At 34.3% G+C, this 576,716-nt stretch overlaps 1 non-coding gene across 1 annotated transcript; it reads right to left on the minus strand.

Moving 5' to 3' along the window:
- Window positions 1-56,152: 56,152 nt before the first annotated feature.
- On the minus strand, window positions 56,153-56,262 carry LOC114237342 (U6 spliceosomal RNA). Its single transcript, XR_003623031.1, has one exon. It is a non-coding gene; the product is annotated as a U6 spliceosomal RNA (small nuclear RNA).
- Window positions 56,263-576,716: the final 520,454 nt, after the last annotated feature.

Here is a 576,716-nt window from a genome sequence, read left to right on the forward strand (position 1 = left end):
GAGTAATTAGGATGAAGGTTTTACAGGAATGACACAAGCTGAATTATAACAATATTTGCCATGAAGGTGTTGTCCATATAGTAGCAAAAAATAATAAAGAATACAAATAGCTATGACACAAGTTGGAATTTTATTAATAGCATAACAGACTCCCTAGATAAAGAGTTCAATCACCAGGGTAGTTTTTAAAAGTAGCATGTAGCTAGAGTTAATAAGGATCCCCATTATGTATAAATTTCAAACACTTTCCATCAAAGTCCCTAGGAATGTCCAGATATTACCTGCCCTGCTTCTGCCCTCCCTCTGACAATTCGATTATTCACCTGTTTAAAAGGCAGTGAGCATGAGAGCTTCAGTGATGGAGGAAGATGGCAGAGGTATTTCCTATGACGTAGAGCCAATCCTCAACAAGCGTATGCAGGAGAACACGCAGAGAATAGATGCTCTGACTTGAATTGCTTTCCTAGGGACACAAGCTATGGACCCTGTGTGATATTCAAACATAAGTGCTTAGCTTGTTGAAGACAATGAGGGGCTGCTTTTCTTGCCAAACCCTCATCAAATTTTAATAGAGCCATCAGAAGTCAATAAATAAATTCTCAACCAAGAGGGACTTTTAATAGGGGATTTACAGCTTGTATGATCTTTTTTCTTTTTGTAGATATGCAGTCTATATTTCAGAGATCGGACACATAACATTCACTAAAACATTGTAGACAATTGTCATTACTTCATTTACATGGTAAAGTCAAGCCTCACCCAAAATTTAAGACCATTATTTCTGGGGGTCTCCTATAGCATATTACTCTTCAAAAACTAAACAAAACTTTAATTTCCCCCCAACTTAAATACCATAGTTCTGAAAGGGATATGGAATTGACCAGTGGTGAGAGTGATAAACTCTAGGACCACGTCCTGGGAATGACTTCTTTAGGCTCTGCAGGATGGCCTGGAAGACTCAAATAAAAATCCATATTGACAAATACTACAATCCAACCTCAAATAAAAATCCATATTGACAAAATAAAAATAAAAATCAACATTGACTCAAATAAAATAAAAAATAAAATAAAACTCCATATTGACAAATAAAAATAAAAATCCATACTGACAAATACTACAATCCACCCTCTACTGAGGGAGATGAACAGATTTAAGGCAGGAAGGTGGAGGAAAAGAGGCTGAGAAAACTATCAACACAGAGAGCCTGAGATGTAAAGAACTAACCTGTGATTCACAGATTTTAAACAACAAAAATTCAGAAATGTTTTTTCTTTAACTTTTTATTTTATATTGGAGTATAGTTGATTAACAATGTTGTGTTAGTTTCAGGTGTACAACAAAGTGATTGTTATACATATACATGTATCTATTCTTTTTCAAATTCTTTTAGAAATGCTTTTTCTTTAAACAAAATAATTATGTTGGTATGACATACCCTAATTGAATTGAGAGCTGCCCCATCTTACTCCACTTTATAATTTCCATAATCTTTGCCAACAAATAGCTGGCTCCACTAAAAGATGAGTGATAAACAGGAAAGACACAAGACATGACCCTACAATGCAAAAGAGAAAACACAGAAAGCAAAAGCATATGAAGACACTGCATTCCAAGAGCACTTATCTAAATAATTAAATAACATTTGTAATAAACATAGCTTCAAAAGATCTTAATAATAAAAGAAGCTCAAAGATTAGGTGAATATGATTGAAGAATAGATTATAGAAATGTGAAAAAGATGAAGGAATCTAGAAGAAAATAATAGACCAGAAAAGGATAACATAAATAAACACCGTATTAGAAGCAAGGGACATAAAAACAAATGCAACTCAAAATCACAGAGTGACTATGAGTGATTATCTCATAATAGATAATAAAAAATTGAAATGTAAAATGATTAATGGCTCATTTTTGAGAAGATAAGTGATTTGGAATATGCAATTCTATAAAGAAGAATAACATGAACAAAATTGTGGTTTCTAACAAAGAACTAAATAGGGCGTGAGGATTTAGGCATAATGAAAAAAATTTACATGAAATAAATATTTTTTAAAAGTTACAATTTGGTAATATCTACATAGTTCTCAAAAAACATAAAGCACTAAGTAATTGTACACAAGGCTAAATTATCTTCAAGTACAAAGGCAACATACAAAAATTTTTATATATGCCAGAACCTCAGGAATAAAACATATTTGAGGTCCTTCGCAAAGTACAGCCATACATTCAGCCAAATTATTGCCGAAACCTGGAATGGAGAAGCAAGGTGTGAGCATTACATCTCTGTAAAAAAAGTGAACAAAGAAACCTACTAAACTATTTCACAGTGTTTGTAAAACATGCATATTATAACCTTATCACTGTAAAAATAATAACTCAATTAACAAAACAATGGGACTTGGCAGGAACTCCTAGTTTGGTAGCTTCCTCATTTTTCACAAAGGAGAGTCAGTAGAGTATTAAGGAGCTTAAATTATTAAAATGATATCTCTAAAATTAAAGTTATTCTTAACATTTCTTAAGTTCAGCATCATGTTTTATAAACTTAGTTTGTAAAAATATGATCTGATTTTCAGTTATTTCTTCCCTATCACTTCTATTTGTTTTATTAACTCTTTAAAGAAATTAAATTTAATATGTAATAGATTCAAATGACATTGATAGTATAAATCCAGTTTTATCTGACTATCTTTTAATGTCAGTTAAATAAGATTTCATCTGAAAATAACAGAAAACCTGACTTCTGTTATAAACATATAAATAATGTTTATTTCTCTCATATAATAAAAAATTGGGAGATAGGCAGCTGCTGGACCAATGACTCAATAATGTCTTTGCCAAAGTTTGTGCAGTTATTTTCTCCTTATCCTCATGGTAACATGTCTGTGTATTCCAAGAAAGAAGATGGAAGCAGACGAGGGGTAGAGAATGTCATCAGACTTGTACTTACATTTCACTGACCACTCCTGGCTTCAGGGGAGCCTGGGCAAGTGACTCATATAGACTTTCTAATGTCATTTAGAGTAGGTAAGGATAAAAGAGGCTGAGTGATCTAAGCTGTGTGTCTACCACATGTTCCCTCTTATGTAACCATAGAAGAGTTTCAGAAATAAAGTGTAACAATTTTTTACCACAGAAAATATGTAGATTTTTTTTTAAATCTGAAATTTTATATTTTAAAAGCAAAAAGAGGTATTATCAAATGTATATCTATCTCTATCTACCCACATAGTTGAAACCAATGAAAACATTCATTAAATACATAATATCATTTTGCATAGATTCAGATCACATGGGTTAACCCGAGTAATGAAAAAAAACATATAACATAAAAATAACAAGACTGATATGCCAAACATATTAAATCATGTGATAATTTTTTAAATGTTTATTTAACAGAATTATTTCATAAGTTACAATACCATGCTCAAAAACATTTTCCTGAAGAATTTGTAGTCATTGAAGTAATAGCATTCTCTGCATCTAACAGGAAATGACACAACATCTCTTGTGAAGTTCCAGCAATGTTATCTGTTATACCTTTGTTTTACAAACTTCTTTCAGCATGTCCATCTACACCTCTTGCTAGTCGTAAATTGTCTTGGTTCAATGACATTTATAGTATTTTTACAACAAGAAATAGTTTTGTTTTTTTAAAATAAATTTATTTATTTATTTTTGGCTGCGTTGGGTCTTTGTTGTTGCGTGCAGGCTTTCTCTAGTTGCGGTGAGCCGGGGCTACTCTTCGTTGCAGTGTGTGGGCTTCTCATTGCAGTGGCTTCTCTTGTTGTGGAGCACAGGCTCTAGGTGTGTGGGCTTCAGTAGTTGTGTCGTGCAGGCTCAGTAGTTGTGGCACATGGGCTTAGTTGCTCCACGGCATGTGGGATCTTCCCGGAGCAGGGCTCGAACCCATGTCCCCTGCATTGGCAGGCGGATTCTTAACCACTGTGCCACCAGGGAAGTCCTAAGAAATAGTTTTTGATAGAGTCATTTTTCAATCATTCTCTTACAATCAACACTGCTGTCCATGTTGTGTGGCTCAAACCAACAATGACTGGTCATTTGCAGCCTGGCAAGTAACACACAGTCACAGTCTACACAATAAAGCAAATCCTCCTTCAGTTAGTATACTGACACTGCTTTAGAAATGGTGGATGAAAAGGTTTTTTTCTTAAAGTATTTCTACATTCTGCTTCCTTTCATTGGAGTTTTGGATAAATTATTTTTACTATGATTAAGAGCTTACATAGATTTAATTGAATTTTGCAACTATATATTTTAAACAAGATAAAATGAAATAGACACAATCATAGTCCTTCAATATTAAAAATATGTTTGGTTAAATTATTAAACATAATTTTAATAGTTGAGATGATTGGAGTGTAGACACAGTAATGATCAAGTGAGTGAGCAGAAGACTGAGACAAAGAACTCAGTGCAAGTGGTCAAAGCAAGTGAAAATATGAGAGAATTTAATAAGTCCAGGTGCCCTAAAATAAATTGTTGATTGAATCGACAAAGGGAAAATAGAGAGGAAAATGAAAAATAGAAGAACATTTCTGAAAGTTACAGAAAGACAAGTATTTCCAGATAGAAAGCCTGGAGGGGGTGAGGGTGGTAGGTATATTAAGAAAGAAAGATAGATATAGATATAGATATAGATATATAGATAGATATAGGTATAGATATATATAGTAAGGGTGTATCAGAACTTACAGGATAAAGAGGAATTCATAAGAATTTTACAATGAGAGAATCAAATTATCCTCAGTATGAAGAGATTTACATAGTGCTCAGACGTTTTCTGATCAAAAGAGTAGAATGGTATTTGTAAAGGTCAGAGGAAATTATATACAGTCATCCCTCAGTATCCATGGGGGTTGGGTTTCTGGAGTCCCCGCGAATACGGAAATCTGAGGCTGCTCAAGTCTCTTACATAAAATAGCTTATACAACGAATACAGTCGTCTCTTCCTATCCGTGGGTTTCATCGTGGGTTTCACATCCTCAGATTCAACCTATGGTTTTGACAGAGAATCTGGTGGTTCTCTACCTTCTTAGTCCCAGAGGCATATGTGAAAATCAGTTCTCCCCTTGAGATGTTTTTAAGTCTGTGTCTTCCCTGCATCCCATATTTTTCAAACCCTGGCAAATGTTTTGAGGGGAAACCGGCCACGTTTTTGAAACAGGCTTCTACACTCCATCAGAACTTCGTCTCACAAGTTATTAGGAGACTGTGTTTTATTTTAATTTTCCATTTAGAAGCTTTTAACTCAGAGCCCTGGCGTCCATCGCAGCTCCAGAATTCTGAATATTACATAAGCAAACGGTCTTTTGGGGCTTCTCTAGTTTTCATCCTGTCGCTCAAGAGTTTACCACTTCTCAACTACCAAGACTTGGCTGGTTTCTATTCCCTCTTAGAGTCTTGCTGGGTCAGGCCAGATACCCAGTCTTCCTATAAGCATCTGGATATAAGAAAGTAGTGGCTGACTATTTTTACTCATAATAGGTGGATCTTCTCTTATTTCAAACTATTTAAAGACAGTTTACCATATTCTTCTTGTTTCCATTAGTATTTTATGCCTTTAAAGATATAATTTTCCTAGATGTTGCAGAGGGACAATTAGCCTACTGTACTACATTTTACCAGAAGCAGAAGTCCTCTCTTCAGTATGTGTTAATAAATACTTTTATAGTCTAATTTATTTAATGAAAAACATTTTTATTTTTATCTCTGAGCTTTATATTTGCAATATTGTCTTGCCCTTTTGTATTTTTATGATCAAAATATTTACTCTGTAAATGAGGGGATGATGCTTTATCATTTCATAGTTATGGGTAAAATTGACACAATTTACCCTTTTAAATGAAGATGCATCATTTTTTTCAAAAACATTTGAATCCAAATATTTTTACTCTCAAATTTAAAAGTCAACAAGCCTGCACCAGTTATAAAAATTCTCTCAAAGTTATAGGAAAACTCTTTGCCTTTGTGCATGCCTATATAAATGTAAAACAAATGCTGTGATACTTTGATAAGAAGATATGTAAAATTAACTAAAATTCAATAGTTCATAGAATATAAATATTTGTTAAACTTTGTGTGACTAACGAGATATAATGACTAGTTGAACTCTATTAAACTGTGTCAACAGGTTCCCATCTTTCAAGATCCCTTATTATCAGTTGACACATCTATAATTCTAAGACTGCTCAAAAGAATATAGGGCTTAACATTTGATGTCTTCCACAGTATCAGGAGGGTGATCAAGTGTTCTGATTTTCCCAGGACTGAGGTTACTTGGACTTGGGAATTTTAGTTTTAAAAGCAGAAAAGTCCTTGGCAAACCTGGACAAGTTGTTTACTCTACCAAGGACTGAGCAATTTAGACCTTCAATAATGAGCAATGCATAGAAAATAAGTTATGTTCAAGATGTTTAGGATTTATATAACATTGTAAAAATAATTATAACTCAATAATTCATCATTAATAAATATATGAATACAAAACACTCAGGAGAACAAAAGTACATAATTTTTATATAATCATATTCACAAGTCAGAATTATGTAGTTAACTAAACATTGAATTTAGAATCAAAAGATCTGCATTTAATTTTTAATTTTACCACTCACGATTTGACCTTTGGCACATCTGTAAACCTCTCTGAACCATAAACATATCTGTTCTGTAAAAGAGGGATAATGATATATATCATATCTACCTTATGAGAGTGTTTTAAAAATCAAGTAAAATAGGGTCTGAAAACAAATTGAAAACACTGAAGTGCTATACTAATGTTATTTATAGACTGATATATTCAAAATTATGACAATTATCCAACATTACTTGGTAGGTAATTTATGTCATCATAGCATATGACAACATGTGGATTACTTATTCACATGCCCACTATTATCTCATCTACAGTGGCTGAAATTTAATAATTTATCCAAGCAAAACATTTTCTTTTCATTACGAATAAACTTCCAACACAGAAATATATGTATGTCCATACATATATGTATATGTATGTCCTTGTGGCCACAAGGATAGAATTGACAAAACTTGCTTTCAAATGTTTAATGATATATGTTGCATTATCACTTAAACATTTGAAAGCAAATTTTGTCAATTCTTCCCTGTGGCCACAGATCGAATAATTTCTAAATTCTCAGCTCTGTTAATCACTTGTTGGTAAGCATATACAAATGGTCACAGTATGATGTGACACAGAGGAATAGTATTTTAATGGACATTTAAGGGAATATGAGAATACTCGATACAGTAAAAGATACTTGAATTAACATCTAGGTAAAGTAGAAACTTAGCAGGTATGTCAAGAAGACAGAACTTTGCCAGCCAAAGTTATAGCAACTGCAAATGTAAAACAACAGAAAAAGTGCACAGACAATTCAGGGAATTAGTTGTTCAGCTAAAATGGAGTACAGAGTAAACAAAGAGAAATGTCAGGACAAGAGATAGGACCATTGAAATTGGTTAGATTATATAAAGTACCCTAAGCAGGAGCAATTATAATAATTTCTAACCCCAATGACCAACAATTTTTTCCACATATTAGTCAGGTACTGCTAGAAGCCAACCCGATGTCTGTTTGCTCTTCTCCCTTAAAGTTAAAACTTTAATTATTTGGGGGTTCCCAGTGTGTCTAGCTAAAAGTCTCTCTTTCAGCCCTCGCCAAAACTAGATAGAGGTGATTCGTGAAACAGTCCTATTCTGCTATGTAGTCTGCCTGTATTGTTTCCCTTGTATGAGCATAGCTTTTTCCTCTTCCCCACCCACCCACCCTGGTTACACTGTTATGAAGGCACAAGCCTGGAGAAAAGCAGTCATCTTGTGACCATGAAATGATAAGGGTGGGGACAGAGGACTAAACACTATGAACAGCAGAGCTGAAAGAGGAAAAGAACCTGGAATCATGTCTGACGATGTCATTGAACCATTGCACCAGCCCCACAACAGCCTCATTCTGGATTTCCTCTTCTATGAAATCAATAAATAATTGGTCCTTAAACCATAACAATTAATACACTACATATCAATAGATGTCTGTTGACTAATAGGAGGCCATATATTCAATGATAAAAGTCTTGGATTACATTTTGTAACCAATAGGAAGGTGTTGAAGTATTTTAAATTGAGGATTAGTATAACCATATTTAGGTTTTAGAAAGCTCACTCCGACTTCACCAAGTATCCAGAGCGCCAATTTATCCTGTAGAAATTACACAAATAATATAGCATTCTATGTTTAAGAAAACACACAGTTTTCAAAGTAAATGTAAGCAAGATTGGAACATTGTCATATATACTAGCTATTGCCCAAATTCTCAGAATTTCAACAGATTCAGTAAATGTATATTCAAGATTTATGTTACTCCTGAGTGGGTTATGCTTGACTGGAATAATAATATTTGTCATTCCAGACCTATGGCAACTTGTTTATATTTCCATCTTCTCCCCTCATATAAGAATATGGGGGAAGGAGTTAAACATGGATATAGACATAGGAAATATCTTTCAATTGGTGCCTTCCTGAGATGCTAAAATAAAATGATATGTAATCTTTACAAATGTCATCTCATTGAGATAGTTGGAAAAATACTTTAAAACCTCTAGTCCTTACTTGCTAGAGATGCATCACTACTGCTTTGGCATCATACGAAGAAACACGCAAATGGTAAGAAAAAACACCAAACAAGCTATAGAATAAATTTGGATTTTATCACCACTTTTTATTGTACAGTCTGTGAAAGTATGGGTTCTGGACTCACAGAGGCCTGGGTATGAATCCTAGCTCTGCCATACACTAAATATATTACCCAGGAAAACTATCTTCATATCCTTAAGGATGGACTTTTCTCCTCTTAAATGGGGCTTTTAATACATACATGTAGGAATATTATGAGAATTAAATGAGATACTATTTGTAAAGTTGGTAACTCAGTACCTGGCACATGGTAATCATTTAATTCAGTGGTTGCCATTAATAGTATGATTATTAATAGTATGATTATTAATAGTTATGATTATTACCCTTCTCATTACTGTCATCATCATTATTATTACCTCCCATTAGGAGAGAAACAACTAATTTAAATGGAAATGACTTCCTATATAGATTTTCTTTACTGTGTGCTTTATTTCCTGTTCATTCTTAATTATCCATGTGAGGATTTTGCTGCAATGATCTATTTTAGTCTGTTTTTAATTCTGGGAAAATTTCTTCTACAAATTTCTGGGCCCTCTGCCTGCCTGCACCAATTATTCTGTATTTAGGAAATGCAAACTGATTTTAATAGTAAATTGAGGTAAAAACAAAGTATGGAGGCATCTACAGTGCAGAAACTTAGATGATGCATTTTAAAGTCATCATCACTTGCACTTTGAGTGACTCACATTTTTAAAAATATTTTCTTAGTATTTTTGATCAAGATAAGGCCATACTGAAAGGATATATATTGTATAGGTTTGCAGTGAACACTGATAAATTAAAAGTGACTTGAAGTTTAATTATAGAGCCATTTAATTGACCAGACCACTGCTTCCAAAATATGGTTCAGACATCTACTTTTATGCAATACCTAAAATTCATGAACAAACATTATCTCTGGAATATATATTTCCATTTTAGCATATGACAGAATCAAGTTGAGCAATATATTCTTGTGAAAATACAAAATATATCTGATAATTTCTCTAAATCTTTGTTGAAAATACTTGCAATATTGAACTGAATATGCTGTTTTTGCAAGATATTCACATTTAGGTTTTTACCTGAAACCAAAAACTCTGAACAAAATACACATTAACAAGTGAGGGAAGGTTGAGAGGGTCAATTCCATAAGTGTGTTTGTACCAGTGAAAGTTTCTGGGCAATGGAGATCACGTGCTAATCATCTTTCAGAAAAGTCTGAACATTACTGAGCTAAACCTTCACAGATTTTTTTGTTGTTGTTGCTTTGTGTTGTTGAGATTTAAAAAACGTTTTTATTTTAAGTGAGAGCAAGAGTTTTCTCCTTTCGAAATATGACAATATAGTTAGGTGTTTTATGTTATGACAGGATAAGCTTTTTTCTTCCTCTCTAGTTGTAGAGAGGACAACTAGAAAGGAGCATACAGCAGCACGAGGAATTCCAAGTTAGAATTCATAGGAAAGTGTACCAGGATAACTTGGAGATGGGAATAGTGACGTCACATGGTTACCAGATTGGCCACCCTGTCTTTTTTTTTTTCTGGTTACCCTTACTTTTTTTTTTTTTTTTAATAGATTTTTATTGGAGTATAATTGCTTCACAATACTGTGTTAGATTCTGTTGCACAGCAAAGCGAATCAGCCATATGCATACATATATCCCCATGTCCCCTCCCTCTTGAGCCTCTCTCCCACCCTCCCTATCCCACCTCTCTAGGTCATCGCAAAGCACCGAGCTGAGCTGATCTCCCTGTGCTATGCTGCTGCTTCCCACTAGCTAACTATTTTACATTCGGTAGTGTATATATGTTGATGCTACTCTCACTTTGCCCAGCTTCCCCCTCCCCGCCCCACATGTCCTAAAGTCCATTCTCTGTGTCTATGTCTTTATTCCTGCCCTGCCACTAGGTTCATCAGTACCATTTTTTTTTTTTTTTTTTTTTTTTTAGATTCCATATATATGTTCTAGCGTACGGTATTTGTTTTTCTCTTTCTGACTAACTTCACTCTGTATGGTAGACTCTAGGTCCATCCACCTCACTACAAATAGCTCAATTTCGTTAGTTTTTATGGTTAATATTCCATTGTATATATGTGCCACATCTTCTTTATCTATTAATCTGTCGATGGACATTTAGGTTGCTTCCATGTCCTGGCTATTGTAAATAGTGCTGCAGTGAACATTGTGGTACATGTCTCTTTTTGAATTATGGTTTTCTCAGGGTATATGCCCAGTAGTGGGATTGCTGGGTCATATGGTAGTTCTATTTTTAGTTTTTAAAGGAACCTCCATACTGTTCTCCATAGTGGTTGTATCAATTTACATTCCCACCAACAGTGCAGGAGGGTTCCTTTTTCACCACAACCTTTCCAACATTTATTGTTTCTAGATTTTTTGATAATGGCCATTCTGACTGGTGTGAGGTGATACTTCATTGTAGTTTTGATTTGCATTTCTTTAATAGTTAGTGATGTTGAGCATCTTTTCATGTGCCTCTTGGCCATCTGTATGTCTTCTTTGGTGACCCACCTCCTAGAGTAATGGAAATAAAACAAAAATAAACAAATGGGACCTAATTAAATTTAAAAGCTTTTGCACATCAAAGGAAACGGTAAATAAGATGAAAAGACAACCCTCAGAATGGGAGAAAATATTTGCAAATGAAACAACAGACAAAGGATTAATCTCCAAAATGTACAAACAGCTCATGGAGCTCAATATCAAAAAAACAAACAATTCAATTAACAAATGAGTGGAAGACCTAAATAGGGCACCCTGTCTTGAAACCATGCTTGCTGTGGAACAGTTAAGAGGCTAAATTCAGTTACAAAGTTGAATCAGTATTTGTAGAGATGGTGATGAACATCCATTGATAGCAATCATGAATTGTGTCCATATTTTAAAATTTAGATTTGTTTTATAAGATGATTATGTGTCCATGGAAAGTTGAAACATGTTGATATGCCCACCCATGATAGGAGTATTTTCATGCTTTCAACAACTAACTTGGACTGAAATGCAAAGTGTTCACTGGAATGTATATTGCTATTCCCAAATGCACTACAGAGAAGTGGTTAACAATTTTGATACTTCAATTACTCTATTAATCCTTGATCTATATGTTTCACATGTTTAAAACTCTACAAAGAGAAAGTGTTGAGTCTGAGAAGTTTCAGTATTCTGATTCATTAAAACATAATAAATGAATGAATGAATAAATAAATGTACTTAACTGAGTCAAGAAGAAAGAGTTAAAAAAAATCAAAAAAGAAAGCAGGTAGGGGGATGATAGAGAAGATGGCGGAAGAGTAAGACGCGGAGATCACATTCCTTCCCACAGATACAGTAGAAATACACCTACACGTGGAACTGCTCCTACAGAACACCCACTGAACGCTGGCAGAAAACGTCCGACCTCCAAAAAGGCAAGAAACTCCCCCCGTACTTGGGTAGGGCAAAAGAAAAAAGAAATAACAGAGACAAAAGAATAGGGACGGCACCTGCACCAGTGGGAGGGAGCCGTGAAGGAGGAAAGGTTTCCACGCACTAGGAGCCCCTTCGCGGGCGGAGACTGCGGGTGGCAGGGGGGGAAGCTTTGGAGCCACGGAGGAGAGCGCAGCCACAGAGGTGCGGAGGGCAAAGCGGAGAGGTTCCCGCACAGAGGCTCGGCGCCGAGCAGCACTCACCAGCCCGAGAGGCTTGTCTGCTCACCCGCCGGGGCGGGCGGGGCTGGGAGCTGAGGCTCGGGCTTCGGTCGGATCGCAGGGAGAGGACTGGGGCTGGCAGCGTGAACACAGCCTGAAGGGGTTGGCGCACCACAGCTAGCCGGGAGGGAGTCCGGGAAAAAGTCTGCAGCTGCCGAAGAGGCAAGAGACTTTTTCTTGCCTCTTTGTTTCGCGGCGGGCAAGGAGAGGGGATTCAGAGCGCCGCCTAAACGAACTCCAGAGAAGGGCACGAGCCGCGGCTATCAGCGCGGATCCCACAGCAACAGGGGCGCAGAGGGAAAATCGGAGAGACTCCCGCACAGAGGCTCGGCGCCAAGCGGCGCTCACCAGCCCGAGAGGCTTGTCTGCTCACCCGCCGGGGCGGGCGGGGCTGGGAGCTGAGGCTCGGGCTGCGGTCGGATCGCAGGGAGAGGACTGGGGCTGGCGGCGTGAACACAGCCTGAAGGGGTTGGCGCACCACAGCTAGCCGGGAGGGAGACCGGGAAAAGGTCTGCAGCTGCCGAAGAGGCAAGAGACTTTTTCTTGCCTCTTTGTTTCGCTGCGCGCAAGGAGAGGGGATTCAGAGCGCCGCCTAAACGAACTCCAGAGAAGGGCGCAAGCCACGGTGATCAGCGCGGACCCCAGAGACGGGCGTGAGACGCTGGGGCTGCTGCTGCCGCCTCCAAAAAGCCTGTGTGCGAGCACAGGTCACTCTCCACACCTCCCCTCCCGGGAGCCTGTGCAGCCCGCCACTGCCAGGGTCCCGGGATCCGGGGACAACATCCCCGGGAGAACGCACTGCGCGCCTCGAGCTGGTGCAACGTCACGCCGGCCTCGGCCGCCGCAGGCTCGCCCCGCCTCCTCCGTACCGCTCCCTCCCCGCGGCCTGGGAGAGCCAGAGCCCCCGAAGCAGCTGCTCCTTTAACCCCGTCCTGTCTGGGCGGGGAACAGACGCCCTCAGGCGACCTACACGCAGAGGCGGGTCCAAATCCAAAGCTGAACCCCAGGAGCTGTGCGAACAGGGAAGAGAAGGGGAAATCTCTCCCAGCAGCCTCAGAAGCAGCAGATTAAAGCTCCACAAACAACGTGATGTGCCTGCACCTGCTGAATACCTGAACAGACAACGAATCATCCCAAATTCAGGAGGTGGACTTTGGGAGCAGGAGATATTAATTTTTCCCCTTTTCCTTTTTTTTTGTGAGTGTATATGTATATGCTTCTGGGTGAGATTTTGTCTGTATAGCTTTGCTTTACAATAGCTTTATTTTACTTCACTATATTATAGCCTCTTTCTTTCTTTCTTTCTATTTTTTCTCCCTTTTACTCTGAGCCATGTGGACGAAAGGCTCTTGGTGCTCCAGCCGGGCATCAGGGCTGTGCCTCTGAGGTGGGAGAGCCAACTTCAGAACACTGGTCCACAAGAGACCTCCCAGCTCCACGTAATACCAAACGGCAAAAATCTCCCAGAGATCTCCATCTCAACATCAAGACCCAGCTTCACTCAACGACCAGCAAGCTACAGTGCTGGACATCCTATGCCAAACAACTAGCTAGACAGGAACACAACCCCATCCATTGGCAGAGAGGCTGCCTAAAATCATAATAAGGCCACAGACACCACAAAATACACCACCAGACGTGGACGTGCCCACCAGAAAGACAAGATCTAGCCTCATCCACCAGAACTCAGGCACTAGTTCCCTCCACCAGGAAGCCTACACAACCCACTGAACCAACCTTAGCCGCTGGGGACAGATACCAAAAACAACGGGAACTACGAACCTGCAGCCTGTGAAAAGGAGACCCCAAACACAGTAAGATAGGCAAAATGAGACGACAGAAAAACACACAGCAGATGAAGGAGCAGGGTCAAAACACACTGGACTTAACAAATGAAGAGGAAATAGGTAGTCTACCTGAAAAAGAATTCAGAATAATGATAGTAAGGATGATCCAAAATCTTGGAAATAGAATAGACAAAATGCAAGAAACATTTAACAAGGATGTAGAAGAACTAAAGAGGAACCAAGCAATGATGAAAAACACAATAAATGAAATTAAAAATACTCTAGATGGGATCAATAGTAGAATAACTGAGGCAGAAGAAAGGATAAGTGACCTGGAAGATAAAATGGTGGAAATAACTACTACAGAGCAGGATAAAGAAAAAAGAATGAAAAGAACTGAGGACAGTCTCAGGGACCTCTGGGACAACATTAAACGTGCCAACATTCGAATTATAGGGGTACCAGAAGAAGAAGAGAAAAAGAAAGGGACTGAGAAAATTTTTGAAGAGATTATAGTTGAAAACTTCCCTAATATGGGAAAGGAAATAGTTAATCAAGTCCTGGAAGCACAGAGAGTCCCATACAGGATAAACCCAAGGAGGAACACGCCAAGACACATATTAATCAAACTGTCAAAAATTAAATATAAGGAAAACATATTAAAGGCAGCAAGGGAAAAAAAACAAATAACACACAAGGGAATCCCCATAAGGTTAACATCTGATCTCTCAGCAGAAACTCTGCAAGCCAGAAGGGAGTGGCAGGATATACTTAAAGTCACGAAGGAGAAAAACCTACAACCAAGATTACTCTACCCAGCAAGGATCTCATTCAGATTCGATGGAGAAATTAAAACCTTTACAGACAAGCAAAAGCTGAGAGAGTTCAGCACCACCAAACCAGCTTTACAACAAATGCTAAAGGAAATTCTCTAGGCAAGAAACACAAGAGAAGGAAAACACCTACAATAACAAACCCAATACATTTAAGAAAATGGGAATAGGAACATACATATCGATAATTACCTTGAATGTAAATGGATTAAATGCTCCCACCAAAAGACACAGGCTGGCTGAATGGATACAAAAACAAGACCCATACATATGCTGTCTACAAGAGACCCACTTCAGACCTAGGGACACATACAGACTGAAAGTGAGGGGATGGAAAAAGATATTCCATGCAAATGGAAATCAAAAGAAAGCTGGAGTAGCAATTCTCATATCAGACAAAATAGACTTTAAAATAAAGACTATTACAAGAGACAAAGAAGGACACTATATAATGATCAAGGGATCGATCCAAGAGGAAGGTATAACAATTGTAAATATTTATGCACCCAACATAGGAGCACCTCAATACATAAGGCAAATACTAACAGCCATGAAAGGGGAAATTGACAGCAACACAATCATAGTAGGGGACTTTAACACCCCACTTTCACCAATGGACAGATCATCCAAAATGAAAATAAATAAGGAAACACAAGCTTTAAATGATACATTAAACAATATGGACTTAATTGATATTTATAGGACATTCCACCCAAAAACAACAGAATACACATTTTTCTCAAGTGCTCATGGAACATTCTCCAGGATAGATCATATCTTGGGTCACAAATCAAGCCTTGGTAAATTTAAGAAAATTGAAATCGTATCAAGTATCTTTTCCGACCACAACGCTATGAGACTAGATATCAATTACAGGAAAAGATCTGTAAAAAATACAAACACATGGAGGCTACACAATACATTACTTAATAACGAAGTGATTACTGAAGAAATCAAAGGGGAAATCAAAAAATACCTAGAAACAAATGACAATGGAGACACGACGACCCAAAACCTATGGGACACAGCAAAAGCAGTGCTAAGAGGGAAGTTTATAGCAATACAAGCCTACCTCAAGAAACAGGCAACATCTCGAATAAACAACCTAACCTTGCACCTAAAGCAATTAGAGAAAGAAGAACAAAAAAACCCCAAAGCCAGCAGAAGGAAAGAAATTATAAAGATCAGGTCAGAAATAAATGAAAAAGAAATGAAGGAAACAATAGCAAAAATCAATGAAACTAAAAGTTGGTTCTTTGAGAAGATAAACAAAATTGATAAACCATTAGCCAGACTCATCAAGAGAAAAAGGGAGAAGACTCAGATCAATAGAATTAGAAATGAAAAAGGAGAAGTAACCACTGACACTGCAGAAATACAAAAGATCATGAGAGATTACTACAAGCAACTCTATGCCAATAAAATGGACAACCTGGAAGAAATGGACAGATTCTTAGAAATGCACAAACTGCCGAGACTGAACCAGGAAGAAATAGAAAATATGAACAGACCAATCACAAGCACTGAAATTGAAACTGTGATTAAAAACCTCCCAACAAACAAAAGCCCAGGACCAGATGGCTTCACAGGCGAATTCTATCAAACATTTAGAGAAGAGCTAACACCTATCCTTCTCAAACTCTTCCAAAATATTGCAGAGGGAGGAACACTCCCAAACTCATTCTACGAGGCCACCATCACCCTGATACCAAAACCAGACAAAGATGTCACAAAGAAAGAAAACTACAGGCCAATATCACTGATGAACATAGATGCAAAAATCCTCAACAAAATACTAGCAAACAGAATCCAACAGCACATTAAAAGGATCATACACCATGATCAAGTGGGGTTTATCCCAGGAATGCAAGGATTCTTCAATATACGCAAATCAATCAATGTGATACACCATATTAACAAATTGAAGGAGAAAAACCATATGATCATCTCAATAGATGCAGAGAAAGCTTTTGACAAAATTCAACACCCATTTATGATAAAAGCCCTGCAGAAAGTAGGCATAGAGGGAACTTTCCTCAACATAATAAAGGCCATATATGACAAACCCACAGCCAACATTGTCCTCAATGGTGAAAAACTGAAACCATTTCCACTAAGATCAGGAACAAGACAAGGTTGCCCACTCTCACCACTATTATTCAACATAGTTTTGGAAGTGTTAGCCACAGCAATCAGAGAAGACAAAGAAATAAAAGGAATCCAAATCGGAAAAGAAGAAGTAAAGCTGTCACTATTTGCAGATGACATGATACTGTACATAGAGAATCCTAAAGATGCTACCAGAAAACTCCTAGAGCTAATCAATGAATTTGGTAAAGTAGCAGGATACAAAATTAATGCACAGAAATCGCTTGCATTTCTATACACTAATGACGAAAAATCTGAAAGTGAAATTAAGAAAACACTCCCATTTACCATTGCAACAAAAAGAATAAAATATCTAGGAATAAACCTACCTAAGGAGACAAAAGACCTGTATGCAGAAAATTATAAGACACTGATGAAAGAAATTAAAGATGATACAAATAGATGGAGAGATATACCATGTTCCTGGATTGGAAGAATCAACATTGTGAAAATGTCTCTACTACCCAAAGCAATCTACAGATTCAATGCAATCCCTATCAAACTACCACTGGCATTTTTCACAGAACTAGAACAAAAAATTTCACAATTTGTATGGAAACACAAAAGACCCCGAATAGCCAAAGCAATCTTGAGAACGAAAAATGGAGCTGGGGGAATCAGGCTCCCTGACTTCAGACTATATTACAAAGCTTCAGTAATCAAGACAGTTTGGTATTGGCACAAAAACAGAAATATAGATCAATGGAACAGGATAGAAAGCCCAGAGATAAACCCACACACATATGGTCAACTTATCTTTGATAAAGGAGGCAAGCATATACAGTGGAGAAAAGACAGCCTCTTCAATAAGTGGTGCTGGGAAAATTGGACAGGAACATGTAAAAGTATGAAATTAGAACACTCCCTGACACCATGCACAAAAATAAACTCAAAATGGATTAAAGACCTAAGTGTAAGGGCAGACACTATCAAACTCTTAGAGGAAAACATAGGCAGAACACTCTATGACATACATCACAGCAAGATTCTTTTTGACCCAGCTCCCAGAGAAATGGAAATAAGAACACAAATAAACAAATGGGACCTAATGAAACTGAAAAGCTTTTGCACAGCAAAGGAAACCATAAACAAGACCAAAAGACAACCCTCAGAATGGGAGAAAATATTTGCAAATGAAGCAACTGACAAAGGATTAATCTCCAAGATTTACAAGCAGCTCATGCAGCTCAATAACAAAAAAACGAACAACCCAATCCAAAAATGGGCAGAAGATCTAAATAGACATTTCTCCAAAGAAGATATACAGATGGCCTACAGACACATGAAAGAATGCTCAACATCATTAATCATTAGAGAAATGCAAATCAAAACTACAATGAGATATCATCTTACACCGGTCAGAATGGCCATCATCAAAAAATCTAGAAACAATAAATGCTGGAGAGGGTGTGGAGGAAAGGGAACCCTCTTGCACTGTTGGTGGGAATGTAAATTGATACAGCCACTATGGAGAACAGTATGGAGGTTCCTTAAAAAACTACAAATAGAACTACCATACGACCCAGCAATCCCACTACTGGGCATATACCCTGAGAAAACCATAGGTCAAAAAGAGTCATGTACCAAAATGTTCATTGCAGCTCTATTTACAATAGCCAGGACATGGAAGCAACCTAAGTGTCCATCATCGGATGAATGGATAAAGAAGATGTGGCACATATATACAATGGAATATTACTCAGCCATAAAAAGAAATGAAATGGAGGTATTTGTAATGAGGTGGATGGAGTTAGAGTCTGTCATACAGAGTGAAGTAAGTCAGAAAGAGAAAAACAAATACAGTATGCTAACACATATATATGGAATCTAAGGGGAAAAAAAAAAAAAAAAGGCCATGAAGAACCTAGTGGCAAGACGGGAATAAAGACACAGACCTACTAGAGAATGGACTTGAGGATATGGGGAGGGGGTGGGGTGAGATGTGACAGGGTAAGAGAGTGTCATGGACATATATACACTACCAAATGTAAAATAGATAGCTAGTGGGAAGCAGCCGCATAGCACAGGGAGATCAGCTCGGTGCTTTGTGACCACCTAGAGGGGTGGGATGGGGAGGGTGGGAGGGAGGGAGATGGAAGAGGGAAGAGAAATGGGAACATATTGTATATGTATAACAGATGCACTTTGTTATAAAGCAGATGCTAACACACTATTGTAAGGCAATTATACTTCAATAAAGATGTTTGAAAAAAAAAAAAAGAAAGCAGGTAACCAAGCACAAAAACATCTTAGATTAGTGTCCAAATTACTTGGGGTGGGGGAGCTTCCATAATTTGAAAAGAAAACATTATTTCTCAACATTTATATTAATCACACCTTTACTGTGTCTAAACAGGGTACTTAAAGGCCTACTTTCCTTAAAAAACTGCTTTTATTATTACTGACTCAACTTACCATGTCGGCAATTCTGTGAGTAAAGGTCAATTAGCATGGCTGAAAAGCACTTTATGAGCAAAATAAAATAGAATAATATTCAGTTTCTATGATTTTCTCAAGATATTGTTCTTCATTTAGCTTTACTGTGATATAATTTACATATAACATGATGTAAGTTTAAGGTGTACAACATAATGATTTGATATGTATATGTATATATTGCAAAATGATTACCAAAATAAGGTTAGTTAACACATTCATCAACTCACATAGTTACAATTTTTGTGTGTGTGGTGAGAACTTTAAAAATCTACTTTCTTAGCAACTTCCAAATAACAATATAATATTGTTAACTATAGCCACCATGCTATACATTACATACCAGAACTTACTCATTTTATAACTGTAGTTATAGTAGTCTGTACCCTTTGACCACCTTCACTCATTTCCATACCCCCAATCCCTCACCCCTGACCACCACCAATCTCTTCTCTGTTCCTCTTTGTTTAGTTTATTTAGAGTCCACATATAAGTGAGATTATACAGTGTTTGTCTGTATCTGTCTGACTTATTTCACTTAGCATAATGTCCTCATGCTTTACCCATGTTGTTAAAATAGCAGGATTTCCTTTTTTAAACCAAGAGATTTTTCTGAACATTTGTGTGTATGTGTGTGCTACCACAATTAAAATAGAAACAACAATAAAAATTGAAATGTAGTATAAAATAAAATATAGTGAACTACATAAAATAATGAATGAAAATAAGCCAGAAATATTGAGAAAAGGAAGCCAAGTATAAAATAGTGCATACAGTGAAATTACACGTATATACACGCTTAAACACGTGCAAAAGCACTCTCTAGTATTCGAAGTAAGGATAGTGCTACCCTCTGGGGAGAAGAGGGGAGGCTGAGATGTGGCATGTGCAGACTTCTGGAATGATTTAAGTGTCAATTTCATTTTTTTTCTCTTTTTAATCTGAGTGGGGCTCCACATGTCTTCCTTTTATAGCTCATTACACCTTCACACATGCTCTGCACGCTTTTCTGTCTGTATGCTACACTTCAGTTAACAATTTATATTAAAAGCTAGTTACCATGCTTAAGGCTCCCCAATGGATTTGCGTCAGTTTTTATTCCTTCTATAAATCTTTCTCTCCTTCAATCCCAAAGAAGTCCAACCCATACAGATCTTCTTTTTTTAACCCTCAACAAATGTAGATTGTTCCTACATCAGAATAGTTCCTGTAATTTTCTTTCCCAGATGTTTACAAGTGTGAAATTTTATCATTCTGGCCTCCAATTTTACTATCTGGTAGAGGCCATCCCTGACTAAGCTGTAAAGGTTTTACATGATTTCCAGAAAACAAACGAACAAACATACAAACTAACCCTGTTTCCTCTTTTGTGATCTATAAAGGTCAATGTAATATATCTCTCTTTACTTCTTTACCTTAGCTTAAGCACATGCTGTTTAGATCCTATGCTCCTGCTGCCTTCAGTGGCCTTCTTGCTGGGGCTTTACCATGACAAGCTTGACCTGGCCTAAAGTCCTTTGCTCTTAGGATTCTCTCTGCATCAAACATTCTTGACCATTTTTTTCCCACATTCCAGGGGTAGCTCCTTTTTTTTGAAGTATTCTTTTCTACCCATTTGTTTCCTTCATATCAATTTTCACTATAAGGAGATATTTTTGTTTGGTTTTGTTTTAATGTGCTTCTGGTCTCACTTCTATTCTTAGAATGTAAATTTCATGATGGCTGAGCCCTCTACTAGGTTTACATAAATATGCACTAGGGCAGAGCCCAGCAGAGAATAAATATCTAATATATATTTATGGAAAGCAACATTAAACATGTTAATGGTTATGTGGTTCCATGGACATGATCTAAACTCATAGCAGTGTCAGGACCAAAGAAACTCTGTCCACAACCAAATTTAAATATACTCCAAGTTTATTGCATGCATTTCTCAAAGACTGTGAAGTATACATATTGACCTAAGCAATACTCTTCTAAAAATGTTTTATTCTCTTCCATGTTCCTTTTGACACAGGTGCTTTCAACTTTTTCCAACTCAAATCCCAGCTTGACCCATCCCATTCCTTTCTCTCTTCATTCCTATTTGTCCAAATTTTACATTCCCCGAAGCAAAACACAAATAAAAACAACAAATGCAAACAAACAATGTCACTAATAAAACTCAAAAACAATTAGTTTGTGCAGGCAGTGTTTCCCTTGTAAATTGGAGAAATGAGAAGAAACTGAGCAGGGCAAACAGTTTTCTCTTTCATGAGAGGGAAGAAGAAGTGCCTGGGATTACTAATATATTAAGTGGTGGTCACACATGATACTATATAGACAAAGAATTTCAACACTAATATTAAAGGAATCCCCAAATGAATTTCAACACTTTGAGACAGTATTAGGGAGAATGAGAAATGGCTTGACAAACCATGTGTTCAGTTATTTCTAAGTATGTCTGAGTTTTAAGATAAAGTTATGTGCACCTTTTGCTGTTGTATACATTATGAATATTTTAATGTTTTTAAAATAAGATGTGAATTTAATCTTCGAAGGCCAGGAACCTTATCTTATACATCTTTGTATGACCCACTGTGCTGAGCAAACTATCCAGTGCTCATTGTTAAGACCATGAAGGATGATGAATTACAAGAGGTCAGGGTTATTTATGAAATAGAAGAAAACCTCATGTGCTGAGAGGATGGTCAGGGATATCACCTTTTTTAGATATTGATTTGTTTAGCTTTAGGTGATTGAGCTGTAGCTATTCTATTATTATTGATTATGCATATCCAACTACCAAATACATGGGGTTTTCCAAAGAAAGGGGTCTGGGGATAATGATTCCAGGTGCAATATACTAAGATAGTATTGCATAATGCAGATACAAGGCTAAGGAAATGTTATTGAACAAACTGCATGAAAAAAAATTTTGTTATTGAAATTTTGGCACATTTTACTATTTATTGCTCTGGGACTTTTCCACAAAGAAGTCTAAATATCCATTGATTTTAAAAAAGATATCTTATTTTAATCTGAATGAAAATGTGAAAATACTCTTTATTTATGGCCAAAGAGATACAGTTGGAAACTGAGGTTGTCCACATAAGGAAGGAATTTACTCCAAAACATATGATTCTTTCATTTACTGATTAATTGTTCTATTCAAGAATATTTAAGAAATATTTAATGATTATCTACTAGTTGTTGTAGCAGTTGAAAATTGAGTTTAAAAAAAAGCCCCTTTTTCCACAAAACTTAGATTTTGGAGAAAGAGATAGCAGTTGTTTCAATAAACATATAAAATTTATAATGTCAAAGACGTTATATACATTGAGTCCTAGGAAGAAAAATAAAACAGAATGGGTCAAATGTGAAAGAGGAGTATGAATTTTAGTTACTAGGAATCAAGGAACATCTCTCTTAACATATAAAAGTTGACTGTGTGTGTACTTGGATATTTATATCTCAAAAGTGCCCTTTTCGCACCAAAGGGAGCTGTTTCAGAATTGGAAAATAGAAAGGAATGTTGCTACAAGAAGTAAAGTATTATAATTTTGTGCACTTTCAGTTTTACCAATTCATCTGACCTAACATCACAGATGAAGACTCCGGATGAGCTGAAGTATATTCAAAGGCATTCCAAATATGAGCTGTGCACACTGGGAATCAGGAGGTGGCACATTCAAGAGTAGAGGAGAGGAGGGCTTCTCCTGATCTTCACAAGAGAGGCCTGTGTAGCTGTTTGACTAGCAGAGAGTTCTGCTGACACAGGGGACCTACAAGTATCACATCTAAACGAGCAAAGTGGTGGGCAGATAGCTGGGCGGGAGTATTCTACTCAATGCTACGGAGAGTTGTAAATACAAGGGAAATGAATCTGACTCTGTTGCTATATATTTCTGACAGTAACTTAGATTCTTTCTTTAAATATGCATCTAACAACAAGAATGTTTATTTTTTAAAAAAATTGCAATAGTGTATGCCATAGTTCAAAGCATAGGCATGATGGCGTTCACCAGATCTCTTCCTGACCAACCTTCTAAGAGGCCCAAATAACACTTAAAATAGTGATACAGTCAACACTTGAATTCATCAGGGTTCTCCAGCCAGTAGGATGTATACATACAGGGAAAGAGATTAATTATAAGAAATTCAATTACATAATTATGGAGGCTGGTAAGTCCCAAATTTTCAATGTGAACTGGCAGGATGGAAACCCTGGAGAGCTAATCGTGAAGACGAAGAAGTGTGAGTCAGTCTACTGAAGAACTCTTATCTGCTCTGGAAGGCAGACCTTTTTGTTCCACTCAGGCCTTCAGTTTATTGGATGAGGCCCATCCACATTATGGAGGGCAATCTGCTTTACACAAAATGTACTAATTTAAGTGTTAATCTCATCCCCAAACACCCTCCAAGTTGACTCATAAAATTAATCATCACAATGCTCAAGATATATTCCTGGATTGATGTACTGTAAATATAAAAATGCTGCATATTTGATATGATCATGCTGTAATGCATGGAAATATTGAAAAGTACACACTATTTTATTCTACTGCTTTTAAATTATTTCTACTAGTCACTTTTAAATTCACACATGTGAATTTATTTGCAGTTGAAAATATTTAAAAATTGAATAAATAATAATTTAGGAATACAATATTTAATGTTATAAAAACAGATTCTTTTCTTTCATAGGTAACATCAGTGGCATAGCTTTCCAATACTGATTGTTTAAATATAAAACTCAGAAGACTTTATGATTCCTTCATAAAGAAAGATATAATTAGTTTATTTTAGAAACTCTTTAAATGATTATTTTTAAACCAAAATACTTTTTCATTTAAAAACAACTGTTAAGCAAAATATTTAAAAATCATATAAATTCAAAAGATTAGGAGACGTTAGTCATCTTTAATAGTTTTCAAACCAGGATTTTTATAACATTACCTATAAAACATTTCCAAATAAATATGTCTTTTTTTTTAAAACCTCACAGATTTAATATTTGATTATGTTAAAATTTCAATTAGGAGAAGCTATTCATGGAAACACTAACATTATTGAAGTATAATAAACATGAAGGGCATTTTGAGAATTTTCCTCTGTTTATATATTCACAGGTAATCTGAAGTAAGGTTTTCATTTTCTCAAAACAGGCATACCAATTTGTTTGAGCTAGAATAAATGTTATACTTATCCACATAATACTGAGTGTGTCCTGTAACATTATATAATCTTCATTTTAAAGTATTATTTTTGAATTAATGTTAAAATACACAAGCCATTTGATTTATGTAAATATTTCGCACCATAAAATGTATAGGAATTGTGATGTAATACATTTGATAACACACACACACACACACACACACACAAACACATTGTAGAACTTGAAATTGTAGTATACAGTACAGCACAGAAGAGAGAAAATTTAGATCAGAACCCCAAGGAAACTAAATTGGTGGTGCTCATAAAAGTTTACAAGAATCTAAAGAAAGTGGCTGCTCATGAAGTAAAAAAAGTCACAGCATGAGCTATAAATTTGGAAAGATAGGTTTCTGAGGAAAGTAACAGATGCTGTTTCTTTCAAATCATTTTAAAATGGGATACACAGTTTTTAAAAGAAAAAAGTGTGTTAAAACTTGTAGCACTACTAAAACAAAGAATATAATAAACTTCAAATGTCTGCCACTGCTGTCAATCTATTTCCCAAAGGCACAGAACTGTTTCTTTCAATTTTTCTTACAATATTTTCTTATGATTTGACCAATTGTTAAGATTTCCAGAAAAGGATACTCCAGTATTTCATATGAGAAATTGATAGCTCTTGCTGTCAAGTATCTAGTAGAGCTGAGGAAAATTATGCCTCACACATCATCTTTTCTCAGATGAGATCAAAGTCCGTTAAAGACATCACAAGCTCTGTTCAAGGTAGAGAAAGCCAAGGGCAGAGTAAACAGCAAAGCCAGAAATAAAATCTGTATATTTTCACTACCAGTACCATATTCTAACCACAAGCATACACAAGTATACCTTTCTATTCCAAACTGAAGTTGGTGCTTCATGTTCTTCCCTCCCTCCCTCTTTCTATTTTCCTCTTTCAAAATCTCATTTTAGCTTTTTGTCAGTTTAACAATCAAAGCCACCTTCAGCTTCCTTCCCACCATTATCACATTAATTAAAAAATTCCTTTAACTTGAGTTTTTCTTCTTAATCATTATATTCTTTATGAATTAATAATAATAAAACCTCACAAATGTACTTTTATGTATACTCTCCAAACATAGGTTTGTGATTCATGTTATAAATACCATAGCATATTGAGAAGGCATATTCAAATACTGTATAATATGGGTTCTGTCATATGTAAAGTCAGGAATGCTTCATTGTTGACAACCTGATCTCTAACTTAATTGTAACAGTCTTAAATGCCACATTCTATCATCTTGCCATCTTTCAGTCTTTCCCTCTACTTTCTTCACAATCTAGAGTAATGTTGAAATGATTTTTTTTTTTTTTTAATTTATTTAATTAATTTATTTATTTATTTATGGCTGTGTTGGGTCTTCGTTTCTGTGCGAGGGCTTTCTCTAACTGCGGCAAGCGGGGACCACTCTTCATCGCGCTACGCGGGCCTCTCCCTATCGCGGCCTCTCTTGTTGCGGAGCACAGGCTCCAGACGCGCAGGCTCAGTAATTGTGGCTCACGGGCCCAGTTGCTCCGCGGCACGTGGGGTCCTCCCAGACCAGGGCTCGAACCCGTGTCCCATGCATTGGCAGGCAGATTCTCAACCACTGCGCCACCAGGGAAGCCCTTGAAATGATTTTTATGGCTGAATTATATTCCATTATATGTATATGCCACACTTTGTCTATCCATTTGCTCATAGTGGATGTTTGGGTTGTTTCTACCTTTTAGATACTATGAATAATGCTGTTATAGAAATCCACAAACAAGTTTCTGTGTAGACATACATTTTTATTTCTTTTAGGTGTATACCTAGGAGTATAATTGCTGAGTATTCTGTTTAACTTTTTATGGGACTACCAAACTTTTCCCACTATTTTACATTCTTACCTGCAATGTATAGGAGTTCCTATTTCTCCAAATCACCAGGAACACTTGTTAATTTTTACTTTCTGGATTAAAGTTATACTAGTTGTGTGAAGAGGTATCTCATTGTGATTTTGATTTCTACTTCCTTAATGACCAATGATTGTGAACATATTTTCATGTGCTTGTTGCATTTGTATATCTTTGGAGAAATGTCTGTTCAATTCATTTATCCACTTTTAATTGGGTTGTTTGTCTTTTTGTTAAGAAAGAAGAGATCTTAATAGATTCTGGATAATAAACTCTTATAAGATATATGATTTGGAAATAGTTTCTCCATTTTTGAAGGTTTTCTTTCCACATTCTTGATAATGCCCTTTGATGCATGAAAGTCTTTAGATTTTTTTGAAGTCCAATCTCTTTTGTCTTATGCACTTTTGCTTGTGGTGTTAAGTCTAAGAATCCATTGCCAAATCTAAGATCATGAAAATGTACCCCTATGTTTTGTTCTAATAGTTTTAGTTTTTATATCCAGGTTGTTGACCCATTTTTGTATACGGAGTGAAGTATGGGTCCAAAATCATTCTTTTTGCTTGTGAAAAAACCGATTTTTCAGCACCATTTTTGGAGAAGACTATTTTTCCCCATGCATAATCTAGGCACTCTTGTTGAGAATCAATTGACTAAAGATGTTTGGGTTGATTTCTGGGCTCTCAAATTTATTCCATAGCTCTATATGTCTGTTCATATGCCAATACCACACTATTCTGATTTCTGCAGTTTTGTAGTAAATTTTGAAATAAAGAAGTGTGAGTCCTCCTACTTTGACTTTCTCTTTCAAGATTGCTTTGGATATTTGGGGCCCTTTACATTTCTGTATGAATCTACTTTTCCGTTTCCACAAAAAAAAAAAAAAAATGGGAATTTTGATAGGGATTGCATTGAAGCTCTAGATTGCTTTGGGGAATAGTGACATCTTAATAGCATTACATCTTCCGTTCCACGAATGTGGATTATCTTTCCACTTATTTAGGTTTTCTTTAATTTCTTTCAGCAATGTTTGTAGCTTTCAATGTACAAGTCTTTCCCTTCCTTGCTTAAATTTTCTCATAGGTATTTTATTCTTTTGAATGTTATTGTAAATGACATTGCTTTCCTTTTGGATTGTTTATTGCTGTTGTATAGAAGCACAACTGACTTTTTTAATGCATTTATTTTGAACCCAGCAACTTTGCTGAGTTTGTTTATTAGCTCTAGTAGCTTTTGTGTATCCTATGGGTTTTCTGTATATAGAATCATGTCATCTACATTCTGCTTAATTAGAAAAAGTTTTTTCTTCTTCATTTCCAATTTAGATGACTTTTACTTACTTTTCTTGCCTAATTGCTCTGGGTATTGTTTTTATTGCAATGTTGAATAACAGTGGGTAAAATGAGTATTATTGCTTTGTTCCTAAGCTTAGGGGGAAAAGTTTCAAATTTTCACTATTGAGTATAAAAAACTGGGTTTCCATAAATGTTCTTTATTATACTACAGAAGTTCCCATCTATTCCTAGTTTGCTGAGTGTTTTATTCAGGAAAGTGTGCTGAATTTTGTCAAATGCTTTTTCTGGAACAACTGGGATAATCATGTGTTTTATTTTTTCCTTGGTTACAGTAATATATAGTATCTCATTAATTGAATTTCTATTTTGAACCACTATTTTATTCTTTTGATAAATCCCACTTTTGGGCATGGGTGTAATCCTTTAAATGTGCTGTTTAATTCAGTTTGCTCTTATGTTTGCTGACAAAATTCATAAGGGATATTGACATGTTGTTTTCTTTTCTTGTGATGTTTATGTCTGGCTTTGGTATCAGGGTAATTCTGCCTCATAGGGTGTGTTAGGACATGTTTCCTCCTCTTAAGTTTTTTTTTGTAAGAGTTTGACTAGAATTGGTGTTAATTCTTCTTTAAATGTTTGGGAGAATTCACTATTGAAGCCATTTAGTCCTGGACTTTTCTTTGTTGAGAAGTTTAATTACTTACCCAATATCTTTACTTGTTACAAGTATGTTGAGAAGTTCTATTTCCTCCTGAGTCAGGGTGGGTAACTTGGTAACTTGTATGTTTCTAGAATGTGTCCATTTCATTTCAGTTATCTAAATATGTTGGCACACAACCTGTTCACAGTAGTCTCTCATAATTCTTCTAGTGTCTGTAAAGTCAGTAATAATGCCTTTGCTTTCTTTTCTGATTTGAGTTCTTTGTATATTTTTCTTGCTTTCTCTTTCTGATAGTTTATTATTAGTGTAGATAAACGCAATAAAATTCTGCATATAAATTTTATATCCTGCAAATTTACTGAATTAATTTATTGTTCTACTAGGTTTTTGGTGGAGTCTTTAAGGTTTTCTATAAATAGTACCAGATCATCTTCAAATAGTGATAGTTTAACTTCTTCCCTTTCAATTTGGATACCTTTTATTTCTTTCTCTTATCTTATTGCTGTAGCTAGGACTTCCAATACTGTGTTAAATAGAAGTGTCAAGAGCGGGGGTCCTTGTCTTCTTCCTGATCTTAGAGGAAAAGGTTTCAGCTCTTCACTGTTAAGTATGATGTTAGCTGTGAATTTGTCATAAATGGGCTTTATTATATTGAGATATGTTCCCTCTATACTAACTTTATTGAGAGTTTTTCAAGAATAAATGTTGAATTCTGTCAAATGTTTTTCCTTCATGTATTGAGATGATCATGTGATTTTATTCTTCCTTTTGTTAATGATATGTATCACATTGATTGATTTATGGATATTAAACTATCCTTGCATCCCTGGAATAAATCCCATTTGACCATGGTGTATGATCTTTTGTATATATTGTTGAATTCACTTTGCTAATATTTTGTTGAGGTCTTTCATCTATATTCATCAGAGATATTGATCTGTAATTTTCTTTTTTTGTATTATCTTTGTCTGATTTTGGTATGAGGATGATGGTGTCTTCATAGAATGAATCTGGGAGTGTTCCTTCCTCTTCAATTTTTTGGAATAGTTTGAGAAGGATAGGTATCAACTCTTTGTATGTTTGGTAGAATTCCCCTGTAAAGCCATCTGGTCATGAACTTTTGTTTGTTGGGAGTTTTTTGATTACTGATTCAATTTCATTACCAGTAATTAATCTGTTCAGATTTTCTTTTTCATCCTAATTCTGTCTTGGAAGATTGTATGTTCCTAGGAATTCATCCATTTCTTTTTTTTTTTTTTTTAATATTTTATTTATTTATTTATTTATTTTTATATTTATTTTTGGCTGTGTTGGGTCTTCGTTTCTGTGCGAGGGCTTCCTCTAGTTGCGGCAAGCGGGGGCCACTCTTCATCGCAGTGCGCGGGCCTCTTCACTATCGCAGCCTCTCTTGTTGTGGAGCACAGGCTCCAGACGCGCAGGCTCAGTAATTGTGGCTCACGGGCCCAGTCGCTCCGCGGCATGTGGGATCTTCCCAGACCAGGGCTCGAATCCGTGTCCCCTGCACTAGCAGGCAGACTCTCAACCACTGCGCCACCAGGGAAGCCCCATCCATTTCTTCTAGGTTGTCCAATTTGTTAGCATGTGATTGTTTGTAATATTCTCTTATGACTCTTTATATGGTATTTCTGTGATATTGGTTGTAATTCCTATTTTATTTCTAATTTTATTTATTTGGACACTCTTTCTTTCTTGAGGAGTCTGACAAGGGTTTATCAAGTTTGTTTATCTTTTAAAACTGGCTCTTAGTTTTATTAATATTTTCTATTTTTTTGGAGGGGGGTCTCTATTTTATATATTTCTGCTCTGATGTTTATTATTTCCTTCCTTCTACTAATTCTGGGCTTTGTTTATTTTTCTTTTTCTATTGTCTTTATATGTAAACTTAGGTTGTTTATTTAAGATTTTTCTTTTTCCTTTTTTTTTTTTTGAAGTAAGCCTGTATTGCTATAAACTTTCCTATTAGAACTTCTTTTGCTGAATCCCATAGATTTTTGAAAGTTTTATTTATATTTGCATTTGTATCATGGTATTTTTAAAAATTTCCTCTGATATCTTTGTTGATCCATTGGGTTTTTTTTTTGTTCTTTTAAAAAAAATTTTTAGTAACATGTTGTTTAATCTCCATGTGTTTGTGGTTTTTCCAGTTTTCTTCCTGTAATTGATTTCTACTTTCGTACTTTTGTGATTGGAAAATATGTTTCATATTACTTTAATTTTCCTAAATTTATTGAGCCCTGTTTTGTGGCCTAGCATACACTCTATTTTGGAGAAATGTTCACGTGCACGTAAGAAGAATCTGTATTCTGATGTTTTTGAATACAATGTTCTATAGATATGTATTAAGCCTGTCTGGTCTAATATGTCATTTAAGGCCCCTGTTTCTTATAATGGTTCTTTTTTTAAAATTAATTAATTAATTTTTTTTTTTTGGCTGTGTTGGGTCTTCGTTTCTGTGCGAGGGCTTTCTCTAGTTGCGGCAAGCGGGGGCCACTCTTCATCGCGGTGCACGGGCCTCTCACTATCGCGGCCTCTCTTGTTGTGGAGCACAGGCTCCAGATGCACAGGCTCAGTAGTTGTGGCCCATGGGCCTAGTTGCTCCGCGGCATGTGGGATCTTCCCAGACCAGGGCTCGAACCTGTGTCCCCTGCATTGGCAGGCAGATTCTCAACCACTGCACCACCAGGGAAGCCCAAGACCCCTGTTTCTTTACTGACTTTCTGTCAGGATGACCTACTCATTAATGCAGTGGGGTATTAAAGTCCCTTACTCTCATTGTGTTATTGTCAATTTCTTCCTTTATGTCTGTTCATATTTGCTTTATATATTTATGTGCTTCTATGTTAGGTACATTTTTGTTTACAAATGATATCATCTTTTTTGACTGACCCTTTTATCATTATGTAATGTCCTTATTTGTCATGTGTTATAGACTATTTTAAGTCTATTTTATCTAAAATGAGTATTGATATCCCAGCTTTTTTTCTTTCCATTTGCATGGAATATCTTTTTTCATTCTTCACTTTTATTCTCTGTGTGTCTTTATCTCTAAAGTGATTCTCTTGTGGCTATATATAGATGGGTCTTTGTTTTTCTTCATTCAGCTACCATATATTTTTTGATTGAAGCATTTAGTCCATTTATATTTAAAGTGATTATTGACAGGTATGTACTTATTTCTTCTTTGTTATTTGTTTTCTGGTTCTTTTTTGCAGTTCTTTTCTGTAGTTTTCTCCTCTGTTAGTCTAATCTCTTGTAGTTTGATGACTTTTTTTAGTGTTATGTTTGAACTCCTTCCTTTTTCTTTCATTTTGGGTATCTGTTGTAAGTTTTTGGTTTGTGGTCACCATGAGGTAGATGTGTGTATGTGTGTGTATTTGTATCACTTTACTAGTGATATTTTCCCCTTCATATATTTTTTACATCTTTTAGTTATCTTTTCTTTCTCACTTTAACATTTCTTTTAAGGCTGGTGTTAAACTATTTTAATATTTCCTTGTCTGGGAAACTCTTCTTCAGTTCTGAATGATAACCTTGCCAGGTAGAGTATGTTTGGTTGTAGATTTTTTGCCTTTTAGCACTTTATCATGCCACTCTCTTCTGGACTGCAAAGTTTCAGCTGAAAAATCAGCTGATAGCCTTATGGGGTCTTCCTTACATGTGACTCTTTGTTTTGTTTAGTTATTGCTGCCTTTAAAATTTTTGCTTTATCTTGAACTTTTGCCATTTTAATTATGAGGTATGGTTCTCTTTGGGTTCATCTTATTTAGGTCTCTGTGCTTCCTGGACTTGAGTATCTCTTTCCTTCCGCAGGTTAGGGATATTTTCAGCCATTATTTTATCAAATACATTTGCTGCCCTTTTCTCTTTCTCTCTTCTCCTTCTCGGACCCCTATAATGCAAATGTTAGTATGCTTGATATTGTTCCAGAGGTCCCTTAAACTATTCTTATTTATTTATTTTTTCCTTTTTGCTGTTCTGATTGGGTGATTCCCACTATTCTTTCTTCCAGGTCTTCTGTGAATTTTTTGTTTATAACACTTAATCTGCTGTTGATTTACTCTAGTGTATTTTTCATATCAGTTATTTTATTCTTCAGCTCTGATTGGTTCCTGTTTATATTTTCTAATTCTTACTTGAAATTCTCATGTGTTACTCTATTCTTTTCATGCATTTGATGAGCATTTTTATGACAGTTGTTTTGAACTGTTCATCAGGTAAATTACTTATCCTGTTTCATTAGTTTTTATTTTCTTGTGTGTGTGTGTTTTTTTAACATCTTTATTGGAGTATAATTGCTTTACAATGGTGTGTTAGTTTCTGCTTTATAACAAAGTGAATCAGTTATACATAAACATGTCCCCATATCTCTTCCCTCTTGCATCTCCCTCCCTCACACTCTCCCTATCCCACCCCTCTAGGTGGTCACAAAGCACTGAGCTGATCTCCCAGTGCTATGCAGCTGCTTCCCACTAGCTATCTATTTTATGTTTGGTAGTGTATATATGTACATGCCACTCTCACTTTGTCCCAGCTTACCCTTCGCCCTCCCAGGATCCTCAAGTCCATTCTCTAGTAGGTCTGCATCTTTATTCTCATCTTGCCCCTAGGTTCTTCATGACCATTTTTTTTTTTTTAGATTCCATATATATTTGTTAGCATACGGTATTTGTTTTTCTCATTCTGACTTATTTCACTCTGTATGACAGACTCTAGGTCCATCCACCTCACTACAAATAACTCAATTTCGTTTCTTTTTATGGCTGAGTAATATTCCATTGTATATATGTGCCACATCTTCTTTATCCATTCATCTGTTGATGGACACTTAGGTGGCTTCCATGTCCTGGCTATTGTAAATAGAACTGCAATGAACATTTTGGTACATGTCTCTTTTTGAATTATGGTTTTCTCAGGGTATATGACCAGTAGTGGGATTGCTGGGTCGTATGGTAGCTCTATTTTGAGTTTTTTAAGGAACATCCATACTGTTCTCCATAGTGGCTGTATCAACTTATATTCCCAGTAAAAGTGCAAGAGGGTTCCCTTTCTCCACACCCTCTCCAGCATTTATTGTTTGTAGATTTTTTGATGATGGCCATTCTGACTGGTGTGAGATGATATCTCATTGTAGTTTTGATTTGTATTTCTCTAATGATTAATGATGTTGAGCATCCTTTCATGTGTTTGTTGGCAATCTGTATATCTTCTTTGGAGAAATGTCTATTTAGGTCTTCTGACCATTTTTGGATTGGGTTGTTTGTTCTTTTCATATTGAGCTGCGTGAGCTGCTTGTAAATTTTGGAGATTGATCCTTTGTTAGGTGCTTCATTCGCAAATATTTTCTCCCATTTTGAGGGTTGTCTTTCCGTCTTGTTTATGGTTTCCTTTGCTGTGCAAAAGCTTTTAAGTTTCATTAGGTTCCATTTGTTTATTTTTGTTTTTATTTCCATTTCTCTAGGAGGTGGGTCAAAAGGATCTTGCTGTGATTTATGTCATGGAGTGTTCTGCCTATGTTTTCCTCTAAGAGTTTGATAGTGTCAGGCCTTACATTTAGGTCTTTAATCCATTTTGAGTTTATTTTTGTGTATGGTGTTAGGGACTGTTCTAATTTCACTCTTTTACATGTAGTTGTCCAGTTTTCCCAGCACCACTTACTGAAGAGGCTGTCTTTTCTCCACTGTATATTCTTGTCTCCTTTATTAAAGATAAGGTGACCATATGTGCCTGAGTTTATCTCTGGGCTTTCTATCCTCTTCCATTGATCTGTATTTCTGTCTCTTTGCCAGTACCATACTGTCTTGGTTACTGTAGCTTTGTAGTATAGTCTGAAGTCAGGGAGCCTGATTCCTCCAGCTCCGTTTTTCTTTCTCAATATTACTTTGGCTACCTGGGGTCTTTTGTGTTTCCATACAAATTGTGCAATTTTTTGTTCTAATTCTGTGAAAAATGCCAGTGGTAGTTTGATAGGGATTGTATTGAATCTGTAGATTGCTTTGAGGAATAGAGTTATTTTCACGATGTTGATTCTTCCAATCCAAGAACATGGTATATCTCTCCATCTGTTTCTATCATCTTTGATTTCTTTCATCAGTGTCTTATAGTTTCTGCATACAGGTCTTTTGTCTCCCTAGGTAGGGTTATTTCTAGGTATTTTATTCTTTTTGTTGCAGTGGTAAATGGGAGTATTTCCTTAATATCTCTCTCAGATTTTTCATCATTAGTGTATAGGAATGCAAGAGATTTCTGTGCATTAATTTTGTATCCTGCCACTTTACCAAATTCATTGATTAGCTCTAGTAGTTTTCTAGTAGCATCTTTAGGATTCTCTATGTATAGTATCATGTCATCTACAAACAGTGACAGATTTAATTCTTCCTTTCCTTTTTGGATTCCTTTTATTGCTTTTTCTTCTCTGATTGCTGTGGCTAAAACTCCCAAAATTATGTTGAATAATAGTGGTGAGAGTGGGCAACCTTGTCGTGTTCCTGATCTTAGTGGAAATGGTTTCAGTTTTTCACCATTCAGGACAATGTTAGCTGTGGGTTTGTCATATATGGCTGTTATTATGTTGAGGAAAGTTCCCTCTATGCCTACTTTCTGGAGGGTTTTTATCATAAATGGGTATTGAATTTTGTCAAAAGCTTCCTCTGCATCTATTGTGATTATCATATGGTTTTTATTCTTCAATTTGTTAATATGGTGTATCACATTGATTGATTTGCATATATTGAAGAATCCTTGCATTCCTGGGATAAACCCCACTTGATCATGGTGTATGATCCTTTTAATGTGCTGTTCGATTATGTTTGCTAGTATTTGTTTGAGGATTTTTGCATCTATGTTCATCAGTGATATTGGCCTGTAGTATTCTTGTTTTGTGACATCTTTGTCTGGTTTTGTCATCAGAGTGATGGTGACCTCGTAGAATGAGTTTGGGAGTGTTCCTCCCTCTTCTATATTTTGGAAGAGTTTGAGAGGGATAGGTGTGAGTTCTTTTGTAAATGTTTCACAGAATTTGCCTGTGAAGCCATCTGGTCCTGGGCCTTTGTTTGTTGGAAGACTTTTTTCTTTTTTAATTAATTAATTTATTTATTTATTTTTGGGTGTGTTGGGTCTTCGTTTCTGTGCGAGGGCTTTCTCCAGTTGTGGCAAGTGGGGGCCACTCTTCATCGTGGTGCGTGGGCCTCTCACTATCGTGGCCTCTCCCGTTGCGGAGCACAGGCTCCAGACTCACAGGCTCAGTAGCTGTGGCTCATGGGCCTAGTTGCTCCGCGGCATGTGGGATCTTCCCAGACCAGGGCTCTAACCCGTGTCCCCTGCATTAACAGGCAGATTCTCAACCACTGCGCCACCAGAGAAGCCCCCTGTAGGAAGACTTTTAATCACAGTTTCAATTTCAGTGCTTGTGAATTGTCTGTTCATATTTTCTATTTCTTCCTGGTTCAGTCTTGGAAGGTTGTGCATTTCTAAGAATTTGTCTATTTCTTCCAGGTTGTCCATTTTATTGGCATATAGTTGCTTGTAGTAATCTCTCATGATCCTTTGTATATCTGCAGTGTCAGTTGTTACTTCTCCTTTTTCATTTCTAATTCAATTGATTTGAGTCTTGTCCCTTTTTTTCTTGATGAGTCTGGCCAATGGTTTATCAATTTTGTTTATCTTCTCAAAGAACCAGCTTTTAGTTTTATTGATCTTTGCTATCATTTCCTTTACTTCTTTTTCATTTTCTTCTCATCTGATCTTTATGATTTCTTTCCTTCTGCTAACTTTGTGGTTTTTTTGTTCTTCTTTCTCTAACTGCTTTAGGTGTAATGTTAAGTTGTTTATTTGAGATGTTTCTTGTTTCTTAAGGTAGGATTGTATTGCTATAAACTTCCCTCTTAGAACTGCTATTGTTGCATCCCAAGATTTTGGGTCGTCATGTTTTCATTGTCATTTGTTTCTAGGTATTTTTTGATTTCCTTATATACAGGTCTTGTTTTTGTATCCATTCAGGCAATCTATGTCTTTTGGTTAGAGCATTTAATCCATTTACATATAAGGTAATTATCAATATGTATGTTCTATTACCATTTTCTTAATTGTTTTGGGTTTGTTATTGTAGGTCTTTTCCTTCTCTTGTGTTTCCTGCCTAGAGAAGTTCCTTTAGCACTTGTTGTTAAGCTGTTTTGGTGGTGGTGAATTCTCTTAGATTTTGCTTGTCTGTAAAGGTTTTAATTTCTCCTTCAAATCTGAATGAGATCCTTACTGGGTAGAGTAATCTTGGTTGTAGGTTCTTCTCCTCCTTCATCACTTTAAATATGTCCTGCCACTACCTTCTGGCTTGCAGAGTTTCTGCAGAAAGATCAGCTGTTAACCTTATGGGGATTCCCTTGTGTGTTATTTGTTGTTTTTCCCTTGCTGCTTTTAATATTTTTTCTTTGTATTTAATTTTTGATACTTTGATTAATATGTTTCTTGGTGTGTTACTCCTTTCTTTATCCTGTATGGGACTCTATGTGCTTCCTGGACTTGATTAACTGTTTCATTTCCCATATTAGGGAAATTTTCAAGTATAATCACTTCAAATATTTTCTCAGTCCCTTTCTTTTTCTCTTCTTCTTCTGGGACCCCTATAATTCAAATGTTGGTGCATTTAGTATTGTCCCAGAGGTCTCTGAGACTGTCCTCAATTCTTTTCATTCTTTATTTATTTATTTATTTTTTCCTGCTCTGCAGTAGTTATTTCCACTATTTTAGCTTCCAGGCAACTTATCCGTTCTTCTGCCTCAGTTATTCTGCTATTGATCCCTTCCAGAGAATTTTTAATTTCATTTATTGTGTTGCTCATCACTGTTTGTTTGGTCTTTAGTTCTAGGTCCTTGTTAAACGTTTTTTGTATTATCTCTATTCTATTTCCAAGATTTTGGATCATCTTTACTATCATTATTCTGAATTCTTCTTCAGGTAGACTGCCTATTTCCTCTTCATTTGTTAGGTCTGGCGGATTTTTGCCTTGCTCCTTCATCTGCTGTGTGTTTCTCTGTCTTCTCATTTTGCTTTACTTACTGTGTTTGGGGTCTCCTTTTCACAGGCTGCAGGTTTGTAGTTTCCCTTGTTTTGGTGTCTGTCCTCAGTGGCTAAGGTTTGTTCAATGGGTTGTGTAGGCTTCCTGGTGGAGGGGACTAGTGCCTGTGTTCTGGTGGATGAGGCTAGATCTTGTCTTTCTGGTGGGCAGGTCCACGTCTGGTGGTGTGTTTTGGGGTGTCTGTGACCTTATTATGATTTTAGGCAGCCTCTGTGCTAATGGATGGGGTTGTGTTCCTGTCTTGCTAGTTGTTTGGCATAGGGTGTCCAGCCCTGTACCTTGCTGGTTGTTGAGTTGAGGTGGGTCTTGGTGTTGAGATGGAGATCTCTGGGAGATTTTTGTCATTTGATATTACATTGAGCTGGGAGGTCTGTTGTGGACCAGTGTCCTGAACTTGGTTATCCCACCTCACAAACACAGCCCTGATGCCTGGCTGGATCACCAAGAGCCTGTCAGTCACATGCCTCAGAATAAAAGGGAAGAAAGAAAGAGAGAAAGAGAGAAAGAGAAAGAGAGAGAGAGAGAGAGAGAGAGAGAGAGAGAGAGAGAGGGAGGGAGGGAGGGTGGAAGAGAAGATAAAATAACATAAAGTAAAATAAAATAAAGTTATTAAAATAAAAAATAAAAAGAAATTATTAAGGAAAAAATTTTTTTAAAAAGTCAAAAAAAAAAAAAAACAACAACAACAGACAGACAGAACCCTAGGACAAATGCTAAAAGCAAAGCTATACAGACAAATTTGCACACAGAAGCATACACATACACACTCACAAAAAAGAGAAAAAGGGGGAAATATATATATATATATTGTTGCTCCCAAAGTCCACCTCCTCAGTTTGGGATGATTCGTTATTATTCAGGTATTCCACAGATGCAGGGTACATCAAGTTGTTTGTGGAGATTTAATCCACTGCTCCTGAGGCTGCTGGGAGAAATTTCCCTTTCTCTTCTTTGTTTGCACAGCTCCCTGGGTTCAGCTTTGGATTTGGCCCCGCGTCTGCATGTAGGTCACCTGAGGGCGTCTGTTCTTCGCTCAGACAGGATGGGGTTAAAGGAGCAGGTGATCCGGGGGCTCTGGCTCACTCAGGCCAGAGGGAGGGAGGGGTACGGACATGGGGTGAGCCTGTGGTGGCAGAGGCCGGCCTGACGTTGCAGCAGCCTGAGGTGTGCCGTGCGTTCTCCCGGGGATGTTGTCCCTGGATCATGGGATACTGGCAGTGGCAGGCTGCACAGGCTCCCGGGATCGGAGGTGTGGATAGTGACCTGTGCTCGCACACAGGCTTCTTGGTGGCTGCAGCAGCAGCCGTAGCGTCTCATGCCCGTCTCTGGGGTCTGCACTGATAGCCGCGGCTCACGCCCGTCTCTGGAGCTCATTAAAGCAGCACTCTTAATCCCCTCTCCTCGCGCACCAGGAAACAAGGAGGCAAGAAATAGTCTCTTGCCTCTTCAGCAGCTCCAGACTTTTTCCCGGACTCCCTCCCGTCTAGCTGTGTCGCACTATCCCCTTCAGGCTGTGTTCACGCATCCAACCCCAGTCCTCTCCCTGGGATCTGACCTCTGAAGCCGGAGCCTCAGCTCCCAGCCCCCACCCACCCCAGCAGGTGAGCAGACAAGCCTCTCGGGCTGGTGAGTGCTGGTTGGCGCCGATCCTCTGTGCGGGAACCTCTCTGCTTTGCCCTCCGCACCCCTGTTGCAGTGCTCTCCTCCATGACTCCGAAGCTTCCCCCCTCCGCCACCTGCCGTCTCCGCCCATGAAGGGGCTTCCTAGTGTGTGGAAACCTTTCCTCCTTCACAGCTCCCTCCCACTGGTGCAGGTCCCGTCCCTATTCTTTTGTCTCTGTTTTTTCTTTTTTCTTTTGCCCTACCCAGGTACGTGGGGAGCTTCTTGCCTTTTGGGAAGTCTGAGGTCTTCTGCCAGCATTCAGTGGGTGTTCTGTAGTAGTTGTTCCACATGTAGATGTATTTCTGATGTATTTGTGGGGAGGAAGGTGATCTCCGCATCTTACTCTTCCACCATCTTGAAGCTCCTCCTTCTTTCTTGTGGTTTTATCTTTTTCTTTATTTGAAGCATATTCCTTTGTCTTCTCATTTTGTTTGACTTTCTGTTTTTGTCTCTATAAAATTAATAGAAGCAGTTATCTATCCCAGTCTTAAAGGTGTGTCTTTTCATAAGAGTGTCCCTGTGTAGTCTGCATACACAGAGTGGATTTGGTGGGAGGTCTAAAGCTTTAGCAAGCAGAGGCTAGGGCTTTTCTGTGGTGCCCTTGGGTCATTGCTTTGGTGGGGTGGGGGGCTGGTCCTGGGAAGTTGGTGGCTAGACCTGGAATCCGGTGCAGGTGAGAGCTTCCCCCAGGTAACACTGGCAGTTGTCACTTTGACAGGGAGCTGGGCTGGAGCTGGAGGGGCTAGAGCTGGAGCCCAGCAAATGATGAGGTTTTTCCTGAAACAAGCAAAGGCTGTTTTCTTGGTGGGGATGGGACTTAAGCCAGAGGGGCCAGAGCTAGAGTCCATTGTGAGCTGGGGCTTCTCCCAGGGCATGCTGGAAGCCACCATGTCTCACTCTTTTTATCTTTCTTTCTGAGATTTCTGTAATTCACATGATGGTACACTTGGTAGTGTTCCATAGGTACCTTAGAGCCTGTTGATTCGTTTTTCTTTCTTCTACTCAGACTATTAATTTCAATTGTCCTTTATTTAAGTTCTCTGCCTCTGTATTCTTCCTGCTCAAGTCAGTTTTTTAATTCCATCAGTGAAATTTTTATTTAAACTTTTATTTTTCAGCTCTAGAATTTCTATTTGGTTTCTTTCTATAGTGTCTATTTTATACATTCCATAGCTTCCCATTCATTGGTCTCCTGATTTCCTTGACTTCTTTGTTCATGGTTTCCTTCAGATCTTTGAACACATTTAAACTGTTAGTTTAAAGTCTTTGTCTATTAAGTCCAATGTCTGGGCTTCTTCATGGAGAGTTACTACCAATTTCTTTTTGTTTTATGACTTGACCTTATTTTCATATTTCTTTGTATACTTTGTAATCTCTTTGTTGAGAACTGGACATTTTGAATATTGTAATGAGGCATCCCCTCCTCTCACCTGGGATCACTGCTCTTACCTGATGTAGGCTGCAGTTATCAGTATGCTCAGTGACTTTTCTAGACTGTAATTTCCTTAAATGCCTCATTCTAATAAAAAGGGGGAAAAAATCTATATCTTTAAATTTCATCTCACCAATGGCCCATGTGCCTAAAATCAATGGCCTACCTCTGTGTTAGCCCCTTAGCAGTCAATAACATCAATCACAAAGGAAAAACACAGTTTTGGAGAAGAAGATTCCTGTTTCCCTCCCTAGACCTGGGAAATCACACCAGAATTGTGGCCTGATGTAACCACAGGGATCGAGATGGGGGATGAGGAATAATAGTTACAAAAGGAAACTCAAAATTCACTTAAACATATGAGTTTTTCTTCATCAAGCACTTCCCTTAATGCTGCAAGTATCTAGCATTCTAAAATAGTTGTGTCAGACAGTTTTTGCTAGCTCAGTAGTTGTCAAGCAACACTTGGAGCTTGCTAATTTGCCGTCTTCTGTGATGTCTAGATGTCATGTAATGTTCATATTGAACTACTCCCTTTTAGAGATAATTTGGGAAAATATATATATATATATATATATATATATATATATATATTAATGTCACTTTGGTTTTAATTCATTTCTAAATTGAAACTAGGGGTCTTGAATATTGGATTTGAAACTCAGAGTAAATGCTATTCCAGCCATATGAGATAAGATTGACAACAGGATCAGAAGAAAATGGTTTCCTCTCCTCTCTCTAGTTATTTCTAGGCAAACAATCTGGTAGAGTACATATGACTTTATTTAAGACAAGATTGTTTCATTGTGAATAGGGAAGCTGGGGCATCAGGCAGCAGAATGAGTCAGTATCAACTTGTTAATTTACTGCACCAGAGAAAGATATTAATCATAAGACACTTGAGATTTCAAAATATGTGGTGGTATTTAAAGTGAGATTTAGCAATTCAGGCAGTCAGGAATTTGTATTCTTTTTCTATTTAATAATATAAAACTTAATAGGAAATCCCTGCTTGATAGGATGAATGTGGTTAATGCAGAACCCCTTTTATATCATGGTTAGACATGCATTCATCTCTCCTGACAAGAAATCTATATTAATGTCTTCACTTCTATAATAGAATTTACATATGTTTCTGTCAACTAAGCTACAAAAGCCTCATACATTTTCTTTTACAATCATTGTTTGATTTGAGATACTATGATTTTTTTATTGCTATTGTGGGAAGAATTAACTCAAATATTTTGTGAATATTTGATATCTGACATATTCTCTAAAAGGAAGTAGATTATTAGGAGGAAAACTTTATTTTGGTTTATGTTGATATTATTTCTCTTCAGTATTACATGTATATTGTGTATGTTTACACACACACACACACACACACACACACACACACACACTCCTATGTATAGTCTGAATTACCTTTTGACTCATATCAACATTTACTATCTCGATTGCAGACAAAAATGGAGACTAAGCAGGGCTGGGTTACCGTGAGGTGAGTAAGGTGGGTAGGAACTTACCTCGGGGGCAATATTTAAGGATGCATCCCCAAAATTCTGTAATCAAGATAAATATTATTTAATGCATACTTTAAAATGAAAGTTAATGCAAATAAGTAATGATGAACAAAATATCAAAATTTTAGATTCAGGCAGGATCAGCAACTATAACTAGATAAACCCTATTTAAGCCTGAGGCAAATAGAACATTCAGTGATATTGCATTAAAATATTTACCTCAATTACTGAATATTTTTGTTTCTTCTTTAAATTTTATGCCCAAGGCAAGTGCCTCACTCTCTTTATATTAGTATTTCTGAATCTAAATTCTTATTCTCCAGGCAAACTTTGGATATCTAAGCCATAAAGTAGCACAATAAATCTTTTGTTTACTCAGTCAGATTTTATACTTTTGACTTTATCTTTTCTAGCAATTGACGTTGTTGAATGCTATAATTTAGTTTCTGAAGTATATTTTATTAATGTTAGTAGGAATTTTAATATGGACAACAGAACCAGGAACCTAGAAACACAATCAATGCTCTCAGGGTGTGACTCTATATGAAAGGACAAATAAAATGGTATACCATCTGAGAAAACTTTAAATGCTCTTGAGAAGCAGGCAGTAAAGAGAATCTGGAGTCACTAAGCCAGAGGATGCAATAAATGAGAAAAACACCAGAATCTGAATTGTTTCTTCTCCCATAATTTCTTGTGAACTTTTGATCTATGTCATAGTCTCTGACTTTGTCTTTGTCTCTGTTTATCATTCATTCTTTCTCTCTCTCCCTCTCTCCAACACACACACACACACTCACAAATACACAGAGAATACTGAGCAGTTACCTGTCCAAAGATGTTCAAAAATATGACAAACCACATCTATTAATCACCAAAATAGGTAAATGATCTGAGAGACCAGACAGAGAAACTTTCCTGGAAAATATTATATATTAATCCATCTATACATCCATCCTTCCATCTATTTCTTCTACAAACAAACGTAATTTGGCATTTGTACAAGCCATACTCTGTAGGTATGAAAAATCGAGCAACATGTAACAGGAAGTTAAAACGTAATATCTGAGGCCACCTGAACAAAATATGAATGATATACCATATTGAAAGATGTAGAGAAATACAGAATAACCAACATTACTTCGGAAAATAGTGTTCTGCCTGGATACCAAAAGGTTAAAGACAAAAATAACTATGCACAAATATTGTACTCTAGTTAATAGATTTGTTTCTCAGATGGCATCAATTCTGAAATTGTGTATACTAGCATAGTGCAAATAAGTAAATACATTGTAAATCATTAGAGCCAGGCTTTTAACTTTCTTAGAATGAACTCTGTGGTATTTGATTAGAATTAAACATAGGCTATAAACTCAGCGTATGTATAGATATAGATATAAATCTATCTATCCACTCATCCAGATACAGAAATAAGTGTTTATATTTTACAAGCTCTATCCATTCAGAAGGCCTAAGAGCAAGGACACTTTGTTAGATATGTTTCTAAATACAAGATATGGATTTATAAATATCGTTGTCCAATAAAAGGAACAAGGCCTTGCTGAAGAAATTATTGATTCCAGAACTGCAGCATAGGAAATACAAATGAGTCTGGAGAACTGTGTGGAGCCAGAGAGTAAGAAAGTGCTCACAAAAGGAGGGGAACATGTCAAAAGGTTGTAGGAAGCAGTCTGAAATAGTTCTTAATGTTCAAAGCTAGAAAATTTTGAAGAATATGGTAAGTAATGATAATTTAGCATTAGAAACCATGGAATAAGATAAATATCCATGTGCACCTAATAATATAAACTTATAATTGAATACATAAATAAGTGAAAGAGAAGGGATAGCTCTTCTTTACAGAAAAACTACAATTCATAACTGTAGAAAAAATGGAGAAAAAAGTCACCACTAGAACAATACAGGAAAAACTGCTGTAGACAGGATCCATAAATAGATATTAAAAGAGGTGGACCAAATTTTGAAGAGGAGCAGGATATTTGCATAGTCTCCAAGTAATGTATCCTAAGATATTTATTAATTAAGAGAAAAAATGAGTAACTTTATAATGGAGAAACCCAGCAGACACCATCTTTACCAAATAATTAAGGTTAATGCCATCAGTAGTAACACATGCTGATACCATGTTTCCCCTCTTACGATACACTGAGAAAAACACAGCATTACTTCTGTGATATCCTTGCCACAAAATATACAACATCAACCTAGTAATGAGAAAATGTCAGACAATCTAAAATTAGATTTGCTTTGGACCATCTTTCCTGAAATTAGTTACAATTTTTGCTCTTCTCATTTCAATCAGGTTTCTATTTATATGTCAGCTTTTCTGAAGGATCTTCCCAATGTTTCTGACCTATAATAGCACCCCCAATGCTCTTTCCCTCTAGCTTCCTTTACTTTTTACTATAACACCCATTACCACTCCACTGTATAGTACCTATTAGTTTATTTAATTCCACTCTCCCTTATTATAATGTAAGTTCCTCAAGGGCAAGGACTTGGTTTTATTTATTTATTTATTTAAAAAAAAAACTTATTTATTTATTTATTTATTTATTTATTTATTTATTTATGGCTGCGTTCTGTCTTCGTTGCTGTGCATGGGCTTTCTCTAGTTGTGGTGAGCGGGATCTACCCTTCATTGCAGTGTGCAGGCTTCTCACTGCGGTGGCTTCTCTTGTTGTGGAACACGGGCTCTAGTAGTGCGGGCTTCAGTAGATGTGGCATGCAGGCTTAGTTGCTCCACGGCATGTGGGATCTTCCCTGACCAGAGCTCGAAGCGGCAGGCGGATTCTTAACCACTGCACCACCAGGGAAGTCCAAGGACTTGGTTTTATACATGAGTGTTCAGAGCAAAGTAGGTGCCTATAGGCTCAATTATTTTTTGGAATGAGTGATTAAACAAAAGTTGTGTTTTCACATTCAAAAAGTGGCTAGGAATAAAACCTTTGAGCTAGCTTACTTTTTCCAGGCTTTTTCCATTGTTTTCTGGTATTAATTTTGCAGAGGCCATTCTGACCTTTACTCATGTGACTACTATCCATCAGCCACTTTGTGCCAGTCACTCTGGCTACTGTCCTAGCCAATATATTGTACATGTTGACCACTGGACTGGAATATTCTTCCTCTTGTCTTTGCCTAAATAAATCCTACTTCTCCTTCAGGTACCAGTTTAAACATCACTTCCTTAGGAAAGTCAAGTCATCTGTGATCCTGTGTTTAGACCCTATGACACAGGCTATTTTACTGTTCTTTATTGTTTGTTTTTTTTTTTTTTAACGTTCTTTTATTTATTTATTTATTTATTTATGACTGTGTTGAGTCTTCGTTTCTGTGCGAGGGCTTTCTCTATTTGCGGCAAGTGGGGACCACTCTTCATCGCGGTGCGCGGGCCTCTCACCATCGCGGCCTCTCTTGTTGCGGAGCACAGGCTCCAGACGCGCAGGCTCAGTAATTGTGGCTCACGGGCCCAGTCGCTCCGCGGCATGTGGGATCCTCCCAGACCAGGGCTCGAATCCGTGTCCCCTGCATTGGCAGGCAGATTCTCAACCACTGCGCCACCAGGGAAGCCCTGTTCTTTATTGTTATAGTCACCTTTTTCCTTGCTATGTTCCCTGAGATGAGGGACCCCATCTTTTCGGTTGATACTTTATCTTAATCATCTAACTAAATGCTCAGTATGTAGGCAGCAATTAATTAATATTTATCAATTGTTCAATATTTGAAGGTAACATTTTTCTACATACGTGGTGTAAGGTTTTTAAGGTTTATATGTGTGTGTGTATATATATATATATATTATATATATTTATATATATTGCTGTTGCTTATCAATCAATCAATCAATCAGTCTTCTGGGTTAGAGGATGTGCTTTAAAAACCCAAATGAAACAATAGACTTTTCAACGCAAGAACAGACTTTATGGCTGCTGTGAGGCTGGTATCAGGGGTGGTGGGCAGCATGGTGCTACAGAAAAAATTATTCTCACACTTGTTTAAATGGTAAATTTAGACTTTAGACTATTGCAATAGGGGAGAGAGATGAGGCCCAATTCTAAATACAGCAAAGACAAGTGTTGAATTATAGCCAAGGAGCAGAGTGAGGGGTCACCTGATGGAAAAATTCTAAGAGGAGACATCGAGGGTAGGGAGATTCTTGCTCAACTGACCTAACAGGATCCTTGCTAAAGACAGACAAAGACCTTAGACAGCCTCACATTGGACAGAATCACCAAATCTCCTCATGTGATTTCCAATAGACTGTTGGTTAAATTATCTTTAACTGGGCAATTAAATATGACTCAAGTCTGGAAAACAAAAGTGCCTTAGAGCCCTGAAAGCAATGATGAATCTGCAGGTTGACCTGTGATCCAAGTCAGGAATCAGAGACAATGACAAAGAAGGAGGAGAAAGAAGAGAAGGAGGAGGAAGTGGAGGATGAAGTCAAGGAGGAGAATCACAAACCTGGAAAGAATAAAATATCAGTTTGAAATTATTAACATTGTTTGCAGATAAAGAGACCTTGTCTGAAGTAAGAAAGAATGAGGCCAACTTATGGACAGAAGCAGCAAGGGAGAAAGAAGGAGGAGCAGGTAAATATGGTGACAGAGGGTGAGGGACAGAGTGAGATTGCATAACCAAGCAGATTATTGTTTTGAATTTCTGGACCGGCAATGCCTGAAATCACCTCCACCTCTGGACTTCCTGATTGTGTAAAACCAATAAATCTTCCATTTACCTACACTTGGGGCATGGAACTTTTTTGTTTAACATATTTATTGGAGTATAATTGCTTTACAATGGTGTGTTAATTTCTGCTTTACAACAAAGTGAATCAGTTATACATATACATATGTCCCCATAACTCTACCCTCTTGCATCTCCCTCCCTCCCACCCTCCCTATCCCACCCCTCTACGTGGTCACAAAGCACCGAGCTGATCTCCTTGTGCTATGCGGCTGCTTCCCACTAGCTATCTATTTTACTTTTGGTAGTGTATATATATCCATGCCACTCTCTCACTTTGTCCCAGCTTACCCTTCCCCCTCCCCGTATCCTCAAGTCCATTCTCTAGTAGGTTTGCGTCTTTATTCTCGTCTTGCCCCTAGGTTCTTCATGACCATTTTTTTTTTTTTTAGATTACATATATATATGTGTTAGCATACGGTATTTGTTTTTCTCTTTGTGACTTATTTCACTCTATATGACAGACTCTAAGTCCATCCACCTCACTTCAAATAACTCAATTTTGTTTCTTTTTATGGCTGAGTAATATTCCATTGTATATATGTGCTACATCTTCTTTATCCATTCATCTGTCAGTGGACAATTAGGTGGCTTCCGTGTCCTGGCTATTGTAAATAGAGCTGCAATGAACATTTTGGTACATGTCTCTTTTTGAATTATGGTTTCTCAGGGTATATGCCCAGTAGTGGGATTGCTGGGTCATATGGTAGTTCTATTTTGAGTTTTTTAAGAAACTTCAATACTGTTCTCCACAGTGGCTGTATCAATTTACATTCCCACCAACAGTGTAAGAGGATTCCCTTTTGTCCACACCCTCTCCAGCATTTATTGTTTATAGATTTTTAGATGATGGCCATTCTGACTGGTGTGAGATGATATCTCATTGTAGTTTTGATTTGCATTTCTCTAATGATTATTGATGTTGAGCATCCTTTCATGTGTTTGTTGGCAATCTGTATATCTTCTTTGGAGAAATGTCTATTTAGGTCGTCTGCCTATTTTTGGATTGGGTTGTTGGTTTTTTTTGATATTGAGCTGCATGAGCTGCTTGTAAATTTTGGAGATTAATCCTTTGTCAGTTGCTTCATTTGCAACTATTTTCTCCCATTTTTAGGGTTGTCTTTCGTCTTGTTTATGGTTTCCTTTGCTGTGCAAAAGCTTTTAAGTTTCATTAGGTCCCATTTGTTTATTTGTGTTTTTATTTCCATTTCTCTAGGAGGTGGGTCAAAAAGGATCTTGCTGTGATTTATGTCATAGAGTGTTCTGCCTATGTTTTCCTCTAGGAGTATGATAGTGTCTGGCCTTACATTTAGGTCTTTAATCCATTTTGAGTTTATTTTTGTGTATGGTGTTAGGGGCTGTTCTAATTTCATTCTTTTACATGTAGTTGTCCAGTTTTCCCAGCACCACTTATTGAAGAGGCTGTCTTTTCTCCACTGTATATGCTTGCCTCCTTTATCAAAGATAAGGTGACCATATGTGCCTGAGTTTATCTCTGGGCTTTCTATCCTGTTTCATTGATCTATATTTCTGTTTCTTTGCCAGTACCATACTGTCTTGATTACTGTAGCTTTGTAGTATAGTCTGAAGTCAAGGAGCCTGATTCCTCCAGCTCCGTTTTTCTTTGTAAAGTTTGCTTTGGCTATCTGAGGTCTTTTGTGTTTCCATACAAATTGTAAAATTTTTTTCTACTTCTGTGAAAAATGCCATTGGTAGTTTGATAGGGATTGCACTGAATCTGTAGATTGCTTTGGGTAGTATAGTCATTTTCACAATGTTGATTCTTCCAATCCAAGAACATGGTATATCTCTCCATCTATTTGTATCATCTTTAATTTCTTTCATCAGTGTCTTATAATTTGCTGCATACAGGTCTTTTGTCTCCTTAGGTAGGTTTATTCCTCGATATTTTATTATTTTTGTCGCAATGGTAAATGGGAGTGTTTTCTTAATTTCACTTTCAGATTTTTCATCATTAGTGTATAGGAATGCAAGAGATTTCTGTGCATTAATTTTGTATCCTGCTACTTTACCAAATTCATTGATTAGCTCTAGGAGTTTTCTGGTAGCATCTTTAGGATTCTCTATGTATAGTATCATGTCATCTGCAAACAGTGCCAGTTTTACTTCTTCCTTTGCTATTTGGATTCCTTTTATTTCTTTTTCTCCTCTGATTGCTGTGGCTAAAACTTCCAAAACTATGTTGAATAATAGTGGTTAGGGTGCGCAACCTTGTCTTGTTCCTGACCTTAGTGGAAATGATTTCAGTTTTTCTCCATTGAGGATGATGTTGGCTGTGGGTTTCTCATATACGGCCTTTATTATGTTGAGGAAAGTTCCCTCTATGCCTACTTTCTGGAGGGTTTTTGTCATACATGGGTGTTGAATTTTGTCAAAAGCTTTCTCTGCAACTATTGAGATGATTATATGATTTTATCCTTCAGTGTGTTAATATGGTGTATCACATTGATTGATTTGCGTATATTGAAGAATCCTTGCATTCCTGGGATAAACCCCACTTGATCATGGTGTATGATTCTTTTAATGTGCTATTGGATTCTGCTTGCTACTATTTGGTTGAGGATTTTTACATCTATGTTCATCAGTGATATTGGCCTGTAGTTTTCTTTCTTTGTGACATCTTTGTCTGGTTTTGGTGTCAGGATGATGGTGGCCTCGTAGAATGAGTTTGGGGGTATTCCTCCCTCTTCTATATTTTGGAAGAGTTTGAGAAGGATAGGTGTTAGCTCTTCTCTAAATGTTTGATAGAATTCGCCTGTGAAGCCATCTGGTCCTGGGCTTTTGTTTGTTGGAAGAGTTTTAATCACAGTTTCAATTTCAGTGCTTGTGATTGGTCTGTTCATATTTTCTATTTCTTCCTGGTTCAGTCTTGCAATGTCGTGCATTTCTAAGAATTTGTCCATTTCTTTCAGGTTGCCCAGTTTATTGGCATATAGTTGCTTGTAGTAATGTCTCATGATCCTTTGTATATCTGCAGTGTCAGTTTTTACTTTTACTTTTTCATTTCTAATTCTGTTGATTTGAGTCTTGTCCCTTTTTTTCTTGATAAGTCTGGCTAATGGTTTATCAATTTTGTTTATCTTCTCAAAGAACCAGCTTTTAGTTTTATTGATCTTTGCTATCATTTCCTTCATTTCTTTTTCATTTATTTCTGATCTGATCTTTATGATTTCTTTCCTTCTGCTAACTTTGTGGTTTTTTTGTTCTTCTTTCTCTAATTGCTTTAGGTGTAAGGTTAGGTTTTTTATTTGAGATGTTTCTTGTTTCTAAAGGTAAGATTGTATTGCTATAAACTTCCCTCTTAGAACTGCTTTTGCTGTGTCCCATAGGTTTTGGGTCATTGTGTTTTCATTGTCACATGTTTCTAGATATTTTAAAATTTCTTCTTGATTTCTTCAGTGATCTCTTGGTTATTAAGTAGTGTGTTGTTTAGCCTCCATGTGTTTGTATTTTTTTCACATTTTTTCCTGAAATTGATATCTAGTCTCATAGTGTTGGGTCAGAAAAGATACTTGATATGATTTCAATTTTCTTAAATTTACCAAAGCTTGATTTGTGACCCAAGATATGATCTATCCTGGAGAATGTTCCATGAGCACTTGAGATGAGACTGTAAACTGCTGTTTTTGGATGGAATGTACTATAAATATCAATTAAATCCATCTTGTTTAATGTATCATTTAAAGCTTGTGTTTCCTTATTTATTTTCATTTTGGATGATCTGTCCATTGGTGAAAGTGGGGTGTTAAAGTCCCCTACTATGATTGTGTTCTTGTTGATTTTCCCTTTTATGGCTGTTAGTGTTGGCCTTATGTATTGCGGTGCTCCTATATTGGGCGCATAAATATTTAAAATTGTTATATCTTCTTCTTGGATTGATCCCTCCACCATTATGTAGTGTCCTTCTTTGTGTCCTGTATTAGTCTTTGTCTTAAAGTCTATTTTGTCTGATATGAGAATTGCTACTCCAGCTTTCTTTTTATTTCTGTTTTCATGGAATATCTTTTTCCATCCCTTCACTTTCCGTCTGTATGTGTCTCTAGGTCTGAAGTGGGTCTCTTATAGACAGCTTATATATGGGTCTTGTTTTTGTATCCATTCAGGCAATCTATGTCTTTTGGTTGGAGCATTTAATCCATTTATATTTAAGGTAATTATCGATATGTATGTTCCTATTACCATTTTTTTAAATTGTTTTGGGTTTCTTATTGTAGGTCTTTTCCTTCTCTTGTGTTTCCTGCCTAGAGAAGTTCCTTTAGCACTTGTTGTTAAGCTGTTTTGGTGGTGGTGAATTCTCTTAGCTTTTGCTTGTCTGTAAAGGTTTTAATTTCTCCGTCAAATCTGAATGAGATCCTTGCTGGGTAGAGTAATCTTGGTTGTAGATTTTTCTCCTTCATTACTGTAAATATGTCCTGCCACTCCCTTCTGGCTAGCAGAGTTTCTGCAGAAAGATCCGCTGTTAACCTTATGGGGAATCCCTTGTGTGTAATTTGTTGTTTTTCCCTTGTTGCTTTTAATATTTTTTCTTTGTATTTAATTTTTGATACTTTGATTAATATGTGTCTTGGTGTGTTTCTCCTTGGATTTATCCTGTATGGGACTCTCTGTGCATCCTGGACTTGATTAACTATTTCCTATCCCATATTAGGGAAGTTTTAAACTATATTCTCTTCAAATATTTTCTCAGTCCCTTTTTTTTTTCTCTTCTTTTTCTTGGACCCCTATAATTCGAATGTTGTTGTGTTTAATATTGTCCCAGAGGTCCCTGAGACTGTCCTCAATTCTTTTCATTCCTTTTTCTTTATTCTGCTCTGTAGTAGTTATTTGCACTATTTTATGTTCCAGGTCACTTATCCATTCTTCTGCTATTGGTCCCTTCTAGAGGATTTTTAATTTCTTTTATTGTGTTTTTCATCACCACTGTTTGTTTGCTCTTTAGTTCTTCTAGTTCCTTGTTAAACGTTTTTTGTATTATCTCCATTCTATTTCCAAGATTTTGGATCATCTTTACTATCATTATTCTGAATTCTTTTTCAGGTAGACTGCCTATTTCCTCTTCATTTATTAGGTCTGGCGGGTTTTTGCCTTGCTCTTTCATCTGCTGTTTGTTTCTCTGTCTTCTCACTTTGCTTAACTTACTGTGTTTGGGATCTCCTTTTTGCAGGCTGCAGGTTCATAGTTCCGGTTGTTTTTGGTTTCTCTCCCCAGTGGCTAAGGTTTGTTCAGTGGGTTGTGTAGGCTTCCTGGTGGAGGGGACTAGTGTCTGTGTTCTGGTGGATGAGGCTGGATCTTGTCTTTCTGGTGGGCAGGTCCCTGTCTGGTGTTTTGTTTAGGGATGTCTATGGCCTTATTATGATTTTTGGCAGCCTCTCTGCTGCTGGATGGGGTTGTGTTCCTGTCTTGCTAGTTGTTTGGCATAGGGTGTCCAGCACTGTAGCTTGCTGGTTGTTGAGTGAAGCTGGGTCTTGGCGTTGAGATGGAGATCTCTGGGAGATTTTTGCCATTTGATATTACATGGAGCTGGGAGGTCTCTTGTGGAAAGGTGTCCTGAACTTGGCCCTCCCACCTCAGAGGCACAATCTTGATGCCTGGCTGGATCACCAAGAGCCTGTCATCCACATGGCTCAGAATAAAAGGGAGAAAAAAAAGAAAGAAAGAAAGAAGAAGATAAAATAAAGTAAAATAAATAAAAAGAAGTTATTAAAATAAAAAGTAATTATTAAGAAACAATTTTTAAAAAGGAAAAAAAGGAAAAAAAATGGACAGACAGAACCCTAGGACAAATGCTAAAAGCAAAGCTATAGAGACACAATCACACACAGAAGCATACACATACACACTCACAAAGAGAGAAAAAGGGAAAAATATATATATATATATCGTTGCTCCCAAAGTCCACCTCCTCAATTTGGGATGATTTGTTGTGTATTCAGGTATTCCACAGATGCAGGGTACATCAAGTTGATTGTGGAGATTTAATCTGCTGCTTCTTAGGCTGCTGGGAGAATTTTCCCTTTCTCTTCTTTATTCGCACATCTCCTGCGGTTCAGCTTTGGATTTGGACCTGCCTCTGCATGTAGGTCGCATGAGGGCGTCTGTTCTTTGCTCAGACAGGATGGGGTTAACGGAGCATCTTCTTCGGGTGCTGTGGCTCACTCAGGCCGGGGGGAGGGAAGGGTACAGATGCGGGGCGAGCCTGCGGCGGCAGAGGCCGGCCTGACGTTTCAACAGCCTGAGGCGCACCGTGTGTTCTCCCGTGGAAGTTGTCCCTGGATCACGGAACCCTGGCAGTGGCGGGCTGCACAGGCTCCCGGGAGGGGAGGTGTGGATAGTGACCTGTGTTTGCACACAGGCTTCTTGGTGTCTGCATCAGCAGCCTTAGCGTCCCATGCCCGTCTCTGGGGTTCGTGCTGAAAGCTGTGGTTCATGCCCGTCTCTGGAGCTCCTTTAAGTGGCTTTCCTAATCCCCTCTCCTTGCACACCAGGAAGCAAAGAGTCAAGAAAAAGCCTCTTGTCTCTTCAGCAGCTCCAGACTTTTTCCCGGACTCCCTCCTGGCTAGTTGTGGCGCACTAACCCCCTTCGGGCTGTGTTCACACAGCCAACCCCAGTCCTCTCCCTGAGATCTGACTGAAGCTCGAGCCTCAGCTCCCAGCCCCGACCCATCCCATTGGGTGAGCAGACAAGCCTCTCGGGCTGGTGAGTACTGGTCAGCACTGATCCTCTGTGCGGGAATCTCTCTGCTTTGCCCTACGCACCCCTTTTGCTGCGCTCTCTTCTGTGTCTCTGAAGCTTCCCCGTCCGCCACCTGCAGTCTCTGCCCACGAAGGGGCTTCCTAGTGTGTGGAATCCTTTCCTCCTTCACAGCTCCCTCCCACTGGTGCAGGTCCCATCCCTATTCTTTTGTCTCTGTTTTTTCTTTTTTCTTTTGCCCTACCCAGGTATGTGGGGAGTTTCTTGCCTTTTGGGAGGTCTGAGGTCTTCTGCCAGCATTCAGTAGGTGTTCTGTAGGAGTTGTTCCTGTAAATACAGTTATTACTGTATTTCTGATGTAGTTGTGGGGAGAAAGGTGATCTCCACGCCTTACTCTTCTGCCATCTTTAAGCTCCTCCTCATTTTTTTTTTAATGTTTAAATCTTTGATTCATCTCTCTTGCTTGGTGACATTTTTGTTTGAGGCATATGTGAGCTTCTTGAGGAGGATCCAGAAGGCCTGTCTGGTGATATGATTCTATATATATAAAATTCAGGATACTGCTTGTGTTAGAGGATCTCCTGCAGAAGCCGGGGGTGGCCTTGGCTCACCGTGAGGATAGGGACACTGGCAGCAGAAGTTCTAGGAAGTCCTCCTTGACCTGAGCCCTCCCAGAGTCCAGCATTAACCCCACCAAAGAGCCCCATGGGACGTAAGTTGACACTTTGGTCATTTGCAACTGAAACATGCAAGATTTAATAATTTGTAATAGAAACAACAGCAGTGAATTCAGAGTTAAAACATCTGGGTATACCTGGCTCTAATATTTATTACTTTTGTGATCATTGGCAAGTCACTTATTTATTCTGAATGTGAGTTTCCTTATCTCATGTGAGAAAGACACCCTACCTTTATAACACACAGGATTTGTTTTGGAGTCAAATGCAATAAAATTGGTTGAAATGTGATGATGAGCTTTGTTAGACCCAAAGCCTGTGTGCTTTCCACTGGGCTGCAGGGTGTATGTGGGTATTTACCTATGTACAAGGCTAATACTAATGAGGCTATCTAGTAGTACATCCACACTCCTTGTGTTACTGAACCAAACTTGTGTTGGCTTGCCCACGTGCAGTAAAGCCAGTCTACTGACCCTGGATGTGGTGAAGGAAAGTGCAGCATTTATTGCAGGGCACCAAAGAAGGAGTCCAGGTGGCTAGTGCTCAAAAGGCCCAAACTCTCTAATGGCTTCCAGGGAAAGATTTTTAAAGACAGGGTGAGGGAGAGGGGTTACTGGGTGCATGATCAGCTGTGGCCATGCTTCTGATTGGTTGGTGGTGAGGTAATCAAGAGTCAACATCATCAACCTTCTGGTTCTAACTAATATGGCTACATGCTTGTGGGTAGCTATAGTTAACTTCTTCCACCTGGTGGGGGTTTCAGTATCTGTAAAACAGCACAAAGATATGTTTCAGAATATTATCTATAGCCCTTGAGGAGGGACTAAAGGTCCTTGACTTTGTTTAATGGCTAAACTATTATTATTTTGTCTTGCTTGACTGTTTTCCTTTCTTTCTGCATTTTGTCACTACTCTGATTATATTTACTCTTTGGAACCTGAGGACAGCCTAGGAGGCTAAAGTTTTTCTACAGACAAGAGCCAGGTGGAGAACATGGAAGGGGGAGGGTCTGTTCTGGGAAGGCCCCATAAGGTCCTGCTTATTGACACTTGTATTTAAAACTTTCTTGGCTTGGAAACTCTGTCTTTCTGCTCTCTAGTATTCAAAAGTACCATACTAGGTAGACAGTCTTTGTGCAAAGAAAATTATTAACACAGAATCTTTAACCCACAACCTGTTTTCCTGTTTCTTTCAAGGTTCCACTAGTTTTCAGTATAGAAATTTGCAGGAAGCTAGATTCATCAATTCTAATTCTCTGTTAGTTTTTGTTTGTGTTTATGTATTTGAGTTTCCCAGCAATATGATGCATGTAGCCTATTTAGTTGTTGAAGGTGCTATCTTGCAGAACAGAGGAGGTCGGGGATTTCTCAGAGCATGAACAAAATAGTGGAACTAATGAATTACACAACAGTTAGACTGCACATTTTTCACATTAAGTGAATTATATTATTTGGTTAGCTCAGTCATACAGTTAATCAATTCATTGCATTAATCATTATACTCAATGTCCTAATTGACTAGGGTGCTTAGGCAAAGGTCAAACTGGTTGTGCAGTCTAAACAATGTTTAAAGAACTATTTTTTCTCAAATTCCAGATATTTACAAATATAGCTGAAATTATACTGCTTTTTTAAAAATATGGAATGCTTCACAGATTTGCATGTCATCCTTGTGCAGGGGCCATGCTAATAATCTTCTCTGTATTGTTCCAATTTTAATATATGTGCTGCCAAAGTGAGCACTAAAGCTTTTTCTTTTCATGAAGAATTTGCGTCTAACCTAGCCCATGGAAAATGCCCTAATATCCTATTGATAAAGCACCTTTCCATGCACTGTTCCATGCACTTGAGAGAACAAATTGATAGTATTGGATGGATTTTGGTAATTAAATAAATTAATTTGTAACTTTTATAATGAAATTTGAACTCTAAGGCTTCTCTCATAGACCTTTGTTTTTCTTTTTCATATGTGCAGTAAACTCAAGGAAAATAAAGGCATTTTAGATAGAATGATGATAAATTCCAAAATATTTTTGTCATTGCTGTCTTCTCCTAATATCTCAGCAATCTTAGCCCTAAAGATATTAAGAAAGTGAAGCCACAGGTTTTAATAAAAGTAAATATCCTAGGGATAATCGACTATCACAAACGTCATATCTTTTAACAGACAAAATTTCTTCATCTTTGTGCTTCCCTAAAAAATCACCTTGAAAATTATGACTTTCAGATATTTTCCTTTTTTCTCTTTTAAGAGAGAAAAACAACAAACACACAACTTTGTAGATAAGTACATTTTTAAGCTTTAGGAAAATATGTGCCAGCATTTCTCCCAGGGGACAGTAGCAAGACATATGGGAGTGTAGTAAGCATGGTGGAAAGAGAAGCACCTTTCATAATATTTATTGATAGTTTGTGGTATTATATTAATTAAAATCTGCATTAAATTATGGATTCTCCTTTAGGAAATGTCTTATTTCTTCCCATGTTTCTCTGCATATTTAATTAATAAGTTCTAATTTAGCATTTTCCTTCCATAATCTAAGAGGCCATTTTAAACACTCTTTTTATATATTCCTTCCTGGAATAGCATAGCCAGAAGAGAAAACTGGTATCTTAGACCTATAGGAAGTTTTAGAGATCATTTAGGTCACCTTTAATTTTTAATTGAAGTGTAAGCTAAGCCCCAGAGAGGTCTAATGAAGTGATCTTCACTAGTTAATAGCTGCAGCCATAAACACTCAAGCTTTTCCTTCTTCCCTGTCAAGTACCCTTTCCATTAAGTAATTTTAAGAAAAGCTGTTTAAAAGATTTCTTCAGGTATAGCTCAGGTAAATGTTAGGGCAAAGGTTTGTAACTCAATACAGTTTTAGACTCTGAGTAAGGAAGGGAAGTAATCAAATTGAATAAAATACTGAAAGAATAGTATAACTTTTTTCTTTCATAAACTTTTCCTTTTGTTACTAGGTCTGGGAAGATAAGGTTCAATACCTCTGTGTATGTTTGTGGTTATGTATTGACTCAATTTTTGGCTAACTGATAATGAAACCAAGGCTGTTCCCTTGTTGACAAAATAGTATTTTTTTTTTCTATTTAACTATTAGTCATGATAATTATTTCAGTAAATGTATACCACATTGCGGGGAGGGCAGGGAGTAAGAATGCATCTGTGGATTAAGGAAAAAAGAACTCAAAGTGTGGAATTAGAGACATTTTCCTGTTCGAGGGATAGTTATATTAACCTACTCATGTATACATTTGGAGATATCTATGGGTTACAAGTGTATACATTTTCTATTACACCAAATTTTGAGTATGGATAACACACTACTTTCTCAAACAACAGTAGAATTAATTCCATACAGAAAACTGACTATTTCTTCTTGGTTTCTCTAACAGAATGCACTAACTATTATGTACAGGATGGGATTTAATCCAGAGAACTATTGGAAGAGTAGGTTCTGAGGTATTCCTTAGAACATTACATACTGAATTGATCAACCAAGGGTTGACCTCTGATACAATCAGAAAAGTGGAAAATCAAGAGGTCACCTCTGAACCACTGAGTTTGACATACTGTCTGGATGAATCAGGAAGTAGTTGTCACCCCCGAACTTACTTAAACACCAGTGAAGCTGGAAACTGGATTCTAAAACAAAGCCACAAAACAAAGTCACATCCTCACACTTGCTTGCAATAACAACAAACCAACAAAAATCAGCAGAAAGATGGCTTCCTTTCATTTTTTCACTTAAAAACACTTATATGAATGCATCTAATTGATAGAACCTAATTGCATTCCATATGAGTAAGGAAATCTAGAAAAAAATTATTTAGCTTTCTGCTCTTGCTATACAAAAAAGCACCCTTGAAGGTGGTAGGGATGGAGCAACCATATCCAGCACAGCTTATTGTAAAGTACTCCAGTGCTCTTGTAGCCCTGAAGTCCATTTCTGATCAGTTTGTCTAAATTACTGATATCCTGTTTAGCTGCTTATATTTTCAAAGACCAGATCTACTCCTTATATACAACCAGTCACTGTCCTAATAGGAGTGGACACATGTCAGATCTACACATGATTTTAAGTTTTCCTAAATTCTACTTTTAAACCCTGACAATACATATAGAACTCTATTTTTTCCCAACATTTCCCATACCTCAGCCTGCTGCATTTTTAGAGAATGAACTGAAACATCTGGCTTTCCCATCTCAGCCATTTGTTTTGAATTAAAACTTAATACTTTAAGGTTTCATGTAAATATATATTTTGAATGTTTAAGGAAAAGTGCTAAATTATAGATTTCTATATGTAATAGTTTCCTTGTCCCCAAACTTATTTATGAAAGTTACACAACTTGGTCTTAAAACTTTGTGTTACTTTGCTAGTATTTCCATTAACAAAATACCACAGGCTGGGTGGCTTAAATGATGGAAATTTATTTTGTCACAGTTCTGGGGGTTGAAAGTCCAAGATAAGGGTGCCAGCAGGGTCGGTTTCTCCTGAGATCTCTCTCCATGACTTGCAGATGGCCACCTTCTCATTATGTCCTCACATGGTCTTTCCTCTGTCACACACATTCCTGGTACCTCTTCCTCTTCTTGGAAGGACAGCATTCATATTGGATTAAGGCTCCATTCTTATGAACTCATTTAACCTTAATAACCTCTAGATAGGCCTTATCTCCAAATACCATCACATTGAGGTTAGGGCTTCAATATGTAAATTCGGAAATGGAGACACAACTCAGTTTATAAGAAATTTACATGGGATATTTGTGAATAAAGTAAAAATACAAATAATTATGAATACTGCATTTCTATTTAAAAGACTTTAATGCTGCAATAAAACTTATTATAAATGCATGATTTACTAGGATACAAGATTGCCTTGGATAGATGTTGCAGTATAAGCTGCAATTCTAATATTATTTAAACTTCCACAAAACTGTCTGATTATTTTTACTATCACAATCTTTCAAAAAAGTCTTCACCCACTTGAAAAATTTTGATTTGTATTTAAGTAATAGAGCATTTTTAATAACTCAGATAAAAATAAGTGGACATCCCATATTTTTATCTTTATCATTACAGTTTCCAGTCCCATCAGAACATAATTAAAAGTGATTACTGGTCTGTTTAGAAGACACTTAGATGCAATCTACCTTTTGTAATTACTGATATAAATCAAAAATTTCTTATTAAATTACTGATGACATTCTGAATCAAATATTTAATTGGATTCATTTACCCACAATAATTTTTTCATTGCTTTATTCAGATGCTATTTTTTCTCTATTTTATATATATATATATATATATATATATATATATATATATATATATATATACACATATATATGTGTATGTATACATATATAAAAAAATTTTTTTTGGAGCCAAGGATTAAGAATTAATCATGTAGGAAATATGGATATCTTTGTCCACATTTCCTCAGATGAAAATTAGTTATAGAAATATCCATAAAAGAGTTGATTTAAGATGTTTTGCTCTGATATTGTAACTTCATGCTAACAGTCTTGATTACAAAGTGTTCTATTCAAACATAAGTTGCAGAGGCCTTTTTACTGTCTTTGTTTAGGCATTGTGGTTAAGCAAGGAACATACAGTTGGTAATTTAGACTGGTAAAAGAATGGGAAAAAATATCCAGGTTATCTCTTGTTCATAGTAGTAAAAAGTTGAGTTGTCATATGACAACTAAGGATGTATCACTCCTTGTGATTGAATCTATCTGGGTTCTGACCTTGCTTCTCTCGTCCCTTCACCAGGCCCACAATGCACCCTTTTAACGTACTCACTTGCCAAACTTTTTTAGCAGTGTTTTGTAAATGTAAACTTCAATTTCTGTTCATGTGTTTCGACACAATCCTCAAAAAGTATTCCTCTGCATTTACATTCAGCAAACTAGACACTTGATAAGGACATTCCAAGGTCATAATTCCACCCAAAACATATATTTAAAAATATTAGCAGTACCATTTTTTTAGAGAGAAGCACAATTGCAGACAATTTACATGTTCAATGACTACATTATGAAAAAAGAAGAGCAGTAACCTCTTGAACTATTCATTCTGGAACTCAGTTAATGAATTTGCTAGTGAAGTTATTTGTTCTTGATGTTAGAGTTCATGTGATTCTGTGGACTTCAAAAATAAAATGTAATTAAAAAACGAAATGATAAAAAATAAGAGTAGGTCAAATACCTTCAGATATTGTCATAAATAGTTCAAGACAACAATTGAACAAAGGTAAGATAGGACAATGGAAAAAAGTAATTTTGATAGATTAATTTGGAGAATTTGATAATAAATATGTTTGTATACTGAAGAGTTTTGTATGATTCTGTTGTCAGAGGATAGGTTAGAAGAGTTTTAAATGAGGCTTTTCCTATAACAGTTGATATTTGTGCACAACTTTGATGTTTATGCATAATCAAGTCAAATTATGTTTTAAAATGGTCATTCTGGGATGTTTAATAATGTGACTACATTAATCTAGCCTGACATGGTCTGGGGTCCTTTGGTCCTAAGTGAAATGAAGACATTTTCAACTGAAGTCTACTCCTACGTAAGTTTTAAAACATTGTTTCAAGAGCAATAAAGCAAGACTGATGAGAATGAACACCTACAATAAAAAGACAGTGAGGATTTCCTGGCAGACAGTTTCACTGAAGAGTCCAGTGGAGGGATGTTTTCTGACACATTTGCTAGTGAATAACTGATCCAGAAGTAAAACTCAGCTTTCCAAGCTTTGGTTCTTGATAATCTTTGTAGCTCTGAATCCTATTCATTGCCATCTTGAGAGTATTGCTACATGATCATTTGCTTGAAAGTTGGTCAAGGAAAAGTTGGTATAAGAGGCAATCAGCTTCTCAGTAAAAGTAGTATTCAAGCAGAGACCTAAATTAGTAGGGTGTTTTAACTAAAGGTCATGGAGACTTCTAATCTGAGATTCTTTTATATATATTTCTGATGAAACATTAAACCTGCTACTTACTTCCATACATGACATCAACTTCTTCCGTATAATCTCTGCACATAATAATTTCAAACCCTCTATACATAATGCATGCTCAAATTGTTATCATTTTATATTAATATATATTGGTAATTATTTTTGAATATTTTTGAAATTCCAACATTATCAGTATTAATATTTCAAAGAATATCAATGGTTCTTAATATCATATTGAAATAGAAGTTGAAACTTATATTGTGTGTTAACTTAGTGAAAAAACTACATGATTGTAAAATTACAAGGGGAAAAAAATCAACAAAATTTTATGGCAGAACCTTAAACTCATTTTTACACCACTTTTTCTTTTCCTTTAAAAACTAACCACTTTAAATGCATACACGCATACCCATTAGAAATGCCAGAAGGTTGATGACAAATTGGGTAAAGTAATAGACAGCATAAATGATTATAAATCTAGAAAGACAGATTAACGAGGAAAGACTAAAATTAAATGTGTATATAAAATAGATATGTAAAAAAAAAGGTGGAAATCATAGAAGATTGATTTTTAATAAATAAATATAATTAATTTTGAATAAAAGTAAAATAAAAGCTTTGAGTATTATAAGCTCAGAAAAAGCACCAAGAATTTATAATTGTAAATATTTCATAAATTTGATAAAATGAAGTAAGGAGTATTTATCTTGAATACTGAAACAGGAGGGAAGGAGGCAGGGCACAACCTTTAAAAGAATGACATAGCCCGAGGACACAACATAAACTGATTAGAACCAAATAGGTCCAAGATGGCGGACAAATCAACTTCTACTAGGCCTTGAGACTCAGTATATGCTCATTGTAATACATCAGTAAGCTAAATGATACACCCACAGGTGCCATGAGTTCCAAGGCCAACCATAAATGTCAAAAAGTGGGTGGTGGCCCAATTCCTAGAAATTCCTGCCCCATCCCCCAAATAGCTGGAATATGCCTCCCGCTCATTAGCCTATAAAATTACCTACCCCTATAAAAACAGACAACCCCATACCCTGGTGCTCCTCTTGCCTTCTGAGATGGCCCACACTCTGCCTGTGGAGTGTGTTTCTCTCTAAATAAATCCATTTCTTACATATCACTTTGTCTCTCACTGTATTCTTTCTGTGACAAGACATCAAGAACCTGAGCTTCATTAAGTCTTGAAACCAGGTGTGTGATCTCAGTTAAAAGACCGTGGGTTCAAGTCTCAATCTGGGTTTTGGCTGGGTTTGAGTCCTGGCCCATGGGTGCAAGTCCCAATCTGGGTGTTGGCTGGGTTTGAGTCCTGGCCCGTGGGTTCAAGTCCCAATCTGAGTTGCACTCTCCTTAAACACTCCCCTCAGTTTAACTCTGTTTATATAAGAATAAAAATGAATGATTCTTAATCATATAAAAAGAGAATCCAAATTTATAAACACTGTTACATAGAACAGCATGCATTAACTTTCCAAAATATAAATAAGATTTTGAAATATGTCTTTGACTAAGTTGGAATGTACTTCAATATTTGTTTTATTAAATTTTAATTGCCCAGACATGAGACTTGTGAGATTTAAATTCTTGAAATACTTTACTTCCCTGTTAATAAATAAGATATATGATAGCTGGTAGGGGAAATAAATATTAAAATCCCATTTTAAAAGTCTAACCTTGCCAGAAAACAATGAATACACAAACAAGGTATAGAGAGAGAAAAGTAAATATGTAAAATAAACATCTAAAGAGAAAGTGATATATATAGAAAATAGACAAAGTAAATAGCAAGTACAAATATTTGTAATCCTCAGAGAAGAAAAAACATAATAGAAGAGAACATATATTTAGAGATATAATTCAATGTATTTTTTTTTTTTAAAGAAATCAAAGGAGGTTTGAACTTATCTTTGGAAAGAAACCACAGAATATCTTTGAAACTGTCCTTGAATGGTCAACACACACACATAACTAATCCAGAAAAAGTTTTGAGAGCATTGCTCATCCAGTTTGTAATTTATCTTCCTCTTCCATATGAGAGCACTGTCAGGGTGTGTCTGTTTACCTAAAGATTGCTTTGAAAGATTGATTGACAATTTATACCCGTGTTGTGTAGTAGTTGAAGGGATTTAATTTAAAACTAGATTGCCTGGATTCAAATGCTAACTCTACCATCTACTACTTGTGTGACCTTGGGCAAGCATATCACCTTTCATGCCTTAGTTTCCTCATATTGAAATTGTGGAAAATAATAAAGTCTATGTCATCAGTTGGCATATCTAGTATGTGTTTGTTAAATAAATAAAAAATACAAGGAAAATATGTACTTGTGAATGTCAAAAATGAGATGATATATCTGGGACAGCTTTGAATAGTAGGCTAGGCTAGGCAAAGTTAAACTGGAAATACTCTTCCTATTAAGAATAATAAGTGAAATTATTTGCTTAAAAATAAAAAGAGTCCATCTTTTTTAACTAAATGCTTTTCTGGAAACAAATGGAAGAGAGAATACTAGTTTTGATTTAGAATGTCAAATTTCTTCACCTTGTGAACGGGATCTTAAAAATGGCAGCTTGGACGTTCTGAGTCTGTATTCTTATCTGTAAAATGTCAAAAATAAAACTGAATTACAACCTTCACTTTAGCATATATTTTAAGAATAGGCAAACATATATCACCTAATTTTAGCACATTATACAGAATTTAAAATTTTGTATTAATTTTCAATATATGTGCTTCAAGGTATCTTAATCACAATCATAGCAGTCTTTCAAGGAAGCTAACCATTACTTTAAATAATTCAGAATTATAGGACTTCCAGAAGTAGAAGAGAGAGAGAGAAAGGGGCAGAAATATTTTGTGAAAAAATGACTGAAAAACTTCCTTAACTTGGGAAAGAAAACAAACATCTAGACCAGGGAAGCCCAGAGAATTAAAAAAAAAAAAGTGAGCCCAAAGAGACCCACACCAAGACATATTATAATTAAAATAGCAAAAGTTAAAGACAAGCATTTAATATTAGAAGCAACAAGACTAAAACAACTTGTTATATGGAAGAGAACCCCTATAAGACTCTCAGCAGATTATTCACACAAGCTTTGTAAGCCAGAAGGGAGTGGCATGATATATTCAAAGTGATGAAAGAAATAAACAAAACAAAACAAAACAAAACAAAAAACTTCCAACTAAGAATATTCTACCAACAAAGTTATTTAGAATTGAAAGAAAGATAATTTTCCAGACAAGAAAAACTAAAGGAGTTCATTACCACTAAACTGGCCTTACAAGAAATGTTAAAGGCACTTATTTAAGTTGAAAAGAAAGGGCACTATTTTGTAAAAGAACACATATGAAAGAATAAATCTCACTGGAAAAGTAAATATATAGTAAACATAGTGGATTAATTACTTATAAATCTAGTATGAAGGTTAAAAGATAAAAGTAGTAAAAATAACTATGCTTACAATAATTATTTAAGGGATACACAGGATAAAAAGATGTAAAATGTGACATCAAAAACATCAAACGTGGGAGGAAATTGAAAATATTGGCTTTAGAATGGAATCAAACTGAAGTTGTTATCAACTTAAAATAGATGGCTATATATATAAGTATATATATGTATATTATATGTATAGCATCAATGTAACCACTAAATAAAAACCTATATTAAATACATAAAAGATAAAGAGAAAGGAATATAAGCATAACACTAAAGAAAGTCATCAAGCCACAAAGGAAGAGTGCAAGAGAAATAGAAAGGAAAACAGAGAAATTGCAAAAACAGCTAGAAAACAATGAACAAAATGTCAATAAGTACACACTTATCAATAATTACTTTAAATGTAAATTCACTAAATTCTCCAAGCAAAAAGGTATAGAGTGTATGAATGGATAAAAAACAAGACCCATCTATATGCTACCTGCAAGAGACACACTTTAGGTGTAAGAATACTCAAAGACTGAAAGTGAAGGGATGGTAAGAGTTATTCCATGCAAATGGAAACCAAAAGAAACCTGGAGTATATATACTTATATCAGACAAAATAGATTTTAAAATAAAGACTGTAATAAGGGACAAAGAAGGGTGTTACACAATGATAAGGGGGTCAATCCAATAAGAGAATGTAATATTTGTAACTGTTTATATACCCAACATAGGAATACCTAAATATGCAAAGCAAATATTAACAGACATACAGGGAGAAATATTCAGCAATGCAATAATAGTAGGGGACTTTAATATCCTACTTACATCAATAGAGAGATCATTCAGACAGAAAATCAATAAGAAGACATTGGCCTTAAATGACATTACACCAGATGGACTTGACATATTTACAGAACATTTTATCCAAAAGCAACAGAATACATACTCTTCTCAAGTTTATAGAGAACATTTTCCAAGTTAGATAAAGTGTTAGGCAACAAAACAAGACAATAAATTTAAGAGGACTGAAATCATATCAAGCATCTATCTGGCCACAATGGTATGAAACTAGAAATTATTTACATGGAAAAAACTGGAAAATTCACAAATATGTGGAGATTAAACAATTTGAACAGCCAATGGGTCAGAGAAGAAATAAAAAGAGAAATCAAAAAAAGCCTTGAGACAAACAGAAATGGAAATGTAACCTACCAAGATTTATGGGATGCAGCAAAAGCAGTTCTACAAGGGAAATTCACAGTGATAAATAAGAAACAAGAAAAGTTTTATATAAGTAACCAAAATTTACACCTCAAAGAACAATAAAAAAGAAGCAACAAAGCCTAAAGTTAGTAGAAGAAAAACATAACAATGATTAGAGCAAAATAAATGAAAATAATGAAATTGAGACTAAAAAGACACTAGAAAAGATCAATGAAATTATAACTGTTTTTTTGAAAAGATAGAAAGAGTTGATAAACCTTTAGCTAGACTCACCAAGAAGAAAAAGACAACGGACAAATCAGCATTTATTTATTCTGAATAAATAAATTCAGAAATGAAAAAGAAATATTAAAACTGATATGATCACAGAAATACAAAGGATCGTAAGAGACAGCTATGAACAATTATATGCCAACAAATTGGGCAACCTAGAAAAAATGGATAAATTTCCAGAAATATACAACCTACCAAGACTGAATGATGATGAAATAGAAAATCTGAACAGACTGATTATTAGCAAGGAGATTGAATCACTAATCAAAAATCTCCCAACATACAGACATCCAGAACCAGATGGCTTTACCAGTGAATTCTATCAAATATTTAAAGATGAATTAATACCAGTCCTTCTCAAACTCTTCCAAAAAATAGAAGAGGAGGCAACTCTTCCTAACACATTGTACCAGGCTAGCATTACCCTGATACCAAAACTGGACAGCAATGCCACAAAAAAACTACAGGCCAATATCTCTGATGAACATAGAAGTGAAAAACCTGAGCAAAATATTAGCAAACCAAATTCAACAATACACTAAAGAATCATGAATTATGATCAAGTGGGATTTATTCCATGGATTCAAAGATGGTTCAATATTTGGATCAATGAAATTGGACCACTACCTTACACCATCCACAAAAATTAACTCAAAATAGATTAAAGTCTGAAACCATGACTCCTAGAATAAAACATAGGCATTAAGCTCTTAACACAGGTCTTGCCACTGAGTTTTTAATTTGATATCAAAAGCAAAAGGAGCAAAAGCAAAAATAGACAAGTGGGACTACATCACACTAAAAAGCTCTGCACAGCAAAGAAAACCATCAACAAAATGAAAAGGAAACCTACTGAATGGGAGAAAATAATTGCAAATCATATATCTGATAAGGGGCTAATATCCCAAATATATAAAGAAGTCATACAGTTTATCAGCAAAAAAAACCCCCAAATAATTCATTTAAAAAATGGGCAGAAGATCTAATTAGACATTTTTCCAAAGATGAGATACAGATGGCCAACAGATTCATGGAAAGATGCTCAATTAATGGTGATACCATTAATCACCAGAGAAATACAGATCAAAACAACACTGAGATGTTACCTCATTGTTAGAATGACTGCTATCATAAAGACAACAAATAACAGTGTTGCCAAGGAGGTAGAGAAAAGGAAACCCTTGTGTACTGTTGGTGTGATGGAGATTGGTGCAACCACTATGAAAAGCAGTTTGGGCTTCTTCAAAAAATTAAAAATAGAACTATCATTTGACCCAGCAATTACACTCTCGGGTATTTTATTCAAAGAAAACAAAACACTAATTTAAATAGATATGTGCACCCCCATGTTCATTGGAGCATTATTTACAATAGTAAATATATGGAAACAACCTAAGTGTCCATAAATGGATGAATGGATAGAGAATTTGTGGTATATCCAGTTGAGCTTTGAACAACATAAGGCTTAGGGATGCCAACCCCTTGTGAAGTAGAAAATATGCTCTTAATTTTACAGTCAGCCCTCCTTATCTGAGGTTCTATATCTGCAGATTCAATCCATCATGTATCATGTAAAACAGTAGTATGTATTTATTGAAAAAAAAAAACACATATAAGTGGACTCTTGCAGTTCTAACCCGTGTTGCTCAAGGGTCAACTGTATATACAATGAAATATTATTAAGTCATAAAAAAGGAGGAAATCTTTCCCTTGCAACAACATGGATGGACCTTGAGGACATTATGCTAAGTAAAATAAGCCACACAGATAAAGACAAGAAACGTATGATCTCTCTTATGTGTGGAATGTAAAAAACAAAACAAAACAAAGCAAAAAACTCCAAGCTCATAAATATAGGGAACAGATTGGTAGTTGCAAGAGGCAGGGGGTGGAGCCTGGGAGAAATGGGTGAACTGTATTTTTTTTTTTTTAGTTTAAATTAAACAAAATAAAATGATGCAGAAATAAATATAACAAAAATTAAGAATAATTCCTATTTTATTCTCTATATTAAGTTGGGTTAAGATAATTTGAGGGTATTATTTTGAATATGTGCATTAAGAAAATGATCAATTAAATCCATTAGCATCTTTTAAAAAACCAGGAAGTAGAAAATCACCATAAACATTTTAGAAATTTTTGAATAGATAATTCAGCTAATTTCCACTGTAACTCACTTTTGTCTTAACCTTGTCTATCCCACACTAACCTATAAACCTTAAACTGAGCTGCATATATTAAGTTCACTAAACCTATCTTAAAGCATAAGAAATGTGCAATAAATCTTGGATTTGAATTTTATAAGCCATCACAGCTCATTTGTCAAAAATTAGTTAATGAACAACTACTTTCTATTTTTATCTATTTTTTTCAACGAAAATAGATTATTTCTGTAGTCTATATGTTCAATAAAATAATTAAAACCTTATCTTTATGGATCTATGCATTTTCAAAGCTTATAAAAAATATCATTCAATACCTCCATGTGAAAAATCCTCTTAACTGGCACTATAGAAGCTACATATACATAGATCATATAAAGACTTTGGCCTTACAAATTTACCATTATTACCATCATTTGGATGACATGGGTTCTGTTGATAATAATATTATTCTTTTTTTTTTGTTCTTGTTGCTCTTGTTATTCAGTAGAACTCGTACATATCCTTTTCCACCAATTTCTTCACCATTTTTTACAAACATAGCTGTCTCATTTATGCTTTCATGCAACTGTACTTCCAGGTTTGTGTGCATACTTTGCTAGCTTGATGACATTTGAAGGTTTAGTTATGTTAACATCCTTTGTATTAACAAATTGCTAATAATAACATAATATATGGGGGCTCACATTATCATTCTTGTTATTATCATTCAAGATAATAACAACAAAAATTTCCCTCCAAGTTGTTCAGCCAATGCAGTTGTATAAGGCTTTATATTTGTACAATGGATTTGATTTAATGCTACTCATAAAACTAAATTTCTGCTTCTGGAAATGACTAAATAACTGGTACCAGCTAGTCTTTCAATTGTAAATACCTAGTAAACTGGAAAAAATATGGAACAACTATTTCCATAATTTGGACAATTGGCTGCAAAAAATATATTCTTCCTGAAAGATGGGAAACAAATTACATGATTGCTCAAATTGTCCCAGCTTTTACCTAAATTAATTTACCAGAGCCTAGCACAGGGAGGGGAATTAATATATAACATGACCTTCTTGATTTATTGAGATTTATTTACATAAATCTCAGTTTTGGGTTTATGTAAAGATAAATCCAAGATTGAGAGGTTCCAGTGGCTGGGATTTGTGGAGAGGAGATAAGTGCTCTATTCAGAAAAATAAAAAGTTTTATAAATCTGTGTAAGTATCCTTTTGTATTCTTGGGTGAATATGAAGATGTGAATGTGTAGGTTGAGAATTCACAAACCTTGGCAAAAGACAGCTACTGGGAAAAAACTACTAGGAAGCTTATACAAGTTTAAGAGACATTCCATTTCTGATCAGTGAGAGTGGAAAGTCTTAAGGATTCAGCTAATGCATTCAGTAGCTACATCAATTAAACCACACCTTAAAAGAAAGTTTTAAGTAGTCTGAGTGCCTAGATTAAAATCTACTTTAGATCCACAAAAACATAATTTTAAAAGATTAGTCTGATCAGTTAGGAAATTTGGTTTAAAATCAAAACCCAACACTCTTCAAACAAAAATCTAGACATTTGAAGAAAAATATTTACAATGTATAGCATCCAATCAAATATCATTAAACATGACAAGCAAAAGGTATGGCCTATAACCAAGAGAAAAATCAGTTAATTTAAAATTCTAGAACTGAGAAAGATGAAGTAATAATCAGACAAGGTTTTAAAGAAAAATCAACTATAAAGTTTTTTAGGTCACTAAGTAAATATGAACACAATGAAGAGAGAAATGGGAGCTGCATAAAAACAAACATAGCTTCTAAAGAGAAAAATAAAATATCTGCAATAAAAAAAATTTACCTAGTTGGACTGAAGAAGAGATTAGACACTTTACAGAAAAGTTCAGTGAATTTGAAAACATAGCAATAGAAACTGTCCAAACTCAAGAATAGAGGAAAAATGGCTGAAAAAGAATGAACAAAGATTTAAAGACATATGGGAAAATGTCAAGTTGTTTGATATGTGAATAATATGAGTTTCAGAATTACAAGGGAATTGGGAAGAAAAATTTTTGAAGAAATAATGATCAAAAATGTTTCCAAATTTCATGAAAACTACACAAAGCACATAATAATCAAATCACTAAAAAACAAGGAAAGGAATCACAGCCAAGGGGGAGAATGATACATTATATACAAGGAAACAAACAAACAAAAAACATTGTGGATTCCTTGCCTCCAAAAAATGCATTCCAGAAGACAATGGAATGACATATTTAAAGTGCTGAGGAAAAAAAAAATGTCAATGATAATTCTGTATATGCTCAAAATATCCTTAAAAAATAATAGAAAATAGAATACAACCAAAGTGATATTTTTTTTCAATACTACACTACAAAGACTATTTAAAAATATTTTTCAGGCTGAGGGCAAATTATTTCAGATGGAAATTTTAATCTGTGAAAATGAATGAAGGACAGTAGAACTGGTATATATGTGGATTCATTTAAATTTTTCCTCATTCAAAATTTTTGTTTAAACTACATTTCAAGCACTTTGTTTTACCCTTGAAATGGCATAAAATTCATCACTCATTCAATATTTACTACATTCTCTTTCTTGGAAGATTTTCCTGCCTGAGAAAACTTTCACAAAATTTATGTTTCCAAAATGCTTTTCCCAGACGTCCCTGGTGACGCAGTGGTTAAGAATCCACCTGCCAATGCAGGGGACACGGGTTCGAACCCTGGTCTGGGAAGATCCCACATGCCACGGAGCAACTAAGCCCGTGAGCCACAACTACTGAAGCCTGCGCGCCTAGAGCCTGTGCTCGGCAACAAGAGAAGCTACCTCAATGAGAAGCCAACACACCGCAACGAAGAGTAGCGCCCCCTCGCTGCAACTAGAGAAAGCCCGTGGGCAGCAACGAAAACCCAACGCAGCCAAAAATAAATAAACTAATTAATTAATTTTAAGAAATGCTTTTCACTCAATTGTGAGGTCAATGGGAAACCAATAGAGAATTTTTTTGCCTGGATAAGGGCATATTTAAATAGCTATGCTTTGTCAATATTTATTTTGTTGTATTTCATATAATGAGTGTGAACAGTGATCTCCATCAATTTCCATATTGTCCCTGCTCTCACCAAAAGAAAATTAAAAACACAAAAGAAACAAAAGTCCACTTCTTCGATCCACCAGAGGCCCTTATGACCTTATATTTTATCTACCTGGATTGTAGATATTTGTGTTTTTTCTTCTCATCATTCAGTAATATTTAAGTTCCTTGGGGATTAGACATTCAGACATTCAATTGTACCCTCTTTGGGAAACTAGTAAAGCTGGTCAAAATACATGGAAGCAACCTAGGTGTCCATTGATGGATGAATAGGATATGTATATTATATATATATATATATATATATATATATATATACACATAAATATATATGCATATATATGCATATATATGCAATGGAATATTATTCACTCATAAGATAGAAGGAAATCTTGCCATTTGTGGATAGGTGGATAGACCTTGAGGGCGTAATTCAGACATAGAAAGACCAATGACATATGATCTCACTTATATATAAAATCTAAAAACCAAACCAACCAACAAGCAAAGTGAACACATAGATAAAGAAAACAGATTGGTGGTTGCCAGAGGTGGGGGTATAGGGGTGGGCAAAATGGGTGAAGGTGGTCAAAAGATAAAAACCTCCAGTAAATAAATGTTATGAGGCTGTAATGTACGCCATAGTGGCTATAGTTAATGATACTGTATTGTATATTTCAGAGTTGTTAAGAGGCTAAATCTTGAAAGTTCTCATTACAAGAAAACAAGATTGTAACTATATGTGGCGATGGATGTTGACTAGACTTATTTTGGTGATCATTTCACAGTATTTACACGTATTGACTCATTACATTGTACAACTGAAACTAATATAATATTATATGTCAATTATATCTCAATAAAAATAGGTCAAAATAGGATTAAGAGATAGTTATGAGTCTTATTTTTGCTCCACTTTGCAATACATACAAGGTAAAATAATGATGCTTCCATTCTTATTAAAGCAGTCTTGGTAGATCAAGTGAACCAAATAGCATTTGAACAGGAAAAGTATTTAGTTCAGAATTGCCTTAATTGGACATTTATATTGATCAAGTTGAATGTCTAATGGCTCTGTTTCATAGTTTGAGAAGATAAATTTAATGACTTAATCCCAAGAGAGGATTTTGTTTAATATAGTTAACAAGAAAGAAAGCCATGTTCATTTTATTAGAAAGAGCTTTCATCATTCAATTTAATCTGCTTAATGATATCCAAGCATAGTTAGTGTGCTGATATCTTATGTATATTCACAACACAAAGGAATATCAACACAGATTTTTAAAAGCAAGGAATAGAAAGGGAAAGCCTTCACATAATTACTCAAGTATCTGCAGTAAGCATGAATGATTTGTGTATTCATGGGATGAGTAGGAGTCTTTCCTTCCTCTTGTAAAATTTTCTAAGTACTTATTTCCTTTGACTAATGACTGCTATTTCCTGTTTACACATCTATGCTTTATAAAGTGCTCTATATTATTAGAAATGTTTATTGGATCCTTTATGTGTACAGGAAATCTACTTTATTTTTTGCATTTTTCTCTCCTAGTGAATTTGTTGACTAAATCACGGTCTTTTCAGGAAATTCAAGACTTATGAAATTGAAGAACACACATGTTTAAAAAGTAAAAAGTGGATACAATAAACAAAGCCTCTTGTACAAGCCATTTTGGATCAAGTATTACCCATATCCAGTTATTAATTCATCATATTTACTCTTATTCACATCTTTAAAGAGTGTATATACGCCTTATATGGCTGACTTTTTGATCTTTCAGTAGTCATATCCTCTTCTGAAGCCTCCTTATAACTATAGTATTTTCATAGTAATTTATTCTGATATTTGTTATAGAATCTATCACATTACATTATAGTTAATAGTGTAAAAGTGTATTTATTCTTAATTATTACTTTATTTATTCTTCTACTATATAGGCGTTTACTGTATGAACTATACATTAAGTAGTATGCTGGAAAGGTCTTGAATAAAGGAAAAAAACAAACAAGTTTACCTCCCTAATACTCGTAAAGTTGTAATAATGTTTTTGAAAAAAATGCATGCAGACATGGATGAATAAATTAACAAATTTCTACTACCTGGTATCTTTCTGCATGGATACAGAGTTTTTTAAATAGTCACTAAAGAGAAGAAAAGTGTATTTTTGTTTAACAACATACTGTATGCCTAATAATGAAAGATTAATGACAGGAAAAAATCAAACTTAAAACATGAAATCATTAACCCATAACTAATTCTTCATTTCCCACAAAATTTAGTGGTAGAGTTTTGGGAATTTTCTTGCAGTCACGGAATTCAGAATTTTATTCATAATTTTGTTACTTGATTTGTAACAAATAAGCAGTTCATTTGTCTTTATCCTCATTTTCCCCCTAATTCTACACACTTTATAGGCAACTTATTTCAGTGACAATAAAACTATCTGATTGCATAATGTCTTTATCACATTTTGCAACTGAGACTTCAAACAAAGGGTGCTGGAATCAGAAACCAAAAGCAAGCAAAGTATGAGGTACAATGAAAAGATCATTTACATTAAGAAATGTAATTGGCAAAATTGTTTACATGTAAATATTTTTTTCCAAAATATATTTCTGGCATTCATTAAGGATAAAACATTTCTCAAAATATCAGTTGTATACACTTGTCAAGAGATGAATAAAACAAAAAGATTAAACACAGTTAAAAATACCAAAATAGTTCCTGAAATATTACTTTGAATTAAATATATATATATATTTATAGTCATCAAATAAAGTCTGTAGTCTTCATTAACTATGCCCATGGCTCTATGTTGGTGTTAGACCTCTGTATTCAATCTCTCTAGAATAATACTTCATCCCTGCCCAGTAGCTTCAAATATTATATATTTTTGTAAATGGCAGATATTTTCTTTACTAACATATCTGTGCTGGGCAATATTGGCATCTGCCAATCAGTATTCCACTGAATCATTTGTACAGTTTCTTCATATCCAATAGTTCTTCACATATTCAGTTATCTCCTGAAATTTACCCTTTCATAATATTTTCTATCTTACTGAATAGTTTCACTCTTCATACAAACACTCAAATCAGAAAGCTGTGATGTACTGAATTCCCTTTCCTCAAGACCTTAATTAATACACAAGGAATCTGACCAAATATCACTGCACCAAAAGAGATGCAATGATATTGCAGACAGGCATTAGATACAGAGTCAGAAACAAAATCCATTACTTTTATATGTAGCCCAAATCTCCTTCCACTAAGCAACTATGCAAATATAAATTCTATTTCTCCTCTTCTCGCTCTCAAAAGTTTTGATAAAGCGTTTGGGAACATGCTAGTGGCACATAGCCTGTGGTTCTTAGAAACACAATACATTACCTCAATTCTAAATCTCCTCACCTTCTTCCTTGGTAGAGCACCATACTTGCTTTTAGGTACTAAGCAGTCTTGTGCTTTACTGGAAGCTGTGTCCCTCCTTAGCCTAATGCAATGAATCAAGGTGAGTAAAGCCAATGAGATTATTCCATTCTCTATCTCAGTAGTTTTGAAATGGGAATGTACTACAATTTTGACCATGTGTTGAATTCTGATAAAAGATTTTGGGGAAAAGGTTATTGCACTTATAAAGAAGAGAACGGTTTGCATTATTGTAGAATACTATAAGGAAAAAGTAGAAATTATATTTGAACTTGAGGTAAAAATTGTATATAATTTATTTATGTAAATTTATTTATGTAAATAAATATTCATGCAAATATATAAATAAGTTATTTATGTAAATAAATACAGTATATATACTTAATTAGGTAACTAGAGGAAAGATTTATGGGGAAGGAGCTCCCATAAATAAGTGAAAGCTTACTAACTTATTGTAAGTTAACCTGCCTCTTAGATCAAAACACACAGTGATGGAATAGTGGGGAAAAAGTAGCTGAGGCAATAATAAATATCATGAATCCAGTCTAGATATTTAAAAAAGATCAACTTCAAAAATGTTTATGGTAAGAGAGAAGATAGTGATATCTTAGTAATATCTCCTCCTTTTCAAGATGATGACATTAAAACAATGTTTTTAAGTGACATTAACAAGGCCAAAACAAAAATAGTAAGTGGTAGAGTTGAAACTTGGAACTGAATATTACCATATCATTTTTCTTTAGATTTAGCAAAGAGCACAGTGATGAAGACTGAGCAAATGAGAGATGAAGGAAAGAAAGCAAAGTGGACAGCTCTCTCAGCCACTTGTCGTAGTTATGCCTGATTTAAGGCCTTAATTATATTAGTGGGAATAGGGATAGAATGTGAAGGATAACTTTTTGAGACAAGCAAGCTAATGATGAAAAGGCAAGAATTAAGAGCATAAATACATGGAGATAGTTTGGTTGGATGAGTCCATGATGTGAAAGAAGGTGATATTTCCAAGAAAAATGGATTAATGAGGGCAAGAATGATGCTATTGAATTCAGTTTTAACACATTTTGTCATAAATGCAATAGAAACTTATCATATAAAAAATAAGAGATGTGTATGAAGATGAAAAAAATTTAAACTTCCATTTTAGTTTCACTTACCCACTGACAATCAGATGTGCCAAGAATAGTGCCTGACAAATACTATATCTTCATAATATTTGTTGCATAAAGGAATTTCTTTATTGATAGTATTATAACAGTGATTAAGTGCAGAGCTGGGATTTAAGTTTCTGTATTCCCAGAGGACACTTTCTTAGTAAATATGATCTATGTCAGTGAATCAGAAATCCATAGAATAAAGACTTGTGCTTTTCTAGGGCCTCGTGTATTTTGTGTATAAGGAATTTTTCATGTAGGCAGCTTATATATCACATTTCTCAATTGCCTTGTAAAAATGATTTGTAAAAATGTAAAAAATGGTTTGGTCATTCCAAAAGAATGTGTAACTTTAATTATAATCAAATTTATAGGAAAGATTTGTTGAACAATTTTGATTCCTTAATCAGTTATGGATTACTCCTATGGCTAACTGTTAATTATCATATAGGGTGACCTGAGAGTCTCTGGAGTCTGAGAATGAAAAGGTGAGGAGGTGGATGACTAGTGAGAGAAACAGTGGAAAGCTGTCTACTTCTCCAAGAAACTCTTCCTTTCGTCATGGGAATCTGGCCTTTCTTATACTGAGATGGTCTGACCCTGCCACTTGCTCTTCTCAGGTGCCTCTTTTTCATTAAATGCTTTCAGAAACTACTTTCATTAGAGTTCAGTATAAAGTAGCTTCAGAAAATGTGAACAGAAATTCACAAGAGAAAGAATGCAAATGCTCTGAACTGAGATGCAATAAGACTTTGAATTCAACATTTCTTAAAGCTCTTTATAAACATTAACATCTGTAATTAATCCTCCCAATTTCCCCATAAGTCATATTTCATTATCCTTGATTTACAAGCATTAAACTAAAATATCAAGGAAATGCAGAGCCTGCATTGTCAGACAAATCTTTTTTTAACACTAATATCAGCATGTATCCCCTTCTCAGGAGCCTTCATATTTTCTCCCACACTATTTCTAAATCCTTCTATTTCTGCCTTCACAATTTAGCTTCTAACTACTTAATCTATAGATCCTAATAGTACCCAACACATGGCTTTCAGTCTAAGAAGTAAGGTCTCTTATTGTTCCCTGGACATATTATTATATATATTTTATTCTGGTATCAACTTCCTCCAGCTTATCTTTTACGCTATCTTTCATGCTATCTTTTTTTTTTTTTCATGCTATCTTATACAGTGAATTTCCTGTATAAGAAAATCTGTTCCTAACGACATCTGTCCCCTCTATATCTTTCATTTATTGGTTAAATAGTCTTGGTAAGTAGGAAGGTATCGTATTCAAATCAACTCATTATAATACTATTATTGATTATAAGGTCAGTTATCTTCTAGGTGTTTCCACAAATACCTTGTTTCATTCTTACAATAATTTCATGAAGTAGGTGTCATTGTTATTGGTTAACAAAAGAGAATAAATTTATTTTGTGTCAGATATTGGAATCAGACAGTTTTTTGACATGGTTGTTAAGTATTGCATTTTTAATTCATGGAATAGATAGTCTTGTAGCTTTCAAATGAGTAACTAGTCTTTTTTTTACCCTGAGAGAGTCCTTAACCTGTCTATACAACTAACTAAACAATGGTATACTGTTGGCCTAATTACTGAAACTTCATAGTTTAGGAGTACACACACATAATTAGACCAACTGCATTGAAAAGAGCTACCAGTAAGGCTCAAAATAGCAAACTTACTTTATCATAGATGTACTAGTTTCCTAAGGGGCCATAGCAAAGTACCTCAGACTGGGTGGTTTACATAACAGAAATATATTTTCTCACAATTCTGGAGGATAGAAGTCTGAGATCAAAGTGTCTTTAAAGTTGACCTTCTCTGAGGCCTCTCTTCTTGGCTTGGAGATGCCCTCCTCCTCTCTATGTCTTCACATGGTCTTCCCTCTATACATGTCTGTGTCCCGATCTCTTCCAATAAGGACACCATTCAGATTGGATTAGGGCTTTCTCTAGTGATCTCATTTTCACTTAATTACATCTTTAAAGACTATCTCTCCAAATATAGGTGCATTCTGATATACTAGGGGTTAGGACTTCAACATATGAGCCTTGGGTGTCCCAATTCAGCCCATACCAACAAACAATGTCGTATTTAAATATAGATTTAACTTTATACCAAGGAATAATGTATACACTGAATTTGGTTAAATGTTCACACTGAGCAAGTTTTTAATATAACCATTCTGTGAAATGGAGATATGCCAGAGGAGATAAATTCAGAGAGAAAATTGACATAGGAAGAGTTAAATTTATGCCAGGATATATTTTTTCAGTTTTGTACAGAAAAACAGTTCCATTTGGCAGAAGACCAAATAAAAAGGAGAAAACTTAGGATGTTATTTTGCTTTTGTTCATTTATCCATCTGTCTACACGAACCTTATGACATTGTTTTCCAAATGGAGGCCTACTAATGCCAGAAACATGGTACTTGGACTGAAATTATCAATGCTTAGCCAGTTTCAGTTTAAGAGAAGATAATAGTACTGGAAAATTCCATTTCTTAAATATGCTGAAAACTAAAATTTTTAGTAATATTGCTCTGTATATACATTTTAACCTTTGAATCCATATTCTATTGTGCTTCATATAAGCACAGACACGGGCTATTATTTTTGGGAGGGGTGGTTCATTCACATATTCCCAGTGTTAGTGAAGCTATTACATAGCATTATGAAACATTACTTTTCATACCAGTTCAATACAGAAAAAAAATTAACCATTTGTTAGCTGTCTTATTTTTTCTTATATTTTTTAAAAAATGAATTCATTTGAAAGGAAGTAACAAATATATCTTTCTTAACAAAAATTAAGCATTTTGCTTGACATTCTGAGTAATATATCAATTCAAAATGTCATTATTATTGTATTATTACATGGACAGTTGACAATTTTATTTGATTTTCTTTATATCTTTTTCAGTATCTCAAAGCATAATGTTTACCAGGAGTATGGTTGGATGAATTGTTGAAGCAACAGTGCCTGCTAGTAAATTATATCTATTTATCTATTCATATATACACATATTTTTTCTAAAAATAAATATATTATGTCTATTTATCCATATATACACATTTTTTCTAAAAATAAATATATGTATTTCTCATTTTTATTCTTTAATTATTAAAGAGAATATATATGTACTCATAAAAGCATATAAATCATATTGTTATATATATATATGTTTTATATAGTAGATATAAACTATACATATATCGTATATTTTTAAAGTATTTAAATAACCCTATTTTTCTTCCTCATCTACATCAACATAGGTTTTTTTTTTTAATCTACAATATTTAACAACTTTATGAAGTACAAATTATGCCGCTACCCACATGGTAGACAAAAAATTGTTACTTATTTCTATTCGTATGCATATAATTTTATATAATTGAAGTCTTTCTTTATCCATCCCTTTTCTTTCCTCACTATTATTGTTCCCATGTCCTAATAAATGATTGCATTTATGACTACTAGTATAATGACTGGAACCTAGCTGAGCATCATTTTCCTATCTTTTGACCTCATGTTTATAACATGATATATATGTATATAGATACAGGTAGCAATATCTATATCTATCTATCAACTATCCATCTATCCCTAGAAAACCAATTGAAAAAAATGCTTAGATATAATGAGATTTGTTGTATTAATGAGAAGGCTTTAGTTTTAGTTTTAGGTAACATGAAAACTCAACTCAAACTCTAAAACAGTAGCATCTGAAAGTTAAGGGAAAAGTATGCTTAAAAATTGATTTTAATTCAGAAACACTAGAATGTCATTACAGACCCAATGTGTTCCCCTTGCTAAACTTTATCATTCTTATCAGCTTCATCTAGAGTCTGGATCTCTTTATGGTGACAAAATGGCTACAGTATACACACACACACATATATATAGCATATATGTGTATATATTACATATATGTATATATTAGTACATATATATGCCAATAATATTATTTCCCCTATTTCAAATAGTTTTGTCTCAAATACTTTGAATAAACAATTGTATCCTAAAATAGTTATTGTAGAGATTAGCTCCTCTCAGTGATTTTCCTAACTTTTTAGGACAAATCTTCAGAGATTTATCATTAAGTTTATAATTGTTATTAGTCTAGAGCAAATGTTTGCTTCATGATAGTATAGGTTCTTTGCAGTAGTTTTTAAGGGTATATCATTTTTTTTTTTTTAAGTAAGACATGGGATTTTGTTGACTTCATTGGGGAATGGTTTTATATGTATGCAATATAAATAGGTTCCAATACACTCATCCATCCTCACAATAATGTAATAAAAACAAAACCAAATATGATTACGGTGGAGAACTTTCTAAAAACTAACCTGCTATTGTTTTACTTAAGGATTTTACATTTGTATTTATAAGTGGGATTGGACAGTAGTTAATATTTCTAGCAGTCAATGTCATGTTTAAGTTTGTCATTTTAGGTTTGTGTTTAAAATGCATTTATCTGTAATATATTACATAAACCAAAGAATATAAGTAATATATACATATGTTATGAGTACAGTAATAGATGCAGATAAAATAATAGTCCAGTTAAAACCCGCAAGTCTCATTGTGAAAAAATTTCCATGATTAATTTGGTGTAACTTGAATTTAAGAGGAGGTACTATCCCTAACCATCAACTGAAAGATAAAATAGAAAGCAGCAATGAGTAAGAAACATTCTCATATCTTAGACACTGTTTAGATGCATAAGATAGAATATGAGGATTGTATGTTTTTGTTACTCTGCCCAAATACTTTGCAAAAGTTAAAGAATATATCACTTCCTTCAATACCATTTGAAGTTTTACTACTTTCTTATCTTCTGTTGGATTTTGATGGGAGGGCCAGAGATGCCATATCATGCTCTTTTGGATGTTTCCATATTATTGGTCTCCATACTTTTCATAATTCAATCCTAAGGGAAAATAATGATATGTTTAAGGGTTTGGTTATCTTCACTTTACAAATTAGGCTCATATTGTTTAATGAACTGCTTGCTCCAAAAGCACACACACAGTATGAGGCTTAGCTGGAATTAGAATCATGATAATTGACTCCTGATCATGGGCTGTGTAACAATATTAAATAACTTAAGCACGTACAAAGAGTATAAAGAAGATCTTTTGACAGTGCAAATCAGATGCCCAGGAGTGGAAGGAAACAATAGGTCAGCCTCCACCCAACCCCTTTTGCATACTGAATTGCCTTCCTTGTCCAACCATGCTGTTTGTATAATATGGCTATAAATATATGATGTTGCCATACAAAAACAGGTTGAGTGCTTGGAAGTGATAGATCGATATATTTCTCTGTTTTTGTGTCTATTTCAAATTTTAGTATACCACTAATATTATAAAATGACAAGCTGAATTTGTGGCTTGATTTAGCATTTTTGTTTGTTTTTTCTTTTTACGTAAATATATAAAATATTTCCAGCAGTCAAAGGAACAAGCTGCCCTTCATTCAAATTCTTTCTATTCCCGGTTAAGAGTGATACTTCTTTCAGGGCACTGAAACTGAAATATTTCTTTTAGCATAACAACTATTTCCTTGGGAGGAAACGTTTCTGGATAATTCTATTTGAAGGTAATAAAATGGAACTTTCCTGTCAGGAAAATATTCCAGAGATATTGCTGTCAGGATAACAATATGAAATGAGGCTTTAAGCTTATTACTATTTTCTTGTCATAATATTTTATTGCTGACTTGCATTTTCCTTTGAGGATAATGCAATCAAGATTTGCTTGACAAATTGATTTTTATTTTATTACAACTATCATATTTCTAAAAGAATAAATGAATAATATATTGATCTAAATTTCTAAAAGATTTAAAAACAAAGCTTACTTGAGTTTAGATCATATCAGAGAAGTCAATAGAAGTGGGCCATTGGAACCACCCGCCCTCCTTCCATCACTTTACCAATACTATGCTCCCATAGTCTAGAAGACATTTTGTGAGGTTTATTGATGTTCATATTCTGGACCTTGATATCCTCGGCATTTATATTTGCATATAAAGTAAATGAACAAAAACTTAAAAGCTAACCTTGAAAGTAAAAAATTTCATTTGGCTTACGTAAATTTCTGCCTTAGTCTGTTTGAGCTGCTATAAGAAAGTACCACAGACTAGGTAGCTTATAAACAACAACAATTTATTTCTTACATTTCTGGAGGTTGAGAAATCCAAGATCATGGTGCCAGCCAGGTCATTTTCTTGTGAAGGCAGTCTTCCTGATTCATAGATGGCATCTTCTCACTGTGTCCTCACGTGATGGAAGGGGCTAGGGAGCTCTCTGGAGCCTCTTTTTATAAGACACTAACTCCATTCATGAGGGCTCTGCCCTCATGGCTTAAGCACTTTCCAAAGACTCTACCTCCAAATACCATCATCTTTGGGGTTTAGAATTTCAATATATGAATCTGGGGGGAGACACAAACAGTCAGACCATAGAACTGTCCTAAAGCATTTTTCTGTCTTAAAATTTCTATGATCTATGTATTTTTGCTCTTTGTTCATGAAAGAACCAAAATTTAAGAAGAAACATTTTTCATTGGCCTCTGTGTTAGCATCATATTGACAGTTCCAGTGTTTTGCTGATTATCTAGAACACTTCAATTCATTCTGGAAATGAGTTCCAAGTAGGATTTTAAGGTGTTAGTTATTTTAAAATCTTGAGCATTCTTCAGAATTCTGTTAACATTGTAAATTGATTTAAAATATATTCAGATTAATAACATCTTGTCAAGGACTTTATCTCATTCAAACTATTTTATACGTAAAGATATGTTAAAACAGTGACTTTTATTATAAGGAGAAAATATCAAGGATAAGTCAGAAGAATAAAATAAGGAATTTTAAAGCTATCATTTCTGCTAATATTCTTTACACAAATCTCTGGCTGTTGAAGATTCTACTTTATGACTTCTATATCATCCAAATTCTCCCTCTTTTTCTTTCTTCTGTATCTCTTTCTGTATCTTTCTCTATCTGTATTTCTTTTTCTATTTATCTGTTTGTCTCTCTGTCTCATTCACTCTTTCTAGTCTCTGTTTCATGGCACTAGACACACTTCTGCCTAACCTTTTAAACAATTGAGTAGTTCTCATTAAAAATTGAAGTTATGCAAGGTATGTCCTGGTCCTTAAAAGATTTTTGGCATTTGCAGTTGCTTTTTCATTATCTCAGTTATCTGATGTCATCTATATTTCTCATCCCACCTCTCCCATGGGCATGTAGTTAACATCATTCTGTGCTAATAAGGAAGTTAACTTAAAAAAAAATCGTTATATTACCTGGACAACTACATTATAAAGGTTCTTTACTTCTTTTTTTTTTTTAACTATGACTTGATTATTTTAACAAAAATTGTGTGCCCAAGACTTGTCTAAGTACTCCCAATTTATTTCTTTTTAAAATTTAAAATTTTTATTATATAAGTTACAGGCGTGCAATGTAGTGATTCACAATTTTTACAGGTTATATTCCATTTATAGTTATTATAAATATATTGGCTATATTCCCCATGTACAATATGTCCTTGTAGCTTATTTTATACCTAATAGCTTGTACTTTTTCCTCCCCCTACCCCACATTGCCCCTCCCCCTTACCTCTCCCCACTGGTAACTACTAGTTTGTTCTCTATGATTTGTCACTTCTTGCTTAATAAATTGTAGTCCTTATATTTGATTCATTTATCACTCCCTCACATACTGGTTCTTTTATTTATATAAGCAAAGGGAAAGTGGTGTAATGGTAAGAGGATTGGTATCTGAGTTAGATATACTTGGCTTAAAATATGAGACAATTTATTCTAGTTATCTCCTCAAATAAATTATTTAAATTCCCTGGCATCAATTTTCTTAACTGTAAAACAGTGGTAATATGTTGTGGCACAGGATAATTGAAAAGATAATATAAGATGATGTGCTCAAATAGCAGTTTTGTCACTTACTAGTTGACTGAACATCAAAAAGTTAATAAGCCTCTCTGGCATCAGGTTCTTCTCTGTAAAATGGGGCGTACATAGTTCCTTCCTCAAGTAACTGTTATAAGGATTAATTGAGTAAATTTTTGCAATGCACACAGAACAGTGTCTGGCATATATAAGTGTTATATACTATATAAGTAGGGCTATTCGATACCTATGTATAATTTTATATAAGTACTGAGCATGTAGGTTTCATATATTAAGCATTTAATAACTGTGTCCTTTGTTTTGTGCCTCTTGTTACTTGCCTCGTTTCTAACTTGCTCTCTTTCCTTATCTTTCGATACTTTTGCTTGGCCAACTGTTGACAACAATTCTGGTTCAGCCTAGAGGATGAGGTCCTGAATAGCCATTTCTGTGCCTGAATACTACATAGTAGATTTTTCCTTGTCATTGTTTTCTCACCTCATCTTTCCTTCCTTCTTTGCCTCCATAATTAATTACTGTCAGGATACTGCTGTTGTAACATGTCACATGACAATTTTTACATATCTGATGATTTCCCTTTGAAATGGTTTTTAATGTCTGAGTGGAAACTCTGTTGCCCATAGATAAATGTAGTCATTGGTACATATCAACTTTGATATTCCACTGGGCATTTTTTTTTTTTTTTTTGCCAATTCCACTCACTCTTTGGGTATGGGATGCTCCTTGAATAGGTTCTGGTTCTGCTCCCTAGGAGAGTTTCCCAGTTCATCGTTTGCTCAGATGTGAGTTCCACACTCTAGTACCATTTTTTTTAATTGAAGTATGGTTGATGTTTAATATTATATAAATTATAGGTGTACAATGTAGTGATTCACAATTTTTAAAGGTTATACTCAATTTATAGTTATTATAAAATATTGGCTATAATCCCCATATTATCTAAGTAGACATTTCTCCAAAGAAGACATACAGATGGCCAAAAAGCACATGAAAAGATGCTCAACATCACTAATTATTAGAGAAATGCAAATCAAAAATACAATGAGGTATCACCTCACACCAGTTAGAATGACCATCATCAAAAAGTCTACAAAGAATGAATGCTGGAGAGGGTGTCGAGAAAAGGGAACCCTCTTACACTGTTGGTGGAAATGTAAATTGGTAGACCCACTGTGGAGAACAGTATGGAAGTTCCTTAAAAAACTAAAAATAGAGCTATCATATTATCCAGCAATCCCACTTCTGGGCATATATCCAGAGAAAACCATAATTCGAAAACATACATGCACCCCAAAGTTCATTGTAGCACTATTTACAATAGCCAAGACATGGAAGCAACCAAAATGTCCATCAAGAGAATGGATAAAGAAGATGTGGTACATATATACAATGGAATATTACTCAGCCATAAAGAAGAATGAAATAATGCCACTTGCAGCAACACGGATGGACCTAGAGATTATCAGACTAAGTGAAGTAGGTCAGACAGAGAAAGACAAATATCATATGATAGCACTTATATGTTAAATCTAAAAAAAAAAAAAAAAACGATAAAAATGAACTTATTTACAAAACAGAAACTGACTCACAGATTTAGGAAACAAACTTATTTTTACAAAGGGGAAAGGTGGGGAGTCGTAAATTAGGGGTGTGGGGTTAGCATATACACACTACTGTATATAAAATAGATAATCAACAAAGACCTACTGTATAGCACAGGGAAGTCTACTCAACATTCTGTAATAACCTAAATGGGAAAAGAATCTGAAAAAGAATACATATATATATGTATAACTGAGTTACTTTGCTATACACCTGAAACTAACACAACATTGTTAATCAACTATACTCCAATATAAAATATATTTTTAAAAAATCCCCATGTTGTACAGTATATCCCTGTCTCTTATTTTATACATAATAGTTTGTACCTCTTACTCCTCTACCCCTATATTTCCCCTTCCCCCTTTCCCTCTCCCCACTGGTAACCACTAGCCTGTTCTCTATATCTGTGAGTCTGCTTCTTTTTTGTTATATTCACTAGTTTGTTGTATTTTTTAGATTCTGCATATAAGTGATATCATACAGTATTTGTCTTTCTTTTCCTATCATTTACCCTGGCCAGTTCAGAAAAAGGAATAGAGATATATGCTCTTTTGGCAGCTGATCAGATCTCATGGACTATTTTCTGCCTTTGGAAAGGTAGTGACTTAGAAGTCTTTTTATAAAATCTGAATTTCCTACAGTGCAGACTGACAGAACTCTTGCTAATAAAGCTCTCTCAAACATACTGTGGGTTTTCTATGTATTTGATTCCAATTTGTAACTGCTCTCTCTGCAATAAAGCTATACCCACATTTTTAAAAAGATGTTCTTTTCTCTCATGATTTAATTACTGATTCTTTGAACATAACAAGTTACTGATATATTTTCCCCTTATGCTTTCTAGAACCCATTTTCTAGCTTAAATGTTTTACTAGACCACACAAACATATTTTTTTTCCAGAGGTCATAACAAGAGGTGTTAGAGCCATATCACAGATTTGATCTTTATTCTAAGTCTGTGTCGTATCTGGATTTTGTCTTTGGACTTAAGCTGTGCCCTAACTTGAGAATCTTTTTCTTGCTAGCAAAGTTAGAGGTGAGAAATAGATTTGTTTCCTAAGGTAGAAAGAAATCCTCTAAATTCTGAATACATCTTCCCCAGTTTTTTTTTTAAGATCATCTCTTTTTTGTAGTAATTAAATATATGCAAGTAAGAGAAAACAGCTCACATTTTCAGTATTCTGCATGGAGATATCCTTGTCCAAGTCTAAAGGTTTTAGTTGCCATTCTTGAGTTCTGTTTTATTATCTCTCTATCTGAGGAAAAAGACAGAAATTCTGCAGCCAGAGATCTTGCGTAACCAAATATAAATATGAAGAAACAACCTGCTGAGAATTTCCTTATGTTACCAAAAATCTTAACCATTTTCTTTTTCAAATAGTTTCTTAATGAAAAAAAGTGAAATAACAACAATTAAGCATTCATAAATGAGAAAACACATAAATTATTGAAAATAAACCGTGGTATAGCTTTTCAATATTTAAAATCCAGTTTTATTTAACTACACAATACTGAAGAGTTTACAAAGTTTCTCAGGTGTATCTTGTAGTAATAGTGCAATTGAATTTATATGAATGGGTAAAACATGAAATATTTGAATTTAGCTTTGAGTTTACAGTAAGGGAAGAAGTTAATATAATTAATAGTATATGATCTAAAGATATAGTAGGACCTAACACATTCTGTGATTATTTACAAGTGTGAATTTGCATGAGATAGTGAATTCTTTATGAGGGACTTTATTGCTACTTATTTTTAAGTAGCCTCAGAATTTTAAGTGTCTGTCACAAAATGGACATTATTTTACATGTTTTAAAATGAGATAAATGTAAAAGTCCTCAGGTATACAATCAACAAATGATGGTTCTATTTAGCCCAGGCCACAGGGGTTTCTAGTATTCTCTCCTTTAGTCAAGTTTCTAAAAGAAGGTAGAAATAGGTGATGGAGGTTTTTTTCTAATTTTCTATAAACAGATACTGATAAAATGACTCCTTTCTAAAAGTTACAAATAATACCGAAAGCAGCAAGGCTCTTTGAAAGTAGATCATTCTTAATGACAAAGTTTCCTAGTTCTTTTTTTATTTTCTTTTTAAAGTGAATTTTGAGCAACTGCTTTTTAACACTTCTGAACAAAATTCAGCTTAGATATAATTTTTATATACTGCCTTTGAATTCTGACCAAAAACCATAATTTGCATCAAGGCTTAGTATGGGTCATATTAGGATATTAGTGTGCTTCATTTCATCAGCTTCTGTGTTAGTCAGTGATCAGCTAGTTTGACTTGATTTACATGTAAAACTGTGCAGAGTTCTTTTTATTCTTTTCATTGTGTACACTAGAAATTGTAAAGGCATCAAAGCTATTCTCAAGTGATTTCAGATTAAAACAAAGTAGTTTGGGCACTCAAGCTTTAATCAAAGGTTCAGTCTTCACATATTTATGTGCAAAATTTTAAAGAGAGATTTATCAAATAAAGAAATCAATGTCCTTACTAACACCTATACAACCTACACTTTTGTATGTTACACATAGCATTTAATTCTTTTTGAGCTGAGAGCTGCATTACAAGCAGAAATCTATTAATATAAACAGAGCCTTCTCAAAAGACTCTAGAAGCATTGGTCCACTCAGCATGCCTATACACACCAAAGCACTGGTGTCCCACCACCGAGAAGAGAGTAATGGGTGGGATACATAGACATACAAGAAAAAAAGTGGTCATGATCCTTGCCATGAAGAAGATTAAAAGCTGCTTGAATTGGGGTGCAGTACTTTTTACCAATAGGATAATTAAGGATGTGGAAATATTTGGTTTATAATGAGCAATAATTTCTATCAGTATATCAATGGAAATTAAGAAATTTTCTAATAGAAATACAAAATGGAAATTTTCTGCCAAGTGACTTACGCCAATTTTTTTTCAATTGAGATTAAAGGTGATAGAGATAGATATTTCAAGCAGAAAAGCACAAACTTTGTGGCAGAAAGCTTTAAAAGCACAATCATCTAACTATCTCAGTTGTCAATACTGGGCTGTGGGGACAGTGTCACCTAGGTGACATGTGAATAAAACCTAAGGGGTTTGACCCTATGGAGGAAATGTATTCCAGGCAAAAATAAAAACAAGTATCGAGACTTTAAGGTGCAGCGTGTCTGGCCTGTTCCAGGAAAAACAAGAGGCCAGCATGGCCCTCGCAGAGGGAGAATGAGATAAGGTTGGAGAGAAGACGATAAGGGGAAGGAATCCTGCAAGGCCTGGTAGGATTTGTAAGATTGATTGTGAAACCTAATCCCTAATCCAATCCTTTGGTCAATTTTTATTTAATATTTAAAATATTTGAATAGAAAAAATTAAGTGAAGCTTGTACTAAAACTACCACTCCAGGATTAGTTTATTAATGAGATAAATCTTTAGCCACTGGTTAATGTCTTGGAAGAGATTCCAGAGGCGGTAACTCCCACTGCTTAAGAGAGTAAGAGAGTGCATTAGGGGAGTGGGCAATGTGGTAAGAAACATGTCCCTAAAAGAAGATTCAGAAAATGGACATAACCAGCTGGAGGAGGGGAAAGCCATCAAGAATCCAGCATTGCTTGATGACAGTTTTTTCCCTCAAAATTAATCCTTGCATTTAGCCATAGATTTTTCCACAGTGTCTTTACTAAAAATGATCTCAACAGCTGTATTTGCTGAGCTAGCCATATGCTACCAGCTGATGATCTAGACTCTAGGAATTTTTTGTGTGTATATGACTATTTTCAATGTTGAAAATGCTTTTTCACACATTTACCATGAAGTGAGATTCATAATGTTCAAAATACCTTCTAGGCAGTAAGTCTGCACCTGCTAACATGTCCCAGTATTTCCTTTACTTATCAAAACTCTGTTAACCTTCTTAACAGAATGATATGAAAATGAAAACGGTTCTCTTGTAAACATCCTTCAACTTATAAACTATAAACTTATGACTTAAAATTAAAATGATTTAGAGTAAATAATTATCTAATTATATAGAAGTGCCCAGTTAGTACCTGGCACATTATAGATCATTTTTTAAAAAGCAGATATGATTATTATTGTTAATGTTAAAATTATCTATATGGGCGGAACTTACCCATAGTGAGTTTAGTCTTAAAACTGGAGCTAAGATATGTGCATAAAAAGCTCAAGAACTCTGTATTTGGATTATTTACACTGACCCACACAGTCTTTTTATCTACTTGTCCATCTGTTTTCTATCTGATATCTCTTGGTCATAAGTAGGTTTATGTTGCAAATTGCCTATAACATTGTAAATTAATTTTTCTTCTAATATTCAAGTTGTTGGTTCCTTTTGGGCTTTTTAATTTATTTTGGGGATAGCCGTAAACTATCAACCAGCCAAACGTTAATTTTTTGACCCTGCAGATAGTTATATTTCTATTCATGTTGTAAAATGCTTAATCCCCATGCACTATTTCCATATTTATGATCGTTATATTTCAAAATGGGTACCAGATTTTTTGGTGCCCCAGCCTCTTTGCATTATGTATTATGAGATTTTTTTTTCCTCCTTGAAATAATTAAATGTATATCATTTGGCCAGGAGAAGTGACAGGGTTGGAACAGTGCTTTTGTTCTGCATTGACTTTCTGTATATTACATCAGTTATATTTTGCTGTGAAAAAGGATAGCATTTATGTACTTTTTGTTTATTATATAAAATTTGGTAGCATTTTACTTTGACCTTTTTTTAAAAAAAGTATAAAACCTAAATGTATATTAAAGTGCTTTTGAAAACTAAAAGTGCCAGATATTTTGGCATCATGAGGAATAAAAAGACTCTTAAAAGTTTCAGTTATTCATATATGTGTATATAACACGTTTCTAAATAGATTTAGTTTATAAAAATATTATAAATTAACTAAATTTTTTTTACATGTGAAACTCAATTACTCTAGCTTTTAGAAATGAAAAGTTAAATATAAATTAAAGAATTAGAAAATGCATTATGCTATATTTCAATGAATGTGGTATACCATAGTACGCATTTCTGAGCTCTCAGGGCTGTGGGTTTTTAATGGTTCAGGGCACTGCCAATCATGAGTCTGCAGGGAGCTTTGTTATAAATGTCCCAATTCTTTCATTTGCTCTCTTCCTGGTGCATGATGGGATGCCTAACTGTGTGAAATCAAGCCATGGATTATCGATTTACTGCCACTTTATTCCAGGGAAAATGAACTTGAAAATAAATAGGCTGTGCTCTTGTAATAAATTCATAACAAAATGTGTTTGTATTCTAGTGAAAAAATGACAAGTCAAATTTATTTAGAATTTGAAAATTTAACTTTTTGCTAAAACATTGTAACTCTTTAATTACTGGGATTGTGGAAATACTAAAAATACACATAGTTTTTTTTTTTTTTTTTACTGCAGTGTGTTCTATAATAGAGAATTTGTATTTATATTTTTCTTTGTGTATACTCATCCTTATAAATAAGGCTCAATCTTCTTGGAAATCCTCTATATTAAACAGTAGTTGTGATATACAGTGAGTTGATTCAATTATAAGAAAGCCTAACTCCACACGAGCTTATCAACATAGGTAATACTGGGAAACTTCCTCCTGTGCAATTTTTAAATCTGACTAAATTGTCACTGCTTTGGAAGTTTAATGCAATGTCTCTTTTCTCATGGTGAATATTGTTGCTATAGTTTGTATATAACTGAACATGACTATATCAGTATGCAGTCTTTTAATTGAATTAGTAAACAGAATATTCAGAAATACTAGTCAATTTATTTTTAAGTACAATATTAAAATGTTACACATGCTGTATTTTTTATAGTTTAGTCATATAGAGCTTGGGAAACTAACTTTGTTTAGAAAGAACAAACTGAAACAGAATAATCAGTCTTCAGAGATTTTTATTAAAAACATAATGTATACCTGATGCTAAATTTACATTTCCTCATTCAAGAAGTGACCATGTCACCCAATATTATGGATTTAAGCAAGAGTATATGATTCAGCTCTCCAAATAAAATCCTCTACAGATGTGACTTGACTTATTGAAAAACTAATTCTAAAGCAAATTTCCATGGTATTTTCTTAGGAAAATATATCTCAAAGTGCTTGGATACAAATGAAATTTTATTACAAGAAGCACAGTCTTTAGATTGCAGAGTAAACTGAAGCGTGAAAGTTCTGTATCAATTCTTTAAAAAGTCTCACAGATCCTGGGAGCCTGCAAAAACCCTTTGTGTCACAAAATCTTTAATTATTTAAAAATTATACTGTGATATCTACCTCTCATAGATAAAACTTTAAGAACGTGAGGAAATAAGTACCTACTTTTTAAGTTTTAAAAAGTTAGTTGAAACAATGCATTAACCCTATCTAAGTTTCCCCATATTAGAGTATTAGAAATATTAATACACTGTGAGATGATAAGGGGTACTTATTTCATCTCAGGTTAATTGTTAGTCATTAGTTTCTGTGTGCTGGGGAACGTGGCAGGTGTCGCCTTGCAATTGAGGCCAATGCTCCAAAGCAAAACAACATAGCTTATTAGTACCTGCTGTGTCCTAAAACGAATTGCCATAGGCCTTACAAAGAGAGGGCAAAACAGGTCTACTTTACCATCTTTCCCTGTGCCCCACCTGCATTTCCTCCCTGCCTATTTAAGTGGAGTATAGAAACTCAAGGAGAAACTTCAGAGAATAGAGTTAGATTGGGGTATGCATTTTTTATTTTTTTGGGTACTCCTTACCCATGCTAAGGAATAGTTTACAATAATCCCTTGCAGAAAGTAGCAATGCCTAAACTAAGGAAAACCAGTGTCACCTGACCTGGTAGGACATTTGCTTAGGAAAATACTTGTTGATCAGCCCTTGAACTTCATTTGCGCCAAACATGGAAAGAGAACTTGAGTGAGTTGGCAGGCTGGAGAGAGGGTGAGAAGATCAGCAGAATTTTATATCACACATTCTAATTGTTAAATAATTCAAATCACAATAAAACCCTAATGTTTCATTCCCTTAACTATCATCTTGACATCTTTAAAGATCCTCAATGATTTTCTCCCCTTCTTCTTCTGAGCAATTACTAAACTTCCTTCTTTTCAAAAACACATTTTCAGGTATTTTTATTTTCCTTTTGAAGAATTTTTTTGACTTGAAACTGCAAGGCCCTCTCTGCCATATGCATATCGAATCTATTGTTTTAGAAAGAGAAATGAAGTTAAGTGTGGAGTGGTTGTTTACAAGTTAGCCTGCAAAATCAACATGTAAAAAACTTAGTTTTGACGGATTTTTAGTTCTAGTTATTGGTCAGTCTCCTCAGTCTGCATGAAGATCTTTATTAAAAGATTGAGCCTTTTTCAAAACATTGAATCTGTGTTAATGTGTAGGACTAATAGTTAGATATTAGTACTCAGAGTCTGCAATTTAATTTTAAGGCTAATTTAACAGACACCTAAATCTCATACTCAAAACCTAAAATCAATCTATGGTCTTCCAATTGATCTGAGGCCAAATAGTACATAACAGAATCCAAAACTTATCACACGTTCTGTATATTTAATGACTGACCAATAACTCTGAAATCTCCCTCAGGTAAAGTTTAAATTAATAAAATCAATGAAGACTCTTACATGTAATCTTTCTCAGATAAAATTTTAAAAACAGTATTCTTAACATATACTTCTACATATATACCAGTAAACTAATTATCACATTTTTATACAGTTGTATACAAGTGCAGACTTCTGGAGAGTAGTTCAGTGAATACTGATAACAAAAACTATATTCAATATTTTGTTTTCTTATACTACCAGATATTAGTCTAATCTCAATCAGTACTAATGGTGTCTTGAAAGCAGAATAATTTTTAGACCCTTTTGTGTTTAGAGGTAGATTTTGTGTGATAAGTTACTTGTATAGGCCATGAAAAGAATGAAGTTTCATGGTTATAGAGTTTGTTCATCAGAAACATTGACCATGTATGATGATTGAATAGTAACAGATATTGTGCCAAGAATTTTTCTATTACTATCAGCCATACTAATCTCCCAATTCTAAGCAAGATTTGATGTAATATTATATATTTATATAACACACTGAGCATTTCATCACCAAACACATACTAGATATCTTTTCATTTTTTTCTCCTTTTTATACCAAGAAAGCAAAATGTTTACAAAAGAAATTGCAATATAAATTTTTCTAAAAATGTTTTTTTGAATGAACTCATCCTAACTTCCTCAGATATTGTATTCACATATTCTACAAAAAGAATTAGAAATAAAACCCTTTAGGATCATTTGGAATGTATCACTTATTTTTATGAAAAAGCTTCCCAAGGTGTAGTCTGTATTCTGCAGTACTATAGGTATCAGGGAACACACACACACACACAAACACACACACACACACACACACCCCTGTTTTTGTGGATAAATAAATTAGTGAAAAGATAAATATACTATTTTTGGAGCTTTATAACCAATTTTATTAAGCTAAAACTCTAACAAATTCCTCACTAAAGAAATCAGTTTAACTTTGATTAACTTGAAATTAAATAAAAAATTGGGAGCCGTTTACTTTTGCATTAGCCATATTTAAAAGAGTGGAATTGTGGAACATCTTTGCTTAGATTTTTGGTACCACTGAATGATCCACAATAACAGGTTTGCTCATGGGTATTGTTTCTGGAAATATTTATTCTTGTGAGGTTTTTGAAGAGATATAAAATTCAGCTGTATGTCTTTTAGTTGAATTATTTGAGAATATTATTTTATTTACTGAAAGTTTTACATTTTAAATGCTTAAATTTTATTTACTGAAAATAACATGCATTTGTAATTTAGTTTTATGGTACTTTCTGAAGTGCCTGCTATAGTATGACAGCACCACCTGGGCTACACTTATGAAGTCTGTCATATTTCAGTATTTTTAATTTTCGTATAGGTTTGTAACTAAAAAGCAAAAATTTCATGATGGCAAAACCTTGACTTACAATGATCCTGCCTGGGGACAAATCATTTTCATACATTTTTGTGTGAAAGAGATATATACTTTGAAATTTAAAAAAAGAGTTACCACTTTAAAGCAAGTATAGGTCATTCTTTCCCCTGTTCATCCCTACAAGACTTCATGTGAGAAACAGAACCCAAATAAATATGTTGAAGAAAATAGTAAATATGAGTTAGAGTAGGAAAAAATGCATTGAATTCCTTAAAATAATATTGGAGATTATTTTCTTATTGCTTTTAAGCTACGTTTTGTTTCTTTCTAAAAAAGAGTTACAAATGAACAGGCTTTTTTCATATAAATGAGCATGAAATACCTCTGAAAATACTTTAAATATTTTCCACTTATTTTAAAAGCATTCATTTCAATTCAAAGAACTAATATTGGAAAAAACTGGTAATAAAACTGTAGTTAGATGGAGACTATCTGTTTTCAAATGTGCATACATTTATTATTTTTCTGAATGAAATTTAGCATGGCACTGTAGGCCATGAAAAAAAAAGTACAAGGTGCATATTCTCATAGAGTTTAAAATGTTTGCTCTCATGAATTGAAACAAGCATGCATTTTTATCCAAGCAAGTTAATTTTAAGAAATGGTCTATTACTTTTTAGTGTATATTACTTCATACTCCTTTTCTATTATTTTTATAGCTATTCAATTTATCATTTTTGTACCATATTCCTCTTTGAATTCCTAATAGAATTGTGAAATAATCTATTAAATCTTCTCATCTATCAACTATGACTACTGTTACAGATAAATATATTTTCTCTAAGTTAAAAGCACACAAGTGGAATTTCCTAAGATGAAATCTATTTCTACAAGTCCTATATATGAACACTGAGTAAAACTTCATTTGATTTCATATCTTGCATTTTTCTATTACATGACTTCAGATTCTCTCATATTTGATTATCAATTATATAGAGGAGTGGTAAGGAAGAAGCTATAAAGAAACTAAAATTTTCTATCCATAAAAAAGAACTTGCCCACATTTTATATACAGTTGTTCCTCCTTTTTCAAGGTAGTTACAAAGTTTTATAAAGTTGCAGTGAATACTGACTTGGTGAATCCAGAGCCATTGTTCCTAGGGGAAATACAGAGTTAGGTTTCTGAGAGCCATTCATTGAAACATTTTCATCAATCAAACATAAGCTTGTTTTTTATGTGCTTTGGTTAATGACACATAACGTAATATATATTTGTAAGAAATAATTATATGCAGTATTTCTTTATAAGGAAACATTAGCTGAAAAGAGTTTAATCGTTTCCTGACCCTGGATAACATGGCCACAGATATCTTTGGCTTCGAAACTCACACTGTGCTGTCTGCAATGCTTATTTTATCAGTTATCATCTCATAAATCCACAAATTTAGCTACTTATCCATCTTTTCCATAGCTTCATCATAAACTATACATGTTATTTTAATACTTTTTGAAGCATTCTCCTATAAAGATCAGTAAATTTCTTCTTCCTCTCTCTGAAAATACCATATTGTTGATTCATTAATATTGAACTCAAATAGCACAATTCATGTCTGAATACGTCTTAGCACTTGTATCTTCTCCAGAAGGCACATCATAGCCTTCTTGGGCTTAGAAACAATAGACAGCACTTTAGTGTTATTCTTGGGGGCCGTTTTAAACAGCAAATTCACTGAAAAAGAGCACTAAACTGCAAAAAATGTGGCATTAGATAGATGGTGAAAAAACACTCATTTACAGGATGAGACCTGAGACAAGAAGGCAGAGCATAGCCTTGTTTGACCTTAGCTCTGGACGTTCTCCTTAGGTGACTCTAATTTTTCATTCCTTTGTGCCTATCTGCAAAAGTCCACGAGCACTGATATTGTGGTTACAAATAAATTTTAGCAAGAAGGAAAATCCACAGTTATGTAATCTGCGGATAATGAGAATCAACTATCTTTAAGTATTTTTTGAAATACATAGAACCAACAGAAATCAGGGAGCAACATTAATTCATAGAAAACATTGAAGGTACCTCTGGCTAACAGATTCTGTGAGTCAGCTTTCCTTAGAATGGCCTGGAGTTTGCCTACATAATAGAGGAAGGAAACATAAAAGCAAAAATGTTCAAGGATCACATGAAATACTACTTATTTTTGGTGTATGTAAAGAGTAGGAAATCAAGACAAATACAAGAGTAGGAAATCAAGACAAATACAAAAAAGAGAGCAAGACAGCTGTTATTTTTAAGTCTAGATGTTCTTAACAGAGATGAATACATATAAAAATAAGAACAAAAGATGATTTCAGCTCACACTGTTAAGCAGTAAGCAGACTTATGTGGTTAAGGACTTATTGTCCATTGTGGACACCACAGGCTAAGATTCTTATTTTATCATGTCTGTGTCTAACTCTAAAGCCTTCAGTTTATAGCAGCAAGCGTTTTAATAGCTGGGAATGGATGTGGGGCAGGCTAAGTGTCATAAAGTCCAGCCTCTAATGAGACTATTGTTTTTGTTGTAAATTTAAAAGGAGAGTGTGCCAGTACTTAAATAAGATGAATTGTCACAATGTGTCTTTAGTAGTTATAAAGCCATTGAGTGTAAATTATCTTTAAATATCCTAATCCCTTCTTTTGTTTTAGTTACAACCAGAAGATAATTGGTCACTTTATATATAGAGATTTAAAAATTATAATAAAGAGGGTTTTAAAGACTGCAACTTTAAAATGATTTTTAAAAGCCAAGAAAAAAATGTCTTATAAAAGCAACCTATTTTACAGGGAATGAATGTGTTTCACTTTTTTCCCTACAATGATAATTTAATTCAATAATTAGGAAGATTATTATGAATTTTATATCACATAAACTCCATGGAAAAATTATTCCTAAAAATAATGGAGAAGAATCCTTTAGTGTACACATGAAAAATTGTTAGTATGAAGCTTATACTCCCATCATTTCTGGCAACTTCAGCTGTTTCCTCTATTCGGAATGCTGTAACTCCGACTTGTTACCCGGCTAATTCTTTAGGTGCATTCAGGTGTAATTTTAGAGATAATATCCTGGAATTTTAATCTAACAACAAAAACAACAACGAAAACTAAACTGAAATCCATGTTGCCATCTATAGTTTTTCCTTAAAATAATGAGTTATTTTTCTAATCACTACCTCTGAAAGTTTACATGCTGTGGATTCTATGAACCTCTGAACACATTCTACTCATTAAGTTTTATTTCACTTTTACTGTGAAGACAGCCTAACACCATAGCCATATTTACTTGACCTCTATTGGGTAATTCCCATGCCAGAATTTACCTTTGATTCTGGAATATGCCATTTTTTTTCTTGTTTGTTTGTTTTGTTTTGTTTTGTTTTTTACTATGCTTCACTTTATTGTACTTTCCAGATATTTCACTTTTTACAAATTGAAGGTTTGTGGCAATCCTGTGTCAAGCAGTTATATTGGTGCCATTTCTCCAAGAGCATTTGCTCACTTTTTGTCTTGTTTTGGTAGTCTTGCAATACTTCAAACTTTTTCATTATTATTATATTTGTTTTTTTTTTAACATCTTTATTGGAGCATAATTGCTTTACAATAGTGTGTTAGTTTCTGCTTTAGCCATTTTGTTTTGAATGTATTTGATTACATGTTTTCTTTCCTCTCTGAAACATGTGCTGTGGAGCATGAATTATATCTTATTCTCTTTTTTCTTTTCCTATTTGAAATGTCTAGAATGATACTCAATAAATAGTATTAAAAATTATGATGATAGGAAATCCATAAAACTTGAGATTTTGCCTTTAATTTTTAATAAAGTCTAAATTAAGGTCTAGGGGATGATAAGATGATTTTTAAATAGAGTATTCTTTTCTTTGCTGCTTTTTCTCTTCATTTTTCTAGTAACAATGTTTATTTTGTCCTTTGCTTCCTGGTTCTTCTACCTCTAAATACAGGCCATAATGCAAATAGCTGGGTTGTTTCTACTTGATTGTTCAATAACTATAAAGACTCAGTCAAGTGGAGAGTAGGATAATTATGCAATCAATCTGGGTAAGAAAAGGGAGTGTAGAGAGTCACCACACAATGGTTCTTTCTTTAAGTCATGCAAAATAGCTTAGAAACAAATCTGGAATTTGCTAATTATAGTTAAATCTTGTTTTTAATTTAAGCTGTATGACTTAGCAGCCAGAGTTCATTTTCAACCCTAGAGATAAAAAAAGTTTCACTGTTATATATGTTAAAGAGAATTTTACAGGCTTAAAGTTAAAATTATGATTGATGCAGTGTTGGCAAGTTTTCATGTCTAATTCTTGCAGGAGTTAACTCCATTATAATAATTCTCATTAGAATAGTTATGAAAACTGAAATATATTCTTCCCAGTTCACAAGGTGGTGCATTTGTAATCCCTGTCAAAATATTATTTTTAAATATTGTTGTGAATAATTAATTTAACTTTAACAAGTAGGGTTCATAAAATATGCATTTATAAATAGCAGACCTGTTTCTATTACTTCCAATACAGCAATTCATAATGTAATTGAGTGTAGGTAAAATGATAATAAGTAATCTCATTTTCTTGCCAATATCCCAAATCCCTTTGTCTATTCTGTTTTACACTCAGAACATGACGTAAAATAAGAAGAAAGAGAAAAGGCAACAGAGGAAGAGAAGTAGTTTTAAAGAATTATGTTTACAGAACTGAGTGTTTACACAATGAGGAACATTTCAGTACAGTAGTTCACACAACCCTTCAAGTGAATATTCTTCAGGCATATAGGAGATTGACTATAACTAGACCTTTAAATACTACTCATCCTACATAGACTATAACTAGACCTTTAAATACTACTCATCCTCCATAGCACCTCAATTATTCTGTTTCCTGATAGATGTTTTCCCACACTTCTCATTTGTGGTAGACACACATCTTTCCAGGACCCAGTGCCCCTTCTGAAACCTAATCTACACAAGTGAGCTGCTGTGTAAGTCCTATGTTCTGTTTGCTACTGCACCTTGCCTATTGAACTGGATTAGGCCTGCTCTTCAAATTGCCTACAGCCAATCTGGGGAACTCACAAATAAATAAATTCTTTATTTAGAAACTAGTGAGTAATATACAAGAAACAAGAAAAATCTCAAATAAATATCTAAACTTACACCTAAAGGAACTAGAAAAAGAATAATAAGCAAAACCTAAAGTTAGTAGAAGGAAAGAAATCATAAAGTTCAGAGCAGAAATAAATGAAATACAAATGAAGGAAACAATAACAAAGATCAAAAAAACTAAAAGCTGGTTCTTTGAGAAGATAAACAAAATTGAAAAACCATTAGACTCATAAAGAAAAAGAGGGAGAAGACCCATCAATAAAATTAGAAATGAAAAAGGAGAAGTTACAACAGACACCACAGAAATACAAAACACCCTAAGAGACTACTACAAGCAACTCTATGCCAATAAAATGGACAACCTGGAAGAAATGGACAAATTCTTAGAAACGTATAACTTTCCAAGACTGAACCAGGAAGAAATAGAAAATATGAACAGACAAATCACGGGTAATGAAATTGAAACTATGATTAAAAATCTTCCAACAAACAAAGGTCCAGGACCAGATGGCTTCACAGGTGAATTCTATCAAACACTTAGAGAAGAGCTAACATCCATCCCTCTCAAACTCTTCCAAAAAAATTGCAGAGGAAGGAACACTCCCAAACTCATTCTATCAGGCCACCATCACCCCGATACCAAAACCAGACAAAGATACTGCAAAAAAAGAAAATTATAGACCAATATCACTGATGAATATAGATGCAAAAATCCTCAACAAAATACTAGCAAACAGAATCCAACAACACATTAAAAGGATCATACACCATGATCAAGTGGGATTTATCACAGGGATGCCAGTATTCTTCAATATATGCAAATCAGTCAATGTGATACACCATATTAACAAATTGAAGAAGGAAAATCATAGGATCATCTCAGTAGATGCAGAAAAAGTTTTTGACAAAATTCAGCACCCATTTATGTTAAAAACTCTCCAGAAAGTGGGAATAGAGGGAACCTACCTCAACATAATAAACTCCATATATGACAAACCCACAACAAACATCATTTTCAATGGTGAAAAACTGAAACCATTTCCTCTAAGATCAGGAACAAGACAAGGATGTCCACCCTCACCACTATTATTCAACATAGTTTTGGAAGTCCTAGCCATGGCAATCAGAGAAGAAAAAGAAATAAAGAGAATACAAATTGGAAAAGAAGAAGTAAAACTGTCACTGTTTGCAGATGACATGATACTATACATAGAGAATCCTAAAGATGTCACCAGGAAACTACTAGAGCCAATCAATGAATTTGGTAAAGTTGCAGGATACAAAATTAATACACAGAAATCTCTTGCATTCCTATACACTAATGATGAAAAATCTGAGAGAAATTAAGGAAACACTCCCATTTACCATTACAACAAAAAGAATAAAATACCTAGGAATAACCCTACCTATAACCAAAAGACCTGTATGCAGAAAACTATAAGACATTGATGAAAGGAATTAAAGCTGATACAAACAGATGGAGAGATATACTATGTTCTTAGATTGGAAGAATCAATATTGTGAAAATGACTATATTACCCAAAGCAATCTACAGATTCAACACAATTCTTATCAAATTACCAATGGCATTTTTTACAGAACTAGAATAAAAAATCTTAAAATTTGTATGGAGGCACAAAAGACTGTGAATAGCCAAAGCGGTCTTGAGGGAAAAAAAAACGGAGGTGGAGGAATCAGACTCCCTGACTTCAGACTATACTACAAAACTACAGTAATCAAGACAATATGGCACTGGCACAAAAACAGAAATGTAAATCAGTGGAACAGGAAAGGAAGCCCAGAGATAAACTCACGCACATATGGTCACCTTATCTTTGATAAAGGAGGCTAGAATATACAATGGAGAAAAGACAGGCTCTTCAATAAGTGGTACTGGGAAAACTGGACAGCTACATATAAAAGAATGAAATTAGAACACTTCCTAACACCATACACAAAAATAAACTCAAAATGGATTAGAGACCTAATTGTAAGACTGGACACTATAAAAGTCTTAGAGGAAAACATAGGAAGAACATTCTTTGACATAAATCACAGCAAGATCTTTTTTGATCCACCTCCTAGAATAATGGAAATAAAACCAAAAATAAACAAATGGGACCTAATGAAACTTAAAAGCTTTTGCAAAACAAAGGAAACTACAAACAAGATGGAAAGACAGCCCTCAGAATGGGAGAAAATATTTGCAAATGAATCAACTGACAAAGGATTAATCCCCAAAATATATAAACAGCTCATGCAGCTCAATATTACAATAAACAACCCAGTCAAAAAATGAGCAGAAGACCTAAATCGATATTTCTTCAAAGAATACATACAGATGGTCAAGAAGCACATGAAAAGCTGCTCAACATCACTAATTATTAGAGAAATGCAAATCAAAACTCTAATGAGGTATCACCTGACACCAGTTAGAATGGGCATCATCAGAAAATCTACAAACAACAAATGCTGGAGAGGGTGTGGAGAAAAGGGAACCCTCTTGCACTGTTGGTGGGAATGTTAGTTAATACAGCCACTATGGAGAACAGTATGGAGGTTCCTTAAAAAACTAAAAATAGAATTACCATATGACCCAGCAATTCCACTACTGAGCATATACCCAGAGAATACCATAATTCAAAAAGACACATGCACCCCAATATTCATTGCAGCACTATTTACAATAGCCAGGTCATGGAAGCAACCTAAATGCCTATCGACAAATGAATGAATAAAGAAGATGTGGTGCATATATACAATGGAATATTACTCAGTCATAAAAAGGAACAAAATTGGGTTATTTGTAGAGATGTGGATAGATATAGAGGCTGTCATACAGAGTGAAGTAAGTCAGAAAGAGAAAAACAAATATCATATATTAACGCATATATGTGGAACCTAGAAAAATGTTACAGATGAACCGGTTTGCAGGGCAGAAATAGAGACACAGATGTAGAGAACAAATGTATGGACAACAAGGGGGGAAAGTGGCAGGGGTGTGTGGTGTGATGAATTGGGAGATTGGGATTGACATATATACACTAATATGTATAAAATGGATAACTAATAAGAATCTGCTGTATAAAAAAAATAAATAAAATAAAATTCAAAAATAACAACTAGTGAGTAATATAAGAAAATAGTACAAAAGAACAGTGAAGGGGTATATTACAACTGGGTGCCTCATTAATGTTGGCAAAGAATTATTCAAGAAAAGATACTTGAAAAATGAATATGAATTTGCCAAAGAATGAGGGCAGAATGATGACCACTTTTTTAAAAGAGTGAAGTGAAAGGTACCAACACTATCAAGAGACTATGTAGCCAGTTATTGCTTTGGGACCTGTACTCTTCCACGTCTCCATAGTTATTGATCTGAGAAAGAGCATTTGACTAAAACTAAGTATAGTAAGGGTAATCCTCACACTCTCTGCTAGAAAGACTGGGTCAGAATAGATATTATATTAGTTTAAGTTAGATATATAAATATATATAGGTATATATAGATAGTATATTATATATTACATCAATATACATATTTAAGTATATATCCAAATAATGAGCTTACATAAGGCAAATTTTAAAATATACTGTAGCACTAAGAAAAAGCAAAGCAACTCTAAGCACTTAGAGAATTTTATAACAAAAAATATGTATTACAGAAAATAAGAAAAAAGCATAGAACTTAGTGTCTTAAATACATGTGAAGGGAAATGGTGTCTGTAAAGCAGGAGGAGACCGTTAAAGTAGACCATAAAAAAAGGAAAAGGATGAGAAGAAAAAATAGAGAGGGTAATATTAAAATGGATTAGGTTGATTTACACATAGATTTAAAAATAACTAAAAGGAAATAGAAATAATCCTGCAGAAATTTAGTCAGGATTTGGCATATAAACATAAAAAGATTATCCAGCATTAAGAAAAGGGCAAGCAAATAGAAATAATGGAGAAGCATGCTAGATTATTCACAAAAATAATTAAGATGAAATAATTTACCATGCAAAATGCATGGTTAACTACATTTGAAATAAAAATTTAAAGGAACAACATAAAAGTACTAATCTATGGAATATTAATAAAATAGTGTTATTGAAATAAAAATGAAACATTAAACAGTCTTAATTGTTAAGAAGTTAAAATAGGCAAACTTCAGACAAATCTTACCACTAAAATAAGTAAGTAAATAAATAAACCAATAAATAAATAACTGAAATGGGAAAAAAACTGAAAAAACAAATCAATAAAATTATATAAAAGGAATGCAGTGTCAAAAGAGATTTTTAAAAAGAGAATGTAATGATTAAAAAGAAACCATTCTGAACACCCTCGTTTTTTCTGAGAAAATATAAATGATTGAATAAAATTAAACAATAACCATAGAAAAATGCAAATGTATCAGCATTTCCTCTATAAGTCCTTAGGGTTAGATAATTTTAATAATCATTTTGTCTAAATCTTTAAAGAAAAAATATTTCCTAAAGTATATACTATTCCACATTAATGAAAAAAGAGGTAATACTATGGAATTTATTTTATAAAGCAAGTAAAACTTTGATACCGAGACTAGATACTGGAAGAAGATGCCATCTAGGACTTTTATAACTAGAGAGGAGAAGTCAATGCCTAGCTTCAAAGCTTCAAAGGATAGCCTAGCTCTCTTACTAAGGGATAATGCAGCTGGTGACTTTAAGTTGAAGCCAATGTTCATTTACCATTCTGCAAATCTTAGGGCCCTTCAGAATTATGCTAAATACGCTGCCTGGGCTCTATAAATGGAACAACAAAGCCCTGATGACAGCACATCAGTTTACAACATGGTTTACTAAATATTTTAGTCCAACTGTTGAGAGCTACTGCTCAGAAAAAAGGATTCCTGTCAAATATTACTTCTGATTGACAATGCACCTGGTCACCCAAGAGCTCTGATAGAGATGTACTGTGATAATAATCCTATTTTCATGCCTGCTAACACAACATCCATTTCTCAGCCCATGGATCAAGGAGTCATTTCACATTTCAAGTCATATTATTTAAGAAATACATTTTGTAAGGCTATAACTGCCTTAGATAGTGATTCCTCTGATGGATCTGGGCAAAGTCAACTGAAACCTTCTGGAAAGGATTCACTATTCTATATGCCATTAAGAACATTTGTGGCTTACAGGAAGAGGTCAAAATATCAGCATTAATGGGAGTTTAGAAGAAGCTGATTCCAACCCTCATAAATGACTTTGAGTGATTCAAGACATCAGTGGAGGAACTAACTGCAGATGTGCTGGAAATAGCAAGAGAACTAGAATTAGAAGTGGAAGCTGAAGATATGACTGATTTCTGTAATCTCATTATAGAACTTGAATGAAGAGTTGCTTCTTATAGATGAGCAAATAAAGTAGTTTCTTGAGATGAAAACTACTCCTGGTTAAGATGCTCTGAAGATTGTCGAAATGACAACAAGGGATGTAGAATATTATACAAAGTTAGTTGATAAAGCAGTGGCAGGGTTTGAGAGGATTGACTCCAGTTTTGAAGAAAACGTTCTACCCTGTGGAGTCAATCAATGCAGCAAACTTCACTGTTGTCTTATTTTAAGAAACTGCCACAAGCACTTCAGCCTTCAGCAGCCACCACCCTGATCAGTGAGTAGCCATTAACATCTAGGCAAGACCTTCCACCAGCAAAAAGGTTACAACTCGCTGAGGGCTCACATGACGGTGTTAGGTAGTTAGACATTAGCAGCAAGAAGGTGACAGCGGTGAAAAGACAAGAGGGAGTAGTTGAGTCACACACCGACCATCTGGGGACCCTCCCCTAACTTTAGCAGCAAGAAGGCAACTGTGGCGAAAGACAAGAGGGGAGCAGCTACGTTACACGCCAACCGTCTGGGTACCCTCCCCTTACCCCACCCAGAACGTGTGAAACTATGGCCGTATGGTGGGCAAACTTATCCTGATAAAGAGGAGGCACAGCAACACAAGGGAACATCCCTGGGCTGTGCATGCCCAGACCAGACAGGCGTATAACCTATAGTAAACCCAAACTCATTATACCATCATTATAATAAAATCTACATGTGATCCCCCACCCCTACCCCATGGGCATTTCTTAGCGAATCAAGGGTGAGAGCATGTGCAGTAGTGAACTTGTCACATAGCTCGGGACTATCAATCAAATAATGACCCCTGTCATTCCCTCCACCTCCCCACAAAATGCTCCTTAAAAATGCCCTTAAGCCTGTACAGGAATGCTGGTTTCACTTCGCAGAAACAGCCTGCTCTCTCTCTCTCTGAGAGTGTACCTATGCTTAAATAAACTTTGCTTTGTATTTACGCCTGAAGTGGTAGTCTGCAATTCTTTGCTTGCTACTGTGAGGACCAAGACCAGGATTTGGTCCAGGTCCAGATACTCCGTTGACCTCCTCGGTTGAAGCTACTGTGACACAACGCACGCCACCCAGTAACATTGGTTAGCATTTTTTAGCAATAAAGTATTTTTTAATTAAGGTATGTGCTTGTTTTAGACATAATGCTACTGCACACTTAATAGACTACAGAACAGTGTATATGCACTAGGAAACCAAAAAGTTTGTGTGACTCGCTTTATTTAGATGTTCACTTTATCGGGGTGGTCTGGAACCGAGCTTGCAATATGTCCAAGATATGCCTGTAGGACTGTACCTTCATTATATTCCATATCACAAATTGTCTGCAGTGTTTGAAGAATAATGCTCAGATTCCAAGATAGATGCTTTTTTTAAACCAATGCATGAGTCAAGAGGATTAAATTAGATAACACGAAATCACATTATACATTATAGAAAATGTTACATTATTGGTAATAGTTTATTATCTCATGTTGATGAGATCAGACAAATGCAGATATATTTTGAATAGATCCATGTTTGAAAATTTTTACTGAGTTTTTTTTTTTTTTGAAAATAATTGAGTTGAGCAAATTCATAGCTAATTAGATAATATACTTAATGTTTTGTTTAAGTATATTGTTGTCAATTGGAAAGAAATTTCTATTGCTTTTTCTAAATTCTTGAGGTAATTTAATACAGTGGTGAAGAACTTGGGGTGTGTGACATTGAGCAAGTTAATTTCCAAAACTCATTATTGTTATTAATAAAATAAGGGTAAAAATAGCACCTACTTCATACAATTGTGGGGATTAAAAAGATAACAAGATGACTAAATAAGAAAAATCTAATAAATGTTTATTTTCTGCTATGATTAGTGTGGTTGTTCATAATGTTGCCAATATCAATGACAATTTTAACATGCTTATCAATCAGCCAAGATAAAGTCATGCATGTATGTGGTCAAATGATTTTCAACAAAGGAGCCAAAGCAATCCAAAGGTGAAAAAAAAAAAAAAGTCTCTTTAACAAATGGTGCTGGAAAAACTGGATATTCATTTTGAAAGGAATTGAACCTCAATTCATGGTTCACATCAGACACAAAAATAAAACAGACTGACAACACCAAATGTTAGTAAGGATGTGGAGCAACTGATCCCTCAAATTGTTTTTGAGAAAGTAAAATGTTGCAACCACTTTAGAATGTTCTAGCAGTTTCTAAAAAAAAACTAAACATACTTATCTTTTTTTTTTTTTAATACACTTATCTTTGACTTAAGAATTCTAGATGTATTCTCAGGAAAAATGAAAACATGTTCATGCAAAAGCTAGTACATGGAAATCTTAGTAACATTACTCATAATAGCCAATAACTGGAAATACTAGGTTTCCATCAGTAGAAAAATCACTAAAAAATTATTTTATTCATATAACAAAATATTAGCCATAAAAAGGAACAAACCACTGACAAACACAATATAGAGGAATCCTGAAATGAAAATGAATAAAGCCAGTCACAAAATAGTTACACAACTATAAGGTTCCATTTGTATGAATTTCTAGAACTAGATAAACTAATTGAACTGGGAAAAATATGTAAGAGTGGTTACATTAGCTAGGATGCCAAAGGAGTTTGATTGAAAATAAGCATGAGAATATTTTCTGGAGCATTATTAACGTGGCAAGTGTTCAGAATACATAGATAGAGGTACATGTCAAAACTCAAAAAATGTACACACACGTTTAATTTTAAGTAAATTTTATATCAAAAGAAAAAATGTAAATGAAGAGTTAACTGTTTAGTGATGTGTGTGCTGAAGTTTTGAAGGAGAACTGAATTTATGTCTGCAATTTACTTTGAAATGTATTAACAATTTAAATGGACAGATGCATGGATAGAAACATACCTAAATGGATAGATATGTGATAAAACAAGTATTATAAAATATTAATGTTAGAATCTAGATGGTGGATGTTGATGTTCACTGCACACTTTTTTCAAATTTGCTCTATACTTGAATATTTTCATAATAATACACTGGAAAATTAAATGTACATTTACACTGACACAGTGATTCTATTCCTAGTTATTTACCTAAGAGAAATGAAACCATATGTTCACAAAGCATGCTGCACAAGAATATTTATAGCAGCTTTATTTATAATAGCCAAGAACTAAAAAAAGCCCAGGTATCCATCAACAGGTGAATGCATAAACAAATTGGGTCATATTTATACAATGAAACATCACTGAGCAATGGAAATGACCAAACTACTCATATATACAGCAACATCGACGAATATCAAGAACATTATGTTGGGTAAAAAAAATTAGCACAAATTAGTATATACTGAATGATTTTATTTATATGAAGTTTATAACAGTCAAATCTAGCTTTTAGTGACAAGTAAGTTCAATGGTCACCTGAGAAGTGGGGGATCTTTACCTGGTGATGGAATCATTCTATATATTGAATATGGAAGCTTGAGTTTCATGGGTGTATGGATTTATCAAAATTGATTTTACTGTATACTTAAGATCTGTGCTTTTAACCATACAAAAATTACACCTAAACAAAAATTTTTAAAAAAAGGAATGTGTGTGTGTGTGTGTGTGTTCATAACTGGAATTTAGAAAGTTCACAAGACTATGACATACATATGAAGATTAATTTAGGACCATGGTTCTCAAGCAATAATGTGCATATAAACCACCTAGAGATCTTGATAAGTGGGTTCTAATTAGTATTACTGAGATCAAATTTTTTGAATTTTTGTCAGGCTCCCTAGTCATGCTAATAATATGTCTGATCCACAGAGTATACTTTGAAGATGGGGGTATTTAACCCAAGTAAAAGACCTAATAAAACAAAACTGTTGTCTTAAAATATTTCAAGATATCTCATGTGTTAGAGGGGTCTATTTCTTCTCCCTTACATATATAGAATAGGATCAACAATAAACTATTTACAGGGAGGCAAATATTTAAACAATGTAAATATATAATTTCAAACAATTAGATATTCTTAACAATGCATCTCATTGTCTAAAAGTAGGAGGCTATTCATGACTAGAATTGATCAAGCAGTTCTTGTGTGTATACGTTTAAATTTGTGTTGAGATTGTATTAAATTGTCTCTGAATCCCTCTCATATCTATGATTATGCAATGGTGGTAAAAAAGATGTAACTATTACAAAACAAATGCTATATAGCAAACCTATAATTTTCATACGTTTTGAATCTTAGATAAGAGTATGAAGAAGATGAGTTTGGCTCTTTTAGTCAAGTAGAAGAGCCTTCGAAAGTTCCACGTTATATTTAAATTTAATGTTTAGTTTAACCAAAAAATGCTTAACTGAAACATGTTTCCTCTGTTCATTAAATAGAATTAAATAAAATTATCTTTAATAAAAAACTAATCTTGTCATTAGGATTTTGACTCTAATTGGCCATTATTTCTATTCTTTGAATGTATAGAGAATGTTAAATTGTACTAATATCATGAAACCTTCACATACTGTGCTCATGATGCTAGCAGGAGAATTTACTCTGCCCTTTTTTGGCAAAAGACAAATTGTGCTAAAACCAAAATAGCCTCATTTTGTTTCCCTTGTCATGCTGAAACTAGGAAGACATCATTCAAAATAGTTAAATATTCAGAAGATGTGCAAAATCACAAAATTGGACCATTAGGATACATCGTTAAACTACTCAAGCTACTTGCCTGCAATTAATTGGTTTTATCCATAGATTTCCAAAATTTAACATTATTCAAGTGCCCACATTAACTACACATTTTCAAACCTTACCAAACACAAAAGAAACAATATTATATTTTGCAGAGATTACTTTTTAAATTTTCAAATATATGATCACAAAATACTTTCAATATATAATCCTCAGCTGTCATGATTTTGGGTGCAAAGAAATCTGTGATATCTATTAAAAACATTTAACTTAAATATATACCTTCCTATAATAAATATGATAGAATACAAGATTACATGAAAAAGCTAAAGAATGTTCAAATTAATAACTAAGCTTAAAAGTAAATTGTTCTTTTCAATTTAGTTCCTTAATATTGACAAAACACTATAATAATTAGTATTGATCACAATTTCAATGTAAGAGAATAGGATGATTCTTTTTCTGTTCACAAAATCTTTGAGATTTTTTTCTTATGTTTCAATAATATTTTGTCATCATTTATCTATGGTTTTACAATTTACACTTTGTATCTGTTTGCCTGCTTTCCTAAGGACATTTAGGAATGTCCTACTCTACACCACAGACAATACGTCACTTGGTTTTAGATATTTGGGGCAAAAAAGAAGCTAGACTCTGGGTACTACACTAAATAATACTTTTGATTTAACTTGATTCTAATCCTGACTGTTTCTGTCTTAACAAAGAAACTTATAAAGTTTACATCTCAACATCAGTTTATAAAACAAATAAAATCAATGTGAGCAATAGACATAAAGCAATAGTAATTTTATGCCATAACAAAATAAAAAAAATGTTACAGTCCCTTTGAATTTCTTCATAGTAAAATTTTGTAAAATTATATTCAAAATTATTAAATGTCTTATCATGCTTCCTTCTATATCAATTATAGAAACCAAACCAAACAACAAAATCAGTACTACAGAATCATTAGCCATTGTGGTTTATATTTTATATCATGTTTCAGAAAGATGTTATTGGAGAACATCAGAGTAATATTATCAGTGTTTTCTTATGTTAAAGAAAATGTTCAAAATGTTCAAAATGTACTACATTCAGTTTTGTTCACTTAGAACATTTTGGAATCACTATGGTATTGATTCAAATATATTGCTAGACAAAAAGGAAGATGCAATAAAATTTGTCCATTATGTAAAAATAATAGTTTATATGTATGTATTGACATTCTATAAAACCTTGAAAAAGTCAAAAGTGAAAAGAAAAATTGTCTTAATTTGATGATGAACTTGGTTATTTGGTAATGCTAATGTTGAAAACCTTTCCATTTAAGAGGAAAGTGAGTATAACTAAAAATAATTTGATATGACTTTTCAGGTCTAAGATTTTTTAATAGATTAATAGTGGATAAAATATATTTTAATTTTTATTTAGTTATTTATTTATTTATGGCTGTGTTGGGTCTTCGTTTCTGTGCGAGGGCTTTCTCTAGTTGCGGCAAGTGGGGGCCACTCTTGATAAAATATATTTTAAATTACCTAGGGGAAAACCACTGTAGTTAAGAGGGTATTACAATTAATTTCTTTATTAAAATTATGTATAACATCCAATAAAATTCCTAAATGTGTCAAAACACTTTTCTTTGACAATAGCTTTTAACTTACTCTTGTATTTGTGCACCAATAATTTTCAAGTGTTTTTTTATTGGCATTTGAAGAATGTATATTCTTTCATAAGACATTATTTATCATGAATGGAAGAGTAAAAAGGTGAAGAAAATTCATTAGTTGTCATGCAATATATGTTTTGAATTAGGCATCATCATTACTGACCAAATTTGGCAAAAAAAAAAAAAAAATGACAAAAATCTAATTCAAGCTAGTTAAGGAAATACAAAAGAAGTTAGTTGAAAAGGTTCTGGGACAATTCAAAGAGTTGAAGGGCAAATCAAACAACTAAATAGGTAGAATTCTGAAACCAAGATAGTCCTCAGAATTTCAGGGACTAGAATTGAGTAGTCATCATTAGCCTTTCTTTCTACTTGTTATGATTCCTTCTTCAGTGTTGTTTGTTCCCCCCAAATGCCTCTCTCATAACACTAAAATCATGGTGACCATTTGTCTATGTTTAGCAAATTTAGTTTAAAAATATTAAATGAAGTCTTGCTTGGCATGAATGGAGCTACATGCTGAAAACTTGTCAATAAAGTGAAATGAAAGATTGAGACAAATGTCCACTTTCAATATCCTGATGACCAGAGAAGAAGGGCCTGCAAGTTAGGTATAGCTCCCATTTGGACTACATATAATCATAGGTTACAGGTAAGCAGGAAAATGGGCAAGAAGAAATAAGGATGGTATTCTCAGAAAACAAGAGTAGATTCTGGAAGTCAAAATAGTAATGTTAACAATCAATATTGAGGAAAATGAAATGAGTCCTAAAACTGATTTCTGTACTCAGGAAGACAACTGCAAATACAGTTGAAGTTATAGCTAACAAATAGCAAGAGAAAAAATAAGAAACTGCAGATAAGTAGCACGTTTTGATAGAAATTATAAATACCTCAAGAATTAAAGGGTAGTGAATACAGCTTGTTCACAAGTAACGGATCATACAGCACTGAGAGGGTAGTATTGAAATGAATCTTAAAAATGAACAAAACAGTTTATGTTCGAAAGTGAGCTCTGCTGAATGGAACTCATATCAAACCTGCATCTTGAGCATAATAGTTATGTATTGGGCTATTTAATTCTAATCTCTTCACCCCCTGACCTCCACAATCACCACCACCCTGAGAAATTATGTGACATCTGCTTCATTTTTTTTTTAATCAAGGGATTTTGTGCTTGTATGTGTGAAACCTAGGTAATAAGAGGTAAAAATAAATGGGAAAAGCAAATGGACATGAGGACAACAATATAGTGAATTTTTAACAAAAATTAGTTAACTATCATATATAAAGAAAGCAAAACAGAATGCATGGATTGATTCCATCTTAATTGATGCTGGTACCTTTTAATTGTATACATTTTAGTCAAATTTTAATTGATATTCATTAATCATATTTTTAAAGTTTTTCATCTTTCAACCAGATTTTAAGAAAGAAGTTTTACACACATAGTAAAAAAAATAAATTAATACATCTTAAAAAAGTCAAAGCTAATATTTAAATCTCAGGAATATATGGGTACTCTTTGTACTTTCTGCTCCATTTTGCTGTGAACCTACAACTGCTAACAAAATTTAAATCTCACTTCCTCTGTCCCCAAAACTCTTCCTAATTCAGAGATAATTATAAGGATAATCTCATTGCCAACATTATGAAAGTCTTTATGTAGATAGATATATATAGCTTCTACATACATTACACAACATACATACACGTTATAATTTTAAATAAGATTATAATACATGTTTTACACTTTGCATTTTTTCACTTAAATCCAGTCTTCTGCAATTGGCACCTAGATCAGCTTCTTTGTTTTTAATAATTGTATAGTATTCTATTTATCAAATGTACCATGATATTTTATAATTTATTTTACTTATATTTTATAAATATACCATTTAATTTATAAATATATTTTATTTATATTTTATAAATCTCATATATGTAAACTACTTCAAATTTTCTATTACATACTTTTCCAGGCCTGATAAACATCTAGCATTAGAAGTACTGATTATATTTATTTTAAATTTAGTTAGATTATCATGCTGTACACCAAAGTAGTTGCAATAATTCATATTTTCACCATGGGTGAATGTTCCCCTATCTAAGTTGGAAAGACTCTTTAGTATAGCAAAAAAAAAAAAAAAAAAAAAAAAAAAAAAAAAAACCTGCAAAAACTTAGATAACTTTGGAGGAAGTTTGATTGATTGAAATTACTGAAAAACCAAAAGGACATTTTGAAAACTGTACTAGATGTTCTTCACAGCTTATCCTGAATTACAGTTCTATGATTCATCTTTATGTAAATTTAGTACATATTTCAATTGAAAAAGGAATAACCAAGGCCATAAACCAAGAATTTTCCAAAGGTAACCAAATGGAAAAGTATTGAAAGAACTGTAAAAAGGAAATGTTTGGGCCTGGATTCCAGTCACAGCTTTATTACTGGTTGACTTTGTGACTTTAAATGAATCTCTTAAAATCTCTGAACCTCAATTTCCCAATATGTACAATAAAGATCAGACTATATATTGTTAAATGTCCCTTCCACATCTGATTTGATATTGAAATTTTATGGAGCTAGTAACCCAGCTACTTTGTTCATAAAAATTACTTCATCAGATGGGGAAAAATCATTAGTCTTGTCATCACACAATGATACACTAAAATTCTCTCACTGAGATTTCTGATTCTCCCAATATAGAAATAAAGTAGAGACGGTAAAGAGATTTGATTAGCTGAAGTACATTTTCGCTAGCATAGCAAACATTCTGCAAGAAAAAAGCTTTGGGTAAGAGCAATTGATTGTGAGATGACACAAAGTTCTATGAATATTTGGATCAAAAGTCAGGAGAGCCATTCAATATACAAAGTTTATGAATAAAAAAAAGTATTTTAAAGGCAGTAATATTGACTTTTACTAATGTTGTTTGGTAATGTTCTTTAGCACCTGGGCTTAGAAGACATTATTTATTATTTAAATATCCATTACTTATATTTCTAAAAATGATTAAGTATTAATCTCTAAATCAGGTAAACAATGTCTGAGGCATCAACCCAGTGTTCCAGCCACAATGTAGTCAATCCTACTGAATTTTTAAAACCTCTTGAAATTTAAATGAACAAACTTGGATCTAGTTTTAATATGACAGTAGCAGAAGAGTTCCCTTAGAGAGTAAGAAAAAAATATTGTAACTAATATTAGAATATTTAGAAATACTGTGGTTATTTGGATAACACGTTCTTTCTTTGTAGGTATACTCAACATCAACTTCTTTAAAAAACACAACAGGAAAAGGATTTGTAAAATATTGTCTATGTGGAAAGCACAATGAAAATCTTTCTTTATCCCAGTAGAAAATATGTCACAGTTTCTATATTAATGCAATTATAATCTTTGAGGTTTTACTTAATTTACTTGACCCCAGGATTCACATTTGGAAATGTAATTTCTGTGTATGTATTTTTTCCCTTCTGTGTAACAATTATAGGATATAAAATATATCTTAAAACTTTATCTAGATAGAAAATCCTACTATATAAACTTTTGTTTGTTTGATACTAATTGGATACAAATAGTACATTTTATGCCAGGTAATCTCTAACCTCATTGTCCCTTTTTTTTTTCTATTGCCACAGTTATATTACTGAAACAACACACTGCATTTTCTCAAATTTAAAATTTCTCTTCAGGAAATGATACAAATAAGATGGGCAAATTTGACCTTAGTAACATAAAAGTGAGCGTAATAGAAATTTTTCATAAGTTTAAAATGTCTGATATGCTATCAAATTAAACAATGAGCTTCATTGTGTTAATAGCATTGACTAGCTAATAATTATTTGAGTTTTACTATTCTGAATAGATTAATAGCTGTGCATCTTAAGTTAACTAGAGTTATGCGCTTTATTTAACTTATACTGCCTGAAACTATATTAAGCACTAGAAATTATACTAAAACACTAGATTAACTTGGTTTTGTAACTAAACTACTCCTGAATTCCTGACCCAAAGACCCTGTGAGATAACAAATGTTATTTTAAGGGGCTATGCTTTAGGAAAATTTGTTACACAGCAATTGTAACTCATGTATAACCCAAATGTCTACCAATGGGAGAATGGATATATAAAATTTGTTCTAGTTATACAATGAAATATTACCCAGCAATAAAAAAGAATGAAGCACTGTTACAGAAAATACTATGGGTGCATCTCACAGGTCCAATAATGAAGAAAAGAAGCCAGACCCAAAAGAACATATATCATAGGCTTCTTTTTATATCATGTTTAAAAATATCAGGCAAAACCAGTATATGTAGATGGAAGTCAAAGTAATGGCTACCTTGAGGAGTACTGACTGGGAAATGCAGGGAGGATCCTTTAGGATATTTTAGGAGTTAGGATCCTAAATCCACAATCAGGCATCTGGAAATGTGTTATATATTAATCTTTGAGGCATTTATAGCAGGTACATAGCAAAAATTAAGCAAGCTTTATACAAAAGATTTGTATACTTTATTGTAGGTATATTCTATCTCAATAAAAATAAATTTTTATTAGGTAACTTATGTTTTGAAAATATACTCTCAAGTTGTGCCTATGTTGATTTGAAGTACAACCAGTGTCATCTGTAGTGGAATACATGGATGTAAAAATTTGAAGGCTTTAAAATGATAACTGAGATAGTATTAGGCTTTGTGATAGTTAATTTTATGTGTCAACTTGACAGGGCTAAGGAATAACAGCTGATAAGACATATTTCTGGGTGTGTGTGTATTTGAGGGTGTTTCTGGGAAAGATTAGCATTTGAATTGGTAGACTGAGTAAAGAGCTCCCTTACCAATGTGAGGAATCATCCAATCCACTGAAGGCTTGACTGGAACAAAATGGTGGTGGAAGGGCTACTTTGTTTATGCTCTTGATTTGGGTCATCCACCTTGTCTTGCCTCGGTACATCAGCACTCCTTGCTCTCAGGACTTCAGACTTGAACTAGGACCTAAATCACTGGCTCCCCTGGTTCTCAAGTTTTCTGGTTTAGACTAGAACTGCACTGCAGGCTTTCCTTGTCTCCAGCTTGCAGAAGGCAGATTGTGGGATTTCTCTGCTTTCATATTTGTGTGAGCCAATCCCTCATAATATATACCTTTCTACATATCTATACAAATTCTATTAGTTTGTTTCTCTATAGGATCCTGATTGACACAAGCTTTTTGAGTCATAAATATATAGATGTACTTAGAACCATCACAATAAATTTGATTGCTCATGCAGAGCACATAAAGTGATGATGCAACAGAGCACGGGTCACAGACTCCTGAGGGAAACCTACATAAAAAGGCCAGGAAAAGGAAAACAAGTTTCAGTGGAAACCAAAAGTGTCAAATGAGAATCAGGGAGTGCCAGTTCATAGAAAGCAAAGTCTCATGGTTGTTTTTCAGTTAGAAGGGAAAGGTCAACAGCATCATATACTGCAGGATGGTCAGGTAAATAAGGACTGAATATAATTCATTTAAGTCATTGGAAAAAAGATCATTTCTGATCATGAAGAAAGTAGTCTCCTGAAGAGAGGATGAACAATGGTTATCTCTATAAGATCTTGTGCAGCAGTGATTTTCAATTCATGATATAAAATAGAATTAAATATAAGTAAGTTTCTGGTTGCCACAAAATTTTTTCTCTAATTATACATTGCAGTGCATCCCAACACACAAAAACCTGTCATACTTAGATCAGTAAAATAAGGTTGAATTCAGGCAAACAACCTATTATTGTCAAAATGATGCCAAATACCTCTTTAGATTGAATGTAGTACTTTTCAACTAGTTACATTCATGTAATATGGTTATAGTTACAAAGTTTCTATCTCAGGAGTTTAGGGGCTTCACAAACTAAATAATCCTGCAGATGTGTATTGTCAACTCCTCCTCACCCATAAGAACTAATCTTCCATATTTCCAGGTGGAGTATGGAAAATCCATTTAAATTGTATTTGTTATTACTCATGCATTTCCCATCTCTATTACAAAATGATATGCTGCTCTCATTCAAAAGAAAGGGGAGAGACTATTTTGGGAAAACATTTCTTATTTCATCACTTTAGATTATTGCTTCTATAGGTATGAAGTTAGATTTATCATTTCTTAAGAAACCTTCATCCTTTTACAGGTTCAAATAACTCAGGAAGCTATTTCCACCCCAAATACCGGCTCAGACAATCTTAGCCACCTACACAACAAATAGGAGACAAATAGGAAATGAAGTAACAGAGGAAATATGCATTTCGTGTCACAGCCAGGTGGAGAAGGATCTCTAATAAAAAGTGGTTTATCTCAGAGAAGCTCTAGCTTAGCATCCAAGACAAAACTGGGTATATAAACTTGAGAGTCACCTGCATATAAGTAGAAACTGAGGACTTTAATGTAGAAGAGGTAAACCATGGAAGGAATACAGAGTGTGATGAAAAAGGATATAAACCTGTGTTTGGGAAACTGAAAATATTTAGTAGCTGAGTAGAGGAGGACAAGCATGCAAATAAGCAACCAGAGAGGAAGGTCGTCCTTCAGAAAAGGGTGGTGTCAATGAAGTCAAAGAGAGAGTGTTTCAAGGAACTGATTGACTTGAGTAGCATCAACTATTCAATTCATGGCTGAATGGTAAAGTAAGAAAAGGACCGAAAAATAACCACTGGGTATAACAACATGGAGATTCTAGGTGACCTCCTCGAACATTGCTTTTGTGGAATGATTGGGACAGACTGAAGTTAGAGTAATGTGGAGGCCATGAAAATGCATTTCACAGATCTGTTTTGGAGGAGCATATTTGACTGGCAGCTCCAGGTGCTGTGGGACTTCTCCACCAGGCACTTTTCGTCCAAGGACTGCTCATTGGACTTGTCTCGCTTTTCTTGGAACTATGCTGCAGTCTAACCTCTTCTTATCTAATTCTCCTTCCTTACTTCTCTCCTTCCACAGGTGAGAGACCTGAATCACAGTCGGAAGTCTCATGCAGTTGGCACTGGGAATGGTCTGAGAACACAGGTGGTTAAGTGGAACTGGCTCATTACCCCCAGCAGTTGAATTGGGCACAATCCTGCATGGTAAGTGGGACACAGATAGACCCTGGCAGAAGATGGTACTCAGTTGGTAAAGATTTCATGGGGGGTGATGTAGGAAAACATCCTTGTGGAAGGCAAAGCCCTTGCTGGTGTGATGATTCATGCATTGAAAGATACGTGGGGGAGAATATCTGCAAAGACAGCAGAGGTGTCTTTTTACTGCTGTGTTATATTCCTTACCTGCTGGTCTTGAGAAAATATCTTGGTACTATTTAAGTGCGTTTTTTGTGCATGTGGGGAATAAGGAGAGTTATGATGAAATGCCCTCTGAGAGGCTGAGTATTCAGAATAACTGAAAGGTGCGATGTACTAACGCTTCCTCCTCGCTCTTCTCTATACCATTGAAAAAGTGTATGTTTCTCTTCTAGAGCTAGAAATTTGTCTTCAGAAGAAAATAGGACCCAAGAGCATGGTTAAAAGCATCATTAGGCCACTAGTTGATTATCAAATTATTGATCTAATTTTAGAATGTTGTATTTGGTAGAAAATATTCTGCCATATCATAGATAATAGCATTTATTTTTTATTGGGTTGTGTCTGAAAAGATCTCTATCATGAAGAGGATGGCATGAAGTGACTAGAAGTAGTGTTTTGTGTCTACTAGGCTTGAAATTTAAAAATAAGTCAAAAGTATCTTTAACCAAGGTGGTACTACCTTATCAGAAATGAATAAAATCAACACTGTTTCCAAGGCAGAGGAAATACAGATCTGGGATAAATATTATCTAGAAGATGTGATTTAATTTTAAAACAGTAACTCTGAATTCAGATGGAATTATATGTGTTTAGCTTTTACAAAAACCAAATTAAATCAATCAGAACAGAACATTCAGAGAACTTAGGAACATTTGTATGGCTCAGAGAATTAGAGTTAACAAAATATTTTTTTAAAGCTAATAGTACAAATATAGTATAGGATATGTCCAAATTTACAAGAATACATTTACATTTATATGAAAATACAAACTTTGCTTATGGTTTATTTGGATATACAAATATGTATTGACAATGTCTCTTATACATTCTTAACCTCTGATACTCTCCCTATGAAGTGGTAAATATACAATTGCAAAAGACAGATATATTATTCTAATAAGGATGGTTCAAGAAATTGAATAGAAATGGGCAAGTTTACATACAGTCATGAAAGAAAATTGTCATGAGAAAAAATCAATTAAGACATTGTTGACTAAAAAATATGTAATATATATTAATATGTGTAAAGTATTCAAACTGTGCAAAATTTTAATCATAACACATAAATGTGAGTAGGTTCTAATAATACAATCAATAAGCTATCTCAGTTCACTATATGACTAACATAGGCAAAGTGCTTAAATAATGATTATTACACTATCCAAATTTTTCATTTGTGTGCACTCTACAGATACAACATAAAACTATAATGAAAGATTGAGGCTGGGTCATATTCATAAAACAAATGCACATTCAATGAGATTTAGTCTTTCCATATTTTTCTGAAAAGGTAGAACATAGCAATTTCTTTTCTTCCAAATATTGGTCACATTATGTCTCCAGTTTAACAAGTACAAGAAACTTGTACTTTACTATTTTAGAGAAGTGTTATATTCCAAACCAGAGTGCTATTTGTGTTCTCTGTTCTTGTGTTCTCTGTTCAAATAAATTGATTTTTTTCCATATATGAAGCTCAGTCTAAGATTTATGATTTCCCTAAATTTATCTCATATATACATATATTTTCACTCATATTTTTTACTGAACATCCTTATGGATTCTGTCCCATAGACCTGACACTGTCTAACATGTTAGCAACTATCCACATGTAATTATTTAAAATTAAATTTAAATTAATTCAAATTAAATTAAAAATTCAGTTTTTTAGTCACACTAGCCACATGTTAAGTGTTCAGTAGCCATGTGTGTCTTTCATATTGGATAATTCAGACATACAGCATTTCCGAAATCACAAAAAGTTATATTGGACAAGACTGATAATAGACAGTAACATTCAATCATTGTTTATCCATTTATTCAGCCATTGACTACTATCTTAATGAATATCCGTAATGTATCAGGAACTGTCTTTAGTTCCAAGGATATGGAAATGAATACAATGAATATAGTGCCTGCTTTCAGCAGACTTACATTCTTGAAATTAAGAGAGAAATAAAATATTAACCAACAAAAACTGTATGATGTTAAAATCAAAAACAAATGAAAACTAGCCTTGAAAATTCCCTGAGCAGACAAAATCAGTTTAGTCATAAAAGCAAAGCTTAATTTAGCTTATTATGCAAGGCTAATTTTACCTGAGTCATATCTTACTTATGCCTCTGGATCTTGTAAGCAAAACTTAAACCCTTTCCCAAGGATGGTATGAGGTATCCACTGACCAGTTCCCTACCATTAAAGAAAAATCTAATATTATAACCAATCACTGAGAAGAATAAACAGTCATTGCTTTCTCACTATAGTTGTTTTATAAAAAAAATACACCCCTGAACTTCATCCCATGTTTTGGTTTGAGCGCTCCCAGTTCACAGACTGTCTTTTTGGTGTCTGCACAGTAAACTTTTACTAATTGCTACTTCTGTGATTCACTGGTTTTACTTCTGTTATTTCTGAGCTTTTGACAATGATACCCATGATATGATCATCTATGAAGTGGTAGAGTGTAAACTAGAGGAATTAATTTAGTCTAGTGGGAGAGTAGTGATAAGGAAATGCTTCCCTGAAGAAATAATGTTTCCTGAAAAATAAGTGTGAGTTATCCAGGTAGAAAAATTTAGGGATTACCACTGTGGAAGGTATTAGGATGGAAGAGGAGTTGACTTTGGGCATAGAATATTGCATGTGTAAAAGCTATAATTCAGGAAAACTTTTATATTCTTGAAGAATAGTCATAAAACTTTATTGCTAGACTATTTAAGGGGGGGCAGCAACAGGTCAGAAGGAAAAAATGGACCATACCACACAGGCTGAGGTGGGTCATGGCCAGGTCTGACACATGGATATTTTGAGAGAGACCCGTTAAAGCTACAAGAAATTGAACCTGATTATTTAACTGTGCAGAGTAAGAAATTTATTATATTGTAATAACATAGACCTTTGTGTGCTACGTGTACCACCCCCCAAACTCCCACCCCAGTGCGTTAGATACATGGTAAAGAATGAGCCTGTCTTTATTCTCTTCTGCTCCATGGAATCCATATGCCAACTACACTGCTAGGGCCTCTGCACTTGGGGTGTGCCTCTGTGAGAAGTAAGAGGGGCCAGGAGGAGACAGATACATGTATTCTATCATGTGTCCCTGATCTTGTGTGTATCTTTATTCTCTATCATAGCTGATTGGTTCAGTTAGACTCAGGCAGGAAAACAGAAATCACACAAATTATTTTAACAGAAAGAATGTAGTATAGAGAATTGATTGAACAAATGTTGCACAGAGGTGTCCAGCATAGCTGCTGCTAAAATCAAATATGATATTTGAGGTGGGACCACAAAGGTATCTGGTACATGCAGCTTGTGAGGCCGGGACTTTTGTGGGTGGTACTGCTTTATTTTGTCTCCACGAGCACAGGTAATACTTATTTAAAACAAACTGGGTGATCATGTTTAAAGGAAGTCTCATCTGTTTGACCATCATCATTGCTAAATGGTGCCAGACTAGAAGATTTAGAGCTTATTTTCTTGGCATAGAAGCTTTATAAATTGGAGCTTGTGAGTTTAGCACATTTGGTATATTTCTACTTTGATTGCTTTTCAGTCAAAAAGCAATTTTGGACCTTACTGACACCAACAGGAACAAGTACAACTGAGGAGTTTATGATGGGTAGAGGAGGGGGAGGTTAAAAGTGCCATTGTCTGAGATGCAGAAAATAGATATATATCTTCTAGGAGTATAATAAGCTTAGAGTGCAACGAGTTGAGTTAAAAACTAACAAGTATTCTATATAATGTATATGTGGAGATACCTAGAAGGTAATTTAGGTTTACTGATAAGAATAGAGCTCAAGGGAAAAGGCTGTCTTGAATATATAAATACAGCTGTTAAAGTGATTTAGATACCATAAGAAAAAATGAAGAGTTTTCCCCCATATAGGCCACTGATTCTGTGGAACAGAAAATTTAGAAGCTGTGATCAGGAAATAGCTCACAGAAGAATAAAGGAGCAACTAGAAAGATAAGAAAATACCTGGAGAGAGTTGTGTCATGGAAATCAAAAAAGAAGTTTCAAGAATGCAAAATAGGAAGAAAATTGCCCTCAATATCAAATGCTGCAGTGGTAAGAAGTGTTCTGAGAAGAATCCACTAGATTTAATGAACAGACTATTGATATATTGGGCAGTAGAGGGTGAAACAACATTTCACTGGTTTGAGTGTGAATGTCAAACGAAGAAGTAAAGCCAATGAGATGAGATCACTCTTTCTTACAACAGCTATTCAAATGTTGCAATAGTTTGAATGTTAATAGAAGAGAGAAAGAGCTTGGCAATGGGAGGACAAGGTATAGAGGGAGAGCATTAGCAATTTGTACAACTTCATAGGCTAGGAATATTAATCCTTAACCTACAGTATTTTTTGAAAAGTGTACTCGTTCTACCAGAAACTATCCTGGGAATAATAGTAAATTTGGCCATTAACTTAGAGGAATTCTTGATGAAATTTTGGAGAATTGTTTTCTTTCACCATACTCTATATTAATTAACTGGTTTGTTTTAGAAGCTGAAGAATTAGAACTCCAAAATATAAACATTTTTAAAAGATTTCTCAAAAATGTCCCTTTCATGTTCTAGTCAAAACATTATTAAGTCAAATTTAGGTATGATATACACTTGTGCTGTGAAGTTTCTTTTACACTTGCTTCCAAGGTCTGAAGAGTGAAGAGCCCTGCCCGCCTTACTGCCCCACTTCCCCCAAACACACACACACACACAATCTATCCTAGGGCAGATCATAAGAGATTATTCATGGTTAGTTTCTGTGGACACAATCTGATCCTTATATGCTCTGGGGTATTTCTCCCTCTTTTACTAAAACAATTTAGAGTAATGACCTTGACTTCCCATTTCAGGTTCCACATGTAAGGAACTTGGAAGTTTTGACTCAGTTCAAACAGTAAGTAAAAAGCAGAACAGGGAATTCCTTTGCGGTCCAGAGGTTAGGACTCCATACTCTCACTGCCAAGGGCCCAGGGTTCAGTCCCTGCTCAGGGAACTAAAATCCCACAAGCACCACAGTGTCACCAAAAAAATAAATAGAAAAATAACAATAAATAAAAAATCTTAAAAAAAAAACTCAGAAAGAATGCAGAACATACTGAAAAAGTAACTCTAGTAGGATCTGCAAGAGAGGGGAGGACACAGGCCAAATTCCTTCCCTCAAATTGGAGAGACCAACAGATGAATACAGGTCATCAGCTTACTAAAGCAGGGACTCACAAGCAGAAACCTCCTAGGGAACAGGGCCTGGGGTAGGAAAACCAGAACTGTAATTGGCCCATTTCCCTAACAAGAGAGGGAACGAGATACCAGACACAGATGTAGTGAATGGACTCTGAAAAGTATACACTGAAATGTGATGGACAAAGAAAAGATCTTTGCCTGCAAGAAATCCTGAAAAAGTTATATAAGGATGTAGGAATTAATGGGATGACAAATGTGACAACCTCTGTGGTAAGTAACAAGATATATTACATTAAAATACCCAAATTATGGAAATTGCTTTGACTTTATATCTTTCAGAAACCATAGATCAAAGCTTAACTGAATATAAATGAAAACATTAAATGATATCATATTGCCAAAATAATATTTTCACAGTATAAGACTCTTAACAGTTGCTTTTGTTTTCCAATTTCAGAAAATTTTAAAAAGAGTCAATGTAATATATATGCTTCATTCAATCTAAATCAGAATTCTTCAAGTCTGTGTGATAAATGTGTTGCTCCACATAAAAGCATGATGATAAAAATAAATTAAGCTATTATACATAAGAATTCTAGGTAATTTTTTTTAATTGCTGTGAAACATCAATTATATCTGGGGGCACAGAAGGCTTTTAACCTAATTCTAAAATCTCTCTATGGCCTATATTTTTTTGATCTATGGACTCTAAGAAAATAAAATTATAAAAATGATTTTTCTCCTGATTACTTACAGTCTTTCCCATGAACTTTCACTTGTGGTAGAGCAAAATTGATTTTATATAGTATACATTTTTTTAAACTAAAAAATAATTTTAAAAAGATCTTGTATTTGCATGTTTTGTGAAATAACATTTATTACACTATCTCAATTTGCTTCAAAAAATGTTTTAACGTTCGAATTATCTTCAATAATTTTCAATAAAAAACTTATTTTCTAGTAAATGTATAATTATTTTAAATAAGAACACAGGGAAATACTCATGTTACTTACCTCATTGTTGGTACCTGAATTCAAAAACCGTTTTTTCCCCCTTCTAAAAGCCACACGCTGTGTCTATCGTTGCATTCAGTGGCTTGCTATACACCATATGAAGATCATTCTGCTGGCTCTTTTAAAGAAAGGCAAGCAGATATAAGATATGGTCCCACCATGACATCCTCACTTTTTATAAATTGACTGCTAAACAAAACAAGAATTATTGTATTCATAAAAAGTAACCAAAATATCAGCCAATTTGGTGATGTCAATTCCTTTATATGCCAAATTTACCCTGTCCTTTAATATTTAAATATTAAATATCAAATCTCCATATTACATATCATTGGAAACCCAGTATCTCCTAATAACTTCACAGATGACCAAGAGGCTTAAATTTCTCTTTATTTCCAATGTCTTGATTCCATTGAATCTTTATATTCCCACCCAAGAGGTATACACAATATGTCACTGCCTCCTTCACTCTCCAAAATAACACAGTTTACAGAAACTTTGAGATGATGAAAGCAGAGTTTTCTCACAGCATACAGTTTACCATGGGAATCACCTTAATAATAGATTATGCTAATTGTGAGTGTGGATTATTCTACACAGGAAGTCAGGTTGTATGGAATTCTAGCTTCACTAGATCCAACATCTGTGAACATGGGTGATTTTCTTAATCTATCTGTGCTTCAGTTGACTTACATGGGGATTGTATGGATTCCATGAGTTAATATTTGCAAGTTTTCTTGTTGGCTTATTTTCAGTTTTGTTTGCTGGCATATTGCTCCAGCCGCCCACACCTGCTGCTTTATGGATGTTTCAGAATCTTAAAAGCTCAAGTCACTTTATCACATAAAAAAATTTTCTTCTAGGTTTTTCTCTGTAGCTCATTTTGGCCATGACTTCTGAGCTGTTCTTACCAATTAGTGTGGGTATTAAGACGTTGCACTGAATTAGGGGTTTGTAAAAGTTTGGGGAAAGAGCCAAATAGTAAATATTTTAGGCTTTGTGAAGTGTCTGTTGCAACTACTTAATTCTGCTCTTGTAGCTCAAAAGCAGCCATAGAAAATACATAAAATGGGAAGGCTATGCACTAATAAAATTTTGTAAAAACAGGTGGATTTTATGAGCCATAGTATGACTATTCCTGCTCTAAATGAAACATGAGTGTGGCTATACCCATGGACCATAGTTAACTGACCCCAGCAATAAACAAGGGCAGATTGATCTTTTAAAACCATTTTATTATTATGAAATATCTCATAAATATAATTTTATATGTTACATAAATGTCATATGCCATAAATAGTAAAACAATAATAAAATGAGCAATTGAGGCCCCAACAACTGAATTATCCAGCAGAGCATTACCAGTACAGCTAAAAGCCCCTCTGTGACCCTTTCAGTTGTATGACTTTTCTTTCCCAGGCTCCCATATCACCTCTCAGTCCTCTCTGGAAAGAATTACTATTCATATATATTATTTCCTTGTTTTTCCTTATCAGTTGATTCTCCTTATTCATGGTGTATATGCTGCATAAAGTTGAGGTGAACACTGAATTAGCAAATACTGAACCATTGCTCCTAGGGGAAATACGGACACACACACACACACGTGCACTCACACATCTCACAGAGATTACAATCTTAAATTGTAAAAACAGCGCATCCTGGTAGATTTGATTTTTCCTGTTTTATAAAAGAGGAAACAAGGTTCAGAATGGTTAAGTGACTTTCTTGAAGCCTCCCCACTAGCAGGTGCCAGAGGTGGGATTCCCTCCCTGTCCAGCTGCCCCCAGGGCCAGAGCTGCTTGCTCTGCAGTGCACTGCCCTCTCCATCCTGTGGGTATCTCTCTGAGAGCTGAAACAACAGGGCAGAGCACCTTACCCTGTTAGCCATCAACTGGGAATAGAGGCCTCAGACTCAAATTTTCACTGTTCTGAGCATGTCTGACTATAGATTTGGGGATTACAAATACATTTTAGCAAGTAAGCAAATCACACATACAGAATTTTAAACAATGATGGTTGACAGTAGTTTTGTTACATACATATGCATATATCCTTAGTTTTGTATAATTGTGTTTTTATGTAATTGATGCCATAACAGATGTGGTTTTTTTCAATGCTATCGCTAAGCCACATATATTTCTGAGATTGATATATTTTGATATGATTGACCATAGCTCATTTGTTAAAACTGTAATTAACTCTAATGTATTAATATTAACATATAATTGCTTTGCCCATTCTTTTATTTTGGGGACTTTTTGGCTATTATGAGTTTCTTGCTACTACAAGCAATCCTGGTATAAATATTTTTGTTCATTACTATTGGTAAAAATAAAGTTCCATGGGATATATTACCTTGTCTATTTTTATTCACTTGATCATATTTTCATTCTCTTTAATCACTTTATAGAAGAAAAATATTAATAGCTTTACTAATGTTAATCCAAACTTGTAAATAGATAAAACTAATTTAGCTTAGATTTTAAAATATAACCTGATTACATTTTCCAGTGCATTGTTTAAATTCTTTGTATCCATAATCATGAGTGTAGGTTAGCATATAATTTTTTATTAAGTATATTTTTTTGGTCTGGTGTTAGTAAAATGCCTTTTAAAATTAGGTAGTGTTTTCAATTTTTCTGTGCTTCGTAAAATTTGTGCATCTGTTACCTGAAAATTTGGTTAAATATTTCTTTAAAATTATATTCTGATATTTTATTTCTTCCCTCTTCTATTGTTATTTTAAACGATAAATTTATTCCCTAAATATTTTCCTACAAAATTTGAAATATATACTCTCTATTTCTAAGTTTTTGGTGTTTCTTTTTGAAATTTTACCATAATTTATTTAGTTTTGGCAACTATATTATATCTATATACATACATATATATATACACACATATATATGATTCTTATTAGGAGCATCTGTTGATAGTGAATTTTCTCAGTATTTATTTATCTTGTTCTTGAAAAAGAGTTTGCTAGTTACATAATTGAAAATTGTTGATTCAGTTCTCTCAGCATTTTAAATATATTCTTCGACTGATTTTGCCTCTCATTGTTGCTGCTGGAAAGTTTACTACAAGTTGAATTATTTGGTTTTTGTTTTGTTTGTAGATGAGTTTTTTAATAACCATTGTGTATGTGTAAGCATGCATTTCTTTTTATTAATCCTGTCTGGAATATATATATATTATATATATATATAATATATATATTATATATATAATACATATATATATACATATAGTTTTTTCTGGGTATGATAGCTACAATTTTTGTTTTAAATTTTTTTTGGTGATCCAATTTACTATACAGTTCAGCTACTCAAGTTACCTCTATCACTCATCATCACCATTCTCATCATCATCATGTTTATTTGACGATCCAATTTAGCAATTTATTTTGCTATGATGATGATGTTGAAAATGCAGCTATTTATTTATTTTTTAAATTTTATTTATTTATTTTTTAAACATCTTTATTGGAGTTTTATTGCTTTACAATAGTGTGTTAGTTTCTGCTTTATTACAAAGTGAATCAGTTACACATATACATATATCCTCATATCTCCTCCATCTTGCATCTCCCTCCCACCCTCCCTATCCCACCCCTCTAGGTGGTCACAAAGCACCGAGCTGATCGCCCTGTGCTATGCGGCTGCTTCCCACTAGCTAGCTATTTTATATTTGGTAGTATATATTAGTCCATTCCACTCTCTCACTTCGTCGCAGCTTACCTTTCCTCCCACCTGGTGTCCTCAAGTCCATTCTCTACATCAGTGTCTTTATTCCTGTCCTGCCCCTAGGTTCTTCATAACCATTTTTTCTTTTTTCTTTTTTGTTTATTTAGATTCCATATATATGTGTTAGCATATGGTATTCATTTTTCTCTTTCTAAGTTACTTCACTCCATATGAGAGACCCTAGGTCCATCCACCTCACTACAAATAACTCAATTTTGTTTCTTTATGGCTGAGTAATATTCCATTGTATATATGTGCCACATCTTCTTTATCCATTCGTCTGTCGATGGACACTTACGTTGCTTCTATGTCTTGACTATTCTAAATAGAGTTGCAATGAACATTGTGGTACATGTATCTTTTTGAATTACGGTTTTCTCAGGGTATATGCCCAGCAGTGGAATTGCTGGGTCGTATGGTAGTTCTATTTTTAGTTTTTTAAGGAACCTCCGTACTGTTCTCCATAGTGGCTATATCAATTTACATTGCCACCAGCAGTACAAGAGGGTTCCCTTTTATCCACACCCTCTCCAGTATTTATTGTTTGTCGATTTTTTGATGATGGCCATTCTGACCAGTGTGAAGTGATACCTCACTGTAGTTTTGATTTGCATTTCTCTAATGATTAGTAATGTTGAGCATTCTTTCATGTGTTTGTTGGCTATCTGTGTATCTTCTTTAGGAAATGTCTATTAAGGTCTTCTGCCCATTTTTGGATTGGGTTGTTTTTTTGATATTGAGCTGCATGAGCTGCTTGTAAATTTTGGAGATTAATCCTTTGTCAGTTGCTTCATTTGAAAATATTTTCTCCCATTCTGACAGTTGTCTTTTTGTCTTGTTTATGGTTTCCTTTGCTGTGCAAAAGCTTTTAAGTTTCAATAGGTCCCATTTGTTTATTTTTGTTTTTATTTCCTTTTCTCTAGGAGGTGGGTCAAAAAGGATCTTGCTGTGATTCATGTCATAGAGTGTTCTGCCTAGGTTTTCCTCTAAGAGTTTTATAGTGTCTGGACTTATTTTAGGTCTTTAATCCATTTTGAGTTTATTTTTGTGTATGGTGTTAGGGAGTATTCTAATTTCAGTCTTTTACATGTAGCTGTCTAGTTTTCCCAGCACCACTTATTGAAGAGGCTGTCATTTCTCCATTGAATATTCTTTCCTCCTTTATCAAAAATAAGGTGACCATATGTGCATGGGTTTTTCTCTGGCCTTTCTATCCTGTGCCATTGATCTATATTTCCGTTTTTGTGTCAGTACAATACTGTCTTGATTACTGTAGCTTTGTACTATAGTCTGAAGTCAGGGAGCCTGATTCCTCCAGCTCTGGTTTTCTTTCTCAAGATTGCTTTGGCTATTCACAGTCTTTTGTGAAAATTTTTGTTCTAGCCCTGTGAAGAATGCCATTGGTAGTTTGATAGGGATTGCATTGAATGTGTAGACTGCTTTGGGTAGCATAGTCATTTTCACAATGTTGATTCTTCCAATCTAAGAACATGGTATATCTCTCCTTCTGTATGCATGGTCTTTGATTTCTTTCATCAGTGTCTCATAGTTTTCTGCATACAGGTTTTTAGTCTCCTTAGGTAGGTTTATTTCTAGGTATTTCATTCTTTTTGTTGCAGTGGTAAATGGGAGTGTTACCTTAGCTTTTCTTTCAGATTTTTCATCATTACTCTATAGGAATACAAGAGATTTCTGTGCATTAATTTTGTATCCTGCTACTTTAGCAAATTCATTGATTAGCTCTAGTAGATTTCTGGTAGCATCTTTAGGATTTTCTATGCATAGTATCATGTCATCTGCAAAAAGTGACAGCTTTACTTCTTCTTTTCGGATTTAGATTCCTATTATTTCTTTTTCTTCTGTGATTGCTGTGGCTAAAACTTCCAAAACTATGTTGAATAATAATGGTGAGAGTGGGCAACCTTGTTTTGTTCCTGATCTTAGTGGAAATGGTTTCAGTTTTTCACCATTGAGAACAATGTTGCCTGTGGCTTTGGCCTTTATTATGTTGAGGTAAGTTCCCTCTTTGCCTACTTTCTGGAGGGTTTTTATCATAAATGGGTGTTGAATTTCGTCAAAAGCTTTTTCTGCATCTATTGAGATGATCATATGGTTTTTTTCCTTCAATTTGTTAATATGGTGTATCACATTGATTGATTTGTGTATATTGAAGAATCCTTGCATCCCTGGGATAAATCCCACTTGATCATGGTGTATGATGCTTTTAATGTGCTGTTGGATTCTGTTTGCTAGTATTTTGTTGAAGATTTTTGCATCTATATTCATCAGTGATACTGGTCTATAATTTTCTTTTTTTGCAGTATCTTTGTCTGGTTTTGGTATCAGGGTGATGGTGGTCTGATAGAATGAGTTTGGGAGTGTTCCTTCCTCTGCAATTTTTTGGGATAGTTTGAGAAGGATGGGTGTTAGCTCTTCTCTAAATGTTTGATAGAATTCACCTGTGAAGCCATCTGGTCCTGGACTTTTGTTTGTTGGAGGATTTTTAATCACAGTTTTATTTCCGTTACTTGTGATTGGTCTGTTCATATTTTCTATTTCTTTCTGGTTCAGTCTTGGAAGGTTATACGTTTCTAAGGTTTTGTCCATTTCTTCCAGGTTGTCCATTTTATTGGCATATAGTTGCTTGTAGTAGTCTCTCAGGATGTTTTGTATTTCTGCAATGTCTGTTGCAACTTCTCCTTTTTCATTCCTAATTCTACTGAGTTGAGTCTTCTCCCCTTTTTACTTGATGAGTCTGTCTAATTGTTTATCAATTTTGTTTATCTTCTCAAAGAACCAGCTTTTAGTTTTATTGATCTTTGCTCTTGTTTCCTTCATTTCTGTTTCATTTATTTCTGATCTGATCTTTATGATTTCTTTCCTTCTGCTAACTTTGGGGTTTTTTTGTTCTTCTTTCTCTAATTGCTTTAGGTGTAAGGTTAGGTTGTTCATTTGAGATGTTCCTTGTTTCTTAAGGTAGGCTTGTATTGGTATAAACTTCCCTCTTAGAACAGCTTTTGTTGCATCCCAAGGTTTTGGGTCATCATGTTTTCATTGTTATTTGTTTCTAGGTATTTTTTTATTTCCTCACTTATTTCTTCAGTGATCTCTTGGTTATTAAGTAGTGTGTTGTTTAGCCTCCATGTGTTTGTATTCTTTACAGATTTTTTTCCTGTAAGTGATATCTAGTCTCACAGCATTGTGGTCGGAAAGGATACTTGATACGATTTCAATTTTCTTAAATTTACCAAGGCTTGATTTAGGCCCAAGATATGATCTATCTTGGAGAATGTTCCATGAGCACTTGAGAAGAAAGTGTACTCTGTTGTTTTTGGAAGGAATGTCCTATAATTATCAATTAAGTCCATATTGTTTAATGTATCATTTAAAGCTTGTGTTTCCTTATTTATTTTCATTTTGGATGATCTGTCCATTGTTGAAAGTGGGGTGTTAAAGTCCCCTACTATTATTGTGTTACATTTGATTTCCCCTTTTATGGCTGTTAGCATTTGCCTTATGTGTTGAGGTGCTCCTATGTTGGGTGCATAAATATTTAGAATTGTCATACCTTCTTCTTGGATTGATCACTTGATCATTATGTAGTGTTTGTCTCTGCTACTGTTAAGGTGATCAATCCACTCAGCAGTAGCCACTGCCAGGTTGTTCTTGGTGAGTAGAAGTCCATGTTGCTGAGTCCATGCATTATCTCTATTCTTGCCACCATGGCCAGTGTGTTAATAAAGCCATTGGGCAATTACAGGGGTGGCTGGGGAAAGAGGCTAACTTGTATGTACAAAACAGATCATCCTATCTACTTGATTATTAAATTTTTCCTCTTCTTGGGTTACCCTTTGGTAAACATTCACATGGGACATGAATATCTTCATGCTTTTGGCCCATTCAGAAAGGTCTATCCACATACTTTTCCCCTAAACTTTGTGTCACAGATTTTGCAATCATGTTTCATCCAAGTCCATGACCATTCAAACTTTTGTCCACGACACAAGAATATGTACATAGTCACGCGTGTGACCATTTCTCTTTCCAAGCAAAGTGAACAACCAGGTGCATTGCTTGAAGTTCTGACCACTAGTAAGATTTCCCTTCACTGCTGTTCTTTATGGATGTCCCAGAAAGGGGCCATAGCACTGCAGGTGTCTACTTTCTGGTGGTACTTATATATTGTGCAAAATCATCTGTAAACCAAGCCTGTCTTTTCTTCCTCTATCAGCTGATCCTAGGTAACTCCCCATGATGCTGTACATGCCAACTGAGTGGAGAAGGCAGTGTAACAGGAGTGGGGACCATGGGCATTTGTGTCACTTCCTCACATAACTTACTTATGCTTTTAGGTCCTATTAGGGCTTAATCAAGTACATACCATTCACCTTTGATGATAGAGTGTTGCTGTGCAATCCAACTTTATGGCTTAGCAAGTCAGATAACACCCAGTTCATGGTGGGAAGCTCAGGTCACATGGTAATTTGGTGGCCCATGGCTAGGTGTTCAGTCTTTACTAAGGCCCAGTAGGTCAAGAGCTGATTCTCAAAAGAAGAGTATTTATTTGTGGAGGATAGCAGGGCTTTGCTTCAAGTCCCTAAGTGCCTGCATAGTGATTCACATATAGGAGCCTGCCACAGGCTCCAAACAGCTTCCTTATCTGCTACTAAAATTTCAAGCACCATTGGATCAGTTGGAGTACATGCCCCAAGTGGCAGATCAGCTTGTAGAGCAGCCTGGACCTGTTCCAAAGCCTTCTTTTCTTCTGGGTTCCACTCAAAACTAGAAGCTTTCCAAACCCCTCAATAAATAGGCCAGAGTAATAGACCCAAGTGAGGAACATTCTCTCTAAAGTCCAGAGAGGCCCACTATGCATTGAGCTTGTTTTTTAGTTGTAAGAGGAGCCAGATTCAACAATTTATCCTTTATATTAGAAGGGATATCTCAATATGCCCCAGGTTACTAGACCCCTAAAAATTTTGCCAAGATAGAAGACCCCTGAAACTTGTCAGATTTATTTTCCATCCTCTGGCATGAACATTCTTACCAACTAGTCTAGCATAGTTTCTACTTCTTGGTCACTAGGTCCAATCAGCATAATATCATCAGTGTAGCAGAACTTTGTGTTATCTTGTGGAAGGGAAAGTTGATCAACTTCCCTACAAACTACATATGACATAGGGCTGGATTGTTGATATACTCTTGAAGTAAGACAGTGAACTTCTGTCCTTGCCAACTGAAAGTATCATATAAAAGATCATCTAGCTTCTTGCTTCTTATAAATTGTTGGTGTATCCAGTGGTGACATTTTATGTCTCTCCATTGCTAGATCAAGCCATAGGCTATCAGTGCTTTCTCTACTACTGGAAATAGAGTCATTACCACTTTTAAATCTAATCAGATTAGAGAGCCAATTCCAGAAATCCCAGAACCAATTCAGAATACTCACTCTTAAAATTCTGTTCCTTTAGAACCATTCTCAGTGCCAAAATATGTATTAGTCAAAGAAATAGAAACCAGAATATATACAGGAATTGGTTCATGTGATTATGGAGGTGGAGAAGTCCCAAGACCTGCAGTTGGCAAGCTGAAAACCCAGGAGATCCAATGGGATGAGTCCAAAGTCCTTTGAACCAGGAGAACAAATGGTGTAAATTATGAAATCTTGTAGGCTGGAGAACATAGGAGAGCTGATTTTTCAGTTTTAGTCCCAAAGCTTGAAAAATACCAATATCTCCACTCAAACAGTCAGGCAGGAGGATTTCCTCTTGAGTCCCATTTAGGTATTCAATTGATTGGACCATGCTCTCCCACATTACAGAGGGCATTCTGCTTTACTTAGTCTACCAATTTAAATGTTAATCTCCCCTAGAAGCATCCTCACAGACACACTTAGAATAGTGTTTGACCAAAAGTCTGGGGACCTCATGGTCTAGGCAAGGTGATATAGACAATTAACCATCAGAGACCTTTCTCAGGATTTTGAGCCAAGGTGTATCTTGTTTTACCTGTGTTAAAAAAAATGCTCTAGTGATGTGTTGAGAATGACTGAAATGAATGGGTAGAAGAAGGAAGGTCTTTTAGGAAGGTGGTAAAAAATCCAGGGAAAAATCCAGGGATGGCAGCTGTAGAGCTGGTAAGAAGTAATAAGATACTTAAGAGATTTTGAATGCAGAGCCAACAGAATTTAGATATGAGTTGAAAATGTACTAAAGAAGTCAAGGACAGTGCCAAGGTTTTTATTTTAAAAATGGAAGAATGAAGTTGACATGATCTGCTTTGCTGTAGTAACTAGGTAAGCAGATTTGGGACAGAAGAGAACTGGATTTGCATTTAACACCTTAATATGAGATGTCTATTAGACATTCAAGCTATTATTCATTTATTGAGGCATTTGTTAATAATGATTAAATTTTGGCTCTTCCAAGAAGTTTGACAATTTTCATAGACACTCAAAAAAGATGCAAAAGTGAAAAACTATAACTACACTTCTGTAGTTGAAACTTATGATATATATTCAGTGGGGCTTTACCTGGGCAGTTGCAAATCATGCTACATATATGAGAACCCAGTTTGACTTTACATAGCTTGGACTTACAGGCATTCTTTCCTGAGCACATAGCTATGTGCAGTGAAGCAAGAAGAAGAGAACACAGAAGAGATAGCTTTCAGTGATATGTCAGTCTCCCTATGACTTTGTCCCAAACTGCTTTTCCAGCCTCATTATTCATTGCCCTGGAGCATTTTCTTCAATATTTCAGTTATTTCTGCTTGCTAAAGTCTTTTTCCTACTGCATATCTTTGCCCATGCTTATCTTTAAGTCTGAGAAGATCTGCTTTCCTGTTTTCCCGTTCTTAAAAATCATTCACCTGAAAAACTTAAAACAATTACTGTCTCCTCCAGGAAATTTTCCTAATGTCAAAATAAGTTATTTTTCCCTTATGCTTCCATCACAGATTTTCCAAATCAATAAATATTTTAAAATTATGTTATGTATTATAGTTTGCTATTATCTGCCTGCTTTTCTTCCATAAGACTTCAGTGTTGCTATGAACATATGAACGTTACTATAAACGTTACTTATTGTTTTATCCTCCAACACCTTGCACATGATAGGTGCTCAACATCATATGATTATTTCATTCAATCGAACAAATAGAGTATTTGAGTGGCAGCAAATGAAACAATGAACAATGCAGGTTTTTAAAAAAATCATTCTATTATTTTAGGCAACTCTGTATTATACTTTAAAAATCAAACTTACTTGTCCCCAATCCATTCTTGGTACCGTGGAAGAAATCGTGAAATCCGTATCTGCAATCATCCTTATACTCATTTTTAACATAATGCATTTATTTTTATTTCTTGCTTTCAGAGATTGACACATTATGATTATATAGTAAGAAAAGAAATCACAGATATAACACCAACCAAACATTTAAGGAGTGCAGTAATTAAAACATGCATTTATTGGTGTGTGTAAACATTATTTAAAACTGATAAATAAGTTTATATTATGAAAGAGGAGCAATTCATATGATCAGGCTGTGAGGGGACAGGGAATTTGTTTTTAATAATTTCTAATTTGCTCCATCTTTTCTATGTAAATGACCATATTTAGAATTGCTTATGCCTTCCACAAACTTATTGTCCACAAAACAATGCAGAGAATAATTGGATGCTTGCTTCATTCTTTCCAATTGCGTTGTTACTATTTATACAACTATAGGAAGTCATCATTAAGGACTAAATGAATTATTCAAAGAACCATTATAATTAAGTGTGTGTAAACATAAGAAAAACTTTAATAATTGAATTATTTTCAAAATGTTGAAATAGCATCATTTTTATGATTTCTTAGAGATAACAAAGAAAATACAATATTACATCACATAAATGAGATCATTAATTTGACAATCTAAATTATGCAATCTTCAGCCAAGTAAAAGAAAGGTGAAAAAAATTGAGTCTAATTAGACCAAAATAATGTCATAAAGTTCATTGTAGTAAAGCTGATACACATTAAACACATTATTTTTAAAACTCTTTTGTCCTCAGATGGAACCAACCTACTGTTATTTAAATCTTTTTCTGTCATGGTTAAATTATAGATCCATTACAGAGTTGGAAGAATAAGTTGAAAGTGGAGGGAGGCTATGAAATTCTGACAATCACAAGCGGAGAGTCAAAACCATAACAGAACACAGAGCCTTCTAACCAACTTTCAGTGTCTTTTCTATAAAAATAGACTCTAAAGATGTGTCTTGATTGAGCATGTGTGTACTGTATCCTCTTTTATATTGACAATAATTACATTGTAAGTGAGAAGACTGAAGTTTACAAAAGCTAAAATAATAGTATACATTGCTTTGGATTATTTACTGTGTGAAAAAGCTGGACTAAGGATATTCTCTGTAAAGCACAGTATCGTCACCTTGAAAACCCCGAGAATAAGTTTGAAATCCCGAAATGTTGGGAAGGATTCCCAATGATTTCAGTCTGGACAACCATACTTCTAGATAGAGAAGAGACTCTGAAACAGGCTTCCTAATTCCATTATGAAAAAAGATAACAACAATGCCTGGTTTGTAATAATACAGATTTTCAGTGCTCTAAACAGACACTATAATTATGAAGGAAATGGGATTGGATTTCCAGTGAATAAGCTGAGAAGGTAGGAATATGTTCTCCCACAAGTAAACAAAGTATATACAGAATTAATTGGAAGGAAACCACATAGATTACAAATTGGATCTTTAAGTGAAAGTGAGTCAAATAGCCACTGCTGATGTTACTGTTTGTTTTTAAAGAAATTGCAAGTTGTGAAAAGGAAGACATTAGAAAACATGAAAGAATAGCTATAATTCTAAAGTCATCCCAAAGTGGGGTAAAAAATGCTGTAGTGTTATGCCACTTAATATTCTTTATTAAAGTTTTAATAAAGAAAGAAACGATAACAAACACAAATGTCATGAAATGAACAGATATTTATCATTTATAAATCAACATAACAGTTACTGTCACCAAACATGCACCAAAGCTAATAAAGTCCTCCTTGAAACTTATATTTATAGCTGCTGATTATCACCCAAGATAGTTTTGGGTTTGCTTGCTTCCCTCTACTCTCTCTCTCTCTCTCCCTCCTCTCTAATCTATCCATCCATTCATCCATCCTTCCATCTGAGTCTTTGGTATGATATAATGTAATTGTTGTTGTTGTTTTTTGCATCTTTATTAGAGTATAATTGATTTACACTGTTGTGTTAGTTTCTGCTGTATAACAAAGTGAATCACTTATAGGTATACATATATCCTCATATAACCTCCCTCTTGCATCTCCCTCTCACCCTGCCTATCCCACCCCTCTAGGTGGTCACAAAGCACTGAGCTGATCTCCCTGTGCTGTGTGGCTTCTTCCCATTACCTATCTATTTTACATTTGGTAGCGTACATATGTCAATGCTACTCTCTCACTTCGTCTCAGCTTACTCTTCCTCCTCTCCATGTCCTCAAGTCCATTTGCTACGTCTGCCTCGTTATTCCTGTCCTGCTCCTAGGTTCATCAGAACCATTTTTTTTTCCATATATGTGTGTTAGCATACAGTATTTGCTTTTCTCTTTCTGACTTACTTCACTCTGTATGACATAGCCTAGGTCCATCCACCTCACTACAAATAACTCAATTTCATTTCTTTTTATGGCTGAGTAATATTCCATTGTATATATGTGCCACATCTTCTTTATCCATTCATCTGTCGATGGACACTTAGTTTGCTTCCATGTCCTGGCTATTGTAAATAATGCTATAATGAACATTTGGTACATGTCTCTTTTTGAGTTATGGTTTTCTCAGGGTATATGCTCAGCAGTGGGATTGCTGGGTCATAAGGTAGTTCTATTTTTAGTTTTGTAAGGAACCTCCACACTGGTCTCCATAGTGGCTGTATCAGTTTACATTCCCACCAACAGTGCAAGAGGGTTCTCTTTTCTTCACACCCTATCCAGCATTTACTGTTTGTAGATTTTTTGATGATGGCCATTCTGACCCATCTGAGGTGATACTTCATAGTGGTTTTGATTTACATTTCTCTAATGATTAGTATGTTGAGCATCCTTTCATATATTTATTGGCAATCTGTATATCTTCTTTCGAGAACTGTCTATTTAGGTCTTCTGCCCATTTTTGGATTGGGTTGTTTGTGTTTTTGAAATTGAGCTGCATGAGCTGCTTGTATATTTTGGAGATTAATCCTCTGTCAGTTGCTTGGTTTGAAATATTTTTTTCCCATTCTGAGAGTTCTCTTTTCATCTTGTTTATGATTTCCTTTGCTGTGCAAAAACTTTTAAGTTTTATTAGGTCCATTTGTTTATTTTTGTTTTTATTTCCATTTCTTTAGGAGGTGGGTCCAAAAGGATCTTGCTGTGATTTATGTCATAGAGTGTTCTGCCTATGTTTTCCTCTAAGAGTTTTATAGTGTCTGGCCTTACATTTAGGTCTTTAATCCATTTTGAGTTTATTTTTGTGTGTGGTGTTAGGAAGTGTTCTAATTTCATTCTTTTACATGTAGCTGTCCAGTTTTCCCAGCACCACTTATTGAAGAGACTGTCTTTTCTCCATTGTATATTCTTGCCTCCTTTGTCAAAGATAAAGTGACCATATGTGCACGGGTTTATCTCTGGGCTTTCTATCCTGTTCCATTGCTCTATATTTCTGATTGTGTGCCAGTACCATACTATCTTGATTACTGTAGCTTTGTAGTATAGTCTGAAGTCAGGGAGCCTGATTCCTCTAGTTCCCTTTTTCTTTTTAAAGATTGCTTTGGCTATTCAGGGTCTTTTGTGTTTCCACACAAATTGTAAACTTTTTTGTTCTACTCCTGTGAAAAATGCCATTGGTAGTTTGATAGGGATTGCACTGAATCTGTAGATTGCTTTGGGTAGTATAGGCATTTTCACAATGTTGATTCTTCCATTTCAAGGACATGGTATATCTCTCCATCTGTGTGCATGGACTTTGATTTCTTTCATCAGTGTCTTATAGTTTTCTGCATACAGGTCTTTTGTCTCCTTAGGTAGGTTTATTCCTAGGTATTTTATTCTTTTTGTTGCAGTGGTAAATGGGAATGTTTCCTTAATTTCTCTTCAGATTTTTCATCCTTAATGTATAGGAATGCAAGAGATTTCTGTGCATTAATTTTGTATCCTGCTACTCTACCAAATTCATTGATTAGCTCAAATAGTTCTCTGGTAGCATCTTTATGATTATCTACGTATAGTATCATGTCATCTGCAAACAGTGACACTTTTACTTCTTTTCCAATCTGGATTCCTTTTATTTCTTTTTCTTCTCTGATTGCCGTGACTAAAACTTCCAAAACTAGGTTGAATAACAGTGATGAGAGCAACTTTGTCTTGTTCCTGATCTTAGAGGAAATGGTTTCAGGTGTTCACCACTGAGAATGATGTTGTCTGTGGGTTTGTCATATATGGCCTTTATTGTAATGAGGTAGGTTCCCTCTATGCTGACTTTCTGGAGAGTTTTTATCATAAATGGGTGTTGAGTTTTGTTGAAAGCTTTTTCTGCATCTATTGAGATGATCATATGGTTTTTCTCCTTCAGTTTGTTAAAATGGTGTATCACATTGATTTTTTTGTGTGTATATTGAAGAGTACTTGCATTCCTGGCATACACCCCACTTGATCATGGTGTATGATCCTAATGTTCTGTTGGATTCTGTTTGCTAGTATTTTGTTGAGGATACTTACATCTATATTCATTAGTGATATTGGCCTGTAGTTTTCTTTTTTTGTGATATCTTTGTCTGGTTTTGCTATCTCGGTGATGGTGCCCTCGTTGAATGAGTTTGGGAGTATTCCTCCCATTGCTACATTTTGGAAGAGTTTGAGAAGGATGGGTGTTAGCTCTTCTCTAAATGTTTGATAGAATTCACCTGTGAAGCCATCTGCTCCTGGGCTTTTGTTTGTTGGAAGATTTTAATCACAGTTTCAATATCAGAGCTTGTGATTGGTCTGCTCATATTTTCTATTTCTTTCTCATTCAGTCTTGGAAGATTGTACTTTTCTAAGAATTTGTCCATTTCTTCCAGGTTGTACATTTTATTGGCATTTAGTTGTTTGTAGCAATCTCTCACGATGCTTTGTATTTCTTTGGTGTCATTTGTTGCTTCTCTTTCATTTCTAATTCTGTTGATTTGAGTATTCTTTTTTTTCTTTTTGATGAGTCTGGCTAATGGTTATCAATTTTGTTTATCTTCTCAAAGAACCATCTTTTAGTTTTATTGATTTTTAATACTGTTTCCTTCATTTCTTTTTCATTTATCTCTGATCTGATCTTTATGATTTCTTTCCTTCTGCTAACTTTGGGTTTCTTTTTTTTTTCTGTTCTTCTTTCTCTAATTGCTTTAGGTGTAAGGTTAGGTTGTTTATTTGATATATTTCTTGTTTCTTGAGGTAGGATTGTATTGCTGTAAACTTCCCTCTTAGAACTGCTTTTGCTGCATCCCGTAGGTTTTGGGTTGTTGTGTTTTCATTGTCATTTGTTTCTAGGTATATTTTGATTTCCTCTTTGTTTTCCTCAGTGATCTCTTGGTTATTTAGTAATGTATTGTTTACCCTCCATGTGTTTGTATTTTACAGTTTTTTTTTTTCCTGTATTTGATTTCTAGTCTTATAGCATTGTGGTCGGAATAGTTAGTTGATACAATTTCAATTTTCTTAAATTTACGAAGGCTTGATTTGTGACCCAAAATATGACCTATCCTGGAGAATGTCTCATGAGTACTTGAGAAGAAAGTGTATTCTTTTGTTTTTGGATGGAATGCCCTATAAATATCAATTAAGTCCATCTTGTTTAATATATCATTTAAAGCTTGTGTTTCCTTATTAATTTTCATTCTGGATGATCTGTCCATTGGTGAAAATGGGGTGTTATAATCCCCTACTATTATTGTGTTACATTTGTCTCTGTAGCTTGCTTAGGCAGTGTTCTGCCGTCTGTGGGCACACAGAGCAGGAAGCCCCTCTCCTTGCACACCCTGAAACAATGGTCTCTTGCCTCTCCAGCAAGTCCAGACTTTTCCCCAGACTCCCTCCTAGCCAGCTGTGGTGCACTAGCCCCCTTCAGGCTGTCTTCAAGCAGCCAACCCCAGTCCTCTCCCTGGGGTCTGACATCCAAAGCCTGAGGCTCAGCATCTCAGGCTAGTGAGTGCTGGTCAACATCAATCCTCTGTGTGGGAATCTCTCTGCTTTGCCCTCTGCACCCCTGTTGATGTGCTCTCCTCTGTGGCTCCAAAGCTTCCCCTGCTCCATGCCTGCCAGTGAAGGGGCTTTCTAGTGTCTGGAAACTTTTCCACCTTCACAGCTCCTTCCCAGAGGTGCAGGTCCCATCTCTATTCTTTTGTCTCTGTTTTTCCTTTTTTCTTTTGTCGTACCCAGGTACGTGGGGATTTTCTTGCCTTTTGGGAAGTCTGAGGTCTTCTGCCAGCATTCAGTAGGTGTTCTGTAGGAGTTGTTCCACATGTAGATGTATTTTTGTTGTATTTGTGGGGAGGAAGCTGATCTCCACGTCTTACTCCTCTGCAGACTTGAAGGTCTCTCTGTAATTGTTTTCATCTATCCCCATGAACAGTCTCCCTAACATTTACTGTGCTTTTCCAGAATTTGATTGTGCATGAATCCCTACATCTACCCTTGCTCTTTTCTTTGCTATGTATTATGGGGTGGCTGGTGCTGTATTTACTAAGAATTCTAGTCAGCTGTCTTCCAGCTAGGTATGGCCTTGGAAGGTATTTTTGGGAGATTGTTAGTCAAGTGTAGGGAAGGAATATATGGACTCTATCTTCCTGTCTCTCTATCTTGGATTACATGGGAGTGGTTCTGCCCCCTCTGTGGATGCAGTTTCTTCCAGATAAACCCACTGTGTATTCTTCCTCCTCCAGTCTATCCTGGGTCTAGGTCCCACCCCTCCTCTCCCCAAAAATCTTCTCCCCTTAGTCCTCAGTCTAGAGGGTATAGTAGCTACATATTGCTGAGTTCTGGACATTCCACTCTCCTAATTTTGGATTTTTATCTTTTCTCTCACTTGAATACCAGTTCTCTACATTACTATATTTACATATTCTGGTGGTTTCTATCATATGATTAGATCCTGATTAACAAGGCAACCTAAACATTTACCTCTTCACTCTAAAATGTTGGGGTTTTTTTTTGGATGCAGTGTGAATAAAATGAGTATTGTTTGAGTCTACTTTCTGTTTTCTGTGTGGAATAAAGGGGCTTCTGGCTCAGCCAGTTGGGTTTCCTCCACTCTCCAGCCCTCTAGGGGATTTATTTATTGCCAGATAATTTCCTATCATGATAAAAATAGGACTAGAGTTATTCAACTCAATGAGTAAGGATGTTCTGAAATCATTTTTGAAGAAAGAAGTGTGTGTGTAGCTGTTGCATGTGTGGAAAATAGGTGATAGAGAAAAAAAGATGAGTTTTAAGCAATATTACTATGTGCTACATTTATGGGGTAAAATAAGTGGACAAGAGTTATTTTTAAAATATTTTTTGGTGGTGCTTTGTCTATTGGAATATATGTATCACATGTGGATATTCTAGAGGAAACAAGAGCTGTTGCTCATAATGGAAGTAATGATGGTTCATTGCAAAACCTTTTTCATTCTCTTCCGTCTATTTTGCCTTCCTTCTGTTGGTCTCATTTATTTTCTCTTCCTCAATTTTGTTTTTCCCAAACAGATATTCTAAAACTGAAATAATCATTGATTCTTAAAATGTTTTTAACAATAATATTAATATGTGACATGTATTTTCTGTTGATTATATGATAAGCACTTGTACACATGCCTCATAAATATTACCTCATTGAATCCTGAAAAGGATCCTGTGAGTTCAGTAACATTTTTATCCTCATTTCATAGCAGAAAAAAGCAGGGTCTGAAATTACATTGAAACTGTGCATTTTCACTTCAGATATAAGTTTTTACCCCTTATGCTAAACAGAAAATACAGGATTTACTGAATCTTATGAAAATATAGTGCAATTTAGGAATGATGATTTTACAAGTGCATGGTTAATAACAAGGAGAAGTAAGTAACTCCTTAGCTCCCATGTTAAGTTGTGAAAGTAAATTTCATAGGTAAAAATATTTAAAGTTTTCAGAGGCAAATATTTAAAGAAAAAAAGAGGTATGGGTAGAATTCACAAAATTAAAATGAGCTCAACAATTATGATGATTGTTTTCTGAGAGGTTTCTCTTCAGAAAAAAAAAAATACACTGTTTGACTTGTTTGTTTAAGGAGTACAAATAAAATCACAAAAAGTTCTATTGTATATCACTTCCTTTGTGTTCGAAACATTGATCAAGGTTTACACATAAAATCTTAAGTAGTCACTTATTTCTCTTTTTCTGAATTTGTTTACTCCTATGATTTTTCTACATATCTTTTATTGATAAAAATAAAACTCATTAGAAAATCATTATTGACTTGAAGAAGATGACAAATATACCTAAATCCTTTATATCTTTCTGGGATTATATTTCATGCTGAGCTAATGGCCTAAGAATTCAGAGTGATATTTTCATAATGGTGCAATTAGATACCTGACTATCTAAGATACAATTTGTGCTCTGTGAAAAACCTGTGAATTCATTGTTGAAGTTAACAAGTAGGATTTTCTGCAGAGTTTTTCTCTAAGCTTCCCTTTTCATGTCTGCCCTTGGTCCTTTTATTCTGCTTAGAGTTCATTTTTCTTGCTTAATATACATACTGCTTTCCTGTTTTCCACCTGTGTCCATTATCTTTTTCTGCCTAATTACAGCCTCAGCCCTTATGAAAAATCTGAAGCTCTTTATTTTTTTTTTTTTTTTTTTTTTTTTTTAGAATTTTTTTTTTTTTTAACGCATTGTTTACTTTGTTTATTTATTTATTTTTGGCTGTGTTGGGTCTTCGTTTCTGTGCGAGGGCTTTCTCTAGTTGTGGCAAGCGGGGGCCACTCTTCATCGCGGTGCGCGGGCCTCTCACCATCGCGGCCTCTCTTGTTGCGGAGCACAGGCTCCAGACGCGCAGGCTCAGTAATTGTGGCTCACGGGCCCAGTTGCTCCGTGGCATGTGGGATTTTCCCAGACCAGGGCTCGAACCCGTGTACCCTGCACTGGCAGGCAGATTCTCAACCACTGCGCCACCAGGGAAGCCCCTGAAGCTCTTTATTAAAACTGAGTTTAATGTGTAATCATCCTTCTCTCTGACTGTCATAGTCATAGTCACATGTCATTCCCACTTATCTATTAAACCAACAATCAAAAACTAGAATAGCATCAAAACACAAAATAAAAATGAGCTACCAAATTCTTCATTCAGACATTTACCACGTCAGGAATCTAGTAGCCATGAAGAGTACCATGCTATCCAAACACCATCCAAAGGTTTATTTTGGAATTCCTCTTCCAAAACCCTTGTTCAAGAATTGGTCATTTAGAATCTAGTCCACCTGAAGAATATTTCTTCTCAGTTTTCCCTGGAACTTGTCCATAACTCTTTTTATGGGTTGAATTGTGTCCTCCAATAAGATATGTTGAAATCCTAACATCCATACTTGTGCATGTGACCTTATTTGAAACTAAGCTCTTTGAAGATGTAATCAAGTTAAGATGTGGCCATTAAGGTGGGTCCTAACCCAATACAGCAAGTGTCCTTATTAGAAGAGGCATATTGGGCACAAATATATACAGAGAGGAGAATGCCATGTGAAAACACACACAGAGGGAAGATGGTCATGTGAAGATGGAGGCGGAGATTGGAGTTATACTGGCACAAGATATGGAACAACTTGGGCTACCAGAAGTTGGAATAGGCAAGGAAGGATTCTCCCCTACATGTTTCAGAGGAAACATGGCACCTTGATACTGGACTTCTGCAGAACTGTGATACAATAAATTTCTGTCGTTTTAAGTTATCCAGTTTATGGTACTTTGTTATGGCAACCCTAAGAAACTAAACAACCCTTGACTTCAATCATGCAATGTGCACAATTTTATTAATATACCCTCTGTCTTGAGTTTGACAACTATCTTAGTCAGTTTGGGCAGCTGTAACAAAATTACCAGAGGCTGGGTGGCTTAAACAACAGACACTTATTTCTCATAGTTCTGGGGGCTGGGAAGTCCAAGATAAAGGAGCTGGCCATCTTATATCTCATGAGGGCACTCTTCCTGATTTGCAGATGACTATTTTCTTGTTGTGTCTTCACATGGCAGAGAGCAGAGAGAAAGAGGGCAAGATTTTATGTTCCTTCTTATGAGGGCACTAATCCCATTCATGAGGGCTCCATTCTCATGCTCTAAATACATCCCAAAGGCTCCACCTTCTAATACCATCACACTGAAAGTTAGCATTTCAACATATGCATTTCGTCGGGACATAAACATGCAGTCAATAACATGATATCTTTAGCTTATTCAATAGGTTTGTCTCTGCCATTACAGGCACACTAATAATAGAGCAAGAGTGCATATAAGTCTAAAAACTGGCATAGTCTTCATATCATGAATATGGATATAAAAAGTTCATTCACTGAAGCTCATGAATTTCATTCTTAGATTGACCTTCATGTCCTCATTATCACTTTACTCTATTTTCATATCCAACTCTAAGAAAATTAGTTCTTCTGACTCCCCTGTTCCATAGACGATTAGAAGCAGCAAATTGAGTAGGAAGGAAGGGATTCAAGAAATACAGTCAGAATGGGAATTATGACAGAGCCATGAAGTGGTAAGTTTAAAACCTGTCTTAGAATGTAAATTCCGTCATTAATAACCTTCTGGAGACTGGGAATTTGCCTTAATGTCTCAAGACTTACTTTCCACATTCGTTTAATGGAAAACTATAACACCATTATTACAATTAATGATGTAGCATTTAACAAGTACTCAGTTCAGACATATAGTAGGAACTACTGTCAAAGTTTTTCCTTTTTTTTTATTTCATAGGGTATCTAGCCTCACCAACTGTAAGGGAAAAAACTAGTTCTTACATTTTTATTTAGTGCTATAATTACTAAGCATATATTTGACCTTGATCATCAATAAAATGATTAAATAATGATCAATAATTAGCAAGAATTTACACAGCCTATGTTGGAACTTGTATTGGATTTCTATGGTGACTGTAATAAAGTACCACAAACTTAGTAGCTTAGAAGAACACAAATTTATTACTTTACCATTTGGTAGATCAGAGATCTGACACAGATCTTTCCAGGCTTAGATCAAAATGTCAGCCATTCTGTGTTCCTTTCTGGAGGCTCTAGGGGACAATTTGTTTTCTTGTCTTTTCCAGTTTCTAGTGGCAGCCTGCATTCTTTGGCTCATGGCACCCATCTTACATCTGCAAAACCTGCAACATTGTAAGCCCCTGACCTTTGTTCTATAGTCACATACTGTTCTTTGACTATATCCAGAAATGAGTCCTCTTTTAAGGACTCGTGATTAGATTGGTTCCTCCGGATAATCCAAGATAATCTCCTTGTCTCACTGTCCTTAACTTTAATAACATCTTGAAAGTTCCTTCTGCCATGTAAGGTAACAGATTCACAGGATCATGGATTAGGATGCCGACTTTGGTGGAACCTTATTCTGCCTACCACAAAACTATTTCCTTTATCCCTTAAATGAGTTTCTTCATTTATCTTGAATATTCATTATATGGAATGACTAATTTTCAGAAATTCTGAATACGATTGAATACTATTTATGGAATTTATTCTATTCATAATAATTAGTGGAATCTCTGATATTCATTTATATTAATGGGAGTACACTGAACCCATCATATACCTAACTATTCCTGTTAGTGAAGCTTTCTTAAATACTATACTTATGAAGTAAATGTTAATTGCCTCTATTATTTGAACTATTTTCTGTTTGGGGTATCTATTCCCTATAATGTTTTCCAGAGTTGGTAACTTTATTTGATCCTTGCACTAATTCTAAATCCCTATTCACTAAATGGAAATTTGTGAAATGTATTACTACAGTGTCAAAGCTTCAAAATGGAAAGTAAAAATAAGAAAATCTTTCTGAATCAACATAATTTTTTCAATTTTACTGTATCTAATTTAAAAAATGGGAAGAGCATTATCTATTCTCCTACATCCTAGAGTTCTGAATAGATTAACCAAAAAGTAAATCCACTGTGAATTTACTACAATGCCTATAAATGTCATGTATTTGAACTATAAGTGACTTACAAACATATACAGGAGCACTAGTATCTAGATACAGCTATAAAATCTTTGTGAATCAAAGATTATGACTCAAGTGTTAGACATAAAGAAAGTGAGTTCTAGAATTATTAGATTACTTCAAAGTAGTCATAAAGCTAGATGCTAAACTAAATTTAATTCCACTTTGGACTCACTAAAAAATTAGGAGAAGAAATCATATATTGAGACTGGCCTGATTGCAAAGTGTAGGTGTGAATTCATTTATAATTTACACAACAACTATTTATTTGGTGACAGACATTGTACTAATTGCTACAAATAGAGTAGGGAATAAGAAAGATCGTCTGATGTCCTTTAGAGTCTGCAATTGAGCTAAAGCCAATTTGTCATAGAAATGTACTTTCTTTCCCCCTTGAAGCGCTCTACCGTTTTGAGTTTCACTGATGTCTGCACAAGTCCTTTTCCCTTGTCAGCTTTGCTGTTCTTAAATGACAGTGATTCACCTATTTGAGAGTTATATCTAGCTTTTATTATCACATACATTCTTGGTATAATTCTGCTGAAATAGGAAAATCTAGAAAAATAAACTTGAAGGATTCAAAAATGTATGATTTCCAGCAAGATGGGAAATAGTTGGGGTAAAATGGCCTTAAGTATATCAAAAAGACCCATTCTAATTATATTCAATACTAATTAAATTTAGAACTTAGCACTATGTTTATTAAAGTATGCAATAAATTTACTGTTATAAAATGAGAATTATGAGTAAAGAAAATAAATCTGTAATATTTAACCTAATCTAAATTTTCTAAATCTTCTGAGTTTCTTTGAGAAACAATGTCCCATTAAAATGAAGGAAGAGAAGGCCATGTGTTCTTTTATGAGTGTTGACGTTGCCAAATTGAGACAACCCTCTCACTGTCACCACCACTACCACCAAAGAAATAACTATGAATAACTCATTGTGTAAAAGTAAAGAGGGTTGAGAGTCAGATATTTTATTTCTATTGACAACTATTCCCTACTGACTCATTTTGTGAATTAAAAACAAATCACTCACTGATAATTTGTATTTACATGCCACATTTCTTCTGTAAGCTAAAAGATTAAATTTCTTTCTACTGCAGTTGTTTTCCCCAAAGGTTAAAGAATAAAGAATTGTAATTCCAACTGTTGCCCTACAGTGTTCTAAATAAAAGCCTTTAAACCACTTTGATCATTTATGATAAATATTGCCAAGTATAAAATACTATTATTAAGTATAGATTGATTGCAAGATGTCCATCATTAAAGAATAACTTTAAAACTTTGAAACTGTCACTGCTATTTTGAATAGAAACAATATTTGATAAGAAAGAAGGCATGCATTTTGAAAGTTCAAAACTGAAATGTCAGAAAGTCACAGTGCATTTAGAAGGACATAAATGAAAGAGAAAATGTACATGCCACTTAACACTACTCAATACTTCCTCCTCACTGCCTATTCTATTTTTTAATGCATTAAAATTTCTCTTTGGGTAAAGTGTCCATTTAAATGATTGCTATCTTTTAAACAATTTTAAAAATGTGATGGGATGGCCATTCCTCATGCTGACCAGGTATTCTAGGCTAATGCTGATGGCTTAAGTGACCTCAATGGCAGGGAAAGAGACCACTACTAATCATAGGAGAACACAAAGCCTAGAATCAATGCTTTTTTTTGTTTTTCCTTTTCTTCAATTAAAGCAGTTTTTGCTATATTCAGAATGCAAAGATATGGAGAACTTTCTTTCATTCAAAAAAAATATACTGAGACACCCCCATGAAATTGTCTTTTTACGTCTACATACAAATCATCAATTGGTTATAACACACCTTAAAATGCAACGTGGCTCATAGAAGAATCAACTTGCCTTTGGCATTTGAATTTTTTCTTTGATTTTTTTTGAATTTGTTAGATCCTCTGAGGCATACTAACGAAGAAATAACTCCTTTTATCCATCAACATTAAAATGGCTACTCTATTTTTAAGGAGATAATTTAGGCTAAAGCTCTAACCAATGTTTCAGACTATGATTTAGATCTCATTTTGAAAGACAAAAAATCAAAATATCTGCCAAAGATGCAAGTAGCTGTTTTGTTACTGAGGGAGATGGTATATAAACAATATGTTGATCTCATCGTAGCTGTAATATTGAACTCATTAATTTATAAATATTTAGAGTCTATTTCTTCTTATAGCCATCATTATTACAACTATACTTGGTAGAATAACACTTGTTGACTTGATAATGACATCTGAATTAAACTCATAGATTTTGAGTCACACAAATCTCAGTATGATAATTAAGACCCACTCCCCTTCTTTTAGTTAGTTTTTTTTTTTTTGTTAGTTAATTTCAATCTCAATCTCTAAAGCTTTATTTCCTTGTGTCCTCTAAGTAAAGAGTAAAGTGGAGGTCCTGGCTGTTTGGAATGGAGGAAAGAAGGGATCCTTGGGCTATAAAACAAACTTTAGTCCCTCTTCTAATAACTAGCTATTCCATTTATTGTTACAGGGAGAAGGAAGGGTAGAAAAGGCAAACATTTCTTTGCTAAACAAGTTCAAGCGGCAGACTTGTCTCCTGGTTGATCATCCTGTTTCTCTTGCTAACACTGCCTGATATACAGTTTCTTCTCTGACAAAAGTGTCCAAATGCCAGCTCTTTGGTCGTATTTGCATGGGTGGTTCAGAGAAATTCAATAGGCACCCTCCCATTTTAAGTTTCCTTGATTTTTGAAATTCAGGATCGCTAAACTAAATTCCTACCCTTGCTCACAATTTCCCAGCCAGTGTTGGTGGCCAGTCGTCTTCCCCATGGTCTTTTACTTCTAAGTCTCCTTACTGAGAAGATGTTCTTTTATGTGAGATATGGGCCAAATGGCTCAAGCTCAAAGAGTACACTCATTCAATGTACACTCATTCAGCCTACTCATGTCAATAACGGGAGCAAAGGCAGCTCCACTCTGCTACTCTATCAGCCCCAGGTTGTCTCCCCACTTACCTCAGGTTCTGCAGATTGTACAGAGACTTATTGGTAGGACAGTTGACTAAATAGGTAAACAACATAGGAGCCAAATATCAGTCTTCAATTCTTGGAGGTACAACTAATCTTTTTTAAAATTAATTTTTATTGGAGTATAGTTGCTTTACAATGTTGTGTTAGTTTCTCCTGTACAGCAAAATGAATCAGTTATACATACACATATATCCCCTTTTTTTGGATTACCTTCCCTTTTGGTCACCACAGTGCATTAAGTAGAGTTCCTGTGCTATACAGTATGTTCTCATTAGTTATCTATGACCCAGCAATCCCACTACTGGGCATATACCCAGAGAAAACCATAATTCAAAAAGACACGTGCACCCCAATGTTCACAGCAGCACTATTTACAATAGCCAGGACATGGAAACAACTTAAATGTCCATCAACAGAGGAATGGATAAAGAAGATGTGGTACATATGTGGTACATAATGGAATATTACTCAGCCACAAAAAGGAATGAAATTGGGTCATTTGTAGAGATGTAGATAGACCTAGAGAGTGTCGTATGACTAATCTTTACAAGTAATTCTCTGAAAGATTCTACTCTGTTGGCTTTAAGAGAATAAAGGAATCCCTAGATTACCTCTTTCTTTCCAGGGATACTGCACCCTCTAAGCAGCTTCCACATGACTCTTCCCACTCTCTTTTTTTTTTTTTTTAATTTTTATTTTATTTTTATTTTTGGCTGCGTTGGGTCTTCGTTTCTATGCGAGGGCTTTCTCTAGCTGCGGCGAGCGGGGGCCACTCTTCATCGCGGTGCGCGGGCCTCTCACTATCGCGGTCTCTCTTGTTGCGGAGCACAGGCTCCAGATGCGCAGGCTCAGCAGTTGTGGCTCACGGGCCCAGTTGCTCCGCGGCATGTGGGATCTTCCCAGACCAGGGCTCGAACCCATGTCCCCTGCATCAGCAGGCAGACTCTCAACCACTGCGCCACCAGGGAAGCCCCCCACTCTCTTTTTGAATAAAAGGAAGCTTCTGTGGTTAGTGGTGTTCATTCTATTGAATGGTTAATATGAGTATGATCTCCTGTGATAGCAAGCCTCAAGAACACACTATTCTTAGAACTCAAAATTGATTCTGCAAATATTTATTAAGCACCAATAATGTGGAAGGAATTGTTCGAGGTGCTAGTAAAATAACATAAAAGATTTTTCTCTATGGAGTAAACATTCCTCTGAAACAAAAAACTAAAGCAGACAGAGATAAATGTTTTAGGAATGTTGGGTTTGGAAAACGGTGGTGGTGCTATTTAAAATAATTAGTGAAAGCAATGCTGGAAAGGGATTTTTTTCAATAGAGGCACATGAAGCAAGTGAAAGATCAAGCCTTGGAATATTGGGGTGGAGAAGCGAGGAGGGAGGGTTCCAGAGAGATGAAAAAATATGTACAAAGGCCCTGAGGCATGAATATGGCAACTTGTTCAAGAAACTTAGCATAATATGGAGGTATTTCCTGCATTTGTTTTCAGCTATTTCCCCTAGTCAAAATGCAGGTGCGTGGTACTTCACTCTGTTTCACTATTTTAAGGCCATGACAGTCAAACTGTTGTGACCATGACAAAACTATCTGAGTAGAACCCTACTGTCATTAACATGAAACCACATTCTCTAACACATCGTGAATTCCTTTTATACAGAAACTTACACTTAATGCTTACCATGCAATAGATATCAATACATGCCTGCTAAGTGAGTGAAACAAAACTCTTTATCAGAGCTAAAGAATGTGTTTTATGAAGATGATCAATGTGACCATTTTTTAAATTAAGCCTTCCCTACTGAATTTACTCTGAATTTCCCAGTCATTGTTATCTATCTATGAGCCTCTTAAAGGATGGGACCATGCTGTATGCCCGGTAATTTGTCCCAGCAAATACTCGGTAATTGATACCTTTTGTAAAGAGTTTACTAATTTCCAGGCACTATGAAAAACACTGTACAGATAATTTTATCCTAATTTTAGTTTGGTTTTAATATCTTCTAAAGACAGGAAAATGAGGTTTTGAGAAATTATCTTGCCGTAGGTCATAATAATATTGGGAAGAAGCAGAGTATTTAAGAAGAGTATTGCATTATATTGTAGACAAACTAATCACTTGCTCAAAGAGTTCAAAAAGAGAGTAAAGGAAAATAATTTGATGTTCCAAATAATGGGAGCTTGAATCATAATGTTTTTTTGTTCTTTGTTCTTCCAGTTGTTTTGATCTTTCCTTGGTTAAGTCTTAGGAAAGGGAAATTAACAGAGCTCGTCTTTAACCTGGATTTTCCATTAACTACTTCTGTGACATTAGGCAACCTTTCTGAGGCTCCTTCAGATTCATCATCTTTAAAACAGCAATAAAAACACCTATAGTATAGGTGAGTGTATGGGTAAATCAGAAAATGCAAAGACCTTAGTAAGAACACATTAAGAACTGGGCAAAAAAAACCCCAGAAAACAAAAAACCAAAACCAGATAACACTATTCTTGGTTAGCAGAAAGAAATCTAGAATTCAAGATCAGATGTTTCTAATTCTAAAGCCTAGACTTTTAACCACTGCACACAATGCCACCTACATTATTTTCCAGGAAGTTAACAGTGATTTCCTGGTGTCATACATATATGTCTATTTTTGTACTGCTCCTACCCTTTATTTTCCTGTGTCTTTTATAGAAAAGCAAGGGATAACAGCTGCAAATAAGTGTTCCGTTAGGAGATCAAGACTGTTTGCTGCAGTGTCTTGAAAGCACTCCCTCTTTTTGTTTTTAATATCTTGTGAAGAAAACATTCAATAATCCATCCCCTCGGGCAGTTTCAAGTTATTCAATTCTTAAGGGACTTTTTAAGATGAAACTTCAGTAGGGTATATTTCCCTTGAAAGAAAGTGGTAAGGAGCAAAACGTCCGGATTTCACCATCCGTACTTGCTAAGACACCTGTGGAAAAATAATTTTCACCATCCTTGGCTATAGGCTATAGTTTTTATGACTATAACAACTAACAATGGTTTATTTTGGCATCTATTTACAATTGAGAGTTAAGTTCTGAAGACACAGTCAGTATTTACAGGTTGTAGCAAATGAGGGTTGAAATGGGGCAAATGACAACCTAAGTCACTTACCTATCTTGTATATATAGGACTTGTCATACCCCAAAACCCACAACAATGGATTGGATAAAAATGAGATATCTGTATTCCTTAACATGTTTTTTTAACAACGGTGCAAAATTTCAGAAAAATGCCTGATAATTATTTTAATAAGATAGATATATGAGAACCAATATCTTAGAAAAAAACTTTTCTCCCTTCAAATGCCTTTCACAGTTTATAAACTATGGCACAGAAATAACAGAAACTTAGAACAGTTGCAGTCCAAAGATATGAATTTCAAATATTTTTAAAAGTAGAACTATTTTTCATATTAAATTTTAATAGTCCTTTAATATTAAAAAGTAGGTTAAATGAGTGCTTTATCAGCATAAGTTTATTTTATAAGTACAGATTTGAACCATATGCATATGAAAAGTCAGTCCATGAAAATAACGAGCCCATTTTGGTAAATACATGTTAACATTGGTTGTTATAGGAGACAACTGTAGTTTTATATTAGTTTCAGTATCCAATTTATTTCTCTTTTTTTCCCCAATTACATAATATTGAAAAATAGGAATCCACACAGACAGATCAAAGCACATGGAAATAGTTATCATAGGACTTTTGGCATCCTCAAGACACTGTAGATTTAAAAAATGGAGATGTTTGAAATGGAAATGAGAGATTTTTTTTATTCAATTTCAAGATTCAGTAACTTCTCACTCCTGGTCAATAACAACAGAGACTACTCAAGCTAACATATAAGCACGACGATTATATTCTGATATTATCAATAGAAAAAGAGTGAAGAAAATTCTTGTTAATTTCAACTAACAATTAGGTGGCAAAGAGCACAGATCGTCGAGAACTGACTGGCCTACAATTTAGCAGGCTCTCCTGTGCTTCACACAGAGCTTATCAGTGCAAGTTTAGACGACTGGGCTTGCACACACCTGTCTTCATAAAGAAACTCAAATATAGAATGTCACCCTTTCTTCTCCATTACATATTTATAAGAAATTGTATCATATGCACAGAGATATCAGGAGAAGAAGCCTAATTTCTGAAGTCAGCATAAAAATAGTGACATAAATGAGAGTTTACTAAATACTAATATTTGGTATATATCCGAGTTGACTAGAGGCTTTTCTAAACTTTTCACTTTTACACTTATAATATTACTTAAAGAGTATTAAATTTTAAAAATTTATTTATTTATTTATTTATTTATTTATTTATTTATTTATTTAATACAATTTTAAAGGTTACACTCTATTTGCAGTTATTACAAAATACTGGCTATATTCTCCGTGTTGTATAATATATCCTTGTAGCCTATCTTACACCCAATAGTTTGTACCTCCCACTTTCCCCACCCCCTCTTATATTCCTCCCCCCCAACTGGTAACCACTATATCTTTGAGTCTGCTTGTTTTTTGTTATATTCACTAGTTTTCTGTATGTTTTAGATTCCACATTTAAGTGATATTATACAGTATTTGTCCTTTTCTGTCTGACTTATTTCACTTAGCATAATGTCCTCTAAGTCCAACCATGCTGCTGCAAATGGCAAAATTTCGTTCTTCTTTGTGGCTGAGTGGTATTCCAGTGTGTGTGTGTGTGTGTGTGTGTGTGTGTGTGTGTGTGTGTGTGTGTGTGTGTATATCTCACATCTTCTTTATCCATCTGTTGATGGACACATAGGTTGCTTCCATATCTTGGCAATTGTAAATAATGCTGTTATGAACATTGAGGTGCATGTATCTTTTTGAATTAGTGCTTTTTCCTTTGCTCTAGTCCAGTGTTATGATCTTCCAGGTGAAACAACAAAGAGAGAGAGAGGTCATATTCAAAGATATTTTAACAAGAATTGAGTTTCCCTTACATTTATTTCAGCTTAAAAAAATTATCCCATGTTGCTTTAGTCCAGTGGTTCTCATCTGACATTTTTCACCCCCATAGGACATTTGACAGTATCTGGTGACAGTTTTTATTGTCATAACTATAAGGGGACTGTACTACTGGTCCTAGTGAATAAATTCCTGGGGTACCACTAAATATTGCAATGCACAGGACAGCCCGCACGAGAAAGAATTATGCAGCACAAAATGTCAACAGCCCCAAGGTTAAGAAACACAGAATTAGGCCACTAATATTAATTAAAACCATATATATCAATATGGTTCTCTACTGGGAACTCTATGGAAATACCTTATTTCCATACATTCTCACATTGTGTAAATAGGAGTTCCAAATAATCCTAAACACTACCTAATATTTGATACTTAAATATCTTAAAATGACAGAAATTACACATAATGCAGATGGTTCAGTTTCTAGGAGTTCTTGAAATAATTTCCACCTAACATCTAATGATAATGCTGTGGCTCGACAGACGGAACAGTAACACATAATCACCCTCTTTACACAATATTTGCCATTTTGCATGACTACTGTCACAGTTTCCAGCCACTCTACCCTAAAGCAAGGTTGTGAACCTCCATACATTCTGGTATCTTATTTATACAAAGGTTTTGACATAAATGTATTGTATCAGTAACATAATTTACTCTGATTGTTCCCAGCCTCAAAAATTATCTAGATTATTTGAAAACGGCCTTCTTTGACATGAGATTTTTAGATCATTTCTTGCAGGATGCATTTCTGTCCTGAATTATATTTCTAAAAATAACATCCATTTAATGGTTAACAGGGCTTTTGATTTTTTTTAAAGGAAAAAACACCACCACAACCTACTCCATAAGTGTAGTTTATATGATGAAGGTTTGTATTATGCATAATTACAAAGCTTCATAAATGCATATGCCATGTTACCCTTAATAGTAATTCATACTAGAGGCTTTTCAAGCATCATTGATCTATGGAACACGGGAAGTGGAAATTCGAAAGTTAATGGTTTGCCCTTTTCTGACAGTACACCAGATTTTCACACTATAACTAACACTTTGCCTTTTTCAACAACTAGACTGTTGACAAGGTCACCTAAGCTAGTCAGAACAGTAAAAAATAACAAGTACATCAAAAGCAGGTGAATACAAAAGGGAAAATAATTAAATTAAAGGAAACAATGAAGTAAAGAACTCTGGGGTTTCCATAATGCTGCGCCAAATATCACAGTGGCATTTTCCTATATCCTTTATATTCTATACTAAATACAATGTAAGTTTTCTTATTAAAGTGTATACTTTGCTAGTTAAGTGGAAAAGTTGATACTTCAGACCAAATGCTATTTTAAAGGAAAGTTCTAAAATGTTATACTCATTATTTTAGTATCCTTGTATTTACTGATTGATGTCATTAGAAATATTATCAATGAAGGTATTGATTTTTATGACGACAAGGAAATATTCTTCATAAACATTAAGGACACTTCCAGCAATTTTTCCAGAGCCATTCTCAGAAATAGGGCAGCATTCTAGGTGGATTACTAAGTGTGCATTGGCTAATAAGTTCTATTTTAAAACCTAGCAGTCATTTCACTCATCTCAATTCAGAATCTATGTTCCAAGCCAAAGCCCATTTGCAATCTGGATTCACTTGCCCTCAACCTGTCTAGCACATTAAAAAATAAATCCATGTCACATGGATATATGCTTTGGTTTATGAGTTTGGGTCTTCTGTCTTAGCTATGCATAATCACCATACCAAAATCATCATTGTTAAGAATCTTAGATATAGATGGAGATTTGAAAAGTCAAATGTTTTAGCACGGATATCAATAGAATATTTTAAAGTAGTGCTATGATTCAAGAAGAATAAAGGATCTTTGAAATTCATTATACGAAAAAGCTAGGGAATATCCATATGTGGTCATAATTTATAAAGAACTTAATATATTTAGTTCTCTTTTTGTAAATCATTCTGTAAAAAAAAAGTTGGAAAATGTAAACCAAATATATGGCTTTGAATGCTTCAAAGTCCTGTGAATTATACTTTATTTGTAATTATAGAAATGTACTTAAAAACCACTGTAAGGTTGACCATATATATAGAACAGGAAGATTTTATGAGCATAAATTCCTTTTGATGCATATCTAGAGCTTCTTGTCATTGGGGCCCTCTTATTCTACCTACATGGCCCTGATTTTTCTCGTCCAGAGCACGTGTTCTGTATACCTTAGAAATGACTACATTTGTAATTGAATTTTATTTTACACAATTAACATTTTTCATTAATTTTTCTTTAATTTTGAGACAACATAGTACAATGATTAAAAGGATGAGCATATCTGGATTTTAGTCTTGTTTCCACTACATCACTGCACTGAGAGTTTCCTCATCAGTAATATAACACTATTAATAGTATCTGACACATGAATTTGTTTGCAAACAAGATAATGCTGAAAGCAGTTAGCACTTTGCTTCCACATAAAAGGCTAAACAAGCAATAGTTATTACTGTATTGGTTTGAAATTGTTAGTAAATGTTTAATTAGTAAATTAATGGTATTAACTAAAAATTAGTAAATTAAATACATTAGAAATTAAATGAATAATTAGTAAGCTAGTGATAATAAATAAGAATGATAATGAATCTGAAAAAATGGCAAATCCATTATTTTACGGGTCTCTCAGTATGAAGAAGTCTTCCCCCCTATATACACATACCAAATAATCCAGAATAATACCACCAAAAACAACATTAAACTTTAGAGCAGCACCCAGAGAAGGAAACTGGTTTTCCCCTGAAAGAATACAAATACATCGTACACTATTTAGAAAGAACTGAAGTATTATACAACCATTCTAAGGGCTCAGTGGAAAGATATAGAATTATATATAATTGTTAACAAGGGCTACAAATTAAGAAGAAATGTTTCCCTATTATACCAATCAATATACCACGAGTAAAATAGAAATGTTAGAAGCTCTGGAGCCAATAATTATGAGGACTAAGCCCTTAACTACACTTATTAAGCATTATTACTATTTTTTTTTTTTTAATGAGAAGGAACCAGAGACTGATACCAGATGGTGGCATAGTCCTTATTTTTCATCATAGAAAATATACATTCTATGCTGTACATCACTCTCTATATTTTGGATATAGTTGGTCTCAAGGATTCTTTCAGTTATCTTTCAATCAATACATAATCATTGATGTTTTACTCTCTACCATCTACTACACTAGAAGACACTCAATATATTGGTAAACAAGATAGATAAGCACTGCGATATAAATGAGAAAACAAGTGTTGTCCTAGTGATTATAATACTTCTTTAGTATTAAGAAGTTAACAAATAAAGGTTCTTGAGAGCTAAAAGATAGGGGGAGCAAGGAGACTGAAGAGCTTGCTATGCATAAAACATTGCATGTGGGAAATCCTGTAGTCAAGAGTGAATGTGACCCCATGAAAGACCTGAAATAATTGAGGTATGCCTGGATATAGAAGTTGTAGTGAGGTAAGAAAAGTCCAGTACCAGACCATGGAAACGGGTTAATTGTGAACCAAAACCCATGTTAAAATTGTCTTAATTTGTTTGGGATGCTATAACAAAATATTACAGAGAGTGCCTTATAAACAGTAGAAATGTGTTTCTCACAGTTGTGGAAGCTGGAAACCCAAGGTCAGGGTCTGGTGGGGGCCCTCTTCCAAGTTGGAAATTTCTCCTTGTATCCTCACATGCAGAAGTTGCTAGCGAGCTCTGTAGGGTCTCATTTATAATGACACTAATCCCATTCATAAGGGCTTCACCCTCATGCCCTATGCACCTATCAAAGACCCAACCTCCTAAAACCATCACCTTGGGCATTATAATTTCAACATATGGATTTTGGGGGGACATAGACTTTCAGATTGCAAGGATTTTTAAATTTTAAGACATTCAGTCAAAGAAACCAAGCCAATTTGCGTGAAACCAGCTTACCTGTTTTCAGTCACTTATTAAACAAATAGTCATTGAACACAATATTTCCTGATTACTGAGTTATGTGCTGTGGGTACAAAAAGTTAACAAAAGACATGGGCTAAACATAGGTCTGAGTATCTGGCCTAACACAATTTACCACCAGTGATCAGAAGAACAATTAAACTAGTAATTGAAATAACATTTAATATAAATGGGAACACATATTGCAATGTATCAAGTATTACAGTCTTCTAAGAGGATGTGATATTTAACCTGAGACATGAACAATGTATAAAAGCCCAGGGATAGCAGAAGATCTTTAATGATAGTGAATAGTATGACTGTTCAAGAGAATGAGCTTGACATCATTCAAATACTGAAAATAGTTGAGTATCTCACTTAAAGGGGGATTTGAAGAGAAATGAGACTGGAGTGGTAGTTAAGACTCTAAAGGATTTGTGTTCCAATTTATGTAGTTGAAATCAAATCCTAGAGGGGGATGTTTGCAATGACCACACTTGGGAAATTCTAGAGAGAGAGTCTGAAATCAGTTCTGCCATTAGCGATGAACAATAGTGTGATCTTGGGCAAATGACTCGGTTTCTCCAGGTCTCGGTTTTCTCCATGTAGAAAATGTGAGTGCTGGATTAGGTTCAAATCCAACCCCCACTCCCTTGTCTAATGATGTGGAACAGGAATGCAGGTGTCCTAAAACTCATCTTGATTATAAAAATGGATTTCAGTAGAAATGGTATTGATTATAAGTGAAGAGTGACTGATAAGATCTCTATCTGATGGAGTCATGAAGAGAGTAACACTTTATTCTCAGTGATCAATAATTATGAGGAACATATTTTGAAAAATTAGGTATTTCTAATTTCACAGGTCATAGAACTAGGATTAATCTAACCTTTGCTTCCTGCTTCAAAGACCCTATCTTCCCCCAACCTCCCCAAAGAAAATCTGAAAATGGAATTCAGTAGGTATCTAAAATCTCCCAAAATAGTGACATTTACTGGAGACAAACATTATACACCTTTTGTAAAAAAAAGCTACATAAGAAGTTTGAAATATAATAAAAATTCTATGAGTTACCAAAATAATTCTTTTTTTAAAAAGTGTGTGACAAAGAATACAGTGTGTAATAAAGCTGCCTTCAATAAACTCTTCATCCTCTAACTTTTGGAAACCAACAGCAAATTAGCCAGTCTCTTTATGCTCTGCGATATCTGTGTGTGAGGATATTTTTCATTTTCTGTATGATGCAGTGGTTAAAAGTGGAGGTGTACTGATAGGACTGTGTCTGTTCATATTCTGCCCACCCACCCAAAACCTTCTCTACTTAAAGGATAACTGAATCTGAGGAAGTAATGAATCATGCTGTGCCTGGATTTATGTTGACAAAATCGGAGCAAGAATACTATTCTCAAAAGTTTGTTGTAGAAATAAAGGACAACACGTGTTCCTAGAATACAGTGCTAAATAATAGATTTTCTTAAATATTTTACTTTTTAAATAATTTGACATTTTTTGTTTTAGCTAATTGGGCTAGGCACATTTTATTGATATTTTTAAACAACAAATTTAATACTCTGGTACAGTACAAATTTTGAGATGGTATCAAGTCACTCTGCTGCCTGTTTTTTTCCCACTTTTCTTTTCTTTATTTGAAACATGCAGGTAATAAAATATTCAGATGGTGCCCTAACTGTTTCACTCCTTTAATTCTGAGATTTCTTCATTTTTACTAACGGCCCAGCACATCTGAATCACCCCACACCTCTTTGGAAGACATAAAAAAAACAAAGGATTAAACTGCACTTGAATCAAAGGGTAACTTCAAATGGGGCAGTGGTTCGTTACTTTTAACTACCCTTCCTGGGGAAGATCATGCTCCCTTTCTTTATTTGAGGTGGGTTCAGAGGGCTGGTTGCCTCTGTTACTTGTAGTTATGTTAAACAGCAAGGTCTTTTGAACAAATATTTCTCATAAGAACTTTAGAAATATTATATATCCTTTTTGTTAGCAAGAGTATGAAATTTATCTTTCTGCGAAATTATTACTCATTGACCTTGAGTTGTACTCAAAACTGCAATGCAATAACTAACCATCACAATTAATTTTTCCATATTTTCCTCGAGTAACTGAAAAAATTATAATTTTTTTACAGCAAGTTAGGTCAGAAAAACGGATTTGAGACCAAGTAGTTTTCTGTACAACATGTTTGTTATTTACCTTACTTGGATAAATTAATACATTGATTGTTTTTTTAAAACATAGTAAAGGGACATTTGTAATTTTATTAATTTACTAAATTTACACTGAGAGTAAGATAAATTAAATTATATCTTCTTAAATAAAAGTAGCAAATGATTTTTAATAACATTCTGTGGACTTCTAATACTAATTAATTTTTTCCTATCTCTATTTTTTATCTCTGAACTTAGTTAAATTTTCTTCTAAGTAAAAACTGAATAGTAAATGTAATCAGCTACAAATATAAAACCAATGTGAAGAGTGTGGAATATAAAAAAGGTGGAATTTTCAATGATTATGTTAATATTTTTCTATTCTGACCATTTTATATTTGCTTCCTGCTAAGCAAGTTGATATTTTTACATTATAGATATTCTTGAAATGAATAGCTGCTTGGTTTGGCAAGAACAAATAATGAATCAATATGCTCTCATTACATTTATAATTCATTATATAAAAGGTCCATATTTGTTAGATTTATTGAGTTATTAACTACTGATAAAGTTATACAACAGAATTTCTTAAATATCATAAAATAGAAAAAATTAAACCTCTTTTCCATATAAGGTTTGGCCAATTGGCAAACTCAAAAATGACACATACATTTGTAGAAGTTTACTTAAAGGATTTAGGATTTATTCTGGCTATGATAAACTAGCCCTAAATTGATTTCTAGTGAAAAACGTAAGTGTTTAACACAGTTGCCATGTCTCCTTTGCACACATACACACACAGCATCTATCAGTTCCAGATATATATGTATATATAAAATATCTAATATAACTTATTTGTGCTCTTAGATGTATCCCTTTGTGAAGTTTATGATTAAATGTCCTTTTCACATGAACTTTCACTATGCCAATTCTAGAGTATTAAAATAAACTGCAAGTACACATATCTGAAAGCAGATAAGTTTACAGCATAGCATAGTAGCTAAAAGCACATATACTAGAGACAGACTGTTTGGATTCAAATCCTAGTTGAACCATTTTACTATAGCATAACCTTAGCAAGTAATTTAATTTCTCTATTCCCTAATTTTTTCATATGTAAAATGGTGAAAACCATAGTATGTAACCATCTTAATTGCTGTGAGGATTTAATTCTTTAACCAGATACTAAATAATGTCTTTGTTATCACTCAATAAATGTTAGTTATCATCAACATCAGGTTCAACAGCAAAATAAAAAAAAAATAAAAGTAAGCATTTAAAACAAGACCACTACCTTAAATTTTTTGCTTAAGTAAAAGTAATAAATTATGACGTCGTTTTGTATTTTTAACAATGACTTCAGTATTATTAAAATACACATCTACATATTTGTTTTAACTTAGAAAGAAAGAAATCCATGGGCTCCTTTATGTCAAAGAGAGTATAAACCACAAATTAATATCTCAAACCTAAGATAGTTTGTGGTCATTTAGTTTAAGGGATTTAGTCCAAGTGCAGCATGAAATGGTGAGAATGGATGATTTGAGCAGTGAGTGGCCAAACCTTCAAGCATCTTTCTGAATTAGCTTTGTTATTTAGTTAACATTGCAGACACAGGGCTTTCAAATCACATTGATCAAAATAACGTCAAAGTTTAAGTATGGAAGTGATTTTTTGATGATGTCTGAAAAGTGACCCCTAAGCAGATATGTCCACATCTTAATCCGTGGAACCTGTGAATATTACCCTATCTGTTAAAGAGTGAACTTTAACACATCAGTTTTGGCAAAAGACGTGATTTAAGTTTAGGATCTTGAGAAGAGCAGTTTATTCTGAATTATCTAGTTGAGGTCTAAATATAATCACATGTGTCTTTATAGTAAAGAGACAGTGAATTTTGAAGAGGGGGGAGGCAATGTGGCCATGGAAGCAGAGATTTGAATGATGAGGCCACAAGACAAGAAACATCTGCAGCCACCAGAAGCTGGAAGATTCAAGGGTTACCTCTTAGAGCCTATGGAGGGAGCATGGCCCTGAAGTCATGTTGATTCCAGACTTCTGGCCTCCAGAACTATAGAAGAATTCACTTATGTTGATTTAAGGTACCCAGTTTGTAGATATTTGTTACAGCAGCCTCAGGAAACTGATACACTTTTCTTCATCAATAGTGATTGCTGATAACTCTATAGCTGTTAAATTAGTGTGATTCCAATCGGAATCCAAGTTTACATATCCATAGATTTATCCTTTGACAGAAAATATGCATGCAACCATTGCTACTATTGCTGCATTATTTATATGTAAAATCTACCTTTGCAATAAAATATCATTCTAAACTGATAGATAGCATTTAATAATACACTTGCTATGATGTGCATTCTTCTGTTGGATTGTTTTGATTGCAAGAAACATAGAGTACTAAAATAACCAAAATTAACAGGGCATTAGTAGAAAAACACACATGTGTATAATGAAAAGCGGAATCTCTGACATGAGATCAGGCATCAAGAGAAAAACTGAACCGCCAAATCCTTCTGGAGATTACAGCACTGCTTCCAATAGTGCTACTGGAAGAGTGTTCACCAGCAAGGCCAGTTCTAATGACCTACTCTGGTGCTAGATTATTGATTTGCATTGGATTCTTTGTCTCTTCCTAGTTTGTTCTGTTTCAAGCTCACATTCAAATTCTCTTAAAAACGTAATTTTGTTTATAGTCAAATTGTACATGATAGTCAAATAATAATTATTTTTTTACATATATAAACACCCTCAATTGACCAGCCATTACAAATTTTGATTAGCAGTTAATCATTCAGAAAAACATTAATAATATTTTTGTCTTATCAGCAAATTAATATATTGTGAAATTATTGAGACTAACTTATCATTATATTTCTAAAATCAACTGTTGAAAAAGATAACAATTGTATTCTAAGTATCCCCTAAACAAAATTTTGGTGGTAAATCAAAAGCAATGTATAGGGTATCACTTTCTATAATCCATTATAATCATTTGAAAAGAAAGGGAAAAACTTAAGAGAAAGTATGAGATATTTTATAGTAAGGGTATAATTTTTAAAATCTTGAATTCCTCATTAGTTAATATAGTGCTTGGCAGTTTCCAGAAGGCTGAAATCTATTTGTTGTGTGGTTGAGCTAAAAGACAAAAGCTGAAAGTGGATAATGATCAAGGTATATGAAGTGAAAAATAAAAAGAGTGTGTACACATCTTTTATACATGGCTCTATATTGAAACCAAAGAGTGAAAAGTTTAGAAAAGAGGGGAATATTAATCCATACAAAATTTAGCAACACAATAAAACTTATTATCTATTTTTTTTCAGTCATAGAATAGCTATATTTTTTATCTGAGTGGAGATCAAGGAAAGAATGATTATTTAACAGCCTTTACTTTGGTGGCCAAATCAGATAGAAGTCTGTCTAGACCAGACTGTAGACTTGATTTAGCATGAATAAATCTAAATGAGTATGACCAAATATATTCATTCAGTTATTCAAATGCAGTTTATTCATAGAGCACAATATGTATTATGTGTGATGTTACTAACTGCCCTATGGAACTTACTATTTAGTGAGAGTGATTGACAGGTATATAAAGAGTTGACTCTAAATCAAAATGAGAATATGTGAAAGTGAGGAAAGACTTTAAATTAGCCTGGAGGGCAATGGAGCAGAAATATTATTCACTGTTCCTAAAGTACTAAGGTTATCAATTTGTGTTGTTCCATCTGAGTCTGGAGGAAGTACAGTGCCTAGTGTAGTACATGGGCTTCGAGGTCAGATTTCTAGTTTTGAACGCTGGCTTCACTAGCTTTATAGCTTGTCCTAGGACAAGCTGTTTAAACAGCTGGGAATTATTTTACCCGTAAAATAACAGTAATCATACTACCTGTCTCACCTATCACACCACCTATCTATGACTGAATAGATTAAATGAGACAATGGCTATGAAGCACAACACTGTATCTGCACATGGGAGGTGCTTGTTGCAAGGTGGACACACAAGAAAGCCAGCTCTGAGATAGGAATTAGCATGCAGGACATGTATTAGGAAGTACTACTAGGATGGACACCTGGGGGGAAGTGAAAGAAGGGTTTTTAGTCAGAAGAGGGTCTCAGCCTACCACACTAGTAGGGGTTGGTATTTTATACCCCAACATCAGCCAGTCATCGGGGACTAGCTGCTCTTAGGACATGGATCCAACATTGGGCAAGATGTGTCTTCAGCACCAGCAATTTTCAGAACAGGTTGATAGCCTTGAGGTGTTACTGGCAACATTTCCAGCAGCTGGAGAATAAGTCCTGAAATCCTAGAGGGAAGATCTTGGAGGCTTCACACACAACCAACTACAGAATTCAATGAATGTTAATTGTTTAGTCCTAGGTATTGCTATTTTACTCCTAGTTTAAGGGGATTTCAAGTAGATAAGAGTGAGTTAAAACGCTGATCAAACTTTACCAACAATACCAGCAATTACAAATGTTAAAAAGAAGCCCCGAAAACACTGATCCATTTTGACTTAACAATTACATACCTAGAAGGTTAGCCTAAGGAAATAGTAGGGAAGCACAAAAATCTTTAAACTTGATTGCTTCTCAAAGCATTAGAGTAGAAATAAAAATTGAAACAAGTTAAATGTCCAGAAGAATTAATAAATGGTGCATTCATTATTGATTATATGATGGTAAATTCATAAAGTAGAATATTTTTCCATCATTAAGATAAGGCTGTTAACAAATGTTTATTGACATAAGAACAGGTTCATGGAATGCAAAGTGAAAAAAAAATAAAAGTAGATTAGAAAGTCTACATACTGCATATTTTTTGATACATACACACAAAGATATATTCCAAAGTGTCAATGATGGTTATCCCTGCAACTGGGGTTATGGGAAATTATATATTCTTTGTTTTACTTGTTTGTATTTTTTCTTCTCTTTTATTATTAAACATAATATTCATATTAAAAAGGATTTATAATGTGTACTTATGGTCTACAGAACAATCATAAGAGGAAAACATAGGTTCTCACCTCCAAGTCAAAATAATAATAATAATATAAAGTCACATATTCTTTATATTATATTATGCTAGCATAATAAAGATTATAATATAAAATAAAATTAATATAATCTTAATATGCTTAAACTGCCGATATTTTCTCATCAGAATAAGAAATATTAGTATGGTAGAATACAAACAGAAATTTTAAGGAAAGCCCCTAAATTGGTCCAGAGGAAATTTGGTCAAGGTTATATCCACAAAGTTTACAGATTTCGGTTGTTCACACTGAGAAGGCCATATGGTCTGGTAAGTTAAAAGTGCAGGCTCTGGAGTGACCTTTCTAGTTTCCGATCTGATTCCTTCCAAACTGCGTGGGATATTCCATGTGCCCTGACTAGGGCAGGGTATATGAGCAGAGGAGCATTCTTTAATATGGTTGCTATATTGCTATTATGCGGTGTAAGTTTGTAGCCCAGAAATTCAGTACCCTATAGTTTTACAGGAGATTGTTTTGTTTTGTTGTGTGTTTGGCCGTTAAGCTATCTTATTTTTGTAATTTATTTTTTCAATTTAAGTATTCCATTTTGCATTCACATTTATTGTTAGGTTACTAGTTTCAGCAGCTAACTATTAAGATAATTGCTTTTTTGTAATATTATCCAGTATGTCCTGGATTAATTAATTAATTAATTCTTTGAGTTCTGCCCTATCAGAATGTTTTACAAATTAGATATTGGAAAAAGGCCAGGACAGAATCTTGGAGGCCAAATGAAGGGTGTGGAAAGATTATATCTCCTATCAGCTCCTCAGGACCTGGGCACTCACAACCCCTACCCTCTCAGCTTCCAGGGATTTCACCTTCAGACTAAATCCCTCTCTAGGACTTGCCTTTTCCCAAAAGAGCTGCCTGTCCTAAGGTTACAACCTTTCCTCCCGAGCAGCCCACGTCCATGACTGGTTGACGTAGAATTATAAAGGTCTGGCCCCGTTATCTCAATTCAGTTCAATCCCGAATGGCCATCCTAGCTTGAGAGCCCCCTGTGGAAACAAGATGTGGCCACGACTGCAACTGTACCGCAGTTCTACTAACCCCAGCTGGCCTCACTCCTTAGAGCTGCTGTTCTGCCTAAACACTCCCTATGAAATCACCTGCACTGAAACCTCTGTCTCAGGGTGCTTCCCAGATAACCCAGCCTAAAATAACTCTATATCTATCAGTCTACTCATAGGCTGACATTGTTCATTCATAGAGATAATATTATAAGAGATTTGTTAACACTTCAATAAAATTAAGTTATGCAATTCTTATGGCATCTCAGAACGTTTTCTTTAGTAACTCCATTACGTGGTTCATTTAGATGGTTTCTTCTTGCTCAATCCTTGCTATTGCCTAGGAATCACAACCTTCTTTTTCAAAAGCCCACAACCCCTCTGTGTCATCAACACACTTTTCTGTGTGTAGTTAATGGGATTCACAGTTTTTTTGTTTTTTGTTTTTTTCTGAATATTAAGAGAATATTTACATAAATGACTTACATCTTTACTATTTTTATGACTCTCAAAGCCACTCATTCTAATTCTGTAAACATATGCTACTAGAACTACTTCTCTATTACTGATACTTTAAAATTCTAAAATAATACTAAACCTCAAGTATTTTTAGAACATGTCTTTGCCAAACACAGTGTTGAGAGCACGTGTGCATATTTCACTTAATGCTCCAACCACCTGTAAGGCACAGTCATCACCCCCATTTGGGGACTGAGGAAACTAAAGCACCAAAAGGTTAAATCACATACTCAAGGTCATACATATACCAGTTGGCATAGGTGGAATTTCTAAGTCTGCAGTCTTGGTCACCACAACAAATCTGCCACTTGAAATGTTTTCACGTACATTGGTATTCACCTGGACCTAAAACTTGGCACCTTGCAAAGCAAATACGTATTCTCTTTTTTAGAGAATTAAGTATATTAAATGGCCCATTCTTTCAAAATCCCAAAATCAGTAGCTGGTGCTGAGTATAATCATTAACCAGCTGTCATCTTCTATTTCCCCTTCTTCATGTTAGTCCAGCCACATGATTGTTCTGGTTAATCCCTGAACACACCAGGCATGCTTCCGCCTGAGAGTTTGATATTTTTCTGTCTCTCTTTGCTTAGGATACCCTTTGCTAAGATATTACTATGGATTGGCCTGTTTTATTTAGGTATTTATTCAGTGTTCAACCTCTTCATGAAACTTTGTTTTGCCTTTCGAAAATCCTTCCATGGAATCTCTTGTCCCCAGAACTCCCTTTCTCCGATGAATGTTCCTTCCTAGATGTATTATCATAATTTTTTGTTTTGTTTTTGTCTAAACTCTTTCAATAGATTTTAAACTCTATGAGATGTTTCTCAATTTAACTATGTGTTGTACCTCCAGGCATCATAATAGTGCATTTCATGGAGTAAATATTCAATAAATTTTCTTAAAACTGCAAGAATGGGAGGTGGGGAAGAGCCTAAAATGGTTTAGCAATGGGATCACTTTTTTTTTTTTTAACATCTTTATTGGAGTATAATTGCTTTACAATGTTGTGTTAGTATCTGCTGTACAACAAAGTGAATCAGCTATACATATACATATATCCCCATTTCTCCTCCCTATTGCGTCTCCCTCCCATCTTCCCTATCCCACCCCTCTAGGTGGACACAAAACACCGAGCTGATGTCCCTGAGCTATTAGGCTGCTTTCCACTAGCTATCTATTTTACATTTGGTAGTGTATATATGTCCATGCCACTCTCTCACTTCGTTCCAGCTTACCCTTCCCCTCCACCGTGTCCTCAAGTCCATTCTGTATGTCTGCATCTTTATTCCTGTCCTGCCCCAAGGTTCTTTAGAACTATATATATATATATATATATATATATATATATATATATATATATATATATATATATTTTAGATTCCATATATATGTGTTAGCATACAGTATTTGTTTTTCTCTTTCTGACTTTCTTCACTCTGTATGACAGTGTCTAGGTCCATCCACCTCACTACAAATAACTCAAATTCTTTTCTTTTTATGGCTGAGTAATATTCCATTGTATATATGTGTCACATCTTCTATATCCATTCATCTGTCAATGGACCCTTAGGTTGCTTTCATGTCCTGGCTATTGTAAATAGTGCTGCAATGAACATTGTGGTACATGACTCTTTGTGAATTATGGTTTTCTCAGGGTATATGCCCAGTAGTGAGAGTAGTTCGTATGGTAGTTCTATTTTTAGTTTTTTAAAGAACCTCCATACTATTCTCCATAGTGGTTGTGTCAATTTACGTTCTCACCAACAGTGCAAGAGGGTTCCCTTTTCTCCACACCCTCTCCAGCATTTATTGTTTGTCGATTTTTTGATGATTGCCATTCTGACCAGTGTGAGGTGATACCTCATTGTAGTTTTGATTTGCATTTCTCTAATGATTAGTGATGTGGAGCATCCTTTCATTTATTTGTTGGCAATCTGTATATTTTCTTTGGAGAAATGTCTGTTTAGGTCTTCTGCCCATTTTTGGATTGGGTTGTTTGTTTTTTTGATATTGAGCTGCATGAGCTGCTTGTATATTTTGGAGATTAATCCTTTGTCAGTTGCTTCATTTGCAAATGTTTTCTCCCGTTCTGAAGGTTGTCTTTTCGTCTTGTTTATGGTTTACTTTGCTGTGCAAAGCTTTTAAGTTTCAATAGGTCACATTTGTTTAGTTTTATTTCCATTTCTCTAGGAAATGGGTCAAAAAAGATCTTGCTGTGATTTATGTCATGGAGTGTTCTGCCTATGTTTTCCTCTAAGAGTTTTAGAGTGTCTGGCCTTACATTTAGGTCTTTAATCCATTTTGAGTTTATTTTTGTGTATGGTGTCAGGGAGTGTTCTAATTTCATTCTTTTACATGTAGCTGTCCAGTTTTCCCAGCCCCACTTTTTTTTTTTTTTAACATCTTTATTGGAGTATAATTGCTTTACGGTGCTGTGTTAGTTTCTGCTTTATAACAAAGTGAATCAGTTATACATATACATATGTTCCCATATCTCTTCACTGTTGCGTCTCCCTCCCTCCACCCTCTCTATCCCACCCCTCCAGGTGGTCACAAAGCACCGAGCTGATCTCCCTGTGCTATGCGGCTGCTTCCCACTAGCTATCTATTTCACATTTGGTAGTGTATATATGTCCATGCCACTCTCTCACTTTGTCCCAGCTTACCCTTCCCCCTCCCCTTATCCTCAAGTCCATTCTCTAGTAGGTCTGTGGCTTTATTCCCGCCTTGCCCCTAGGTTCTTCATGACCATCTTTTTTGTTTGTTTTTTAGATTCCAAATATAACTGTCAGCAGAGTGAAGTAAGTCAGAAAGAGGAAAACAAATACCAGCACCCCTTATTGAAGAGGCTGTCTTTTCTCCATTGTATATTCCTGACTCCTTTATCAAAAATAAAGTGACCATATGTCCATGGGTTTATCTCTGGCCTTTCTATCCTGTTCCATTGATCTATATTTCTTTTTTTGTGCCAGTACCATACTGTCTTGATTACTGTATCTTAGTAGTATAGTCTGAAGTCAGGTAGCTTGATTCCTCCAGATCCGTTTTTCTTTCTCAAGATTGCTTTGGCTATTCGGGGTCTTTTGTATTTCCATACAAATTGTGAAAATTTTTGTTCTAGTTCTGTGAAAAATGCCATTGGTAGTTTGATAGGGATTGCATTGAATCTGTAGATTGCTTTGGGGAGTATAGTCATTTTCACAATGTCGATTCTTCCAATCCAAGAAGATGATATATCTCTCCATCTGTTTGTATCGTCTTTAATTTCTTTCATCAGTGTCTTAGAGTTTTCTGCATACAGACTTTTTGTCTCCTTAGGTAAGTTTATTCCTAGGTATTTTATTCTTTTTTTTGCAATGGTAAATGGGAGTGTTTCCTCAATTGTCTTTCAGATTTGTCATCATTAGCGTATAGGAATGCAAGAGATTTCTGGGCATTAATTTTGTATCCTGCTGCTTTACCAAATTCATTGATTAGCTCTAGTAGATTTCTGGTAGTATCCTTAGGATTCTCTATGTATAGTATCATGTCATCTGCAAACAGTGACACTTTTACTTCTTCTTTTCTGATTTGGATTCCTTTTATTTCTTTTTCTTCTCTGATTGTTGTGGCTAAAACTTCCAAAACTATGTTGAATAATAGTAGTGAGAGTGGGAAACCTTGTCTTGTTCCTGATTTGTGGAAATGGTTTCAGATTTTCACCACTGACAACAATGTTGTCTGTGGGTTTGTCATATATGGCTTTTATTATGTTGAGGTAAGTTCCCTCTGTGCCTACTTTCTGGAGGGTTTTTATCATAAATGGGTGTTGAATTTTGTTGAAAGCTTTTTCTGCATCTATTGAGATGATCTCATGGCTTGTCTCCTTCAATTTGTTAATATGGTGTATCTCATTGATCGATTTGCGTATGTTGAAGAATCCTTGTGTTCCTGGGATAAACCCCACTTGATCATGGTGTATGATCCTTTTAATGTGTTCTTGGATTCTGTTTGCTAGTATTGTGTTGAGGATTTTTGCATCTATGTTCATCAGTGATATTGGCCTGTAGTTTTCTTTCTTTGTGACATCTTTGGTTTTGGTATCAGGGTGATGGTGGCCTTGTAGAATGAGTTTGGGAGTGTGCCTCCTTTTGCTATATTTTAGAAGAGATTGAGAAGGATAGGTGTTAGCTCTTCTCTAAATGTTTGATAGAATTCACCTGTGAAGCCATCTGGTCCTGGGCTTTGTTTGTTAGAAGATTTTTAATCACAGTGTCAATTTCAGTGCTTGTGATTGGTCTGTTCATATTTTCTATTTCTTCCTGGTTCAGTCTTGGCAGTTTGTGCATTTCTAAGAATCTGTCCATTTCTTCCAGGTTGTCCATTTTATTGGCATATAGTTGCTTGTAGTAATCTCTCATGATCCTTTGTATTTCTGCAGTGTCAGTTGTTACTTCTGCTTTTTCATTTCTAATTCTATTGAGATGAGTCTTCTCCCTTTTTTTCTTGATGAGTCTGGCTAATGGTTTATCAATTTTGTTAACCTTCTCAAAGAACCAGCTTTTTGTTTTATTGATGTTTGCTATCATGTCCTTCATTTCTTTTTCATTTATTTCTGATCTGATTTCTTTAATTTCTTTCCTTCTGCTAACTTTGGGGTTTTTTTGTTCTTCTTTCTCTAATTGCTTTAGGTGTAAGGTTAGGTTGTTTATTTGAGATGTTTCTTGTTTCTTGAGGTAAGGTTGTATTGCTATAAACTTCCCTCTTAGAACTGCTTTTGCTGCATCCCATGGGTTTGGGGTCGTTGTGTTTTCATTGCCATTTGTTTCTAGGTAGTTTTTGATTTCCTCTTTGATTTCTTCAGTGATCTTTTGCTTATTTAGTATTGCATTGTTTAGCCTCCATGTGTTTGTATTTTTTACAGATTTTTCCTTTAATTGATATCTAGTCTCATAGCATTGTGGTAGGAAAAGATACTTGATATGATTTCAATTTTCTTAAATTTACTGAGGCTTGATTTGTGACCCAAGATATGACCTATCTTGGAGAATGTTCTGTGTGCACTTGAGAAGAAAGTGTATTCTCTTGTTTTTGGATGGAATGTCCTATAAATATCAGTTCAGTCCATCTCGTTTAATGTATCATTTAAATGTTGTGTTTCCTTATTTATTTTCATTTTAGATGATCTGTCCATTGATGAAAGTGGGGTGTTAAAGTCCCCTACTATTATTGTGTTACTGTCAATTTCCCTTTTTATGGCTGTTAGCATATGCCTTATGTAACGAGGTGCTCCTATATTGGGTGCATAAATATTTACAATTTGTATATCTTCTTCTTGGTTTGATCCCATGATCATTATGTAGTGACCTTCTTTGTCTCTTGTAATAGTCTTTATTTTAAAGTCTGTTTTGTCTGATATGAGAATTGCTACTACAGCTTTCTTTTGATTTCCATTTGCCTGGAATATCTTTTTCCATACCCGCACTTTCAGTCTGTATGTGTTGCTAGGTCTGAAGTGGGTCTCTTGTAGACAGCATATATGTTGGTCTTGTTTTTGTATCCAGTTAGCCAGTCTATGCCTTTTGGTTGGGAAATTTAATCCACTTACATTTAAGGTGATTATTGATATGTATGTTCCTATTACCATTTGCTTAATTGTTTTGGCTTTGTTATTGTAAGTCTTTTCCTTCTCTTGTGTTTGCTGCCTAGAGAAATTCCTTTAGCATTTGTTGTAAAGCTCGTTTGGTGGTGCGGAATTCTCTTAGCTTTTGCATATCTGTAAAATTTTAATTTCTCTGTTGAATCTGAATGAGATCCTTGCTGGGTAGAGTAATCTTGGTTGTAGGTTTTTCCCTTTCATCACTTTAAATATGTCCTGCCACTCCCTTCTGGCTTGCAGAGTTTCTGCTGATAGATCAGCTGTTAAACTTATGGGGATTCCTTTGTATGTTAATTGTTGCTTTCCCCTTCCTGCTTTAAATATTTTTTCTTTGTATTTAATTTTTGATACTTTGATTAATATGTGTCTTGGTGTGTTTCTCCTTGGATTTATCCTGTATGGGACTCTCTGCACTTCCTGGACTTGATTTACTATTTCCTTACCTGTATTAGGGAAGTTTTCAACTTTAATCTCCTCAAATATTTTCTTAGTACAATTTTTTTTTCTTTTCTTCTTCTGGGACCCCTATAATTCAAATGTTGGTGCTTTTAATATTGTCCCAGAGGTCTCTGAGTTTGTTCTCAATTCTTTTATCCTTTTTTTCTTTATTCTGCTCTGTGGTAGATATTTCCACTATTTTATCTTTTGGGTCACTTATCTGTTCTTCTGCCTCAGTTATTCTGCTATTGATTCCTTCTAGAGAATTTTTAATTTCATTTATTGTGTTGTTCATCATTGTTTGTTTGCTCTTTAGTTCTTCTAGGTCCTTGTCTAACGTTTCTTTTATGTTCTCCATTCTATTTCCAAGATTTTGGATCATCTTTGCTATCATTATTCTGTATTATTTTTCAGGGAGATGGCTTATTTCCTCTTCATTTGTTTGGTCTGGTGGGTTTTAACCTTGTTCCTTCATCTGCTGTCTGTTTCCCTGTCTTCTCATTTTGCTTAACTTACTGTGTTTGGCTTCTCCTTTTTGCAGGCTGCACATGTTTGTAGCTCCCGTTGCTTTTGGTGTCTGCCTCCAGTGGGTAAGGTTGGTTCAGAGGATTGTGTAAGCCTCCTGGTGGAGGGGACTGGTGCCTGTGTTCTAGTGGATGAGGCTGGATCTTGTCTTTCTGGTGGGCAGGACCACATCTGGTGGTGTGTTTTGGGATGTCTGTGACCTTATTATGATTTTACACAGACTCTCTGCTAATGTGTGGCATTGTGTTTCTGTTTTGCTAGTTGTTTGGCATAGTGTGTCCAGCACTGTAACTTGCTGGTCGTTGAGTGGAGCTGGGTCTTAGTGTTGAGATGGAGATCTCTGGGAGAGCTTTCACTGTTTGATATTACATAGGGCCCGGAGCTCTTTGGTGGACCAATGTCGTGAACTCAGCTGTCCCACTTCAGAGGCTAAGATCTGACACCCAGCCAGAGCAACAAGACACTGTCAGCCACATGGGTCAGAAGAAAAGGGAGAAAAAAAGAGAAAGAAAAAAATAAAGAAAATAAAATAAAGTTTTTAAAATAAAAAGTTATTAAAAATTAAAAAATAGAAAAATAATAAAAAAAAGAAAGAGAGAAATAAAGAATAGAGCAACCAACCAAAAACAAATCCACCAATGATAACAAGCGCTAAAAACTATAGTAAAATAAAAAAAAACAAAAACGGACCATCAGAACCCTAGGACAAGGGGCAGAAACCAAGCTGTACCAACAAAATCATGCAAAGAAGCATACGCCATACACACTCACCCAAAGAGAAAAAGGAAAAAAAAAAAATATATATATATAAAAGGAAGAGGGAAACTAAATCAATAAACAAATCTACCAATGATAATAAAAACTCTAAATACTAAAGTAAGATAAACCTAAAGCCAGAAACAAATTAGATGCAGAAAGCAAACCCCAAGTCTACAGTTGCTCCCAAAGTCCACCGCTTCTGTTTTGGAATGATTCATTTTCTATTCAGGTATCACACAGATGCAGGGTACATCAAATTGGTTGTGGAGATTTAATCCACTGCTCCTGAGGCTGCTGGGAGAAATTTTCCTTTCTCTTCTTTGTTTGCACAGCTCCAGGTGTTCAGCTTTGGATTTGGCTCCGCCTCTGCATGTAGGTTGCCTGCGGACATCTCTTCCCTGCCCAAACAGGACGGGGTTAAAGGAGCAGTTGATTAGCTGCAGAGGCCAGCATGATGGTGCAGCAGCCTGAGGTGCGCCATGTGTTCTCCCAGGGAAGTTGTCCCTGGATCACGGGACCCTGGCAGTGGCGGGCTGCACAGGGTCCCGAGAGTAAAGGTGTGGATAGTGACCTGTGCTTGCACACAAGTTTCTTGGTGGCTGCAGCAGCAGCCTTAGTGTTTCATGCCCGTCTCTGGTGTCTATGCTGATAGCCGTGGCTCACGTCCATCTCTGGAACTCGTTTAGGCAGTGCTCTGAATCCCCTCTCCTTCCGCACCCCGAAACAATGGTCTCTTGCCTCTTAGGCAGTTCCAGACTTTTCCCCGGGCTCCCTCCCAGCTAACTGTGGTACACTAGCCCCTTTCAGGATGTGTTCACTCAGCAACCCCAGTTCTCTCCCTGGGATATGACCTCTCAAACCCCCAAGCCTCAGCTCCCAGCTCCCACCTGACCCGGCAGGTGAGCAGACAAGCCTCTTGGGCTAGTGAGTGCTGGTGAGATTCCACACACCAATCCTCTGTGTAGGAATCTCTCTGCTTTGCCCTCTGCACCCCTGTTGCTGTGCTCTCCTCCTTGGTTCCGAAACTCCACCCCCCGCCACCCCCTGTGTCCACCAGTGAAGAGGCTTCCTATTGTGTGGAAACTTTTCCTCCTTCACAGCTCCCTCCCAGAGGTGCAGGTCCCATCCCTATTCTTTTGTCTCTGTTTTTCCTTTTTTCTTTTGCTCTACCCAGGTACATGGGGAGTTTCTTGCCTTTTGGGAAGTCTGAGGTCTTCTGCCAGCTTTCAGTAGGTGTTCTGTAGAAGTTGTTCCACATATAGATGTAGTTTTGATGTATTCATGGGGAGGAAATGATCTCCACATCTTATTTCTCCACCATCTTGAAGGTGCCTCCAACCTGGGGAGTCCTGAGGTGGAGCAGATCTCAAAACGGGTAATTCTGTTAATTTGCAGTTCAAGTCTGGATGCAGGCACTTTCCATACCTCTGCTCTGTGGTCCTCAAGGTTTTCTCCCGGATCACTTTTAAAAGAAGGTGCATCCAGTAGTATTAATCAAATATACATTTGAATGCAGCTTTTCAAATAAATTAGAATTCACTAACATTTATTTGGCACTTAGTGTATTTCAAGCAGTATTTTAGATGTTAGGGATGCAACAGTGAACAAACTCGGTAAAATCTCTGCCCTGATAGTGATAACATTTTAGCTTTCTTGGCAGCACTATGGTTATATCATTGTGCTGTCTGAACAGGTTTCGCAACTAATTTTCTTCAAAAATATTTATTCTTGAAAATAGATTTAGACCAGGGAATCATACTATTAATTATTTTCAGGATTTAAATCACGTTGTTTACTGACCATGCAAACTGCACAAATACAAAAGAAAATTTTATTATGGACATTTTATTCTTACTTGAAAATGCCTCCAAATCTGAGAGCCTTTCCCTTATGTCTCATATGCTAAAGTGCAACATTAAACATTTACTACATGTATATCACTACATTATCTCTAAATAACAATGTTAAATGCAGGATTTTTAGAGGACTAGGTATGCTAATGAAATGAACATTTTAAAGACAACATTTTAAAAATTATTATTTTAGCTAGCAATATTTATTTTTGCATAAATTTAGCATAATAGCTTAATTTTAAAATGTCTTGCATTTTTCACCCCATTTAACAATTTCTCATATTTTGAAGGACAGTGTGGTGAATTAATGTGGGAATATTTGCATTATCTTATAAATAACATAAGCATTGTTAAACAGAGGAAGGAAGCCAAGTTCTTTAAAAATTTTGTGCATATCTATTAATCATTCGATTGTGTGTCTTTTTCTGCTCTTGCTGCATTGCTTCTTTATACTTGTAGAAAATGACTAATACAGAGATACATAGTGAATTATTGCTGCCAAAAATAAAATATGAATTTCCTTAACATAGGATGTTTTTATTGGTATATTTTAGTAACACTTTAAAATTTTTTTAAGTATGCATTTTTAAGGATGCACTCTAATTTAATTTTAATATATTTAATAAAATAGATGCACAACATTATATATATGCATATATTTTTATATGCACATACACTTTAGGGTCACTGAGTTGAAAACTGCTATTAAAAATATGTAACCCAATATATATGAAATTGAAAAAAAATTGTAGTAGACATAGTAGTGAATATTAGAAAAATTTGTATTAAAATAGCACATGAAAAAGGTTTATATGCATAGTTTCAGAAATATACAAAAGATGAAATTAATTAACATTGTAGAACAATATTATAGAAAAATTATGTTAAATTGTTGTATATTATAAATAATATGGAGAAAATTGTCACTGTCCTAAGGAAGCTTGCAAAAGAAGTAGACAAAGATAAGACTGATGAAATAATTCCAGAAATTGAGGGGACAGTAAGTCATCTGCTGGATCACATGCACAGACACTGAATGTTTCAAGAAATTATAAAACCTGTGATTCCATTGAAGATCTGAAGCTCATTACCAAAAATAATGTACAGTGAACAGTGGTGAAATGCTTCCATTACAGTTGACACACAGCTCTGAGTTTAAAGTTTGAATGTAAGCCTTAACTTTGAACAAGTCCCCTAACACCTGCAAACATTGTGTAATGAGGGTAGAAATAATATTACCAACCTCACAGGCTTTCTGTGATATTAAATTAAGTAATGCATGTGAATGTACCTAGCCCAGAGCCTAACAAAAACGTTAAATACTTACTAAATTTATCATTACTTTTATTACATCCTTTGAATGGATAAGGATCTCATCTCCTGCCCCTTATATGGAAACACATAGAGGGAAATAGCCTACACTAATCCCCAAAGACCTCCATATGGATTAATAAACTCCAGTTGCACCCAGTAGTAATTAGCTTGATCATGTACACTGTATTGGCTGCCTTCTGTTTGGTTTCATCTCAGTCTCTACTCTTGTTCAATTGATCACTTCCTAAATATTGCACTTGGATCTTTGTTTCAAGGTCCTCTGCTGGGAATACTAAATAAGAGAGGTTGGGAATATAGCTTTAATCAATGTCATATAACTGAGAATTTGGACTTTATTCAATATAGCATAAAAATGTTTTGAACATGATATAATATGAGTGGCTTTGGGAGAGGGTGAATTTAGAGGGAGACTGTGAGATGGAGTGAAAATTTGAAATATTAGAGAAAAGAACACCTAGGAATTTATTACAGTTGGATAAACTATGATAATAAGGATTTGAATCAGACATAAAGAAACAAGACTAAAAACAAGAAAATATTTAAAAAAGAAAAACAGCTGAAAGGAAATAATCAGCAAGACAGCGGTAAGTTGATAAGGATAGGGGTCTGGCAATAGTGACCATTAACACAGTGAATAAATTAATATATATATATATATATATTTTTTTAATGACATGAAAGAGCACAGGAGTCATCTTTTGATATGACTTACATGTATAAACTATTTCTAAGAAAACAGTAAAGGAGTTTTCTACTGAAGTAAAAAAGCATACAATTTTTCAAAATTACAGAAAAAAGCAGGAAGTTAATGGGTGTGGCGTTTGCCAGTCACATGTAGTCACTTACAAGGAATTATTTTGCCTTTATTCTGAGACATCATTTGCGTTTTTAAAGTCTTCCTTTACTCATTAACTCTTCTGTTCAAACATTTTGTTGATATTGTTGTTTCTAACTTAGTATGTTATGTATGAGGTGTGCTAAAAGGCACAGATAAATTGGTAGATATATCAAGATGAATAAGAAAGAGAAAAAAAAACGCTGTTACAGATAAAAACTGGCCCACATATCTGATTTGGGCAGAAACAATACTCATATTTAGGAAACAAAGAGGCACACATTTACTACCCAGCATGATTTCAGGGATACAATGTATGCTCTCAAAATATCTCCCAAAATTAGAGATAATGATTAAAAATTTAAAAGTCAACTATTAACAGTGAATTTCTTTGAGTTATTGTTTTTCACCTTATTGTTTCAAAATTGAATAGCTATTATAAATGCACATGTCATCAATTGCTTGACCTTGAAGGGGGCAGGGGAAATAGGTGCAGAAATGTGCTATAAATTCCATTCTAGATAAAGTAGCAAGATAATCTGAATCCCAGCTGCAGGGTTCTGTAAAGTTAAACAGCTTTGTAGAAATAATGAGTAAAATACAGCAAAAAGTGCCAGGGGAAGAGCCCACATTCATGACAAAGACCTAAAATTTGCCAGAGCTTTTTGGGACAGAAAATAGACGGCAGATGTAAAGAAAGTAATACAGGTTTCCCCCCACTGTCTGAAAGTAGAGTGTTTCTATGAAACCTTTCTAAGCTGAAATCATGTAAGATAAACAGAAAATAACCTTAGGACACATCTTGCTAATGGATGCACAAAATAAATCCAGATAAAGCAGAGATGCTCATAGACACAGTTTAGAGCTATGTCGACTTGATGCTGAGATGCTGTATGTAGTTCCCAGGGAAGAAGCTTGGCAGTGCCACCCTCTGCTGGGGTGCACACTGCCTCTCTGACAGCTCTCTGCAAAACAAATGCTGAACTATTTTCCATTTTTGCCTCTTTTTTTTGTAAAAGCAAAAATCCTCTTCAGATTTCTTTAGATTAATGAAACAGGTACTAATCTAGAGAGTGGCATCTGGTCACCCCAAGTATAATGGAATCAGTGCTAAATAATAAATTGAAATGTATATACATCCTAATCTTATCACTACTCCTCTGGGAAACTTTTGGAAAATTAGCTAAATGATTTGGGTCTCAGTTTTATCTTGTCAAAATTGGTCTAGATATATTGAAGAATGGGAGTGACAAGGACTAAAAAGCAAGCATCTAGCTATTTTTCTAAGATTGTATGAAAACAAAGAGGATAAAAGCTCTCATTCCGCTCCTTCCCTTCCCCATCCATCCCCCAACTCCTGCCACACAAATAAACAAACCAAACCTCATCCAAATAAGCCAGGTGCCCTCCATGATTCCATTGCCAAGCCACGTGAAGATGTTAACTCCTTGCTAACCTAATGGGCTCTTTAATTGGCTGATTCAGTTCCAAAACTTCAATACCCTACTTAAGTGTGATGCTTTCAAAATTTACATCTCCAATCTCAACCTCTCTAATGAACTCAACACAATATATTTCATGATCTACTCAACTCAAGTCTTTGAAATCCAGTGTGCACTTAAAAGACATCTCATTTCAGATGCTAAAATGTTGTCAATTACTTGATCTGTATTTGGATTTCATAAAATTTACAGTTCAAAAAGTAGAGTCACAAACAAAATTGATCAAAACACAAGGAAAGTTTTTCAATAACTGAATTGAGTAGCACTTTTAAATTTAAATTTAAATTCAGTAAATTAAGTAAAATGTAAAATTTGGTTTCTACTAGTCACATTTCAAGTCCTAGAGGCCAACGCTTTAGACAATTTAGGCATAACAGATGTCTCAAAATTACAGATTCACAAACTGAATGTTTACCCTACCCTCTAATCTTCTTCTCTCCTAGGCTTCCTGATTGCAGTACCTGGCACTGTTACTTACCTGTGGGCTAAGGTCAAAATACTTGAAGTCAACCTTGACTCCATGTTATCTCCACTCCTCACATCCAGGGTCCAGGAAACTGTGATACATATACTAAAAAAAAAAAAAAATCTGACCACCATTCATCACCTCTGCTGTTAAAGCCCTAGGCATACTCTCCCAAATCCTTATTGATTCTTCTTTCACTTTTAGTGCCTTTATGCTATTTTCCAGACTATCAGTCCAACTAATCCTTTTACTCTGAATGTGCCACCTCTTTGCTCAAAGTTCCTCAATTTTTTTTTTGTCATCCATAAAAAATATACTGAAATCCGAAGTCTGATGTGATCTGGTCACTGCACAATCTGTGAACTCATTCACCATCTGCCTCTCACTGAAGATCATCCAAGGTGTTTTCTTGGTTGTTCCCTGAACACTGGAAGCACATCCTGATGCAAGGCTTTATCTTTGCAGTCCCCTCAAAGTTCTTTCTCATCTAGTTGCCTAACACCCTCATCTTCTCATTGAGGCTTTTCTTGACTACCTTAAATAAAAAAACCCTCCCCTCTCACAGATTCATTCTATTGTCTCTTAACCAGCCCTACTCATTTTTTTTCAGAACTCCTATCACATGGAGAACTATCATAGCATAGTGGTTAAGAGCACAGATTTTGGAGCCATATTTCCTGGGTTTCACTTTTTACTAGCTGTGTGACCTTGAGCAATTTCACCTTGCCACTCTGTGTCTTGGTTTCCACAACCCTAAAAATGAGGATAATAATAGTATCTTGATAGTAATGATGTTACTTTATCTAAAGGGCTTAGAACAGTGCCTGGCACATAGGAAATGCCTAATGTTAGGTTATATAGTTATTTGTTATTATTTATTTCTCCCATTAGGGTGAAAGATACATGAGAAAGGGACAATTTGTCAGTTTATTTATTGCAATCTTCCTGGATCCTAGAAAAATGCCTGGCCTATATTCTTGCTAAATGAATACATGAATAGAAAGACCAAGGCTAAAAAGCATACACACAGACACAAGAAGAAATCGACAAATAATTATAATTAAATAAGATAACACTAGGAGGAAATATGTAAACAGGAGAATTGGGAGAAGAGAGGATTAAAAAAGAAAATCTATTTGTACTGTTTTGAATTAAATTAAATTGATTTTTAGTTCCACTCTTTTTTTTTTTTTTTACCATATTTTTGCATCCATCTCTTCATTTAATATTTTACATGGTTAAGGCTAATTTGCCTTGACTGATCAATGAGGCAAATCAAGTAACATCCAAGATGCTCTGTTTGAAAGCATGCCATATAATGCAATTTAGAGAGGACCATGTCAGTAATTAGGAAACTATTCATTTCTTGACTCTACTACTGCCAGGTATTGACACTGCTTTACCTCTCTCATCTTTAGTTTTCTCATGAATGGAGTAAAGGAATTGGATTAAGTAGCTACTGTAACCTTCTAGCTTTCTAATTCGTTGCATTTGTAACCTTCTAGCTTTCTATTTTTTGCATTTTTTTTTATATGCTCTTGCTTTCCTCTGAATGTTTTCTATCTACCTCTACCTTCTCTCTGTCCTCAACTGGCACAGGTAGAAGGAACCTAAGTAATGTTAATATTATGGTAAATATAGCATAATTGCAAAGATAAACATAAAGTACAAAATTATATGCTATACATGTGTACTCAGTGATAGTTAAATTTTACGTTATTTTGGTTAGCATTGGTAATAATTTCTTATCTTGAACAGCCAAATATGGTAAAATGAATTGCTGTTAATTGATAGAAAAAATGAAGGATATGAAAATGAGGCAGTAAAAGTAAATGAAATAGAGGAAAGAAGGGTACCAAATAATATTACAAATGGACAAAACAAGGGCAAACAAAGACTCTATAGTCATGATTTGTATATTTCCTGTGGCTTCAAACTCTTTCTGATTTTACAAATTAATCAAAACTACTTCTGGGGGGAATAAGGGAATAGAGAGAAGCAACAAACATTTACAATCCTGAATCTGATTTCCAAAGTGGGCATCTCATTCAGTGAGGATATGTTACCTTCAAGTTGTAGAGTATCTGAATAATTTTGACTTCAACTGCAGGCACTTGTATATTTTCCTTTAACAGAAATTCTAGAAGTAGGGAATATCACAAAGCGTGTTTCAGTGATAGAATGAGGCTGTTTCAAGCATTCTGCTGAGTATGCTGGCTATTCCCCCTGTTCATCAGATGGCATCAGAGTTTCAACATCACGTCCTCAGTCAATGACATCTGAAAGCAGCAAGGGAGAAGTGTGTGGAGGAGATCTTTTTTTTTTTTGCTCTCTGTCTCCATCAGGAAGGAATGTTGTTCCCTGAAGCACCCAGTATTTTCTCCTTATGGTTTGTTCTAAGCCAATCACTGGCGAACCAAGCAAATTGGACTGAATATAGTTCATTCTCTGAGTTTAGGATGTCATCTAAACACATTGACACACCATATTACAATTTATCTGGAGTTTTTTAGCAGAGTAATAGGGGTAAATGACAGGCGGTTGGAAGATAATCAGAAGGTTTTTGTTTATTTGTTATTGTTCTTGCTTTCCATACATGCTTTAAGAAATAGTTCTAAATCAGGCCTATGTTTCCTGTGGCCTTGTTCAAGACTATGCTCTATTTCTTTACCTTTTATTTTACTCTGACTTTCTCCTTGCCCACAGGGGCAGGGAGTGAAAAGATGGAACCTTTCTTTAGAATGGTTTTGCTGCAGGTTTTTGTATGAATAAAGCTGATAAACACACATGGAAACTCATTTCTGGACCTACTATGTGGTGGTGTACTTAATGCTTTTTATGGTTTTTAATTACCTTAACTGCTGACATTTGTTGATCTGCACAAAGTGTAAAATAGGAACAAGTGTGTAAAAATAACTTAAAAAGCATTTTAGAAAAATAAGTCCTGCTCGTTAGCCACAGTTTTGTATCAATCATTTTCCTTGTGAAAGTGTTTTGTGAAAACAGGGTTACCAATAGAGCAAAGTCCCTACTGGGAGTCTTTCAGCCACCAAAACAACGTAACAAGTATTGCTTTTATATTAAATAGTGGTTAAGGCTTTGGAATCAAACTGGTTTAATATATAAACTTGATTGCATCATACTAATTGTGTGACCTTGGGATAAAATACCCAAATTTCCAGGGCCTAAATTTTGTTATTTGCCCAAAAGCAATACTTGCCTCTCTCTCCAAAAAATATTAGCATCTAATGAGATGATATATATAAAGCAACAAATATAGCTCTGAATTGGTCTGTAGTGAGTTCTACAATATTGTATATGATATATTATTATTGTGATGTTTTATCCACATAAGCTAAACTTGTTCACATCTTAACATCTCTGAAATTGGGATGCCTCTTTTACTTGATGATCTCTTACAATAGTTCTTGCTAATTAGTTGTTGTTGATGTCATTGTCATGGCCTGTGCATGGGTAAATCAAGATATTATTTCTAGTGTTAGAAGTCTGGACATCTACAACTGCTCGAAGTTTCAGTCAACAAACCACTCAAAGACCATCTGAGAAAGAAATACAGGTCTTAGTTGTTATTAGCTGAAAATTCTATGTTGGTGCTTCCTGGTAGAATATAGAAAATATCATCATCAACGCTAGCAGAATAAATGTCATGACAGTGCAAGAAAACATGGAGACAATAGAGGAGCACCTTCTTGGTGGAACCGAGGACCATACTGTGAGAAGAAAACAATAATAATTCTGAGTCACAAAAAGTGATTTAGCATAGTAATCATAACTCTGATGGCAAAGAAAATTTATGAATACCTTAACTAATCTACTTTTCTTCTATTTTCCTTTGTAAGTACACATGAATAATATAGGGCACTACTAAATACATGTAAAGAATCCTTTCAGTAAAAATTTAATATGTGATGAAAGTTCTAGGTTACTATCTTTTAAAATGATTTTTCTTTATTTAAAACAATATATAGAAAATAACTATTGAAATATTGAATACCAGCAATGGTCAGAAGCCCAGGAGATACCATGCAGAACAAGGTAAAGAATAGAAAGAGTCATGCCCTCATGGAGCTTGCATTCTACTAGGGCACACAGACAACAGACAAATAAATATGTGATATTGTAATTGGAAATTATAAATGTAATGAAGACAACTAAGCAGAGCATGTAGATAGAGACTGATGAAAATAAATCTTCAAAAAGCTTGTCTGGGAAGGCCTTTTTGAAGAGGTGACATTTATACCAAGAACTTATATAAAGATGCACACAGAGATGAGTGTCAAAATTCAGATTTAGCAGACTTTCAAAGGCCAAGAATCCCTTCTCAATTTTTTCTTATTTAAATATTAAGTTCATTAATTTAGTCTCATTTACACTATGTTTCTTTAAAATGAACTCATCTTTTATAAATCTTTAATTTTCAGACTTAAAAATCAACAGTGACAATCTTCCTGAGGTTCTTCTCTTATACTAATATCAAACTTTTGAAAGACTAAAACAGTTGAAATTAAAGTAGCACTAGTTAATTTGATGATATAATGCTGATCTGTTTCTTTAATATTTTACATTAATTGGAGTATGTGCTAAAGTCATCCATAATATAATGCATAGATAATGATGTATTTCTAGATATGACACTTTCTAAGGAGCACTTAATGTTGCTAAGTATATGTTTTTGTTTATTTGTTAGTGTGTGAGTGTGTGTGTGTTTGTGTGTGTGTGTGGACTAAATTATTAAATATCAGGGGCTATTGTCAACTATTAGAATTATTTGTAATGTTAGAAATAAAGAAGTATTCTACAAGAGTAAAACATTTACCATAAAGCTTTCATCTGTGTCTTTTATTATAACATTTTAATAATTAATTAGATAACTGTATACATATATATTTTACTAGCTATATAATTTAGTATAACAACATAAACAATAACTACGTAATTTATTATAATAATAATTTATTTGTAATAGTTTGTTATAACATCTATTTAAGGTGCTCAAAAGTTTTATTATTTTGACATATAACAGATAAATATAGAAAAATTATTTAATATATTATAAAAGCAAATAAACATAAAAATAAATTCTTAAATACTAGGTAGTATACAAATTTCATGTTGTCATGGTAACCCAAAATATCAGAGCTATTGGGGTATCTTACAGAATGGCAGACTGCTTTAACACATTTGCTTTAAAATTTTTGCCTCATGTAGTGATATTTTATGCATTTAACTACAATTTAATTTGTCTTATCATCTAATGAGCAATACAAATCACTGTCAATGAACCAAATATGTTATAGAAAAAATATTTTTAAAAGATATTATATCAAAGTGAATATTGTAAGAGTACCATAAATGCAGACTTCCTTCTCATCACGCATTAATTAAATAATTATTTTAAAAATTCCAGCAAAGATTTTCAAACAGAACAATTTATGTTCAGCTCTTAAAAACATCTTTATATGGGTATGCTATGTTATTCTGGAAATTCCTGTTAGTGACCATTTCATCCTCTTCTTGCAGTTGTCAATCAGGTGTATATTTAAAATGTACAGGTTAAACAGTCATTGCAAGACTTTGTCAAATAAATAGCCTACTTGAACTAAAATAAACAAAGAAAAGTAATTATCGTGGAATCCTGTTTTTTAAAAAACAATACAAAATATGTGAAATTATTTAATGTCAAAAATATCCAAGTATAGTTATGGGGCTTCAAAGTTAAATAATGGTTCAATTTGGAATTGCTCATCTGCCCTTTAAAGCTATTTAATCTATGTGCATCTTAATTAAAACAGTAGTTTTAATGGATAACAAACATTCCTTTTTCTCATGATCATGAGTTTGTGCTTCCACTATTTGAAAAGCAGAATCCAAATAGTCAAAACGTATGCCAAGTAAATGCAAGGTATTCTTTTTATTACTATCTTTTTCTGTCTCATTAGTGCTATGTTTCCTCTGATAGCAAAATTCTTTTTAAAACTACTACATAATTTCAGTATTACTGAAAATTGTCCAATTCATTCTAGATACATGAGATTTTAAACCAACCTATCCAAGACAGGCCTTTGGAGGCAGGAAAATGTGCATATCTCCCTCTCAAGGTCTTGAGGGTTATAATTGCCAAGATGACAAAAAGCCAAGCTCATTGTCCTAGATGAACAGATCAGTGATTTGCTGTATGACAATCTGTTTTCAATGACTTGTTTTGGCTATTGAGATTGAATGGTATTGCATTTCTACATGACTGGAATTGTATTAACTTTTATTTTCCATCCCCCACATTCACAATCAAATAACAGAGGAAAATGTTGAATCAGTGGTTATAGACTATCTCATTATATTTCATTAATGGATTTCATAAAAACACATGATTGTGATACTCATCGCAGTTAAGTCTTAATAAATGCTCTATCCTTGGCCACATTTTGGAAAAAAATTTACCAAATTATTGTGAGAGAAGTCCTTGGTGTTTACTAATACCAGATTTACAATTTGTAGCCTACACACCAGTGTTTGCATTTTAATGTTAGTTTATTAACTATACGTTCTTAGGTAATGTCCTAGGATTTAAATTTCCTAATGTCCAAAATGACTAATTTTTTAGATTCAACCACCAAAGACGTGCTAGTGGATATCTCATCTTTATCTCCAGATTAGAGAATCTTTGCTTCATCTTAATTTAATATCAACAAAATAAATAGCAAAGTGAGTTTTTAGGTTTACCAAAGTCTCTATAACTCACAGGTTATTATTGTGGTGGGTCATTTTGGGGGAAGGGGGAAGGGAGTTTGTTTCATCTGTGTTATGTCCATTCTAGAGAAGGTGTTATTAACCCTTTAAAATAATAGTAAAATTTTAGTTTTTACTCTTGAGAGCCTGAACTGAATATAGACATAAGAAATAAAGAAATGTGGTAATAATAGAAGTTGTATGTACAAACGTGAATAAAATGATCACTTTTAATCCTAATTTTAATAATGATTTTGAGGATGATAACATATATAAAAGTATATATTAAAAAGTGTAGTATAAATATCTAGATGCTATTCTAATAATTTTATATATTTTATCTTATTAAGCCTTCCTGATAATTCCACAAGGTAGGCATCATTATTAATTCAATTTTACAATCAAGGAAACAGACATTAAGAATTTAGGTTACTTGCTCAAGGTCATGCTAATTATAAATGTCAAACACAGTATCAGAACCAAGGGAGCCCTGGCTTTTTACACTATGTAGTTACCTCCTTCTTGTAAATTTCAGTCTTCTTTGGCAACCAAACATCAGAATTCTCTCCCTGCTCCTTCTTAGTCTATTCATTGCTTTTACCCTCCTACCATTTGAATATTTCTGTACCAGAGTTTAGTTCTAAGATTTTATTATATTCTCACCTTGCACCTAGTTAACTTGTTAATGCTTAAATAGAGTAATACACTTCAAAGGGGAACAGTCTTTTGTAGATTAAGATATTTCTACTACATATTATTCTATGGCTTCTGGAGACAACTTCTTGCTCATGGGATCAAATCTTAAATGAGGTTGCGTTCTGCAGTCATCACATAAGGAAATGCAGGCCGACTCCAAAGTTTTCATGTTGTTGAGTGTAAGCCTACTTGGAACAATACAGTAGCTCTGCCCAGTTTGCTATTAAGGAGAATCTGATACAAATCAAGCCCTTCTCCAGCTTCATCCCAGAGAGTTTACAAAGGCCTGGTATACAAAATTCTTCCCTTTAATGCATCATGCTTGTAAATATCCTGGGAACATGCTTGATGGCAAGCTGTTTTCCAAGGCAGGGCAAACTTCTTCCGTGAGGAAAATTCATTTTCCAAAAAAGCATAAAACAATAAAAATGTCACTTTATAACATATCACCTTTAACAAACAAAATTATAGAGGACTTAAAATTCTTCCTAAATGTTTTTCTTTGATGAATGTGGTTAAGTTGTGTATCACATCTCTAAGAACCAAAAAGATGAGTTTTCATTCTTTGATTTACTAGTACTTGTCATCTACCTCTCCTCTCCAACACACACACTCCACTTTCCCCTTCAGAGGACAGTAGGGAAGAAAGGTCTGGATCTAGATATAGTAGATCATGGAGTAATAGTCCTATTTCAAAAAAAGATCAATAACCTCTTAGGCTCCCACATATGGATATATGTAATATAGTCTTTCTTAGATGCATAATGTGTTTTAAGAAGAGAGTACTACTAGGATAGTTTCTACATGAAAAAAGGAAGCTTTGTATATAAATTTATAAATACATATAATGGTCGTTTTGTGTGTTTGCTTGTGGATGTGCAGATGTGAAAGAAAGTAAATGTATTCATATATACACATAGATATGTACTTAGTGATGTTCCAGGAGGTGGATTATTACCTACATTTTTGAGACATATTGTAGGTACAAATACACTAATAAACATTTTTCAAAGACATTAATCCATGCATAAGGTCTCTAAATATTAAAAGAAAAGTTTAATTATTTCCTTACATTCACCTTTTATATTATAGAGGGCTGCTGCATAGTATTAGATATGAATGCAATACAGTCCATTACATCAGGCCATAGACACATGGGTCTTATTTCCATTACTAAATATCCCCAGCAAGCTGGTCACCTTTTCAGAAAACTACATTATCATCATAATTGTCAACCTCTGCTTGGGATGAGATTTTACCAAACCTCTGCTTGGTTTGCTCCTTCCTGTAATCCTGTAAAGGTCACATTGTTAATGCTGACTCTACCAAGAGGACTTTTCTGACCACTCATGTCACTCTCTGTCACATGTCCTTGTTCAGTTTCTTTATAACTCTTTTCAATAACAGTATTTTTTGTTTTTTCCTGTCATGTTCATGAATGTATCCAGGTGCCCTTAACAATTCCTGATGCATAATACAAGATCAATAAATATTTGCTGGATAATGAATTAAGGTATCAGATGCTAATTAGACATTCTAATCATTGGATGAGAAATGGATTTCTCTCTCTTACTAAAAAAAAAAAACAAACATATCCATTAAAGGAATCCTACACTCACATAAATGAAAAAAACAAAATGGGGACAGGATATCTTCACCAACAAATTTATTACCATCCCCAAGACATTTTTTTTGAATCCTTTCAATTTTAACTTTTATAACTAAATATCATACATAATTATATGATTTGTTTTGCACATTTGCCATTTTGCAGATTCAGTAACTCACCCATAGCCTTTAGAGTTTTCAGTGTGCTCTGACCAACTTCTAACCACCATGTTTGCATCTATGTGCCTGAGATGGAATAGGGATGACATTTGTCTTATCTGGCTGTCTCCAACTCCAACTGTAGGCGGTATCAAAAAAGACTTTTTGACTTGAGTTTTGACCAAAAAGAATCTCGGCTGACCTGGCTCTGATCTGGGAATATAGTTTAATTGTTAGTTTGGTTGAAGTTACATTAGGAAAGGAGGGGGAAGAACACTAAGACTTGAAAGTATCCTTTGACTCAAGCCAGTTGGATTAAGGTATGAAAAGACAAGTAAAATAGAGATTATTTGCACATCAATTCTCCTAATCCATTGATTTCAATAAATACAAGCTTTGCCTCTCCCACAGCACACTACCAGCAATCTTCTTTGTTCTAAACCATGACAAGGAGCTATGGCATCACCATCAATTGATCAATTGGTTGATTGGACTTGTCTAGAAATCTTGTTTTGTTTTGTGTTTGTTTGTTAATTTAACATCTGGCATTCAAAGAGCTTTATATTCCACTCATTTGGGAACATTTTTCCCTATTAAATACCCAAAGCCAAGTTTTTTAATGTGCAATTTTAGATAGGTTGGAATAAAGGGTTATCACCTTGACAGCTTTGGGTGCTGTGTTGGTGGCATACCTGAACAGAACGGCTCTACCTAGGTTTTCGTTTGGCTTCTTCTTAGCCCTATTTGTATTTCTTGTTTGGATAGGTAATAAAGGGAATGGGATAAGTAAATCAGCCATAACTAAAGAAGTAATTTTACAAATATTTAGGTGTTACATTTTACAAAAGTTTTTCACTCTTACATTTGAACCTCAAAACTGTCTTGTTAGTTAGGGAGGATATGGTCTATTTTTTCAATTTTGCAGATGAGAAAAATGAGCCTGGCATCTTGAATCAGACATATTTGATTTCAAATTCTGGCTTCATAAATTACCAGCAATATGAATTTCCATGAGTTCCTCAGATTTTTATTTATAAAATGTTTTGAACAGTTAAATTAAATATGGGAATTAAAGCTGTTAGCCCAGTCTAGCAATTAAGAAATGGTAGCTATTTTATTTTAAATTTAAAGCCAACACTTCCTCACTCTATCAATTTGAACACTAAATCTCAATCATTCAAATATTTTAGAAATTTTGTATTTTGGACAGTGTATTCATAAATATTCATGCAATTTAACTTTTAAGCCCTGAGCCATATGTTTTGGCACAGACCCTATTCCCTATGTAATGACAAGGATATGTCAGCTCCATTCATCAAATGTAGTTAGGTAAGGCAGAAAGGGGCAATGACACTGATAAATAATTCCATGTAATTTCTGTGAATCACAGATGTTTAAGTTGAGCTGCATTAATAATTTCATAATTCATAGCAGATTAATTTATTGTGGGTTACCACCTCTAGCTGTCTTATAAATCAAAGTGTTAAAAATGTATTTAATAATTCATTTTCATTCTGAGAATATGTAAAAAAATTTAGCTATCTTATTAACCTATAATGCAAATCCACAAAGGAAGCTTTTATGAAATCTAACTCCCTAAATATAGTAAGAAATTTCATATATTTAAATACGGACAGCCTTTCAAATCTTTTGTACAGCATAATTAAAAAATGTACTTAAGATAAATGTCATCTTTTTCACTTTATCAATCTTATCGGGTTTGTCCAGATATTGGTCAAAAGAAGAATCTGGGTCCATATTATTCCAACCTCCTGCTCCTACCAAAGTTTTTATTTTCTTTAGAGACCTCTGTTGGAGGTACATATTTCTTGTTAACCACCTTCTTTCTTTTTTCTCTATATTCTCTTCTCTCACATTTTATGATTACAGTTTTCATATTACCTTTAAAAAATATGAGCAGATTATTCAGAATGAATTTGTAATCAAGTAAGGTAATTATTCATATTTGACCCTGATAGAAGCAAATCTAAAAACTAGAAATGATGTTAAATAATTGATATCCTGTCTTGTTTTAAGTGCCTTTTTCAAAATGTGATTGTTAATTTTTATGAACGTTTTAACAATCTCCTCTAAGATAGTATGCAGTTATTTTAGTAGTTTCTTGTCTCTCCCTCATAACTTTTTAAAATTATTTTTTAAACATATGGTTCACTAACTTTATCTATCTTATCCCTCATCTCTTCCCTTCTCCTCATCTGTTATGAACTGAATTCTTTCTAAAATTCATGATATCATATGATATCATAACCCCCAATGTAATTGTATTCCTAGACAGGACCTTTATGAGGTAATCAGTTAAATTAAGTCATTAGGGTAGGAACATAATCCCACAGGACTTGTGTCCTTACAAAAAGAAGAAAAGACACCTGGTCTTTCTTTCCATGCATGCACAAAAGGAGGCCATGTGATGACACAGAGAGTAGGTGGCCATCTACAAGGAAAGTGAGGTCTACCAGAAACCAACCTGTTGGCACCTTGATATTGGAATTCCAATCCAGAACTGCAAGAAAATAAGTGTCTGTTGTTTAAGTCACACAGTGTGTGGTATCTTGTTATAGCAGCCCGAGCAGGCTAATAAACCATTCTAAACAATTTCTACCGCTCTTCCAGATTTCTGTGTAAATGTCACCTTGTTCAGAAGCCCTTTCTATCCCATCCATTTTCATCAACACTACATTTCTAAACTAGGTGCATTTTTATGTGTTCTCGTATCTCATACTGTTTTGGATTTCTGTCGCTTCTGACTGGATCAGGTGCTTCTTGCATTTAGAGACTGTTTTCCATCAATTCAACATCCTTAAGACCTATCACAGAGAGTGGTGAATGGTAGGATACAAGAAATATTTGTTGAAGTATGTTTTTGGAGACAGATCATAGTACATGGAAAGCTAGCTACCATAAAGTTGTCAAAGAATTTTATGTTTAATTTAATTTGAATTGAAATTGCAAAGTGCTTTTTTATATGATAAAATCGTGTTTTTATTTTCTTCAATGAAGAAATATCTGTCAATGAGTAAATTATATAATGATATATCGACTCAATGGACATTTAAGCAGCTTAAAAATAATGATTATGAACTCTATGTAGCATTATAGAAAAATTATAATAAAATGTATTTGAATTGTATATAACATAATGGAAAAATTATAATAAAATGGAAAATGGAAAATGTAGGAGATCGATTTGCTCATGTACTATAATTACAAGTGTTTACAGATTGAAACATGAGAATATTTAGAGATTAATAGTTATAAGATGGTGTTAATGAGTATTTTCTCCATTTTCCAAATTCCCTGTGTTATTTATTATTTTAACAATTAAAATATAAAACTTATTTAAAAACACAAGGAAGCATATGAATAGCATAGATATATGTATTGGAGGAGTACACGCTAAAAGGGCAAAATAGCATGGCAGCTAGACACATGGACTTGTGCAAACTGTACGGGTTTATTTCTCATTTTTAACACAACTAGCTTGGTGATCTTGAAAAAGTGCTTTACATGCTCTGAGGCTTAGTATCTTTGTCTTTCAAATTAGAAATAATATTAACATAGTGTCCACCGAAGCACTCAGAAGAATGCTGGAATATCATGACTGCTCTTAAAAGCTAGCTAATGATTTCCAATAGAAAGTAAGCCCTGTGAGGCTAGGGACCTCTTTAATTCAGCGATATAGATTAGTGCCTGGCAGTTGGTAATTTCATAATAAACGTTTATTTATGGATAAATGAATAAAAGGGAGAATATAATGAAGTCCATAGAAAAAACTTCATAAAAAGCCTATGTATGAAGTTTGAAGAAAAGAAAAGCAGGACTATATATACATATATATTGTATACATACATACATATATATATATATATATATACATATATATAAAATTTCATTATTTGGATCCTGTCTGAAAGGTAGCTAAAATGCCACTTTCTGTTGCCTGAAGAAAATTAATCAATTCTCCTACTGTATAAGTTGTTTCCTGAATAAAATAGATACATTTTGCAGAAACTACTTTGACCCATACCTTGTAGTAATTTACTGTGTCTGTGTTCAAAATGATTTCCTTGTAGTGGGTTAGCTCAAGCTCTAGTAGAATCAGCCATGGGAAAATAGTAAAATAAAATTACTGTAAGAAAGACAAATAACATTCGATAAGATCCTTTAAAATTTTTGCAAGAGAGAAAAGCAGAAACTGGCTAAAGATTAGAATGCCCTTACTGAAAAAAGCTGCATTCCCCGCGTTCAGAATTCCTCTTCTTACTTCTCAGTGATGTTACTGAAATTCACTGACACCTCCCCACACACGTTTTTTTCAACCTCCGATCATATTACACTTGCAGTTTGCTGTCTTAAAAACACGCTTGGAATGCATCCCAGTGTATTGATTATCTCTCAGATTTAAATTGAAAAATATAACTGACTTGGAAGGCAATAAACCAAGTGGTGAGCAGTTTCCTCTATCACTCTTTCTTTGGGTAGCATAGCAGCTACCTAACATTTTCAGGATAAAAGGATATTTGAGTGAGCTATTCAGTGAAGTGATAATAAATTCCCTTCCCATGCACACAGGGGAATTTAACACTGATTTAGGTGGGTTTCAGGAGATAAACCACTCACCCATTCTTTGTTTAAGAAATAAATGTGGGGCTTCCCTGGTGGCGCAGTGGTTGAGAATCTGCCTGCTAATGCAGGGGACACGGGTTCGAGCCCTGGTCTGGGAAGATCCCACATGCCACGGAGCAGCTGGGCCCGTGAGCCACAACTACTGAGCCTGCGCGTCTGGAGCCTGTGCCCCGCAACGGGAGGGGCCGCGATAGTGAAAGGCCCACGCACCGCGATGAAGAGCGGTCCCCGCACCGCGATGAAGAGTGGCCCCCACTTGCCGTAACCAGAGAAAGCCCTCGCACGAACCGAAGACCCAACACAGCCAAAAAAAAAAAATAAATAAATATAAATAAATAAATAAAGTAGCTATAAAAAAAAAACAAAAACAAAAAACAATTGTTTGTTTGAACAGGCCCTTTAAAAAAAAAAAAAAGAAAAAAAAAAAGAAATAAATGTGAATGAAGTGAGTCAGAGAGTCTCCCTATGCCCCCACCCCATATGAATATATTTGTCATCTATTGATTTGAAAGGTTAGTCATTCAATATATATATTATGTATTCATCAAGCATTTTCTCTATTCCAAAGGGCTGTGGAATTTGCCTTCTAAGAACTTATATACATTCTAAATGGCAGAGAGACACTCTAAAAAAAAAAAAAAGAAAATAGGTAAGGTAATTTCAGAACACACAAAAAAGTAAAGAACAAATAATTGAACAGTGGCATAGAGTTAGAAAGTTTTCATGGCTACTTTAGAATAAGTGTTCCAAATGGCTTCTCTTAGGGTGTGACATTTTAAGCTGTGGTGTGACTGATGAACAGTTAGCCATGACAGGATACAGGAAGATGAGTGCTTCAAGCTTAATTTCAAAGAGGATAGTGTCTTGAGATTTTCAAAGGATTGAAGGTAAAGAGAAGGAAGGAAGGAAGGAAGGAAGGAAGGGGGAGACGAAGAGAAAGGGAGGAAGAAAGAGAGAAATAGAAGGGAAAAAATGTTTGTGCGATTGAAGAAAACCATGAAGGGCTTTACAGGGCAGGGGAGAAGTGATAATATGGGTTCAAGATGGCCATGAAAAAATGTTTTAGGTTTTCTTCTAATTGCAATTGATGGCCAGTAGAGCATTTCTAAAACATTTTACACACACACACTCACACACACACACAAACACACACACACACTACTACAATATCTGTGTTTTATGAAAAAGTTTAACCTGTCTGAACAGAGATGGAACACCAAGTACTTAATGGGTTCAGAGAAAGACATCCAGAGGAATCAGTGTGAGAACTGAATTGTGAAAGCTTTGAGAGAAAGGAGTGGAAAGGAGGTAGTTCCAATCCAAATGAGAAAGAAGGAAAAAGCACCAAAGCATGGGATTCTTGTCACAGCAGCATAGATTGCAATGATTTGTAATCATCTGACAGTTATCTGATTACTGTAATAGAGTAGGTATTTTCTAAAGTCAGTGACCTACCTTTTATATCTTTACTACAATACTTGGTTTACCTTAATTATTGTCTCTATATTTGAGAGGGTACAGAACCATTTGTTACTTACTTTCTAGGAGTATTTAACATGTTTGGTAGAATACAATGTAGACTGAGCTGGAAAATTAATGTAGATTGAGCTGAAAAATTAAAGTGAGTTGTTTCTTCTTAAAACATTTTAATAAAAATATACCAAATTGATAATATAATTAATTGTTTGCTGAATTAGATGCTATTTAAATTAGAGATGTATGTCAACCCATGTGAAGTATTCTTAATAGTTCTATACATTACAATTCTTGGTTTCATGTCCTTCACCATGTTGTAAGAGAAATTATTTAAAAAATACTATTTTAGTCATAAAATTAAAGTTTGCATTGCTATCAGTAATAATGTCGAGCCTTTTAATTAATTTCTTTGATGAATCAACTTTACAGTAACATTTTTAAACTCTGGATTTTGTCAAAAAACATAAATATCAGCAAAATACAACCGCAATTTATTGGTATCCCTGAAATGTTAAACAATCTAGCCGCACTTTGCTCAAAGAAAACACCTGAGAATTTGACTTTTCAAGTATCTACATATATTTTATTTACTACAAATATAAAAATTCCATGTATACCAGAGACAGAATAGAAGGTGGTTCTTCAATTTACAGAAATATACTAGCGTATATTTGTAAAATATCTACCATTTATTGGACTATTTTACTGTTCAGTACATATTTTACTGAACAATAAATGTACACATTTTTACATCAACACTAATAGGAAACTATTATCATGTTTAATTTCCTGTTGAGGAAAATGAGCATTAGGAAGGCTCATCCAACTCATCTCAGATGGTAAATGTGGGGTACGACCAGATCTGAGCTCAAGGCAACCGAATCATGTTGTTGTCCTCCCCAGTTTAAACCATGGCTACTTTCAAAACATTCTTGAGGATTCGGGAATTGGGTAGGAATTTCTTTTATTGTGCAGCTTACTCTGGAAAGAGTAAAAGCAAATTAAATTATGAAAAAAAAGAAAGAAAATATATACATTGCTTTTTTGTTCTTTTTTTTTACTACCCTATATCATTTCCTTCCTCATCCTCTTTTCTACTGTTCTTTTTTATTTCATGGCTTAAGTCTTTCATTTTTAAAAAAATTTTATTGAAGTATAGTTGATTTACAACGTTGTGTTAGTTTCAGGTGTACAGCAAAGTGAATCAGTTATACATATACATATATCCACTCTTTTTTAGATTCTTTTCCCATATATGCCATTACAAAGTATTGAGTTCCCTGTACTATACAGTAGGTCCTTATTAGTTATCTATTTTATATATAGTAATGTGTATATGTCCATCCAAATCTCCCAGTTTATCCCTCCCCCCCTTACCCCTTGGTAACCATAGTTTGTTTTCTAAATCTGTAACTCTATTTCTGTTTCGTAGATAAATTCATTTGTACCCTTTTTGTAGATTCCACACATGTGATATCATATGATATTTGGCTTTCTCTGTCTGACATACTTCACTCAGTATGACAGTCTCTAGGTCTATCCATGTTGCCACAAATGGCAATATTTCATTCTTTTTTATGGCTGAGTAATATTCCATTGTATATATGTACTACATCTTCTTTATCCATTCGTCTGTTGATGGACACTTAGGTTGTTTCCATGTCCTGGCTATTATAAACAGCGCTGCAATGAACACTGGGATGCATGTATCCTTTTGAATTATGGTTTTTTCTGGATATATGCCCAGGAGTGGGAATGCTGGATCATACGGTAGCTCTATTTTTAGTTTTTTTACGGAACCTCCATACTGTTTTCCACAGGGGCTGTATCAGTTTACACTCCCACCAAAAGTGTAGGAGGGTTCCCTTTCTCCACACCCTCTCCAGCATTTACTGTTTGTAGATTTTTTGAAGATGACCGTTCTGACTGGTGTGAAGTGATACCTCATTGTAATTTTGATTTTCATTTCTCTAATAATTAGTGATGTTGAGCATCTTTTCATGTGCTTTTTAATCATCTGTATGTCTTCTTTGGAGAAATGTCTATTTAGATCTTCCACCCAGTTTTTGACTGGGTTGTTTGTGTTTTTTGATATTGAGCTGCATGAGCTGTTTGTATATTTTGGAGATTAATCCCTTGTCAGTTGCTTCATTTGCAAATATTTTCTCCCATTCTGAGGGTGGTCTTTTCATTTTGTTTATGGTTTCCTTTACTGTGCAAAAGCTTTTGAGTTTAATTAGGTCCCATTTGTGTATTTTTGCTTTTATTTTTATTACTCTAGGAGGTGGATCAAAAAAGATCTTACTGCAATTTATGTCAGAGAGCATTCTGCCTATATTTTCCTCTGAGAGTTTTATAATATTTGGCCTTACATTTAGGTCTTTAATCCACTTAGAGCTTATTTTTGTGTATGGTGTTAGGGAGTGTTCTAATTTCATTCTTTTACATGTAGCTGTCCAGTTTTCCCAGCACCACTTATTGAAGAGGCTGTCTTTTCTCCACTGTATATTCTTGCCTCCTTTATCAAAACTAAGATGACCATATGTACGTGGGTTTACCTCTGGGCTTTCTGTCCTGTTCCATTGATCTATATTTCTGGTTTTGTGCCAGTACCATATTGTCTTGATTACTGTAGCTTTGTAGTATAATCTGAAGCCAGGGAGCCTGATTCCTCCAGCTATGTTTTTTTCCCTCAAGACTGCTTTGGCTATTCAGGGCCTTTTGTGTCTCTGTACAAATTTTAAGAGTTTTTGGTCTAGTTCTGTAAAAAATGCCATTGGTAATTTGATAGGGATTGCATTGAATCTGTGGATTGCTTTGGGTAATATAGTCATTTTCACAATATTGATTCTTCCAATCCAAGAACTGGTATATCTCTCCATCTGTTTGTAGCAGCTTTAATTCCTTTCATCAGCGTCTTATAGTTTTCTGCATACAGGTCTTTTGTCTCCCTAGGTAGGGTTATTCCTAGGTATTTTATTCTTTTTGTTGCAATGGTAAATGGGAGTATTTCCTTAATATCTCTCTCAGATTTTTCATCATTAGTGTATAGGAATGCAAGAGATTTCTGTGCATTAATTTTGTATCCTGCTACTTTACCAAATGCATTGATTAGCTCTAGAAGTTTTCTGGTGGCATCTTTAGGATTCTCTATGTATAGTATCGTGTCATCTGTGAACAGTGACAGTTTTACTTCTTCTTTTCCAATTTGTATTCGTTTTATTTCTTTTTCTTCCCTGATTGCCATGGCTAAGACTTCCAAAACAATGCTGAATAATAGTGGCGAGAGTGGGCATCCTTGTCTTGTTCCTGATCTTAGAGGAAATGCTTTCAGTTTTCACCATTGAGAATGATGTTTGCTGTGGGTTTGTCATATATGGGCTTTATTATGTTGAGGTAGGTTCCCTCTATGCCCACTTTCTGGAGAGTCTTTATCATAAATGGGTGTTGAATTTTGTCAAAAGCTTTTTCTGCATCTATTTAGATGATCGTATGGTTTTTATTCTTCAGTTTGTTGTTGTGGTGTATCACACTGATTGATTTGTGGATATTGAAAAATCCTTGCATCACTGGAATATATCCCACTTCATCATGGTGTATGATACTGTAAATGTGTTGTTGGATTCGGTTTGCTAGTATTTGGTTGAGGATTTTTGCTTCTATGTTCATCAGTGATATTGGCCTGTAATTTTCATTTTTTTGTGATATCTTTGTTTGGTTTTGGTATCACAGTGATGGTGGCCTCTTAGAATGAGGTTGGGAGTGTTCCCTCCTTTGCAATTTTTTGGAAGCGTTTTGGAAAGGTAGGTGTTAACTCTTCTCTAAATGTTTGATAGAATTCACCTGTGAAGCCATCTGGTCCTGGACTTTTGTTTGTTAAAAGATTTTTAATCACAGTTTCAATTTCAGTACTTGTGATTGGTCTGTTTATATTTTCTATTTCTTCTTGGTTCAGTCTTGGAAGGTTGTAACTTTCTAAAAATTTGTACAGTTCTTCTAGGTTGTCCACTTTATTGGTGTATAGTCGTTTGTAGTAGTCTCTTTTGACCCTTTGTATTTCTGTGGTGTCCATTGTAACTTCTCCTTTTCCATTTCTAATTTTATTGATTTGAGTCCTCTCCCTTTTTTTTGATGAGTCCAATGAAAGGTTTATCAATATTGTTTATTTTCTCAAAGAACAAACTTTTAGTTTCATTGATCTTTTCTGTTTTTTTCTTCATCTCTACTTCATTTATTTTTGCTCTGATCTTTATGATTTCTTTCCTTCTACTAAATTTAGGTTTTGTTTGTTCTTCTTTCTCTAGTTGTTTTAAGTGTAGGGTTAGATTGTTTATTTGAGATTTTTCTTGTTTCTTGAGGTAAGATTGTAAAGGTATAAACTTCCCTCTTAGAACTTCTTTTGCTGCATCCCATACATTTTGGATTGTCATGTTTTTGTTGTCATTTGTCTCTAGGTATTTTTTAATTTCCCCTTTGATTTCTTCAGTGATTCATTGGTTATTTAGTAATATACTGTTTAGCGTCCATGTGTTTATGTTTTTTACAGTATATTTTCCTGTAATTGATTTCTAATCTCATAGCATTGTAGTCATAAGAGATGCTTTATACGATTTCAATGTTCTTAAGTTTGCCAAGGCTTGATTTGTGACCCAAGATGTGATTTATCCTGGAGAATGTTCTGTGTGCACTTGAGAAGAAAGTGTATTCTGCTGCTTTTGGATGTCCTATAAATATCAATTAAGTCTATCTGGTCCAATGTGTCACTTAAGTCTTGTGTTTCCTTATTAATTTTCTGTCTGATGATCTGTCCATTGGCGTAAGTGGGGTGTTAGAGCCCCCCACTATTATTGTGTTACTGTCAATTTCCTCTTTTATGGCTGTTAAAATTTGAATGGCTTAAGTCTTTCTTATGTCCCTTCTTCATGTCCTGTGTTTCTTACTGTGCTCTGTTTCTTTGTGGCATAAGTCTTTCTTCTTTGATCTATAGTCTTATAGTTATAGTACCTTTGTAAACATATCTTCACTCTTCAAGAGAAGAATATGTAATATATGATCATAGAATAGTAAACTTAATATGAATCCTCAGTCTATAATTTTATATAAATATTTTGGTCATTTTTAAGCTTATAAACAAAATCTCCATGTGACTAGTATGTTTGCAACTATGCAGATACCAAACATTAAATTATATAATTTGTATTTTTTTAAAAATCTTAAAAGCTATGGAAATAAGTCAGAAGCAGAGTGCTGATAATTGTTGGCATGTCAGAGAGAATGTTACATAGTTTACATAGCCTCAGAGCATCAGTTATCTGAATATAAAACAAAATCATTTTTTAAAAGATCCTGGGCATATTAATTGAATTATGATTCCCTCTAAAAGGAAATTAATCTATAGTTAAGTATTATAGGAAACTGTGTAAGAGTACATAATAAAATATTTATTTGATTTCATAAAAAGAAAAATACCATAAGAAGTTGTTCAAGTATCGATAATTTGGGTGGGAAGAATAATGGAAGTAAATAAAATAAGTAGAAAAAAGGCTTGCAATTTCCCTCAAGCAGTACCCTTTTACAGGGTTTGCCACTTTATAAAATATAATCTTCTATTCCTGCTCTTCAAAGAGAAATATTTATAAACAATGTGCAATCCTGTATCATATATTCCATAGCTCCTGCTAAAATTAAAGATATTTTTATATCTGAAAAACACCTAATTTAATTGTTTTAACTGGAAAAATGAATGAAATTCGAACACCCATGAAAAATTACCCAAAAAAATGACTAAAATATTTTATAGCACTTCCTATCAAGGGATAGAATCTGTACCTCAATTCCTTGAATCTGGGCTTGTCAGTGGCTTGCTTTGACCAAGAGAATCTGACATAAGTAACATGGATATTTTCAGCTTTGAATCAAAGACATCTTGCAGCTTCTGTTCTTGCATGGACACAAGGGTAAGCTAGGTTGTTGGATAATGAGAAACTTGTGGTCCAGCTGCTCCTGTCACCCCCAACTTCTAACCAGCCATCCCCTAGAAGAGGAGCTGGCTGACCTGCAAACACCCAGAAATGCATGAGGAAGTCCAGTTAACATCAGTAGAACAACCATCCAGCTGAGTGCCGTCCAAATAGTTAACCCATGGAGCACTGAGTTAAATAAATGGTTCTCTTTTTAAGTTGTTAAGTTTCCAAGTGGTTCTTTCATTCAACACAAAATAACTGATACACACCAACAAACAGGAATTGTACAAAATTATTTCAATATATTTTCCCCAACAAATTAAATATCAAATGATATCTAGATACTAATTTCACTACTCATGCCCTCTGCCAGAACGTGACTTTCTTCACTTGTCTAGAAATTCAAGAGACCCAGAGCTGTGCTTGCTTCTTTAGTAGTGGGGATGCATGAGAGTGTGTTAGCCTGCTCGTCGACCTTGCCCTCTCTCAGCCACATCTGAAGGCGGCTGACTCATCTGAAGCTGGAATTCTGCACTGTTCCTATTTATTATTTTCTCCAGGGCAGAATCTTTGGACCTATGGTGACATGTGATCACAATTTTCAGACATCATTTGGCCCACTGAAGGACACATCACCATGGTCTGTTAAATAGCTATAAAATGTAAACAAGCACTGCTTATTAACACACAAGGGTCTTAAATAGAGAATTAAGTAAAGATTAATCTTTTAACTTCAAAGTGGAAACAAAAAGCTGTTGGAGGTCATTAAGAGGATGTGACTTTAGTTGACCCATGAGCTGGACCCACCAATCAGAGGCTCCTCACACCCTCCCCTGCCCTTGGAATATAAGTTCTGACCATCTTTCTTCAGCTGGAGCCATTTTCAGGGATGCAGCCTTGAGAGAGCAATGTGTTGCTGAGACCATCTGGACAGTGCATGTGACTGAATCCAGTTAAGGCCTCTGTATAAACTTTTAAGATTCTGGTGGGCAGGTGCAGAGAGCTATTCGTCTTGCAGCTGCCTAAGACAAGCCTCAGATGTAAGTTCCTTTGATTGTTAAAGCTGCTACCTGTCAGTCTGGTGTGGTTTGCCTCTTTCTTCTGTCTCTCTTTGCCCTCCATGTATGGGGGGCAGTTTGTGAACCAAAGAACAGATTCATTTCTCTAATACGCCTATTAATAGAAAACACAGATTGAATAAAACCCAGGTGGTTGCTACCTCCATCTACCTTAGAATATGGGGAAAGAAGGTAAAGGGTAAAGTTTTCCTGACTTGGGTCCATGACATTTGTAGACAAGAGATTGGTTACTGCTTGGTAGTGAATTCATGAGTGTAGTAGCTCAGCTTTGCTACTTTAGACAAAGCCAGCAATTTCACTAGGGGCTTCTGGGATAGGTGACAGCTATGGCACTGGTATGAAAGCATCACCTGTTTCCACAAGGTTTCCAAGAGAGAGGGCCTGAAGGCTTATGCTTTTAAGTGGGTAGGTGGGTTATGAGGGATTTTTTTTTTTAAAGCAATGGGTCTCAAACTGGGGTATTTCTCCCCTGGGACATTTGCTAAGATCTGGAAAGATTTTTGTCATACCTGGGTTGCAATGCTATTGGAATCTACTCCAAGATGCTGTTAAATATCGTAAAATGTACAGGTCAGCATCTCCTGCCTCCTCCTCCCACCCCACCGCAGACGCACACATAATCCAGTCCAAAATGGCAATAATGCCAAGGTGCAGAAACCCTGTTCTAGCGGAGCCAGGCCCTCACAGGTCAGGAACATGCAGGTACTTTTTACTCTCAGTCTTTCAAATTGTTCATTAAAGCCCAATGACACTTTTATAATTGAAACAGGATGGCTATGCTTAAATTTAAACTATTCTACTATAACAAAATCATGCTATCCTATTAAAATTTACAGACTACAGGTTTCAAATGATTTAGGGAAGAATCTGTTATTCAAAGGGATATAATAGGCTCAGGTCCCCAGTGTGGAATTCCATGAAACAGTTTACATAATAAATTTACCGCTTACTATAGTAAACCCTAACTTATTATACAATATCAGTTTTACAAAGAGACTTTCATGCACTTTGTTGTGAACAATAGCCCCAAATCATTGCTTACAAATCTCATTTCTTACCCAAGTCAAAAATGAATCATTTCATGGTGATATCTGGGATCCTGGGGCCTAAAAAGGGAATTTTCTTAAGTGCCTATCATAACATACCACAAAACAAAGATCATTAAACATATGAAGAGAAACATAATGCCCTTGCTTTTTCAGAAGTTTTAGAAGAAATTACTTATTTTATGAAATCCTCACTGAACATTACACTAATATATGTGTAGCTTAATTAGGATTAAATTTAAGCTTTTCTTTAAAAAGTTGTTACTTAACTCATGCTTTTATGTGAATTTCTTTCAAATCTATTTATATTTATTTTTGAAACTTACAGAATTGGAGGGGCATTTAATTATATAAAATTTATTCCTCTCATTCTTTCTAAAATAGAATCAGATTGAGAGTTTTTTACTATTTGAAACTTAAAACCCAAACTATAGATGATTATTTTGCTCCTCATGATTTTCACTTTTTTGTTTTTTCTATTGCGAATTATCCAAAATGCAGCAGTTATTTTAGAAGTCTTCTCCGTCATCTCATGGAGAGAGTGGAAAGAAACATAAGTGGGGTAGGAGAAGTTAGCCTAAAGCATAGACTTTGAGAAAAAATAATTGCCAAAACTCTTGCACTAAAGTTTTATAGTTGGATCACTATTGCATGAAATGACAGAAAACCAGTCTGTATAAAAGTTTTATACCACCACATGTATACTTTAATTTTTTTTGAAATTTTTGTTTTTGCTTCTGTTGCTTACAGATCGAAGTTTTAAATATGAGTGTTTTTCTTTTGTTTTGTTTTTCTTCTCTGTAAAAGCCATTCTGATGGTTAGTCCATTTATTACTGTGTTCCTTGATTTTTAAGTTATTTCAGGCTTCTTCATTATCTTGATTACATTATCTTATACAGTGACCCAAAAAACTGTTGTTACCCCTTTTGTTCACTGACTGATAATACAGTGCATATACTGAGCAAAAATTTTGTAAAAAATAAAGTGTCTCTACTCATGTATATGGAAGAGAAAAATAGTTCAATTTTATTTATCTTGGAAGTAATGTAGATCCCAACAATGATGAGGTCATTCAAAATTACTTTAAGCATTGTTTTCTAAATTCTTCCATTTATTCAACAAATATTGAACACATACGACATGTCAAAATGCCCTTAGACAAAGGAATATAATGATAAAAAACTAAACTTGCTTTCCTCTGTAGAGCTGGAATTATATATAGCATCCTCTATACTTCTGATTACGGTATTTCTCTTGATGATTTTTTCAATCGATGTATTCATCTTTTTAACAAATATTTATGGTGCGCCTATGCACTTGGCTTTGTGCTAGATGTTTGGTACATAATGGTGAGATGATTTCTGTATTCATGGTTCTTAAATTATAATGAGGAAATAAATATTATATAATAAAAGCAGACACGAATACACACTAATGAGATTTTAAGTGCTAAGAAGGAGACAAATGCTCTGTAAGAAAACAATCTGGGTGAGAGTGGATTCCAATATAGAATGGACAGCCCAGTACTGTCCTTAGAGAAGCAAAATTAACCTGAGAGCTGAATGAAGCGAAGGAACTAGCCACACCCAAGAATTCAAATTTGTATTTTTCTGATAGAACAGAAGTAACAAGATGGGTAATAGTCACAGACCTGAATACACAAAAGAGTCCAGTGCAACTGAAATTCAATGAATGAAAAGAGAGAAGGATATTAGAAGATGCTAGGTGGTGGCCATGTTGATGAAGATCAAGGAGATAGGTTTTGAAAGTATCATTATCAGGAATTGGTGATATATTTTATGTGAGGAATAAGGAATAGAGAAGACTCAGGGATGACTCCCAATAACTAAGCTTAAGCAGCAAGAGAGATAGGGGATATGGTTTATGGAAAAAAGTGAAATGAGTTTACAAAATGTGCAGATTCCCTTCTGGCACTCAAGCAGAGATGGCAGGTAGATAGTTGAGTATAGGTCAAACTTCAGAGGAGGTGATCAAATTGGAGTCCGTGGTGTAAAGGGAGGTGTCTTGGGCTGCAATGGAAAGAAATAGAACCAGACTCCCCCAAAGACAGAGTGTAGAGAAGATACTTTCTGTCTAGATACAATGGGAGGGTTTGGATAGAGGAGTTAAATCCAGGAGCATGTACAAGGTAACGGGGATCCCAAATAAATAGAACAAAGCTTTGCCTTGTACGGAATTACGGTCAGGCTGGAGAGAGAAAATGCATCTGAGCAGTTATGTAATAAAGGTATGTACTAGGTGCTAATGGAGCACAATGGAGGAAACATTTAATTCTGCTTCTGGGTAGTTCAGAGGAAACTTCCAGAAGGGCGACATGGAGTTATTCTGAAATATCTTCAAAATAGGTAACAAGCTAATAGGGCACAGGGAAGAACATTCTAGGCAAAGGATTTGAGATAAGAAAAAATTCAAAGCATTTGAGCAATTGTAACTGTTCAGTTTCATTACATGGTTATAGCTTGTTTCACAATTCAAGGTTTATGTTAACATAATGTACTTTTTCACCTTTATTTTACATTCTTGTAGTAATTAATAAATCATACTGCTTTTGTCCTCTACTAGTTTGCATTAATAGTTTCTCTCCTGACTTGCCCTTAATCTACATGAGAAAGAGAGGAGCTACAATTCCTTTTTTATAAGCTGAGGATCATGCAATTCTATGCACAGAACAGATGGTTAACAAATGTATCATTTCCTAAACAGCTGGATTCTGTCCCTCTGTCCTTGGTGGAGATGGAGAAAAACCTTTTAACTAGCGTGAAAACTGAAATAATTGTATCCAAAATATTACAACATATCATTGCATCCTGTCTGTAATGTCCTGATAGAAATAAAACAATTCAGTGACCTGAAATTAGCTTCTAATTAAAGTGTTGAGAATCACTCTGTACAATTTAAGTTTCATTAAATTCCAACACACTCAAAATTGAATCAATTTATTAAACTTACTTATTTCCAGATCCCCAACAGACACAATAATACCAACATGTAACAATTTTGGACGTATAAACAGTTTCACTACTCCACTTACAGAAGTGAGAATCCTACTTCCTAGCTAGAATAAAATACACTCTAAATGCAAATTAAAAACAAATCAAGACACTCCAAATCAGAGAACTGTTTGCCGTTGGTTAGAATGTCTTGAAGTATTTTTATTGATCTCTATGCAAAAGTAGAGGGACATACACTTGTCAAAAAAGAATATAGAATTCAGTCTAACCAATCTATCTTGTGCTAACCTTCCCCTCATTCAGTAAAACATTTAAAATGAATAAAGCATTATCATCAGGAAGTCAACAATAAAATGTTAACTCAAAAACAAAAATAACACAAATATCTTGTTGGCAAAAAGCCTATGTGTTCTTGAAACAGAAAACCCCCTGAAAGTGATGCCTCCTCCCACCCCCACCCCCAAATTCTGATTAACAGCTTCTCTGACCTATACTTGGAGCAACTCTCCTAGAATCACGAATTGTGAAAATGAATTGTGCATAAAGGTGCTAGCATCCAAGGGCCTTGTGTTTTCAAAATGATATTTTTCAAGACAACGTTTAGCTAAATGCAACCATTGTATAAATAGAAGGTAGCTGTCAATATGGACATTTCAATAGCGTAGAACTAGCCATGTTGGATTTTTTGCATTCAATCATTCATTCTATGTTATGTGATAACATATAATCTATCAATTATTTGTTAACTACAACAATTAATATTTGTTAGATTTTCTGGTAAAACCGCTGCCATAAACAGCAATGACTTAATATGCTATTATAAGGATCAAGCGACCAGTGCAGTTTAATCCATGATGCATTAGAGGACCTCTTTTCAAAAGCCTACAGAGTTCTTTGACAGGTGGAAGAAAATATGTATATTGTGCACATTACATAACAGGCATCTTACAAAATTTATTCTAATAAATGTCCACAAAACTATTGCATTCCATTGCTAAATTTCAATTTCAATATTCAATTGAAAAAATTCCATTGGTTACATATCTCACTTAAGTGTTGGAAAGAATTCCCAATGACTTTTAAGAAATGATGGACAATATGAATTAAATAGCTAGTTAACTTAAAGTCAAAACTATAATAAATTACAGAGTGCTTCCCTGGTGGTGCAGTGGTTGAGAATCTGCCTGCTGATGCAGGGGACACGGGTTCGATCCCTGGTGTGGGAAGATCCCACATGCCACAGAGCGACTAAGCCCTGTGTGCTACCACTACTGAGCCTGTGCTCTAGAGCCTGCGAGCCACAACTACTGAGCCTGCGTGCTGCAACTACTGAAGCCCGCATGCCTAGAGCCAGTGCTCCGCAACAAGAGAAGCCACCGCAATGAGAAGCCCGTGAACCACAACGAAGACCCAACACAGCCAAAAATAAACAAATTAATTAAATAAATTTTAAAAAAACTATAATAAATTACAAATTTTATAAAAAGTGATCTTCTATATGTGTGCCTATCACATTAATATAATGTAGAAGGACATGGCCATAACTGTTGGTGACTAAGGCCTAATGAGGTGGTAAAATGGTCCTGCTAGCTAATAAATTAAATAATTAAAATCAGGAAGGAATAAAAAAGAAGCAAGGAAGAGAGGATGGGTAGAAGGGAGGGAGGGAGGGGGGGGAAAGAGGGAAGGAAGGACAGAAAAAAAGAAGGGAGGAAGAAGGATTTGCAGACAAACTGTTATGTGTCAGACACTAAATTCTTTCCTTTTTTCCTTAATTCTCCAACACTAGTTCTGTTATCCCCAGAATTTAGTTTAGCTTTTTTTCCAGGGTGAAGATATCAAAGTTTAGAAAGATTAAATAAATTTTCCATGAGCACATGAATAATAAACAACCAGGACTTTAAGCCACTGACATTTGATTACCTCTTGACAACACTCTTTACTTAAATATAGACTGACTAAACAAATATTTACTCCCATTTATTTTTATCATTTGCCTACTTTCCTGATAAATATTATAATCACCAGCAAAAATTCAGGAGGTGTTGTCTCCTTACTCTTCCTTTGTAATAGGAGAAAAAAGTGTCTATACAAAACATTTATTTTAGGATATTTTCTACCCAGCATGCTGAATAGAAATTCAATTAATGGTAGTTAAAATTCAGAAACAAGAACCTGAATGGGACAAAGGATCTAATTATTCCTTAAAATGTTTATTTCACAGTCTGTTCTAGACATCATTTTTTTTCACTACATCTTGTTGGAACATCTCTTAATAATAAAAAAAGTTACTTTTTTTAGATACATTTTTGAAAGGTTGTGATAATATAATACAAATGGGATTATGCTGTTTTACTAAACTGCATACATGCAAATTCTAAAACATAAGCATGAGGTCAACTTTGTTTCTCAATACAAAATTAAACTATACTAAATTAAACTATGCTAAAGGGAAGTGCTTGGCTAAGGGAGTTTGGCCATCTCAATAAATGACTATCATTTATGCAGTTTGCTCATTTCCCTGCAATGATTTGCATGTTCAGTAAAAACTGATATGAGTGAAAGGATATGAAATCTCTACAAACGAAGTAGAAAGAAAATATAACACACTAATTTAAAATATACTTCAGCTACCTGTCATGAGAAAATTTAAAAAGCCTTTAATGGAAAGAAGTGCAGCACTTGCCAACATCATTACTTACTTCTATAGATGGTTCAGCTTGTTCAAGCCTTAAAAAGGATTCAGATATTTTTGTATATTCATATCTGAATGCTATGTGGTTTTCCTGTGGAATGAGCTGAATTGTTTCAGTTAGTAACCTTATAAGCAAAGGATAGGATATTCCTGTATTAAATTGTATCTTTTGATATTTAAAATAGCAACTTTTACCATAGCCTGACCTCATGATTTTTTGTTTGTTTATTTTGTTTTAATCTTGAGTCATCATTTGCAAGTTTTTGTGCGTGGCTCTTTCTTGTGAATAACTGAAGGGATCAAACACAGGCATTGCATTTGACTTATTTAGAGCTGAAAACTGGGAGAAAAAAGAAATTCTACACTTTTACCAGGGATTGCTCTGCAAGGCTGACTGCAGGAGACTTTCAGTTGCTTACTCATGCAAGATTTTATCAGTAAACTGACAACTTCAACCTCCTCTATTTACAGTTTCCTGTTGTTCAACATCAATAAACTCATTGATTGAATCCATACAATTTTAAAGACTGCCACACAGCCAAGGCCCTGACTACAGCTGCAGGGAATGTCTTCGAGAAATTGAGATCAAAGATTGAAAACTTGCACTTTTAAGTGTAGATTCATTCACATTCTTTATGTGTCTTTAGGCAAGCACAGCAGTCAACAGTTACGTAAGTGCTATGCACTTACAGTTGGTGTTATTTGTTAAGAAAGTTTATGCCACTTAGGAGGCCGGCAAAAATAATAAACACAAAGAGAAAAATTGGGTTGGATCATTTTGAAGTACCCCTTCATTTCATCATTTGTAACTCAGCCAATCCTCCACTCAACCAAATATCAGTTGATTATTGCCCCTGGCAATCTCTAATCTACTTTTGTCTCTATTGACTTAGTTATTCTGGGCATTTCATTTAAAAGGAATAATACAATATGTGGCTTTTTGTGTATGGCTTCTTCCACTTAGCATAATAGTTCAAAGGTTTATCAACATTGTAGCGTGAATCAGTACTTCATTCCTCTTTATGGCCAAATAATATTTTATTCTATGGATATGCCATATTTCATTTATCCATTAATTAGTTGATGGTCTTTGGCTTGTTTCCATTTGGGGGCTATTACAAATAATGTTGCTATGAATATTTGTACACAAATCTTTTAACATATTTGAAAAATTTTCCTGGGCATATTCCTAAGAGTGGAATTGCTGGATCATACGGTAACTCTTTATTTAACTTTTTGAGGAACTAACTGACTTACAAAGTGGCTTCATCATTTTACATCCTCCCCCCAGAAACATATGAGGGTTCTAGTTTCTCCACTTCCTTTCCAACACTTGTTATTGCCCATCTTTTTAATGACAGCTGTCCTAATAGGTGTGAAGTTGGTACCTCAACATGAATTAATTTTCTTAGCATTTACAAACTAAGTGATATATGGGTAGATATGAAAATAGATTCATGGAGACATAATTAGGTAATGATAGAAGAAGGTATACAGGTATACTTCAGAGATATTTCAGGTTCAATTCCAGACCACCACAATAAAGCAAATATCGCAATAAGGTGAGTCACATGATTTTCTTTGGTTTCCAAGTGCATATAAAAAGTTACATTTATACTACACTTTAGTCTATTAAGCTTACAATAGCACTGTATCTAAAAAAACCAACACATATACCTTAATTAAAAAATACTTTAATTCTAAAAAATGCTAACCATCATCTGAGCCTTCAGCAAGTCATAGTGTTTTTGCTGATGGAGGGTCTTGCCTTGTTGATGGTTGCTGAAGATTGGGGTGTCCGTGGCAATTTCTTAAAATAAGACAACAATGAAGTGTACCACTTTAATTTACTCTTCCTTTCACTGAAACACTTAAAGTTCATTGTAGGGTTATCAACTGGTCAAATTTTAATATAGTTGTGTCTCAGGGAATAGGGAGGCTCAAGGAAAGGGAGTGAGGATGGGGGAACAGCCAGTTAGTGGAGCAGTCAGAACACACACAGCATTTGTCAATCAAGTTTGCATTTTATGTGGCAGGGTTCATGGTACCCCAAAACAACTACAACAGTAGCATCAAAGATCACCATAATATATGTAATAATAATGAAAAAGTTTGAAGTAATACGGGAATTACCAAAGTGTGCCAGAGAGACTCGGAGTGAGCAAATGCTGTTGGAAAAAATGGTGCTGATAGATTTACTTCATGCATGGTTTGCCACAAACCTTCAATTTGTAAAAAATGAAATATCTGCAAAGTGCAGTAAAGTACAATAAAGTGAGGTAAGCCTGTATATAAAAAGTTTCCAAACAAATTACTGTATTTCTTTCTGAGAAAGAGCATACTCACAAGATCAGGTATTCTTTTAGAGGAGGAATGATTCTTTCAAAATCACTGGCATGGACTGGCTTTCAAAGGATGAACACTATTCACACAGAGTGAGAAGAGAGAGAAAACACTTCAAATAGAATATTTAAAGTAATATTTCTGGAAGTCAAATTGTACAAGTTTTTGTGAAGCGTTGAGTAGATCAATTTTGCTTGACAGACAGTTTAGAAAGAGAAGAAGATTGAGAAAACATATAACCATCACAACTGAAATAGAGAAACAGAAATAATTACAGTGATTATGCACATTCAATATTTTGAAACAATGCAAGATGATAATAGGTTTAAGTGCCGTAATGAGTGGAACATAATAATTAATGTGACAGTGCACTTAAACATTCATAAAAATTTCAGAAAGAGATGAGATTTGGGTGGACGAGGACACATGCCATGTTGGTCCAATATCAGGAGGAATTATTTGGAATTAGGTTAAGAGTTGGGCAAAACTCTGCTTCCTCTTTGGTTCTCACCACAGGCCTCGTGCTGTACTGTGGTATCCCACTGTATCCAGGCTTTCTGGGGACCCTAGAGCTAAGGTTGCCTCTGGTCTTCTTGTTTTTCTATTCTTTTGAATCCAGCTAGGCTACCAGCTACATTACATTTATATAAAAAAGTGTTTTATACAGTTATTAATTATGTCATTATCAGAAGCAAATGTTATTTATTGACTGAAACAGAAAGGTGTGGTGACAATGTAATTCCCATGCTCCTTAAGGTGACAATTGCTTGTTCTCACTGTGGGAGACAGCCCTCGACCCCAAATGACTGTTGAAATTGAGGTTTCAGGGAAGTATCTTCCAGGATAATGTTCCTTGTATACGGGAGATGGAACTGGAAGTTAAGAGAACAATTAGGATATGACAAAATTAGACAAAATGATGTCAAAGGGATGGATATGCATTCAGAGCAGAATATGTGAAATGAAAGAGAAGAGTAGTAACCAATCTGATAGTGATCACTTAAAATAGCCGATGTCAGGAGACAGAAGTTGGGAGGTGAATATTTCACTTTCCAACAGTAGATCACTAAGAAGGAACTCATAAAGCTGATTTGGAATGTGTGTGTCATTATCTCAAGCAGTCTTAAGTGATGTGATGAGGTAAGTCGAGTTCTCCATAGGGCGGGGATGATTAAATTGTCATGACAGCTCCACAGAGCACAGGGTCAGGAACCAAAACTTTCTATCCTGTTGCTTTGCTGTTGAGAGGGGCAGAGGGGTGGGGGGTTGGGCTTCCATTCTCAAGTTCTTCCAACATGCTGATTCCTCCAGCCAGTGCAAATGCATCCTGGGCAAGTGCAAAAGAGAAGAGAGGAGAAGGGTATGGAACCCTTTTAAAATTGTTCTCAAAGAACAAGATAACAATTTTATATTTTACTGACCTCAATTTAGTCACCAAATCTAGCTGCAAAGCATGCTGGGGAATGCTCCCAGACAAATACAAGGATTATGTCTACCCAGAAAATGAACGATGGACATAGAATGATAGCTAACTGGCAGAGTTTCTTTCACATCTCCTTTGATAAAGAATCAGTGTAAATCCTCTTATAAACCTGTAGTTTTATGACTCTCAACTCTTGTCTCACGGAAAAGAAAAACGAATTTCAGAACCAGGAATATGCATTTGTGTCCTGCCTTCCACTGCTTCACATCACTTGCTCTCAGTAAGTCAGCTGCTCATACAGAGGAGAAAATATTTCTCCAATGCCAAAAGCAAAGTTAATCTATAGTGAAAGAGTTGAAGTGTGTTCTAAAGAAACTTCCTGCTCAGTCCTAGACACTGAAGGCGCTCAAGATGTCCTGTGATTGTCATAATTAATTTTGGTCCCTTTGGGGTCACTGTGCTTAGACATGGGACATGTAAACTATATTTTAATTTTAAATATATTTGAATGACGCTATTCATTGAATAAATGTTTATTGAACTTAATGCATGTCAAGAATTGTGTTAGTCCTGATCATTACTTTAAGAGATAACAAAATCTAGGTAAAATTATGACATGTTTCAGATGCCCATAGTACAATGAGTAGATGACAAATATTTCAACAACCAGCAAATATTTCAGCATGAACAGTTTCGCCACACATACATACATACACACACATGCACCAAGTATATTATGTTATGTTATATGTTATGCTATATTATATTTATATGCTGTGTTATTTATTTTATATTATATTATATTATATTATATTATATTATCATATTGTATACTTTAAAATTGAGATGAGTAATACAGTCTTCCCATTTTCCAGAAGATAAATCCTTAGTACCTTGCATTTAAAGGAAAAGTAGAGGCAGAACAAACTCCACCAGTTTTGGGAAAGAGACAAGATGTAGAAATAGTCAATCAATAAAATAAAGGAGTTGAGGGTACTTCTTCTTTTAAATATTCCTCAGTAAGTGTACATACTTGCAGAAGTATACCTGACCATTTTGATCACTAACGTGTACACATAAAGAAGATGCTGGATGGAGTTGAGTGTTTTCATTGGAAACTCTACTGGAGACTTTTGCCACTGGCTAGAATGACAAGTTTAGGGTGAATGTCTAATCATAGTATTAACCAGATTAAGTTTTTCCTTTTGTATGTGAAACACTGAGGTGATGCTCTTTATATGCAACGTGCTTGCCAGGGCAATCAGAGTGGGTGATCAGGGTAATCACACTACCTGTGGATTGCTGAAGGGGATGTTGGACACAATGCTCTGGAATATGATATGATAGATTATCACTCTTCTTCTTACAACATGTACCCCAAAATGAAAACATAAGTTACTTTTTATGTAACATAATATATATCCTTAGATATTGAGTTTAATGAAATAAAACATTTGGATTAAATTATGCAGTGCTATAGTCTATCAGACAACTTGGTGCTATAGGTAACCAGAATATAAATTTGACATATTTCAGTACACTGTACTGGGGCAGATAGAGCATATTAAGAGGAGAAACTGCACAAGTTCAAACATTTAATATTAATCTTTAAATGGCATATCTGCTTTCCGTTTGGGGAACTAAATACCTAGGGCTTTTGTGATTGAGACACAGTTGTGGCTTCCCATTTATTGTATGTCATCATTTTCATTACTCACTCACACCAAATGTAATCAATCATTCTTATTACAGTTTTCTGATTTAAAAAAATATATAATATAGAATTACATTTTAGTGAATTACAAATGTGACTATAATAGTTATTAATATTTCCTGAGATCTGGTGCCAGAATGGTCCATGTGCCAGAATGAGATTGTACTATTTTATTTTATTTATTTATTTTTTTAAATTAATTTATTATTTTTAGCTCTGTTGGGTCTTCGTTTCTGTGCGAGGGCTTTCTCTAGTTGTGGCGAGCGGGGACCACTCTTCATTGCGGTGCGCGGGCCTCTCACTATCGCGGCCTCTCGTTGCGGAGCACAGGCTCCAGATGCGCAGGCTCAGTAGTTGTGGCTCACGGGCCCAGTTGCTCCGCGGCATGTGGGATCTTCCCAGACTAGGGCTCGAACCCATGTCCCCTGCATTGGCAGGCAGAATCTCAACCAATGAGCCACCAGGGAAGCCCCTGTACTATTTTATTAAATTCAGAAATGTTTCTGTTTTTACCACCCACCTTGTTTTGCACATTCTGTGTCTTCAGTGTTGTTCAAAAAGATTTCTTAAGATTTGTTTCTGCCATGCCATTATACAGAAAATTTTTATAGTAATACATTCCTTTAGTATTTCAAGATAAAAAGGTATAGTATTTTGGATAAATGATTAGGTTTGTAACAATCCTTGCTATGCTCTAGCAATCAGAGGAAATCCAATTCTGCATTTTCTAAACATTCATAAATACTTTATAGCTACCGCAAGTAGTTCTGATATTTGGAATAAAATGAAGCTGACATATATAAAAATATATATACAACATATAATATATTGATAAAAAGCACTTTTAGCAAACAATCATATTTAATTTTTATAATATTCTGGTGCAGGAATACTATTATCTATGATTTAGAGGTAAGAGAAGTGAAGCTCAGAAAAGTCAATAAACATGTTCAAATTTACACAGTTTACAGACTTCAGATCCAGAACCACACAGTGGATATTGTGACTGCAAATCTCTTGCTCATTCTGCTGTACCATGTTACACACAGAAACAGATCCAGGTAGGCTAGGTCTACCTCCACAAGACTCTTTCTCAAAAGAAACTTCATGGCAGGTCAAGTTAAATAAAAAATCAAAACACCTATCTTTTTCCCATGTTTTACTTAGAGACCAAAGTCCTTCTTCTAAGTGCTGCCTTATATTTGACCTTCACTTCAAATGCAAGTGTCTTTTTAAACAAGAGTTTAAATTCATTCTCTCTAGTTTATCATTTAAAATAGATAAATGATTTCAAGTGTCTGCCTCTATCACCAATTGAAATGGGTTAGTAAAAATTACTTTCTTAGTGGTCATATTTAATAGACACTTTTAATCTATACTGTAGTTTAGATCTATGATTTTTTTTTTTTTACTAGACAGCTGCCTTGTTTCAAATCCTGTTATGGAATCGGTTGTGTCCCTATAAAATTCATATGCGGAAGTCTTAAACTCAGCTACCTCAGAATGTGACCTAACATGGAAGACGGTTGTTGCAGATGTGATTAGTTAAGATGAAGTCATGTTAGACTAGTGTGGTCCCTAATCTAATATGACTTGAGTCTTTATAAAAAGGGAAAATTTGAGCACAGACAACCGTGGACACAGGGAGAATGCCATGTGAAGATGAATGCAGAGATCGGGGTGATACTTCTTCACTTGAAGGAATGCTAAAGACTGCCAGAAAACCACCAGAAACTGGGGGAGACGCATGGAACAGATCCTTCCTCATAGCCCTCCGAAGGAATCAGCTCTACTAACACCGAGATCTCAGACTTTTAGCCTCCTGAACATTAAATTGTTGCTGTTTAAGTCACTCGGTGGTACTTTGCAGCCCTTGTCCACTAATACACTCCATTTTCTTTTTCTCTAGCAAATTCGCTATTCTTTCCAGCCTCTTCCATCTTTTTTATGATTCTTTAAGAGTCCCTAATAATTTGGGTTTACCATCCTTTATCAATGTCTAAAACGCTGGTCTCCCATCATGGTCTGTTCTTATGTATCATTCTTCACATACATTTTTGGAATAGTATCAAAATCTCATGGTTTAAGCTAGTACCTATTCACATACCCAAACTACACTTATCTTCTAAAAACAGGCACAAATTACCCAACATACCTAAAGCTGAATTTACTATGTTTGGTACATTTCCCTATCTTCTTATCTCTTCTCTATTCTCTCTTTTAGTGTAAGTCACTCCTTTGACTCAGTTACACCAGAAAGAATACCGAACGAAGGTCAATCTATATTTCTCACTTAACTCCATGCCCAACTTTTAAATAGTAAATAAGCTCACTCAGTTCTATCTTCTTAATAGTTCTTGAATAAATCCATCTTTTTTGACCCTTTACATTCTCTCCTGGTCAACTACAGTAGTTTCATAACTAGTCTTTTCTGCCTCCTGACTTGTATATTCCCCCAATTCAAATTCATTGCTTGAAGATCCATTCTGTTCTGTAAGATATCACAGTGTGTTGTGGCTTTTTAACTTTTTATTTTTAACTTTGCTGAGGAATAATTGACAAATATAACTGAACTTGTGATTCTTAATACACATTAATAAGGATAACAGTTTTTCAATGCAAGTCATTTATGTAACATATTTTTATATATTTAGCATCTCAGTTTCTTTAACCTTAAAAAGTGATGCATTTCCATTCCTGTTCTTTTGTAATGATGAAACATTGTAGATTTAAATAAATTTATGTCAGCATTTTTATCATCTGTTAAGCTTAAAACACCCAAAACAAAGACTCTTTGTTCCCTGTCTACTCCACCTTCTAACTTCCTGCCCCTCCCAAAACACACGCACAGGCACACACACACAGTGTCATCTCTCTCTCTCTCTTTTTGTTCTGTTTTTTTCTCAGTTCTTTCAACAACATGCCATGGATATAGCAAATATCTTTCTTGATCGGTCTTTTTGTGAGTCTGGATGAGATTCTTATTTATTTGTAGGTGATTAACTAAAAAGAAAAGTTTCAATTTTATAGAAAAAATGGTAGAATGCTTTTGAAAGTTTTTGTAAATAGCATTTGTAATCTTGAAGTGGAATTGTGACATTTTGGCATTTAGCATTTTATGTTTTATCCACTTATCAAGCAAGTTAATGTGCTTTTGTTGTCTGGCCTTTTGTCTTATTCATATATTTCCAGATGGTACAAATTTCTTCCTCAGAGAAAGTCCATAGTGGCAGGAATATTAGTTATATTGTGGATTTTGAGTTCTGTAATGGTTTTTTTGACCCCTGTAATTCTAATAGCATCTATTTTTTTTTGCTGTTTTGGGGGAAATGGGAGAACAAAAAAATCATTTGTATCATTATAAGTCAGATACTATTGTAAGTAAACTAATCTATTTTATTTTCCACCATTAAAATCCCTAAATTTTATCAGAGTAAGCAAAATTTCCTTGGGTGACTGTTTCTTAGAAATTGGAAAATATATTTGCTCAGGCAACCAGGGCTTTACTATATCAACATATTTCTGCTATGGTCATACAATCATTAAGCTGGAACTTTTTGGGAAGATTTTAATTAATCACAAAATATCAATTAATGAATGAATTAAAATGAGAAGAGGTAATATGGAACAGGTTCAGCAGTAGAGGAAAGACAGCTGGAAACCTTCAGTCCATGCTTGATAGGAAGTTGTAGTTTCCCTAACTTGAGAACAAAGGGCACTGGACTTAGATGTCTGGTGCCAGTTTTGCCACTAAGGAGATCTGGGCCTGCGTAGGTCACTTAACCTGATGGGCATCTGATTTCTCATAAATAAAATTAATGGACCAGATGAGGTAATCTGTAAAATCCTTTCTAGCTCTAAAATTCTATGTTTTGGTCAAAATCTATCAGGCTCAGTGATACATGTTGTCAAGGGCTAGAGATAGAGAGAATGATGATCATGATGACGACCATGATAATGACTAATATTATTGAGTGCTATATGCCTACGTTGGACTCCCTAATTGTTCTATTAATTGAATAGTGTTGCCTTCCCTTTTATTAATGAGAAAATTGAGGAGCAGATAATTTAATTAATATGCCCAATACCATAAAGCCCTATGTCAAATTCAATACTTTCAAATACAAGGCTATATGGAAAGAATATTTCCAGTGTTCACCAGTATCTCATTTTCCTTCCTCTCTGTGCACAAGTAAGACTACATTATTCATCCACTTGAAGATTACGTAGGCCACGTGATTAACTTTGTTCAATGGCCGTGAGCAGAATTTGCATGTATAAGTTCTGGAGCAAAGCATGGAACAACCAGCAGTGGCTCATGTGGTGTGGCTGCAAGATGGTGGCACTTTCCTCGTTCCGAATCACTGAGCTGCTAGTTTTGGAACAGTTCATCTTGCTTTTCATCTGGATACAGATTTTCTTGAATAAATTATAAATCTTTGTTGTTTGATCCACTGAAATTTGGTGGTTTTATATATAAAACAGGATATATAACCTATCATGTCCAGACAAAATGAGGGTATTTTTTTCTTCAATGAATGTCAGGGACAAGAAGCTTTGAAAGTTTTCCATGTTATCAGTATTTTCTGACATAAACAGCCATCTGGTAGACAGCACTGGCTACCAAGAAAACATTCTTAAGCATGAATCATTCTCTCCTTCTAAATTATCTTTTTTTTTCTCTTCTATCTCTCTTGAAATCTCCTATTCCTTGCCTCCAACTCCTTTTTACTCAACACCTATCTTAGCAACCCCTCTTTTTTTGAAATACTCTTTCTTTCAAGATTGAGTGATAGTAAGAATCTTATATTTAATTTTCAATACTGACATTTAATAGTAGTGTGATCTCATCAAGCTATATCTCAGTCAGATTCAATCTGAAAACTAAAACAAGTATGAGTATTATGTAAGAAGTGGTTAAATATGTGATAACAACTCCGAATTGTGTATATTGCTGGGGTCATAAATTTTTAAAAGGGAGAATTGGAGGACCAGAGAAAAGTCCATAACCAGCCTTTTGGAACAAGGCAGTTTTGGCTGTCTAAATGGGTCTGCAAAGGAAACCTGGTGAAAAAGATCATGGAAAGCTGCTGTTGCTACGTATCTGATGGGCCTGAGTTGCTCTTGGTCAGCAAGATTTTCATTTGGGAAGATGAGGAGGATGTGGAGCCAAAGAGAGCAAGAACTAGCTGGACTCTACGTATATCTCTTCTTTTGCTGTTAATGGGCTCTAAAAAAACAGATTTCAGAAATGTTGCTTTACTTTCACCTTCCAAAACTTGTAAAAATTTTTTTGTTTGGGCCAATTAGCAAAGTACCATATAGGATACTAGGGGATTCTAGTAAACAATTCTGGCTTAGCCAAAATGACAGTGCAAAAAAGTACTGCAAGTCAATTAATTTTCCTGTACTTTAATTTCTTTATTCTTAAAGTGTTTGATTTTGCATCAGTAATTTAATGCAATTTGATTTTGCATCAGCATTTTAATGTGGGAATTATATGTGAATATACGCTGAAAATCAGAATGATAACAAATTATTGTTGTTTCCAAAATTATTGTGACAATATATTTTAAAATGGTTCCTCTAAACAAGTCAATCTGTGAAAATAAGTATTTAATACCTTTTAAAAATAGAGGCCTCTTAAAACAGTGTATGCTTAACTTGTCATGTCTGTATCTGCTTGTTCTATAGTCTACGATTATAGATTTCAAATTTATGCAGTGCAGTACACACATTTGAAATATAAAGGAGTTCAACAATGATCTGTTAACTAAATCTTTACTGGTGACTTCTAAGATAACATGTTAATTATTTAATATCGGTAACATATACACACAAAGAGGTGGATAGCTTACAAATTCTATTATATGGGATGCAGAAGTGTATGTACCACCAAGAAAATTATAAGTATAGCTTTGAATCTTATGTAACTGCTGTTCTGATAAAATTCGTTGGAAGAAAATTCAGTTTTTAATAGTTATTATTTAATAGTTTTTAATAGTTATTATTTTTAATATTTATTTACTTCAATTTTAGCTAATGAATGCTGAAAACCAACATACATTTAAGCCAATAATTTCGACTTCTGACCAAAAACACATAGGAAGTGACTATAAAAAATGTAAATACTATTCTGTATAGATATTTTTATTTGTATAATGTTTTAAGTTTGCAGAATTCTTTTAAGCACATAGTTTCTATTCATGTTCACAGTAACCTTATCAGAAATAAACTAAATAGTTTAACTTTCCTCTTGATCTGCTTGAGAGTTTCATGTCTCAGTGTTTTTGTGAAGAACAGTAGGAAATTTAAATAATAATAATAACAACACCTTCCAATGGCATTTTTACCTTGATACCTAAAGTATTTTTTAAAGTTTTCTTTATTTTATGTGAAAGATCATTTTGTTGCACAGATAAACAAACAGAATTAAGAAATCAAGCCATTTACTTAGAGCACAAAATACACTATTTCTACATGGAATTTGTCCAGCAGAATATACAGCTTAGGAACAACTTCCAAAGCACATTTATTATTTCAGTTCTTAAAGTGAGCTAAAGACATGATCATCTGAAGGCACCTTATAATCTCTGTGTTTTATTTTCTAGTGCTCTTGGAGACATTAAAATAGCTGAAGTGAATGTCAAGGGTTTATTCATGAAGCTCATTAACTCTTCCTTTGACAAAGAACTGGAAATTGGAAATCATATTCTCCAACAAAATGTGGATGGACAAAGAGCCTCTCTGTACCAGTTCCTTCCCAATATCATTATGCAGGCCAATTACACGGTAACAGTGAGTATAAGATATAAATACTATGACCCAGATTTGTTCAGGAAAAACTCATTTACCCAGTCAGACCGTGGCTTAGCACCAGTGGTTTCTTCATCCCTTGATCTCTCTGTTAAATGTGATTTTTCGATTGTTGTTGGTTAATTGTGCCACTTTGTCCATCTCTGGATATAAATTAATACCCATAATTAAATTTCCATAGCTTTCTTCAATGTGGCATACAATACTTTGTGTTTTTATGATTTAACTATCAAAATGAAATACCTAAGTTCCTAAAACTAAGCAAACATAATCTTTAAAGGAAAAGCAAAGAGAGGGTTTGCTTAGGTGACACTGGAGAGTTCCCCCCTCTTTCTTGGGCTTTACTTTAAACCACATAAAGTAGCTGTTCAGTTACACAGCTTGACATTATATATTACACAGTCATTATATTTTAAAAACCTCACCTGTTTAAAAAGATGTGTTGCAATAACCCTCTGACATTTATAAAACTATGTTGAACTCCAATGGCAATTGTTATTAACACACTATTTTCTTACACGTCTGGGCAGCAGCATCTGAAACAAAGCATCAGCCACCATCAGATTATCTTTGGATGGAACAAAACAGGTTTAGGACAAGCCCAAACTGTACAACGATCCTGTGCAAACCTAATGGTGAAGTCAGTGTCCAGTTCTTTTTTTTTTTTTTGGCTGCTTTGGGTCTTCGTTGCTGCGCGCGGGCTTTCTCTAGTTGCCGCGAGTGAGGGCTACTCTTTGTTGCGGTGCTCAGGCTTCTCATTGCGGTGGCTTCTCTTGTTGTGGAGCACAGGCTCTAGGCGCACGGGCTTCAGTAGTTGTGGCTCATGGGCTTAGTTGCTCCGCGGCATGTGTCTGTATAGATTTTTAAAGTTCTACTATATTTTTCTAGGAAATGGAGAGAAATTTTTAAAATTATCTTTCTTAATCTCATCATTTGATAGATTAAAAAAAAGTTACCCAGATAAAATAAATTATATGGATTATAAAGTATCTGTATAATTTATTAAACTTTTCATGGGCCTGTTTAATTTTGTTATTGTTTTTTGTAGTACAGCTCAATACTTACCCCAACTACCATAGTACATATTTTATCAATTGTGCACGTATTTCTATGATTCAGAGTTATACAAATGTTGATTATGGTGTGTTCAAAATCCATTTGGGGAAAAAAAAAAATGTTTGCAAACCTAATCATAACTAAAGCAACTGAGAAATTAGAAATTCATTTCAAATAAAAATCAAAGGAGATCTTGCAAGAGATTTTCCAATCAAATCTATGGCTCTATTTCAGAAAACATGTTTTAAACAAATCTGAGCTAGGCCTTGGGATGGAATGGTACATAGACCGAGATTCAGACCACAGTGTCTGATGTTGGGGGTATGTGGTCTTCTTAAGATAGTGAAAGACACACAATCAGTAATTACGGAGAAGCATAAGTATCTGATAATGACTGTTCCAAAGGAGAGGCAGTGAAGAAATCATTTCTGTGGTTTCATCAGAGACATAGAGGTCAGAACAATGACTTTGGTCCTAAACTTAGGAGATTTTATACTACATAAATAGTATTAAAGAGGGACATGTGGATATAGTGTGTTATGTGTGTGCGTGTGTGCACTCAGTCACACATGTGCATGTTGTGGGAAAAGATAAGTGTTATTGGCAGAGTTAGCCCATTTAGCTGATACTAAAAAAAACGGAACATAGATGCAAAGTCATTTTGAGCTTTGTTACTACTAATAATTACGAATAAAAACACTGAAAGAATAAGTAAAAATCACAAAATTTTTCAAGTTCTTAAATCCAAATCTTTTTATCTTTTCAAGCTACTTTTATTCCCAATGAAGGGGAATACAGATCCTGCCTTTTACAATGAAGGAGTAAAGAGGATTCATGATATGACCTTTCATTAAAACATGAAATTTGCCTTCTTAAGGTCCTCAAAAATGAATTATTATACCCTGATCAAAAGTGGTCCTCTGGGCATTAACTCATATGGAATAATTTAATAGGATTTCACATTCTGTAATTCATACTATATATTCATCTAATGATACCAGATTTATTTTAAAAAAAACAACCCTCAATGCTCAAGTCTCAATCCCCTACAGGATTATTCATACCTCTCAGTTGATTAGTGATTCTAAAATGACAACTCAAATCAAAGTGAATTTTCATATTATGTTTACACCATTAGTGAAAATCTAATTAAATATTTAGTAATTAATGCAACTCCTTCAAGGAGACTTAATACATTAGTGGATGTCCATGCAAGATGATTCAGTGGGAATCATCGTCATTGCTGTTTTTCAATGAGTCTGAATTGTACATATATTTCTTTTTGAACTGTGGGAAAAACAACCCATTTCTTGGTTGTTTGTTATAATAATGCCCAACTAAAAGAAAGTAATTTTCTTTTAGTTGGGCATTATTATATTGATGACATATCTATGTGTCGTACACCATGTCACCCATCAGAACAGCCAGTAAATATTTATAGAATGCCTAATATGTGTCAGGCACTGCGCTAAAAGTCAGTGATATAGAGAGTATTAATGCACAGACCTTTTTGTCAAAAGATTAATTTTTTTAATACTAGCCATTATAATTCATTTAAATTTCTAAGGTTTAGTGGGAACTTTTGAGGGGAATTCAGGAAGGTGGTTACTATGTGTTATGGTGTATATTAGAATACACTTTGGCATTCTATTTCCATGTGAGGAGTGTATTTATCTTCTCCTCATCTTTGAGCTTGAACTTATAACTTGCTTTGGCCCATGGGCTATCAGCAGATGTGATGTGATGCAAGCCCAGGCTTGAAATGTGCTTATGCGCTGGGCTTTCTCTCTTGCACTCTGCATCTACCGTGAGGACAAGCTGAGTAGCATGATTAGTCTCAAAAAAATGAAAGGCACTTAGAGTAGACCTCAACTGAACACATGACCTGGAACTAAAGCTAACTGGGGCCAGCAGAGGTCAGCAGAGCTGGACCAGTGGATTAGCAGTTTAAGGTAGAACCCCAGATGAACAATTAGCACGTAAGAATAAATACTTATTCTTATAAGCCTCTTAGTTTTGGTGTGGTTTGTTGCAGACGCGTAGCTGACAGACACAAATGAATCTGCTTTGTAGTGATTGTAATACCAGATCTGTTTTTTTTTTAGATCTTGTATTTTAAAATATGCATTTACAAGATTGTAAATATGTGTTCTCTGTTTTAAGGAAACACATAAAGAGTAGTATGGCTGTGGGTTTCATCACCATTTAACTGTGATTTAAGAACCAGGTGATAAAAGCAGAAACACAGTGAAGATATCAATGGAATAAATATAATAAGATGAATAATTCTATTCAGCCAAATTTATCCATGACAATTTCCTAAATGATCATCAAAGTGATTGGCAAGTTGTTCTCAGAAGGCTCTGTAAACTCCCCTGTAGTTAGTCAGTTTACATAAACATGGAAGACAGTGATGGAATGGTTTCTTGATTTAAAAAAAAGTCTGTGTCTGCATGTATGGGTAATTATTTAGAGTTGCAATTGTGTTTCATTTGAGTTGGCTCCAAAAATGACAAATAGGGAACATTCATATAGAAATTCAAGGTCACTAAGAGGGAGAAACATACACTAGATTTAAAATTGTTAACATGCACTTGTTAACAACTTAAAGGACACGTACTTATTTTATATTATATACCTCTAGTACTTAGAGTACTGTCTTACATGATGTTGGTACCTCATGCATGTACAATAGTATTATGTGATTAAAACAAGGATCACACATAAATATGCTGCTAATAAAAATTTAAATGTTCAGGGACATTCTCATCTGCCCTGAAGGACAGTGATAGCACCAATAGCTAATACATTAGAATTTGCTAAAATAATGGCTTACTCAGTGACAAATGTGTCCTTCATTTCTTATGTTGAAGTTATAGACTCAATTTTGGGGTTAAGATGATCTGGACAAACATGCAGAAAGTAAGTCAGAGTAAAGGGAAATAGCTTGATCATATCTCAATGAATATATTGAAGACAATTGTGAGCTAATGTTGTGCTGGGTAAGCTGTTACAAGACTATCATTTATCCCTTCGTCCCAGAAAAAATAGAATATCATGGGAAACAATGTGGATAAAAAATTAAATTCCAAGGGAGAAAGCAGGAAGTGCTGGAGATTGGGGGTTCCTGGAAGAAAAGACCACATTTTGTAATCCCTTATTTGGAGTATTAACCAAGAGACAGGGCAAAATACAGTAGCTCAGATTCATTGTAACTCCATTTTTATTGACAGTACAAAGCTGAATGAAATCGTGTTTTGTCCTAGGAGAAAAATTGAAAACCTGTAACATGTAGATTGATGCCCCTAGTTTTCTTTAATGATGCTCCAACTTTTACCCCTGAAGTGAAAGCCTGATGGCTTTGTATTCAGTTTACTTAGTGAAACCTTGACAAAAAAATCCTATTAATGCATTGACTGTGGTAAAGGGTTTATAAATAATTTAAAGTTCCATAAATTTCACAATATCCACGCTGAACAGAAAGCCCATAAAATTAATTAATGTGTAATATACTTAAGTCAGAATTCCCATCTTTGTGAGTATCAATGATTTTCTAATAGGAGATTGAACTGGTAGAAAAGTTTACTCAATATTTAACATCTTTCCCCTAGAACCCAAGTCCACAGAGATAGTATAAAAGGAAATCACAGGAAAGGTGATGGAACTTGATACAACATTTTTTCTTGGGTAGAGGTTTTTGATGATCCTCCCCCTTGAAGAGCAAGATGTTGAGCTATGGAGCTTCTAATACAGTGTGTTCCCAACTCTCTTTCTGAGAGATCGTTATGGGGGAGTGGCACACAAGAGAAAAATCCTGAAATACATTGCTTCCCCAAAATTTTATGCCATTGTATCTGCAGATCTCTCTTCTATCCAATATTCTATATTTAGCCCTTTTGGGTCTTTTTTTTTTTTTCTTCTCTCATCCACCTTTCATCAAAGATATACCTTCTGCTTTACATATCATCATCATACCCTCTGCTTTATTACATCCTTTGAATCAATATCACTTTGTTATAAAGCAGAAACTAACACTCCATTATAAAGCAAGTATACTCCAATAAAGATGTTAAAAAAAATTAATCAATATTTATATGTGCACACTTCTACCTAAAAATGAGAGATAAAAAATAGAAAGAGATATTGCTTTCAGCTTCTGTCTCTATTTCTGTTTCTCTCTTGTCTCTCTCTCTTTGTGTCTCTCTTTCTCTCTCTTATATACAAGATGCAAAGGAATCTCTAAATAGATAGATAATATCTCTATATGTCTATATACAGTCATCCTCCAGTATCTATGGGGTATTGGTATTAGTGGACACCCAAATGCGTGGATGCTCAAGTCCCTTAAATAAAATGGCATAGTATTTGCATATAAGTTACACACATCCTCTCATATACCTTAAGTCATCTCTAAATTACTTAAGATACCTAACAAAATGTAAATGCTATGCAAACAGTTGTTAATACAATGTGAATACCATGTGAATAATTGCCCAAGCATGGTGCATTCACGTTTCGCTTTTTGGAACTTTCTGGAATATTTATTTCAACTATTTTCAATCTGCTGATATAAGACTTGCTGATACAGTGGGCTGATAGAAAGACAGTTGGATAGATGATAGATAGATAGATCTTTAGAGATAGAGTGGAGAGAAGAGAGGGGAGGGAGGGCGAGGGAGAGAGAGAGGGAGAGAAAGTGAGAGAGAGAGAGAGAAAAGAAGAAAACAGGAGAGATAGATATACTTGTCAGTGATATATGGTGGTGAGAACAGAAGGTGCAGACAAGTAGATACAAGCTAGATTTGCATATGTACAAAATGGAGATCTAGAATTTAGGGCTGATATTAAGGACTGAAGTCTTGAAAAAGAAAATGATAAGAGAGTCTTCAGAAACAAAGTATTGTGATTAATGCTTGAAGTTAAAAAACAAAACAGAACAGCCCATCCAACAAAAAACCTTTGTCATTGTGGGAAGAATGTCCCTCCTTTCACATAAAGTTACTTGCTCTGTTATTAGTTTTAGCCCCTACAGTGATCAGGATGCTTCATGGGATGAACCCAAATGAGAAAAATGGCAAAAATATATAACAATATCCTGGAATATTTTGAAATAATATTTGATGAACTTGATTTAAAACCTTCAAGGAAATACTTTGTGATGCACATGTTATATGTAGTAGACATAGATGGGCCCTATATAACAGGGAGAAAATGGATCAGTACAAATGTACATTATCAAAGTAAATAGTAGGTTCAATTCAATAATAATAAAATTCAAGAACCAGAATAGACTGTACTGTTCTTATACTCAAAGCCCTTCATTTATAATTTTATCCTCTTATTAAGTCACTTAACATGTATTACTGAAGTTCACTGTGTGAAACGCACAATGCAATATGTTGGGTATGCAGATATGAATAAAACTTAGCCCTGAACTGATGTTACTTACATGATGGTAAGGAAAACAGGCAAGAAGGGGGTGACTACAGAACTGCTTCATGAGTGCAAGAATAGGGTGCACACAAGGTGTTGTGGGGATGTAAAAGTAGGGAGCATAATTCAGCATGAAAGGTCAAGGAATGCATCTTAGTCAAGATGAGGGTTAAGGTGAATTTTAAAGACTGAGTAAGAGTTCACCAATAAGACGGGGTCAAGAGGTAGTAATAGCATGAATTTAACCTAGAATGATTAAGCAAGTCACTAATCTCAAATACAACGACATATTTGAACTTCTGGTCCAGTGTTATGTCCTTCATACCACAATTACAAAGTAAATTTAAACAGTTTGGGTAATTAACACAGCTATTGAATTAAATAAATTAGGAATAAAACCAGCAGTAGGTCAGTATAAATTTTTATTTCTCCGTTCTGTGTAGGGGACACGTGACAAAATGTATTCTCTTTTGTACAATTCTTTTTCCTCTCTCCCCTTGACCACCCACCCTGATGCAACGATCCAGTTGTTCTTTCACTATTTTTGTGCCTCAAGAGACAACCTTGAGAGAAGGCAGTCTCTGAGAAGACAAATAAATAGAGCAAAGAGTAAGTGTTCTTCCCTATCGGGCAAGCAGCAGATGACATTGTGCTATAGGTGTGCACTGTTATCTTGACCTTAGAGGCTGCAAAATGTCAAGGATCCTTTCATGTCCTTGTGTGTATCCATCAAACTTGCCAGGACAATAGAGAGCTCTTTTCACTAGTATATTTCTAAAACAAGAAGCCATTAGCTGCCATATTTTGATCTGGAAATGTTCTAGGAAATTTAAAGATCCAGGCCCCAGCTCTGTCTCTGTCATTCACTAACCCACTCAGCAGTTATGGCATGACTTTTCACAAATGTGGACATCATTTTCTCTTCTGAAAAATGAAGTTGGATTGGGTGATCTCTACTTTTCCTTCTACATGCTGATATTTTATGTTTCTATGATCTTATAATAGTAACATTAAATTTCTATAAGTTTTATAATACATATATTATTATTTTGCAATATATATTTTGTAATATTTTTAACATAAAATACAAACTTATTTTCAATATATTTAAACATTTCTTAATAATTTCAAGGATTATTAAGTGGAGGTCCATGAATCATACTTCAGTGAGACATTTTAATTATATTGAAAACTGCTGTGAGTGTGTCAGTCTGTGTGTGTGTGTATATGTATATACATATGTATTCATGTATCAACAGCTATGGACCCCTCTCACAGCTAATGGAGGGGTCTACAGCTGTCCTCAGGCTCCAGTATGGATCTGTGATCTCCTCTACTTATTCATTCCACTCCTCCTCCCACCTCTGCCACACACACACTCACACACACACACATTATGAACCACTGTTACACTCTATGTCTCCAATTTCATTTTTAGAGGTTGTTTTTCTCCAAGTCCAACTAGGAAAACAGAAAGCAGTCTGTCATTTTAAACTGAAATGAAATAAATTGTTCACACAGCTCATGAGAGAGTGGAGAAGCCCACAAGGAACAATGAAGCAATCTGCTGATTACATACCTACCACATAAGCCACTATAACCACTATGCTGGAGAGATTAAGGGAAGAAGCAGTGTTACTAGAGCCCAGGGGATGGGATCACCCACCCCCTGGAATCAGCTGGAATCTCAGGGGTTTGTGTAGTGGGAGCTGAAGCCACAGAGGAGGTACAGCTGGAGACAGTGCCTGCAAACTCGAAGATCAAAGTCAATTCTAATGTGACACCACACAGAGCAAGGAAACAGAATGGGGTGGCTCTGATAATAAAGAAACCAGGAAAGGCAGAAAGTTTAGAGTTAATTCAAAACACAATTACTTTCATATCCGAGCCTCTTGCTCTTTTCCTTAGTTTTTATACTACAACATTTCTACCAGTTACGCAGGCTCAAAAACTTCAAGTTCTCCTTGATTGTTCCCCCCTCTCCTTTGTCTCCCAAAGCATAATCATTTTAATTACATGATATCTCAGTGTTTTTTACCAGTTACAAATTAAGAAATATCTCCCCCTAATCCCTACTCATATTTGGTCTTTGACCTGGGTTGCTGACACAGAGCTCCCAAGTCACTTGGAATTTCCTGGGTGATAAGAGCATCTTTGTTTTAATGAGGTAACTCTTAGTGGGCTTCTGAATAGTGGCCAGTCACTAGAAAGACCAACCATGATTAAAAGCTTAGAACTTTCAGTCCCCTTTCTTCCAGGGAGGAGTAAAGGGCTGGAAAAAGATTTAATAATCGATTATGCCTATGTGATGAAGCCTTCATTAATATCGCTAAAGTACAAGGTTTGGAGAGCTTCAGTTGGTGAGTACACCAGTGCACCTAGAGGGTGGCACACTACAACTCCATGGGACAGAAGCTCCTGCACTTGGAAGCCTTCTGGACCTCACTCTATGTGTCTCTTCATTTGGCTGTACATTTGTATCTTTAAAATATCCTGTGTAATAAGTTGACAATTGTAAGCAAACTATTTTCCTGTGTTCTGTGATCTACTTTATAGCAAGTTATTGAACCCGAGTCTGGGATTGTGGAAACATGCAATTTTTTCCCAAGTCTGATAGAACTTGTGGATAAGATGAGGACTCACTGTTTGTGATTGATGTCTGAAGTGGCGCCAGTCTTGTGGGACTGGGCTTTTAACCTGTGGAGTCTGCACTAACACTGCTTAGTGTCAGAATTGAATTAAATTGTAGGACATCCAGCTGGTGTTGGAGGATTAGTCTGTGTTGGAAAAACCCTACACATCTGCTGTCAAAAGTGTTGCATGTGAGAGTAAAGGAAAACAGTGAGTAGTGAGTTTTTCCAAGACAATGCCCCATTAATGTCTTAATTAAAATCTCAATCATTTCTGAATTAAAATCTCATATAGATTTTATTAACATCCATATTGGTCATTCTCCTTCTAGTTCTATTTCTCTTCTAACTCATCATACTGAAGTCTTCATAGCAACCTTCTTAAATCCAAGTTCAGATCCCACAACTCTCCCACACCCCAAATTTTATAAAAGCCTTCAGGTAGTAACTAGACAAGGTTACTTTATGAGCTGGTCCTTACCTTTTGCAGTCTTTTAGTCCTCCTCAGAGTGAGTTATAAACTCCCTCATGGCACAGAGGATTTGTTCAAACACTGAGCTGAGACTTCAACAAATTTAACCTGGCTTCCACCTGCAATGGTCTGTGTCCCTAAAAATGACACCAACCCCAATTTATTTTGAGTTTTTGCTCAAAATAAATACAATGCTGCCAAACCACAAAATGTACATTGTCCCAACCCATATTGCCAAACTATTTTCACTAGTTTTCCACTTATCGTCCTTCTGTAATTTTCCATTTTCCCCATAGCCTGTTTTGTACCCCCTAGGTTTTCCTTCAAGGCACCTTGTCTTAGTTGAGCTGAGCTCAGTTTATAGTGGAATCTCCCCCCTACTGCAGTAATTTTTAATAAAATCTGCCTTGCCACCTTTAACAAGTGTCCAGTGCAATGTTCCTTTAACATCAGACGTGTATCTTGTTGAATGACACTCATAGCAGTTTTCTGTACACAACGTGCCTTCTGTACACATGATATGCTTCCTGTCTGGAAAAACTTTTTCTCCAAATTCACATGTCTAAATTCTTATTCATCTTTGAAGATCAAATCAAGTGCAACTCCTTGTCATTGTGTTACTGCTTAGTTTTTTATGCTTGATCACTAATTCTACTTGCCTTCTGAGTGCATGCAAGCCTGAACTTTCTGCTTCTGCCCCCTTATGGTTGGGAGAGTTTCTGTGACTATTTGTGCACAATGTCCATGAAAGAGACTGTCTTTTCTGGGTCAGATTATTTAGCAACAATTCAATAATTTCCAGTTTTCTTTTTCTTTGGCTATGACAGGCAATGGTGCTAAGAGCAGCTGTTCTGTCAGCCTGGGTCATGGAGTTGGAATAAAAATAGAACTTGCAGCTGGCCCTCAGGGGGCATGAGAGTCTTTGTTGTTTTACATAACTGAGATTTTAAGCATTTTGTTACCACAATACAACCTAGCTTAACGTGATTATTTACTTTACTGTACCCCTCTTAGGTAACTTAAAATTTCTAATATAAATTATATTTTTTATGTATTTATAAGATTTTTCCTACTAGACTAGAAAGCTTTCATGAGAGAATTTGTTTTTAAGAATACAATGAGTAGGCATTTGATAGATATCTTGTTTCTTACTCATGAATACAAAAAATGCATAAATTAATTGGTATACAAATGAATGACTGCTTTCTTTTGTCTATATCTTCAGTCTAGAATTGCACTTTTTAAATGGGTACTTTGGATTGAATAATCCTGTATGCTGTCACTGAGGCAGCTGTACATTTTGCTTCCTAAGAGATCCTTTGTATTGTAAAGGGCACCAGCAAATTATTATTGATATATCCATAAGTTTTTTTGTACAAAATTTCCGAGATGTGTTGACTGGTACAGGATTGGCCTTGATTATACTTGGAATGAAAGCACCAATACAGATTTAGAAAGTGCTGACACAGTATCACTGGCTTATATATCTATAACCAGCCGGTTTCCAATTTTACAAGAAGGTCTAGCTGGCAGTGTTAGCATTTTTCAAAAGTTGAAAGCAATAAGAAATAACCTTAGGTTTAATAGGCTTGTTTTGCTAACAATGAGATTTTTTTCCATGAAAAGTATTGATTCATCTCAACATTTCACCATAGATAGCATTGTCAAAATTATTTACTGTTTGAAAATGGAATCAACACTCAACAACTGACATTAAAGTAGAGGGGACATTGCTATAGATAATTCAACTATGCAGAGAATTATCAAATCAATTACTTCTTGTTTGTGAATATATATTTTTCTTGTTTTATATACATACATATATATATATATATATATATATATATATATATATATATATATATATACACACACACAAAACCAACCACATTTCAATAAAATGACTTGCTTACAATAAAACCTCACTATTGGTTAAAAGCTACCACTTTTTTCTTCACACCAGTTTTAGAAGCTTTGTTTGCTGAAAATAGAAGTTCATTTGAGTGGTTTTATAAATAGAGGTTCATTTGAGTGGTTTTATTACTGAATGCTAACAAAACTTAGTTGGTTGTTATGGGAAGAAGAGCTGTACTCCAGAAAGTGATGAGTGGAAGAGGCAATTGTTCTCTGGTTTTCTCTTTAGCATCAAATATACGTCTGCCTTTCATGTTATTCTCCATGACTCTCCTCTTCTCCTGTCTCTCAGAGCATGGTTTAATCTCCATTGCTGAGAATGACCTCTGCAAGCCTTGTCTATGTAGCCTCCAGCTAATGCAGTCACAACTTATCCCTGTTTATTTGGTATCTGTTAACTCTTGTTCTCAAGATATTTTAAATTATTCAGTATATGGTTTGGATGTCCATTCAAGAACAAAAGTGCTCTGGCTAGTGAAAAGGGATATGAAGAAATAGATACCCTGATACATCAAAACATCAGACACTTTTCCAAGTGTTATGGGTGGAACAGATTGAGTTATTGAAGGATATTGAATTGAATCATTTAGTGTGTGTGTGTGTGTGTGTGTGTGTGTGTGTGTGTGTGTGTGTTTTAATTTGGCTCAACTAACATACATAAGGATTCGTAATTGATTTAAAAGAAGAAAGAATTTCCTACTAATAGCTATTAAAGTTAAAAACAGTTAACTAAAATGTTATGAATATCATCCCAGGAAAATAATATGATATGAGAAGCCAATTTAGTTTATTATAAAAATTGTGCTGCCTATTTATAAAGAAAAATTGATACAAAATGCTGAATTAATTTACCTTACCAATGGATGGTATTAACAATTGGCACCATTATGAAATTATTTTTAAACTCTCAAGAAAAACTTGGGTTGTATGTGCTTTTTATATATTTCACATATTTTATAAAATAATAACCTTTTTTATGTACAAATAAATACCAATATTCTCAAAATGAATAATTGAAAAACATCAAGCACTCACAGCAATGTTTCATTGAATCTAAATGTGCTACCAATGGAACAAATTTCAGTGATAAAGTGGGAGCACATTTTATTTATAAACAAATACACATATATTTGTTTATAAATGAATACATGTATATGTGTATTTTTTCTGAGAGGGACTTTCTCTCTAGATACTGAGCATTGTAGTATGAGTAAATTCTGAAGGAACAGAATATCTTGGAAATGGGCAAGCATTTTGGAAACTCCAAAATTTCTAAGACAGTAATACAAGAAACATAGTAATAATAGTAATGTCTCGAATGTCGCAAAGGCATGAGAGAGCAACCATTATACATTCCTGTTTATGCCTTTTACCAGCTGTAATTTATCATGTTTAGCCAGGATCAAATTTAGTGGCTCCCTGACATAAGCACAGAAGGTCTGAAAGAAAGCAAGTATTTTTGAGACTTCAAAGAAGGAAACTTTCCACTCTGCAAAGTAGCTCAGGGCGATGTCCTGAACTGCATAATTAGTCAATGACTGTTTATTTTGATAGGATAATGATTGTATCAATTTGCTGGAACACTTGAAAGCAGTGCTCAGTGAGAAAGCTGTTGAATTCTATTGCAACATGAAAACTCTTCTCCTTGATAATGATACCTGAATTAAAACCTCATGAGAAAGTTAGTTATTTTTTTTAAGTCTAAACTTCCCTTGAACTGCAAATTATTACTTTTCTCAACATAACTATGATTGTCTCTTTCAATTTCTGCTGTGACACAGCAGTTTCCAATGCCAAATTGACATTTAAGAGCATTGTAGAAAACTACCACAGGTCTTGCAGAAAAATAGTATAGATTTATTTGGTAAGGATTTATAGAGAATTATAAAGATCCCCTTAGAACATTCATAATTCCTGGCAAATCTCCCTTATATTGATGAGTATTGACCCATTACTCTCTTGAATGGTAGGAATGCTGCTCTTGTCATCATTTTTGTTTCTCCTATTCTATAAACTAGGAACCTACAAGCATGTTCACTAGACTCAGAATAACTTGCCCTTTCACTGAAAAATGCCTACACAGTTACTGCAGCTACCAAATGCTTCCATTAAATGAAATACAAATACAGTATGCCTAGAATCCTTCTCAAGCAATTTCACATTTTTTCACTCATCACAGTATATAGAGATTTTTCCTCTGCCATCTTATTTGACTACTTTCTATAGTGCAGTTCTATAAAAGTCAGCGATTTAAATGTACTAAACAAGTAAAATCATGTATGCAAATTTCCCCCTAAGTTTTCCAGTGGAATGATCTATCTTCTTAAACCAAAACCAGTTAGCATTTGCTATGTAACATACCACTCTAATCCTTAGTGACTTAAAATAACTGCTATTCTAAGGGGGTGGCAATTTGAAGAGGAGGTTGTAGGGGCAGCTAGGGGCATCTAATCTTTGTTGGGCTGGGGGGACTGGGTGCTGGCTCTTCTAGCTTGGTCTACGTAGGCTGGGATGTCTCATCTTTGCTTCAGGAGGACTCTCATCCTCCAGTATGCTTGCCCAGCCTTGTTTCCAAGACAGCTCCTCAGGTTTCCAAAATACTGAGGAGAAGCATGTAAGTTATCTTGAGTCCTAGGAAGCAGCGTGACTTTACTCCCTTTACCTTCGGTTGATCAAAGTAAGTCTACAGGCCAACCCAGATTCAAGTGGAGGAGAAATAGACTCTGCATGGGAGAAACTTTAAAGTCACATTCTAAAGGGTGTAGTTACAGGGAAGAATAAATAATTTTGGTCATTCCAGTAATTTACCATAACTCTCTCAAAACTCCAAAGGATAATCTCAATATGGAAGGTGGCAAAGTACTCAAATTCAGTATGGAAAGTACCAACGCACCAAAAATTAAAAGCTGCCCAGAGAGTGGGCTCAGCTCTGAAATCACTGAAAATGATTGCTGCCATTCTGACTCCGTAAGTTGTGTTATATGACTTTGGCCAACTTATACAATCCCTCAAAGATTTTGTTTTATTCTTAAACAAATAGAAAATTCATACTTGATCCAAGCTGATTCTGAGTAATTTCTAGGCATGTGAGAATGAATATTTTATAATAGCTATCATAAAAATTAGAAGTCCATGACAAGGACACTGTTAGTCTACGGGATGAAATATAGGAAGTTTGATTTATAAAATAAATTATTGATGATAAATAATGTGTGCTATAGAAAAGTCCAGCAAAAGCAGCTGGCAATGTGGTGATGGACATTACTTCTTAGAGTGAAGATCAGATTCTGAGATTTCCTGTTGTATGAGCTTCCTGTTTTGTGTGTCCCATTTCACTTATCAGGCCTTGTTTAGACAGTGACTAAAAGCCCTTAAGTTCCCAGTTTACTACCAAGAATAATCGTGACAATATAAAATATTTGGTTAGTGATTTAACATCCAGTCCATGGAAAATATAATACTGTGAAACTCAAATTTGATTTTTGCAGGAGGGAAATCTTTTAACTTCCATATTTTCTTAAAAAGCAAATTTTTAAAAACCATGGGGCATACCATGGACAAAACTTATAAGAATTTCTGAAGTGAGCAGAATTACTCTAATATGATATATATTTTTTCAAATGTAAATTATTCCTCGATCAAATAGAAAGACTGAAAAAATACTCAGATGCTTACAAACTCTTTCTTTTGAATGAGGAGGAAATAAAGATTCAGAACAGTAACTGATTTAGTCACATACACACAGCTGGCCTGTTGACAAAGCTAAGACAGGGGTCTAGGTTTTCTAATCTCCAACACATAGCTCCTACTATTCTATTCTGCAAGATATAGTTTCAGACATATAAAATTGTATGATCTGCCCTCATGTTCTGTGTGTGTGTATGTGTGTGTGTGTGTATGTGTATGTGTGTGGGAGCCTACCTGTGTGTGTCTGTATGTGTGTATTTGTCAGGTATGAGTCTTTTAAAAGAATAGAAATTAGATTTTTTAAAAAATATTTGATTAAGCATTACTCCATCATTCTAAGTTCCTCACCTTAATAAAATAAGAAACTTAAGGAAAATAGTAAGGTGAAAACATCCAATGTAGAAGTAAACTTTCAACATAATACAACTAGCTCCCAGGACAGCAGGGTGTATTACAATATTTAAGTTATAGTACAGTGGAGAATGAACCCAAAATAAGTCTTTGTTTACTTTAAATTCTTGCTACTTCAAGGCCAGTGGGAGATGTGAGTACTAGATAATCTTTAATCTACCCTTGATTCATCTCCAATATAGAGACATCATTTCTATGCCAAAAATATCATATTGTACCATCTTCCCTGTAATTTTGCTTCTTTTTTACACAGATTAATACTTTGCTGATTGCAAATTTTACAAGCTGCATACATTTCCCGTTATTTTCTAATACATTGATGAAAATAAATGCCCTGTGTTTCCAGCATCAGTGGCTCTTTATCAAAGTGTTTCCACTGAGAAAAGTTACGTTTATTACCTTAAAAGAGATGTGTTATTTTATTTTTCCGATGACGGAAGGCCTCCACAAGTCCAAAGTCACACACAATTATATACTACAGAGCAGAATAATAGAACACTGCACTAGGATAAATTTTGTGCCCACTTAATTGAAACACTTGCCAAGGAGCTGGGTGAGAGCAATGTATTTCAATCACTCTAAACAATGAATGAATGAAACACATTCCTTATAAATGACACATTTTAGCTGTCTGGAAGCCTATTCACATTTGTGCGTGGTAACATAAATTTGCCACTCTGTAAGTTTGTTCCTTACAACTGGTCCATTTCAAGCTGTGCTTTGAAGCTGTTTATTCCAAGAGCCTTCTTAATATTAAGAAAAAAAAAAGAAAATGTTTTTAGATGTAGCACTAAAAGTTTTTAGATGTAGATCAATATTTTTTACACTCTCTCTAGAATGTATATGTCTGTATATTTGTACCTTGGTCTTTTTCTATCTCTCTGTCTCTGTTTCTCTGTCTCCCCCTCTCTCTCTCTGTCTCCATATATATATATATATATATATATATATATATGCATATATATATGCATATATATATATTTGCTTCAAAGCAATATTTTCAAATAACTATATTTTTATATTTCTGAAAAAAATAACCTTACAAAAGAGAAATTTAAAAAAGATAATTCACTCCTGAAGCAAGCCAAAATAAAAATAATGGAGAATAGAAGCACAGAGTACTGGTTTTAATGAGTTATAGGCAAGATGGCTATATAATTTGTCATCCTAACCATGACAGTTTTGAGAATGAAAGAGAGTGTTATTAATAGCTAAGCCAGACCACAGATATACCTGGAACTCTCCCAGGTATACCAAGCCTATGGTTACTCTGGTCACCTTAGTTATTACTTATTAATAATACTTATTAATAACTACTTATTAATAATTACTTATTAATAATATGGAATTTCCCCAGAAATTCCTTTAGAGCTACGTACATTTACTATATTTCTGTGTTTTTACACAAGAATTAATAATTATGATAAAAATCATAGTATGAGAATAGTAATGATAAATGAGATTGTTTCATTAATAGTAGTAATTGTGATAGTTTTTTCTCCTCATATTTGAAAAATGCTGTGAAGCTCATCATAAAGCATCTTCCTAGATCCAGGTTAATAAAAGATGAGGAAACTTTGTTACAGTTTAAACTTTGCTCTCTTCTGAGAGTTTAGGCTTCAGAAGCATTGCCCACCTATTGCTTTTCAAAAGCACTAGTGTTCTCAACAATTAGTTTTAAATCATATCCTCCCCCAATTTTTTTTAAAATTTATTTATTTATGGCTGTGTTGGGTCCCTGTTTCTGTGCGAGGGCTTTCTCTAGTTGTGGCAAGCGGGGGCCACTCTTCATCGCGGTGCGCGGGCCTCTCACTATCGCGGCCTCTCCTGTTGCGGAGCACAGGCTCTAGGCGCGCAGGCTCAGTAGTTGTGGCTCACGGGCCCAGCCGCTCCGCGGCATGCGGGATCCTCCCAGACGAGGGCCCGAACCCGTGTCCCCTTTATCGGCAGGCAGACCCCCAACCACTGCGCCACCAGGGAAGCCCCCCAATTTTTTTTTTTTTTTAATTTAGAGTTTGGAGAATGGATTTATCTGAAACTAACATCTATTCAGTGCAGCTTCCTTTATCCTGTGTCTCATCTGATGCTTCAGCAACACTTAATCTTAGATTCTGTTATTTTAAAGGTTATTAATGATTATTCTCACTTTATTAAGTTTAAGAAATGCTTCCTCCCAAAAGCTCACATGTGTGTGCACACACATGCACAAACACACAGATGTGCACACACGGAGAATTTTACTGCAGTTTGAAGTGGGGGAGTTGAAATGAGATAGAGGTAACATCTATAACAGAACAGAAGCAAAATTAATTATAAAAGGGATTGCTGTGGACTCTTTCTGCACAAACATGTGGAAAAAGTGTAATATTCCCGAACTATGGATTTGTGTAAGTAAAAAATGGACATTGGAGAACTTATAGCCAGACCGTAATTAACTTAATATTACTAAGTTGTATTTGGGAACTGTAAAAGGAAAAAAAAGTAATGATATATTCGCTGTTATATAGAAATACTTAGACTACCAGTATCACTTCACAAAGAAACTCAACTAGTAATTGGGGGTGGAGGGGAGAAATACAAGTTGTGGGTCTGAACAACTTGACTTGCTCAACCTTCCAGAAATAATCTATAATTCTTTGTGTCTTTGAGAAAATAAATTAACATCTGTAAATTTCCATTGTTTTTATCAAATTGGAAAATTTTTAGGATTAAAGGATAACATATACAAGGTAATATAATAGTATGCAACACACCTAAATAATAATATTGGTTACCACCTCTTTGGTTCAATCTGAGAGATTTTCTAAACACACTACTTTTTTTTTTTTTCTGTCTGTAGTGTAGTATGTGTGTGTCTCTCTCTCTACTAATACGTCTACAAGTTTATCAGATTAGTCCTTGAATAAGATTACTTTTTGAACAAATAAACTGAATAAACCCATGAGAAATATGTTATTTCTTTAGTAAAAATACTAGTGTTGGGATTTACAGTTTACAAATCAATTTCACATAGGAGATTTAACTTCCATCTCATGACCAGTAATGTGTTTTATCATCATTTTTTAGATGAGAAAATGGGTTAATAACTTAAAAGAGATTTTTTTTTCCCTAGAGTACTTTGCAGAAGAGGTCAAATAGCAAATAAACGACAGAGATTTTACAAAAACTGAATAATCTGAATCCAAATACTATGCCACTATTCCAAAAATTTTCTCTTCTTTAAAGTTTATGTTGAATATTAAGCCAGAATTTATCATTATATATATAATCCTATTGGAATAAAATTGTGATTGCAATAAAATACTCAGGTCTTCAGGGTTCTGTGTCATAAGTTAATGTTTTGGGTAATTAATAAATAACCACTATTTTTCTTTATGTTTTTCATACCCTTCCTAGAGATAAACTACAAGCTAAACATTTGGTGTGATTTGTGAGTGAAAAAAGTGAATTATCCATTTTGTTATTTTTTGTACTTCCATTTGACTCAAAATAAATTACTTATCTGTCATTTTAGTTATGTTGATTCATAACACTCATGTTTTTCTTGTTGCATGAGGAATCTGAACTGTAATTCCAGGAGCTATGAAATTGAAAATATTGAAATAACAAGTGAGCTCTCTTCTAGGCACTGGAAACATAGCAGCAGTACAAATATTGTTTCTGCCCTCAGGGAGCTTGTAGTCTAGTGGGGAGAGACAAACAAAAAATATTTATATGTGGGGGATGATCGTGATATAGAAGAAACAAAAAGTCAAATCAGGGAAATAATGGGGATGGCGAAGATGTTACTCTGCCTTTATTTGGTGCGGGAAATCTGTGATAGTGCAACATAGTGAAAGAGATCAATGGAAAGTGAAGGAGTTAGCCCAGTGGTTATCTAGGAGAACATTGGGATCAGAGGACATAGCATATGCAAAGGCTCTGAAGTAGTAGCATAGTTGGTATGCAAAGGGAACACACTGAAGGTCAGTGCACTCAGACAGTGGCAAAACCTCAGTGATAGTGCATTAGGTCAGAGAAGGTGTTGGAGGTCAGACAATGTCAGGTTTTGGAAGGATATTTTCTTTAATATTTGAGAGATGGCTGAATAATGCCGCACCCTTTCTTCAAATATCAAGGTCCTAATCCCTGGAACCTATCAATATTACTTTATATGGCAAAAGGAACTTTACAAATGTGATTAAATTAAGGATCTTGACATGGGGAGATTATCTTAGATTATCACATTGGCCTTAAATGTAATCACAAGGCTCTTTAGAAGAGGGATGCAGGGAGAATTTTGACACAGAGGAGGAAAGCATCGTGACAATTGCAATAAGATGCTATGCTGCTGGCTTTAATGATGTAGGTAAAGGCTACAAGCCAAGAAATGTAAGGAATGTGGTTCTAGAGCCTGAAAAAAGTTAGGAAAGGGATACTGCCCTAGAGCCTCTTCTTAACTCCTTGCTTTTAGCCCAGTGAACCAATTTTGGACTTCTGACCTGCAGGCTATAAGAGAATAAATGTGTTTTTTAAAACAACCCATGTTTGTGGTAACTCATTACATAGGCCTCAGGAAAAGAATACAGATGGAAAGATATTGTAAAGTTTGAGGAGAGATGTGACACATTAGAAGAAAAATCAACATGTGTATAAGATGAGGCCGAATTTCATGAGAACAGAAAAAAGATGATGATGTGGAAGAGAAAGGAGAAATGCCTGAAGAGATGTTCTTGATTAGGCAAGAGGGGCTGTAATCCTGAGACAAGCAGAAGAGCTGCCCATAGACTGAAGGACTGGCAGTTCACTAATTTTCACTGGAGGGGAGGCAGGGTATTTGGATACACGTGCAGAAGCTTCTGAAAATAAACAAAAAAGTGGCACTGTGTATGCTATGAATTCTTAAAAACTCAGCAAACCTATTACCATGACTAAATCACCAATATCAACATTAAAAAGGCAGCAATATTTTATTAAACCTTTAAATGTATCCAAATACATTTCCCCTAATCCTAGCTCTAGCCCTAACAGAGACCTAATGGTCTCAACCATCTAAGGGTAGGCCCATACTAAAAATGTTAATGCTACCTTTTTTCTCCAAATATAAAATAATTTAGAAATTAAAATTATTAGTCATAGAGATCTTATTGCTTTTAGTATAATTAAGGAGATTTCCATTTTGTTTGACATTAAAAAGTCAGGTACATAAAAATATATATCAAAAAAAAAAATTTAAAGTACTTTTTAGCCAAAATTGAAAGTAAATGATATATTTTCAATATCTATCATGAGAAGCTCTATAGTCTAGTGTTCAAACATAAGCTCCTGAAGTCAGATTGCCTAAGCTTGTTCCCAACTCCTCCATGATCAGAGTTGTGAACTGAGCTAGTCCCTTAACTTCAACAGTGCTCTCATTTTTTTTCAATGTGCATAATAAAAGTACCTAAGTCATAAAGTGAAAGTGAAATTTAGAAAAATGGTCTGGACATAGTAAAGACACCATAAATGTTAGCCATGGTTATCTCGTTGCTATTATCTAATCAATATTTATTTTCCAAATACCCAGATACGAGGTTTTGCTGGTGATATGGTAAGAGTTATAGTTCTTTAAGATGCTGCTCTTTTCCTACTGTGCACAGAACTCTTGTTACTAGAAATAAAAGATGCATACAAATCATTGTCTAACAAAGCTGTCAATAACAAATGCCAAATAATAAAATTCATTAAGAATTTAAAACTTGACCTTGAAAGAGTGTAATGATTCAGGCACATGGACAAGGAAAAAAAGCATTCAAGGCAGAGAACACAATGAATGACAGAAGTAGAACATACCGTTTGCTGGGAGTAGAATACATTAATCAGAATATCATGATTTCTTTTCCAAATATGTCATATTGATTTTGGAGTTATGATATTCCAGCAACCTGGACTTGAGATAGCATGTGTAACTAAGTGAAAGAACACCAGATGGGGTTACAGAAATATTCCCCCATTAACCATCTCTGTGACACTAGAAATGTACCTCTGTGATGTAACCTCAAGTTATTTTGAGAAGTTGAAAGATAACAGAATAATTAATCTAGTCTCCTTCGGTTTTCTGATCTATAAATAAGGAAATTTAAATAGCCCAACTTCTGATCAAAATTGCTATCATCCAAGATTAACATCTTTCTTTTCTTCTTCAATGTTGCTGACAACATAGTATTATCCAAAAAAATATCTAAGAAAGATATGTCTCTATTAGATATATATAAAGAGAGAGCTCTACATCCATACCTAAACATATTTGTACATAGTTTTAGTTAAATATTGCTACACATACACGCACATACAACCCCATTTAAACTTCAATAGCTGTTTTGTAGAAATTGCAAAGCTGATCGCAGAATTATAGGGAAATGAGAAAATAATCTAGAAATGCCAAAATTATCTAAAAAATAAAGACAATAGTTGGAGTACTCACACTAGCTTATTTCACAGTTTATTATAAACTTACAGTGTTCAAGATAATGTCATTGGCATAATTACAGACAAATAGTTCATTGGAAGAGAATAGAGTATCTAGAAATAGACTCAGGATGTATGTAAGGACTAAGGAAAAGGAATGGGATAAAGAACATTTTTTAACAAGTTATACTGAAACAAGTAGATAATTACATAGGGAAAAGAACCTCTCAACCCCTATCTCATAACATACATCAAAGTCAATTTGAGATATTTCATAGACCTAAAGATAAAAACAAATCTCTAACACCTCTACAAATTAAAAGAATAAGAGGAGAATATTTTCTCAGCCTCATGATAGGAAAAGATGTCTTACAGAAGTTGCAAAAGGAATTAATCATAAAAGAAAAAAATAAATTGTATACCATCAAAATGGAAAATTTCTACTCATCAAAAGTCACCATAAGAAAATGAAAAGAAAGCTACATATGGAAGAAAAGATTTGAAATATACCTATCTGAAATTATTTCTGTTGAGAAAATATAAATCTTACAGTTGAAAAATAAAAAGACAAGGAATTTTTTTTTATACAAGCAGAAGACTTGAACACAAAGTTTATCAAGGGAGATATACAAATGTCAAGTAAGTAAATAAATGGTGGTCAACATATTTAATCATCAGAGAAATGAAAATTAAAATTATAATGGGTATCATTTACATCCACTAGAATAATTACATTTTAAAGATTGAAAACTTAAAAGACAATTTTAAAGAGTGAAAATATCAACTACTGGGAAAGATGTGGAACAAATGGTATTTACTAAACAGAAGTCATAATATATATCCAAAAAGGACTACCTATGTATGTTCATAGCAGCTCTACTTTCTGTTGCCAATGGTTTCTCCCAAGACTTCTCTCCTTGGCTTGCAGATAGCTGCCTTGTCACTGTACCCTCACATAGTTTTTTCCTTTGTGTTGTTTGTGTCCTAATCACCTCTTCTCCTAAGAACATCAGTCATATTAGATTAGGGCCCACCCATGTGACCTAATTTTATCTTAATTTCCTCTTTAAAGACTCTGTCTTCAAATACAGTCACATTCTGAGATACTAGGTTTCAACATATAAATTTTGGGGGGACACAACCCACCACATAACAATAGGGTACCATTACTTCACGACCTTTTTCCTGCTCACCCTCCATCCTATGCCTCACCATCCATCTCACTCCAGGACCCAACCATAATAGGGCCTGGGGAGGTGGTAGCCTTGTCACCTAATCCTAGTACTCACTTGAGCTGTTCTCACATTTCACAATCTTGTTCCATTAGGACCTGACCTGAAAGAGTTCCCATTAATCAGCAATTAAAATAATTTCCACCATTTTGGATGACTTAAAGTAATAACTATATGTTGTCATCTTTGTGCCAAATTTTGTTGATTTGAGCAGAAATCCAGCTCCTTAGGTGGATTTCTTTCTTTTCTTTTTATTTTTTTTGTAGGTTATTTTTTATGAGAAATAAAAAATACTCAAACCAAAAATAAATCAAATGTGGAATACACCTATTTCTTCTCCTTTGTACTGAATTATATATGGTGAATATACGTTGAAACACTGTAGTTGCTGTGTTGTTCTTCTCTCATTTTGAATATAAGGAACAGTCAATAATTGCTTGTTCAATTGGTTAGAAAAATTATCTTCATAGCTTACTCACAAGTGCTGTCATTATGTTTTATTATTCTTCTAAAGAGGAATATTTCTTTTTTAGTGAGTTCATGTATTAAAGCAAGATAGTCAAAGAAACATCAGGAAAATATAATTGGAATATATGGTATAGACTTAAGAGAACAGAAAGTTGTAAACATTAAAATGAGGGAGAGAAGAAACCCAGTTCTGACTGTTCTTATTTGATGGCTACAACCATTCTAGTTATCTAGTAATTTTGCCTTATAGTCAAGGTTACATGGTTACTTTTAGGAACACAAGGTATAAGATGACTAAATGACTGATTCCTAGTTAAATCACCAACATATTAGTAGCAAATTACCTGCCCACCACTTACTAAAATTATCATTTATTTTTATCCTAATTTATTGTACTCAACAAAAAGTAATATTTTTATCATATTAACAAATATAAAAAAAATTTTGTAATCCTCCAGTGAACACTTTATATATACAGATCTGAAGGTATGATGATTATTTGGAGGGGAGACATGTTTGAATAAGAACTGCAGACAAAAACAAATCAGTGTCTTAATTTTAGAACTTTAGAACAAATTTAACAATGAAAATGGCTACTCCAATTTGTTGCAACTTCTATTCCTGCCTCTTCCTATATATTTAAATCATGGTTTTATATACAGTGAATTTATCTGCCTATGAATAGTGTATCTTAAAAAACATGGTCTTATGTAATATCAATCACACAGCAACTTAATGTTTTCTCTCATCTCAGTTAAATGCCTTAAGATATCTTGAATACAATCTAAATACATTTTTGATTGCAGTCACATATGGGCTTTTGAGAACAAGTGAATACATGGGGAAAGTTTTTTAAAAGTATATTTTCTCTATGTGTTACATAAAATTTATGTAATTTTAAAATGTTGATGCTAGTCAGGGGCATATGAAAGACCTAGTTAGAGACATGACCTACTTAGGTATCTGCAAATTGTGATGTAGCAAAGTTGATCACAGAGTATTAGGGCAAGTTAAACATTTGGAACCTTTCACATCTGTCTCCTATTTTATTGAGTGAACATCAGTATTATTATGGTTATGGGAACATAAAAAATTGTGAAGATGTTTCAAAAAGTATTGCATTTGAGTGTCTATAGACTCATTGTGAAATGTGACTCACTGATGCAGTTTGAACAGGACATTACCTGACCCCTAGGAAATGGTATAAAATAAATGTCAATTAATTCTTATGTTTTTTGAAAGAAAAATAGATTCATTCTCTTGAATGAAGCCCTGAGATGCTAAATGTCCTCAGGTTCTGAAATGGTGAGTCCTGACTCCAGTAAAAATATCCATTAGGATATTTAAATATTATGATGTATATCCTTCCATTAGCAAAATATTTGAAACTTCTAGAATCAGATCAGTTTTGAAGAGCTGAATTTTAGAAGGTAGAATATTAAATTAGGCCTAGTTGACTATACAATTTGTTATAAAAAACATTTATTTATTTTTTAATTATAGAGAAAGCACTAAGTTTTCACTAAGGAACATTTGGAAAATACACTAAATCACAAAGAAAAAATAACACTTTTAAAATTACATTTGATATGGAGTTATCCAGATATAAATGCCTATCTTCATCCATGAATGTAGTATATTTTAAATTAACCTACCACATTAAGACATGTTCTAAATATTTGTCTATGCCATTAAATATTTTCCTTTTGCAAGTATTCTGCAAAGGGGTCATGGGTATATATCACCAGCACCACATATAGTCTGAGAAAACTGATATGCAGAAAAGCCACTGAGTGAGCACAATTGCCCATACTCTCAGCCTTCCACAGTTTAAGCTGGGCAAACTTAAATTGTATACCATGTGTATACCATGACCAAATTGTGTATACCATGACCAAATTGTGTATACCATGACCAAATTGTGTATACCATGACCAAGTTGTAAGTCGAGTTTCTGTACTGATGGTGGATAGGGATCTCTGTGATTATGTAACAACAGATGCACTCTGGTTGGAGAATTATCCCTGTAAGAAAGGGAGGCCTCTGAAATCCTATGGGTAAAATTAGTCTGCTCTGCTTTAGGCTCAGATCTGGTGAGCTAGTAGCTCTCCACTAAGCTACTGAAAGAAGGAAGCATTTTTTTTCCAGAGCAAATTTGTCTTTAATCATCAATAAATAACAGTGACATCATGTGTGTATACTCAAATTTTCTGGTATTTAAGAGGCATTTTTTGGGCTTCCCTGGTGGCGCAGTGGTTGAGAATCTGCCTGCCAATGCAGGGGACACGGGTTCGAGCCCTGGTCTGGGAGGATCCCACATGCCGCGGAGCAATTAGGCCCGTGAGCCACAACTACTGAGCCTGCGCGTCTGGAGCCTGTGCTCCGCAAGAAGAGAGGCCGCGATAGTGAGAGGCCCGCGCACCGCGATGAAGAGTGGCCCCCGCTTGCCACAACTAGAGGAAGCCCTCACACAGAAACGAAGACCCAACACAGCCCCAAAAATAAATAAATTAATTAATTAATTCTTAACCCAAAAAATGCATTTTTTTTTTTTTATTATCCTGCATCCAATGAGCCCATATTACATATGGAAGTCTTTATGACATTGGTCACCCACAGGGGCTTTTTGTGGATAAAGTCTGGCATCAGTAAGAGTAGAATAGTTCCCACACAAAAATGCCTAATGTCTTCGCTTGAGCTGTTACAATAAAAGACCATAGCCTGAGTAGCTTAAACAACAGAAATTTATTTCTCACAGTTCTGGAGGCTGGGAAGTTCAAGATCAAGATGCCTGCAGAATAGTTCCTTGTGAGTGTCTTCTTTCTGGCTTACAGACAGCTGCCTTCTCACTGTATCCTCACATGGAAGAGTAAGTGAAGGCTTGGTATCTCTTCCTCTTCTTATAAGGACACTAATCCCATCATGAATGTTCCACCCTCATGACCTGATCTGAATCTAATTACCTCCCAAAGACGTCCACCTCCTGATACCATCACCACATTGAGGGTTAAGGTTTCAATGTACGAATTTGAGGAGGACACAGACCTTCAGTGCATAGCACTTAGGTACAAATATATGATATTTCCTCAGGTGTTGTGGAATATTATGAAAGATTCTGATATAGGCAGTGTAAGATGGATAGTACTAATATTTAGTTTTCAAATAATTTCTCTTGAAATTACGATGCAAACTCTATCCAAGATATCTTATATACAAAGTCCTCTTACATAGCACAACATTTTATATATTGATAAATTTGTTAAATAAGTACTTTCATATTACTTTAAAGGTAAACATGGGAATATATAGAAAGAGGATCTAATTCAGTAAAAAGTCAAAGCTTATGTTTTTGAAGACTCAGACTTACTTGAGAGAACTTGAAGCTGAGATCTGAAGAAGGCTTAAATCTTTTATAAAAAAGTAAGAAGTTAGAAAAATAACAATAGACTATCTGAAAGTGAGTAGAGAACAGAAGATATGAAAATAAAACCAATAATACATGAAACAGAAAAGATGAAACTGCAACTTAATAAAGAAACTCATTTATTGTGGAAATAACAATACCCTGTGGTAAATTATCAAGAAAATAGATGACATTAACAAATAATTTTACAAATAAAACTGGGGCATAAATACAGACTATTAGATTGTAAAAATATTAAAATTAAATATATATGACAATTTAATGACAACCTTTGATAACTTAGCTGAAAAGAACAAATAATTAGAAAAATACAGTCAGATCTTTTCAAGAAAAATGTAGAAACTATCTATTTACACGTTTTCAACAGATGATAAATCAGTGCTCAAAAATATTCACACATAGAAATGGAGGATCTAAATAGTGTTGCAGGTGAGTTCTACATTTAATGTACAATTTAAATTATATAAAACAACCTTCCAGAGAGGAGAAAGTGTAGGTCAACTCATTCTATGAGGCCAGAAGAATTTTGATATCAAATTCTGAAGGAAATTTTAGCAAATAAGATCTATCAGTATATAAAGAAGAAAATAATATATTGTGACCAAATTAGCTCCACACAAGAAATGCATGGATGGTTTAATATTATATAGTCTATAAAAGTAATTCTGTACTAATATACAGAGTTTAATATGATCATTTCAATAAATGGGGCAAAACATTTTACAAAATTCTACAACTAATTATGTCTTTAAAATAAAATTTTAAATAATAGGAGTAAGAAGAAAACTCTTTAATTTGATAAAGGAATCTATTCAAAACACATAGTTAACATTATTCCTATTGATGATCATTAACGATTGTCTTAATAAACAGCAACAGGATTTGGAACCCACTTGGAAGCCCGTTCTCTTCAACATCTTTGTGAATGTACCAGTCAGTGCAATAAGACACAAAAAAGACATGAATATGAGATAAGAAGCTTTGACTTCTATAAAGAAAATTGCAAAAATTTCATTGATAGAGTTACAGAATTAATGAGATCTTTGTATTTCTATATTCTAGAAACAAAGTAAAATATAATTTTTTAAAGTAATAATTTACAAAGGCAAATCATAAATTTAAGGTACCTAGAGGAAAAAAAAAAGATACCTAGGAGTAAATCTAACCAAAGTTGTACAAGATACTTATGGAAAATTTTAAAGCATGCTTGGAAAAAAATCTTACCAATGTCACTATTTTAAAAGTATTTTTTCTTCAAAAATTGACTCATGGATTTCATAGAACTTTAATCAAAATCCCAGCAGGATATCTGAGGAAACTGACAAAATAATTCTAAGAGGACTAAGCATAACAAAATCACTCCTAGAAGAAGCCATTTCCTCCCAGCGATTAAGACACTTCTGAAACTAGTAATTAAATCCCTGTGGCATTAAGCCAGAGACAGAAACATTGACCAATGGAACAGAAAATAAGCTTAGAAAAAGACCACATATGGAAACAATATAGTCAAAGTAGCAACATTTTGCGCTGGGAAAGAAGTGGTCTATAAAATAAATGATGGTGGGACGATGGTGATGGGTATCCATCTGGGAAGTTAATTTGAAATTACATCTTTACAATACTCAATACACAAAATATCAATTCCAGATGGATTAAAGGTTTAAACATAAAAGCAAATTTGAAGCCAATATTGGCTACCTTCATGAGTGTATTTTCACAAAGTGCACTATCGAAAAGACATTGCCTGAATAAACTGAAATACCAGAAGCTGCTTATTTAAATAAATTATAAGGAAAAGAAAAAGACGAGCCACAAATCAGAACAAGATTTTTGAAACATAACTGGAAAAGGAATCACTTTCAAGAATATTTTTACTCAGCAAGAAAAATTACAAAAATCAAGTACGAAAATAGGCAAAGGACATCTATAATCATTTTAAAGAAACAAAGACATACATGTCTCTACAAATAAATAAAAAACATGAGCTGTTTTTGTTAACATCATGGAAATGAATATTCACACCACAATGTGATACAATTTTATATTCACTAGACAGGAGTGAATGAAGAAATCGGACAATTACAAATTTTGGCAAGGGTGCGGATCAACAGAGACTTTTATACAATCTAGTGAAATGGAAAATTGCTAAAAATCCCTCTGGGAAAGAATATGGCTTTCTCTTTACAAATATGCATGACTAAAATTTAGGAACTGCATTTCCAAGCATATATATTTGTGCCAGGAAACTTATGCTAAAATGTTCATAGCAAGAATCATTTATAATAGCTAACTAGAAACAACAGAAGTGTCTACAGACAGGAAGAGAGATAACTAAGTTTGGCGGTATTCATGTAATGCAAGAATTGGCAAACTATAGACCATGAGCCTAAGCAGGCAAGCCTCCTATTTTATTTTATTGGACCACAGCCACACTCCTAAGTTTATATACTGTGTAAGGCTGCTTTTTCTGTATGACAGTGGGTACTTGTGACAGAGACCATATGCCCTATGAAGCCAAACAATTTATTATCTATTTACAGAAAAAGTTTGCTAATCCCTGCCCTGATGGAATATTACACAGAAGTGAAAATGAAAGAACCATGAAACAGCATGAATTAATCTCAGAAACATAATGATAACTAGAGTATGATACTATATTTTAATGAAGCTCTAATGTATTGACTATCAAAATGAGACAATATATTTCTAGGAATACATATGTATATCATATATTTATTGTAAAATGTAAAAATACATAAGTCTCCAATGAGTAACAATTCCCATAACTGGCTATCTGTATAATGGTGAGAGGCAGCTGGATAGAATAGGGAATTTACAATATAATAACTTCTGTTGGGTGAATAATACATAAGTATTTGTTTTATTATTTAAATTGTATCTTACATGTTCATTCTATTGATTGTTTTTGTGTATCAGTTATATTATTTCAATACTAATATAAAGTAACCTTGGGTATGAATAGGGAGAGTACGTACCTATCTGTGTATCTATGAGTAATCCATAAATGGAAAAAGAAATGGAAAATCCCTTAGGAAAGGAAGACAGAGAAATTTGAAGAAAAATAAGCTATGCATACATGTGTGTGTGTTCACAAGTGTTATTATTATTGTCATCTTTAATAATGAAAATATTATATTTGAATAGCAATATATAGAAGTCATTTGAAGGGTGTTTTGGAATCAGAATATGTGGATTTGAAATATAGACCACAACTTCCTAGCTCTTTAAACTTGGACAATTTAACCCATCTATAAAATAAAGCTAAAAATGTTTCTACTTAATAGATTTATTGTGGAGATAAATGGAGATAAGGCTTTCTCAAATGGTAGAAGAGCATTCAGAGGAGCTTCAAAGTGATATATTTTTATTGTTTTATTTCATTTTCAATATATATTATCTGAAATGATATATTTGCAACTAGAACAACCTAAAGTAATTATAGTTTAGGGAAATATTTAGTAAATTGGGAGGCAAATTCCAAAGTGCACAAAATATATAGTGACCTCCTTTGAGAAAAGGGTAAAAATACTCCTGGTAAAATGGGCTTGCTCACATATGTGACTCTTGTGATTTTTTTTTGTTAGTTACGCATGCATTTTTTTTTAAGACCGAACATTTTGGAATTAGGAAATACATGATAATGTTATGAATCCATATGTACTTCAGGCATTCCAAATTGTTTTCCACTCTGCAGTGAGAGTAGTCTTGCTGAATTCAAAATCTGAATTGTTCCACTAATGTTTAATCCTTCTAGGTTTTTTACAATTTAGGTAGATCTCATGGATACTATTCCACCATATACTTTCAAGACTGGTTATATTGTGTCATACACATCTCAGATCCAAGGTGGTAAATTCAAAGAGATCAGCCTACCAAATTTAAAGACATTTTGAATAAATGGAGAGAGACTGTTTCTGATTTTAAAATTATATATAGTTAAGATGTTTATCTCTCTCAAATTAACTTAAAATTCCATCCTGCTTAAAGTCCTCAGTATGTTTCATAGGAACAAAAAGTCCATACTTTACAGTCAATTTTAAAATATAATGTTATATAATACATAGTTTAACAATGCTTTATAATATATAGTTTAATAATAATGTTATATAATATATAGTTTAATAATGTTTTACCTATATATAGTTTAATATATAGTTTAATAATGTTTATATAATATATAGTTTAATAATGCTTTAACTATATATAGTTTAATATATAGTTTATAATATATAGTTGAATAATGTTTATATAATATATAGTTTAATAATGCTTTAATCGCATATAGTTAAAACTTGTATCATCTTTTTCTTTAATCTTTTCTATGTGATAGAAGACATTTTTTCTTGGTTACTCTTTTTTCAGATGATTTATTACTAAGCTTCATAATTATATTGTATTTATTGGCCATTTAAATTTGTACACGTGTGACTGTTTCTCATGTTTAATTGGGTGTGTTTGCCTTTTCTAGACATTTGTTGTATGAAAAAATGAATGAATAAAATAGGCTTTTCATTTTGCAGAATATATGTGTTGGTAATAAATATTAAAAACACATTTTCATAGTTTATTATTAATTTCAGGTGTTTCAAAATTCTACATAGCCAAATCTATCACTCTTCAAATTTATGGTTTCTTCCATTTTCACTCAAGGTTCAGAAAGGCCTTTCTTAATCTTAAATTGAAGAAATATTACCTTGTCTTTTGTCCCAATTCTTTTATAATTGAGTTTTTAAACTTAATATATAATTGATTTTCTATTTTAATATTAAGGATTTTTTTTTAGGCTCTACATATTTTTACTGATCTTCTTGTACTGGTTACCTCTGGTATAAAAACAAAACAAAAATATACATATATATAAACATGTTGGACTTGCCCATGATGTTGAAACTGTGACATTATTTCTAATTATATTTGCATTGTAATTTTTGGCTTGTTATCTATTTTTCTTTTAGTTTTTGCTGTTTCATATTTTGAATAAAACATCAAAAATAGTGATATTTGTGACCCCTCAATCATAAAGCTACACATTTAGGTTTTATGTTTACTATATTTGCTGAAATATCTGGAACAATGTTGATAACAGATGATATTGTAACAGCAATTCTAGCCCTATTCCTAATTTGAGGTAGGATAACTCTATGTGTTTCACCATTAATTATGGTACTGGCTGATGGTTAAAAACTAAATATGTGTGTGTTTGTGTGTGTGTATATTCTACAAAATTGAAAAATTAATTCCAGTAGTAACCCATGGTAATGCAAGCCTGAGAAAAACATTCTTTTACATGAGTGACTACTGGAATCAGTTGTTCAACTTTATTGAATGTAAAATTTTATTTCATTAATTGTAGTTTTATAAGCTTCTGAGATTATATAATTTTATACAAAAAAATCTATCTTACATTTAATTTAGGCTCATTATAACCATTTAAGGTACCTATAGCTTTCCAGGATGTACTTGGAAAACTTGACTACATTACACACTTTTCATTTTATAGATAAGTAATTTGTCTTATAGTTAAGATAGGTTAAGAAAGGTTAAGTAATTTGTCTATAGTGAGACAGCATAATTGAAAAAGGCATGCATCTAATTTAATTCTGCCACCAATCTCATGCCTAATATGGATAAGATTGCAATTTCTTAATTTTCATCTTAAGCTTTACTACAATGAGATCTATAACGACTGACTAACTGATATGCCCATGTTAGAGTTCTCCAAATAAACAGAACCAACAGGACATATCTAAAAGGAGATTTATAGGCGTTGGCTTATGTCTTTACAGAGGCCACAAATTCCCAAGATCAGCCATATGCAATCTGGAGAACCAGAAAAGCAGATGGTGTAATTCAGTCCAAATCCAAAGGCCTAAGAACCTGGGGCTAAGGGTGTTAGTTCGAGTTCAAAGGTCCAAGAAATGGGGAGCCAATGGTGTACGTCCTGGTGTGAGTGTAAAGCTCAGAGAAACAAAAATGCCAATGTCCAGGGCAGAAGAGATGAATGTCTCAGCTCAAGCAGAGAGAGCTAATTGACCCTTCTGCCCTTCTGTTTTATTCAAGCCCTCAGTGGAGTGAATGAGGCCCACCCACATTGATGAAGGTAATCTTTTTTTACTTAGGCAACTGATTTAAATACTAATCTCTTCCAGAAACACTCCCATGGACACATCCAGAATTAATGTTTCACCAGCAATCTGGGCATGCCTTAACTCAGTCAAGATGATACAAAAAATTAAGCATGACAGAGCCCAAGGGCATTCTCTGAGTTTGAATTGAGATATGACTGAATACCATGCATCTAGATTGATAGTTTGATGGTCTTTCCACTTTACTATTGTACCATATTATAGGCAGATTGATGGAGGTGGGTGTTTCCTCTTATTCCAACACTCAAACTTAGTATGTCACACTTGCTGCGTTTTTCCTAATCGAGTCTCTAAAATGAATATAACATCTGTAAGTATCATTTCTTTGAATTGACTATCACCTTCACAACATGTGATATGAGATCCCTTTGCCCTGTAGGAAAATGTCAAGAATTCATAACCATTTTCAGGTTCTTGTCACCTTTGTAATCCAGCAACTGAGGCACTGTCACCTCATTAGCAATGTCGATCCCACTTTTTCTAACAACATTGCAGTTGTCGCTTTCCTGACAGATATTTTAGAAAATTCACAAATTTTAGACAGAGTAACTTTAAAACCTGAGTGTTGGGAAGGAGAACCATTCTAAAACACAGAGGTGGACAAAATACACCTCATATGCCTTCATAACAACTGTTCAGAGTAGCTGTGCTTCTTAAGAAAACTGTGGAGGCTGGCAGAAGCAGGAGTCTAAAAATGCTGAACACAGCCCAGCTCATTTGGATCAGGAAGGCTCTTGCTGATATATGTTGATTCAACGAAATAGCCAGACATACATTTCAAATCCAGACTTGGAGGGAGATGACCTAGGTTATTTTAACTAATTTTTATTTGACATTTAATACATCTTACTCATTCTTACACTTATAACAATACATCCATACAACAACCATACCTTGCTGGTATTTTCTTTATCCTCCATATGAATATGGGTCCAGCAGATAACTACATGCTCAAAGAAGGAAATTGATGATTGTTTAATAAAGGAATCACTTTCATAGGTAGGGCTAGGTTTAAGAAAAACCGACAAGAGATAGTAAAAAACCCAGGTCATAGGCACTACTTGGCCTGAAGGTATGGTGAAGGGAATGGTTAGGAGCACCCAGCAAGACCTGGAGTTGGAGGAGGGGGCTTCCGGAGAGAAAACTCAGCATTGTCAGTCTTTAGCCTGTCACAGAAAGAACCAAGGGCATAAACATCAAACTTCTATTATTACTCTCCTGTTGATGCTTCCTATTCACTGAATGTCAGGAGATCAAGATCCTTGGTTGGTTCATTCCGTGAATATCACCCTCCAGATGCACAGAGCAGGATGGAGAGGGATGGAAAGTAGATGTGCACAGGCTGGTGGACCACATCCAGCACATCACACAGGAGGTAAATGGACTTGCAGAGGTTAAATAACTTGCCTTAGGTAAAAAGATATGTGGTTGCTGAGATGGGATTTAATTCATGATCCTCTAACACGAAGCTCTGTGTTTTTGCTCCAATGATACCATTATGCCACTTCTCATTAAAAAAGAATTTATTCACTCTACTTTCCTTTTCTGCAACACAGACTTTTATTTTAGCTGAAGTCAAAGGAGTACAAAAACACATCTCAGAATGATAAATGCTGATTTTAGCAACACAACCTAAAGTTACTCTCTATCTCCTTCAACCAACCAATTTTCTTTCAGAGAACCTCAAATTCACTTACACACTCATAGGCTTATACTGAGTGTACCTATGAAATATGTTGATCATGATAAATCCTTAATACTTTTTAAAACTACATTCTTACACTAGTTCAAAAAATTAAATAGAATGTTTCAGTAGCAATCAATTACATGGGAAGAATGTATAACAATCCCCTTATAAAATATTTTAAAATAAAATGTTTTCCATTTAAGTAATCTTCTTATGTAAATTGCATAAGTTAACATTCAGTCATTCATTTCTATTTGCAAAAAATAATTATAAAAACTTTTTGTTTATGAGTCATGTTACTTAATGCTGTGAACAAAAATTTAAGATGTTTTCCTATTGGAAGGTGGATCTTGATGTTTTGATATAGTTCTAAGTAGTGAATGGTACCTTACTTTTTTATAGAATAGTTTTGAAACAATATATTTAACTAAAGGAATCATTAGTCACTTTCCAGAAAGGCAAATAGTTTTTACACATGGGTTGCCTTCCCAAAATCAGAATATAAACATGATGCCTTGCAAAGTGCTATATCTCTTGTCTTTACAACAAGACTTTAAAGATAAGCGGACACTTGAAACTGATACTGATTCCTTATGCAGATCTTCAGTATAAAGAAGAAATACAGAGCAGCGACCTCCTCACAGGAAGATTGCCAAGAGGTCAGGAGCCTACAATCCTGTGATAAAACTGAAGTATTAATCTGGTAAATAAACCACTTCAACAGCACCAGAGAACCTCTTAGGATAAACTTCTTATTGTTTCAGATATGATTTACCTTGGCAAATGGGATATGTAAGTATCAAAACTGTACTAATATGGTACTGTTATTCCTCTGACCTTTCCATCTAGAGGTACATGAACCCTTTGATTCACAGCAAGTTAAATGTCACTGTGGCAATAAACTTTGGACATAATCATTGAGTATATAATCAATGAATGTATTTTAAAATTATTGACTATTTTTGATGTTTCTCTCCCAACATTGCCCTTCAACAGCATCATACGTCTCTCAGAAACCTATAGACAAGTTGAATATATACAATGAAAATATATAATCACAATGTAAAACAAACAACACAGAGAACATCACTTCTTTGTAGGAATTAGTTCTCTGGCCCTTTTCTATCCAAACATGATCTTAAGAATGGAGCAGGAGTGAGTAATCTGAAGTTGTCTGACTTACAAATTTCTCTCATTAATAGTAAGCAGGAGTTCTTGGAATTAGAGTTTTTATTACTTCTCAGAGTTAGTTTAACTCCTGGAAGAACTTCCATTCTAAGGAAGCAAATGAACATTAGCTGGCTAAGAATCGGCTTCTTTGTTTTAAAGGAGACAATGAATAATGTTGCATGACTGGGGAGCAAGAGACTTTGAATCTTGGGGAAGATGCTGCTTTCCACTATATGAATGGAGAAAACACATATGTCCTCAACTACCCCCATTCTACTTACCTAATTAGTACCAACTGTTGGAATCCCCAAGCATCTGGAAGTATAAAAACATTCATAACTTGAAGGAAATATTTGGACATCAAGATGCAGTAAACAGTAAGCTATTATAAATATTTGTTCATGAGGTGCCTGGTGTACTGAGTCTAAATTGTTCCTTAGTGTTGTTTGACACATCAACTCTTTGAGACCATTCCAACAGTGTAATATGGTGACACTAAGTTCCGGAAATAACTGTACTAAGTTCAAAAGCAGCCTGTTATAAGTAAGATAATAATCATAGGTACTGTTTTGCCTTGAATAGTCCCAGTTTATATCTCCTGTTCCTGGATAATGTTTAATAATGCCAACTTTCACTCTTAAAGTGTTCCTGTTTGGGTGATAAATTGTAAGGCCATCCTAATTATAGGGTGACTTAGAAAAAAAGAGAGAAATTCTATATTTTTATTATATTTTAAAGAAGAAACTAAACTTTAGAAAGTTAGATTTGTTTTCATTGTGAATTTCATTATGTACAATGATATGATACCTCTGCCATTTGCTATAATTTTTTGAAATGAGTAATACTCAGCACCAAAACAATGACAATTAAGTGAAAACAAAAGAACATGAAAGATATTGTAAAGCACTGAGAAATTTGCATTTTTTCCCACTATACAGAGGGCACATATTTGTGATGTTTGCAGATTTTTAAAATATATTATCTGAAACAAAAACATAATTTCATTTCCCAAATAATGTCTCATCTTTCTTTTTTTTTGGCATTAATTTTAGAATTGTCAACCTGCTCATTTATGCTACTAGCTAAAACTCTAATTGCCTAAAAAGGATTTAATTTCAAACATGGGCTAGTTTCTATTTTTTTTCTCTAAGATTTTCATGTAAACATATTTTTTTAATCTTTCAGAGCTAGCAACTGTATATATGACATTAAAATAGTGACTTCTGATTGTTGTAAATGCCAAGAAATACATTTCTAAATACAGTCATTTTATCATAAATGATAATTGAATCTTCTTTTACAGGATTTAGAGCAAAACCATTTAAAATAACATAGATTTTCCTTAATTCAAATTAAAAAAAGCAGGATTTTTATGAGTGTTACATTTTGAAAACAGTACTGATTTTGTTTAAAAACTATTTTAAAGAATTTGAACTTTCTACCTTTAATCATGATCTTGAAGCTACTTTTACAGTTAGCCCAAAGTGACTTTGGATGTTCCTCTCCAGAATACAATAATAAATTGATAAGATTAAAGGCTATCAAAGGAATTAATAAATAGCTAGTAGGAGAATATGTATGTAGACATACAAAAGGAAAAAAATATATTGAGCATATGAAGTAAAATCAGAACTGGAGTTTTTGAAAAAAACAATTAGCAAGACTAGATTATTCATAATTCAATGTGGGCAGAACATATTATTTAAAAACAAGATAACATGTGTTAGCTGTTGTGGAGCCTTGCTAAAATTGTGTAGAAAAATGATATTTGACATTTTGTTGCATTTCATTTATTTAATTAATAAGAATTATATATATAAATATACACATACCTACACACATTTATATGCATACATATGCACATATATTCACAATTCCCCCGTTATAACAGAGTTCTACGTAGAAAGACTTCAAAATTTTACAATTCACAACAATTTAAATTAATTCTACATTATTTCAATTAAATGGTGTTTGTATTACAAACAGACAAAGACTAAAATGGGATTGCCTAGATTTTTTCATTCTAGGAAATCAATATAGTTCCATGGATTCAGTTTTGCTATTCAGATCTTTGACTTGAAAGAGACTGCACTCAGCATTATGTCATGTTAATTCTTGCAGTCCAGTACACTCTTCATGCTGATTCAGATTTTACCAGACATATATTGAATACACTTGCGGTTCATCAGTTACAGTACCCTTTGGCTCATTGGTCAAATGGAGTGTTTGGCAAAACACAAGTAAACTGGAGGGATGCATGCAATAAGTAGTACATGCTAAACATAAAAGCCATTGTTCAGTATATAAAATAAGTTTGCAAACATACCAAGTAATATTAACATGTATAGAGTCACACAGAACTTGGATGATTAGCAAAATAATTTCTTAAACAATTTTGATGCTTGATTTTTCTTTTTGAATGAAAAACTGATCAGATGATCTTAGAAACTTTCATGGGCAATTGAATTTACCCTCAACAAGAATATAGTAAATATGTTCTTATGAAGCATCTACTTTACTTTTTCTGGAGCCCCAAATTTATGTGGCTTTGTGAATTAAAGGGTCCACATAAATAGAACTCTTGCTGGATACTGAATGATGCTAAAGAAATGTTGCTATTTTTTAGATTTAATAATTAATGGTTTTATTTAAGAAAGAATTATCTTTTAAAGGTAAGTATTAAATAGTTATGAGTGAAACACAAACTTTCTTGGATCTACCTCAAACTACTTCTGGAGGAATGGGAAAAAGTAGAATAGAATGTAGACAAACAAGATTGGCCCTAAGTTAGAGTGGTTAAAGTTGTGTAACGGATCCATGAAGTTTTGTTGTACTATTATCTCTATTTTTATATGTTTTTGAAATATTCCATAATGAAAATGTTTCCACAGTAAAGGTAAATATCCCCTCATATATTCCTGAAATAAAAAAAAATAGAAACTTAACCACAATCAAAACAAAGGCAGGAAGGAAAAGATTATATAATGTACAAGACATCATGTTTTTTGGTTTTCTATCATATAATAGATGCTTTCAATATAGAATAAGTATTTGAGCAATATTCAGGATGTTGTCACCAGCAATCTTGGATAACCTGCAAAGTATGCTCCACATGTCTTTTAAATCTTCAGCTTTCTTTATTATGCTCTGTCTTACCTCTACATTCAGTACCTTCATTAAGCTTCTGGCTGCCCTACCATTAACTGATGACACATATATCATTCCTTACCATACTTGAGAGCATTTCCATTTTTTTCTTTCTCTAGTTTCCTCCTCTTTCTCCCTCTACTTCTTCAATATAAACCCCATTTTCTTATTTATTTGAGTCTATCAAAGTGCAAGCAATTCAGTATATCCCAATGACAGAGGTATGTTATGTGATAGAAGTTTAATATATAAGCACAGAGAAGAATACTTCAAAAAAATCTTAGCATTTCTGCAATTAAATATGGTAGAAAAATAAAATTCCATTTATTGCTATTTAGGATGTAATGGTAACTCCATTTGGTTGTTCTCTCAGACCAAACAGTGCTAGACACCTCCCCCAAAGCATTCATTAAGCTAGTAATTCCACCATTCTGGTTATTCAATACATTTCTTTTTGTGTCTGCTTCCTATTAGCTATTATCCTAGTATCTAGATTCTACTTTTATCCTTTCTTATTCTCTCTTTGGGCTTTCCATTCAAAACTATGCAAGGAGAAGTCAGCTAGTCACCCTCCAATGGAAAGTGTTGCAGTTGGACCATCCTCTCAGGTCAGTACATGATGAAGACTTTAGTAGTCTTGAAGATTCAGAGCTAGTTCCAGATCCTTTCCTCCTAACCAATATACATACTGCCCTTTGATACCTGAGAGTACCGGGGCTTAACCAAAATGATACACATCATTAGTGGAATTCCAAGTGTTAGATCCAGTCACAACTCTAAAGAAACTTAAGATATACATAGAAAGAACTAAAGAATTTGTGTGTTCATTTCAACTGCTAATAAACATTGAACAGAATGGGATGTTTTTCCTCCCAAGAAGACTGCTAATTTCCCCTGGCTTTCACTTTTCATAAGCTGTATAATGACATACTCTCAGTTAAAATACCGTATTTACTTGCAGAATGTTCACTCTTTGTATAAGTAGGGACGTGATAATAACACAAGAACAGACTTAATCTAAAATTAGTTTCAAGTAATCACACAATAAGCTTACAGATACTATTCCTTCCTGTTGTCTCTGCCAAGTTTTTTTTTAAGCCAAAGTTTTTTCTGGGGCATTTATAAATCTCTGATATAATTTTTTTAATATAATAGAGCAGAGTCCAAATTAGTAACTTAAGACTTTCTGTTTTCAGAGGCGTGGAGAGGAAAGTTTCAGGAGTTTCTAAACTAACCTGCTGACCTCCCAGGTATGGTCAAGATCTTATAATGAGAACCAGTAGTCCCACAAACCGAGATTGGGTAGAATGGCATGAGATAAGACATTCCTAGTATAGAAATTTGGAGGATTTTTGTTTCTTTTTAAGGACAAAATTCATTCTTGTGAAACAGAATTTAATTATTACCATTGGGTTGAAAGGAAAGAGCAACATTGCTAAGTTTCCCACTCCCTTTTGAGTATTTCGTGGTATCTGTATCTAAAATATATTTCTTAAAGATGATGTACAAGATAATTTTCATTCCTTCCTTCGGATCCACTCTCCACTATTTTTCGTCTTGCTCTGAACCCAGGAGATTGCCCCATAGTCACTGTGTCAGAGGACTCCATTTCAATTTAGCTTCTGACTGGACTCAACAAATGAGAGATGGCTGCAGGAGATCATAGGGTAGGAGGACAGTATTAAGTTGCTAAGAGTTGACTGTGCCCTTGGAGGCCATAGTTTATTTTTCACATAGTTGCCCTATTTAGGTGTTGGTCCCTGCCCTTCCCTGTCCCTTCATGTCATTTTCCTATTAAACAAGATCCACTAGTATTTTTGTTTGTTTGTTTGCTTGCTTGTTTGTTTTTAAACCTATATATTCCAGCTTATGAAAATATTAGGTAAGTCTTATTGCCTTTAGAATAAAATACCAAAGTACTTAATTAAGCATTTGACTTTCTTTAATTCCAATGTCCTTTTATATTCCTATTCAATGTCAGTTCTCTACAGCCATACTGGTGTAGTGACTGTCCCCAAATATTTTCCATTTAATTCAGCTTGAATAAATTCAATACAAATTAGGTCACCTCATATTTCTTAAGCACTGTTAATTTCTAAAAGTATGATATAGCTCCTGAGATCTGGATGAAAAGGGGATAGATAGCAGTTGGAGAGGTTAAAACAGATATAATACAATAAAAAACTAAAAAACTAAGCTCCACAAATGGTGTCACAGGTTACTCTATAAATCTCTGTAGAACACATGAGTACAATTTTTAAAGGCTAACTTTACTTAATAAACTGAATCCTAGGGCAAGGAAAATAAATTGTGTAGACATTTGGGGAGACCTAAAGAAAACATGTAAGAATGTATAGTTTCAATGTATGTCTTATCAGTGTATTGGCTTTTTGCCCTCTTCAACTTGCAATGAATTTTTCATCTTTAGAGTGTCCTCTGGTTAACAGAAAAAATAGCCACAGTGGTTCATTAGTACCTTTCATCCATCCATCCATTCAGTACAAGACTCTTTCCCCAACACCAGCACATTGTTTCATAAACCCTTCCAAGGTATAAAATCTGAAAATATACTCAGATGAACTTAAATCAGGAATGCTCACCCTGACATTTGTAAATTGCTACCCCCCCAACGATCAGGGATGTCTAAACTAATGCTTTGGGCAACTCTACACTCTAACGTATTGTTTTTTAATTCAAGCTTTTCATTTTGATGACAAGCTACAACAAACAATTTAAGTACATTCTGGATTGTCTGGCTTATAAGTATATCAATAAATTATTGGTGTGTAGCAAAGAATTATGCCATAATAACTCAAAGTGGAATTCAAAATTAAGCATATATTTCTCACATGTTGGTGGGTCAGCTAGCACAGATTTGTTCCACTTGTGCTCATTCTGGGTCTGAAGGTAAAAGGGCATCTGCTGATGAATGCAATGCAGAAGCATAATGGGGCAAGTCCAATATTAAAAAGCTTCTTTTTATATTTTTTTTATTTATCATTTTACTTTATTTGTGTGTGTGTGTTGAGATGTTATTTTATTTATTTATCTATTTATTTACTTATTTATCTGTTTTGTTGGAGTATAATACTTTACACTGCTGTACAGCAAAGTGAATCAGCCATACATATACATATATCCCCTCTTTTTTGGATTTCCTTCCCATTTAGGTCACCACAGAGCACCAAGTAGAGTTCCCTGTGCTATACAGGAAGTTCACATTAGTTATCTATTTTATACATAGTAGTGTATATTATGCCCATCCCAATCTCCCAATTCATACCACCCTCCCTTTCCCCCTTGGTATCCATACGTAAAAAGCTTCTTTTAAGACTGCTTATATTATCTCCACTAATGTCCTGCTGTTCAAAGCTACTTAGATAGCCAAGATCAAAGCCAAGGGTCATGGATGTGCACTCAGTCTCCCTAGTAGTGAATGAGAATTTATAAAGCACAGGATATGGTGGGAGGTAATTATTAGTGCCAATTTGTCTATCACAGCACAATGATGTTGATGCAAACATTTTAATTTGTTTTAGTAAATGATTGTGTTCCAGCAAAATGACAATCAAATGATAACAAGTTTTCAATAGAAAAGGTATTATAAATTGAATGGACAAGAGTTGTATGATTCATGAGTCATCAGACGGCACACTCTACTTTGGTCTGTCAGATAGAGGATCTGTTCCAAAGAGGTGAGTTCAATATTACCAGTCGAAAATGGTTCCATCTTTGTAATTACCTACTCACAACAATCAGTACTGCACAGTTGATCAATAATAAATGTGTAATGAAAAAATTATTTTTTCAGAGTTCAGCAAAAATTGGAAGGAGTAGCTGTTTAATACAGATATGAATAACACTAGAATTGTAGATTATTGCAAAATAAAACGGGAGAGCATTATAAGATTATCAAATAAAACCTCACCAAAATTGTCATTTTAGTATTCTACACTGTCACTTTTTTTAAGTTTGGGGTCTGATTATCTTACCAAACAAATGGTTAAAATTATTAACGCATTTTGTACATATTTATTTAAAATATTTTTCTTTGCATTTCTGTTGTTAGAATCAAAATCCATAAAGAGATAAATATGGAGCCAAACCTAATTTTAAATATTTCTCTTAAACTTAACATTGATGTTTTAGTTTCAATATCACATCATCGCAAGTTATTAGGTAAAATTTCTAACTTCCAAGTTTATTGCCAGAATAAATTATCAATTGTTTGACCAGTTTTCCAGTTTTCAGTCTCCTGTATGTCTTCATCCATTTTCTCAGCCTTTGCTCACTCACTGCCCGGTCCCTGAAGCCATGTATTTTAGGTTTCATTTACATGGCAGCAGTCTAATTCTAGGTATCAATATCTGTTTCAAACATTGCCATGATACTGCTACAAAATTAATCATCCAAAAATAAGGTGGGCTATAACATATACATTTATTGAGATCATGATTCTACAGATCTGTGTTTCAGCTGAGAGTTATTTCTTTTTTTAAAACTGAAATATAAATGACATATAACATTGTGTGAATTTAAGGTGTACAACATATTTGAGACATTTATATATTGTAATATGATTGCCATTGTAGAGATAATTAGCAACAATAACACGTTACATAATTATCCTTTCTTTTTAGAGGTCGGAATCAATACGTTTAGTCTCTTAGCAAGTTTGATGATTATAATACAATATTGTTTTCTGTATTTACTGTATTGTGCATTAGATCTCTAAGTCATATCAGACAGAGAAAGACAAGTATATATGATATAGTTATGTGTGAAATCTTAAAAGGCCAAACTCATAAATATAGAAAGTAAAATGGTGGTTTGCAGGGGAAGGGAGTGGGGGGCACAGGCACTGTCTTGGCTGGAGCACATTTGCTCAGCTCCATATTTCTCTATATTCATACAGCAGATTAGAACAGATTCTCTTCAAAAGGCAGAGGTACCAGAGCAACTAAGTGGAAATACATGAGTCGTTTTGAGGCCTGTATTCAGAACTGTCACACTGTCACTTCTGTGATATTTTACTAAATAGTAAAACTATTAGTTAGATATTAGTTGATATTTTACTAAATAGTAAAACTATTAGAACTAAATAGTCACATGGCAGAGTGTAGATAGGGGTGGGATTAAAAACTTGGACAATTAATGCAAACAGTCTTTCTTCCTTTGTATTTAATCTGTTTTGTTTTTAAAATTCTATTCTTTTATTTACATAATTTACATAATTTTGAAACTATCAATACGAATCATTCAATTAAGTACTCATTAATTGGGTGATTTCTTTGTCTTTTTATTTATTTTTAAACTGAAATGGGATTCATATATTATGTTTGAGAATCTCAACCTTATGATTGGAGATTGTTTTAAGAATACATAGGGAAAAGAGGGAAGAGATATGGGAACATATGTATATGTATAACTGATTCACTTTGTTTTAAAGCAGAAACTAACACACCATTGTAAAGCAATTATACTTCAATAAAGATGTTTAAAAAAAAAAGAATACATAGGGAAGTAAAGGGATGAATGTAGGCTCAAACTCTTCATTGACAACATTATTTAGGATACCACAATAAATCTAATGGATTAATAAGAAATCTAATTAAGAGGTAGGAAAGCAGTGTGATTGAGAGCATGGTTGGCAGATTCTGAGAGGAAAATTATGGAACTGCAGGAGAAATAGGTGAATCCACTATTACAGTTGGAGATGTCAATGCAACCTCTCTATTAGTAATTGACAGATCCAACAGGTAGAAAATCATAAAGCATAGTTGAACTGAATAGCATCATAAATCAACTGCATTTAATTGGCATTTATAGAATATTTCATCCAACAACAGCAGAATGCACATTCTTCTCAAGCTCGCATGGAACATTCACTAAGATAGACTGCATTCTAGGCTATAAAATGTGCCTTATTTAATTTAAAAGAATAAACATTATACAAATCATGCCCTCAAAACACATAAAATTATACTAGAAAAATTATACTAGAAAACAATAACAGAAATTATACTAGAAAACAATAACAGAAAGATAGATGGAAAAATCTCCAAATATTTGGATATTAAAAAACAAACTTCTAAAGAACACAGGAGTCAGAAAATAAATACTGAGAGCAATTATAAATGTTTTGAAATAAATGAAAATGGAAATACAACTTATCAAAACTTGGCAGATGCAGTAAGATCAGTGATTACAGGAAAATTTACAGTATTGACTTCGTATATTAAAAAAGAAAAAAGATCTCAAATCAATAATTTAAGTGTCTACCTAAGGTAACTAGAAAAATAAGAGCAAATTAAATTCAAATAAGCGGAATAAAAGAAATAATAAAGGAGCAGAAATTAATGAAATTGAAGACAGGAAAACAATAGAGAAAATCAATGAAACCAAAGCTGTTTGTTTGAAAAGAGCAATAAAATTGTTAAACCTCCTAGTCAGGATAACTAAGAAAAAAATAGCAGTCACTGAACATTAAATTCATTGATTCAATGAACATTAAAACATAATAAAAATATTATGAATAATTCTATGCTCACAATTTGATAACATAGATGAAATGAACCAATTCCTTGAAAGAGACAATCTACCAAAATTCACACGAGGAGAAATGAGTAATTTGAATAAGCCTATATCTATTGAAGAAATTAAAACAATAAATAATACCTTCTAAAATAGAAAGTATCAGGAAAAAAAGCACAAAACCCAGATGGATCCACTGAATTCTATTAAATATTTAGGGAAGAAATGATACTATAAGTTCCAGAAAATAAAAGCAAGGATGCACTTCCTAAATCATTCTATGAAGACAACATTTCCCTAATACCAAAACTGGAGACATTTCAAGAAGGGAAAGCTATATATGTATATGTATGTTTGTATGTGTATAATGGACTAATATTCAGTAAATGTTCTACCATATAAATCCATGAAAATGCACAGAAAAAAAAAACCTTAAATGCATATTGCTGAGTGAAGTCAGTCTGAAAAGTCTACATATTGTATGATTCCAACTATACAACATTCTGGAAAAAGCCATACTATGGAGACAGTAAAAAAAATCAGTGGTTTTCAAGGTTTAGGGTAGGGTTGAGGGTGGGGATGAATAGGTATAACAGGGAATTTTGAAGGCAGTGAAACTATTCTGTATGATAATGCAATGGTGTGTACATAATATTAAACAATTGTCAAAACTCGTAGTACTGTACAACACGAAGAGCAAACCTGAATATAAACTATGTTAGTTAATAATAATGTATTGGTTCATCAGTTCTAACAATTGAATGCCACTAAGGCAAGATGTTAGTAACAGGGAAAAGTGAGGGCAGAAGGAGAGGGAGCATATGGCGATTCTGTGTGTTTCCTGCTCAATTTTTCTGTAAACATGAACCTGCTTTTAAAAATATGTATATTATACTTAAAATAAAGCAAATTGTCAGCTTCTCCTACATTCAAGGAAAGGAAATTACACAAAATGAAAAAAAAAAAAAAAAAAACTACTGATACACAACACAACACAGATGTATCTCATGGACACCCTGAGAAAATAAGTCAATAGAAAGAGAGAGTACATAGCAGAAAATACCATTTATATGATGCTCAAAAGCAAGCAAACTAATCTATGTGTGATTAGAATCAGAAAAGTGGTCATGCTTGTACCAATGTACTAAAAAGCAAGGAGGTACAAAGGAACTTTCTGGATTGTGGAAAATGTTTTGTCATCTTCATGGTAGTTACATGGGTATATACATATGTAAAATTTTATTGAGCTGTATATTTAAGATGAGCACCTTTACTGCATGGAAATCCGTGTTTTTATTATACCTCAATAAAAAGAAATAACAATAATTAAATAAGAAATAACAATGAAGAAAATCAATTACTTTCTTTAAATTGCATATCACATCATGAAACTATGAACAAATGAGAAACAACTTGACTGTTGTTTAAGAGTATAGGATCTGGTGCCAGTTGCCTGAGTTCAAATCCTGGATTTGCAATTTGTTAACCTTAGGCAAGTACTTTAGTCTGTGCCTAAGTGTCTTCTGTAGAAAGTGAAGATCATAGTATTTGCCTAGTCGTATTGATATGAGGAAGTAAATATTTGAATATATCTAAAGTGCTTTGAACATTGCTTGACATATAGTGAGCTCTCAAAACAGCTTGAATACTTTTGGTAAACAGGTATTCAGTAAATGTAATGTGCCTATTCTATCCATTCATGAAATTTAGAACTTAATATTCTGCAGAATGTTGGGGTGTCCAAAGCATTCGTTTCCAATGCAAACTTCTATGCAGTGTGACTTGAGTGGTCCTTTGGCTAAAATAGTTTCCCTTCCATTTTCCAGACTCACACTTCTCACCTATCAATCGTTATTGATTCTAGGCAATACAATGGAGCTTTTTTTTTTTCTTCCTACAGAATAACACATTTAAATTGTATAGTTAATAAATGTCTTTATTTTTGGAATAATTATCACTTATTGAATGTCTGTAATACACAAGTCAATATTCTACAGATGTTAGGTTATGGGGTAAGGGGGAAATTTGGAAAGGAATTTCATTAAGACGAATAATGAGTGGCATTCCGAATCTAAAGTTTCTACCTGATAAAATGCTCACTGACATTTTAATAATCATACAACTTACAGAAACTTCGCTGATGGCAAATATTTACCATATTGATTTTCATTATGGAAAGTGGCACAAATAAATACTAGAATCTCTTCTATAGGAAAAGGACAAGGAATTAGAGTTTACCACTTAATCACCTATTGCACAACCTCTCCCCTGCTGAACACCTATGCTATAACTTCACCATCACTTTGCTTTTCAGACTTTTGAATGACCTTAACTTATTCATCTAGACAATGTCCTAGTATCTAAGGAAAGATTTATTGAAACACCCTTAAGATAAATAGTTACAACATCTAAAGTTACGAATTAGGCTATAGGGGACTTCCCTGGTGGCGCAGCAGTTGGGAATCTGCCTGCCAGTGCAGGGGACACAGGTTTTATCCCTGGTCTGGGAAGATCCCACACGCCGCGGAGCAACTAGGCCCGTGAGCCACAACTACTAAGCCTGCGCATCTGGAGCCTGTGCTCCGCAACAAGAGAGGCCGCGATAGTGAGAGGCCCGCGCACCGCGATGAAGAGTGGCCTCCGCTTGCCACAACTAGAGAAAGCCCTCCCACAGAAAACGAAGACCCAACACAGCCATAAATAAATAAATAAATAAATAAATTTATAAAAAAAAAAAGAATTAGGCTACAAAGTGTTTATCTAATATTTGGAAGACCTGTTGTTCTTACAAACCTGATGCTCTTAGACAGCAGGAATATTTCATTCAAATATATTTCCCAAACACCAAAGAAACAAACATATACAGTTATGTTTATTATATCTTAAAACAGTTATATTTAGATTGTTTTGCATGTAGCAAAAATGACTATATTCCCAACCTTAATTAGCATCTCTCTCAGAAGACTTTCTTAATATTTTCTCTAGTGAAAATTATATTTTTATTTTTAAATAATAAATCAAGATACAGAATACAGAGTACCCAGTGAAAAATATCAGTTTAACTCAGCTTTACCCAGTGGAGATTTCATGCACACCATTAGACACTTTTCCCTATATTAAAGCCACATTAAGAACATTAATATATTTTACTCAGTATTTTGATGTCAAAGTCATCCAAGCTATTCTAATTATCCAGAGATAAACCTAAACAAAAAAGCAGGAACTAAAAAAAAATTCTGCAATATTTGTTTTATTATATCAACAAATAATTTTTGCTCAGCACCTTCAAGATGCCGTGTTGCTTAACTTGTTCAAGCTCATTCAAATTCATTTTATTTTTCCAAATGTCAGCAATAATCTAAACTTGTTCCACATCACAGGCTGCTGACAGCTGGTATGTAAGATAATAAACAGAATCGCATTCACTTGGGACAGTGAAATTCATACATTTTCCTTTCTATGGGCCCCACTCTCACATAATTTAGATATTAGCTTGTCACTGTGATTTTCAATTAATTCTTCATAGAGTTAATGTAACTGAACTGATGCTTCTGCTCACAGGTGTCAACAGAAATGTTAACTATCTCTATACAAACTGATATGTAGGCCAGTGCATTTTACTCTTCCAGAGTAGAATATATGGAGAAATAAAAAACATATATGCTGTTCACCTAAAAAGAAACTATTTTGGGCTTCCCTGGTGGTGCAGTGGTTAAGAATCCACCTGTCAATGCAGGGGACAAGGGTTCAAGCCCTGGTCCCGGAAGTTCCCACACGACGCAGAGCAATGAAACCCGTGCGCCACAACTACTGAGCCTGCGCTCTAGAGCCCAAAAGCCATAACTACTGAGTCCTCGTGCCCCAACTACTGAAGCCCGCGCGCCTAGAGCCCGTGCTCCGCAACAAGAAAAGCCACCGCAATGAGAATCCCACGCACCGCAACGAAGAGTAGCCCCCACTCACCGCAACTGGAGAAAGCACACACGCAGCAAGGAAGACCCAACGCAGCCAAAAATAAATAAATTAAATAAATAAATTAAATAAATAAATAAATAAAAGGAAACTATTTTACTGTGACGTATCTTTTTTTGAATGGATGGTCAAGGAACCAAAGTGGTTTTTTTTACCTCACCCCCAAGGGAATTTTGACATTATAAGACTTATTGATCTATCAAACTCTTGCAATTCTGGCTTTATGAATTCAGATGCTATCAAAAGAAGAAAATCTAAAATATTTTATTTTCCCTGAAGAAAATATTGGCGTGCAAATAAAGAAGCATAAAAGTAAGGGCTGATTTTAGTTAATAATTTCAAATATTTTCCTATAGTCCTTTGTTCAGGAACCAAATGACAGAAAAGTATAATTTTTCAGAAATCCCCCAAAATACCCCTTATATAATCTTTTATCCCTCCATTAATATCATAGTGGGGCCTATTGTTATCACAGAATTTCAGTCAGGTAAACTAAATCATGCTAGAGTATTATAACTTCCTGAATTCCCTCAATAAAAATTTTTAAATATTCTAAAGAACCTCAGGGTGTTAACAGTGAAATCCTAAAGTGATGGATCTTAATTTTGTTCATTGATTTCTTTTTTATTCATTCTTCTTGTCCACAGATAGGCATTTAACTTATTCTTTAGTCAACTCCTTGCTATCTTCCTCATCTAAATGGTATAAATTCTGCTCTCCTGAGACACCTCAGCATCACTTCTGTAATTCCATTATTAAATGTACTTATCACACCATGTTATATTTTTTTCAAGAGTCTTCTCAGAAGCTAAACTTTTTTGACCTCAGCCTCATTTCTGGGGAAAAATGATTGAGCACCTTATGGAGTAATTGTCAAATGAACTTTTTGCTGTGAATGTTTTTACGTTTTGTTGCCTGTTCTCCTGCTGGTTGATAACTTTCTTAGGTTTTAATCCAGAGTTTTAAGGGAATAAACTCTATCCCTTTCACAATTCATACCTCATAGTTTTACTCTATAATTTTTGTTTAATGTAGTACGTTAGAGGTTGAAGAACCCTACCTATCAACGCCTAATTTTATAGATGATGAAACTAGGACACTCAAAAGTTTATAAACATCTTCTCTAAGCCCCAATTTCCTCATCATCAAAAAATTCTGAACTAAAGAGGTTATTCTAAGAAGTAAATGTATACTTAGCACATGACAGGTAGTAAGCATTCAAGAAAGAGTATATGCTTGGATTATTTTTGTGACAATGTGTCAATAATTTTCGAAAATCTCAAGTTTATTGTTTCTTTATTGAATAAATTCAGCGTGTTTCCCAAACAAAGAAAACCTTGCCTTTCCCATTAACATTTATATTTATCTGTCAGTTCAATACTATTCTCCCAGCCTGCTTTTTATGGAAATGACTGTCCTCAGGCTGCAGATCCTGCTGTGTTCTCAGAACTCTTCTGATTATTTGTGCCATATCCATATACACCGCGTCTCCTGTGCAATGGCCATGCATTCTCAAGTTTGAGTCAATATGGAAAACTTGTAGGTAGAACTCATATAGTAACTTAAATATCTTTGATACCTTTCATATCTTGTTCTCACACTTCCATTTTCTCAAATTATCTTTTTCCTACAGGCTTTTCCTGTTGTCAATTGAATTATCATTACTCGAGATAATAGAGGATTGAGATCTGGGAACACATATTAATATATAAATTGCCTGGTATGTGTTTTGATTTCACACTTTTTAAATTATTGTTTGTACAATTGGAATGAAATAAATATTTATATAACTATTTTGTTCAAATCTGTCTCATCCATTAGGCTGTGATCTGTTGGAGGGCATGTCCTAGGCATATTCAGTGTATTCTAACCCTGACATGTGCCCAAGTCTAGAAAACACCTGCCTATTTGGTGAATTTTTTTTCCATATTACTTGCACTCCTTATTTCAGCTTGAAATATGTAAATTATTATGGAATCATATGTCTTTTTTGTTGTTGTTTCAAATCAGCTATTTGTTTATTCAGTCATTGATAGTTTTCTTTAGCCTTGCTTACCAACTGTTCTCATTAACTTACATCAGTTATTTTGGTTTCTAAACATAAGTGAAAATAGCATATAAATGCATTCTAATGATAGGTTTGTAATTTATACAAGGAAAAATGTTTATATAGGACCTCTCTAACAAGTTAAAGAAAAATTTTTTTAAACATTCGTATTAATATCTACTTATAAATGCATAGGTCACATAATTGCTTCTTTTTAACAATTTTCTGTCTGGTGCATAACAACATTTATAATATAATGCTCTTGTCTCCTAAATATTCACCTGAATATATACCTGCATAGTTGGCAAGCTACTCATGTCTATATTTTCCCATGTCTGAGAGTTAACATATGTCCTTAGCCACTGAGGACCAGTAAATACTGTCAAAGGGACACTTCTGAGCAACGCAGGTTAATGCATCACACTGTAAATTCTCTCAGCCACATCGTGGTGCCTTCCCCTCGTTTGAAACAAATATTGCTTTTCTTTGGTGGTCTCACTTTCTTCTGACCTGGGGAGAGTTTGTTTGATATTGTTAAAACAAAAATTCAAATGGTAGTGCTAGACCTGAACAAAATAAACAATGAATGGGTATCAAGCTCAATGTTAAATTATAATATTTAGAGGGCTTTAAAAAATTCTTTGTAAAAACAGAGTAAAGATGAGCAATCGAATATTGAATCCTTCAGAAACAACAGTGTAGCCTGGGGAGACCAATAATTACATGAAAGGTTTATGGAAACATCTCTAAACTAAAAGATATCATAACTCACAGGAATTTGGAGATGAGAAAATATGGGTTACAAGCAGGCCTGCAACCCACCCCACTTTCTCCCTTTTATGCCCAGGCCAAAAAAAAAAAAATGATCCATTCAAATCCCCTTGTAAACTTTTTTAACAAGATATCATGGTAAACACATTAATTATACTTACCAGCCGAAGGAGTTCTTATCTATGGACTTCCTTTAATGGGATATACCTGGTCAAGCTACTTTGCTTATTAAATGTAAATCTTCTGTTTATGGATTCTAGCTAGAAATACTAGAGAATATCATAACAGTTCTAGAACTAACGGGGTATAACAATGGAGTTGTTTTATAAAGAAAATGCTTTCCTTTGTGCTAGCAGTATCACTTTCATGGAAATGTTAAAACTTAACCAGAATGTAACCCGATGCTAGAAGACCAGCAGAGTTGCGCTGACAATCTCAGGTTTTTCTATTTTACGCATGCCTTGATATTGCCCCTGTCTTTGAATTATCAGTAAAGTGAGAAGAACTATGATTTCTGTAAGTGTGATTTGACAATTCCCTTCCTTGTGTTTTCTAATGTAATATGCCTGGAAGGCATCTCCATCGGCCTGAGCTGCAAGAAACCCAGGCTGAACTTTGTCATGGGCTGAATCGTGGCCTCCCGCCACAATTCATACAGTGAGCTCCTAACCCAAGTGCCTCTGAAGGTAACCATATGCGGAGATAAGTTATTTAGAGTTGTGATAAAGTTAAAATGGGACCTTTAGGGTGATGCCCTAATCCACTGGTGTCCTTATAAGATGAGGAAGAGAAACCAGGGATGGGTGTAAACAGAGAAAAGGACAGTGGGAAGATGGATGTCTGCAAGCCAAGGAGAATGGCCTCAGGACAAACCAAACCTGCTGACACCTTGATCTTGGACTTGTAGCCTCCAGACTGTGAGAAAATGAATTTTTGTTGTTGAAGCCACCTGGTCTGTAGTATTTTGTTATGGCCACCTCAGCAGACTAATACAAACTAATTTAGTGTGCCCTCTCATTCCCAGGAATACATACTTTTGCTTAAAAGTATATGCATTTAATATGGTATATTTTTTATCAGTGATTTAATTCTAAGTGAAAGCTTAATGGAACCTTGGAACTTTAATGATGATGGTCTGTTACTTTAAAGATAGGGAACAGAGGCCAAAAAAGCAAGGTGACAAAACGTGTGTTCCAAAATATGGGGGTGGGGGTGAGATAGGCCAACAATTAACACAGTTCTTTCATACATTCTAAACTATGGAGAAATAAGGGGAAAAAAAGAGAATCACAAACGGAGGCCAAAATATCATCTCTATTAATATTTAAAGGCTAACTAGACAAAGGAGCCTAATGGAAAGAAACGGGCTTGCTAAATGCATTCCCAAATTCATCATGAAAATCTACCCTATCAGGTCAGTGCCAGAACATGGCAGACATTCACGCCACTCCAATTAACAGAGTCAGATGTTCTTCTTGAAAGAGAAGAATAGAATGCTTGTTCCTTGTGAGTAAATAGTACTGAAGAAAAAAAAAAAAATGGAGTAGAGCTGCTTTCATTATCCATTGCTGCATATATCTTCAATTAGGATGGAGCTCAATGGAGAAAAATTGTCTCAGATCCAAATGGCATCTGCTGGAAGTATAACATCCAGGATGGCTTCTTCCCTAACATGTCTGAATCCTAGCTGGACTGGCTGAAATAGTGGGGGCTGGATAGCATTTGACTCTCTTCCTGCACAATCTCTCTGTGTAGCTAGTTTTATTTTCCTCCCAGTGTGGAAATCTCAGTTTAGCCAGACTCCTTAGCTGGTAGCTTACTTCCTCCAGTAGACAAAAATAGAAGGTACTAGGCTTGCTTAATGCCTGAAATTTGAAGTTCTAGAATGATATTTTCACCATATTTTTTGATTAAAATAGTCATAGAATGAGACAAGATGCAGGGAGAGGGAAAATAGACTGTCTCTTCATGGAAGAGCGATATTAACAATTGCAAAGCCAGGAGCTATTTTTGCACCATTTTTTAGAAATAGGAACTACTAAAGGATCCCAACATGCCAAGTTCATTCTTACTAAATTTCAGTCTGATACTTCCAACGATCTTACCGGATATGGAATGGATAAAGTGTCAGAGAAAAGTCATGTGTGTTAAAATAACTAGGTTTAAACCAATATGAGCTTAAGCTAATGTAAAAGGAAAATGCAAGAGTGAGAAAGAAGAGTTTTATGCTAACAATAATGAGTTACAGTAAATAAAATTGTTAATTGACTAATTACATTAAAAGAAATAAAATATTTTTAAAATACTGCTCACATGGGCTCCTTTCGTATTTATTGAGTGTCCTATATGCCACACTCTGTTCTATCCTCTAGGAAGATAGCATATCAAGTCCATGATCTCATAGAGCTTACAATTTAGTGTGTGTGTGTGTGTGTGTGTTGAGGGGGTGGTCATGAGAAACAAATAAATGTATAAAATATAATAAAGAAATGTAAAGTGAAGAAATGTAAAGCCAGATGAGAGGAGGAGAATGTGCCTATCCCTTTCCCTTCTGCACATTCTTTGCTCATAGCACAACCACTATAATAAACAAGTTATCTGTTTCCCCTTAGTTTTCCCCCAGGAGAAAGAGAACTTTAAGGAAAGAGATTGTATTTTATGCTCCAAATTTCAATTAGTACAGAGCCCGGATCTACTACTGGCTCAATCAGTGTCTGTTTAACTTCATAATCCATCAGTCTGCCTTCTCTTCTCCATTTTTCTGTAGGAAAGAAACATTCTTATATATTTCTTTGCACAGCAATACTGAGCTTAAATATGCACAACTTATCTATCAACCTGCTTTCAATGTCATTTTCTAAAACTAGAAACTAAACCTCTATTTTTAATATGTTTAACAAACATACACAGAACAAAACATCTGACAGTTTACCAGATGACACTGATATGCTCTTCTAGAAGGAGTGTTCCACCTGTGTTCCACCTCTCTGAGTCATACTGACTTACAAATGAAACCCTGTTGCAGTTGGCTGCAGTTCACAGCAGGCCTCCTTTAATTATGTTACCTCCTTTTTTCTTCTTTCCATTTTCTACTTCATTCTACCCTGTAATTATGTGAATCCAGTGTGTAATGTTGAGCAGGACTAAATGGGTTCTGGTACCAATTCCATTGGGGAGGGGGGTTCCCCACACCAACAGGCAGACAAGTCAACTCAATTCTGACACTATGTTCCTGGAGATAGCAACAGATTCCACAGGCTAAGGGTTCAGTCCTATAAGTCTGTCCTCCCTTACTTCAGATGCCAGTCGCAAACCCAGATTGTTCCCTGAGCTTCTGACTAACCAGCTGCAGATTGGAGGTTCCCATGACCTCCTCCTTGGATTAGACATGTCAGGCACAATCCAGACTGGTAGCTGTACTGAGCCACTGGCTATAAATCAGGGGTTCCCAAGATCTCCTTCTCAAGTTCTATTAATTTGCTAGACTGACTCACTGAACTCAGATAAAAAATTTACTTATTAGATTATCGATTTATTGTAAAAAGGTATAATTTAGGAACAGCCAGCTGGAAGAGACGCACAGGACAAGGCATAAAGAAAAGGTGCAGAACTTCCATGCCTGCTCCAGGCTCACCACTCTCCTGGCACTTCCCTGTGTTCACCAACCCAGAAGCGCTCTGAACCCTGCCCTTTTGGGGATTTATGGAGGCTTCATTACATAGGCATGATTGGCTAAATCATTGGCCATTGGCAATTGATTCAACTTCCAGCCCTCTCCCTCCCCAGAGATCAAGGGGATGGGAAAGTTCCAACCCTCCAATCACATGGTTGGTTCCTCTGGTAACCAACGCACAACCTTAGATGACCTAGGGCCATACCAATTGTCAACTCATTAACATAACAAAAGACATCTTTAACTTTCTCAAAACTGAAGAAATTCCAAGTGTTTCAGGAGCTTTGTGCCAGAAAAAGGGACAAAGATCAAATATCTATTGTTTATTATAAATCAATATCACAAGGACTTAATAGCTACCACTTTTATAATAGTATGCTTGATATGCACTAGACACTGCCTGGGGTGCTCTGACTTTCTTATATTTTTAAATTCCATTTAATACTGACAATAATCTATTAAAAGCAGATAATTAAACTGAGACTTAGAGAGTTCAGGACCATGGCCATAGTGAGAGCTTGTATGTGATCAAGCCAAGACTTGAAACCCTTCCTGGTTCATTCCATAACTTTATGTAGTTAATCAGTATGCTCTTATACTGTAATTAATGATCTGTTCTCAATTAGATATTTTATATCTTTTTGAAAGTCCAGATTGGTTGATTTTCATTACAAAATTTCCCCTGTTCTGGAGATAAATTAAATTATCTAATTATCTTTGGCTTCTAATATTTATTTATGTAAGGCAGTTCTTAATCTTTGTTGGGTCAAAAACCCTGCTGAACATATGGGAAAAGAATATGGAAAAAAACAGCAACAACAAACTGTGGACATATGGACATCAATATATATAACTCGACTTCAGAAGGTTTGCAGACATTCTGAAGCATGTCCAAATTAGCCTTTCAAGCAATATTTTCCAAAGTCCACGGAGACTATTATTTGCACACCCCAAATTAAATAGCATTGATTCATGTATTGTGTTGACCTGAAACAAATAGACTGCCAGATATTTCTCTAGAAAAATAGGTTTGTTCAGGATCATCAGAGAATTGCCATTCAGGGAATGCAACCATGGCCAGCAACATGCAAGTCCCTACACAACAAGGGAGGGAGACTGCTTTTATAGAGAGGATAAGGAAGTTGGGAGGGCTGTAGTAAACAAACAGTCCATGGCTTTCCATTGACTGAGTCCTTGCCAGGAAAGATGAGTCTTCTTCTTATTGGGCTCTGCTATCTTCCCAAGGTGTGAGAGCTTTCCCCTTTCTGGTCTCTTAACTCTATTTAATTGAGATTTCTGTTTATTAACTTTTCACAATTGCAAGGTAAGGCTATTTAAATTTGTATCCAGCATCACAATTACATAAAAGGAAAGCCAGTTTGGTATTAATGTGTCTTTATCACCTCAAAAATTCACTTTTAACTGAGACTAGATCTCTGGCTCAGAATTGGTTGTTCTTTCTAATATTATTTTGGGGACACTTCATGTGTTTGTTGATTATTGATAATCAACCATAACATTGTCAAGCATAGTTTTAAGAGCTTTACAAATATTAGCTCACTTACCATCAGTGACCTATAAATGAGTAATTTAAGTTTAAAAAGTGAGTTAATTAAAAGAGTCAGTATAAAGATTTGTCAAAAGATTATTAATGTGGTATGTGGGTTATCAAAAATTGGGAAATATTTCCTTAATGAATGTTAGATCATCTTGCATAAAATATATGGACCACACCTTGGTTGATTTATTCTCTTTTTTTATAATATTGGCTATAATCATTATGTAAAATTGCATCTCAATGATAGAAGATGATCATTAGCTATATATTCCTATATTTTTGTTTTTAAAGAGAGATATATGGGAAGAAAGCAGGGAGTGTGAAACATTCTACTACTGTAGATCGTATCAGTGATTGCTCAGTTGCTCCAATGCCATCCATGATGTCCTCATGACAGAATTTGAGATAGAGAAGGAAAGTTGGCTGGAAGTGATCATACTGGTGTATCTGTGGCCAACCCTTAGATAGAGATTGAAGGAAAAGACATCATATTCCCCTTCCTGTTCTTGGCACATGTACCACTGTTTGCTAACACTTAGCCATTTTTAGTTTTACTCTTTTGACTGCATTTTATATATATATGTGTATAAATATATGATGTATATTTATATGTATATATAAATAATGTATAAATATATATATGTATATATACAATTATTTAGATGGAAATAGAAAAATCACTGGTTATCAATAAATTTTCATATATCTGAAATAGTCATTTGCTTATAGACAATGTTTTTTTTTCTGAAATAATGCAGTTCATACAAATATGTGGTTGTTGAGGCTATTATCATAATACAAATTCCAAGATAAATATCTGGAATGATAGTTCAGTGATGTGGGGTGGGAATTACTTTTACTTCATTTGAAAAAAAAAAAAACTGTGTCATAAGAGAAAATAATCAGGAAAATAGAAAAGCCTTCTAGAAAGAAAAGGGAATATAAAAAGAATGTATGTTTTGATAATGATCACTTGCTTATATGAAGTCATAGCAAGTTATAAGTCCCCCCGCCCTCCAGGTTCATCAGTTACAGTAGGGAGATACATTAGAAATACATCCATTAACGTATCTTCTCAATCACAATTTTAATGATGTTAACAATGTTCTCTTTCCTTCTCTTTTCTCCCCTCTCCCCTCAACCCTCTGGCACAGGTTTCTCCTCTTTCTTCCTTCTTTTCTTCCCTTGTCTGGCCCTCCCTCCTTTCCTCCCTTTCTTATTTGTTTTCTTTTTTCATTCCCTCTCCTTAACATTCTTTCCTTTCCTTCTTTCCTCCCTCTCACTTCACTTCACAAATGTTTGTAATCACTTTTATTTTTCAAGAAAACATTCTATAATGTGGTAAGTAAATAGATGTCCTCAAGAAGCTTCAGATGTACAAATAGAGATTAACATAACAAATGTTTAAAAATTGAGAAAGAACCACACAATCATAGGTTAAGTTTGGAACAAAGTTTAGGAGAGTTCTTATTATGCAGAGACAAATTCTAACTGGAATTACACTTCATGGAAGAGTTTGAATTAGGTTGGAGTTTGAGAGATGAGATAAAATTTCTACAGGGGAAAATTATGCTGGAAGAATTGGAATCTCAGACAACAAAAACAACATTATTAAAGACATTAATAGAGGGAAAGTAGATGGCATTCTTAGAAACTCAGGATAAAATTTTATAATAGCACTTTTTTCCCCCAGAGAATACCGTGCAATGGGCAAGTAATACATTTATCTTCATAATCATAGTTAAGGAACCATGAACATTTAATTCATGTAAGAGGATGCAAATGTAATATACATTGATAATGTAAAAAAAAATCTATGAAGCAAGAGGGGGGAAGAAGAGAGGAAGTATAAGGATTAATTTCTTTATAGATAGTGCCTAAAATGATTATAATAATATTTTTTGAAAATGCAATTTTAAAGGAATAAATAAGATAAATTAAAATTTAGTTACAGGCTTACTTCACATAGTGACTGTTCGGTTAATAACTTTTTGCCAAAAGTGATCTTTAAAATGTTCACGTTTTTAATGATTCTTTCTTTTTAAAGAATGAAATTTTAGCCTCCAAACTCACTAAATAAATATACTATTTGAACGGGAATTTTGATATTATGATTTTAAGCAGAGATACTCATAAAAACAAGTTTCTAGTCAGAAATCATGGTATACAATGTTTGAATTTTACATCCTTTCTTCCTCTATCCCTTCCTCTCTTTTCTTTCCTTTTTTCCCATCATTTTTTTCTTTTCTTTTTTCCTCTTCTCTTCCTCTCCCCCACCCCCCCTTTTTTTTTTTTTACCTCTCTTCCCTTCTTTTCTCCTTTTTTTTTTTTTTTTCTTTAAATTTCTCTGCATGCCTGCAAAGTCTGAATTGTGGTCTCTTTCTCTTAGAACTACTTTTTCCAGTTGAACAATTATTCCAGTTACAATAATTTTTATTATTCTAACCCTGACACTGACCACCTTGGGTGAACTCACCATACTCCATTCAGTGTGCCTTAAAGTCACATTGTAAGATAGCAGTTTCCTATGCCCCATGCCACTGTAAGTGGGGCAGATGGCTGAAAAAGAAGGGTACCATGTTTCATAGCAGGATTACTGACTTCCTTGATTGTGGTCATCTTTCATAATAGTAGCCATCTTTGCAGCATAGTGCTTTCTGCAGGTACCCTTGTTAACATTACTAATTCCACTCTATCATCATATTTGAAAAATAAATATTATAGGTGACAGGGCTTAAAGTATTGAATGATACTTTTAAGAACAGTAATGATAAATACTAAAATTCAAAATAGGAGCAAAATGTATACTGAAAAAGCTAAATATTTATAAAATAATCTTTAAGTTAGTGTAGATTATGATACTGTGTTTATCTCCCATGATATTGGTTTTATGTTCTTTTGTTTCTTGATCAAATGACTTGATGTGGGTAAACTCTAAGCATTAATTTTTTTCAAGTATAAATTAATGATAATAATAATACCTATCATTAGGTTATGGTAGCAGACTGTATTAGTCTACTAGGACTGCCATAATACAATGCTCCAGGCTGAATAGCTTAAACAAGAGACATTTACTTTCTCACAGTCTTGGAGGCTGGAAGTCCAAGACCAAGGTACCAGAAAGGTTACTTTCTCCAGAGGTCTCCCTTTCTGGCTGCAGATGGTCACCTTCTGGCTGTGTTCTCATGTAGACTTTCCTCTGTGTGTATGCACTCCTGTTGTCTCTTCCTTTTCATGTAAGTCAGGGGTCCCCAACCCCTGGGCCACACAGCAGGAGGTGAGCGATGGTCCAGCCAGTGAAGCTTTATCTGCCATTCCCCATTGTTCCCCATCACTCGCATTACTGCCTGAGCCATCATCCTCCCCTCCCCCCTCCACCCTGGTCCATGGAAAAATTGTCTTCCACGAAACCAGTCCCTGGTGCCAAAAAGGTTGGGCACTGCTGATCTAAGGACACCAATTCTATTGAATTAAGTCCCCACCTTATCACTTTAATTAACATTAATTAAACCCTTGAAAGCCCTATATACAAATAAAGTCATGCTGGGCTTTATGGTTTCAATATATAAACTGGGGAAGGGGAGGGGCACAATTTAGCCCATAACAGACATTTCTGGCTGTGCTTAAATTCCCTCAGATCCTTTTACCAATTCTATATGCCCATCTAAAAACTTCTCAGTGCTTTTGCTTTTATTGGCTTAATAATCAAATAGAGTGGCATCTGCCACTCTCTCCCCAAGACTGGAGCCACTATACACACTTGGAATTGCCTGGGAGTTTCTGTCATTCCCTTCTTCTCCCCTGCAGGCTCAGAATGACTTTACCTTAGACTGAACATTTGCTTGGCATATTGACCTTTCCTGCCCCACTTTCTACCTATGACACCCCACACTCCCATCACTTAACTGGGAGCACTTCTTTTCTTAATAAATTACATGCACACAAATAATTGGCTTAGATTCTACTACAGGGTATCCTCATCTAAAAAAGATATTGCAAGGACTAACTGAGAGAATGCATCAAAAATCATTAGCCTGTTGTGGGGGAAGGATAAATTAGGAGTTTGAGATTAGCAGATACAAACTACTATATATAAAATAGATAAACAACAAGGTCCTATTGTACACAAGGAACTGTATTTAATATCTTATAATAAATCATAATGGAAAAGAATATTAAAAGAATATATATGTATGTATATGTGTGTGTGTATATATATATATATATATATATATATATATATATATATGTATGTATATATATATATATACATGAATCACTTTGCTGTTCACCAGAAACTAACACAACATTGTAAATCAAGTATACTTCAATAAAATCTTTTTTTAATTAATTACCTTAGTACTTGCTCATAGTAAACATTCCATACCTGTTAGTTACTGTTTCATTAATGTTATTTGTGTTTGTTATAGTTGCTGTTATTTTGTTAATTTTATTATAATTCAAGGTTTATGTCATGAATCATAGGACTTGTTGTACTTCAATGTTTTTTGCACTTCAGTATTTTTACCTAAAAAAGATCGGTAACAGTACACAACTGAAAGATTTCTGAAGATTAAATGAGACGGAGCATAGACTCTTTTATCAGAGTGATTCTCATAGTATTTATTAAATAATTATTAGTTTTATCTTATAGCGGGTATCTGCAGGATTCCCAAAATAGTTTATCTCTTTGAAAAATACTCAATCTCAAATGTAACAAATATACATTTTTATTTACATATTCATTTCAATAGAATTGTTTCCTTCTTCATTGTTCTTCATAACCAAAAAGTCAAAATGATATCCCTCAAATTGTTGTATAACAGTGAACAGTATATATACAATATTAAATACTTGTTATTGGGGCTTCCTTCATTGCAAATTTATTTCATCTGCACCCTCTAAGAACTTCTTTAAGGTCAAATATCTTGCTTTATTCCAATATCTCATCAAAATAATCAGTGAAACATATACTTTAGGTTAACATGAGTTTTCTACTCACTGAAAGAAATGCCTTACCATTTTAAAAACTTTGTTTTTTGTTATGAAATAAAATTGTTTTAAAGATTTAAACAAATGAAATATTTACATTCAGATTATTGGTTTCATTAAAACATCAACTTTAAAATATATAAGTACCTTTTTAGTTTGGCTAAAGACTGCGACTTACACTGTAAAATGTCACAAGACTGTAGTAAAGTTGATAGTAAAGTTTTCAAAATAGATTGAACAAGAAGGATATTGGGAAGAGAGGAAGAAGCAATTTACTGAAGTTAACAAAGTCAACATTTCTTTATGCTTATTTGCTATGCCAGCAGGGAATAAAAATAGAGGTACTGTACTTTCAAGGTGAATCCGAAAAGGAAAAGCCTGTCCTTTGGAAATGAAAGCTCCCCAAATAGGGCCAAACTTGATACATTATAAGAACTGTGCCAGTAAGTTGCCATCAGGATTGCAATAAAAATGGTTCATACAGAGGTTAGGGGAAAATATACTTTCTAGCAGGCATGAAAATAAGAATTTTCTGTTTTACAGGGCTTAAAATAAATCTTTGCAAAAAATAATAAAATAAGATGAAATGCAAAGTAGATTGTCTCTATGTTTTGCCGTTTGTCGCTCTATACCTCATTGAGAAAAATACTAAATTTCCATGTCTTCAGTGAAATTGTTCCAAATTCAAAACTATTTAAAGCTTTCCTATGTCCTTAGCCCAGAAGGAAGTGCCTAAATTATTCTCCAGCTTTTCCATCTCAATTAAACCTTTGCATATTTATGATCTAAATGCTTTTACTATACACGTGGCAGTCCATCTGTGTGAATAAACTTTGTAGTTTTCATTAATATAAATATCAAAATGTGCCAAATGGCCACAAATATTAAATAGCTAGAATTATCATAAGGTGCTTCCATGGATGTGAGTGGAAATGGGAGGAAGATTTTTGCTTTTTTTCCATTTACTCTATTTGACATGTGTCAGGCAGTTATGACCTTTATACATTAAAACACACTGGAAAACCAGACAGTTTATTAAAAGATCCCTAACTTGGTGAGAGTTCTTAAAAGCGTACCATTTAGGAAATCTGGAAAAGATCTTGGAAGTCTTGCAATTGCACTAGAGAGAATAAGATACAAAAGTCAGAGGACTACATGTTGACCACTTTCGACTATATAAAACTATAGTAAGAGACAAATCAGAAATTTGTTTTGTGTTGCTTTACAGAGCAGAACTAAGGCTAGAGAGTATATTAAAGAGAAAGAAATGATTATTCTATCTTTGATTTATTCACCAAATGGTTTTTGAACACCTGCCATGTGTCAACCACTGATCTGGGTACCAAAGATAAGTAAACACAAAACAAACAAACAACAGACAAACAAACAAACCAAGTAAGAGTCACTGCCCGTGGGGAGTTTACATTCTGGTGAGGGAAAATTGAAATAATGGGTATCATTATTAATATTATTGAAGCAGAACTGTGGATGATCAAATTTAAGTATATGATGGAAGAAACTTTATACTTGGGTGGAAGTTGACTTTCAATGGTCCATCTAACTCAGAGAGCCTGTGCATTTATACAACTAAATGACTTATTTCTGCTGCACTGAATTATTCTCTCATACTTTTTTATGTTTTTAAAACACATTTATATTCATTAATTTTATCTATTTTAGATCAAAAATTTCTCAGTGAACTAGAATGACATTTATCTAAATTATTATTATATCATGAAAAAGGCTAATATACTTTTTGTTGGTGATAATATTATCGATAATAATAATGATGTTCTCATATATTATTTTGGAAATGACTCTTGTGGAAATAATTGAAAACCAGTATTCAGAATTGAGATATGGTAAGAAGGAATAAGTCTATAAAAATGAAAACTAATTTTATTTTCAAATATCTCTCTTCAGGAGCTATTCCTTACTCTTTAGTTTATGCCAGAGGAATGCCAGACAGAGATCGGAAGGGACATAAATCTATAACATGGGTTTTACATATTTGGTAGGTTGACCCAAGGCTTCTATTAGAATTGCTTAGGAAGAAAATCTGAGATATTGTTGTAAAGCTGTGAAACTGGAAATTGTGACTTACAATACAATAATTCCACCTGTAGGCATATAGAGTTAGGCAAGTTCTTTCACATGGACATTGGGAAAAAATTGGCAGAAGTATTCAAAGCACCAATTTTGAAATAACAAATAAGTAGAAGCAACTCAGATTTTTATTGACAAGAGAAGAAGCAAAAAAAAAGTTGTAGTATAGTAATACAAAGAAATATCATTTAGTGGAAAATTAATAATTATAACCACGTATATACATGTGATTGAATATTGAAAAACATATTTGATTAAAAACTCAAGTCAGAGAAGATAGTTATATATACAAAAATATATTAAACATTTTATATGTATTATAAGATTTATTTATATTATATACAAAATATATTAAAATTGAAGAAAGAAGTAGATATGACTGCTGAAGAGAAAAAATTGTTTCCTATAAAACTAAAAGAATGACCAAATATTAAAATATTTATTATGATTAGTTATATAGTAGTCTTTTTAAAAAATATACTTACAAATATACAATATATACAACATATACAATGCACATATTAATATGTAGTTATATATATTTAGAACAATACATAACATACAATGTGCTTATAATAATTTTTATTTTAATTTTATATTTATTATTTTTATTTGCATGCAGTATTAAATAACAGGTCTAATCAATATTTGAGTTTTGGAAGGTGATATCTGACATGTATAATTTAAATAATTTCCTCAGTGTTTCTTTTGCATACAAAGTTTGAGATCTTGTGAGGAATGTACTCATCAGACTTGCAAATTAGAAGAATCATTTTGGGAGGCACTTTTTTGGTAAACTGGAGGCAGGTAAAACAAAATGTAAGACAGTCTGGAAGAAGGCTACTTCAGGTTTTATTAAAGAGAAAAGGAGTTTCTAGACTAGGTCAGTGACAAGGAAATGAAGAGGAGGTGTGTGTATTTTCAATTAACAAAGTTTACTTAATAACTGATTAGATGAAGGAATTATGATTATGGGTGAATGAGAAACCTAGGAAATTTAACATTTTTCTAGATTATATCACCAATTGTTTCACGGGTTATCGAGTAGGGAAGACTAAATGTGAGGAGTCTCAGAGAGAGATAATACGGATGCTCTGAGATTGGTTCAGTGTGAAGTGCTTGGGGTAGATCTAGATGTAGATGGTCAGTAGAATGTTGGATACGTGAGTCTGGAATTTTGGCAACAAATATCATCTAGAGATTTCACAATTGATGACTAAAGTTTTTCTAGAAAAACAGTGTAAAATTAGAATAGAAAAATATGGAGGCCTGAACACTTTGGGCAATACGCCACCAAAAAATGATCCAGAAGAAGAGGAAACTTAGAAGAAATGAGGAAAGGATTGCCTCACCAAGAGCCAAAAAGGAGAAGGGAGAGAGAGGAAATATTATCCAAAGAAAATATATGGGTCAATTGATACAGAGGTTTAGGAAAACAGACCCTGGGGCTGAGTTATGAAAAAAAGGTGAAGAGCAGTGAGACCTGGAAATAGGATGGAATTAAGAGACTGAACACATTTGTGAGAAAAAAGCATATTTAATAAATGTTGAAAATAGTCTAAATATCCAAGAAAGTGAGATTAAATAAAGTTATATATGCATGTGTATTAAATAAATCTATATATGTATGTATGTATATCTCACCATTATATTCAGCTTATAGTTATGTCATTAAAAATTACATTATCAAATAATAATTAATAAAAAAGTATTTGTGATATAAGATTAAATGTAAAGTGATCTTTAAAACTTCACATGCAATGCAATCCCATTCCTGTAAAATATAACTGCAACAAAATATAATACACGGTTAAGGTAATCAATCTATTGTCATGGAATAAAAATTCTACATTAGTACATTTCCAAATTTCTTCTATGAGCATATTTTATCTATATAATCAGAACAGAAGTAAATTTAGTTATATAATACTGTTTCACCTTTTCCTATTCCTCAACGTGCTCCATTCTCAAATTATCATCATGCTTTATAATAATTGCTTTTATTGGATATACCTTCACATTTTTACCACTGTCTCAATTCCTTACACTTCTTTGTAAACACACCAACTCTTAGTTTAGTCCAACTCTCCTCCCATTCTCCTCTGGCAACAGCGTAGCAGCTGTAAGTGGCTGGAGAAAACACATGAACCAGCTATCTGGACTCACTCTATTACAAGACCACTAACCTCATATAGGCTCTTAATCCTGTTGACAATCATGTGATTTTTTTTTTTTTTCCTTTTTCCTCATGCCTCTGATATCTCTATCCCTAAATTCAATCTCATTGAGACTTTTTCATTTAGAAAATAACAGCAATCAAAAGTGAACTCTCACCACATTTACAAACTTACATGCATTGGTTCCCATAACTTTAGCCCTGCTCCTGTTACTATGTGCAAATGACCTGCCTATTCCCCATAGATCTGTCCCCTCTCACTACAACATTAAGGAGCCATAAATTTCCCCTTCTCTCTCTCTCGGATCATCAGTGTTTTCCTTTCATCAATGTTTTCCTTTCTGTTTGATCCTTCTCATCATAAATTACACTCCGTAATTCCACATTATATATATGCTATGGGCTTAATGTTTGTGCGCCCCCTGCCACCCATTTCATATGGTGAAGCTTTAATCTCCAGTGTGATGTTATTTGGAAGTGGTGTATCTAGGAAGTAAAAAGGTTTAGCTTAGGCCATGTGGGTGGATCACTTATGATGGGATTATTGACCTTAAAAGAAGAGAGGAAAGAGCTCTCTTTCTCCTCCATGTGAGGACACAGCCAGAAGGCAGCAGTCTGCAAAATAGGAGGAGGGCAGAGGGCCCTCACCAGACACCAAATCTGTTAGCACCTTGATCTTGGATATCCCATCCTCCAGAAGTGTGAGAAATAATGCTTGCTGTTCAAGTCACTCAATCTATGATATTTTGTATAGCAGCTTGAATTAAACTATAACATGTATAATTAGCCCACATCCACCACCTACCATTTCTCTGCTCCTCTTTTTTGCCCGATTGCTAGAGTGCTTTCTATTCTTACCTCTTCTGGTTCCTCTCCTATTCTCCTTTGAGTATAATTCATGCAGGTCAACACATTCACTAAAATGTTCTTTTCTCAAGGGCACCAATGACCTTCCCACTGCTAAATTTGATAACTAATGCTCAATTCTCTCATTATTTTGGTCAATCAGTAACATTTGAGCAGCTGACTCTTTCTTCCCTCTTCAATTGCCTTCAAGCCAACATCTCCTGACTTTTCTTCTTCCTCACTGAATACCTCTCAGTTTTCTCTGTTACTTCCTCCTCATTATCATTTTACTTCCATTTCACTTGAAATATTCTTCTCTCAGATATACACACACTTCACTTACTAACTTCCTTCATGGCTTTGCTCAAAAGTCTCCTTTTTTTTTTAAATGAGAAACTATGACCATTCTATTTAAATTTGTGACCTACCAGTCAAGTACTATCCCCACTCTGGCTTATTTTTCGTAAAAACACTATCAAGAGCAGTACATATTATATTAATTTATTTGCTTATTGACTGTCTCCACCACACTAGAATTTAAATTTTATGAAGCCAATCATTTTTGACTGTTTTGTGAATTGCTGTACTAGTAGTGTCTATGCAATATTCAGTTAAAATGTAGGAACTTAATAAATATTTATAGAATGAATGGATAATAAATTTTTAAAAGAACAGCTACAATTAAAAGGTGAGATTAAAAACAGTAGAAGGTTATCGTACTACTATTTGAAAGTGAACTACTTTTGAAATGTGATAATGCTTATATGGTCATGTGGGAAGATTAATGAAGTAGCATGAAAATGGAGGTAGTTTATTTTTCTTATGAAACGATGGCAAGTATGCTCATATCTGTGATTAAAGCAATATGTTTCATATTTTTATCTTTAAATATTCTACTTATACTTCTGTGGGATTTTGTCATAAGTCACCAAATTTCACTGTTTCAGGGTTTTTAGGTATATTTAACATGACTTATGAGATCCTTAAGAAGGCACAAAACTCTCTTTTCCCCTTTAATGGTATAGTTTAAACTCACCTGGACCCTACTTCTTAGAATTGCTGGCATAGTTTTCAATGTTTTCCTTAGCAATTTGACATTTGATGCCAATGATTACAGATATAAGAACAACTTGAAATTCTTTCCAAAGAGCAACCATTTTACTCTTATTTTTTTCATTGTCATCTACATCATGTATGCATTATCAAGGATATATTCTATCTTTATAATATCTTAAAGCTTTCCTCATAAGTGTCATATATATCATTATAGTCTTGTGATTTCTGCTTCAATGAACTACTTTTTAGATTATAAAATTAAATTCACTTTTATAGTATTACTGACATTAATATTTGTGGCAGTCATGAACATGCCCTACTCAGATCCCATTTCAAGGGAGAACCTGCCGTGAGGAGTGGGGTTAGCTGACAGGCTTCCAGCTCCATTACTTTGGGATTTGCCAAAGAGTTCACACCAAGGCCATGCCTTCCTCGGGTTGCTCCAACTCAAGGACTAAGTAGAACAAGGATAGTAGAAGTAGACTATATCCTACCTAATACAGGACTCCCCTGGGTAAAAAGTAATCTTTGTTCTGAAATTCCTGTGGGCTTGGAGAGACTTTGTCATAGTTAACAATGCAGACTGAAGCTCTATCTGTCCAATTCTCTTTCTTTTCCCATCTCTTTCCACAGGTGTTATATCTGCAGTTGGGAGTGAAGGTACCTCCTGATTATTTCTGCTGTCTTCCTTTTTTCTCTTTCATAGATGTCTGTCTCCCTAATAAACCCAATAAACCTCTTGTACTTCAAATTTTATGTAGGTATCTGTTTTCTTGGAGAACCCAATTTGATATTTTTTCAGAGCTAAAACATAAGAGTATATTTCCATTTACCTATTACCAATCAATATCTATGGAAATTTCAATATGTCTTACTTGGCTTGTTAAGAGTGGCAGATACCAGATTTAAACTAGCTGAAGTAAATTGAGGAAGTTATTGGAAGAGTGCTATGAAATCTCATGAAACATTCAAATGATTAAATAAAATCATCTTTGAGATGAAAAAAAAAAGAAGAAGGTTGAGTTAGTAACTTTCTTGGAAACCAAGAAAGAGAAGTGATTAAAGACTGCGGCTTGTATGTATTATTCTGAACTTAAAAAAAAAAAGTATCTATAGAATAATATAATTTGAAAAAGAGAAAATAATTAATAGAATAATTAATTTTCTCACATTGATTTGAATTAAAATAGGCTAAATATCAGAAAACAAAGATTTCCATCAGAATTCTAGACTTCTGCTGAGAAAGTGGTTTGTTTACATTATGGTCTCCTGGGTTTCTTATTATATCACTCATGTCTTCACTATTAGAAGGACTATTTCAGTCATAACCTTGAAACATGATTCATCTGTTCTCAAACTACAGAATTTAGGAAGTCTACTATGGCATGGATTATTATATATACTTCTCAAAACAATCTTATGAGGTAAGGATTTTTAATGTCATTCCATTATACAAATGGAGAAGTGGAAACTTTGCAAGTTAAAATGACATGCCTATATTTCCACAGTACAAAAAGTTGGAGTTTGAGTAAAACCATGTCTGACTTCTGACTTCTTGAGTAAAATCATGTCAAAATTCTGATCCTATGCCCTTGGCCATTTTGTGATGGTTAGTTTTCAAGTAACATCACCTTCTAAGATATATTTCCAAATCTATGTCTTTATTTATACTGGTCAAATTTTAAGTCAAAATTTGTTAAATTCTAAGTTTGATATATTAGGCAAAGTATTTCTTCTCTTTTCTTCATTGATTCTGTAAATTTGAAAACCAACTCATCGTTAGTTTGCATAATTATAACCTGGCGCATCAGTATTTCAGCTCTTTGTCCTCCATAGGGTAGTTGTTAAGCTACTTAAACAATGCAATCTGAAGAATACTTTCTCTGTTTTATTTGTTAAGAATATGACATAATTTATTCCAGATCCTTATCTTGCATATATTATATGTCTATTTTAACTAAGGCGGTCAAGTTATTTTTATTTTATCCACTTTATACACACGTGTCAAAAATTAGATAAAATAATTATTCAATTTTCTTTACAACACTTAAATGATCAGTAATTTCCTGCATGTCAGAGAAGAAAATACGTGGGTGAAATTAATAATTTAAATAGATTTATAAAGCTTATTCTCTAGATGACTATATTCTATTTAGTATAGATAAGCTGCCATTGCTACAGCTATCAGGGCATCTTAAAACAAAAGGAAAGCTTTCCCTGAAAAGAGATAATATGATAATTGCAGTCTTTCCCACTCAGTTGTAGATTTATTATGTCTAAAATACTTGAAAGTTAAAACAAGCATTATATTCAGTGTTAGATGGATTATGATCTGTATCTTCCTAGTTCAGTGATAAGAATAAAGTGAAATGGAGTTTATATACCAATGCATTTGTCACTCAATTGTTCATCACTATTTTCCTCCAGTTTTTCACAGTTTAATCTACTAAAAATCTTTTTGGGCGTTAGAATGGAGCATACCATAATGCCTGATTGTGCTGTTTTTGAAGACCTTTTGTTTACCCAGCTGTGAAGACGAAGTTCTCATGTAAGCAGCTAAGAAGCTTGTGCATATTGCCTTAGTTTTTTCATCTCTAAAAGGGGGATAATATTCATAACATTTGGGATGCTTGTGAGATTAAATTATCCATGTGAAATTCTTAGACTGGTCCTAGGCATATAGATAAGTTATAGTAAATGCTAGTTTTATTGCTGCCTGCTTTGCGCTAAGCTCTAAAGCTCCAAACTTTATTTTAAATCCTTATAGTTTTCTTCCACTGCAACTACAATCATTTCCCCAAGACTACTTCTTATGTCAAAATTTTGTGCCATTTCTCCCTCCTCCAACTTCTATAAATTTTGAACGATGGGTACTTTGATCTCGTTACCAAAAATCTTAACTGTGTTTTCACAGGGCTCAAGGCAAGAGGAGCATAGAGTGGCAGCTTTCCTTCCCAACTTTTGTTCTCTTAAGACCCGCTTACTTAGCCCTGCTTGTCTGTTTTTTCACAAATACCTTTATTTAGCCTACATTTTCAAGCCCAAGTCACCTTAATTTTCTCTAGTTCATAACTATTGGTACTTACTTTCATATCCAAGTTATGGAAATATTTCTAATTACTTATTTCCCTAAAAGCTGTTGAATCCTCCTTGCTTCTGTCAGGGCTCACATGCAAGGAGTAGAGTTCATATTTAAAAAATGGAGTCTATCAGAATTTTACTAACAGCTTCTCAAATTAACATCCCCTAACTGAATTGCCACACTCTGCTCACCAGGAGCAACACCCTGCTACTTTATCTTTGAGCTGTTTGGCTATTTGCCTGATGTATGCTTGAAGGTTTTTAACCCCTAGAGGCATCTAATGTTGTTCACCTAACAGAAACTCTTCTAACAACTAGTCTAGCCTCCTGGCATCTACATGATTTTATTAGTTAGAATGTAAGAGAAAACTGATTTCTATATTTCTTTTTTTAAATTAATTAATTTAATTTATTTACTTTTGTCTGTGTTGGGTCTTCGTTGCTGCGCGCGGGCTTTCTCTAGTTGCGGCGAGCGGGGGCTACTCTTCGTTGCGGTGCGCGGGCTTCTCATTGCGGTGGCTTCTCTTGTTGCAGAGCACGGGTTCTAGGTGCGTGGGCTTCAGTAGTTGTGGCTTGCGGGCTCTACAGCGCAGGATCAATAGTTGTGGCGCACGGGCTCAGTTGCTCCGCGGCATGTGGGATCCTCCCAGACCAGGAATCGAAACCGTGTCCCCTGCATTGGCAGGCAGATTCTCAACCACGTGCCACCAGGGAAGTCCCATTTCCATATTTCTAAGTGGAGATTATGCTTAGTTTGTAACTTGATGTAGTAGCAACAACATAGCCTCAGGTTCAGACCCCATCCTTTACTCATTTTATGAGAAGGTACAATTTTCTTTACTTTTTGATATTCTGTTTTTGCATTCAGACATAACCTTTCAACATATACAGAATGAAAATTAAGCCATTGACATAAATTTTCCAAGTAAAACACAAAACAAAATGATAAGATGTCAAAATGGCTTAAAAACCAAACAAACCAGACAATACCAATTGCTGGTAAGGATGTGGAGCGATGGAAGCTCTCATTCATTGTTGACGGGAATGCTAAATGGTACAGCCACTTTGAAAAATAGAGTGAAACTTTTTTACAAAGCTAAATATAATCTTGCCATATGATCCAGAAATTGTGCTCCTAAGTATTTACCCAGCTAATTTGAATTCTCAGGTCCACAAAAAAGCTGCATGCACATCATTATAGCAGTTTCATTCACACTTGCCAAAAACTTAAAAAAATCAAGTCTTCAATAGGGGAATAAAGATCAAAAGTGTCATTATCTTTGGGACCTTATTTACTTAAAAGAGATATGAGGTAGTTTTCTAGGTGGCTGATAACATTCAAAACTTGTTTAGATTTTGCTTACCTGGGTGTATATATGCATGTAAAAATTAATTAATCTGTACACATAAGATTTGTGCACTTTGATGTCTAAAGCTCAATTAGAAAAAAAAATGAAACGTTATTTGAAAATATTTCTTAAATTATATAACAATTTGTATGTAGCGTTGTAATGTGTTTTGTTTTTATAAAAGAAAATGTTAAGCTTTCTACAGAGCATTTTTTACCAATAAAATATCATTTTTGAGACTGAGCTAATGGCCACTGTTAAATTAACAATTCATTAAGGAGTTGAAAAATTACTTCATGCTGCTATGGACATTATTGGCACATTGTATATAAGTCATTAGCCTTCAGTATTAGAGTATAGGAGTGAGCAATACATTGGATTACAGGATTCCACAAATGGATTTGTATTTTGAAGCCGTTATGAGAAATTAAGAACTTTATGTTGGAGTAGCCTATAAATCATCTTGGAAACATTTTGTCTCAAAAGGTTGCTGACATAATTAGAAATATTCAAGACGGTAATCCATTATAAGTTCCTTCTCATTCTAAACCATCTTTTCACTGCATAAGAGTTCACATAAAATAAAAAGTTAAGAAATTGTTGCAGCATCAGGATATTACGAAAGCTAATGATAACTGTGAAAAATGTATATGTTTTACAAGGTGATTTTTAGGAATTTCAGTTAAATTAATATCTCAAGCATTTTCTCTTTTCTCACTGTCCCCCTCTCACCTTCCCAAAAAAACCTATCAGAATTTGGCAAAATTGGCCGGGAAAACTTAACTGAAAAGAGAAAATAGTGACAGAGTTCTTGAGTGTGCGTGTGTGTATGTGTGCACGCGTGTGTGTATAATTAAGGCTAATATTGACACTTAAGACTTCTATGGAACTAAATTTGGTTTGACTCAGTGAAATAATCAATTTATTCTTATGTCATTTGGTGTCATGAAGGTATAGTCTCTGATTTATTATCTCTCATTCTTTACATATAGGTCAAAGACTGTGTAACAGATTCTATATTTTCCTGTGTATTTCCTAGAACTATGTAGAGGCTTAAAGTAATTCTGGATTTTTCTGCCAACAAAGTTGCTCTCACCACCTGGTATGGATGCTCCTGGATTTTATGTCATTCTCCAGATTCACAAGCTTTAAGATAAATGTTCATACATGTTCTACTTCACCATGATCAATGATATCAATAGAAAGAACATAAATTCTACCACAAAGTCAGATTTCCTCTTTTCCTGATCAGAGTCTAAGCTTATACTTAAATCTAATAAACAGAACAAGAAAGAAACATCTTAAAGAGACAAACATCTCAAAACTATATGCTCTGCAGCAAAAGTGTTGAAGGGTGTGCAATTAATACTGAAAGAGTCTATGACCAAACTGAAACAGAATGGCTTGACATGAACCTCACCAAGGCAGAGACTGTGTATCACTCTCCCAACCGTAAACTATATGTAAGTAAGCAAAGGTCCTCAAACACTATCATTAATGTCACTGGATAGAGCTCCACAGCTGTTTTTTTCTGCTCAACATCATCATATTTAAGGAAAACTTTTTAAGAGGAGAAAAAACAAAACAAGACACTATTTGAAAAAAAAAATTGAAATAGAATAGCCCTTGTCAGCAAAGATTGTGGAGGCAACAAAAATACATATGAAACTTCCTTCCCAGGTAGGACACCTAAAATATTTGTATCCTTTCACTTTCAAATATAATATAGTACATCCATAAATTGAATTCCTTTCCTCTTCTGAGCTCATATTTTCAAATATTTTCACATTTTCAATTCAAGTTATCTCATAATCTTCTAGTAGAATTTTGCTGAATCATTGCAATGTTTTGTTTGACTCTAGTGCCATTAATTTTGTTTTATGATAATTTTTGTGCTTATTTGAATACATATGCTTTTCTATTAATCCAGACCTGTAGGGAGAGAACTTCAATAAAAATTATAAGGTAAAATTAAAAGTTCACAAGTTAGAATTATAGGACAGGAGATGGAGTGATAACATCTGCTTTAGTGAGATTAAGTACTTTTTAAAATTTAGAATTTTTTTTTTTAAATTCAACTTTGTATACCTGTATTTTGTATAACATAACTTTGAGTATCATAGTTGTGCAGTAAGTATTTGGTAAATAATTGATATTGGATGACTGGTTGAACTTCATGTCCATGGGAAATTTAATAAGTAATTACCATTTAAGCCAGACCACACCTAAGTAAAGCTTTTCTGTACTTCCTCATTTAACATCTGGTGCTTCTTTTTCTCTCCTACTAGACATAATCATTATTTTATAATCTTATACTATTCTACTCTATCTTTATTACGTTCTTGTGGTTCAAAAAAATTTTATTAATGACTGTCAAAATATTATGAAAAAAAGTTTATCCTTGGAGTTTACCCTGGAATGAAGATACTGCTCTTTTACTATAACTTTTTTCTTACTTTTCTATTTATGCCATGATCTCCTATTTGGGGAATGCATTCTGTGTTGGGGTACATATATCCATAAATTTTGAATTCTGTCTAATAAACTACTCTAGGGTCTCGGAATCTCTAAAAACAAATAAATAAACAACAAAAAAAACCCCACTCCATTTTCAAAGTATTATTTGATATTTTTTATCCTAAAAAATATTAAAATTTCAGAGTAAAGTCTTTTGTGTTGGTGAGAATAAAGTCTTTTTTTCTTAATAATAACTAAAATTATTTTAAACTAAAATTTGGCTGAATAATTTAAACCAAAATTGTTGACATAAAAGTCATGGGTATGACAGAAAGAAAAAAACACTACATAAAAATAAAAATAATGTTAATGATAAATAATTGTCTTTTTAAGGGGATTAGAGGGCATCTCTGAACTGAATTCTATTGTACCATATATTCAGTTTGTATTTTTCCTCCGGCTGGCTTGGGCATGTGAAGATGGGATTTGAGGCTCTGTCACCAGGTTGAGGGTTTTTGTACTTGAGGTAGAAGACTGATCCTGTAGAGGCTGAAGACCATGGCGATATTCAGGTCTTATTTCTTACTTTGTTTCTTTGCCCATTGAGTTATTAAAAATGTTACTTCTGGAGGAAATAGACATTCTGTCATGTGTGGTAAAGAAATAATAATTTTCAGGCCATGACAGTTAACTGGGAAGCCTCATACCCTATAAAGAAGTGTGCTCCACACTGGATTATAAGCCATGCAAATATTTGATGAAGGCTGGCTTTTGAAAAAAATCTCATTATTAATTAAGGAAATAAACAATTTCTCTCCCACCCCTGCACGCTTGCTTTCTTTTTTCTCAAAGAAAATTTTACCAGTACCATTTCTTCTTTACTCCTTTATCTTCTGGATGGGGGAAGGTACCAATTATAATTCTATGCCTTGGCGATAAGAACTCTGAATGGAATCAGGTCACAGCAGAGCGTCTACATTACAGCCCTTTCAAAACTCATGCTTTACTCTTCCCAAAGGTTTGGAAAGCCGATTAAATTGAGTACTGGTTATGTGCACAGCCTAAAATGTGTTTGGTGAACAAGATGATTTCAGGTGTATCTTTTAAGTCTAAAAACTTCTATAAATTGTTGTTTCTTATATTTGACCATAGACCTTTGAATAAATGCGGTGTCAATGCAGTGTCATAATTTGCATAGTCTCACATCATTAAAATAACTGAAAAGTTAACCTCATTGCAGTACTGAAAATGGCAGAAAAATAGCCTGACACATATATTCATTTCTTTGTTGTTTATTGAATAATGCTGGCAATAAACAAGCAGAGCATGCAGTCAGTGGAAGGGAAAATCAAGTTTTGCTTCTAATCTATAGAAATAATGTAACAAGTTACTTGGGAAAAACATGATTGAATGAGCAGGCTCTTAGTTGATTTTATGAGGAAGGATAGTTCAGTTAAACAAGAAGTGAAAAGGTGGTAATAAGCAGTAACAGGTCCTCCAGGCACAGCCAATTGGCACTAGCATCTGGTTGGTTCATGTGTGCAATCAATACAGCAGGGATTATAGCCCATGGATTGAGGGGTGTCTCCTCCACTTGCTCTCTAAGGAGCTTACATCAGTAAAATAAAATGTTTTGGTTGTTGTTGGAGGGAAGTTACATATCTGATGATTCTACTTTTGTCATGTTAGATGTTGTAATCCTGCTTTGATATTTTTGCTTTAAATAAAATAGATGAGTAAAATTAAACATATTAAAGATTGACCATATATTTAACCTGCATAAGTCCATGAACCAGATCTTTATTTTTTTTTGTCTGTTAATTGCAGTAATATTTTCTATCCAACTTACTCATGCTGCCGCTGAAAAGCGAGCTTTTCCGAAGCATTCTTTCCTGATGTCAACCATGTACTCAAAACCTATAGCTTCACTATGAACAAAGGACAAACTTGTATTGGGTTGGCCAAAAAGTTCATTCGTGTTTTTCCATAACATCTTATAGAAAAAACCAATGAACTTTTTGGCCAACCCTATATTAGAAGTCCATTAAAACCTGTACTCAAACTTAAAAAACAAAATAACTCCTACTATTCTTCTTAAGCTATTGTTCTAGTGCATTCTGACTGTACTTTCTGATAATTAACAAACAAACCTTGCAATTTACAATTCCACACCTTTGCCTGTGTTTGTTGTTCCTTCTCTTGGAAATATTCTTCATTCTGTTTCCCACATAGGACCAATTTTTACCATAATGTGAAGACCCATTGCTTGACCCCTACCTGAATTTCTTGGTGTAAAATAACAAGCCCTCTTCTAAAAAATTTAAGAGTTTACTTTCACTGCTTCTGGGGTTCTTATACTGCTGTTTAAAACAGTTGTCTGTGAGTTTGTGTTATTGTCAATAATAACAATATTAAGTGTTATATTAAGTGTTTACTAAGGGCCAAGAAACCTGCTACAGGCTTTTTATGCACAAACATGTTTACTCAAGCGAATATGATTTTATCTCAAATTTTTAAATCAGAAAACTAAAGCTTAAGAGGTGTTAAGTAAATTGCTAAGGCCAGAGCCAATGACAAAGCTAGGAATCAAATCCACGTTGGTCTTACTCTGAAGCCTAAAAATGACAACCCTCACAATTAACAGTAAACATCTTGAGGATAAACCTTCTCTCTTTTCTGTATTTGTACATTCTTAAACAATTAGCAAAGTAATTTACAACTCTTAAGCCAGAGATTTTTAAAGATGATTGATTGCATATTAGAAAGAATGGGAGGTTTTAAAAATTCCTATGTCTGAATATACCTCAGTCCAATGGTTGGGGACAGGTACACTGGAAGGCTAGGTAAGTGTGATAAGTTGCCTGAGTGTAGATCTACTGAATTGAGATTTAATTTGATATCTATTGAACTCAATGAATGAATAAAGGTACAATATAAATTACAGGCATACCTTATTTTATTATGCTTCATTTCATTGCGCTTCACAGATAGTGTGTCGTTTATGAATTAAAGGTTTGCAGTCACCCTGCTTTGTCAGATGATGGTTAGAATTTTTTAGCAATGAAGTATTTTTAATTAAAATACGTACATTGCTTTTTAGACATCATTCTATTCCACACTTGATGACTACAGTATAGTGTAAACATTACTTATATATATATTGGGAGACAAAAAAATTCATGTGACATTTTATTGTGATATTTGCTTTATTGTGGTAGTCTGGAACTGAACTCACAATATCTCAGAGGCATACTTATGTGTTCCTGATTAGATATAGGAATATAGTACAAATGAGCACACCTGTACACATAATTGTACAGACAATGTTTGGATATGGCCTGCATATAGTATAAATGTAGAGAGAGTATCTTTTACTATAATCATCTGAAGTAGTTGATTTTTTTTTTCCAGTCTGTTGAGGAGAGGTGGACCAAGAGTAAGTAAAGATTTTAAGAAGAATAATGTGATCCAAGTTTTGCTTTAGGAAGAGTAATGCAATAGAACAATAATGTAGGATACATTTAAGTGAGAGATACTCCAGAACCTAAAGTCCATAGTGCCCGTTGAGAAGGTTTTGCCATTTCCCTAGTCTTGAAGAACAAAGGGACAAAATAATAATGATAAAGTAGAAAAAGAAATAACAGGTAAAATATGAAAGGTACTAAAAAAAATGCTGATATAAACTTAATACATTGTGTCTGAGAGAGTGTTTAAATGTGTGACACTGCAGTAATTGAGGAATGAAGGACAGTGATTAGGAAAACAAAAGGAAGAACAGATTTGGAAACCCGAAGTGGAGAACTTTTTCTCATATCTGCTTAATATCCTTAGTTTCTACATTGATCTTAATATTTACTAAAGCTAGAGGTTATTTCTGTCTCTAAAATTAGTCTAATTTTAGTTCAAATTGGATAAAGAATATGGATGTGGTGGAAATTCCACCACACTAAGAGATGATGTTTCTGCTCCTATATTCATGGTGCTATTTTTTTTCATATATCTGAGCAACTCTGGACCTGACATATATTTCAAAGATAGACATAAATGTTTTTGTCTGCAAACCCCAGTGTGCATCAAAGAGAGAGTTGGGGAATTTTTATACACTCTCCTGAGACAGACATAATTGGCTGTGAGAACATTCAATCTTAACCCCACTACCTCATTCAAAGAAGCTATTAGTGGAACTTCTCTGTTCTTTGGTGGCAACATTATCATTCTGATGTATTTTTAAAACTACTTCTCATATTAGAAAATCTTCCTCTAGAAGCATTACATATTCCACTTGCTCCAAAAGTGTCAATTTATATTTCTGAGAAAGATGTGCTTAGTTCTTAAAGGATATTATAAAGGAATAAGAGATAATAGGTGCAACTTATATGCATGTCTCCTATAGAGAAAAAAATTAAATATATAATGAATTTTAAGCAAAGGTCTTTAGGTCTATAAACTGGCTAGAGACCTCCTAGAATATACTTCCATGTAAAATTGTCTGAATAGCAATTTAAAGTATGGGAGAGGGAGGGAGACGCAAGAGGGAAGAGATATGGGAACATATGTATATGTATAACTGATTCACTTTGTTATAAAGCAGAAACTAACACATCATTGTAAAGCAATTATACTCCAATAAAGATGTTAAAAAAAAAAGAGAGAGAGAGAAAAAAAATATGGTCACCAAAATTAGATATGGCTAACTTTGAAGGATCTAATTATTTACAAATTAGAGCAAATTTTTACATATTTATTGATATATTAATTTTGTGTGATTGTGAATGGATCCCATAGCTAGTGTGTAAAAGGAAATAAATTGACTAGTACCTATTGATCACTTACATCATCATTTTTCATATAATTCTCTCTTTGGAAATTGATTAAACTAAGAATTGTTTATGTTCTGTTAATACATATTCTTTTCAAATTATTAAATCATTTATAAGAACAAAAAAAAATAAAGTATGAGAATAGCTCATGTGAGGGCAAGACAAGAGATGTATGAGTTGGAAATCATTTATATAGAGAGTTCAAGTTACAGAGATCAATTAGAAGAGAAAGGATGGAGATTGAGAAAAATAGAGAGATGAGATCAAATCATAAACAAACAAATCAACAAAAAAAAACCAAGTGTAAGTGACTCAAAGAATGGAAAGACAAGACACATAAGGAGAAAATTGTGCAAATAGGTATAATGGAATGTCATCAAATCAAAAGTTTTGTTTTGTTCTGTTTTGGCGTTGCTGATTAACAGTGTCATGTGAAGTATTTAAATTAAAGAAGGAAAACATTTAAAAAAGAGCCATTAGAGTTGCTTAATTCATATATTTTGAGAAACCAATAGCAAACATTGAAGTGGGTAACATTCTTATTGTTAAGTCTTGCTAATAGATGCGACCTCATACTGGAAATGTAAAATTATTAAGTTAAATAAGGAAAACTATTATTTATTTCCATGATATTTCAAAAGATCCCAAAGAAAGAATCTGTTTTTTTCCCTAGCTCAATAGCAGTGGCAACAGCTTTGCATACTCCAAGATCAGATATGCATGTCTAGGAATATTCCCTTATGGAGGAAAACAGATTTTAGGAAGGTGGCTCATTCTATACCTTAGAGCAAGAAAAATTTAGAATGGTGTCGTTATTGCCAAAAAACAAGGATACTTTAAGTATTGCAGGGGTTGTTCTCAGAGACTATGTAGTTATACTAATATCATATGATAGAAACTTTAAGGCAACAAATAGTAGTAGAGGAAGTAGTGTGTTTTATAATGATAAAATGTTTAAGCCACCTAGATGATAAAACAATTGTAAATTTGTATGTACCAAATAACAAAGACAGAAAATACGACATTACCAAATAACAAAGACAGAAAATATGACAAGCAAAGAATGACAGTATTGAAAAGGAGTAACTGAAAATCTACCATCATAATGGGGAGACATTAACATACATCTTAAAAAAAACCTTATCTTAAAAAAATCAAAGTTATATAGATCAAACAACAATTAATAAAATTAACCAAATAGAAAACTTCACCTAACAATGAAAGAATATGAAATATTTACCAAAATTGACAATTTAAAAGAGCATATATTCAATCATTCAAAGTATGTTTTTTAGTCGCAGTGAAATTAATAAAAAACATAAATTTAAAATGTTTTTAGATTAAATTTATTTAGAAATGAAGCAATGTATCTCTAAATAAACCATAGGTTATGGAAGAAATCAAAATATATGTTACACAAGTTATAACTTAATTATTATGAAAATATGACAGACTAACAGAAGATTAGCCCTAAATGTATATATTAAAAGAGAAAAAGGTTGAAAATCAATTACCTAAGTACCCAACCCAGAAAGAACAGAAAATTTAAATCAAAGAAAAAGCCATAATAAAATAAGAATAACAATCAGTGAGATAGAGAACAAACATACTGTAGGCAAATTCAACAAAGCAAAATTTGACTTTATGGAAAAACTAACACAATTGGTAATCACTTTGAAAGCTTAAAAAAAAAAAGGTGATAAGGCACAAAGTACCAGTATAAAGAATAAAATGGGTACTAACATGGATTTCAAACGCATTAAAAAACAAAACAGTAAGAAAATATTTTGTTGTTATATTTGATAATTTAGATTAAGGGGACAAACTTCTATAAAATATAATTTACTGAAATTTGAGAGAAGTAGAATGAAAATATCTTAGTAGTAATGTAACTTATGAGATATTAAATCTATGATTAATTTTTTTTACTAAGAACAATCCAGATTCACATGGCATCACTAATAATTTCATTCACAAATATTTGAAGAAGAGAACACATTGTATACAAATTTTTACAGAGCAAAAATATAAGAATGCTTCCTTGCTTGTTTTAGTAGGAAGTATATCTATGATAATAGCACTAAATGACATCAAGATCACAGGCTAATTCTTTTCTTGAACATGGGTGGAAAATGCAGAAAATGCTAAACAAAAAAATAGCAAATCAAATCCAGCAACATATAAAAATGATGATAATAGTGAGTTTTTTAAAAGCATGCAAAGTTGGTTTACCCTATGAAAATCAAACAATGTGATTTACCATGTTAATAAAATAAATAAGGTAAGTATTATGATTACCTCAAAAGATGTAGTAAAAGCACATAATAAAATTCAAAATCTCTTTTCATAAAAATATTTAGTAAAATATTTAGAGAAGTTAATAATCTGATATAGAAAATCTATAATAAATGACAGCAGTCTTTATATTTAATGGTGAAATATTGAAAGCTTTCCCACTGAGATCAAGCTAGGGCAGGGATGCCAGTTTCACTATTTTTATTTAATGTCCTCCTTTAAGTCATAGAGAGTGAAATAAGAAAAATATAAATTTCAAAAGTGAAGATTGGAAAAGAACCCAAAATATTAAAACTGTTATTATGAGCAAAATCAAGTAATTTTCAGCATGATATGTCTAGTATATTCAAGGAATCTAAGTAATATTATTAGATTCAATAAATAATATCAATAAACAGAAATATAAATTTGATATAGAAGCAAGAGATCAATAAGAAAGTATATTTAATACAATACCATTATAATAGCAGGGAAAACATCAGATGCCCATGAATATCTAATAAAATTGTAAAATCTCTATAGAGAAGTCTATAAACCATTATCAAGAAAAATTAAAGACCTAAATAAATGATAAGATATACTGTATTCATTAACTCTGAGAATCAGTAATGTAAAGAGATAAATTTTTTGCCAAGTTGATCTATAAAGTTATTCTTATTCTAATAAAATGCTAGAATATTTTTGTGATTATTAATAATTCTAAAAATTTATGGAAATGTGGTACAGGTGTAAAAATAGACCAATCAAGCATAATAGTCAAGATGAAGTAGGAGGTGAAGTGGGGTGCGTAAGAAATAACCTTGTGTTCTGATTTTACTCTGTGTGACCTGTTTGTTCAACATAAAACATAAATATATATTGGTGTATGTATTGCTCGAAGTATTCAATAGAATCCATTATTTTTCACTTGTAAGTGCCATTTACATAGCTTAAGAGAAGTTAATTTAATTTATTGTAATCAAACTTAAGTGATAAAATGACATTTATTAGATATATGTGTTTAATATTTGATAGTATATATATTTTATGTTTTTAGAAGATAGATAAATAGATAGAAATATAATTTTAAAAACTTAAGCACATTCAACAAGTTATAAAGAACTAGGGTTTCTTTTCTTGGTAAAATACTTGGGAATGTTAATATATTAATGCCAGTTGAGAAGTAAAGGCAGTGAGTATATATTATCTTACAGGAGCATAGTATATTACCTCATAGAAAGCAGGGTTCTATTATTTGCTCTGCCACTTACTCATTGTAGGTTCTTAAACAAATCACTTAGACTCAGTGATTTCCAGTTTATTCTTCTTTAAAAAGAAAAAATAATGGCATGGGTATATAGGGCTGTTCTCAATAGTAAATGAGAACACAGTTCAAATACAGCCATTAACACAGTTCTTCACATATAGTTAGCATTCAATTACTGTTGGGTATTATTATTATTACTGTCATTGGAATGTTCTAGTAAAAGCGAAATAGTAGTTGTTAGTTTGATAGGGTAGCAAGTTTATGAAAAGTTATTCTTTTAAAAAATATGACATAGTAGCACCAAGCAAGCTAGTGAAAAAAAGCAGATGAGTCCAAAGAGACGGATAGTACTGCAAAATGGAGAGATTATCAATGTGACAAATTATGCAAAGAGGTGATGGGGGAAAAAAATGAACATGTAAGGCAGGTGAGGAGGAAGAATATTTCCCATTTTGATAGAAAGAAGGTGATAATTGGTGAAAAACCAAAACAAATGCTTCTAGCAAAAATAAGTGACATGATATCTAGAGAAAGTTCAGGAGTCCAAAACTGAGGACTCAGGTAACAATTAATTAGGAAGCAAGCATCTGTGGAGAGGTAAGGCGGTGAACGTGTGATGTGGATCTTGGGTAGTGAGATGGAATAAAGATGGCCATTAAGTTATCACTCTCACTCTGAGAGGTGGATTTGAGTTTATTTTCCATCTCTTGAATTCAGGCTGATCCTGTGACTACCAATAGAACACATCAAAAGTGGCATTGAGACAATTCCATACCAAGCTTTTAAAATGATTGGAAATGCCTGCTTTTTGCTTCTTGGAATACTCACTCTTCGAATCTCCTTATCGAGTGGAGCCAGTTGTCATATTGTCAGAAAGCACAAGCACCTATGTGGAGAAATCTACTTGGAGGAGAATCAAGGCCCCAGTCAACAACCTTCAGTTTAGCTTTCATCTGACAACCAAATTGTCAGAAGAGTGTAAGTCATCTTGGAAATGAAGGTAAAGAATGTTCTAGTTCTACCTGAGCTGTTCAGCTTATGATACATAAAGTAAATGTAGGTTGTCCCCGTCAAGCCCTGCTCCAATTGCAAAACTTCAAAATCCTATGACTGATTTTGTTTGTTTTAACTTACTATGTTTAGAGTGCAAATATAGATAACTGAAACAAATAGCAAGAGAAAGTTTGAAAGAGTCTAATATATAGTGTATAGCGACTGATTATATACATATAATATATACATATTTAAATATATATATTCCCCTGATATTAAAGAAAAACAAAACAAACAAGAAAAACAAAAACAGAGAATCTGGTAAGAAATGGAGGCAGTGATACATCACTTATATACCACTATCAATGTGGTTATTTTATCTGGGAAACAAAAATATACAAGACTAAAGAAGAGATCAATAAAAGCTAAATTAAAGGGATTCTGAGGGGACTGAACATTTAGAGAAAAAATAGCTAACTTGCACAAGTCGGTTTGTTTACCTACACCTTCTGTTCACACATAAGGAACATAAATTATGATTTATGAGAGACAGAAGGTTACTTTACGTATCTACAGAAGGCTTTCCTGGAATCAAACTGGTCTTATGGTAAAATTAAGTGGCAAATGCCCTGAAGCATTATCACGTAAGTTGGGGCCAGACCCATACAATCACATGTACTTACAGTCGTTTAACTAATAAATGAATGTAATGTTTAGAGAGAACATCTTTCTTCACTCACCAGTGCACTTGGACATTTAAGATGACAGCATTATATTTTCCTTTCTATGAAAGTTTCTTTAAGTGAAAGCCAAATTCTATAAAAACACATACTTTAAATGCTGCCTCATTTAGAGAGATATATCTAAATATTCAAAATAACTTATTTTAAATTTTAATTTGCAGTATTGAGTTTAATATTGTTATATATACATATATTACACACACATAATAACATTCATATATGTATATGAATACATATATAGTTATATATGCTTATTCATACACATATATACACAAACACACTAACATATAGGTTAGGAAATATATCACTGAGGAAGGGATTTAAATGTAGTTGTAAAAAAGAGAAAAAAAAATCTTGGAGCGTCCTGATTTGATGTACAGAGTTAGATTTTGCCTGGTAAGCATTTAGAAAAAAGTCTCCTTAGTGAAGTAGCTTTCTTATTTTTCTTTCTGATCATATAATGTGTGCTAATTTTAAGAAATGTAAGATAAGTTAAAGTTTATTCTATATATTAATTTTTGTATTTTTTTTGTCTTTAAAATTTTTTTAACTTATTTTAAATTGCTTTATGTTCATCATGATAGAAGGGCTTATAATATTTTGGGGTCAAAACTTAAGATATATTCAGATAAATGGTATCTAAAATGCGAGTTTTGTTACACAGACATCACTATGAAGGATTTAGAGTACAGTATATAAAGAATGTAAAAAAAAAAAAATATATATATATATATATAGCATCTTCTTTATCCATTCAAATTTTGGTGGGCACCTAGGTTGCTTCCATATCTTGGCTATTGTGAATAATGCTGCAATAAACATTGGAGGCACATATCTTTTCAAATTAATGTTTTTGTTTTCTTCTGATAAATACTCAGTACCATTCAATCCAGCAATTCCACTCTTGGGTAAGAGTGATTTTTTATTAGACACATTTTATACCCCTATTTTTGATTTCTAAATTCACATAAGACATGCTTCATCTTCAGTTCCTCAAGTTATGTAGCTAAATACTAGATTTTCTGATAAACCAGGACTGATGAAATAGCTAATATTATATGAGTACATATTAGCTTAGTAAACCTCTGTATGCATACCATTAATACAGAACTACTTAAATAATGTGAATTACAACACTTCAGTCTATGTGAAATAGTAAAAACAGGTAATGGAATCAGGATACCTAATATCTTTTTCCTGATTCTACAAATAACTGCTTATGTAACCATGAATAAAATTACTAATTTTCTGGATAATATTTTTTTAACGTTGAAAAGAGAGGGAAAGGAAAAACAACATGTAATTTTCAAATATCTTGAGGATGTAGGTATTTAAACCCAATATTGTGTAGAAATTCAAATTTTAAGCAAATAAAAACAGAAGTATTTTAACTCAAGACTCTTACTTTTGTTGCAGATGACAATAATTATCCTAGCTAATGTCAGCAGAAAAGAAAATTATTGAAAGCATATAATGTAGCCAGTAGAATTGATAGGAAGACAGGAGAAACAAGCTTAGCAAAAGGCACAATTCTAGGAATGCCAGAGAGCTGAAAATACAGCCAAGGTCAAAGCTAAGGAACAAATTTGTTGAAATACCTCCACTGGCATCACTGCCACTGGACATTTGACATCGCTACTGCTTGATACTCTCAGATGACACCACTAACTATGCATGCTTTTAAAGCTGTGAATAATTTCTCAACTCTCCCTGTGGCTTTGCCTTGCTTCCATAAGCCTCAAGGATTTTAGATAGTAATGCAGAGCCTACATATGTATAATAATCACTGCCCACTGGGTTGTTGTTGCGCATATATAGAGAAAAAGAAATGGCATTTTTTTTTGCCTCAGGAGGTATGACTCCGACAACAAATCTCATCCAGTGAGGCACTTACTTCAAAATGGAGTGGTGTTGTAATATTTCATAAGAGGTATAACAAACGTTCTCCACTACATACCTAAGGATCTTGAAATTTAATAAAATAATACTTCCCATTTCCATCATTCTCTAGTTCATTTATAACATATTTGGTGCTACTTACTAAGCGATTTTTCATATAAACAATGTACCCAAACCTAGATTTTGGAAAACTATATTCTACAATATTCTCTTGCTTTTGGGAAAATCAAGCTTAGTTTTGTTTCTTGAATGTGATTTTAAAAAAAATAAATGGGCCATTTACATACGTCTTAGGTAAGTATTGCAAATGTATCTTCTAGGTTTCTATAGACACGTTCAGGCTTGGAGAGGTCTTTTTAGATACAATCTGTGAAAAAATAAATTGATGAGCTAGACTTCAATAAAATTGAAAACTTCTATTCTGTGGAAGACACTTTCCAGAGAATGAAAAGACAAGCCACAAATTGAGAAGGGATGTTTGCAAAAAATAAATCTGATAAAAGATTTTATCTAAAATGTACAAAGAACACTTAAACCTCAATAATAAGAAAACAAGTTGATTAAAAAATGGGCCAAAGACCTTAACAGTCACCTCACCAAAGAAGACGTATAGATGGTAAATAAGCATATGCAAAGATGTTCTACGTCATATGTTGTCAGGGAAGTGGAAATTAAAACAACAATGTGATAATACTACACACATACTAGAATGACCAAAATCAAGAATATTGATACCACCAAATCCTGGCAATAATGTAGAGCATCAGGAACTCTCATTCATTGCTGGTGAATGCAAAATGGCATAGCCACCATGGACGATAGTTTCTTGCAAAACTAAACATATCCTTGCCATAAGAGCCAGTAATCATACTCCTTGGTATCTACACAGAGGAGTTGAGAACTTATGTCCACACAAAACCTTGCACACAGATGTTTCTAGCAGCTTTATTCATAGTTGCCAAATCTTTGAAGCAATCAAGATGTTCCTCAGTAGGTGAATAGAAAAATAAAATGGTACATACAGACAAGGGAATATTATTCATCACTGAAAAAAAAGAGCTACCAAGCCTTCAAAAGACATGGAAGAACATTAATTGCAAATGACTAAATGAAAGAAGCCAATCTAGAAAATCTACATACTGTATGATTCCAACTATATGACATTTTGGAAAAGGCAAAATGATGGTGACAGGAAAAAAAATCAATAGTTGCCAAAGATTGGGATGGGAAGGAAATAAGAAGAGGTGGAAGACAGAGGTTTTTTAGGGCAGTGAAATTACTCTGTATAATACTATAATAATGAACACATGTCATTATACATTTGTCCAAACCCACAGAATGTTCAACACCAAGAGTTAACCTTAATTAAACTATACATTCTGGGTAATAATTATGTGTCAATGTAGGTTCATACATTATAACAGATGTCCTATGCTGGTGGGGAATGTTGACTTAGGGTAGGCTATGTATATGTGAAAGCAGGGAATATAGGAAATCTCTGTACCTTCTGTTCAATACTGTTGTGAATTTAAAGCTGCTCAAAAAAAATAATAAGGTCTATTCAAAAAAGATAACATTTGTGAGACTTTAATCATGATAGATCTTATGTGTTTTGGAAATAAAGCTGAAATCCTAGAATAGCCTAGAAGATGCAGGGTGAAAAATTGAAAAACTGAATTGAGTCTGCTATGGTATAAGAACTGAGATAACCAAGCTACATGAATGAAACACTTTGATATACAAAGTAAGCATACTGAAGCTCTTTTCATCACAGCAGGAAAATACTGATGGTCCCCAAAGTGAAGAAGATAGTGGCAAAGACACATGGGATCACTGAATGTGACAGTATAGTAAGATAATTTGGCTACAAGGATGAGAATTCTTGTTGGAGTAAGGGGTTGGGAGTACAAAATTAGAATCAAAACTGTTTTCCTAAGAATTAAGAAGTAAATATTGGAAAATTTGTATTTAAATAATGCATTCACTTATTCACTATATCAAAATTTATATATTAAGTGACTCGTAGGAGCTAGAAATTCCAGAAAGGGTAACAGGTAATTCATAAAAAGATAGACAGATAGGTACATAGATCAATAAAATACGGAAGCAGCTTGAAGAGACGCTGAAAATCGTGCTAAAACACAGGTATAGTGGCTTATACTGGATTCTGTAGGCTATTTTTTTTTGTTGTTTTGCTCAAATATGTTTTGCCCCTTTAGAAGGTCTCACGGAAAGTAATGATTTCTAACTGGGAAGTTAGGAGAGCATTTCAGGGGAAGTTGAAGGAAAGTGAGCAGAGATCTCTGAGGGGAGAGAGAATTGGTTGACATGTTCAAATAAGATGCCATCTTAGTTAAAATTATTTCTATAGACACAAGAGATCGAACATTCAGAAAAAGAAATAGGCATTGTGTCAGAGACAATAACAACCAGAGATAAGAATGCCAGATGGTCAATAAGAAAAAAATGACCGCTGGATTTTTATGGAGGAAAAGCAGGGGATAAAAGAAATGATATTCATTCATTCATTCATTCATACATATCATTTATTCATTCCATAAATATTTATTGAGTGCTTACTATGTTTTAGGCATGCTGTTGTCAGTAAACAGAGGAAACTAAAGTCTTTCTCACCGTGGAGCTTTCATTAGAGGAGCGAGTAGACAATAATAAATTGCATGAATCATCAAATTCTTTAAAATGAGGTAACTGTGGAAAAAGGTAATCAGCTCATTAGAAAGGAAGAACCAAGAGATAGGGGGGATGTTGGCAGTATGAACTGCAGTGAAACAACAAAGATTTCAGGGAGGTAAGAGGATGAACTATGAATATATCTAGGAAAAGAATAGTTTTGATTACATGATGTACTTGAAGAACATCAAGGGGTCCAGTATTCCTAAAATGAAGTGAACAGAGAATAGTAGAAAATGATATCAGAGAAGTAAGGGCTCTGTGTCTGGTGGGGAAGACCGTGTGAAACCTGATAAATCATTATCTGTAGTCACAGGCTTCCCTTGAGTCCAGAGATGAGAGGCCATTGCAGGACGTTGTATTTCACAGGATAACACTGGTTGTTTTGTTGATAATAGACTGTAAATAAGCAGAATTGGAAGTAGAGCGATATTGCAATAATCTTGGCAAGTGGTTATGGCGACTTGGATCAGGGAAGTGACAGTGCAATTTTTGAGCATAGACCATGCCAGACAGTACCCTAGGAATACTCACAGATGTTTTATTTAATTGTTAATATAAATCTGGCAAGTAAGTGTTATTTCTCTTCTGTAGTGAGAATAATGTAACAAGGCAATGTAAAGCTTATTCAAAATCATAGAGTTAGTGCTTAGCAAACCTTAGTATAAATACAGCTCTATTGGACTAGAAAGTTCATGCTCAGTCATGAGAAAATTAAAGGTTGGCCGACCAACAGAAACATCCATCATTTTCATTCAAAATCTGTGGTTGTGGTCAAATGGAGCATCTTATTATTAGACTTGTTGCTGCATATCTGTATCTTAAGATGACAACACATGGTTACTTTCATAATGAGAATTCTGATGTATACTTTGCTATTTCAGAAATATATTAGTGTTCTCAAATTCATAAAGAATCTAGGGCTGTAGCAGTATCATGGTGGGGAGAAATTTAGACACATGCACATCTTTTCTATCTTTACCTTATAGAAGTTGAAAACATCATGTTATAAGTAAAATTAGATGACATTATTACATTTCAGAGATATACATATTTGACTTAAGTGTATAAATTATAATAGAATACATGAAGCTATAAACTATACCCAATTTATGGAGGTCTCTGAAATTCTGACTCAGTCATCAACGACACTAATTGAGTGACCCTGACTCACTCAAACACAGGTAAGTACACATAGGTTTTTGTAAAGAAGAGCACATATTTCTCATGGTTCTTCATAAAGTCTTAGCCCTCATATACAAAGGAGAAGATAAGCTTTGTGAAAAAATTAAGTTTTTATTTTCACACTGTAGATATTTAATACTTGCTACATTGGCATTCACTGCTGATATGGCTATGTGAATCAATTACTTCCATATGAATTTAAAGGAGAGTCTGTATAACTTGACAATGTGACTCTTTCCCAAAGTATAACCTGACAATGTGAATCTTTCCCAATACTGAAAATCTGGAAATAATTACAATAAAAATGTATCCATTCATATCAGATCTACTTATAACAGATGATGAGAAAAGTAATAAGCCATTTTATCACACTTCATAATTACACTTGGGCTTTCATGCTGAGTACTTCTGATCTGAACAAATATTAAATCCAACACTTATTGTTTCGCATATAAATAACACTATGTTTCTTACCTTATTCTTCAATACATAATGCCAGGGCAAACCAAAATAACAAATTGAAATGAGCCAAAACAAGTGGTGATTAAAGAGAGATGTCATCATCTTGGCATTATGAGATGTCCCCATTGTCTCTCCCCTTCAATCTACAACTAGTAAAACATCCATAATTCAACAAAGTTTTCTTGGTCGAACACAACAGGACACTGGATAGATCCATACATCTATACGTCTGAACGTGGTGGATGGAACACACAAAGAAACCAGAACTGGGAAATAAACCCACACATATATGGGCAACTAATTTACAATGAAGGAGCCAAGACATACAATGGAGAAAGTATAATGTCTTCAATAAATGGTGTTGGGAAAACTGGGCAACCACATGCAAAAGAATGTGTTACACCAGTATCTTACACCATACACAAAAATTAACTCAAAATGGATTAAAGACTTGAGGGTAAGATCAGAGCCATAAAACTCCTAGAAGAAGACATAGGCAGTACACTCTTTGACATTTGTCTTAGTAATATCTTTTTCATTATGTCTCCTCAAGCAAGGGAAACAAAAGAAAATTTAAACAAATGAACAAATGGGACTACATAGAAATAAAAAGCTTCTGCCCAGCAAAGGAAACAATTAATGAAATGAAAAGACAACCTACTGAATGGGAGAAGATATTTGCCAATCACATGTCCCATAGGGGTTAATATCCAAAATATATAAAGAACTCATATATGATTCAAAAACAAAATAAAAAAGTATACAACCTGATTAAAAAATGGGCAGAGGATCTGAATAGACATAGATCTAAACTGGCTCTAATTTATGTACTGCTGTCACATCCTGTTTCCACATAATAGTGTAACTGGTGTCTCTTTGAAACCCCCATATTCTAACTTCTGAAGTATTGGGTTTTAACATTCCCTGTAGAATTCCTGTGTATGTTTGTGGGAAGAGACTGTTTGTCAATCATATTTATAAAGTACCTAATGTCGCTCTAGTTTATGGGAGACAAGAAAATTGTATCTATTAATGCATGAATAATTAAATTAATTAATGTAAAGGACAAAAAAAATGGGCAGCTTCAGGAAAAAAAAAAACCTGTTTCTTCCTCCCTGAATATTTCCTGCCACTTCTTTTTAATTTCAAACTCATTTAGACATAAGACTGAAGTTGCTTAGGTGCAAGCAACAGATAATCAAAGGAGCATTGCACTTGGAAGGAAAGAAAAACTGATTCACAGTCATGAGAGGTTAGCACATCATAAAACATAGGAAGTCATTCCTCAGACAAATCAGGAGAGCGATACCTGATAAGAATTCCCTCTCTCTTCCTCAAGTAATCATGTATGACAGGAGGAGATGATCAAACATTGAAAATTTAAGATTTCTTTGTATGTTAATATCCAAACATAGTCTGAAGATTTCTATTACTTCGTGTTAAAATAAGTATTAAGTATGTCTTGGTCTCTTCAGAATACTATATTTTTATGACTAGATTCAGTGAAGGACCCTGTTATTCTTGGCATGATAGTGCCAAACAGTTTCAGAAAATAGTTTCAAAGCTTTGTACTGGAGCTTTATTGAGAGACAGAGAAGAAGAGAGAGAGAGAGATGACAGAGAGAGAGAGTAACTACTTTCAGTTCAGGATTATCGTAAATATTTTAGCAAGTTTTATGTTGATTAAATAAAGTAGCAAAAGTATTTCCAACCCCCTTTTCCTTTTCTCCTCCCTTACTGAGAGTAAGTTTCATTTCTAGCTCTCACTGGTGCCCAGAGCCTCATTTTGCCCTAGCATGACCAAGACACTAGTCCAACTTCTCTAAAGCACACTGCACAATGTTCTCTCCACTCGTGTACTAATCTTCTAGGAGCCTGGTCTTCATCTAGCTTTGATTCTGAAATAGCTCTGATAGTAAGCTCAACACATTGTCTTCTTATTTGTTAATTGTTTAATGTATGAACTTCCAAAATTCAGTACTTGTCAGCACAGTCAGTACCTGTATATTGATAGAGAATCTAATATTTATCCAATGGTAACAGAAAATTTAAAATGGTGGAATTAGTTCTGCAATTTTCTAGTTTTGCAGATGGGCAAATATTTTCTGTAGTTTGCTTCTTCTGTTAACTTTCAAGGCCCTTTATGCAGGTAGCTGACTGTTACGTAAATCCAAACCACCCTCTTAATGCAGGACAGCGTGTTCTGTTTCATCCTGTTGAAAAATTTTGTTATCCCTTCACTGTAATAAAGTATAAACACACCTATGGTGGCTTGCCACTACCTTTTGGCTAGTGCTGTAATACCTAATTATGTTACATAAGTACACTTGCTTATTTTATAAGCACAAAGAAATGGACAAGTCCTTGCTCTAATGTTTTCTAAAAGAGAAGCCAATGCACTGAAAAAAAGCAATAGAAACTTCACTTTAATAAAAATATCTTCATAGAGTCAAGGGTTTTAATGGAACATTCAACCTGCTCTGATAAACAAATGTTGTCAAATCAAATACGTAATTTAATAGAAATATGATAGCAAAGACCAACTGCCAAATAATTCTTAAGGGGAAAGTTTCTTGACATTTAAGGAAATGCAGTTTTGGAAGTCACTTGTCATGTAGTCACATATTCATTTTTAAGGTGATCACTAGTAAATTATAGTGACCTGCATCTCATTAGACACTGCTCTTTTCTATAATTGATCATCACTTCTTTTGATATGTATGGAGCTAGACTCTTTATGTATGCAATCCCTGAATGTATAATTCCAGAAAGGAACAGTCAAGAGATAGAAGTGTATTCTGATATAAATATTTTTAAAAGATTCATTTATTGCAAATATACCACATAAGTGACAAAGGCATTACGGAAATAATATATTTTCCATAAGTTAGATTTAATAGCTGTGTGAATCTGTATATTTGACTGTCTATAAGAGACATGATTGCTAAATCAGGTGGCCTATGTCCTAAAGCATTTGAAATGTAAGAAAGATACTATTTTCAAAAATAATGGTTAACTACTTTTATTTCATTTATCTTTTGTATAAAATAGTAGAGTTGGGCATAGTAAAGAAGAGAAAAACAATGGGACATGTTAAAAATTATACTTGAAGATACTGTATAAATGAATAAACAAAGTGTGAGGCTGTATATATGTATGAAACATATTTATACAAAGTCATATAAGCTCTGCTGGAAAATTTAAAGCTCAGTGTAACTTCCAATATAAGTGATTTTTATTAAAATTTATTCCTGACTTTTTTTTTTTTTCTAATTCAGGACATAACAAAACTTCCTACTAAAGTGAAGGTAAATCATAAGTTTATTGTTCAGAGACATTCAGCTCTTGTTTTCTCTGCTGACATCACCGATATGAATAATGGCAAGATCAGTGATGAGGGAGTTTTTGTGATGCAGATCTCTCCACAGGGACAGGACTATAGTCATCATGAGTTTATTTCACAATTCAGCTTCTTTCTCTAGCAAGCCACTATAATGAGATCAACTGTGCCCTTTCTCTAGACTGGAAATTGAAATTCCAGTGGATCACAGCAGGACTGATTGGGTCCTTCAGCCATCATGGTTGTCAATGCCTAAGGACTTCAGTTCCACGCAGAGATTTGCATCTCTTATTATGATGGTCAAAATGAGCAGGATGATTACACTGTGGTTTTGTTCATCTTAAGAATGTAGAAAATCTGTCAGTTTGTGTTTGTAGCAGAAAACATAGGTCACATTTACATATAGCTATGTCTACTTCATAATAATTTGTTAGCTTTTTACACTAACATAATTATTTCTTTGATTAAGTTAATTTGCCTTATCCTCCCCGGACCTGCTCACTCCTCCTTAATTTTCCCATTAGAGCTAATCACTTCACATTATTTCATAATTACTAATAAACAATAGTTTTCTTAACTAGATTGTGATCTCTTTGAGGCCTGGGGTATCAAAGAGCTTTTTGAGTGTCAAGATCTACAGAACGTGCAACGTGCTTTTAGGATATAACACATGTTCAACAAATCTACCCCCCCGCCCAAAAGAGTAATAACGTATCAAGTGTATCATAATGCAATTTTTTAAAAGCCATTTGCTAAAAATGGCTTTTCCGTGTATTACTGTCTGTGACTAATAAATACCAGAAGAATTAAATCTTGTAGTCTTTGCCAATGTCTGTAAATTGTTACCAAACTGAACATGGGTCCACTCATCCACCGCACAGCACAGACAATATACTGACACCAGACTGTGGTAAAGGAAAGTACAGCATTTGTTACAGGGTACCAAGCAAGGAGAATGGGCAGCTAATGCTCAAAAGACCTGAACTCCCTGATGGATTAAAGGGAAGGTTTTGAAAGGCAACACTTGTGATGAGGGTTGCAGCTTGTGCACTTTCTTCTGCTTGGCTGGTGGTGAGGTAACAGGGTGATGTTTCTGGAATCTTAATCATCAACCTTCTGGTTCCAACCTTCTGGTCTACATGCTTGTGGTCAGCGTGTGGTCATCAACCTCTACCTGGGTGGGGATCTTAGTTTCTGTTGAATAACTCAAAGATATCCATCAGGTTGTTATGTGTATCCCTTTAGGAGAAATTAAGACTATTTTATCACTGAACTATTGTTTAAACTATCATTAATTTTTTGTTGCTTGACAGCTTTTTCTTTGTTTCTGCAATCCCACTCTTCCCTAATTAGTAACTGCTTGAGTCTGCTCTTTGGAACTCAGGGAAGACCTAGGAGACTAAAGCCTTTTTCTACAAATGAGAAACTGGGGACACAGGGGCTTTTGAAGCCAGGAGAACCCAGAGGTGTCCTGCTTGTTTTCAACAGGACATGTGAAAAAATGCTTAAAGCAAATACCTAGATGGATAATTTGCAAATTCAATTGATCACATAGAACATTTTTATGAATCAATTTGTGAGACAAGAATTCTACAGAACATACTTCAGGAAATGTTCATCTGAACACGTATTATGGGGCATTCTTTTGGATCACATTGCACATACAATGAATCATATGATTAAGTATTCATTTAACTATGTCAAGTCACTATGAGAGATATTCTTAACTGTGTTTGTCTGTGGGTTATACACACACACACACACACACAAAGATAGAAAAAAAGGCTTTACTGGTATCATTAGGTATGGTTTACACATGATAATTTTACATGAAAATTTGGAAGTTATCTGATTACTGTGGTCACCACTTAGAGAACTATAATATTTGATTATGAAGCATGTTGCAGAATTTATTTCAGATACTGAATTTATCAATTGGCTATGGCCTATCTTGTTTTTGCTTTTCTTTTCTCCTACTTAATTTTTCTTTTCCATATTAACAAAAAATTTCCAAATGTTCACTTTTATTTTTACTGATTAACTAACACTCTGTTCTATTTGAAGGCTCTGCTCCCACCCCACCAAACCTCTCTCTATTCCATATGCCTTATTTCTTTATTTTGTTCTGCAACAATAATTCTCCAGTAAACACACTATTCTCAGAAACAAGACTACATCATCAGGGTTGCTAGTGACAAACAGAAAACAAATGAACATAAGCAAGCTTAAGCTCGATTAGATCCACAGGAAGAAATCAATGACATGGAAAAAAACAAAGTTATAGAGGAATGAGGTTGTATCTTCCAACTTGTGCACAAAGGAGCATAAAAAGAAAGAAAACACTGGATTACAAGACCGAGCTGATGCCAACACATGAAAAGTAAAGTGCAAAATGAAAGCAATTAACTGGATAATTGGAGCAAAACCAAACAATTTTCCCTCAATTAAATTGTTACTTCACTTGAAAGTAATTTTGGATTTGAATTACTCTGAATCATTTGATAAAATTTTTCATTAATCTGTTACAGGAGTGGGAAGGGTACTTTATTGTCTCCAAGGGCCTCTCCAGAAATGAAATGACAGAGTTTTTTCAAATAGAGGAAGCGACAGGTGGGAAAACTTATCTATTAATGACCATATGGTTGTCATATTTGTTACTTTATCCTTGGCCTGACTATTTGTCAATATCTGTCACTGTGTATTCTACTTCTAGCAGTTTATCTTCTGCCTTTGCTATATTAACCAGTTGGGAAATCTGGAGATCTGGATATTCTCAGCAGAGTTCTACAAAATTAAGTTCATGGTTCTTTGTTATTTGACTTCAATTTTTTTCCAACATATCTGGCCATCAATAATAATGAGACACAACATTTATTGATTTCCTCCTCTGAACTAGATGCAATAAGCACTGTTGTAATCCATAATCAAGATGATAATTATTATTGTAATTTTGCAGAGAAATGGAGGTTCCAATAACTCAAGTAACTTACCTGAGGTCACAAAATTAGGCAGAGGCCAAGTTGAAATTAATTTCTAGCTTGGTCTGACCTTAAAGCACATGGTATTTCTACTGATATTATTTTTATATTAGTTCTAGGACATAATTAAAAAAATCTCACTTCATCCTGTTTCTCAAAAGAGCAGGTATAGACAGTTGAAACATTCATTTATTTTTAGGATCAATAGCCTTCAGACATTCGTAGCATGCTTGCATGAAAAATAAAAGGAGCACATTCCTCAGTACATTTTTATTTTTCTCCATGCAGGAGCCAGGGAGATCATTTAAAAAGGTAAATCAGATTGTGTCATTACCTCACCTGCTCAGAAGCTTCCAGTGACCTATCCCTGCTCAGAAGCTTCCAGTGACCTATCACACATTGACTAATGTCCAAAATCCCAGCCATGCCAGAAAACCTATCATGATCTGGCTCTTCTCCATCTGGATTGCCCCTCCTCCCACCTCCAACACCACACCACCCCAGTATGTCCTGGCATTTTTATTTTCCTCAGACATGCCATGACTTTTCATGTCATAGGACCTCTTTTCATGGGTCACCTCTTTACTTCCTTTTGGCCCTGCTAAAATATTACATTTGGTCCTCCCAGATAACATCTTTCCCAACATACCTCCACCATGTTCTATCCACTTTTTCTACCTTATTAGTTTTCATTGAGTTTATCACTATCTAACATTAAATTACATATTCAATTGTTTGCTTTCCTATTTTATGAAACCTTTACATAAAGCAGCTCTTTTATATGGTGGGTCTTTGGTTGTCTCTTTTATCATTGGCTCTCCAGAAACTAAAGTGTGTCTGGCATATAGTAATTGTTCATAAATACAAAACTCTCTTTCCTTATATTAAGTATTAATATAACAATACTTATTTCTTACATTTTTAGATAAAAGTATGAGAAATTCTAATATTATTTTAATACTCCCTATTGGATTATCCTGCATTTCTGTGGGAAAGGAACACTTTATTTTAGAGAACACTAATTTGTATTATTGAAATACTGTAAACTAGTAATTACGCCCTCTTTCTCATTCAAGTTGGAAACAATTGACAAACTTAAATCAGCAGATGAAAATTCAACCACAATTTTTTTTTTCCCCCCTAGAAAAGCTATACAGACAAGGCTGACTTGGGTAAGGCCAAATGGCCTGCTAAGATTTCACCCTAGAAATAGACAGACTTATCCAGTCAGACACAAGCTGAAGTGGACAACTGAAGCTTCCCTAACAAGAATGTGTATAAAAGTTAGAAGATGGAAGACAGAGGCATAGGCAATTAACCTATACAGGTAAGCTAATACCTAAGGTAAAGGAAAAAGACAAGTTTTGAGCCAGGCACACCCAGAATTTACTCCAAAACTTAGCAATCAAATAGACAAGCCACTTTTTCCTGCAGAGAAGTCAGTGATGAGATGGAAATAGTCTAGTAGTGTAACTATGGTGGAACTTCTTCCACGTGGAAACCTAAGGCCAAGGAAAAGAAATTCTTCTTCCATTATATTACACTAAGTTGTGTTTCCTTAATCATTTTAACTCAAGTATCAGGCTTCTGCCTAACCAAAGTTGTGGATGCTTCTCCCAGGGAAGGAGCTACGTGTTTTCTCAGGACAGTCCACATGCATGACTAACAGCTGCCCTGTGCTGATACTTCTAGAAATGTGTCAGTGCCAATTTGTGCTCCAAACAAGCCACTAAAATTTGATCTGAAAATTCATTGGCTTTTATTATTCCTTACTCTAAATCAAAGCTTGTTATGTTTCCCCAACATATATCCTCCAAGACTATGCCATTAGATTGAATGAGAGTATAAATATACTCTGATGTTTCTTACCATAAGTGATTTGTCAGTTTATATATTTTTTATTAATTAGTTCTTATATAGTATTTTTGTTTTCTAATGCACGAATCTCTTCTATATAACTTCTTGCTTTCACTTTTCTCTTGTTAGTTTTCCAACCTTTTTAGTTGGATATTTATATTAACACACTTTCATCTTTTATTCCTATAGATATGAGTATTTAAAAATTTGAGGATCTCTTCTGCTTGTTACTTTACTTTATCCCACGTATGTTATCTTATATATTCTTATGCATGGTTTTTCATTATCATCATTGCATTAAAAAAATCTGTTTCCAGTAAAACTGTTTTTTTGCACAATCTCTACCTGTCTCTGTTCTATTATAGGCTTACAAAAGTGCCTATGGTCTAACATATTTATTTTATTATTTACTTATTAAGTGAAAGTTGTAGAACTTTTCTCCTTTTCAAGTTATAATTGGGAAATTGGGGCAGAGTAACAATATGCCCCATTTTGTCCTAGACACTCTCGGTTCATTGCTCTCCCAGTGTAGTTATTCACAGCACCTCCTTTACACTAATAAATGATTTGCATTATATGCAAGAGAATACAATTGTACCAACAATGGATTTTATTTGCCTCCTTGGGGTGTGTGTGTGTGTGTGTGTGTGTAGAGAGAGAGAGAGAGCCCAACTTATCCAGGTACCATTTTCTTATAGAAATATAGAACCCCCCAAAATCTTTGGAAAGGTTCAGAATAAGAAAACTTTCAAGAAATCATTTTCTGGATAATATATGATACCTTTTTAAAGAGGATTAACTAAAATTAATTTAGACTCTATCCTGATTGACTATTCTTTATCACTAATGAGTTTTAACATAAGTGATAATATCAATATAAGAGGCTGATTAGGGTCTTCGGATGAGACTCTGAAAGCCTTGGTTTTGAGGAGAACTGATTCTGCCAATATCCTTGTGCCTTTTACAAGTTATTTCAACTCTGAGAATTAGTTTTCTATGGCATAAAAGTGTAATAACCTCATAGGAATTTTGTGAGAGTTAAGTGCCCAATAAATAACAGAAGACTAGTAATTTGTAGTTATCATTACTTTTAACTATTAATAATGTTGAATTAAAATCCTTTTTTGGAACTCTGACTTTGGGGATTTTGAAATTTGATAGAAAATAAATACTTGAAAATGATTTTTCTTCTGTATTACCAGCTAACAGTGTTAAAGAAAATTTAAAAGACACAGAAACTACTACCACATGAAAAGTGTAAACATTATGCGTAAAAAGGCATGATAAAATTCATACTGCATAGAAAAGGGGATAGTTGATTCACATTTTAAAGATAATGGATTAAAATATTAATACAGTAAAATATAAAATTTAATTAAGCAAGTTATTGCCCAGTAGGAAAAAATGGGAAAGGATTTAACTAGAGAGCTCACAAAAGAAAAAGCAAGCAAGACAGAAATTATAGCACATAACAAATAAATACATATAACACAAATCTTAATAATAAAGGTCTGTAAATGGAAACACACTACTATTTTTCAACTGTAATACTTCTAATATTTAGAGTTAATGATACTAATAATATTTTTCTTTTAGGATGCAGAAAGTGAACCTACTTATATCCTGGTGACAGTAAAAATAATTACAACTGGTGTGAGAACTATAAATCTTTCAAAAACTTAAATTTTTACTATTCTTGACTTCATAATTTAATATCAGGATTTCACCTTCAAATTATAACCAGAAATTATAATTAAGATATATGTGTAAACAGAAATGTTGATCACAAAGTTATGTAATGAAATGGTGAGAACCAAAATTAAGAGAAATATAAAGTAGTATTTTAATAGAGCAATGAAATAGAATATAACAGTGCAGTCATTAAAAAATCTATCATTGTAGTAAAAGTGCTCACAATATGATTGTAAATGAAATAACATTATGCATAGCTGTATGTAGACTTCGGTCTGAATTTTTAGCAATGTATATGCAAATGTTCATGTGTATTACACTCACATTCAAAAAAGAAAGACCAAGGGAAATAATATAGTCAAATGGTCATAATTGTTATTCTCTTTGACATTTGTGAAATGATTTTTTTCTTTACATTTTCCAATTTTTTTCTAAATAAAGTCATGTTACTTTCAGAAATAGCAAAGATTAACAAATAAGTGTATAATGTTTTAAAGAAGAAATTATTTTATGCTGTTTTATCCTTTTTTATTATGAGTTTGAGTCATTTTGAATTGTAACAATAGGTTGAGAGTGAGCCTATAACTCTATGGGCTTCTCTTCAAAACTCCTTCCAAGATATCAACTAACAGTTTTAGACAAAGACATAATTCCAAACCAGTAACTCTAGTGTATTTCTACTGCCCTTTTCTCTTTTTCATTCCCACTGAGTTTCCTACAAGAATAGTTCTACTTTACTGTGCATTTATTATTCTAATTCATATGTACTTCAATCCTTAATCCTAGTTTTATGCTGTGATGTAGTTTGATGCCTTATTATTCCCACCCCAAACCATTAAATGTGTCCAGGATCTGGACACATTTAATGGTACTGCCAGAATCTGTAAGACCAAAACACATTTTTTTTTTTTCTTTCCTCTGTTGCATTTGGATCTGTTGATCACTCTGTCCTTGAACATTTGTCAACTGTTATCTTCCACAGTGCTAATCTCTTATTTCTCCTCGAATGATTCCTTTGGTTCTCCTTTGTGGATGCCCTCTCCTTTGTCTTCTTCTTTTAGCTCATCTTTTACTTGTAGGTAAAGGCTCTTGTTGGCAGCATAACCTAGGAAAGCTACCAAATTAAGGTTATAAGATACTAAAATGACTCACAACTGAAACCAATGGAAAAATTATGAGTAGATAGCTTTCCCGTTCCCAGTTTTTAGGTTTTCTTTGATGGAACATGAAACTGGGAGAACTAAGTGAGGTAATTCAGACGTATGAATATTTACTTTTCTTACTCTGACTACGAACATGTCACAGATAGTATAATGAATCAGCAGAACCTGAGGATTATCAGGCTTCCAGGATCTTCACAATACCTTCTCAAGTCTCAATCTTCATGACCTCATTTAATGATTACTACAGACTGAATACAAGATGAGTTCATAAGGTGATGCCCCTCCAGGAATTAATGTTTTATTCATTTGCATGTAACTTATTCTCATTATAACATCTGCAATATTAGGAGGCAGCTGAGAATTTTGGCCGTCAGTTCTCTCTTAAAGCTACTAAAATTATATTATTGATATACTTCATTTTTGTTATCAAACACAAATAAAACCCTTACAATTTACAAAAATAATATCACGTTCATTCCTCTCCTGAATTACCTGTCTTAATATATTCAGTTAATTCTAACACTCACATATGTTTTGCTTCTTTTTAAAATCGTTTCCTTTCTTGTCAAAAGTACTCCAACCTTTCTCTTCTTTCTTATTTCTAATTACTTAAAAAAACTATTCTGCAAAGAAGAAAACAAACTCTGCTTTTTGTCAGATTTCTTCCTTAATTAATAATTTCCATCAGTCACTTAAATATTGTTTTCTTTCCCCTATATTTCTTCTTAGCTTAATTTTCTTGACTTTGTATAATCTATTTTAGGTAATATTATACACTCAATATTTTAAGTAACACCAGCATAATCATGACTCCAGTGTTGACCTGTTATATATTCCTTTGAACTGTGGACATTTCTAACTGAACATGTTACAGTGTTGGATGTGAATCAATCAATATTCATTCTGTAGGATAATATGTTCCCAATAACAGGAAGTAAAACCGTTGGATAAAGTAATTGGCAAGACACTGTTTAGAAGTTCTACTTGACTTCCATATCAATCTCTTATTCTAAAATTAAACTACACTACACTTTAATGTGATAAATCCACACTCAGCTGTTCACTCAGCAGTTCAGCCTTATGGAAATTCTAACCACCATATGCCACCTGCTAAGTTATTATGGGTGATATGCCACTCTGCACTTGGTTATGTAGATACACATTGTATGTCACTGTAGATAGATAGTTCAGACTCAATAAATAGGAATCATCTATTTTCCTTTTTAAAAAAATATATTATTCATGCCATGGATATCATTAACTAATCTCTGACAGGAGTGTTAATAATACACAATGCAGAAAGGAGAGTCTTTTCAATAACTGATGTTGGGAAGACTGGATAGCCACATGCAAAAGAAAGAATTTGGACACATCTTACACCACACAAAAATTAATTCCAAATGGATTAAAGATTTAAATGTAAGACCTGAAAATTTAAAAATCTGAGAAATAAACATAAAGGCCACATGTGAAAAGCTCACAGCTAATATCGTACTCAACAGTGAAAAGTTGAACATAAAAAATGTTCCTCAAAGATCACGAACAAAGCAAGGATGCCTACTCTCGTTATTTTTACTTAAACATAGTACTGGAAATCCTAGCCATAGCAATTAGGCAAGAAAAATAAGTAGAACACATCCAGATTGGAAAGGAAGAATTAAAATTATTTCTGTTTGCAGATGACATACAAATGACCAACAGGTACATGAAAAGATGCTCAACATCACTAATCATCAGGGAAATGCCTATGAAAACCACAGTGAGATATCACATCAACCAATTAGGATGGCTCCTATCAAAATATAGAAAATAACAAGAATTAGCGATGATGTAGGTAAATTGGAACCCTTGTGAACCATTGGTGAAAATGTAAAATGGTGTGGCTACTATGAAAAACAGTATGGAGGTTCCCCAAAATATAAAAATAGAATTACCATATGATCCAACCATCTCATTTTTGGGTATATATCCAAAAATAATGAAAACAAAGTCTCAAAATATATTGCATACATATCCACATTTACTGCAACATTATTCACAGTTGCCAAGTACTAAAAGTAACCTAAATGCCCATTGAAAAATGAATAACTAAAGGCAACTAAAGAATAACTAAATGAATAACTAAAGAATATTATATATATACACACAGAATATTATATATATACAACAGAATATGGTTCCGCCTTAAAGAAGAAGGAAGTTCTGTCATATGATATCTCACAGATGAACCTTGAGAACATTATGTTATGTGAAATAAGTCAGTCACAGAAGGACAAATTTGCATGATTCCATTTATATATGAGGTATCTAAAACAGTCAAATGTATAGAATCAAAGAGTGCCAGAGGCTGGAGGAGGGGAAAATGAGAAGTCTTAATCAAATGACGTAAAGTTTTGGTTAAACAAGACAACAGTTTCTTAAGAGTGCAGATCTCATGTTGTGTTCTTATCAAAAGAAAATAAATTTAAAATAATAAAACAAAGATAATGATATGATATATATATAGTTTCTGACATTCGACATAAGATTGTACAGCAAGATAGTAAGTTAGAGAGCCAGCCATTACCAAGAGAAAAAAAAATTTCTTAAATTATTTTCACTTTAATTTTAATATATTAAAAATCTAGATGATTAACTATTTTCGTGGACAGAATTCTATAATGACCCTCAGTGACCATTGTATAATCCTCTTCCTCTTGAGTGCTTTTATGAATTGTGTATGTAAGCAGATGGATACCAGATGTTACCTCAGAGATCAGTAGATCAAGAAAATGCCACAGAGGATTTAAGAACCTCTTTGCCCAAACATCCACAAAGTCATGTAGCCTCACCCTAACAAAGAAACCATCCTTGAGAGGAGCAGGATAGGAGGAGAAATATGAAAGACTAAGCATTCTTACCTAGATAGATCTAACATTAATTAAAGTGACTATTTATATTATTTTTTCAGCCTAATGTCAATGGAAGGAACTGTAATAGTATTCTTTCTATATCTAGAAGGTTAGGGCATCTACAATAATTATAGATAAAGAAACTACACTGTTGCTGCACACCCTAGTCATAGTGTTAATAAACGTTTAATACCAGTATACACACAAATGCACACACACAGACATATACCTTTACTTCAAAATCAAAAATTCTCTATATTCAAATTTAAGTAATCAATTTGTTTTCACATAAACTAGTACAGTGAAACAGCAGTGAACTAATTCCTTTAAGTTCTAATAACCTTTGTTCTTTAATTTTGGATGACTTTATATTTCATTTATTCTGATAATTTATATTGCAGTAAAAATGTAAGCAAAAATGTAAATATTATACTCTATTTAGAAGACACTAATCTGAGCAAACAACTACTTAAAAATCATGATTGCCCTACCTGATTATGGGTAGTTGATACACTTTCTATATGTTATAGAGAGGATTGAAAAGTCAATCAAATTATTTGCAGTCAGTCTTCAGCATATTTTTTTTCCTGAACAAGGATAAGAAGTAGCCAGTTTCTAATGCCAGTAGCATCTGGAGTCAGTATGGCGTTCTGAAGCTCATTAGAGTGCTGTACCAGTTTGGGAGTTTTTTTTCTTGTTTCTTGTTGCTAAATTCAAGTATTCATGTTTACTGCCTTTTCAGTATTGGTGTAATAGGTACTTCCAAGTTTGGAGTTTTGGAATGCAAACAGGGAGCTGTGCAATTGCATTAGAAATAGAACATTTCACAAATTATCACTGAATAAGATGCTACCCCATCTATCTTGTTAACCTGAAAAAAAAACCTCAACATTTTCTTTTTTCTTCTTTTCGTTTTTCTTTTCATATTTTTGGTGTATGTATGTGAATGCTGAGTAATTCAAGGAAAATAGGAGACAGAAACTCACATCGATTCCATAGCTGATGATTCTTTAAAAAAAAAAAAACACTATAGAGTAGAATAGAAACTCAGACCCTAATTTTCTGCAATGAATTCAACTTGAGAACAAGTAACTTTTGTGACAAATAAATGTGTTGATTCATAATAAATGACTATTCACCATTGCATTTACAAATCTTAGTCCCAAGTAGAATTTATTTCACTACCTGGAGAACAGAATATAACAAAGTATTATATAGGGACAGACCTTCAAGATGACGGAGGGGTAAGACGTGGAGATCACCTTCCTCCTCACAAATACATCAGAAATATATCTACATGTGGAACAACTCCTACAGAACACCTACTGAATGCTGGCAGAAGACCTCAGATTTCCGAAAAAGCAAGAAATTCCCCATGTACCTGGGTAGGGCAAAAGAAAAAAGAAAAGAGACAAAAGAGTAGGGAGGGGACATGCATCTCTGGGAGGGAGCTCTGAAGGAAGAAAGGTTTCCACACACTAGGAAGCCCCTTCACTGGCGGAGACAGGGGGTGACGGGGGGAAACTTCAGAGCCACAGAGGAGAGCACAGCAACAGGGGTGCGGAGGGCAAAGCAGAGAGATTCCCGCACAGAGGATCAGTGCTGACCAGCACTCACCAGCCTGAGAGGCTTGAATGCTCACCCGCCGGGATGGTGGGAGCTGGGAGCTGAGGCTCGCGGGTTTTGGAGGTCAGATCCCAGGGAGAGGACTGGGGTTGGCTACGTGAACACAGCCTGAAGGGGGCTAGTGCACCACAACTAGCTGGGAGGGAGTCCAGGAAAAAGTCTGGACCTGCCTAAGAGGAAAGAGACCATTGTTTTGTGGTGTGAAAGGAGAGGGGATTCAGAGTACCGCCTAAACAAGCTCCAGAGACAGGCGCAAGCCGCGACAATCAGCACGGACCCCAGAGATGGGCATGAGACGCTAAGGCTGCTGCTGCCGCCACCAAGAAGCCTGTGTGCAAGCACAAGTCACTATCCACACCTCTCCTCCCAGGAGCCCGGGGAGCCTGCCACTGCCAGGGTCCTGTGATCCAGGGACAACTTCCCTGGGAGTACACACAGTGTGCCTCAGGCTGTTGCAATGTCATGCCAGCCTCTGCCAGCCCTGCATTCAATACCCCTCCCTCCACCCTGTCCTGAGTGAGCCAGAGCCCCCTAATCAGCTGCTACTTTAACCCCGTCCTGTCTGAGTGAAGAACAGATGTCATCAGGTGGCCTACATGCAGAGGTGGGGCCAAATACAAAGCTGAACCCCAGGAGCTGTGCAAACAAAGAAGAGAAAGGGAAATTATTCCAGCAGCCTCAGAAGAAGCAGATTAAACCTCCACAATCAACTTGATGTACCCTGCATCTGTGGAATAACTGAATAGACAACTAGTCATCCCAGAATTGAGGCAGTGGACTTTGGGAGCAACTGTAGACTTGGCATTTGTTTTCTGCAACTAATTTGTTTCTGGTTTTATGTTTATATTACTTTAGTATTTAGAGTTTTTATTATCATTGGTAGATTTGTTTATTGATTTGGTTGCTCTCTTCCTTATTTTTTTACGTATAGATATATAAATTATTTCCTTTTTCAGTTTTGTTGAGTGTGTATGTGTATGCTTCTTTGTGTGATTTTCTCTGTATAGCTTTGCTTTTAGCAGTTGTCCTAGGGTTCTGTCTGTCCTTTATTCTTTTTTTTTTTAATATAAGTTTTAGTGCTTGTTATTATTGGTGGATTTGGTTTTTGGTTCGGTTTTTCTCTTCATTCTTTATTTATTTTTTATTACTTTTTAAATTTTATTGTTAATAAGTTTTTATTTTAATAACTTTATTTTATTTTTACCTTTCTTTCTTTTTTTCTCCCTTTTCTTCTGAGTTGTGTGACTGACAAGGTTTTGGTGTTCTGGCCGGATGTCAGGCTGGAGCCTCTGAGGTGGGAGAGCCGAGTTCAGGACATTGATCCACCAGAGACCTCCCAGCCCAAAGTATATCAAACGGTGAAACCTCTCCCAGAGATCTCGATCTCAACACTAAGACCCAGCTACACTCAACGACCAGCAAGCTACCGTGCATGGACGCTCTATGCCAAACAACTAGCAAGACAGGAACACAACACCACGCCATTAGCAGAGAGGCTGACTAAAATCATAATAATGTCACAGACACCCTAAAACACACCACAAGACGTGGTCCTGCTCACCAGAAAGACAAGATTCTGCCTCATCCACCAGATCACAGGCACCAGTCTCCTCCACCAGGAAGCCTACACAAGCCACTGAACCAACTTTAGCCAATGGGGTTAGACACAAAAACAATGGGAACTACGAACTTGCAGGCTGCAAAAAAGAGACCCCAAACACAGTAAGTTAAGCAAAATGAGAAGACAGAGAAACACACAGCAGGTGAAGGAGCAAGGTAAAAACCCATCAGACCAAAAAAAAAAAAAAAAAAAAATGAAGAGGAAATAGGCAGTCTATTTGAAAAAGAATTCAGAGTAATGATAGTAAAGGTGGTCCAAAATCTTGGAAATAGAATAGAGGATACAAGAAATGTTTGACAAGGAGCTAGAAGAACTAAAGAGCAAACAAACAATGATGAACAACACAATAAATGAAACTAAAAATTCTCTAGAAGGAATCAATAGCAGAATAACTGAGGCAGAAGAATGGATAAGTGACTTGGAAGATAAAATAGTGGAAATAACTACCTCAGAGCAGAATAAAGAAAAAAGAACAAAAAGAATGGAGGACAGTCTCAGAGACCTCAGGGACAGCCTTAAACACACAAACATTCAACTTATAGGGGTCCCAGAAGAAAAGAAAAAGAAAGGGACTGAGAAAATATTTGAAGAGATTATACTTGAAAACTTACCTAATATGGGAAAGTAAATAGTCAATAAAGTTCCAGAAGTTCAGAGAACCCCATAATGGATAAATCTAAGGAGAAACACACCAAGACACATATTAGTCAAACTATCAAAAATTAAATACAAAGAAACAATATTAAACGCAGCAAGGGGGGAAAGAAAATAACATATAAGGGAATCCCCATAAAGTTAACAGCTGATCATTCAGCAGAGACTCTGCAAGCCAGAAGGGAGTGGCAGGACATATTTAAAGTGATGAAAGGGAAAAATCTACAACCAATATTACTCTACCCAGCAAGGATCTCATTCAGATTCGATGGAGAAATTAAAATATTTACAAACAAGCAAAAACTGGGAGAATTCAGCACCACCAAGCCAGCTTTACAACAAATTTTAAAGGAACTTCTCTATGCAAGAAAGACAAGAGAAGGAAAAGACCTACGATAACAAACCTAAAACAATTAAGAAAATGGTAATAGGAACATATATATTGATAACTACCTTAAATGTAAATGGATTAAATGCTCTAACCAAAAGACATAGACTGGCTGAATGGATACAAAAACAAGACCTGTATATATGTTGTCTACAAGAGACCCAATTCAGACCTAGGGACACATACAAACTGAAAGTGAGGGAATGGAGAAAGATATCCCATGCAAAAAGAAAGCTGGAATAGCAATTCTCATATCAGAAAAAATAGACTTTCAAATAAAGACTATTACAAGAGACAAAGAAGAACACTACATAATGATCAAGGGAGCAATCCAAGAAGAAGATATAACAAATGTAAATATTTATGCACCCAACATAAAAGCAGTTCAGTACCTAAGGCAAATGCTAACAGCCATTAAAGGGGAAATTGACAGTAACACAATCAGAGTAAGGGACCTTAACACCCCACTTTTGCCAATGGACAGATCATCCAAAATGAAAATAAATAAGGAAACACAAGCATTAAATGACACATTAAACAAGATAGATTTAAATGATATTTATACAACATTCCATCCAAAAACAACAGAACACCCTTTCTTCTTAAGTGCTCAGGGAACATTCTCCAGGATAAACCATATCTTGGGTCACAAATCAAGCCTTGGTAAATTTAAGAAAACTGAAATTGTATCAAGTATCATTTCCAACCACAATGCTATGAGACTAGATATCAATTACAGGAAAAAAAAATCTGTAAAAAATATAAACACATGAAGGCTAAACAGTACACTACTAAATAATGAAGAGATCACTGCAGAAATCAAAGGGAAAGTAAAAAAATACCTAGAAACAAATGACAGTGAAAACACCACAACCGAAAAACCAGGGGATGCAGGAAAAGCAGTTCTAAGAGGGAAGATTATAGCAATACTATCCTACCTCAAGAAACAAGAAACATCTCAAATAAACAGCCTAACCTTACACCTAAAGCAGTTAGAGAAAGAAGAACAAAAACACCCCAGAGGTACAGAAGGAAAGAAATCATAAAGATCAGATCAGAAATAAATGAAAAAGAAATGAAGGAAACAATAGCAAAGATCAATAAAACTAAAAGCTGGTTCTTAGAGAAGATAAACAAAACTGATAAACCATTAGCCAGACTCATCAAGAAAAAAAGGGAGAAGACTCAAATCAATAGAATTAAAAATGTAAACAGGAGAAGTAACAACTGACACTGCAGAAATACAAAGGATCATTAGAGATTACAACAAGCAACTATATGCCAATAAAATGGACTATCTGCAAGAAATGGAAAATTCTTAGAAAAGCACAGCTTCCAAGGCTGAACCTGGAAGAAATAGAAAATATAAACAGACCAATCACAAGCACTGAAATTGAGATTTTGATTAAAAACTTTCCAACCATCAAAAGCCCAGGATCAGATGGCTTCACAGGCAAATTCTATCATACATTTAGAGAAGAGCTAACACCTGTCCTTTTCAAAAATCTCTCAAAATATAGCAGAAGGAGGAACACTCCCAATCTCATTCTACAAGGCCATCATCACCCTTATACCAAAACCAGACATAGATGTCACAAAGAAAGAAAACTACAGGCCAATATCCCTGGTGAACATAGCTGCAAAAATCCTCAACAAAATACTAGGAAACAGAATCCAACAACACATTAAAAGGATCATACACCATGATCAAGTGGGGTTTATCCCAGGAATTCAAGGATTCTTCAACATATGCAAATCAATCAATGTGATAAACCATATTAACAAATTGAAGGAGGAAAACCACATGATCATCTCAATAGATGCAGAAAAAGCTTTTGACAAAATTCAACACCGATTTATGATAAAAACCCTCTGGAAAGTAGACACAGAGGCAACTTATCTCAACATTATAAAGGCCATATATGACAAACCCACAGTCAACATCGTTCTCAATGGTGAAAAAATGAAACCATTCCTACTAAGATCAGGAAGAAGACAAGTTCACCTACTCTCCCCAAAATGATTCAACATAGTTTTGGAAGTTTCAGCCACAGCAATCAGAGAAGAAAATGAAATAAAAAGAATTCAAATCAGAAAAGAAGAAGTAATGCTGCCACTGTTTGCAGATGACATGATACTATACATACAGAATCTTAAAGATGCTACCAGAAAACTACTAGAGCTAATCAATGAATTTGGTAAAGTAGCAGGATACAAAATTAATGCACAGAAATCTCTTGCATTCCTATACACTAATGATGAAAAATCTGAAAGAGAAATTAAGGAAGCACTCCCATTTACCATTGCAACCAAAAGAATAAAATACCATGGAATAAACCTACCTATGGAGACAAAAGACCTGTAAGCAGAAAACTATAAGACACTGATGAAAGAAATTAAAGATGATAGAAACAGATGGAGAGATATACCATGTCCTTGGATTGGAAGAATCAACATTGTGAAAATGACTGTACTATCCATAGCGATCTACAGATTCAATGCAATCCCTATCAAACTACCAATGGCATTTTTCACAGAACTAGAACAAAAAATTGCACAATTTATATGGAAACACAAAAGACCCTGAATAGCCAAAGCAATCTTGAGAAAGAAAAACGGGGCTGGAGGAATCAGGTTCCCACACTTCAGACTATACTACAAACCTACAGTAATCAAGACAGTATGGTATTGGCACAAAAACAGAAATGTAGATCAATGGAACATGATGAAAGCCCAGAGATCAAACCACGCACATATGGTCACCTCATTTTTGATAAAGGAGGCAAGAATATACAATGGAGAAAAGACAGCTTCTTCAATAAGTGGTGCTGGGAAAACTGGACGGCTACATGTAAAATAATGAAATTAGAACACTTCCTAACACCATATACAAAAATAAACTCAAAATGAATTAAAGACCTAAATGTAAGGCCAGACACTATAAAATTCTTAGAGGAAAACATAAGGAGAACACTCTATGACATAAATCACAGCAAAATCCTTTTTGACACACCTCCTAGAGAAATGGGAATAGAAACAAAAATAAACAAATGGGACCTAGTGTAACTTAAAAGCTTTTTCACAGCAAAGGAAACCATAAACAAGAAGAAAAGACAACCCTCAGAATTGGAAAACTATTTGCAAATGAAGCAACTGACAAAGGATTAACCTCCAAAATTTACAAGCAGCTCGTGCAGCTCAATATCAAAAAAGCAAACAACCCAATCCAAAAATGGGCAGAAGACCTAAATAGACATTTCTCCAAAGAAGATATACAGATTGCCAACAAACACATGAAAGGTTGCTCAACATCACTAATCATTAGAGAAATGCAAGTCAAAACTACAATGAGGTATCACCTCACACCAGTCAGAGTGGCCATCAACAAAATATCTACAAAAATTAATGCTGGAGTGAGTGTAGAGAAAAGGGAACCCTCTTGCACTGTTGGTGGGAATGTAAATGGATACAGCCACTATGGAGAAGAGTATGGAGGTTCCTTAAAAAAATAAAAGTAGAACTACCATATGACCCAGAAATTCCACTACTGGACATATACCCTGAGAAAACCATAATTCAGTGAGTCATGGACCACGATGTTCATTGCAGCATTATTTACAATAGCCAGGACATGGAAGCAACCTAAGTGTCCATTGACAGATGAATGGATAAAGAAGATGTGGCACATATATACAATGGAATATTAGTCAGCCATAAAAAGAAACTAAATTGAGTTATTTGTAGTGAGGTGGATGGACCTAGAGTCTGTCTTACAGAGTGAATTAAGTCAAAAAGAGAAAAACAAATACCATATGCTAACACATATATATTTGGAACCTAAAAAAGACAAGAAAAGAAAAGAAAAGAAAATGGCTCTGAAGAACCTAGGAGCAGGACAGGAATAAAGACGTGGACATAGAGAATCGACTTGACACGGGAAAGGGGAAGGGGAAGCTGAGACCAAGTGAGAGAGTGGCATTGACATATATACACTACCAAATGTAAAATAGATAGCTAGTGGGAAGCAGCCACACAGGGAGATCAGCTCAGTGCTTTGTTACCACCTAGAGGGGTGGGATGGGGAGGGTGGGAGAGAGACGCAAGTGGGAGGAGATATGGGTATATATGTATATTTATAGCTGATTCACTTTGTTATAAAGCAGAAACTAACACACTATTGTTAAGCAATTATACTCCAATAAAGATGTTAAAAAAAAAGTGTAGCCCCTGCTCACTGCAACTAGAGAAACCCCACACTCAACAACGAAGACACCACATAGCCAAAAATAAATAAATACATGAAAAAAAAATAAATAAATGAAAGACGTAACTCAAGGCAAAAAAAAAGAGTATTATCTAATTTATATTCTAAGAATGATTCAGTGATTCAATCAATACCATTATGTTGAGATAAATGTTTTACACAACTATTTATTAAAAATTATCTTCCATCTATGATTTTCTATCCTTATTTCTTTTATATCCATCTAGTGGTATTTCAAAATCCAAATATTTATATAGATAAGAGATATATATTTTTAAAGTCGCATGTTACATTTTAAAATAAGTTAAATTTCTCCATTCTTCAGTATCATTTGGTTTCATCATTCAGTTCCAATGAAAAATTTCATACCTAAATTGACACGTGGTTATTTTGTGTATTCAGACTTCATCTCAGCAATATAAATCTAATCTAAAAATGCATATATATGTTAAAAAATATATAGGACAGCAAAAGATTTTCCTATCACATAGATATCTTGGTTCATTAATATGATGAATGTATTGGATTAATGAATGTTTTCCTATTACAGTATACAGTGAAAATAATCTATAAGCACTACTATATTAAAATTTGTTCACAAGTTAACTAGATGATTGTGGTATAGATGTGGGTGTTGGAAGGCAGACATATACAAAAGAATTGTGAGTACAATTCATCTATATACCTATTTTAAATGAAAATAAAGAATAAATAGTATTCTAATCAAAAGATGAAACAGAGCTTAAAGAAAGTCACAAGAAATATCAACCATAAAGAGGGAAGAAAGTGGGTTGTTTTAGATTATTTCCCCTTCCTCACCACCTATGTCATATTTGATTATCATTTTTTATTCATCTTATCCCCTAAGCCTTTTCACATCAGCCTTCTTTTTTTCCATCTATAATTTGCCAATTTTAAGTTGTCTTGACCTTGCCTTTTCCTGTCATGCTGAAGCGACAGGGACAGAATTTACCCTCTCAGCTTAAAATTTTAAATACAGACAAAATATATAAAGTAAATATTTCCAGATTTTGGAAAATAGACAAGATAGGACACCGATAAATGAAAGAAAAGAAAAACAATTTGAACCATATGATTTCTACAGCTTACTAACTAAACAAAATTTCCAGGCAAAAGCCCAAGGAGGTGAGACTCCAGTAAAGGCTAGATGTATTAGTTAGCTGAAGAAACAGAGTTCAGAGTTTAGGGAAGTCAAGGTGACTAGAATTCACAGGGAAAACCCCAAATAGGATGGACACACACACACACACACACACACACACACACACACACACACACACACACACAGAGAGAGAGAGAAAGCACTGAAGATATACAGTATCCCAAGTATACATCTGAGTGCTCATCACCACGTTTATGAGAAAACTAGATCCAGGAAAAGATCATCAGAAATGGTCAGGTAGAATAAAACCTGGAAATTATTCATTCTAAAGGATTATTCATATTCCCATCATTAGAATGGAAATATATCCTAACACACACTGTTTCCACTAGAGTCCATAAAAGATTATTGCCTCTGTAGTGAGGCCAGGTTAGCTCTAGATGAAAAACAGTCTGGACTTTCCTAAGAAAGCTTAAAAGCAAGCCTCAAAAGGTTAAAAAATTTCCCAAGTAACTCAAATACATTCCAGAGCAAAGTCCAGAAATATTTATATTTATAGGAGCACAAAAAATTCCAGCAACCAATAATGTAAAACTCATGTTTAGCATTTATTTTAAAAAATACCAGGTATGCAAAGAAGCAGGAAAATACAATGAATAAGAAGAAGAAATACTAATAAATTGAACCAGATTCCAAAAAGGTACACATGATAGAATTGGTAGAAAAGGACAAGAAATCATACACGGTACATGGAAAATATAATCCATATGTTCAATAAAGTAGTGTGTAAAGAGAAAAATAAAATGTAAAAAAGAGACCTCAAGTGAACTTTGAGGAGAAAATATGACCTCTAAAATTAAAAATACACTGAATTGAATTAAAAGAAATTAGATACTGTAGAAGAAAAATATTACTTAATATAAATATATCACAATCAAGAAACTGTAGAAAATGAAATATAAATTTTTAAAAGTCTGGAAAGAATAAACAGAGCATCAGTGAGTTATGAGCCATCAAGTGGCCTAATATAAGTGTAACTTAAATATCAGAAAAAGATGTGGGAACATCAGAGAAAATATTTGAAAAAATAATAGCCAATTTTTTCTAAATGTGATACAAATTATAAACCCAATGTTCTAAGAAGTTCAACAAACTTTAAGAATAATGAAGAAGAAAAAAATATCACCAAGGGACATCGTAATCATGGCTTAAAACCAGTGATAAAAGATAAAGCTTTAAAGCTGTGAGAAAAAAAAAAAAAGATATGTACATAGGAATGGAAATAAGAATGAGAGCAGATTTATTGTCAACTATAATGCAAGCCAGAAAAAGGGAGAGGCATCTTAAATGTACTGAAAAAATTGTCAACCTGGAATGTTATTTCAGCAAAATATATTTCAAAAATAAAGCCAAAGACCAGCGACATATAAAAATATGAAAGGATATATCACCAGCATCACTATTATCATCATTACAAGAAATGTTAAAGTCCTTCAGGCACAAGGAAAATAATGAGAAACTGAAATGTTAATCTACAGAAAGAATAAAAAAATGAAAATGGTTATATGCAGATAAATCAACAATTTCATCGAATATAAATGATCCAAACACCCCCAATTAAAATTCAGAAATTTTTGGAATGGATAAAAAAAAGACCCAAGTATATGATGTCTATAAGAAACCTACTATAATTATGACACAGATCAATAAAAAATAAAATGGTCAGAAAAATTATTTTACACAAACACCAATCTTAAGAAAGCTGGAGCATCTAGATTAATATCAAGTTTTTTCTTTTTTCCCTGATTCTTTGTTAGAACATCTTAGTCTCAATTCCTCCTGCTTTTTTACCCGTAAAATTCTTTCTGGGAAAGTATTTTAAGATGCATTTTGATCACATGTGTAGGATTGCCAAGTAAATTCTGATGAACATGAAAAATATATACACAAATATGAATTTTCTGACCTATCTTCTGTCCCACCTACACAGCACTAAAATAACCATTACTCTTTCTGCTCTTACCCTTAAAGTCCAAGAATTCGTCTAATTCTGTATGTAGTTCTGCCCAACAATATTCTGCCAGCATTGAATACCCAACCCTTCCTGTATTGGCATGTTTGCTAACATCTCAAATTCCTTCTGCTCTATTCTTCACAATCTGATTTTTATAAATTTACTTCCTTTCCATTTCAGTCTTTTAGTTTACATTAGTGCCTTGTTGAATAAATATTTATTGAATAACATAAATCTTCTCCAATATATGTATGATACAATTTAAAATTAATAATTCTCTACAGTAGAAGACAATGACAAGTTTCTAGAAACTTTGTATTTATAGAATGAAATTTCATTCTAAGCTAATATAATCAGATTATAACCTGTAAATTTTGAGCTGAAAGGTAAATATGAGCAGAATATCAACAGATGAAGACAGGGGAAGAATATCTGAGAAGGAAGAATGGTCCTGCTAAAAGTTTGCCAGGCACACAAATTTTATGTCTTAGTTTTTCTTTCTTATTTATTTTTCGATCATGTGGAAATATGAGTAGGTAACTTGCCTGGAAGAGAGAGACTGTGTCATGAAGATATGGGAAACAGGTTTTGGATATGAATTGAGAAAGAGTAAAACTTTAAAGCCAAACATAGAAGTGCAGATGCTATTTTAAAAGAAATAAAAAATCATAGATTTATTCTGGCAAGGAAGTTATAAAATTGCAGTTGTTTTCACAATATTAATCAGGAAGTCATAAGAGATAAATTTCTTGCAATTCTGTCATTAGTCATTCATTTATTTGGGTTAGGTAATCCCTCTTCAGATACTCTCTTTTAAAATACAACATGTTAACTTGAAATAGACTACATGATTTAACAGATTTACTTTTTATTATGAAATTCTAAAAGGAAAGTTAATTTTTTTAAAAAAAGGAAATCTTGTCATGCTATATTTTGAAATAAACTTTACTTTTTAGGATAGTTTCAGATTTATAATGAAATTGAGAGTTTCCATATACTCCACACCCAGTTTCCACTATTAACATTTTACATTACTATGATTCATTTGTTCCAATTAATGACAGTATTGACACATAATTATTAGCTAAAGTGCAAAGTTTATTAAGAGTTCTTTAATTTCTAACAGCTTTTTCTGTTCCAGGATCCCTTCCACAATACCACACTATATTTTGTTGTCATGTCCCCTAGGCTGCTTTTGGGTGTTTTTGGTGACCTTGGTAATACAGGTCAGATATTTATACAATGACCTTCTATTGGAATTTGTCTGATATTTTTCTCATGTTTAGGCATAGGATTATGGGTTTCAAGGAGGACCAGAGAGATTATTTTTATTGCATTAGTTCAAGGGTACATTATGAACATGACTTATCACTCCTGATGTTGGCTTTAATCAGCAGACTGACATACAGTTTGTCACGATTCTCCACTGTAAAGCTACTCTCTCCCAACCCTTCCCATACTATGGTTTCTGCAAAGCAGTCACTCACTAGGTATAGCCTACACTTAAGAAGTAGAGAATTATACTGTCTCTCCTTAAGAACAGAGTATCTGCATTAGTCATTTGAAATTCTTCTGCATGAAAGATGTATCTATTCATCATTTTAAATTTATTCAATCATTTTTATATCAGCATGGACTCATGATTATTAATTTTATAATTTGGAGTATAATACATTTCTACTTTATTGTCTGGCTTAAATTATTCCAGTTTTGTGTATTGCAAGCTCTTTTCATTCGTTCTTACTCCTTTTGATAGTCCCCATTAACAAAGTTTGTTTGTTTTAAGCACATTTTTACTTCCTGGCAGTATAAAAAATCCAGGTTCATCATATATATATATATTTTTAACATCTTTATTGGAGTATAATTGCTTTACCACGGTATGTTAGTTTCTGCTTTATAACAAAGTGAGTCAGCTATACATATACACATATCCCCATATCTCTTCCCTCTTGCATCTCCCTCCTTCCCACCCTCCCTTTCCCACCCCTCTAGGTGGTCACAAAGCACTGAGCTGATCTCCCTGTGCTATGTGGCTGCTTCCCACTAACTATCGGTTTTATATTTGGTAGTGTATATATGTGCATGCCACTCTCTCACTTTGTCCCAGCTTACCCTTCCCCCTCCCCATGTCCTCAAGTCCATATTCTAGTAGGTCTGCATCTTAATTCCCATCCTGCTCCTAGGTTCTTCATGACCTTTTTTTTTTTTTTTAGATTCCATATATATGTGTTAACATACGGTATTTTTTTTCTCTTTCTGACTTACTTCCCTCTGTATGTCAGACTCTAGGTCCATCCACCTCACTACAAATAACTCAATTTTGTTTCTTTTATGGCTGAGTAATATTCCATTGTCTATATGTGCCACATCTTCTTTATCCATTCATCTGTCTATGGACACTTAGGTTGCTTCCATGTACTGGCAATTGTAAATTGAGCTGCAATGAACACTGTGGTACATGACTCTTTTTGAATTATGGTTTTCTCAGGGTATATGCCCAGTAGTGGGATTGCTGGGCCGTATGGTAGTTCTATTTTTATTTTTTTAAGGAACCTTCATACTGTTCTCCATAGTGGCTGTATCAATTTACATTCCCACCAACAGTGCAAGAGGGTTCCCTTTTCTCCACACCCTCTCCAGCATTTATTGTTTGTAGATTTTTTGATGATGGCCATTCTGACTGGTGTGAGATGATATTTCATTGTAGTTTTGATTTGCATTTCTCTAATGTTTAATGATGTTGAGCATTCTGTCATGTGTTTGTTGGCAATCTGTATATCTTCTATGGAAAAATGTCTATTTAGGTCTTCTGCCCAGTTTTGGATTGGGTTATTTGTTTTTCTGATATTGAGCTGCATGTGCTGCTTGTAAATTTTGAAGATTAATCTTTTGTCAGTTGCTTCATTTGCAAATATTTTCTCTCATTCTGAGGGTTGTCTTTTTGTCTTGTTTATGGTTTCCTTTGCTGTGCAAAAGCTTTTTAAGTTTCATTAGGTCCCATTATACCTTGTATATTTCTTAAACCAGTCCTGAGATCAGCCATTATCCTAAAGTGCCCAGGCTTGTTTTTCTAAAGAATGGTGTGAGAAACTAAGATTGGATAATAGGGATGATGATTGCTACTGGGATTCTGTTGGTTCTAAACACTCTTAGCTGACAGAGAAAAAGCATATATGTGTGAATGCTAACATATGTATATACACACTCTATACATATTTCTATATATAATTATCTGTGCATAATATTATATAGAACATATTAAATAATTTAAAGAGATATTCTCTTTTTTTCTCTGAAAATATTTATGTAAACATGGAAAAATCTATTTCTATAACTTCTTTTTTAAATCACCTCTTTTGTATGTGGGAAACTTTTAAATCACTGATCCAAATTCTTTAATGATTATAAGATTAATTATGCTTTCTCTTTCTACTTCAGTCAGTTTTAGCAAGTTAAATTTTCCATTTTATCATTTTGCATAAGGATTTTCAATTCACTAGTGTAAATATTTCCTTAGCTTCCTCTTGTATTTTTTAACTTCTATGCATTTGAAATTAATGCCTCAGTTTCAATTTCTAATATGTTTATCAGTGACCTGCTCATTATTTTTTTTTCTGTATCAATCTTGCCCGAGTATTATAATTGTTTTAGTGCTTTCAAGGAAAGGAGAAAACAACAACAAAAAACTTAACTGGAAACTTTCTTGATTATTTTATATTTTATCTAAATCTGTTCTGATTTTCTTGTCTGTTTTATTCTATCTTTTTAGGTTGACACTTAACTCAATATTCAGCATCTCTTTTCAGTCATGTCTTAATAGCTATAAATTTTGCTTTAAGTAGTATTTATAGCACCATTTTAATATGTAATATTTTAATATAGTTTACTTCTAAATTAATTTCTATTTTATTTATTTTCACAGAGATATAATTGAGTTACAATATTATATTAGTTTCAGGTGTACAACATAGTGATTCAAAATTTTTATAGATTATGCTCCATTTAAAGGTATTATAAAATATTAGCTATATTCCCTGTGCCTTATAATATATCCTTGTATCTTATTTATTTTATATATAGTACATTATACCTCTTAATCCCCTACCCCTATCTTGTCTATCCCCCTTTTCCTCTGCCCCCTGGTAACACTAGTTTGTTCTCTATATTTGTGAGTCTGTTTGTTTTATTATACTCAATCATTTGTTTGGAAACCATCAACAAATTGAAAACACAACCTACTGAATGGGAGAAAATATTTGCAGATGATATGATTGATAAAGGGTTGATATCCAAAATATAAAAACAACTAATACAATTTAACGTCAAAAAAACAAACAAGCTGATTAAAAAATGGACAGAAGACCTGAATAGACATTTGTCCATAGAAGACATACAGATGGCCAACAGGCCCATGCAAAGATGCTCAACATCTTTTATCATCAGAGAAATACAAATCAGAACCACAATGAGATATCACCTCATACCTGTCAGAATGGCTATGATCAAAAAGACCACAAATAACAAATGTTGGTGAGGTTGTGGGGAAAAGAGAACACTTGTACATTATTGGTGGGAATGTAAATTGGTGCTGCCATTATTAAAACCAGTATGGGAGTTCCTTAAAAAACTAAAAATAGAACTTCCATATGATCCAGCAATTCCACTCCTGGGCATATATCTGAAAAAAAAACAAAAAGACTAATATGAAAAGATACATGCACCACAATGTTCATAGCAGCATTATGTATAGTGTTATGTATATAAATAGTCAAGACATAGAAGCAACCTAAGTGTCCATCAATGAGTGAATGGATAAAGAAGATGTGATATAACTATATGTGTATGTATATGTATATAATATGTACATATAGATGGATTAATATATAATGTATATAATAGAATACTTCTCAGCCATAAAAAAGAATGAAATTTTGCTATTTGCAACAACATGGATGGACCTGAAGGGTATTATGCTTGGTGAAATAAGTCAGTCAGAGAAAGAAAATACTGTATGCTATCACTTACACATGGAGTCTAAAAAAACAGTACGTTTTAATTTCTGCTTGCATTATTTAAAGTTCTTGAAATTTCTAGTGCATTGGTTTAGTCAGTTATCTTTTTATTTGTTTCTAATTAAATCGTTGTGTTCAGAAAATATGGACTAAATTATAATTTGTCCTTTATAAATTCTTGAACATGTTTTTGTCTCAATTTATCAATTTTTATAAATATTTACTATAATTGGAATATAATTGCTTAAAATAATATGTATACTACAACTGTTTTGAGTAATGTCCCAGATATACCCATTATATCTAATTCATCAATTGTATTGTAGAAATATTTTGTATCCTTGTGAGTTCATGAATGTTTTACTCATCAAAACTGGCAATATTTACCAATGTCTCCCTACATGAGAGGCGGTTTATTACTTATTACTTATGTTTCTGAAAAATTTTGTCTTATACATTTGAATATGTATTACAGAGTATATACATGTTTAAAAATATTATATTTTCCTTTTGACTTGATACCTTTATTATTATGAGATTACCTTCTTGAACTTTAATAATTCTCTTTTTTTTAACTTAGAATCTTCCTTGTGTGATTTTTATGTAGACCAGTCTCCTCTTTGTTAGTGTTTACCTGGTATATCTTGTCCCATTTATTTAACTCTCCTTCTATGAGTCTATGTATTTATGTTTCATTTCTAATAGCATATGTGTGGGTTTTGTTTATTAATTAACTCTGACAATCCTGTTTTTTGCCTTTTCCATTTAGGTATATTATCATTTGTTTTAATTACTAATATATCTTGATATATTTTTACCATCTTATTTTTGTTCTAACTGATTTTATGATTGTTTTATTTTATTTGTGTGTTTCCCTTTTTACTTTAGTACCTTCTTTTAGGTTGCCTGTGTTTTTCCTCATTTTTACCTTTACCTTTAATAACTATGCTTTATAAATCACTATAATGATCACACTACGTATTTTCCTATGCATATGGAATTTAAACCAGTTAAACCAATCCAAAACTGGTTATTTACAATATTTGTTAGGCAGCAGAACTTGGAAACTAAGTTTGACTCTCAAGGAAGATTCAATCTAATAAGCATATAAAAATACAAATAAAAATGATGTCAGGCAGTATAAAACTATCATGAAATTCAATGGAATGTGAATTTAGAGTCAGAGTCAGTTAAAATAAAAGTTGAGAGAAAAATTATAAAACTTTTACTAAACAGGAGAATTTGCTCTGAGTTCTTGAATGCCACATAGATATTTAACTGTTGTAGGTGGATAGAGAAAATAGTTTATAAGAAAGGACCTGTGAAACAATTAGAGGACCTTGAATAATATGTTTTGGCTAAAGTGTGTGTTTGTGTGTGAGCATGCATGCGTCTGCAGAAGTAGAAGTCAATTAACAGTAGGAGGAAGAGCACTAGTTAATAGTGGTAATAGTAGTACATTGTAAAGCTTGATGGGAAAAAAAATAAATAGGCGTATACTTATTGGCATACCATGAAACACTTCCTTTTATATTTAATGGTTAACCAATAAAATATTTTGAACAAGGGCGTGATACATTCAAGACTTCACTGTGTGTAAAAATTTAGAATAGCTTATTAACTAACAGAAAAACTATTGATATTTAAGAGATATTTGATACAGTAAGGACAGAAACAAAATGAGTTCTCAGTTTGAGACAGATATACTGTGTCTTGAAAACTGAAATTTTCAAGACATATAATGAAGGTAAAATCTATAGAAACTGTCAACTGTTTAGACTTTTGGAGAGAGGATTGTTTGAGGATGGAAGAAATTCAGACAAAGAACTGTCCAAGATCTGGAATTGTGTGATATACTAAATATTCACCAACTTATAAGACTCTAGAGAAACAAAATTGAGGAAACAGTCACATATACAAGCACACAGACACACAGGCACACACCTACACAGGTTTTGCCCTTGTTGCATTTTATAGGTAGAATGTCAAATAAATATCCATATAAATATATGATTGTGTTTTGCATCCGTGTTTTGTATAAAGCAGGTTCTCTTATAAAAATATTACCAATTCTCATGTTCTTTTTTAGGAGAAAAGACTGGTCCATTATGGAAAAATTGTTGAATTCAGATAGTGATGGAGAATTTTAAAATACATAAGTAAATCTGAAGATTTTCTTTTTTTTCTTTTTTTGGTTATGAGGAAAGGTGATGAGTTTAGTCTTGACCAGCTTGAGTTTGAAAGGTCTAGAAGCAAGCATAAGATTTCTACAATCAAAGTTTTGCTCTTGTAGAATTATCAAGTATTGTCAAAAAAAAGACAGACGTGTAAAGTTTTCATTGTTTCTATGTTGGGTAAAGAATGGTAGTAAGGTTTAGGAAGAGAGGTGGAAAAGGTAATATAGGCAGTGCTTATTTTATTTAATATTTATGAAGTTGTCTTCTATGACTAAAGATTGAGATATGTATTTACCTATTTCCGAGAAGCCAAACCATAACCAAGGATTACATAAATCAGACTTCACTCTTTCGTTGCTGGTGTTACATGAGCCTATGAGTAAAGATGGAGAGCTCTGATTTTGGTAATAGAAATTTTTTTCAGGAGAGATAAAATCACTAGTTTCGCTTTCACTTATTTTGTCTGTGTGTTTGCAGAAATTTTTAGTGAAATATATATCACTAATTCACAGCTTTTTCTGACCAATCTCTAAAGTTCCTTAAAATTCTATGAGATAAAGAGAACTGTAGCAAAAATGGGATGTTGAGAAATATTCTGTGTTTTCTTAATAACTTTAAATTTGAATTAAAATATAGGAATACTTCATAGGAATTTTCAACTTTAGAGTACACTTTAGTAACTACCTTTGTCATAAATAAGTACAAATTCATCTATATACTCTATTATTCATCTATGTCAATTCAAATTGGAATTTTATTGCAATATCTTTGTAACCACATTGTAGAGAATGCTTAGATTGTTTCATCAAGGAGACAACAAAAGATATCCAAAACCAATAACGTATTTTGGTCTAAAATTTAGTATAAAATAAACTTTAGTCTTTTTTGCTTTAGTAGATTTGCATTTGCATAGCCTGTTTGCCCATGAATTCTGTATGTAGCCCACCTGGATAGTCTTTGAATTCTATGGTAAAGAAACAATCATTATTTACAATTCGTTGGTATGTGCATTTCTATTTTGAACCATGTTGGGAAGTTCTCTTAATTTATACATGCTCTTGACAAGTTCATATGGCTTCTGACACAAGTTGGCTAAAATGATTAAAGCTTAAGGATGATTGAACATATTCAATGTATTTCAGAAAACAAAAATGCATAAATTACTTTGTTGTCTCTTTAAATTATATGCAACAAAGAATTCTCTTTTGAGATTCAGGCAGCACAGAGGATCTAATTTCTCTAATTAGTTGCTGTGTTTCTGTTTCTGCTTCCATGGCATCCATCCACAAGCCACCATCACAATCTAAAATGAGTTTCTTTTTAAATGACAGGCATTTTAGTGAAGACATCTAAAAGTGCTGAAAGAATATTGGAAAGTTTTACAAAATTTTGTAAAATTTCTGAAAAGCAAAAAGTTTCTTGTATCTATTTCTTGAGAGAGTGTCTATTCATTCTCTGAGAGAGAGATAATATCTGCCTTATTTTAAATTTTGCTGTCTTATTTTCGTTCATTTCATTGATTTTAGCAATCGGAACCTCTATACCTATTTACTTCTATGTATCTTTACCATGTCTATCTGTATAATTTTCACTATTTACTCCTATATCTAGACACAGTTTCATGGGGGAAACCTTCAAAAAAAGGTCATGAATTTTAATTATTTAAAGATTTCAATTTGTATGCTATATTCAACTGAGAATCTTATCTGTCTTAATAGTCATTGTATTTTTTCCCTCTATATTTTCTTTCCCAATAGAACCACTGGTTCTTAACTAAGAACTTTACTAGATGAAATTAAGAATTGATGTCCTAACCTTGTGGCAAAGTGTGTCAAGAGATATGAAATTTGAGATGAAAGTTAGGGGCAAAACTCATGCCGATTATGTTGAAAGGGAAATGGTAGTGAGTTAAAAGAGTACAACAACAATTAAAAGAGTACAACAGCAACTCTGTGTGTGGTGGTTCCTTCTTACCCTGTTAGACAAATTCTAGGAGAACGATATTCTTAGTCTTTAGGTAACCCTTCCATAAACAAAGAAGGAATAGTATTAAGGTTTTGCTAAATCAGAAGCTCTCTGCCTGTGGCAGGCAATTGGACTTGACTGAGTGAATCATCTTATGAAGTCTCTAATTCATCCACTAATTCTGTACCGTAAATGGAAGCAATTAAAAGTGCTGTGAAGCTGCAGATTTAGCAGCCTGCTACTGGTATTCCACTTTATAAAGACTGTGAGCTGACCAGCCAAAATTGGCTTAAGGACATTGCCATCTCAGGCAAACGCTGTGAGGTGATCCCAAGATAGCTGTTATTAAATTGAGATAGAGTGTGGTGGGCCAGGAGGGAAACAGAGGCCAATAACTTAAAAACATATATATGTACAGTCCTAAAGACACTATCTAGATAAAAAGTTTAGTTGTGATAACACACATGTTAGGATTATCTTTGTTGCTGTAAGCCACCAGTTGAAGTAATTTGGTATGCTGCGATAGGTTACTAATACACCAAGAGAGTTTAATAATATACACATCTGGCACCCTGATTTGTTTTCTTCCAGCAGTAAAATATGTAGTATAATATTAATATACAATTACACACACACACACAGAGTCTTTATGTCTCGTGAGATGGCCAGTTTAAATTATAGGCTAGACAATGAGATAGACAGATAGCAAAGCTCTGCTCCTCATCAGTTTATTTGTTTGTTCTGCAAGGCAATCTATACATCTCGCTTATTTTTTAATCCAAAGAAACTATAGAAGCAAATATTATTGCCATCTATTTTCCCTTGCTTGTAGGTTTGTTTTTATACATGGTTTTGTACATTGAGAGTTTATCAATAAGGGAATCTCTCTACCATTTTTTTTTTCAAACATCTTTATTGAAGTATAATTGCCTTACAATAGTGTGTTAGCATCTGCTTTATAACAAAGTGAATCAGTTATACATATACAATATGTTCCCATTTCTCTTCCCTCTTGCATCTCCCTCCCTCCCACCCTCCCCATCCCACCCCTCTAGGTGGTCACAAAGCACCGAGCTGATCTCCCTGTGCTATGCGGCTGCTTCCCACTAGCTATCTATTTTACATTTGGTAGTGTATATATGTCCATGACACTCTCTTACCCTGTCACATCTCACCCCACCCCCTCCCCATATCCTCAAGTCCATTCTCTAGTAGGTCTGTGTCTTTATTCCCGTCTTGCCACTAGGTTCTTCATGGCCTTTTTTTTTTTTTTTCCCTTAGATTCCATATATATGTGTTAGCATACTGTATTTGTTTTTCTCTTTCTGACTTACTTCACTCTGTATGACAGACTCTAACTCCATCCACCTCATTACAAATACCTCCATTTCATTTCTTTTTATGGCTGAGTAATATTCCATTGTATATATGTGCCACATCTTCTTTATCCATTCATCTGTCGATGGACATTTAGGTTGCTTCCATGTCCTGGCTATTGTAAATAGAGCTGCAATGAACATTTTGGTACATGACTCTTTTTGACCTATGGTTTTCTCAGGGTATATGCCCAGTAGTGGGATTGCTGGGTCGTATGGTAGTTCTATTTGTAGTTTTTTAAGGAACCTCCATACTGTTCTCCATAGTGGCTGTATCAATTTACATTCCCACCAACAGTGCAAGAGTGTTCCCTTTCCTCCACACCCTCTCCAGCATTTATTGTTTCTAGATTTTTTGATGATGGCCATTCTGACCGGTGTGAGATGATATCTCATTGTAGTTTTGATTTGCATTTCTCTAATGATTAATGATGTTGAGCATTCTTTCATGTGTCTGTAGGCCATCTGTATATCTTCTTTGGAGAAATGTCTATTTAGATCTTCTGCCCATTTTTGGATTGGGTTGTTCGTTTTTTTGTTATTGAGCTGCATGAGCTGCTTGTAAATCTTGGAGATTAATCCTTTGTCAGTTGCTTCATTTGCAAATATTTTCTCCCATTCTGAGGGTTGTCTTTTCGTCTTGTTTATCTCTACCATTTTTTTAATTCACTGATGGTATACTGCATTCCTCTGATTCAAAATGTCCTTCAAATTTTAACAATCCTGATGAATTGTACAACTGATATGAATATGAAAAGACATTAATATTTTTGGAACGCTAACATTGAGAAAAGGAAGTAAATAATTTAATCTAGGAATATATCAATTATTCCAGTTTCCCCTCTCTAAGTGGAAATTGAGGCATGAAGAAGGGAAGAATTGATGATGATACTGCAATTGCAAAAGGATACGCATAAGAACTGTAAGTATAATAAATAATAAATCAAAAGCATTTTATTTTCACATGGAGGTAAAAAATGCATATATTATTGATTTTAATAATGATGTTTGGTGGTAATTATCAGCTAAGAATATCGGGTTGCAAATGTAGAAAATATAAAAATAACAGTGGAATAATATTAAAAATTAAGGATTGATTAATTTATAGAAGTACCATATATGTACATGAAAACTTTTAATTAAACAGATTTTTAAAAATTATGAGCAAATAAATGTTAATAATTTGACGGAGAAAAACTACAAAACTGAAAAATCGGAAATGAAAGTTGGGCTTAGTTATTATTCAGCTGTGATCAAGATCAGGTAACTTAATGTGTTTCAGCCTCTGATTTTTTTGTATAAAGTGATAGTATTTGTCTCTTGAATTTAAATATGAATGAACGATGGGAGATTATAGTTGTCTTCAGCAAGACTGAAAGCAATATTAAACATTATCAACTGAGCATTGACGAATCCTGGACCAAAGTTATAAATCAAAATAAGTTTACAAAATAATAAAGGACAAATAAGATTAATGTAAACTAATTCATTAAAGTGTATTGCATTAGTTGCTGTGTGTTATATACTTGGAATAAAAATCTGATCATGTTTTCAAGAGTTTATACTCTAGTGAGAGATATAAAATACTAAAAAGCACTTCAAGTGTGAAGATAAGTACAAGTTATTTCCTAAGTCTCCTTAGAAGAAGAGTTAGGTATGAAAATTGAGCAGGAACTACACCTTAAAAGAGTGGGAAGTGGAGCTGGGCATGACATAGATGGGAGCTGGAATTAGTCATGGGAAGGTTGAGATGGAGAAAGATATTCTAAGTAAAGTCAAGAACATAGTCAAGGTTTGAAGACAATGGAGAAATGGTACTTTGGGGGAAAGTTCAGTGATATGGGAAGGCAGAAGCATACAGTTCTTGGCGGGAAGTATTTAAGTGTGAGGTATGAGAGTAAAGCAAGAGCAGATTATAAACAATCACATAACATTTAGAGCAAATTAAAAAAATAAGCATATAACAAAACAAATTCAACTTCAAAGAAAATGTACAAAGACAGCATTTTAGAATAAAATAGACCATATGGAATATACATGCATGGTATGAAATTTTTATGAATCAATAAAAATTACGATAATAATTCCTTGTCAAATTGTATGGATCTTCATTTTAAAGAAAATCACCAGTAATCCAAATGTTAGTTGTATGTTATTTGACTTCAAAAAAACAAAATTTCATTCCAGATATTTAGGTTTGGATGATCTAATGTTATGCCTTATGTTGAGCTCAGGAAAACCAAATAAGCAGATAGCACTGGCCTCACAAAAGACTGGAGACAAGAAAGCCATCAGGAAACAAGGCAGATTCTCTCTGCCTCTTTCTCTAGCTCGCCACACTCCTCTCTTCCATACAGACAAACCTGATTTCTTTTCAGCTTTGTTCTGGATATCTGCTTCATTCTACCACTACTCTCTGGGAATTATCTTTCAAAGCACACGTAGACCAAGGCTGTAGATCTAGCCCTAGAGTCAGAATTTGAGTATTAGATATACAAAGTCCTGATCAGAATGTAGAGTCTTTGTAACAGTTTATGTAAGATTGAGAAGGTGTGCAAGTGAGGGTTTGATGACTAGAACTCTTGAGTCACATTGTTACAAACTTCCCTCCCCACACCATAATCCCCCATAATCACATAATGTGAATTTATGTCCTTGTGTATTCTACTTCTTCACTATGCCTGGCCTTATGGCTTGCTTGGATGAATAGAATGTAATGGAAGAGATATTCTACACATTCCATGCTTGGGCTTTTAAGAGGCTTTGCAACTTCTGCTTTCGCTCTCTTGGGGTCTGAGAAATCTTGATCATCCTGCTATAGTGAATTTCTACTAATGGATGATCAAAGAAACTCAAATTGTTACTAAGATGTTATGAATTAAATGTTGGGATACAAGGAGGCCTTGGATATATTATACATGTGAAACAAATTACAGAACGTTTGTTCAGCTATAGCAAATAACAAGATTTATTAATGACAGTTGACTAAAGACTAAGATTGATATTACATTATGAAGGTAGTCCATCCTTCAAGGAGCAGGACATCAAAGAGAACTTCTTTAGTAATACTCAACTTAGTGTATCCTAGCGTACTTGTTAAAAACTGTAATGGTTTTGTAATGTATCAACTTGACTAGGATAAATAATCTTTTTAAAATTCCTTTATTGGGTTGAGGTGCAATATTCATGTTTGCATGAAATTTGAGAAGCATCAGTATTACTGTCTTTTATGCTCTAAAAGTTGGGGCAGGATCACCAGAAGCTTTTGTAGCTCACACACATTGTTATTTACCTGCTGACTCACCATGTTTCTATGAGACAGTAACTGGGTCCACAATTCCCCCACCTTCCTTTGGATCCTCTAGTTTTTTAACTTCTAAGCCACGTGGGACTAGCTCCCTGAAAAGGGAACCTATTTCTTATGAAGGGCATTACAGCATCAAGGTTGGAAAGGTAAGAACTAGAATGCTGTGGGTAGGCAGAATAATGGCCCCCCAAAAATGTCCACACCCTAATCTCCAAACCTGATTATATGTTACCTTAAAAAGAATCTTTGCAGACATCATTGAATTATACTCTTGAGATAAAAATTATCCTGTATTATCAGGATGGTCTCAATATAATCACAAGAGAGGAAGAGAGGAGGGTCTGAATCATACAAGGTGATGTGACAATGGAAGAAGAGGTCATGTTCAGAGAGAGATTTGAAGATGCTGTGCCGTTGGCTTTTAAGATGGAGGGAAGGATCATGAGCCAAGGAATGCAGGAGGCCTCTAGAAACTGGAAAAGGCAAAGATGCAGATTCCCCTCTAGAGCGGATGGAAGGAACGTATCCTTGACAAGACTTTGATGTTATCCTAAAAAGACCTATTTCAGACTTCTGACCTCCAAAATTGTATGATAATAAATTTATGTTTTTTTAAGCCCTTAAATTTGTAGTAATTTGTTACAACAACCGTAGATGATGAATATGCATGGATTCCAGTCTATTTTTGTATCAGCCCATGCCGTGGGTTCCACCTTGTCCTTGATCACCTCCACTTTACATCCATCTTCCTTTTCCAAATGTCTGCCTTGAGAACTTCAAACTCCAGCAACAGACATGAAGAAAGCTGCCTCACAGAGACTGTTTAGCTCTAACAATTGCATAAGGCAGAATCCCTATAATGAATTTTATTTAGTATGTCTGGTGGTTCTGCTTCTCTGAACCCTGGTTGCAACAAAGGTTCTGACTTTACCTGGACACTATTCCCCAAAGTGCATAGAATTTTGCACAGCATCTTTAAAGACTTTTCCCTGCATTTGTCATGATAACTTCTTGTATGCAAACATCACTGCCAGCATTAAGAATAGATTTTGGGTCACCAACAAGCTCTTTTACCATCTCTTTTGCCTTAATTGACCATGGAAAAATCATCTCCACAGAGTTAGCTTGTCCCAGAGGACTTAAACAATGCTATAATTATTTAAGGCTTAAGTAAACTATTAGCTACATATGAACATATTGAATTTCAACCACTCCAAAGGTGGTATTTGCATACTTATTGCACTAGAATCAGGCCTGGGATTTTGACATTTTTATGGAGGTAGTGTTTAAAGGATGATTGATTTCTATGACATCCCAGATAAAGGTGAGATCTGAAATATTATTATTATTTTTAATGGGAAGCTTGGAAAATCTCTACATGGGACTTCTTAAATTTCCATTTAAAGGTTTTTTTCTCTTTTCCTTTTCATGATATTTGCAAACTATATTCACTTTCTATTGGTTTTAATCAAGCTAACTCAAGGTCCATAAATTCCTTATAAGAAAATAACTTATTGATTTGTAAAGAAGAAAGGGTAAATGATCTTTTCAAATATCTGTAAGGAATCTATCTTTGTTTAGAAATTCTACTTCTTTGCTTTCTTGTTTATGAGGAGAAATTTGTCTACCAGATACCAAAGTAAGTTCAAATAGAATTGTGATTGGATGTCTCTGTTCTCCTGATTTTTTCCCTGTGTGACACTCTAAAGGCTATAGTAACATTTTACCTCCTGGAGGCAGCCAGTCTTTTGCCTTGCAATAGTTTTGCAAAAGGCTCTGGCAAATCCTCTCTGCAACTTCAATCCCAAGTCAAAGAAAGTTCATATTATACTAGCCCTGGGGCCCTGAGAATGTTCAGGCAGTTGGTGAATCTCATTTCATCCATGTATTTCTCTCATGTATGTTCCAAAACATATTACATAAGCGAATATAATTCTCTTAAAGGTATGGAGAACTCCAAAATTATTAGAGCTAGAAATATTAATTTCAAAAATTCTTTTTTATAGATGGTATTGGTATTAAAGCTATGAAGGTGGATGTGGTAACCTAAGAAACTTTTATTTTTCTCATGAAAATAGAAACTACTCAAGAATACAATCTAACATTTAAATGATAGATACAAAAGAATGAAAAAATAGAATACAAAGTTGAAAAGTAGAAACTAGCAGAAAATAGTGTCCTTCAGGTCGATGGAAAGAAAGATCTAATGTATAAATCCAGACATTAGGGAGTTTTGGAGATGTTATTTACTACTCTATAATAACTGAGTTCATATTACCAGATTCCATTTCTTTTAACTTCTGAAAATTAATTTTTTTTTTACTTAATACATAATAAATTCTCCTTCTGAAGAAAAAATAGAGACATCTAGTATACAATATGTCATGGAATTACGATAATGCCATTTATAAACACATGTACACACATCTCAATCTGTCTATTGATTTATCAATCAATCTATGAATCTAGTTGCTTACTTATCTATATATCTATAATTTTTTATTTTATATCAAAGTAGTCTGTTGTATCAGTAGGCCATGCTTTAGTTCCTTCTCTATTAACAGATTTGTAGCTTTTTTCCTTAATTACTTTCTTTTGTTCTAAGTCTCATGTTAATATAATTTAGAAAGTTAATATCAGGTATTTTAAATTAATGTTTACTTTAGACTTAACAACACATAGGAATGTTTATGTAATCTGACAAGAAAAATCTTCCAGAATTTAAAGATTTTATAATTTTAAAGATACCAAAATAAATATTAATATACAGATGAAAGACTAGGAGAAATGTTTGGAAAAGCTATAACAAAATATCAGAATACATAATACATAAGGACTAAAATAAATCAATAATAAAGATACAAACAATCATGTTGGATAGTGAGAAAAAGTATAAAGTTGGTCATTCAAAGAATAGAACAATAGATATCTCTTAAATGCAAATATTATTAGTTTATTGAGGGAATAAAAATTTAAATCATACCATGAGTTGAAATATCTATACAGATACTCTTCTAGGCTCAGAATGTTCCTACTGTTCCCAGGGTCCTCCAGCCACCTGTGCAATTGACAAGATTTCACAATCCCAGAGGTCTGGAAACACTGTAGAATGACAGTTCTATTACTGCCACTTGTCCCAAGAATAGGTGACAGATGCAAAAATGTTGTTGCATTAGCTGCTGTTTCCCCAAGTAATCACATTTTTGTTTGATCCTGAATCCTTTTATGCTTCTATTGTCTACCACCTGTGGGCATGGAGCTTCCTCATGAATCACATTTTACAGCACATTTAGACTAAAGTTTTCTTCTTATGTTTGATCTTTTAAAGATTAGACGCACCTTTTTGCCATCAAGAGTTCTTGTAAATTTTGGGTCAGGAATATATTTTACCCCTTATCTTGTCTACAATTTCCATGATTAGGTAAGGGGGAGAGATGGCAGTGCATGCACCCAGTGGACCATCTTGAAATTTTGGATTAAAAATTATTTAATATTTATGAAAAATTCATCTTTAGTAAATTCCTTGTAGCTCTTGTCACATTTGGAAGCAGCATCTAGTTTTCTTCTGCTGTGGACATTCCCTTGATTTTCCAGTCCCTGAAATTATCCCCCACCTTCACACTTTGATTTTCCCTTGTCTTAAATATCCTTCTCCTTCTCCCTCTCCATTCCCCTTAAAGAACACTAAATATCTTGTCAATTGTTTGAATATTTCCCAAATATGAAGGAGACCTGCTGGCCTTAGCTGCTTCTGTTTTCTTCTCTGCAACAATCTCTAAAACTAGAGGGCTGGTCTCCATTTTAGATATGAAAGGAGGGAAACTATTGAAAGTTTATTGTGAATACATTTGCCTGTTGGAAAACATGAGAAATTAAACTGACAGATATAATGAAAAATGATGAAGCAAGATAATATTACAACAGCTTTACTCATCACTTAATTTTTAGATATCTAGAGATTGAAAAATCCAAATGAATAAAGATGACATGTAGAAAATGAGACTCATTTATTATATTTTTCATATAATTCAATGAATTATTTCCAAATGGTAATTGAGTCTAGAAATTTAATTCATAAGAAAATAATTAGATTGAGGTTATTTGAAGATAATCAAGTAATTATTACCTAGTCAAAAGATGAACTACAATTTGTAACAAATCCTTTAAACATAATTGCAAAGAAGTATAAAATAAAAATTTCCCAAGAAATTTATTAGGTGTTAAGCAATGAGAAACAGTATAAAACTTGCTGAAGTTTTGATTGAAGAAAAAATAGAGATAAACAATTTAGGAAGCACAATTCTTTAATAACAAAGATGATAGTTACTTTAACTTAAGATTTACAATGCAATAATATTACATTAAGAGGAATTTCAATGAATAATGCATGTCCCAAAAGATTGGATCACATTTGGCCAAAAGAATCAGTGCTCAGTTGATTATCTTCTACCTCTCAATCCTAAATACATACGTCATCTTGCAGAAGGTAATTCACTGGCTCATGAGATTTTTAGTATAAGTACAGAGTCTAGTGAAATAGAGCCCTTTACAAAATGACCTTAGCTTCCATGTTGCTGCGAAGCTGCCATAGTCATTTTTCCAGGATAGACGATAAAATACAAAGTCAAGTCTAAGTGGAGTTCTCGGAGGCTAGCTCAGAGAATCCTAAGCTTAATGTTTCTATTTTATTATTACTGCTATGTCGGATATGCATGACTGTATTTTAAAAGTTCAAGCAAAACCACATATTCTGATTTTTCTTATTAAAGTTTTGACTCCTTTCAAAAGTCTTATTTCTTTTCTGATAATCCAATGTTGAGAGCAGTTTCATTTGGGAACAACACTGTACCTTTCCAGTTGTGGTGTAATTGTAGGTTTTAGAAGGGCCAAATCAGTAATGACAATTTCTAGAATTGTTAGAGACAGAATTTATTTTTCTAGTCCAAGAAATGCTGAGAATGGTCCTTTGTTATTTGGTGAATTAAGGTTCAATGAGTTTTTGGTCAGAGTTCTTTTCAGAAAAATGTAATTATCTATATCTATAAATTTTTCACATATTTGTAAGTTACTTGACTGCTCCAGCTAAAGAAATACAGATAACATCAAACACTTTGGGGGGAAAAGTCAAGGGACAATAAAGTGATAAAGAGGAAAAGTAGTACATGTGTAGTACATGCTTTAAGAAAACTTCATAAAGTGTAAGACAATTATCTCTTGGACCCTTCTCAGCCTGAGGCTAACTCTCTGTGATCCCCTTCACCTCTAATGGATTGATTTAACTTCTTGTATTTCTTTATAAACTTTTACTGCCTGCTTTTCACTTTGTTTAAAGTCTTTATAAATAATTACAATCAGTCAAAAAAAAAGTTTTATTATCAAGATAATATATCTTTTAAAAATATCTTTTGGTATCTTTGAAAAGTTTTATCAGATACCTAATTTTCTTTTAAAAGCCATTAATTTTTATCACAAATCACACTAAAAAAACACATACACACATACAGAAGGATTGCTTACAATATTATATATTTGTTAGTCAATTTAAATTTTATAATTTTAATTTTAAAAGATTAATTTAAAAATTTAAATTTACAGCCAATATTGCAACAGCTCTCATTGCTTTAAAAGAGATCTATACTTGATATATAGCTTAAGACAGTGAATAACAAATAGTAAATTCTCAAAAATATTAGCAATTATTATGTTGGCATATTCTGAAATTTAATCTTTAGTAAAATACATGGGAAAACTTTTTTCAAATGTTACTTGGCACTCTGGTACAATTCTAAATTGAAAGAAACACACCCATACATACTCACATACAGCATTCAGGCAACAATAGTAAATTTATCGATCACAATTGAAAAAAATAATGAGTAATCCTGTCTATGGTTACTTATAAGGGTCAGTTCCAATCCTAGATCATTGCATAATTTGTAAATGAGATTTCTGAAGAAATTTTTCTTTTTCTTTTTCGTATTTTTAAAAGGAGTCACAAGAGTATACTGGAAACACAAAGAATTTCCTGCTGTGCTGAAAGAGAAAGCTTCAGTAAGCACTTAAATACTTCTCAGGCCCTCAGGACGTTTCAGGACATTTCATATGGTTTCTCATCACTAGAATCCATCACCTGGTGGTTTTCTCTCCAAATTGAGTATATCTGATGATAATGGTACTGAATCTGAACACTATCTGGGAGACTCATGGAAACAAATCAATCATTTATTGTAGTAGTAACAACAATCACATTCAAATTTCTTTCAGGTTTACATACTGTAAAAAATCTTCTTGATGGCACATAAAGGTGGGACAGTAGTAGCTATGAATGTTGGAGGAGGTCACTGAGCGGATGTGACTGCTGGTTAACCCATGAGCTGGAGCTGGGCAATCAGAGTCTCCTCACTCCCTTTCTTGTTCTTGGAATGTAGACACTGCCCATCATTCTCACACTTGGAGCTGTTTCAAGGATGCAGCCTTGAGAGAGCAAGGTGTTGTTGAGACTATCTGGACTGCATATGTGACTGTACCCAACTAAGGACTCTATATAAACTTTTAGATTCTGGTGGGAAGATATGGAGATCTAATCTTGTGGCTGCCCAAGACAAGCCTTGTAAACATAAGTCCCCTTGCTTATTAAACCTGCCACCTACCCATCTGGAGTGGTTTGCCTATTTCCTCTGTCTCTCCTTGCCCTCCATGTACGGTGGCCAGTTTCAGATTTCACCCAGGCAATTCCCAAGGCTGTGAACCAACAGTGAGAAATATTAAGCTAAGATGATGGCACTCTGCTTAATTGTATGAAGTAAGACATTCAATAACACAATGCCATTCATTTTCTGCTTTGTTCTCATCTTGGTTTATTTTCACTTTGGCAAAAATGCAGCGTATTTGGTCTAGCTCCATCTGTATATAAATGACTACGTGGAATCACATGGTTCCCCACTCTGTGTTTTGAGTCAAACACATGGAAGATTGATATAAAAAATAAAATTCACTTTTCTCACACTCAGCTAATTGTCCAGTGTCAGAATAGGCGAAGACTGTATTCACAGAAATTGCCTCTAGACCAGCTCATTCTCTAAGATTTTTAATGGCTTTGTAATGTTTTCTCCAGATATTTTTTTTCTGTTGAAAGGAGCAAATGTTTACCTCGTTTAAGTGTTTTAAGACACTGGCCTTCTATCATACATCTTAAAAATTGACCCATGCTTTTAAGAAACTATGTATTTAAAAATAAAAGACAATCATAAAGTATTTGGTGAATTTGTACAATATAGGCATGAAGATATTTGATATGTTTTTGAACGGAAGTGTTTCAGAGGTTAAAAATAATGCTGATAAAAGTCAGTAAATAAACTTATAAAGCTCTTAAACATAATTCACAAAATTCCTCAAAATTTAACTTGGGAGGGGGCAAGCTAGAAGAATTCAGGGTGTAATACATGTGAGTAAAACAAACAGAACTATTTCACTGAGAAATCAGCACACAGCCTGCATTCCTTCATTTTATGTAACTCACATTTAATGCGATGTTAAAATCAGAAATATAGCAGGTGATACTACTGAGGACACTAGACAACTAGTCCAAATACTTTTTGCTTGACACATTTTGCCATTCATTAACCTGGTAAACTTGGACTAGTGCAACACTGACGTCTTCCCCTTTTTTGTGTGTAAATTAAAGGATCTACATTAGATCATCTATAAAGTCCTAAAATTTAATGTTAAATAATAGGAAAAATCACTTGCTTATATGAGTAAATTAGGTCAGTTAAATAAATATATATAGTTAGACCTAGTCTAAGACCTGTGAATATAAGATTTTTATATGCTAAATACCAGCAAATCTGGGTTGTCTTTAGTTTTCTCTTACCAACGTGAATTAACAGCATATTGAGAAACTGGCGGAATGATCCAGACACCACTTAAAATAAACCAGTATCAAATAAAGCTTTCCTGTATAGGCAAGCTTTCTCCTATCAGTATGATTTTAAAAGAGAGAGCAACAACGGTCATAAATAAATAAACCTATTTAGAAAAAAAAATTCTTAAATGATTTCTTCCCATTTACAGTAAAGTCACTTTAAACATTGATGGAGCTTACAAATGTAATATTGTAAACAACAGACACATTTGCTTGAGGACCCCACAGACTAACAGAAAATTGTCACATTTCAAATCTGCTTTCTTCCCCTTTCTTTCCTGCTCTGTCATTCATTCTTACATTTCCTTACAGCCACCTACTTTTCATCCTATCACGTTTCTTTTTTGGCTGTTCATTCACATAGCTCTGCAAAAAATAAAATATCGCCTGGAATTCATTGCCCATTTTGTCTCTTTTATCTACAACTTTGTTCGTATTGAAAATCGTCAATTAAGTGGGCTGAGTGTTGCTTATTATGGGGTAACATCTTTAAGAAGGTTTCTGCAGAGAATGCTGGACACTGCTCTTTTGAAAAGTGCTTCTTTTAAGAATTAGATCTGCTTAACACCATCCCATGGCCCTTGCCTTGTCAGGATTTTAGCTGCTGCATCACTTAGCTGCGGATATAGTTGGAAGCAGGTCAACCTGTGACTAATGCCTTAATAAAATGTTCCTGTTATTAGCTTACCTTGCCCCCTGTGTGTTCCCTGCTGACTCAACTGTACTTCTAATTAGAGTTCTTAATTCTTGGTTATTTCAGTACCTGAATATTGTAATGCAGGTGCTGTTATAAAAGAACTAATCAATAGTAAACAAATTATGGAAAATTAATTCCCTGATTGCTGTGCTTATATTCTGCAGGGTTTGGGTGTCTGTTTTCCTTCCTTCTTTACCTGGTCACCAAATTTTATTAGATTGTCATGTTCCCTAAGATAATAAATCTTGAAAATAGCCCTCAAAGCATGACTCTATATTATTTTGTAAGTGAGAACATCTCCTTCTCATGGTGTAATAGGCAATTCAGACATCCCTGAGCATTCTAAGTGAGATATAAAACAGGTTATCCTCTGAGTTTGAAGGAGATAAATGTGGTAAAACACTGTCCCAATGATGCTTTAGTCTGCTGACCTTGGTGTGGGAATGAAAAGTGATTTTAAGTTCAAAGCAGTTAGTAGAGCTTCACAGCAACTTATTAGGCTGATATCCTAGGCTTGCATTTTTCCGCTTTTTGTGCCTGACCAATCAGCCTCTGGAATTCATCACCACAATCTAAATGCCCCCTCCTTTGTCAGTATCTAAACACTTCCCCAAGTTTTTGCAAGCTAACACAGCAGCTTCCTAAATAGCCTGTAGGTTCAGTCTAAGGCCTCCTGTCTAGGGTCTGGTGAAAGTCTACTCTTGTTTCAGCAATGGTATATGCTCCTTCCTTTATGAAGCATTTTCTGGAAGTTTTAGATACTTACCCAGCACTCCTAGTGGTGCTTCTATTATTATATTATGTTTCACACTATAATGTATTCCTGGTTAACATGTTTGTTTTCCTCGTTAGACTGTGATATTGATGAAGGAAGAAGACTCTGCATCCTATTGGAATTTGTAGTTTCAACATCTGGTATGATGTCTCACATATACCGGGCCTTCCATAAATGTTTGTAGAATGAATGAATGTCTGTCTCATAGTATGATGGTTAACTGCAGCAATTGTACCCAATAAAAACTGAGCTCATGTTTTGGCTCTGCCTGTGACTAGCTCTGTGACATTATTCATATCACTTCTCTTATTCTCAGTGTGCTTATCTATAAAATGAGATAATACTAGACTCAGTCTCATAGGCTTATAGTAAGAAGCAGTGGTTACAAAGTTCGTCATGGTGCCTGACCTAATGACTGAACAATTACATATGTGCGTCTGTATGAGTATTTGCATGGATTCTTATGTAACATACTTTAAAGTATTCATAAACATTGAATGACATAAAGAATGCTCTATAAATTGGCTCTATATAACAATAAATAGAAACACACACACACACACATGTATTCATATATATCATTAGTATTGGAGCATATGGCAGTTACTCTCCTTCACTCAAACAGGTGAATTTTTATTTTAGTTTCTGTCTTGTTTTGTTTTCTCTCCCCCATAGTAAGATAACAAACAAAGGAGCTCCACTGGTGTCTTGGCTTTTCTCCCTTTAACTTAATCTGTTTTGAGGTTATTTGGAAATATGTAACATCCCTTCAATAAATTACAATATTATACATTTTTTCCCCGCTCTCAACACTATCATCTTTTTCTTAAAAAAAAAATTGATACTGCTAAGTCTCACATCTTTCAGTTGTAAAACTTAGGTGCCAAAATACATGGTTTCTAAATTCCCATTCATGTCAAAAAAAATCAACCAATTTTTTGGGGGGTGATTTAGCCAAGGCACCATGGAAATTATTAAAACATCTATTAAGTGTGTAATATGTAAATGAGTAATGTATCCCAGGAAAGAAATTGAAATTTGAGGAGGTGCTTAAGGCATGTAATCTTAGCAGAGTCAGAATTCTCCATCATTTGTTCCTTCTTTTGTGCCTTTATTTACTAAGTATACTATTGATTTCTTACAATGTACCAAATGGCAACTAGTATGTATGAAATGCTTGTGATATTCTAAATTCCAGTCTTAACGTGAATTATATAATCTAAATCTCTGTAATAGCTCTGTTTTCTAATTACTCTTATTGTTGTTGTTATTATTATTGTTATTATTTTACAGGTGAGATACAGAACTACTAAAGAATGTGCTAAGATCACATAGCAGGTAAGTAGAGGATCTGGGAATGAAACTTATGTCTCTCTCAATCTGCATCTGTTCACTAGCTTTGGTTAAAAAGCAGGATACCATTTTCTCTGTGACTGGAGAGAATGAATGGACTCTAAAATGAAAGAGGTGATATTTCAAGCTCTAAGAGAGAAGCTCATGTATATAATGATGAACTCCATGGTATAGTGAGGTTCAAGTTTAGGCAACTAACTCCCTTACTCTCTCAAAGTTATCACCATTAAACCTAAAGAGAAATTCATCACGGGGGCCTTGGATTGAATGATATTGAGTGAAAAATTGAGCATTCATTCATTTGTTATTGAAGATACCCATTGAGCTCCTACCCTGTGTAATGCACAGTGCTGGATGCCACAGACAGAATCATGCATTAAGCCAGGTCCCTGCTCTCAATAACTGAAGAACATATTGGTACTTATTTACTTATCTGGCTTTCTATTTCTAAGAGGCCCTGATCCTCTCCAGTTGTTTTTTTTTTTTTTTTCTTTTCTTTTCTATTATCCCCTTAGCATATTGCCACATCTTCTTAATAGGATTCAACTTTCAAAATGCTTTCCCCCCGACTTTCGTTTCACTACGCTCTCCTGTTTAATAATGTTTTCATTGCTGACATCTCTTTTTTGGTCTCCTTTGCCTTGACCTTCTCTGTATTCACTTTTTCTGCCTTCTTTGTGCTTAGCACTTGCCGTTGACTATTTTTTAAATGTTCTTTGCTTTGCTGGATTATAATACCTCGTAATAAGTTGTGACACTTGATCACACTCATCTCGTCCCAAATTCATCTTTAGTGGCTTCATGTTGGAAGTTTGAAACCAATTTTGCTAGAAGTTTATACACCAAGAAAATTAGAAAATATTATGAATCAGGGCTTTGTTTTTAATTCTCCAGCCTGTGGTTGTTGATAAATCTCTCTCTTTGACCAGTCCAAGAGAGTATTATAGCTAATGCTTTTTGCACATATATAAATTCCACAGTAAACACTTTTTAGTGTTTAGAATTTTCAGTTTAGAAAATTTATTTATTTGAAGTAAACAGTTATGTTTTGTGCTATGAATTTTGGAAGATCGCAAAATATTCATTCAGAAATTCAGTACCTATAATGTTCTGGGACTACTAGTAGTGAACAAAACAGGTGAAAAGAATCCTTAGTTTTGTGGAGCTTAGATTCTATTGTTCTTACCCTTTAAAATGTTATGATCTGATAGGTAGAGAAGGCATATATACCCAACAAATTATATCACAAATACTGTAATCGGTTAAGTAAACACTGGATAGTAAATAATTCACAACTAAGAATCATGGTAAAAATCATTGAGCCGCAACTTGAAAGATGAGTGATGCTGCATTCACAAGAAAAAGCAGGCAGAACAATTCTTAGCAATTTGGAGAACAATATAATGCAAACAGAAAAATCTGAGGGGAGTCCAGTGCAGCTTGAGAATCAGGAATAAGGCTAAGTGTGAAGAATGATGAAGCTGAAAATGAAAATGTAATGTTAGGAATAGGCTATTAAAACCACATGAGGGTGAGTAAATTTCCTTAAAGAGACAATGGAGAGGAATGGAAGGTTTTAGCCCGAGTGTGTAAGGGATTATGCTTACATAGTACACATTCTCATGACAGAGGCTTAAGAGTCACCATTCTTTCCTCACTTTTGGCAGCAATACGATAGCTGTTACAAAATGATTCAATATCTCAATTTCTGAATTCTGGAGAAATCATTCATGAACCATATGTTCTACTCATATTCTCCATTTACCAACGAGAAGTTACTTTTATGAGAGAGAGGAGTATTTGCCTGACTGGTTGACATCCACCAAATGTTTCTTCTTTATTTATTATTCCCAAATACATTTATACATTAATTTTTTCAACAGATACTCTCTGGCACAAAGGCACTGGTCTAGCATTTAGAAGATGATGACCCGAATGAGACACAGAACTTGATTTCAATGATTATAATGGGAAGGGCAATAATCACAATACACAAAAAACAATTTTTCTGTTTGGAAGTTAATTTTACGATTAAAAAATTCAGCAAAACATTGGAGTGGGGTTCTGAGAAGAGAGAGAAGAAATATGATTCAGTTATCATTATAAATTGATATCAACAAAGGTATTGATTACTTAATGTTTCATAAAGGAGGTGGAGTTTAAACTAAGCTCTGAAAGATCTGAGGATATTAGTCATAGGAGATTCTGGATTCAAGGGAAAGGAGCTGTATGAACAAAAAATGGGTAGATCTGTTTGTTTGTTTTCTCCAGGATACCATTTATATCTTTTGTGTTATAGGTACAGATATGTTTAGGGAGGCACATGAGGATGCTATATTCAGACTTTGGAAATTAATACTCATCCCAGTAACAAAAGCTCTATTAATCTCTGGGCAAATTACTTAACTTCTGAGCCCGACTTCTTCAGCTGCCAAATGGGAATAACAATGGTAGCTACCTCATAAGACTATTGTGAATATCAAATAAAATAATACATAGAATAATATTAGAATAGTGACTGATTGACAAGTACTGGCAGTGTACTGCTCAAAAAACATTAACTTTTTTTTTTATTAAGGAAATAATGTGTGGCATTTATTTTGAAATAAATTTGTTGGTAAGCTTGAAAATACATGTCAGTGACAAAATATGGAGGATGATGAAATAATTTTGGATATAATGCAAAGGATATGTGAAACTGAAAGCTTTTGAGTGAAAGGCTGACATGATGAATTGACATTTATTGTTCTAATGCTGTGATTCCTCAGCAAGAATTTATAGTTCTGAGTGTTTCTGTATTAAAAGTTTACAGATTTCACAGAGAATAAATGATAAAACAAACTAAAACATAATTATCCAAAGGGAGCAAGTTGCTCCAAGATTACTTTGTGAACAAAGTATTATTTATTTTTTATTTTCATTCTTCAAATTTCTTGACGATCCTTACACTTTCTTTATTTCTCCCAACGTTGACCTCCTTTCAAACCCTGCTCTGAGGTTTAGAATGGTGTGAAATAGTCACTGGCAATGAGTTATAGTTGGTGTGTCTTACTCTGCCTTGAGAAGCGTGACTCTTTTCCAATTTTGTAGGTTATCATTAGAGTAAATGATAATTTTTGTGAGGAAAGTTCAAATAGTTTGTGCAATGAGATATTTTGGGGATCAGAGGACTTTACATTGTTATCATTAAAAGCAAACTGCATCAGGGAATTCCCTGGTGGTCCAGTGGTTAGGGCTCTGCACTTCCACGGTACGGGACACAGGTTCTGCCATCCTTGGTCAGGAAACTAAGACCCTGCAATCCACATGGCATGGCCAAAAAAAAAAGCAAGCTGCATCAAAAGCTTCTTTAAATATGAAAAATGTAGTTTGTCTACAAAAGTTTTGCAATTTACAATTGGTACTTAACTGATATTTATTTTTTTCTTGTTGATAAATATAATAGAGGATTGTGATGTCAATCATTGTTCTTCAACATATAATAATTCTAAAGAATACTTGCTAATTATATTCATAAACTACATTAATTATACCATATAATACTAAGAAAATTCCTCTTAGGAAGTTGTTATTCCAATTACTAATTACTGTGCTATGTGGCGGCTTCCCACTAGCTATCTATTTTACATTTGGTAGTGTATATATGTCCATGCCACTCTCTCACTTCGTCCCAGCTTACCCTTCCCCCTCCCCGTGTCCTCAAGTCCATTCTCTATGTCTGTGTTTTTATTCCTGCCCTGCCCCTAGGTTCTTCAGAGCCATTTTTTTTCTTTTTTTTTCCTTTTTCTTAGATTCCATATATATGTGTTAGCATACGGTATTTGTTTTTCTCTTTCTGACTTACTTCACTCTGCATGACAGTCTCTGGGTCCATCCACCTCTCTACAAATAACTCAATTTCATTGCTTTTTATGGTTGAGTAATATTCCATTGTATATATGTGTCACATCTTTATCCATTCATCTGTCAATGGACACTTAGGTTGCTTCCATGTCCTGGCTATTGTAAATAGAGCTGCAATGAGCATTGTGGTGCATGACTCTTTTTGAATTATGGTTTTCTCAGGGTATATGCCCACTAGTGGGATTGCTGGGTCATATGGTAGTTCTATTTTTAGTTTTTTGAGGACCCTTTATACTGTTCTCCATAGTGGCTGTATCAGTTTACATTCCCACCAACAGTGCAGGAGGGTTCCCTTTTCTCCACACCCTTTCCAGCATTTAGTTTGTAGATTTTTTGATGATGTCCATTCTGACCGGTGTGAGGTGATACCTCATTGTAGTTTTGATTTGCATTTCTCTAATGATTAGTGATGTTCTCTAATGATTAGTGATTAGGATGTTAGCATCCTTTCATGTGTTTGTTGGCAATCTGTATATCTTCTTTGGAGAAATGTCTATTTAGGTCTCCTGCCCATTTTTAACATTGAATAATATTACATTGTCTGGATGTACCACAGTTTAATTGCCCCGTTCACCAGCTGAAGGAATTATTGGTTGTTTCTGCCTTAATTGGTGCATTTAGGAATTATAATTTGAGTAAAATAATATTTTCTACTCCAGATATTTTGGAGGATTTTTAACTGATACTTTATTTCTCAAGACTTTTTCATATTTAATAATGTTCATTTTAATTCTTCTAGATATGATTCTCAATTTCTATACACTTTTTGTTAATGTCTAATTATTCTTCCATAATTGATTTAGAGACTTCTTATTCACATGTTATATTTTAGTCATATCATATACAGGCTGCTTGGGCCTGATTTAAAATAAACTCATTATATGTAGTGATAGTAAAAAATCAGCAAAATAAAGTGTCATTGCAAACTGCCTTATGGTTTATAGCCAAAGATAATAAAATTTACTCTAGTATCTTTTATGATCAGGTTGACAAATCACTAGCTAAGTTTCTGTCAATCCCCAGTTTAAAATGACTAAAGTAACAAACATCAGATAATGAATAAAAAATTAAATGAATTAAAAATTAAATTAACTTATGTGTTTAAAAGTGGCAAAATATATAATAAAAACATATAGAATAAAACTTAATTATTAAATTAATGGAATTACCATGACTTGGACTATTTTTGAGAGACATAAATACTTGCACTTCTTTTCTGTCCCAAATAAGTAGATAAGTGCTATAGAGTAACTGTTTGTGTTCTTCCAGAATTCATTTGTAAAATCCTAACACCCAGAGTGATGGTTTTAGGAGATAGGGGGAGTTCCTTTGGGAGGCGATTAGATCATGAGGGTGAGGCCCTCATGAATGGAATTAGAGTCTTAAAATAAAACCACCAAAGAGCTCCCTCATCCCTTCTGCCATGTGAGGACACAGCAAGAATATGGCCATCTATGAACAAGGAAGCAGGCTCTTACCAGACCCCAAATCTGCTGGTGCCTTGATCTTAGACTTTCCAGACTCCATAACTGTAAGAAATAATTTCCAGTTACTTACACATAATCCAGTCCATAATATTTTTTATAATAGCCTGAACTGACAAACAGTAAGCAAGAATAGAAACTCCTAAGTTAACTCAAAATCAGTCATTAATTAATCTTCAAAATGTCAATGTCCTTTAAATTAATCTACATATCTATGTATCTCATTAATAAAATCCCTTTATAATATTAGCACTTTAACTGGACAAGTAATAGCGTATTTCCTGTGAAATAATTAATAATGATAGAGCTACCACTTAATTCAGTGCTGTTTGCCAGACATTATTTGAGTTCCCTAAATATAAACATAACAATCCTTTGAGGTAGATAGTATTATTTTCTCAGCTGATGAAACTGATTAAGGAACGTGCTGAAGCTGTAGGAAACAAACTTTGATTTTGGACAGTGTGGATATGGAGTTGGCACCTTTAGAAAATATACTATGAAAACAGCCAGAAACTGAATAAGAACAGTGAAGGGAGTCTTGTTCTCCTGAAGCAAAATATATTTTAAAGTTTTAATAGTTAAAATGATAAAATACTGATATATGCCAGGCAAATGAATAATTGATATGCAGATATAGAAACAGACATTAAGTATATGCTGATAATGACATTTCAGTTCAGTGAGAAAAAGATGACTATTCAATATTTGGCTTTTTTAATAACTGGGTAACTTTCTGGAAATGAAAGTTAATGGATACATAAGCCAGACATCACCTAAATGTAAATCCCAAATGATACAAAGACTAATAATAAAAAATAACAATCTGTATTAAAATGATATAAAATATTATTGTTTTACAATTTCAGAATGTTGAAAATTATTCTAACCTTGATTCAAAATCCATATGATACAATGGGTAAGGTGGATATATATTCAACTACCTTCAATTGCAAGCTCAATAGAAAAATTGTCAAAGGATATAAACAGGTAGTTCATAGAAATTCTCAAATATATGAAAATATAGTCACCATCATTTTAAAATAAAAAGGAAACTAAAACAGCACATTGTAACCTATCAGATTGGCAAACAGATAAATATTTGGTTAAGTTCTGTATTAACAGGTCTGCTCATTCATGATTGATGGGGCTCTGTCTCCTACATGGAGAGTAGTTTGGATACATCTATTAAAATAAAAATTCACATACTCTTGTGTCTCACAATTCAAGTTCTGGAAATTTCATAACAGAGTTGAACATGTTTAAAATACTGTATATACAGTCTTCTCAATGCATCACTGTCTATAATTATTGGAAATAATTGGAAGCAACACAAACGTCCATCAATGGAGAACTGTACAAATAAATTATGGTAAATCCCTATAATGGAATACTATGAAGGTTAAAAAAAAAGAAGGAGCTCTTATGTGCTGATATGGAAAGTTTGCCAAGATAAATTGCTAAATGCAAAAATCAAAGTTTAGAACAAAGTATTTAGCATCCTCTCTCTGTATAAAAGCAAGGAGTTGGAAGAGAAACATATATTTGTATTGGATTGTGTACATTTTAAAACATCTTTGGAGGATCATTAAAATTTAATGCAAATTACACAAAATTATAAAGAGTGTTTACTCTTTTCTGCTGTAAGTCAGGGGGTGAACTGGGTGAATGAGATCAGTTATGGGAGACAAGTATTTCTGCAAATAAATTTAGTTTATATGATGGAGTGAAAATGACCCATCTTTATCCTAGTTTATTTAACTGAAAGCAAATATAAGTAAAATAATGATCTTTTAGAAAAAAAACACAATGTGTAATGGGAAATAAAACTGTAAATTTTTGTACAGGAGAAAACAAATTATTTTTCCAGAACTCTTTTGTTAGACAGCGCTTATGATAAATAAAACAAATATTAATTCATTTTGACTAGTTTTCATCAATGTATATTGGCTTTTTCTTCCTTCATAAAGTAATGATGTTTTATCATAATATAATCACCTTATAGACTGGGGTTTTAAGGATCAAATTTTCATTGTATAGTTTAGGGAAATAGAAAGCGGGGTTGGAGGAAGAAGGCAAGTTACACATAATCTAAAAGAAGATTTTAGAAAAGCAAAAAGAGAAAGTAGAATTTAAAAGCACAAGGGATGTAGTTTCCCTTTTGCTTCCATCTGGCAAAAGAACCAAAATGTATAGTAAAATAAAGACACATCGTAGACTGTACACTGAGAATTACAGTGTTGGTCTAATTAAATTAGTCACAGTGAAATTCAGATGGCTTCTCTTCTCTGAAATGTAAAATAATGAGGTAGTTAATAAGTGCAAAGATTTGTCGACTCTTCAAGAAAGTATTTAGTTTTCTCTTTTCAAGTGACAGTGCATGTCAAAATAAAAGGCATAAGGAAAGTATATATTAAAAGTAATGAAAAAGAGTATGCTTATTTATGCTTATTATACATTATATTACCAGTTGTACAGAGTAAATAGGCAAATGTTTCCAAATGATTTTTATGGCAAATTTAAAATCTGTTCTCTCATTTGGTCCTGATTTTAAATATTCTGTTCCATCATTCCCATAAATCACCAAACGTTTCAGAAATAATTTCTTTCAAGATTTTTTTTTGTTAGAAGAAATGTCTCAAATGCCACTAATCATAGATCTGAGTTTATGTGCATGTGTATGTGTCTTATTTTCCTCAAATGAAGAATAAAGTGGTTTGATAATTTTATTCATTTTTATAAATAAAAATGATCAATTAATGATATTGTGTGTGACTTTAAGGAACATATTTTTAAAGGACTATATAGCTGATATAAAAGGTTTGAAGTGAAAAAAAATAGTGATTTTTTGTTTTTCATCCAAGGTGACCTAGGAACTTAGCAAATGTCATTTGTTACCCACGCCTGAACAGGGAGAGAGGCTGGGGAACCGAGTCAGGAACTCAGAATCAGCAGAAGGAAGCATCAAGTGCAAGATTAGGGGCCCAGTGCTTTTGAAGATAATTTTATTTGTTACCTATTACAGCATCACGGGAGTGAGCATGCTCACGTTAGAATGAACTTTGGACGAAGAGAATGTGTGTGAATCGATCACTGGGTAACAAAGGAACTATGTGAAATGTCACACATGTCATTGTATAATTAGAACTGAATATCTGTACTTCAAAGAGGGTAATTCAGAAAGGTGCCTATCAAAAGGGAGCTCTCTCTGTTAGCACTGGTCTAAGAACTGTTCTGACAAGGACAATGATGAGGCTGAGATAAGAAAGGTAAAATATGGAATCAGGGCAAAAGGAGAGTATGTTATGGGTCAGATTCAAAAAAGGAAAACTATCCCAAACTCTCTTAAAGGAGGGTTTCAGCCAAGCATTTCTAAGAGAAATGTGGTCAGTTTCACCTACATGAATTTACCTGGTGATACCTCAGAAACTCATGTTTAAGGCTACAGTTAATTAACTACATGTGGTTTGCTTATAGAAAAGTTGTTTTAATTGTCAACTATTTCATTAATTAATTCATGATATATCATTTGACACGCTAAGAGGTTACAAGCACAGTGTTTAGCACTGGAAAATGAGAGAATAAATGAGAAATCAGACTTGCTTTTAAGTACCTCACCTACAATGTAATGAATTCTAGAACTAAAACAACTTTTTCAGTATTACAGTTAGGTTGCAATAATTGAGCTGATTACTTGTTTGGATAGAGCAAGTAAAATTCTCTTGTATTCTCTGAATTTTATGCTATAACATTTTAAGAGGAAATGGGAGTACATTTTGAAATAATATTCACTGAATATACAGTTGGATATACATTGTAGCACACACACCTCTAATACCATTCTCATAGTAGGAAATTTTGACTCATATGATGGGTGTAACCTAATGTCTTGTATAGAAAAACATTAATAAATTAGCAGATAAATAAATATTCATTCTTATTTTGGCTACTTTTATTCTCTTTAAAATTATATTATGTATAATGCATGCTATAACTAATCCAAAGAAGTTAATGCAACACTTGATATGTGCAATGTGCTATCCTGGTACTATGTAGATAAGGTTTAAACAAAAGTAAAGTATAGAAAATTACTTTAGGAAGTTATATAATATTAAATGAGCTGAAACAATTGTCTTGACGGTGCTGAGCATGAGTTCTCTAACAGTGTCACTTAGCTGGAGCCAATTAGCCCCTGTTTACTCTAGGTGACTTTCCAGTGTGACACTGTGACCGTCACTACCCAAGTCTGGCTTTATTATTTATAACATTTGTTTTTTCCCTATGGGTATTCAGATTGCAGTTCTTAAAATATGTCTGCAGCCATGATAATCCAGGGAAGAATGATGTTCACTAAGAGAAGTTTATGCAAACCATAGTGAGAGTTTTCAGGAAGGAAATTACTTCTGGTTGAAATACCAGGATAGTTTTGATTTAGGACATAGTACATGTGTTGAGTGAATTGCCTTGCAATTGTATTAAAAATAAAACCTTGATATCCTCACAATTTCTGCAAGACATTACCTAAAGTATCAATTGGGTATTGATCAATTATTAATCAAGAAATAGCTCTGCTGGTCACATTGAGCTCAGAATAAGACCGAACAACTGTTGTTTCTGCCCTTATGGAGTTTACAATTTCTCAAAGAAGATGTATTTTAAATGAGTGATTCCACGTGGGGAGAGAAATAAAAGGGAAGTACAAGGATGCTATGATCTTGTCATGTTCCCTTTGGAAGTGACATTTAAACAAGACTTCCAATTACATTTTACAGTCACTGGAAATAGGAAATTCATAAAAACACTCAAAAGAGCTGAAAACTTTATCTCAAATGCTTCATGGTGGAGCTATAATAGGCATCTTGGAAATCAATATCATTCTGAGTCCTGTGCAAATCCTGATAATCTGCTAAGTTTATTCTCATGGGAAAATATAGTATGTCAATAATAAAATTATTCTTTCCTGGATCTTTTCTCCTAAAATGAGAGGAATTTAAAAGTAATTATTTCTATGTTCCTCTTTACGTATGTGTTTATCCCTCTAGGATCTCACACTTCTCATCTATCACCATTGAACTTTTCTCTACTCAGCAGTTACTGTAAAAGTCATCTAAAATTTTATTCCTCTTTAGAAACTCCACTCCTCCCGTAGCAACCTTCCATGACATAGAATTTCTTACAATGAAGTCACAGTAGCCAATATTGTTTCCACAAGCTGATATATAAGGTACTGGAAAACAGCTGGAAATATTATGATTGCACTCATGTGAAGTAACAATGACAGAAAATATAGTTTACTATTTCATAGTTCTGAAGGCAATAGATTCTTTACTCTTTGTATTTTATCAATGACAGATTTTATCTACTTTCATTATCTTCTCTTTATACTTGGGGTCTTGGGATAGCGTAAGAGGGTTGGAATAATTTTGTTTAATGCTAGGTAAGCTATGCAAATAATTATAAATTAAAGATTAATGAGTCATGATGTCATGTCTGTGTCTCAAAAATATATCCTTGGTTCTGATGAGAATGTGTGGCACATAAGGCATATTTGTGTCCTTACTTCCAAAGCTTCCAAGCATCACATGGCTTCAATTAGAGTACTACAGAGGGGTTAATTACATAAAGTACTTTTCCCTCTCCTTCATGTTCACACACACACATGCACACACACTTGTACTCATTGCATCAACTATCACAAGATTATATTTGTGCAGATACTGTTCAAATTTCCATCTATAAACGCTACGTATTTTGAAAACATCAAATAAGAGATGCATTCAGCATATAGTTGGAGAATACTGCCTGGGAACATTTAACGACCTCCTGGACACAAATTTTTTCAAATCCTGGTTCTAATCATCAACCTTCATAATCAAGCATTCCTGTTTATCAGGGCCTCAGATTTAGCAGCCCCCAAGTACACTAATTTTCTCTTATAAAGGAGACAAATATTATACCTCAATAAAGCTAAAAATAAAAAAGAAACCAATGGATCAAGCTGAAACAGAAATCCATTAGGCAAATATGAGAGACAACACCACTGTTCCATGAACAAAACATAAAACTACCACATTTTCATTTAGAAACAAGTTACCTGGAAAGACAAGTTACTTAAAAGACGCTTGATGAGTGAGAACTAAAGCAAGCATTTTTGTATAATTAGAATGCTTAAAGAAATCAAATTTTCATGATCTGGTGTGTTTATGCACACTGGCAAAATTTACTGTTAGGGCAACTAGATACTAACTTTATCCTAAGGTCAGAAACACTTCACTGCATGGCTTCTAGATGAGTATCCTGAATGTTTGCCTCTGTGCTTTGCTCTATGTATATTCCATTGTCACCCCAAAACCTTCTTATCGACCTGGTCTTTCATTAGCACTTTATTACCAAGAATATAGTAACAAAAATTTTTGGTGTCCCGGTAACCATTTGGTCTCTTTGAGGTGATTTTGCACATTTGGACTCACATTCATATTTTGTTGATTTCATAAAACTCTCATAGGACAGTCTATTTCCCTCATTTTATGATTATACTTAAGTACCTGAATTTGCCCTCGTGAACCACCTACAATCATTATACTGTTTGGTTTTGAGTGTTTCTTTTTCCTTCAGTAATGTTTACCTGCTCTTATATTACAGTGTGCTTTATTATATCAATGATGTAATCCAGCATTCTTGATATTTACATGTATTGAAAGAAAATTTCCACAAAGTTTCACATCGAGGGTTACAGTGCTATCCGATAGAATATACTGTGGTCTACATACGTAATTTAAAATTTTCTAGTAGCCACATTGATAAAAGTAAAACAAAACAAGGAAACAATTTAATAATATGGTTTAGAAAAATATATCATTATATTATTTATTCAATATGTAATCAATATAGATTTATGAATAATATATTTTCATTTTTTCCATGTAATTGTTCAAAATTCAAGTGTGCATTTTATACTTAAATTGCATCTCAATTCAGACTAACTACATTCCAAATATTCAGTATCTGTACATGACTAGTCGTTGTCATAAGGTCAGTGCAGCCTTAGATGTGTACAAAGACTCCAACCCACAACTTCAAAGTTTTCATATGCAATGACCTCAGTTCCTTTTCTATGGTGTACATATTCCTTTTTATATTTGCAGATTAAGTATCCTCTTTGATTTATTATTTTTGATTATATGACAGCCTCACTGTATAATATCATCTTCAAAAATGGGAAATCATTTATTTCTATTTATCACATTTCACTTATTAAAATATTTTTCATATTTTAGTTAATGTGCTAAACTAAAAAAATGTAAACAGTCACAAAGCATATAAACTTACTTGATTGAAAATATGTGGGCAATATATTTTCCATATTTTAATTTAATATTTGAATAGGTGTAATAGAATTAACTGGTTCAACTCTCTTCAACTGTAGATTTGAAAGTATTGCAAATACATCCCAAATGTTCATTTTTTTTCATTTTTTAATCTTTATTTTATTTATTTATTTATTTATTTAACATCTTTATTGGAATATAATTGCTCCACAATGGTGTGCTAACTTCTGCTTTATAACAAAGTGAATCAGCTATACATATACACATGTCCCCATATCCCCTCCCTCTTGTGTATCTCTCCCACCCTCCCCATCCCACCCCTCTAGGTGGTCACAAAACACCGAGCTGATCTCCCTGTGCTATGCAGCTGCTTCCCACTAGCTAGCTATTTTACATTTGGTAGTGTATATATGTCCATGCCACTCTCTCACTTCATCCCAGCTTACCCTTCCTCTTCCCTGTGTCCTCAAGTCCATTCTCTATGTCTGCGTCTTTATTCCTGTCCTGCCCCAGGTTCTTCAGAACCATTTTTTTTTTTTTTTTTTTAGATTCCATATATATGTGTTAACATACGGTATTTGTTTTTCTCTTTCTGACTTACTTCACTCTGTATGACAGACTCTAGGTCCATCCACCTCACTACAAATAACTCAATTTCGTTTCTTTTAACTGCTCATTTAGGTGCTTGTGACAATTTTTTAATTAAATGACTGTGTGAAGAGAAGAGATCTTTTTTTTTTTTTTTCTGGCAGGAAGTCATATTTTAGGGTCATTTTTGAAATAAGAAATTTAAGAAGAGTGTAGAGCCTAAATTTATATTCAAAATACTCTACTATTTTCTTAAAGACCTTCTAACTTTCCTCAGGTAATAGAAACAGATTTTTTTAATGGCTTTCTTTTACTTCAGGCTATGATCAACATCAAGAAAGTCTATAAAACTGGTATGTGGCACCTAGATAGATATATCTGATTCAGATACCATGTGGGTTTAGACAAAATTACTCTTAATTAGAATGATACATTGTTGAAAGATATTCGATATCTACTATCCATTAGTTAAAAAGACAAAATGTATTCACTATGAAAATTTCTAAGGATAGTAAAAAACACTTTTGCTCTACCTTTGTATATATATTAGTGCCCATCTTTAGTTTTTTATAAATTGAGGTATAAAGAAATACTATCTATGAAAATTTTAACAGGGGAATTCTTTGTTCTTAAAATACTTTCTTTTTATGTTTTAACAAAATGCTTTTAAAATGATTTATAAGATATTTGTTCTAAATATGACCTTTACTACAACATGGTGTAATGTTTTCCCATTATATTTGACTTTAGTAGAGAACTAATATACTTAATAAAAAATATACTTTGTACTTTTAAAAACATTACAAAGAGCATTGAAGTATATATACAATAATCTTAAGAAATACTCAAAATAGTAGAAATAATATAGAAATAATACTGATAGAATGGATGCCTCCTACTGGCTTAAGACAGAGCCTTATACATAAATACCACATTTGATAATACTTAATTTTCAAGAAATCAAACAAACTTCTTAGATGTGTACAAAGACTCCAACCCACAACTTCAAAGTTTTCATATGCAATGACCTCAGTTCCTTTTCAATGGTGTATATATCCTTTTTATATTTGCAGATTAAGTATCTTCTTTGATTTATTATTTTTGATTTTTGATTAATAAAGCCTCACTTTATTAAATACCATAATTAGTATCTTATAGTCGAAATTTTATCTTGTTTCAAAAATATAGTGCATCAAAATACAGTTTCTGTAAAGTTTGAATAACTTTATATACTAAGTAGTACAATTAAGGAAAAGATCAATCACTATGACTTGTTCAGAGCAGGCAGTAAAGAAGGCATTTGTTGAGAGAATGGATGATTAACATTAGCATATGTCTTTATAATACTAATCATTATTATTTTAAATACCCAGTTGCATAAGTAAGTTGTTATTTATCAGTAAGTTAACGTGGTATTTTCTAGTGATGATAGTTGATTTATTATCAGGGTCTTACTGGAAAGGTAATGAACAATACCTAGTTAATGTTTATCCACTTTTTTTTTTTTTCTTTAAGCATCCACCTTAAACAAAGATGGCATGTTTTGATAGGTTTCCAGGAGAGTGTGACATGCTGAGGGTGAAGATTTAGGAAGCAAGTAGATGAGAACTGTTACTGTCTGGAAATGGCGTTTACAGAGTTGAGTATGGAGTGGTAGAGAAGATACAGGACTAAGGCAGAAATCTATTCCCCTATCTCAGTTGCTTTCTCACTCAGAAGGTAAGAGAACAAAATGTATGCACTGAATGGTCAATTCTCATTCTGTAATTTTGTAAAGTACCTGGACTTTAAATCATATTTCTTACATTCAGTTGTTTGCTAATTTAATGATATTTTAGTAAATCTGTAATTACTAAAATAATTATTTGATTACTGAAAAAAATGACACATTTGCCATTACTTATCTTTAAATAAGTATATTTTAGCTGTTTTCAAAGTTGCTTTTGTATTTCTATATTTTATTGTTATTTGAAAATTATGATTTGCTTCAATCCAGATAATTTTAGTAACTGAATAACCAATTAGAATATTTATTAAATTCTATTATATTCCCTGTTCACTAGCCACTACAAAACAAACAAGCAATGAATGATAAAATTCCAATTCTCAGCACAATCCTTTGGATTATAAGAGATACACTTAACTTTTTTTAGTAACAAATGCTATTAGCTACTTATACAAAACTTTGACAGGAAGATTTATGTTGTTTTATTCTAATTATGACATGAGCAATGTGAATGCTATGGAAGTAAGAAATGGCAGACCTTGTAAATGAAAACTATGAAAAACAGTGATTTTTATGATATTAGAAGCAGAAGGAAAGAGAAGGAATTAAGGATTTTCTTTAAGTATGAAATATAAGTAGGTAAAATATGTTCTATTTTTTCCATTAGATTATTTATATATATTTGAATAATATTTGGAAGATGAGAAAACAGAAACATTCATACTCACACTTATTGTCACATGCTAAAATGTCTATTCTTTCGTTAGAATGGCCTATTAAGGTATTATTATTTTAAATGTCTTCCTGTTAAGTGCTGTGAATTTATTGCACTTGAAAATATATTTAGATAATAAAACAGAATATTGGCTTACAGTTGAATGATAAGTGGAATTAATTTATGGACCAGAAAATATTCCTTTCTTCATACACATTCATGCCAAAAAAAGGAAGATCTAAAGCATTATCTTTAAAGGTTCTACTATATGTGGAATATATATAAGATATATATAATATACATTCTTATATAGTAATATATATTAACACATATATAAGTTAGACATTCTTGAATAAGTGGATTTGATAAGAATAAAGTCAGTTATTTTTTTCTGAGAATAAAACATCTAAATCTAAGTTGAATTTTCATATTTCCAGAAGTTTCTTTTTCTCTTTTTTTAACTTATCTTAAATCTTTAAAAATTGTCACTAGTAACACAGGTTCTCTCAATTATTTGTCTATTTAAAATCTCAAAGAAAGTGTAAATTATGTAAAATATTAATATGTGATGCCATTATTGTAAATTTGTGTAAAGGGGATTTGGTTAGTCATTTTCATAATGTTGAAATTCCAGAGAGCAAAGATCCAACATATTTAAATAATAAGCACTATTACTATTTTCTTATTTCACATGTGCCAAAAAGAATTGGTTATGTTAACAATTTTATTGGTTAAGCTACATTCAAATAATATCAAATTATTATTATTTGATTATTTTAAAAAGCTGAGAGCAAATGAAATATAAATTGAAGATAATATAGTTAAAGCAAAAGAAAAAGAGAGAAGAAACTGCTTATACAGATGAAATCATGGGAATTTATTTCAAAAGTGGGCTTCTTTCAAAATTATTTTCTTTTAATTCTTTGAGTTCTATGCATATTAACGTAGCATCACTATAATGCAGGAGTGAAAAAAAATCTTTTATTTCACCACCTGGCTTGTTTTATGAAATTAAGTCTGTGTGTGTGTATGTGTGTGTGTTTGAAAATCCCACTCAATACTTTATCACTGCTTGACAATTGACATTCCAGGGCCTCAGCTTATCCTTATTAATCATATATATATATAGATATGATTATAACTACTAAACTTTTTATACCTAAGAGAAAATTAAACACTACTAGGTTTGCTCAGAAAAAAAAGGTAATATATAAATTATTTAAAGCATGTTATTATATGAATGAAAAATGTCACTGAATCATTAAAACTGATTTTTTTTATTTCCTAGGACAAATCCCCTTTGCTGACATATGATATGTAACCATTATCTGTTGTTGACTAACAAACCAACTCAAATCCCAGTGGCTTAAACAAACATTTATTATTACGTCTCATGAGTCTGGAGGCCGTGGATTCGTGGATATCATCTGGGCTCCCTCGGGCTTCTGTGGGGCATCTGGCTCATGCATCTGCAGTCAGGCTCGAGGCTTCACTCAAGGCTGGCTTGGCCAGAGTAGCTTGCTTGGGTAGTTCTGCTCCATGTGTCTCTCATCCTCTTTTTCTGACCTGAAGACCAGCCTGGACATCTTTCCAGTGAAAATGGTAGAAGCATAAAAAGGCAAAAAGAATACACTAGGCCTCATGATGTCTAAACTTAGAACTGAGAACATCATTACTATTGTCACTCAATTAGCCAACTCATGACTGAATCCACTGATGGGAATTGCTTCCCATGCACAGTAGGAGAACACTGCAAAGGGTAGATTCTGAGAAAGATGACATGTTGAGACCATTGATGCAAAGTTACTACAAAATGAAAAGTTAATTTTCATTATGCTTTAAGTACATGATAAAAATAACTTCATGTAGGTTTAGTCTCAAAATAAAACAGAGAAAAGCAAGTTAAAATAACAGTGAGATACCACTTTTTAATCAGGTATGCAAAAACCAAAAAGGAAATGGATATTAACTTTATGAAGAGATGTTCTTTACTAGAAGTTATATAAATAAGTTCAGTCAACTTGGAAAATTGTCAATATTTAATAATACTGAAAATATTAAGAAGATATGACTGAGCAATACAACTTTTAAGTACTTAAATATTTTGGATCGCCATACATCTGAGAATGTGACAAAGCAAATAAATCCATTTCACAGGAAAATTCATATGGTACATATATGAAAAAGTTTTCATATTTTTAGGTGTTTCATTTAAACTCTACAGCCAATATAATATCTGCTAAGAGCCTATGAACTCCATTCACAGGTATGTAGGAGTTAAGGATGAAGATGTTCATGTAATACTGTCTGGAATAGCAAAATTTGGTATCATCCCAAGGGACTAAAGGGGAAGCTCTACAGAATACAATGTGGTTACTCACATGGAAGAATATCACAAAGCCATTCAAAGACTCTACTAGACCCTCAGATATCAATATGAATGAATCTCAGTAACATAATGATGACTGAAAAAGATGAAATTCAGTATTAGACCTTGAATACTATGCAATTTTTCAGTTAAGAAACTCACAGAATGGCATTATATGATTATGGATGCGTATGTGTTTGACTTGGAGAACTTATATTAAATACCGGAACGAGTGTGACTATGGTAGTAGAGTTCAGATTTTATTTGAAATAAAGCATAGAAGGGGGAAAGAAAGATCTATGTCTGAATGGATTATTTTAACGTATTTCTAACTAAGGATTATAACTGATTGGAAAGGCCCAATCTGTGACTTAATGCCATACATAAATTTTGTGATTTTTTCCCCCAAAGAAAACAAATAACATTTTTAATATGTTTATATATATATATATATATATATATAAATATAATTGACAAGTTAGTCCACCTCTCTAAACCTCAGTTTCCTCACTCATTAAAGGAATCATACCAGTCACCACTTGAAAAGTTTATAGTGAAGATTAATTGAAAAGATATATGCAAAATAACAATGAGTGTTTGTCAGCTTAACAGTTGTTGGTTTAACATTTATTTATTGAATATCTACTATACATTATCAATGTAGGTCCAGAAGAAAGTAGTGAACACACGAAAGATATTTTTTCTTTCATGGGTCTTGAATTTTAGATGGGTGCTGTTGAACCAATGAAAGAGTATATGATGGATGGATCAGTGGATGTATGGATATACAGAGAAAAATATCAAAGAATGATGCCTGCCATATTGGAATATTAAAATAGAGTTGATATAGGCAGTGATTGGGTAGCCAACTTTAGATTTGGTGATCAAGGCAGAGTTTCTCAGAAGGTTGCCTTTAAACTGAGCTATAAATTATATGAATGGGGAAAATAGGGGAGATCATTGCAGGAAGAGGAAAAATCACTAAGGTAGAAAAGAAATGTGTGCGTTCAAGGAAGCATAATAGGCCTGAGTCGTGGGAACATTGTAGGGAAGGGAAAGACTGGTAAAAAATAATCACAGAAATTTGCATGAACAACATATTCAAGGTTTGAAAGCCAAGGTAGGGAGTCATAATTTGATTCCAAATGCTATGAAAAAAATTGCATGGCTTTAAGCAAGTGAGTGATATAATACAATTTACATTTAAAATAACCTCTTGGCTGCCAAGAGGACAATGCATTCCTGCGAATAAAATGTAAGTGAGGAGATTTTAGGAAAATCTTGAAGTAATCCAGGTGTGATATGATAGTGGCTTGAACAAAGGGGAGAGAGATAAGAATGGAAAAATAGTAGATATACAGGATCAGTTTTTCAGGAGATTCCAGAGAACTTCCTGATGAATTAGGTGTGGTAACTAAAAGAAAGAGCAGAAACCAGAAAAATTCTAGCAAGATCATTGTTAATTATTGCAAGGTGATTCTTAATGATTATTATGTGGGTGTTGTTTTTGCCTTAAGTGGTCTCACAATCTTAAATAAAAGATGCATGCAAATAGTTACTTATGCTATGTACAAACCACTTAGATTTTATTTTTAAAAATAATGTTAGCAGTGGCATATTAAGAAAACCTAACTTACTTATCATAGTACCTAAAAATATTCTTCATCAGAAAACAATAAACTGAGTAATAAATAAAAGTAATTGTTATAATGAGAAGGAGATCCTTAAATAAGTAAGAAACAAACAAGTAGGGAAGTCGTGGTATTTATATTTAAAGTTTATTTCGAGCCTCCAACAGCTAAAGCAAAAAGAGAAATCTAATAGATTAACAAATTATAATTTTCTGATAGCTGGCCGCATATGAGACAACAATAGAAACACCAAACATTTTCTGGCTCTGATCTGGGAGAAACTGCTAGAGAGAATTTAAACAATATGAAGAACAGCATACCCTCTTGGTTTCTCATATTATTTCAGAATAATATTTGAGCTTTGCATTTACATAAGCAAGTGGCCTATTGAAGCAGAGCCAAATCCAATCTCTTTGCTGCACAGAAAGAGAAGCTGGCAGCATTAAAATAGAGGTTTGTCCCCAGTGAATTGACAATATTACTTATGGAATAGCCTTAAGTTCCTTAAGAGTCTAGCATGCAATTAATTATTTTATTCATTTATTTAACAAATATTTGTCATTATCATTTGTTTTAGAATAATTGTGTTAGGACAACTGTGTGTAAGCAGTTACTTAAAATCACATAAATGGGGCTTCCCTGGTGGCACAGTGGTTGAGAATCTGCCTGCCAATGCAGGGGACACGGGTTCGAGCCCTGGTCTGGGAAGATCCCACATGCCGCGGAGCGACTAAGCCCGTGAGCCACAATTGCTGAGCCTGCGCGTCTGGAGCCTGCGCGTCTGGAGCCTGTGCTCCGCATCGGGAGAGGCCACGATAGTGAGAGGCCCGCGCACCGCGATGCAGAGTGGTCCCCACTTGCCGCAACTAGAGAAAGCCCTCACACAGAAACGAAGACCCAACACAGCCATAAATAAATAAATAAATAAATAAATAAAAATAAATAAATAAATAAAATAAAATCACATAAATAAGAATCAAGCACATTCTTCTTTTTCCATGGTGGGAAAACATGCAAATGAGAAGCAAAAATATAACATAAAAGTGGTAATTGAACTAAGCCATTTGCAGATATAGTCTTGTGAGAGGGTTTTTTATTTTATAAGAGGGATAGAGATTTATTTGTTGGTGTGTTTGCTTTCCTGAATGGAGCACTTACTTGGAAGACTTCAAGAACTTCAAAAATGGAACAGAATGAAAAGAAAAGAATGAAAAGAATGAAAGTGCAGCAAAGTGAAAGGATATAAAAGTAAGGATAAATCGTTAAGCATGGCTTGAGGTTTTGTGATATAATGATGAATGCTGGAGATAAATCTAGGAAAGTGGATTACACATGGAATCTAGAGCAGCTTTCCTGTTTTCAAATGTACACTTACCTGCAGACTACATGGAAATTTATTGGCAATTAAGGCATATAAAAGCCATGCTTTAGGAAAATCAATCTGACAGCAATGAGAAGGAGGAAGATGGAGTCCCCCTGGAGCTAACTTGGTGTCTTGCACTCACCATCCAATACTTAGACTTGTAACTATTGGCCTGCTTTAGTCCAATAGAACTCTACAAATGTACATCTCTGTAGTAACAAAGACTAAGGGAACTGAACAGAAAGTTTTAACATGTCAAATGTATTGCTTGCTTCTCATGAAAGAAAAAGGGTGACCAAATTTTAACATAAAGTCATGACAGATGAGTGGATGGAGAAGAAAACTTTAGAGGCAGGAAATGAACACGCTTCTCCATACCACAAACTAGGAAAGGTTTCATTGGTCACCTTATTGTGTGTATATTTATACATTTATGGAATAAGAATCTAGTCCTGCATTACTTTCCGTGAAAAATTCCACTGAAAAACAGAAAATAAAATGAAAAAACAGTCTATTACATCAGTGGAAATCAAGAAACACAGCAAATAGCAGGAGAGAAACAGAACAATGTTTCATTCTCAGCTTTACTTTAGATCAGTTTATTAAAATGGAACTATCTCCTCAGCATTTTGCAAGAATTGACATGTAAAATGTATCAATGTGTACTTCCTAAAAGGATGTTTATTTTATATAATTTCAAGTTTATCATTTCAAAGTTGAAAAATATAGTAAAATGTAGCTTATTATGGAATATAGTAAAATAATAAATATAATAAAATGTGAACATAATAGAATAAATATAATAAAATGTAACAGATATAGTAAAAGTAAGTATAACAAAATATGGTGTACTAAATACATATAAAAATACTAAATTTTATTTATATTATTATATGATTATAAAATAATGTAAAATATAATTTTGCATTTATAGTATTTCCCAATAGAAATATATACATTTTTCATTTTAAATTTAGTTATTTTGTTTTCTAAAGTTTTTCTTGATTATGTTTACCACAGACAAAACTATTTGTCTCACTATTAGATTTTAATACTTGTATATCTTATTCTATTAATTTAGCTATAATATTTATGTGTTTATATCTTATTTTCACTGCATATATTTTATGATTCTTCTAATTCTTGAAATAGATTATTTTATTTATTTTATTCCATTTTGATTTATAACATACCATTTAAACATGTAAATTTTTGTCTGAATACAGATTTTTGTCTCTATAAAGAGTGATAAAAAATGTTTTGGTTTTGTTTACTAAATGTGATCTAATTGCAGTTTCACATTGTTTCCAAAATATAAAATGTTTAAAGAAATTTTATTGCTATTTGCTGGCTTTCTTGAATTATGATGGAAGAACAGAAATATTATTTACTCACTGTTGATATTGCTGTTGTGCCTAATATAAGCTAAATTTTGTGACTAGTTCCAGGGCCTCGGAAAAATTTTGCTCTTCATCTTTTGGTATTAATTTGACATATTTCCAAGCATATAAATTAAACTATTAATATCTTCTATGTGATATGCTTACTTTGCTTCTTTTTTTTTTTTTCCAAAGACATTCATACATACATTCCAAAGTATGTATGTTGAGGTCAGAAATCACTTCATAGCTTTTGCGTGTTGCTCTTTCCCCCTTATAATTAACCGTTTGTTGAGACCAAATACTTCAAATCAAAAAGCATGGTGAACTGCCCTTATGCTTGTATTCTGTTTTTGAATGTAATTCTCAAATCCTTGTCCTATGGGAGGATATGACAATTGTCCCTTGGATGACATAGTCACACTCCATTGACTCTTTCCTTGCTCAGTTTTAGTACTTTCTCTCCAAAAGCTCTCACTCAACCACAATCCTTACACCTCAGTCTTCCCGGGAATTGCTTCAGAGTTGTGACAAGGACAGTTTAGGTTAAAGAATGAAGTAATATTCATTAAAACATAATATCTTTAAGGAATAGAAGTAAATTTCAGATTTATATAGACTTTGGATTCTTTAAACAAGAACAGATAAAATGGCTTTCAAAATGTTCCCTTTTCTCTCTCTTTTAGGGTACAATACTTGGGTATGCAATAATGCAAGTCTGAGACAGATTTTCCTCATTCTCACTCCACCTGCCTTAATATTAGAGGGGGATTCCTTCCAGATTCTGTACTTAGATTGCTAGTAATATTAGAGTTTTGTGTTTTTCCTGTGACTTCATGTGAATCTTACTGAGAAGTTTGGTGACACTGCATTGGAGACAAACAGCATATTCAACCAGAAGTCCTGTGGTTCACATATTTAACAAGAACAAAGCAGCTAGCTATTTTCTTAATCACCAATCCACCTTCCCCCAAAGCTGGAAATCTTCACTTCCAGATCTAATCTTTCCTTTCTCCATGCTGGTCTGTGGATTGGTGTGGCTTCATCAACAGACTCTTGCCCTCTGGCTCCTGGTTGGTTTTTGGGATGGGAAGAATGAGAGATGATTGGAAGAGGGGAGGAGAATGGGGTTAGGTAGTTTGTTTCCTTGGTTCTCTACTCCAGACCTGGTCCCTGTTAATTGGATTTGGAGTAACGCAGGCTCCCTACACTATTCCTTGGGGTATGCTTCACTATTCACACAACTTTCTAAATCTCCCCTTTATTAAAATAGCATCATATTATCAAGAGCGTGTTATTTATTTTACCCAGGGACACTGACTGATACACATCATTGAATAAATTAGGCTTGTACAGACTTTGCTACATTCAATTACTTATATATAGCCCCAACTCATGCCCCTGAATCCCAATATTGACAACACTGACAATTCCTGATATATGTGCAAACCTTAAGCCTGTAGCTGTTACATTTAAAAAGGGCAACTCATGAGATGCAACCATAGTGGATTTTTATTTTATCTACCACTGACACCTCATATGTGCTGGAAATGGCTGGATCTTCCACTACTGCAGGATAAAATTTAGGAAAACTTCAATAAAATTTATTGCGACTTTGACTTCTCATGCACACACACACACACACACACACAGACAGACAGACACACCTATTTCATTTAAACAATTAGTATTCCAAGTCTGGTTGTAACAGTTGAGATTTCATCTTCTCCATCTCAGCAACCTGCAGGAAGGAGCCTGTTCTTCATCTTTGTTTCTAGAGGGAGACATTCAGTTATGTTCACGCCACACTATTGGAAAATCTTTGCCCCACCCAAATACACATTATTTTCATTTTGCCATTCTCCAGCTCTGTACGGTCCACATTTTCTCCACTTCTTCTTAGTAATTCAGTAACATTTGAGAGACTTAAATGAAAGCAAGAATAACTGACAATGTTGAACTTTACCTGAGCCCTATGCTCCTGGAAAACAGCAAGAGTCTGTTGAAAGAATTCAGAAAGAAGAAAGAAGAAACAGAAAGAAGAAATCTCCCCATCTTTTGTGTCTGGGAAAGAGCTTCTTTCAAAGAAACATCTATCCCCCTTTGACTAAAATAAGACTCCCAGATGGAATGACAGGGACAGACACAATCCCGAAATTCCCATTGTTTGTCTCATACATGATTAGCTGAATGGTTTGCCTTCAGTAGCTAATAAGCAGGACAAAATGCTTACTAACTTGTCCTGAGCAAAATTTAGCCAGGGGTCTCCTCTCCACACAAGACACTGACTCGACCTACTCTTCAGTAGGTATATGAATGAAAAACGATCTCTCCTTCATGGCATCTATTGAGAATCTATTGATCTCAAAAAAAAAAAATTACTGATCAGTAAAACATCTTCTGAAAATACCTCGTGCTTATCCCACACCCCCCACACATGGTTCTTTCCAGCCTTGTTTATTTCTCCTTATAAAAGAGAAACCATTTTGCCTCATGGATGCCTAACTTTGCCTAACTATTGCAACAGTCCGTTTCCCCTTATTGCCGTAATTCCCCTACCCCCATTGCAACAGTATTTTCAAATAGAGTGTTTGCTTACCTAAGTCTAGATTTGTTTTTCATTTGACATAATGATATCTTGTATTCCAGGCTAAAGTAGAGACTCCTCAATTCTGATAAGTAATCTTTATGATTCAAATTTTTATTGTTTATTAATTACTTATTTAAATAGCAGCTTTATAAAATATCTCCAATTGTTCCAAATTTCTTACTTTTTCCTAGTCTCCCTTCATATTTTCAGCAGAAGTTGTATTCTCATTTATTAAAATTGATGCCTACATGAGAAACTTTATATGTCTTCATTGAACTATTTTTTTCCCTTTTTGCTAAAAATGACCCTTCACCTGTACCTTTGAATCTTAGTCCTCCCACACATAGACACCTTGCTCAATCAATTATTTCTTCAAACTTACATCTTGTAGCTCTCTCCCTCTCCATCTATGCTAGTCAATCGTAGAGGCCTCGGAGGCATCCTATCATATTTAAGACAGCAACACAAAAAAACAAAAATGTTTTTCCTAGACCCTACCAACTTGTAGTAAACTTTTCTCCCTCTTTCCTTTTCTTGCCAAATCTCCTGAAATAGTCATCTTTGTGTCCTCTCCCTCACCATGCTCTCATTATTGATCACCTTGGTGTTCTTTCCACATCACCTGAGTGTAACTGCTTTTTTGAAAACTAAGTCCATAAGCACTTTCTAAGGCTTAATCTTGACCATATACAATGAAAACTGCTGAGAACTTCACTCCAAATGGCAAGTTTTCTTGGAACTCCATCTGTCCTTGACTTCTCTCAGCCTAAGTAGTCTAGTTTCTGTTACTCTGTTCAACTGATCATTTTCTCTCTTCAAAAGTTGTTCCTATTTCTCCAATTGCTACTCAATTGAGAGTATTAGCTCAAAATTCTGTCCTGCTTTTGGGTACGTTCTTTTTTCTATTTTTTTTTTTAATTGTTTGTTTTTTCTTCTGGGCAAATTCATGCTCTCATGATTTCAAGTGTAATCTCTAAAGAGATAATATACAATTCCAGTATCCAGCTCTTATATCTTACATACATCATGTGCTTCTTTGAAACATTTTAAACGTCACATACCTCAGATAAAACTATTTCTTCACCTTCGTTATTTGACTTTTCTTTTGGAATTTTCTTGATCGCCAAGTTTTCCAGTTTGTTCCCCCTATTTCCTCTCTCTCTTTCTTGTTCTTTTCATTCAGTAATCCCTAAATTCTTATATAAAACTCATGTGCAATGTAAATATATGATATTTATATATAATATATGTATACATATGCATCAGAGAGCTTTTATTTTTCCAAACTGGATCCTTACTTTTACAATTTTGAAGAGGAATCCAATTAGAGAATGTGTAAATAGTAAAAAATTGAACTGTTTTCAAGAATCTCAGTAGATAAATGATACAGAAGCTGAATTCTTCTAGTTGAAAGAGGATCAATAGGCCTGGAGGCTGCTTGACTTGTCTTATCTGACCCTTCCTAGTAGATGCTGGAGCAACGTCAAGGACACAGTACAGAATTGCTACTGGAAATTATTCTCCCAGTCTTTCGTGGATCTACGTCTTCTATTCTCACCAATCAATTTATTTTCTCCTTTTGTTTTGTAGATATCCTCAGAAAATGTCATTCAACTCCTCCTGCTTCCTAGTACCAAATTTCCTCTATAAGTGCCTAGTATGGTAATCAGGGAACTCTTCTTCCCAATGCCTTGACTCTCCACAATTTTATCAATGATGTTCCAGTTTACGGCTGTGGAACATGTGGATATTCTACAATTTAGCGTCAACTTATATTTCTAGACTTACCTCTTATAACTTCATGTCGAGTCAACATCAAATTCTGTATTTTCTGCACCTTTCCCATGGTCTCCTGCCCCTGCATATTAACTCATGTTTCTATTTCAGACTAAACTGTTATCCCAATTTTTTGGTAAAGGAAATTGTAAACATCTGCAAATCCACACTCAATTTAAACTCCACATTGTTTTTTAAGCATTTCCCCCAAAATCACCTGACATCATCTCCTTTGCCTTTGAACTGGCATACCTTGTGTGAAAATTTATTTCAGCACTCATCCTCTGGGCTGACAATCCGATGGTACCCAGTGAGAGACCTGTGCCAATCGGTATAATTTTGAAGCATATCTATTGGTAAATAATTACTGCCTGGGCCTCCTGAGGTTCCCCATCCAGTTATTCAAACTAGTATGTGAAGGGTTAAGAGACTGGAGAAACAGAGATACCACCTGGATCCCTTACAAATTTAACACATGCTGGGTAACTGAGAAAGTCCACAAATGCAGACGCTTCTCTAGGACAGGCCTAGAAGTTGTAGGGCTGATGCCATCCTATTGGTAGTACTAGCACTCAGGAGGTCAAACAGCTCAGTACTTATCAGAACCCAGAGATCATGAGCATCAGTATCTGGCCTTTGCCCACCAGAAATTTATCCACCTGCCTGTAGAAACTGCTGCTTCTGCCATGAACTGCAGGGATCATGAAATATTTTGAATACCACCACAATCTATAACGTTCATTTCCTAACATAGTTAATTGAGTTAATGCATGTAAAGCACTGAGAACAGTGAACAACGCGTGTTAATTTCTATGTAAGTGTGAGCTCTATTATTATTGTCATCATCATTGCTATTAATATTAATCTATGCCCCTTTTTGGTAACAGATTTGTTTATTTAAATTGACATACCCTGGAGAACCTAACCTACCTTCTTTATATTATCTATTTAATAATAATATGTTCCCTAAAAATTAATTGGGAAATAAGAGTGTAAGATCATTTCCCTAAATTTACTGCAATGGATTTATGTGACTACTTCTCTGTAGGACTACAAAAGATACAAAGAGGTATCATCTAAAAACTATCAAAGTATTGCTAATTTATGGCCTCATGGCTTATGTATGAAATGTTATATTTGAATTACAATAAAGTCACATTGTAATCAACTTAAAAAAAGTTTCTAGTTTCTATTCTTCTGTAATGCCATAGCTGTTACAGTTAGTGTGCCCTAGAATAAATAAATAGATCAAAAACAGATCAAACATGTTACTCAGCCATAAAAAGAAACGAAATTGAGTTATTTGTAGTGAGGTGGATGGACCTAGAGTCTGTCATACAGAGTGAAGTAAGTCAGAAAGAGAAAAACAAATACCGTATGCTAACACATATATATGGAATCTAAGAAAAAAAAAATGATCATGAAGAACCTAGGGGCAGGATAGGAATAAAGACACAGACCTAGTAGAAAATGGACTTGAGGGCAGGGGGAGGGGGAAGCGTAAGCGGGGACAAAGTGAGAGAGTGGCATGGACATATATACACTATCAAATGTAAAACCAATAGCTAGTGGGAAGCAGCCACATAGCACAGGGAGATCAGCTCGGTGCTTTGTGACCACCTAGAGCGGTGGGATAGGGAGGGTGGGACGGAGGGGGATGCAAGAGCGAAGAGATATGGGGACATATGTATATGTATAGCTGATTCACTTTGTCATAAAGCAGAAACTAACACACCATTGTAGACCAATTATACTCCAAAAAAAATGTTAAAAAAAAAAAAAACACACAGATCAAACTATTTTGGTTAATGAAATGGAAGTAGGGAGGATGCAATAAGTGATGGATAGAAATGTTGCTTCGGTTGAGTCACATATGATTTCATCAGAGATTGGTGCCTGGAATTAAATCTGTGAAAAAAAAAATGTAGGAAGAAAATAGGTATGATATTAAGGATAGGCTATCTTCCAATTTTCTGAACTTCAACTGAGCGTAAAGTCAATACATGTAGAGTAAAAGAACCCAAGCATGGCTGATATTCAGATCATCCAAAAAACAGTGGATTTAGAATGAGTGAAACTATTGATTTTATAAATGCTGAACTATTGATCAGGCACACCATGGGCCTGTTAGCATGAAAGCGTAGTTTAAAACTCACATGTGAGCAGTTCAAAATTAATATAACATGATGAAAAAGGCTTCACTTACTATTGGTACCACAGACAGAAGTTCTGTTAGCCTGAGAATCTTATGATATTTCTCCCATCAGAAAAGTTCTTTCAATCTGATATTGATGACTTTACATGACAGCAGAGGAAGATCACTAGCTTTTTACCTACCATTCCCTGGATCATTGGAATATTCACTTAGGTGGTTTTAAGAATTGAACCACAATTGATACAGCTTTATTTTGAATGTCTAGGAAAAAAATGTTTTATTTTTTTAAATTATAGGATTGAACTAAACGTTGTCACCAAAAACTTTTTTCACAACAAACTCCTGCGAAATATGCTATGGCCTCCAAGTCCTTGTTTTGTATGTGCATAGTCTGGAACTGAAATAAAAGTGTGTATCTTTGATTAAGACAATTGCATTTATTTATTTATTTATTTATTTATTTATTTATGACTGTGTTGGGTCTTCGTTTCTGTGTGAGGGCTTTCCCCAGTTGCGGTAAGCGTGGGCCACTCTTCATCGCGGTGCGCGGGCCTCTCACTATCGCGGCCTCTCTTGTTGCGGAGCACACAGGCTCCAGACATGCAGGCTCAGCAGTTGTGGCTCACGGGCCTAGTCGTTCCGTGGCATGTGGGATCTTCCCAGACTAGGGCTCGAACCCATGTCTCCTGCATCGGCAGGCAGATTCTCAACCACTGCGCCACCAGGGAAGCCCCTGCATTTAATTTTTATGCTTATTTTTTCAATGATTGATCAACAACATCTTTTCACTATGTCACTTAGTAATTGCATCCTGTGATACGTGGCTCACTCAGATTTCAAATATGTTGGTTTTATCTCTCCAAAGAGCTTAATACCCTTGTCAAAACAGTAATAAAGTACAGTAAAGCTCTGGACCTATTGTAAGTATTAACAAAAGAATTGGTTTTCTGAAACCATTTTTATTTGGTTGAAAGATCTAGGAAAAGTCTCAAAATTTAATTTGCATAATACCTTTATTTCATTATATTTTTAATTGTGAGGGAAAGTAAAGTTAATGGTATAAAACCATTAAGTCACGTGGTTGATAAGTACAAATACAAAAAGATAAGGAGGATTAAAATTTAATAAAAATTACTAATAAAACCATAAACATTTGCTCAAATCTCATGATAGAAACAAAACAAAAAAATAGTATCACTTAACAGATGGTAGTCTTGTAGTATAAATACATGATTATTTCAATATCCAAGAGATATTTGCTGAATATCTACTCTGTGCAGCCAATGTGCTAGCTACTATGAAATAATCTAAAGATGTATAAAATAAAATACCACAAACCAGTGCTTACAATCTATTAGAATAAATAAGTCATATGCACAATATATTCAAATTATAATATAAGGACTGCAAATGTATTTAAAATGTTCGACTTTAATATCTCTGGGAAAATATTTTAGGGGAAATATGCAAAAACAAGAAATAATGTTTAAACAATAATGATTTCTTTATTTAATATACATAAAATAAGTTATTTATTTTGTGAATGTATAGCAAATGAACTACATATACCCACAGAATGGTGTACTGTGGTACTTTTGAAAGTCATAGTAAATTCCCCAATTTAATGAATTGGGGAAGCAACCGTGGTACCCTACTAAATAAAGAAGTGGATTAGAAAACAGTAGCATAAAATCCTAGTCTACCTGCAAACATACAGAAGTTGTGTGTGCGTGTGTGTGTGTGTGTGTGTGTGTGTGTGTGTGTGGTGTGTCTTACTATGTTTGAACTACTCTAACAAAATACCACAGATTGGGTGGCTTAAACATCCGATATTTATTTCTCATAATTCTAGAAGCTGAGAAGTCCAAGATCAAAGTACCAGCCAATTAATTATCTGGTAAGGGCTCTCTTTCTGGCTTATAGACAACTTGCTTATCCCTGTGTCTTTACATAGTTGAGCAATAAAAAGAGAGAGAGAGAGGGAGAAACAAGCTCTCTGGTCTCTTCTAAGGGTATTAAGCCCACCATGAGGATGCTCCACTCAAGACCTGATCAAAACCTAATTACTTCCCAAAGACCCCATCCCAAAATACTGTCACATTGGGGGTTAGGGTTTAAATATATGAATTTGGGTGTGTGGCACAATACAGGCCATAGCAGAGAGAGAGACTGTGTGTGTGTGTGGGGGGGGGGGCATACAAGGGCCAATTGGAAACTTCTAGGTTGATCTGCAGGACTTCTAGCTTGTAAGGGTCACGTTGGCCTTTAAGATTTTGTTAAAATCGGCTCAAACTCGCCTCACCATCTCATGTGCTTTAATAAATAATCATTCTTCCTAAAATCTCTGGAGAACCCTGAAAGTATTCACCTGTCACCTGGTCCTGCTAATCCTGTCAACTGCTCCAACTCTCTCCATTTCTATCTCTGTGTGTTCAGGCAGCATCTGTCAAAACATGTTTTCCCTCTTTCATCCCCAAATGAGCTCCTCTTCCTCCATCGACCCTAAAGAACCAATTAAAAATGTTTGTGTGAGCTGAATGCCATGAAAACCTGACACAATGGGGAGATGTTACTCCACAGCCTACAGCCTACAGTTTAATACTGAGTATTGTTTTTCCTAACTCTTCAAAGTCACTTGGGAACTGAGTCCTGGTACCGAGTTTATCTCTGACTTCAGTGGTCTCCAACCTTTTTGGCACCAGGGACCAGTTTCGTGGAAGACAATTTTTCCACGGATGGTGGTGGGGGGATGGTTCCGGCGGTAATGCGAGCAATGGGGAGCGACAGATGAAGCTTCACTTGCTCGCTGCCGCTCACCTCCTGCTCTGCGGCCCGGGGGTTGGGCACCCCTCTCCTACTTATTCTCCCGTTTGAAATACTGGCTTCTCACTTCTCACCATCTTATAGGACTCCCTTCTCCTCCTCCTCTTGGCTGACAATCTAAAAAGCAAAAAGTCCTAACACTATTTTACGCATAGAAATTCAGCTTTCTCAATTTCTCCACTACAAACTAGTATTTATCTTTCTAAATCTCAGAGTGTATTAATGCTTCTCACATTCTCTAGCATTTGGCAGCACTAAGAAACACTGACATTCCATTTATGTTTACATCATGGGGCAACTCAAATTTTGTGTCAGATTTTCTTCATTCTAGAGGGAGTAATGCCACCTTTACTTCTTGTATCACTGCTGGATGAAAAGAAGCAATTATAGTGAGAGTGAGAGAGGGAGAGAGTGAGAGACAGAGAAGGAGAGAAAATGAGAAAGAGATCTTTTTTTACTAGCATTTATTTTACTTCCCACTATACAATATATGTATAACAGAGTGAAGTATGTGGCAATGCACGAAAATGCCAACCATCATGATATGACTGAGGGTTATTTCACTTACCTGAATTATTTTTTAATGCTTGTATGAATATTGTAGCCTAAAGTCAGTAATAAAAAAAGAGGAGTGAGATATGGGACATGAACATAGCAAACGTTTTATACAATAATTTTTTTTAAACTAGCATTCATAGCTTTTTCATCAATAAATTTAGACTAGAGTTCAACTTTTCACTCCTCACAGAAAATCTGGTTTTCACTGTCAGTCGTTATCAGGTTCTTCCTTATCCTGAGCTACATTTCTGTCGATTAACATGAACACAGCATTTTGTTTCCTAAGGAACACAACACACTGGAAAATGCAAAATAAATAATTAATAAAATTATTAATTATTAAAATTACCCAGAGAATCTCTTACTCACTGATAACATTGATGCTGCTCTGTTGGAAACATAGTTAGGCTTTAAAACCAAATATTACAAAAATTAAGTGCTTGACATTTTTGACTTAGGTAAAACTTTCAAATCTTTTAAAATACATAATATTTTTTAAAAAGCAATTCTTGACTCTTACGTTATAAATAAACTCAAACTGTCTCTAAAACCCAAGGTAATTATGTGTTTCTTTTTCCATTCTACCTCTCTGAAACATTAAATTAATTTTCACAGTTTTAAGACTTGTTTTCTTACTGTTTCATTCTGTCTACCAGACAGTTTGTTACTTGAGGACAGGGGCCACGTCTAAGCCACTTTTGTGTTTCTGTTTTTATCATATTGCCTGAATCATGGTAAATGCTGCATAAATGCTTATTGAATAAATGGAGAAGCAAGAGAGTCCACTCATTCTCCATTGCAGAAAATGATTTTTTACCCCTAATATGGGTTGATAATGGGCATATATTTGGGGAATTTCCTCCAACTGTTCCCTTAATTTCCAAGTCTCTCCTGTTCTGCTGTGAAAAATAAATAGTTCAGTGATTACCTTTTATGTTTGATGAATGTTAGCAAAAATCTTGATTATTCAAAGCAAAAAAAAAATAAACGTATGCCAAAAGTTTCCTGAATTATTTTATCAATTCTTGATTAACTTTGTAAATATTCATTAACCTTAGAGGAAAAAATATAACATTTTGATATATCGGTTCAGTTGGGTTTTGAATAATAACTGCACCTCACAAATATCTTCCCAGAGATGACTTTTATAGGAGCTAAATATAACTATGAGAGAAAAATAGAAAGATACTGCATAATCTCAATTGTGAGCTAGCTGCCATTGTGCTGAAACCTAGATTCAAATACTTTCAGATATTACCTATCTTTGTAGACTTCTCACTATGAAATAGATTGGTGGCACTATGTTGAATAATGATCATACATAAGAGTTCAAATGTTTTAATTAATGTTAGATGGCCTTACTACTGAGTGTTTTGCAAAATTGCAAGTGAGAACATGGCGTAAATAAGTCAGTTGTACAATTCTTGAAGAACTTCACCTGTTCGTTGATAATGTAGTCCATAGACCAGTCAGCATTAAAACATACAAAAAAAATGCTCGAGTATGTGTAGCACTATGAAAGAAAATGGCTTTCAATTGATTACCAGTCCAAGAATAGTACTTGCATAAAATTTACTTTATTGATGATGTGCCTATCTTACCATTACCATAAATGATTGATAGCATTTTATTCAAAAATCTTCTGGGCTAAAAATTTCAGGCTCTCTATTCTGAAAAGTCAAAACATTGCATAAATTTCAGCTTGCAGGAAGTATAGTGGAAAGTTTGGAGGCTGCAGAGTCACACTGCTGTGTATGAGTCCCAGCTCTACCCTCATTAGCTTCCTAAGTTTGGGCAATTTCACCTCTATGCCTCATCTTCCTCATCAGTGAATTCTGGTTAATAAAAATAGCACAGATTTCTTGGGTTCTTGTGAGTATTAAATGTATTAATACACAAAAAGCATTAACAACAGTGTCTGGTGTCTAATAAGCTCTAAAGAAACTCCCTAGCATGGCTACCAAAACCAATAGATTTATTGCCCTTTTCCAAGTAATTAAATCGAAAAACTCAGTTCTAGTTTCTTACATATTTTACTTGTAATTCTAGTTTACTATATGTTGTTTTTATAGTTTTGTATATTTTTGTAATTTATTTATTTACTAGTTTGTATATTTTAACATAGAAATGAAATTATACCATTGTTAGTCCGTACAAAATAAAACAGATGTGTCCAATACACAGCCATTTTGACTTGAAGGGATAATCTGCAGATCATTCTGATTCTATTAATAAACACATCCAAAGATAAATTTAAATTCAGTTTCAATTATGTAATTACCTTATTTTAAAAAGCATGAAGATGGGGGGGGTGGAGTAAAGATGGCATATTAGGAGGGCACGGAATTCACGTCTCCTCACAACTAGGGCACCTACCAGGCACTGGTGGGGGACCACAGACACCTAAGGGGACGGGAAGAACCCCCAGCGACCGGCTTGTGGGATCTTGGTTCCCAGGCTGGAAGTCAGGCCCAAGTTCCTGTGGTGGGAGTTCCAAGTCCAAACCGCTGGACTAACAGAGAACCTCAGACCCCAGGGAATATCAATCGGAGTGAGGTCTCCTGGAAGTCCTCAGCTCAGCACCAAAACTCAGCTCTATCCACCTGCCTGTAAACTCCAGGGCTGGACATCCGAGGCGAAACAACCAGTAAGATAGGAATACAGCACCAACAATCAAAAAAAAAAAAAAAAAAAGAAATGACAAAAGAATTTGTTACAGAGGAAGGAGAAAGGTAAAAACCTACAAGACCAAATAAATGAAGATGAAATAGGCAACCGACCTGATAAAGAATTTAGAGTAATGATAGTAAAGATGATCCAAAATCTTGGAAACAGAATGGAGAAAATAAAAGAAACATTTAACAAGGATCTAGAAAAACTAAAGAGCCAACAAACAGTGATGAACAACACAATTACTGAAATTAAAAATACTCTAGAAGGAGTCAATAACAGAACAACTGAGACAGAAGAACCGATAAGTGGCCGGGAAGATAAAATGGTGGAAATAACTACCACAGAGCAGAATAAAGAAAAAAGAATGCAAAGAATTGAGGACTGTCTCACAGACCTCTGGGACAACATTAAATGCACAAATATTAGGACTGAGAAAATATTTGAAGAGATTATAGTCAAAAACTTCCCTAACATGGGAAAGGAAATAGTCAATCAAGCCAAGGAAGCACAGAGTACCATACAGGATAAACCCAAAGAGACACATGGCAAGACATGTTAATCAAACTATCACAAATTAAATACAAAGGAAATATATTGAAAGCAGAAAGGGAAAAGCAACAAGTAACATACAAGGGAATCCCCATAAGGTTAAGAGCTGATCTTTCAGCAGAAACTCTGCAAGCCAGAAGGGAGTGGCAGGACATATTTAAAGTGATGAAAGGCAAAAACCTACAACCAAGATTACTCTACCCAGCAAAGATCTCATTCAGATTTGAAGGAGAAAGTAAAAACTCTATAGACAAGCAAAAGCTAACAGAATTCAGCACAACCAAACCAGCTTTACAACAAAAGCTAAAGGAACTTCTCTAGGCAGGAAACACAAGAGAAGGAAAAGACCTGCAATAACAAACTCAAAACAATTAAGAAAATGGTAATAGGAACATACATATCAATAACTACCTTAAATGTAAATGGATTAAATGCTCCAACCAAAAGACATAGACTGGCTGAATGGATACAAAAACAAGACCCATATATATGCTGTCTACAAGAGATGCACTTCAGACCTAGGGACACATACAGACTGAAAGTGAAGGGATGAAAAAAGATATTCCATGCAAATGGAAATTAAAAGAAACCTGGAGTAGCAATTCTCATATCAGAAAAAATAGACTTTAAAATAAAGACTATTGCAAGAGACAAAGAAAGACATTACATAATGATCAAGGGATCAATCCAAGAAGAAGATATAACAATTGTAAATATTTATGCACCCAACATAGAAGCACCTCAATACATAAGGCAAATGCTAACAGCCATAAAAGGGGAAATCAACAGTAACACAATAATAGTAATGAACTTTCACCAATGGACAGATCATCCAAAATGAAAATAAATAAGGAAACACAAGCTTTAAATGACACATTAAACTATATGGACTCAATCGATATTGATATTGATAGGACATTCCATCCAAAAAAACAGAATACACTTTCTTCTCAAGTGCTCATGGAACATTCTCCAGGAAAGACCATATCTTGGATCACAAATCAGGCCTTGGTACATTTAAGAAAACTGAAATCATATCAAGAATCTTTTCCAAACCCAATGCTATGAGACTAGATATCAATTAAAGGAAAAAAACTAAAAAATACAAACATATGGAGGCTAAACAATAAGCTACAAAATAACCAAGAGATCACTGAAGAAATCAAAGAGGAAATTAAAAAATACCTAGAAACAAATAACAATGAAAACAAGACAAACCCAAAACCTATGGGATGCAGCAAAGGCAGTTCTAAGAGGGAAGTTTATAGCAATACAATCCTACCTCAAGAAACAAGAAACATTTCAAATAAACAACCTAAACTTACATCTAGAGCAATTGGAGAAAGAAGAACAAAAAAATCCCACAGTTAGCAGAAGGAAAGAAATCATAAAGATCAGATCAGAGGTAAATGAAAAAGAAATGAAAGAAACAATAGCAAGGATGAATAAAACTAAAAGCTGGTTCTTTGAGAAGATAAACAAAATTGATAAACCATTAGCCAGACTCATCAAGAAAAAAAGGGAGACGACTCAAATCAACAGAATGAGAAATGTAAAAGGAGAAGTAACAACTGACACTACAGAAATACAAAGGATCATGAGAGATTACTACAAGCAACTCTATGCCAATAAAATGGACAACCTGGAAGAAATGGACAGATTCTTAGAAAAGCACAACATTCTGAGACTGAAACAGGAAGAAATAGAAAGATAAACAGACCAATCACAAGCACTGAAATTGAAACTGTGATTAAAAATATTCCAACAAACAAGAGCCCAGGACCAGATGGCTTCACAGGCGAATTCTATCAAACATTTAGGGAACAGTTAACACCTATCCTTCTCAAACACTTCCAAAATACAGCAGAAGGAGGAACATTCCCAAACTCATTCTTCAAGGCCACCATCACCCTGATATGAAAACCAGACAAGATGTCACAAAAAAAAGAAAAAGACAGGCCAATATCTCTGATGAGCATAGATGCAAAAATCCTCAGCAAAATACTGGCAAGCAGAATCCAACAGCACATTAAAATGATCATACACCATGATCAAGTGGGGTTTATCCCAGGAATGCAAGGATTCTTCAGTATACACAAATCAATCAATGTGATACACCATATTAACAAATTGAAGGATAAAAACCTTATGATAATCTCTGAATAGATGCAGAAAAAGCTGTCAAGAAAATTCAACACCCATTTATGATAAAAACTGTCCAGAAAGTAAGCATAGAGAGACCCTACCTCAACATAATAAAGGTCATATAAGACAAACCCACAGCCAACATCATTCTCAAAGGTGAAAAACTGAAACCATTTCCTCTAAGATCAGGAACAAGACAAGGTTGACCACTCTCACCACTATTATTCAACATAGATTTGGAAGTTTTAGCCACAGCAATCAGAGAAGAGAAAGAAATAAAAGGAATCCAAATCAGAAAAGAAGTAAAACTGTCACATGTTTGCAGATGACATGATACTATACCTAGAGAATCCTAAAGATGCTACCAGAAAACTACTAAAGCTAATCAATGAATTTGGTAGAGTAGCAGGATACCAAATTAATGCACAGAAATCTCCTGAATTCCTATACACTAATGATGAAATATCTGAAAGAGAAATTAAGGAAACACTCCCATTTGCCATTGTGAAAAAAAGAATAAAATACCTAGGAATAAACCTACCGAAGGAGAGTAAAGACCTGTATGCAGAAAACTATAAGACACTGATGAAAATTAAAGATGATGTAAACAGATGGAGAGATATACTATGTTCTTGGATTGGAAGAATCAACATTGTGAAAATGACTATACTACCCAAAGCGATCTACAGATTCAATGCAATCCTTATCAAACTACCAATGGCACTTTTCACAGAACTAGAACAAAAAATTGCACAATTTGTATGAAAACACAAAAGATCCTGAATAGCCAAAACAATCTTGAGAAAGAAAAATGGAGCTGGAGGAATCAAGCTCCCTGACTTCAGACTATAGTACAAAGATACAGTAATCAAGACAGTATGGTACTGGCACAAAAACAGAAATATAGATAAATGGAACAGGATAGAAAGCCCACAGATAAACCCACACACATATGGTCATCTTATCTTTGATAAAAGTGGCAAGAATATACAATGGAGAGAAGACAGTCTCCTCAATAAGTGGTGCTGGGAAAACTGGACAGCTACATGTAAAAGAAGAAATTAGAACACTCCCTAACACCATACACTAAAATAAACTCAAAATGGATTAAAGACCTAAATGTTAAGGCCAGACACTATAAAACTCTTAGAGGAAAACATGGGCAGAACACTCTTTGACATAAATCACAGCAAGGTCCGTTTTGACACACCTCCTAGAGAAAGAGAAATAAAAACAAAAATAAACAAATGGGACATAATGAAACTTAAAAGCTTTTGCACAGCAAAGGAAACCATAAACAAGATGAAAAGACAACTCTCAGAATGGAGAAAATATTTGCAAATGAAGCAACTGACAAGGATTAATCTCCAAATTATACAAGCAGTTGATGCAGCCTAATATCAAAAAAACAAACAACTGAATCCAAAAATGGGCAGAAGGCCTAAATAGACATTTCTCTAAAGAAGATATAGAGATTGCCAACAAACACATGAAAAGATGCTCAACATCACTAATCATTAGAGACATGCAAATCCAAACTACAATGAGGTATCACCTCACACCAGTCAGAATGGCCATCATCAAAATGTCTACAAAAAATAAATGCTGGAGAAGGTGTGGAGAAAAGGGAACCCTCTAGCACTGTTGGTGGGATTGTAAATTGGTACAGCCACTATGGAGAATGGTATGGAGGTTCCCTAAAAAACTAAAAATAGGACTACTATATGACCCAGCAATCCCACTGCTGTGCATATGCCCTGAGAAAACCATAATTCAAAGAGTCCACAATGTACCACAATGTTCATTGCAGCACTATTTACAATAGCCAGGACATGGAAGCAACCTAAGTGTCCATTGACAGATGAATGGATAAAGAAGATGTGGCACATATATACAATGGAATATTACTCAGCCATAAAAAGAAACGAAATTGAGTTATTTGTAGTGAGGTGGATGGACCTAGGGTCTGTCATACAGAGTGAAGTAAGTCAGAAGGAGAAAAACAAATACTGTATGCTAACACATATATATGGAATCTAAAAAAAAAAGAAAAAGAAAAAATGGTTCTGAAGAACCTAGGAGCAGGACAAGAATAAAGACACAGATGTAAAGAATGGACTTGAGGACACGGGGAGGGGGAAGGGAAAGCTGGTACGAAGTAAGAGGGTAGCACTGACATATATACACTACCAAATGTAAAATAGACAGCTAGGGGGAAGCAGCTGCATCGCACAGGGAGATCAGCTCGGTGCTTTGCTATCACCTGGAGCGTGGGATAGGGAGGGTGGGAGGGACACGCAAGAGGGAGGGTATATGGGGATATAAGTATGCATATAGCTGATTCACTTTGTTGTACAGCAGAAGCTAACACAACACTGTAAAGCAATTATACTCCACTAAAGATGTTAAAAAAAAAAAGCATGAAGATGAATAAAAAATTGTTGGGCTGTTCTTTGGGGATTATAGCAAATTCTACTCTGTTTTCAGAAAAACAAAGCACATTTTATTATTTTAGCTGTTATTTTTAGTACTTATTTTTTCAGGACTTTTATTTTCCTTTAAGACTTATTATGTTAATAACCTCTTTTTGTCTGTGTCTTCCTTCAAAATGCCTCAAGCATCCTAAGAGGTTTTTTTCTGATACATTTTGAAGTACGTGAAATGTTTTCTGGTGAGTATGTAATCATAAGAGGGGCAAAAACTTGTTTTATAAAGGGGCACTTTTGTTCTATATGGAATAGTCAGTAATTAGGAATATCATAGAAGCCATGTTGTCATGTGTGTTATTATGACACTGTTAATGTTTTCACCACCTCTCAAATCATTGTAATTTTTCACTAGGTTGAGAATTATGAAAATCTCTAAAATTCTAGACATACCATTTATGTGCACACCATTTCATTAAATTTTAATATTTGTGACAGGATACTAAATGACACATCATTCAAATTAATGCTCATTATTTGAATGATCTATATGATAACTTGAATAGCACATAGCTCATTGTACTAAGCTACATTTTTCACATAAATGTTTTATTTGTTAGGTTTCTACTGCTTCACACAGAGAATAGAATTGATAACTCCTGAAATTATGGAGTGTACTATTTTTACATTTCCATTGCAGAGTAATTATGGCCACTTTTCTTCCTTCAGTTTTAAAATAAAAAAGAAGACCTACTTTAAAATAATTACCTACAATTTTGACTTGACAAAGGTGTCAAAGCTTATTTCTTACCTCACAGTTCTTCTTGTGGTGTTCTGGATTAAGAGTAAAATGTTTTGATGTCACTGTATTTCATGTCTAGGATGATATAATTATGAAAAATAAAGCTTAACTTAGGGAAGGCAAAAATAAAAAAGACCTGAGTTCATTTTTTAAGATTCTCCTTTTTAGAGAAAATTAGAGGAATATAACGATGTCTTTCTCTTTTTCCATTGCCTAAAATGAGCTCTTCTTTAATAATACCAGTTTCTTAATGTTCTACAGGATTACCACAAACATTTTTTGTGTAATTGTAAAAATTACTCAAACTACTGCTTTGACATTGCATATATGATAATAAGCAATCTGGTATAATTTCTTTTTTTTAATTGATATATAATGTATTAATTTTGAGTGTACAACACAATGGTTTGATTTATGCATATATTATGAAATAATCACCACAATAAGTTTAGTTAACATTCATCACAACACACAATTATAGTTTTGGTTTTTTTTTTCCTTAGGAGAAATTTTAAAATCCAGTCTCTTAGCAACTTTCAAATAAATAACACAGTATTGCTAACTATAGTCATCGTGATGTACGTGGCATACTCAAGATTTATCTTTTATTTATTAATATGCAGATCTCTTGCTTAGTATGTGGCATTATGAACTAACAAGTAAATGTGCTAATGCATTTTTTGATAAATTTAGTTGGCAAAAATCAATATCTATGTCATTTTGGCCAATATGTGATCAATGTCATGCACTTTGTGCTCAAAATTTAAATGAAATTTGTAAAATAGTGTTCTAGAAAGTTTTCAGATCCTGAACCTCTAGATTACACACTCTAAGGAATTTAAATGTTCATATGTCTATGCCCACTTAAAAGTGGGCTTAAACTAAATTAATTGGCAAAATATCAGGTGCTGTGTCTATAATGGAATATTTAATGGTAAAACATAGAAATAATAAAAACAGAAAGAATAAAAGGTTATATTTGAAATAGTTCTAAGAAATTGATTTTTTCTTTCTCTCTACTTTCTATTGGTTATATTTGAATCCTATATATCTAGCTATTAATTACTCTAGAATATAATTTGCAAGTATTGTGAAGTGGAGATATAACATTATTTTTTTAGAGAGAACTGATTTTTCTAGCACTATTGAAAAGCTTATCTTTATGCTCTTCATATGAAATGCCACCTTTGTTGCATAATAAATTTCTGTAGAATCTGGAGTCTGCTTTTGAGGTTCATAAACTATTTCAGTACTATTCTTAAGCTTCCACTAATGCCACTAAACAATTTTAGATATTTTAGTTTTTTTTTTATAGTATAACTTGTCTCAAAAAGCAAATCTTCTCTCAATTATCTTTTTACCAAGGGTTTCTTGGCCATATTCTTCTACTTATTCATTTGTCCATTTGCTTTATAAAATGAGTTTATCAAGTTTCTAATCACACTAGGATTTTTATTTCAAATAAAAAAGGAGATTTTTAAATTAATTTTGTGATAAAGTCTGTGTTTATAAAAGTATATCATGGTATATCTCTGTATTTTCTAGTTTCCCTTAAAAAAGTATATAGTTTTATTAATAAAATGTCCTTACCTTTATTCCCCAAATGAAGTGGCCTTCTGTCTTTTTGAATGCTCATTAATTCATAGTTTTGAAGCTCCAAACAAATAGAATTCAGGGTTCTTCCTCTTGCTGCTGAATTAATCCTGGACAACTAATGTTCTCTCCCAACTCCTTAGAAGAAAGATTCCTTAATGTAATTGGAATTCTACAATTAAAATGTATTTCTGTGTATTTTGAACCTAGAAGTAGTGACATAATTGTATCTCAAATGCCAAAGATAATTTTCAGTGTTTTAACAGGAATTGAGAATCCAGTGTAAAATAATGGTAGTAACTATAAGTGTCTTTAACAGACAGTTTCTGTGGAGAGATACTACCTTGCCTTACCTCCTTGGTTAACTATTTTCTGAGTGTTATCCTTCAACTATCACAGATTCCAGAACTAGACAAGAGTAAGAAACCCTTGTGTTGTAAGGACTGGCCAAATTGTTACAGCCTTGTAGAGAAGGTTTGCCTAACAAAGAAATTTCAGGATATTACTCATTTATATTGACACAGTTTGAGATAATTTGTGATAATTAGTTCTTCTGGGATAGAATTGGAGCAAAAAAAATATTTAGATAGTTTAAATTTATTAATACAATTGACTTTACTTGAGATTCAGGTTTTTGCATGCCAATAGTTGGATTTGGTTTCAACTTTTTACTCAGATGTTGATTGAGACCTGCACTCAGTATAGGCCCATGATAAATGAATTTGAGGTGAAAGGAATATTTTCATATAATACAGAAGACAAAACTAAAGGTCTGCAAGACATAGGAATGCTGTTTTATACACCTTTACTTATATAGACATAATTCTATTCCTTTGTGTATATCTAAGTTTCTATATGGTATAATTTTCCTTGTGCTTGAAGGAACTCTTTTAATATTTCTTGTAGTGTAGGTTTTCCAGTGATGAGTTATTTCCGGTTTTGCTTATGTAATAGTTTTTTTTTCATCTTTGTTTTTGAAAACTTTTTCACTGCTTAAGAATTCTTGATTGGTAATTTGTTGTTGTTTTTTTCTTTCAATGTGTTAAAGATGTTGCCCCACTTTCTTTATCAATGTCTGGAGAATACCCATAGATCACCAATATCTTTCCAACATTACAAGCCAGTCTTTGATTTTCTGCTGTATAAAAACCCTACCTATGGTACGCTTGAGCCAGATTTTATCACCTCACAAATGCTTATTTTTAATTTTTCAGGAATATTGCCAATCAGTTGTTAAATACAGCTGTTAGTTATTTAAAAATGCATAACATAATTTATAATTAAACATTATATTAAAAACAAATGTAATAAATATTCAACACACCACTTATTATATTTTGCTATAATCTATGGTCTTGAAGTTAAGTCTGTTTATCTTTATGATGGAAATGCTTGATAACAGCGTGATAATATGCAGTTCTTCCCAACTTTGTATGCAACGACATCACTGGATGACTTTAAGCTAGCTATGATATGAATATTTACACCATAGAAATCAGGAAACACTAATATAGGCATTGACTTCTTGTTTATTTTTAATTGTCTAGACATCAGAAAATGACAGAGAAAATATCAATAATGCAGATTAAACTTAAAAGTGTGTCATATCTGTAGAAAATACATAATAAATAATACTCCCCCAATTTTTAGGGAATATTGTTCCAGCAATTGAAAAGTGTGATGTTGGTTTTTGCTTACGTTTATGCTTAATCCTGTTAAAGAAGGGACTCCAATTCACAGTGTATGAAGAGTATTTTATGATGAATAACATTTGAAATGTATCACACCTGTTTTGATTTATCAAGTTAGAGCTTTTTAGTTGTTCTTTAGTTTACGTTGACTTTTAAGAAATTGTAATATACATTTAAGCATGTCTATGCTCCCAATATTTTTCTATATGGCCACTTCTATCTGGTTTTTTAATTCCATTTTGTAATATATAAAACATGCTCTAGACAATTAGGCTTAAAACATATAGATAATATTCCCCTAATTTATTTCCTTGTATAAAGTTCTTTTCAAGTGAATATTTAATGGGATATTAAAATTCTCAGTAACTAGAAACTACTGACATGCATTTTCCTCTTTAATAATCAGGTAAGCATCAGCATAGTTCATTTTGTAATTTAATAGAATAGGGTATACTTCCAGCTCCTGAAGGAATTTAGAAAAGATGAATTGCTTATTTTGCATTTCTTTGAAAGCCCAATAAATGTGCTGTTTTAGGTGCTGCAGGACAAAAGATGATAATTCTTGAGACTGATTGTCCTTTGGGATGTGAATTTTCTTTAGTTTTACTCAGAACTAATATGTGATTTAATTGCCATGTATTTCCTGATTAGAAATCCATACCTTAGATCTTTTCATAATTAAAAGTATTCATTGGGCTCCCCTGGTGGCACAGTGGTTGAGAATCTGCCTGCCAATGCAGGGGACACGGGTTCAAGCCCTGGTCTGGGAAGATTCCACATGCCGCGGAGCAACTGGGCCCGTGAGCCACAATTGCTGAGCCTGCGTGTCTGGAGCCTGTGCTCCGCAACGAGAGGCCGCGATAGTGAGAGGCCCACGCACCACGATGAAGAGGGGCCCCCACTTGCCGCAACTAGAGAAAGCCCTCGCACAGAAACGAAGACCCAACACAGCCATAAATAAATAAATAAATTTTTTTAAAAAAAGTACATATATAACTTCAATTTAAACATTTAAAAAAAACACATTAATTTTCTAAATATGTTGATCAGATATCATGTGCAAAATTTTGCTCGGCATTAGGGATATACACCTGACAAAGACAGTCTCTTTCCAGGTCTGTATACTCCACTGCAAAGAAATAATTAAATGCAATTAAATATGACTAGAATTTTATTAGGACAAGTAATAGTTGCAGTAGGCTCATAGAAAAGGGAGTCTTAATGTTTATGTGAGAGAGTTATAAAAGAGTTCACACATATTTGACGTTTTCTTCATCAATGGTGTCCAATAAGCATAGTTAGTGAAATCTCAGGATTCTTATCTGTGAGAACTCAGGTTAAAAAAAAATCAAAGAGGATATGTAATTTTTCTTAAATTAAACTGTATCATGGCTTACGGGCTGCCTTTCACCAACCAGATAGCTCAAAGGATTCATTGCACAGAGAACTGTTTCCTGGAGAGAGAATACAGCTGATAAAAGAAATTGGACAAAGAATGGAATGTCCAGGTGATTGAGAAAGAAATAGGGTTTTCACCCAGTTCACTGCTGTAGATTGAGGAAATGAGTAGAATAATGGCAATGTCCAATATATCTTAGGAAGCTACATTTAAGAGTTCAATTGATGGTGAAACAAAAACCACATTCTCTAAGATTCCTGGGAATAATAGAGAGACTAGATGCAGTAAGAAAAGCATATTAAGAAAAATGTTTATTTCAGTGGAGTTTCTCTCTTTAAAAAAAAAAAAAATCCATGATAAATAAGAAACTGAAAGTTGGGAGATTATGTTTTGACACAAATTTTGGAATCTAAAACTCTTCAGATTTCATAAATAGTTCATATATAACACATGATCCTGACAGTAGTGGAAAACAATGGAAAAGATAACGATAACCAATTCATCTAATATGGATGTCAGTATGGAAAATAAAGATTCAAATTGAATTTGTATACTAGCTCTCCGTAAAAGCTTTTGAGGAGTAAAGGATATAATGATAGTGATGTTGTGAGGGGTATGTTCTAATGAGAAGATAATTTTGGACTTGGACAAAATTGGATTGAATTCTAATTCTGCCACTTGTAAGTGTAGGACTCAAAGCACATGCATTGTTATCTGTTGTATAAAAGGGATATAGTAACTACTATTCACAATTGTTTTGAAGATTAAAATAAACACAATCATATATAAAATATTAGTACAATGGACAATTAACTAGCATAAGAACATAATAAGAGCTAACTAAACAGAGATTCTCATTTTGCTATCTCTTGATGTATTATTTCTTTATGTCAGAATATTTACTTTACATTATAACACTCTTGATGAATTTTTTGTTCCTCACCAGATTTCACCTGAGGAATAAAACAACTGAATATTTAATATAAAGTCTACATATAGTTGATAATTTGATATTCTTTTGAATATTTAAAGCTAAATTAGGACCAAAACTTATTATTTTCTCCTATCCCTTTCTGATAACTACACTAGTTCTTATAATAACACTTACATGCCTCTAGTATTTTATCTGTAGAAATAGGAGTATTCATTAAACATCATAACCACTAGCTTATGCATTATTTGCATACATTATTTAACAATATTGTGTGGAGGTCCTACTCTGCACCAGACACTATGATGAGTGATTAAGGATTAAAAATAATTAAGACACAATTCGTGACCTCTAGTTGCTGACATGGTACCAGAGACCTTTACACACACTACTGATAGAACATTATAAGGGTTATAATAAATATATAGTAGTGGCATAGAAAAAGACCTGATGATTAAAGAGTAGACAGGTAAGAAAATATACCCAAGAAAAAAGGTACTAGAATTTTATTTTCTATGATTTGATGGAATTAAGTGTAGAAACAGGGAAGATGTCTTGGTATCCCAACAAGAAAAGGATACAGCAATACTAAGACCTGCATCTAAGCTGTCCCTAAGATAAAATTTAAAGGTTTTGAAATCACAGTAAAAAACAGTGTGCCTTTTCAAAACAGTGTGCCACTCATGTTTTTAACCTCTTGCAGCATTAAACTTGGCAAACTTTTGCACATATTCAGCAAAATATTTTATCAGTACTGATTTAATTCACTCACTGCTGATTCTGTCATTACTAATTCAATATTATTTTATTTCTTTCATTGGTCTGTTTGTCTACTGGTTATATATATCCCTTTTATCTTTCCTGAAATTTTCTTCATTTTACTCTGTTGTTTTCCTTGTATAGCTTTTGTTTTATTACATTTGTTTTCAATAGAGTGTATAGTTTTCTTCACTGTCAAGGCATAACCTGGCAGATCATTTGATTTTTTTTTTTTTCCCCTCATATGGCACATACGGAAATTGGACAAGTTCTGGAGAAGTTCCAAAGGATATAATTGCACCACTTTTTTTTAATCATTTATACTCCCTTGAGCAATTCAGTGGAGTGGGAGACATCAACCTCTACCGCATCTAAATGTATTTTTCTTTTTGACCCTTAAAATGATCTCTTGTGTACCTGTGGATTCTTTATTTTTCCAGGTGGTTTATGTTTTACATGCTTATAACTATTTTTTGTAGTTTGATCTCCATATGCATGATATAAAACTGGCTTTTTCTTACTAAATCTTTTTCCCTATAAGCAATACTATAAACCAGGGGTCCCCAACCTCTGGGCCGTGGACCGGTATGGCCTGTTAGGAGCCCGGCCACACAGCAGGAGGTGAGTGGCAGGTGAGCAAGGGAAGCTTCATCTGCCTCTCCCCAACCACTGTTTTCTCGATTTTCTAAACAGGTAGGTCATAACAAATACTATCTTTTTTATAGGCTGGCAAAATTATGAAAAGCTTGGTTCTGTCATTTCTTTCCATTATACTTTAAAATCATTTTTAGTCTCTGCATTGAACAAAATCAGAAAATTGGTGAATCTAATCTTTCCTACCTTCTATGTTTATTGTTACTGCTAATTATCACTGTGGACAGAATAGTCCCCCACCTCCACCCCCCAACAAGATGTCTGCGTGCTGATGTGATTAAGTATCTTGACTTGAGAAGATTATCCAGGTGGGATCAAAGTAATCACAAGGTTTATAAATGTAGTTAAGGTCAAAGGCAAATAAAATTCCACCTCTGGACAGCAGGTTTGTCTCCTGTCCAAGAGTTACAGACTGCTCTTCCTGACAGACTACTCCAGAGATTTGGAATTGCCTTAGACAGTCTCCGCTATTGTTTAAGCTAATAATGTGCTTTTAATTTCTTAATATATATTTTTTATTGGTTCTGTTTCTCTAGTTGAACTCTGTTGGCCACAGTCCCTAATATGATTACTGTGGAATTATTTGCTAATGGCAAACCCTCTAATGATATCAACATGTTCCAGAATTGAGTATTTTGACCTAAATAAGCAAGCAGGCTAGAAAATGGTAAATACGGTTTCTTTTAAAGGGTAGAATTGTTTTATTTAAATGATCAAAGTAAGTGATAAACCTCTCTTCCAACACCCTAGAATGAGTTGAGATGAAAGACAAGATACTATTCTCTCAAGGAAAGAGAGTTTTCTCTATCTACCACAAAAATTTGAAAATTTTATACTTTGTCAGTGGAGCTTTCAAAGATATAAGCTAGAAGACAGAACAAGTACCACAGCTCACTATTATCAATTTTCTTCCCTGAAATACAAAAGGACATTTCAATTTTTGCATTCTCAACCTCAGTGTCCTTTACAATGTTCTTGAAAGTGATCTAAATACTTATTCCTGGAATTTGGGGACATAAAGCCCTGCCTAATTTATTAATAAATCCAAGTTTCAACTGCTGCCCAGCACATGCACACTGAGCTTAAAGAGGAGGTCTAATTTGTTTCCTATTTTGCAGTTACCTTAGGATTTTAAAATATATGTTTCAAAATGTATTTTATTTTCCCTTTACCAAAATATCAAAAGCTACTTTTAGATATAGCTCATAGGTTTAATTTGGTTGTAAGTTAACTTAAATGATAAATGTTTTATGGGTACAACAAATGGAGAATTTGTTTCAAGTGAGTCTTTGTTTATCCGCCTAAATGATATCAATGACGTAAATTGCCTATCTGTCTTTTCTATGCCTTTTACAAGTTGAGTTTTCTTCAGTCTTCACATGGTGGCTTGAGGGTAACTCAGTATCTTCACTCATAACAGCAACATGACTATAGTAGGTTTTGATTTTGAAAGCTCTCACTCTGTAATCCAGAGATTCCTATGGTTCTCTCTTTGCCACTTGTGTGAATTGCTTCAAGTGTCCAACTATGAATCAATCACTATTGCCAAGAGAATGTGATGTTCTCATTGGCTTAAGTTGTTCAGAGTAGGCCCATCCCTGGATCTGTGGAGTGGATTCAATCTCATCCAAAACACATGGATGATCATAGGGATATATGAATTCCACAAGGAATGGAAAAGTAACCATCAACTCTAGTTCAGGAAATTGTTTTACTGAAATATGCCTGAAGGTGGGGTAATCATTTTACAAGAATATATAAGGTATGTAGATGAAGAAACCAATATTAATAATATACAACTAATAATTACTGAACTCTAAGGAAGCATTGTTTTAAATGCTTTAGATGTACCCATTCACTTAATCTTCACAAATAACATAACAAGAAAGTAATAATATTATTCCCCTTTTATTAATGGGGAAACTGAGGCATTGAAAGGATATTTGACCAAGGCCACTCAACCAGGAAATGAATATAGAGACTAGGATTCCAGATCCTGAAATCTTGAAAATTTATACCATGTTGTTTTAAAGGAAAGATTAAAAAAACTTATCTAAGATCATAAAGCAACTATGCTAAGTGTTGTGATCTGAATGCAGGCTTCCTATATATTATTTTCCATGTCACACTCTAAATCTTCTTTCTGAATTAAATTATGTGCACTAATGATTCAAATGTAAACATACAATTATTTATTCATAATTTATTCATTACCACAGTCATGTACTCTCTTAATTTTAAATGAAATATCTCCTGTCAATAGTGATGAGCTCAAACCTGACAGAAGATACTTTGTAACTGTTTGGTTAATGAAAAGACAAATTAACTAATTAAGTGATGTTTTTAAAATCATGGTAGATGATAAATGAATTTTTCCCACTAATTGGTACTTTTAATATTAATTTTTCATTACTATATTTAATATCACAAATATCCCTCAAGTTAATGTTTGAAAATATAGCCCCTATAATAGTTAATAAAGAGTTTTATCAAAATATACTTATCCAAATATCCAGAAAGTACATCACTCTCCCAAATTCAATGGAAATAAATTACATGATTACCACTGAGCCCTTAGCCTAAAGGCAAATTGTCTTTTATAGATTTCAAGTGTCTTTGAGGCAAAAATATTACAGAAAATTTATTTTGCAAAGTAGCTAGTAATCATCTCTCAGTCAAATAAGTAAATAAAGTAACAAAAATGACTGTAAAATTCTGACTCCATATTCTTAAGAAAATCTAAGCCGGAAAGTATAATCTGCCCTATGCACATATGAATATCAATGAGATTTTAGTCTTATTTATTCACATTACATTCTTTACCAAGTAGTGTTACTATCTTGACATTAAAAAGCATACCAAATGCCAGATATATATCCTTATCTATTTTTAAACAAATCAACATTAAGTTAAATCTTAGCTGTTTGTTTAATTTGTGTGTGTGCATGTGTATGTGTGCCATTTTCAAACCTTAGTAACTTCATATACACATACCCATGCATAAAATATTGGCATTGACTTTTATTAAACCCTAAAATGGCATAAACAAATGCTCTTTTCCTTGTTAAGTCTTCAATAACCTGGTTCTATCCTACATTATACTCAGACATGACTTCAGCCAAAGAACAGGGTTTTCTTTTTAATCCCTGCTTTTTGGTTTTCATTATTTTGTCTTATTCTGTATTTTTGTTTACGATCCTGAGCAGTAGTGTAATAGTAGCCACCAACCCCAGACTCTTCTGATGACTGATAGCAATCTAAAATCTCTTTACAATTTTATTCCATATTTTAACTAATGAATGAATACGTAGCCCAGTATTTTAAGTGTCAGTTCTCCAACTCTGTAGTTACTATCAAACTGTAGCAAAACAAGGTATGGTTTAGTCAGAAGAGTACAGAGCCAGGTGCCACCCCACAATCAGAACACGACCTATGGTGCTGTATTAGATACTCTTGGTGTTCCATCCAGATGATGTGTTTAGGTGGGTACACCCTTCTTTAAGTACCTTGAGTGTTGACTACTAATGCTCATAGTGGCACCTTCTGAGGATCACTCTCCACAGACAGGAGCTACCTAACCTGCTTGCTAGTGGGTTGACTTGGCAAGAGTAAGCCTCTCGCTCGCCAACCCACTCATCCAGATGCCTAATGCTTCAAGAGTATAGAGTCACCCTCGGAGGTTGCCTGTCTTCTCCGGGTTGGAGCTGTGGGCCTGTGGGAAGTGGAGGAAGACACCTGTCTCAAATTCCCCACCGTTGATCGAAGTCTGGTACATCAGTCTGGTCGATGGCGGGAGGAGGCCCTAGCAGCAGGGCAGGTACACCAAATACGCCAAGTCTTGGGCCGGAGACATCTGCGGTGGTCTGTTCTCATCCAGAACTGAGGAAATATCCATGTTTGAGGTAGTATAGCATTAAATAACAAATATAAATCACCATAGCAGGTAGGGAGACCATAGAAGAAAGGTACACATTTTATAACTTAGCACTTTTCTTCTGCTTTTGTGCTTTTGTACAAGTTCCCTCTCTTCCTAAAAAGAGACATCTAAACCTCTAGTTTTTTTTTCCATATCTTGGTAAGAAATATAGATATTATCAAATAACTGTCTGTTCTCTTTTTCCCTTTCTTTCAATTATCTGCTCTTTCCTCTTCTTAACTTTTCCTTCTTGCTGATCTTTTACTCTCCTGTGGTTTGAAATACCATCTCCATGTGGACGACTGCTGTGTTGGTCTTCCATGACTGCTATAATACATTGTCCAAATTTCGTGTTTTAAAACAGCACAAATTTATTAACTTACAATTCTGTAGTTTAGGGATCCAGAATGGGACCCAGTGTGCTAAAATCAAGGTACTGGCAGGCTTGCATTTTTTCTGCATTATTGCTCCCTGGGGGAATCTGTTCTCTTGCCCTTTACAGCATCTAGAGGAACCCTGCATTCCTTTGCTTGCAGCCACCTCCTCCATATTCAAAGTCAGCAACAGCCAGGCTCAGTCCTTCCAACATTACATCACTCTGCATTCCTCTTCCACCTCCCTTTTCCAATTTATAGATCCTTGTGATTGCATTGGGCCCACTCTGATAATCCAGAATAATCTCCCTATTTTATTGTAGGTGATTAGCAACCTTAATTATACCTTCTATGTTAATTCCCACTTTGCCAGGAAAAATAACCTATTAACACATCTCAGGAATTAGAGTATAGACATCTTTGGGAGATGTATTATTCTGCCTATCACAACTTACCAAATCAAAATGGGTATTTGTAAAGTCGAGATAGAAATGTTAAAAGAAATCTCAAAATTTAACTTCCCAAACACATCCTTCTCTGGTGACACAAGAAATTATCTTTTTGTTTACTTTTCCATAAATCAGTCAACAAAATCGATTGATATCACCAAAAAATATTTCTCTAATTGCCATTCTTTTTTCACCATCACTACATTAGGTAGGTTAATACTAGTTGCAATAACAAATAAAGCTTAAATACGCAATAGCTTAACAAAATTTGTTGACCTCTTAGTCATGCAATATTTTGATGAATGTGTTCAGTAGCCAGCATTTCACACAGCGATTCAGAGACACAGAATCCTACCAACTTATGGGTCAGTCATCTCAGAGGGCCATGGAGTCCTTTATTTCCAGGCAGATAGCAGATGAAGGACAAAGAAAACTTGTATAAATTTCACCACATTGTCCAGGAATTGTATATCACTTTATTTTATATCCATTAGTTACACAGTCATACCTGTTTAAGGCTATTAGAAACATAATTCCTGGCCTTATAGTTACTTGCCAGGAAAACGAAACCAAAAAACCAAAAGCACTGCAGTACCTCTGGGCCAAAGTCTAACTATTAGGACACAATAAATAATGATTTATTTAATCATTTATTTATATTAACATGGGCTCATGGATATTCAATTTTTACTTTGAGTTACAATATAATCCTTTTTTATTTGCTTTGTTGCTCAAATTATTCATCCATTGGCACTTAATCCACTGGGAGATCTTTCAGTTGGCTTCTGTGTTCCTTTGATATACTCCCTATGTGTGTGAATGTGTGTGTTTCTGACATTAGAAATTCTTCAGGCTTATCTTTGACTTATTCTGCCCAAGGCCTAGAGTCAGCCATTTATCCAAGGAGTCCTGGTTCCTATAATTGGATAATGGAATGGAATATTTCTTGCATATTGTTTGAATAAAGAATAAATAAAAATGCCTAATAAATAAATAATTTTAAAACCCTAGAAAATGAAACATATTTAGGTTTTTGCGTAGGAGTAGCAACTTTGATTGAGAGGATAAGGCTGGCTGTAATTATTAAAACTCCAAATCTTAGAACCTCAAAAACACAACACTTCACTCCTTTTTCAGATTTTCAGAGGGGCTCCTTGCACATGGTAATTTAGGAAATTGAGCTCCTTCCATCTTTAATATTTTCCATCTCTAGGACTTCAAGTTCTTTTGGTTTCACTTAGTAGGCAGGGACAAAAAAATAGTGAAGGTAAATTGCTTCTTATCACTTATCCTAACAATTGCAAAGGCTATTCATCCTTGCATGCCTTTGACTATCTTCAAATGTTTAGCTACACTTTGCTGCAGCGGGGCTTAAAAACTACAGTCCCTGGCTGGATGCTGCTTCTTAGCAAAAACTTTAAGTTATAGAAGGTGAACACAAATATTGTATGGATAGCAGGTCTTTATTTCCAAGTACCATTTTAGCTTAAGTCCTTAGTGTTTCTGTTTCCCAAGCCATTACAATAGGCTATCCTTAACCTACACATCAGTCTCATAGTCCTTTTGTTAACTCTTTTAAATATTGCTAGTAAATTTGTGCTCCAAGTCATCCTACACATAGCTGTCAAATTAACAACCCTAAATCAAAGAAATTTTCATCAAATTTCCTTACTCAGAAACTCTTGACAACTACCTATTACAACCAATAATGTTTTAAAATTTGATCTGATTATTCGGATCTCTGTATGAGCTATATATTCCAAACTTTTCTCACACTGTTTCTCAATATATGTTAAATGATGCAGCCAATCTGACTTTCTCATCATTCCTAGAACACACCATTTGGTTTCCCTCCTCCATATTTTAATATCCTGTCCCAGCCCTTCTCATTGTGTTGCATTTTTACTTGCCTTTAAAACCTGGCTTAAATGCCGCCTTCCCTCAAGATGATGGAAGTGAATTTTCCTTCTTTGAATTTTGATAGAACCGTGTAGCTTTTGAAACCACTTTCCAAAAATTTTATTTGTGTTATAGGGTTATTATGACAACTACACTACTTGGAGAACAGATATTAAAATTTACTTATCTTTACATTATTGGCAGTAAATAATAAATTATCTTCCATGTATTTTTCACTCTGTAAAAATTTAAGCAACCATGGACAAATGATTTTAATTAAAAAAAACAACTTTCATTATATAATCTACATAGACAAAATGCTCTTTCATGTTAAATTAAAACCAGTTACAGAGTCTAACTTAAACCTTTAAAATATAACCATTAATATTTTCTCATATAAGTTTAAAAATTTTATATCATAATAAACTTAGTGAACACAAAGTAAAAGAGCAGACAATTAAAATATTTTAACAGTCAATTATAATAAATAGAGATTAAGATATTAGAGTTTTGGAATTTAAACATGTATACTTTTATGTATTACATAAACATATAAAATATTAATACCCAAATGCATTCAAAAACTGCCACTTATTCAACAAAAATAAATAGGGAAAGCATGCACTTTTAAACATTTATTTTTGCTACATTGTTTTAATGTCCTTTTAAACAGAACTCTACTTTTCTTACTACTATATCAAGTATCTTTTGATATAGTATGACATATAGAAGAAAAAATAGCTGTCATTTTTTTTTCCACAACCTGAGACATTAGAAGTTTAAGTTAGTACTTTCTAATCTGATAAAGATTCAGAAAAAGAAGGAGATATTAGAAAGGTCAACAATTAAATATCTAATCATAAATATATGAAAATGCATTCACTGAAAATATAATTGGAAAAGTAAAATAAGAAAGAGAGCTAAAGTTACTCTGCTTTAAGGAACTAGATGCTACTGTCTTTCTCAGGGGTGAAGTGAATTAAAATAAATTTCCAAACAGTCCATTCATTTAACTAACTTCACACCAACCACTTAAATTTGTATTCCAAATTACTTTAATGATCATGTTATGATCATTGTATCTATATTCAAATTAATATATTTCCTAATATAAAAATAGAAAATACTAATTTTGTTTTATTTTAGTTTATTTTTTTTTAAACCTGCACATGGATGTTTATAGCAGCTTTTATTCTTTTTTTTTTTTTTTTTTTTTTTTTTTTTAGTTGTACTGGGTCTTGGTGGTGGCAGGTGGGCTCCTTAGTTGTGTCATGCAAACTCTCAGTTGCAGCATGTATGTGGGATCTAGTTCCCTGACCAGGGATCGAACCTGGACCCCCTCCTTGGGAGTGCAGAGTCTTATCCACTGTGCCACTAGGGAAGTCCCGAAAATACTAATTTTAAATTTGCATTCTCAATAAGTGTCTGATGAATAGGAAAGCTTTTAAGCTTTTTTAAAGTTTTTTTTTAAGTTTTTTAAAGTTTTTAAGGAAAGCGTTTATTCAATCAAACCATGTTTATATAACTTAAGTTACCGTTCAGCATTGGAAGGAAAGTGTTGACAGCTGATTTTATGGCCACTGCTCTATCTTTGGGGGTGTCTGAACATTTATTTTGGTCAGTTCTCCTGGGAAAATATAATTTAAGACACTGTTCTTCATCTAACAACCTGAAAATTTGGCTGAGGCTTATGTACTGGACCAAACCCCAGGACTTTATGATCAGGAGCATGTTTATTGAGTAAAGAGCAACCAGCGTTAATGGGATTCAGGAGAACTGGGAGAATGGGAGTTGATCACGCATGTCTGAATGGCCTACATATAAAATGCGATGGCTTCTCTGAATTGAAGTTTTCCTAAAAATCTAGCCTAGTCCTTTATGTGCAGGTGCCAAGGGCAGAATAAGATATTAAGGCTGTTTTGAACACTGTATAATTTCTTGCTCTGTGTTTTTTGGAATTTTTTAAAGGTGAGTGATCTTTATTACTCATAGACTGAGGATGCCTATTGAATATGATGTTTGATTGTCATTCTGAAGCCATTGATCACTGATGCTAGTTAGAACAAAGTAGGCATTGTAGGACTGTACCAACGCTGAAATTTTGCAAGCATCGTGTGTGTGTGTGTGCACGTGCATGTTTGTGTTGACTCTCAAATAGCTTTGTTTTTTATATCATTAATCTATTTCAGGTTATGATGTTTCTAAACATTATCATTAAGCAGCATTTTATCAGGTGTTCTGGTCAAATTTGCCTGCCTTTCACTGTACAGATCATCCCTGACTTATGGTTCAGCTTACAGTTTTTCAACATTATGGTGGTGCAAAAGTGACATGTGTTCAGTAGAAACCATACTTCAGATTTTGAATTTTGATCTTTTTCTGTGCTAGCAACACATGGTGTGATACTCCCTCATGGTGCTGGGCAGTGGTAGCAAGGTGCACCACCCAGTTAGCTGTGCAATCACGAGGGTAAACAACTGATGAATATACAGCTATTCTGTACCCATACAACCATTCTGTTTCTGACTTTAAGTATAGTATTTAATACATTCCATGAGATAGTCAACACTTTATTGTAAAATGGGTTTTATGTTAGATTATTTCGCCCAACTGTAGACTAACGTTAGTGTTCTGAGCATGTTTTAGGTAGGCTAGGTAAGCTATGATGTTCAGTAGTTTGGGTGTATTACATGTGCTTTTGACTTACAGTATTTTCAGTTTATGGTGGTTTTATCAGGATATAATACCATCATAAATCGAGGAAGATCTGTACTTTTGAACTCTTAGCTTTCAGAGTAGAGTGATAAAAGTTAAAACATATAAATATAGAGATTTATTTACACATTGTAAATCTGTTAATGCACTGAAAACAACTGATTCACTGATTCATATATTCTACCTGGCTTGACGGTAATGCCAACAGGTATTCCAAAAGCTTTGGTTATAAGTATATTGGAATTTGTGATACAAATTGAGTTAAGAAGCTTAGAAGGAAGATGCTTCAAGGCTCGAAATCTATATGGGTTTATTAATTCTGTCTTATTTAACTCCTATAATTTTGTTGTCAGGAAGTCTGGACGTATTGGAATATCTCTAATAGCTTTGAAAAATAAAGTGAAAGTCTTGAGTCACTCTCAAATACTGCAGTTACCGAATATATCCAACGGTCCAGAGAAGATGGCTGAATATTTACAGGCTTGGCTTTATGATGAAATTTCATAAGTGGTAACTTGAGGATGCAGTAATAAGCTTAACTAGAATAGTGTCCTTTCATAAATTTGCGCTCATTAAATGCAAAACACATTCATAATTTCTATGAGTCTACTTGTCAATTTAAATCAATTAAAATTATGATCCATTATCATACCCATCTAAAAGTTTCAGCTCAATCCTTTAAATGTGTTACTACTAAAGGTTACTTATATATCTTCTTCATTTTTGTTCTGGGGAGACATTTCATATACATAATGACAAGCGTCCATGTTGGGTACCTACGTGAAAGTGCACTTCCCAGAAGTGTCACTTTTTAATCATCATATCAGTACTCAAACTTGCAACCATTTCATGTAACTAATAAATCCCAAGTTAATTAGTTTTGTATCTACTATATTCCAAACACTCTTCTTTAAGGTGATTTTTGAAGTTGTTGGGACATTCATAGGTTCCTATTGCATCTCCATCATAAGAGTGCATCTTTTTTGAGATTTTTTTTTAATTTAAATTTTATATTGGAGTATAGTTGATTAACAATGTTGTGTTAGTTTCAGGTGTACAGCAAAGTGATTCAGTTATACATATACAAGTATCTGCATCTTTATTCTATGTAATACATAACTGGACACAACATAACTGCACCAATATAACATGACAGCTTTCCAATTGATCATATTACTGTTAAAATAACTCCTTTAATTTTTACTTTGAGTATTTCTTGCATTTTCTAAATAAATGTTTTAGCTGAATGATTACTATGATGCGAAATGAATGTTGCATGTATTGTAATGTAGGAGCAAAGTGTCTTTACAATATTTAGTGTTGGTTGATTGAATTAATACAATATTTTAAAGCAACTTTCTGTCAGATGCTGTGCTATGAATTGAAGGTGTACAGATAAATACCATACAGACAAAAATCATAGAAGGGATAACATATAAACTACTGGATGCTTAATCCTACACTGACAATCTTTATTAGATGTATTCTAACAACTTATTTATATTACAAATGTATTTTCCTTTGTTGAGTCAGACTGTGGTTAAATAGTAATAACAATACTCCTTTCAGGGTTTACTCTTGTTTTTCTCTAAAAATTTCAGCAAGAAAAATTGTCTTCAAAAATGGAAAGCACATGTTAACTATTGTTAAGTTTTCAGAAACATTTTTTCAAGCATATGTATTTTTAGCAGAATAAGAAATGAATTATGTTGGTTGGTCTGATTGGATTATCTGTAGCTTGTGTGGTGAAAGCACTAAAAATATGACAGTAACATTTGGTCAGAAATATAGATATGGAACAAAGTCATGGAGAAGAAGCATATTGCTGGGATTTATTCTCCAGTCAATGCACAGTGGAATAAGTTACATAAATCCCCAGCTATCAATGGAAAAACAGACACAATATTATGTGAAGGATACAACTAAGGAAAAGAGGGAGTTTGCAGGTAGAGTGTTGCTTCCTTATTATTGACGTAGAACTAAGTAATGGTAGTATATACTGTGTAAGACAAGGGAAACCACACAAATCTTTGTTTAAAAATTTGGATTCAATGCTCAGAAAGACACTTGGCTCTCTACCCACATTAGTGCTCCCAGGATTGGCAGAAACTAAAGCATTTGGAAGTTCTTTTGGATAAGGAAGAAAACATGCTGAAGAATACATGATCTGCTTGATAGTGCAATTTTTAAAGAATATATTTAAACAATTTCCCATGAATATTTCCCATGGGAAAAAAAATATAGTTTTTTATATGGAATTGTTATTGATTGAAGAAAATTACTACTGTAAATTGCTAGGCAACTTTGACCTAATTATCCTTAAATGGATTTTACATTATGTATCACATAGAAATGCTGTTTTCTACTTTGGTTTTTCCTTAGATTTCTAGGTATGAGTATGTGACTCTTAAGCTCTTTTAAATGAAAGGTTTATTTTAGGTTTTGCTGAATCCCTGGCACAGTGAATATATTTAAGAAATATTTTAAAGAATTAATATATATCATACAAAATTATAAAACTCTCAATTGATAAGGAGATTAAAAAATAGGAAATGTTTATTGAGTGCCAGGCATTGTTCTGAATTTTGTACACATGTTGTCTCTCCCATCATGTAGCTATTATGAGATTAGAAGAGTTAATTTAAAATGAACAATTGAAAAAGATAAACAGATTGCATAGGAAACAGAGACAATTGGGGAACATCTCATTAATGTGCAGTCATTTTTCCTAGAATTTGTTCTTTATTTTTCTAGTAGAATTTTGAGAAAATAATTTATTTTCATATCATGGAAGTTTTAGTAATTCTTAGTAATTTTGAATTAATAAAGTGTCACTTTGGTGTGGAAATTAAGAGAAAGAGATTTGGTTGCTGACTGAGAATGGAGTTCTCACAGGTGATCTAAAAGACTTCTGCTAGAAAGCACACACACACACACACACTCACACACACACACACACACACATGCAGAGTCAGTCAGGAAAGGGAAATAATGTGATGGAGAGAAAAGCAAAGTTGAGATGGTACTGATAAAAAGATAGAATTTACCCAATGTGAGTAGTAAATTTTAAAATATTTTATCTAACCAGGAACTTTCTTTTTTTTTAAACAGGAACTTTCCATAGAAAAACATAGTTATCTATTTAATGTTGAAATTCTAAAAAACAATGACCCACCACAATGTCATGACTGCTGGCAGGAAAACTTAATTTTAAATATTGACTGATCTTGGTTACATTATTGATATATATTAATCACCTACAATTATATATTTCTGTGCTAAGAATGCCTTCCTCCATGCCTTATGCTTCCAGAAATAGAATGGAGATAGAATAGAGCACCATAAACCATATTCCAATTAATTATCAATTTAAAGAGCAGTTAATATGGCAAGTAGTAGCCATTAAACTAGTAAAATTATTGCAGTAGAATTAGCAGAAGTCTCTAAGTGATATTAGATTCCTTTCAAATACATAATTCCAACCTGTATATTCTTTACTTTGCATTGCAATAGATGGAGTATTCATTTTAATATAGAGTGCAAAATTATGAAGTTGTTGGCATCATAACTTTCACTTTGCTGAAGCTCTGTTGTTCACAATCACTCTTTTACCACTCCAGCAAAATAGTACTTTGACTAATAATGACTAATAATAATATTAATCAACAAATAATTATATTATATTGAGGAAGATGAGGCATGAGAAAATGTATTTTGTATTTTATTAACTGGCTCTTCTCCAACTATGTTGGATAATAATATATGTGCAATAAATTCATCAAAATATTATAAAAGTGAATCTAGATACAGAGGACATGAGGTTTAATCTTGATCTAATGCTGTAGCAATTGTGCTAGCTTACATCAACTTTAAAAGCTTCTTACCTCCCTAAACTTTTATTTTCCTATCTGTGCAATGCCATGGTTCTTTCTTGATACTTCTTATTGATTGTTTTTGGCAATGAAATACTTTATAAAATATTTTATTATATACTAATATTAAATAGCAATAGTATTATAGGTGAAATATATACAGTTATTATGATTGATTAATAAATGTAGTGTAGGCAACATTAAGCATAAGTTCTAATTATAGAATAGCCAGAAAAGATGAACTACAATTAGCAAATAAAATAATCCTACAAATGTAATGAAAAATATTTTGTAATTATTTGTGTAATATTTGGTTTCTAATCACTTTTATGTAGGACACCACTTTAAACATGTAAATAAAATACAAATTATTAATATTTAATATGCTCACATTTTATAGTTACTTGAGACACATACTAGGTTTTAGCTTAATTCAATCATGTATGCTTTACCCTTTACAACTGGCCTTTCATATACAGGTTTAGTATGAGGATGTGCTGTTTTAGAATTGAACCAGGTTATAAATTAGCATATATTTTATTTTAAAAATTGCAAGTTACTTTCCTATGAGAAAATATATAGTAATTTCACATGAGGCAATATAATTTGTCTCAGCACATTATTTTTCATTTCAGACTATAACATATCCTTAAAAAGGTCATAGTATATTGAATTTTAGAAACAACAAAATAAAATATCTATGTATGTTCCATTGTTGCTTAGAAGAAGGCTACATTAGTGTTCACTTTCAGTTTGTAAGTTTGTTTCTTGAATTTTTAAATTTATTTGTTTATTTATATTTTAGTTAGGGGTAAATTTATTTTTTGGTTTTTGTATTAGTTTTTCTTTGTATTACCTCCTTCTGAAACTCTATTTAAATATAACCTACACTTTCTCAATCAATCCTCCATGCTTCCTAAGTTTTCACTCATTTTTTTTCCACATCATTTGTCATTATGATGCCAGCTTCCCACGGGCTGCAGTAATTTATTTATATAGCAAATGTTCCCTTTGTACCTTAAATAGGGCTTGGAATACAACAAAGAATAAATTACGGAAATCCTATTCCTCATGGAATTCATATACTGTCAGAGGGAGACAGAATAAACATAAGAAAGTTAAGTCACGGAAGTAGAAATTAATGAGTAGTATGGAAGAAATAAAAAAGGGCGGGGAGGAGGACTCTGAAGTTGCAGCAGTGGTTGAAATTATGAACAGGGTGGTCAGAGAAGACTAGTTAAGAAGGTGTCCATTAAGTAACATCTTGAAGGTTGTGAAGAAGTTAGCCAATATGGACATCTAAAGGTGAAAGCATTCCAGTCAAAGAGGAAAGTCAGTGGAAAGACCCTAAGATAGTAGCATGCCTGACATGGTCAAGGTAAAAAACAAAGAGAGCAGTGAACCTAGACTAGTTCTAGCAATGAGGAGAGTAGTAGACATAAAGTTAGAGAGGCTAGAATCATGGAAGGCTGTGTTGGCTATTGTAAGGACTTTGTCTTTTATTTGGCTTTGAATAGGATGTCACTTAAAGGTTTTGAGTAGAGAGGCAATGTGGCCTAACATATGTTTAAATAGGATGACTCTGTCTGCTTTGTCAGGAGTAATTGTAAATGGTCAATGTTGAAACAAGGATACAGATTGGGAGACTGTTGCAAGGGTCCAAATAAGGCATAATGATTGCTAGATCAGGATGATCACAAAGGAAGTAAGACATGACATGGTTCAAACCAGAGTCATAGCAGTTGAGTAAAGAGAAGTGATTGCATTCTGGAGGTATTTTCTAATGGAATATCTATGCCATACAAGAAAAGGGGCAATCAAAGATGAAATCAAAGTTTGGGGCAAGCCAACTTGAAGGATGGAGATGCCATCCACAGAGATGGAAAAACTGTAAATGAGGTAAGTTTAAGAGGAAGGATCAGATTAGTTTTGGAAATGGTAAGTTTGAGATGTTTCTTAGACTTTCAAATGGAGATGTGGGGTAGACATTTAGACATGTGAATCTGAAGTTGCATACAGAGGTCTTGGAGGGAGATATAAATTTAAGGGTTATTGCATATGTATGGATATTATTAAAAGCCACCAAGCTATATTATATCAATAAGTGAGTGAGTGTAGTTAGTGAAGAAAACAATTCTTCCTAATGAGCCCTGAGACACTCCAATATTAACAGACTTGGGAAAGTGGAGCAAAGAGCAAAGGAAATTGAGAAATAATACAGCCATTAAGAATGGAAAATAAACATGGGAGTATTATCCTGCAAGCTAAATAAGGTATACTTAAGAAGAGATTCTTATCAACTTATGTCAAACACAAAGGATGGGTCAAATTAAGATGAGGAAAGATAATAGACCACTATTTAAGCTATGTGTCTATTATTTGTGGACTGGACAAGAATGTTATTATGAAATGGTTAGGAATGAAAATTTGAATGAAATGGTTTTAAGAAAGAAATTGAGAAATAAAACTGGACATTGAAAATATAGGCAATTGTTTTGAGTTTACTGCAAAATGGAACAGAATTGCAAAGGAAACTGGTTGGAGAAGTAAGGTTGAGGGAAGGTTTTGCAGTGTGCCAATTTGTGACAGAGCAAGGGGCTCCCTGAGAATTCAGTAAGGAAATAAATTATCAAATTTGTAAAAATCATCTGAAGTTTGCTCTTTTATCTATATTTTCTTCACTGCCAACTCCTCTGGTTTATTCAGGTGAGATTATTTCTAAGTGTATTGTATATACTTTATCTGGTCCACTTTCTATATTTGATTAAATTCTCACAGTATCTGTATTTCTCATGGTACTTTTTGTTATTGGTAGCCCTGTTGCTAAAATAGTCTCATGCAAGAAAACAGTCTCCAGTTAGCTACGTCACCTGCTTCTCTGAAATAACCGTTTTGTTTCCTTCTCTGAGGCTTGATGCGTGTTGGTCCTTTTTAATGTCAATTTATTGCTCATTATTACGACTAAATTAAGATACAAGGTCAGAAATATTTATCCAATAGCATATACCTTATAAAATATTCACCAGTGTTCAATGAGCAGCTGAGGTTATAGCAGAAGATGCTCGGTGGTCCAGATTTCTCAATATTAGTTTTTTGATACTTGAACATTTGGATCTCTATAAATACATATGCTAAAATATGTAATAAATGTGTGTTGAATAAATGTATTAAGAAGTATGATAAGTGACTCTGTACAAGTGGATATAACTTATAAAACCTCAGTGGGAATGGAGTTAAAATTAACTGTTTCAGTAAAAACCATCTATTTATAGTATAGATTTTATTCCTTTAAGCCGGATGTTACACACTGCCAGGACAAAATATAGATTGTGGCCATAGACACAATTTTCTTCGCTTACCATTTTTCAAAAATAGATTATTAAACAACATTTTTGAAAAGGTCCCATGTTTATGAAATCCAGATATCTGACTTCTCTTGAGTAAGTAGAATATCTCTCAACACTGAGCCCACATTTCACAAGACCACATCATCTCCAGGCTCTCCTCCTTGGAAAATCATGAGCAATTTTGTCACAGTTCCCTGTCTCTTTCATTCATTTTAACTAATGATATCTACAGGAAGTGGCTTTCTTGCCTCTGTTTAACTATTTCAAATCAAGTTTAGAGTATTGCAATAAATGTTTAACCAAAATTATAAAATTATGGTAAAACATATGGTTTAAGTAGCAGAGCGAGAAGACATTTACTAAATCCCAACTAGTTATCTGAATATCAAAGATGTTTAAAATGACAACTACCAGTGATATCACATAGGGTTTGTGTTAGCTGCTCGGTGAGCAAACATAATCATGACACTATGATATAGACGACAAAAAGTTGATTTATGTATTTTTTGTCTGTGTGGGGCAGGATTTATATTAGGCAAATTTAGATTAGTGGTTTAGTGAGAAGTGGGTAGGATTCACATTCTAGTCTGACATTAACTACAAAACGTTGAGAAGAAAGCTCAATGAGAGGGAAAGTTATTCAAGGGGACGCAAAACAACCTCCATGACATACGGCAAATCCATTCTCATTTTAGGTTGCAGGTTGCTCAACGCAAGATACTCAGAGAGAATTCAGATGAGATGCTAGAGGTTTATTCCCATGGTCTAGGTAACTCATCCAGAGTTCAAGGCAACAATCCTTGGAGAAGAAGATTGCAATTTCTCAATCAGGAACCAAAGCTGTATCCCAATCTGGAAAAATTATGTGGGGAATCATAGTGACCTTCAGTTTAATGAGACTCTACAAGGTACTGGATCCTGGATTTCACCTCAGATTAGTGACTAAGGAGAGACAGGATCAACACAGAAATCTTCCAGTCAGCAGAGGGAACCAGAGCCATAAACTTGCAATGGGCCTAAGAGAACTACCTAGGAAAATAGCTTAATATAACAAAACATTGCAAAAGTCCTCTATAATAAAAAATTTTACATACTTGACATATGAAAGTATGTCCAATTACAATCAAATAAAGTTACTTGATCAACAAAATATCTGCTTTTTATATATCCTAAAATATATACTGGGTTTGACTCCACAGGATATATTCATAATAAAAACAGTTATCAGAATTATATGAAAATATTCAAGAATTTTAAATAAGGATGTTCTGAGCTGTAAAAACAAGCCAAGGTAAATATCAAATCATGCAATGCACAAAAGAGGCTTCTGTGTTTAGTTGCTAAATGCCAGACCGTGACTAATGTTGTCTTTTTCTCAATAGTTTTTAGTACTTCGATTAGAAAGCCAGGTATACATGTTTTTGAAACTAGATCTGTATATAAGTTTTCTTAGATAACATGCTTGTTTTCATTCTAAGCATGTAAAATATCAAGTTAAAATGGCCCAAACAGTTTTTAGTGGACTGGAACATATTGACTGAAAAATTCTTTAATTTGAAATGTTTCTGTCAGGTTAATGAATTGGAGTAATAAAATCATATTGAAAATACCTGCCTGTGAAAAGGATGCTATATGAAATCAATGGGGAGGAACATATGTAGGTGACAAACTGTAAAGTTTCTGAATGGAAACTAGTTTGTCTGATATAAGCAGTGTTTGATTGTTAAGATTCTTTCAATACAAAATACATTGATGCAATCTTGCTTATCTATGTATATATCTCGTTTACATGCTGTTAAGAGGGAAATGCAAATACTTTTATGGAGAGAAACATCTGTGCAATGTAATTTTATTAATTCTCAAAATACCAAAAAATAATATATTTTAAATTAGACATACTCCAAATTAGGATAATGTAAGATTCAGTGTCAGGTGTCAAGGACATAGTAGAGATTCAACAATGGCAAAAACAGAATTGATTCAGTTTTCTGCTAATTTCAAATAGCAATGGGATTTAAACTGTGTAAAATGATAGGTTAATTTCACATACTTGGATAGACATAGATACCATAAAAATGGGTTGATTTATTAAAATTTATAATGAAATAAAATTGTATTAAATTTCAAATTCCTGAAAGGTAAAGAGCAGTGCTTAATGATTTCTATTTAAACTACTGTTAAACAGAGCTTAGCGCAGATACCTCTGGGTCATAAAGTAAATTAGAACTATATCAGCCAGCAGCAATGAAATATAAACTTCAATAGTATACTGGTTAGATAGCCATGTAAATTGTCTCAAGTTGAATTTATAAGCTTAACTTAATGCACTGAGAGAGAGAGAGAGAGAGAGAGAGAGAGAGAGAGAGAGAGAGAGAGGCTCTAAAGATTGAGCTTTGGATCTCTCTGTATACAGTTCTGAAGGCAAGATGTTTACTATTTTTAAGCTTCTGCTCTTGTGAAATAATTCCACTTGTAGCAATACTCTTCCACAGAATAATACTAAACTGATATTGATAACACTATTGTAGATGGGTTTATTAGATCAGGTTAATAATTTTTTGTTTGTTTTCCAGTCATCTTTATTCCTCCATTTTTACTCCTTTCTGCAGTGACTTAATGATTTGAAAAAATGACTTTTGTGAAATTTAACCATGGAAGCAAATATTTTGATTTTCTTTTTGTGGTCATGCTCCTATTAATATGCTGCAGAAAAGACATGCTTCTAGTTTTGTTGTTGTTGTTGTTTTAACAATCCTTTATAAACATTTAATCATAAAAATTCTGAACTCTTTCCAAGGTTTATATAAGACTTCTACGTTCATAGATCTTCTTGTGCCTGATAAATATAATATTAAGTAGTTTTTTAAGGAACAGAGATTTCAGACTATGTTCTTGATTGCACCAAACCAAACAAACCACGACAATGATTTCTGCAGGAAATTTTCAGGAATAAAAATTGAGAAATCATATAGACACGTACTAAAACTTGTGACTAAACATTAGCAAAGTTTAAATACGGAAAATAAAATATTTCTACCTAGTTCATAACTTAATGGCCTAATAAACATATAGCCACTCTTTAGAAATCCCTTTTTTTAATGCCTATAATGAATTTTATTTTATTTTTATTTTTATTTTTTTAACATCTTTATTAGAGTATAATTGCTTTACAATGGTGTACCAGTTTCTGCTTTATAACCAAGTGAATCATCTATATGTATACATATATCCTCAGATCTCCTCCCTCTTGTGTCTCCCTCCCACCCTCCCTATCCCACTCCTCTAGGTGGTCACAAAACACCAAGCTGATCTCCCTGTGAGAGAGTGGCATGGACTTATATATACTAGAAATCCCTTTTATGTGACAAGGACAATGCTAGGAATTAAGATAGAGCTCATGAAACATGAACTACTACCTAAGGACCAAGCTGTTCCTCTCTGAACTTGTCCTTCTTAAAAACAGACTGAATCTGTGTAAGTGTCAAGAGCAATTCTGTGATGAAGTGAGTGGGTCTGGAGCCTGGGTGATAGGGCTCAAGTTCTGGCTCCATCATTGACACCATATAAGATGGTATTTGACTGTTGTCAATCTGAGTTCCTTCATCTGTTGATTGGAGGTAAGAATGGCCTTGTTGTATAGCATGTTGTGAAGATTACATAGGATGATGAAATTATAGCTCCTAGCATAGAATTCACACAATCTATGTTAGCTTTTAATATCTTTTAGAAATGCTTTCAAATGTACTACTTTACTCCTAAACATACTTCCATAAGACTTGACTATGTGGGAAAACTTTGAATTCTGTTTAACTGAAGTTGAAGAATAACTGACTTTTGGCATATAATACTAGACATAGTAATAGTGTTTGTAGTAATAGCAGCAGCAGGAGTAACAGTATATTAGATATTCTTATGGTGAATTAGGATAATTATTTAGAACATCATGACCATGGTGAAGAGCTGTGATATAAGAAACAAGCAATAGAATAAAATAAAAATTAAGAGTTTTTGAAATACCAAGATAATTTTAGGTCTTGTATGGTAAACACTAGAAAACAGTTTGCCCAAAGAGCCAAAATGGAAAACTTGATGACATTAAGGGATATTCTTCAATGAGAAAATTAAATGTTGTTAAGGATTTTATGCTTCACATATTATTTCATAAATATAAGACATTGACAAAATGATCCCAAAATATATTTGGAAGTAAAAGTAGCTAAAACTAACCCAAAATATGTAGAAAAATAGATTAACATTCAACTTGTTTTCCTATTAGCTATTACAGTAATGAAATAATATTATTTGAACACGAAATCAGTATTTATCTATCAGATGTTTACTTCAAATTATATATCTGGAATATGATAAATAAAGACCTAATATCAGATAAAAAAAAAGATGTAATTTAGTAAATGGTTTTAAGAAAATTAACAATTTGAAAAAGGATGCATTTACATATTTACTTCCAACACAATAAAGTAGATTTCAGATTATCAAATTGTTAAATCCAAAAAAAGAAATAAAAGGCAATTTGAAAAAAAAAAAAAATATATATATATAAAGTGAGAAAGTCTTTCTACAATAAAATGGAAAATGCCAGAAAGGGAAATTTTGACCAATTTGATCATAACAAAATTGATCTTTGGAGCTTCATATAACATTATAAATGAGACTAAAATGCAAACAAACATGATAAATAAACTGTTAGAATGTTTTTTGAAAACAATGGATAAGAGCTTGACATTATTTAAGTAGTATAAAGTACTTGATTTCTGAACAGGAAACAATTGGTCATTTCAAACTTAAAATATAAAAGGGATATTATAAAGAATAAATTATAAAATATTACAAAAATATTGTACCTCACTACTAAGAAAATTAGTGAACATCAGAAAAATAAGACCTATACCACCTTATAGTTTTAATGAAAAAGCAACAAGTACAGCTTTCATATGTTCACATACTATTCCTCAGAAATTACACTTTAAAACATAGAACATAGTTTCCATTTTTCTGGGGTTTTTTTGGCCACCCTGCGAGACATGCAGGATCTTAGATACCTAACCAGGGATCGAAACTGTGCCGCCTGCAGTGAAAGCACAGAGTCTTAACCACTGGACTGCCAGGGAACTAAAAAAACAAAAACAGTTTCCTGAAGAAATAATCAGAGATGAGCACAAATATACATGTAAAACACATAAATTCCAAACAGTAATGATATTGTAAATGAGTTTTGGTATAATCTTTTAAATTATGTTTTAATGGAATATTTAATTTAATGGGAATTATGCTCATTGCTCATAATATTATATTAAATGATAATATAAGAAAACAAATTCTATATATACAATGTATAGAATATATTATATGTGTGTATTATAATACGTATTTTTTAAGGTGTTTATTTTTATTTTTTTTCTTTTTCCTTCAGTAAAATCCTCCAAATTCAGTAGGATTAAATTTCTACCATTCCAGACTTCTGCCTTGAGCCAAGATGGAGGGACAGGAACCAAATTTACCCTCTTATCTGAAACAACCAAAAATAAGAAAGACAAATTACATGAAACAACAATTTTTAAGACATTGGACATTATGCTGAGAGGAAAGCAAGACTTTTATAATACACATGAAGTGGTCATTTAATATCACTTACACATAGGCTGTGATAAGATAAATTGTATACTATAAACAACTAAATAATAAAGTTATAGCTAATAAGCCAACAAAGGAGATAAATGGAATCATAAGAATTACTCAATCCAAAGAAGGCGGGAACGAGAGCACTGAACTTCACCAGAAAACCCTGGTTACAGTACCAGCTCTGTCTCTGGCTAATGGTAGGAGTCCAGTCAGCTTCTTTCTCTGGATTCCAGTTTCCCTCTTTGTAAACTGAGGTGCTTGGACTAGAGTCTATTCTAATAATTAGATGATCTGCGAGACTCCATGGAACCCTAACATTCTGGAGCATCTGCTGTCTCTGCCAGAATGTCACCTGAGATCTTAGAGATGAGGGATTGTTAGAGAGGTGAAAGAGGATGAAAGAAACTATCATTCAAACTTCCCTCCAGAAGGAAGATTGGCCTGGATTCAGGAGACCTGGATTCAATTCCACTCTTCTGCTGACCAGCTCAATAGCTGCCAGCCTCTTGATTTCAGGATTCTCATCTGTGACGGGAGGTGACATGAATCTCCGGGACCTTGTCACTTCGAACATTTCAATTTCTGATTCTAAGTATCATGTTCAATTGTTCCTAGGCCTTTAGTCACCATCCAGTAGAAATAAATTAAAATATGTCTTATGAACTCTGATTACAATTTTGAAATTATATTATCCTTGAGGTGATTGTGGTTAAAAACAAAGACCCAGCAAAGTCCCAGTTGTAAATGAAGCCAACCAGCTACTTGGCAGAGGAAGATTGAAGTGCATAAAGTACATAAATTTGAAGTTATCTAAGGCAATTACTTCCTTTTTTACATCACCATAGTTACTCACAAACAATTCTGACTATTAAGGGAAGTCTTCAAGACCCAATTCTCCTGTTTCATTCCTAGTCCTCATTCTACATATGACTTATGCTTATTGTTAATTCATTTTCTATGCTTGAGTAGATTAATAATAGGAAAGAATGGGAGGGATGTTAGCCCCAAACTATAATTCTGTGACCACCTGGGAAACAACACTTTTATGTGGATCTGTTGACTGGGTTTAAGACTTGATCTGAGTTCTATCTCTGACAAATAGAATCATAGAATTCTTGAGCTTGATGGTCCTTAAGAGATACCTTATGTCTTGCTGACATGTAGAGAAGAAATCACAGTATTTAGCAGTGTTTGGGTCCCCAGTGAAGACTGGTCATATGAGTCACCAAGGAGACACTTATTCAAGATAAGATATCTGTTAGGGGTTAAATTTTATCACCCCAAAAGATGTTGATATCCTAAACTGCAGTGCCTGTGAATATGACCTTATTTGGAAATAAAATATTTTCAGATAATCAAGTTAAGATGAGGTCATTAGGTTGGTAGATACCAATTGGTGTCGTTAAAAGAAATGGAAAATTTGTACATAGACATGTGCACAGGGAGAACGCCATGAGAAGATGAAGGCAGAGGTCAGGGTGATGGATCTACAAGCCAAACAACACTGAAGATGGCCAACAAAGCTTGGCAGAAGCTAGGAAAAGGGCATGGAAGAGTCTCCCTGCTCCCTAAAGGATCGCTGGATGGTAAAATTGTGAAAATTTCTAGTTTTGTAATTATACATTATATTGGTACATATTATAAAATGAATTTTTAGATATAGATAGATATGGATATAAATATAGATCTGAAAGACACAGCCACATCTGCAGATTTCTGATATGAGGTGGTCATGCACCTAAAAGTCAAGGACACCTAATATGTAATAGCTGAATTTCAAGTGCTTAAATTTTCTTCCTTTTTTTCCTACCTTCACTGAACTGTTTGGTGGTAAGTTGGGACACCATAAATCTGCAAGTCCTTCTCTTTTGTTGAAGAGACAAACTAAACAAAGACAAAATAAAAGATAATAGTATAAAGCTGAAAATGCATAGAGATAATACATATGATCTGAAAATGAAACATTACAAGATGCTAGAGCAGCCTTGAGAAAGGTCTAATGAAGAACTCTTGGAACACACCTCTGTAACAGAAGAACGAGCACAGCTAAAAATAGAATAATAGGATTAGGAAAAAAATGTAAATAAATATGTTTTTTCCTGAAGATTAGATTTTTGGTTAATTGGTTTCTATTTTTTAATGCTGCATTTATTTTACCAAAAAGTCAAAGGAAAAGAAGTTCTGATTTTAATGAATTATGGGCACTGTGCTGGCCACCAGTCTTTCTGGAGAAAAAGACTTTTCCTGGGGAGACTGGGAGAGATTGTTAAACACAGTTTTATCAGAATATGTTAGAGAGAGAAAAACAAGAGTCAGAGATACCTATTTAAGGCTTGTGAAATGAGATGTCTGGGCATGAGGTCACAAGGAAAACAATTGTATTTACCAGGCACAGTTATGGAGGATGAATTATGAAGAAATAACTCCAAATCAGAATCGTTAAGAACTACCCATTAATTAAATGAGTGGACTAAGATAAATTCAACGACCAGAGACCGCTGTTCTTAAGGCTTAGAAATTTTAGTGCTTTGCAAATATATAGGGAAATTAGAAAGTAACGCAGGTTCTTGAGGTGAGTTTTGGTCATAATGAGTCTAAGGCCATGCAGAATTCTGAAGTAGAATGGATTTGTGGGTAATTCATGCTTAGGAAGAACTTCATGAAAGGAAGCCTTGACAGTATATTCCCTCTCTTCTGCTTCTGACCAATCAGAGTGACTTCTGGAAACAAGCATTCTGTGGAATAGAACAGGCTCTTGGGTGGCTCATTACTGAGTCATGAGAGCAGTGTCACAAAGGTCACAGTGAAAAAAAAGAAATCCACTAGAAACAAGTCAGAAGACACTTGCACATAATCACGCTGTATAGTTATGGTCCTGTTGTTGTTAAAAACATTCCCAAAATAACTCCGTCCTAAAAGTCACCAAGGAATAAGTAATTTTGAATGCTTTTCATGTTAAAAACGAATTCTTCCTACTCTCTAATAATGTTTATTGCTGACATCTGCAGAGATTTACAATAAAATAAGATGTTTAATGCCAACTTGTCAAGTATAATATTCTCTCTGTCCTTTAATAATTTTCTGAGAACATGCTTGCTTTCATTTATTTTTTGAAATTATTATTTTTTATGACAGTTATTCTAAACAGTTGAAAAAAAACAAGCCAACACAAATGATTTTCTGAAGTGTTTTCTGGCCCACTTGAGAAAAGAAAATCCAAGTAACATTTTCAGAGCCAATATCCATTAAAATATAACTAACTTGCAGTGTTTGAAGACCTCTCCATGAACACTCAGTAACTAAGGAAGGACAGGCCCGAACTGAGATGTAGTGTCCTGCAGGCCTTGACAGGTATGAGGCTGCCTTTTATTTATTTGTATTTGAACTTTATTTTGAAATAATTTTAATTTACAGGAAAGTTGCAAAGAAAGCATAAAAAATTTCTGTAAAACTCTTACCCAGTTTCTCCCATTGTTAACATCTTATGTTTCTCTGTTACCTTTGTCAAAACGAAGAGACTGACATTGGTATGTTGCTACTGATTAAACACCAGAGGATTTTATCACTTTTTCTATTGATGGTCTTTTTCTGTTCCTTGATATAATCTAGGTGTTTTAGTCTGGGCTATTATAACAAAAATACCATAGACTGGGTAGCTTAAACCACAAACTTTCATTTCTCACAGCTTTGGAGGCTGGGGAGTCGAGATCCAAGCAGCAGCAGATTCAGTGTCTGGTGAGGGTCTGTTTCCTGGTTTATAGATTTCTGTCTTCTGGCTGTGTCCCACATGGCGAAAGAGGATGACTTTTCTCTCTGGGGTGCTTTTTATAAGGGCACTAATCCTAATAGTGAGAACTCTGCCCTCATGACCTGATCACCTCCCAAAGGCCCCACCTCCTACTACAATCACCTTGAGGATTGGGTTTCAACATATGAATTTTGGGGGAACCCATATATTTAGTCTATAGCACCAGGTATTACATCTCATTTAGTCCTCATCTCTCTCCTATCCCCACTGGTCTGGGATAGTTTCTCAGTCTTTCCTTGTTTCTCATGACCTTAACAATCTTGAGGAGTACTAGCTAGGTAGTCTCTAGAAAAACTCCCAAGCTGGATTTGTTTCTCTCTATAGATAGATAGATAGATAATATATAGATTATATATATAATCTAATATATATATATATAAAATTAGACTCAGGTTATGGGGTTTTGAAAAGGATACCACAAAGTAAAGTGTCCTTGTTATCACATCATATCAGGAGGTAGATGATATCCACATGATATCACTGATGATCTTCACCTTCATCACTTGTTTAGGGTAGTAGTTGACAGGTTTCTCCACTGTAAGATTACTAATTTTCCCTCTTCTTATTCTATATTTTGAAAGCTAGTCACTCAGTCTAGTGCACCCTCATGGGTATGAGGTTGTAGTGGGGAGATAAACTCCAATTCTTAGAGGGAGTATCTACATATTTATATTCTTGGAATTCTTCTGTAAGAAAATTTATGTCTTCTACATTTATTTGTTTATTTTATCATTTATTTAGATCTGTATGGACTTATGTAATATTATTTTTATGTAGGATTATAATCCACGATTTATTTATTTTATTGCTCAAATTGTCCAAATTTTGGTCTTTGGAAAATTTTTCAATTTTAAATTTCCTCTTACGTCCTTTGACATGTCCTCAATTGATTTTTTAGAACATTCCTAAACCACAGGATGCTCCAGGCTTTTTTTGCATTTTTCTCTCCCTCAACCTTAAAGTCACTTATTAAACCAAAGAATATTAGTTTTTCTTTTTTATTAGAGAATATCATTCAGAACTAAAATCTGGGTGCTGGGTGTAATCCTTGCCACTGAGGCATCATTGTTTCTAGGCCCTCTCAACAGACAGAACTAGAGAATATATGTATACTAACCTATGTATACATAGATATCTATAATTGTTTCTGTATCTATTTGTGTGATATTAACACACACACACACACACACACACACATATATATATATATATATATATATATATATATATATATAAAATCATGAGTTCATACTGATGTCTCAGGCTCTAGTGCAGTACCAGAGCATACATACATTTTATTCTTTATTTCTTATTTATCTGAACTTTTTTCGCTGACAATGAGAAACTTGATTCTTACCATTCACTCTCCATTCACTTAATTCTTCACCTCCAGTATACGTGTAAGGCAGTTTCAGAATTGCTACCTGTACCTAGGGCTGCTTTTTTTTTTTTTTTTTTTTAAAGAGAGCATGCAAATCTATGTATTCTTACAATTCTTCTGCGGTTTCCCAGTATCTTTAAGTAAAGTCTGAATTCCTTGGCACAGCTTAAACAAGGACCCTGGCTAACCTAACCTTGTCTACCTCTGCAAATTTTCCTCCCATTTTGTTTCTTAACTCAAGTCCTGCATGTCTTTTCAAGTTCACGACCACACTATGCTATGTTCTTTTCTATCTTGGAACTTCACACTTGGTATAACTCTCTCTCCCATTGTGTGATAGCAGGCTTGTTCTTTTCCTTTTTTGCTATTTTTTTTTCCTTTTTACTGCTATATTCATAATGCCTAGAAAAAAGTCCACTCTACAAGGTAGTGGAATGCATATTTAATGGATAAATGGATGCTTTTTTTGTGTCTGACATCTGTCTTCTCCTTCCCACTGCCATTTTGCCGTCTAAATCATGCTTATCATGAAACTCAATGCTTAAACTTTACTTTTTCAAAAAATATTTGCTAAACCATTCCTGACCACACTAGGTTTGCTTCTCTTATTATATGCTTGTTTGGACCCAGGCCTGTGTTTTTCTTTGGATCCCTCATGGTGATTACAATGTTCACTGTTCATTGCCTTTCTTTCTCAAGCAGATGGAAATGAAGCCTCAGGACTGTGTTTTCCTCTCTTGGTCCCCATTGCTGCTATCCTGTCTCATCCATACCAGGAACTTGGTAGTTATTTGTTGAATGAATTGAAGAGAGAAAAGATTAGATATGTAATACGTGCAGGCAATGGAGCAGCTACTGAGATTAAGGGCAAATTTATCTGCGGACTCTTTATCAGGTACCTTCAGCTGGAGGCAAATGCACCCTGGGGTACTTCAAGGAACAAGGTGTAAATTGTCTGTGAAAATGTCATTAACTCTTTGAGGCAGTGAGAATGCCATTGAAGAAGTAATATTGAAGTTCCAGAGAACACATTTTCAAACAATCAGTAAAAGCTCACAATAGACATGGGAAAACTTTTGAAAACCATACTTATGAGTTGATTTTGTGGAGGAAAATAAAACCCTTATGCATATTTGAAGTCTGCAAGACAATGCAATTTCTGATTTTTTTCAATCTTATCTTTCTTACATGTGAATCCTCTGAAAACCAAAAATTCTAAGTCTGCACAGCTTACTGTCTTCATTAATTTGACTTTACTATTCATTCTCTTCATCTTCATGACTTTAATACTCTGGGAGAACAGAACTTTGCCCAGGAAAATAAAAATGGCAAATAATTTAATTATTTATCTTAGGAACTACGTAAAGACCCATAAACTCTCAGTAGAAAGTATCAAATGATAGTTTACAGCCCAAAACTCTGACCCCTCTTTCCTCAAATTCCTCACCCCATTGTATCCACCAATCCCACACTATTACATTATGACCCTATGGAATCCTAACCAAGCCCCAGCTTAAAGCGTCATCTTAAAGCAGACTTCAAAATATCATAAATATCCTGAACTTTCCCTCACTAAAAATTTATGGAGGTGGTTATTTCCTTTGCTACAGTAAGTGATAACTCATCAAGTTGCTTTCGTGATATGTTCTGGGAACCCACATTCAACACTACTCAGATTAGCACGTTTACTTCCATTTTTACTAATCAGCACACTTAAAAGTCCATCATTACATTTTATTTTTGAGGGCAAAAAAACCCCATAAAGAGTGAAGATTATTTTTACAAACTTTCAGTTATCAATTTGACAATTATTAAATTGTTTACTTTTGAAATATATTTTTAATTTAACAATAAATATATATATGTGAACCAGAAGGGTATTGCCATTTTCCTTGAATAATTGACAAATGCTTTGCCACTTTATTACAATTCCAACAGTGTTTTTATTGTCAACATATTATCACTGAAAACCCTTTGAAAATATTGTTTATGGTATTTTTTAAAAAGATAATATGTTTTAAATCATATTCATGTGGACTAAGAGAATTAGGAAAGTGAATTTCATAATATTGGTTCTGTGGCATGGCCATTAGAGCACTGTTCTATGAAACTTTTAATTTTCACTGACTTTGCAGAGTATTCTGTATAATAATTCAACACATGAGTTAAATTTTTATTTTACAAAATAAAACCAAATGACTATCAGTCAATAAATTTCAACTGTGAAAGAAGTGAATGAAGTGGTATGTAAGTGCCCAAAGCACTTGCAACAGCAAAATAAATGCCACTGTCCCTGTCTCCCAGGAACCTGTGATACAATCCATACATCATGATGTCACTGTCAAGCTCAGTGTTCTGCTCATGCCTTTAATTTAGGAAAAGCACAGACCAGAGATCTAGGATCTTGGATTTTATTCCTGTTCTGTCTTTAACTTCCTCTGCAGCTTTGTTGAAGTAAGCTCACTTTTCAGCTTTTCTGTGTGAAATGAGGCGGTGGGAATAGATCCTTGGTTTTCCCATTGTTTTTCAAAGAGACACTTCAAGAGCACTTTGATGGGAGGGGTAATGGGTTCAGTAAGAGGAGTTCTTCACTCCCCACTGCTTCAAACACAGCAGCTCTGCTTTTCCCTGTATTTATTTTGAACTTCCAAGCTAGCTTTCGTTTGAACAAACAAATCAGTGCATTAAATAAAAACAAACAAAAACAAAACAAAAAAAATGTAACTCCATTTTTCTCAAATATATAGTTTGAAATGTGGTAAACAATGAACTCCTGTTCCGTAGCTAAAATATGTCTCCATAACATAATAATGATGATGTGATTTGTTTAGTCCTTATAGTATTCCAAGCAATTAAATATATAATCTGATTTCTTTTTGACAAGAACACTGAAAGGAAGGTATTAAATATCATGCTTCTTACAGAAAAGAAAATTGAATATCAGAGAGCTTGATTTCCAATTATCCAATTCCCTAATACTTTTGAGAGCTTACTTGTGCCAGGGCTTTACTAGTTGTTTTTAGGTTCCAAATTCACAATACCTTATGTAGCTACACACATAACAAATCCCCAGAACTGGAGTTGGAGTGCAGAGTGGCTGATGATGCTTCATCAATGTGAATAATGATAATAAAACTGCTGCCACTGAGGAATGATATAGCTCACCTTGACTTGGAGCTACACCCTTGCATAATACTGAATATCAAAAATTTCATTTCAATTCATAATGCAATGAGACATACTGTCCAATATTCCTATTTTAAGGATGAGGAAACTGAAGTTTAAGCAAGTAAAGTGGTTTGCCTCTGTCCAACATCACAAGACTAGTAAGGAACAGAGCTGATATTCAATCCTAAGCTGTCTGAGACCAGAGCCTTCATTTAACCCATACAGCATTCTGCTTAATTTATTGCCACACTGATTTCCAATTTAAAAGTGAATAATTTATTTAAAAGGTGGTTAAAACTATAACAGAGCCTGAGGACTGGCACTCCCAACTTTAAGACAGTATAAAGCTACCATAATTAAGACAGTGGGACATTAGTGAAAGAATACACAAGTAGATCAATGCAACAGAATAGAGAGCCCAGAAAGAGACCCATATAAATACAGTCCACTGATTTTTGACAAAGGAACAAGGGAATACAATGGAGCAAAGTAGTCTTTTCAACAAATGGTGTTGGAACAACCGGACATCCACACGCAAAAAAAAAAAAAAAAAAGAATCTAGACAGAGCCATTGTGTCCTTCACAAAAATTAACTTAAAATGGATTACAGACCTAAATTCAAAATGCAAAACCATAAAACTACTAGAAGATGACATAAGAGAAAATCTTGATTTCCTTGTATTTAGAGGTATCTTTATATATACAACACCAAACAACATCCATGAAAGAAAGAATTAATAAGCTAGACTTTATTAAAATAAAACAAACAAATACACACAACTTTTGTTCTGTGAAAGACACTGTTAAAGCATGAAAAGGCAGGCAACAAACTGTTGAGAACATTTTGCAAAATAATGTCAAATAAAGGATCGCTATCTAAAATATACAAAGAATTCTTAAAAATTAACAATAAAAACAAACCAATTGATTAAGAAATGGGCCAAAGACTTTAACAGACACCTCAATAAAAAAATACAGACAACAAATAAGCACATGATAAAATGCTCCACACCATATATCATGAGGGAAATGCAAATTAAAACAACAATGCATAATATATTACATAACTTTATATAATTTATATAAATGTTGGCTATGCGCCTCTGAACCCACAGAGCTAGAAGTTTTGTATAATTATTGCTCAAGTGTGTTAACTAAATAACTTGGATATATTCAAAGAGTTTCTCACTGAGATCCATACCAACAGAGATTAAATATTTTTTTCTTACTATACAGCTGTTTAGTTGAACTGAGATATAGAAAAGTATTGTAAAAATTTAATTAAGCAAAGTAATGTAAAGTTTTAGAATGAAAACAACAACAACAACAATGAGATTTCATTACTCACCAATTAGAATGGCCAAGATCCAGGACATTGACAACATCAAATGCTGGCAAGGATGTGGAGCAAAAAGAACTCTCATTCATTGCTGGAGGAAATGCAAAATAGTACAACCACTTTGGGAGACAGTTTGGCAATTTCTTATAGAACTAAACATTCTCTTACCAGAGGATCCAGCAATTGTGCTTCTAGGTATTTCCCCAAAGGAGCTGAAAATTTATGACCACACAAAACCCTGCACATAGATGTTTGTAGCAGCCTTATTCATAATTGCCAAAACTTGGAAGCAACAAAGATGTTCTTCAGTAGGTGAATGTGTAAAGAAACTGGTACATCCAGACAGTGGACTATTATTCAGAGAGCTAAAGAAATGAGCTACCAAGCCTTGAAAAGATATGGAGAAAACTTTAAGACATAATACTAAGCAAAAGAAGCCCATCTGAAGAAGGCAACGTACTGTGTGATTCCAACTATATAACATTCTGGAAAAGGCAAAACCATGGAGACCTTAGAAAGATCAGTAGTTGCCAGCGGTTAGTGGAAAGGAATACATAGTTGGAACACAGAGACTTTTCCAATAGTGAACCTACTTTGTATGATACTCTAGTGGTGAATACATGTCATTACACAGTTGTCCAAGCTCATAGAATGCACAGCACCAAAATTAAAAATATAAACTATGGACTTGGAGTGATTTTGTACCAATATAGTTCATCAGTTGTAACAAATGTACCATTCTGGTGGGGGATATTGGTATTGGGGGAGAATATGCATTTGTGTAGAGATAAGGGACATATGAGAAATCTCTGTACATTCTGCTCTTTTTTTTCTGTGACTGTATAATTGTTCTAAAAAATAAAGTCTATATATTAAAAAGTAAATGCTAAGCATCACTAATCACCAGGGAAATGCAAATCAAAACCACAGTGAGACAGTGAGATATCATCTCGTGCCTGATAAAATGGCTGTCATCAGAAAGACAAGAGGTAACAGTCGTTGGTGAAGATGTGGAGAAAAGTGAACCCTTGTTCACTATACTGTTTTCCATAATGGTCCAGCCATTATGGAAAACAGTATAGATGTTCTGCAAAATATTAAAAACAGAACTGACAAATGATCCAGCAATTCCACTTCTAGATATATATCCTAAGAAAGCAAAATCACTATCTTGAAGAGATATTTACACTCTGATGTTAACTGCAGCATTATTCACAGTAGCCAAAATATGGAACAACAACAAAAAAACAAATGTCATTGACAGATGAATGGATAAAAAATGAAATATATGTAATGGAATATTACTCAGCCATAAAAAGAAGGATACACTGCCATTTATAACAACACAGGTGGACCTTAAGGGCATTATGCTAAGTGAAATAATTCAGAGAGAGAAGAAAATGTACTATATGATCTCACTTATATGTGGAATCTTAAAAAAAAGGAATTCATAAAAACAGAAAACAGATTGATGGCTGCCCGAGGTAGGAGGGGGGAAAACAGGCAAAGGTGGTCCTGGTTATTTTATAAACTTTCAGTTATAAAATAAATAAATTTTGAGGATGTAATTGTATATAATTTTCTTTTCTTGTTTTTTACTAAAATACTTGTGGTATAATTAGGGTAGTTGGAAGAAAGGAACTTATAAGTAAAAGACAGGGAGTCAGTGATAGACACAAGGGCCCATCTCAGTAAGACAAGTAAGACAACCTCCACCTTTCAGCTTTAATTTGGTGTCTCTGAGCCTGTGTCTGCCTTAATCAAAGGAGCAAGAAATCCCGTCTAGGTCTTGCTTGTTCTCCCCAGTAGTTTCTTACAACAAAGCAGAGTTTGAAAAGCTCATGACCTGGATCAATAGTCATAAACTCATTGAACACAACCATTCCATTGCACCAGGCTTGAAAACAACACACATCAGACACTGTCAGAATTTTTGTCTCTACTGATTTTCTTGACCAATTTTACATACAATGATCTTTACCTTGATAACTACTAAGGAGACAAAAATAAAACAAAATTATGACTGTGGCTTAATAAACTATCACTAAGAAGCCTGAACTAAGATGGTTTCCATAAAATCTGTAGTAGGAGGGTATAGTTTCCCATGTCAAATACTTGCCTATATTTTAAGATTTAGCTACATTGTCTACTGGAATGTTAATTTTCCTCAATTTCCTGATCGGAACTACATTCACCTTTTCTTCCTTATCTGTCGTTTAGCTCATTTACTTTTTATCTGTAGCTTGGGTTGTTATTCTATAAACTACAGTTTTTGCTCAGGAAAGTGTGCTTTATAAGATATAATGAGTTTGAAGACCCAAAATTACTAGAATAATTAATTGAATGAGAAGCATTAAAAAACTCAAATTGCAGTTTGCACAGAAAAATATGTTTTGTTCCTGATTACTTTTCTGCATGTTTCAAACCACATCTGCTTAGAAATCTATTCATAAAAGCATGATGCATTTTGTTTTTATTCTCTCAAATCGGGAGCCAAAATGAAAACTTGCAGAAAATGTAAAACATGAATTGTTGAAAAAATCAAGTTAGCAAATCTCTACATTACAACAAATACATACATGTTCTCTATATGAGCAACACATGGTTTGGACAGGTGTTAGTATTAATAACAACAAGAGATTTGCATATTTTATAAACAAGTTTCATATGTACCATAATACCTAACACTCCATACATAAATTTCCACAGATGCATCTCTCTTGTTTAAAATATGTGTTAAACTTTCTAATATGTACCCAAAACACTCCAGCAATAATGCTTACTGTAGCAAAACACATGCATACCTATTCACAAGATCTAAAATGCAGAATTTATACGATCAATTAAATCAGTGGCAAATGAAATTCCACCACGGGATCCAAAAGGTAACACTTTCAAAATTACAGTTAAATAATATCTTTAAAATTAAGATATTGAAAACAGTAGTGGCATGCTTTTATATTAAAAAAGAGCCATAGTGATTAAAAACTCTTCTTTCTATCTGGTGTTGTGCTGGGGAGGCATGGATGCAGATACTCAGTTATTCTTCCTTTTGTTTAGTTTTGGCCAGCAGCCAGTTAAGGCTGTAACTCCAGCCTGTGGAAATTGGTTGAGTAAATGGAGACAATGAACCAGGTGCAGAGGACGAAGATGAGGGAGGCTGAAATTATCGAGTTAGTGAAGTGTGATTCTATTGTTTCAGCATGGGCTTCCACTCTTACTGTGGGAGATGGCGTGTGGAAAGAAACAGCACATCAATCAAAATACTTTTCCAGTATATAGCCATGTTGGTTTGTATCTCAAATGCCTTTCTATGTATTAGGTTTACCTGTAAGAAGAGCTATTTAAAGAAGTTTTGTGTTATTTTGGATTACATTTGTTTTTCTTTTCTCTTACCAAAACTGATTGCCCACTGATGGATGGACTGGCCAAAATATTTTTGGGGCTTCTAATAAGAGGAAGATCGGGAAAACAGATGCATACATTTAATATCAGGGTCACTTAAAAAAGTTCTGTCAGTGGAGTCTTATACTTTGACTACATCATTAGCTACTCTTCTTGTGCATGATTTAAAAGTCATCTCAAGATGATCTGATTGACTGTGGATGACATGTATTTTGTTTCTAAATTTGTAACATGCCTCAAAAATGGTAGATTATATGACCCTTACAAGAAAACTGTTGGCATTAACGTGGTCTCAACACTCTGCAGAAACAGAGGATGCTATTTTTGATTTATGATCTTCTTTTCTCAGTTTCGCAGATTGTATAAAATTTCTGACACTGATCAAGCAACTTCACATGTGTTATGTTTCCCTGGGAAATAGTGTGGCTCGGCATTCTTCCTTCCTTATGTGTAACACTAAGGCATACCTCTACGCAGTTTACAAGGAAAGTCTTACATTTTTCCATATAAACCAATGAAAGAAAAGCAAAAGGGCAAGTGACCTTAATATTCTTAATAAATTCAAGAAAAAATTATTCTGCAGTGGTATATTGACGTTATTAAATCATTGCTAAAGAACTTATAGCAATTATCAAATCTGACACATTCTATGAAAACTTCCATTTTGATATCTTCCTCAAAACTGCTATCATTTAAAGCAGGCTGAAATAGTTCAGCAATCCAGTGTGTGTCCTTACTGAAACAACAACTTATTCTATCTTGTTTAAGTTGAACATCAATTAAGTGTAGGGAATAGCTCACAGAATCTCAATGAAGCCTAGAGAATCAAGCTTAGAAAAGTCTATGAGACCAGAAAAAACTACTATATTACACTTCTATTTAGATGCAATATCTCTGTCTTTCGACAAGGTAATGCAAATCTCGAGTACAAGATTTCATCACTTAAGATCTTTGCCAGTGATGCCTCTTTTAATACAAATAATTGCCCATCACACTCTGCCGCTTTCATCAGAATGGACAAGGAATGTTCTCATATTTCTCAGTTTTAAATCATTATTTGTAATGGGTGATCCCATCTGCCAGAGACAAAGTTGCCTATGTATATTGTATATTTCAAATGCAAGGGTTTCCAGGAAATTGAGATTTGGTTGTGACCACAATCTTGCCAAAATGCCTGGTGCCTATATTAAACTTCCCTAAAATACCACCGACTTACTTTTTTAATTCAACATTTCAACAAACCACTTTGTAACTTGTGAGACTGGGGATTTTAGTATTCAAACTAAAAACTTGAACTGGAATAGATTGTGAATCTGTGAATATACACATCTTACGTCTAAATTTTAAAATTTAATAAAATTAAGGGGAAAAGAGAAGAGGAAAAATGTAGAAAGCATCCTACAATGCTAAATATGGTAAGCAGGAACTCCTCTGTTTTTCTCAAAGCCCAATGATTGATGTATTCTGTAGGCCCAAAATATCTATACATTAAGCCCTCAGAATCTTGTGAAGTCCAGGATGTTACATGAAAATCAAAATCTGTACCTGCATTATTTCTCTATCCTGCCAGCCTTCTCTCCTCCGCACTTTTGGGATTTATTACCAATCTTCAAGCAGCAGCCTCCTGCACTCCAGCTCTAGAGTCAATTCAAGCCTTCCTCTTTCCCTTTTCCAACCCCACAATAAGGATCCTGTAAAGTCCCAACTAAACAATATATTACTAACATCCATTGGAAAAGAGCATGCTGAACTCCTGAAAGTATGGTGGGGGTGGAGTGAACAGGAAATTTAACTTTTCATTCTTTTGAGATTCCTGTATTGAGAAACCTGAAAAGAAATTAATATCTCAAAAGGGTACGCTATCAAAAGCATATAATCCGGGCTTCCCTGGTGGCGCAGTGGTTAAGAATCTGCCTGCCAATACAGGGGACATGGGTTCGAGCCCTGGTCCGGGAAGATCCCACATGCCGTGGAGCAACTAAGCCTGTGCACCACAACTACTGAGCCTGCACTCTAGAGCCCGCAAGCCACAACTACTGAGCCCACGTGCCACAACTACTGAAGCCCACGTGCCTGGAGCCCGTGCTCCGCAACAAGAGAAGCCACTGCAATGAGAAGCCCGAGCATCACAACGGAGAGTAACCCCCACTCACCGCCACTCGAGAAAGCTTGTGCACAGCAATGAAGGCCCAACGCAGCCAAAAATAAATAAATTAAATAAATTTAAAAAAAAACAAACATAATCCACCAGTGTCTAGACGTATTATTAATAATATTTTACTTTTCAATAAAATATTAATTGTTGACTCTATTCCTGGCATATTCATTTAGGTTATTAAAATTAAGACGTACTTCTTGATTTTTGTTGCTGTCCTGCAAATATTTCCTTCTTATTTATTCCTTCAAAATCAAAGAGCGACTTCCTTCAACATAAGATCGACTTTACATAGAGTATAACCTTAATCTGACTATCAGTACAGTCAAGATATTAAGAGATAGTAGAGGAAATATTTGTAATCATTTGTCTTCTCAGAATGCAACGTCTCATCATAGAAAACAGGAATAATAAAGTTTTCACTGAAGTTTGGTACTAGAGCTAAGAATATTTCTCATCTCTCCAGTGTTATTGAGATAATAAAATGTATTCTACAATGGTGTCAAGTAACTGAATACTGTAATTGTGTTTAGACAATATTAGATTGGAAGTCAGTTGCCTTTAAAATATAAAATTATTTTCCTGAAAATCTTTTCTGTTTTTTTTAACTAAAACATTTCCAGTGGCAAAGTGTCGATTTTATCATGAACAACATGACATTGTACATCATTAAAATATATTCTTAAATTAACTTTTATTATCATGCAATTTTATTTTTATAAGTTCAATAAAGGTAGAAAAATATAGTTAGAGTATTAGAAGTACATTTACAATGTTTTACAATTGTCATATTTATGATAGCAACCTATAGAACCTGCTAATCATCTGAACACTATAAAAATCCACAGGAGAAACTTCATCTTAATAATATATCCTATTGATTAATACCTGGAAAGTAACATTTTTTTCAACAGAATCAAGAGAAAAATGAAAAAAAAAATGTTGGCAGTCTCCTCAGTAAAATGCATACACACACACACACACCAATAGCAACTGCAATATTAAATATCAATAATTCAAGGGTAAAGGACAAAGTTGAGATGCTATGACAGTCTTTTGGCTGGATTAATTTTTCCCTATCACCAATACTGTATTCAACAGAATAATTTCAAAAATAAATACATTATTTATTACAAAAATAAATATATTTGGATTTACAAAAAAGTGGACAAATTTATCCAAGGGCATATTTCAGCATGATAGCATCTTTATATTCAAGAGCAGCATTTGGAAACTCTAGAATCTATTACATTTTTATTTTGTCACATTGTTTAAATACACTGCAGTGTCTTAAATCCTAGAGAAAAATAAAATTCTCAGATGTAAGAGACTATTATGAAGTATATGAGGAAAAAATCTCAATAACAGCATACCTGGGAAAAGCTTACAGTTCCAGATTCCGTAACTGAATTGTCAATTTGCTAGAATGTCCTCATTTGATTAAAACTGGAACTACTGACCAAATGGTATATACATTTCACAGAGACAAGCTATGATAAATGAAATTTTCAACAACTAGACTACATTGGAAAACAAACAAAAGGAAAATGTTTTTCTCTCTTTATTAACTAAGAGGTAGGTAGATCATTGTCTTTTCACCAAACTGTATTTTAAGGTAAACGTCATTGCATTACATGCAAATTGGGCTAGATTCAGTGTAGCGGTGAGGGAGTGTTTGCTAAGGAAACCTGAATGAGGCATCTATAAAGTTGCATACACCAGTACAGTGTAGAAAAATTCCCAAACTGACCATGATAATAGGCAGGCTTCAGTTACATTCTGGAGCTTCAAGTCTAGTATTAGCCAGAATAGGAAGAGCTATACAGAGCAGCAATTACAATGTAAATTTAAGAAAGCCTGGAGATAATGAATTGCATGAAGAAAACAATGGGCTTGTGTGTGTGAGCAAATTGGTGGTGGCCAATTTGGGAAGGATTGGGATAGGGGTTTTTCTCTCTCCCCATCAGTCTGGGTAGACACAGGGCTTAAATGTAACCTGGGTAAGAAATTTCAGACTAGTCCAGAGTAGGCTTCTTTTATTATACGGCCATAGTCTATACAGCAGTGGATAATGCGACTGGAAACTTAAGGGTGGGAACTTAATGGTTTGTAATATAACAAAAAACAAAGAGTTGAGTATGTAACAAATGCCCTGTGGCCTTTACCCACAAGGGCAGCTACTACTGTGTTTGTGTCATAGGGAGGGAAAAACGTAGCCCCAAATGAGTTCCATGCTAAGTTTCACATACACCTAATGTAAAACAACAAACAAATTTGTAACAGATAATATGGTAATGGAGCAAATAGAACTAAATCTTAAAATAAATATACTAAATTGACAAAGTAGGTAAAGGGAATATATTGCAAACATTAAAAAAAAGAGGAGACAATTATGAAAAAGAACAAACTGGTGACATTGGTTTTGAAAGAATGTAAAGATGTACTTTACATTTAAAAGTGTATAAAGATCTCGGAAGAATAAAGGCAACCAAAGTGTAAAAGGAATGATTTCCTCTTTAAAGGAATGAAGGAGAATGAGTTTTAAATCAAATGAGGCTCTCAAGCATTGATTTGCATTTATTTCTGTTTTGAGAGCCTAACACTAAAGAATCTCAAAAAGAAAATACACACTAACATTCTTTCCTGGTAGTAACATGTATGTTTAAACTATTTTATCAAACAAAAAATGGGTGGAATTAAAGTTTGTTGTTTTATCTATATGTTGCCTTATCAGTTATTTTGAATGGCAATGATGTTTTACCTCTTTGCCAGTGTGCAGTTACCAGAGAAAATATCCAAAGATCCCCTTTGCTTCCAATTTGCTTTCAAACTGGAGAACATTGTACAACTTATGCAGTTAAGGTGATATTCCAGGTTCTTCCTTAATGGAACCTGTCCCTCATCTATTAAGCTGTTAATCTATGAACTGACTTAGAAATAGAACTAGTTAAAGATTGTCACTTTCCACTGCAAAGGCTACCACCAGATATCTGCTTGCTCGATCTCAAATTTTAAAAAATTATTTGATACCATATTTGATCAATTTTGAACAAGTTGATCAATACTCTATTTAGCCATCTTCCTATCTTGCCTCAAGGATACTAAAATCTATTAGCCATCACTATACATCCTTGTGGAACAAAGCACCATAATATTCATTCAGGTTCTGCCTCTAATTTGCAAGTGATATTATTGGGCTTCTGCCATTCCAGAATCCCTGAGTGCCCAATACCATGCACTCCTAACCTACCAATAACTCTAGTCTACATGGGCAATACCTCCAGCTTCTCAAAGATGTCAATAAGTACCACCCTTTTCCCTCATCCCCCATGACTAGCATATTTCTTTTTCCTGTATGAAAATGATGTCCCCTAACCTTTCCTGTACATAGCTGCATTAGAGGAAATACATTCTCATAGTGGGTTTTCAAAATATACAAAATAATCCCATTCTAAAGTCTTTGCTTAATCTGGATGCCCATGCCAAGGAAGTTTTGGCATCTCTACCTCATTTACCATAGCTCTCTTTATATCAAACTTTGAGAAACCATCTCAGAAAAATATTAATACTGTCTATAGGTATCCTTGAAAATTTTTATATCTGGAGAAGTGATTTAGTGCCCCCATGTTGATCTCAGGTGGCCTCGGCCCGGAGCAACTTGAAGCAGGATTTCAGTTCCCAGCCAGAGACTGAGGTCAGGCCATTACGGTGAGAGTGTTGAATCCTAGCCACTAGACCACCAGGGACCAGTGGCCAGTGACAAGGCCCTGGCCCATCAGCTTTGAAGAAATGAATTTCCACATAGAGATGGAAAGTAGTGAAGCAAGTAAAGTGTTTATTAGGAGGAAAAAGAGTACGTGTGGGTAGACACATGGGCGGGCTCAGAGAGAGAGTCGCACCCTTGTGGTAGTTTGAATCACTTTTATGGGGCATTTCTTCTGCGTTTCCTTTGGCCAATCATCTTGTTTTGCCTGGTTCTGAATCAGTATTTGGTATATCTCAGAGTCTTCCCAGAGTCTTCTCTTGGCCAAGAGAGATTCTAGTGAAGAGGCCTATGGGTCGGTTGACAGCACTTACATGAGGTGACACACCCTCTCTTTTGACCTCCGAGGAGGCTTTCTGCACATGTATTGTCGAGAAGGTCTCCTTGACTTCGAGAATGAGAAATATGTGCTCTCTATCTTTTATCTGGGCAGGTCTCAGCTCTTCTTTCTCCAGCTATTTTGGAGTATATGTCCACAGGGCAGAAACTCCAGCTGTTCACCCTGGGACCCATCTACCTCCTGACTCAATGTCATTATGTTTTGTTAACCATTCTTATATCTTCTCTATTCTCATGATAACCCAACAATGTCATTAGCTACTCCAAATGTAGTTACCTACCTACCTAGTAGATAGGTGTTATTCCCTGCTAATACCTACTCTATTAGCCCACTACATTAGCTAACTCATGTAATTCTTTCAGTACATAGGTTATTTCTTGTCAGAGCAAGGGCTATACTTCATAAAGACCACTACAAAATATGTTTAAAGAGGGACAAAAATAAGTATATTTTGCAAGCATGAAAACATGACCAAACATGCCCTTCTCCTCATAGCTTCTTCTCCAATAATAATCCCAGCCCTGCACTGTTCCTTGGGCATTCAAGATAAAAAAAACAAAAAAACAAAAAAACAAAAAACCAAAATACTTAATCTTCAAATTGTCTCTGACTTCTTATAGTATTCAATCCAGAACAGCCCATGCTTCTTTGAACCTCTGACGAAATCTCCTAATAGGTATCCAAAATTCTATAGATAATACGGTATTAATCAGGGTTCTCCAGAGAAATTGAAACAATGAGATAGATTAGTTAAAGATATAGATACATATATACCAGGAAATTTGTTATAGCATTTGGCTCACATAATTGTGTATCCTGAGAAATCCCACAGTCTGCTGTCTGCAGACCAGAGAACCAGGAAAGCCAGTGGTGGAATTCCGTTCAAGTCCACATGCCCGAGAATGGGGGGACTGATGATGTAAATACCATCTGGGTCAGAGGATCTGGGAACCAAAAGCGCCAATGTCTGAGTGCAGGAGGACATGGATATCCCAGCTCAAATAAAGAGAGTACATTCACCCTTCCTCCACCTTTTTGTTCTATTAAGGCTCTCAATTGATTGCATGATGCCCATGCTCAATGGGGAGAGTGATCTTTCCTCAGCCTACCAATTCAAAAGCTAAGCTGCCCTCACAAACAGCCCTACAAATGTTGTTTTACCAACTATCTGGGCATCTCTTAACCTAGTCAATCTGATATACAGAATTAACCATTATACCCTCCTAACAACTCTTATTGGTAAGGTACCACATATTTCATTGTTTCCTGTCTCCTTTGCTACCAGAGCTTAATAAACCTAACTTTGACCATAAATGTGCTTCCTACAGTCTTTGCCTGGTGAGCACCAACTGAGGAAAAGTCACACTTCTGAATTACATATGATTGGATACCAAGTTGGTTCCCATGAGAACCTCAACAATATATCTCCAGGGAGGAAGCATCAAGAACATAAGGCAAGGTGCTATCACATGTTTTTGTATGAAGCTTCCCAGAGCCCATTCTAGCATTTACCAGAGATGGGGGTCAGATGGATTTGATGTAAGGTATATGCTGTCTCAGATACAATAAGTATCTGAACAAAACAGGGAAATTCTTTATTTGTAGTACAATGTGAAATGAGCTTTTTAAGCCTATTGGCATTTACATTTGTAAATCACACTATAGAAAACTATATCAAGATAATAATATAATTCTAATGATCATTGTATATGGTATATGATCAAACTATACACTAAAAAAACTATATCAAATGATGGGGATTTGTTAAAAAGATTGCGCAGTGAACATTTCAAAATTATGACTATGAAATTGTAAATATCTCATGAGCAGGTTAAACACACACCCATTTTCAAATTAGACATGTGCTTGTAAGTTTAGGTAAATATACATCTGGAACAGATTAATTTCTTCTCTGAAATCATCTCTACATATTGGAAAAGAATTGAATTTGAACTGTAAAAAATGGTCTATAATTCACTACAATAGCCAGGAGGTGAGCACTGAGGTAACCATTTAGGGCTTTATAGATGATAGTAAATAACTGGAATTGCTCTCCAATGAGATTGTTGCTAAAATAGACTGTTAAGATTTGTGTAGCCCTGTTGTCCTGTGAGCTCAAGATACTTCACATTTTCTTTCCATATGTTTCCCTTGAGATTTGTGCTGATATTTAAACAAAATAGCTGTCCAGAGATATTTTTCATTTCTGGAAAAGCAACAACAACTACAATACTTTTTCATCCAGGCTTCTTACGCCTAGGTGGCCATTTACTGAGGTCTCCACCTATAACAATATGAGCAGAATTGTTTCCTTTTCTTATTTCAATAAATATGTTTTCCACTTTAATTTTAGTTTTTATCTTCTATAAAATGTTGGAAGACCAGGTGTAACATTTTAAGTGTGCACTGTTATTTATTACTATAATACACTTTTATTAATCCAGAAAAAAAAACATATTTTCTTCCGTTTAAACCATAAACTTGAAATTAAAATCAGATGTAAAAATCTCAGATTTCAGTCAGATGTTTTATTGTCTTTATTCATTCATTCATGTATTCCTTTTTTCACTCAGTAAATATTTATTGAATATTTCTGTACCAGGCACCATGTCAGGTAGTTGAAAACAGTCGTAAACATGATACATTCAACCCCTGTTCTCATGAGGTTTATAATTTAATACTATTATGCTTAAGAATCTCACAGTAAATATGAAAAAGGCTTTCAGTATTGGGGATGACCTTTAGAAGATATTGAAAAGCAATTTCAATATTGTCTGCAAGCATATAAGTATTTTCTTATGCAGATTTGGAGAGGAAGGCTTTTTCATCAAGCAAAGCAGTTATTCTCCTTAGATGATGACAGTGATTTGGTAACAGATATTCCAAAACGATGTTTCCCTACCATTAGCCCTTTGGTTTTTCACTTGGCAAACACTGAAAAGCAATGAGTACATACAGTTGAAAGGCAACTGAAAATAACATGGGTGTTTCTGTTTTTTACAAATCTTAGCCACTTAATAGTTCATCAAGCTCAGAACATCTTTATTTTAGCATTAGCATCACTGTCTGCTGTGAGGAAACTCTGCGAGCTGTACCTGGTGGAAGCTGCAAAATCAGCTGACGGAAAAAAAACACCCTCAATGTGGTCAATTCCAAGAGCTACAAATGAGAGGCTACTTTTCCCTTTCTTACATTTATGCAACTCCTGGTATTGTTAATAAGTACAGACAATAAATAAGGCATTTTCTCATGTATAATTATTTTGAAGTAAAAATTTGCAGCCATCGATTAGTACAACTATTCTGTGAAAGAAGACTGTAGTTTACAAGAAGCAAGGGGAAAAATACACGAAATGTGGAAGCCTATTCACAGGGAAAATTAATTATGAGATTATTTACAGAGTAAAAGGTAGGTAAACTACCTTAAATCTATCAATAAAACATGTTCCAAATTTGGATGGTTTAAAACCATACTCTTCATGTCTAGTTTGGATCATATTAATTTTTTGTGAAAATTTACTTCCTGTTGTTTTTAAACATAAGTGAAATAACAAACCTAATAGCTGTCTTTTTTTTTTTTTTTTTACTATATTTCTCTGAAAATTAATGCTTTGGAGATGATAACTCACTCAATAACTTTTTTTCAACTAGTTATCTGTACGGATATATTCTGTGTATATGCAGACATCATTAAAGTAATTTTGTAGTGATAATTTTATTACAAATGTGATAATGATATATACAGAAAAATGAAAGCATGTGAGATCTCAAATTTATATTATAGTATTTCACTTATCAATCTTTTCCTCCATTCTTTAATAATTGCCAAATAGCCTTATATTTTCTTTTGAAAATACTGAGTAGTAATACATATTTAACACTATCAAAGGCATGTATGTATTATCAGTTATTGCCAGGAATAATGAGTGTTGGAAAGTTTTGACTACAAAGCAGCATGAGAACAACTTTTGAGTGATGGCACTGTTTTGTACCCTGACTGTGGTGGCGATTATATGATTTCATGCATTTCTCTAAACTCTCAACACTGTACACCCCAGAAAAGCAAGTTTTGCTTATGTAAAATTTTTTTAAATGATTAAAATAGATTTAAATGGGCCTATCCTGTAGGCTTTTCATGTAATATGCAAAGATTTTCACATGATAAAATTCCATTTTCCACAGTCTACTATTTACATTTTATCAAGTTTATATTTTTCATTTTCCTAAATTAATGAACAAATAATTTTTACAAAAATTGTTTGAAGAGTTTTATTTTTTATTTCAAATTATGCTTAACTTGTAAATTTTTTAAAATTAAGATTTTAACATATTTTTATTACTGAAGTTTTCTGAGAAAAGTGGTAACGTTTTTGAAGCAATCTTCAATAGAAGAATTAACAAGTTGATTTTCATATTTCTGGTAACTTAATTAGTCTTCTATTTGTTAGTACAGAAATACAATTCTGTAAATTAGAACAGAACTTTCCAGTATTTTGTATAGCATATTACTTACACCCACTAATTTAGGTAAGAAAAAAAACTCCATGATGGTTTCCTCATTTTAATAGCATTGTAAGTCATATTCCAAGTTTTAACTTTCATATTTTTATTGGAACTTTATTCAACGTTATTTATTGTGTGATTTGCCAGTCATTCTGCTTGATTATAAGGAGATTGAAAGATGAGTAAGAGATGGTCTTTGCTGTTAAACAATTTAGAGGTAGAGGAGGAGATTATGGGAAAAGTAAAATGACTGAATCCCAATGTTTATGGGCCATAACAGGTGTCTGAAAGAAGTGGTACAAAGAGGTGAACTAAGAATCTTTAAGCTCTCTTTCATACAGACTGAAAAAGTTGTAAAGACTAAACTGTTTAAAGCCCACTATCAGGGGAATTCCCTGGTGGTCCAGTGGTTAAGACTCCAAGCTTTCACTGTCAAGGTCTGGGTTCAATCCCTGGTCAGGGAGCTAAACTCCCACAAGCCGCGTGACCCAAAAAAAAATAAAGCCCACTATCATTACATTACTAAATATTATATTAAATGTTAAAAGTAATATTAAATTAAATGTGAAACTAAAAGCTATCATATATGTGTGAAATTAAATTTGCCACTACACCTACTCAAGGGAAGTTTTTCTTCCTCCCCCAGCCCTTAAGAATAAAGAGACTTTCCTCAGGAATGGAAAGACGGTTGGCTGGTTTATCCCTCCTACTTTCACTGTTTCCAGAGTACAGCACTCTGAGACCCCGCCCTGTAAAGAAAGTCTCTAATATATTCCAAATATATGTTGATATATTTGGAAGAGCACTAATGTTTAATTTCTCACCCCATTACCCCCAAAAACAGTCAAACTGAAATCTTTATTTTCTTTTGTGATGAGTGATTTTGAGTCCTATTCAAGAAATCTTCATCTACTCCATGGTCACAAAGATTTCCTGCTACATTTTCTTAATGAAGCTTTGGAATTGAAAAGCTTTTATTTTCTCAATTAGCTTTATGATTTAAAATTTATTGCAAGTTTTTTGGCATAAAGATACAAGTTTTTGTTGTTGTTGTTTGTTTTTATATAGAAATCTAATTGATCTGGCACAATTTATTTCTAAAAAGAAACAAAATGAAACTAAGATACCCTAAATATTCTTTCCTTATGGAATTGCAATGATGAGTTTTTTGTATATCAACTTTGCACATGTATCTTCTATTTATTGACTATTATGTTTCAGTAGTATATATGCCTATCACTGTTTCTATAACACTGTCACAATATCACTTGTAGTAAATTTTGAAAATATTGATGCAATACCCCTAAATTTGTTCTTTTCTTCCAGATTCTCTTGATTAATCTAGGATCTTAACATTTTTATATGAACTTCAGGGGTATATTTTTAATTTCTACAAAAATACCATTGAGATTACTTTAAGATTATATTAAATATATAAAACAATATTCAGGGAACTGACATCTCTAGAATATTTAGTCTTTTTGTTCATAAACATGGTATATCTCTCCATTTATCTAGGTAATCTTTAATTTTTCTATCTGTATTTTCAATGTAGAGTTATTATATATTTTACATAGATTTCATTTTTAGTTATTTATTATTTGGGATGCTAGTATAAGTGGTGTTTTATAAACCCCATTTCTAGTTTTTACTTGTTGCAAATATTTATAAGTTCAATTGATATTTGTATACTGACCTCTATCCAGTGACCTTGCTAAATACACTTATTAATTCTAGTTTTATATATACACAATTATGTAATCTGTGGATAAAGATTATTTTACTTCCTTCACTGAATCTTTTCATTGGAGTTGGGGGAGTGGTCCTATCTTATACTGCCTAGGACCAACCATTAGTACAATGCTTATTACCAGTGGTAAGAGTAGACATTCTTGTCATGTTTCCAAATTCCAATATTCTTTTAATTTAGTGAATTACACTGATTTGTTTTCTAATGTTAAACTAATCTTACATTCCCGAAATAAGCCCACTGTGGTCATGATATACTAACCTTTTTATTGCAACGCTATCTTCTTCCTAATACGTTGCTTAGACTTAGTGTATATAAGTTTATGAGAATGCCTATCGTATCTTTGTGCTCATAACTTTTTTGGAAAGTTTCAAAGGCCTGAGATAAAGCATACACCAAACTTATATATATATATATATATTTTTTTTTTTTTTTTTTTCTTGTTTTATTGGCTAGAACTTGGAGGGGGAAAAACAAATGAAATCATGAGGGTAATTAATCACCAACTTCAGGTGATATGTGAAAGTATTTAGGCCTCTCTGGCAGTATGTTAAGAAACTCTCATCTCTTACAGTGAGTGAGCAGAAAAATGTAAGGCTTCATCATAAATGTGGCCAAGCTACCAAAAAAGTTTAAATTCCAAACATAAGCAAATCTGATATACCTAGGCTGGGACCCTTTGGGGGAAGGAGTGTGACACTGGGACTGGAAATTGGGACATCTGGATACATACACTGGAATTCATTGAAATTTCATTTACCCATGAACCCTGTGAATTAACTTCTTCCTCTTAAAAATCAGCACTCTCCCCTTCCCTGATGATGGAGAGGCCTCTGACTTGCAAGACAACATGCCTACACTAGGAACTTCGCCCAACTACACACTGGAAACGAAACCAACACAAGAGTCAAGTCATAAGTCAAACTAGCTACTGATATGCTGGGCTATATCTGAAAGTCATTGCAGGATCTAGCAAATACTGGCAAAGAGGATTTGGAAGAATATGCATGGTCCCTGGTTTTGAATGTGCTGAATTAAGTGTGTACTGTGAAACTTAAAGTTGAACAAAGAAAGGTTTAGCAATATGGAAAGACTCTTCCTTCTGTAAGATTTAACAGTTTGACAAGGACTCTGGTAGAGCTTGTTAACATCTTGCTAAGATGGTTCTTGGAAATTTGGAAAAAGCAATTGGATACATGAGTGAAGTAAAAATGCAAGAAAAATGAAATGTACTGCTTGAGAGAGGTGTCACCATCCATGAAACAGTGATGGTCACCCTCTGGTGACCAGGGCTGATGGTAGAGAACACTGTTACAAAACTGGACTCCTAGTAGCAATGGAGATAATAGGATCCTGAAGTAATAAAGGTCAGGTGGTGGTAATGAGCCAAAATTACATAATTTTTGTAGTAAGCAGAAAATTTGGATTTGCAGCCAAGGGGTCCTAACCTGTAGAGAGATATGAAGATGGTTAATAGAACATGATGTACCCAGATGCAAGATTAATGGATAGCCAATAAAGACTGACTATCTAAAATGACCATATATAAAGGAGGAATTATAAGTATGCTGAGAAAAGCTGTTCTAATACAACTCATAATCTCTTGTCCAGTTCCCAGACTTGATCCAGTTATCAGATCTAGAATCCATTGACTGAAGTATAAGCCTGCTCTAAGAGGATGAACCCTGAATTTCCCACAAATATGTATATGTGAATGATTTACCCAATCCTCTAAAGGAATCTATAGCCATTAATTAAGGTAACAAAATGCAGGAGAAAGAACAATGTCAAGATATTTTAAGGACACAGGATCTAAGTTATTGATATCATGGTACTTGATAAATAATTAAATAATATTAAACATTGTTTCCATAAAGCATTCATGATGTTCTACATACCAAAATATTCAGCATTTTTGTATATTTTAGATAATATCATAAGAATAAAATGTAACAGTTATATATACGTTACATACAATATATATATAACATACAAAGATATACACATATATTTAAGAAGAAAAGATTAACTTTATTTGAAAATTTGTTATAATCCCTACATATGAGAAATTCAACATGAAATGACTGCAATTTATAAAAGATTTAATAAATAACATATATAATTAAAATGAAATTAGAAAAATAAACATATTTAGGCATAAATATAACAGAAAGTAACAGGACTTAAGTGAAAAGAATTGTACTTTTTATTGAAAGATATAAAACTTTGCGAAATATAATAAAATAATATCTGGGTTAATGTAAAGACAATTTTATTCTGGAGATAAAGTCATCAAAGTGGCACTTCTTCCTAAATTAATTATTAATGTAATAAGATTCCAGTCATACATTGAGTGATATATCATTTGCTTCTGTAACTACTAAATTTACAGTTCATATGAAAGAATAAAAATGGCTGAAAATTACAGAAAATTTACAAAAACATTTACAAAAGAATAGTGCTGAGTTCCTTTCCTTCTCCTATATTAAAACATATTTAAGATACTATTTAAGAAAACAAAAATATGCAAAAGATTAAAACAAGATTAAAGGATGCATTTGACAATTAATATTAATAAAGTTGAAAATTTAATGACTAAATTTCTCAGAAAGTTTCTAATGCCAAAATTTACTTGAGGAGCGTTAGAAAACATTGACAGAAAATTCACGCAGAGATAAACACTTAAAAAAATTACATCCAGATTATTTTATACCAGCAGTTATTTTTGTTGGATAGGTAAGAAATGGTTTTATTTTGAGAAATACACATTCCATAGATGGTGATCTGTTTCAAATATATCAGAAATTTAACAAACATTTATATGCAATATAATCCTTATGTTATTTCTGCTATTGTGGAACAAAAATCAGAAAAAAAATCCATCCAAAAAATATTGTCTGAATCTTAATTCCCAAAGTCATTAAACAAGTTAATGATAAATACCATATTCAATTATATCAATATTTGAAAAATGTAAAATTGATGAATAAATTTGACACAAATTATCAGAGAACTTTTGCAAAATTTTCCGTAAGAATTTTAAAATATGTTTTTCACATTTTAACATTATGTAGGAAGCAGGCGAGAGCAAGGACAAGCAACCACAGGGAGAAGTGTCCACGGAGTTCTGTGCGCCACCACAGAATGACAACAGTGGTGGTGTCATCATAGTGGGCCTGTCACAGATCTTTGTTTTCCAGAGACCCAGCACAGTGGGAAGAGCACCTTTAAATGTTTTTCTGACCCCCACCCCTTGCCTTAAGATGGGTAGAGAACTCAGTGGAGCAAGGGACCATGGGCCTGTAGCCATTGGGATGAGGAGACTGCAGTGTCCATGGGGAACTCGGAGATCTACAGTGACACTGAGGACAAGAGTTCACTCCTCAGTGAATGTTTGGTTTTCAGTAAACTCACAGCCACTTAAACTCATTAAAGTTCCCTCTAGAAAATTGGGTATTTACTATGTTACGAACGTTTGTTTCTTCCCAAGTCCACATGCTGGAATCCTAATACCCAATGTAATGGTGTTAGGAGGTGATTAAGTCATGAAGATGGAGCCTTCACGAATGGATCAGTTATCTTATAAAAGAGACCACATAGAGCACCTTAACGCCTTCCACCATTTGAGACCACATCAAGAAGTCTACAACCAGGAAGAGGGCTCTCCCAGGATGCAACCATGCAAACACCCTAACCTCAGACTGCCAGCTTCCAAAACTGTAAGAAATACATTTCTGCTGTTTTTACACCACCAAGTCTGTGGTATTTTGTCATTGTAGCCCAAATGGGCTAGGACAGCATTCAAAGCAAATATTAATTTCAGTATGTGAAAATAAAGTTTCATGTTGGCACATTTGATTTTATTTTTTTATAATTATATAATTTATAAAACTAACAAAACTAGAAATAAATAAATCAACACATTGCTTCTTACAGCTTATTTTCTAATTAGTACTCTTTTGTGGTTTTCACAAGGTCCTGTACTGTCTACAATATAATGTTTATTTATTCATTTATCTTAAATGCTTGTTCAGAAGTCCATTTTATTTAGCAAAAACCTTGTCACACTTAGTAGGAGGGATTATATCCATTTATCAAAAGTTTCCAAAGCTATGTAAATAAGATAATGTTTTTTTTTTACAAATAATGTTCATTATCACACACTAGAAAATTAAATACTATTAATGATAATGGAAGACACCATGAATTAATGATAAAACATGCTCCACAAATAAAATTCAATATCATTTGTAAATTGTAGTTTTGGTCACAAAATTTTTGTTTTTCTATTTCAGAAAATTTTTTGCAATCTGTTTTATTTACAATGACAACTTTTAAAAGAATAAATTCACTGAGTGTGTATAGGACAAGATTTTCAGTTTTTAAGATGTTGGAAATATATATATATACTTTTTAAAAAATTGAGCTACATAAGATAATGATATGTATTTAGAAGCACATATTTATGTGTGTAGGGAAAGGACTATGTATCGTCAGTTCACTATTACTCTTCCTTTTGATGACCCTGTTAAATTAACAGGACACTTGAATGTTAGAACACACAGAATCTTATCTCTTAGTATAAAAGCTGGCCCTCTCTTTTCAAACCTCACACTCCAGAACTAAGAGGTATGTGCAAATTAATAGCATGTATCTATTTTATACAATATTGCAGACACTAATGCTTCTTACATGTTGGTGGGAGAACTTTCTACATACAAAAGCAGTGTTATATTTGGCCAGCCAGATATGGCTTAAAATATGTCCATATAGATAAAGCCTTTATTTTATTCACTTGACTCAAAAGTATTTCTATTTCTATTATTTATTTACAAACCATATGCATTTTCATTGAATAAAGCAAACAGTAAACAAAACTGCATACCAATAAAAGAGTCACTTTGAATATTTTGATTAGTACCTTTCCAGATATAGGCTAAAACGGGTTCAGTACAGATAATTAGATATGTATGTTTGTATTCCAAAATGTAATCATTTTATGTATGTATGTATTCATATATGTGTATTATAGTATGTGCATGTATATCACAAATATCCCAGACTATAATCATAGTATATATTCTGCTTTATTGAATAACTTTTCCTAATGTTATTTAATAATATTTTTTAAATTATTCCATTTCCATACCTACATACCTGCATCATTATAATCATCAGCAGCATCATCAGCATGCTTTTTTTTTTAAAATAAATTTATTTATTTATTTATTTATTTTTGGCTGTGTTGGGTCTTCGTTTCTATGCGAGGGCTCTCTCCAGTTGCGGCGAGCGGGGGCCACTCTTCATCGCGGTGCGCGGGCCTCTCACTGTCGCGGCCATTCCCGTTGCGGAGCGCAGGCTCCAGACGCTCAGGCTCAGTAGTTGTGACTCACGGGCCCAGTTGCTCCGCGGCATGTGGGATCTTCCCGGACCGGGGCACGAACCCGTATCCCCTGCATTGGCAGGAGGATTCTTAACCACTGCGGCACCAGGGAAGCCCCCAGCATGATTTTTATAGTCACATAATGTATCTTCTTAAGATAGAATATAACTTTTGTAAATAATCTCCTATATGGAAGCATGTAGATTATGAATTTATAATGTTATACATAATTCATGATAAATATCAATCGTTAAATGTATATTTCATCAACAAAATGTACCTCAAAAACTTTTCTAGCAAATGGCCACAGCAGGGAAAAACACAGAAAATATATGTTGGCATGGTCCTCACATATTTGTTTTCAATTATTTTCTTGCAAAATAATATTAGAAGTACCATTATTTGCTCAAAGAAAACATTTAAAGGATCTTTCCATATATTGCTAAATTGTACTCAAAAAAGTTTGAGACAAATTAGAAACCCATTACAACATATGAAAGTAACCTATATTCCTATGTAATTGCCATCGTTGAATACTGTCATTTAGAAATATCAATTTGTCAGGCATATCATTAATTTGAATAATTTAATTTGGATAATTTAAACTAATACTTAGATTAAAAAAATTTAATATACCTGCTGAAATTTGGTATTTCTTCTGGAGGCAATATGGCATAATGGTTAAAATCCTGAGCAATGGTGCCAGACTGCACTGGTTTAAATCTCAGGTCAGCTATCTCTCAGCCATATGACCTGGGCCTAGTTACTTAGTTACCACATGCCTCATTTTCCCTATCTATAGGGAATAGGTTTTAAAAAAATGAGTATTACATATACAATACATATATATATAATTCATATGTATATAATTACATATATAATTTTGAATAATAACTGGAATATAAGAATCATTATATAAATACAATGATTGTAGGCTCAAGTGCATGGCCCATATTCATTTGAGAATTAATCTTTTGATTTTCTGTTATAAGAATTCCTTAGGAATAAATACTATTGACTCTCTTTCAGCCATATACACTCTAACTTCCCTTTATCTCCCCAGTCTTTTACTTGGATGGTCCCAAATACAATGTGTTTTCACTTAAAATGTTATAAATTCAAGGCTTAATTCTCTAAATGAACTTATGCCATATTTCATCAACCTATAGATTTTCTTTTTAGTAAACCTGTATGGTTAAAGGGAAGTTTTATTTGTGTTGATGAGTGTTTTTTCTGAATAAATAAAAAACTGGATTGTTTTCACCGGTATCTAGAGGGGCCTGCGTTTTCTTGGGAGGTCTAGAAATAAATTCATGGTGGTTAATAAAAATACAGACCTACCTTGTCTGTGTTTTCAGATAGATGATCAGTCGTAAGGAAATGCACAATAGTGGCATTACAGGAGATTCCCAGCTGATAACTTTCACTGTATTGCTTTCATGTAAATAATGACAATACTTCAGAAGAGACTTGCTGCAGTTTCATAATCAATAAAGGGGAAAAATATCCCCTCTAGCTACTTGTCACTCCCAATTCTGACAATTAGTTCCATTTCCCCATGAGAAAACACACGGCGAAGAGGAATGGCCCAAAGTTTCAAAATTTGGAAGGTAGAAAGGACAATCGGTAAGGCAAAAATTATAGCAGAGACTGACATTAAAAGTAATTAGACAAAGTTAGAATTGCCCTGAATCCCTCGGCTCTTTAATGATGGGCCCACATGCTCCATCTCCACATTGTCTCATCTCACTGCAAGCTTCTGCATTTAGAGACATTATCATAAAACTTTCTAAAAGACCTAGACCTAACCTAGTCCTCACCATCTGAATAAGAAATTGTGCCAGCTTTGTGTCCTCTTATTTCAGATCAGGCAGTGTAATTAAAAATGAGTCACACTTTGGGAACCACAGAAAGACACCTTTTCTTGAAGTGCAGGTATAGTGCTATAATTTCTGGTAGATTCCAGTGGTCTAATTCATTCAAATGTCCAATAATAACCCAGCAGGGACAGTGCCTGGGGTCCTATCATGAAGTTTCTGTCTCTCAAACCCTTTGCTTGTAATAAAAGAAACTACAGAAATTATTTTCCTGTGTCATTTTTAGTCCTTCAAGACAATGCAGGGGAAAAAAAGTTTCTACCAGCAGTCTAAGTATGGTGTCATTGTTATCTATCCATTCTAATATTCTACCTCCTTGTCTAGTCCTAGACTATGCTCAATTTAGACAGGAAGGTCAGTACGAAAAAGCAAAAAAAGATAATATAATCAAAACTGTAGAAAAAGACAAAAAAATAAACTCTTCCACAATCAGTGCCTTGAATAAACTTGCCTCAGCCCCATTTGTCCATATATACATATGTATACATGTATATACTATATAATATAAAATTAAATAATCAATACATAATTATAATACATTAGCAGTACATATTTTGTCCTTTGCAACCACGTCTCCCAAATGTCTACTACTGATTCTTCTTTGAAGGGACTCAACAAATAATCATACCAAGACTAATTGGCACTCCTTAAAATATAACATGGCTGACAAGACACAACCCCCAAATAAAAAGATTCTCAAGAACGCAAAGAAAGCAAGTGTATTGATGCCTGCATTCAATTACTGTACTAGAAAGCATTCATTCCTTTGGAAGAACCTATTATCTTTCAAAATAATGCGAAGTCTCAGCAGGTGCCATCGTATTGGGCTGTGCAAACTGTATCTCCGCCAAACTCCAGTAATTATTTAGACCAGTCAGACTCTGTGTGTGCTTGACGGCAGAGTCAGTGTTCACTACATCACTTCAAATTGTTGGATCTTATTGTTAAGATCGTGACATTCATTACTGGGGACTAAACCCTTCATTACACAGTTTGTCAAAGTCCTCAGGCAGTACAGTATTTGAAAAAGAACAAGCAGAATTAGTTTCCTATAGGGAGCTCTTAGAAGCGAAACAATTAAATAAATAAAAAAAAAGAAAGAAAAGGATTTCCAAAATACATGTTACTTTGTCACCAAATAGTGACAGATCTTTCTTCATCCACATGTCAATCAGATCAGCAAAAGCACACGATATTTAAGAATACTCAATAAACTTCTTTTGAACAATACTATAGCTTTGAAAGTTCACTTTTTCAAAATACTATCTTTCCTACGATCGAATAATACCTATTGCTTGAAGTGGTATTTTGGGTTTTTTTCACAACTGATACATGATTTGAGGAAATACCCAGTGATGTTGGAATGAGACAGTAATTACCATATAAGTTTTCTGTAATAACTACTTTATTTCAGGGTGTCTTTTGATAAATAAAATTTTATCATAACCCCATTGAAGTTCTGAAAGTATAAAAAAATCCACTAGATTTAACTACTGACTGTTTTCCTATATGTAAGAGGAATTCTGGAGATTACTTCCTATTTGTTAGTCATGTCCACTATGCCCTCTAACCTAAAACTTGTCTACCACACTGCATAGGCCTTTGTTCATGCTTTTTAATAATAAATCCAAGTATCTCTTCAATGGAGCATAAATCCAAAGAAACTTGGCAGTCTCTGAGAGACAGAATATTCAATGCACACCAAATGCATTCACAGCCAAGAAAACCAATTTACATTACAGACAATGGATTAGGATTTTACCTTCCTCAGATGACCGTTTACTCTTCTAATTATCCAGGGCGATTGAAAGACACTACAGCCTGGCCACTTAACTTGAAGTCTCCTGTCCCTGAATGGCTTTGCTGATTGTTCTGTTTACTCTCCCTTAATTACAATTTATTCTCACGTCACATGGTAAGCTGGATCCAATGAAGCTAAATGCCTTCTTCAGCTTTTCATTTTTTGTTAATATTTCCCAGATAACATTTTTTCTTTGTATGGATGATCTTCATCATCTACCTGTATTTCTGAACTGTTGTTCTTGTGCGAATGTTTTGCAGGAGGTCATATTTCTCCCATTCAACTTCTGTAGTCATCTTGGTTTCTTTGCATCTATGTTTATGAAACAATCTATTCATAAATTTTATATCATTAGTTATCCCCAGAAGTGAAATAGAGAACATGAAAATCAAGTTACCTATAAAAGATAACAAATTTGAATCTATAAGTTCACCTGCGTGGGGCTGGGTTGTGGGGTGTGAATTTTTGTGTCTGGGTGTGTGTGTTTTTATGTGCGTGTGTGTGTGTATGTGTGATTGCTTTATAAACAGGGGCCAATATCTTCTTCTTTTTTTATTTTTCCTAGTCATTTGAGAACTTGGGTTTCTCTATAACAGGTCTGTTTTCCCTGGCCTGGTGTTATTGATTTCTAAGATTTCATTTCAAACAATATAAAATAGGCCATCCTTGTCTGGGACTTGTCTTTCACAATTCAGCCATTTCTGTTTCACAGGTATGCAGTTTTAACAAATTGTCTTAGCCCCCTGCAGTTTCCAATTATTACAGTTTACCTGATTTAAATTAAACTGTGGGCCTCAGCCTGCCCTAGGGAGAGAGGGAGTATAGGATTCCTTCTCTGGCATTCTAAGACCAGGAAAGTGTGGGTTCTAAGCCCAGTATAGCTTTAGAGAGGGAAGAAATCATCACAGCAGAAGAAAGTTGCTTCAGTCCCAGAAGGAAAACCCCTTGTAATCGAGCCAGTATTCCAGTAGCAAGAAGTCTGTGGAAGAGTTATCCTGTTTTACATCCTGAGTGGACTGTAGACTAAGGTGTCAGCAGTCATGACACATAGCAGTTCTTAAGGCAGGAAATTAAAAACTGCTAACAGTAAACTCTCAACTGCTTAGCATTGAAAATCTACTCTTTGCAATAAGATACAAATGCATCTGAATGTGTTGGTATAATCTTTCCCATAAAAATGTATTTGTGGTAGCCTGATATCAAAAAGCCGAATGCCTTTCCTGCCCACTAATGGGCAAATAAAATATTTGCATTATTATACTTCAAATTTGGAGTGATACTAAACATCATATACAACAGCACTGTCCTCCTATGTCCCTCTTCTAATCCTTGGGTCCACAACAGTCCCAACACAAAATTGTCCAGCTGGAACATAAATACTTCCAATGGTGAACATTGTCTTTTGCTTGGTGACATATTAGTAACATCAAGTGGCCCATTATTTCAAGAGAAGAGTAAGGTGAAGAAAATGTGCTTAGGAAACAATATTCCATTTGATTCACTGGGGTTAATTTATCAGTTTAAAAAAGGTCATGATGACTGTCTATGAGCAATCAGCTTTTCATCATAAAAAGATGGTCACTATCCAGATTCAGTGAATACTCAGAGTTCTTTTTGGTCTCTTCTCACCACTGTTCACTTTTCCTGACCTATCTCACTACCATGACACTGTCTGAGATAGTTCTGTTTAGTGTCTGTACTGTTTTCTCACAGAGTTCCTATATTTTTTCATAAGATGATTTAAGGTGAAGTTAGTGTCCAATTGTATTTTCCAACAACAAATATAATACCTTGTCTCATTCAATGTAATATGTAAGATCTCCCATGCTATGCCAACGAATTCCACTTTCTAAGTAACTCATTCACAGATAAATATATGGGAATGTCTTCACTGTTCTTTTCATGGATTATCATTTACAAGAAAGGAAAGAGAATAAAGTTCCTACTTAGTGATACAGTATAGATGCTGCACATTTTTACTGAAAATCTACTCTTTGCAATAGGATACAAATGCATCTGAATGTTTTGGTATAATCTTTCCCATAAAAATGTATTTGTGGTAACCTGATATCAAAAAGCCGAATGCCTTTCCTGCCCACTAATGGACAAATAAAATATGTCCAAGCATGACAGAAATTGTCAGAAATTCAGCATGACAGAAATTGTCCAAGAAAAATGACTCAACATGATGAATAGTAAGAAAACATCTCCTACATAGAAAAGGATTCTCGGGAAAGTAGGGACAATATTGAGGGGATTAAGAAAGGTGTTGGCACTAACCGGTGCCTCATTAAGAAGATAAAATTCTGGTAGATGTCTTTCCAGCCTGAGGAACTAAAGGAAAGAGTCAGGGCAAAAACGAAGGATGAAAAGTCTAGGGGAAAATTCTGAAAATAATTGAACTAGAGATCAGGAATCTAAAAATCTGTAAGTGCTGCCCAAATCCCTGGCTGATACGCAAACCAGGTAAAAACCAAGGAAGGCAACATACATCCTAGTTAAGAATGAAAAAACAGGACTGAGATTTGAGCTGACACCTGCAAGTGAGTCCAACCAAGTTAACTGTCTGCCAAACCAGATAGAAAACAAACAATAACACTCTTCAGAAGAATAGAATTTAGAGTCTCCACAAATTAACAATCACAATGTCTTTACTAAATGATAAAACATATTAGTGAACATAATAATAATAGTTTTACCCTCCGAGAGAAAAAACATTCAAGGAGACCGTTCTTTGGGTGTCTCAGATGAGAAAATTATCAGATAAAGATTTTACTTTGCTATTTCATCGATACTCAGTGATACAAAGGGGAATATGCACATGGTGAATGGAAAGTATATCTGAGTTATTCAGCTGAGTGTAACAACGAAGGAAACATTTTCAAACAGACCATCAAAGTAAGGAGACTGGGAATCCAATGTAGAAACTTGAGGAATTAAATAATGGGGAAAGATATGTATATGTGTATATATATATATATATAATATATATTTTTTTTATATATAAGATATATAAATTTTATATATATATAGACACATATATATATAATATATATATATTATTTATATATAGACATATATATATATATATGTAAAATAAAAGTAAGCTTTGGAGAAGAAAGAGTATGTATTTCCCAGAAAAAAAACAACTTAAAATTGAGCTGCAAAACAACTTAAAATATCCCAGTGTTTAAATAAGATGTACGTGCAAAGAGGGAACCATAGCCAAGTGCCTAGAAAACAGTATGCTTCAGGGTGAAGTAAACTAAAAGAAGGATGGGCTACATTTATCTAATTTTCCCTTAGCTTTTGTGTCTTGGGTCTAGCTGATGGGGTGGGAGTGGGGGACTGTTTTATTATTAGTTGGGTGACTGACGTAAAGTATCATAAAAATAAGATAGCTATGTCAGGTATTGTCTAAGACTTTAAATCCCTTGGTGTGCTGTGGTATTTCTAACACTGAGGAAATGGCTCATGCTGGAAGTGTTCCCTACTTGTTGGAGAAAAGAAAGAGAGGCACCACGATTGGCTCTCCAGAAACATAATGATTCTTAAAACCAAAGTTAATTCATAAGTAATCCTCAGACAGTAAGTGTCTAACAAAGCAAAACCTCAAAAAAGGCATTTCTCAGACTGACTTTTCAGGGTATAGATAAATTGTCTTAGCTTGTGTTCCCCCCAAAGCAGAGCCCAATACAAAACTTTCTGGTCATAAATTTTATAATCCCTTTATTAGGGATGCAATTCCAGAAACAGGAGTAAGGCCAAAGGCAGTGAGGTAGGAACCACAGTGAGCAAACACAGATGTGTGTTATTAAGGTAGCCACCTCATGATATCAAGCAAAAATAACTACTCAATCTTGCAGTCCCATCTCTTAAATGAGCTTTACTGACTTTCCTATAAATAGGAAGTTGTTTAAATAAGATAATAATAATAAAGTAATTTTTTAAAAATTTAACTAAAATTTTAATTTGGGTCTATTTCCCCAATATGTAGTTTCTCTGGTTAATGTCCACAGGTCCTTTGGGAAGTATAGGGATATGATTATGATATATACTGGATGGTATTGTAGAGCCCTTCCCCAAGATGAACTGGGCTATTCTATTCTTGAAACGATTAGTTCTGTATCTACGAACTGTCTTAAAACTAGAAACTGGGTTAAAGACAATAGTTTTCTATTGTGGAATTTCTTTTTCTTTTCTTTTAATTATTCAAGTTGAGCTACATCCTAATGTACTATCTTTCCATCTGACCCTCAGGAATTGTATCATTTCTGAATAAAAAGAAAAATGAGAGAAAAAAGAACAGTATCAGAACAATAGTCAAAAAATATAACTTGTTGACCTAAGTTCCAAAATTGAAAAGGCTCTCTAAAATGTCAACTATTTAGATGAAAATACTGATATTTGAGTTTTTCTTTAAAAAGGTAGAATATTAAAAATCCTATAAATATTCAGACTCATAAGAGCAACATGTTATTTAAAGATAAACGTGTGCATGCCTTGATCTCTTAAGCAGGATATCTAAAAGACAATGTAAACTATACAGAAATTGGAGGATGAAGGCAGGAATCACCACCACATATGTCAATGTCTAGAACAATAACCAATGCATATCAGACACCCAATAAATAATTTTTTAAAGGATAAATGGAGAATTCCCCGGCGGTCCAGTTGTTAGGACTCTGCGCTTTCACTGCCGCGGGCCCGGGTTCAATCCCCAGTCAGGGAACTAAGATCCAGCAAGCTGTGCTGTGTTGCCAAAACAAACAAAAAGAGCCCAGAATAAATGAATTTGTGTTAAAGGAGGAAACAAATGATATAAAATTACTGAATGTATGATCATAGTATTAAAATTACTCTGATATTTCTATTACATTGGATGTATATTTTGAAACTAATGTGTTGATTTTATTTTAACATGTCAATATTTATAATACAACATAGATTATATTCCATAAAATTATTAAAATTTATGACAGATAATTACACATACTACTAAACAACATTCCCTGAGGTTACATAGTTCGGGCATTATTTTAAAGAGTATATGATCAAAAACATTTAAAGACTACTAGTTTAGAAAATATTTATGTTCAAAATGCAGTGGATTCCATTAAATTAGTATTCATGTAATACTTTATTCATTCTTCTCTGAACCTTTGTTTTGAGGCAGGTGATCTGACAGCATTGGCCTTGTGATGAGCAAACTAGATTTGGCCTCTCTGGCATAACTTCTGCTTTAGTAATACACAGTTAATAATGCTTAAGAAATAGTACAAGTGTAAGATATTAAAAGTTACTGTACTGAAATGTTCTATTAGCTTCAAAAGTATACTTATTAAATTAAATGCAAAAATATAAAGCCTTATGTTGCACTCCAGATTTTATTTTACTTTTAGTAAAACACAACTCTCTAGAATAGTCTCACAAAATTTCTTAATTTAGTTTATGTAAACCCCAGTCAAACTGATCCAGATTCTATCATACACAATTTCACTTAGTGTGATTAAGCAAGAGAAGTCTCTTTACTCAAAATGTGTAAAACAGTAAAAATAAAGAAAAACAGAAATTTTTGTATAGTGAATCAAGCTTCCATCAAAATTCAGTGCTTTCCTTATCCAATCACAATGAACAGGATTTGCCTATCACTAAACCAACATATTAAGGTGTTATTCTAGTTAAACTGCACTGCTTTTTCTTTCATACTCCTCTGTAACATTTCTAGATGCATTGAAGCCATTTAAAACACCTGAACTGTATATTAAATTGTATACCTTCATTTAAGAACCAGCTTAAAAATCAGCACCCTCTTAAATTAAGACTTTTCTACCTACAAGTGTAAAAGTACCTCAGTTCTCTGTAGTTTTTATTTTTTAATTAATTAATTAATTAATTAATTTTAATTTTTTTGGCTGTGTTAGGTCTTCGTTTCCGTGCGAGGGCTTTCTCTAGTTGTGGCAAGCGGGGGCCACTCTTCATCGCGGTGCACGGGCCTCTCACTGTCGCGGCCTCTCTTGTTGCAGAGCACAGGCTCCAGACGCGCAGGCTCAGTAGTTGTGGCTCATGGGCCTAGTTGCTCCGCGGCATGTGGGATCTTCCCAGACCAGGGCTCGAACCCATGTCCCCTGCATTGGCAGGCAGATTCTCAACCACTGCGCCACCAGGGAAGCCCCAGTTCTCTGTAGCTTTAAAGAATGTAGTGACATTTATTTTGCAAGACATCATCATCATCACCATCAGCATCACCATCATCTTCATTCTCCATAATTATATCTTATATTGCAGTTAATTTTGAATTTCTTACCTCTACTTTTTATCAGGGATTTGTCTATCCAGTGGTTTACGTTGCTAAGGTTTTAACATTTGTGGTCAAATCATGACTGATATAATTAGCACTCAAACATTTGCAGATTTTTATTCAAATAGTATCCTAATATTTCATTTCAACCAAATAATTTGATTATGGTTTATAGACCCTATTCTCATGATCACTGTCATGTTTGCTTGTCTTCATTCTGAAGGCTAAAATGATCAGATGACCTTTATTATGGCATATTTTTAAAAGATTTTTTTCCCTCTATCTAGATTAGAATCACAACCATTATGCAAAACTAGCAGTCATCCTGTTAGATATCATTTATGTGATTCCATGAAATAAGTATGGCTTTTGAGCTAGATATGAAGAGTTTATATTTTGAAACAGTTTTCTCTAAATATAATGTGAGGGAAATACCTAAGTATAAAGAACAAAGGACCATGCTAATTCTACTCACGAATTACATTATAATTTAAATGTATTTACTGATGTACATTGTTTTCTAATAAAACTATTGTTTGTAAGATTTCTTGCTTTAAAATTAAAGTGAGATTTTTCTTCTGGGCTCTCCTAATTATTGTTATTTAATATTTACTACAAACCCATAACATTCCTGTAAAGATAAATTCAGTAATAGACACAACTGTTTCACCTAAAATGCTTACAAAATGAGAAAAATACAGAAAGAACAGGCACATATAGTTTGATATTTTTCTCCATTGAGGTTTCTAAGCCTTACATTCAATGACAAGTAATGAATTCTTTTGATTCCATACATTGTAGATTTATAGCTGCGCTGATGCTGGCTGAAGGATAACCTATTACCCAATAAGTTTGCTCTCTCCAGAGGGAGTAAAAATCATTTTACAAGAATCCCTTCCTTATTTCATATACAAAAAAAGGGTTAAGTTCAGAGCCTGAAATCCTACTTTGTTTTATTTTTTTCCTCTGTAGAACATTTTTCGGGAGCTAGCATCTGCATTTCACCTGCTCTCAATCTCACTATATTCTACATTATATCATGTGTTGATGCATGAAGCAGGAGACATTATAGTTTTAAATTCTAAAGTGTCTCAGTGGGAGGGATAAAAAAGAGGAAAAAAATCTTTTTATATAAGATCTCAGTGTTTACATGTATTGTGCTTTTCACTTGAAATGTAATTGAGTTCCATAAGGGATTTGGCACACTTTCAGATGTAATAAAAATCATTAATGAGCTAGACAATTAAGGAAAGATATTTATTGAAAAACTTGTTTCCGGCTGAGCTGCTGAAGTGCACAAACCCTTGTTTGGAAGATGTGTCTGCCATGTGGTAGTTCAGCATACAAAGGAGCTGTCATGCTTCTGATTTGAAAGTATACAGAAGAATACAATAGGGAACACTTAAGTATGCAAAGTGTAATGAAATGAGATCACATTGTTTCTAGTGAGTATTAATGCTCCACATATTGTCAAGGTAAAATAGTTTCCACATTTTAGGGTTATTTTCAATGAACTGTTGCTATTAGATCAATCACAAGCTTCACATTTTTTTTTTTTTTAATGTATTCGTTCAGCTAACATTTATTGTTATGTGGACCTGGCTTCATGACAGACACAGGGGATACAAGAGTAGACAGACAGGGGCACCGATGTTACAGTTCACACTCTAGGGGACAGCGACCTTTTATCTTCCATCCTTACCTCCACCTGGCAAGGTAGGTTAATGGGGAGGACTCCATACAGGTGACTGGAGGGAAGGTGTGCTTATTTCTGATTTAGGGAACACAAAGGAACCGAGGACAAAGCAGAACAGCAGTGTGATGGACGGCTCTGAAACTGAAGAAGAACGGAAGTCTAGGTTAAAACGAGATGTAGGAGCCATGGGCGCACGTGTAGTCAGATAAAATTCTCATCATTCCAAAAGACAGCTCTAAGAAGTGAGAGTCATAAGACATTGAATGTAAATGTGTAACATTCAAACAGGTAACGTAATTCAGTGAGTTGCCATCTGATTCTTGTACTCTTTCAGAAAGATAGTTCTTTGGTGGATTGAAACGTCTCTTGATTCCTTTACTGAGGTCCTGCCCAAACCATTTAAAGTGTCTCTCTATTAAGAAACTGGTAAGTCGAGCACACAGAAGTAGCAAACCTAGAGTCAATTATAGTGCAAGTGTTTGATTTTGAATGGCATAGAAGAGTGTTTTAATGATGGTTTTCAGTTAAATCAGTGTCTCCTTGGGCAAAGTTTGAGCTCTGCACATCTTTTTTTCCATTTGGATCTTGGCTGCCCCTTTATGGTTATGATGTCTCTGTAGGTATTCATTTGAATCTCTTGAAAAGTCCTATTATGTGGAAAAGTGCTTCATTTTTTATTACCCTGCTGTGTTCATAGGTCCTTTTCTGTGTGTAAAACTGGAAGGAACGAAGGAAAGAAGGAAGGAAGGGGGAAGAGAGAGAGAGGAGAGAAAGGAAGAAAGAAAGAAAGAAGGAAGGAAGGAAAAGAAAGAAAGAAAGAAAGAAAGAAAGAAAAGAGAAAGAGACTATAGACATGGTAAGAAATTAAGAATCAAACAGCCCAAATAAAAGACTGAATATTAGAAGGTATTTCACATCAACCTAGTAAAAATAATATATAATCATTGTTGATTTCATGCTTTAAAAAGCTAAGCAAAATTTATATGTCTTACCGATTCATTCATTTTCTTCAAAGATACCAATATTGTCTTAAGGAAACTCTTCTCATGATAAACTAAAAAGATAAATTCTCAGTTAAACATCAAAAATAGACAATTATTATATTTCACGTATTATGCCTCTCCACCACATACACAAACATGCAAACCTGTGCTTGTGTCTGCAGAAATCATGCATCAGGAAACCAAGTCACCATGGATTCTAGTAGTGAATCTGACTCAGTTTGATTGCATGACCCTGAACCATGTAAATTCTAATCCTTGGCTCTCAGCTTCCTCTAAAATAAACAATTTAGTTTACAGGTTTTCTAATATTCTATCATTTAACCTTAATACTCTATGTTTTAGGGTCCACGTAGCTGTCCATCTGATTTACAGAGTATTTCTATGTGGCCCTTGTTCTACTTTTGAGCTTTTGTTCACATCATTTCCTTCTCTCTTTGCATTCTCTCAGTCTTTGCTGCCTGTATAGCCTAAATCCAAATGCACTGATTTATCTGTAAGACCTTCTGGGCACTAATAAATTGTCACTTCCTCTTTCATGCCTGGTCAATGGTTCTGTGTAGGCTACAATAAAAGAATCCCAACACTTTTACCTGAGAATCAAGTCATATTTGAAGGAAATTAATATGGATAGCAGAATATAGTCGATCTTATCAAGCCCTGGCTTCTCAAATCCTTACTTGAGGATGGGACTAATAAATCCCACCATGTTTCTATTCAGTGTGCTCCTTTCCTACCTGCCACCTAAAATCCAAGAAGCTCTGTTATCTGTTCTCTTCTTATTTATTTCTTCTTTTCCTTTAGAGAATCAAGTGCAACTCACTTTTCTACCATACTGCCTGGACCTGCATCTCTATTACAGACAAAATATATCCCCGTACTTTTCACTGAGCAAGTTTTACTCCTCCCAGTCTTAAATTATAATGAGCTCATTCCTTTTCAAGTAAACTAGTTCAGTTAAATGTTACCTTTTGTTTTCATGAATAGAAGTTAGCATGCAGAAACTTAAATAGAATTAAAGTACATTTTGCTGGAAAGAAATAGCTCAGAATTAAGCAGAAGAGAGGTATCAGGGTTGCCAACTCTTTAGCCCTGGGTTTTACATTTCTGGCTTCAAAGCAGCTGCTTCCAATCTCATCATAGTCCTGCTATCAGGAAAGGGGGGATTTGAAGTAGATGGCAATTTACACATTGTAAGTTTCATTTCTGCTCACATTGCTTAAACCAAAATATGGCCATACTGTGTTGCAAAAGAATACAGGATATGTTTTTCTAGCTGAGCAGCCATATGGACAGATAAATCTCAGGGGGGGATTTAAAACTAAATGAAAGAAGGTGTCATGGATATTTGTGCACAGTTTTTTTTTTTTTTTTCTGCCACATATTGTTTCCCCTGGAAACTTCTCATTTTCACTCACTACTACAAAACATAGAAACACTCTCCACTTACTTCTAAACCAGTACTTTTGGCTAAGATCTCAAATACAATAACTTTTGTTTGATAGCAAATTTTTCTATATAGGATATCTGGATTATGTTGGCAAAGGTGAGAGTCATTTTCATCTTTCATCTTTTCTAACTTCTTAAATATTTGACATGAGCTACACACTTTTACTTCTTAAATCACTTTTTTTTCTGAATTTATGTAATAATCTCTCCTCTTTCGTGGAAAAGAAGCTCTGACACCTGTTCTCTATTTGTACATTTGAACATTATGAACTTTAGATGGCAATCAATCTCTCATTCTTCTCCACAAATACCTTTGCATAAATAGTGATGTTAGCTGAGATATAGCCTCAATATAAACAACTTATAATAAAGTAACTTGTAAGCATTAAGTAACCTTGTGTACATTATAGACTTCTTTACTTGAAAGTCGAAAATCCTGAAATCTAATTACTGCAGTTGATTATTCAAACGTCTAACTCAAGGGCCTCTTGAGATTATAAGATCCCAAGTGGAGTGAAGCACACATCACAAGTAGATAGTATTTTTTGAACTGGTTGTGGAGCTCAGTTAGTTCTTTTAGGGGCTAATAGCTTCCCCACCCTCTACCCCAGCCATTCTAAACAAAGTAATCCTCCCCATTTCCTCCTTCACAGTTGACTGGGCTACAGATGGTGATCTAAGTTGGAATGATCATCACTTGATACCCAGGTATTTGGAACAAAAAGTGTGGAGGAGAGAGTCTAAGAGAGACAAGGGGAGATAGAAAGCTAGAGCACAAAAGAATCAGTTCCACTGTGCAGTAAAGCAGAGAGAGACAGTTTGCAGAAAGAGAGAAGGAGCACGTGACAGGAGAAGCAGAGAAAAAGAGGGAAATTAGCACATCCCGATTCCCTATCAGCCTTCTAGTTTCCTGTTCCAGTCTTCCCTTAGTCCGGGCTGGACATTGAGGACCCTGTGAAACATTTCTGACTTCTCTTTGGAAACTGACATCTTTATTTTGTTCAAGTTAATTTCTGCAACCTGCAAGTAGAGATCCATGTAAAACTTCAAAATTCTGCATATAATAGAGTAGCTACATATCTCTACAGATGAGCTAAACACAAAATAGATACTTAAATGGGAATTTGTGTGTGTTGTTCTGGGTTAGTTTCAGCACAAAAGGTGAAGAAACTTTTCAAACTTTTCTGAGAAATAAAAGTAACAAAAAATATGAGGTGATTTATAGCAGCTGAGTATGTTAGCATTGAAGGAAATTTAATGAGTTTTTCGAAGAGTGGATATTTTGATGAAATAATTGGAGATGAGTTACCTACTACAATAATTACAATGAGTCAATAACTACATTTCACAACACATTACATAGATTTGTTCAATTCTGATTAAGAAGGAATTGAGTGACCTTTTTCTTCCTTTTCTTTTGGTCGCTTGTTTTGGGAACATAAAACATGGATTCTGCCTTTTCACTTTCTTGCATTATAAAATCACTTCACTTATGGTTTTATGCTAGTTTAGTCATTTAATTCTATTGATCACCTCAGTTTTCCCCATACACAGCCATAATTATGCTGAAATAATTATTAGTTCTACTGATAATTATAAGGCACTTTTGGCATCAAAGTCATCAAGGAAATCAAATTAGGATGTGATAACAAACATTTCTTTTCTTTCTTCTTACTATTGCTTTTCAACAATAGATCTTTGTTACCAGATAAATGGTAAAATATGCAAGCTAGAAAGAAATGGCAAAGAGGTGACAGCAGTAAACTGTGTGTTTGTGTGTATATGTGTGTGTGTGTCAGAGAGAGAAAAAGAGAGATAAAGACAGACAGCAATTAGAACTAAGAAAGGATGCCAACCAAGAGCAAACATAAGAACATAAAGACACATTGGAGAATACAGCCTTTATATGACTCCATGTATAAAGATTATGAAGGCTAGCAACTGGCCTTGCATGACAGAATATTCAAATAAATCTGTGCCACTGAGAATGTAAGCTTTCTAGAAACGAGTTTGGGATTAAGACATTTAGTTCATTTTAACTACACCATTTAGTTGAAACATTTGTATAATTTCAAATGATTAATTAAATCATTTATTTGAAGTTATTCATGTAGATTGGTTATAAAAATTGAAGTGTATATTGTTTAAAGGGTTTCATTGAACATGAATTCTTTGAAACAAAAAAGGTCATTTCTCCCCATTTACTATGCAAAATAAAGTGTAAATCACATCTTTTTTGCTCCTTAGAATTACAGTGACTTTACTGGTCATCAATTTTATCCTTTTATGCTGATATTGTACAGTCATAACTTCACCTTAGTGCAACCCTTGACCTATGGCACTGATTTAAATGTATATTCATGAGTGCCTTTGTAGTGATACCATACCAAGGGACATAATACTGTCATTAAACCACAAGTCTAGAATTTGGTATCTTGACTGAATAGTAATTTAGTCCAAATTTAAATATACAGAATCCAAGATTTAAGTATAACAGGTCTTTCAACTGAAGGCAAAATGGTCAAAGCATGTTACCTAAGAATAACAAATGACATAATATAAATTATGTTGTACTGGCTAGCATGTTAAGCAAAAGGCAAGATGCCAACTGCCTAACCTCTGGTGTAGCAGAATATGGTATACTTTCCATTGGGTGTTCTGATTGCACTTGCTTGAAAATTTAAAGGCACTCTGGAGACCATATTCCCACATATCACTCCCTTAAGGACACTGTGGTAGAGTAAAAGCATGGAAAATGAGAATCTTCTTTCTTAGATAAGAATGATGAATCTAGTGGGAAAAGTAGGGATGTTAAAAAGATGTGGGAAGTGATCTCACACATTCAAAGCTCTTTACTGTTTCTACAAGGAGCTCTGGGGTAATACATTGGTGGAAGCTCCAAATCACCTTCCTGTTGTAAATCTATGGGAAAATGCCAGATGATTCTGTGGACTACAAAAGAAACTTCTCTCTCTTAGTCTCATTTAAGAAAAAGTGTGGAATCTTATTCTCCATTTTTTGGAGCAGATCATTGCTGTGGTTGTTACCTGAGGCTTCAGGAACATGGATGGTTTAATAAGAGAGAATCTGTCAACAGTATCTTAGACAGGTAGGCAATAATGACTATCTATTAGAAAAGAGAAATTGAAAAATGTGAGGAGTAGAAAATATATAAACTTAATCCTTAGTCTTTAGAAAACAGGTGCTAAAAAATGTAGAACAAACACGTCAAGATATCAGTTAGAGAACTGGAAAATGGAAGGAGGAGGGAAAAGAAGAGGAAGTATTTTTCAATGGTAACAATACAGCCTGATAATTTTCTTCTCAAAATACCTCCAAAAAGCTATATATTGCCTACTAAATTTGTTGAACATGTAACCTGTCAGATTTCACAGATGCATTCATATGGTCATTTTTATTTTTAAAAATAGATTGAAGAAGTCAGTATTTGAGAGTATTTGCTAGAAGTCAGTATTTGGGAGTATTTGGTATTTAACAGTAAGCTTGGATCAAAAATTAAAATAATCATAATAATTAGAAATGACTGAGAATGGAAAGAAGGAAAGTGAAAAAAAAAAACTGGTTAAAGGGCTTCTAGGCAAGTTATGATAGAGTCACATACTCAAGGGCTTGGACAACCGAGGCATAACAGATGATCTAGAAAGGAACAATAATGATTATTTCAACAATAGTCCACTAGCTTGTAATCCAAATTCTCTTTTATTTCATCCAGTTAAGTTTAAACTCTTAGAAAGTGGAAAAGATAGGATTAAATAATGGAATATGCTTTATTTTATTTTTATCTAATTTTTCATTCACTGATTCAATTAATATTGTTGACAACCTACCATGTACCAGTCATTCTAATAGATACTGAGATCAGGGTAGATAGAATAGGCAGAGTTCCTGCCTTTAGGAACTTACATTAAGTCCAATAAGAAAGACACTATTCTATTGATTACAAGTGTCATAACTGTTTAAAATGAGGAAAAAATAAAGATATAGTTTAATGTAAGAATTTCTGGTTGTATTCTGCAATTTTACAACTGCATCATATAAACATCATCAATTGTTTGCTATTGACCAATTTTCCAACATTTCTCCATTAGCATATTACAACATCTTTGCATAAGGTAAGGAGACCCTGCAATCTCCATTGTATAGACAAGGCCAGCAAGCCCAAGTTGCACAAGAGGCTTGCCTGAAATAATACAAGAGTCAGAGAACTACAGTCCATGGCACAAATCTAGCCTGCTCTCTACTTTTGCACAGCCCACAATCTAGGAATGCTTTTCTTTTTTCCATTTTTAAGTAGTTGAAACATATCATTTGGAGAATAATATTTTGTTATACATGAAAATATATGAAATTTAAATCTCAGTGTGCTAAATAAAGTTTTATTATAAAACAGCCATCCTTCTTCATCTGCATATTTTCTATGGCTGCTTTCACTCTGCAGTGGCACGTCTGAGCAGTTGGAAGAGAAATCATGTGGCCTGCACAGCCTAAACTATTGATAATCTACTCCTTCACAGAAAATGTTTTTCCACACCAGGTAATAAATGAAACAGTCCTTATAATTTTCATAATATTTGAGTTTTATTGACTATTTAGTATATGTGAGTCACTACCATTTACTCTTTGCACATATTAAATCAAATAATAAACATATTTATGAGGAAGAGACTCCATTTTAGAAATGTAAAAGTGAAAGATGAGATTTTTTTTAAGGTCAGAGAGTAAGAGTTTTGAGCAGGGGTTTTAACCTGGGAAGATCGTCTCTAAAACTTAAGCTGTTTTCCACTATTCTATACTTATAGTAGGAATAGGCTGAGTCCTCATGATTTTCAAGATCCTTTCTAATTGGAAATTGTGATAATTCCTTAATCTGAACCCCAATCAATTTTATATAAATGAGTCACACTTTTCTGACATCTGTTTAGTATTTTAGATGCTAATGGTGAACTCTGATAGTTTTCTTTGCTGCTCTACTGTTTGAAACTGAAAGTTAGTAGAGTATCATGAAAGAGTCTGCTTTTTGGTTCACATATTTTTACACCTTGGTTATTTTCTACAATTTCTATGACCATTCATTCTTCAATAGCCATGGAACTGATTGTATTTAAAGATGTGTGGTAAACTCTTAATTTCTAATCAGGCCAGACATCTTGTTTATTTATTTTTTCTTTGTAATCAATTGAAGAGTTTGGAACCAAGTAGGAACTTAATCCACATTTCTACTGTGACCTGAGTGGCACTATTTAAGAAATGAGTCTTCATATTCAAGACCTACACTCAAATAAAAGGTAAATAATTAAACACTACCAAGTTGGATTAATTGTGATCCATAGTGTACACACAATATCAGAACAATTGTCAAGAAAATTAACTTCAAATAATCTCACTGACTTTTGCCCTGAATTAGTTTAAGCGAAGGGAACAAGACGGACGATTCAGGGAGCTTACTTTCAAGTTTAATTGTATATTGCAAACCTCGGCTCAACACTGCCCTCTAATCCACATGCATACTAATGTAGCTACCCCAAAATCTTTTTTTTTTTTTAACGTCTTTATTAGAGTATAGTTGCTTTACAATGTTGTGTTAGTTTCTGCTGTATAACAAAGTGAATCAGCTATACGTATACATATATCCCCCTACCCGCTCCTTCTTGTGTCTCCCACCCACCCTCCCTATCCCACCCCTCTAGGCGGTTACAAAACACCGAGCTGATCTCCCTGTGCTATGCAGCTGCTTCCCACTAGCTATCTAAGCTGGGATGAAGAGTAGCATTGACATATATACACTACCCCAAAATCTTTAATCCTGTGCCGAATAGAGACAGTAAACCAACAAAATTCACCAACTCTCTGTTGAAGGTATGTTTTATGTCAGTTTCTAAGCATTTCTTTCTGAATGAATAGAATCTAGATGAGCATAGAGTCTCTAGATGAGAACAGTATTGAGTCACTTCTTCAAAAGCCTCTTCCTTCAACTAATTCTTCTTTACTCAGTGTATTTTCTTGTCATTTTCAAAAATTATTAATTCCCTCCACTTGCTTTTATTTCTAATATTATTTGGTCATGTATGTGTATATGTGCGTGTTTATGTATAAAGTCCATTCATCACTAAATTATAACTTGTTTAAAGGCAAGAGTCAAGTATTTGTTTTTTTAGATATCTGACACTTATTTTAGTAGTATCAATTCTATAATTTTTATATAACAATTTTGAAATAATGAAGTCAGAAAATAAACAATTTTTAAAAGCTAATTTCATCTTGAAATTTTAATAAAAAGCATAATATTGGGATATTTGTGATCTTCATGACAAAACTCAATATCAACATAATTACTGTCAATTTTAACTATAAACTATGTGCATTATCAATATACCATTACTTACCCTAGGAGGAGGCTGAACTGTGCTGAACATGAAGTATTTTATTTAATCCTCAGACCATCCTAGTAAAATAGGTTCTATTAAAATTTTTATTTTAAGGGAAACTGAAGCTTTCCAAGAAGTCAGAGGTAGGAAACCAGCAGTACACCAAGACATGCCTGAATCAAGGTGCCAATATCTTTACTTCAGGGTTCTACTGACTGTATAAACAAATAGAGAGAGAGTGGGGTAGAAAGAGAGATAGATAATTATTTAACACTAAAAGCATATACAGGATATTAAAATTAAAAGGTAAAGGTAAAATTAAAATTAAAGGTGATGAGGATAAATATGCATTGATCAGTGTATTTTTACTTTTTCTTATATTTTTAAGATGGCTGGATGAATAAGAAAGGAGTATTTCTAGAAGCTTTCCTTGAAATCTAACTACAAACTGATAGGAAGTAAAGAAGAAATGGGAAGTGGTGAATGTAGACAAAAAAGGGAAGAAATTTTAGGCAATTATTTATTCAGTTAAGTTTCCTATGTGACCCTAGGGGTGGAAAAATGTTCTTCTTCACTTGTATGTTCTTTAGCTGGTCTAATAATTAAATTGATATATGACAAATTAACAGGAGAAACAAAGTTTATATGTATGGGAGTCCCATGAAAATATGAGACTCCACAGCACTCAGGTAATTGAAGTTTATACACCATCCTGAGCCAAGGATAATGGTGTACTCATCTGGGGCTTTCAAGGAGAGGAAGACAATTCTCAGGTAGATGAGAATGACAGATATTTGCTATGCCATGCAGATAAGTCTTTCTGATACAAAAAAGTTACCTCTGGTAATAGCTCTCTCCCTGGCACAGGTCACCTGTCCAAATTCTTTTAGACAGTTAAGGGGGAAATGAAAAGCTCTTCCTGAGTCTGCTGGTTCCTGACTGTCTTTAGCTCAAAATAATCCACATGCCAAAGTGACACATTCTGGGGTGATGTATTCAGCTCCCACATGTCACCAAGAGCTTTCATTTTCCCACCCAAACTTGGAGAAGTATATGTTAACAGAGAAGTTATATTTCAGGTTGTAATGAATGTCGATAAATATTGTAGCCCTATTCTGTAGCTACTTTTTTTTCCCTTTTTTTCCCCACGTGGTTATTTCCACAGTCCATGATGGCAGTAGGACCCAGGGGAGGAAACAGATATAATTAAAAGAAGGTATTGAAGCACACAGGAACTGAGGACTGACTCATCTCTCTCTTTTCATTGCCTCCTCATGTTAATGCTTTCATTTAAAGTGTCAGAATTTGAGTACTTGTTATAATGATTGTACCAACATGTTAGTCATACCTTACAAATCATCTTTTTTTAAAACAGAGAAATACAACAAAATTTAAATGAATTGGTAGTAACATTTAAGTGCCAAAAGTGTTCTACTTATTGGCCCTAACAGTGAAGTTTGTCTCCTATTAAATAATTTTTAACATACTATACATAATTTAGCAAAAGAGGGAATATTGGCATTGGTATTAGCATACTTGAATTTATTTTCTATTTTTATTTGAAATTGTATAAACATTTCTATGCAAAACAAAATAATTTTTAAATGATGCAGAATAGGTTGAGCTCTTTTCTTCTGACAGTAAACAAAATCTGAATCAATGTAAGGTTGTAAGATGAGAATCTAACATTTCGGCCCAGAGGCAAGTGTGATTCCAAGTGACAAAGGTGATTGTAAGTACTAGCTGAGTTCCTCAGAACTCTAATTAGTTCATCAGATTGTTCAGTTTTTTACTTCCTATTATATTATGTAGTAGTAAGACACAATAGGTGATGCATGTCAAGGTGATTACAGCATGCCCCTGGTGAAGTTGTAAGACAGAAGTCAGAAGAAAAGGTTACTGTTTCTTACCAGAATTTCAGTAATGACTCCAGAATTCACTGTCTATGGTACATTCTTGCTATCATTATACAAATAACAAAAATAAGTCAATAGACTTATCCTGGTGTAATGCAAGACATGACTGACAACAAATTATAAAGTTTGAATTGTTTATCTTGAGTTGTAATCTCAGTTCTTATTTAATAAAATTTCTTCCTGTGTCTACTATTGTTAAAAAGTACACGCTAGATAAAAAAAATTCTCAGAGATCAAGTTTTGTTATTGCCTTGGTCATTAAAAATACTTCTTTGCTGTTCTTTTAGTTTGTAAAACCTGAGGCTATAAGAAAAAAAAAAAAGCTCAATACTATTACTGAATATAACCCCCATTTGACCAGATAAATTCCTGGATACACAGAAGAAAACCAAGATGAACTAAAGGTTAACAGAGTCTTCTTAAATTTTATTGCCAGATGAATAGGAAATAGAAAAAAAATAAAACAAGTAGATGAGATATAATACTATTCAAATAAAATTTCTATAAGGACATAGGAGAAAGAATACAATGATCTTACCTGTATCCTATCCAGGAAACTAGATTTAGCTTCACTAATCCCAATACGAATTTTCACTTTATTTTCTAAATCATGCAATTTGCCTCTTCTGAAGGACAGATATTAACATTAACACATTTCCTTTATAGCCTTAATAGTACATTTAATCTGCCTTCCTGACTTTACTTAATGGTTCTCAATAACTTTATTGCAGTTAAGAAAATGCAAAGTAAAGTAACTCTTTCTTCTATAATAAATTAACTATTTTAAAACATTTGGAGAGTCTGGAATGCTTTTACAAATTCTGCAGTAAAGAGATAGATTGACTTCAGCTCATAGCATCATCATAACATGAGAATTATTACTTGTCCATACAGGGAAGGCAAATGTTCATTATAATCACATTTCTAAAGTAAAAATATAGTTTTATTCTATGTTTCTGTTAAAATTAGACCTTAATTAGTATAATATTCTCATTTAATTATTATGATAATGTAAATATTTATAGGTTACAGGACATTCTTTTGGATAATTAAAATATAATTTTATTGAAACAAACCATGAAAAATAATGTAACAATTTAGAGTTCTCCTAAACTTAGTCAAAATAATTGAAGTTGATGTAGGTGAGTAGAATTACCTAATCCATGAACCATATTGCTTATGTTCTCAGAACTCTGATTTTTGCACTATCATCTTTTCTTTTCCCTCATCACCAAAAATGATGTTTTCAGTGTTCTTGCTCCTGGCTCCAAGTCTATCCCAAATGTCCAAGTTTGTCAGAAAAATGTTTGACAAAAAAATGTGCCTGTCAGTGACTCTATCACTAATCTGTCTTAACAGTCTGAGACAGTAAAATAATATTGAGAGAAAAGATTATGCGTTGCATTAAAAAGCAGATCTAATATTTCCAACACCTTGTAGGTACAGGTGAGATTTGGGCAAAATTAAAAGGGTGGTGATTTTGAATAATGTTTCTGAGATCCATAGTGACTCTCATCAGGAAAATAAATAAAAATTCAAGTGAAGATTTTAATGACAGAATATGAGATAATTTTCCAGTGGAATTCAGTTGATTCTATATTGGGTAGGGGGCAATTATGCATTTCTTACAAAGAGACTATGTATTATAGAGCACCTTGATCCTCAGGGAAACTGGAAACCAAACAACTTTCCTGGGCATATGGTCCTTTAGATGTGTCTGACTCCCATATTTGCTCTCAGGGAAACCTGAAGTTATTCTTGATTTGTGCTACTTTGGAGCTACACCACTGAAACCTAAGTCTAAACAAAAATGCTCTCTGTAGTTTCAGGTGAAAGAAAAAAACATCCTTAGATATTAGAATGAGGCAGTGTTTTATTATGATAACTTGGAAGAAGCAGATTCTGTAACAAGTATTTGGTTGCTTAATAAGAATGTCCAAAACCACCAGTTTTCCTATTTTATTCATTTAATGAGCATATATAAGTGACTTACTGTCATCAGGAACACAAGGAATAAAGCAATTCAGTAAAGTAGTCAAGGGCATTCATTCGATGAGTGGCAAAGCTGGGAAACGCAGACAATTCAACTTTAGAATGAGTCTGTAATTTATCACTATGCTATGCTGTCTCTATACTGAATAGATAAACATATTCAACAAATAATTTTTCTAACTTTTCTTTTCCTTATAAGTAAATCAAGGATAAAAATCCATGTCCTACTTATCTCTCTCAGTTAAAATAGTGCATGTAAACGCACTTCATAAAGCACATACTATTGCTCATAGTAGCATTTAATCATAATGGTAAAGACATTAATTTCTCATAGTGAACCAGGTACATTGAAAAACATTACACATCGATTATTTCAATTACTAAAACAACCCTATGAGTTTGAAAGGATCTGTTATCACCCTGTTTATATATAATGAAATTTTGCTGTAATTACAATTAATGTTTATAATACATACTTGTACTTCTTCCAATATTAAACAGAAAGTAATATAGAGATTTTCAAGAATGGTGTTATTATATACTTGTGTGTCACCATTAGTTTTGCAGTATTGTAATTAAGTTGGTACTAATAATAATTAAATTTCTGAATTTCTCCAGTGATTTTCTGTTAACAGTATAAATTAGATCAGAAATGAGTTTATTTCTATAATAACCTCAAACTTTTTCATTTGCATTCTGATATGCTTTTTTGAATGGAAGAAAAATAATGGAGGAACAGCTAGATGCTGAAAATTGCATATGTTAATATATCACAGCAGAAGAATGATTCTGGAGGATGTATGTTGATGGACAAATCATAGCTTGGAAGTATATAGACATCTTCCCTAACCCCTTATTTTAGATGCTGAAACCTATAGAGGACATTGTACTGTTACTTCAGCCTTGTTTCTCTGGTATTTATGTGCCTAACAACTATCTGGTACTTTTATCAATTCTTAATAATCTTCAGTATATTTAATCAGATTAAATTTCAGACAGATTGTAATCAGACACAAACTATAATAATAACCAAAAACTTAGTATATCCCAGTGTTCTTTTATTTAAATATTTATAATTGTAAATTATAGATATTATAAATAATATAATTTATATTTTAGATATTTATAATTATAATTTTCAACCAACATTTTAGGGGCCAACTTTTTTTACGTGCCATGATAGGTTCTGAGAAGGTGCTCATATTATCCATAGTCTAATTGGGAAGACAGGTTTATATTTCATAGTGTGATAAGGATAAGAAGAGAAGGACATCTATATAGAGTTAGCCCAGCAAAGGGATGATTTACTCTATTTGGAGAGATCATAGCATGCTTCCCTAAGACAATGATATTGGGATGAATTTCAGTGAACAGTAATTTCATATATAGTTAAAACTACCATAACAGTAATAGAAAAGAGAGTTTATGGTTTGCTATATTTTTAGAATAAAAGTAGTATTACATAGTGTTTTCTGCTGTCCTTCTCAAAGGCCACAAAATCTTGGGATAATCTTGTAAAAGTGAAGAATTTCACACACACACACACCCCACAAATAGCACAAGAATACATGAATTTAAAATTGTGCATTCATTGCAGCACTATTTACAATAGCCAGGACATGGAACCAACCTACATGTCCATCAACAGATGAATGGATGAAGAAGATGTGGCACATATATACAATGGAATATTACTCAGCCATGAAAAGAAATGAAATTGAGTTATTTGTAGTGAGGTGGATGGACCTAGAGTCTGTCATACAGAGTGAAGGAAGTCAGAAAGAGAAAAAGAAATACCGTATGCTAACGCATATATATGGAATCTAAAAAAAAAAAAAAAAAAAAAAGAAAAAGGTACTGATGAACCTAGTTGCAGGGCAGGAATAAAGAGGTAGATGTAGAGAATGGACTTGATGACATGGGGTGGGAGGGCGAAGCTGGGACGAACTGAGAGTAGCATCGCCATATATACACTACCGAGTGTAAAATAGTTGGCTGGTGGGAAGCAGTAGCATAGCACCGGCAGATCGGCTCGGTGCTTTGCGATGACCTAGAAGGGTGGGAGAGGGAGGATGGGAGGGAGGCTCAAGATGGGGACACGTGTATGTATATGGCTGATTCGTTTTGTTGTGCAACAGAAACTAACACGGTATTGTGAAGCAATTATACTCCAATAAAGATCTATTAAAAAAAATATTGTGCAGTCATGTTGAAGAGATTTATGGACAGGCTGATGATGCCTGTACAACATACTCTTCTCAGCTCTGAAGTTCTTGACATTTAAAGAAGTATTATGGCAGGAGAGTAAATGAGATAGAAAACAGTAGGACCTTCTTGATCTCCATACATCTTGATCTCTCCTTCTCCCTTAAAGAACCAAAAAACAAAGACAAAAACACATACTCAGATTACTCTGCTTTCTACCATAGTTCAGCTGCCTCTAAAGCTTATTTCCCAAAACTCAAATCAATTCATGCTGCTAAACTGCACAAAGACATATACTAGCTCCATAGTGTGCTCAGATTTAAATCTGAACTTAAGAACATGGAATATGAAACTATTCATAACCTGATTCTTAGCATTATTTTCTGCTCTTCCCACATATTCCCTTTTTGTGCACGTATGATGATCATTCTGCCTATAATGCTCTGACTAGTTTTTTGCCCTATAACTTTACAAATTTTTAAAGGACAGATCTCAAAGTTTTCATTTTACAACTTTTTGTGTTGTCTCACAATTGTTGCATGTTCCATTGTGGTTTTTCCCTTTCTTCATCTGTTTTTTAAATTTCAGTTTTGGAAATTTCTTAGCTTGGTCTTTTTGCAGCTCCTGATGTATCCATCAAAGGTACTCTTTATTCTTCTTACTATGATTTTGATTTCTAGCATTTCCTTTTTATTCTTTCTTAGAATTTCCATCTTTCTTCTTTCACTACCCATCTCTTGCATGTTGTTTACTTTTTCCATTAGAGAACTTAATATGTTAATTACAATTATTTACATCCCTGGTCTGGGAATCTCAAAATCTGTGCCAAAGTTTTCTGGTTCTTTTGTCCTCTGGCAAAGCCCTTTCCACCACAGAGTAGGCATGTGCTGTGGAGAAGACTTTAGGCATGGTTTACAAGTGGTCTTTTTCCTCCTCTGCCTCCTAGGATCACAAGGAGATTTTTCTTGAATCCCAACCTGGTGGAACTCTAAGACTATGGGAGTGTCTATCTCTCATGTTAGTCCACACATAGTCTTCAGCAATTTGTCAAAATTACCATTGAACTGCTCCTACCACCTAAGACATCCAGTGGCCTCTGTTCAGGGTAAATAAATCATGGGTGCTGTATCTTTATGCACCAGATCCTCAAGATTTGGGGATGGTAGTTTTCCTGTAACAGTCCAAGAGAAATCATCAATTTTCATTTTGTCCAGTTTTTTCCTTATTGTAAGTTTGAGAGTGTTGACTTTCAATCTCTTTATATGCTGAATTTGTAATTGGAAGTCCACAGTTGCCGTTTAACTTTCCGCAGTTCCCTTGTAAAGGTCACTATCCACCATGATCTCCCATACTATTCACAATAAAAAATTCTCCCTTAACAGTGCTCATTGTAGATATAAGATATGGCTTTTTATGTAATGTGGAAATAAACAAAGACAACTCAAATGAGAAAAAGCAGAGGAAACGCATTCAGAGCTTGCGGGGGAGTCAGCCCTCATCACTTCCATTTGGCAGAGACTCAAAGGGAGGCAGGGGAATGTGGACTCTTCATGGCGAACAAAGGGAAGACTTCCCATAGGCTCTGATTGGAGGTTGTTTGCTGGGGAAGCTGGAGGTGGGCTAATCAGCAAGGCAGCCTATGTGATTGGTTTGGGTAGAATATCTGGCTTTCTCTGATTGGTCCCAGATTAAAAGTGAGAGCAAAAGTTAAAGAAGCTGGCAACTACTGACCAAGTTTGGACCATTTGGGGTCACCAGCACTAGAGGTTTGATTTGGCTTACTGAACTCATTGCTCTAGAGGTTGTAGGCTAGGGTTCCATTTTTACATATATTCTGATCATTGGCCTTTTGTGTATTTGGTCTCTCTGTAAACATTATTCATCTCTTTGTGGCAGGGTCTTTTTATCTTCCTAGTGACTAGTCCACAGCTAGAACAAAGTTTATGCATACCCAATACAAATTAATTGAAGGAATGAATTTGTTCATTTTAATACTAAATTGTATTGTCACAATAACTTTGCAAGTTTACCAAGGTTAATACTAATATGCCAACTTCTTTTAGATTAAGAAACTGGGACCTAGAAAATTATATGATTTGCATTAAGTTATATGGGTTATAAATGTTAGAAAAGAACCCTAATCAATTTCTTTGGGTTCCTATTGAACACAGCTATTTTATGCATATGTTATCTTTAATTTTTATCCCTGATACATTACCTGCACAATTATTGCATACCCACTATGTGTCAGTCCCAATGCTACTTTCACTTTCATTATTTAAATTAATCTCGTAAAATCTTACTAAAAACTATTTATATGTAAATCAAAGGACTTTTAAATTTCACCAGATGTTATATCCATTTTTAATTTTAAAGTATTTGATTATTTGCTTTAAGTATTTTAAGCATTAATAAAAGCAGTGTTATACTTTATTCTTGACCTCAACATTTTTCAGTCAAATTTTTCTTTAGACTTTTAATATGGGAAATGCTGTATATTATATAGTAAACCTTCATAAAGTCATCTACTCCATATCTGAAGAGTATTTTTCCCTTTTTATTATATAAATCTTGCCTTTTCCGCCATTTTCTTTCCTTTCTGTCCTCTCCTATTCCCTCAGATATAATATATCCTCCTAGATCCCTCCATTAATGCAAAGATATTACAGATTGAGAAAATCTTGTCACCATAATATACTTAAAAACAACATTAATAACAGTCACAAACACAACACACTAGTTAAGACTATTTGGGCTTTGCGATTAGCACTTTTGTCTTCAAACATTGTTCATTCCCATGTTTTATTAAAATAAGACTGATGGAAGGTTGTTGGGTATATTTGTTTATCTGTAGTATAACCATGACTTAAAACACTGCAAGGGCTTCTCTTTTATTAACTGAGTTTGTAGAAGATGTCCCAGGAAAGAAGAGATTGTAATACTAATAGCAAATACAGACCAACAAATTCTCATATCGATTGATTTATTTTTCCGATCTGTAAAAATCACCCATTCTGTGGAGCCCTGGGGCAAGCAAGTGATATAAAAACACAAACATTTTGAGCCAAAACAAATAAAAACCAGCCTTGCAGCTCCATTTCTTTTAAAAAGCTTCCTCTATAAATTAGAAACATCTGGTCTAGAAGAAAGCTTGTGCTCCACTCCCAGAGGTTAAATGACATTATATTTCAGCACATGCAAGAAACTATAAGGCTTGAGGACTGTCCTTGATCAATACCCAATATCCATTCCATTTATTGTAAACAGGTAAATTCTGGTTAATCCTAGATGGATTGAAAGCAGCAGGAATCTTGAATATGCAATTCACCCTGAAAAGACTGCTCCTGCAGGCAAACTCAGAAAAACAAACATATGGATATTTATTTTCAGTAGGCTCAATATTCATTTTAGGGGAGCAGAGAAATATACATGTGAACGAACCACAGATAGACTATCTGAGAATACCTGTTTTCAAAATGGTTGAAACATTAAGGGTAACACTTTGAAATACGTAGAATATTTGTCCCCAGATAATCGGAAAACCCAAGAGTGTTTGAGTCTACTACCGCTGACAGAAGAATCTGGTAACCTCTTCCCTTCTGAAAGAAGTCTACCCTTCTTTCAGATTTGAGCCATGGGCAAGGTGTGACACTTGCAATCTTATGTTAAATCTGGGCTGTGGAAAAGAATTTTGATTCCTAGAATCAAAGAACTGAACTCAAAGATATATGGGAGATTTCAAAGTCAAAATAACAAGTCTGAAACTCTATATAATAAAAATAATGTAAGCTACTTTAAAAAGTATTAGTAGGTGCCAAGTGTTATTTGAGCACTGTATGTTAAAGTATCATTACTCTCCCCATTTTACAGATGAAGAAATAAAGGCTTAAGTTACTGAAGATCATATATGCACTACATAATGATTAGAACGACCAAGAATTGGCCATATTAAAGAGATAAAATAGGTTCTAAAACTAGGAAATTATATAATAAAGGGCAAAAGAAAGTAAAATTAGCCTGCAGCAAATAGAATGTAGGAACTTAGAAGGCTATTAACACCTAGACAAATGGAAAAAGATAGTAAAATAAGTGATGTTTAGCAGCAAAGTTTTTTCACGCCATCATGTTGTATATATCACCACTTGAAGAAAATACATCTATAAATGATGAATCAGGGTCATGGAGAAACCAGTCTATTCCATTTTTGTGAGTTTCTTAAAAGCGTAAAAATAATACAATAATATGTGAGGGTCAGAAATCCTGCCCTTTTTCTGTTCTTGGGGAACAACAACAAAACATTTTGGCTAATCCATTCTAGCAGCAGAACAGTCCCAAGATCTGCAGATATTCTAAACTTCTTTTTATCTATTGAAATGGTTCCAAATGCTTGTTCTGCCACCTATTTGAATTTATTGATACTTGAATCCAAGGAGACTAGAAAAAGATGTTATGTAAATTTTCAAATAGTCATTACTAAGGAACATTTGAAACGAGAGTGTTTTATGATTTCTGTTCCAGATTTAGTTTAGATATTTATTAGCTATTTGAACTTGAACAATATGTGTTAGCTATTGGAGGTTCCCTTTTTATTAACATATAGGAGATGAGGTTGCTCTCTAATATATGGGGATGCTGTCAGAATGAAGTGAAATAAAGCAAGTCAAAAAATGCTTTGTTTTAAAGAATATAGATGTAGTAGTTATTATCACATTGAAAGTCTTCAGCGCTTTTACTAACCAGACTTTAATAGTTTCTGGAAACTTTTTAAAAGCAATGTCATTATTTAAAGAAAGAAAATAGAATGGAAAAAGAAGACATGTAGAAGAAAGATGTGTTGAATATTTTGATATAGCCACATATTCCATACATAAAATATCCCAGTCTTCTGGTTTATATGTACTGAAAGGCAGTTGGTCACATGTAAATTTTTAAAGATCTTAGAGATATGAAGTCCTCCTGAGGTTGTGCTATACCACAACTGAAAAATTTCGTCTACAGAACAAAACTGAGTAAATAAACAAAATGAGAATTTACAAAGAGAAGAGAATGAAGTAAGACATAAGTAAGCATTAAGGTAACTATTGATGCAATATTTATACAGAAGAGAAAACAGAGATACAGAAAGTCCATCCAAAGTCTCCTTGGCCCTGTGATTATTGCATTAATTCAGAAGACATTCTATTCTATGAAAGTCCATAAGTAGAATGAGTGTGAAATCTTAGGCAGCTGATTCTCGGGAGCAAAGTTGGATTTTTGTTCAAGGTCTAGTCCTCTATTCAATCACTGCTAAATAGTAGAGAAGAGTTTGTTCTTTCAGTTACAAAGAAGCAAACATCCTTCTCAACCTCACAGTTTGTGCAGCTACATTTTGTGTTCAAGGATTATGTTTTGTAGAAGAGTTAGATGAAAGTTGAAAAGTTATTGAAAAAAATTACACTCCCCTCCCCTGGCAACTATAGTCAGCCAGGAAAAATTAAAATGTTCACTAAGAATTAGAGTGAAAGTCAGTGTTGATATTAAATTAATATTTTCAAGTTGAGTGAATTTTTTTAGGATAAAACTTGAACAGTAAAATTATGTTGACCTTAATTGAAAAGAAATATTGAGTCCAAACTCTCTAAATGTTAACTTTTGAACCAAATTAGTGTTTAGAATGATTATAATAATTTGATGTTTCTCCTAATAGTTTTTGTATAACAGCAGCATATTTGACCTTTTTAAATGTCAGAAATAATATTTAATATTAATATGCTTCTCAGCCACTTTAAACACTCAGGTAATATTTAATTTTAAAAATAATAATCTTGATATTTGTGCTCAAAATGTCATCATATATTGCTTGAAGGATGATTCAATATCTCTCTAAAATTGATGAATTCAAATATTTCTTCCTCAAAGTGGTTTAGAAATTGGAAGAAGAGAAAAGTAATTTATTTTGTAGAAATCAAGTAGAATCTACTCCACCTAATGTAAAGTACAATGACACCCCGTTACATTAAGGCCACTTTTATTATGGGACTAACAGTAGTTTAGAGAATGAATGGCTGGGAAGAAAAGTCTATGTCTTAATGCTGGCAACAGAGCCTCTAAGTAAAAATTTCAGGGGAACACTGTAACAATGAAAGTTAGGAGAACACTATTAAGCTCAAATGTCAAATGATTTTTGTCTTTATATAAACAATATATTGCCTGAGTCCAGATTCTGTAAGTTAGAGTCTGTTTCTCTTTCACTAGTTATTACCATAAACTGAAGTTGTTCAGCTATATCTGGAATAGATTGGAATATTTCTTACAATATGGATCATTTGCACAGCCAGCTTGATCTTATTTTAATACTACTTTGAGCGGCAAGCACTTTAGAGGAGCAGACATATAATATTTTAAGAAATTCATACAAAGTAGTCAGAAATATCCCTCTTCTATATCTGACATAATGATGTATTTTTTTCAAGAAAATTTCTGTGCAGTGTTTCCTTTATTACTATAAATGTGATAGCAGACGATGTCTATGTGGCATTTGTATATATCTTTCAAGTCCTTGTGGAGCAGGAATATTAGCTACTCTCTCTCAGGGTGTGAAGATTAAATGAGGACATTCATGGACACATTTGGTATAGGATTTGGTCCATAATAGATGCCTCACAAAGAAACAAAGATTTTGAGAGGCAGTGTTGACTACTTGAAAGAGTTCAAGCTTGAAATGATGTACAGGCCTGTGTTTGCAACCTGTCTTTACAAATTAGTGATAGTATGGTTCAGGTAATGAAGAAAATGTATATTTTAAAAAATCATTTTGATTATAGTGTAGGAAACTCTATCAAAGTTGTTGTTCACTACTATGTTGGGTTCTCCTTCTCTAGACATACTGTAAGACTGCATTCCCTGACAATGCCATATGAGTGGAATGACCATACACCTACTAGTGGAAGTCTTTTAAGATCCAAGGCAGAAGTGTCCACATTCTGTTCCCCCACCATTGACTGCAATGCTCATGATTTTTGGAGAGTCTGTGTGTGTAAATCCCCATGTAAAAATATGTGGGCCAGAAGTTAGTGTGCTGGTGCAGACATTTGTAGAATTATCTTAAGACTGGGCAGTGAGCACCAAGAAAACTGATGTTGAAGATTGAAAAGATGGCAAGCCATGCTATCAGGAGAAACCATTTTATTACTTATCTGTAGGAATTTGTATTTCTGATGATTATTTTAAAGAATTAATTTGGAGAGTTATGTTAATTCAGAAATAGAAGTTTAAAAGTATAAGGGCTTGGGGCTTCCCTGGTGGCGCAGTGGTTGGGAGTCTGCCTGCCAGTGCGGGGGACACGGGTTCGAGCCCTGGTCTGGGAGGATCCCACGTGCCACGAAGCAGCTGGGCCCGTGAGCCACAATTGCTGAGCCTGCGCGTCTGGAGCCTGTGCTCCGCAACGGGAGAGGCCGCGAAAGTGAGAGGCCCGCGCACTGCGATGAAGAGTGGTCCCCACTTGCCGCAATTGGAGAAGGCCCTGGAGCGGGAACGGAGACCCAACACAGCCATGGATAAATAAATAAATATTAAAAAAAAAAAAAAAAAGTATAAGGGCTTGTGTTAGCTGTGGTTGGCAAGTAATTCAAATAGAAGTTGGGTGCAAAAAAGTAATTATCCAATTAGCAAACAGGAATGAAAAGAATAGAGAGAGTCTATACATTTAAAGAACTTTAGGATTCAAAGATGCAACTGATTCTTAACCCTAATAGTTAAAAATAAAATAATTAAAATTTTATAGTTGGAAAGAATAATTTAAACTTAGCCTTCAGGGAAGGTTCAAATTAAGGTATTAGATAAGCAAGCTATGTATAGGGAGTAGAATCAGGACCAAGAAAAGAAATATGCACTACCTCAACTGATTTCAGAATTTCTGTAATCCTTTGCCTGTCCTGAACTATCTATTCTTGTTATTTATGAATCAGGAAGGGTATGGGTGTGTTTTAATTATTATATATCCCGTTCTACCATTGCAGCTTGTTTGTGCAAACATCCTCATACTTTAGTTTTTGAGTTACTTAAATCTTCTGGAGACCCCAGACTTTAAACTTGATTCTGTGACTGAGTAGTCATTTAGGTTATTGTTCTTCTGTTTGGTGAGGCTTTACATTGGTGTATAAAAAAGTTAGAATCATATGGTCTTTCTGACTTATTTCACTTAGCATAATATTCTTAAGGTCCATCTATGTTGTCGCATGTGGCAAGATTTCATCTTTTTATGGCTAAGTAGTATTCCATATATATTCCATCTTCTTTACCCATTTACTCCTTGATGGGCACTTAGGTCGTTTCCATATCTTGGCTATTGTAAATAATGCTGTGATGAACATAAGGGACATATATCTTTTTGAATTAGTGTTTTAGAATTCTTTGGATAAATATCCCAAAGCGGGATAACTGGATCATACGGTAGTTCTAAATATTTTGAGGAATATCCATACTGTTTTCTACAGTGCCTGCACCAATTTACATTCCTACCAACAGTGTATGAGGGTACCCTTTTCTCCACATCTTCACCAACACTTATTATTTCTTGCATTTTTGATAATGGCCATCCTGACAAGTGTGAGATGATACCTCATTGTGGTTCTGACTTACATTTCTATAATGATTAGCAATGTTGAGCATCTTTTCATATGCCTGTTGGTCATCTGTACGTCTGCTTTGCAAAATGTCTATTCAGATACTCTGCCCATTTTTTAATCAGGTTGTTTGTTTTCATGTTGTTGGGTTGTATGAGTTATTTGTATATCTGGAATATAAAAAAATGAACAAGCAAACAAATATATCTAAATAAAACACATTAGGTACAGAGAATGAATGGTGCTTACCAGAGGGGAAGCAAACGGGGCAGGGGGAGTGATGTACACTGATGAATGGAAACTAAATGTTTGGTGGTAAACATGCTGTATGGTATATAGAAGTAAAAATATAATGACATGCACATGAAACTTATACAATGCTATCCACCAATGTTACCTCAATAAAAAATAAATTAAAAAAAGAAGTTAGACCTACTTAATTGTTGAAAAACAAGGTGCACATTGGAGGATTACACTTCACCACTCACTAGATGCTAGTTTTGGCCAAGTGAGTCATCAAGGCCGGAAGTGGTATGTGCGGGTGTTGGACAAAAACCTGACAGAGGCAGTGCCTGATCATATATATTCACTCTTTCCTTCTGCAGAATGATGATAGGGGAGGAGTTGAAGCCTTTACCATCTTATGCTCTGAAATAAAGATTACAAAGATCTGGGTGTCACACAAATATAAGATAAATAGAAAGCACAGATGAGAAATAAGCCTTTATTGATGTATATCAGTGAGAAAACAGTGTTGCTTGTTACCATGACATAACATATCTTTTCCTGACTGAAAATGGGGTGAGAAAGGAGGGAAAACAAACAGAAAAAGAAATCTAGAAAGATGTTACAGTAAACAAGAAAGAGATGGAATGAGCAACTAGAACAATGACTACATGAAAAACAGCAGAGGCATCTAAAATGCAAAATTAAATGAAACGAGGTAATTTGTTGGATGTGGGGGGAAAGAGGATGAAATCAAAAACAATATTTAAATTTATGACTGAGTAACAGGGGTGAATATTGAAACTGTCCATAGGGAAAAGTAACGTAGGAGGCATTTGAGGCATCCAGATGGGGTGGGGAGGAGTAAGGGAAGATTTATATATGTGTAAATTTAACCATTCAAAGAGAAATATTTAGTAGACACTTGGATACAACATCTAAATCTCAAGAGAGACAAAAGTGTTAGAAATATATATCATCATTTTAACCATGCTAATTAAGATGTAACATTTGTTGAGTCTGCCAAGGAAATTGTGTAGGATAAGAACCCAATGATAGACTCTGAAAAACACCTATATTTAAATGATAGCTAGAATTAAAAAGGCACTTATAAGATGGCTGAAGAGCAGCCCTCATGATAGGAGAAAAAATGTTAGATTCTGCACTACAGAACTAAAGGAAGAGTTATTTCAGAAAAGCAGGGTAAGTCAACAGAGTCAGATGTTCTTAGAGGCTAAGCAATATAAGATAAACAGAGTTCGCTTGTATTTAGTCACAAGAAGATCATAAATGTGCTTCATGAAAGGTTTTTTTTTAATTGAAGTATAATTGACCTCCAATTTTGTATTAGTTTCAGATGTACAACATGGTGATTTGATATTTTATAGATTATACACCAAAGTAATCATAATACTATCAACCACATTCCCTGTATTGTACATCACATCTCTGTGACTTATTTTATAACTGGTAGTTTGTACCTCTTAATTTCCTTCATCTATTTCATCTATCCCCTCACCTCCCTCCTCTCTGGCAACCACTAGTTTGTTCTCTGTACCTATGAGAGGTCTTTAACTAGAGTGATACTGGTGGACACCAGATTGAATTTGGTTGACGAGTAAAAGGGAGATGATAAAGTGGAAACAATACATGGTGGGCAACCCTCTCAGGCAGTGTGAGTATTAAAACAGGCCAGGGATAGCATTAGGTAGAAAGAGATACAGATCAGGAGTGAGAGTTTTTGGTCTATATTTTTACTGTATATAAGTAGAGAGGCTTAAACATATTTAAATGATAAGATGAAAAGATAAGTAGTAAAGAATAGAAGAAATGTGTTTGACAAATTGGGGAAGGAGAGAATCCAGTTTCCTGGTAAAATGTTGTATCTGAGATAGAAGGAAGATTATAGCTTTCCTTCAAATAGAAGGGGAAGAAATATGGTGAGTACACATATTTTTATGTATCTGGATAGGGTAAAAAGAAGTTGAGAGATTATTTTCAGATACTTTCTATTTTCTCTGTGGAGTAAAAAACAAAGCCATTATCTCAGATTGAGTGGTCAATGGTCAGATCACATGTTTGGATAGAAGTGCAATTGGTTTAAAATAATGAGTAGGAAATATAGAAGAATGTCCAGGCTGAACTGAGGGCTTGGATAAGGAGGGGACATATATATCCATTGGGTCAGGTCCGCATGATTTAAGATTTTCTCTAGCGGTGCTCAAAATCCTGGGTATTAATGCAAAGAGTGTAGACAGTCTAATTGTGCTAGGGTTGTGGCTATACTAGATGGATAAGACAGAAGGCCAGCAGGACAAGGGATTCATTTATGCTGGAAACTGAACTTTAGAACTGATGAAACAAAGAGTCTAAAATCGTTAAGGAAGAAAGGAGGGAGTGATAGGAAGTCCAAACATGGAGTGACTGGAGGACTGAAATCTACACAGTCCAATTCTAGTTATAATTAGACTTAATGAAAAAGACGTTTAGAAATAAAAGACCAACAGGCACATGAAAAGATGCTCAACTTCACTAATCAGCAGAGAAATGCAAATCAAAACCACAATGAGATTACCTTACACCTTATACCTTTCACCTATCACCTTACACCTGCCAGAAAAGCTATTATCAAAAAGACCACAAATAACATGCTGGAGAGGATGTGGAGAAAAGGGAACCCTCCTACACTGTTGGTGGGAATGTAAATTGGTGCAGCCACTTTGGAAAACAGTATGTAAGTTCCTCAAAAAACTAAAATAGAACTGCCATATCATCCAGCTATTCCACTCACTCCTGGGTATATATCCAAAGAAAATGAAAACACTAATTCAAAAAGATACATGCACCCCAATGTTCATAGCTGCATTATTTACAATAGCCAAGATAGGGAAGCAACCTAAGTGTCCATCAACAGATGAATGGATAAAGAAGTCATGGTATATATATATACATATATTCTAAGTTTCATTTTGAAAATCATTAGAAATATCTAAATATCACCTTTCATTACTTTTCATTACTTTGGAACAATTTAGCTTAGCTGTATGTTTTCAGCTTCATAAATGCAAGGTGACTATCAACAAGGTAGAAACACAATCAGTACATTCTAGACTACAAGTCACACTAATTTTTATTACATAAATACATAAGAATCATAGGTTTCACTTATAATTATTGCTAATTAAAAGAAATTTGTTCTCCTGTCACAAAACTAGAGATTTTATTCAACTTGTTTTCATCAAAAAGATTTTAAAAGACAGATGACAGTGAACATTAGAGGGCAAATTGTATAAAATTATTAGATGTGAAGTGTTGGAAAAGGTAAAGTGCAAATATAGAGAGACCTATACATTTAGCCTAGCAAACCTGGGGCAAGACAACTTATGTCCAAATTTGAAAAAGTCATGCTAAGAAGATAACAATTACAATCCAATTTACTGACAGCAAAGGTTGTACATAAACTTTACCATGCAAACAACTTGGCAAAAGGTAAAATTCATTAGATACTTTGCTATTTGAGAACTTAGAAGACTGAACTCAAATTATGGCCAAATATAAATTCATTTTATTCTATCAATCAACACATAGTTACCAGCATATTGTAGAATGTATTTATTTATTATATTGATGGCATGTTGTTTATCCTTGAGACTATCAACTCCATGTGTATAAGAATGTTTCTTCTTCCAAATTATGATTTTATATCTGTTTGCCTCATCATATCCAAGTTTCTTGTGACTTGATCCAATGCCAGCTGCAATGTGATCTGTGTGGGCTCTAAGCAAATTCACTTGTACACGACTCAGTAGTGACCCACTTTGTCCATGCTACACTCCTCTCATATCCTGCTCCAGAGCTTCTCTATTGTTTTATTTCCAGAATGATTTCCTGAAAGTGGGATTACATGGGGTAGTATCAGGTTAAGTGGAGTGGGGGTGAAGTGACAGGAGGCAATCTGGTACCAGGGGTAGAAGAACTCCTGGAGATAATTACTTCTCCTTTTCTAGTACAGCAGGGAAGTCCTGAGAAACAGTTACTGGAATGATTTTCAGATGCTTGATACAACGTGGGAGGCATGTTTACATTGGCTTTCTTTACTTCCCCCTCCTTGCCTCTGTTCTCTGAGATTGTGTTCTCTAAATCACTTGATCTTTCTTTAGGTTCTGCCCTCTGGGAAACGAGACTAAGATATTTAATGATTTCTAAAGCCTAGAAAAGTTTAAGGAGCATACGTGGCACTCAGTAAACATTTTTAGTGACAGAATAAGATCATAAATGATGTTATGGTGGACTTTGCTATTGTTGCTTTCTTAACATCTATTCCAATATCTTTTGGTAAATACATACTAGAGGCTCTAAGCAGAAACATCCCTTCCAATCTTTCAGGAAAGGAACTTTGATTGAGGTTATCCTCATATATAGTCAGTGAAGAATGAATGACTTAGCCCATACCAATCAGTGAATATGCCTCTTGGCATCCAGAAACAACATATTTCCTCTTAGCAGGAATAATTCCCTGACACAATGTATACATTTTATCTATCTTTCTATCTATCATGTATACTCCTACTAGAATATAAACTCAATGAGGCCAGAATATTTGATGTTTTGTTCACTGCTATATCTCAAATACTTAGCATACAGTACAGAGTAGATACTAATAAATTCATTAAATCATTGAGCAGAAACTATTTGCCAGCACTCTTCTGGGTTCTGGAGAAAAAACAGTGAGTACATGAAACAAACTAAATACACTTCCCACATGGAGTTTATATTCTGGTTGGGTGAAATAAACAAGAAAACAACAAACAGACAAATTTGATTAGCATATATATACAATTTACCACTATATAAAATAATATCGATATAAAAACCATGTGTATGATGATGGTAACATGAAAAATAAAGGAAGGAACGGGATAAGGAGTATCTACGAAGTGAGTAGATTTACATAACTAAATTTAAAATAAATGTATAAGCAAATAAATCATTGGCTCGGTATGGCCAAGGGAAGTAACTCTGTTCAGATTAAGCTGGATACTCTTTCCATTGGTCTTGAATTTGAATAGGTAGGTTGTAATCATTCAGCTGCTGGCAGGCAACTTGATTCCTCAGTGGGAACTCTGCCTGAGGGTCTGTCCAATATGGAGGAAAATGAACATAGAGGAAGCAAGCACAACACCTAATGATAAAATGAGAGGCCGTGGACCTAGAACCAATATTATTTCTCATGGCACTATTTAGTTATATGAAGCCGTAAATATCCATTTGTTCTTAAATAGGTTGGAGTTAGATTGTGTACCATTCATACTATAAAAAAAATCAATTAAGACAGACACATAGGAAAAAAAGGTCTACATTGAATCTTAATTTTTCAATAATTCAAGTGCACAATTTATGAAGAGGCAGACACATCTAAAATGGTATCACAGCTACAAAATAATATTTTTTTAAAAAGAGCACAGTTAAAAAATTAAATGCTACCACATCTTTGGATTACTTAAATGCCATTAGTTTTATTTTTTAATCTCCCCATTCTCTTTGTCTTAACATTCTTTTACTCTCTCAATTGTTTGTTTTCTATATCTATCTGTCATATATTTACTCTGTTTCCTACAAGCAGAATACATAAAGAATTTTCAAGATTTTGCATATTATTTACCAAACAAAAAATTAAAAGTAACAATATATCTAAAATAGAAATTTAAAGACAATGGTTAACAGAAATTATGTACCAATAAATATAATGCTTGGAAACTTTTATTTTAAAAGTCTATAAGTAAAAAACTGATTCACAAAATAGGACTTGTAAATTATGGTAAAATATATTATAACTTAAAATAAATGAACATGGGCTTGGGATCAGACAAAAGGGCTTGAAATCTATCTTTGCCACTTTGTAGCTCTGTGTGCTTTGTCAGGTTACACCTACCTCAAAGAATGGTTAGAAAATTAGCAAGTAAGGTAATATCTTCTTAACATATTTTTGTTCCTTAGCCTTTTAAACTATGGTTAGATTATGCTTTGGTGGTGTTTCTCTAGTGTTAAACAATATCTTTATCATCCGTTAGATATGTCTATTTTCCTCAATTCTTTTGTGTGTAGCTATGAAAAATCCAACTATTGTAAAAATTATCCTAGAATTTTAGAACTACTTTCCCTTTCCTTTCTGCAGCATGTCATAAAAATTCAGAGATATTGTTCATGTTACAATATATGAAGTTGATGATATTGGTAATACTGAAACAACATGAAAAGTTTTCACACTAGTTTTATCAAGTTGTTTGTTCAACAGCCAAGGAAGGAACTAATCATTGCTTCCATGGAATGAACTGTGTGAGGGATGCTGAAAAGATGTTTTGTTCTACTTTATTTTCTCTACTTTGTTTCTCAGTAAGGAAGTAAGTAGTTTGTTCTCATGTTATTTTTCTATGGATTTTTTTAATGATTTCTCATTTGGAAATTTTATTTTGTAGGAAAAAAATGGTTTGTGAATGGTGTATGAGACAAAAGCTTTTGTCAGTTTAACCAAGAAATATTAAAAATCATTAGAAAGATATGCTGATATTCAAGAAATGGGATGTTTAGAGACAGGAAATTAGCAGCTCCTCGAATTAGGGTGAAATATATGTACTAGATGCTGAAGATGCTTGAATCAAAATTTGTGCAAATAAAATGTGGACAATACAATAGACTTCTGGCAATAGTTTGAGAATAAGAGATTAAAATTGTATAGAGAAAATTGTATAGAGAGTACTACATATAAATGTATTTAATCTGCATTTTGAATTTTTGAAACATTGTTTTTCTTTATAACATTATATTCTCCTTATATGTGTAAAATCATGTTTTGAAAAGCTGTAGTTTGGTTACAATTTATGGAAGGTAAGTTTTATGTTCCTGAAAATAAAGATTGAAAAAGTGTCATAACTTTCCATGTTCTCTGCATTAAATTTAGAGAAAATTACTTAGATTTTAACGGCAGGTAAAAAAAAAAAAAAAAAAAAAAAAAAAAAAAAAAAAAAATCAGTTCCATGGTATTGGCCCCATGAGCAAGCAGTCTTCACCCAAGAACATTTTATGGAAATAGAAGCACAAAATGGAGATACTAATAAAATGACATTATTACCAAAAAAGGAGGAATGAAAGAAAGAGAATAAAGAAGGAAAGGAAGAAAGAAAGAAAGAAAGAAAGAAAGAAAGAAAGAAAGAAAGAAAGAAAGAAAGAAAAGAAAAGAAAGAACAGAAAAAAAGAAAATCAGAAGAGAAAGAGACTATAGACATGGTAAGAAATTAGGAATCAAACAGCCCAAATAAAAGACTGAATATTAGAAGGTATTTCACATCAATCTAGTAAAAATAATATATAATCATTGTTGATTTAACACTTTAAAAAGCTAAACAAAATTTATAGTGGAAGGGCTATGTCTTACTGATTCATTCATTTTCTTCAAAGATTCCAATATCGTCTGAAGGAAACTCTTCTCATCATAAACTAAAAAGAAAAATTCTCAATTAAACATCAAAAAGAGACAATTATTATATTTCAAATGAGTACTTCCTCTCATAAATTCATTTTGAAGGTTGAAAATCACTTAACAGAACATTATGTAGTTCATTATGGGGAAATGCAATTTAATTATAGTGATTCAGTATCTAGAAAAAAAAGGAAGATTTTCCTTAGAGAAAAGACACGTATAATGAGTTACCTGAACAATCACTTTGGATCTATCTGTCAGGATGAGGACTTCAGATGATCTATAGGATTAATAAAACTTTGAAAAAATTGAATAATTTGGTAAAAATGGATACATTATTCTCTTTTCTGTACTACCAAAACATTTTTAATAGCTCTATTATTAAACATAACACATTGCATTGACATTGTTCTATTCACAGCCTATTAGACTGTATCCACTGCAAGGGCAGGGCCAATATCTTTTGGCCTACCCTAATTTCATGCCAGATGTGATGCTGAAATCTTTGTAGGTATACGTCTTTGCTGAAGTCTCTGACACAGCGAAGTTTCAGCCACATTCAGAAGCTTTTTCTTCACAGGTCAGTTGAAACTTGAAGTCATTTCCTTTGTTACCCAAGATCTGGTAAGACTGGCCGTTAACAGGGCCATGAGTTTCCATGTGATTTAAAATCTCTGCTTACCCTCTGTCTGCTCAGATTGTTTATTTAAATCAGTCTTTAATCCTCACTTTATTACATTATGGCTTTTTATCACCTAGGAGAGGGTCCTGCTTCACTAAGTCTTGCCTTTAGAATCTAGCCTCTTAGCAATTTTGAAGCATGTAATGCAGTATCCCCACCACAAAAAAAGAAAAACATTATGTGACATAATGGAGATGTTAGTTAATATTACCGTGGTAATCACACTGCAATACATCAATGCGTCAAATTGTTCTAAACTTATACAATATATATGTCAACTATAGCTCAATAAAAAATAAGTAAAAAATAATAATCCTTGCCTTGAGGCTGATGATCTTTTCTGATTTAGAACATTCTCACCACCACAACTCTCTCACCATACTCATCACCTAAAAAGCACTGCATGAACATTGTTCTATGAACATGTTATTTTAGTCTGCTGGCCTTTCCTTTTGGGGAGGACTAACCAGTTGTTTCTCTGATCATCTCTCCAAAATGTTCCTGATTTAGTTATTTTACTTCCCTAAAGTTCTTGGCATTCTCTGAGTAATACCAGTCTTTGCAAATTAATGCGCTAAAGCAGTAAATGAATGGATCATATTTACTGATATGTTTCAAAGATTTACAGCTTATATCTACTCTTGAATTCCCAAAAAGCCTTTTTCTTACAAAACTGCATTATTTATATCCTCAGGTCCTCCACCCGAATATAATATTAAATTCTACCATGCAAATGGAGATCAGTTATAGCACACAAGCACACACAAGGCATGCCAAATATGGGACTTTGTTAATTCTGACTATGCACATCAAACAACTGAAGGATAAAAGGATACAATTATAAAAGTTGTTAAGTTGAATTAAAAATTTTATAAGTGCAAAATACCCTTTCTGAATTCACTTAATATGATGTAATTTACAGCAGTTAAAAATAACATTTAAGTTACAATATGTCACACGTTATGTTAGTAAGATGTTGTGGATGAAGTGGCCCCAAACTCTGCCTGGAGAATCTCAGAGAGATGCATGTCATCTGACCTAGATATATAGCATGTAATAAAAGTTCTTAAGGTGTGGTCTTACCTATTTAACTCCACTTAATTCTCAGCAGCCACCATTGCACCACTTTAGGTCCCTAGAAGGACTGGTTTTCTAGATGTTTGGTAAACTATTGAAGTGATATCAGATTTTATTCACAAAGATTACCCTGGAAGTAATGCAATTTGATAGAGGGTAAAAATGGAAGCAGAAGTATAAACAGAATACTTGATATAATGACCTAAGAAATAGATGTTGAAGACCAAACAATAGTGGCTATAGAGACTATATGAGAGATATTAGAAGGCATATTTGGTGTGACACAGTGGTAAACTGAAAGCTGGTGTACAGAATGAGAAAGAAATATTATGGGCTGTCTCCTAGGGTTCTGAATTGGCCAACATGATGACTGTAATACTATATACATCATGTTGTTGTTAAGAAGGATATGAACACTGGAAAGATTTTTTTTTTATTCACAGATGCCACAATCATAATTATCTACTTAATTTTCTTACGAATCAATTTTGTAAACATGATGGTAGATTATTGAGTGTAAAGGTTTCATATGCTTATGTTAACTGTGAAACTTAGTCTCTCATTTAGACCAACTGATTACTTTATTTAGACCAAAGTAAGATTGACTTACTTGGACCCCTTGGCATAGGAGGGAATATACAGCATTTGGTTGAAAATGCTATTCTTTCTCCCCTAACTTGTCTTTATTCCTTTGTTGAAAATAACTTGTCCATAGCTGTGGTTCTATTTTTCATTTCCCTATTTTGTTCTGTTTATGTATTTGCTTATCTTGATTCCTGTAGCTTCCTAATAAGTCTTGAAGTCTCAAACATTGTTCTCTTTCTTAAAGTTGCTTAAGCTACTCTAGCTCCTTGGGCATTTCCATATTAATTTTAGAATTAATTCACAAATTTCTACAAAGAAAGTTGGCTGGAATTTTGACTGGAAGTTTGTTGTATCTATGAATCAATTTGTAAAGAATTGATGTACTAACAATATTGAGTCTTCTGACCCATGAATACAATTTCTCTCCATTTATTTAGGTCTTTAAATTCATTCAGTAATGGTTAGTAGATATTAGTATGCAGACCTTTCACATCTTTTATCAGAATTACTCCGAAGTTTTTTTTCATATTTTGAAGCTATTGTAATGGTATGCTATTATAAATTAAACAAAAACATTTTGTTTTAGAATGATTTTAGATTTGCAGAATAACTGTGAAGACAGTGCAGAGTTACCATACAAGCTACAACCAGTTTCCCTATTATTCACATCTTACTTTAGCATATTATATTTGTCAAAGTAAATGGATCAATATTGATACATTATGATCAACTAAAGTTCATACTTTATCTTCCTTAGTTTTCCCTAAACATACTTCTTTTATTCTAGGATCCCATCTAGGAGATAACATTACATTTACCCATTTTGTCTACTTTGTCTACCCTTACTCTTGGCTGGGACCACTTCTGACACATTTATTGTTTTTGATTACTTTGACAGTTTTGAGGAATACTGTCAGGTATTTTTTTGGTAAAATGTCCCTCAATTAGAGCTTGTCTGGAGTTTTCTCAAGATTAGTCTCCACTTATGGGTTTTGGAAGGGAAGGTCACAGAGGTAAAGTGCCGTTCCCGTCACATACCACTGGTACATACTAGCAACAGGACTGACCTTTCTTGATGTTTACCTTCATCACCTGACTGAAGTAGTGTTTGTCAAATTTCTCCACTGACAGTTACCATTTTTCCCCTTTCCAACCTGTACTCTTTGAAAGCCTCTGTGCACAGCTTACACCTAAGGCTTGGGGGCTTATGTCCCACTTTCTTAATGGCAGAGTATCTGCATCCAGTGTTTAAAATTTTTTGGCAAAGGAGATTTAGCTTTTTTCTTCTATCTATCTATCATCTATCTATCTATCTATCTATCTATCTATCAATCTATCTATCATCTATCTATCTATCTATGTCTTCTATTTACTTATTTATTTATATAACTATGGATTCATAGACATTTATTTTATGCTTTGGGCAATAATCCAATTCTCTTTTATTTATTAAGTTGCTCAAATTGTTCCAGGTTTGGCCTGTGGGAATTCTTTTAGTTGGCTGCTGTATTCTTTTGGTGTATACACACTATTGTGGGATTTACCTTTTTTTAGGCACTATCTTATTTTCCGGGTACTAACGGTTCCAGGCTGATCTTATTTAGTCTCTGTCTCAATACCAGATTTGGTCATTTCTCTAAAGATTCCCAGTTTCATTTATTGGTGAATGGAATATGATCCAAGATCTGGGCACTGGGGAAGTTCATTGCTATTGGGATGTCATTGATACTAGTCTCACTCAGCTGACAGATAACCTGTTTATATACAGGTCTATAAATTTTTCCATACGTAACCACATGTATCTATATTAAGTTAAACATGAGTTTATACTGACATCTCTTACTCTAATTCATTATCACATGACTTATTATAGCCTTCTCCCTTGCTTATCACTAACCTCCAACTTCAGCACAAGAAGTCTGGTTCCCAGCGTTTACCATCCATTTACTTAATTGTTCAGTTCTAATACTATCCTAATATGGTTTCAGAACTATTCATCTGTACCCATGAGGGAAATAACCTTACCAACAATTACAGTGGTTAGGTGCAATTCCCTTGTCCTTTAGTTTTAGAGACTCCACTTCCTTCCAAATGACCTTAGGTCAGCATTTTTTCCTTCATTCTTTTCAGTGAGATTATTTAGCACATTTGTAATAGAGTTCGCTATGTTTGTTATAGTCTGCCTTCCATCCTGGGATTCCTCAATCTCTAATTTTTTTTTTTAATTTGCATATATTGTTTCAGTTTTTGTGCTTTAAAATCTACGGTTTTTGACAAATGCATAGTGTTATGTATCCACCATTACAGTATAACACAGAAAAGTTTTACTGATCTTAAAAGTCTTCTATTACTTAATTTTTCAAGCCACACTCTCCCAAATCCCTAGAAACCACTGATCGTTTTTATTGTCTGTATAGTTTTGTTTTGTTTTGCTTTGCTTTTTAGCTCATTCTTTTTGTTAGCACCATAGTATTCCATTATATGAAAGTAGTGCCTCTTGCTTAACCATTCACTTGTTGAAGGATATCTTATTTGTTTCCACATTTTGGAAATTATGATTAGGCTGTTATAAACATTCTTATAAGAATGCCAGTCCTATTGGATAGAGCCTTACCCCTATGACCTGATTTACTCTTCACCACCTCTTTAAAGAACTTACCTCCAAATCTCCAAACCCAGACACATTCTAGGATATCGGGAGTTTGACTTCAACATATGAATTTTGGGGGGACACAATTCAGTCCGTAACAAGTATAGTATCTTCTGACCTGTTATTAAAATTCTTGAAGATATTTCAGAATGCAAAAAAAAAAATCTTCCTAATACATTTCTCTTATTTTCTTTGCTTTTTCTCCTAGGCTATTTCAAACCTTAGTGCAAGGAAGAGCATTTGCTGTTCAAAAGAGTTCCCTTATTGCTAGGTATTTTATTCTGAGATTTCTGATTGTTTCTCGGATTATAAGAGTCATGAAACCCAACCCGAGAAAAAAATGAAGAGAAACCTGGGAGAGCAGCTCTCTCTGTGATGGCTGCTGTCTCACTTGATTCATGTCATATCTATTACACACTCCAGGCCACAAAGGCATTCAATTTTATTATTTTGCTGGCCTTGTCTTTCTGTATAACTACTATGATTTTACACTGTTTAATATGTAAAACATACTGTTTAACTACCATGAGTTACTTTCAGGTTGCAGCCATATAGCTTGCCTGGTGGTCTCAAAACCTGAGCTTGAGATTAAAGAAAAAAACAACAAAAATGAAAACTTAACCCCATTTCTTTTTTTTTTTTTTAAACATCTTTATTGGAGTATAGTTGCTTTAAAATGGTGTGTTAGTTTCTGCTGTATAACAAAGTGAATCAGCTATATGCATACATATATCCCCATATCTCCTCCCTCATGCATCTCCCTCCCTCCCACCCTCCTTATCCCACCCTTTTAGGTGGTCACAAAGCACCAAGCTGATCTCCCTGTGCTATGCTGTTGCTTCCCACTAGCTATCTATTTTACGTTTGGTAGTGCATATATGTCCATGCCACTCTCTCACTTTGTCCCAGCTTACCCTTTCCCCTTCCCATATCCTCAAGTCCATTCTCCAGTAAGTCTGCATCTTTATTCCCCTCTTGCCCCTAGGTTCTTCAGACCATTTTTTTTTCTTTTTTTAGATTCCATATATATGTGTTATCATACAGTATTTGTTTTTCTCTTTCTGACTTATTTCACTCTGTATGACAGACTCTAGGTCCATCTACCTCACTACAAATAACTCAATTTCATTTCTTTTTATGGCTGAGTAATATTCCATTGTATATATGTGCCACATCTTTATCTATTCATCTGTCGATGGACATTTAGGTTGCTTCCATGTCCTGGCTATTGTAAATAGAGCTGCGATGAACCTTGGGGTACGTGACTCTTTGTGAATTATGGTTTTCTCAGGGTATATGCCCAGTAGTGGGATTGCTGGGTCGTATGGTAGTTGTATTTTTAGTATTTTAAGGAACCTCCATCCTGTTCTCCATAGTGGCTGTATCATTTTACACTCCCACCAACAGTGCAAGAGGGTTCCTTTTTCTCCACACCCTCTTCAGCATTTATTGTTTGTAGATTTTTTGATGATGGCCGTTCTGTCCGGTGTGAGGTGATACCTCATTGTAGTTTTGATTTGCATTTCTCTAATGAGTAGTGATGTTGAGCATCCTTTCATGTGTTTGTTGGCAATCTGTATATCTTCTTCGGAGAAATGTCTATTTGGGTTTTCTGCCCGTGTTTGGATTGCGTTGTTTGTTTTTTTGATATTGAACTGCATGAGCTGCTTGTATATTTTGGAGATTAATCCTTTGTCAGTTGCTTCATTTGTAAATATTTTCTCCCATTCTGAGCTTAACCACATTTCAAAACAAATTTTCTGACAGTGTAGTTCAGTTATTCACAGACAATGAAAATCTACTTTCACGTGCTGTTTTGAGCAGTAGAATAGAATATTTGCTAAAATGACTACATTTTGATATCACACACAAAAAGATATTGGGTGAGTTTATTGGGGGAGCAAGCACGGAGTGCTTTCATTTTTACTTTAATCCCATACAATAAAGGACCTTGAACATAAATATGATATATTGCTAGTCAATTATGAGGTCTAAAATTTTTCTATGATAGTATCACTCAATAATAATATTTTACTCAGTACTAAGAGATATATTTATTTGTGGAATTTTTAAAATGTTCATATTGCCAGGAGAAGAAGAACCATTGTGGGTTGTTTTATTTTTTTTTTAACTTTGTTTTTAAAATTTCCTAACTAGAATTATTTTCCTGGCAAGAACAAGAGGGCTTATACTGTGAAGCAGTTTTGTCTATCTTGGGTCCTGAGTGGAAAAGGGAATTGCCCCATTGACTGTGATAGCTATTTATGTTAGATTTTCTAGGGCAGTCTGACAATCATTTACACCAACTGTCAGAGTGGGTTCTGATTAGGGGCTAAGAAAATATATTTACTGTGGCTTCTAAAGACATGGACTGAATATTTGAGATTTAAAATGAAATCTAGGGATGGACAAGCATTTTCAAGTCACATCCACATGAATAGCAAGGAAAAAGTCCTGTCAAAAAGAGCAGGACCTAGTGGGTATAAAACGTGTTGACATTATAAGGCTCACTGTTAAAAAAATATGTTTTAAGAGAGGAATACAAATTGGTAATCATAAATCAAAACACAGTGAGTCTTTAAAGATTCAAGCAAACAGACTGGTAATGCGAACCACGTAAACCTGTCAACAGGTATTAATACTCCTGTCACCTGACTGTAGTTTGGCAGCAGGACCTAAGTATCTAGGAGGATGACTAAGCCAAATGAGGCAAATTCTACTATGTTGAGAAATTTTTTTGTTTTAATGCAAAGTTCCTAGACTAGGCCCTATCCACCAAAAATACAAACACACACACACACAAAACAGTGAGAAAGAAACACCATTCTCATCCTTGGGGACTATGGATTTTATAATTTTGCAATTATAATCAGACCCAGATTAGCAGCTAAAACTGAGGATTGAACTTGATGCAGTAGGGATGGAGAATTGGGGAGAGTAGACTTTGGCAGATATGAAGAAGAAAAGAAAAGATAAGTAAGGAAAATCTAGGGATTTTCCAAATTTTAACATTGCATGCAACACTTTAGGGAGTTTTGCAAGTTGTGTTGCAATATTTTCTTGTAAAGTGCCCTCCAGATGTTGTCTCTTGAGCAAAGCAAATGTTACAGTGATAAGGGTTTAGTTTAAGTAGAAGCCCTTTGATGTGATAACATCTACCTTTGATGTGATAACATCTACCTTTCATCTGAGAAGTAAAAGATATGCTTCTGATGTGAATGCTGTTCATACTGTGTTGGCAGAGAGGATATTTCAATGGAGCCAGCAGAACAGAGAGAACAGCAGCTAAAGATTGCTGCATAGGCTTTCATTCATAAAACTTCTGCCCATTTTTTTTCTTTTTTACACTACACACTGTGCATCCTTGATGAAGAATATTTTGTGATGGCAAGAACAAAGTAAAAAGACAAACAGACAATAAACTAAGTTAACTCTATGCAGAAATGGGTGTGTCATCTGAAATCAACTTCTTTCAGATTCAAGTTCCAATTCTGCCTTTTGTTTCTGAATTACTCCCACCTACTGTGACTAACATGCATGACTTTCTCCCTTGACTTACTGTGTCATTACATTTGTATCATATTATCAGGCTTCCAATTTCATATTTACCTTATTTGATCTTCTAAATACCACATTACCATTGAAATAAATAGTTGGGACCTGATTTCTCTGCTACATTTATTGTCTTATTCACCATTAGCAATGAATAAATGCTCAATAAAAATAGTTGTGTTGAGTTATGCATTTTGTAAATTAATTACTTCATTTGTTTTTTCTTTCTAAACTTCCTGCTGTTTCTCCTTTCGAATGTTGTAAGGAATTTCAAGAGAGATTTCCTTCTTAGCTATTTGGACAAGTAGATACAAATTGCTTATTTATATTCTTTCTGGAATTTGAGTGCAGATTCATTTCTAAAATGTTTTTGTTTATTTCTCTGTGTCACAGGAATATTTTTATTTCAATGTGGTTCAGATTCTTCTAGTGTAGAAAAAATAAAGATAATGTACCCTAAAAATTGCAATATTTTAAAAAATCTATAAATATAATAAGAAACAGCAACACAATATTTAATAGAGCAAAACTTGAAGATACTGAATATCCAAGGAAATGAGTGATTTAATAAGTTCAAATCCATATAATACAGCCATTTAATATAATACTTCAAAGACACTTAACAGCTTAGAAAATTGTATTCCATTCATTAGTAAGTAAAAAATCAGTAACGCAAAGAGAATATCATATATACTCATTTTTTTCTGGAAATATATATGTAAATATGCATAAAAAAGAAAGAAGAAAAGAATTATTTTCAGTAAAATATCATTATTGGTCACCTGATTGGGAGCTATATGATTTGTGCTATTTATTTTCTTTTTCTGCTATTTTCATTTTCTAACATTTATTTGCAATAAAGTATAATTGCTTTTTCAATAAGAAAATAGAAAAGAGCAGCCTTATTATCAAATATCTGAGAAGTCAAAATGAAACAATCTGTAAGCAATTCCATTAAGATGCAATTCTTAAGACCCCCATATACATACTGACCCTTAACTTTAATTCCTAAACTAGCAGATTTATGTTTTATTTTAATTTATGCCCTCTGTCTTCAGATTCAGGCTTATTTTTTGTAATTATTATATTATGTAATATAATTTTGAACTGTATTATCCAGGGATTATCCAGGGAACATGTATGGAAAGAAGATCATTTCAACACTGAGAAAACGTTTGGGAAATCCAAAGTTTTTCTGCTTTCATAGTGAATAGAAAATTTTCTTCAATGTACCAAAGTAGAATTAGAATTTACCTCAGGGTGCTTCAGTCTATGGCTGCAATTTGATGCAGTTGTATGGAACTCTCCTTATTGATTTATCCTGCTTGAAGCTACTAAAAACCATAGGCTGACAAATGTTTTGGGAGATATCATATTTGAGAGGTGGAGTCTTAGTTCAGAGGATAAACAGCAGTTTTGACTTGTGAGTTTTGTTTTCTTTGCTTTGCTTAAAGCAAACATTTTAAAATCTGCTAATGGATGTCATTCACTGGTGGAAGTGTTAAGAAGTAGTCATTTTTTCTTCTTTTATAGTTTTTGTAGTTTTTCTTTTTTTTAACTTCAATTTTCATGAGCTTCCTTTCAAAATATCAGATATCAGGATTGATGTTTTCCAGTTAGTTCTTCTTAACTAGGAGCAGAACAGAATAAGTCCAACAACAATTAGGCTGGTTTCTAATACGAAAGAATTATAGGCTAAGACAATTTATTAGCCCAGTATATTATTTTTGTTACCACACATGATTTTCCATATCTTATTGTATTAACTATCACATTTTTTACCACATCTTGTAGTTGTGTGAGTTTTCCTGTAATGAGAGAAACGTGTGCTCTTTGTCTCCAAAACGGATGTATAAGAATTATAAAGTATATATCAGTCCTAATCTGTGTTATATTGCACAGTGTTAGTACAATATTTCATATAAATAGTTGCAGTTTCATTTATTGCGCATTGACTATGTCAGGACTGCTGTGGGAAAGAGCATGCTTGTGTTAATCCTTTCGGTAATTATATGGCTAAGTGTTCACACATATTTCTATGTGACTATTAAAGCCATACAATATTGATAACCACTGCAGTACTCTGATCCAGTAAATAAAATTCACTTCTAAAGGTATTTTTAGTTTAAAAATGACATTTATATGTTACTATATTATATATTACTATGATTCTTCCAATTAATTGAACAGTCAAACATGCTTTTTATATCAACAGCTGTTTTATTTTATTTTTTTGAATTTCATTATTTTTTTATACAGCAGATTATTATTAGTTATCTATTTTATACATATTAGTGTATATATGTCAATCCCAATCTCCCAATTCATCCAACCACCACCACCACCCACCCCACCTTCCCCCCTTGGTGTCCATACATTTGTTCTCTGCATCTGTGTCTCTATTTCTGCCTTGCAAACAACTTTTTCTGTACCATTTTTTCTAGATTCCACATATATGTGTTAATATACAATATTTGCTTTTCTCTTTCTCACTTACTTCACTCTGTATGACAGTCTCCAAGTCCATCCACGTTTCTACAAATGACCCAACTTTGCTACTTTTTATGGCTGAGTAATATTCCATTGTATATATGTGCCACATCTTCTTTATCCATTTGTCTGTCGAAGGGCATTTAGGTCGTTTCCATGACCTGGCTATTGTAAATACTGCTGCAGTAAGCATTGGGGTGAATGTGTCTTTCTGAATTATGGTTTTCTCAGGGTATAGGCCCAGGAGTAGGATTTCTGGGTCATATTGTAATTCTAATTTTAGTTTTTTAAGGACCCTCCATACTGTTCTCCATAGTGGCTGTATCAATTTACACTCCCACCGACAGTGCAAGAGGGTTCCCTTTTCTCCACACCCTCTCCAGCTTTCATTATTTGTAGATTTTTCTGATGATGCCCATTGTAACTGGTGTGAGGTGATACCTCGTAGTTTTGATTTGCATTTCTCTAATAATTAGTGATGCTGAGCAGCTTTTCATGTGCCTCTTGGCCATTTGTGTGTCTTCTTTGGAGAAATGTCTACTTAGGCCTTCTGCCCATTTTTGGATTGGGTTGTTTCTTTTTTTAATATTGAGCTGCATGAGCTGTTTATATATTTTGGAGATTAATCCTTTGTCCATTGATTCATTTGCAAATATTTTCTACCAGTCTGAGGGTTGTCTTTTTATCTTGTTGATAGTTTCCTTTGCTGTACCAAAGTTTTAAGTTTCATTAGGTCCCATTTGTTTATTTTTGTTATTTCCATGACTCTAGGAGGTAGGGTAAAAAAGATCTTGCTGTGATTTATGTCAGAGAGTGTTTTTCCTATGTTTTCCTGTAAGAGTTTTACAGTGTCTGGTCTTATATTTAGGTCTTTAATCCTTTTGGAGTTTATTTTTGTGTATGGTGTTAGGGAGTGTTCTAATTTCATTCTTTTACATGTAGCTGTCCAGTTTTCCCAGCACCACTTATTGAAGAGGCTGTCTTTTCTCCATTGTATATCCTTGCCTCCTTTGTCATAGATTAGTTGATCACAGGTGCGTAGGTTTATCTCTGGGTTTTCTATCCTGTTCCATTGATCTCTATTTGTATTTTTGTGCCAGTACCATATTGTCTTGATTACTGTAGCTTTGTAGTATAGTCTGAAGTCAGGAATTCTTATTCCTGCAGCTCCATTTTTTTCCCTCAAGATTGCTTTGGCTATTCGGGGTCTTTTGTGTCTCCATACAAATTTTAAGATAATTTGTTCTAGTTCCGTAAAAATTGCCATTGGTAATTTGATAGGGATTGCATTGAATCTGTAGGTTGCTTTGGGTAGTATAGTCATTTTCACAATATTGATTCTTCCAATCCAAGAACATGGTATATCTCTCTCTATCTGTTTGTGTCATCTTTGATTTCTTTCATCAGTGTCTTATAGTTTTCTGAGTACAGGTCTTTTACCTCCTTAGGCAGGTTTTTTCCTAGGCATTTAATTCTTTTTGTTGCAATGGTGAATGGGATTGTTTCCTTAATTTCTCTTTCTGATCTTTCATCGTTAGTGTATAGGAATGCAAGAGATTTCTGTGCATTAACTTTGTATCCTGAAACTTTACCAAATTCATTGATTAGCTTGAACAGTTTTCTGGTGGCATCTTTAAGATTCTTTATGTATAATATCATGTCATCTGCAAACAGTGACAGTTTTACTTCTTATTTTCCAATTTGTATCCCTTTTATTTCTTTTTCTTCTCTGACTGCCATGGTTAGGACTTCCAAAACTATGTTGAATAATAGTGGCAAGAGTGGACATCCTCTTCTTGTTCCTGATCTTAGAAGAAATGCTTTCACCTTTTCACCATTGAGAATGATGTTTGCTGTGGGTTTGCCATGTATGGTCTTTATTATGTTGAGGTAGGTTCCCTTTATGCCCACTTTCTGGAGAGTTTTTATCATAAACGGGTGTTGAATTTTGTCAAAACTTTTTCTGCATCTATTGAGATGATCGTATGGTTTTTATTTTTCAACTTGTTAATATGGTGCATCACATTGATTGATTTGCATATATTGAAGAATCCTTGCATCCTTGGAATAAATCCCACTTGATTATGGTGTATGATTCTTTTAATGTGTTGTTGGATTCTGTTTGCTTGTATTTTGTTAAGGATTTTTGCATTTATATTCATCAATGATATTGGTCTGTAATTTTCTTTTTTAGTAGTATCTTTGTCTGGTTTTGGTATCAGGGTGATGGAGGCCTCATAGAGTGAGTTTGGGAGTGTTCCTTCCTCTGAATTTTTTTGGAATTGAGAATGATGGGTGTTGGTTCTTCTCTAAATGTTTGATAGAATTCACCCTTGAAGCCATCTGGTCCTGGACTTGTTTGTTGGAAGATTTTTAATCACAGTTTCAATTTCATTACTTGTGATTGGTCTGTTCATGTTATCTATTTCTTCCTGGTTCAGTCTTAGAAGGTTGTACTTTTCTAAGAATTTGTCCATTTCTTCCAGGTTGTCCATTTTATTGGCATAGAGTTACTTGAATTAGTCTCATGATATTTTGTATTTCTGTGGTGTCCATTGTAACTTCTTTTTCATATCTAATTTTACTGATTTGAGTCTTCTGCCTCTTTTTCTTGATGAGTCTGGCTAAAGGTTTATCAATTTTGTTTATCTTCTCAAAGAACCATCTTTTAGTTTTATTGATCTTTGCTATTGTTTGATTTGTTTCTATCTCATTTATTTCTCCTCTGATATTTATGATTTCTTTCCTTCTACTAACTTTGTGTTTTATTTGTTCTTCTTTCTCTAGTTCCTTTGGTGTAAGGTTACATATTTTATTTGAGATTTTTCTTGTTCTTGAGGTAGGACTGTATTGCTATAAACTTCCCTCTTAGAACTGTTTTTGCTGCATCCCGTAGGTTTTGGATCATCATGTTTTCATTGTCATTTGTCTCTAGGTGTTTTTTGATTTCCACTTTGATGTTTTCAATGTGCTCTTGGTTATTTAGTAATGTATTGTTAAGCCTTCATATGTTTGTGCTTTTTACATTTTTTCCCCCTGTAATTGATTTCTTATTTCACAGTGTTATTGTTGGAAAAAATGCTTGATATGATTTCAATTTTCTTAAATTTACCGAGGCTTGATTTGTGACACAAGATATGATCTATCCTGGAAAGTGTTATGTGTGCAGTTGAGAAGAAAGTGTAATCTGCTGTTTTTGGATGGAATGTCCTATAAATTATCAATTAAATCTTTCTGGTCTATTGTGTCATTTAAAGCTTGTATTTTCTTATTCATTGTCTGTCTGGATGATCTGTCTATTGGTGTAAGTGAGGTGTTAAAGTCCCCCACTATTATTGTGTTACTGTCAATTTCCTCTTTTATAGCTGTTAGCCGTTGCCTTATGTATTGAGGTGCTCCTAAGTTGGGTGCATATATGTTTATAATTGTTATATCTTCTTCTTCGATTGATCCCTTGATCATTATATAGTGTCCTTCCTTGTCTCTTGTAACATTCTTTATTTTAAAGTCTACTTTATCTGATATGAGTATTGCTACTCCAGCTTTCTTTTGATTTCCATTTGCATGGAATATCTTTTTCCATCCCCTCATTTTCAGGCTGTATGTGTCCCTAGGTCTGAAGTGGGTCTCTTGTAGACAACATATATATGGGTGTTGTTTCTGTATCTATTCAGTGACCCTGTATCTTTTGGTTGAAGCATTTAATCCATTCACATTTAAGGTAATTAATGATATGTATGTTCCTATTACTATTTTCTTAATTGTTTTGGGTTTGTTTTTGTAGGTCTTTTTCTTCTCTTGTGTTTCCCACTTAGAGAAATTCCTTTAGCATTTGTTGTAGAGCTGGTTTGGTCGTGCCGAATTCTCTTAGATTTTGATTGTCTGTAAAGCTTTCGATTTCTCTGTCGAATCTGAATGAGATCCTTGCTGGGTAGAGTAATCTGGCAGTAGGTTCTTCCCTTTTATCACTTTAAATATATCATGACACTACAAGCCTTCTGGCTTGTAGAGTTTCTGCTGAAAAATCAGCTGTTAAATCAGGGAGTTCCCTTGTATGTTATTTGTCGTTTTTCCCTAGTTGCCTTTAATAATTTTTCTTTGTCTTTAATTCTGGTCAATTTGATTACTCTGTGTCTCGGCATGTTTTCCTTGGGTTTATCCTGCCTGTGACTCTCTGCGTTTCCTGGACTTGTGTGGCTATTTCCTTTCCCACGTTAGGGAAGTTTTCGTCTATAATCTCCTCAAATATTTTCTCGGTCCTTTCTCTCTCTCTTCTCTTCCTGGGACCCCATAATGTGAATGTTGGTACATTTAATGTTGTCCCAGATGTCTCTTAGGCAGTCTTCATTTCTTTTCATTCTTTTTTCTTTATTCTATTCTGTGGCAGTGAGTTCCACCATTTTGTTCTCCAGGTCGCTGATCAGTTCTTCTGTCTCAGTTATTTTGCTATTGATTACTTCTAGTGCATTTTTCGTTTCAGTTATTATATTGTTCATCTCTGTTTGTTTGTTCTTTAATTCTTCTAGGTCTTTGTTAAACATTTCTTGCATCTTCTCCATCTCTGCCTCCATTCTTTTTCCGAGGTCCTAGATCATCTTCACTATCATTATTCTGAATTCTTTTTTCTGGAAAGTTGCCTATCTCCACTTCATTTAATTGTTTTTCTGGGGTTTTATCTTGTTCCTTCATCTGATACATAGTCCTCTGCTTTTTCATTTTGTCTGTCTTTCTGTGAATGTGGTTTTGGTTCCACAGGCTGCAGGATTGTAATTCTTCTTGCTTTTGCTCTCTGTCCTCTGGTGGATGAGGCTATCAAAGAGGCTTGTACAAGCTTCCTCATGGGAGGGACTGGTGGTGGGTAGAGCTGCGTGTTACTCTGGTGGGCAGAGCTCAGTAGAACAGTCTGCTTGTCTGCTGATGGGTGGAGTTGAGTTCCCTCCCTATTGGTTGTTTGGCCTGAGGCGACCCAGCATTGGAGGCTACAGGCTCTTTGGTGGGGCTAATGGTGGACTCCAGGAGGGTTCATGCCAAGGAGTGTTTCCCAGAACTTCTGCTGCCAGTGTCCTTGTCCCCACAGTGAGCCACCTACAACACCACCTCTGCAGAAGATCCTCCAACACTAGCAGGTAGGTCTGGTTCAGTCTCCTATGGGGTCACTGCTCCTTCAACTGGGTACTGATGCACACAGTACTTTGTGTGTGCCCTCCAACAGTAGAGTCTCTGTTTCCCCGAGTCCTGTCAAAGTCTTGCAATCAAATCCTGCTAGCTTTCAAAGTCTGATTCTCTTGGAATTCCTCCTCCTGTTGCCAGACCCCTAGGTTGGGAAGCCTGATGTGGGGCTCAGAACCTTCACTCCAGTGGGTGGACTTCTGTGGTATAATTGTTCTTCAGTTTGTGAGTCACCCACTCAGTGGTTATAGGATTTGATTTTATTGTGATTGTATCCCTCCTACCATCTCATTGCAGCTTCTCCTTTGTCTTTGGATGTGGGGAACATTTTCTGGTGAGTTCCAGTGTCTTCCTGTGGATGATTGTTCAGCAGTTAGTTGTGATTCCAGTGCTCTCGCAAGAGGGAGTGAGAGCACATCCTTCTACTCTGTCATCTTCTAGCTGTTTTAAAGTGACTACTTGTTAAGTTCCTCTTATAAAGGATTTTGTACTGGTCATATTTCTTTTTTTTTTTTTTTTAAGTATTTGTTTATTTATTTATTTATGGCTGTGTTGGGTCTTCATTTCTGTGCGAGGGCTTTCTCTAGTTGTGGCAAGCGGGGGCCACTCTTCATCGCGGTGCATGGGCCTCTCACTAACGCGGCCTCTCTTGTTGCGGAGCACAGGCTCCAGACACGCAGGCTCAGTAATTGTGGCTCACGGGCCTAGCTGCCTCGCAGCATGTGGGATCTTCCCAGACCAGGGCTCGAACCCGTGTCCCCTGCATTGGTAGGCAGATTCTCAACCACTGCGCCACCAGGGAAGCCCTGTACTGGTCATATTTTAAGTAAAGAGAAAAATAATCCAGCAATTCCTAAGTGGACATTGAGTAAAAATATACAGAATTTTAAAAATATCTGTCAATTTCTTGTACATCTTTGACTCTCATCAAATTACAAGATATTCCATGTAACAGAATTAGTAACTAAGTTGTGCCCTACTGTAAAATGTGAGTGGAGAGTTAATGGGTCCATGAGAAAATACTCTGACTCTAAAATGTTTGTAATTTTATTGTTTACTCTTCACCTCTGATATAACGGAAAGAGAAATCAAAGATAATAAAAAACAACTATTCTCCTCATAAAAGTGATATATGCATGTGTTTATCACTAATATGTCAAGACTGGATGAGATACTATCTTGCTCCATGGTTTAGTGACTTCAGAAATGTCAACATGGCTGCCACACTGTGAGACATATTTGCTATTAATTCTGATGTGTTATATTGTGGAGGTGTACTGGGGCTAAGTCTGACTGGCTAATTAAAACTTTATTCTGTGTAAAAGTAAAAAAAAAAAATCACTCTTCATTCTTTTATGTTGTTTTCTGACACTGTGTAGATAACTTCAGACACTAACTTGAACTGCCAAAATATATATATATATATATATATATTTTCAATGCAAATCAAGAAAAAGATAAAATTTTGCTTTGAATATGACATTTATATGCCAGTCCTTGATTTAGATATGCAGAGGTAGCAAGACATGTTAGCTGAAAGTAGCAACCCAGCATATTTCTAAACATGATGTCCCATTTATGTTCAAAATGACGTGGATGGAATCAATTAGGAGAAACAAGTGAGTTCCAAGACATACTTTTAAAAAGCTGCAGAGTTGCTTAGTAACCTGATGTAATACTTCATTTCCCAAGACAGCTGTAAGGCTGTCAGAGTAGGTAATGGAGCACTCAGAAATGAATCAAATCTCATGGGCTCTGTCAAGATCATACTCATATTAAATATGCTTGATGCCCCCCTCCACCATCAGAAGTTGTATATATATGTTCAGTAAAACATATAGCAGGACAGTGATCAGGAAATATGACTTCAAGTCGTGCTTTGACATAAAAATCTTGTTTATTTTCTTTACATACATTGTGTTGCCATAAATCATCAAGCCACGTATCTACCAGTACTCATGTACATTCAAGTGTTTCATCCGGCAGGATAACTTGCTATATCCTTGGCTCCTCTCTGGCAGCACTTACTGCAGTCTGCACCTAATATGCTCTGCATTTGAGGATTTCACACACGAAGTCACAAGCAGTGTTACTTTTCCTTCACATTGTCCAGACAGCAATATATCCACTCATGTAAATTAAATTCTTACAGGGGAACTATACTTATTGAACACTTTAAATAATTTTACTATCTCCTCTGCAAATAAAACCAGGCTCACACATACACATAAACTAAACTGTAAATATAATATAACTTAAAAATTATCTATGCTCATAAAACATTTGAACCTAGGTCCTCTAACAGATGATATATTTTTGTTTTAACTTTCTAAACTCTTAATTCTCCATTTTAATTTGCTAAGATAAGAAAAAATATATATATTGAGAAAATGCCAGAGTACCTTTCCTGAATTATAACAATTGGGATTTAAGAGTTCATAAGAAATTTAAAAAAAAGGAAGGTAGAGATGCATTAAATGATTACCTTCATTGGTAAGAACTCATATGACAGGTCTTGATTTTCAAGTTAAAGATCTAAAGAGAAGAATATTCTCTATTATCTCCTCCTCAGAGTTAGCTGACACATAATCATTACATTATTAATTCTTGTATCATCTTTGTGAGATATATTGGGAACAATCATTTTTCTCATTTTTATAAGTAGATTTTATAAATTTTTAGTTATTAAGCTAGCATGTGGCTGAATCTTAGGAAAATCATAAAAAAAATTACATATAATATTTATTGAAATAATCTGGAAATAGATATTATAATCAATTATCTGATAATAACCATGAATATATTTAGTAAAAACACAACAACAATAAAACAACTCTATTGATTTGTATGCAACATCCCTGACTGTGCTTGGGCCCATTTCCAACAGTTCCCACTACTTATGATTTAGGACTAGAAATGTAACAGTAATACAGCTTTCATTAAGACACATGGAATGAGCATATAGGACCTTCCTCCTAAAAGTAATCCTTTCAAAAGGGGGAGACAGGGCTTCCCTGGTGGCGAAGTGGTTGAGAGTCTGCCTGCCAATGCAGGGGACGAGGGTTTGAGCCCTGGTCTGGGAAGATCCCACATGCCGCGGAGCAACTAGGCCCGTGAGCCACAACTGCTGAGCCTGCACGTCTGGAACCTGTGCTCCGCAACAAGAGAGGCCGCGATAGTGAGAGGCCCGGGCACCGCGATGAGGAGTGGCCCCCGCTTGCCACAGCTGGAGAGAGCCCTCGCACAGAGGCGAAGACCCAACACAGACAAAAAAATTAATTAATTAATTAATTTAAAAAAGAATCAATGTCTGATCATTGTTTAAAAAAAAAAAGGGGGAGACAAAAAAATGAGCAATCAAGAGTGAATCACAAATCACCAGTTTTCTCTAGGATTGTTGCCATATAATTTTTCAGTGATGAGAAAACCATTTTTTTAGTTGCTGCCTAAGCATTTTACAGTATGACAATTCTGCTTATACCCAGAGTGTGAACATTTAGATAAGGACCCGAGTTCAGTATTCCTCCACAAGTTCCCACCTTGCTTTTCCTGGGGCACCATGTAAAATGACCACTCAGTGTTGAGCTCCCAAAATAGTCGTAACCTGGAACCCATGTGTCTCTTAAGTAACAGGTGGCTGCTCTCTATTTCCTGCTGGCTAGTGACCTCAGACAGAAGGCTGCCCTCCCCTGGCTCATTACACCTCCCCTTCTGGGCTCTGTAAGTAATACACTTGTGACTTTACTTCCTTTGTGTGAGTGTACTGAAACTGCACCTTCAATCAAAACAGGCCCCAGGGTTTCCTCTTCCCCAAAGTGGGAGCTCCCTCTAGTGCTCAGGAAGTTACCTGCTGCACCCCACGGCCCCACCCCCACCCCAAGCCCTGCGTGTGGATTGTGCCTCCTTATTCAGCAGGTCATAATTTGCATAATCTGCATATTCTTAGCTTAACACACCAGCTCCAGGGTTTCACGCACAGCTTCACACTATGATCATCCTTTAAAAAAAAGAAAAAGGCAATTTTAAAAATCGAGACATAAAATAAGGCTTAATACTGATTTTATTTTTGTTTTCCTTTGAACATCAAAAAATGCATTAATGCTGAGGTATTCATTGCCAGCCACCCAAAAAGGGTCAGGATCTAAGTGGTCCAACAGGCTAGAAATTATTGATTCTGATGTTATTATAGGCTCTAACAGTGATTTAAAAGCATGCATCTTATTTACAAAGCAGAAATAGAGACACAGACATAGAGAACAAATGTATGGATGCCAAGGGGGAAAGGGAGGGGGTGTGATGAATTAGGAGATTGGGATTGACATATATACATTACTGATACTATGTATAAAATAGGTAACTAATGAGAACCTACTGTATAGCAGAGGGAACTCTACTCAGTGCTCTGTGGTGACCTAAATGGGAATGAAATGCAAATAAGAGGGAATATATGTATACTTATAGCTGATTCACTTTGCTGTACAGTAGAAACTAACATAACATTGTAAAGCAACTATACTCCAATACAAATTTAAAAAAAAAAACATGTTGTAGTGTTAAACAGCTTATCAATAAACTCTGCAAATAGCTAGTAATTTATGTATGATGGCTATTCCAAGTATTCAGTTTGACCCACTCTGGCCTCAGAGAATATATTCATATAATCTGCAAGATCAGAATGAGGAGAAATTTCTCTATTGGTTGCTCTTATAGAGCAGCACAAAAAAGAAAACGCCATTTACCCATCTGGAAATACGTTAAGTGCCCTGTCATAAAGTGCGCACACATAATTTTCTGAGTAATGAGTTAAAGAATTGAACTGCTTTGTGATAATTAGACTTATAAAAATAAGTAAATAAGTTACTAGAATTGTTAAGTTTGAAGACCAGTTAGTTATTCAACTGGTGAAGGAAAGCAAACTGATGTCTGCTGTCCTTTGCAGTTTACAGGTAGACGTTGTCTAAGCCCAGTGAAACAAGAGCAGATAAAGACCTCGTTTATTTATTTCCTCAAAAAATCCAATCACACCAGCCTTTTATGATTTTTTTCTGCCAGAGATTAGAGGTTTTAATCCCACATTTTAGAGGGCATACATTTCCATATCTCTGGCAGATAATTATTTTTATCCAAATTTCTTTTTTGGGAAGACACTGTCTCTTTCCGCCTCTGATTCTTCCATCATAAACTAAAACATATGTAAGGGATTTCCATAGAGCTGGAATTTGTTCTGGACTGTTCAGCATGTAGACTGTATGAGGTTTTCATATAAATAATAGCTGTTGTATTTACAGTGCACCTTACACTGTAACAATCACATGAATTATTTTCAGCCTCATATAAAGTATTCAAAGTTGACATTTTTTTTTTTTAATTTATTTATTTATTTTTGACTGTGTTGGGTCTTCGTTTCTGTGCGAGGGCTTTCTCTAGTTGTGGCAAGCGGGGGCCACTCTTCATCGCGGTGCACGGCCCTCTCACTATCGCGGCCTCTCCCGATGCGGAGCACAGGCTCCAGACGCGCAGGCTCAGTAGTTGTGGCTCACGGGCTTAGTTGCTCTGCGGCATGTGGGATCTTCCCAGACCAGGGCTCGAACCCGTGTCCCCTGCATTGTCAGGCAGATTCTTAACCACTGCGCCACCAAGGAAGCCCCCAAAGTTGACATTTTTTTAGCCTATTTTACAAAGGCAGGGAACATAGCTCAGAGAACTTAGTTGAGATTTCTAAATCCTCTGAGCTAGTAATTATGGAGGCAGAATCGTCACTCTTATTTGTCTGAAAGCAAATATGCATGTTCTTTCCTTGGTATCACGCTGCTTCTCTGAGGGGGAAAAAAAAAGGAAAGAAAAAGGCATCACTGATAAATGTACAAAGTGGGAACAGAGGAGGGGAGCTTTCTTAATGTGTGCTGTTTCCAATGAAAGAATAAAGCTAGGACATTTCCATCATAAGTATTCGTGTCATTTTACATCTGATATTGATGTTCAAAATCCAACTCTGATACTTAAATGATATGAACTTTATTTTAATAAGCTACTGTTTTCTCATCTGTCAATGACAATGGCTTCTAAATCAAAGATCCCTGGTGAGAATTTGAAGAAATAATTAGCACAGTGCTTGGCAAAAAAAGTAAATGCTCATAGAATTTTAAACATGATTATGGTTATGTTTACCTCTAGAATCTGCCACAACTGAATGTTTTGAAAAGCTCAGTGTGTTGCAAGTGACAAGATCCTTGCTAGCTCCCAATAGTTATCTCTGTTTCACTTATATATTTTTTTAATCTGCCAGTATAGTCTACAAAGAAATGTGAGATTCAAGGAGGTTAAGTGACTTCTATAAAGTCACGAAAGTAGAGGATAATACTTTTCTAGAATCCAGATCTCTTGACTCACATGTCAGATCACACAGAAAATACCTTACAATCCCTACATTAATTCACTAATTATTTATCCTAAATTATGTGTTATGTGTTAAGGAAAACCTTGGATGAATCACTACATAAAAAAGAAAAGGTTATTTATCAGTTTAGAATAATTGATATATATCAGTTTCTTTTGAGAATTAAAGTACAAAGAAGAAACATACAATATAGCAAATCACAACTTTATGTACCTCTTCTTAAATCATTTTTTTGTCAGTACAAAAGTCTATTTAAAAAAAAACAAACATGATAGGTAAGAAAGAAAAATTAAGGAACTTATATCCCATTAAAGTCAAATATTTGTGTGTATATAAGACTGTAAAATAGAGAGTTGTTCATTCAATAATGCAAAAGAGGGAAATATAGCTTCAGTAACCATTTTAACATAAATTTCTCATACCTAGGCCCACAAAGGAATAATGTACCTACATAATTATATGACAATGTGTTAGAAAACATAGCTGCTCAACTGACAAAGAATTAGTTGACTTAATATGAGGGCAGACTAGAAGGTGAGGTGAGGAAAGGAAGAGCAATTCTATACCCCCCTGCATTTTGGCAAATATTGCCTTAAAAGATACATTGCCCTAATGTTATTTTCAGTTTGGGATTATCTAGAGGAGGTCATAGGAAAACTAAGTTGAGTTCAGGTTTGTGATAAATTTTGTTCAATGCCATACATACATATAAAAAGTAAAACATGATACATATTTTCTGTTAAAGTTTAATTTTTTGATTATAAGATCATTAATTATGCTAAGTAAATGAGAGGCATGCTTGAAATGATTAGCAATGATTTTACTCCTAATATGTAGTCTCCATGGTGTCTTTCATCTCAAAAGTCATCAAGTATGGATATTAGATAGTGACATGTAGGTTCTGTTTAGTCAGGCATTAATAAATAGGGCTAATGATGAAATTCATATATATCAACTTTTATTTGAAAAAAATTATATAAATTTATATTTATTTTTAATGTTTACAATATCCATCAACGTCAAAGAGAGAGTACCTGCACTGATTTCAATCTTGTCTAAACATGTAAGTGTATGTTTATTTTTACTCTTCCATATGCAAACTTTTGTAAATTCAAAGCTGCATCTTGCCTTTTGATCTTCTAGAAAAAAACATCCAACTTTCTTTATCCCTCTTCCAAATCCTCACATTAAGAATCTTGAGAATGTTAATTCCTATAAATGTACTATCCAAGTGTGTGTGTGAGAAAATGTTGGTTTCGCTTTTTACTTATTATCTCTCCTCTCCTCTCCCCTTTCTTCTCCCTCCCTCTCTCCCTCTCTCTCTCTCTCTCCCTCCCTCCATATTATATGTGTTTGTACATAAGGATTCCATATGTCTTATTTTAAAAGAAGATTTTAATGACTTTTAAAATGGATAAATATTTTGTTATTTATTTATTATGATAAATATAAATGAATAATACAAATAAATATAAATTGTGCTATACAAAGCACCAAGTACAATTGGAAAAAAAAAAATGCAGATCGTGCCATTTATTAACTTTGAAGTCCTCAATTAGGAAGGAAAATAAAGTGTTTTAAGGCCAGAGTTGCAGAGAACCACCAAGTAGTAGATCTTGGCTTATAAAATGTTATTTAGTTTAGTTACATGTCTGTGCTTTTAAAACCTAGTGCTGCATATTTATGATTTCAACAAAACACAGAGCCATGAAATTATTGGTTTTGTCTATTCTAACCACTGGTCATTGGTATGACTAACAAATTGTAAAAAAACATGAAATTTAAATTGTTATAGATAATATTATGTCTATAATGCTAATGAACTGTGGATTATCAACATATCTGGTTATTTTACTATTTAGTTAGTTTAGGAAAACTTTATCATTTTTTATAACAGGGAATTTTCTAGATGATTTTGATTTGACCTATTAGACTTTTTGATATACCTCTAGCAATTTATCTCTTTGGTTTTTAAAATAAATCTTCAAAGTTGTAAACTATTTTTATTTCTTTTTATATTAGTTAAAGATTTATAGCTTAACCTATGTTTATGATACATTTGTATAATTATAAAGTTTTGTGTGTGTGTATGTGTGTGTGTGTGTGTGTGCATCAGGCCACTCACTATTAAGAAACTATTTCCTAATGCTTGCTGTCACATAGCTAATAAGATAAAAGGAAGAATTTATACTTAGGACTTCTGACATCTACTTTCAACTGGATGCTGTTATAGTCTATTTACTGTAACTACTCCTAGCTTACAACTTGTATTTGTTTATATGATGTCACTTTTATATACTGTGATTTTATATAGACTACAACATTTAAAATGCTATTAACACAAAGTATCTCTAGAGTAAAATTTCCTACAGGAACTGAGTAAATTGCAGTTGTCTGTTGTTCTTTTTCACAGTATGTAGTGTGTGTGTAAAACAGAACACACAGGCATACCTTAGAGATATTCCAGACCACCACAATAAAGTGAATATCATAATAAAGTGATTCACACAAATTTTTTGGTTTCTCAGTGCATATAAAAGTTATGTTTACACTACACTGTAGTCTATTAAGTGTACAATAGAATTGTGTCTAAAAGACAACGTATGCACCTTAATTAAAAATACTTTATTGCTAAAAAATGCTAACCATCATCTGAGCCTTCAGCAAGTTGTAATATTTTTGTTGGTGGAGGGTCTTGTTAATGGCTGCTGACTCATCAGGGTGCTGGTTGTTGAAGGTGTGGCTAGCTGTGGCAATTTCTTAAAATAAGACAACAAGAAAGTTTAGTGCATTGATTCAGTCTTCCTTCCACAAATGATTTCTCTGTAGCATGCAATGCTGATCAATATCTTTTTACCTAGAGTAGAAATTCCCTTTATTCACCAGGAATAGATTCCCTCTAAAGAAATCACTTTCTTTGCTCATCCATAGGAAGCAACTCCTCATTCATTAAAGTTTTATCATGAGATTGCAACAATTCAGTCACATCTTCATGATCAATTTCTAATTCTAGTTAATTTGCTATTACTACCATATCTACAGACAGTTACTTCTTTCACTGAAGTATTGAACCCCTCAAAGTCATCCACGAGGGTTGGGATCGACTTCTTCCAAACTCCTGTTTATGTTGATGTATTGACTTCTTCCCATTAGTCATGAACATTCTTCATGACATCTAGAATGGTCAGTCTTTTCCAGAATGTTTTCAATTGACTTTGCCCAGATTCATTAGAGGAATCTCTATCTACAGCATCCATAGCCTTACAAAATGTATTCCTTAAATAATAAGACTTGAAAATCAAAATTACTCCTTGATCCATGGGTTGCAGACTGGATGTCGTGTTAGCAGGCTTAAAAACAACATTAAATTTATTGTACATCTCCATCAGAGCTCCTGGGTGATGAGGTATGTTGTCAAAGAACAGTAATATTTTGAAAAGAATTTGTTTTTCTGAGCAGTTTGTTTCAACAGTGAGCTTAAAATATTTCAATTAATCATGTTGTAAACAGATGTGGTATCATCCAGGCTTTATTATTCCAATTTTGGAACACAGCAAAGTAGACCTAGCATAATTTTTTAGAGCTCAAGGATTTGGGGAATGGTAAATGAGCATTGGCTTCAATTTAAAGTCACCAGCTGCATTAGCTTCTAACAAGAGAGGCAGTTTGTCCTTTGAAGATTTGAAGCCAGGCATTGGCTTCTCCTCTCTAGCTATGAAAGTCCTAGGTGGCATCTTTTTCCAATAAAAGGCTATTTTATCTACATTGGAAACCTGTTGTTTAGTATAGCCATCTTCCTGCATTGTCTTAGCTAGATCTGGATAACTTGCTGCAGCTTCTACATTAGCACATGCTGTTCCCCTGTCACTTTTTTGTTATAGAGACAGCTTCTTTCCTTAACCCTCATGAAACAACCTCTGTTAGCTTCAGACTTTTCTTTTTCAGCTTCCTCACCTCACTCAGCTTTCACAGAATTGAAGACAGGCCATTAGTCCGAATTACATTTGGCTTAAGGGAATCCAGACTGCTCAAACTCTCTCCATATCAGCAATAAGGCTGTTTCACTTTCTAATCATTGTTGTCTTCCTTAGAGTAGCACTTTTAATTTTCTTCAAGAATTTTTCCTTTCCATTTACAGCTTGGCTAACTGTTTGGTGCAAAAGGCCTAGCTTTTGGCCTATCTTGGCTTTCAACATGCCTTCCTCACTAAGCTTAACCATTTCCAGCTTTTGATTTTAAGTGAGAGACTTACCACTCTTCCTTTCACTTGAACGTATAGAAGCCCTTGTAGGGTTGTTGATTGGCCTAATTGTAATATTGTTGTGTCTCAGGAAATAGGGAGGTCCGAGGAGAGGGAGTGAGATAAGGAAACAGCCGGTAAGTGGACCAGTCAGAATACCCACAACATATAAGGATTAAGTTCACCATGTTATATGGGCACAGCTGGTGGAGCCCCAAAACAATCACAATAGTAACATCTGAGAACAGTGATCACAAATTACAATTACAATTATAATAATAATGAAAAGTTTGAAATATTGCAAGAATTACCAGAAAGTGACACAAAGACACTAAGTGAGCAAATGCTGTTGGAAAAATGGTGCCAATAGACTTGTTCAGTGCAGGGTTGCTGCATACCTTCAATTTGTAAAAAACACAGTATCTGTGAGGTGTAAAAGAGGAAAGCACAATAAAACAAGGTATGCCTGTATATGGTTCTAATATAAATTCTTCTAAAAGTTAGTTTATTTATGAATTGTTGGTCCACATCTCTTGGAGGAGTTTCCCAGTAGTAATGCAGATCATCAATTGAATCAGGGACTCCTTTGTGGCCAGCAAATGAAAACTCATTGTAGTCATTTACAGGTGTAAGAAAAACGGATGATTTAATATTAGATCACCATTATGAAACTTACCTCTGAAATTAGCATTGTCTTCCAACAATTGGAATATAATCAGAGATACTTGTCATGCAATGTCAAAAGTGGAAGGGACTCTCTCTACACCCAAGTATACCAGGTAGATTTTTTTCATCATCAGTCTTTTTATTTCTATCACAGCACTTCACCCACCTTATAATATTTCTCCTCTTCCCCTTCCCTCTCTCTCTCTCTATTCCCTCCTCTTGTTTCTTCCTTGTTTGTGTAATGACCACATATGTTTTATTTCTCTTATGAACTAGGAGCTAAACACACATTTGCTGAACAAATAAACACTGACTGCATGACTATTGTGAAAGATTTTACCAACAAGGATAGTGTCATATGTTAGATGCTTTTATTGTTCCAGAATTGGTAGTTTTGAATAAATTATTTACTTCTAGAATTATGCTGCACAGAAATTAATATTAGGTCATTTGAGTGTGTTTTTTTTTTCTCAGCAGATATCTTTATATATGAGAAAAGCAAATGCTAAGAGGAAATTGCAATATAAATATTCAAATCTATTTAGTAAAACCAATAAATAAAATTACAGACAAATGATTTATTAGTTTTTTCATTAAAGCTAACTGAATAGAAAGAAAATTTTTTCTAATTGTAGTCTAACTTTTAAAATTTCAAAGTACAAATGAGAATAATTTGAAAAGCAATATGTTTATCCCATTATTCTTTTAATCATTGCATAATTTCATTTATTATTATTTACATTGGCCATTGCTTCAGTATTTTCTGTTTTCTACTTTTCAGAAATGTTGATAATAATTTTCTACTTTAACATCCAGATAAAAGGACACTTGCAAAGTCAACCAATAGATGGCACTAACAGTGGCATGTGCTTAAACACTGACAAGTTTTTGTTAAAAAATTGAGTTTTGTGGAAATGGATTTAGTTAGCTTTTAGTGAGTGTCATTATAACTGCAGTGTAACGCATGTCTTAAATGAGCAGTCGTAGAATGTGTTCTAAAACTCATCCAGTTTTATTGGGAACCTGATAGGTTTTACTTCCACCTGTACAGGTGCAGTGAATCATTGGGAGCAGTGTAGGAAAAAAAAAAAAAAATTCTTTGAGGATTCATCCTTGAGTTTTCTGCTCATTGGAAGTCCCAATTAGGAACAAGACACATATGTAAGATTTATATTGTGTCTTTCTTTTTTAAAACCTAAGGTGACTTATACAGTACCTATTAGAACACACAACATCCTTTGCAGGTTTAACCATAACTCTGAACAAAAGGGCAAGGATCAAGGAACTGACTTGCCTGAATTAGTCCATTGGAAAAAGACCAGTTGGTATTATGAAATATTATTGTGAGTGAAAGAAATAAACCAATATAGTTTAATGAACATTCAGAAAAGAATGTGGAGTAACAGATCAACAGAATGTTGGCAGAGGTTTCTGAATGCCATTATGCTATTTCCCATGCCCTAGGCATGATTCACTGCCATCCTATAATATATATATATATATGAATCAAATTGATGCTAAATGTCTTTCCAAGGAATACTTATTTAAAATTTGTATGTGTGGTTTTGTACAAAATTTTACGTTTTGTGGTTACATAGGAACATATATTGTGAAAGTTGAGGCACCAAGTTCAGAGACCATTGGCTTAATTTTGAATAAAATATTGGCTCAATTTAGAATAAAGTAAACTAACTCACTTAAAATAGAGATTTTATAATTTGGACATTTTAAGTGCCTTATCCCTGAACACAGCGTGATGTGTATTATCCAATAGAAAGCACATACATACATTTCACTTGCATACATTATCTTTGTTTTCCAGTTCAGAAATTTAAGGCAAAAGAAAAAATTATGATAAAATACACTTTATATATTATTTCCTCAGAAAGCTTCATTCATCTCTAATATCATCAACCATATTAGTATTCTAGATTTTATTGATTCCTCTTTGTTTTTGAAAGGGATTTTAAGAGAGCTGGTTAGTATTTCTTTCCTTAGAGTATGAAGATTAATACATTTGACTTAATGGAAGACACAGCAAATTTTAAGGTAGCCCCAGCTTTCTCACTTCTGATGATGATACCCAGCTAGAAATATAGAAATGAGTGTTGGTTGAGGAGAAAATTCCTTCCATCAATGCAAAGTAGTGCAGTTTATCCTTTTATTGCCCTAAATCATGAATAAAGTCCTTTATCTTGTTGACACAGTTCCCCCTCCATCAAAATATATGTCCGGAGCCAGAGGAAATTGGGGCACATAAGTGGAAAAGGGGAGCTATAACCTATGTCTTAAGAGCATGTTCTCTGTAGCTACAATATCTATGGCACAAACCTTGTTTCTACCAATGACTGACACCCTTTGCAAACTGCAAGCATCCTCTGTTCCTTAGTTTCCTGTATCTTTAAATAGAAATAATAACAGTAACTGCCTTTTAAGGTTGTTGTAAAACATGATATGTAATAATCTGTAACTTTGATCCTAGTTAATTACTATTTTGTTCTTGATACTTTTTTCCTTAGCAAAATCTTTGATGTACAGAGTTAGCATGATTTTGTACTCTGTGGAACTTGGACTTGCCCTGCTTTTATAAGGGACGCTGAAAATTACAGTCTGTCACACCTTATTAGAGCTGGCAAAATGTCGACAGTATCATGTTCTCTGAGTCTACGGTAGTACTTTGTTTAGATGCTGAAACTGATGTTTATGTATTTAATTTTTTAATTAACTGACTAAAGCCTACATGTTAATTTTCAGGTAATATGACCAGTATGGTCTTGAATTAGCTAAACCAATTTCCATCATGTACCTCTCATTTGACTGGACAGAAATGGCCTGGGACTACAGTACTATTCACACATTTAAGTTAAATATGTTCAGCCTGACTACAGGTGCCACAGGATCAATTATTCTTCCATAGCTTTAATTGGTACTTGGATTAACTAATTACTCCACCAGGTTGAGTGTTTACAAAGTGGGTTGGTTTTACTTGCCTCTTTTCTCCCTAGTGTTTACTGTAACAACATTATCATGTTAAGGTACCATTTCATTATTGTCATGAGACAAATCCTATACACAAAAAAATTACCAAACCTCACTCATTGGCTAACTTGTTTAATTCTCAGATGAGGTTTACACTAGTTCTTGAAGTTTGTTATGATGGAATTTGTCTTTTCCTAACATCACTGAACATCTTACCAGGAGCTAAAGGGAAAAAAATGGTGTGTAAGGACAAATTAGAGGATACCTCAACATGAGGTACATACTTCTGTAACTGGAAGGCTAAATTATCGATAACTGTGGAAGAAATAATGTTGGTCTTATAAGAGTTAATAAGCAACCATTGTATCTGCACAATAATATGCAGGAAGATTGGCAATATACTAAAATACATACACATAAGCAAGGATTGTGAGATGTACTGGAAAATGCTTGCTAGCATTTCATGTAATCTCTGAGTTCAGAAATGAATCAATAGCGTTTTTTTTAATAAAAGTTAATACTGTCTAGAGCAATGTGTGCAATAAAGAGTTAAAAGCAAAATTACAGAGACAGTACTTAAGACAGACCACTTTATTGGGGTCAAAGGATGCTCAGAAGAGATGAAGGCGTAAGGAGAAAATTTAAGGAGAAAATTTTGGTTCATTTTGTGAGGTTAAGGGCTAGGGTCGTTGCCCTAAAGCCTGAACTTTCTTACACTGAAAGAAGTGTTTCATATGGGGTTTAGAAAAAAAGAGAAGGAAAGAGTCTTCCACCAAAGAGAGAAGGGAAAATGAACAAACCAAGTTTGAAGAAACTCGCTTTATAATAAGTACCATCTAGGTTGAGGCATGAAGCTGGCAAGGAGTTAATGAAGTTGAAGAAGTAGCATACCTCCCTTCAGGCAGAGAGAATCCCATGGTGATGTAAAACAACATGGCACATTCAGGGGATGGCAAACCATTGTATGTGGCTTGAATTGTTCCCAAATAATACTCTTTTGTCTAAACTTTCTATTTAAAAGCCCCAACTAACTAGGTAGTGTTTGTAATGGTAGGAACGGCATCCCAGTCAACCACAAAATTCATGCTTAGGCAAGAGGACCAGTCTCTGTATCAGTTAATTTAACCACACCCCTTCTTAATGCAGCAGATGTAGGTAACAACGTATTACAGAATTGTTACCCAAATCCAGATGGCTACTTACACATGCAATATAAATTTGTTACTTGATTTAAAAGATATTTTATTTTTTGAGGTAAGCAGAGCTTTGCACATGATAATTGAAACAAAACTATACATGAAAATGTGTTTGTGAGAAAATTTTCAGTTGAGGCTAATGTCTATCATCTTCTTGAAAACTCAATTTACATGAAGTAAAAGGAACAGCAGAAGAGAGTGACAGTGACATAACTTTATCTATAGTAGAGTTATGTACAAAGAAAATAAATAGTTATGAAATGGAAAAAAAAAATGTGTGAACCTAAAAGGGTCAGGCATCTGGTTCAAAAACAAGAAAATGCTTTTCAGTTTGAAAAGTACAGACTAATAGACCTGAAAAAAAAAAAAAATCTGAAGCACATCAACTGGAAATATAACCCACAAAACAGTAATGTCAAATGAATGTGGCTGTGCCTCACTGTAAACGTACCTCCTGACAGGTGTCTGCAGGTATCTCCTTTTAAAAATTTGCCTACAGGTAGGTTATTAAAATCATTGCAAATCAGAGCATGTCTTTCCTGTGGCACAAATTAAACTATACATGAATAGAGACAAAAGTAAGGACAAGAACACTTAGGGGGAAGAGAGAAAGCTTTCTGTGAATCCCATGTTAACACTGAGGTATGGCTCTAAATAGTTACATTTGATATGAAACAAAATTTGATTTTAAAAAATGCTGTGATGAATTACTTCGAAATAAATGTGTCTGTAAGGTGGTTTGATGCAAAACTGTGAATGACTTGGTTGAGTTTTATTAGTGCTATTAGTAGGTTAGAGAACGTGCTCATAATTTATACAGGGGGATTGTTCTCTGCAGGTGCATAGGGCCAGCCCCAGTTTATGTCTGATGTTCTGACCTTATCATTAATAGGCCCCTCCTTCATCTCAAAACCTCCCAGTTGTAGGGTCTAATTATGTGTGCAAGTGTGTGTGTTTAACCTCATTCATGCCAGTATCATCTCTACCTTGTCTTCAGCAATAGATTTCTTCTGATTTCCTTGCTCTTTTGTCTTTAATCCCCAACTCTTTTAAAGCATAGTTTCAAACTTAGAGACACAGGTTAAAGGTAATGAATGAGTAACCTGATGATAATCAATGCCCTCTCAGCCTCCTGGAAAATTTCTATCTCCTTGGTTTCTCTATTCCTGTAGTTTCTGGAAAATGTACTCAATAATCTACAATCTACCTAATTTTCTAGAGCACATGAACAGCAAATACTATGTAAAAATTTATTTCTTGGCTACAAGCCACATTTCTCCATTTAGTTCTTTCTCTCTTACCTTCTCCTGTTCTTCAATTTTCAATAAATTTTGATCAGTGGCTCCCAAACCCTGACAGCTTGTAAATTGCTTGAAAATACCCTGTGCTTTATATGAACACCAAATATGAATACTAAGCAATGCTGCTTCTAGAGTGCCTGTAAAACTCTAATAGCCAGCATCCAGATGTGCTAACAATCATGTAAGGTGCTTATTGATTTATAGAAACTTGAATAAGTATGGAGCACTATCTGAATTTTAAAAAGGGTTCCTGGGAATACTTGCCTTTCTCATGTGGTGCTTAATAATGGTTGATGAGGTAGGCTGAATAGTGAGTTCTCTTGATTTCTTAGGCAGACCTGTGAAAATATGTTTAGCATACAGAAAAAAATCACCTTTAAGATATACAATCAAACTTCCAATCCATCCATACTTTTATATTCTCACACATTTTAACATAATTCTAGGTTGTTTAACAACTAGTCTTAACAAATGCAAAGACAAATTCCATAACAAGAAAGATTCCAGGTCACTGTATTTTCAAAGCAGTTTAGATAAATAGTTTAGTGGAAATATTAATAGAGGAATGACAGACTATCATTGTTTTATCTGGGGTAATGGAAATTTTTCCAAGAAGAAAGAAATTGTTTGGGCAATTTCAAGAAGTGAAGACATTACTTATATGCAAATGACCTAAAGATGGAAAGATCAAAAGGTTATAGTATTCCAACTTTTGAAAAAATTCAGCATCCATTGTCTATAAACTGCCTAGGTTTAGCTATGGATTTCAAAATTTAGATATGTGAAAAATATCCATAATATTGCAATTCGCCTCTATCCAAGCAGCATGCCACAGTGATGTTCCTCTAGGTCTGCCCCTGTGTCCACTGTGAGCTTAGCCCTTTGCATCCTATCCCTAGAGATAAGCTGTGCATATACTCCTCACTGACAACAAGAGAAGGAAACCATAAACCAGAGCACCGAAGGGCAGCAAACCCTTTGGACATCTGTTCAAAGAATGATGTGCAGGATAAACTTAATTCTTTAGAAGAGAAAATGAACGTATAAAGCCCTTTGTCAAACCATAAAATTGTTTAAAAATGGCATTAGAGACTCTTATTTGGCATTAGAGACTCTCTTTTTTACATGGTTTCAGTTTATACTTAGGTTATACTCTGTAGGGAGGAAGGAGGAAGCCTAACCTTCATTAGGAAACTCATTCATTTATTTAATCCTTTCATGGAGATGTGAATGAATATGCATTACCAAATTGATCTTTATGTCTTCAAAGTCACAACCTATATATGACCTACATTTTACAGGTGCTGAACATGTCAACTCTGAGTGTGCTCAGAAAATCTCTTGTAAATGTTTTAACCTTAGAAATATAGGTATTTTTCTTTTTTTTTTCTTTTTTTGTTTCTCTTTCCTCCCCACCCCACCACCTTCCAGGCGTTCGGCTAGGTTTCTCGTGATTCTGGGCCTTTGCTCAGACTCAACACAGACTCGCTCACACAATTTTTTTAAACAAAAGCAATTAGATTTCGATCCCGGTTCATTTGCATTTGCACCTCGGAAGCAGTGGGGAGGGGGGAGTGTGAGGGAAGGAGTCGGGAAACTGGCGGCGGCGGGTTACACCTTCCGAGAGCCACAGCTGGCCCGGGCTGCCATTGCGCAGGCCCCATCTGGCCCGGCCGCACGGTAGCCGCGGCCCCCTCCCTGCCCGCTCCCGGGGCCCGCGCGCCGCAGCCCGCTCGGTGGCGCGCTCATCGATCGCCGGGGCCCAGCTTTTTTAAATGATGTACTTCTATGACACTCTAGTACATATAACACACTAAGAGAATCTCTTTGACTATGTGGGAACTACATTAATAATTTCATAATTTACATTATGTAAACATTGACAATCTAATAATGTATATACAAGTGGATGTTGCTCAGGCAGTCCTACGAAGAAAGGTCATACATAACAAGAACAAAACCAGCATCAATAATAACAACATGATCTTTATTAAGCGATTTGTCTGTACCAGACACCAGACTAAACAATGTATATACCTTCTTCCATTTAAACATCAGATTAGCTTGATACAAGTAGTATTATAATCTTTAGATTATAAATTTAAAATTTAGAGATAAAACTATAGATGAAAATTTAAAAATGAAGTTTAAAAAAAAAGCTACGTAATTTGGCCGTTATAAGCTATAAAATGGCAGAACTATGTTTTTTGACTCGATGCTCATATTTTAAATGTGAGGTCAACAAACTTTTTTGTGTAAAGGACTGGGTAATAAATAGTTTATGCTTTTGGACTATATGGTCTCTGTCATAAACTACTCAACTCTGCCCTACTCAACTCTAACCCTTGGTCAGTGTAGGGTTAGTGTTAGGGTTAGGGTTAGGTTTAACTGTGAATCAATTCTGAATGTACATATAGACAATATATAAATTAACGGGCATGCCCAAGTTCCAATAAAACTTTAATTAAAAGAAAAGGCAATGAATTGGCCAACCCTTCCTATAAATCATTGTGCCATATGGATTCCATTTTATGATGAGAAAATGCAAAACAAAAAAAAATCCATGTTCTTGAACACACTGGTAGTTAGTTTACTTAAAACTATGTCATAGTTATTTTAAAAGTGAATTTCAATTGAAATTATTTTATATAATGGCATCTTTCAAAGTGCTAGAATAGTAGGATAAATGTGTCATATAAACCAGATTCACGATTCCTAACCTGTTGTGTATGTTGACATGATTACATTTGTAGTCCAAGTCTGATATTTTTATTACAACTAGTTTAATACTTATTGCAAAATTGCTTTAAAATTAGACATCTAAAGAATAATAAAACGTGGTTTTTATTTCTTTAGCTTTGTGTAAATGGAACTGAGGATTATTCATTAAGGATTTTTGAAATCAAAACCTCATTGCATTGTAGGGTAGCACAACATCAGAAATCAAGAGGATATGTAATTAATTTGTATTTTTGCTGCTATAATGATCTACATTATGTCTGACAAGATGAAACTGAGCTACAAAGACATAAGTGAGCTACTAAAACAATTGCATATTTAAACACATCTTTTTGTCATAACAAGTCCTGGCTGCACACAGTATGCTGAAAATTGCAAATCAGGTCAGGAAAAGAAAAAAAAAAATAGAACTTGAAGGCTACAAATAAATCAAATTATGTATAAAACGGATGAAATAAATACACCCTGGACTTTTGACTCCAAAGCATCTTGTAAGTTGGTTTTCAGGTGGAAAACGTAAAGCTGATGTGCCTCAATATGTTTCTCTTGTCACAACACATTCCGAGAAGGTGGCCATGTATTGTCTTGTCAAAGTGTAAAGGTGATAGAGCCACGTCTGATTCCAGTCCCATTAATATTGGAAAAGGTAGCGATGTGGTCTATGAGAGCAGTTATCTTTTTTTTTTTTTTTTTTTTTTTGGTTTTATTTTTATCTAAACAAGGGCCATAAGCCTGGAGCCCTGACAGATGGAAGTGGGCATGGCAGATCGTGTGCTGCCTTCTACCGAGAAAGTGACACGTGTCTTCTCCTCACAATCATTGATCAGATCCATTTGTGGGATTACACCCAACTTTAAAGAATCTGTTTGCAATCTTGCCATGCGTGAAAACTTAGGTTCAAAGCTTTCGTGAACTATGCTTGTGTTTACCACCACAACACCTGTCTTTACTGAGTAATCTACTGTGTGCAAGATAGGGGAGTGAAAACTGTATATACATATTTTTTAAATGATTAATACAGCACAAACTCTGCCAACAAAGAGCATTTGGAAGAGTAAGGGAGATGAGCAGTACAGAAAGTCATGATGGAAGCTAAGATGGGTAACATAGCAATATTTTAAAAATTTTGTATACACTTAAAGAAGTATGTGCTGACCACCTCAAAAAACGCAGGAAAGATTTATGAAAGATTTATTTTACGGGATGATTTTTAAATGATATGTAGGAATCTGACATGTGATATTTGAAAGGGAAGAATCCTCTTGAAAATCTGGCCTGTAAAAGGGAGGTAGCAAATAGTTGATTTTGGCTGAAATATGTGGTGAGGGGGATAATTGACATAAGCCTTTGCCCTCATGCCATAAATAAATACCATGAATAAATGACAAAAAGTTGTTTATGTCATAAATCGTTAGTAAGTTACACATGCATCTCTCTCTCTTTCATGTATCATCATAAAGTCATCATCTGTGCATCTCATGTATCATCATAAATCCTTTCAAGAAATAAAGTATTTTCTTAAAGAAAAGTAATGGCTTCCAGGTCATGCAGATAGAAATTAGGATCTAGTATTAATAGATGTATGGCATTAAGCTATGTAAGTTACACATCTGCTCTAAGTTTTATGTTTCTCACTTGAGTACTAGAAATATTAAAATACCTTTTTCAGGGAGGTTTGTAGGGGGAATTGCGTGAAAATATAAAATGCTTTGTACTCTGCCTGCCATGTAATAAGCATTCCATAAATGGTAGCTATAATCATTAGCAAGGAGAAACATATACTTTGCTACAATTTATAGTATTGTGCACGTTTTAATTTAAGTACCTTCTAAATGAACAAAGTTCCATAGGCCATTATAAAAAAGTTATTCTTATACTGAAGATTTATAATACTGTCTAAAAATATTTTTTTCTCATTATCCCACTCTCTCTCTCCCTTTCCTTCTCTTTATTTGAGTGAATGGTTGACGGGAAAGATTCATATTTAACAGTTTTGTAATGGTAAATGACAACACGAGACTTTCATTGCCCTAATTTCATTTCATTTTATTTAAAAATTAGAACCATCCAACGAAGCACAATAATTACATTTATATTTACACATACGAAGGTAATTTTAGGAGTAAATTAGGATCTCTCCTTTCACTTTATACCATGGTTATTTATATTGAATCACTTATATTCCCAATTCTATATCACTTCAAGAACACATCAGGTGGTGATGTCTGCTTCTTTCCACTGACTTCCAAAAAAATGCAGAGACGACCGGCAGGGGGCACCAGTCAGCACAGGCTACCCTGAAGAGCTGGGCTTCCTGGAGGCTAACTTGAGCATCAGAGAACAAAATAAATCAGAGAGTAAACTGACATTTACTGATTTCACTGTATGCACTTCTTGCTTGAATTATACTTAAAAAGGCCAATAAAGCTTTATTAATCCTACTATGTACAATCTGTAGATCTTAAGCATTAAATAACTTTCCCAATTTCTTGCCATAACCAGTAAAATAAACCTCAGCTTTCAAGGTCTATCCTCTTTCTCCTCTAAAAAAACTCTCTGTTTTCCTGAGTCTAAAGTATCTTTCCCTCAAAGTCTTACCTGAACACAATATTACTTGTTTTAAGATATTTTTTTTAATGGAAAATAAAACACCAAAAAGGATATAAGGCACTAGGCAGTTTTTGTCCTTTCAAGTCTAAGTGTCTAAGTAGATCCAATCTACTCGCTCACATGCTGCTCCTGGGTAGGAGAACTTTGTCTGCATCTTGGGTTGGTGGAGAGCAGAAATGTAACCTATTATGCATGGAATATACCCTTCAAAGTTTCTCTTCAAGGAGTTATAGTTTTGACTTTGCTAACACTGAATATCCTTTACCCTGTGCTTGTGCCATCCCATCCACTTGGGCACAATCCATCTGCTGATCAATAAACATGAGCCTGGGGAAACTGAAAATAGTAACTTAAACTATCTTAATTTACTCCAGCCTTTGCTGTGATTCCCAGTTTCATTCTCATGTATACCCAGGTTTTAACTCTACCTTGAGCTAGACTTGAGAATAGGAGTTTAGTTCTGTGGTTTCAATTCTCAGTACACGCCCTTCCCGCTAAACTTTTTCCCACTTCTGGTTCTTTCTGGTTCCTGTCCTGCTCCATCTGTGACCCCCCAAATTGAAAAATTGTATCAATGATCTTGCCTGTGTATACACAATGCCTTCACAGCACTGAAACTGAAATCTCCATCAGTAGTTAAGAGATCCCAGGACACAAATGATCTTGATAGAGGATTTTCCTTCCAACTATTCCCTCTAGATGGCATATTGTTTGCTTTCTCCTTAACACACACACACACACACACACACACACCCCAAAGAACATCAAGTGTAATATGTTTAGAAAACAGCAGTCAGATTGTCAAAGATGGCATACATCTGTAAAACTTAGACTTATAATAAATACTATAAATATCTCATTGACTAATCACTGGTGTCCGCTGGACCCCAACTCTTTCCTCGTCAATACCTAGTGATGGTTATATATCACCTACTTGGATATCTATTTTTAAAAGAATGATGAAAAGTTTTACAAAAAACGTTGATCCAATATTCGTGGTGTGTCATATTTACAGACTACATAATTCCAACACAGTGGCCTTCAGAATGCTGGCTACCTTCAAACCATCGACTTAGATGTTGTTCAATAGCTTCACTCTCTTCTAATACAAACTTAAACAATTTTTTTTTTTTTTTTTTTTTGCTGCGCTTCCTGAGGGATCTTAGCTCCCCAATCAGGGATTGAACCCGGGCCCCGGCAGTGAAAGTGCCAAGTCCTAGCCACTGGACTGCCAGGGAATTCCCCCAAACTTCAACATTTTAAATGATTGGCTTTGAGACACTTTTTCCTGCTTTTTTTCCCTTCTATTCTATCTCCACTTCCTTGTGTGTGTATAGATATAGATAAACATACAGATATAAAATCTTCACGTAGCAAGGGACGAATCTGAAAAAAATAGCATAAATGGAACATGACTCCTTTTTAAAAATTATGGACAAAGTTTAAAAGACAGATAAACCCCTATTATAAATATCATTTTTTATATTTCCAATATTTGTGGCTGGAATCCTTATGCAGGTAAATATATGAGTAAAGTCATAAAAGTCCATGGCATTTAAAGCACTAAAGATGAAACTAGTTTAAATTCCAAAACTATTCTGAGTTCAATTTCAAACTTCATGGAGCTGCCATTGCAAATTTTCTATTGGAGAAAGTTTGATCACTAAAACATCTGTTAAAATAATGAGGAAAATTTAGAAATAACTTAGAATTTCTACCTAAATCCCCTTTTTGGCATTGTTTTGAGCAAATGTTGCCACAGACACACACTGGGGGAGCATTGCCCTAAGTGTTCCAATACGTAGTGACTAACGGTCTACACATTTTTTCAATCACTTTATAGATTGGCACATGCCACCAAGATAAATTAAGTGATTGCATTAAGAAAGACTACCTTAGTCCATTTGGGGTGATATAACAAAATACCATAAACTGGTGGCTTGTAAGCAACAGAAATTCATTTCTGCAAATACCTTGCAGAACTGGGCTTAGAAGGTCTAGATTCAAGGTCTCAATCTGCAACTCTCTACCTTTGAAGTCTTGCAAACATCTTTTAACTTCTTTGATTCTTGGTATTCTCATTGGCAAATTTTTCATGTGTCTGGGTATGGTTGCCTTATGCTCACTCCTTTTCATTCTTTGGTATCATTTCATCAAGATACACAATCCTTTCCTGGGGAAGAGAAATGAGAAAATTGGCATGTGAAACCTATCGCAATTCTTTTAGTTCTCTTGAAAGCAGGCTAGAAAACAGACAACATATGCTCTGCTCTGCTTTCTGCTTTACAGGGAATGGCTGTCGCTCCTTGCATGAGTCAATTTGACTAATTTTATGAAACTTAGTAATGTCCAGCTATGAGCCTTATTCTTCAATATCATATTTTCCAGTTATAAAGCTGTTGTTTTCTAGTCTTCATCTACTGATCCTTTGTGTCTCGATCAGTGTAGAACTTTGAAAAGGAAAATGGTACTATTTATCAGAATATCTCAGACACCACAAACTGGTGATATAGTAGTAGTAACTTTTTGAGTTTGTTGTAAATATTTAAATATCTAAAGAGATAATGAACTAATCCACATTCATTCAAGCACATGTATAATATACAGCACTAAAAAAATACCAAAATTTTATCAGAATTATAATAAAATTTTAGTTTACCTTCCTCTGGAAAATTAGAGATTAGGCCAAAAATAATATATTCTCCTTCCACTGAGAGGTGAGATTTATTTTCACTCTTCTTGAATTTAGACTGATCTGTGAGTGTGCAATCAACAGAGGATGGTGGAAATAATGTTATGGCAGATCGAGGTCAGAATTTTAAGAGGACTGGGAGCTTCCAGTTTGATCTCAGGGATTTCCTAACCCAGCATGTTAGAAATATGAATATCCTGCTAAGAGATGACATGAAAAGCCCCTGATACTACATGGGTGATGGGGACAGCTGAACCAGTCTCCCAGCCATCTGTAATATCTTGCCAGACATACATATGAGCAAGCTGTCTTGGATCCTCCAGCTCATCCCAATTGCTCTCTGAAGTCTGTCAGGTAACTCCAGTTGGCACCCAGAATTGCCCAGCAAAAATACCACCTAGATTCTGAAGCCACATAATAAGATAGTGTAATAACTATTTTTAAGTCATAGTTTTAGTATGTTATATTGTCATGGATGATCATGACATCTCTACAACACAGACAAAACTGAAGAGCATATGGATAATTGATGTGTGGCTGAAACAGACAACAAAAATCTTTCACAATTCAAAGGAAAATGCCATGTCCAGAAAGTAAGATGATCTGGTAAGGCTTCAAGAATATATTAGAATAATATGATGGTATATTTTGTAAAATTAGAAAATGGAAATTAAGCAAAACCAGCATAATCTAGTCATATAAAGAAACACATTTTATTGTATATCTTTTCAGGTTTTATTTTTCTATGTAGACAACCCTTAACCTGGGGTTTTCATCACATTCTCTTTGGTAAACTTTTTATTTTACTTTTTCTTCTATAATATAAATAAACAATTTTCAGTGCTAATATTATCAAGAGACATTTTATGCATTTAAATTTCATGCAATTTTTAATGGCTATTAAATTTTCCATTATGTGACTATATGAAAAATTTATGTTTTAGTGATAAAATGTTACTGTAAGTAAGCAATGACAATGCCATAATTAATCCTCCCTCAAGCTTTTTCTATAAATCAGGACTGTATTGACAGAAATGATATTCATAACATTTATCAAACATTTATGATATGTATAACCCTGTGATGAGTAATTTAGATCCACTCTTTTATTTAATTTTCACAACAGAAAACGAAGTATATAATATTATTTCTCTCTTTCATAGACAAGAAAAATAAGGACCAGAGAGATCATTCATACAGTAAGAATTTTAACTAATGATGGAAGCCTAATCATATTTGACCTAAGGTCAGGAAAGATCAAAATGTGTTTGGGAGATAACAAAGGAAGAAATTTGAATAGATTATAGAGGTTTCATGAAGGTGAGAAACAAGGCTAAAATATTAAGTTTTAGCCAAACTGTGGAGTCTTTTAAATATCAGGTTTAGTGAGCAGTGTAACAGCATTTGATGCAGAAGCTCTCCCCTAGGAGATCCAATTTTGATATCCTTATGGCTGGACAATTTCCAAGAGTTTACATTGGAGAAGTAATCTATGTCTTTCTCAAAATAGCATGTGAGGGAAACACAGCTGGTTTTTCTGCTTGTGCTCTCTCAGTTGTCTGAGGGCACCAATGAAGAACGTGCCTTGGCATGATATATATAGGATAGAAATCAACAGCACATCACAATGAGTAATTTCCACAGCCCAAAAGGTCATTTGCTGACACCCAGTGATATAAGTCCTAACAGTAAGACCAAACATAATTTGCACCTTGATATGTAGGGAAAATCAGATGGACCTGGAACAGTTTAACCACAAGCTCCCCTTCCTGCTCTGCTTCCACAGCTAAGTCCCTTAGCCAAACAAAATTCCTATCCATGGGAACCAGACACTGTTCATGCTTATCACTGAGAAGTGGGCTTCAGCTCCCTGCCTGCCCATGGAATTATACAAACAAGCTAATCATATCCACCCATGGGAACCAGAGGTCCCTGACTCTCTTGACATTCTCTTGCCCTTGATTTTTCACTCTGTTCCCAAGTGCAACCCCGGTGGGGCCCTTTGTAGCAATGTAGTGTTCTTGTCCCCGGGGCTGTGAGTATATGTGACTAAAAATATCAATCTCATCTGTCTAGTATCTGATGTCATGTATTTGGCCATCCCCATAATCATAGGATAGGAATCTATCTCTTACCAGTGGGGTGAATGGGATTTGACACATCCATAGGCACTTGACAGCAAAACAGGAACTACCTGTGAGTGTCTGAAAGGAAATAGTCAACATGTATCTACCTCTCTGCATATACAGAAAAATAAAACATGTTCTAGAGTTTCAGGGAGTGTGCAATCTATTTAGGGAAAAGTGAAATGTAATTAAATGAATAGATAAGCTAACAAAGTATTACTGTACAAAATTCCAAATATGCTGCCATAAACTCTAGCAACTGTTGCAACTATGAAATTAGATTTCAATTATTTTACAGAATTAGTTATATAGAAAATTATAGAACACTGTTCGTAATTATTGGACACTATCATTTAGAAACCAACTCTCTCCTGAAACTGAGGCTGGATTAAAGAGGTGGTTAAGATCAGGATGAAAAGGGAGACTGCATTAAGAAGTATCTGCATTAGCAAGAAAAACAGAAAAGGCAAATAATGATCAATTAGCCATGTATTATATGACATTATTGGCTCCATGCTGTGCCTTATACAAGTATTTAAAATATGTAAGAATAAATACACTGTTAAAATATAATTTAAAAAATTTTCATCAGCAAATTAAAAGAAAAGAAATATTATTAAAATCTTGAAAGAATCAAAAGCCAATGAACGAATGGAAGCTTCACTTTCAAGAACCACCAACTTTCGGCCTAAACTTGTCCCCATATTCCTATGGAGTATACCATGATAGGCTTCTCCTACTTGTAGAGATACTTCAGAACACACTTCTGTTATTTGACTGATATGAAATATTTTATTTTAGATTATATTAGATGTCTATACTGTCCTCTACCTACCTCTAGACTATAAGATTTTTTTGGATGGGCCTTTGTTCAAAAGTCCATGTCATCTGATTAAAGACCCTTAAAGTATAAAACCATTCAAACTCCCAATGACAATTATAAACAATATTCTTAAAATATATTCAAAAGTTCATTCATGAACTTTCTACTGTTTTGTCACTGTCAAAAACAAGTCTGATTATCAATAATCTATCTATCCTATACTGTTTGATTAGGGGGATGTTTACCATCACTTGAAAAACCTTTTCTTATCATACTTACCAGGTATAGTCACTACCTTCTCCAAAATCTTATGGCTTTACTATTTTCTCTATATTCATAGAACTTACAGATCATATCTTTTTTCCCTCATATTTATTTGGGTATATAGTCTCTAACAGAATTGTAAATGTCTTGAGTGCAGAAAATGTACTCTCTATAATTTTATAAAGTATGTTTCCACCAATTATTCATTAATTCATTTTTTTAATAGATCTTAATTGGAGTATAATTGCTTCACAACACCGTGTTAGCTTCTGTTGCACAACAAAGCGAATCAGCCATATGCATACATATGTCCCCCTATCCCCTCCCTCTTGAGTCCCCTCCCATCCTCCCTATCCCACTCCTCAAGGTCATCGCAAAGCATTGAGCCAATCTCCCTGTGCTATGCTGCTGCTTCCCACCAGCCAACTATTTTACATTCTGTAGTGTATATATGTCGATGCTACTTTCACTTCACCCCAGCTTTGCCCTCCCACCCTATGACATCAAGTCCTTTCTCTATATCTACCTATTTATTCCTGCCCTGCAACTAGGTTCATCAGTACCATTTTTTAATATATATATTCCATATATATATGTCCTGGCTATTGTAGATAGTGCTGCAGTGAACATTCTGGTGCATGTCTCTTTTTGAATTATGGTTTTCTCAGGGTATATGCCCAGTAGTGGGATTGCTGTGTCATATGGTAGTTCTATTTTTAGTTTTTTAAGGAACCGCCACACTGTTTTCCATAGTGGTTGTATCAATTTACATTCCCACCAACAGTGCTGGAAGATTCTAATCATCGTAATAAATATATTATTACTCTTCTGCTTCAGGGTAAGATATTACAGAAAACAGGCTTTCCTTCAATTATAAATATTATAATGCATTAATTATCTCAAAATTTTACACTAAAAAATAGAAATTATAAATGAGCACATGTATATTCCTGGCTTTCTCCCACCCACTGTGCTTACATTTTCAGTATTTTGTTGTCATACAGGTGAGTTTTTTTTTTCCTGTTTCCATGGTACATTTTCAAACTCAGCAATGCAGTTATTTCCAAGAGTATTATTTCCAAGGTAACCAGATGGCAAACAAAACCAAAAGTCTTCCCCAACATCAGCATGTTCAGTTTCTTTAGGAAGTGAAGATTTTAGTTTTATAACTTTGGCAAGAATTTTTAAGGAAAATGCAGACATTAAGATAAAACTTCTACCAAAACACTTTAAAATGATTATATTTGGGGATAATGCAAATTATAAATTGTTTAAGAAATAAATGCTTAATTTAAAAGTTAATTGTTTAACATCGCTAAATATCCATGAGGCTAATGAAATAGAAACAATCCTGTTAATTGTGTTAGTCTTGACTCTATTTATTTGATATAATGAAACTTTGAAGGACATGAAGGAAAAACAATAGATATTTAGGATTCTATTTATAAGTGTGAGTATAATAAATAATCATTTAATGAGAAAAAATTATATGTAATCTAAATAAATTTCAGTCAAATACTTCAAAATGTATAAATTTATTTCACATGTTAACATATAATTCTAAAATTAGGTAGTCATTGAGACTGGTTAATACATTTCTGATGTTTTCTACAAAGTTAAAAAACTATTCCTACATTAGGAATGAACCATTATATTAACATTAATTTTTTAATTCCACTAATAATTTATACTTATACAACAAGACTAGTAAATCATTATTTTTTATATCTTAATATGGTGATTACTTTAGGAAAAAGAGATTTTGAAGTAAATTTTGTTCAATAGCAAATAATTGCTGCATGAAGTAAATTGTAAAAGTAATCCAAAGTACTTCCCCTCATTCATTCATGCTCTTGCAATGTGATTTTGTTGAACCTCTTACAAAAGGGCAGAGTCTATTCCTTTGGTTTTGTCTTTAGTTTTAGTGAATCTTTTATTTTTCAAATTAAGTGATGAGCTTTTTAGTCATGCAGAAACTGCATAACTCCTAAATCATCCATTTTCATCTTTTTTTAATAAAAAAACTTGAGTTTTTGTAGTACAGATGACCACTTATCTAGAGATTATATTTTTCATCATTGCATGAGCTATGTACAGTGATGTAAAAAAGTCTAATTGGTAGAATATGAATAGAGGTGTTATATACAGATTTCATAATTTTTTAAAAGGCTATTATTTACCATCAACTTTGCATCTTTCTGACTTAGAAGAAGCAGAACACAGAAAATTTTGGACCATATTTTACCATGTTGACAAATGAAGTAATATAGAAGGAAAGTATGTCATGGATGGTTTTGTGGGTAGAGATACTCTGGTTCACATATCTATACTGGACTGTTATATGAGAGAAGAATTACTTCTGTTTAGCTTTGGCTCTTGTATTTTGGGCTACCTTTTTTTCTACAGAATCATAGTTTGTATCTTAAATAATAAAGAAACTTAAAGCAGAGTGCCTCTAAAAATAATAAAAGTTAAGTATTTGGAAAACTTGTGATTTCTTATGTCATGCCAAGACATTTAATAAAACTGTTACTTGCTCTATTTTAGGAGGTGGACCATTGAGCCTGTAGTGCTTAAGAAAATGTTTGGAAAAATCTGAAGATTTGTTTAGTTATGCTGACTGTTACTTTTAGCAGCATTTTAGACAAGAGTGATAAATAGGAAATATTAGACAAAATGCAAGCCTGAAGACATATTGTTCTCCAATGGCACACTCTTGCTCACTGAGTCTCCCAGTTTGTTTGTTTGTTTGTTTGTTTTGGCCGTGCCACGTGGCTGGTTCTCAGTTCCCTGACCAGGGATTGAACCCGGGCCACAGCAGTGATAACACTGAATCCTAAACACTAGACCAGCAGGGAACTCCTGAGTCTCCCAATTTTAATTGCTTGAGGAACTAGTGATTTGGAACCTCTCGTGTTATGAAGAAACACTGTTTTTGTACCACATATCAACTAAATAAGGTCCGTACCCTTTCTCAAGCAACTCCCATTAAGAAGTCTTGATTAAGCAAAAAAAAAAAAAAAAAAAAAAAAAAACAAAAAACTAGCCCAGTGGCAAAAACACTATCAGATACTCAAAATCTAGAATAATTGGGTCTCTCTTTCTCTTTAATTATGCATTCTATTAATCAGAAGAGTCTGCCAATTATATGACCACTGCTCATTATATGACCACTTTTCATCAGTTTCATGGGTTTTGGCAATAGATTACATAAAGTCAGAAATAGAGTTAATGAGAAATGAAAGTAAGTCATAGAAAGTATGTAAAGAAATCAGAGGAAAAAAATATTAAACCATCTTCATATATAGCATGCATGTGAAAAGACTGGAAAAAGAGATAACATACCTTGAATTGCTAACTTCTATATTAAACTGTCATTATTCAATGATACTTATTATTATCTAGGACAACCAATAAAAGAATGTGACACTAATGAGATGATAGAGGATAAAACAGAAAAATCAACTAATTTTATTAGCCCAAACAAAGTCAAAAAAGGAGAGACTAAGGGGTATAAAAAAGGTGAGTTAAATTGAAAATTAAAAAGAAGAAAATGGTCATTAACATTATGACTATATTTGTATTTTACAATAAATATAGAAGACTAAGGTTGGCAGATTTGAAAAAAAAAACTGAAATATATTCAACTACATGAGATACATTGTAACAATAAAGATATTGCAAGATAAAATAATAATAATAAATAAATACTAAATATTCAAACCCTAACCAAAGTAAATCTGAGTTAGTTATATTAACAAAGACAATTTGACATTATGACAAGAAACCTTCTCAGAATCAAAAAGTAATATATGCATACCTACCTACACATATATGTATATTCTTGTGAGGGAGATAAATAAATGTATATATATTATATATATATAATATACCTTTAAAGTATAAAGAAAAAGTTAGCCAACGTACTCAGAGAAGTAACTCCTTGCCAACGTTAAGAAATTTTTAGCACATCTCTCTAAAGATTTGATAAGAAGAATTATCTCATAAAAAGAAGGTACAAATTATTTTCAAATGAACATGGCGTATTTACCAAAATTGGTTCAAGGCTGGTATATTAAACAAGATTTGACGATTATCAATGGATGAACATTATTTAGAGAGCATTCAATAGCTCAAAAGGAATTGAGCACTCAATGACAATAAAGGTAAATCAATGACAATAAATGTAAAAACCACAAAAATAATAACCTCTTTCCACTTGGAATTTACCAATATATTTTTTAAGAAACCAGAGAACAAGAATATTACATTGAAAATATCAAAATTACATTTTGAATATCAGTGGAAATATTTTGAACTGAATGATATTGAAGCGAGGCATATCAAGATTTGTGGGATGAGGTTTACAGCATGACAAAAAGAGAACTTTTAGAGTTTTAAATGAATAGATTAGAAAAGCTGAAAATAGAATATCTGAGGTTTCACTTAAAAAAGAAACTCCATAAAGTGAAAGGAAGGAAACAATTAAAAAATAATGGATAGAAGTTAAACGTGCAATAGATGAACTCGATTAATGTAAATTGATAGTACAGTAAAGAAAATGATCAAAACTAAATGTTAGTCCTCTAAAAATATTACTAAAATTATGAAACCATAACAAGAGTAATCAAGGAAAAAATACAAGTCACCAATATCAGTAATAAAAAACAGGGAGTATGAAGGTTTCAGTTACATGAAGTATGAATAATATTCAGAGAAAAAACAAAAGATGCCCAGGAATTTGTTATCAATATTTAGAATATTACAGAGGGCTCATTGAAAGATCTATAAGTGAGTGGAGAAGTGAGAGGATAATCAATACAAATGTAGAGATGAGAGGAATTATTTATGATCAGAGAAACCTCCACAAAGGAAAATATTAGATAATTACATCATAGAATGTTGAGTGCTCTAATAGAAAAATAAATGTAATGCTGGGGGCAGGGGGCAAGTACAGAAAATGGTATCTAAGGCCAGCTTAAATGTTACTTATACCATGAGACAACCTCTCTCCCATCTAAGCTCCTAACATATTAATTTGAATATCTCAAGGTCCTGTCAGTCATTCATTTACACATTTTTATCTCTGAATTCCATAGGAAAGTTCCTGATTTCTCTTTTAATTGCTATTTCACTGTCAACATCTAACACAAAATAAAATATTAATATATATTTATTTTTGAATGACCACATATTCTAAACTCTGTGGAGAGTATGATAATGATTAATCTAAATATTAATTAATTCCAATACTGCTACTAGCTTAGTGATCAGCAAAATGAACATAGGCAACACATATTTGTAAATAAATGAAGAAATAAATGATTCAGGAAATCTATTTCTCTATATGGGAGATGAGTCACATTTCCAAAGAGTTATTTCACTGAATAAAACTTTGAAAAAAGCAGAGGCTGAGATTTTTAAATATTAAAAAACTACATATTAATTTTATTTTTAATTTTTTGAGAGATTACACAGTTCATTTGAAGACTTCATGGAAGTATGAATACACACTTGTATTCCATGTGAGTCTGGATATTAAGCTGTGCAAACTTACGGATGCAAAACCATGATGTGATTGTTGATATTTCAGCATTTTGAATTAAATTACTGCATGGATAGTGTATATCAATTATTCAGTTTTCCAAAATGGCAGACAATGTATAGTCACAAGTAATTTACAACACAGTTTGAAAAAATATTCTAAAACTTATTTCAACTTTGAAGAATGGAGGTGTGAGTGATGAATAATATTTCATATTTCTTTCTTCATTTTCCCTGTTATATTTAGGAAAGTGTATGTCTATCATGGTTTTTCATAGTATATGCATGTTCTTTGACTATAAAGTTAATGCATATTTATTATAGAAAATACAGAAATGCAGAAGTAAAAGATTAAATCCACCCATGTTTTTACCAACAAGGAGATAAACAGAAAACTGGGTTATGTTTTATTTTATTGATACATAATTCCATTCATTTTGTGCATAAACGTGCTTCTGTATTTTTCTGCAAAAAAATATAATGTATACATTGCTTTTTTGATTTATCAATATTTGATTAGCATCTTTCCATTATTTTAAATAATCTGCAAGAAAATAATTTCTTTTCTTATTAAAAATAACCCCTGGGTTCATCCTTATAATTCTACCTTTGTTCATTTCTGTAGTGATTTTATTAAAATTAATTCAGAAACATGGAATTAGAGGGTTCAAGATTTGGAATGAATAGTCTGATATATTTCCATGCACAAATAAAGTATTTGTACAAATTACATTACTATTAATCATATGGGCTTGATGCTGAAGGATAAAGGAAATATATACTATATTGAACTTACACTTTTTGTGCATTTTGTTGGCTATTGGTATAAATTATTTATTCATATCATATAACATATTTAGCTATCAGGAAGGAATGGTGTTGTTTGTATTCTTCTGAGGGGTTATAGAAAAGAGCTTATGTTAGTGTGAGTCTTTTAAGAAGCATATTCCAAAACAGGATTAGATGGATTAGAGATTTAGTGGGGAAATACCTGTGAGGGAAAAATGCTGAGAGGGAGTCAGAGGAGGTAAGAAAAGCTGTCAGAAATGCTGGGCTGAGCTTCTGGAAAAGACAGAGAAATCTATGGTAGGGGAAGCTGGACTTTGATGATTTTACTTGAGCTTGGGTATCATTGAACAGAATTAATTGAGCTGAATTGGGATCGAAAGTTGGGGAAATGAGTTCTCATCCTGGTTCTGTTGTTACATTTTTAGTGTCTTAGACAAGTCACTCTATTTATGTAAAATTCATTTATTCATCTTTCAAATGTCAATGATGCAATTTATCAGTAGCACCCATTTCACAGAGATGGGTAAATTAATAACATATAAGTATTTGGCAAATGATGTCAGGGTACTGTCACGGAGGGGAAATTTTCTCTCTACCACTCTTGGTTCTTTTTTCTGGTTTTAATAATTAAATTGACACAAAGCAGATTAGCAGGAGGAAAAAATAATAATTTCATACTCACAGTGGTCTCATAATGTCGAACTCAAGAAACGACCAAAGTAGGCTGTTTTTATACCTTTTAGACAATGAAACTATACGTTTGTGAAGAACTAATGAGACAAAGAAACAGGCCTGGGTGCTTATTAGTGAAGAAACCAAGCAGAGTTTGTTTACACAGCCTCTTTGGCCCTTAATTCCCTATCTCTTGTATAAGAATGTCTCTCTACCTCCTGGTGCAAGAAGGGAGATATGTTTCTTGCTTTCAGGGGAACAGAGAAGAGGGTCAGAGTTTCCATGTGGTTGTTTCTCCAGTAATGTTAATTCAAAACAATCAATATGCCACTTTGTCATATTTTGGGTCACCTGCCCTGAGCCTCATCAATACCTAAGTAAATGCAAAATATTATTTTTGCAGGTTTTTACATGCAGTAGTCACTTGAAGAGTACATTTGACTAAAACGATAGCTAATTACTGCTAACTAAATCCTCCAAACTCCCTGAGGTTATAGGAATATCACACACTGAAGAACCAGAAGTCAGAGATGTTCTTATCATCTAAAGAGCCTTTCAGTAATGGAAAAGAAAAATAAGGTAAAGATAGGTTTACCTATCTTTACATATTAACCCGTACTCACCAACAGTATTGTTATTACTGTTATCATCATTGCTGTTATTATTTACAACTATTATTACAACTATTATTATTTATTCCACTGCTTTTAAGCACCAAAATTTTCTTAATCATTTCTTGAATAGTAGTTGTGGGAAGCAGAATAATGTCCCCTAAAAGGTGTCCAAGTCCTAATTGCTATAACCTAAGAATGGGGAAGACGGAGACACAAAAGTAAACACCAGTGAGATGATATCCTGAGAGAGATGCAGGCAGCTATTGCTGGCTTTGAAGGTGAATAAAGAGGACTATGGGCCAAGATATGTGGGCAGCCTCCAGAAGATGGAAAAGGCAAACAGATTCTCACCTAAAGCCTTGAGATACCTTGCTGATGCCTTGATTTTGGCCAATGTGACCCACTTTGGATTTCTGACAGGCACAAGAAAATATGACTGTCTGTTAAGTCACTAAATTCATGGTAATTTGTTACAGCAGAAATAGGAAACTAAAACAATAGATTTTTGTGGTTTTTATTTTGTTTTTAAGAGCTATTTCTCAAGTACTCAAATCATATTATTACCATTTCTTTACTAAACTTCTCATGCATACCTGAAATCAAAAACTGTTATGGTATACAAAGCATTTTTTGGTGTGGTCCCAATCTATCAGCCTGTCTTTAAATATTCCATCCTTCCTTTCTTAATTCATTCTTCTGCTCACATTCATCAAACGTGTCATGGTGCTTTCACTTTTACACATTTATTCTTTCTGCCTGGAATGCCTTTCCACCCATTTTGCACTCAATGCACTCTCCCCACATGACTCAGCTCAAATGACACAGTCTCAGAGATGTCTCCTTGAATGCACATCTCTATGCATATATTTTTTCATAATACATATTTATATATATATTGGGTAATTTTATATTTGATTATATCATACTATATTTAAAATGCAGTTGCTGTTTCTGGAAATGTCATGCCGATTTCTACTCCAAAATTTTGCACTTTCTCTTACCTCTACTGAAGTTCTCCTCTTCTGGATACTTATTAGCCACTTAATATGTTATATGTTGTTCTCTGTATGATGATACCTAATACGTATTTATTTTATTGCTCCATAGCCCACAGCAAAATCATACATTCTTTCTAACCCTGGATAAAATCTTGGGAACAATCATATAATTTTACAATTTTTAAATCATTTTAATTTTTTAAATTAAATGTCAAATTCAAACTACTATAGGAACTTCTACTCAATTTAAAGCTCCACTCCCAGCTGGATGTACCTTAGACCCAGAGTTACTATGGAGAATGGGAAGGGGCTGTGTGTTTGATTTCTTTTCTATTTTAAATTGCGACACAGCCTACCCTCAGTATTTGCACTTTTCAGTCTTGCCAAGGGTGAACTGAGGGAGAGGGAGAGGACATAAAAGAAATAAAATAATAATTGCATTTGTTGTTGTTATAATCTGGCATTGATACCTCATGGGATTACCAGACTTCAAGATAGGACAGGAGGAGCTTCAAGATGGCGGAAGAGTAAGACGCGGAGATCACCTTGCTCCCCACAAATACATCAGAAATACATCTACATGTGGAACAACTCCTACAGAACACCCACTGAACGCTGGCAGAAGATCTCAGACCTCCCAAAAGGCAAGAAACTCCCCACGTACCTGGGTTGGGCAAAAGAAAAAAGAAATAACAGAGACAAAAGAATAGGGACGGGACCTGCACCAGTGGGGGGGAGCCATGAAGGAGGAAAGGTCTCCACACACTAGTAAGCCCCTTTGTGGGCGGAGACTGTGGGTGGCAGAGGGGGGAAGCTTCGGGGCCACGGAGAAGAGCGCAGCCACAGGGGTGCGGAGGGCAAAGCGGAGAGATTCCCGCACAGAGGCTCGGCGCCTAGCAGCACTCACCAGCCCGAGAGGCTTGTCTTACTCACCTGCTGGGGCAGGCGGGGCTGGGAGCTGAGGTTCGGGCTTCGGTCGGATCGCAGGGAGAGGACTGGGGTTGGCCGCGTGAACACAGCCTGAAGGGGCTAGTGCGCCACAGCTAGCCGGGAGGGAGCCCGGGAAAAAGTCTGCAGCTGCCGAAGAGGCAAGAGACTTTTTCTTGCCTCTTTGTTTCCTGGTGCTTGAGGAGAGGGGATTAAGAGCGCCGCCTAAACAAGCTCCAGAGACAGGTGCGAGCTGCGGCGATCAGCGCGGACCCCAGAGACAGGCAGGAGACGCTAAGGCTGCTGCTGTCGCCACCAAGAAGCCTGTGTGCGAGCACAGGTCACTCTCCACACCGCCCCTCCTGGGAGCCTGTGCAGCCCGCCACTGCCAGGGCCCCGTGATCCAGGGACAACTTCCCCGGGAGAACGCACGGCGCGCCTCAGGCTGCTGCAACGTCACGCCGGCCTCTGCCTCCACAGGCTCGCCCCGCATCCTCCGTACCACTCCCTCCCCCCGGCCTGAGTGAGCCAGAGCCCCCGAAGAAGCTGCTCCTTTAACCCCATCCTGCCTGAGCGAAGAACAGATGCCCTCAGGCGACCTACACGCAGAGGCGGGTCCAAATCCAAAGTTGAACCCCGGGAGCTGTTCAAACAAAGAAGAGAAAGGGAAATTTATCCCAGCAGCCTCAGAAGCAGTGGATTAAATCTCCACAATCAACTTGATGTACCTGCATCTGTGGAATACCTGAAGAGACAACGAGTCATCCCAAATTGAGGAGGTGGACTTTGGGAGCAAAGATATATATATATATTTTTCCCTTTTTCTCTTTTTGTGAGTGTGTATGCATATGCTTCTGTGTGGGATTTTGTCTGTATAGCTTTGCTTTTACCATTTGTCCTAGGGTTCTGCCTGTCCGGTTTTTTTTTTTTTTTTTTTTTTTCCTTTAAAAATTTTTTTCTTAATAATTTTTTATGTTAATAACTTTATTTTATTTTATCTTCTTTCTTTCTTTCTTTCTTTCTTTCTTTCTTTCTTTCTTTCTTTCTTTCTTATTTGTTCTCCCTTTTATTCTGAGCTGTGTGGCTGACAGGGTCCTGGTGCTCCAGCCAGGAGTCAGGGCTGTGTCTCTGAGGTGGGAGAGCCAAGTTCAGGACACTGGTCCACAAGAGACCTCCCAGCTCCACATAATATCAAACAGTGAAAATCTGCCAGAGATCTCCATCTCAACACCAAGACCCAGCTTCACTCAATGACCAGCAAGCTACAGTGCTGGACACCCTATGCCAAACAACTAGCAGGACAGGAACACACCCCCATCCATTAGCACAGAGGCTGCCTAAAATCATAATAAGGCCACAGACACCACAAAACACACCACCAGACGTGGACCTGCCAACCAGAAAGACAAGATCCAGCCTCATCCAACAGAACACAGGCACTAGCCCCTCCACCAGGAAGCCTACACAACCCACTGAACCAACCTTAGCCACTGGGGACAGACACCAAAAACAAAGGGAACTACGAACCTGCAGCCTGCAAAAAGGAGACCACACAAACAGTAAGTTAAGCAAAATGAAAAGACAGAAAAACACACAGGAGATGAAGGAGCAAGGCAAAAACTCACCAGACCTAACAAATGAAGAGGAAATAGGCAGTCTACCTGAAAAAGAATTCAGAATAATGATAGTAAAGATGAATCAAAATCTTGGAAATAGAATAAATACAAGAAACGTTTAACAAGGACCTAGAAGTACTAAAGAGCAAACAAACAATGATGAACAACACAATAAATGAAATTAAAATTTCTGTAGAAGGGATCAAGAGCAGCATAACTGAGGCAGAAGAATGGATAAGTGACCTGGAAGATAAAATAGTGGAAATAACTACTGCAGAGCAGAGTAAAGAAAAAAGAAAGAAAAGAACTGAGAACAGTCTCAGAAACCTCTGGGACAACATTAAACACACCAACATTCGAATTATATGTGTCCCAGAAGAAGAAGAGAAAAAGAAAGAGACTAAGAAAATACTTGAAGAGATTATAGTTGAAAACTTCCCTAATATGGGAAAGGAAATATTTAATCAAGTCCAGGAAGCACAGAGAGTCCCATACAGGTTAAATCCAAGGAGAAACATGCCAAGACACATATTAATCAAACTATCAAAAATTAAATACAAAGAACAAATATTAAAAGCAGCAAGGGAAAAACAACAAATAACACACAAGGGAATCCCCATAAGGTTAACATCTGATCTATCAGCAGAAACTCTGTAAGCCAGAAGGGAGTGGCAGGACATATTTAAAGTGATGAAGGAGAAAAACCTACAACCAAGATTACTCTACCCAGCAAGGATCTCATTCAGATTTGATGGAGAAATAAAAACCTTTACAGACAAGCAAAACCTAAGAGAATTCAGCACCACCAAACCAGCTTTACAACAAATGCTAAAGGAACTTCTCTAGGCAGGAAACACAAAAGAAGGAAAAGACCTAAAATAATAAACCCAAAACAATTAAGAAAATGGTAATAGGAACATACATATCGATAATTACCTTAAATGTAATTGGATTAAATGCTCCAACCAAAAGACATAGACTGGCTGAATGGATACAAAAACAAGACCTGTATATATGCTGTCTACAAGAGACCCACTTCAGACCTAGGGACACATGCAGACTGAAAGTGAGGGGATGGAAAAAGATATTCCACGCAAATGGAAATCAAAAGAAAGATGGAGTAGCAATTCTCCTATCAGACAAAATAGACTTTAAAATAAAGACTATTACAAGAGACAAAGAAGGACACTATATAATGATCAAGGGATCAGTCCAAGAAGAAGATATAACAATTGCAAATATTTATGCACCCAACATAGGAGCACTTCAATACATAAGGCAAATACTAACAGCCATAAAAGGGGAAATTGACAGTAACACAGTCATAGTAGGGGACTTTAACACCCCACTTTCACCAATGGACAGATCATCCAAAATTAAAATAAATAAGAAAACACAAGCTTCAAATGATGCATTAAACAAGATGGACTTAATTGATATTTATAGGACATTCCATCCAAAAACAACAGAATACACATTCTTCTCAAGTGCTCATGGAACATTCTCCAGGATAGATCATATCTTGGCTCACAAATCAAGCCTTGGTAAATTTAAGAAAATTGAAATCATATCAAGTATCTTTTCTGACCACAATGCTATGAGACTAGATATCAATTACAGGAAAACATCTGTAAGAAATACAAACATATGGAAGCTAAACAACACACTACTTAATAACCAAGAGATCACTGAAGAAATCAAAGAGGAAATCATAAAACACCTAGAAACAAGTGACAATGAAAACACAATGACTCAAAACCTATGGGATGCAGTAAAAGCAGTTTTGACAAAATTGATAAACAATTAGCCAGATGCATCACGAAAAAAAGGGAAAAGACTCAAATCAATAGAATTAGAAATGAAAAAGGAGAAGTAGCAACTGACACTGCAGAAATAAAAAGGATCATGAGAGATTACTAAAAGCAACTATATGCCAATAAAATGGACAACCTGGAAGAAATGGACAAATTCTTAGAAATGCACAAACTTCCGAGACTGAACCAGGAAGAAATAGAAAATATGAACAGACCAATCACAAGCACTGATATTGAAACTGTGATTAAAAATCTTCCAACAAACAAAAGCCCAGGACCAGATGGCTTCACAGGCGAATTTTATCAAATATTTACAGAGGAGCTAACACCTTTCCTTCTCAAACTCTTCCAAAATGTAGCAGGAGGAACACTCCCAAACTCATTCTACGAGGCCACCATCACTCTGATACCAAAACCAGGCAAAGATGTCACAAAGAAAGAAAACTACAGGCCAATATCACTGATGAACATAGATGAAAAACTCCTCAACAAAATACTAGCAAACAGAATCCAACAGCACATTAAAAGGATCATACACTATGATCAAGTGGGGTTTATCCCAGAAATGCAAGGACTCTTCAATATATGCAAATCAATCAGCATGATACATCATATTAACAAATTGAAGGAGAAAAACCATATGATCATCCCAATAGATGCAGAGAAAGCTTTCGACAAAATTCAACACCCATTTATGATAAAAACCCTCCAGAAAGTAGCCATAGAGGGAACTTTCCTCAACATAATAAAGGCCATGTATGACAAACCCACAGCCAGCATCACCCTCAATGGTTAAAAACTGAAACCATTTCTACTAAGATCAGGAACAAGACAAGGTGGTCCACTCTCAGCACTATTATTCAACATAGTTTTGGAAGTTTTAGCCACAGCAATCAGAGGAGAAAAAGAAATAAAAGGAATCCAAATAGCAAAGGAAGAAGTAAAACTGGCACTGTTTGCAAATGACATGATACTATACATAGAGAATCCTAAAGATGCTACCAGAAAACTACTAGAGTTAATCAATGAATTTGGTAAAGTTGCAGGATACAAAATTAATGCACAGAAATCTCTTGCATTCCTATACACTAATGATGAAAAATCTGAAAGTGAAATTAAGAAAACACTCCCATTTACCATTGCAACAAAAGGAATAAAATATCTAGGAATAAACCTATCTAACGAGACAAAAGACCTGTATGCAGAAAATTATATGACACTGATGAAAGAAATTAAAGATGATACAAAAAAATGGAGAGATATACCATGTTCTTGGATTGGAAGAATCAACATTGTGAAAATGACTCTACTCCCCAAAGCAATCTACAGATTCAATGAAATCCCTATCAAACTACCACTGGCATTTTACACAGAACTAGAAAAAAAAAAAAAAAATCACAATTTGTATGGAAACACAAAAGACCCCGAATAGCCAAAGCAATCTTGAGAAAGAGAAATGGAGCTGGAGGAATCAGGCTCCCTGACTTCAGACTATAGTAAAAAGCTACAGTAATCAAGACAGTATGGTACTGGCACAAAAACAGAAATATAGATCAATGGAACAGGATAGAAAGCCCTGATATAAACCCACACACATATGGTCACCTTATCTTTGATAAAGGAGTCAAGAATATACAGTGGAGAAAAGACAGCCTCTTCAATAACTGGTGCTGAGAAAACTGGACAGCTACACATAAAAGAATGAAATTAGGACACTCCCTAATACCATACACAAAAATAAACTCAAAATGGATTAAAGACCTAAATGTAAGGCCAGACACCATCAAAGTCTTAGAGGAAAACATAGGCAGAACACTCTATGACATACATCACAGCAAGATCCTTTTTGACCCACCTCCTAGAGAAATGGAAATAAAAACAAAAATAAACAAATGGGACTTAATGAAACTTAAAAAGCTTTTTCACAGCAAAGGAAACCATAAACAAGATGAAAAGACACCCTTCAGAATGGGAGAAAGTATTTGCAAAAGAAGCAACTGACAAAGGATTAATCTCCAAAACATACAAGCAACTCATGCAGCTCAATATCAAAAAAAGGAAAAACCCAATCCAAAAATGGGCAGAAGACCTAAATAGACATTTCTCCAAAGAAGATATACAGATTGCCAACAAACACATGAAAGGATGCTCAACATCATTAATCATTAGAGAAATGCAAATCAAAACTACAATGAGATATCATCTCACACCAGTCAGAATGGCCATCATCAAAAAATCTACAAACAATAAATGCTGCAGAGGGTGTGGAGAAAAGGGAACCCTCTTGCACTGTTGGTGGGAATGTAAATTGATACAGCCACTATGGAGAACAGTATGGAGGTTCGTTAAAAAACTCAAAATAGAACTACCATATGACCCAGCAATCCCACTACTGGGCATATAACCTGAGAAAACCATCATTCAAAAAGAGTCGTGTACCAAAATGTTCATTGCAGCTCTATTTACAATAGCTAGGACATGGAAGCCACCTAAGTGTCCATCAACAGGTGAATGGATAAAGAAGATGTGGCACATATATACAATGGAATATCAGCCATAAAAAGTAACGAAACTGAGTTATTTGTAGTGAGATGGATGGGCCTAGAGACTGTCATCCAGAGTGAAGTGAGTCAGAAAGAGAAAAACAAATACAGTATGCTAACACATATATATGGAATCTAAAAAAAAAAAAAATGGTCAGAAGAAGCTAGGGGCAAGACGGGATAAAGATGCAGACCTATGAGAGTATGGACTTGAGGATACGGGGAGAGGGAAGGGGAAGCTGGCACAAAGTGAGAGAGTGGCATGGACATATACACACTACCAAATGTAAAATAGATAGCTAGTGGGAAGCAGCCGCATGGCACAGGGAGATCAGCTCGGTGCTTTGTGACCACCTAGAGGGGTGGGATAGGGAGGGTGAGAGGGAGGGAGCTGCAAGAGGGTAGAGTTATGGGGACATATGTATATGTATAGCTGATTCACTTTGTTATAAAGCAGAACCTAAGATACCATTGTAAAGCAAGTATACTCTAATAAAGATGTTTAAATAAATAAATAAATAAATAAAAATATAAGACATGTTCTGTCACAAGACATTTTTGTTAATTCTTCAATGATCCCCTGTCTCTGGGAATCTCCCAGCTGTACACACAGGAGAGAGAGGAGATCCTAATCCAGCAAGTACTTTGCATGCCAAGCCATGTACCCCGTGATTTTATTTTATTTTATTTTATTTTTTCCAAAAGGACCATATCCTGTCCAAACCTTGTCTGCATGGAAATTTATCCAACTGGAGAGGATACAATTTTCTAATTTGAGAAAAAAATTAAATCAAAATAAAAAAAGCCTCACTAGGTAGAAACCACCTAGGAGCTTTCAACTGCAGTTTCTTTGATGTTGGCAATGTGTCTCCTGCCTGACATCTGAGGCCTGTCATATCAGGTCCAGCTATGCTAGTGATCTAATCCTCTGTTGGAGACGTTTTCCTCCAGTTGGATGTCTAAATCATAGGAATCATAAAAATGACTCAAATCCCATTTCATTTTTCAGGATACACATCCAGATTATAAGAAACACATCCTGTTTCTCCAATGCCACCTGTATCTTTGTTATGACATCTGTATGCCTATCTAGAACCAGTTGTCTTTCACTGATTCTAATCTAAAGTTACCCCATTATTTTATGTACTACTAAAAAATGCTGTTCATCGATTAAACAAGACAGTATAATGGAAAACAATTTCCCATGAAATAACAATTTAGGCTCTTATGGTAGTCCTAGTAATGGTCAAAAGAACATATTTAAAGTTCAAAAGTAATGGTATTAGAAATGTTGTGTTTAATATAAATGTTGGGGTGATTCTGCTCTCTATGAATTCACAAAAATTTAAATTGTTTATTAATTTTATAATTATAAGAATCTACATAATTATTAGTCATTAATAACACTAAAGCAGCAACTGTAATTAATTGATCATCCTCTAGTGAGAGATGATTTGGGGTACTTTGCTGTATTATGTTTTTTTAGTCTCACAACAGTTCCATAAGATAAGTCTTATTGTCAATATTGCACCAATGTGGAAATGGACCTTCAAATTGCTTACATAACATGCCAAAATATACATATAACTCAGAAGAAAATATAACCCAAGAGCAAGTATGGCTGATTCTAATGACCATGGTCTTAAAAAATATTTTACAGTTTTAAAAACAGAATTTTTCCAGATTATTTATTTTTGCATGCCACAAGATTCTGTTGTCTAATTTTTAATTTTAACTACAAGCTTGAGTTTTATTACCTTTCTTCTGGATTCAAGTTGTAACTATGTTTTATATCAGCCATGAATTTTAATCAGTCCCCTGATATAGTATAGGAATCATAGGAAAATAGTGATGAAAATTTTAAAAATATGATTTTATCTTATAGATGCATTAAATATAAATTTAGAAATAATTTTTGCTTACAGAAAGTATTCATGTAGATCCTCTAAGGGTAACAAGTTGGCTATGATTTCAGATGTATAGTCATATATTAGATGCTTTTATAGTTGTCAATCTGTCCTTGTCTGGTTTTAATACCAAGGAAATACTGTCATCATATAGTTTCCTAATTTTTAAGGTTTAATTAAATAATTTGGCTCCCAAGTTATTAGTTCCTCTAGAAGAATTTACATACAGTTGATTTGTTCCTTCTGTGTTTGGTGCAAAACATCTGTAAAATTATCTGTGGCTGTGTGTGTGTGTGTGTGTGTGTGTGTGTGTGTGTTTGTGAAGTTTTTAATTAATCTTTCAGTTGATGTCAGTGTTAAATGATTATCAGGCTATCCACCTCAGTAGATTTTGCTGATAGATATTTTCAAAGTTATTTGCAAAACTAGTCAAATTCTGTACATTCAAAATTACTTTGAAGGGCTTTTCATGGAATTCTATCGAGAGAATATTATCGATAGATACCAATATATGTATTTTTAACTCAATAAATTAATAAAGTTCCTAGAGCCATTTGAAGTCAGAAGGTAGACCCTATGAGATGATCCAGAGCTTAACTCAGTGAATATTGCAGCATTGAAGTCTGGAGAAAGGGATGAAATGAGTGGTTATGTGGCAATCATAGTAAATCAAAAGGAAAACAACTTGGAGAATTAAAAAAAAACATGATTGCATTTATAGATATTGTATAGTAAAGAAAGTCAAATGATTTTAAAAGATGTCCTTGTTTGGATTGTACCTCCTGCTTAATATTTAAATAATCTAGGCCAAATATAATAAAGCCTATTGAACATAGCTCTCAAACTTTGGGGATTAAGTTTCCTGAGAGTATGATACAATCTTTCTGTCATGTGGCATTTCATTTGGGATCATAGCCTTTGCTTAAAAGGAGAAATATCACAAGATAAAATTATAGTTAATATAGGGTAAACTGTAGTCTTATCTATGCACATGACAACTTACATTTGATTGCATCAAAATTTCTTTGGAATTCTAATGACCAGTTTGAAATTTTGCTAGTTTGTAAGCTAAAGTAACATTTATTTTCCAAACAAATTGGTTATCTCATTTATATTCTCCCATTTTAATAAAAATATGAGCAATCAGCCACAAATTGACTTTGAAAATTGCCTTTGAATGTTGTCAATTCTTCTTCATATTGAATTTAGGAATTAAAAAAAATAAATAAATGTACAGTTATCAGCAATCATCCGCTTTCAAAATACCCTGAGTATGATCACATCAAAAGGTACAAACATCCCCTTCTTCCTTGCTATTTCTGAATTTACATATTACAGTTTTTCATGTCACTTTTAAAATTTATTCATGTAACAATCATAAAATATGCACAAATCACAAGTATACATTTCAATAAGTTTTTTTTGCTTTGTAAACTCTTTTTTTAATGTACATATATGTTTAACATCTTCATTGGAGTATAATTGCTTTACAATGTAGTGTTAGTTGCTGCTGTAAAACAAAGTGAATCAGCTATATGTATACATATATCCCCATATCCCCTCCCTCTTGCATCTCCCTCCCACCCTGGCTATCCTACCCCTCTAGGTGGTAACAAAGCACCGAGCTGATCTCCCTGTGCTTTGCAAGTGCTTCCCACTAGCTCTCTATTTTACATTTGGTAGTGTATATTTGTCAATGCTACTCTCTCACTTCATCCCAGCTTAACCTCCCCCGCCCCCATGTCCTCAAGTCCATTCTCTACAACTGCGTCTTTATCCCTACCCTGTCCCTAGGTTCATCAGAACCATTTTTTTTTCAGATTCCATATATATATATTAGCATATGGTATTTCTTTTTCTGTCTGTACTGGAGGTGGGGGCAGAGGCATAGCTTGTAGAATTAAATGACAGCCAGTTCACTCTGCACCGAGAATAGCTGTCCTGTGCAGAGGCTGCCCACAACTGAGAAGAAGGTCCTGGTCTCAGATTGAACTGAGAATCCTGATCTAGACTGAGCCCAAATCCCTGGTCCAGACTGAGTCTGAATCCTAATCTCAGAAGGACCCTGAATCAGAGCACAGACGGAATCCTAATCCTGGTCTCAGCCAGAACTGAGAATCCTGATGTAGACTGAGCCCTGCTTCCAGCCGCAGCATTTCCAGATCTGTCTCCCTCCCCTTTTTATTGGCAACCTGCGCTCCCTCTCAGAGGCTTCACTGGTGAATGACCACAGCCCCACGTGCAACGAGCTCGTTGTCTATTCAGGTTTTCTTCAGATGCATGGTTTATCAAGTTGATTGTTGGGGATTTAATCTGCTGCTCCTGAGGCTGCACAGAGAAATTTCCCTTTCTCTTTGTTCGCACAGCTCCTGGTGTTCAGCTTTGGTTTTGGCCCCGCCTCTGCGTGTAGGTCGCTCTCAGGAGTCTGTTCCCCACCCAGATAGGAGGGATTAAGCAGCAGCTGATTAGGACTCTCTTGCTCACTCAGGATGGGGAGAGAGAGGGGTACGGTAGTCATAATTGGAATGTGGGGCGAGCATGAGGCGGCAGAGGGCGGCGTGACATTGCAACAGCCTGAGACGTGCTGTGTGTCCTCCCACAGCCTGAGGCGTGCTGTGTGTTCTCCCAAGGAAGTTGTCCCTCGATCTCAGGACCCTGTCAGTGGCATGCTGCACAAGCTCCCAGGGGCGTGTGGGTAGTGACCCGCGCTTGCACACAGGATTCTTGGTGGCAGCAGCAGCAGCGTTGGCAGTTCATGCCTGTCTCTGGGGTCCAAGCTGATAGCTGTGGTTTGTGCCCATCTTTGGAGCTCACTTAGGTGGTGCTCTGCTTTCTGTGGTCACATGGGGAAGGAATCCCCTCTCCTCGCGTGCCCCGAAACAATGGTCTCTTGCCTCTTTGGCAGGTCCAGACTTTTTCCCGGACTCCCTCCTGGCTAGCTGTGGCGCACTAGCCCCCTTCAGCCTGTGTTCATGCAGCCAACCCCAGTCCTCTCCCTGGGGTCTGACTTCCAATGCCTGAGCCTCGGCTCCCAGCCCCCACCCGCCCCAGTGGGTGAGCAGACAAGTGTCTCAGGTTGGTAAGTGCTGGTCGGTACCGACCCTCTGTGTAGGAATCTCTCCACTTTGCCCTCTGCATCCCTGTTGCTGCGCTCTCCTCTGTGGCTCAAAGCTTCCCCACACCCATCCCCTGTCCACACCAGTGAAGGGGCTTCCTAGTGTGTGGAGACTTTTCCTCCTTCACAGCTCCCTCCCAGAGGTGTGGGTCCTGTCCCTATTCTTTTGTCTCTGTTTTTTCTTTTTTTCTTTTGCTCTACCCACGTACATGGGAATTTTCTTGCCTTTTGGGAAGTCTGAGGTCTTCTGCCAGCATTCTGTAGGTGTCCTGTAGGAGTTGTTCCACATGTAGATGTATTTTTGATGTATTTGTTTTGAGGAAGGTGATCTCCACGTCTTACTCCTCTGCCATCTTGAAAGACTCCCCCTCAATAATTTTTTACAACATGAAAACACTAGTGTAATCTCCACCCATATTAATAAATAGAACTTGAGATGCCTCATAGAAGCGTCCCTTGTACTCCATCCCAATCACTGCTCCTCAAAGAAAGTAATTAATTAAAGATGCTTATATTTATTTTTAAAAGAGAGAAAATAATTTACAGAGAAGGTCTCAAATAATTTATCATATTTTGGAAATAGGTTCTTAAAACTACCTATGATAATTCCTTGTTTTGTTAGCAACATATATTAAAAGTTAACTCATTAATATTGTTGATTAATCATTTTGAACCCTGATTAGGAAATTTTAGTTATTTCAAATATTATAAGTACCTGTGTGTGCCCTGTTTTTTCCTACAGTGGGTTCCCATGCCTTTGAGAAATTTTGATAACATGCAAAGTCAATTTAACTTCAATTCATTTCACATTTTAAAAGCCCTTACTTTATGTCAGGTTCTGAACTCTGTTTTGGAAATTAGCAATATAAATAATGTCACTAACCTAAGAAGAATAGCTTGCTCAAAATTCTTACTTTGTCTACTGACAAAAAAATAACATTTTGTAACCAGCTGAAAGTTAACTATCTAATTAGACATTTAAAAAAAAATGTCTAGTATCTGTGGATAACCATGTTCTTTTCAGGTTTATCCCCAGCAACATATCTCATACATCTTTACTCCCATAATCTCTATTCAGTTGTCTTACTGATCTCTTCTTCTTTATAGTGTCTATTTCTTTATATTGCAGATGTATGCATAAAGATCTTTTCAGTTGGTTATATGGTTTTAGCATCACCATCCAATCATTTTTATATAAAACACTTACTTTTCCACCCTGAGATTGAGTTCTGATAGTTCAAGATTGCGAGTGGAAGAAGGATAATGGGAATGGTGGGGCCCTTAACAGACTCTAAGTGTTGTAAGCTTTGGGTAGAACTTGTGAACTCGAAAAGATTTCCCAGTCAAGTCCTTCCATTACACACACACCTACTACACAATCGAATCCTCCAGAAACATCTTTTCTCAGTTATCATTGAGGCAAAGAATGCAGCCATGTTAAATGATTTAGTTATAACAATTTCATGATTAAGATAAATGCACCCATGCAAACTCTCTGTTTGCTCTCTCATTCTGGTTCATTATAGACTAAATTGATGATTATAATGGAATGGAAATAGGCCCATTAAGGTAATAACCCACAAGTACATCAAGTATGGTATAGCTTCATGTCATACGAAACTA

Source organism: Balaenoptera acutorostrata, chromosome 5 (genome assembly GCF_949987535.1).
Source record: "Balaenoptera acutorostrata chromosome 5, mBalAcu1.1, whole genome shotgun sequence".
Lineage (NCBI taxonomy): Eukaryota > Metazoa > Chordata > Mammalia > Artiodactyla > Balaenopteridae > Balaenoptera > Balaenoptera acutorostrata.